At 33.7% G+C, this 487,587-nt stretch overlaps 44 protein-coding genes and 2 long non-coding RNA genes across 79 annotated transcripts; 24 read left to right on the forward strand and 22 right to left on the reverse strand.

Annotated features, from left to right (window-relative positions):
* Positions 1 to 11,139: 11,139 nt before the first annotated feature.
* Positions 11,140 to 22,277, forward strand: LOC126775978 (senecionine N-oxygenase-like). Of its 3 annotated transcripts, XM_050498220.1 has the most exons (9): positions 11,140 to 11,269; positions 15,020 to 15,222; positions 16,574 to 16,712; positions 17,382 to 17,553; positions 17,872 to 18,147; positions 18,668 to 18,831; positions 20,355 to 20,498; positions 21,550 to 21,780; positions 21,863 to 22,277. In XM_050498220.1, exons 1-8 carry the CDS (start codon positions 11,189 to 11,191, stop codon positions 21,751 to 21,753), a joined length of 1,383 nt encoding a protein of 460 aa, XP_050354177.1. In that variant the 5' UTR covers positions 11,140 to 11,188; the 3' UTR covers positions 21,754 to 21,780; positions 21,863 to 22,277. The 3 variants fall into 3 exon arrangements, with proteins under 3 accessions (XP_050354177.1, XP_050354175.1, XP_050354178.1); XM_050498218.1 differs by lacking the exon at positions 21,863 to 22,277 and having other exon boundaries at positions 21,550 to 21,853; XM_050498221.1 differs by lacking the exons at positions 11,140 to 11,269; positions 21,863 to 22,277 and adding an exon at positions 13,773 to 13,891 and having other exon boundaries at positions 21,550 to 21,852.
* A 579-nt stretch (positions 22,278 to 22,856) lies between these two features.
* Positions 22,857 to 40,422, reverse strand: LOC126775979 (senecionine N-oxygenase-like). Of its 2 annotated transcripts, none has more exons than XM_050498222.1 (8): positions 40,224 to 40,422; positions 29,911 to 30,104; positions 28,941 to 29,079; positions 27,123 to 27,294; positions 26,705 to 26,977; positions 26,049 to 26,209; positions 25,417 to 25,560; positions 22,857 to 25,039 (listed from the first exon to the last, which is right to left on the reverse strand). In XM_050498222.1, the coding sequence occupies exons 1-8, from the start codon at positions 40,311 to 40,313 to the stop codon at positions 24,830 to 24,832; spliced, it is 1,383 nt and encodes a 460-aa protein (XP_050354179.1). In that variant the 5' UTR covers positions 40,314 to 40,422; the 3' UTR covers positions 22,857 to 24,829. The 2 variants fall into 2 exon arrangements, with proteins under 2 accessions (XP_050354179.1, XP_050354180.1); XM_050498223.1 differs by lacking the exon at positions 40,224 to 40,422 and adding an exon at positions 30,655 to 30,702.
* On the reverse strand, positions 22,857 to 83,991 carry LOC126776038 (transcription initiation factor IIA subunit 2). 2 transcript variants are annotated; one of them, XM_050498295.1, is made up of 4 exons: positions 83,772 to 83,991; positions 83,563 to 83,690; positions 83,335 to 83,489; positions 22,857 to 23,214 (listed from the first exon to the last, which is right to left on the reverse strand). In XM_050498295.1, exons 1-4 carry the CDS (start codon positions 83,841 to 83,843, stop codon positions 23,171 to 23,173), a joined length of 399 nt encoding a protein of 132 aa, XP_050354252.1. In that variant the 5' UTR covers positions 83,844 to 83,991; the 3' UTR covers positions 22,857 to 23,170. The 2 variants fall into 2 exon arrangements, with proteins under 2 accessions (XP_050354252.1, XP_050354253.1); XM_050498296.1 differs by lacking the exon at positions 22,857 to 23,214 and adding an exon at positions 82,813 to 82,982 and having other exon boundaries at positions 83,383 to 83,489; positions 83,772 to 83,987.
* On the forward strand, positions 42,290 to 55,389 carry LOC126775934 (helicase SKI2W). The gene is made up of 21 exons (XM_050498117.1): positions 42,290 to 42,411; positions 42,473 to 42,646; positions 42,725 to 42,983; positions 43,560 to 43,733; positions 44,021 to 44,322; positions 44,824 to 44,936; positions 45,189 to 45,420; positions 45,791 to 45,974; positions 46,460 to 46,597; positions 46,839 to 46,953; positions 47,062 to 47,188; positions 47,917 to 48,021; positions 48,873 to 49,029; positions 50,271 to 50,415; positions 50,508 to 50,830; positions 51,450 to 51,578; positions 51,859 to 51,991; positions 52,566 to 52,740; positions 53,101 to 53,544; positions 53,987 to 54,139; positions 55,152 to 55,389. Exons 1-21 carry the CDS (start codon positions 42,370 to 42,372, stop codon positions 55,296 to 55,298), a joined length of 3,771 nt encoding a protein of 1,256 aa, XP_050354074.1. The 5' UTR covers positions 42,290 to 42,369; the 3' UTR covers positions 55,299 to 55,389.
* Positions 55,568 to 56,469, forward strand: LOC126776043 (uncharacterized). The gene is made up of 2 exons (XR_007669928.1): positions 55,568 to 55,629; positions 56,322 to 56,469. It is a non-coding gene; the product is annotated as an uncharacterized LOC126776043 (long non-coding RNA).
* Positions 57,953 to 78,958, forward strand: LOC126775927 (proteasome activator complex subunit 4A-like). 3 transcript variants are annotated; one of them, XM_050498103.1, is made up of 24 exons: positions 57,953 to 58,412; positions 65,369 to 65,509; positions 65,583 to 65,699; positions 65,835 to 65,966; positions 66,276 to 66,320; positions 66,397 to 66,607; positions 66,692 to 66,845; positions 66,922 to 67,099; positions 67,194 to 68,618; positions 69,228 to 69,402; positions 69,587 to 69,865; positions 70,014 to 70,276; positions 70,560 to 70,805; positions 71,484 to 71,728; positions 71,993 to 72,120; positions 72,479 to 72,667; positions 73,312 to 73,507; positions 74,859 to 75,064; positions 75,451 to 75,569; positions 76,113 to 76,249; positions 76,569 to 76,738; positions 76,941 to 77,091; positions 77,274 to 77,644; positions 77,718 to 78,958. In XM_050498103.1, the coding sequence occupies exons 1-24, from the start codon at positions 58,183 to 58,185 to the stop codon at positions 78,090 to 78,092; spliced, it is 5,883 nt and encodes a 1,960-aa protein (XP_050354060.1). In that variant the 5' UTR covers positions 57,953 to 58,182; the 3' UTR covers positions 78,093 to 78,958. The 3 variants fall into 3 exon arrangements, with proteins under 3 accessions (XP_050354060.1, XP_050354061.1, XP_050354062.1); XM_050498104.1 differs by lacking the exon at positions 65,835 to 65,966 and having other exon boundaries at positions 65,583 to 65,708; XM_050498105.1 differs by lacking the exon at positions 65,835 to 65,966.
* Positions 83,992 to 84,352: 361 nt separating the features above from the next.
* LOC126776010 (complex I intermediate-associated protein 30, mitochondrial) lies at positions 84,353 to 91,945 on the forward strand. 2 transcript variants are annotated; one of them, XM_050498261.1, is made up of 5 exons: positions 84,353 to 84,734; positions 89,728 to 89,945; positions 91,157 to 91,342; positions 91,619 to 91,763; positions 91,841 to 91,945. In XM_050498261.1, the coding sequence occupies exons 1-5, from the start codon at positions 84,437 to 84,439 to the stop codon at positions 91,918 to 91,920; spliced, it is 927 nt and encodes a 308-aa protein (XP_050354218.1). In that variant the 5' UTR covers positions 84,353 to 84,436; the 3' UTR covers positions 91,921 to 91,945. The 2 variants fall into 2 exon arrangements, with proteins under 2 accessions (XP_050354218.1, XP_050354219.1); XM_050498262.1 differs by having other exon boundaries at positions 91,619 to 91,759.
* Positions 87,019 to 89,381, forward strand: LOC126775972 (uncharacterized). The gene has a single exon (XM_050498209.1). It carries the CDS (start codon positions 87,297 to 87,299, stop codon positions 88,872 to 88,874), a length of 1,578 nt encoding a protein of 525 aa, XP_050354166.1. The 5' UTR covers positions 87,019 to 87,296; the 3' UTR covers positions 88,875 to 89,381.
* An 864-nt stretch (positions 91,946 to 92,809) lies between the features above and the next one.
* Positions 92,810 to 95,768, forward strand: LOC126776008 (transforming acidic coiled-coil-containing protein 3-like). The gene is made up of 2 exons (XM_050498259.1): positions 92,810 to 93,043; positions 93,172 to 95,768. Exon 2 carries the CDS (start codon positions 93,256 to 93,258, stop codon positions 94,222 to 94,224), a length of 969 nt encoding a protein of 322 aa, XP_050354216.1. The 5' UTR covers positions 92,810 to 93,043; positions 93,172 to 93,255; the 3' UTR covers positions 94,225 to 95,768.
* A 162-nt stretch (positions 95,769 to 95,930) lies between these two features.
* Positions 95,931 to 98,259, reverse strand: LOC126776004 (probable cardiolipin synthase (CMP-forming)). The gene is made up of 5 exons (XM_050498254.1): positions 97,764 to 98,259; positions 97,549 to 97,686; positions 97,225 to 97,440; positions 96,594 to 96,689; positions 95,931 to 96,313 (listed from the first exon to the last, which is right to left on the reverse strand). Exons 1-5 carry the CDS (start codon positions 98,160 to 98,162, stop codon positions 96,161 to 96,163), a joined length of 1,002 nt encoding a protein of 333 aa, XP_050354211.1. The 5' UTR covers positions 98,163 to 98,259; the 3' UTR covers positions 95,931 to 96,160.
* A 979-nt stretch (positions 98,260 to 99,238) lies between these two features.
* On the forward strand, positions 99,239 to 117,785 carry LOC126775925 (zinc finger FYVE domain-containing protein 26 homolog). Its single transcript, XM_050498102.1, has 17 exons — positions 99,239 to 99,319; positions 99,624 to 99,720; positions 100,130 to 101,789; positions 103,451 to 103,569; positions 106,822 to 108,531; positions 108,606 to 108,704; positions 109,448 to 110,260; positions 110,737 to 111,008; positions 111,378 to 111,512; positions 111,601 to 111,728; positions 112,115 to 112,521; positions 113,459 to 113,929; positions 114,489 to 114,717; positions 115,141 to 115,435; positions 115,732 to 115,866; positions 116,508 to 116,634; positions 117,065 to 117,785. The coding sequence occupies exons 2-17, from the start codon at positions 99,655 to 99,657 to the stop codon at positions 117,233 to 117,235; spliced, it is 6,837 nt and encodes a 2,278-aa protein (XP_050354059.1). The 5' UTR covers positions 99,239 to 99,319; positions 99,624 to 99,654; the 3' UTR covers positions 117,236 to 117,785.
* A 497-nt stretch (positions 117,786 to 118,282) lies between these two features.
* LOC126776039 (signal recognition particle 14 kDa protein) lies at positions 118,283 to 119,354 on the reverse strand. The gene is made up of 3 exons (XM_050498297.1): positions 119,087 to 119,354; positions 118,933 to 119,005; positions 118,283 to 118,767 (listed from the first exon to the last, which is right to left on the reverse strand). Exons 1-3 carry the CDS (start codon positions 119,108 to 119,110, stop codon positions 118,541 to 118,543), a joined length of 324 nt encoding a protein of 107 aa, XP_050354254.1. The 5' UTR covers positions 119,111 to 119,354; the 3' UTR covers positions 118,283 to 118,540.
* Positions 119,355 to 119,556: 202 nt separating this feature from the next.
* Positions 119,557 to 124,100, forward strand: LOC126776002 (mitochondrial amidoxime reducing component 2-like). Its single transcript, XM_050498252.1, has 8 exons — positions 119,557 to 119,716; positions 120,887 to 121,112; positions 121,195 to 121,339; positions 121,590 to 121,684; positions 121,757 to 121,868; positions 121,997 to 122,202; positions 123,253 to 123,327; positions 123,850 to 124,100. Exons 1-8 carry the CDS (start codon positions 119,704 to 119,706, stop codon positions 123,977 to 123,979), a joined length of 1,002 nt encoding a protein of 333 aa, XP_050354209.1. The 5' UTR covers positions 119,557 to 119,703; the 3' UTR covers positions 123,980 to 124,100.
* A 1,974-nt stretch (positions 124,101 to 126,074) lies between these two features.
* On the forward strand, positions 126,075 to 128,754 carry LOC126776003 (mitochondrial amidoxime reducing component 2-like). The gene is made up of 8 exons (XM_050498253.1): positions 126,075 to 126,175; positions 126,696 to 126,921; positions 127,004 to 127,148; positions 127,398 to 127,492; positions 127,702 to 127,813; positions 128,026 to 128,231; positions 128,314 to 128,388; positions 128,535 to 128,754. Exons 1-8 carry the CDS (start codon positions 126,163 to 126,165, stop codon positions 128,662 to 128,664), a joined length of 1,002 nt encoding a protein of 333 aa, XP_050354210.1. The 5' UTR covers positions 126,075 to 126,162; the 3' UTR covers positions 128,665 to 128,754.
* A 25-nt stretch (positions 128,755 to 128,779) lies between these two features.
* Positions 128,780 to 138,729, reverse strand: LOC126775967 (DNA polymerase alpha subunit B). 2 transcript variants are annotated; one of them, XM_050498204.1, is made up of 12 exons: positions 138,583 to 138,729; positions 138,197 to 138,431; positions 137,973 to 138,018; positions 136,904 to 136,977; positions 134,451 to 134,621; positions 133,108 to 133,231; positions 132,909 to 133,033; positions 131,412 to 131,560; positions 130,476 to 130,710; positions 129,938 to 130,141; positions 129,297 to 129,474; positions 128,780 to 128,975 (listed from the first exon to the last, which is right to left on the reverse strand). In XM_050498204.1, the coding sequence occupies exons 1-12, from the start codon at positions 138,656 to 138,658 to the stop codon at positions 128,841 to 128,843; spliced, it is 1,752 nt and encodes a 583-aa protein (XP_050354161.1). In that variant the 5' UTR covers positions 138,659 to 138,729; the 3' UTR covers positions 128,780 to 128,840. The 2 variants fall into 2 exon arrangements, with proteins under 2 accessions (XP_050354161.1, XP_050354162.1); XM_050498205.1 differs by lacking the exon at positions 138,583 to 138,729 and having other exon boundaries at positions 137,973 to 138,013; positions 138,197 to 138,341.
* On the forward strand, positions 136,301 to 141,479 carry LOC126776044 (uncharacterized). The gene is made up of 4 exons (XR_007669929.1): positions 136,301 to 136,409; positions 139,939 to 140,042; positions 141,091 to 141,186; positions 141,464 to 141,479. It is a non-coding gene; the product is annotated as an uncharacterized LOC126776044 (long non-coding RNA).
* Positions 141,480 to 141,810: 331 nt separating this feature from the next.
* Positions 141,811 to 142,815, reverse strand: LOC126776036 (trafficking protein particle complex subunit 6b). Of its 2 annotated transcripts, none has more exons than XM_050498292.1 (3): positions 142,531 to 142,696; positions 142,157 to 142,420; positions 141,811 to 141,973 (listed from the first exon to the last, which is right to left on the reverse strand). In XM_050498292.1, the coding sequence occupies exons 1-3, from the start codon at positions 142,615 to 142,617 to the stop codon at positions 141,848 to 141,850; spliced, it is 477 nt and encodes a 158-aa protein (XP_050354249.1). In that variant the 5' UTR covers positions 142,618 to 142,696; the 3' UTR covers positions 141,811 to 141,847. The 2 variants fall into 2 exon arrangements, with proteins under 2 accessions (XP_050354249.1, XP_050354250.1); XM_050498293.1 differs by having other exon boundaries at positions 141,855 to 141,973; positions 142,236 to 142,420; positions 142,531 to 142,815.
* An 11,005-nt stretch (positions 142,816 to 153,820) lies between these two features.
* Positions 153,821 to 156,172, forward strand: LOC126775998 (uncharacterized). The gene has a single exon (XM_050498246.1). It carries the CDS (start codon positions 153,985 to 153,987, stop codon positions 154,996 to 154,998), a length of 1,014 nt encoding a protein of 337 aa, XP_050354203.1. The 5' UTR covers positions 153,821 to 153,984; the 3' UTR covers positions 154,999 to 156,172.
* A 180-nt stretch (positions 156,173 to 156,352) lies between these two features.
* LOC126776034 (tRNA-specific adenosine deaminase 2) lies at positions 156,353 to 158,230 on the reverse strand. Its single transcript, XM_050498290.1, has one exon. It carries the CDS (start codon positions 158,105 to 158,107, stop codon positions 157,601 to 157,603), a length of 507 nt encoding a protein of 168 aa, XP_050354247.1. The 5' UTR covers positions 158,108 to 158,230; the 3' UTR covers positions 156,353 to 157,600.
* A 5,329-nt stretch (positions 158,231 to 163,559) lies between these two features.
* On the reverse strand, positions 163,560 to 164,758 carry LOC126776014 (single-strand selective monofunctional uracil DNA glycosylase). Its single transcript, XM_050498265.1, has 5 exons — positions 164,406 to 164,758; positions 164,214 to 164,333; positions 164,002 to 164,145; positions 163,781 to 163,936; positions 163,560 to 163,696 (listed from the first exon to the last, which is right to left on the reverse strand). Exons 1-5 carry the CDS (start codon positions 164,682 to 164,684, stop codon positions 163,586 to 163,588), a joined length of 810 nt encoding a protein of 269 aa, XP_050354222.1. The 5' UTR covers positions 164,685 to 164,758; the 3' UTR covers positions 163,560 to 163,585.
* Positions 164,759 to 166,654: 1,896 nt separating this feature from the next.
* LOC126775984 (HSPB1-associated protein 1) lies at positions 166,655 to 170,752 on the forward strand. The gene is made up of 6 exons (XM_050498228.1): positions 166,655 to 167,363; positions 167,456 to 167,592; positions 167,847 to 167,971; positions 168,087 to 168,211; positions 168,357 to 168,467; positions 169,896 to 170,752. Exons 1-6 carry the CDS (start codon positions 167,040 to 167,042, stop codon positions 170,289 to 170,291), a joined length of 1,218 nt encoding a protein of 405 aa, XP_050354185.1. The 5' UTR covers positions 166,655 to 167,039; the 3' UTR covers positions 170,292 to 170,752.
* A 50-nt stretch (positions 170,753 to 170,802) lies between these two features.
* On the reverse strand, positions 170,803 to 176,367 carry LOC126776015 (elongation of very long chain fatty acids protein-like). Its single transcript, XM_050498267.1, has 6 exons — positions 176,196 to 176,367; positions 175,759 to 175,949; positions 175,119 to 175,253; positions 174,423 to 174,528; positions 173,696 to 173,832; positions 170,803 to 171,072 (listed from the first exon to the last, which is right to left on the reverse strand). Exons 1-6 carry the CDS (start codon positions 176,254 to 176,256, stop codon positions 170,899 to 170,901), a joined length of 804 nt encoding a protein of 267 aa, XP_050354224.1. The 5' UTR covers positions 176,257 to 176,367; the 3' UTR covers positions 170,803 to 170,898.
* A 4,336-nt stretch (positions 176,368 to 180,703) lies between these two features.
* LOC126776006 (aldose reductase-related protein 2-like) lies at positions 180,704 to 188,096 on the reverse strand. The gene is made up of 6 exons (XM_050498257.1): positions 187,871 to 188,096; positions 185,278 to 185,458; positions 184,738 to 184,925; positions 181,722 to 181,960; positions 181,498 to 181,648; positions 180,704 to 180,905 (listed from the first exon to the last, which is right to left on the reverse strand). Exons 1-6 carry the CDS (start codon positions 187,940 to 187,942, stop codon positions 180,762 to 180,764), a joined length of 975 nt encoding a protein of 324 aa, XP_050354214.1. The 5' UTR covers positions 187,943 to 188,096; the 3' UTR covers positions 180,704 to 180,761.
* Positions 188,097 to 200,814: 12,718 nt separating this feature from the next.
* LOC126776020 (N-alpha-acetyltransferase 40) lies at positions 200,815 to 215,229 on the reverse strand. Its single transcript, XM_050498273.1, has 5 exons — positions 215,050 to 215,229; positions 214,636 to 214,892; positions 213,855 to 214,013; positions 203,765 to 203,923; positions 200,815 to 201,040 (listed from the first exon to the last, which is right to left on the reverse strand). Exons 1-5 carry the CDS (start codon positions 215,053 to 215,055, stop codon positions 200,899 to 200,901), a joined length of 723 nt encoding a protein of 240 aa, XP_050354230.1. The 5' UTR covers positions 215,056 to 215,229; the 3' UTR covers positions 200,815 to 200,898.
* On the forward strand, positions 205,279 to 212,619 carry LOC126775971 (UDP-glucosyltransferase 2-like). The gene is made up of 6 exons (XM_050498208.1): positions 205,279 to 205,584; positions 209,309 to 209,776; positions 209,861 to 210,031; positions 210,365 to 210,596; positions 211,230 to 211,449; positions 211,939 to 212,619. The coding sequence occupies exons 1-6, from the start codon at positions 205,411 to 205,413 to the stop codon at positions 212,288 to 212,290; spliced, it is 1,617 nt and encodes a 538-aa protein (XP_050354165.1). The 5' UTR covers positions 205,279 to 205,410; the 3' UTR covers positions 212,291 to 212,619.
* Positions 215,230 to 215,550: 321 nt separating the features above from the next.
* LOC126775994 (1,5-anhydro-D-fructose reductase-like) lies at positions 215,551 to 218,119 on the forward strand. The gene is made up of 6 exons (XM_050498241.1): positions 215,551 to 215,846; positions 215,915 to 216,082; positions 216,323 to 216,526; positions 216,701 to 216,951; positions 217,017 to 217,167; positions 217,235 to 218,119. Exons 1-6 carry the CDS (start codon positions 215,682 to 215,684, stop codon positions 217,394 to 217,396), a joined length of 1,101 nt encoding a protein of 366 aa, XP_050354198.1. The 5' UTR covers positions 215,551 to 215,681; the 3' UTR covers positions 217,397 to 218,119.
* A 36-nt stretch (positions 218,120 to 218,155) lies between these two features.
* Positions 218,156 to 228,839, reverse strand: LOC126775952 (DNA replication licensing factor Mcm5). The gene is made up of 13 exons (XM_050498169.1): positions 228,601 to 228,839; positions 228,368 to 228,515; positions 227,967 to 228,074; positions 227,564 to 227,736; positions 226,936 to 227,014; positions 226,453 to 226,611; positions 226,014 to 226,251; positions 220,093 to 220,286; positions 219,699 to 219,839; positions 219,283 to 219,459; positions 218,852 to 219,096; positions 218,574 to 218,716; positions 218,156 to 218,454 (listed from the first exon to the last, which is right to left on the reverse strand). Exons 1-13 carry the CDS (start codon positions 228,753 to 228,755, stop codon positions 218,225 to 218,227), a joined length of 2,190 nt encoding a protein of 729 aa, XP_050354126.1. The 5' UTR covers positions 228,756 to 228,839; the 3' UTR covers positions 218,156 to 218,224.
* Positions 228,840 to 229,734: 895 nt separating this feature from the next.
* LOC126775922 (dynein beta chain, ciliary-like) lies at positions 229,735 to 260,708 on the forward strand. The gene is made up of 82 exons (XM_050498089.1): positions 229,735 to 229,743; positions 229,819 to 229,923; positions 230,447 to 230,617; positions 231,123 to 231,293; positions 231,373 to 231,461; positions 231,885 to 231,988; positions 232,112 to 232,300; positions 232,581 to 232,754; positions 233,081 to 233,216; positions 233,629 to 233,857; positions 234,161 to 234,352; positions 234,505 to 234,639; positions 234,891 to 235,027; positions 235,157 to 235,346; positions 235,448 to 235,549; positions 235,625 to 235,778; positions 235,880 to 236,075; positions 236,199 to 236,289; positions 236,495 to 236,744; positions 236,873 to 237,021; positions 237,463 to 237,583; positions 237,646 to 237,786; positions 237,850 to 237,944; positions 238,312 to 238,479; positions 238,744 to 238,913; positions 239,241 to 239,460; positions 240,028 to 240,192; positions 240,411 to 240,584; positions 240,899 to 241,047; positions 241,162 to 241,285; positions 241,942 to 242,072; positions 242,231 to 242,345; positions 242,447 to 242,671; positions 242,778 to 242,964; positions 243,040 to 243,218; positions 243,319 to 243,514; positions 243,739 to 243,949; positions 244,042 to 244,183; positions 244,839 to 244,995; positions 245,099 to 245,339; positions 245,461 to 245,662; positions 246,249 to 246,473; positions 246,635 to 246,973; positions 247,200 to 247,348; positions 247,473 to 247,691; positions 247,769 to 248,006; positions 248,076 to 248,268; positions 248,438 to 248,615; positions 248,790 to 248,918; positions 248,995 to 249,214; positions 249,313 to 249,474; positions 249,583 to 249,782; positions 249,865 to 250,031; positions 250,123 to 250,301; positions 250,488 to 250,565; positions 250,671 to 250,832; positions 250,914 to 251,162; positions 251,289 to 251,400; positions 251,484 to 251,746; positions 251,827 to 251,907; positions 252,067 to 252,282; positions 252,566 to 252,714; positions 252,857 to 253,016; positions 253,296 to 253,462; positions 253,579 to 253,780; positions 254,101 to 254,231; positions 254,311 to 254,595; positions 254,740 to 254,995; positions 255,242 to 255,423; positions 255,733 to 255,864; positions 255,951 to 256,083; positions 256,162 to 256,388; positions 256,521 to 256,644; positions 256,725 to 256,861; positions 257,563 to 257,758; positions 258,375 to 258,548; positions 258,618 to 258,686; positions 258,774 to 258,956; positions 259,183 to 259,356; positions 259,468 to 259,616; positions 259,708 to 259,902; positions 260,530 to 260,708. Exons 1-82 carry the CDS (start codon positions 229,735 to 229,737, stop codon positions 260,627 to 260,629), a joined length of 13,770 nt encoding a protein of 4,589 aa, XP_050354046.1. The 3' UTR covers positions 260,630 to 260,708.
* A 1,640-nt stretch (positions 260,709 to 262,348) lies between these two features.
* On the reverse strand, positions 262,349 to 272,225 carry LOC126775932 (ankycorbin). 2 transcript variants are annotated; one of them, XM_050498116.1, is made up of 8 exons: positions 271,992 to 272,225; positions 269,322 to 269,601; positions 267,123 to 267,256; positions 266,855 to 267,027; positions 266,022 to 266,287; positions 263,302 to 265,945; positions 262,836 to 263,230; positions 262,349 to 262,768 (listed from the first exon to the last, which is right to left on the reverse strand). In XM_050498116.1, exons 1-8 carry the CDS (start codon positions 272,223 to 272,225, stop codon positions 262,488 to 262,490), a joined length of 4,407 nt encoding a protein of 1,468 aa, XP_050354073.1. In that variant the 3' UTR covers positions 262,349 to 262,487. The 2 variants fall into 2 exon arrangements, with proteins under 2 accessions (XP_050354073.1, XP_050354072.1); XM_050498115.1 differs by lacking the exons at positions 269,322 to 269,601; positions 271,992 to 272,225 and adding an exon at positions 267,962 to 268,007.
* Positions 272,226 to 277,471: 5,246 nt separating this feature from the next.
* On the reverse strand, positions 277,472 to 281,267 carry LOC126776030 (uncharacterized). The gene is made up of 3 exons (XM_050498285.1): positions 280,977 to 281,267; positions 279,048 to 279,144; positions 277,472 to 277,904 (listed from the first exon to the last, which is right to left on the reverse strand). The coding sequence occupies exons 1-3, from the start codon at positions 281,103 to 281,105 to the stop codon at positions 277,549 to 277,551; spliced, it is 582 nt and encodes a 193-aa protein (XP_050354242.1). The 5' UTR covers positions 281,106 to 281,267; the 3' UTR covers positions 277,472 to 277,548.
* Positions 281,268 to 283,591: 2,324 nt separating this feature from the next.
* Positions 283,592 to 306,374, forward strand: LOC126775928 (probable Rho GTPase-activating protein CG5521). 3 transcript variants are annotated; one of them, XM_050498107.1, is made up of 34 exons: positions 283,592 to 283,830; positions 284,182 to 284,292; positions 284,796 to 284,813; positions 286,042 to 286,213; positions 286,289 to 286,863; positions 286,947 to 287,243; positions 287,359 to 287,543; positions 288,008 to 288,160; positions 288,795 to 288,976; positions 289,311 to 289,393; positions 289,479 to 289,630; positions 289,924 to 290,095; positions 290,419 to 290,553; positions 290,741 to 290,839; positions 290,917 to 291,018; positions 291,323 to 291,537; positions 296,043 to 296,146; positions 296,260 to 296,396; positions 296,585 to 296,739; positions 296,999 to 297,124; positions 297,206 to 297,373; positions 297,491 to 297,587; positions 297,728 to 297,909; positions 300,053 to 300,208; positions 300,488 to 300,713; positions 300,881 to 301,019; positions 301,104 to 301,212; positions 301,823 to 301,983; positions 302,059 to 302,235; positions 302,403 to 302,529; positions 302,724 to 302,879; positions 303,046 to 303,204; positions 303,281 to 303,551; positions 303,633 to 306,374. In XM_050498107.1, the coding sequence occupies exons 1-34, from the start codon at positions 283,725 to 283,727 to the stop codon at positions 303,809 to 303,811; spliced, it is 5,586 nt and encodes a 1,861-aa protein (XP_050354064.1). In that variant the 5' UTR covers positions 283,592 to 283,724; the 3' UTR covers positions 303,812 to 306,374. The 3 variants fall into 3 exon arrangements, with proteins under 3 accessions (XP_050354064.1, XP_050354066.1, XP_050354065.1); XM_050498109.1 differs by having other exon boundaries at positions 288,008 to 288,142; XM_050498108.1 differs by lacking the exon at positions 284,796 to 284,813.
* LOC126776040 (endocuticle structural glycoprotein SgAbd-5-like) lies at positions 298,366 to 299,684 on the reverse strand. Its single transcript, XM_050498299.1, has 3 exons — positions 299,651 to 299,684; positions 299,184 to 299,296; positions 298,366 to 298,684 (listed from the first exon to the last, which is right to left on the reverse strand). Exons 1-3 carry the CDS (start codon positions 299,660 to 299,662, stop codon positions 298,492 to 298,494), a joined length of 318 nt encoding a protein of 105 aa, XP_050354256.1. The 5' UTR covers positions 299,663 to 299,684; the 3' UTR covers positions 298,366 to 298,491.
* On the reverse strand, positions 306,375 to 308,845 carry LOC126775968 (anaphase-promoting complex subunit 2). Its single transcript, XM_050498206.1, has one exon. The coding sequence runs from the start codon at positions 308,822 to 308,824 to the stop codon at positions 306,494 to 306,496; it is 2,331 nt and encodes a 776-aa protein (XP_050354163.1). The 5' UTR covers positions 308,825 to 308,845; the 3' UTR covers positions 306,375 to 306,493.
* A 3,060-nt stretch (positions 308,846 to 311,905) lies between these two features.
* LOC126776041 (H/ACA ribonucleoprotein complex subunit 3) lies at positions 311,906 to 312,718 on the reverse strand. The gene is made up of 3 exons (XM_050498300.1): positions 312,531 to 312,718; positions 312,389 to 312,431; positions 311,906 to 312,284 (listed from the first exon to the last, which is right to left on the reverse strand). The coding sequence occupies exons 1-3, from the start codon at positions 312,582 to 312,584 to the stop codon at positions 312,187 to 312,189; spliced, it is 195 nt and encodes a 64-aa protein (XP_050354257.1). The 5' UTR covers positions 312,585 to 312,718; the 3' UTR covers positions 311,906 to 312,186.
* A 342-nt stretch (positions 312,719 to 313,060) lies between these two features.
* LOC126775954 (ecdysteroid-phosphate phosphatase) lies at positions 313,061 to 324,049 on the forward strand. Of its 4 annotated transcripts, none has more exons than XM_050498175.1 (15): positions 313,061 to 313,093; positions 313,282 to 313,413; positions 313,584 to 313,821; positions 314,475 to 314,670; positions 314,912 to 314,980; positions 315,380 to 315,555; positions 318,126 to 318,264; positions 319,999 to 320,094; positions 320,580 to 320,756; positions 320,944 to 321,008; positions 321,529 to 321,701; positions 322,109 to 322,275; positions 322,344 to 322,482; positions 322,549 to 322,658; positions 322,787 to 324,049. In XM_050498175.1, the coding sequence occupies exons 2-15, from the start codon at positions 313,307 to 313,309 to the stop codon at positions 323,041 to 323,043; spliced, it is 2,109 nt and encodes a 702-aa protein (XP_050354132.1). In that variant the 5' UTR covers positions 313,061 to 313,093; positions 313,282 to 313,306; the 3' UTR covers positions 323,044 to 324,049. The 4 variants fall into 4 exon arrangements, with proteins under 4 accessions (XP_050354132.1, XP_050354133.1, XP_050354134.1 ...); XM_050498176.1 differs by lacking the exon at positions 313,061 to 313,093 and adding an exon at positions 313,131 to 313,149; XM_050498177.1 differs by lacking the exons at positions 313,061 to 313,093; positions 314,912 to 314,980 and having other exon boundaries at positions 313,191 to 313,413.
* A 172-nt stretch (positions 324,050 to 324,221) lies between these two features.
* On the reverse strand, positions 324,222 to 329,133 carry LOC126775950 (dol-P-Man:Man(7)GlcNAc(2)-PP-Dol alpha-1,6-mannosyltransferase). Its single transcript, XM_050498167.1, has 8 exons — positions 328,912 to 329,133; positions 328,704 to 328,836; positions 328,424 to 328,597; positions 327,494 to 327,647; positions 326,933 to 327,077; positions 326,586 to 326,812; positions 326,149 to 326,289; positions 324,222 to 326,066 (listed from the first exon to the last, which is right to left on the reverse strand). Exons 1-8 carry the CDS (start codon positions 329,035 to 329,037, stop codon positions 324,926 to 324,928), a joined length of 2,241 nt encoding a protein of 746 aa, XP_050354124.1. The 5' UTR covers positions 329,038 to 329,133; the 3' UTR covers positions 324,222 to 324,925.
* Positions 329,134 to 329,645: 512 nt separating this feature from the next.
* Positions 329,646 to 357,543, forward strand: LOC126775923 (ubiquitin carboxyl-terminal hydrolase puf). 5 transcript variants are annotated; one of them, XM_050498090.1, is made up of 56 exons: positions 329,646 to 329,811; positions 329,963 to 330,059; positions 330,256 to 331,019; positions 331,093 to 331,364; positions 331,446 to 331,664; positions 331,774 to 331,947; positions 332,116 to 332,194; positions 332,274 to 332,346; positions 332,803 to 332,921; positions 333,470 to 333,584; positions 333,874 to 334,042; positions 336,019 to 336,162; positions 336,355 to 336,482; positions 336,562 to 336,640; positions 336,823 to 337,013; positions 337,261 to 337,441; positions 337,943 to 338,093; positions 338,316 to 338,619; positions 338,966 to 339,155; positions 339,267 to 339,395; positions 339,531 to 339,707; positions 339,857 to 340,184; positions 341,161 to 341,285; positions 341,595 to 341,714; positions 341,794 to 341,916; positions 341,997 to 342,137; positions 342,249 to 342,360; positions 342,467 to 342,681; positions 342,767 to 342,935; positions 343,003 to 343,229; positions 343,481 to 343,684; positions 344,129 to 344,301; positions 344,764 to 344,930; positions 345,322 to 345,412; positions 346,217 to 346,394; positions 346,670 to 346,810; positions 347,308 to 347,459; positions 347,663 to 347,789; positions 348,188 to 348,298; positions 348,812 to 348,888; positions 348,967 to 349,075; positions 349,540 to 349,698; positions 350,007 to 350,201; positions 350,381 to 350,527; positions 350,595 to 350,993; positions 351,079 to 351,213; positions 351,290 to 351,480; positions 351,609 to 351,806; positions 351,944 to 352,059; positions 352,149 to 352,264; positions 352,474 to 352,747; positions 353,090 to 353,275; positions 353,363 to 353,502; positions 353,621 to 353,755; positions 353,843 to 354,119; positions 354,400 to 357,543. In XM_050498090.1, exons 1-56 carry the CDS (start codon positions 329,769 to 329,771, stop codon positions 354,609 to 354,611), a joined length of 9,768 nt encoding a protein of 3,255 aa, XP_050354047.1. In that variant the 5' UTR covers positions 329,646 to 329,768; the 3' UTR covers positions 354,612 to 357,543. The 5 variants fall into 5 exon arrangements, with proteins under 5 accessions (XP_050354047.1, XP_050354052.1, XP_050354048.1 ...); XM_050498095.1 differs by having other exon boundaries at positions 354,412 to 357,543; XM_050498091.1 differs by having other exon boundaries at positions 333,877 to 334,042.
* Positions 357,544 to 357,625: 82 nt separating this feature from the next.
* On the reverse strand, positions 357,626 to 359,302 carry LOC126776000 (putative transferase CAF17 homolog, mitochondrial). 3 transcript variants are annotated; one of them, XM_050498251.1, is made up of 3 exons: positions 359,272 to 359,293; positions 358,108 to 359,230; positions 357,626 to 357,976 (listed from the first exon to the last, which is right to left on the reverse strand). In XM_050498251.1, the coding sequence occupies exon 2, from the start codon at positions 359,183 to 359,185 to the stop codon at positions 358,178 to 358,180; it is 1,008 nt and encodes a 335-aa protein (XP_050354208.1). In that variant the 5' UTR covers positions 359,186 to 359,230; positions 359,272 to 359,293; the 3' UTR covers positions 357,626 to 357,976; positions 358,108 to 358,177. The 3 variants fall into 3 exon arrangements, with proteins under 3 accessions (XP_050354208.1, XP_050354207.1, XP_050354206.1); XM_050498250.1 differs by having other exon boundaries at positions 358,108 to 359,302; XM_050498249.1 differs by having other exon boundaries at positions 357,737 to 357,976; positions 358,112 to 359,301.
* A 798-nt stretch (positions 359,303 to 360,100) lies between these two features.
* Positions 360,101 to 371,888, reverse strand: LOC126775989 (uncharacterized). Its single transcript, XM_050498237.1, has 7 exons — positions 371,707 to 371,888; positions 363,633 to 363,730; positions 362,528 to 362,881; positions 362,060 to 362,222; positions 361,426 to 361,569; positions 360,717 to 360,918; positions 360,101 to 360,538 (listed from the first exon to the last, which is right to left on the reverse strand). Exons 2-7 carry the CDS (start codon positions 363,700 to 363,702, stop codon positions 360,305 to 360,307), a joined length of 1,167 nt encoding a protein of 388 aa, XP_050354194.1. The 5' UTR covers positions 363,703 to 363,730; positions 371,707 to 371,888; the 3' UTR covers positions 360,101 to 360,304.
* A 1,405-nt stretch (positions 371,889 to 373,293) lies between these two features.
* On the reverse strand, positions 373,294 to 385,218 carry LOC126775987 (uncharacterized). The gene is made up of 4 exons (XM_050498234.1): positions 384,972 to 385,218; positions 384,333 to 384,509; positions 375,631 to 375,758; positions 373,294 to 375,470 (listed from the first exon to the last, which is right to left on the reverse strand). Exons 1-4 carry the CDS (start codon positions 385,063 to 385,065, stop codon positions 374,682 to 374,684), a joined length of 1,188 nt encoding a protein of 395 aa, XP_050354191.1. The 5' UTR covers positions 385,066 to 385,218; the 3' UTR covers positions 373,294 to 374,681.
* Positions 381,567 to 387,686, forward strand: LOC126776178 (uncharacterized). Its single transcript, XM_050498478.1, has 4 exons — positions 381,567 to 381,579; positions 386,823 to 386,944; positions 387,164 to 387,314; positions 387,468 to 387,686. The coding sequence occupies exons 2-4, from the start codon at positions 386,832 to 386,834 to the stop codon at positions 387,684 to 387,686; spliced, it is 483 nt and encodes a 160-aa protein (XP_050354435.1). The 5' UTR covers positions 381,567 to 381,579; positions 386,823 to 386,831.
* A 2,272-nt stretch (positions 387,687 to 389,958) lies between these two features.
* On the forward strand, positions 389,959 to 406,290 carry LOC126775941 (RNA helicase Mov10l1-like). 2 transcript variants are annotated; one of them, XM_050498146.1, is made up of 20 exons: positions 389,959 to 390,096; positions 390,256 to 390,385; positions 390,733 to 390,850; positions 391,865 to 392,027; positions 393,451 to 393,578; positions 393,795 to 393,901; positions 394,387 to 394,524; positions 394,954 to 395,050; positions 396,356 to 396,452; positions 397,788 to 397,893; positions 398,427 to 398,597; positions 398,726 to 398,873; positions 399,289 to 399,437; positions 399,544 to 399,678; positions 400,396 to 400,589; positions 400,940 to 401,085; positions 402,235 to 402,353; positions 403,189 to 403,300; positions 403,917 to 404,093; positions 404,596 to 406,290. In XM_050498146.1, exons 2-20 carry the CDS (start codon positions 390,267 to 390,269, stop codon positions 404,854 to 404,856), a joined length of 2,685 nt encoding a protein of 894 aa, XP_050354103.1. In that variant the 5' UTR covers positions 389,959 to 390,096; positions 390,256 to 390,266; the 3' UTR covers positions 404,857 to 406,290. The 2 variants fall into 2 exon arrangements, with proteins under 2 accessions (XP_050354103.1, XP_050354102.1); XM_050498145.1 differs by lacking the exon at positions 389,959 to 390,096 and having other exon boundaries at positions 390,165 to 390,385.
* A 3,129-nt stretch (positions 406,291 to 409,419) lies between these two features.
* On the forward strand, positions 409,420 to 420,391 carry LOC126775959 (dihydroxyacetone phosphate acyltransferase). Its single transcript, XM_050498187.1, has 11 exons — positions 409,420 to 409,820; positions 409,909 to 410,085; positions 410,281 to 410,410; positions 412,302 to 412,505; positions 412,794 to 412,945; positions 413,302 to 413,794; positions 415,264 to 415,401; positions 415,875 to 415,954; positions 417,960 to 418,112; positions 418,272 to 418,420; positions 418,978 to 420,391. The coding sequence occupies exons 1-11, from the start codon at positions 409,638 to 409,640 to the stop codon at positions 419,123 to 419,125; spliced, it is 2,007 nt and encodes a 668-aa protein (XP_050354144.1). The 5' UTR covers positions 409,420 to 409,637; the 3' UTR covers positions 419,126 to 420,391.
* A 2,808-nt stretch (positions 420,392 to 423,199) lies between these two features.
* Positions 423,200 to 437,911, reverse strand: LOC126775935 (alpha-mannosidase 2). 2 transcript variants are annotated; one of them, XM_050498118.1, is made up of 20 exons: positions 437,536 to 437,749; positions 437,156 to 437,428; positions 436,448 to 436,595; positions 436,127 to 436,301; positions 435,577 to 435,878; positions 434,926 to 435,011; positions 434,721 to 434,821; positions 434,299 to 434,476; positions 433,318 to 433,502; positions 433,076 to 433,249; positions 432,403 to 432,667; positions 432,026 to 432,198; positions 430,940 to 431,158; positions 429,169 to 429,346; positions 428,509 to 428,667; positions 425,497 to 425,649; positions 424,879 to 425,043; positions 424,174 to 424,365; positions 423,920 to 424,033; positions 423,200 to 423,776 (listed from the first exon to the last, which is right to left on the reverse strand). In XM_050498118.1, the coding sequence occupies exons 1-20, from the start codon at positions 437,665 to 437,667 to the stop codon at positions 423,618 to 423,620; spliced, it is 3,531 nt and encodes a 1,176-aa protein (XP_050354075.1). In that variant the 5' UTR covers positions 437,668 to 437,749; the 3' UTR covers positions 423,200 to 423,617. The 2 variants fall into 2 exon arrangements, with proteins under 2 accessions (XP_050354075.1, XP_050354076.1); XM_050498119.1 differs by having other exon boundaries at positions 423,201 to 423,776; positions 424,921 to 425,043; positions 437,536 to 437,911.
* A 332-nt stretch (positions 437,912 to 438,243) lies between these two features.
* Positions 438,244 to 477,483, forward strand: LOC126775938 (sodium/potassium-transporting ATPase subunit alpha). 11 transcript variants are annotated; one of them, XM_050498131.1, is made up of 18 exons: positions 438,244 to 438,311; positions 462,408 to 462,511; positions 466,657 to 466,737; positions 467,017 to 467,148; positions 467,285 to 467,455; positions 467,573 to 467,794; positions 467,905 to 468,123; positions 468,238 to 468,418; positions 468,506 to 468,763; positions 468,847 to 469,196; positions 469,278 to 469,529; positions 469,646 to 469,857; positions 470,042 to 470,225; positions 470,337 to 470,552; positions 472,015 to 472,109; positions 475,029 to 475,203; positions 475,288 to 475,520; positions 475,607 to 477,483. In XM_050498131.1, exons 2-18 carry the CDS (start codon positions 462,503 to 462,505, stop codon positions 475,725 to 475,727), a joined length of 3,111 nt encoding a protein of 1,036 aa, XP_050354088.1. In that variant the 5' UTR covers positions 438,244 to 438,311; positions 462,408 to 462,502; the 3' UTR covers positions 475,728 to 477,483. The 11 variants fall into 11 exon arrangements, with proteins under 11 accessions (XP_050354088.1, XP_050354093.1, XP_050354083.1 ...); XM_050498136.1 differs by lacking the exon at positions 466,657 to 466,737 and having other exon boundaries at positions 438,245 to 438,311; XM_050498126.1 differs by lacking the exons at positions 462,408 to 462,511; positions 472,015 to 472,109 and adding an exon at positions 470,939 to 471,033 and having other exon boundaries at positions 438,256 to 438,311.
* A 3,576-nt stretch (positions 477,484 to 481,059) lies between these two features.
* Positions 481,060 to 487,360, forward strand: LOC126775973 (synaptotagmin-16). The gene is made up of 11 exons (XM_050498210.1): positions 481,060 to 481,287; positions 481,355 to 481,537; positions 481,982 to 482,073; positions 483,157 to 483,360; positions 483,487 to 483,645; positions 483,757 to 483,865; positions 483,939 to 484,108; positions 484,653 to 484,862; positions 485,110 to 485,274; positions 486,171 to 486,335; positions 486,519 to 487,360. Exons 1-11 carry the CDS (start codon positions 481,251 to 481,253, stop codon positions 486,549 to 486,551), a joined length of 1,527 nt encoding a protein of 508 aa, XP_050354167.1. The 5' UTR covers positions 481,060 to 481,250; the 3' UTR covers positions 486,552 to 487,360.
* The last annotated feature ends 227 nt before the right edge of the window (positions 487,361 to 487,587 follow it).

Here is a 487,587-nt window from a genome sequence, read left to right on the forward strand (position 1 = left end):
AAGACGCCTCACCATACATTCTAATATATTATTTCAAAGCTATGATTGTTGCCAGTGTGATTAAAATCAATACATTAACGGAACATGTTATAAGTTTTATCAGAAAGAAATGAGTAAGTATTGGATAGCTTAAAATCGATGAAAATTTATACCGAACAGATAAACAAAAAGATAGACGGTCAAGAGTACTCGAAAATTAATGGACCACTTATACAAACCAAATACAGATTTAAACAATTGTTGATTTGAACAAGCGAAAAAGCATAGTTATATATTGAGAAAAATGCAACAGAACAAAACAGGAAAGCATATAATAAAGACATTTTTTCACTTTTATTTCTCACAGGCTGAGGGCTCTCTACGTGAATTCGGGTCCAAGGGCGTTTGTATAAACGTTACATTGCCTAAATAGGCAATTCGGGAATTTTTCAAACCAGTTTACATATAACGAGCTCGTATAAGATTCAATTATTATTTTTTTGTTTTCTTTTATGTAAAAATACTTTGTTGTTAAATCTGATACATATTTGAGATTTATTCTGCATATTTTATTCTGCATAGATCGATCTCTCTAAAATATTACTATCATTTTCAAATAGTATCTTTAATTTCCGTTTTCGTTTCCACGCTGTCTCTAGTCAATCACGACAAAGTATAGAGGCTTAAATCGTCAGTTCACTCAGACATCCCCTGGGAATCCTTCCTTTCAACGTTCACTGAAAAATCCAATGTGCTGAACATTGAAACGACCGAATGTGATGTAAAGCCTTGAAAATGTTGAACTCAGCTTATTACAACATTTCGCACCTACTCGTAAAAGGATTGTCGTGATGGATTCCTACAGGTAAGGTGTTTCTGTTTTACAATATGTTTTTGTATAAATAAGATAATACAATATATCTAGAAATGACGAAAGACTTCCACAGTTTTCGGTTCAGCTCATAATATGCAAAAGAAAATAATTTTTAAATTAACATTCTCTTTTCTAGTTTAAAATAAGAGAATGGGAAAATAGTTCTATATATCATAGTATGATAAAATTTTGTGAAATTTGTGATATATATATATTTACATATATGTAAATATAGACAAAACAGTTCAGGGTATTTTTTTGTTTGATAGTTATTGACGGGGTTTAGTTTTATCAATTGTTCGAAACATTTACTGGGTAGGTACCACCCACCCATCAGATATTCTACCGCAAAATAGCAGTACTTGGTACTGTTGTGTTCTGGTTTAAAGGATGAGTGAGCTAGTGTAATTACACAAGGGACATAACATCTTAGTTCCTAAGGTATGTGGTGCATTGGGGATGTAACCGATGGTTAATATTTCTTACAATGCCAATGTCTATGGGCGTTGATGACCACTTACCATTAGGTGGTTTTTTTTTATAGAATAGGAAGGTGGACGAGCCTATGGGCCACCTGATGGTAAGTGGTCACCAAACGCCCTTAGACATTGGCATTGTAAGAAATGTCAACCATCGCTTATAGCCAATGCGCCACCAACCTTGGGAACTAAGATTTTATGTCCCTTGTGCCTGTAATTACACTGGCTCACTCACCCTTCAAACCGGAACACAACAATATCATATTGAGGCCAATATGCTCGTCCGCCTACCTATTAAAAAAAAAACACATGACAATTGCACAAATTATCAAGACAACGGTCGCATTACGTACTTTAGCACTGAGTAAATACTAAGTATCTATACTACATCTGCATGCGAAAAAAACTGATTATTCAAGTAAATGTAATAGGTATGTAAGTGAAAAAAGAATGCCTCTGCGATCCCCTGATAGTTATTTGATATGATTTATTCATACGAGCGCTCCACGTCAAATGGAAGTTTATTTAATAGAAAATACTTTCCGAAACGTATTTATAAAGCCATTACGCTTTTATTTTAAAGCTGTTTGTGACGCCGCTTGTTATGCTAATAAGGTGAGGGTTGTGATGTCTATCTAACCACGATGTTTACTCGTACTTTTATTAGTTGATTTTTTACATAAATCATGTTGTTTAAAACCAATTTAGTTTTAACACAAAATGAACTTCTAATTAACGTAACAGAATCGTATTAAATTATGTATTGTTATCAACTTAATGATACTTAATTACAGTAAACCCATACAGGATTGTATTCTACTTATGCTTAGTTAAATTTCTTTAATGATCGAAATTGACGTTTGATTGAAAAGGTTTGACGCAAGTATCAATGCTGTCAGGTAGGCTAACTAGCAAATAGACGAGCTGATGGCAAGTGGCTACCATCGCCCATTGACATTGGCTCTGTAATTACCCATCCCCAGCATCGCAAATGCGCCAACCATGGTAACTAAGATGTCCCTTTTACCTTTACTTACACTGGTTCATTTATTCATCAAACCAAAACATAGCAATATTAACTATTGCTGTTTAGCGATAGAATATGGTGTGAGTAAATGGTTCAAAACAAGCTTGTACAAAGCCATCACGTAAAACTTCTCATGGTTATCGTAGAATCGGCTGGATTGATTTAAATTATTACCCGAACCTCGCTGAACTTTAATTGTAGGCTTTGATTGCGGTAGAATCAATGACATATATTAGTCAGCATATTAACGTTACTTAAAAGAAGCTACATGCGAGTGTTTTTTATTTTAAATTATCATATGGTTCATGCCAATGGAGTACTTTTATTATACGTACAGGTTTCCAAGCAAGGGATCTACCTTCTGAGTTTCTTCGATCGGTAACCTGAGAGTATTCTAAGTTAAGAATAAAACTGGTTTTGATCTATACAAAAACAACACCTACATTTAAACTACACAAGAAAGGATAACATTGCTTAATATTAATAATCGAAACAATTATTTGTTGTATTTTTATTTAATGAATGTTTATAATTCGAAAATGTTTTTGTCGAAGTAGCAATTAAAACGTTCATATATATTCTACCTATATATTTCTATAATTACTAAATTTACAAATGTTTCTATACCCACATATAAAATTGTATTAAAACTTTATTTCGCCATTGAGTTCTTAAAAACCAGTGTGCGTAATACGAGTTTATTTACTTTTTCGATATCGTCGATGCTAATTGCGATTTGTATGGAATGAAACCAGCGCCGTCTGACAATAATTGAAATTCAATACGTCAACTAATAAGCTATCGAATTAGAAAAAAAAACTCGAACTAGACAAACAGAACACAGCTACTTTTTGAGTAACAGTATTTGTTATTAACAAATAAATAATAACTGCAGTAGGTATTAACTTAAAAATATTACCCATTTCGTTTTGAGTTTTCAGAAATATCAGACATGATTTTAGCTAGAAATAAGATCATCCTCATATAGTAGATTATATCCATCAATATTTTGTTTTTTTTTTAAATAAGAGAAAAGAACTGTAGATAGTATGCCGCATAGATGACATAACACTATTTAATATTCTGTATTTTACATTGCAACATATTTTCTATTTAATTATTAACGACATTCGTATCAACAGAACTCGTAACTATACCTTCGAAAATGTTGGAGCTTATAAGGTCACCCATTACTAGCCGTCAAAGGATCCCTGATAAAGTATTCACAGTCCGCCCACATAATCTCCGAGTGGAGGATCGTACTGGATCCGCCCCCGCCCATTGCCAACCAACGTACAGTCGGTAACAATTCTATGCAAAGCTTGGGTTATTTGTATTTTTATGTATACAATATAAATAAGTAAATTGATCATGTTTTTTAAAATATAACATTTTCATGGCTGAAAAAAAAAGTGAAAGGTATATCTTTAATTCTTATACGCTCCAGAAAATTAACATTGAAATGAAAATAAATTTAAGAGTGCATAAAGAATGTTAGTTTAATGAAAAACTTCATTATAATATTACACAATACCTTATTTTTTTTGTATAAAAATATAAAACGAAACAATAATAAAAATTATAATAATATTTCCAAACAATTTTAAAGATTTAATATGTCTAAATTATGCCAAATCTACTGGTGGTAGAGCTTTGTGCAAGCTCGTCTGGGTAGGTACCACCCACTTATCAGATATTCTACCGCAAAACAGCAGTACTTGTTATTGTTGTGTTCCGGTTTGAAGGATGAGTGAGCTAGTGTTATTACAGGCACAAGGGACATAAAATCTTAGTTCCCAAGGTTGGTGGCGCATTGGCTATATAAGCAATGGTTGACATTTCTTACAATGACAATGTCTAAGGGCGTTTGGTGACCACTTACCATCAGGTGGCCCATATGCTCGTCCGCCTTCCTATTCTATAAAAAAAAATATTAAGCAATCATAATTACTACATAATCAAACCTTAAACGATATTTTTAAATACATTTTATTATTATTAACACTGCTTTAAAACCAAATATGCTAAGCGAAGGAATTTAGTGAGTGATTAGTTAAACAATTCTGTGTCTTCTTCTCTTAAATATCAAATTAATAATAACAGAAAGAGATAAATCATTTTTAACTAAACAGCCGCTTAGCAACGCTTAAGCGTTCGCTTTCGGCATAAGAAAGGGCGATTATATTACACAGATAAACAAAAGAAATAAAACCAATACAAATTGTACTGAGATGCAAAAACTATTTCGTAGCAAATTGGGGCACTATTTAAATAAGTACATACATTTTATAATGTATTTGAAAATAAAATAATATTCTTAAATCGAATTTCAGCAACCGGAGCCCGCATTACCGTCTCCGCGTACCAGGGATGTGCATACGGAGTGGCACATTCATATTTGATGCCTGCTTAGTGCTTAATGCCCGGCCGTAAGCCGATTGTGGCGCCGCTAAATGCTGCCACTCCCTTTGTTGGCTGTTTACTAATATGTATCATGCCTTCCGCTATGTACGTCAGCCCATACCTGAAAGTAAATAAAGAATATTTAAGTAGTCGATAATAAAACGCAAATATATTTACGTTTTTTGTAAATAATTAAAAATCAATGTCGTGTAAATAACACAGATAATAGCTGCGTTCTTTCTTTTGTTTCTTTCCTCTACCTTAAGATTGCCTGGTAGAGATCGCGTTTTAGCGATAAGGCCGCCTCTTGCTCATCTATCTTGTAAGTTTATTTGTGAACAATAAAGAGTATTTATATTTTTTCTAACATACGATAAATATATAATAATATCGCATCCTTCGGTTTATAAGAATGAGGAAACAGAGAGTGCATCGATGTTGGATCACACATATGTGCACTGTAATATGATATGTTGACTAATCTCTCTCGAGATCGGGTCTACAATTCAAGGCGTTAAAAATTATGTAGAGGTTTTTCAACCTAACAAGCACAGACAAAATCAAAGTGTCACTATTACTACAGACCTTAACCTTTTTTAAGTTAAGCAACCCTAAAATTAACAAGTCCCTTATTAGCTTTTTATATACGCATTTCATTAAAAAAGAACATAACACGATTATAATAACATGACAAAGTTCTTGGAAGCAAAATCGATATCGAGTCAAATTTTAATATTTCTTAGGACTATTACAAAACTTTATGAAATAAAACATATATTTGAAGATGGAACATGAATCAATGAGCGAAGTAAAATTAGCCGAGACGCCGCGAACCGTGCGAGGAATGTCCCACTTTATTAGATTCCATAAGCTCTATTCATCGTTTTTCCCTTCGAAGGGAACCTTTGAAGGCATCAGTTCGTATTAGTGAATAATGCGATCGAATCATTCGATATCGCGTATTAGACGCGGTCGGAGTCTTTATCATAATGTACCCAATGATAATAGGCTATGAGTATTAGGCGATTATGTTTGCGCTACTCAAAGTTTGGTTAGTGGACGGCGATAAATATTATTTCTTAAAATAAAGATATTTTACTCGTGTCTATATTTTAAACGGATAAATTTCTGTCATTGTCTGTATAATTCTTGTTTCATGGATGTATCGTTCACATGTTTTTTTTTACAGTTTACTTTTTATGGGATAATATATTGTTTAGAAACGGATAACTTAGCATAGCATAGCAAACTTTTGCCTAAAGTAACTAAATTCTCGAATTTCATATATATATATATAGAAAAGTAACTAAATATATATAAGCGAAATACCACTGACTGACTCATCGCGAAATCTCCAAAACTATAAGTACGATTGACTTGAAATTAAGCGTAGTTTCTTAGCGTAGTAATGAAGCAAAAAAGGTTTTAGAAGCAAAAATACTACTTTACTATTACAGCGATCACCTGTTTGATTCGATTACGAATTAGAGGGGATTATAGGAAACATGCATACATACATAGTGGGGGAGTATAGAAAAATAAATTTTTATTTTCTATATGTTTGATGTATAAGCGCGCCTTAGAGATAAGACCGACTAGTACGCCGTGACGGCAAACGTCATGACACTCTCTTATGCCGCTCTCTACTACATTCTGTGGGCGTGTATACTTTAATATATGTACTTCGTTGATTTTTGAACGTTGAAGTCTATTATTTATTATTTATTTCCTTTATTTGTTATTTCTTTTTCAATAAACATCATTTTCGATGTTTCACATCTAGTGCGTGTCCCGTGACGTGTCGTAGTTTTTCTTATGAATTTTGATCATTTATTTTCATAACATTTTTACATTTTCGAAAAAAACGTTATCCTCGCCCTTCTGATTGATCTTTTCAACAAGCTTCTTACTTTATAAATATCAAAGTAGACTTAAGGATATGTATATTTTAATATTATTCCTTTATTAATACAAATAGCACTTTTACAAATACAAAAATATAAACTTATTTCTAAGAATATCTAATTAATTAGATCACATCGAATCACATGATTTGGTTTACAATTTAAAATATATTTGTTTATACATTGTCTTATACAAAACGTTCGCTTAAAGTAATAATTACTTTGTACGTATTTCTTGAGATGTTTCTAATATATGTTTCTTCGTAATGACATAGTAATGAACACGTGGGATCTCTACCGAGAATCGCGTGTTCGAATGACAGCAAACACGAAAAAAAATGCATAAGAAAGAATGTGCATGTAATGTGCAGGAGAAATTCTAAGACACTCTGCCGGGAAAACCCGGATGTGAGCTGTGTTAACTATCCAAAGTATTATTAAGAGTTGAAAGTATTTAAGGAATTTTATTATAGAAGCGAACCCTTAGCCCAAGGCAGGATGGATTGACTTTGCGGAAACGGAAGTTTAGTCTTACAATCTTAACCTAACTTATTAAATAATTATTTCATACGAACTGTAGACGAACTATGAGTCACACCATAAATATAGTAGATTCCAATAAGCCAGCCTTTGTGCGGTAATCTCGATGGTCGGAACTCATTCGGTGACCGGCTTGTAGGCTTTAACCGGCTTTGTAAGGGCATTTCTAATACCCGCATTGTCGCGAATCGAGACACCTTTGTCCGAGATGTCTAAGAATTCCTTTTTCATGAAACAGAAATATAAAATACATAAGCTTACCTAATTGTTTAAATGCGAAGGGACTCCGATTTTCTTATTTATTTGCTCGATATAAATTCCAATTGAAGCAAAAATTTATGTTTAAAATATAAGACGAGATTTATTGCAATCAATATTTGTTTATTTGTTTATTTGTAAGTAAGTGAAACAAACAGCATATTTTATATTACATAAAACTTATAAAAACCTTAAATAACACACATGCCAATACAGTTTCCACAAATAATTAATCTGGAAGTGAACATATATATAAAATAGATAAAACAGTAAAATTAAATGTATGGTAATTAAAAAAAAAAAAAAAAACTAACAAGTGTAAAAATGTATAAATGTATATTATGCTTATTTATAATATATATTTATAAATAAGCATAATAATGTTTGAAATTTATTAGAAAATCAAACAAAGTGTTAATCTTTGAAGATGCATTTTCTTCCCATCATAACTTATTCTTTAGCGTCGATATACTCCTGTAAGCCTAGTCAGAGCGAGGCGACCGATTTCCATGGAATTTTTCCATTACCTCGACAAATTGCGCTCTCGCTTCCATAATGTACTGCCATCGAACGGTTGTTATTTATTTTCTTCAGAACTTTATGATGGAATAAAAATATTTAATAATTAAAATTGTTGTTTTGAAATAAAAATAATTATGATTATATTAATACGGATATCGTAATTGTTGACTTGTGAATATTCTTCATTTGGGAATAGATTAACACCTAATTATTAAGTAAAACAACGATTGTAAATAGTCACTTTGTCCTAGTGCTGGACAAATATCTCCTTCCCTCTCCTTTTAAGGTTTGGACCTTATTTCACCACGGGTATCATGTGGATTTTCACCCGATACACATATCACATTCACACATCAGTCACATTTACAAAAGGTTTTTTTTAACTTATTAAAGAAGCTTGCTTTTATTATTTTCTTACCTCGTTTACAAAGTTTTTACTACTAGAATATAATTTTACATTGTAAACGTATTTTTTGGAACATCGTTTTTTTATACTTTATAATATAATATAGCTACATAAAAATTGGACGGCTTAGTAAATTCTGTACTAAGCAATCATTTTACGAATGGCGCAGAAATTAAAACAATTTTCCCACAAACATTTGATTTTTAAAGCGATGCTAGGCCTAGTGGTTATACACGTGACTGATTATTGCGGGGTCAAACCCTTGCAAGGCACCACATAATTTTCACGTGCTTAATTTGTGCTTGACGGCAAAGGAAAATAAAGTAAGAAATACTACAATATCCAAGATACTAAAATAGGTCCTAAATAACATTTGCATATATATTATTATATATTATATTATATTATAGTCATATTTGAAGCATATTATTCAAAATTATAGTTTATGTTATTAAAAAAATTGTTTAGTGGATTTGATAAATATTTAGTGAGAAAAACTATGTGTGTTGATTAAAAATCTGCTACATCATTTGTATTCACGAACTGTCATTGGAGCGGAGTGGAGAAATGTCTCCTCAAAAGTAGAAAGCCCAGCAGTGTGACATTTACAGACGATTATTATAATGATAAAATAAAATATTTTTTATTACAAATTAAAATTATATGAAAGTAAGTAATATTACTTAAATATATATTTTAAGTTAAATATATATTTTCAAACATTTTATCAATTCAAGTGTGCAATTTCCACGTGTATGAACAAGATGTACCTTTACAAACTCTTTGGATGCGGTCACCGTGCACCGGACAAAGGAAACCGTAACAGCGCGGTTTCCGTTCAAAGTTTTGAGTTAACACGCATGACTATTATCATTTTAATGATCATTTGTTTCGTATTAGTTTACCTCTCTTGTAGATAAATATTCTATATATAACTATTTATTTAAAAATGTTTTATAATAGATTAACAAATTCTTATCAAATTTAATTAACTTTTTTTTATTAGAAGATATACTTTTGAATAATTTATTTAAAATGAAGTAGATATTCAAATGCTATGTAGAATCCATTAAGCTTGGATATTCTAGTTATTAAAAAGACATTCATATGTTATAGATGTAATTTTCTACACTTCACAGCCTCGATTGATCGACAACACACAGAATTTCGTCAAAATCATTCTATCTTATTGGTCACCTCCAAGAAATAGTTACGCAAATTTAAACATTAATGCCACATAATAAAGTACATTTCGAAGAAATAGGGACTCTGTGTATGAACATTCGATTATACACATCGATGGTCAAGTATTTATCAATTAACAGAAAATTTAATACAGCAAGCATCTCATCATTGGGCGACGAGTCGACGACATTCCAGTTTGATAAAACATAATCAGACTGGAATTTACTCTACACGAATGTCTGGGAGTGTTTTAATATAACGCGTGTCTTCACTAGTGTTTATTACAATAAAATAAGTAATGTATTAAAATATTAATGATGTATGTATTTTTTTATATGACTTTACATAAATATGCAATGAGAATTAATTTTTAGGTCAACTATCCGCGTAGGTTTTTCATAATATGTAATCTATGAATTAAACTTTCCGATGCTAAAAGGTTTAAATTCTGTCACTGGCAGTCAATTTTATTTGTTTTTGCTTTAAGCAAATAGAGTTTGTTATAATTTAAATACATTTTTAAAGCGCCTGTTTAATGTTTATATATTAAGCTTACTGAACATGTATAACAAAATGAAATCGTATTAAAAGTGTATGAACTATTTACTTTTTTTATTAAAATAAGTCACAATAAAACAAAATTCAATAACATGAATGATATAAAATTATGAATATTAAAAATATGAATCAAATTGAAATCCACGCTAGTGAATGGACGGTGATTTAAAGAACCCTCAAGTTCGTCTGGCTAATCTACACGAGGGTTAGATGAAGTATACTTTAAATAATCAGATAAATCATAAAAATGCAATATTTAAAGATATTAAATTGATTAAAAAAAATAAGCAAAATACTTATCGACTTTCCTACGGCTATTGTTTGATGTTTTTAACTCAGTTGGCTGAACGGTTTAATTCTATTGTTTTTGATTTTTTCTAAACAAAGAAAATGAACCATAAAAATTATGCTCTATTAACATAAATATATGTATAAAAAAACGATATGTTCAATAATGCCGCTATGAGGTAGAATGCCGTATGAAAGGGATTATATTTTTTCCATGGTCTGCACTATTTAGGGGCAGCCTCCGCTAAAATTCTTTTTCATGGTCAATTTAGAATATAATACAGTTGTCGGAGCGAATGGGCCCTTGTGAATCTAATTTGCGCTTCCATAACCTGACCAATGCACGCATTTTGTTAGTTCAATCTAAAATAAGTTCAATATATTTTCAGTCTTCTTTATTTCTTGATGTAAAACAAAATGTTATTAAATCAACGAATTTAATTTAAAAAAAAAAATCTTTACTCTATGGAAGTTGTACAAATAGATATGAAAACCTTATCCGATTTCATTAAACCGCATCATTGATCAATCATCATCGATAAATCTTTAACTTCTTAATGTAACATAAAAAACATTAAGAATTTAATAAAAGTTTTAACAGTTCGGGATTGACGACAACTTTACAAATTATTATAGATATACATATACTTTAGAGGTCGTTATAATAGAGGTCACGTATAAAACAATTGACACGACGTCAAGGACCACAGTATTATCGTCAATCGTGTGTGAACCAGAACTTTAAATCTTGATATTTGTTTAATAATGTGCACTAAGAATTTATTATATTATTCACTTTATATTTTATATTTAATAAGTTTTGTTTTCGCATTGGATTTAACTAAGGTAAATTTAATTTTAACATATTTCAAGTTATTTGTGGTCTTGTCATTTGATTAAAACAAATTATTATATTAGTTTGGTTAGGTTAGATTTTTTTTTTTAATTATTTAATAGCACAGTTGAAAGATTATTTTTGTAATTTATGTATTATTTGCCATTACATGTAATATGTATTGTAAGCCGAGATGGCCCTGTAGTAAGAACGCGTGAATCTTAACCGATGGTTCAAACCCGGGCAAGCACCACTGAATTTTCATGTGCTTAATTTGTGATTATAATTCATCTCATGCTTTACGCTGAAGGAAAACATCGTGAGGAAACCTGCATGTGTCTAATTTCACTGAAATTCTGCCACATGTGAATTCTACCAACCCGCATTGGAGCAGCGTGGTGGAAAAAGCTCCAAACCTTCTCCTCAAAAAGAGGAGAGGAGGCCTTTAGCCCAGCAGTGGGACATTCACAGGCTGTTACGGTGTTACGGTTAGGTTAGAAGTTTAGAATATAAACATAAATTAAACTTTAATATTTGTCAATTGAGTGTTTGTCATGATATATGATATATAATATTTGTGCAGAATGAGATGTTTATTAGTTGCATATTAATAATATTAATTAAATGACCTTGCTTCCTTATAAATTTGTTGGTAACTTCTGGCAAAAATAATATAATATTTATAATTAATTATAAATATTATATTATTATATAATTAATTTTTATATTAATTAATTAATATTAATATTATTAATTAATTTATATTTTAATTATCTATATAACATATTAAATAAGGTAATTTATTATTTTGTATGGTAATATTCTTTATTTAAGTATTTTCTTGCAAGCTTGAATTGTCATAGTACATCAATATATTAAGTGTAAAGCTACCACTGGTTCGGAAATCAGATTGTAGTATTTCGAGAAGAACCGACCAAAGGTCGGTAACGTTCCCTTCGTGCCTTCGGTTTCTTAAAACACTAAGGGTAAAACCGACAAGACCACATAGAGTAAGAGTGAAAAGAGTCGGTTTTTGTGTAAATTTTCCAAAAAAAAAAAGTACATCAGTTTTACATTTATAATTTAAATACAAGATCTATTTGAGTTATTTCTAAAGCTTAAGATAGTTTTTCTTAATTTTCTCGAAAATGGTACATTTTTGCGCGACGCTTGTAGTGTTGTTGTGATCAGGGACCAAACTTCTACCATATAAGACACTTTGTTCACCCAAAATCGTGCCGCTGACTATTACACCCAACCCGGATAAAGAGCTCCTCTCTTTTACTTCACCACGACCACGATATGAATTAAAACACAAGAAAACTCAAAGGCTCTTACGCGAATTTATACCCGCGATTTTCTAGCCCGGAGAAGAATTACAGAATTTTCATGTTTATTTACTTGTGTTTATAATTCATATCGTGAAAGAAAACATCGTCAGAAAACCTGTATGAGAAGAATAAGATTAGAATTAAAAATTAATTAATTACGAATCAGACTAGATAGTCAGTACTAACAAATTTTATCGCAGTCTTTCAGTTTTTTATTAGTACATGTTATATATCGAAAAGCACGAAGCGATATATCAAAGTGTCAACAGTATTTTCTTAGCAGAATATGGTAAAAAAAGTTAATTTACTTTAAATAAACCCTGTAATAATAAATTGTTGCCATCATTGTTATATATAATAGTAATTATTGTAACTTATTTATCAAATATTATATCATAGTAGGTATACAGTACATTTCTGTGAATATTTGAGACTTCTACAATCCTACATGGCTTTTTGTGTATATTACTGGATCCCACCCGTAGCTTAGCCTGCAGGTACCCTATGCGTTTAGTCAGAATATAACTTATCTCTATTCCAAATTTCATCTATATCCGGTCAGTAGTTTTTGCGTGAAATCGTAACTAACATTAATCCATTCTCACAAACTTTCGCGTTAATAATATGTAGTAAGATAGGAAAGTCATGCCTTGCCATGTCTTCTGAATTCGACAATATCATGTACATATATACACAATTATGTTGATTATTTGGTAAATACATTGACAATCATTGTATAAACACGAAAAGTAAAGATAAACTCTTAACATCACTGTTACCGAATACGCTAAGTCATATAAAAGTACTTCCTAGTACTTATTTCAATCTACAATACTTAAAAAGTTCATATTAATTGGATTTCTAGATTTCGAATCCGAAAAAAAATATATAGACTACTATTCATAGACTGTAACAGTATATATTGCAAGTACCAATATTTTAATACAATCAGTATGTTAATATCGATAGTCGGAACAATTTAAACCGATACCATTACTATTTAGGTATCCTGTCAATATAGTCTCATGGCGTCGTCTTTGTTTGAGATCATAAAGTGCGTTTTCGTGACAATTTAATCTGATACAAGATATTTACATAATACTGTGTGATAATATTATCAATGGAACGCCTTTACTCATACCTAAATACTTGCTCAAAATATTTGTTTTATTTTAGTTTTCTTCAATCATTGTAGTCAATCGTTTATTTTGCGACGAGTGAAGGGAATTATAAAAAAATCAAAAGTCATATCTAATAAAATATTATTCCATTGTTTCGATCTGCATTTCAACGTTCTAAATGGTAAGACTACAAATAATTGATAATAATTATTAAATATAACCTCAACATTGACATTGATGTTTACACAATGATTGATCGGCATTTGTTAATTTACGGCCTTTGTATATTACGATAATGTTATCGTAATATAATAATTAGGTTACATTATTTATGTACAACAATAAATCTATATATTTCAATTTCATTCGGTTTTACGTACTGATTTCTTTAATTTCTATACACAGTTGAATTTCGAAGTACATAATACATATAAAGTTACAACGTGAAGTTGCCGATTGCTATGGGTGGAATCTGACAGCTGTTAGAAGCGCATTTATAAAGTATGCTATTTCTGACTATAGAATAAAATTGTTACTAAATTTAAAATAAAATGTTTTTTTTAAAAAATACTGTATCGCCAAGGTTTTTTTTCATTTCATATTTCATTCATTTCAACGTTCATTTATCATTACTTACTCGTCAATTATCTGCCTATTATTGTCATTTAAATAACCATTTTCCACAAACTAAGATTTAGGTAGAATGAGACAATATACTGGAATCATTTGAGCGGTTCTATACGAAAATTTGTCAAAACATATTTAAACTTACTTTACTTTTCTTTTTGTAATACAAATATGGAAGCATCAGCACTATATTGGAAGTTAATGTATTATTAAAATTAATTATTATTTTAAGTTATTTAAATAAATGATTTACGAATTATTAATTAGAATATCTTAAGTAATAGGAGTTAATGAAGTATAGGTACCTAAAAAGTTAAAAAATTACACATAAACATTATTCAATAACGACATTGGGTCACATACTTTGTTTAAAAAATAATTTCTCCTTCTCGCATACGGTTGTACAACTCCTTCGAGATTATTCTGGAATTATGATTGCGAATATATAATAACTGTACAAAATACTTCTAAAATTTTAAAAGAACCACGACCCATGATTTTCGAGTGTAAGCAAAATTTCACAGGTGATGTGCTTCTGTAATAAATAAGGCTTTGTGACTGGTGACCAAAGCATTTGATATAAATTCTTTTATCCCGACCTAAACGGCTTACACACCTTACTTTTATATTTATACTTTATCATCATAAATATATGTAAATGGAACATTTTGTTTTTGTTTAGACACAAACAACAAATCCTCGAGTATGTATAATCGGCGCTGGTTTAGCGGGGCTAACTTCAGCCAGGTATTTAAAAGAAGAAGGTATCAAATTCGTCGTCCTTGAATCATCTCGATATGTCGGCGGCACTTGGCGATATGACCCTAGAGTGGGCTATGATGAAAACGGTTTACCGTTGCATACAAGCATGTATATGCATTTAAGGTAAGTTCATTTAACGAATTAATTGATTAATTTATGGAACTGACATCACCATCAGCTTCGATAATGATATCGCTACTTATATATGTATGTGTAGTCTAGGAGTTAGTCATTTATTTATTTACTTTTATAATGCCAAATTTTTCCAATGTAAATCAAATCAACAAAGGTTTATAATATTAATATACGAGTATATAAGCAGCTGCGCTTCGCACTGTCACTATTTATGTTACAATATGCGTAAATTTCATGTTCTTGAATGAGGATATAGAATAGTGCGGTTTTTGTTGACATTGTATTTGATTAACCATAAAATAAACTATAATACGTAATGTTTTTTTACATAACAACCGCGTCCAAAAACTAAAATGTATAAATATAAATAGATAATCTGTTTTTAAAAAACCCGTGACCTCACTGATGAATGTCGTTTGTTTCTCCTAATATTTAAGCAGCAGTTATCTTCTCAATAACGTGAATTGAACATGATTAGACGTCGTTACGGAGTTAATAGAAAATTGTTATTTATCATGCTACAAAATGCACTCTCTACAAAAACAATTGAAAATCTCTTAATTTATAAGTAAATATCAATGTTATGAACAATATTTTAAAAATATATTTAATCGTTAAAAACTTTTTTTTTTTTTTTTCATTATCTTGATGCGTTTCATATTACAAACATTGTAATCTATAACTAGTTTGATCGATTGTCATTTCTTTAAGCCTCTAGCCTTTAAGAATCTATCCTGGTTTCAGGGCTTACATTAACTTCATATATCTATTACTTCCTTTCTCTATCTCCGTCCATTCTCTTTTTTTTTTTTTGTTATATAAAATTTATTATACAAATGATCGATCATTCTAAATAATAAACATACAGGCGTTCCACAAAATGCAATTGCCATCTAATAAGATATGATAAGTAATATCGACTTAACCTTTATCACTAGCGATAAGAAACATAACAAATGATATTAATAGGTCTTAAGCACTGACGTTGATTATGACATAAGAAACTAGTATTCACTTCACACGATAAAATTTTTAATGATTAACCGCTTATAAAAGTCTGCCAGTGGTGAATGATTGCAGGTTCAACAATGAGCACGCACCTTTAACTTATCATGTGCTCAATATGTGTTTATTATTCATCTCGTACTCAAAACTGAATTAATCATACCTTTCAGCTTTTTGATTACAAAATTTGTTTGCAAAATCTTATATTTATAAATTGTAATTTGTGCATGACCTAGATTAAAGTCTGCAACATCGCAGTGGAACAGCTTGGTATATGGAATACTCTCCTTTTCCATCATGTGGAATTTATATTTCTCATTTGTTAATATTGTAGAACTAATCTTCCAAAACCTACCATGGAGCTGAGAGGGTTCCCCTTGCCAGACGACATACCTTCGTTTCCGAGCTGGAAAATTTACTATAATTACATTAAAAACTACACAAAGCATTTCGATTTAGAGAAACATATAAAGGTAAATTATTATCTGCATTTACATATGTCCACGTGTAATACTTATGTTTTTAATACTATACTCTATATTTTTCATAATGATTGTTATTTAAACTTAATAGAATTTAAGTAAGACTTTATAAATTAATAAGTTCACACAATCATACATGTCTATAGGTATGGTATGCGTATTAAGTACCATATGTATTATGTCAATAAAATATTTAAAATACCTACATGTCTTGACACAATAAGAGAACAATGTATTCACATTACTCAAGATTGTACTATCACGGGGTTTTTTTAAAACACAAGTAATAGTTACATTTACTGTATTCTCATTAATTTTGAATTCGTTATAGTGCTTATTTTATTTGTTCTCAATCTTAAACGAAGATCAGGGGTTCAAGTTCGGGCGAGCACCAATGAATTCCCAAGCGCTTAATTTGTGTTTTGTAATAATTCATCTCGTTCTCGGCGGTGAATGAAATCATCATTAAACGTGCTTATGTCAGACGAAAATCTATCTCATGTGTATTCATCACACCGCATTGTATTATCATGGTGGAATAAGCTCCAAGCCTTTTTCTCAAACGTAAAGGAAGTATTTGCCCAACTGTGGGACATTAATTTATAAGTTGTTACTTTTTCTTATATGAATGGGACATCATTATTAATACATTCTTTTCAGTTTCTACACAAAGTAGTATTAGTTTCTAGAGTGAATAACATTTGGAAGGTCAAATATCAAAACGTGCTAACTGGTGAAGAGTTTGAGGATGAATTTGACTTTGTAATCGTTGGCACCGGACACTTCAGTAAGCCGAATATGCCTAACATTCCTGGAGAAGAAAAATTTTCAGGTATAAAATTTATTTTTATTTACTAAATTATATAATAACATATCTATTTGTATATTTTTTTACATTTAAAAGTTAAAATTAGTGGACAGCGTTTGAAGCTTATTTTTATATATTTGTAAGTAATATTTGTGACAAATTAACCAAACCTTGGAAAGTATAATTTTTGGCTATATAAAAATGTTTAACAAGCAATCACAAAATATCAAATATACAAAATATAACCAAAACATTGCAAACCGAATTCAAAACATTTTTTAATTGGAAGAAAAATAGCTTTTAATAATAATTACTTTTATAAAAAGATTCAAAACCTTTCAGGTTCAATAATACACAGTCACGACTACAGAGAACCGGTTCGTTACAAAGGTCGACGAGTGCTCGTGGTGGGCGCTGGACCATCAGGCATGGACATCGCTATCGATGTGGCCTATGCTGCAAAGACCCTCGTTCACAGCCACCACTCTAAAATTAACTTCCGACCGGTATTTCCAAAGCACTACATTAGAAAACCCGATGTAAAGGAGTTCAATGAAACTGGTGCTATATTTAATGATGGGAGCTATGAAAATCTTGATGACGTCATATATTGTACAGGTTAGTCCTCCAATGTCATTTTCGTAAGTTAATATTAATTTACATATAAACAAGTTGTAATTGGGATCCCATTTGATTTGATTTTGATTGATTTAAAAATTAAAATTTCCGAATATCATTTAAGTTAATCAAGTAACATATTTAAAAAATCATCACTTTGAATTAGAAACCTAATTTACTAAAATATTATTTATAATCTATAAAAGTTTTTATAAACATGCCTATAGAGCTATGTGCAAGCTCGTCTGGGTAGGTACTACCCACTTATCAGATATTCTACCGCAAAACAGCAGTACTTGGTATTGTTGTATTCCGGTTTGAAGGGTGAGTGAGCTAGTGTAATTATAGGCACAAGGGACATAACATCTTAGTTCCCAAGGTTGGTGGCGCATCGGTGATGTAAGCGATAGTTAACATTTCTTACAATGCCAATGTCTATGGACGTTGGTGACCACTTACCATCAGGTGACCCATATGCCTGCAGGCCTTAGTATTCTATAAAAAAAACTATTAATTTCAGGTTTTGAATACTATTATCCATTTCTGGACGAAAGCTGTGGATTAAACCTGACTCCTCGGAGTGTAACACCATTGTATAAATACATGGTGAACATCTATCAGCCCACAATGATGGTAATGGGACTTGTCATACGAGCTTGCCTGGTTGTGGCATTAGACGCGCAGGTAAACAAACACGATATTACACCATATAGTAAGAATTGATTGAAGTGGACCAAATCACCGAATAACAATATCCTAACGCTACGATTCCGCCTACTGTAGTTAATCGATCTTATGGACTAGCAAACCACGCAGGATAGTTTATGGTTCATAAGTGTGTGTGCATAAACACAAGTGCATTCTCTTTTCTGTCACTCTCATAATTCGATAAACCGGCATTCTGATACGCAAGAGAGAGTCCAAGCGCAGAATCCTCTCAGATATCCTGCGCATGCTTTAGATATTCTGAAGCTAAAACCATAATTCCAATCACTTATCAAATTCGGCAATCATTTGAAACTTTTTATCAACGATGTTTTTATTGTCTCTACTTGTAAGATTAAGATACCCAAGTCACATATCATTTAAATATTAGTAGCGCTATGTATAATAAAACGCAAACGCATTTTTCAAACTTCATACCAATATATAAGAGAGTTTTATTTTATTTAGACCTTAATTAAATTTTTCTATAAATAACACCATATTTAAATAAAATAAATACTCTTTATAAGTTAATATCGTTTGTATAATTTTAAAGTTAGATGCATAATTTAGGAGTGCCATCTGTTATTGAATTTATAGAGCCAACTGTCTGTACCTGTTAACTACATCTTATATATACTATTTATTTAACTACATCTTATATATACTATTGACCGCCTCGTTGGTCTAGTGGCTTGATATAAGGCCGCAGAATCGGAGGTCCTGGGTTCAATTCTCAAGTCGAGCCAATAAAACGTTATTGGGTTTTTTTAAGTCTGGAAGTTGGAAGTATGTATACTCCCGTACCTCGGAAAACACGGAAAGCCGTTGGTCCTGCGCTTGAACTCTTTCCGGTCGTGTCGGATTGCCGTCCCATCGGATTATGAGGGTGAGGGAAGAGAGAGTGCACCTGTGTTTGCCCACACACTTGTTCACTATAATATCTCCTGCGTAGTTGGCTAATCTCTCTTGAGATTGGCTGCCGTGGCCGAAACGGAGGACATTATATATACTATCGATATTTAAACAATAGAAGGAAATAATAATATTATTTAATAATAGTCGTTTTGTAAATAAACTAACTTGAGATAAAAATTGTCCTTATTGTTATATATATGCTTACTTTTACTGAATAAACCGAAAGGAGTTTGCCTTAACATCTATGTAATATACATATATTGCTTTGTCATATTTATGTTCAAACAACAAATATATAGATAATAGGGACTAGACAATACTCAGCATGCGATGCAATGCCTCTTTTGTATTGTAAGTTGATCATACTATGTCAGAAACATTCACAAGTCGATAACAACTGTAGAAAAAAAAACAATTAATGCAATTAACACATACGTTTATTTATATATAAAAATATAACATGTATTTATAAATATAATCAAATAGTCAAGACATTTATATTCTTTTTTTTTGTACGCCGATCGAATATAATTCAGTTTTTTCATTACTTTATTAACGATTTTACTAAATAATTACATCTACAGTCTAGATACGCAACCGCAATAATCAAAGGTAACTTCACACTACCAACCAAAGAAGAGATGTTACAAGAATGGCAGAAGCGAGCTGACGTCATCATATCAAAAGGTCGACCTATTTCAGATATACATTTTTTAGCGGAAAAAGAAGTAAGTAAATTCAAAAACATCGTATATAAAATGACATGACGTGTCTTTTGATGTTTTTTCTCTCTTATGTAAGAAATTTATACGCAATTATATGATCTAATACCAGCTTGAAAGTACTTTTTTAAACCTGGCATCAGTTTTGCTCATTAAGATAATTAAAAACTATATTATGTGCTTAAATAATTTAATTTATCGAAAAGTCACTTCACACACAAATAAATACCTTAGTACAGAAAGGCGCTTAGCAAAGAACATTTGAATGAATCCTCTAAACTTTTCTTGATATTATTTTTTCTTTAAATAAACATAATAAAAAAATAATTTATAATGAGTGAGAGCAACATTCCTTATATATTTAATAACAAATGCCAGGCGTGTGTTGCAGTCCTCTTTAAATTCGTTCAAAAAGTATTATTGAATACGACTTGAGCTAAAATATTCTCCGTGTTTAAATGTATATCAGTTTATCGGTTGAACGTTATAGAAGTTCATTGCAACGTTATCTGCATTTTAAGCAAAATATATATGTGCCAACTTTCATGGTGATCAGGGAAGTGGTGTCAAAAGCTATTAACTTTAAACAATAGCAACAATTGTTTTAATGTATGTCGTTACTTAGTCCCACAATATTATCAGACCCGATTTAAAAAATATATTAAATAGCTTACGTAAAAGTCATTGTCAAGTATTCTATCTAGTATTTGTGGGGTATTATTCAATCGAACAGTATTATATTTCAAAATAAATGTCAGTATGTAAAGTCGATTAGAAAACGATCGACATATTCTATAAATAAGCATGAACTATGCTTGATGAATAATCTAGACCGTTGAACTAAAACCCTAAATACTAAAATCGAAATCGAATGCAAAATTAATTTAGGATAGTATGCCTTAATACTTCAACTCAACTACTATTACAGTATATTTTTATATTGTTATACTAATATTTAAATTTTTATTTGTATTTGCCTTTCTTATAATTTAAAGGTGATATTAAGCTGTTTGCTATCTACAAAATGCATTATAAAAAAATCATCATATTTTCGCAGGACGAGTATTACGCTGAATTAACAAAGGAATCCGGGATAGACAGAGTTCCACCCGTCATGTTCAAAATTCGGGTAACGGATACGGAAGCAAAGTTGGAAAACCTATATACATACAGGGACTACAATTACACGGTGATAGACAATGAAAACTTCATCAGGACGTTAGATAATATAACCAAAAATAATAGTGGCAATAGTTTGTAAATACTTTGTTTATAATTTACCGTTTAGGTATGTAGTGAGAGAATACTTTGAAAATCATATTAAAAATTTATTTTTACTTTTTTTAATAACAGCTCCTCCATTTTTTAAGGAATCAATCCAATTCAGCATGAAGCGTATTAGATACGAAAATACCCCAAGAAGTCAAACTCAAACGTGGGATTTTCTCATCACAAGAAAACAATTGTGCTAGTAATTAAAATAAAATTAGGTTTTTATGTGTTTACCATGTCTTACATACGTTTACCTACATACTATAGGTAAAAGTGTGACCCTAAAAACCCACCCCATATGAGATACCGCCTTCCCAAGTTGAAGAAAGAAAGCGAAAGAAAAATTTCTGTAATGAACTCTGATGGCTCAGTGCTAACAACTCAACTATCATAACTAACGATAGCTAAATTCTAGGGTAATTTTTAACGTATTCATAACTGGTGTTATGTCCCACACTTCGTGGTGTAATAAAATACTTTGAAACCTTATATATCCACCAACTAGATTAAAGGACATATAATCAGTAAGTCATTTTTATTAATTTTTATTAATGTAATCATAATTATGTTTGTGAAAAATCAACAGATTGTTATATATATGTGAAAATAAAAAATAAAATATAGTTTTTATTTATAATACGAATTTCAATAACACTAAATATTGTACATTATTAACTTTACTCCTTACTTAATCAACGTTGTATAGCGTATGAATATCTCTCTCTGACATCAGTAATACAACATTCGAAAGAAAAAGACAAAGCATTATGTTACATGACAATGTTAATTATTATGTATAAAAAATAAATAGCACCGCACCCAATAATGGCACTGATTCTATTGTACACCGTCTCTAAAGGAAATTAATTCGTCTAGTCTTAACATCAGACAAATCATATAAATGCCAAAGTTACTGCCTATCTGTTACCACATTATCACTAAAGCTCTAAACCGATAATAACCGACCTAGAGGTACCCTGGTACTTAGATAATGACATAGGATACATATTGTAGAATTTACGAGAAAAACATAATTGAAGTGGTTGGAGTCAAAAGGTTTTGTTATTAAATCTTAAGAAACCCGGCAAACTAATTCGAAATAATTATCATTAATATCGTCACACGCCAGACAAATTACAGCCTTTTTTTTTTTTTTTTTATAGTATAGGAAGGCGGACGAGCATTTGGGCCACCTGATGGTAAGTGGTCACCAAACGCCCTTAGACATTGGCAATGTAAAAAATGTTAACCATCGCTTACATCACCAATGCGCCACCAACCTTGGGAACTAAGATGTTATGTCCCTTGTGCCTGTAATTACACTGGCTCACTCACCCTTCAAACCGGAACACAACAATACCAAGTACTGCTGTTTTGCGGTAGAATATCTGATGAGTGGGTGGTACCTACCCAGACGAGCTTGCACAAAGCTCTACCACCAGTAAAAAGCCTTCCTTGTAAACGTTGCTTAGCGGCTGTTAAGTTAAATTTTGATTTCGCTCTTTTGACTTCATTGATTTAACAGTCGAAACTAGTCTCCCTCTAAACAACGTATATAAGTAGGGCCGTTCGACAAACAGAGAACTTAAAATTCACAATTACAATTTCACAATTTTTAGTGAAACAATGCTTATAATTTTTTTAATACATTACTCTAGTTTAATTAGAAATAACTTATTAAATTGACAAATACAGACATTCATATGTTAATTTCACTTATATTTCGCCTATTAATATTTTATTGTGGTATCAAGAGATTTTACATTATATCTTTTGATTGTCTACAGTAGGACTCAGTAGGGCTAGTCTGTAAGAACTTCCATCATTACACCTGTGAAATGTTGACAACCGAATTATGATGATATACAATTTTGATTCATGTATTCTTGAAATGTTATGATTATTATGGTCAATATCGCAAATCACTTTCCGACATTTCATGACGGTGAGCTTCGAGAGTGTTTAGAGTTTAGTTTAACTATTGCGTACAACAGAATCCCCATTAGTGGCTAAATAATTAATACTAATATTGAGAAAAGTCAATGTAAAAAAATAAAAAAGTATTCACCGTTAATTAGTTTAAATCGTTACATAAGTATACAGTCTGTTATTGGTTAGAGAAGTAACAGCTTTTTTAGCGTTTTGTCGTAATGTTAATGTCAATGTCAATTAAAATAGTCGATGTAATTACACATTGGTTTAAGCAAACGTTTTTTTTTATTCATTCAAACAAAAGTAAACATATTTTTTATTCTTGAAACCTATAAGCCTATTGAAAATTGTAATTAATCAAAAAAAAGTTAGAACAGCTTATTAAACTAAATTTAATTAAAACTGGCTAAGTACATATTATGGTGAAATTATTTATAAATAAATTGATAATTATTTACAATTTTCGGAGGTTATTATAAACTTAACGGTAACCTTATGCTTACCATAATATAATAATAAAATGCTTAATATAATAATAAAACTATTTAAATTTTAATTATATATCAAATACGTAAGCGGTAAAAATATTTAGCTTTTGCCCAGCCATCGGCCTGCTTTTACTAATACGATAAACAGTTTGTAAAAAACACAAACAGTAAATCTAGAGGGCCTTAAATCCGTCTTGTTCAATTTTAAAATATTTTTTAGAGTTAATTAAAGGTCAGAAGAAAATATAAAACTATTATAAACCACTAGAAATACAATCTTTACCTTAGGTTCTTTAATAGTGTGTTACTTATTAAATAATTACTGACAAAAATGGAAGACATTTATTTAAATCTCAATAATGAACATCTTACTAAAACCATAAGTATAGTGTTCTCAGCAAAGCTTGCATAACTAGAATCTTCTAAGTCTAAACCGGCAAAGACAAATATTTCACCTTTTTAAATCGATTTTCTTATATTTTGATCATTGAATTTAAGTTTTATTAATAAAAAAAACACAATTGAAATAAGCGTAGTAAACAAATGTTCGATATATGCATGTCTTCTTTTATTTTTAATAACGTTTATATGTTATATATTTTGATTTTACTTTGTTAGTCGGTATTCTAATGCATTTCATTGCGCTTATATCTCAACTGGACACTCTTCACCGCGACTCCCTCCACCGTTATGCCACCGTTTGTAATTCATCGAATCTACAACTTCGTAATCATAATCTCTATAATGCAGCAGATCCTCTAAACGATTCTTCGCATTAAAATCTCTAATTTCAGACAAAACTGGTGGCACTCTTGTTATACCCGCTTCCATTGTAAGGTTGGCGAAATATTGATCCTAGAATAAAAAGCAAATATATTTTTAAATTGTGAAATTACAGTTTTAAAAATTAAAAATAAACATTGTTAAATGCCTCTCATATATAGAAATAACGAGAAATGTACAAATGATTTAAAGTCGTAAGATTATTCTGAATAAAATGATAAATGTACACATTACTTACAATTATTTCTAATATGAGTAGTTTATCTACCGACAGTACACACAACAATATCTTACCACTTAAGGTAGTTTCCATTCATTTCGATAGTTTCCATGGTTGGCGGCGCATTAGCGATGTAAACAATCATTCTTTTATTCTTACTTCTGATGGTATTCTGATCAAGACGTCCAATTGACCAAATCATCCAAAAATTAAAAAAATAGCAACTTACCATGTCTGCACCCACAGTGTTAACATCAACGATCTTCTTACGCTGATGCTGAAGCTTAAAAACATGTGCGAGCCAGATCTTGAGCATTTCTTCCTGAGGAGGCAGTTTGAACTTTCCAGCGATCAGCGAAGCGATGTATTCTGCCTGGAATATGTTTATATATTTAGTTAATGTTTAAAAGTACTTTTTATATGCATGTTATTTAAAATCTTAGGTTTTTTTTTTATATGTCCGGGATGGCAAATGACTCTACTCCACCTGATGGTAAGTGGTAGTAGAGTCCAAACGCGACGACGGCCAGTACAGTCGGGAAGAATGTTCTGTACTAGCCGTCACCGCCTTGCCGGCCCGCAAGATGCCTCTTCACGCCTCGTTTGAAGGAACCCGGGTTGTAAGAGGAGGGGAACACGTGAGCTGGTAAGGATTACCATTTGGTAGTGCGACAAAGAAAGGAGTTGCCAAATTTCTTATATAGGTTAGGTTATATCATTTCATATTTAACATTCTTCATATTTATGGTAAAATTCGTAAATAATTATTTTACACAACGTAACGTACGTACGAAAGAATAGCCGTAACATTTATCAACCTTTAAACAAATAATTACTAATGAAAAAACTATTAAATCGTACCTGGGCATCCAGCACTCTGGTGATGACTTTGTTCACCACCCCTATGAAACTCATGCTAGGATGTCTAATGTTGACGATGTTCTGGTGCAATGGTAGTATAAACTTGCCAGAGACTGTAAGTCCACAGCTTTGATCCAAGAATGGGTGGAAAAACTCGTAACCTTATAAAGAAATAAAGATAGACGAAATATTAACTTTAATCAGGAAATATTCATTTAATCTCACAAAAATACTTTTAAGACCCTACAATCGGATTAGAATCTTTTGCATGAAATAGGAAAAAATAAACAAAACTTCAAGCTCTTGATGTTAGTATGATTTAAGGTTATCATTTATTTTAAGCTATGTTTTTTTTTGTATATGTGTGTTTGTTTTTTAATATAGTTGACCAGTACTGGTTCAAATCTACACATTTTGAGTGTAAATCTCATCTCGTACGAGAAGCAGTTAAAGAAAGCATCATGATAAAAACAAAATATGTTACATGACATTCTACCACATGTGTCCCACGAACTCGCATCAGAGAAGCGTAATTGAAATAACCTGGAAAAGTTCTCCTTAGTAGGACTTGTGTCTTTTACTGTATTATATATTGTTGTTTTGTGAACTATAAAACCTATCTAAATTGAAAAATATTATTGACCCATCTCATGTACCTGTACAAAATATGACGTCATCCACTTCTTCAAAAGTACCATCTTTAAAGACAACCCCATCCATCGTGAAAGCTTCTACGTCGGTTTTTTTAAAATAATGTTCTGAGAATTTGGGCTGATTGTAGACCAGATGATGGCTATGAAATAGTTTAGCTGTGACGTTATGTAATTGACCAGCAAGATCTAATCCCGACGGCCCAGCACCAATAAGCAGCACCCTTCGGTCTTTATATTTCTCTGGTTCTTTATAATCGTGACTGTGGATAATTGATCCTATAAATAAATAAAAAGTTACAAATAGTTAAATCCACAGTAATAGATACGTATGTACACAATATGTTATATATATATATAAACAGACTCAAATTTATTGCTATTCTAGACAAAGTTAAATTTAAATCTTTATTTAAATATTTACCATTGAAAATATCTTGTCCAGGTAACATGGGTAATGTAGGTCTTACATATTGACCATTAGCGATGATAACAAAATCACAAGATACCGTGTGATTACTTCTCTCATCAGTCTGTGTGTACGTCAACTCCCAGTGATGATTAAGCCACTTTACTGACGTAACTAAACGACGAATCTGTAAATAGAAAGCAAATGGTGATAAAAATAAACTGAACACTTAAAGAGTAACCTCTCAGTTTAAAAGATGTGTAAAAATAAATCTTCATTAAAATTCGAATCACATTATGTACATCTTTTATTTTTAAAAGAAGAAGAACCATAAAAGCTGAATCGTATATGGATAAAGAAATTCTTTTACAACGATTTATTGAACTAAAAAAAGGTTAACTTATGGACACAAATCAAACGCTTTATAGTATTGTTAACATCATAGTAATTTTATCTTTGTTCCTGTTTATTAACAATAAAATACTAATAAATAAGTTGGTATAAAGGTTACTTAATCGATCATAGAGAAGTTACGAAGTAGTGAGTCGGTTGGCGTGGTTGGTGGATGCTTGCCTTACACGCCGAAGGTTGTGGGTCCGATTCCCACCCAGGACAGATATTTGTGTGCATGAACTGTTTGCCCTGAGTCTGGGTGTAATTATCTATATAAGTATGTATTTACAAAAGAAAAATAGTATATGTAGTATATCAGTTGTCTGGTTGCCATAGTTCAAGCTCTGTACAAGCTTAATTTGGGATCGGATATATATGTAAAAAATGTCCAAAAATATATATATTAAAAATAAAGATAAAATCAATGAGGTAAACGCGTAAGTTTTTATAGTCATCCTGGAAAGTTATCTAAACTCATTTACTGCTTAGCTCCGTGGTTAAGATTAGTGACAATATTCTGCGGTAATTACAATAATAATCGCAAAACAATAGCGTACCTATTATTTAAACGTGTAGAATTAGTAACCAAGACACCTACGAAAATTGCTATTCAATTTCAAGGCTATTTATACTAATGTAATACTGTCACTTTTCATACAATAGTCATAATCTACATCTCCTTTAGATCAATTTGAGTTCTTGTCACGTTTTAATAGTGGGCTAGACCTTCCGTTGTGGAACATTTTAACTTTAACAATAGTCTTACAAGTGGATTGAGATTAACCATACTTGCATAAAAAAAATAAAGCGACTTAGAAAATAACATAAATCACAAGAACGAACTATTTTAATTATACCTAAGTCAAACATTTATCGAAGATTGTTAAAAAATTAACTTATCAAGAAAGACTCATTAGAAATAATTCATCGTATCTTTCACGACAATTTTTTTAAATTCAAGTTTTAAATCTTATCATAAATAAAGTAAGTGTAATTGATCAAATTATGTGGGTGGTATTACAATCACCGCTTTAGATTCACCGAAATTCCAAACCGTAAACTGACATCTATAGTATATTCCAAATACAAAAGGAGAGACAAATAAACAATTTTGACATCGAACTGACGCGATATCATTGGTCAAGATCTCAATAAATTATAATTTGAACTTTGGAAGCTAAATTAAAGTGGTTATAACAAGTTAAGTGGAATAGTATTGTATTATAAATAAAGGTAAGTTAATCAAAAACTGTTCGTAGTGCATAATACAGCCGAGCTATTGGCAAATAGCGTGGAATATGTAAATCTAAGTCTAATCTAATCTAATTTTGTTTATCTTTACTCCTTTTTCGATTAGAATAATTTATGTACAACATGATAAAAATATGTAGTAAGTACTATATAAAATTTGTATCATACTTATAAGACATACCTACTTACATGAATATTCGGCATCAAGTCAAAGTGTTTTACAAACGACCGTAAGTATTTGTAGAAGCAGGTTCCGGTTGGGTACGCGGGTGTGCTGTCTGGGAAAGGAAAACCTCCAAACTCCATTGTCTGTCGTGGTGTATTTGTTCTGGAAAATAAACGTAGTTACAGTAGCCTATAGCCTCGATAGCAGCCCTTTCTAAATAACATTTTGTTCGTGGTAGGGCTTTGTGTAAGCCCGTCTGCGTACCACCTCATCACATATTCTACTACCAAACAAAAATATGTACTATTACTGTGTACTTGCTCTTCATATGTACTATTATTGTATACTTACTCTTCAAATCGGAACACAACAATACTAAGTACTGCTGTTTTGCGGTAGAATATCAGATGAGTAGCCACCATTGTAAATTTTAATGGGCAATTTGCGACCGCAGTTGACATTATTCATTCGTATTAGCTCATACGAATAATAACCGGTTCCCTAAATTTTATACTCTAACTACATACCAAATCATATACTTTAAAGACAAGTTCATTACTATAATAATATAAAGATTAATATAAATAGATAACCCTAGATATAGTAAATAAATATCACAGCTACTGTTGGATTTTTAAATCAACACATAAATACATGACATCCGATTTCATTTTATCAATCATGTCCGGTTTTTATATTCAAGAAATAAATCCCTTTAATTATCCATGCGTAATTAAAAAGCGTCCCTATAAAAACATAAGTTTCGAGGTTGCATTACATCACGTAGGAACTTATAGGGAGTCGTAGGACTATTAATTCAAACATGATCGGTTACTGATGACGATAACGATTCGTTTCGGGTTTTATCAAACAAGCACTCATATTATACAATATACACCATGACATAAGAAATATAAAATGCATGTAGCGGTTTCGTTTTCATAATTGTTTAATACTACATTAAATAATATTGTATACTTATTTGACATTTACCTGAGATATTTATACATGCTAGTGAGCACGGGTGTCCCATCTTCATCTAAGCCCACGTGTGGGTCGAATCGCCAAGTACCACCAACATGCCGAGACGCCTCAAATACAGTAAAATTTACACCGAACTGTTTTAAATAACGCGAGACTGCTAGCCCGGAGTAACCCGCCCCTACTACGCAAGTGTGTGAATCCGGCTGAAAATAATAAAAATGTTACATTAAAAAATATAGTTTCAATATGAGAAGGACTTCGTGTATACTAATAATATTTTTTTGTTTAAATTCTCGGTACAGTTTAATCGATACAATATTCATATATGATGCCATATCATACATCTAACTCGGTATTTTGGATATTTTGTAGTGTCATCTCGTATTATATTCTTTTTGTGTAACGCTGCAGATATATACAGATTTTTGTTTCATCAGAAAAGAAAAAAAAACAGCTGTTTACAATCTCAGTGCTCGAATCTCCCTTCGGGATGTTTTTAACTTAGTTGGAATACTTACAATATTGTACACATCCACAATATACATTATAATATTATACAGAATCAGAGATATTATAAGGACATAATAAAATTCCATATTATTAACACTTATTTTTATTTAAATCGAATGACGCCTAAGCTTTTTACATTACTAAGAACAAATTGCCAGGTGTACAATAATAACCAAATACTAAACAAAAAACGCATACAAAAACCAAAACCACAAATTAGTTTACAATAAGCTCGTAATTAACCTTCAAATCGAATTGGTCGGTATTTCCAATCATGAGATCAGTACCGACATCTGTTTACATGCGATGCTTATAACCTCGTACTGCCCGCATTTTTTTGCATAACGTATTATGGTATGTTATAAATTTTCCAAGTATACGCAGAAAGACGCATCCATAAATTCAAGACGACCTTGAATTACTTGTTGCAACAAAACTTGTTGATGTTTAACAGCTTATATAATACTAGTGTTACCCTATGTAAAATATTTTATAAATTAATAATAGAAAAATGTAAACTTTTTTTTTTAAATTAATTTACAATTGACTTGAATAGTTATATCTCATCATCATTTGTTTTCCCAAAGCCTGTGTACAATGTACTTTTCTTCCATACATCTCGTCATATTCACAGTCAATCCTCTTTTGTACATAATATTTATATATACATATAATAAATCTGTAACTAATCGCTGTCTGTACAAGAAAGATCTGGAATCTGGAATCTGGAAGTGCTATGTACTATATGTGTAATTGACATGCATATTATATATACTATTATTGTTTTATAAATTATTTTTTCAATGCTTTATATTTATGTTGTAAGTGTGCTATTACAAATAAATAAATAAAAAGATATATGAGTAAAACTATAACCGGGGGCCTTTATCAAGCCAATAGAACCCAAAACAATGATTGTTAGAATTATTGTCTGTTTTTCTGTGTGTTTGTGTACGCTAATCTTAGAAACGGCTTAACCGATTGTTTTATTTTAACAGGTTCATAAATAACAAATGTCAATTTATAGAATCACGTCGAACATTTTTTTCGATAAATTTGATATAAAATAACTGTTCAGTTGAATTGGTTAAAACGTATAATAAATCATAGTTTATTATTTTACATAATGATGTCGTGCCGGGACCGATATCCGTCGAGATTTCCCCTCGAAGTTGTTAGTGAATATGTAAGTAGCAAAGATAATTATCCGGTCAAAGTAGTCTTATTGTACATAATTTTATAACTTTTGTCTAATCTCTTTTTTTTGGGCGCATCAAGGTCATGTCGTGCCGGGACCGATATACGTCGAGGGGAAACCTCTCGAAGTTGTTAGTGAATATACCTACCTAGGACAGATAATACAAGTCGGTAGGAACAACTTCGAGAAGGAAGCCGATCGAAGAATTCGCTTGGGATCTTCAACCGATGCGTCTTACCTGCCATGACATACGGTGCCGAAACGTGGACACTAGCTGCGGGACTAGTCCACAAATTCAAAGTCGCTCAGCGTGCTATGGAGCGAGCTATGCTCGGAGTACCTTTGAAGGATAAGATCAGGAATGAGATTATCCGAAAAAGAAAAGGGGTCACCGACATAGCTTGCAAAATTAGCAGGCTGAAGTGGCAGTGGGCTGGTCACGTATGTCGTAGGACCGATGGCCGTTGGAGCAGACGAGTCCTAGAGTGGAGACCGCGAAACAGCAAGCGCAGCGTAGGGCGCCCTCCAGCTATGTGGACCGACGACCTTAAGAAGGAGGCGGGCACCAACTTGATGCGGAAGGCGGAGGACAGGGAGCTTTGGCGCACCTTGGGAGAGGCCTATGTTCAGCGGTGGACAATGATTGGCTGTTGATTGATTGATTGAAAATAATGATGATTGAAAGGTTATTATATAAGAGATTAAGAACTTCCAATGTAAGTTTAACTCAGATTTATATGATCAATCATATTAAATAAGATATGCAGCTTATGCTGGTATATGTCGGTTAACTCGCCCGTGCGTAGATATATGTCTATCTTTTAAGATTGACTATAAACCTTTTGTATGGTTATCAACTTTGTTCTAAGATAATGCATTATTTGCACCGTCGTTTTTATAAAATATTAATTCTTATGAAAGATATCGAGATAAGACCGAAAATAGACATAGACAGTTTTTAGTACTTTTTATAATTTTAACATATTATTAAAAACGGTTAGTTGAGTAGGTTATTTGAAAATACTCATATATACATACGTATTTATTTTCGGTTTATAAATAACTTTGTAAGTTGAAGTAGGTATTAAAGCAGTATAGGTTAGGTAGATATTTCGTTTTACTGCCGCATTTTTTTTTCATAATTTTGTTAAATTTATACTTAGCCGGTTAGTTTGACAAGTGAAGTAAAGCCTTAAATAAATACAAATCGTGACCACATGGAATGGTGGCACGAATGCTAGCCGCATTTACCCTTTGAATCGCAATTCCGATTCACTGGACAAAAAATAAACCACTTAGTCGATGGCATTTACATTATCATATGTAAATAAATGTTTTAGAACTAGAATATATGTGTGTTTTTGTTTGTAGAATTAATAATGTAACTGTTTATTATAAATCAATAATAAACAAAAAAAATAACAAAATTGTTTGTTATTGTTCAATCGAATAATAAGCCGTAACATAGATACTTAAATTGAAGTCATTGCTTAAAGGACACGGCAACATTAAGTGATTTAACACTTGCAGCCACAAATTAAGTCATAACTAATCATTATTCAATTAATGTGGGTTAAGTATCAACTTAACCTACTGATACCATTTACATTGGGAATTATATGGGGAAATACATTAAGGAAACCTGGTTTTTATCTTAGTAATAAAACTCGCATGAGCCGTGCCCCAATAGATAAGTTTCATAGACTTTAACCGAAAAGTTTAAATACGAGCAAACACTATCGAATTTTCTTATGCTTAATTTGTTTTTATAATTCATCTAGGGCTAGGCGGTGAAGGAAAACATCGTGAGGAAATACATATGTTTGTGTTGAATAAAATTCTGAAACTGTTTGTGTTCCAGCCAACTATGAATTTAATCTATGAGTACAAATAACTAAAACAACGTGTATATCTGTGATTTCAAAATAAATGCCTCTTTTTAAGTTTATATCTGTTTGAGTTATAATATATAAAACCAAAAAAATATTCTTATTTTTTGCCGCTGCTACCTAATAATTGAATAATTTTATCTGTATATTCGAATAGGCATTACATACATATGTATATATTAAAATGTCAGATTTTGAAGAATTTTCGTCACTAACCGGATTCCAAGCGGGTGAAGTTTCGGCTTTTGCTAATTTTTAGCAAAATCGATCGCGTCTTGTTATTTTTTACCTATTATGAAAAAGGTTGCCTAAACTTAAATATTTATTATTAGTTGCAGCATACAGCACAAAACATATAAAACAAATAAATACATTTTTTTATATTTTCCATAAACTAAACGTATGTGACATTGAAAGGATCTCTTTTATTTATTATGTCTTAAAGATTGTGCTTGATACTAAAACTTAATTGCGATATTTTTATAGCATATTTAATATATATTTGAATATAAAGATATTCAAATATATATTATCATACTAATATCGATATAATATAAACAATTAATTCGTTACTTTACATCATCATATGACATTAAGTAAAGACATAAGTAACAGTCTTAAAAAAATATCCCACAACTGGACTAAAGCCTCCTCTCCTTTTAAGGAAAAGGTCAATATTACATGTTCGAACCTGCTTTCTTCAGAGTGATTCCATGTGTTTTGTCCACTGGGTCACCGCGGTTCACTATATAAACTATTTAGTAATCATAAGATAAACGATCTTTAGCGCCATCATCACATGACTGGAAATTGCGAGAGTGGAATAGTTAATTAGTTACACAAGAACTCAATTTCTAATTTATATGTGTTAAGAATACAAGCTACAACGGATTAAATAATAAATGATGTTAGAGATTATGGACTTTGTAGCTAAAATAATATGAATCACTATTACATACTTATTTAGACATATCCTTATTCATTGCTTGCATTACAGTTACATTTCATCAGTATATGTAACAATTTGTTACGTATTATTTTATAAATTACATTATACGTCCAATAGGTGCATAAAATAGTGGCCGCAGTTTTGTACATAAATATATCTTTAGAATATTTAAAGCATAACTGCCGTCTTATTTATATATATCTCAGAATATTAACTGCATTTTTTAATAAATTAAATGTAATTGAGTTTTTATGTAAAGAAGTTGACTCATGGCCTTAACCTTAACGCTATCATTATATTATAAAATACTAGCGAAACACATTTATCTGTTTATTAATATTTATTTAATCTATTTCAATTATTCAAAGGTATAATGTTTTGTGCAAAATATTCGTGTCGCTTATAATAGCTGATACATATTTGCATTTTATCTCAAGGATTTCAGGTTATCGTAATAATTTTAACGATCGAAATTAACTAGCGTTATCGCTATCCCACAATGTAGAAGGCGGTCTCTGCATTCAACTGTATGCCATCATTTTTACTGCCCATGACACCATTGCTCACTGAAGAGTCAATGTTGTTTGTGTCGGTCGGTCAAAAATAATAATAAAACGTTTCACGTTGATCACATATATTTTTTAGGTATTTTAACCTATAACGCCGTGCCTTTTTTGAGTTTTTTATTTTTTGATATTTCTCAGAGAACGTAAATATTTATAAGCTATATGAAAAATACTAACCAATAATTATTATGATTCTATATTGTCATAAACTATTAGAATAATGTATATTATAGGTATAATTAAAAATAAAAATCTTTAGTAATTAATTTGCTAGAAATTTATTCATTTATATTTTAACAAAAGCTTGCATCATTGAACAAGTACTAAAATAAAATCATACTTTATAGTAATATAAAAAGAAAATATGGCATGATCTTAATATATAGTAAGTAATATGTATTATAAAGTGGCAAGTCTTGTTCGTTATGTCTCTTAACTCTTTCGTAAAGTTTAATTTTATGAGCTATAAGAAATTATTTAAACTTATTTAAAGATGAAATTGTCCAACTTTAAAAACCATAAAACTTATACGGAAGTGAATAATATATTTCAAAAATATTAACATCTTACATAGATAAGTTACAAATAATCACATTTCTTGTTATAGTTACATAAAAATTAATAATTAATCGTAACGTTATTTAAAATGTTAAAGTTGATAAATTATATATAAATTGAACCATTAAAATCATCTAATTATAAGACAAATATAATAAGACAAATAAGTAAATAAAGTTGATATTTAAACTTCTTTAATTTCACTTAAATAGTTTCAAAAGGTGTCAAAAGATGTGGAAAATATCTATCAAATTAATCTTAATAGGTACGAATTTAGCGAGAGGTATAAATACCTGCGTACCTACGTACCCACCCGTGTAAAATTCGGATATCTATTAAAGTCGTAATTGAAAATCAACTAATAAAAATATCTCGTCTTTCATAAAATCAATTTTACAATATACATATTTTACGAACCAATATTTATTTAAAAATTTACATTTGTTCTACATTATATATAAATCCCACCAAAAACATTGTCATTTAAAGTAACGTCAAGATGAGTACATATTGCTTGCACTCTATAAAACTGAGCAGATCTAATGGAGCGCCAAGCTCCTTGCTCAACACGCCCTAACATTATACTCATTAACTACCGTAGCGTATAGCTTTCTGCGTGAATCTTAATCTTAAGTTCTTCACAAACCCAACCTTAGTCAAAGTGTGTGGCTTGGCCGTTTTTTTACTCAAGGACCTATTGGCACAAAATTAACGTCTAGTTAGTAAATTACTTTCTGTTCATAAGTCCATAGGAGTGTCTACGTCAGTCTTACGAAACTGATTGACGATTACTGACACCCGAATGGAAGAGATTGTTCAATTTATTAAGAAAAATATTAGGGACCTCCACTCCTCTGTTGCTCCAGGGCCTCCAACTCTAAATCCGGCTCTGATTAAGAAATTATAAAAAATTGTAAAAAATTTGCTATAGCTATTTAGAAGAACGCACGTAGCTCACTTGACCATTCATCGAAGAATTTAATTATATAACACTCCTGTTGAATAACATAGCATCATTGCAAAACTTTTATTGATTAGTCGTACAAATTACTAAGATAATATTACTTAGTTTATTGTTATTTCCTCCATAACAAGCAAATTTAATACACAGTTTAATTACGCCATTATAATGTAAGACATTTTCAATTGAAAATGATAATTTTAACAGAAAAACATACTTTTTTATTCTAGTCTGGTTTTATTCGTTTAGCTTACTACTCTTTTTACATAGAGATAAAAAAAACTTTCAATCTAAGCAATTGAGTGAGAGGGAGAGCTCAACAAGTGTTAGATACATTATGTATTTTTGTGTACCCTTGACAATGTGTATTCAAAATTTTATGATGATCGGTTGAGTACATACCGTAAAAAACAAACTTACTTTCGTATTATTAATATTAGTTAGAATTTCAGAAAAATAAAATATATAATAGCAATTGTTTCTACGTAGTTTTGCGATGAGGCAATATAAGATCTGTGTTTACGAATATGGAGAGATATTATGCGAGCCGGTTGCGAAACGCTTCCCGTTTCGCCTTGAGCAAGTTACAGCGCTTTGTGTGCATGGCGGTCCACAGGGCACAAGTATACATTAAATAAACGACAGCGTTTAAATTCAAAAACACATTTACATCTAAATAACTATAGTAATTACGTACTCTTTATTTACACCATCAAAAACGAATGTATAGAGTCGTAATTATCATTCATCAATTCCTTTTTTTTTTAAATTAACTATTTCATTTTATTATCTTCAGGTGCCGATTATAACCTCAAAATGCAAATTTCGAGAGCCGAAGCCCAATAATGCTGTTCTCAGAAATCTTTCCATGTATCCGCCTGTACAAATTAAGCGTAAGGTACAACAAAATATTTCTAGTTAAAAATTTAATGCGCATTGTATACTAAAATGCAAAATCATTACAGATTATTATTATAACAAATTCAATAATAAGTATTTATCATTTTTTCTGTAATACTTTTAAGGCGAAAATATTTACCTATAAGCATAGCAATCTGTATGTAGCAATAACAAACTGTAAAGCTAAGACAGAATAATAAATAAACAGACACAACACAAATATAATACAAACAAATCTTGTAACGATGTATTCAACTGATATTACTATAATTATAAACATATTAAGAATTATTAAAGTAAAAGTGCTCGTACGAAAGTTCAATATCCTATTTTATAAACAACTAGGTAGATACAAAACAGCACGCAATCCAACATTTAGTTAAACCGACGATCCGTCTCGACTATTTCGTTCTTATTCAATAAAGATTTCTTCTGAAATATAATTTTAAAACTACACACGAATATTATTAAGCCAATGTATGTCGCCCTAACCGATCTGAGATTTATTAAACTCATAAAAGATTTTTGGAGGAGGTAACCGGTATTTATCCTACAGCGCCCAAATCACCGATATCTCTCCGATCTTCATCTTATATTGAATTGCATTTTAATGTACCAAAATATAAACATACTAAGAACTTTACTAATAGAACTCTCAAGGCCGTCAAGTATGATGAATTCTTACAAAAAACCCTTTCTTAGAGGATAACCTATTAATATATAAAATATCAAAATATCTACTTAATAGTTTTGGCTGTGCGTTAACAGAGTTAGTCAGAATAAACGAGTTTTTAATTAGATATAGATAAGCTGATTGTATACAAACAAAGGTTTCTTTTTGTGTTATGATTATGATATCATTCATTAAATCCTTATATTTACAATATAAAAATAATATAACATACAAATAAAAACCTTATTTATAAAAATTCGTAAATTACTTTTAATTAATGAAATTTAGTTTATAGATCGCGTAATATATGTAGTACTAAATTTTTTTTAACACATTTTTTTTAAATTATTAAATAATATGTTAATATAATTTAATAATAAGATTGTTAAGCGGTCAGTGCTCTACAAAAACTTAACCGGTTTCCGTTCCGTTTCTTAGAATATTTTTTGCTCATACAAAATTACTATAAACCAAAAGTAAGATTAAACGTGTACATAAGATTTTAAGCAATGTATAAAATCTTAATACACTATTTTCTAAACTCTCGAGGTAAAATAAAATAGGATTTCTATATGATAAAATAATTATTTCTTAACTGCTTTGACATTAAAAATTGCTAGCAGATTTAGTATTTCTTAGAAATGTTAGAGGTGTAGACATACATAACAGATAAGTAAATAAGGAAATTTATTTAAATATTATAAAAAAAGTTCAAACATTTTTCGCTTACGTAATATTCGTAGCAATACGAGTGGTTAAGCAATGCATAATAGTCATAGGTAACACTTAGATATATCTAAGACATAACTTAAAAAATACTTAATATTGTTAGTAAAGAATAATTGTACAATATTCATTTTATATTAAAAATCAAAGAATGTATATAATGTTTTTATTTTTATTTTAGTATTCCTACAATACGTTTATCTACTTACTATTCTACGTACTTAATTACTTCGTCTTGTAAATGCAAATTTAGTAATTAATCCTAAATCCCCATTTAAAACCATTAAACCGTCAGATCGGTGTGAAAGTGTTGAATAGATGCTGATATAATACCGGAAACAATAATAACTAAAAACGACAAACGACTTGGCAGTTTTAGAATATGCACACCAAAAAACATTTACAAAAATTCTTTTACGAGGTACATAAGTGTTTCTTTCATTTAAAAGACCTATTGAAGTAATGCAATACATGTATTTATTTTAGCAATATATTTAGGTTGTTAAATATTTGTTTTATACTTTTCGTTAATATAATATATTATATATTTATATTAAGTAGTATCGCCATCCTCTTGTCTAGTATAGATTTATATAGTTTTGGGCGTAATATTAAAAATTAAAATAGGTATATACTACAACATGAAATAGTAATACTCAGTAATAACTTAAAACAAAATGTATGTGGCTCTTTATAACAGTAATACTTTCAAAGTGCAGTTGAATTATTTAGAGTTTGCGTAAAATGTAATATAAGTATTAGGTAGTAATAACGTTTGTTTCGGTAGAATATAATATATATAACATTTAAAGAGTAGGTAAATAATAACATTATTTAAAAATGTTAGAGTTTATATGGTTGAATGCAGTAATCTCGGAATCTACCATTTCGATTTGATAAATTCTATGAACACATATATACTTTGCTGTCGTTTGTTTTATAAACCGGTTAATCGTTAATGTATTGCATAACATTTGATTTATATCATGCAATTAATTGAATGCAAGCTAAGATTATTTCCTTAAGTTATATTTAATTCCAACTAAGATTATTTTTATACAGATTAAATGATAATGCAAATAAATTACCGACAGAGAAACGAAACGCAATTAATATTCATACTTTATATAGAGTAACGGATTATTACAGACTTAATTAATTCAAACAACGCACAAGATATAACTAATGAAGTTTTTACTATAGAATATAAAATACAGTTTTTTCGTTGTGATAAAAACAATACAGAATTTAAAATTATTAAATTAATTAGCCTTTTAAAAAATTTATAAATTGCATTTAAATATATATGCATCTATTATATAAATATAATAGATGTATAAAATAAACTCTTGTCTTATAAAATTAATGTTTTAGTATTAAATAAGATCTTACCAAAGAAAGTGCGAGGCCTCCAATGATGTTACTGTTTAAGCATATTAATAATATAATATACGACCACAAAGCACTTATTAAATACATCATGTTTTATTTTAAATATCACTATCCGCTTATAATATCTTTCGTGTGAGCCGCATCAAACTTTTTTTAGTGAATGGATTCGCGTAAGTCTGTTCTTGTCGAGCGATCGAACAGCGAATGAGGTTCTGCTTCCAAAGTGAGGGCTGAATGGGGACCCAACCAACCTTAGCAGTCAAGGCTCATTGACTCACATACCTGACGCTGTTCTTAAAGTTTACAAAAAACGATAAACACTTACGTAGTTAATTAAACTGTAAACACTTATCGCTGCATCAATCATTCCACTTTTTAATTGTTTGTTTCTTCAAAATAAAAGTTTTAATTCTATTTTAACGATTCTAACGATTCCACGAAGAATTATGTTTCAAATTTAATGTAAATGAATTTTTTATCTTCAAATTAATTATCAAAATAACTAACTAATTAATTTTAACTAAAATAATACCTGCTTATCAATATGTTAGAAGTCGTTTGTTTTACAAAAAGTATTATTATATGAATTTTAATTAATTAAGTTTTATTATTACGGAAATATAGGGAACTGGTGACCTAAATATATGTAGACAGCTTCTATAGGATGATAATTAACTTTTATATTCAAATAATCCGCAAAATAATAACAAATTAGGTACGTCAGGCATTATGTTTATAATGACTGCAATGAAAAATAGATATTAGTGTACCTTAAACTGGTAGTTCTGACTTAGATATTCGGCAGTTTGATAGCAAAGATTTTGACATATATCATATTCGTCTTCATCGAGTTTTCTTTAATTCTAAAAATGTTTCGAGACTTACATGCGAATTTATACTGTTTATTTAAAAAGCTTTCGAGCCACATTTGCCCTAATTATAAACGTTGATACTGATTATTATAACACAAAAAATAACACCGTATCTGTTAGATAAAAGCCTAAAAGATGATGCAGTGGCTGGAACATGAATCTTAAGCAGAGAATGCGGGTTCAAACTCAAGCAGGCAAAATAAATACAAAATAAGCACATGCATACTCAGTTCAGCACCAACTGAGTATTCATGTGAAAACATCGTGAGGATATTTCTTTTGAAATTCCACCACTTGCGCAACCAACCCGCCTAAAACCAACGTTGCGTACAAGGCTCCAATCCTAATCAAGAGGAGAGAAGGCTTTTGCCTAGCCATGCGACATAAACAAGCATTTTTTTGTCTTTGTCTATTATTCATTTTACCAATCGAAGCGAAAGCGAAAGTCTTTAAACGATAAAATGATCTCAATCATCGTCTTTAAGTACTAATACATCATTATTTTGAATCTCAAAAGGGTTAATTTTATTGTGTGAGTTGCTTTCGATTTATTTTTATGGTTTTATTGTTTAAACGTTGACTTATGGGACCAATGGAAGCGCTACTAATAAAACAAAATCTGACCAAGTCTTGCCACCCCCTAAATTTTGTTGCCCTAAATATTGTTGCATATAAAAAAATCCACCCCTGTAGGTAAGTATAACAATTGCACATGTAAGTATATTCTGTGATCTATTAGATTAATATAATTAAATACTTTTAAACATATTACGAACGTATTCGAAAAATTCATATAGATAAACAGAAGCTAACATTATTATGTATTATAATGTCTCCCCCAAAGTTGATTTATTTTTTGAATTATACGTATTTTTAGTTGTGTCCGTATTTTTATATTACTCGATTAAAAACCTTTACTATATTTATTATATGCAAATATTGAAGAAATTATAATAAACAAACATAAATGACAGATTTATTGCGCTTATCCTTATCATAAAATAGCTATTAAAAACATATAATATAATAGCATATAAAAACTTTTGAATTTGTTAGTTTCCTTATAAGCATTTATGCAGACAGCTAGAAGAAATATATTTTTTTAACTAATGGTAACCTAAAGGAACCCAACAGCTGTTACGTTTGACAATTGACATTAAAAACATTATACATCCTACTTCATTGGTATCGATTTGTCAAATTCGGTATTTATGAAGTAAGGAGACAATTGAACTAAACTTTAATTTAAATACCAATGATTTTACGCCTGAAAAATGTCTCTTGCACAAGAAGATGAATTATTTTCTGACTTTAAGGTGAGGCAAGACATTATCATTTATGTTATGAAATAATTATTAATTTTGCCGTATGTTTTAGTCGCCACCGATATTTGAAGATTTAGGAGAAAAAGTTAAAGAGTATTTGTTAAAACCAGAACGATTATCAATCCATAAATGGGAAAGATCTGAGGCTCATTGGCATAGAAATACAGACATTGACTGTTTGTTTAAAAAAAATGAAATTGAATTAGAACTTGATACGACACTCGAAGTAAGTACTTTTAATCGCATGCTGTTTATATTGGTAATCATATATATATTGCTTCTCTACATTGATAGACATATTTAGGTTGTTCGAGATCCAATTACTGGAGAAATAATAGACCTAGAAGAAGTCAGCATACCAATTGATGATGATGAAGAGAACCTCTCTATGTCTAGGGCACCATTGCCACCTAGTCTGGCCACTAGAGGTACTACCACTCAAAATCCATTCCTCCCAGCTGGCTTCGAAGAAGAACTCCAAAAAATGCTTGATGAAGCTGCTAAACGTGGAGAGATCACACTTAATTTGGAAGATGATGATCCCGGAAAATTTTTAGGAGAAGGTTTTAAATTTTTATGTATAAAATTATATAATTGTAAATACAACATAAAGACCATATAATGCCACTTGATTTAACAAACAAACTCCCTAAAGCATCAAAATCACTCAACTTTGGTCGGTTTTGCTTGTCTTACCATACAATGATACACTCTATAGCATTACACCCACTCTCAATAATACATACAACAATACATCATTATAAAGTGGTAAACAATACTTTCTAAGTTGTCCAAACTAGTAAAAACTGCAGCTGTGTACATTATTTTGTTGCTTTAATATCTAGCCCATAATAAACTGAACTCAATAAGCGTTGTTATCTGATTTAAATATTAATGTTTGTTGCTTAAAAGTTTTATACTGGTTAACAGTAAATAATATTATAATACATAGTAAAATAATATTGACTTTTCTTCTCTCCATTTAACAACAACTCTCAATAACGCCATAAAATGTGCAATGTCCCTTCAGTGGCATTATATATAGTTTACATTATATATTCTTGGCTAAATATTGATTGAATAAATAAATATGTATAATTAAGTATTTAAATGTATAAAATATGTCTAATATATTTCAGAACTGCTGACAACACTACCTGGTTCAGAAGAAGGTGTTATCTTTGCTGCGGATGGAATCACATTACTGGAACCGGAAAACAAAGATGAAAATCAAAAAGAAAAAAGTGAAGAAATCAACTTAGATACCCACATTAACTTGGAAGAAGTTGTTGACACATCTTCACATTTAATAGGTACAGTATTTATTGAAATAATGTAATAATATATAAATAATCTCAGCACAAATTTTTAAAATATTGAATAGTCATGTTTTGATTATAAATTATAAAATAAAACTTATATACATTGCTTAGTTCAAAACTTATTTGTCTCTTTCTGTCATCATTGATTTGACATTTGGAAGAAAAAGACAGCATTGTTTAACTAATAAGCCTCTAAACAGAATTTTTAAGTAAAATCTTATAATGTGTAAGATAAAATGATCAACATACAGTAAGTATAATTAAAATATTTTATTTAGGTCTTTGGAAAGATGATGACGAAACTGAAGCCCCACAGACAAAACCAATTAAAAAATTGGAACTAGATGTAGAAAAGGACCCCGAGGAAGACAACTTCCTTGAAAGTACTGTCATAAAGCCCGCTGTAGAACTTCCCACAATACCAATCCTTAATATAACTAGCTCGGCTATTAAACTTGGGGTAACATCTACTGAATGGGCAGAGATGATTGATGTGTCTTTACCTGTACCTGATTTTAAAGAGAAAATAAAAGATATGGCACATTCATATCCATTTGAATTGGATATCTTCCAAAAACAGGTAATATTAATTCATTCAGTTCAGACACAGTTTATTTTGCACTTTTTTTTTTTTCATTTCTTTCAAAAAACAGAGCATTGAACAATTTAGCTTGCATTATTATATAAATATTGTAATACTTTATAAACAGATGAGTACTTCTAAGTTTCTATTTTTTTATTAAAAATAGCATATATATGTGTATATATGTATATATTTTTATTTATCCAATTTCTTTCTTTTTGTATTATTAGTTAATCTATTATGGCTACAATTTCATATATTAATGGCTGTAATACTATCTACTGCCTTAATTATAATACATGTGCCTCATTGTATTGTCACTGTGGAAACCACAAACAATGGTTGTCAGCCCTTGGAGAAGTAGTATAATTTATTTTTTAAATATCACTTAGAACGAAATGTATTTTTATGTTGAACCACTTCATTAAAATCATATGCACACAAATATTCCCAATCTTAAGATATTGCTTATATATCATTGAATTTAATATTTGAAAGGCTATATTGAAGTTGGAAGAAGGTCATCATGTTTTTGTTGCCGCTCATACCTCTGCTGGTAAAACGGTGGTGGCTGAATATGCTATAGCAATGTCTAGAAGAAATTGTACCAGGTTTGTTAAATAATATATATACTATAATATTGACTTTTTCAATATATTTTTTTTATTTATCTACAACAACACAAAAACACAAAAAGTATTTTATATACTTTTTGTGTTGTTAAATAATATATATACTATAATATTGACTTTTTCAATATATTTTTTTTATTTATCTACAACAACACAAAAACACAAAAAGTATTTTATATACTTTTTGTGTTTTTGTTTTTTTTTCTATTTATGTATTTTTTATGTTTTAAGAGCAATATACACATCTCCTATTAAAGCTCTCTCAAACCAAAAATACAATGATTTCAACAAAATGTTTGGTGAGGTTGGTCTATTGACGGGCGATCTTCAAATAAACGCAACAGCCTCTTGTCTCGTCATGACCACGGAAATTTTACGCTCCATGTTGTACTGTGGATCTGACGTCACGAGAGATTTGGAATTTGTAATCTTTGATGAAGTTCACTATATAAATAATGCCGAGGTGCGTATATATACTTATTTTTTTTAGAACAGATGTAATATATTTTAAATGGATTTATTTATATATAAAATTAAACAAATAAATAGTTCCTTACTCAAGAGGGGGAACCAGGAGACCCTTAGCACAGGGCAACCTAGTTTGGGCTCCTGTCTCCCACATATAACTGTATTTATATATATTATAAAAAATATGTACACATTATTGTCTGTGGGAGAGAATAAATAAATTTATTATATTATTATTATTATTTATAATTTTAACTACACTCACTTTAAAACTCTATTAAACGTTATATTAAATAGTATTGTATTAAAAATATAATAATACATTTATATTTAATTGCGTCAAACCTAAATTGCAATCGTTACAGCGCGGCTACGTATGGGAGGAGGTGCTGATCCTATTGCCGGCACATGTCAGTATAGTGATGTTGAGCGCGACTGTACCTAACACGCTGCAGTTCGCGGACTGGGTGGGACGCACGAAGAAGCGGAAAGTGTTCGTCGTATCCACTCCGAAGAGACCCGTACCACTGTGTCACTATTTATATACAGGTAAATTGATCATGATAATATAGTGACATTAGACTGGTGGTAGAGCTTTGTGCAAGCTCGTCTGGGTAGGTACCACCCACTCATCAGATGTTCTACCGCAAAACAGCAGTACTTGGTATTGTTGTGTTCCGGTTTGAAGGGTGAGTGAGCCAGTGTAATTACAGGCACAAGGGACATAACATCTTAGTTCCCAAGGTTGGTGGCGCATTGGTGATGTAAGCAATCGTTAACATTTCTTACAATGCCAATGTCTATGGGCGTTGGTGACCACTTACCATCAGGTGGCCCATATGCTCGTCCACCTTCCTATTCTATAAAAAAAAAACCTCGGGCTTCTTTAACTTCCTGAATTCTGAATCGAGCCCACGTGATTTTTTTTTCGTGCTTGTAATTTCATTATACTAAATATTTTCATTGAAATCCCTTGTAGTTCATGGTATTATGCATAATTACATACACATAACAGCTTTTTCTTTACTATACAGGATCTGGCGGGAAATCCAAAAACGAACGATTCTTGGTAGTCGATCAAGAAGGCAATTTCCAATTACGTGGTTACAACGAAGCTGTGGCCGCTAAGAAAGCTCGGGAAAATGAGTACAAGAAAAGTTTCGGACCTAAAGGTATTTTTAAGTTATTTTATTATTTCTTTATTTACTCAACATCCTTACTTGTAATGCCGTAGATTTTATTCAAGATCACCACTCCAGACAGAACAGACAGAATGATATCACGTCAATTCAAAAATTCTTTATTCGTCTTTCTCCACATATGGTTGAAATATATCATATATATATATTTATATATATGATATATAGCCTATTTCAAATTTCATTAATTAAATTTTTTGTCTATTATAATTAGGTGGTAAACAATTCGGAAATCCGAAAGCAGAGCAAACAATGTGGGTGGCTTTTATAGACCATCTTCGAAAATCAGACAAGTTACCGGTCGTGGCCTTCACTTTGTCTCGGAATAGGTAAGTATTTTAATACTATAAATTATATTTAAGTATATATATACTTTAAATTGCTGAATTTGTTCAAAGAAATCAAATATTTGTCTGATTTATTTAATTATTATAAAGGTGTGACCAAAATGCAGAAAATTTGTTGTCTGTCGATTTGACTACCGCGAAAGAAAAGGGTTACATTCGATCGTTCTTCGCGAGGTGTCTTCAGCGGTTAAAGGAACCGGATAGAAAATTGCCTCAAGTAAGTAAAACTCATCTAAAGATATTCCTTAATGAGTTATGAATATGAGATTTTCATGTTTTGCTTGTAATTATTTTATGGTCTTGTATATTTTATATATTTACCGTAACTGTAACAGCCTGTAAATGTCCCACTGCTGGGATAAAGGCCTCCTCTCCTCTTTTTGAGGAGAAGGTTTGTAGCTTATTCCACAGCGCTGCTCCAGTTCAGATTGGTGGAATACACATGTGGTAGAATTTCATTGAAATTAAACACATGCAGGTTTCCTCACGATGTTTTCCTTCACCGTAAAGCACGAGATGAATTATAATCACAAATTAAGCACATGAAAATTCAGTGGTGCTTGCCCGGGTTTGAACCCACGATCATCGGATAAGATTCACGCGTTCTTACCACTGGGTCGGCGGCTTTTTCTCAAAAATCTTCTCGGACCTTCTCATCAAAAAGGAAGAGAAGGTCTTCAGCAAAGCAGTGGGACATTAAAAGGCTACTACGGATTGATAAAATGTAATTTTATATATTTAACACTCAAAAATATTTTACACTTAAAATGTTAGCTAAAAAGTAATGTGAGCTAAAAACTCTTTCATCTGCAACGATATACTAACAAATGTAAATGTATCTCGCTCTAACAATTTTGCTTATAAAGTGATGAGGTATTGTCTATCTCTCTTACATAAAATAGATTATTTCAAAGTCAGATTTAAGGTTTGTTTTATATTTTTCAGGTTATTCGATTACAAAGGGTATTGGAAAACGGTATTGGTGTACATCACAGTGGAATATTGCCATTACTTAAGGAAATCGTTGAAATGTTATTCCAATCCGGTCATGTGAGTATACTAAAATAAGCCTATGATTAAAATAGTTTTTAATTTACTTTTGGGAAGCATTTTGCTGCCCCGGCAGAGTAAATTGATATTCAATTTCTCGTTAAAGTTTAATAGTTTTGTCTCGGTATAAAGAACCATCAAAGTATCCATGGGTCCAAGTCAGCAGTAAATTATATATTATACATTTTTTACTATATGCTACAGTCTTATCAGCATTAGACAAACACAGAAGAAGACGGTTTTTGGAAATTATTCTATGTCTATATAACTTATGATGGCAGAGTAGCATCCGACACACGCAGGTTATCGCACCATTTTTTCTTTACCACCAAGCAAGGGATGAATCAAGGTCCAAAGGGAGATCCAAAAGTCCCTGGAATGGTAGCGTTGGAAATATAATAACTAAATTATTTGACCTCTTCATAAATTTATGAAACTCTCATATTCAATTTATTTAGGAGATAGGGATAATCTTATCTAATTCTTCAGAAATATATTTTTGTCTTAGCTCCAAAATGGGTAGAAACAACCGCCTCAAGATTTTTTTGTTGTCCTACTTTTCTCCCCATTAATTTATTTTAATTGTACAAATAAAGACGCTAGATAAGTAGAGGGTGGATAAAAAAACGGTTTGACCCCTTATTTGAGTAAAGCAAACATCGCAACTTTACACTTGCAAAACACACCTTTGGATATTTTGTTTGTAAAAAAACGACTTCATACGGTGACAACGTTGTATATATATTTGTACTTTTATTAAGTTCCCGTTGACACCAGTGTCTGCGTGCACGCTCGTGCAGTTGGCTAGTGGCGCACATCGGTGAGGTCATCACGCACGGTGCGTATTTCAGGTGAAGATCCTGTTCGCGACGGAGACGTTCGCGATGGGCGTGAACATGCCGGCGCGCACCGTGGTGTTCGACGACATCACCAAGTTCGACGGGCTGCAGTCGCGCAGTCTGGCGCCCGCCGAGTACATACAGATGGCGGGCCGCGCCGGACGCAGAGGTCGGCTTCATGACACATACTCGATGGCTTATACTTCATGAAGCCGAGATGGCCTAGTGGTTAGAACGCGTGAATCTTAACCGATGATCGTGGGTTCAAACCCGGGCAAGTACCACTAAATTTTCATGTGCTTAATTTGTGTTTATAATTCATCTCGTGCTTGACGGTGAAGGAAAACATCGTGAGAAAACCTGCATATGTCTAATTTCATAGAAATTATGCCACATGTGTATTCTACCAACCCGCATTGGAGCAGCGTGGTGGAATAAGCTCCAAACCTTCTCCTCAAAAGAGAGAGGAAGTCTTAGCCCAGCAGTGGGACATTAACAGGCTGTTTCTGTACTTTTTTTTTATATTCGCCGGGAGGGCAAATGACTCTACTTCCACCTGATGGTAAGTGGTAGTAGAGTCCAAACGCGACGACGGCCAGTACAGACGGGAAAAACGTTCTGCACTAGCCGCCTTCGCCTTGCCGGCCCGCAAGATGCCCCTTCACACCTCGTTTGAAGGAACCCGGGTTGTAAGAGGAGGGGCACACGTGAGCTGGTAAGGAATTCCATTTTTTGGAAGTGCGACAAAGAAAAGAGTTGCCAAATTTCTTTGTTCGCGATGGAGTTGATGTCACAGTTAGGCGGTGACATCGAGAACTAGCTCGCGTGGACTTAAGAAGGAAGGGGGAAGCAGTACTGTTCGATACTTCATGGCTCACCCATTTAACTTTGAATTTATTTAAATAGTGAGATTTAGATAATTACATCACCATCACGGCCGCTAAGCGATGTTAATATCAAATTTTAAGCCAGTCCCACACAACTGCAAATATATATATTTTTAAATCGCACACGCGTTTAGTTGTGGTGACGTAGATTATTAAAAATATTGGCAATGCACTCGGTTGTCTACTTGGATTATACATATAGAAAATATTATTTTATCATTTCTTTTTTTTAAGGTACCTTTGTAGGCAGCCTATATGTCGGCCCCATCTTTACACGCTAAATTAAAACAAAAAAAGGCTATAAAACTAAGACTAATTCAGTTTGAGAGAATCACTAATAAATTCATATACTTTAATTGCCGAAACACTCGAAGGCTTATTAAGAATAGAATTAAAAACACCAATATTCATAAAATTGAAATTTTGTTCATATTTTAGTGTTTCTCTCAAATTTTATCCGTTCATATTTATGGAAATTATAATCGACAATAATCAATTAACCTACAGTTTATCTTGCACGAAGGTCTGGATGACACTGGTACAGTGATAATTCTGTGCAAGGAAGGCGTGCCGGATCAGGTGACACTGAAGGGCATGATGCTGGGCACGCCACACAAACTCTCCTCACAGTTCCGCCTCACATACGCCATGATCCTCAGCTTGTTGCGGTAAGCACATATCTTGTTTAAATTGTAACATCTAATTATTTTTCTTTATCCAAAAAGAATTAAAGCAATTAAATTATGTATACATTTTGTAGCGTCGCAACTGTATCCGTAGAGGGCATGATGCAGCGTTCGTTCCGTGAATTCCACCAGATATGCCAAGCAGATAATTACCGAAAACAGTTACAAATAGCTGAAAAGGAATATTCGGAGAAGTGCGGTACGGCCCTCCCCTCGCACCTGGCCCCCCTCGCGACCTTCTACGACACCGCGGCGGCGTACATCGACGTCTTGAACGATATTATGCCGATATTGCTGAACCAGCCTAAAATTGTTAAGGAACTAGTACCGGGGAAAGTACTTATACTGTCTGCGGGACCCTATATTAACCAGTTAGGCATATATTTAAATAGTAGCGGTGAGTTATATTACTAAACATATTTTTAATTGCTCTTAAAAAAAAATTATTAACTAAATTTCCGTTTCAATCTTGCACAAATATTAAGGGAAATGTATAATTGATACCATATAAAACCTTTTACTTGCGTATAACGAAATAACTAGAGTAATTTCTATGAGATTTTTGTTTAACTTTAGTTTGGTAAAAAAACTTTGTCGCTTGAAGCAAACGATCTTTAATTGTTTTTTTGATTTAACAAAATTCAAAGCCTTAAAAAGTAGAGATGGCCCAGTGGTAAGAACGCGTGAATCTTAACCGATGAATGTGAGTTTAAACCCGGGCAAGTACCTCTGAATTTTTATGTGCTTAATTTCTGTTTATAATTCATCTCGTGCTTTTCGGTGAAGGAAAACATCGTGAGAAAACCTGCATGTGTCTAATTTCATCGAAATTCTGCCACATGTGTATTCCACCAACCCGCATTGGAGCAGCGTGGTGGAATAAGCTCTAAACCTTCTCCTCAAAAAGGGAGAGGTGGCCTTAGCCCAGCAGTGGGACATTTACAGGCTGTTACTGTACTGTAAAGCCTTAAATCCGTTTTGAGTCGGTATTTGGTATTTGTTATTATTTGATTCAGGTCCCCGACAAAATCCTTACAAAGTTCTGGTGCTCAACACGGTTGAAGAAGACACGATGAGGTATAATTTCGACGTCGACGAGAACTGGTACCGAATGCTTAGTTTTTCTGCGCTTTACGATTACATAGGTAAATATATTTGTACTGAAAGTATTTTAAATAAAAATATAGATATTAATTGTTCTATTTTTAAATTGTGTATAAACCTAGTCTCGTGGTTCTTGGCTAAGTTAAGTTGAGCCAAACTTTTCGCCACCTTAATAGATGTAATAGCCGATAAAATAATATGTTCATGATGTAACCTCTGCTAAAGTTACTTTCTTGTATTGTTAGAAAATCTACTACGCCGACCCAATATAAATGGGTTAATATGCGAATGGAAGTACAAATAAAATATTATACATTGTAGGCACAGAAGAAAACACTGCAGATCATACCATACTATGCATAGCGCCAAAGAATGTAGTCGCCGTAACTAAAATGAATCTCAAAATTGACGCTAATATAATCATCCAGGACTGGGAGAAGAGGCAAATGCAAAGGTACCGCTTACTCATTTTCCCCTTTAGATTAGATTATCTCACGCCACTCATGGTGGTGAGTATAATGTCCTCCTGACTAATTTTAGCCCGGCGACCAATCTCAAGGTCTCCTATCACCCATGCGCTGGACACAAGTATGTGTGCACAAGTGCTATATCTATTCCATTTCTCTCATAATCCGATGGGATAGGAAATCTGACTTGAATATATTGTCACCAGCTATCACACATTTGACAACGTCGAATGTTTTTAATTCTAAAATGTAGATTGTGATAATCATGCGAGCACATTTTTTTTAAATGACCTTTGTTTAATAAAGGTACGGACAACACGTCTGTGAAAATACAAATACAAGGAAAATATATACATATATATATATATATATATATATATATATTGTCAACAGCACTAAAAGTGTGTTTAAAATTTCAGCTCTATTTATATATTTTTTTCAAATATCTGACTTACACGTCATCTGACCAACTTCATTAGGTGTAGTTGAATGAAAATTCGTTATAAGCATCGAAGCATTTATAATAGGTAACACTGTGTAACGCTACGTGCGTGCTCGCAGGTTCCGCGACGCGCCGGTGGGCTCGTCGTGCGCGGCGGCCGTGCTGGAGCTGTCGCGCGCCGCCCACGCGCAGCGCACGCGCGCCGCCGCGCCCGCCGCGCTCAGCCTCACGCACGCGCTCGCCGTCAGCTCCGGGGAGATCCTGCACGCGCTCGACGACATGAACCGACTCAAGGTCACCGCCGAACGATTTCAAACTTCATGATATAAATATATTGGTATTGTTAAGTCTCCAGTACACGTTAGCGAACGGGCTTACGAATTGGCCGAACGCGATTGGGATAAAAAAAATAGACGAGTCATAAAATAATTCTGTAATAGACTCTGTAGCTAACACCGTATTCAAAAATTCCCGTTTTATCATTCATTATTACAGAAACTTAATCCTTTTGCACACAACATTATATATGAAATTTAAATTGTCATATGTTTATTTCCATCATAGGTGACAATAAAGTAACCGTTTCTTACTAATAACGTCACCAACAAAATAATACCGAGTTTTTTTTATTAGTTCATTTTGCTTTTTTTTCAGGCTGCACTAGATGAACAAAAGAAAAACACGGATATAGCAAACTTTAAAAGTGAATTTGCAACAGTGTATGAGCGAAAACAAGCCGAGAGAAAGCGTGACAAATACAAACGATTGCTGTCCTTTGAAAACCTAGCTCTGTATCCCGACTACCAGCGACGTCTCATGGTGTTACGCGAACTGAACTACATCGACGATCAAGATAATGTGATACTTAAGGGACGAGTCGCTTGCTGTATGGGAACCAATGAACTGATTATATCGGAGCTGGTGTTCAGAAATGTGTTTACAGATAAAAATCCAGCAGAAATAGCGGCGTTGCTTAGTTGTTTCGTTTTCCAAGCGAAAACAAGAGTGGATCAAGTTCTGACGGAGAAGTTGGCTGCCGGAGTTAAAGCTATCGAAAAAATAGACGAAGAGTTGACTGCCACTGAGGCAAAATATATGGTAAGAAAATTGCTAAAAAAATTGTGGATTTTCATTCTACATAATTGTTATGCTTTTTTTATAAAATAGGAAGGCGGACGAGCATATGGGCCACCACCCACCTGGTGGTAAGTGGTCACCAACGCCCATAGACAATGACATTGTAAGAAATGTTAACCATCGCTCACATCACCAATGCGCCACCAACCTTGGGAACTAAAATGTTATGTCCCTTGTGCCTGTAATTACACTAGCTCACTCACCCTTCAAACTGGAACACAACAATACCAAGTACTGCTGCTTTGCGGTAGAATATCTGATGAGTGGGTGGTACCTACCCAGACGAGCTTGCACAAAGCACTACCACCAGTTATACATATCCACGGGCAGTATAAAACTTTTTCAATATATTATTTCACATATATTTATTTTTTCTAAAATGAATGAGTTCCTATTGTCACAGGTGGGACAATACGAGGGACAAGCGGAACGGTTAAACTTCGGACTAGTTCGCGTGGTGTACGAGTGGGCGCTTGAGAAACCATTCGCAGAGATTATAGACCTGACTGATGTGCAAGAGGGCATTATTGTGCGTTGTATCCAACAATTGCACGAGGTAATGTTCCATTGTTTGTACTAATATTTATTTAGCTTAATAAACCGGCAATGCACCTGCGAACCCACCGGTATTGGAGGTGTTCATAGGTGGTGGTAACCACAAGGAACCACCTGTGCGTAATCCTTAAAAAATAAATGATTCGATCACGATCGATCTTCTTTATATACATTTCTTACCAAAGCTTAAAACACCAACCACTTTACCTACAATTAATATTGTTTAGGGGTTGATTACGATGCTGCGTTTTTTCTGATAGAATAAAAGATGGTTTAAATGAACACCAACTAAACACCGCAAATGAATAACTTAATTACTTTGTTTGCTTATGGTCAATCGGCAGACTACAAAAATTATTATTTTACAATAAGGGGTTAGAGTATTACTCATGTACTACTATCTAAGAAATTTACTGTATCACATTTACCATACTGGATTTAAACAAAGTATTTCGAGCAAAAATATAATAAAGATAATATATAAAATCTAGTGACATACTGTAAATAAAATTACCATTCGGTATTTTCCGCCCACAATATTTTTTTTTAAATCAGTATTTCAGTATTTCACGTGATCTCTATAATATATTAACGGCATAAACAAAAAATAGCAAGGGGATAATTACGGCCTTATTTATAAACGTTTATTTGGGTATTAGTTAAACAATGCTGTGTTTTCTTCTTTCGAATGACAAATCAATAATGATAGAAAGAGCGAAATTGGTGTTTAACTAAACAGCCACAGTCGCAGCAACGTAAGGCCGTTACACACTTATTTCTCTGTCTACTTTACACTCGAAAGAAAAAGATAAAATATTGTTTATACTTAATATATATACTAATAAATTACGTTTTTTTCTTGAAATGCTCAACTGAAAAAATCTACTAAAACAATAAACATAAAACTTCACCAGAAGATGGCGGGTGTTCCAGTATAAATTTCATTTATATATAAAGTGTTATATATTAGTTATACACACTTTTTTATCTAAACTTTTTTTTATTAATTACAGCTACTTGTCGACGTAAAAGATGCAGCAGTAGCAATAGGAGACCCTAAACTACAAGCTAAAATGATGGAAGCTTCTACTGCAATTAAACGTGACATCGTGTTTGCTGCTAGCTTGTATACAACACAACGAGAGACTGTTGTTTTATAATTCATATGCATTTAATACAATTATTCGTGATCATGTAATATAAATAATTACACGAAATATTTTTATTAAAAATAAAATGTAAAAAAATAAATTTTGTTTAAATCTTACCTGTATTAGTTACTGAAATTATACTATACATATTGGTTTTTCTATAACCTTCGATCTCTAAAAAAAAACTAGATACGCAATCAGCTTCAAAAAACGTCCTCACCAAATGCCAAACACCCATTTGAACATTTGGGTGCTCTTTTAATTTAGTACTATTCCGACGCGCCGACAGAAAACATGTCTCAATGCTCGTTGAAAAAAACGATGGAGTTTAATATTTTCGGTAAGTATTAATATTATCATTATATAATTGTTATCACTGTATTGTAAATACTGGTATTTCGACAGGAAATCTTCGAAAAACATTTTTTTAAAACTAAATCGTACTAAACACCACGAGATATAAAGCGTGACAGTTGTAAAGACACTTGATAAACGTGTTATTCATACTATCGCGTACCCACTTGAATTGTTCGGTTTACATAGGTTGTTTCTGTCCCATTTGGTAGAGACGCTGTTGTTAATTTATTTTCTTTTTTTTTTGTATGAAAAATATGATTATGCATTTCCTTTGTTTAATTAACTTCTTTAATGTGTTTATAAATATAGTAGTAAAATATTATTGATTTAAATTTTAACTGACTAACCAGAAGTTGGTTCTCAATTTGAATGGATTTTTATTTTATGTTTGTACATCGATTATTCCGTGATTAATGGACAGTTTTGAATCAAATTTCAAATTTATTTTTGAAAGATTACAGTAGGCTCTGTAATTAGACGTATATGAACAAAACCGACTAAGCCAAGTTCTTGTTTTTACTAGGCCAGCTAAAGGCTCAGCATCGACTCCAAAGCGAGAATGAAAGAGTTATTGCAAAAAAAAATCTTAGTCAGTTTTGTTTCTTGTTTTTTTTTGACTAAATGTGATTAAATTGATGATGAGATATTTTATAATGGTTTTTGGCTTTCCTCTAGATCCTGTGCGGTGTGGATATCTGTTATAATAGCACGTCCGACCCAACAAAGCGTTGTACGTTCGAAGCATTTTTTAGAAAGTGATAAATATGTAACTATATTTTGATTTTGATGATTGATTATGTAAATAAATAATATAGACAATATTTATCTTAGTTTCATTGATTATTAATGTCCTTCCCTGTTAATAATAAATTATGTTTATAACACAAAACACACGTTTGACTTAATTACAAAGAAAAAATGCATTTCAAATTTGAGTATGAAAATAAATTCATTGAACAGTTCGGTTTTTTAAATTCTACTTTAAGTTAAACACGTAAGGTTGATTTTGTAATGTATGTAGACCAGCTATTGTCGATCGATAAATGTATATGTGTAAATATGTGTATGAGTTGTGAATACAATTGTAAGTGATGATCTTAAGATTGAATTTGCATTAATGTGTTTTTGTTTCAACTACAACTACATAAACACATTAAGGGACAGTCTTAAAATGATTTTTGTACGGGACTGTGTATCTAGTTCTATCTAGATCGAAGGGTAAAACTGTAAAAAACAAAAATTTTAAGAAAAAAATCATAGCCCACTATTCTATCTTTTCCTTAATATACTCTGCAAACAAAAATGTCATATATAACTAGAATTATTTATTGAAACGCCAACATGACTTAACTCATTATTAAATTTAAAAAAAAAACCATTAACAGCCTGTGAATGTCTCACTGCTAGGCTAAGGCCTCCTCTCCTTTTTTTGAGGATAATCTTTTGAAGCTTATTCTACCACGCTTCTCCAATGCGGGTTAGTGGAATACACATGTGACAGAATTTCAGTGAAGTAGTCACAGGTTTCCTCACGATATTTTCCTTTACCGTCATGCACGAGATTTATTATAAACAAATTTTAAATATTATGTGAAAAAAAATACTATTTAAAAATATGTGTGTAAAAATTAAAACATAAGTTTTGTGGAATAACATATTATATATTTATTTTAAAATTCTAGACTAGTAGTATAACTCAGTATTTCAATATAAACTTCCTTAAAAATGCAATAATTAAACACAAAAATTAACTGAGATATTAAAACTATAATTAACTCAGATCGGCACGTTTGACGCTCAGTTGGGCAAAATGTCATGAGATTAAAGATTACGATTACAACGTGTAATCAATCACGATTACAGATTAACTTTGATTCTGAAGAGGTAGCACAGAGATGCTCTCGAGCACTTACTTGACTCACACACTCACTATATTTTTTTATTACTTTCGTTATACTGATATCGTGGTTGATGATGATTACATTACGAGGACATAGGTCATTTTAATGCGACACTTTTATTACATGTTGAATAATTTAAATGCACAAAGTAGTAACTATTTATTTTTTACTTAAAATCGAGGATTATCGCAATTAGTTTCGTAATAAATTTCTTGCAGAGGATTATTTTTCGGATAGGCATAAAATAGTACTGCATTTTACTTTGATATTGTTGGAATTATATTGTTAAACGTAAAATGAAACGTAACATGATATCGTGATTTGGCCTCTTCACGGCCTTCTTTTATTGACTAAATGTCATAATGACGTCGTACTTAGCTTTGAGCAAAAAGTACGTCAGTCGAAATGTACACTTCGTGAAATGGAACGTATAAACCTTACATATTTTCGGATTTCATTTCTTGCTGAATTATATCAATGACTTGTGTAAATTCAATGTTAATATAACTTGTGGATGACTGTTGAAAACCAGAAGTGTTTTTTGTAGCGTATTTATAATACTGTGTTACTGTGACTTCAAATGTTAAAGAGTAGTGTTTTTATATTTTAATGTGAGCTTTTAAAATTCAATAAAAATGATTCAAGAAGAAGAATTTGACTCTTACGTTACAACCCCAGAGAGGATAAAGGCTTTGGGGTTCAAGCCGCAAAAAGAAATAGTAACGTGTCACTTGTTGCCCTATGCCGATAAAATAGACGAAGAATCAACAACATTCCTAGAACAGGTGAAGATAAATTTGGCGAAGGCAATCATGTTACGAGAAATGAAGCCGGCCTGTGGAGTCTGGTCTTCCAGGCTGATGAAGTAATTATATTTTACATATTTTTTAAATCATTCAAAATAATAATCTAAACCATTTTAACGTTTCTGTAAATTAAGAAGTAATATTTTTATATAGTTACCTATATATATAAACTATATACATAACTAACTATTATAATAAACTATTGGGTTCCTTAATTGATTAATACGTTAAAATTGATTGAATCATGAAATCTGATTGGTTTGGCTTCATATAAACTAACCTTTGGCAATGTCACTTGCAGCTAAAATATCTGGCTGTAACCCAGAACTCCTTGACCAAGACACTTGGCATTGTTGTTTTAATTACCTTATCAATTGTCAAATTGTTATTTTATTTTCACTGAAACTTGTTATTTTATTGTAACATTTTTATCTATATAGATATATGAGAAATGTTGTAATTTATATGTAACCATACTATCAAGATTGTTTAAATTACACAATTATATTATGTAAATTTAATTCCGAAGAAATATTTCTTACTGACATATCTGATATGAAGTATTAAAATAAAGAAAAATTGCAAAATTCCAAAATACTTTACAAACATTTTTTGAACATTCAATTCAAATATGATTTCAATAAATACACATAAACTTGTTTAAACCAAAGTATCTTTCAAATAAAATTTTAATTCATTCATTCTTATTAATAGTTAAAAATTCTAGAAAGTATAATATGATCCAAAGAAAACCTTGCAAAAAAAAAATTTTAAACAAAAATAATGTGTAATTTTTTTTGCCATACATCCATACATAATATAATTTTAATGGCAAATTAACAAATCAATTAATAAAAGATGGCTAATACTATTCTTTATTTTGGGGATTGGCATAAAAGCAACTATAATATTTGACTTGGTGTTAGGGCTTTGCGTAAATAAGCTTGATTGCGTAGGTACCACCCGCTTATTAGATATCCTACCAAGCAGCAATACTATAACAGACAAAACAGCCTTATTTTGTTCCGGTTTGAAGGTCTTATGAGCCAGTGTACCTGAAAATCTTAAATCCCAAGGTTATTAAATTAAGGCCATGTAAGGAATGGTTAATATTTCTTACAGCACCAATGTCGATGGGTGGAGGTGACTTATCATTTGCCCATCTGCCTATTTTATACAAGAAAAGAATAAATTGATATAACTAGTGTTCCCTCATTGATTGAAATTTGCCCATAATAATTATTAAAAATTTGAGGAAAACATTTACTTACTACCAAATGTTTTTATTGATAACAATAAAGCTTGTCAAAAGACTACTAAACAAAAAAGAAATATATTGACAAAAAGAGGAGAAAAATATGTGTCGAAATAATTTTAGGTGTTTGTCTATTTATTTATAGATACTAGCTGTGCGGTTTGGCCCCTGTTTAATTTGGTTTAATTATACATGCTTGTTTTATAAGCTATGTTTTTATTAGTTAATGTCTAAATACTGCTGTGCTTCTAAAGAATGTGGTGTTAAGTTATATAGACTAACTCTTCAATCTTCTTTAATAAATGGGCACTTTAATGCCAAAATATTTATTAAAATTAGGCTGATTGTTGCTGAGATAATTGTATTCAACCATATATTATATAAATAATAATAATTATTATTATTTATATAAATATTTGTCACAAAGTTTTAATAATTAAAATCAGCTTAATATATAAAAAATCGCCAAGCGATCTTTTTATCTGTACTGTGCTAATACCGTAGTAGATCATGCCCCGCTTATTTTTTCACGTTTTTATTTATATGTCACGTAACATTACTAAAACTATTGGTGCGAATTGCAAAGTGTGAAATGAAATTTTTATCATTATAAAACATTTAAAATTAACATGTTATTTATTAAATTAAATATTAAGCATAAATAAATAGATTAATTAAGGATGAATTCTTATCAAAATATATAAAAACCCAACGAAAATTACATTGATCTAAAGATGTCGTTAAAATGGTTACTGTGCATATCTATAAAAGATAGATATATGCTGTCGCTAATTTCCTTAGATATTTTGGAGACGCAATATTTTATGTATGTAACATAGCAATAATTTCATCTAAAGTTTTGGCGGTTTTGTATTATAATATATTAAGAAACACTATACAATATATTAACTTACTGTACCAGCTAGGTAGCGAATCCAGTTATATGGGATTAAAAGGCCTAAATATGTTAAGTATGTCATATGTTAGCTGTGATAAAGCGTGAAAAAGTATCAGATATACACAAAAGACATAACCTTCATTTATGACATTAGTGCGATTATTATTATTCTAGTAATTAAACAAAAATGAATATACCTACTGAATTATTATAGTGCCTCCTTATATATATTCTATATTAGGTGAAGTATTTCCATTTTCTAGGACAACAATATCTTTGCCATGACTTAATCATGAACAGTTGTATATAGTTGCCCAAGGGTAAAGCAGCGGGTAGTAATAGAAAAAAAATTACAATTGAGTTTAATTTTTACTAATCATTGACATGTTTCCGATGAATAATTCTAGATGAATAATTAAAGATGAATAATTAAAAATTTCCGATGATACATATCTAGTAAACATAGACAGATTTGTTTGTACTTCCATACGAACTTTCATAGCCTATTTATTACTATTTTGTTCCCTGTCTTGAAACGGGACTGTTGTTTCTTTAAATATAAGCAAAGAATTTGTGCATAGTTGCTTCTAGCACTTTTGAAAGGAAATAAATTAGCCTTAAGAGGTTAGAAGACGTAGGATAAGAAATTTTAACAGACAGATAATGCATGATTTAGGGCGTGGCCACATGTCTACGATACGGCGCCGACCGGGAGTCGTGCCGCAGCACGGTGCCGTGTACGGTGCACCGCAATGTTTTGCTGTTGCTTAGTTCGTACGTGATAATAAAAATGGCTGGCAATTTAGATGTCGTATTTTTAATTTCACTAGTGATGCTTCCCCGGATTTGAACCTCGATAAAGATCCTCGTGTTGTTTCCACTGAACTATCTCTTATATTTATTTACATTTAATACTTTTGTTGATAATAAAAAATTTAGGTTTGTCTTAAATATAGCTTGAATGATCGATTTGAATGAACATGCATAACTATATATATTATTTTTTATAAGTATATAGACACACGGTAGCGTGTCAAGCCAAGTTCAAGCTAACAAATCTGGCGAGCAGCACCGTGTGTAATATTACATGAACCATTTGGAGCCACTTTTGACCCCCTCGTAACTCAAAAAATATTTCATATAAACATGTCAATTTTGGTTTATACCTGCGAAATACATATGTGCTCTAAATTTCATAAACACACCTCAAACGGTTATTTAGACAATAACGTCCAAAAATCGTCATTTTTATCCCTAACTGACCTATAGATCAAGACTCTAACCCAGTTACAGATGACGTAGAAAGTTCAAATTTGGCTTCCACATAGGTACTTGGGTGAATACAAAAATCAGAAACTAGCAAATTTTTATCATTTTAATTGAATTATCAGGAGCACTTATAGTGCCTGTAATGTAAGAATCAGCAATCAAAATTGATGACAGCCGGCCTTCACGTGAACGCAACGAGTGGAACACCAACCCTAATTTTTTTTAAATCCAAACATATCTGTTTTAGTACTTTTAAATATTTATAACTAAGAGTATAGTCGACTTTCGTATTTATTATTCGTATATCTCATTTCTTTTGTAGTTGAAGTCAATGCCCAAAGCACATATCATAATATTGAACTTGGCTCTCATTTCACATTTATGTTTTTGATGGGATATATTATATAAGAAAAAAGGACGTACTTCCACTAGCGAAAAGAAATCGACATATAAATTTTCAGAGATTTTGATTAACACGAGCGAACTAAGCAACAGCAAAACATTGCGCCGCGCCGGGACGTACCGTGAGACGGCGCGGCGCCGTGCCGTAGTCATGTGGGCACGCCCTTACGCTAGACGGTGAGAATATACAAGAAAGCAATAACTAGTTAATTATGTAAGTAAGAAAAGGCAAATAGAATTTAAAAATCGAATTATCGTGTCTATATATATATTGTCATCCTAATTTAATAGCGACAACAGTTTTTCTTAATTAATCATCAGAGAAGAGGCTGAAAGAAAAAGCATAAGAGTCAGGTTTCAAAAAAGTTTTAAGAACATGTACAGTTCAAAACAGACATGTTCATTAAGAGATGTGAAAGATTCTCTAGGAGACTTGCCAATACCGATAGAAGAGAGGCATTTTAAAATATCATTACAGGACAAATCAAATATACACTGCAATACAATGTGGGTGTAGTATATAAGGTCGCGACGCAACAAAGGTGATCGATATTTGATTGAGCGTTATTGCGCATGCGGAGATACCTAGGAACACGCTTCAGTTGTTTAATTTTATAGGATACATTTTCACGACCTGTCGCGTGAAATACCTTGCGTTGACGTTTGTTTATGAGGACATTGTCCAAAGATAAAACAAGCATTAAATCAATCCTTGAACCAGCAGTATAGATATTGCAATAGATGAGGTCAGTTAGACACAAAGAAGAGAACAAAGAAACTAAAGTAAAAGTAAAGTAACAGCCTGTGAATGTCCCACTGCTGGGCTAAAGGCCTCCTCTCCTCTTTTTGAGGAGAAGGTTTGGAGCTTATTCCACCACGCTGCTCCAATGCGGGTTGGAACAACAAAAGAAACTAACAGCATTCAAATCTCTGCATCGTTGTTGTACATTTTCATAAATCAGAAATAAAATCCCCCATGATTATATGATGTTTATCATTAAGTTATATTATCGTAATTTATTAATGTCACGTTATATTTTATTATAAATGGAATACCTAATAGAATAATCCTAAAACCTATCAATCGTAACGGAAAAAATACCGTACGGCCTTTTATAATGCAAATGATAAACATCTGCATTATAAAGGGCCGTACGGTTAAAACCGGGCGTCGATGGTCAGGATCTTTATTTATTTAAAGATGATGATAAAACAACACAATAAGCATTGTTTTGACGATTTACTAATAGTATTTGAAACAGAAGGTGAGCCCGGATAGCGAAAGAAGTGTTGTGTTGTTATAAACAATATTCATTAAAGAGGCAGAGTGACCACCCTGTTCAAGTTCAACAATAATTATGATCGTTCATTGTAAATACATCGCTTTTTATACAAAAGTTAAATCATTATAATGTCGGTACTTGTAAAAATCATATCACGAAGTTTAATAACATTAAAACAAAATTTATAATCAAATTAACTTCAATAAATATTAGGTTATTCTAAATTATATACGCATTGGTCGAAGCGTTGAGTTTAACATATTATTTAAGCCATATCCATAAGTGAAAATAGTAAAGGTCTAATTATAAATCTTCTTCATATTAACACTAAAGTAAACCTACCTCTTGTAATTAACCTTAAGATACCTACATATGTACATCAACAATAAGTAAAAGTAAACTAACAGCCTGTAAATGTCCCACTGCTGTGCAAATGCATTCTTTCCTTTTGAGAAGTGGGTTTGAAGCTTTTTCCAACACGCTCCTTGAATGCGGGCTAGATACATGTGGCATATTTTTATGTGACACATGCAGGTTTAACAATCCTGAATTAATGATCCTTCACCGTTGAACACGAGATGAAGTAAACATAAAATAAACACATGAAAATTCAGAGGTGCTTACCGGAGTTTAGATTTAGGCGTTCTACCACGTGAGCATCTCGCCTCATACATACACCTTCATCATTTTTATTCTAATGAAAATGAAATAAATCGACTTATATTAAGTTTTAGGAAAAACCACAACTGTTTGTACAGATTTTAGAATCTAGGTTTAGCTTTAAATAATATTTATTCCCATAAAGACTAACGTCACTTACACGAGAACAATGTTAAACTTAAAATTAGTTATGTTCTTATCTTTGGTAGGACAATGAGACTCGCTCGACGCGTGCTGCGTTTAGACTGTTGTTTTAACTATGTAACAATGACCAACGTATTATTTATTTGAGAATCATTGCAATATTGGTGCACAGACCCAAACTAAGAGATTCCTTAGGCATTATGACATTTGTGCCACACCCAACCGGAAGCTGTTACAATAAAATTATAATATCATTTTTGGCTGGATGGCCACCTCCGCCACCTAAGCATTATCCGAGCGGATAGCAAATCTGAACCGACCCGAAAGAGTTCGGAGTACGAGGCATGCTATTACACACACGTCCAATTTCCAGACTGCTACATCATTTGGAAATAAGAATAAAAAATATATATTCGAAACGACTGCAGGATTCAACATTAACGCCGCATCTGAGCGCTGTTTCTCACATTCCGAATTTTGTCGCCCTGGACACTAGCTCCGTGTGCCCCTAGTGTAAATCTAGCGCTGTTCCGTTATAACCACTAGTCTTTTTTAATTTAGTTTAAATTTGTAGTATAATATTTCATCTGTTTTACTTGCAATGACACTGCACATTGCTTATTTAACAATTTATTACGAAAAAAATAGATTACAATTTATAAGTACATTATACAAGTGTCCAAATTAAACGTACACTCTGAAACAAGAAACATATTTGTACCTACTTTATATTCAAGGAATGAAACAGCGAATATTGTAACACATTCATCATAGTTTTAAATTTTGACAGTTGCTATATAATACAGTCAAATATTTTAAACCGACGTTACTTTTAGGACCCCAACATCTGGTCTCGCTACCTCCGCAGACGCTGACAACGCCTATATATTCTACAGAATATTAATTAAAAAACAAAATAAGTAGATTATTCGAACCGCAGATCTTTTAGGCATTCGAGTTGCCTCGTTTTAGGCAAGCCGATGTGCGGACTTTAGCAAAACGACAACGACGAAAAATTTTGACGTTTTTGAGTCTTCAGTTGGGCGCGCTAGTATCATACCTACTTCTTTTTATATCATTCATAATTAACTATTTCATTTCCAGGTATATCCGTATTTATGGCTTAAAATTTGGAAAAGAAGATCACATTGCATTTATAAAATTAGCCTACGAACTTGTACTCATACCAGACTTGGAACCATGCAAAATTAATAAATTTGCAACCTTGTTTATCATGTTAACAAAGTGAGTAACTGTTGAAGTAATTTAAATATTTTGTTTTTTTTTTTTTCTTAATTTTGGTATATTTTGCTTTCAGGAAAAGGTATCTCTTAACTCCTGAAGATCTTACACTTCCATGGCGACCTCTGTATGAAGTTGGTATAAAGATTTTTGATAAGAGTTCTACGAGTATCGGAATGTTCCACTACCTAACGTATGTCAGGTTTGAATAAAGTACACGATAATAGCACACTAAAACCAGTGTGATAATTAGGTTTTAATATCAGTCATTTAACCAAACATAACATATCATAATTATTTTTTAATTATTTTGACGGTTATTGTTTAGGCGAAAATCTTCTGAAAAACAAGAAGTGTCTAAGCTCGAGATGGTTCGAAAATTTCTGTCAGGATACGGTTTAGATGACGCACTCGATTTATTTGGACTTTCAATGAGGCAGAATGAAAATGATCTCCCCACGTAAAACATAATATATTTTGGTGCTTAATTATTTCGGTGGCAGTGGAGATGGGTTCACAGTTCATTAAATTCACATTATGATAAAAGCCTATCACAGTCACATCTATGTTCATGACGTGTATAAATGTTTAATGTCAAATATTTCAAATTAGAATCATAGATTTAGGTGCTCTTTTAACCATTTTTGAGGTTATTCATGTAATTTTATTTTCACATATTAGCACTATCGTAATGATGGCAGGGGTTACGCATGGTCTGTTCAATATTATTTCATGTAATATTTAATTATTTTATTTTTTCATATTGCAGGTCCTTAGAAGGATCATACATGACAATGATTAAATGTGCGAGGCCGTAAGTTGTTTAAATATGAATAAATATATATATTTCATACGAATTTCTTTTTTTATATCATTCTACTATTTTTTAGATATTTCGATGTAGGTGCAACAAAAGAGATATTAGAAGAGCTGCTCCCACTTATTTGTCCCTGGTCATCCAACTCCCAAATGATGGGTTCACTCACTAGTTTTCTGCCGATAGGACTTCATCCCAAGTACGCAAATCAAGGCCACGAGCTCTGGTTTGACCAGCTAATGGCATTATGGGATTCATGTTACAATTCCCAATGTGGAATTTCTGTAAGATTATCTTTTTTACTATTCGATATTATTCTAATACAAATAAATAGTTATTATTAACTCTTAGTAATGAACATATTTTAGGATATAATGATACTTTTCGCTGGTTTGGCTAAAAAAAATCCAGGCGCGATAGATTGGACCCCTCATGTACCAAAACTATTTATGCGATTCTTTCACGCACTTAACTTACCCGTGAGCTACAAAGATATGCAGTACTCTCGTAATCATTCTTTAGGTAAGTTACTTTAACATATATTTTTGCACAACGTTGGCCACTGTTATTGTTATATATACATTTTTTTTTTTTTTAGATATGAAATGTGTAGCTTCGTGGATAGTGTGGACAATAAATCCAGATGGGGTTGTGTTGAAACATCTTCGTTCATTCCTTGCTGGATTTGAAAGTTATTTACATAGCGCAAATTCTGGTCGATGGTCATTTAAACTACGTGATCTTATAAGAAAATTGGCGCGAGAATTCCTCAATAGGTATGATTTTCCTAAATTGTTCAATTTAATTATAATATGAATTCAAACTGAATGTTTTTGTTAATAATAAAATATATATAACATTGTTCTATAGACTACGTCGTGAACGCGAGAAGAGATTCCGCAATACTTGGGAGAATAAAACACCAGAATCGTATAAACTCCGCGAAGAAGATGTAACAGAGTTTGTGAAAATTGTGTTTAGGCCGACGTTCCAAGCCGTAAACAGTAGGAGTGGATCTCTTGACATTTCTATCGCCTTACATAACTTGGCTATTCTCCGACCAGCAATAGTTATACCTCCTTTACTTGAGAAGTTGAAAACTTCATTGACATCGTTAACTGAGCCTCATAGAGTAACCGCAGCTATGTCGGCAGTAGCGGCCGTCGCTCGCCCGATGCTTCGAGGAGCTGATGCTGATTACCCAGAAGGTCCTACCCATGTAGTTCCTTTCCTAATGGCGGTGCTACCGGGGCTCGATCCAAACGATATTAAAAAATCTTTAGTCACATTACATTTCATATTAATATTTAGCAGTATGATACCATATGTCGATTGTAGCTCAGCTCAGGAGTACTGGCCAGATCTTACAGATGAAGAGCTTCTAGTCTGTGAATCGACTGCTCAATTGGAGGACTTTGTCTTAATCTTTCTAGATAGAATTTTTATTATCATCGAGTCATCTACTCTAGAACATGCACGTCTCGACACTAAAGATTCTGATTGCGCTAGGAGCAAAACAGATGCTGTAATGGAAACTGCTATATCCTCCGCCGCGACAGCAGTACTGACACAGTGCTCTCCCAAAATATTCAGAGAAGCGCTAAGGAAGTTTAAGTCGTTTGCGACTGAATCAACGTTCGAAACTAACGTTTCGGGAAGCATGGTTGGAGTGCTATTACACGTATTCGCTCGAATAGATACCGAATCCACATTATCTGCATTTTTGCCGAAACTTCTAGAGGAGTTAAAAGAACTGACATCCAGTGACGAAGCTCTACGCGAGGAAAACCCTCCCAGAGATCTTGTCTACAGATTAGTTTTATTGATGCATCTTGTAGATTGTGACGGTAAAGTCTTGCTTAAATATATTCCGCAAATTTTACCCGTATTAGACAGGATATTAAAATTACACTCGAAATATGCGTTGACACGTGCGTGTGAGGTTTTGAGTCACGTGTTGAACTCGTTGTCTTTTGTTGACTTGAAAGAATGGAAGAGCTCATCACAAGATTATGGTAGCGCACCTGAGAAATGGCTACCAATACGTGAATGGGGTCGCGGTTGTTTGTTGAAAGACGCGAAATTTAAGTGGCACGTACCGTCTGCTGAAGAAGCCGAATGCGCTCAAATGATTTCAGACAGATATTTAAAGCACGAGGTGATGAGACTCAAGCAGTGGATAAGTGGAGAGAGGTCAATGAGTCGTGAGCGAAGATTGAAAAGCTTCAGTGTTATCATTTCTGTGATGGCCTGCAGCACATTCCTGCCACAGCCAGATGAAGAACCTATTGCTCTGTAAGTAATAATGATATCATTAATACTAATTTTTACCTTCTTATTTTCTCTTATTTTCTCGTTGGTCTATTGGTAATCTCACAAACCACTAAGTCCTGGGTTGAAACCCGGGTTGGACTAATAAAAAAAAGTTATTAGGTTATCTATCGAAAAAAATCCCAGAAGCAGGCCCGAGTATACATCAAAAAGCCCGTCCAACCGTTGGTCCTTGCTTGGATTTTTTCCTGACTGCACTTTGCCCATTCACTTTACTACATGCCCTGCGCAGTTGGCTGGTACTGTGAGTGGCCGCCATAACAGAAATTGGTCGGGGAGATATCAGCATCATCACCAATCATCAATCGCTTGCGCTTAGCACATTTGTATAGGTCGGTGAAATGCGTTTGTCTATTCCATTCGTCGCTTTCAAGTCTTATCCTTAGTTACTCACTTGTCGCATATATAATTTTTTAAAGTAGCCAGTCTTTCTATAGCCAGTCATTGCGTAACATTAATTACTCAGAGACTAGTTGGCCCTGAACAGGAGAATCTTAATCGAACATTCCGGGCTTAAACCAGGCAAACACATTATAATTATGAATTAATTATGATTTTATGTTTTTTTTATAGATTAGAGTCCCAAGTACCAGCCACGAGTATGCCGTTCGTAACTGCTGTTCCATATACCGTAACTTTAGACGGTGAAAACATGCGAGTCGCTTTAACGCGCCTCCTACTCGAAGTTCAAGCGAAAATGCTCGCTGACAAAACTGATGACACACGAGGCTTGGATATGCTTCTCCTAGTAAATATAAAACATATATTCATTACACGCATGTAGAAAGCTCGTTGTATATAAAAGTAACCGGGATGCGTTGCGGAGCCCCTTTATTGTTTTATATATTTTGCACATAGTGTTTCAGTACACACCCAATTGAACAATAAGCATTGAAGCTAGTACTTACATAATATAAAATAACAACTGTCAGTGTTGGGAGCGCGTGATCATCCTGAAGAGCCTCCGCTCCGGGCCGGGGCTGGAGGCGCGCCTGCGCTCGTACGGCGCGCTGGAGCGCGCGCTGGACGGGCGCGGCGGGCGCGTGCGCGGCGACCTCTCGGCGTCGGCGCGCCTGCGCATGCTCATCGCGGACGCCGCGCGCCTGCAGGACGAGGCCCGCGTGGACTTGGCGTGCGAAGCCGGGATCACACCGTCGGCGATGAAAGCGGTGCATGCGCTGTACGAACTTGCCATCAATACTTATAGCTCGGTAGGTACATGTATTCGATTTCTGTAAAAGTATCGTTTCGACTCATCGTACTAGCAATTTTCTTTAGAATTAAACCTTATTATTAAAGGGGATATTGTATACAATTGTCGATAGACTATCACACCTGTAATACTTTAAACTTTATCAGGTTCGCATTTCCGCACAAATTCGCCTCTACTGGATGTTGAACCACTATCCGTACTCATATCGGGTGCTAATCCCGAAGCTAGTAGAGTTGCTTGCGACCGGAGGTGAAGGAGAAGAGTGGCACGCGCGTCACAAGGGAGCTCTTTTCATGATGCTGGGGCCGAAGGTCGGACCTCTCGTGGCAAAACAAGACTGGGAGGTGGTTGGAGCGCTGTGGCCAGCGATACTAAAGGCTCCATTGAGCGAGAAACCAACTATACACCGGTAAGGAATTCTGCACATACACAACCTCACGATATATTCTTCAGTTTATGAAATAAATATATTTTTATTTATTTATTTTGGAAACAAACCGCATAATATAATACAAAAACATTTGATGAAAAAATCAAATGTAAAATATTATATGTTTGAAATCACAATAGAGTTTGTGTGAAAAGTTGTAACCTGGTCATAACGGCCACACTTCCGTGTTCTTGTCCCTAATATTATTAATAATTATAATACTGATCGATTAAATACTTCATAAATATATTTCTTTAAATAGGTTGGAACATGCCTTTAGCGAAACATTACATCGCCATTTTCCCGCCGTGAATACGCGCTTAACAGTCTCGCAAGCTGCCGTTGATGCAGCGAAACGTCTTCTGAGTGAGGAACAAATGAACGATGCAGAATTTCAGGAACAGCTGGAAAAATCTGTAGAAAGAGAAGTCGCTACGTCTGATAAAATGGAGAAAGTGTATATTAATCTCGTGAATGATTTGGTATCTATTGCGGAGAATTCCAACGGGTGAGTTATAAGAATTATAATTTAATTCACACAAATAATAATTATCATAAATAATTAAGGACAAGCAGTGGAGGCGAACTCGTCTTTTTCTTATTTTGCTATAAATAATTATTCAACATTTTAGTAAAAAAAATTGAATAATAACATTAAAGTTTTATTTGGAAATTAGTAATATTGACAAAAAACAAACGATTACCAACTTAGTATATACCTGATATGTGTTATAAATACAAATAGTATATTCACTCTTATTTATAAAATATTTATATATTATTTTTGTATAAATTTGGTTGCGGCTTATGTACATTAAATTATGAAGAAAAAATATTTACATTAGAGATATGCATACCCTTTATTTGTATAGTGACAGTAAATATCCCACTGCTGCTCTCCCTTTTTGAGGAAAAGGTTTATAGCATATTCCACCCCCGCTGCTACAATGCAGGTGGGTAGAATACACATATAGCATAATTTCAATGAAGTTAGACACATGCAGGTTTCCTCACGATGTTTTCCTTCTCCGTCAAGCATGAGATGAATTATAAACACAAATTAAGCACATGAAAATTCAGTGGTGCTTGCCCGGGCTTGAACCCACGATCATCGGTTAAGATTCACTTGTTCTAACCACTAGACCATCTCGGCTATTTGTACAATTTGTATTTAAACTTGTTCTAGTCAATGGCGCCGTTTGGAGCTAGCCATGCAAATGTTAACCTACTGCCCTCTGATACAAACCCCGTACCCGCCGCGCGCCGTCCGCCTCATGGTGCAATCGCTTCTACATGACGATATCATCGTGCGACGAATTGCCCTAAAGCTAACTCACTTTGCGTTAAAACAACGCAAACACAAAATTAAAAAAATAAAAGTCGACCCGTACGAAGTAGCCGGTGTTCCCAAGCCGGATCGACATGTACCAGGTTATTCATTTAATTTATATTATCTATTCCTAGTGGCTTATATATATAGTAGCGCCATTACATGGCGTCGAAATTCAAATTTCGACGCCAGCTTTACTAAACTTACATGCATCAGTCGACGTCATGCGACGCACTATTTATTTCTAAAAGGTCCTATCTATTTTAAATTATACATTGAAAGTTTTGTTTTAAAGCGACGGTATAAGATAGCATTTTAATACACGAGTATTGTATTAAAATTAAACAAAAAATTTCGTATTATAGGTTATAGAAAGGATATCGAATGGGCGATGTGGTCCGCAGATGGTGATATACTTACTGATGAAGAATGGGATAAACCATGGTTACGAGACTACAACTACGGTTTCTATGCTTGGCCGAAAGAACTTAAGGTATTTATTTAGATTAATAGAACAATTAAATTATATTGTAATAATATTTTTTTATAAAATAGGAAGGCGGATTGGCAAATGGACCATCTGATAGTAAATCATCACCATCATATATGTCATTGGCGCTGTAGGAACTAGTAACTTTACATTGTCACTGTGCCACCAACCTTGCGAACTACATCCCTTGTGCCTGTAGTTACACTGGCTCACTCATCCATCAAAGGGAATATAATAATACTATATATTGCTGTTTGGTGTTTGAATAAGTGATGGATAGGTGGTACTTTCCCAAACGGGCTTGCACAAAGCATTACCATGAAGTAAATTATATACTACGGTTAATTCATTTATTTCTTAGGTGGCAGCACCAATCAGCAAGCAAACATATTCAATAGATAAAGCTCCCGAAGACATGGAAGAAGGCGAACGATACTTGTATGAGTTCTTCAGCGATGAAGCGAATATCGAGCGTCTCGTGGCGTTCCTCACCGTCGAGGAGAAGAAGGGGAAGGATAAATTCAACGGCATACGTTATGCAATGTTTCGGGTGAGACTTATAATGATAAAAAAATATTACATTCAAGTTATTCTAAAACAAAGCCGTGTTGCTTTCGACCGGCAAGGATAGAGACAACACATATGAATCTTTAAAATATCTCGGAACATGTACTGACCAGAATAATTATTCTATCGTCAACGGCAATTTATTGTTAATAGAATATGCCCAAAGGAGTACGTGACTACTCAAATACTATTTACTAGTCGAATTATGTGTGTGACATTTTAAAAACACGGTGCCCGACCCCTAATAAATGACGTAAGGTCACTGATGATGACGTCTTTTTTTTATAGAATAGGAAGGCGGACGAGCATATGGGCCATATGATGGTAAGTGGTCACCAACACCTATAGACATTGGCATTGTAAGAAATGTTAACCATCGCTTACATCACTAATGCGCCACCAACCTCGGGAACTAAGATGTTATGTCCCTTGTGCCTGTAATTACACTGGCTCACTCACCCTTCAAACCGGAACACAACAATACCAAGTACTGCTGTTTTGCGGTAGAATATTTGATGAGGGGGTGGTACCTACCCAGACGAGCTCGCACAAACCTCTACCACCAGTAATTACAAAACGATTAGGACTACTACGAACCTTCGGAAATGAAATAGCTCGTCCCCGCAGATGGTGTTCGCGCAGTTCGGCGAGCGCGTGTCGGGCCCGCTGCTGGCGCACGCGCGGCGCTGCGCGGGCGCGGCGCAGGAGGCGCCGCAGCGCTTCGCGGCCGAGCTCGCCACCGCCGCGCTGCGGGCGCCGCGCGACTGGCCGCGCGAGCGCGCGCTGGCGCTGCAGAGCTCGGCGCTGGATATTATTAAAGCGGGTACGGAAATTTCTCCCGCCTTCCGCGTTTCCCCGGTTACTGACTTGCCCTCTTTGACGCGATGTATATACTTATACATAACATATTCCGATCGAAGAAAAACAAAACATAGATTTACATATTCCGTGCGCTAGTAGTTCTACAGTATTATACCCTACATTAACGTTGACTGGAAACGCAATTTTTTCGCGAATCCATAATAAAAATCAGATTATTCAAGATCCCAACCGATGATATTGCATCAATTAAATTGTTTATTTGTCTCTACACCTTTTGTGGTTGAAATAGACTATAATTGTACAGTCTTAACATTACATTCAAGTAACTGGAAGGTTGATACATTTTTTTAGAAAACAATAAATTTAATGTAGATATTTTATGGGAATCTCCTCAATCCATGAGAACATTCCATGTTGGAGTCAACTTTTGCAATATACAGTCCCTATACTAAGTAGGATCTCATATCGAAGATGAATGCAGGCAGATCAGATAATTAGATCCAGATTTGTTCTACCGATTTAATTTAAATCTGAATTTGTTCCGTGGAATATAATGAAATAAATGTCCCTAAAATCAACCTGCATAATTTTTTTTATACAACTAATAAGCACTTCGTTTATTTCAAACTTTAGTCTTTGGTCAATATGTTTCAAAAAAAACTTGGATTCTCTTTTACTCTAAAAATTTTTTTGAAAACAATTTTTCTACAAATTCGACTTCCAGCCAATGTACTGCTATGTAAATAATTCAAAAAATTAAGCTAATTTGTACGTAGAATTTAAGAGATTTTCATATGCTTAAATTTCTTCATTGTAACTGTTTAGTATACGGTTATAAATGGCTCACATTCGTTTAGCAAGATTAGCGTTTTATCTATTCCTATTTGATGATCATGTTCTAATTTTGTAATTCAACACATTGTTTTAATTTGTATAGTTTCTTTTTTTTTGTTGAACGCTTTTCCATGATCAAAACTGCACTTCTAAGAACTTGACTGCAGGTTTTTTTTGGATAATATTGAAAAGTAGTTTTTTATGTTTTCTGTTACAGAATTTATATATATTATTTTATATGCCCTTTCTATGTATATTATATCTATCTCTGTCTATCGAGTAGAAGAGCAACATTAACAAGTATCACCTTTGTTGGTTTTTAATAAAACTATTTGCACATAATGCACTCGAGGCACTTCGAGACTACTCGAGAGTAGATATTATAAGTTCACAAGTGAATGCAACTCGATTTGAACTCGCGACATCGAAATCAGCAGCCTTATAAGCTAGCCACTAGACAGACGAGGTAGTTGCACACAAAAATCGCAATTATGAAATGCCCGACTACACCCCTAAAGGTCTGACGGCGGTCACCCCGGAGACGATGGAGGACTGGGGCACGTGCCTGGCGACGGGCGTGGAGAAAATGGACCCGCGGCGCGGCGCCGCCGTGCTGCGCGGCCTGCTGGAGCTGTGCGCGCCGCCGCCCGCCCGCGGGGACGCCGACCCCGACCCCGACCACAGCACCTCCTTCGTCATCTGTGCCCGCCTCTACGCCTTGCAGGTCTCTTTCGTATTCTTTCTCGGTGGTACTTGCAGTCTGCTCACCAGACATCTTATTCTTGAGTATAAGTAAATCGGTACAAGTTTTCTTAGCTGGTTAGCTTGCACTCCATTGCCATAAAAAAAACTCAGAATAAGATAATTATTTTTTATTATTGAAGTTTGAATAAAACCTTAAGGCCGTATTGTAATAAAAATTGCTTAACGCCTTGACGATTACTTCAGTGTCGCCCTCGACATTAGCCGGGTCGCTTTAGACGTAATTGGTCTTTTTATATACCTACCTTTAATTATGTGGATGTAAAGCTATATATTATATATCATTAGTTACACATAAGTATCAATACTGTAGTATTTATACACTTTTTCAACATCAAATATTTTCAGGGCGCTCTTGGATGTATGTCATGGCGGGCGGCGCCGTTAGCAGCTGAATTGCTAAAACGACTAGACTCCGCAAACTTTATTCAACATCCCTATCAAAACGTCAGGGAAATTGTGGGCAGGTAAAATATTTGACAAATTATATAATTGTTTGATTAGGCGGGCTGGAGGTGCTGAGGCAATAACTTGGATTGGGAACTTCTTTCCAAATAAATTGAACATTTTCTTTCATTCGGTTGTTTCAATAACAATTTATCGTAAAACAAATCTAATTATTTCGCAAACGAATGGACTTATGCTTGTATTTTACTATATTTTCATAATATACTACATTAAATCCTCGAAATTGGATTATTTATTGTTTTATATTTTCCTATTCTGGAGGCCCCGGGGCTGTCCGGATGCCCGGATACCCTAAATCTGGCCCTGTGTTTATAAACGAAAGTACAAAAAATATAAAACAAAATACGAACACCAAAATGAAATACGATTCCGTAATTTCAATTCTTGTACTTGCAAAACTTATTACAATTATTATTGTTCGTTGGCAACAATACAACATAAAGAAATGTAATTTCCATACAAAATACATACATAAAATATTTTTTAACAAGCGCGCTTCCATAATGAAAGCTCTTCTAGAAAACGTTATAAAATGTTCACAGTATACTGATGACAATATTCGATACTGAACTGGTGATCGAAGGCGGCGGCGAGTCAAGCGCGGCGCCCTGCTTGAAGGACTTTCTCGCCTCAATTGCGCCAAGACTTGCTGCACTTTACGACGAAAATGGAGACATTGGTATGTGCTCGTAATGACATTTATTCATTTTATAGTTCGCGGTGGAATCGTTAGTGAGCCGTATAATGTAAAAAACAGAATAAAGTTTTTTTTTCAATACCTGACATTTCGGTTAAAGAACTATATATGTTTATTAAAATTTTTACTTAATACTCTATTTTATTTATAATATATTGTAAAAGTAACATTTGATAACATTCGTTATTTATTTCTAAAATATTACATAACTTTTTTCTAATATTTTATACATATTTTATGACTTATTAATATGTTACTTCTATACGTTTACTAACAAATGTTTGAAAACATTTTATTGTAGTGGTAAAAACAGCAGTGTCGATGGATGGGCAGTGCGGCTCGCGGGAGACTATCGCTGCCGATAACCCCGTGGCGCCCATCACCGCGGTACCGCTCACCGCGCTCACCAAGAACAGCCCGCAGGTCGCCAGACTGACGACAGATGCACCCAGGGACGATCACGCGCACCAGGTGGGGAACACTACACTGGCACTCGTGTTATTTGACTACATTTATAGTATTACGTGTTATTAAATATGTATGTATATTTTAACCTATAGCACTATTATATACTTATACTGGTATTGTTACTTAAAAGGAAAAAATATTGCATCGCTTGCATTCAGATCGATGAATTAATCAAACCTAATTAACAACGTTATCCATCGTGCAGACCGAAGGCAGCGAATCAGCGGAGACTGAGAGCGAAGATTCCGCCGCGGACAAACAGCTGGTCGAGCAACTCGACAGCGCGCTGCGACTGTCCGGCGACGTGGCGCCTGCGCAGAGACATCACGCGCGGGCCGTCAACCTGCTCACAACAGGTGAGAGAACTTTAAATATATATTATTGCTTCTTATCATTCCATCATATTTGATGCTTTACCGTTTCCAGAGCCAATGATTTGCTTAGATGGCCGTAGCAAGCCTTCCTATATATAAAACATGATCTTTTTTGCTTTCGTCTAAACGTAAAATCTAAATATATATCTTGTTTCAATCTATAGTTCTTCGCGGCTGCATGGGTGTGATAGTTCGAGGCGTGTACAGCAACACGGAGACCCAGTACGATCTCGTCTGTACTGCGGGCGCACTCGCGTCGAGAGGCCCTCCGCAGCCGCACGAGGAGCTTCCCCGAGCCGCTGGAGGTTTCCTTGCTAGCCTGGCCTTAGCCAACCACTCCTCGTCCGCTTTCAACAAAGCTCTAACAGTGTTGGAGACTCTGGCAGATGGCAGATCATGGTGGGCCCGATTGGCATGCATCGACTTTGCTCAGCCGTTACTCTTCTATGGCCTGCCCATGTTATGTGATGAACCAGAGAGAGCAGTCCGAGCCGAAAGATTCGCCTTGAAGCTTATGAGAGATTCTAGAGTTGAGGTTGGTGTAATAAATTTATTTAATTATGTCTCTATTTATATTAAAAGTAATTGAAATAATTTTGTTTTCTTAGGTTAGACAATCTGCGGCAAAATTGCTGACTGGTCTAATGCACTGCCGTGCGTTACCAAATGAAGACATGACACTCAAATCTCTTAAGAGGAGCTGTCGGTCTAAAGAGCTAGTAGAACGCCACTGCGGAGTGTTAGGTCTTTGTGCGTATTTAGCTTCTCGGCCGTATAGCTTGGGCCCGAGGCTTGGCAATGTATTGGCAGAATTATCAAAACATACGAGTGCACCGGATCCCATACCGGCAACCATTCGAACCGCTTTGGCAGACTTCCGACGAACACATCAAGATGACTGGCCCAATCACAGGGAACAGCTCACAGAGGACGAATTAGATCTTCTAGCAGACTTAACCTCACCGCCATCATATTGCGCGTAAATCAATGATATATTCTTGACTAAGTATATCGATGTTTAAATAATACCTAATAAATGGACAATTTATGACATATTTCAACTTATATGGTTAATCAATCATTAATTAATCTCATAATAAATTAATCCAATCGTAATGAAGTCTTACATGTTAGTAATATATTAAACAGCAACACTTGTACGAAAAAAAATGCAACTAATCACGAAAATGATGCTGTTTTATTTAAATTTTGAATCGTGTCATTTTATTGATTACCTATAAATGAAATACATACATAAAATTTTCAAATATAATTGTAATAAGAACTATGTAATCGGAGTGGGTTATCTTGGTGTCTATTATATCTGTGTAGGTGCAGGAAAATATATTAAATGGTGTTGTAATATTTTCATTTGTATAGTTTTCATTAAGACATGGTTTTGTATAATAACTTAGCAAAGGTTGATTTAGAGAATCGTGGAAAAGATTATAATCGTTGGCATGTTGGAAAGAGCAAAGGTGTTAATAACAACTTATCTTGGAAATATTTTTTATTTAATATCTCCAATAGCTTGAACAGATATTGTTTGCTCTCGGTGGTAGAAGGTTTTGCAAGTACCTCATAAATAAAGTTATTGTTTATGATTATATATAATTTTCTGACATTTTTATGCATTTTTTTCAATAAAAATATTTTAATTAAATATTATATCTAACCATTTGTTAAAAATAATTAACAATATGTAGATTTACATCTTCTCTGTCGTTTATTGCTCTTTTTAATTTTTATAGATCTGTCACTTGGGTGTTTTTTTGTAAAAAACTGTATATTATAATTTCTAAACATTTCTAGGATAAAAATAAATATAATAAAGGAAAAAAATAAAATACCCCATAACTTTAGAACGTTTTTTATTTAAAAGATGTAGATGCATGTGTTCCCATTAATAGTATAACTGTTTTGAGAAACTTCGGTACCAATTTTTTTCACTTACAACTCAAACCATACTCAACGAATCAAACATCGATACTTAGTATTGTTGTGTTAAACACTCACCATCAGGGGGCCCGTTTGAAAGTCAACCACCCAATAAATTAAGAATTACAGCTAGCGCAGTTTCGGCCCCGCGCCACAAACAAGATAAACTTTATAATTTATCAATAAATAAATTAACGCGAACGGTTTACATGGTATCGAAAGGTATGGTGTCTTTCAGGTGTCCTGAAGACATTAATGCTGGTGTTACCGAGGTAGGAATCGTCACGGTTATCGTATGTCTGTGTGATATTATTAATATTGACCATCTATCAAGCCAGCAATGAGATTGTCTTTTTTTTCGATGATGTCGTAGTTGTCGCATTCGTTCGGCCTTAAGTATTTTAGAATCCTTTTGATGAGAGCATTCTACCGATTTACGGATTTTTGGAAGAGTAATCTAATCTAAGAGTGTATTTTTTTTAAATAATTTATTGGAACAAAACAAATTAACATTAAGAAATGTGATTGTTAACAGCATTAGTCATAGTGTGCGTCCACTTTGACGGCCTAACGCGGTTGCGACGACGGGCGCGAAGTATCAAACTTATGAAACCGCCGTTTGCGTCCATAGCGTAGTGACTAAGGCGCCTAGCACGCGTAGTTTTCAAACGTCCTATCCGCGCATTATGGCTACACTACGAGCCTAGACAACAAGCGAGCTAATGCGCGGTTGGCGGTGATATCAAACCAGGTCGGTCTTGTCGCCCGGAGTATGCGCTTTTGCTAACCTTTCTTTTGTAAAATTACGTAAGGTGTTTATAAGTGCTATTCAATCTAAACCAACAGGCAAAGTAATCATCCACACCACAGTAATCGCGTAAAATAAGAAAATTATTGAACGAAATAAAAGAACAATTTAGTGGAAGTGTATGTAAGTTTAATATGCCTGCTATCGTATCGGATATCTAATAGGATAGGATCGGACTATCATATAAAAATATCAAAACCTCGTCCATAGTTTACAACACCTGAAATAAGTCTTATCGCTATAGAAGCTCGCTCGTCACTGTGGCCACCACGCGCCCCCGCGCCATAGTCCCTAGTCACCGCGCATTCAGTGTGGACACAGGCACCATTAGCACCCACCTCCAAGGAGACGGCGTTCCAACATTCAATAAACTTTTATTGTTTATATTGAGTAAAAAAATATGCTTTTTTATAGTTTATTTTAATATTTTTTTCAGTATTAAATCATATTCGACAACGTCATGCCAGGTTTCTGAAAATTTAACAAAACATTGACTTCTCCACTTTTAATTTACAATTCCATTTTATGAATATTTGCCGTATTTTTTTAATTTCGGGCATTTTTTTAACGCTGAAATAAATCTCGGGTAGCCCTACACCATATTCACTTTTGTATTAGTTATAGACAAACTTGCTCAACTTAGCTTCAATCTTTAAAATAATATTATATTGTAATTAAAAACTTAATCAAATCAAAAATCAAATTCACGGGTTGAATCAGGACCAGCAAAGGCCCGCGTATGCGGGCCGGCCGTCATAGCGCCACGGTAGCACGCGAAAGCGATCCTGTGGCGTTCCTCGTTAAGACGGAAAGGATGCCGCTGGTTTTTTAGTGGGTATTTCGATGCTCGGGGTGCACTCGGCGCCTTGGACACCGACAAGCCCCCCACTGTTCCCGTGGGGGAAACGCGTAATGCGTTTTTCCAGAGTTAAGACCAGTATTGCACAGTACAGTAACAGTAACAGCCTGTTAATGTCCCACTGCTGGGCTAAGGCCTCCTCTCCCTTTTGAGGAGAAGGTTGTGGAGCTTATTCCACCACGCTGCTCCAATGCGGGTTGGTAGAATACACATGTGGCAGAATTTCAATGAAATTAGACACATGCAGGTTTCCTCACGATGTTTTCCTTCACCGTTAAGCACGAGATGAATTATAATCACAAATTAAGCACATGAAAATACAGTGGTGCTTGCCCGGGTTTGAACCCACGATCATTGGATAAGATTCACGCGTTCTAACCACTGGGCCATCTCGGCTTGTTGTATTGCACAGAGCCGAGGCAAATGTCTTGAGAAGAGAAAGGCCTATATCCAACAGTGGGATAAAGAAGGCTGTGGATGTTAATGATGAAGTAAAGGATTTATCAAATAGCTGTACTTAATCCGTGTATTTGCGATAAGACTAGTCTATCGACAATCATGCAAAGTTTTCACAGATACCCTCTCCGAAATTGTATTTTTCTAACATTTAAAAATATTATGTATATATAATGCTTTGCCGCGCCGCTTGGAAATTGTTGTAGTAATATTATGTTCTCATGTTAGTGAATGTGTTTCTTGATGAGAATAAAGTTTCTTTAACCCCAAAAAAAATTTTTAAAGGGTTTTTATTCACACGTAAATATTTTAAATCATATAACCACTTGTGACCAAGGACACTGCAGTGTTAGAAAAGTCTGGACTGATAAAAAAATGACAAAATATGTTGTTTAATTCAATTTGTAACAATTCCGAAACCTAATAAATCATTACCCTAAATATTTTTTGTTTGCGTCTCGCGACACCATGTGTATAACACGTGTTTGTGGCCCTTATAAAAGGTTGAGTAAGGGTCCGTTCACACAGACCGGCTCGGAGAGGAGAGCAGATTTTTATCACGTTGGAAACAGTGTTTTGAGTGATTGTAGTAAAGTTTATTTTTGCATTTGCACCTTTTTTGTCATTAAAAATGCCTGAACGCGCTTCGTGTGAAGTAATAAAAGGAGCCGACCGGCTCCGCTTGCGTGCTCTTTCTCGCTCGCACCCGCTTTCAGATCTCTTCCAGCCGGTCGATGTGAAATAGTTGGCGGCTCCGCTCCGGCCAATTCCAAGCGTATACGACCCGGTCTGTGTGAAAAGAAAAAAGCAGGCCGATGCTCTCCGAGCCGGTCTGTGTGAACGGACCCTAAGGCTGGCTTAAACCAATATATGAAGGTAATACTCAATTACAAAATTTAAAAAATCATAACACACAATCCTAAAATGATTAAGCGATGCTACAAAAAAATTACAGCAGTTATAGTTATAGTTAGCATCTATCTACTATTTCATTTAACAACTAACACAGCTTGTGATATTTGTAGTGCGATTTATACGGAATCTAGATTGAATATAAATTCTAATATAATAATATTATATTTAAATATTGATCTTTGACTATCTATAATTCTATAAAAGGTTTTTTTCTTATATGACACGTAATTCGAATGATCATCACCTTAATAAAAAAGAACACTAAAACCTCTATATTAAACATAGGTGACCACACTTGAAAATGAAGCAATACTTTTTTTATCATAGATTAAGATTGCAACTATAAAGTACATCTTTTATGATGGTGACATACATTATTAAATGTTGTTATTTATCAAGGAATCCATAAAATACTATATATTATAAAATAATAACTTTGGAAAGACAGTTTCCCAATAACATTCTGCAAGATTTTGATGCATCCATTCCATGGGCAAATTACACTTGACCAAAACATTTATATGCATAATGTAAGATTGAATGATACTAAAGATTGTTATTTAGTAAATACAACTCATATTAAGTATGATTTAAGATTTTTTAAAAAGTGTACTTTATTTTAGCCATGTTAAGCCATTGTTATCCTGATGTTTTAAGATATTTCCATACTCTCCATACAAGGCAGTTAAAAAAAAAACAGAACACTGTATAATAAAGAATAAAAAAGGTTTCAACAATTTACTGTTTAATTCTATTAGTGGAAAAATATTTCATAAACAAAAATCATTTAACAAAACATTTTTTGAGTACAGCAATTAATAATTTAGAAACAGCAAACAGTAATTTTTTTGAAAATAATTAGAACTAACTCTTCTCATTACCTTCGATCATCAACATCTGAAAATATTAAAAGGTCAATTAGTTTTAAAAGAGCAAGAAATTTGTTGCCATAATTTATAATAAGAGGAGATTGAAAACATTTAAGTCATTTTTTACAAGATTTAGCTTCACATTATAGAATGTGGATATAAACTGGCAACTGAATTTTTAACTTTCCTCCCAAACCAATGAGACTAAATTTTGCACACATTTTTGGTATTTGTGACACAAAACTCAACTATATTAAATGATAATTATCTAAATACATAGATTAAATAAATGTTAGTTTTTAAAATAGTATTATTAACAAAAAATACAGGATCCATAGAAGGAGTCAAACTAGAGACTACTAAACATTCATTTCTGTTACTACCAGTAGCATAAAAGTATATATAGTATAAATACATGCAATACTTACTTTTACCATCACAAGCAACAATTTTTACTTTATCCACCTTAGCAACTTCTTGAACTTCCCTAAACTCTACATCATTTAACATAAATGTCCATACATTATCACAAAACCTGAAAAATAGAAATTTATTTTGAACTTTCACAAATGATAATTTCGAATTTAAACCTTTGATATCGTATATACCTATAAGTATTTAGCTTTCCTGCCTTAAAAGTTAGTCTAGACTTTACTCTGTTGGATAAGGCTTGATTTATAGATCTATCGAACTGTAACATGACTTTTAAAGCCAGTGAGTGTGTTATTTGACCATACTGAAAACAAATCGAATAATAAATTAGTATAATTTTATTAAAACAAATACAATTTGACATACAAATAATGTTTTTGTGTACCTGTATTAATTCCTCAAGGCTTTCCTGTAATGTATTTCCAATTGTCGTATTTCTATACAGTTGATATGACATAACTGCTTAATTAATTTATGCGGTTTACAAAACTATTTATTATTTTAAATCTTATTGTAATACTATTTGCAAGCGCAGTTCTTGTACTTGCAATTTCATCAAATAATCAAAACGGATGCAAAATATCACAGGTAATGTAATAAACAGTTGACGAGCACGAGCAGTCAACAGAGTATATAACCACTGGAACAGTCTATACTTATTAGTGTTACCATTTAACACAGATCACATTTTAATATTAAGTTACAATTTGATCAATTGTTTGACTTTGATCGCCACAAAAGCAGCGATAATAACGTTTCAGTGCAGTCAACTCCAGGGTTGAAATAATGAACTTGACTCAAGCATTTATAATAATTGCGATATTGCTGCAGTATCATATTTTAGCAAATGTACAATAATAAGCATTTGAAAAAAAAAGTGACAACACCGCGGTAGCCGTTCCTCAAACTACAGCTGGCTTTTGACATCTGACATAAATATTTTATTAAAATGACAATTATCTTGTAAACATTAAAAGAGGTTATATAAATTGATTACAATTAAAGATGAATTGAATTACAATTAATTTAAAATTTAATCATTTGTACAAAATGGCACTATTTAAAAGCTTGAAATTAAATACTTTTCAAATGTATCGTTTCTCCGTTACATTATGTTTGAATCAAAAGGATGCATGTTTATTGAAAATTTCTTCTTTTATAAATAGAATTCCGCAACGTCAATTGTTTTGGGAAAGGGATAGGAAAGGAGGTTATAACAGTAAAGAACAACCTGGTAAAATCCAACATATTAAAGATGGATTCAAAGAGCTTAAAACAGAATTTAAATTGTTTACTCAAGAAGTTAAAGAGTTCATAGCAGCGGATCCATTGCTTATTGCACGACCAGGTAAGATCAAATTCGAATACTTTACTTTCTTCAATTGCGGTCTTTTCCTTATTTATTCGGTGTTATATTTCTCAGAGGTTGAATTTATAAAAAAGTTATTTTCATTCTTATAAGAGATGTTTACCCGCCAATCTTTAACTACATGTTTTAAAGAAAATAACAACATTGAGTATGTAGTTATTTTCTTTAAATAACAGCTATTAAAAATGTTAGTGTAATAATATTATTTATTATATTGTTATGAGCTTTTTTTTTATATAGAATAGGAAGGCGAACGAGCATATGGGCCACCTGATGGTAAGTGGTCACCAAACACCCTTAGACAATGACACATTGTAAGAAATGTCAACCATCGCTTACATAGCCAATGCGCCACCAACCTTGGGAATTAAGATGTTATATCCCTTGTGCCTGTAATTACACTGGCTCACTCACCCTTCAAACCGGAACACAACAATAACAAGTACTGTTGTTTTGCGGTGGAATATCTGATGAGTGGGTGGTACTTATCCAGACGAGCTTGCACAAAGCCCTACCACCAGTAAAGAGCTTGCGGGTAATTAAATGCCATTGGTAAAAAAAATATGATGTCAATATACCAAATCGCTAAGTCATTTATAGATATTATAGTCTTCGCTATAGACATACAAACAAATATTGTATAATAAGGCACTAAAAAATGTCTTGAGTTCATATATTCCCTTCACCAAGATTTCTATAGTAGAGGTATCAATGAACTTTCATTAAAATAGTAAAAGTGCATCATCCTAATGGTTAATATTTCAATTTTCAAATGTTAATTCAACTTTCTAGCATAGGCATTTAAAAAAGCTAGACAATGGATCTTGATACTGTGCAATGAATATTGAAACAATTTTCATTCTGCAAAAACAGCTCCTCAATCTATTTATAATCTTGGAGCTTAAGACTCCCATCGGTATGTTTATAGTAATATTATGTATGTTTAGGAAAGAATTATTGTTATAATTATAGTATAAACATGAGAAATTTTGCAAAGTCAATATGTCATTCTTGGAATATGGTATTTGTTTCTGTATTAAGATCCTAAATATTTTTAACTACTAATAATTTTCATGACAGAAACCATTCATAAATAAAAATTAAAAACGTTGATAAATAAATACCCAATAAAAGTCTGACTGTGAGACTGTGCATCTTTCATTTAAAGACTTCAATAAAATGACAAAATATTGTATTCATTACCTACCTAAAACAACAAAATATTTTACTTTGTGGTAGGGTTTTGTGCAAGCTCATCTGGGTAGGTATCTACCGCAAAACAGCAGTACTCAATATTGTTGTGTTGCGATTTGAAGGGTGGTGAGTACTTACAGACACAAGGGACATATGGGACAAGGGACATCTTAGTTTCCACGGTTGGTGGCGCATTGGCAATGCTAATGTTTATGGGTGTTGGTGACCACTTACCATCAAGTTGTCCATATGCTCAGCACCTCGGTAGGTGGATTCAATAAAAAATAAAAAAAAAACTTATTTAGAAAATCCTAAGACTTCTCAAAAGTTCAAAATAGCTACAAGTAGTAAAAAACTTGTTTGTTCATATAAAGTATTAAGAACACTCATATATTTCTGAACTATAATCAAGATAATATTATCCATACAAGTTCATATATTAAGCGAAAAACTAAATAACATTATTAAATAGTATTTAATAAATGATTTTCAGCTATAAATTTATTTATACTTTATACATATATTAATTTTTTGGCGTTTTTTTTTTGTGAAATATATATATATAAAAATTCCAAAATAAATAAATATATATATATATATTTATATATATATATATATATATTACATATAAGTAAGTCGTATTTTCACACTTGTTATCTACTTTAAAAAAATAGTTAAATTTTACACTAGATACGAATTAAAACTGCGCCGTACAGTGACAGTAATTCGAATTCCATACAAATTGCAGTTAACAATGCCACGGTATAAAACGCCATCGAAATTGGAAACCTCGCACTAGACACATGCTATATGTAACTGTAGAGTAGAAGTATAATTTTGATATATACTTAGCCATTTATATAATATAGTGAGGAACTATTGTCGGAAACATGGATCAGCTGTCTCACTTGACTTCATTTTTCATAGTACCTGCATTTTATTAACATAAAAGTACCAAATTTAAATTGTATTACATCTGTTGCCCTAATTTTAATATTTATCATTAGGACTCATAAAACATGGCTACTGGCTAGTAATAATAAAATTAATAAATTATGCCGTCCTTCTCTTTTTGAATTTGATATATAAATTATCAAAGCTGTCACTTTAAAAATTATAGGTTGTAGACATAATCTGTATTCTCATCATCAGTTTCAAAACTTTCCGTTATTTCTCAACAACGGCTGGATAGTATATTTTATAAATATAGATAGCTATTGTTTTGCTTTTAATACTACCCGTGATTAAAAGTTAAGGGATTGAGAACTTCAAATAATTCCAAATCATATTAAATGTTTTATTAAGTTGTTTTTGACATAAGAACAAACCGCCGACCTAATAGATCGAATGTTTACTAATATTTCTTCCTTTAATTCGTCGAACTTTAAAAATGATAAATGTGGTTTAAACAATATATACTATAACTATAATAGTCGTTCCAATCGCGAAATAAAAAACAGTGAAATAAAAACTGAAAATATGCTGTCGTCACGAGTTAGTACTATTGCTTCTGATGAAAGCTTTATCACTCCTGTTTCATCAGTGGATGATCTTATGGCACTATCACCCAAAAAATCAAGAGAAATCTCTGATCAAACTAATGTTACGAGTGACTTTCTCACAGGTAGCGATTTTGATAGTATATGTGATATAACTATGCAAGAAGTACCAATTTGCGATGATATGTTTATGGATGCTCACAGCTTAGATTACCTCGTTAAATGTGCAGAAACAAATAGAAATCAAACTTTGATCGATAGAGGAAAAGAAAGTTTATTTGTGAAATTTGATCCACTTTATGCGAAGAAAATGATGCAAGATGCATCTGATAATGCTCAAAACTCACAAACAGATTCTTCTGAATGTGATATTGGCTATGAGACTAGCAGTACAACATCAGTTTTAACTGAAAATGTTACTGAAACTCATAAACACACTTCGTCAACAGCTTCAATGATTTCTAAGAACGGAAAAGATAAACCAACTCAGGTCGTGCCACCTGTTGTAAGCAGTGATGTTCCAAAGCCTAGTACAACACAGACTAAACCAATACCAGCTCTAGTGCGAAGTGTTTCTGCCATACTTACACCAAGCCAAGTAGCAACAGACAGACTTATAAATTTTGCTGGCAACACCCCTCCAACAGCTGCTCCAAGAAGTCCACGTCGTCCACAGTATGGGGCAGAAGTTGATCGTCTCCAGTCATTAAGAATTATTTTACAGAATCAGGATCAAGAGGTCTTGCTTTTAAGACAGGAAAACAGAGAGTTAAAATCGTCTTTACAAGATATTGAACACAAATTTTCCCGCACAAAAGAAGATCTAGAAAGTAAAATAAAAAAATTAACTGATGAAAAAGATATGTTACAAGAAAAAGAAAGTAGATTGGTTCAGCAAGTTAATGACAAAACGATAAATAATAAACAAATGTGTATTGTGATGGAGGAATATGAAAAAACCATTTCTTCTATAATTGGTGAGCAACAAAAAGAAAGAATATTGTCACAGGAAAACTTAGAAAAACTAACATTAGAAAGAGATCAAGCACTTAATCATCTCTCAAGTATGGAAAGCTCTTTTAATGATTTGTTAACAAAGTATGAGAAGTGTAAGACTTTGATCCTGGATTCTAAAGAGAGGGAAAGAGTTCTTAATCTGAAAATAGTCGAGTATGAGGCAGGATTGGAGAAATATGAAATACTGTATAATAATCTTAAGCAGGTTACGGCGGATAATTTAGATAAAGCAAATGAAACACTGGAAAATATTAAAAAGGCTCACAATGTTGAAATCACAAAATTAAATGCTACAATTAAAAAACATGATATTATGATATCCTCTCTTCAAGAGTCATTGATACAAAAAACAAGAGATAATGAGGAATTGACTAGAATATGTGATCAACTTATCAATGAAGTTCGCTAACTATCAACAGCTCAAGATATGATTTGTATTTTAACATAAACCCTGTTTTCTAAGAAGTTTCTAAGAATAATTATTAATAATAACTTATTCTTGCATTTTTAGTAGTAGCACTTGTTTGCTCTAGAGATAGCATTGTGATTCCTATAAACATTTTTTTGCACTTATAATTTTATTTGGTAACAATTACTTATGCTATGTTAAATTAAGAAAGAAAATAATTGTTGAGATGTCTAATGATACAATAAGATTGATTTATATAGTTTTAATTCATTTAAGACGTTTTATTGACAAACAAGAGCCATAGAAGTGAATTTGACTTTGTTTTATTTAAAATTATTGTGGTGGTGCTTTTTAGGTTTTTTTTTAATATTATTAGAACTGTTATGTTCATTTAGTTGTATAAAATATTTTGCTTTGCTGAATCTCATAAGTTTTGTTAAGAAATTATTTTTTAACTTTTAAATTTATTAATTTGTATTATTAACTCTTTATTGACACTTAAATTGCTAACTATTGTGACATAAAGATATATGTAGAAAATGTTAGTTTCATTTGTCTTAAATTAATTCATGAATATTACTTCCGTACCCATATTTACTGAATATTTAATTTTAAAAATGTTTAGAACACAAACTCTTAATGCAACAATTTATCTTAATTTTAATAATTTGTTGTAAATTACATTATAATATGATTAATAATAATGTAAGTAATACTTTTTGTTGTTGCTGTCTCTTTTATACATGTTCTAATGTTCATGTTAAAGATCAACATGTATTCCAATTTGCTAGGTGTATTTTAAATTAGATCATATTGTACTTTTCCTTTTAATCTAGAAAGTATATTTTTCCAGGTGAAACAGATCTGATATGGTGTTTTAATGATCCCAGTGTCATAAACAACTTTGTTACAACTTGTGATAGTGACCACAATCAAGGATATAGTTCTTGTGGATTTGACCCAAGCCCAGCGGGTAGAGCGCTATTTCATGGCTATCTGGACACTAGAGTACCAAAAGATGGACGAGTTAAAAAAGCAGGTTATTGTTCTTTTCGCTCTAAACGAATAAGGGTTAGTATATTTTATTTCAGTGGAAATAAATTAGCCAAGCTACTATCTAGGGATTTTTTTTAACTAATTCCACTGCTTCATTTTTGTAAATGAAGCAGTTTAAATGAACACTTATTAGTAATTTTTTATTTTTACATTAGCTAGCTTTTTGTAAAACCTACTGACAAGTTGTTAATTAATAAAATTAACCAATTTATTCGTTTGTCAAGCGCATCATTAATTAAGAGGCATGCATATTATGGTGTAGATGTGGGTAGTATGGGTTAAGGTATGTGCGCAAAGACAAGTGCACTTTATACCCTAAAACCGGGTCCCTAAGTCTTTACTTTAAAAAATGGGTTTTTAGAGTGAGGGTATAAATGGAAGGGCAAATCGGACACGACTTAACACTTGTTAAAAAACTTATAACATTCACACAAGGGTATTTTTTTTGTTTTGGATTAATGTGATTATTATCTACTAATGATGGCTTATACAAAAGCCAGTCGCCCGAGATTAAATTTGCAATTATTATTTATCATGATTATATGTCGGGCCGTTGACGTGGTTGATAGATACACTTGCCTATCTCGCCGAAGGTTATGGGTTCGATTCCCAGGACAGACATTTGTGGGCATGAACATGTCTGTTTGTCCCGAGTCTGGGTGTAATTATCAGTATAAGTATGTGTTTACAAAAGAAAAGTAGTATATGTAGTATATCAGTTGTCTGGTTTCCATAGTACAAGCTCTGCTTAGTTTACTTAGGATCAGAGATGTGTTAAGAAAAAAGTCAAATAGAATATTCCTATATCATCTACTTGTAAAATTTTATTCTGTTTTATATTTTCATTTTAATATCCCTCTCATTGTATGGCTTACAAGTTGCTTTTGATTGGTCCTTTTTATTACAAAAGAAGAAAAAAGAAAGCAGTGAAGAAATACATAATAGTAAAAGTAACACAGTCCATATATGTCCCAAAGGCTTCCGCTCATAAAAGTGTTTTACATATATCTAACAGTCCATGCATGGATTTAAAACAATGTTTCATTATACCGCCTTGCTAGATTATAAATAGAAATTAAGCACATAACAACTCAAGTGGCGTATTCTCGGATTTGAAACTGCAAAATTCGGACAAGACCCATGGTTCATTAACATCGTGGAATGACCAATGATTATTTATTTCTACGAATAAAAACCTTGTAGTTAATATCGGAATATGTTTACAGAAATCATTTAAACGAGAATCAACTTTTAATTGGAATATATATAATACGATTGTCCTGAAAGTAAGAGGCGATGGGAGATCGTATTTGTTAAATATATCTTGCGAGGGATATTATGACATCACGTGGAACGACATATATCATTATGTCCTCTACACCAGAGGAGGTCCTTATTGGCAAATTGCTAAGGTAAGTCGTTAACCTACCTACTGAGATATATGAATAGATCATAATTTATTCAGTTTTACGATTATGTGATATACAATTCAAACAATATAGTTTGAAAACTCTACGTAACAACAATAAAAATATTCATTATTGTTAATGTTATCGCGAGTTTAAAAAAAAAACGTATTTCAATAACTTTTACAGTTATTTTGGGTCGTCATCAGCACTTGCGGTTTTATAATTGGTTAGAAGACGTCTGTATATTGTTTTTTAATCCTATTTCGCGTAAATTTTCAGATTCCATTTTCAAAATTCATCTTGGGATCAAAGGGCAGAATACAAGACAAGCAAATGAGAGTGCGATTAGACAGAGTGACTCACTTTGGTATATCTTGCGGAGATAAAATCAATGGGGTATTTAATCTGGAAATTGAATACGTTGGTAAATATTTGCTTAAAAAAACCAATAATATAATGTGATTTGTTGTATAATTTTCATGAAAATATTTTTATTTCCAGGCTTAGAATATGATCCGACGCACGATGAAGATTTTGCGTATGAAATGTATAAAACAGATAGATATATAGTTGGTGTTTAAAACATTAAATTATTAAATTACTTAATTATTCTTTTTTTAATACAAACTACTCTCATGTTTCTGCCTACATAGTAGGTTAAAGCAAATGTATAGTAATGCGCTGAATGGTCGATATTTGATACCTAAGCCAAAAAGAGTATAATATTATTACATAATAAAAAAAAATGTTTCTTTATAGTTTTTGTTCAATTATGATATTTAGTGATGATAATTACATAGTAAAAATCCTAATAAAATGTTTAAGGGATCGCCACAATATGTTAATTTTCAAAATATAAAAACAATGGCCAAGCAATGCTTTGTTTTTTACTTTACTAAATCACTGTTCTAAAACTATTATTTACTTTAACAATTATTTAAATAATAGATAGAAATTATTTAATTCACCGGGCAAACGACAGCTTATACTTTTTAATAAAAATGATGTCCTCCGGAGCAATTTCAGCCACTGCGGTCAATCTCAAGAGAGATTAGCCAACTGCGCAGGACATATAGTGTATAAGTGTGTACGCAAACCAACTCATAATCCGATGGGACGGCAATTCAACACGACAGAAAACAGTTCAGACGCAGGAACAATGGCTTTACGTGCTCTCCAAGGTACGGGAGTGTACAGACTCCGGGCTGCTAGCTACTTACTGAGAATTTTCGACAGAAAAACCCAATAACTTTTTAATGGCCCGACCTGGGATTTCTAGCCACGAGACAGTCAAGTAGTATTTATTTATTATATTGTTCTTATTCCAACTCAAAAAAGGAAAACTAAGTATTTAATATTATTATTTTCGTGGCTGAATTTTAAATAATATCTGGATTATTGTTTTATTGCTTATCTGTGTTTACTACATTTTATTATTATCTGTGAAATATTCTGAATTCTGATGTCATCCATCCGTCGACCATTTAGCGAAAAGTCGTAATTTTTACCAAATAAAGTAAAATAGTGAATCAGTTTTAATAAAGTGAACAACTGTGAAAATTATGAAAAAAAAACAGTCAGCAATAAAAACAAATGAGTTAATGCATACATTAATGGAATAACGTATTCATATTATGAATTCTTAATTCCATGCGTGGGATGTTTACAAAAATTTTGTAGTTTTAATAAAATTCCGAGCAATAGGTGAGCTTCATTAATCTTGATTTTATTTGTTATACATTTTTTATATTTATTAAAGCATATTATTGATACATATGTTTTCAGTAACAATATCACTGTCCTTGGAAAAGTAATAATTTATATGGTTTTAGGGAATATGTCAGCAGACAGAGTCCGAAAACTTTAGACTATAAATATAGTACAGTTAATTTTTTGTGTAGATTTTGTAAAGTACCATGTCAGGTACAGAGCAAAATATTGCGAACTCAATGCAACAATTATCTGTGCAACCAAGTAATAGTGGCCATACAGAGAAACCTACCCAAGTTGTAACTCCCGCAGTAAACAGAAGTCAGCCTTCAGCAGTAAAAGTTACGCCAGTTAAGTCTAATACAATTTCACCTGCTATTGCTACCATTGATAGACTTTTAAACTTGGGTGCTAGCCTTCCACCTCCACCACCCGTCATAACTAGACCATCAGATATGGACCCACACACATTGGAACAGCTGAGAGCTGTTAAAGAAATGCTGACAGCACAAGAAGAAGAAGCTCAAAATCTAAGAGACCTTAATAGAGATTTACGTGAGCGATTAGAGGATTGTGAAACAAAAATAAAAAAACTTACAGAGCAAAATGAGGAATATGCTGAGAAAGAAAAATCTCTCTCACAACGTGTTGCTGAAAAAGTCAGAAACAATAAACAGATGAGTGTGGTGATGGAAGAGTATGAGCGCACAATATCATCACTTATAGGGGAAAGGGAAACTGAAGCTAAAAGATGGACTGAGGAAAGATCTACTCTACTGAGAGAGCGTGATGAGGCTGCTGCTCATTTGGCTTCTATGGAGCATGCATTCAACGATGTTCATACTAAATATGAGAGGTGTAAAGTTATTATTCAAGGGTACAAGAGTAATGAGGAGACCTTAAAGAGAACTGTGGAAGAAAATAATGATGCAATACAAAAACTAGAGGCCCGATACGAAACATTACGACAACATGCAATGCAGCAATTGAATAAAGCTAATGCAGAACTAGACTCTGTAAAGAAAACTCATCAGGCTGAGATTTTGAAACTTAATGCTATGCTTAAAAAGAGTGAGGTGCATGCTTCCTCCTTACAAGAATCGCTAGCTCAGAAAATTAAAGATAATGAGGAGCTTACAGCCATCTGTGATGAGTTAATAAATAAAGTGGGTTAACATGTCACAGTCTGCATTAACTGACTATACACGTAATCATTTTCATTTACTCAACTAACATTTAGATTATAACAGATCACATTAGAGTACACTAATAACCTCTCACATTCACTCTAATGTATAACATTACAAAATACTTCAAGCAAGCAAGTGCTGTTACCATTTCATAAAAAAATTATATTGTATTTAACTTATATTTTATAATTGTATGTGCAATCAAGTGTCAGTTTTATTATTGTACAATTATTGAAAATATCAAATAGAATTAATGTTTTTATGTTATGACATTATTATTTATAAACTTTGTGAATTGTGTTATCTCTTTGTATTAGAACTTTCAATTCACTCGGTGCTTTGCAAAATTCAACTAGCCTTTTACTGCTTGCTTAACATACTCCAGGTTATTTATTTAAAAAAAGTATTAATTAATAATCTATAAAAATAGTCGTTTTTTTGCATATATGTGACAATATATTGCATATAAGCCAAAGATTTTAAAGAATGTTGGCTCGTTAATGGTGCAAATTTCAGCTAGTTTTGGATTTTGTAATACAATTTTGATTTGTCTTTTTGTCAATAATGAAGGTAATTTATATATAGAATGTAATATTTTATATAAATTAAAAAAACGATTTTGTTGCAGATAAAAATAATTTATATTTTTAATACCTGCTGCCATAAGTGATTAATAAAAAATAAAATATTATATTTAAATTTGTAATATAAATAAGAGTAGTTTGTTATTTTTGTGCTTTCTAACTATTAACATTATTACTATTTTGTGTTATGGTCATTTTAAGTTTATAAAATATTAAGTTGGTAATACCTTACCCAGGCTCTAAATTTTTGCTTGTTTAATTGATCTAGTCTTACAACTAATTTTCTAAACCGTTTGTTATTATGCTTTCAAGAGATTATTGATGTCTTAAGTAATGTATTAATAGTGTTTCATAATATGTAATGAATATAGAATTTAATTATCTATACCTATTTTCCATATATCACCATAGCCCTTTCACATAGGCCTAAATTAGAAAAAAAAAGTATTCTAAAATTTTGTTCCTATTCTAATCTCCATGTGCGTAAGGTAGTTATACTGAAATGAAATCTTTATAATTATCCAGCAATAAAATAATAATTAATATACAAAAACTCTTTTTGGTTGTACAGCAAGTGTGCCTTTATGAAATTGTCTCACCATCCAGTCAGTCCAATATTAGTTTGTTACATAATAACTTGAAATTGGTAAAATTAAGACTATTAGTTTTAAATAGTAACAGTAGTGTCCAAGATATGGTTAGTAATATTATGTTTGTATTGACAATGCTAAAGTATTACAGCTTGTAATATCATGGCATTCTATATATTGTAGTGGAATGTCTAAATAATATTCAGTCATATTACTTATGTCTATTTTTTAATATAATTGTTATTAAAATTATTTTATACATTAACTATTGGCTAACAAACAATAACAAAATATTCCTTCCTTAACAACTGTCAACATTCCACATATTATTTTTGTAAACATTTTAAGGATACTTAATTTTTTTAAACTGTTTTTATATCAATCTCTCCATTATTTTGACAGTTTTTTTTTTGTAATCAATAGTTATGATTGTATTTCAGATATGACTCAAAATTGTTATTGAAATTTAATTTTGTTTTGTTCTATTAGTTTAAGTATAATTTTGTACTTTTGTCATTTTTTTATAATATATGAGTATTTTGTGCATTATAAGCAGTTTATTCATGTGAATAGAATGATTTAATAAAACTATCCCTATTTTATACAAATCAGAAATTTATTTTAACCATTTGATATATTTTTTAGGCTTAACAATTACATTTCATGGAAAACTGTTTAAAAACATTTTAATTCCAAATTTACTTTTTACACACAGCTGGAAGACGACACATGAAATTCACATATTGCTCATAATTTCTTCTTTAAGAGTTTATAGGTATCCTTACTTATAATATAACTGATTGCTGAAATAACAGTAGATGCTGCAGTTAATCCACATAGTGCATTTAGAGCTGGATGATCTACAAAATTGAATACTGGTGAAGCTAAGGCAGTTCCCACCTGAAATTTCAAATATAAAAATATATATTGCTATCCCTTAGTTGACCGAATGAAAATAAAGACTTGGTAATGCTACTCAATGATTCAAATTTTAATTTAATAGTTTCATACTAACATATTTTTTTGCTTTTAATTAATGTTCTCTGAGGCAGCAAAAGGGTTGATATATTAGAATAATAAATAAGTCTGTGTTGACTTAAATTTGAAAGATTTAAAACAACTAAATAACACTTAATATTTCATTTACACCTAAATAGAAACATAAAAATAAGAAACTTGCCAGTAGCAATTGGATTGCAGTATTAATTTTGCTAATAAATGTAGGTGCCAATTGAGCTGTGGCATGAGTCACATCAAAATATCTACTTAGTGTTTTCTGAAAAAAAAATTTGAGAAAAAATTAATTTATCCCTTTGATTGTGAATTAATTATGTATAATGATGTTTTTTACTTCATTTCAATATGATTTATTTATTGTCTACCAAATCTTTTACTGACTTTTTATTATTAAATATTTATCTATACTTTTCATATCTTTATGTTTTTTTCCTTAATTTAGTTTTTTACGGTAGCTTTATTCATAACATTTTCAAACAATGTATAGAATACATTCTTTTGATCTCATCATTTCAAATAAATGCAAGACTATCATAATAAACAATATTAAGTCAATTATTAATATTACTGGTGGTAGCGTTTTGTGCAAGCTCATCTGGGCAGGTACTAACCACTTATCAGATATTCTACTGCAAAACAGCAGTGTTGGTATGGTACGTTGGTGTCCACTTGCCATCAGGTGCTCGTCAACCTACCTATTTTATAAAATAAATAAAATTAGCAATACTTGTTTCAATGGAATAAAACTTGAAATATAATATTATTTATGAAATTGCAAAAACAATAATACTTACAGGGGGTGGTAGACTGATATATCTTATAACAAAACCCGCCCCTACCAATACTGCGTCACGAGCCACAATTAACAAAGTCAAAGGAAGTGGTATCAAATCTTGCCATGTAAGACTTATGAATAAGGTGGCTATAAGGACTTTGTCAGCCATTGGATCCAAAAATGAACCCATTTTTGATGACTGACCTTCCCAATTGCGTGCTATCCACCCATCTAACTGTAAATGCATGTACACTTATTTTATAACATAAAGAAGAGCTGATGTGATTATGTATTTTATAATTTTTATATAAATAAATTTGCACTTAACTTTTATGTTACTTACCAGATCTGTGACACCCGCAAATACTAATAATCCTAGAGCCAAGTTATAATGATCTTGCAAAATGACATAACCTAAATATGGAGACATAACTATTCTAGTCATGCATAGTATATTGGGTATGGTAAAAACATTTTCTTTCTGAAATAAAATTAAGTGTCATACTATTTTTAAGAATTGATATTAATCTTATTGATAAAAATAAACATTTTTACAACCTCCACAACTTCCTCAATTTTTTCTCTAACTTTAGCTCTTGTTTCTAAAATATCCTTCACTAAGTGTTCTTTCTTAACTTTAAGCTTGTGACCAGTAATTTGTCTTTGTTGTTTCAAGTCGCGAACAATTTCAACACCTTTTTGTCGAATTTTCTGCTCTGTATCTTTAATTTGAACTTTCTTTTGTTCTAAAGCACCTTTTAAAGCTTCTGCTTTTTTATCTATTTCTAAAAAATGTTTTTTGTTGTCTGAAGAATATACACACACTAACGATGAAAGCTTTAAGGGGTTAAAAATTATTCTCCGCTTTGTATTAATAAGTGTACTAAATTTTCGGCTTGGTGTACTACCACACAACGTATGGATTTGTTTTATAAGCCCAATCGTTTTGAACCTCATTTTAAAAATAAAATACGAGTGTATTTATTATTGTTAAATATTCAAAGTTTTACTCATTTACAAATTATTTTACCGACGACCAGCTGATATGTGACAAATTGACAACGTGACATTGACAATTTACTAAGCGCTTTTCAACAATAAATTATGCAATAAGCGCTACGCATTGTTAGTAAGAATTTAATAAATTTTTGATTTAATAAACCTTTGTTGAGTATCTGTTCAAAATGATAGATGACCAATTGTTATAAGTTTACTCTTAAAAACAATTGCGAAGATGTTACTTGAATCTATCGTAAGTGTAATATCAGCCTTTATTAAATTAAAAATAATTTTATTTAATGATAGTCAGTGCTGCTAATAGACCAAATGATGTAAAAAATATAAATAAATATTACGGTTCTGAAACCGACTGATCATATCTATCATTTCTTTTTTACGTGACCTTGGCAGAAATAAAATATTTTAGACTCAACTAGCGTAGATACACGCCAGATAAAGAAGGAAAACAAATACATATAAATTGTACTCAGTACATGAGTACAAGCTTTCATAGTAGTACAGGATTCAAAAGTTGAGCTTGCATTATCATACATCATGTTAGCACTACCGATTTTTCCCATTTTATTTTAACAACAATTGATTGTATAAAATATTTGTAACGAACGTTTAAATCAACGAACAATTAAATCTCTACAGCTTAGCAATTAGTAATTTAGACTTTAGAACAGAAAGAGCAGTAATACTTCTCTATGGAAATTTTCAAATCTATTACCATTGGCCTTGAATGTTTCCCGTCTAAGTAATGTTGGCTGTATGACAATTTTTTGATAAAATGTAAAGTAGCAAAGCTTCAAGTTTGACATCTTTTATTTCTATTTTTTTATCTTATTTCTATATTGAAAATATGTTTATTTTCAAATTATTAAAAATACTTGTATTCAAAGTCATGAATTTATCGTTTAAAAAATATACCAGTTTTTTTTTTTTTGTCAAATGTCAACTTAGTAAATTGACAGCTTGTACTATGATTTTTTTGTTTATGTAGAATTGTTAAGTGACTTCCAAAATAAACAATTTTTTGTTTCAAGTTCTGTGTTTTTCATCGCTAATGTAGATGTTATATTTTGATATGTCTTTTTTTTTATTAATTGAAGGTAGGAATATATCATTTTTACCTTTCGTTAAATCATTTTGTTGACGGTTATATTCATATTGAATTACGTATATTTACCATTTCCTACTTTGAAGAAGCTGTCTTAATTCTTATTTGCTTAATTTTCGCTTAAAAAATATAAAAATTTCTAATAATATAAAATAATAAGTTGTTTTTTTTACATTGAAAATAATATTAAAGCTTAAAAACAAATTCTTATTATAAAAAGTTACATTACTGTAGTTAACTTATAATGCAATTTATCAATGAAGTATTATATAATAATAAACATCTTTCTCCTATAGTGATAGAATTTTAAATTAATTACCATTTACAATGAAGGAAGATGAATTAAAATATACACTCCGCTTGTTGGATAACTTAAATGAAGAAGTATTTGAGGTAAGTTAAAATACTGCAAATGCTTAATCCTTGTTTTGAATTTGCCTTAAAATAGTTATAAAGAGAATATAAATGTATATGTTATTTACATTGCAACATAAATACATACTTGTTTGTTTTTAATGGAAAGTAAGTTCCTGACAACTGGTTGGCTCTGTTCATGGCTCTGAATACAAGTGTGTTGTTAGAAGTCTTCACTAATTTTGCAAATAATATAACCATAAAGACCTATCCCATTATATTCTTTGTGTATAATTAAAATTTCATTGAGTTTCTCATTTTTCAAATATTAATAAGAATTCAAAAATTAATACAAAGAATTTGGTGTTATTCTGTACTATTAAAAATAACCTTATAATAAATATTTTTATTCATGATATAAGTATATGAGTTAAATAATTTATTCCAGGAAATCATACAAGTGTACTATGATACAGAAGAATCTAAACCAATTATTAACATATCCAGCCAAGCAATTGAGCTCTTAAAAAAAAATTTATCAAGCAATCCAGTGACAACCTCAACGATTCTAAATTTCTTACAAACCCACATACATGATGAAACAATTTTGTATAACATACAATTATTATATTTGGAAGTATTAAAGTCTGAATTATTAAACAATTCACCTGAGAAAATAATAACAATATTGTCATTAGCGAGATGGGACGATAAGATACAGCCTCAATTAATCAATGAAATTTTTAATCATTTCTCTGATGATATATTCAGACAGCACAGAAAGCAGATCCTTATCAGTTTAGTGACCCATGGCAAGCCGGAACTAATAAATATAGCTTCAGATCTTATGCATAGAAATGAATCACAAAAGCATTTCAAATTAACAGCAGAATACATGATAGAACTCTGTTACCAGGATAAAACACACTGGCTCTTGAAAGCTGCCCAGATCTATAAACAACAACTTAACGATATGAAAAATGTGACTTTTGAAATAAATAACTTCACAAAACAAATTCTGATAATGGTATTAATTGATCTCACAAATTGTCCCGAGACATATGACTTGCCTTCATTAGTTAATCAGTTGACGAACATATTTTCAATCCTTGATACCTACACAACAACAGATCGACAATTGCAATTTTATATGACTGAAATAAAAAGAGAATTGACAGTTATAAAATTTTGCCTCGAAAATAATTGTAAAATTATGACAACGTCGATATTTAGTCAGGTTTTAAGTCAGAGTGCTTTAACAGTTATATCCCAGGTTTGCAGACTTTCTAAAGTGGACAGGTACAAAGTATCGAGGCTGTTGAATACGAACAATGAGTTCATAACTGAATTGTTGTCTCATAACAACAAAAACAACCCAGAGAAAATCAACCAAAGTATCTCGAACTGGGATATTTCCACATATAATAGTTACTGTGCAATAACAAAGGTTATAGATACAATATTAAATACATCCGAAGGTATTGAAAACACGCAAGAAATGAGTACATCACTCGATGACATCAAACGACTAGTCTTATCAATTCAACCTTTGCAATATTGTATCGAAGCTATAGAAACTATATTCTCTTGTTTATTTCTGAGATATGAATATTTCTCATGCTACGAACACACTCAAGACTACCCATGCGGTACACACTCAGAATGTTCCTACTTCTATTCCAAAAAGCCGAACAAGAATCCGAAAAGCTTGAACAGTTCGAGTACAGGTTTCCTGTGTAACTCTCTAACGACGCAAATAATTTTAAATACTCTTAAATTATGCTTGGAAACATTATGGGAAAGAGATGTTAACAGTATACAATTAAACGACCAAAACACATCGGCGCGGTTAAAAAAATTGACCAATGTTATCAATCATTCTATTTGGAAAATGCAACTCGTTTCAACACTTTCGCCTGACACGAGCCCCGTGCATCTCAAACTGTGTCTAGATTACGTGGAAGTGGACGAAAGTAGTGAGGATGAAGACCGTGAATCTGATCAAAGAATTATCAGAAAGAAGCCCAAAATTAGACGTCGACACACGAATCCTAAGCCCGACGTTGATCAAGCTATGCTTACATCCACCGTTTCAGCTTCTGAAGAGAGTAAGTCACATTACATATATTTCAAAAAGATAGATATTAGGTCCTTACATATGAAATTGGCGTTTTATACGGGAGGAATATAAAGTCATTTTTTTTTGTAAAATATATTTAATTAATCAAAGTATGCACCGTTGTTATCTATGTACTTTTGCCATCTCATAGGTAGTTCATTGATCCCTTTAATAAAACAACCATGGGGGCGAGAATCAAACTCTGTGAAGGCGGTTTTGACGGCCGCATCGGAGTTGAATTTTTTTCCTTGTAAGAAGTTGTCCAAATTCCGGAAAAAATGGTAATCTGTTGGAGCAAGGTCCGGGGAGTACGGTGGATGTCGCAGACATTCCAATTGTAGCTCATCTAACTTAGTGGTTGTTTGTTGTGTAGTGTGTGGTCTTGCGTTGTCGTGAAGCAGAAATGGCCTAGAGCGATTTTATAAAAAAATTTTTTTTTTATAAAATAGGAAGACGGACGAGCATATGGGCCACCTGATGGTAAGTGGTCACCAAACGCCCTTAGACATTGGCATTGTAAGAAATGTCAACCATCGCTTACATAGCCAATGCGCCACCAACCTTGGGAACTAAGATTTTATATCCCTTGTGTCTGTAATTACACTGGCTCACTCGCCCTTCAAACCGGAACACAACAATAATAAGTACTGCTGTTTTGCGGTAGAATATCTGATGAATGGGTGGTACATACCCAGACGAGCTTGCACAAAGCTCTACCACCAGTAGCATAGTATTGACCAATCGCGGTTATTTAGCAGCTAGTTCTTCCTTCTTGGTTTGCCGTTGCTAACAATAGATATCTGCCGTAATCGTTTGGCCAGATTTTAGAAAGCTGTAGTGAACGACACCGGCGCTATTCCACCAAACACTCAAGTGACGTTTTTTGAGTTAATTTTCGTTTAAGGTAGGATTTGGCTGGGTCTCCAGGGTTCAGCCATTGCGACGAGCGTTTCCGATTATCGTACAGTATCCACTTTTCATCACAAGTAATGATTCGATTTAAATCCTTTCATTATTGCGTCGGTTGAGCAAAGTAACACAGCAGTCGACGCGTGTTTGCAAGTTCTATTCACTCAATTCATGAGGTACCCATCGTTCAAGTTTTTTTACTTTCCCGATTTGCTTCAAGTGGATTAATACAGTCTTATCACTTAGCCCGAAGCCTGCAGCTATCTCTGAAGTGCTTTGTGATGGATCCGCTTCCACAATAGCCTTTAATTCTTCATTTTCCACTTTGGTCTCCAGCCGTCCACGGGGTTGGTTTTGAAGGTCGAAATTACCAGAATGAAAACGTTGAAACCAAAAACGTACCGTGCTTTCTTTTGCGACACCAGCGCCGTACACATAATTAATCCTTCGAGCTGTTTCTGCAGCACTGGTGCCACGGTAGAACTCGTACTCGTAAATATGCCGATATTTCATGTTTTCCATTGGGCGGTAATAAGCGACGCCAAAGAAAAAAATAATGAGGAAAAAACAAATGTACCAGCTAAATGAATTTATAAATTTGAATTTGGAATTCCTAACAAAAGAGGAGATATTTCAGATTAAAATGGTCAGTACGACAAAACGCTAATTTCATATGTAAGGGCCTAATATATATATGTATTTAATTGAACACAAAAAATAATAATTGTTGTATAATTTCAGCGTGTTCCCCAAAAAAAAACACCATTGACTTCATTTCAATCATGCTGGCGAAACCGAATTGTCTGGTAGCTCTGGCATTGTATCAAAATGATTTCTCTAAAGCGAATCAAATATTAGAGGTATGTTAAAATTATTTCATTGCTAGTTATATATAATACACATTTTATATTCAACCAGTATTGCTATGAATGACTTGATATTATTTGTATTGAAACGCTTGTTAAAATTTATTGTGTTATGCGTTTGTTTAATTTGTTTAAACAAAACAATTGGTTTATTCAATATTTTTATTTCCATGCTTTCTTTTAAATTGTTCTGATCAGGTGTTCAAGCTTTTCATAACAATCTTTTTCATTGTCACTTGGCTCGTAATATATCACACCTCCCCTGTGTCTGAAGACTCCTGGGGGATTAGTTTCTAAGAATATTTTAGCTTCATCGATGATTTTATTCGGTTTGAAAATATTACACAGCAAACAACAGCAGCACCAACCTGGAACATGATAAAACTATTGTTTTAATAACACCATATACTACTTAAAAAAAACCTTGTCATTATTTTTTGTATACGATAATAAATTATGTATTTATTATCGTATATATTGATACCGCAATACAAGACCCCCGAGTGCATGCGGAAATATAAAAGTATATTACGTGTATATTAAAAGTATGAACGTAACGTAAAGTTATTAAGTGCAGTATGTACAGTAATCTGTAGCCTGAAATCGAGTTAAAGACAATCTGCTGACTGTATCTGCAGTGGCAACAATTATAATAACACGTTCTACATACATATAATGTTTAAATTTTAAACTATAAGAGTATTATTTTTAGTACCTTTTGTACACCATAAAGGGATTGCCAGCGCTAAGTAAACGAGAAACCATATTTTCACAATCTCCAATAAACGCTTTAGTCTTAATTTACTTATCTCTTTTTGTATTCTTATGTTGTTTAGAAATCCGCTTGAGTTAGAGCGTTCCAATGTTTTGTTTTTAAGTATGCGGTTTGAATAAATAATTGGTAATAATTCTGTAATAAAACAATAACGCTTTGATATAATTTAATGCAAAAATAGTTTTTACTTACTTACAACACTAATAATTACTTTTTTGCTCACTGCCAGTAATATCGAATTCAGTTTTACATCTCCAAAGTAATATTCACTAAGAAAATTGGTCATATTCATAAATAATATTGTATTATTTTTCGTGTCCTGTGTTTTATTTTCCAAAACAATGATTTGTTTGTATTGCGTGATTTATTATCGATGTCGATTCTCTTGTACAGTATTACTAAACTGAAGTTATTTGACACGATTAAAATACTTGCTTAGCATTTTAATTCTACACACAAGACCGAGATATAGCTATATTATATAAAGCTATATTTTTAATTCTGATAGATTAGTTTAGAGGTTGTGTTCAATGGGACCATTGATAAATAAAAATAAAAACTTTAAAAACGTAGGTAGTAAATCCACGTCACGCAAATTTTTGGTAAATAATTAATATATCTTCCGTCCAAATACAATTCAAATAATCAAGTCAACTCAATTTTCTGTACGAAAAAATATGACACTTAAAATATTTTTCGTATAAATATCAGCATTACTTACTGAACAAACTAAACTGGAATTTAATTGATAATAAATTTTAGTCAAATATTAATTCGGCAGTTCGTTATCGTGCTCAGACATAGAGGGGTGGAGTCTGTAGAGGGTTTTCTTTAGTAAGATGGTATGGATATGGTATTATTAGATTCTTTAAATCCTATACATATGTTATATATATAATAAAAAAATATATTAATAATAAATAATAATAATATCCTGGGACATTTTTCACACACGGCCATCTGATCCCAAATTAAGCTTGTATAAAGCTTGTGCTATGGAAACCAGACAACTGATATACTACATATACTACTTTTTCTTTTGTAAATACATACTTATATAGATAATTACACCCAGACTCAGGACAAACAGACATGTTCATGCACACAAATGTCTGTCCTGGGTGGGAATCGAACCCACAACCTTCGGCGTGAAAGGCAAGTGTTCTACCAACCACGCCAACCGGCTCGTCAAAATTAATACTTACTAATATTATAAATGCGTAAGATAGTTTATTTATTTATTGATTGGTTTGTTTGTTACGCTTCTAATCTACTAAGTTAGTTTTAAAGAATAAGCACTGCGGAAAGAAATAGTACGTAATATATATATAAAAGTATAATTGATAGACTGACATGTTAGCGCACAGCCCAAACTACTGGCCCAAACTAATGAAAATTTGCATGAAGGTTGATTTTTACACAGTAGGTTAGCACTCGGAAAGGATTTTTGAAAAATTAACTCCTAAGGTAGTGATAAAAGGGGTTAAGGTTTGTATAAAAATCCTTTAGTTTTGAAGAAAGAGCCATGAAAATTGGTATTTAGCTATTTCGAATTATGACGCGAGCGAAGCCGCGGGTAAAGCGCTAGTAATTTGTACAAACATAATCAAATAAAACTAATGTCAAATGTCAAATCCATTTCCGTGATTTTGCAATATATATTCCGGTTCATATTTATCAGTAAGAAGACATTGCCCTCCGTGTAACAACAACTGTTCAAATACAGATAATTAAATACATTTTTATTGAAATGAAAATATGACCTTATTTATAATATAAACAACGTTTAGCGGTGTTTAATAAAACATAGATTTCTCCCTTTCTTTCATCATTGATTTCACATTCGAAAGAAGAAGACATGGCATTGTTTAACTAATCATCATCCATTATACACCATTTTTAGGTAATGCAATATACAAATATAACAACGTATCAAATATGTAAACAACTGCGTATTGATAAATTTGAAGTAATTGAATATGATATCATGCATTGCTTTAGTGATAACTATATATATGTAAATATATAATTACAAATAACAACGTATGTGGATTCAAATATATAAAAAAATAGAACGTTTAGTTTCATGGCTATAAATCTTCAATGCCTTTCATTTTTTTTTTGATATTTTAGTATAAAAAGTATACCATTTGTCAACGAATCCTCGTTATTCCTTCTTAATTCTTCATTATTGATATGTATAACTTTGTTATTCGATGCACGATAAGGATTACTAAATAATCTGCTTGTTTGAGCGATAACCGTATTTTGTATAAAAAAACAAAGTAATATATGATCGAAACGAAGTCTAAATATTGTTTTTTGCGAAATATCCTGCATTATTGTCAAAATCTTTGACAATAATGCACGATATAGACATAGACTAATAATAATTTATAAAATAAACACAAAAGAGTTTTTAGTTTAAATTATTTTGATTTAATAAATATTATATAAAATCTATTTTTCAGATGTTCGATCTATCTGACTCGGAAATAGCAACAGAAGTTACGTTCACAGAACAACTAAGGCATTTGATTGCAAAGATAAAAAATATTATATGTTATCGAGATTGCTCCCGATATCCTTCGAAAGAGTTATCAGCACTTTCTGTTGTATCGACTGAAGTCATGGGCCTCGTAGAAGGGTTCCTAGCTTCGAACAGAGCGCCAAATTCCTTTGATATAATTGAATTAGGTGCTCGTCATCCACATTTACAGCTTTACAGCCACCAAAACGCTCCATTTATTAACGCTGTCGACATACTTCTCAGTAGCGGACTCAACAGAGAAATTACATATGGATTAATAAATGTGGTCGAAAGAAAACTTGCGGAGGTTAGATGTAGTACTGACGTCATGGCGGTTAAGAAAACTAACTATATTCGATTTGTCGAGGATATCGCCAGCGTTACTTTCGAAATTTTCGGTAACACAGATAAATCATTTGACTTCGTAGATAACGTTTGCGAATTAATAACTGACTGTCGCATACCTATTAAACATAAAGAATTTTGTAAATTAAACCAGCTTTCCAAAGAGCTCAGGCAATGTTGCTTTGATTTAGCCGAAATTGTAACTTCAGATAAATCGAATGTTCTAGACGAAAGTTCGTTACAAAAATATCATCAAATATATATGAATGTTGTCGCTGCATCAGATAAAGATTTATGTAATATAAATGAAGTTTCACGTCACGGTACGAAGAAAGCAAGAGTACATTACTTAAGGAAATGTTACATGTACTCGAAATCCGTGTCACAACTGGAACAGGAAGATAAGGTTAACGAAACTTCCATTGACGCGCCATACTTTTCGGTGTTAGAAAGACAATTGCATGATATATTTGGAAACATGATAAACAACAAAGAATTACCTATAACGCATTTGGAACCGATATGCAAAAAATTAAACGTTAATTTGATTCCGAAGTTAATTCTCAACTTTTGTCCATCTATAACATTAGCCGGCCCTTTGAGAGAGGCAAGCGAAGAAAATTTCAATAACCTTCTACAGGTTGTGTATGAGTTGAACAATTCTGAAGAAAAACTATTTATTGAACCGATAACAGATTTTGCTCCCTTACCACGGAGTCCAGATCCCCAATGTCTTACATACATTGTCTTACATAATTGGGTACTAGCACACATTATTAGAAAAATTCATCCAACTTTAAGCGAAAGCAGCACGCAACAGAACATAGACGCACGCACGAAGCATCTAAATAAATACATGGATTTAGAGAGATTCAACTGTACCAAAGCTCTGTTTGGTGGAAATAAATGCTTAGCTTCGCTTCATACAATAGTAGACTTAGACAAATTATTTTTGTACTTACCACAACTGCTGGAGTCTGGTAAGATATTGCAATGCCTCAAAATATTGGATGCACTGTCAGAACGTCAACTCATGTGCAGTGCAAATTTGACGAACATACGGGACTTGATTTTGTTTAAAATAGCTACGAATCCAAAGGTCCACTATAATTGGAAATATTGTCAATATTTGAAATGCTCCGAATTGAAGTTAGATCTCATACTCAACAACTTATCAGCCTGGCCGGCGGAGGGCGCTCTTGAAGCTATTAATTATCTACGATTTAGTTTAAATCATACGCTGGTGGATGAAAGTTTATATGAGAAATGTACAGATTGGATCGTCAAAATACCAATTTACGAGCAGGTATAATAACAACTCAATAAGTATCTCTAATAATAATATACCGTTTAATATATTGTATTTTTTTTTTATTACAGATAGCTTCCATAATGGGAACCAACCATTGGTACACAATCTATGAAAAGTCCTTGGAAAATCCTGAAAATATAATTGAAGTCCTTATGGATAGCCAGCAGGTATTTTTTTTATATAACAAGCTATATTTTGATCAATATTGTATTCAAACATTTTGTTCTTTTCAATAAAAAATATTCTGTCGAGAATTTTTCAGTACCTGTCAGGAGTACTAGAGGGATAGACAGTGTATATTTCCGTGCCTGAGCGCAAACACCTTCGCGCTCTCGGAGAGCGGACTTGTAGGATTGTCTCTCTTTGCGGTCGTGTAGGATTGGTCGTCCCATTAGATTATAAGAGTGCAGAAATAAAGAGTATGCATATAATTACGTATACACTTGTGAACCTAAATATGTCCTGCGTATTTGAGTCCTGTTGAGAATAGTTACTGTGGACGATATCGATAAGCAAGAAGTCATGTCACAAATATTGTTTATTTTTTCAGTAATAATAATTTTCAGTGACTGCTTCGTTGGTCTGGTGGCTTAATGTAAGGCCGCAGACCCGGAGGACCTGGGTTCAATTCCCAGGTCGGGCCAATAAAAAGTTATTTGGTTTGTCTGTCAGAAAATTCTCAGTAGCAGCCCGGAGTCTGGAAGTTGGGAGTGTGTACACTCCCGTGCCTCGGAAAGCACGTAAAGCCGTTAGTCCTGCGCCTGAACTCTTCCGGTCGTATCGGATTGCCGTCCCATCGGATTATGAGAGTTGAGGAATAGAGAGTGCACCTGTGTTTGCGCACACACTTGTGCACTATAATATCTCCAGCGTAGTTGGCTGGAGGACATTATTATTATTATTGTTTCAGTTTAAATTATGCTTAGAATGGGCTGATGTTCACGAGGCTTCTGATTATATGAAAAATCTGATCGTGATAAATCTTTTACGACAATTATTTGAATACACCAGTCAGGCGACGCCGACCTTAGTCCGTGATTTGCTCGCAAGATTACCGAAAACTCAAGCAATGGACTTAGTTTCAGAAGAAATATCAAAAATCAGGAACATTGAAATCTTCCAAGTCTGCATTGATTTTGTCTCTGCCAATACCACCGTTTGGAAAACATTTGAAAATATCAAAATAGGTTTTCAAATTATGCTTGAAATCGAAGCGAATTCGAGACATCTATTCTGGGATTTAATAGAAAAACCTCTGATAATGATTGAACAACTCTTGATGAACGCAAAGCTGGAAATGTTGGTTCAAATAATAAATAAAATTGCACCCACACTTAAAAATGATATAAGTGGTGATAACCTGTATTATAACATAAAATCAATCGATACCTTATTGATTTCGCGTAATTCTGTCGATGCCTTGTTAAGATATTACGCAGAGAAAGCGTTAGACATGAAAAACCCGAGACACACATGTCCTAACCCACCGAAACCTTGGGACGATTCATTGTTACAATCTATAGATTCCATTAATATAGAAGCCACATCGAAACCATTCGTAATGCCGGAACATGTGCCTACAAAGGAACTGTGGGTTGAGGATTACACGACAGACAAGTGTATGGTGTGCAAAATATCCATATTCTCAATGATTATACGCAGACATCACTGCAGGCGATGCGGGAGGGTAGTATGTCATGGGTGCTCGAGAAATAAAATGCAGGTATAGTTTTTTTACATAGTTTAGTATGGTCTAGTTTTAGTTGAAATTTATTTTTTGTTTTATTAGGAATGTTATTTAATGTTTATGTTAGAGTATCTACAGAATAAAAAATACTTTATGCAGACTATTACTGCTAGCCAAGGGTTATTTTTTAAATAATAATAAATATGAATACTTGTTTCTGCCCGTTTTATGCGTTCGCGCATAGTTCGTCCGATTGAGTTGAAACTTCAGTTGTTGCAACTTGCGTGAAAGTTTTTGACTATCAAGGTACCATAAGTCGCGCACGCGAATCGTATCTCGTAAATATTTACAAACAAATTTATTTTGATCTTTACAAAAAAGTAACTACTCAGTATGTTGCTGGCTCTGGTCTGTAGTGCATACAGCTGTGCTATTAGCAAACGGCATAGCATATGTAAATATTTTTTATCTTTACTCGTTCTTCGATTCGTTCATATTATGTGTGTTTAAAGGTGCCTACATACCCCAGTGGCGTTAAATTCCGCGTCTGCGATGATTGTTTCACGCAAACAATGAATAAGAAATCTAATTCCGAGCGAGACAACATGATGCTAAGCAGCAACTCTGATACGGGCAGCGCCACGACCTGTATGGACTGGTGTCTTTCCACTAATCCGAAGAAGAACGAAGCGGTTAGGATTGAGTTTAGTTACGAGTTCACGCCGAATGTTACTCTATGTTTATCGATTATGAAGATGCATACGATCAACTTGGACTATCCGAGGCTAGTATTTAAATATATATTTGTTAACAGCGTCAATAGCGCAAAGGTTTACGGGCCGCCTTTACGATGTAAAAGTCGCAGGTTCAATCTTGACCCCTTGGGCTATTGTCGCTGTACATTTAATTGGAAGGGTAAATAGGATATTAGTAATTCTTTTAGAACGGGCAATGCTAGTATTATTTAAAAAAAAAATAAAAATTAATTGTAATAAAGAATAATAATCAATTAATCTATATAATAAACTATTGGGTCGATTAGTCGATTATGTTATCTAAAATAATGAAACGTAAGACAGGTTGATGATACCTACGGCGCTTGGCAAAGTCATGACACTCAATCTCCGTTTTTATCACTTTTATTCAAATTCAGATTTCTTCTTGATCGAAGCGACGAGGTGGCGCGCGAACTTGCAAACGGAGGTGACTCGAGACTACTGGTACGAGCGAGACGATCGCTTCTACTTGCGGCCGCTGAACTATATTCGCGAGCGCCGAATGAAAAATCGTGAGTGGTTTCTAATAATTTGAAATTGGAACGACCGAACGAACGAGCTGCGGGTATACGTATATAATGTGTGTAATGTATGACGCAGTGCGGGCGCGCGCGTGTGCGAGACGGGCGCCGCGCACGCCGCGCGCTGCCTGGCGCACGCGGACGCCATGGCCACGCTCGTCAAGCACCAGGCGCACCACCTCGTGCCGCACCAGGGCGCACATCCCAGTGAGTACGCAGCATTCATGCATGCATGATTCGATTGCGACCTTATAAATTAAGCTGAAACGAGGGTATTTAATGCAATATTTTGAAAAAAAAAATATTATAGACGTTTGTTGTGTATACATTACGCGCGGCAAACCCTCGAACATTGGCTCTTGCGGCGGCCGCATGCTATGTAATGTCCGTATACATTAATTAAAACAGCACAATTGTTGTTCTTAATATTCCGGCACCTTATATTAGTAACTGAACTTGAAACTTGTTTCCAGGTAGGCCTCCAGATGTTCCGCTTCCATATGTTAGAGCCCAATAGCAAATTTGATCTTGTAACCTAATAATATTCTTCTATTGTTCATAAGTAACGATTTTCGTTAATTTACTTTCCGTAGGTCAAATTGTCCGTTCTTTGCTGGAAGCGGAGAAATGGGAGCTGGCGTTAGAAATAGCGACCAAATCGGGACTCCCTCGCAACAGTGTACTCGCTGCGTGGGGTAAGGCGTGTCTCAAGGCGGGATGTTTTAAAGAAGCGCGCAGAAAGTTCGCTCTTTGTTTCAAGAACACGCCAAACGTCTTAGTCGATGTTCAGGAAGAATTGGAATATGGGAAGGAAGCTTCGGAATCACCTTTTGTTAATAGGAAATTACAATTGAGATCAGAGAGATCTATTTCTGTGTCAAGTATTCAGTCTGAGAATCGTTCGCGAAGCAACCCCTTGTTGAATGAAATTATATCCATGTTGGAAGACATGAACTACCCAGTTAACCAGCTACTGTTAGATAAGGCGGAGAATATCAAAGTAAGGTTATAAAATAACTAAATGTATATATATATATATATATATATATATATATATATATATTGTTAATGTTATAAAATAACTATATACGCCCAGACATTGGCATTGTAAGAAATGTTAACCATCGCTTACATCGCCAACGCGACACCAAACTTGGGAACTAAGATGTTATGTCCCTTGTGCCTGTAATTACACTGGCTCACGCACCCTTCAAACCGAAACGCAACAGTACCAAGTACTGCCGTTTTGTAGTAGAATATCGGATGAGTGGGTGGTATCCAGACGAGCTTGTACAAAGCCCGACCACCAGTAAAATATTTTATATTCAATGTAAATTAGCTACCTAATGTTAAGTGGTCACCGCCGCTCAAAGACATCGGTGACCTAAGAAATATTTATCATTCCTTACATGACCAATGTATCACCAAACATGAGAACTAAGATGTTATGTCTCTGGAGTCGGTAGTTACACTGACCCTTCCAATCGGAACACAACTATACTAAGTATTGCTTTTTGCTATTTGGTAGAATATATTATGATGAGTGGGTGGTAGTTATAGACGAGCTTCCACAAAGCCTTAAATATTTTGGAAGCATTTAAATGCAATTTATAAAAAAATTAACAAACTAATTAACAAAAGATTAAAATCGATAAAAGTAATTAATTATTATTTTTAAATTGAAGAATATTGGAAAAAAAACATTATCATCATTAAAAAAAAACATCGGGAAGATGTTGTTAAGGTTTTTTCTGCCTGACATCAGAAATCCGTCTTAAGAAATTTTTTCTGATATTCAAACTGTCTAAATTGCTACAAAAGTAATAAAAAATATACGGTGTCTAAATTTGCCGCCACTCAAATAGGCTAGAAGCTAGAGCAGCCTATTTAGCCCTCTGGTAAATTGGTCACTGACGTAACTTGTGTAATGTGTACAGACAACAAATGAAAAACTATCAACGATGAATACAAGCAAGAAAAAGATTTCTCTAACAGAACCGGCATTGAACATAATGCATACTCTAGCAAGTGTCAAAAAGATAAAACAAGGCGACTACAGCGATTTCCAAACGGCAACCGTTCAACCAAAAAAATCATTGGCTCAAGGTCTTCTACGTAGAAACAATAATCACAACGAACCAAAAACGGATCATCAGAATAAGAAACTTGATCCGTTCTTTTATAAGGAGTGCGTTTACTATCTCAGTAATTATGGCTCACACGTCGCGAATATAATGTTCTTCATGAAACATAGCAATATGGGTGAAGTTATCAGATATTGTTACGACAGTATGGTCGATAAGGAAACGTTTACAGAATCGGTTTATATGGAATGTTTGAAGAAGGACAAAGTAAGTGATCTTCTAAAGGCCATGAGTGATATGGACACGACTCTTGAAATGTGGTCGGTAAGTGTTATATTTATTTCATTTTATTAATACTTAAGTATTATTGACATATAGTGATTGAACCGTTTAAGATATTTTTTTTATTATTTATGGAATTGATCTTGGGGTTTTTGGTCTGCTCACAATCATAAATCCCCATTAGACGCGGTTATATATCTTAATTCGATTACATTTACTTTTATTCATTATATGTCGTGCGTTAATTAATATTTAATCTTTACGAATAGTGTTTTTATCAATAAAATCGTATCGAGGAATGTGACGTAAAAAAATTCTAAAAACACAGAATTGAACTTTGGTGGTCTCAAAAAGTGAACATTTCACATTTGTCATAATTTTAATTTCCGAAAATTGCATTTACATAACTTTCATTTTATATTGACAAAAGTTTTAAATAGCTGAAAATAAAACTTTAACATTAGTTTAAAAATCAAGAATATTGATTACCAAATTTTTTCAGTCGTAATTTTATAATTTACGACTTATACAGTTATATCTTGCAAGTTCCTTAAGAAAAATGTTCAAAATCAGGTAGTGTGTAATATTAATGTTGTTTCAGGAGTACATCATGCATATATGTAGAACTTTAGAAGTTACAAAGAAACTGGACGCACTGTATGCTCTACAGTGCGGTACGGGTCAGCACGCACGAGCTTCAGCATCTTGCGCTCTCTTGTACTCCAGGCCCATTCCGCCGGGCAACCAGCCGTTCAGTGTGCTACAAGCACGCCAGTATCATCTAAACTCGGCCTTACACCATCTGAGCCAGTGTGTACCTGTCACTAATAGTGAGTCATATTCGTATATTTTATTATTTAATGACTAACAAATATAACATCATTATAAAAGTGACAGCCATGAATTGTTTATGTTTTGTTCACTCCATGACGTCAACTGGACTGCAACTTGAAACTTCTGCGAAGTATGTAAAAAGTTTTACAAATGCATTTATACTATCATAAATATTTGTGTCATTGTACTGTCTCGTTCAAGTTTTGAATCTGATGTGCAACGCGTGTCAGCTTGCAAGTTAAGCAATTCTGACACATGTATTTCCACCATCCTGCCGAGGAGCACCATAAACATCCAATAGTTGCCCAGCTGTAGGGTGTTATTTAGCATTATTCCATACCCGCTTCAAATTAACGAAAGAAATATCTTAATTAGAATATTTCTAGTTCCTGGATTTAAAGTTCATTTTTATTCCGCAGAAATAAATGACCCAAGATCGATACAATTTAATCTTGACAAAACTACCATAGACAATCTCATGACGACAATGTCTCGTCAAATAGAATTAGCAAAGTATTTAGCAGCAAGTGAAGCGAGTGGCAGATTAACGGAAAAAGTAGTAACTGACGTCATACCGGTTAATAGTGTACGAAGGGAAGAAAATGATACGAGACCGTTGACTCTATTCGGTTCGAACACAGATAAAATACGAATAGTTGCTATAGTACTGGCTACGGGGCCGACCATAGAGGGTGGATTTGATCTGGCTTTTAAGTAAGTTATTGTAAATTTATCAAAGTACTGTAATGTGTGTCCCTGTTTGTGTGTGTATTTTCGAAATCAATAAATAACAAATACTACACAAAGCATAATTTCTTATAAACTTTGTTCATTTGTTGCTTAAAAATAAATTAAAAATGGTTTATTAACTTAGATAAAATGGGGACGTGCTGACAATAATACTACTCGATCAAATTATAAACAATAAATCATAATTAATATTAAACTCCTAACATTAAACTTAACATGTCTTAGTTTAATTATTTTTGATTAATTTCATATTCTTACAGGATCATTAGCGAACATAAATTGGATTCTATGAATATTTACACACATGTGGCAAAGTATTTGGTAAACGTGGACAGGTTTATGGAAGTAAAGACATTAGCCAAGTGCATTCGGACTTCGAAAGAAACCGCTGCCAAGTATGTAGAAAGTATTACAAACTAATTTATACTATATTTTTTTATACTTTCAATTTTTAATCACAATATAAATTTCTGAAAACTTATTTTCAATTCACTTTAACTGTTTGATTATGAGAATCCCCAGTGTGCACTCGATTAAAGCGATATCTTTATTATTTTCAAATAAACTTTATATAACAACTTGAAAATTTTAGTAAAGAAAATAGCTTACATTGCCAATGCGCCACCAACCTTGGCAACTAAGATGTTGTGTCCCTTGTGCCTGAAATTACACCGGCTCACTCACCCTTCAAACCGAAACACAACAATACCAAGTATTGCTGTTTTGCGGTAGAATATCTTATGAGTGGCTGGTACCTACCCAGACGAGGTTGCACAAAGCCATACCACCAGTAAAAAAAAATTTTAATCTTATCAAAAACTTAGCGATATAAACAATTCTCTATCATAAAAACAATGTTAGTTAACAACGAATAATTTTGATGTGAGATCTAGTAAAAGTAATCTATAGTATTTACTTGGTTTCAATTCAGTGTCCACCACCACCGAAAGGAGTGTTCCATTGGAGACGTGCTCAGTTCTGTATAATTATTTATCATGGAATAGTTTGCCGCACAGTATGTTTGTTTACCTTGCAGTCTGATGAGCGACCAGGTGCTGGAAGCGGGCGTGGGTGCGGTGGTGTCTCGCTGCGAGGTGCGCGGACAGCTGCACGATGAGCAGGCCGAGATGCTCATCGCGGACATCGCTAGCGTCGCTGTCAAGGTCGAACGATCTAGCGCGCTTATAATATACTCAACGATAAACAATTTTATAAACCATATAAGCTTTTTATCTTTGAAAATATCTATCAATTATACAATTATTTTATTGAAAAATAATTGTATAATAGTTGCCTTTATGAGCCACCTATAGAAAGTGGTCACCTCCACACAAAGACATGTTCATTGTAAGAAATACTAAACTTTCCTTATACCATCAATGGATTGCTGTTTATTGAATTAAAAATGTTATGTTCCATGTCTGTTACTACATTGGATAATTTAACATTTAAATCGAAACAGTAATACAAGGTGTTGTTGTTTAGAGTTGGATAACTGATGGATGGGTGGGATATACACTTATAATATGTGAGCCTATACTATACTCATTAGTAAACAATGGTCTACAAATATTCATATTTAATTTCCAACAGATATCCTGCTATCTTGTATGCCGTAATGTAAGCAGTGCTTACATACTGGCAGCAAAACACGACCGTACTAACGACCTCCGAAGAGTGTTGCAAGAAGCCGAAAGATTAGGTAACGACCAAGTGAGAAACGCTTGTCTCAAGCGACTCACGTCTAAAAACTTACTCTCATAGCAATCTCTAAAAATAATTAATAAGTAAGTAGAAATTAAAATTTATAACCAAAAATGTTAAGATTCTTTTATAGACATTATTGTACCCCAGGATATTAAATGAATTATTAAGTGAAATCATTGTCTCAATATTGCATAGTATGATAATTATTTCTTTGACTGCTAATATTAAAATAATTAGAGTTAGTCACTAGGTGCGATTCTCTATTGGGATGTGATAATTTATAATCTGTAAAAATGTATGACTATTGTTTTTGTTTATGTCTTGTTATGTTATGTTCTTATATGTTCTTACCAATATATCTAATGGTGTTTTGATTAATGAAATATTATAAAAAATTATAAATGTGAGCATTTGTTTCTTTATAGTGATTTTATTAAAAATGTGTCTAACATTTTTGCTAATTATTTTGTACACATTCTCTTTAACTAATATGACAGTACTGAAATGCTATCCTAGTTAATACCACATAACTAAGATTATTTATATATTATTTATATAGCAATATTTTTTCCTGTTAAAATATCTGAAAGATTTTGTCCAAGAGAACTATCAACAGTGTTATAAATATGCGATATTAATTAATAATAGTTGTTAACTTCTTTTGTAACATAACTAAAACAATAAAAAACCTATAAATTTAAATTTGTTTTTATAACAAATATGTTTTTTTATATCATATAAACAAATCATTTCAATAACTTATATAAAAAAATAATGTTAAGATTGCTAATTTTTATTTCATGTTATACTTTAAAGAGCTATTTAGTTAAATTATACTATATTTCAATTTTATATATTGGTCTCATATTGTGATATATGTAATAAGGTGAAAAATAAAATTATGATATTTTAAACCCTTCTTTAATTATAATGTTTTCTTATAAATGCCAAAACTATGTTTTTTTAAAATGTAATTTGATAACTAAGAAATATATAACTTTATCATACAGAAAATTTCAACAACTTTTTCCATTAAGAAATATATTTTCTTAGCTCATACAAACAGTATAATATATTTTGAAAATAAATTAAAAGTGACAGAAAAATTGAGAACTGGCAGTATTTATTTCATAAATGTTAAAAACTTTAATATATAAATCAGGAGAATGGACAGATGGTCAGTGACTTGAGCACCACAGTCACCAGCCATACAGGCTAGACTCCAACTCTTCATCTCACAGAGAGAAAAGCACACTTCAATGGACCTCAGCCAACATGTCTGGCACAAACAGTAGCACATCCACAATTAGTTCATTAACACACCACTATTGCTTCAGTCTCTTGACACTTATAAACAATTATTTACTGAGCTGCCATTGCTTTTTTCTTAGGCTTCTTTAAACGTTTTAACCCATTAATACTAGTTTTTAGAAGGTTTGAGTATGCAGTAGTAAATTTTTCAACTTCACGCTGCTCTATAACTGTTGATATTTTCTTGCTCCTTGACTGTGCTCTTACCAGACACTTATATTCTGGATTTTTAACAACTGGAGTTCCATCTCGTGGCTCGGGTTTAGTTCTACCATCATCTACAAGTTAAGGAAACGAAATTATTTTCAAAATTAATGTTATAAGTGAGAGTAATAAATAGTAATGTTAGTTTTAAACTAGAAATAATTTGTTACAGAGTAACTTAAAACTGTGTAAATTTAATTATCTATATATATTACTAATCAAATTATTGATAAACTTACATCTTTTCATAGTCATTGTGACTGATCCAGATGCTCGAGCTTTTTGAAATAATTTCGAGAGCTCCATCAGAAACTGTAAAACAAAGAAAACGTAAATTTATAAGCTTGACACCTATAAGTGCATGTAAAAGTATTTTGCATCATGAAAATTTACCTCATCATTTCCTAGCAAGACCATGATTATAATAATATATGCGTGCTTATAATTTAATTTTTCATTAGGAATAAGGTTAACTTTCGGTAGTGATATAGTTATATATCTGTTAATCACTTCTATAAATTTTAGAACAACAGCTTTTTCTTCAGGCACACAAATTCTATTCTATACGAATTCCACGCAAGACATGAAGACAGGAATACACGTTGACTTTATTAAATTGACGTTGTCAACGTGACAATTTAGCATGTAGCTATATTATTTTTCTGTGTTGTCCACTCTTCTTATAGGAGTACGTAACAATAATAATAATTATTATTTTAAATGAAAAAAGTCAATTGTATATTCTTAATTTCAATTTTCATAAAGATTTTATTATAATTCTTGGTATGATATTATTATCTAACGAAATGCATGAAACAATATAAATAAATACATAGGTGAATGTTGACATTATTATACGCATTCACCACATTTACTGATATAAATTACGAGAGCAGGTATTATTGTCATTGCAGTTTGTGTAATGTTGCGTACTGTTATCAGTGTTACTCGTAGGACAAAGCGAACATATTCATTGCTATTTACTTTACGATTTTGATTTCACGAACGTCATGTCTATTCAAGGTAAGATATTTGCAATGTTAATTTTTACTTAAAGGTATTTTATTCTAGCGTATATGTTTCGCTTATTCATTGATTCGATAAGTGATAAGCTAGTTGTAAATATGCTTTCACTGTATGATTTTTTATAAGCTTTTCTTTAAATTATTTTTAATAAGCTTGGCGACTTTTTCTATAAGAGTTAGCAGTAGCAACTTAGTATGTCTGCTTGGGACTAAAAATATCCATAAATATTAAATATTTCTAAAATTATTTTTCAATTGTGTTTTTAATTATTTCCGTTTAAATAAAATGAAAGATTTATTCGTTTTGAAGTTTATTTATTCCACCAACCCGCATTGGAGCAGCGTGGTGGAATAAGCTCCAAACCTTCTCCTCAAAAGGGAGAGGAGGCCTTAGCCCAGCAGTGGGACATTAACAGGCTGTTACTGTAAATAAAATGAAGAAACTGGAGGTTATTTTAAAGCAAAAAATTTACTTAGGTATTTTAAGTTTTTTTGTCGTAAAATGAAAATATCAAAATAAAATATAATATAGGTTGTACAAAAGGAAAGTGGGTTAAACATATTTGGATAAGTCATAGTCGCTATATTACGTTTAAAACACAGTAGACCGCTTAGAGTAATTATGGTCCGCAAAAATCATGGTTAAAATACAACAAATATTTAGAAGTATTAAAAAATATTTTAAAACAAAAGATCTTAGAGTAATATTATAGATACAAATTTATTGTATAGTCTCCATACAATAAATGTGAATCTATATTATTTCTGAATGTATAATATATTATTAGTACTAGAATATGACAATACAAATACAATAAATATAGGTTTAAAGATTCCCAATGTAATATGTCTTATATTATAGTCACTTATTTGAGAACAGAGGTTACATAATGTGTACAATTAAATTCGCCATTCCATCTTAAGTACTATGTTTTAGGTAATTAGAAAGTGTTAATAAATTTAATAGGTGTGTATTTTGAAGTTAATTTTAAACATATACTTACGAAATTTACACAGTTAAAAATTTAATTTCAAAGAAAATAATAAATAAATAAATAAATATAAAACAAAACATGAAAATACAATAAAAATAGGCTGATTAATTAATATAATGAAATAACATTAAGTTTCTTACATTAACATTTTTTTAATATCATTACTTTTTCAGGCTCCTATGTAACAGCAGCAGTTGCTACTGCTGGTGTGATTGGGGGCGCGTATTGTGCCTACAACATTTACCAAGTGTATCAGAAACCAACATTACCAACAGTATGGAACGAAGTTGGGACTTTGAAAGATCTCTATGTGTACCCGATCAAATCTTGTGGGCCGATCATACTTAATAAAGCTGAATGCACAATTTTAGGACTGAAAGATGGCTGGTTGCGGGATCGGTGTGTAAAAAACATTAAACTTTTTAGGCGATCTACGATTTCTGGGACCATTATGAATACTAATACTAGCATGTTGTTATAGAGTTCTTATGGTGGTTGACGATAAAAACAACTTTATTACTGCCAGAGCGTACCCTGAGTTATTGCTTGTGCATCCCAAAGTCAGAAATTCAATTCTTACATTGAATTGCAATGGTATGGAATCCATTGACATCAACTTGGCAGAGGTGCGGTTAAAACTTTAAAATTAAACTTTTTTAATACAAATGACGTGTAGTGGCATTAATTAAGAAATAAATTGAATGAATTTTAATGAATAAGGATTTTAAACTCCTATAATAAGTATAGGTAAAACATTAAAATAAATTAGTACTTACAACGTGATTTAAGAAATATACTTTTTTATATTAATAATTATAGATTAAACACAAGCATGCATTTAACTTAATTTATCGGTTTTTACTATTTTTATTTAAGGTAATAGCTCTACAAACACCAAAACCGGCTACTGTTTGGGGTGTCACGGTTCCTGTGTACGACTGTGGTTGGGAAGCCAGCGAATGGTTTTCAAGGTAACTTATTATGTTTTACATACCAATTAAGAACAGTTAAATGTATTTATGTTAATATTATTTATATTTTAGGATGCTTAATAAAACAGCAACTAGCTTTAGACTCGTTTACTACGCGTCGCAAAATAGTCGCGAATTAAGGGGATCAACAAACAAATTTTATAAATTTACAAAGAACGACACGGTAAGATGTATGATACATTTTAATTGTATTATCTCGATAATCATAAGAGCGTGAAATTAAATTATTGGTTATTGCTTATGTACAACCAAATCAATACAAAACGTTGCTATCTTAACCCTCTATTTTAGGGTGCATTGCCAGATGAAGTACCTTTTAATTTAATAAATCAAGCTTCGGTGGACGATCTTAACATGAGGCTAGATGGCTGTCAGGTGACTCCGTGCAACTTTAGACCAAACTTCGTACTCACTGGAGCTAAACCCTACGATGAGGACAGTTGGAAATTCGTCAAAATCGGCGATAATATTTTCGAAATTATCAAGCCGTGCACCAGGTAAGTTAAGTTTTTATTCAATTTATCTGAATATTTATGACATTATCGCTATTTATATTAAATATCACTGTTCATCTCAATCTGAACAACAAGTTCAACAAGTTGGGTTGGGCAACAAGAGGTTCAGTCCCTATCTATTCATGTGATATATATAACCATCGCGACTACCTCGTTAGTCTAGTGGATTGATGTAAGGCCGCAGAACCGGGGATCCTGGGTTCAATTCCCAGGTCGGGCCAAAAAAAGTTATTGAGTTTTTCTGTCAGAAAATTCTTAGTAGCAGCCCGGAGTCTGAAAGTTGGAAGTGTGAAGTACACTCCCGTGCCTCGAAAAGCACATAAACCCGTTGGTCCCACGCCTGAACTCTTTCCGATCGTGTCGGATTGCCGTCCTATCCAATTATGAGAGTTAAGGAATAGAGAGTGCACCTGTGTTTGCACACAAACTTGTGCACTATAATATACCTGCGTAGTTGGCTAATCTCTAGAGATTGCCCACCGTGGCCGAAATTGGTCTGGAGGACATTTTTAATTGTTATATATAATAATATAACCATCGCAAATGTACTCTGAATAAGGCGCTTTGTCTTGCAAAACCAACACACTTTTAGAAGATTTTTCTTTATAATTTCTTTCAGTCTCGGTATTATAAAAATGTTCACTTTGCGTAATATCGGTCACCGCAGCATCAAACAAAACTTGTCAAAATTCAATTCGTAGATCATATAGCCTCAGCTCCCCTGAGGGGAACCTTTTTTCGAAACGCTTTTGCTGGAGAACTCATTTCTTGCAGACGCACTCACGCGCGCTATTTATGATGATATATGAATGTTATTGCTAAGTTTTAGGAATATGTTAAAACTATAAAAGTACTAAAAATTGTCTACGATCTCATCTCGATAAAATCTAATCTCTTCAGAAACCACACTAGACCAAAAAGGTAGATTGTGTCTGGTAATGTTGCTAACTGTTATCAGTCCAGCTTCTTGGATACCGAACATAATCATTTATATTCATGCTATTATTCTTTTTAATGAAATTTTATTATTAGATGTATCCTGACAACGATTGATCCAGAAACCGGCGTGCGAAATGCAAAAACAGAGCCGCTTGAAACACTAAAAGGGTAATCTGAAATATAATCGCTAAAGTCATAAAATACAACTAGTGTACGCAATTAGTGTACATATCGGATTTAGTCGTTTTTAGTATAATTAGTTATATTGAGTAACTTAGCAGTAACTGCCTGTTAATGTCCCACTGCTAGGCTAAGGCCTCCTCTCCCGTTTGAGGAGAAGATTTGGAGCTTATTCCACCACGCTGCTCCAATGCGGGTTGGTAGAATACACATGTGGTAAATTTCAGTGAAATTAGACACATGCAGGTTTCCTTCACCGTTAAGCACGAGATGAATTATAAACACATGAAAATTCAGTGGTGCTTGCCCGGGTTTGAACCCACTCTCATCGGTTAAGATTCACGCGTTCTAACCACTAGACCATCTCGGCTTTTTTTAGCTTAACTTAGCAAGCTCCCAAAATGATCATTTAACGAGAAGGTACTAAAGATGTATGTAGTTTTTATTGCGGATAGTTTTTTTTAATAACTAATATTTATTTGTTTACAACATAATCTTTATAAATAACAGCTACCGTCAAATCGAAGATCCCCGAGTACGCAAATCAGCTGGAAACTCGCCACGCATGGGCCTGCAGATGTCACTGCGCTCTGGCCCAGGTGGTATCATATCACTTAACGACACAATATACGCAGCATAAGTGTTATTATTCATTTTTATTTATTCTTGTTGTGCGTATAATTTTTTTTTGTAACAGTAATATAATGTTATATTAATTGTAAAGATTATTTTTCTTAAATAAATACACGATATATTCTGGGTATAGTCTTTTTAAATTATCTACATCTACTTAATATCGTTTAAGATGAGTTCTTTTCGAAATGTATATGTTATTAGTCCAGTTTTATTGATTTTGATAGTTTCAAATAAATCATTGGTTAAAACGTATTAAATGATAGGTTATGTGTGCAAATGTATCTGAAGATATTATCATAGATAAATAAATAGGTCTCGATATCTTCCATTGGAAAACAATATAAATCTCTTCAGTATGACTTGTCAAATCTTAATATATACAATTCTTCTGTACGTGTGTACGTTTGTCACCTAACTTTCCCTAAACGGCTGGACCGGCTTGGATGAACTTTGTTTGTATATTTCAATGGGTTCCTGGATGGTTCGAAGACAAGTAATAACCCAAATCTGACTTCAAGTAATTATAAGATTAAAAAAATGTAAATGTTAAATTTAATATATCATATTGAATGTGGCAGTGCTTTTCAGGACAGGCCGGGGTCCGCTTGTACATAAATATATGGCAGTGTGTACATTCCAGTGCCTCGGTTAGCACGTAAAGCCGTCGGTCCTGCTCCTAAACTCTTTCCAGTCATGTCGGATTGCCGTCCCATAGGATTATGAGAATTAAGGAAAAGAGTGCACCTGAGTCGCGACAAATAAATGCAAATTTAACCGACAGTAATATAACGACAAAATTTTAACTAACACTAAAAAGTGGCAGTGATTCCATATGCACATAATTCATGTAAAAGTATACGCCATACGCGTATCTAGTGGCACCCACTAGTCTATAAGTCACTCCGTTTTGCAATCATATCAAAACGGTTAACCTGGTGAAATATTTGAAAAATAAAAAATAATATCAATAATTACTTACATTAAAGCCTTAAATAGCTACAAATAAAATTAAAAAAAATGTGACTGTACAAATTATGACCTCGTGGAATGGTGGCAAGAATGCAGCAGCAAAAATGAACCAGCCCTCCTGTCACTAGTAGAGGCAATAAGACGGGCGTAATATTTTTGATAAAAGTTTTTGCACTATTACTCCAAGGTCCAATAATTATAAATCTTGCAATCGTAATTCTTAGTTAATTTACGTTGATTACACTTAAATAAAACTTAAACGCGCTGTAGAATTACTCCAGGTATGCAACCCGATCGCGGCTCATGAACTCGCGACCACCGCGGGCGGTAAGTCAAATAACTTAATTTTATGTAGGGTTAAAGACTTTAAAAGGTCTGTGTAAATTGATTTGTGTCTCTGTTCGTTTGGTGCATTGGTTGAGAAATCAATTAAAGGTAAGACTACTATTCACTGTATTGATTGATTGATTTATTACATCGATAGTTATTTTAATGTTAAACAATGTTATAATGTGCTTTGTAAAAAATGATTATACTCATTGAATAAGGAATAGTAGATGTTAACACTTTTATGCATATTTGACCATTTGTAAGAGCTATAACAGCTCTACTGGTGGTACACTATACTGGTGGTAGGGCTTTGTGCAAGCTCGTCTGGGTAGGTACCACCCACTCATCAGATATTCTACCGCAAAACAGCAATACTTGATATTGTTGTGTTCCGGTTTGAAGGGTGAGTGAGCCAGTGTAATTACAGGCACAAGGGACATAAAATATTAGTTCCCAAGGTTGGTGGCGCATTGGCTATAAGCGATGGTTGACATTTCTTAGAATGCCAATGTCTAAGGGTGTTTGGTGACCACTTACCATCAGGTGGCCCATATGCTCGTCCACCTTCCTATTCTATAAAAAAAAAAAAAAAAGCTTTTTATATACGTAGTTTTAATTGTAATTTGATGGGTATCATGAGAAGGTTCTCTGTGTATCATAATTTGTAATTTTAATTTTTTTTTTGCAAATAGCATATAATTAAAATTAATAAATATAAATGATGTTCTTTTAGCTATTTTACTTATTATAAGAAAATTACCAGTATTAAATATGGGAGTTTCATTATTGCGATTGGTAATGTTGCTTATTGTTATCAGTACAGCTTCTAGGACACAGCGGGCATAATCACTAGCTTTTAATTAACGATTTTGATTTAAATAAAACGTCATGTCTTTTCAAGGTTAGTTTATTTGCTATTTTTATTTTAATAACGATTATATATCACATTTATTTCTTAGTTATATGAAGCACGAGATATATTATACGTTTTTCATAATAACTAGTTTTATTGACAAATCAGATAAGAATAATTGCTAACCAACACTTGAGTTAATATTGAAAAATTAACTTATACAAAATTTTACTAAGCTACATAAAATGAGGCGAAAAGTTATTAAATAAATTGAATATTGTGTATACACTCTCCGTACCTATCTTTAGGTACCTATTAATCTAGCAAATTTTATTGGTTCCATTACATACTCAGATCTTGTACCAATAATTAATATTCCTTTATTTTTTTTTCATATAATGAAACCAAAGGTGTTAAATTTTAAATGGTATCGTAATAATAACTAAATATTGTTGAAACTTTACATAATGAAATACCATTAAATTATGTAAAGTAGTAGTAAATTATGTAAATAATTAAAATAATAATAAACTGTTTTATTTAATCAAATGTAAGTAATGGTTTTTAGGCTCCTATGTAACAGCAGCAGTTGCTACCGCTGGTGTGATTGGGGGCGCGTATTGTGCCTACAACATTTACCAAGTGTATCAGAAACCAACATTACCAACAGTATGGAACGAAGTTGGGACTTTGAAAGATCTCTATGTGTACCCGATAAAATCTTGTGGGCCGATAATTCTTAATACAGCGGAATGTACAATTTTAGGACTGAAAGATGGCTGGTTGCGGGATCGGTGTGTAAAAAACATTAAACTTTTTAGGCGATCTACGATTTCTGGGGCCATTATGAATACTAATACTAGCATGTTGTTATAGAGTTCTTATGGTGGTTGACGATAAAAACAACTTTATTACTGCCAGAGCGTACCCTGAGTTATTGCTTGTGCATCCCAAAGTCAGAAATTCAATTCTTACATTGAATTGCAATGGTATGGAATCCATTGACATCAACTTGGCAGAGGTGCGGTTAAAACTTTAAAATTAAACTTTTTTAATACAAATGACGTGTCGTGGCATGAATCAAGAAATAAATTGAATGAATTTTAATGAATAAGGATTTTAAACTCCTATAATAAGTATAGGTAAAACATTAAAATAAATTAGTACTTACAACGTGATTTAAGAAATATACTTTTTATATTAATAATTATAGATTAAACACAAGCATGCATTTAACTTAATTTATCGGTTTTTACTATTTTTATTTAAGGTAATAGCTCTACAAACACCAAAACCGGCTACTGTTTGGGGTGTCACGGTTCCTGTGTACGACTGTGGTAGGGAAGCCAGCGAATGGTTTTCAAGGTAACTTAATATTGTAGACAATAATTTAAAATTTTATTAATCTGTATATTTTTTAATACTTTATAGAGGTTTGTCTTAGATTTTGGTTCCATTGTATATAATATTTCATAATTAGGATAAAAGGCCTATTTCCGCGCCATAATACATACATATAATATATTAATTACCCTTGCTTCAATAATCCTTAATAACTAATATTTCTATCTTAGGATGCTTAATAAAACAGCAAGTAGCTTTAGACTCGTTTACTACGCGTCGCAAAATAGTCGCCAATGGAGCAAGTCGGTTAATAAATATTTTAAATTTACAAAGGATGACACGGTAAGACATTTAATATCTTTATCACTATATAATAATATAAACTGTAAAAGAACAACAAAAGCCAAGAACCAAGGGGCGTAACTTATTTTGTTTATAAAAAAACTGTTATCTACTCATAAATATGTATTGTATATTTATGTAAGACGAAATAAAATTACGCATGCCAGTGACAAAATTATATACAGAAATTAAAAATCTTAATCCTGTTTTAGGGTGCTTTACCAGATGAAGTGCCTTTTCATTTAATAAACCAGGCTTCGGTAGACGATCTTAACACGAGACTAGATGGCTGTCAGATGTCTCCACGCAACTTTAGACCAAATTTCGTACTTACTGGCGCTAAACCATACGAAGAAGACGATTGGAAATTTATAAAAATCGGGGATAATGTTTTTGAAGTAATCAAACCCTGCACCAGGTTATTTTTTTATTTAAATAAATGTTATAATGAATATGCGAATTATGTATGTAGAAAACAATTTTACAATTTGTTTTTTTAGATGTATTCTAACTACAATTGATCCAGAAACCGGTGTGCGAAATGCGAAAACAGAGCCGCTGGATACATTAAAACGGTAAATTTACTCGACAATTATGACAATAACCGTTTTAAATATTAAGCTAAAGTAAATAAAGTAACTGAACTTTTTTATTCGGTTTACATTGAAAATGACATTTTTTCATCATATTTTTATGTACAAATATTAATGTTCTTTAACAGTTATCGTCAAATCGAAGATCCAAAAGTCCGCAAAATAACAGGCAGCACCCCACGCATGGGCCTGCAGATCGCTCTGCGCTCGGGACCAGGTGGCGTAATTTCGCTCAACGACACCATATACGCAGCATAATTCTTGTGCTTGAAGAACAATGCTTTTTTAGTTTTTTCAAAAAGTTGTTTAATTTGTTTTTTTATCTACCAATGAAAGGGGTTTTAATTGTGTCGTTTTTTAAATGAAAACTAAATTATTGTAAAAGTCTGTTTTATTATTTAGATTCCTATTTATTTTGTACAGTTATTACTAATTTAAATCCTGACAATCTGCGCCGCGACACCACCAGGAGGGTTTATATCTGGTGTAATGAGTAAGCGAGCGAAGGTACCTCCTCCGACGCCCTTTGCCAAGCGTTCTGGATTCACAACAACGCAGCCATTCACTTCCTGCAATATATTTGTACAATATTACTTTCTTTATTTGTTTATCCGTGTTCTTAAAATAAAGCCTAGAATTGGAAGTGTGTACACTCCCGTGGCTTTGAAGGTACGTAACTTTCCGGTCATATCGGGTTGCTGACCCATCGGATTATATGAGTAAGGGAATAAACAGTGCACTTGGACACTACACATACACTAACATGTTCTGCGCAAATTGGTTAATCTCACCAGAGACTTGCCGCCGTGGCCAAAATTGATCAGGAGGATATTATCATCATAAATTCTATATTGTTAGTAGCGATGCCCGGTATATAAGCAAAGTATCACCTTAACAAAGTATCTGAAGTTAGAGGGTAACAGCAGCACGTGCGGCGCGGCGGGCAGCTGCGCGTGCGCCGCCCACAGCGCCGCTTCGGCCGCCAGCGGCGCCGGACACAGCGGGCAGTAGCTCTGCTGCGCGCACACGTGACCCGCCAGGCGCGCCAACTTGTCGCCGCCCATACCTCTGCAATACGTTATTGCTTTTAAGTCGTCCATCTTCAAGTATATTGAAGTCGACGAAATGACATTTTTTTTAAAATAGTAACGAGTAACTTTATTTATTTCTTTTGGCAACTGAATTGTTGGGAAACCAGACATGGTTTCAGGTAGTACCAATTAAGGTTTTAGAGTATTTTTGTCAATAAATTCTCAGTAGCTGTCCAAGAGTTAGAAAGATGGTGGTGTTACAACTCCATCTTTGTAAAGCACTTACAGTTGTTGGTTTCACACTTAATTACTTTCTGGTCTAGTTTGATGGCTGTCCCATCGGACTATTAGAGTATAAATAGAGAGTGCACTACAGTTTGGGCCCACAAATGTACTGTACATCTTTTGCGCAGTTAGCCTGGCTAGGAAATTAGCTACCGAAATTAGGCCAGGAAGACTATTATTTGACGCCATTTAATTTGAACTAAATAGAAACTTACAAGGAAATTTCCTCTTGACTGATGTGCATGAGGATATCAATGCTGGTTATACCAACAATAATACCGTTAATATTTAGTGTGCTCGGGTCTGGTAGAAAATGTATGTTGGAGTGCTTTCGACGGCTGCTGTATGCTGGTGTGGGGTAGATGTTCACGTTGAATGCGTCCTTCGAACTCGATACGATGTATATCTTTGTGAAGGGACTGAAAGTTTCGATAACGTGAAGCATCGCTCAATATAATGACTATTTATTTGTCTTTGATAAAATTCTAAAAATAATAAAGAACAATATGACTTCTTTTGTAACGTCATCAAACATTTTATAAAAAAGTTGATAAGCTCTAAACCTTCTCCTCAAAATAGAGAGGAGGCCTTAGCCCAGCAGTGGGACATTAACGGAATGTCACTTGTTGTGAAATATATGTAATTGATTATATTTTAAATAATTCATGTCTTAAATATACATTTACGTAAAAAAATAATGAAAAATTCTTCAAATTTAAATTGTTGAAATTTAATAATTTGAATATTTCTTACCTCACTGCACCAATTTCTGCTATACTATCAATCAATTTATCAAAAAATGATTTGTAAGTTTCGGCCATGGAGTGATCTTTTATTTTAGCGTGTTCGCTATCCATAAATGGTCCGATCATTATTACAACGTGGGGTTTGTGCGTGCCGATGTATGTTATAAAGTCTTTTAGTGGCTCATAAGCCATGTTGTTGGAAGTTGTATATGGACCCGTTGCTACCACCATTGACATTGTACCTAAAATTTATTCTAATTATTGACTTTGTTACGTATGAAGTCCGAACAGTACACGCTACGATGACTATTAAGTTCGGGTTTATACTTTATTATTATACAGACAACTTTGGTAACAAATCAACATTTGTGAACTATTCCTGGGACCTAGGCCATGGCATATTAATTTAATGTAGTTTGATGCACAATAACAACTATAAAAATTTAAATGCCCAGGAAAGTTTTGATAATCAAATAATATGATGATGAAGCCGAGATGGCCCAGCGCTTAAAATGCGTAATCTTAATTGATGACCGTAGGTGCAAACCCACCACTCAAAAGCACCAATGAATTTCATGTGCTTAATTTGTGTGTTTAAATCATGTCGTGCTTGACGGTGAATGAAAACATACCCGCATTGGAGCAGCGTGGTGGAATAAGCTCAAAAACCTCCTCAAAAAAGGAGAGGAAGCCTTAGCCCAGCAATGGGACTTTCAAAGGCTGTTTTTACTAAATGATAAACAATTTTACCAAGAGACTATTAATCTTTCTTACATATCGGGAACATATTTCAAAAGAATCCCTTATTTATTATGATAATAGGAGTGCATAGCCCCCATTTTATTTATGGTAGAATTGATTTATAACTAGTTTCTTTGAATTTGTTTTTTTCTTACTCTATCGAAAATTCTTATGAATAGTTGGTACATATGTAGGTTTTTACCTTTTAAAGCGTTCATCATATCAGCCTTGGGATCGGACACTGGTCGAGATGCATCATGGAACACTTCCTGCGCTATAAACTTGTTCCCCCGCGGGTTAACGCCGCGCATCACTACCACTTGTCCAGGAAAGAGCGAGTACTGCTTTACCCTGTCGAATTAGTCATTGCTATTAGAAAATTTAAAATATTTTATTCTACCGTACAAGAAAAAGGAGGGAACCGAGGATATTTACAATAGTGAGGATATAAATATTTGCAATCATGATGAAAAAGGTCCATACATTTGGTAATATTTTTAACTTAGCAAATGTATATGCCATTTCTTGTTTTGTTGTTGCTTACAAGCATTATACAAAAATAATTGCATAATATATTAAAGATGTTACTTACATTTTAATCTTGAAATTTAATATTATCAGAACAAGCATTGGTTTTAATTTATAAAAAGGCAATAATATTAAACGAAATTGACAAATCTTGCTAAGTCAATGTTTATATGATAAGCTAAATTAAAAGGGCGAAAGGGAACACATAATATGTGTTATCAACATATTCATTTCTAATAATGGTAGACGCTAGGGACAAGTCTCATTCTCTTAAGATGATATTATTTTTAAAATAATCAGATCTATTACTTATATTGAGATTAATTAACTAAAATTAACATTTTATTTAAAAAAAGGGCTTAGTTTTTTATTTTACTATATTTTTAGTACCTAACAATGTTGTTTTTTAGCCTTATAACATTTACCCTTATAACATTTTCACTTGCAAGTTTTTTGATTTTATATAATAAGCATATAATACAATAACTAAAGTACTTTTTTTAAAATAAAATGTTAGTTTTAAGTTAACTATCTGAGGTCCGAGTTTCTTATTTCATGTAAATTTATTTATTAACAGTGAAATATATTAGTGTTGTAAAAGATTTTTCGGAAATATTTAAGGTATTTTTAACTTGATTAAAAGATAATAAGCAGATTTAATTAGGTTAGAATTATCATATTAAAATATAAGTTTATTATAGGAAAAGAAGAACGAAATTAATAAAAGTCAATTTGGTCAAAAACATCCTTGTAAAGTATACTAAAAAAATACTTATAGAAAAAGAGCACATGTAAGGGATTAATGATTTTATATTATTTTTTTGTGACTATTTCACAATAGAATTATTACTAAAACGATTATTATAAGACATTGACCTAACTTATTCTTCCTACCTACCCTATCCCTTCCTTATTACACACTTTATAAATATTTTTAGTTATATATATTTAGATGTATATATATTATATTTTGTTAAATTAAATTGTATTTTATTTTTATGCCTGCAATGAACAAATAATAAATAAATGTGCTGTCGAATTGGAGGGCGTTAGTAGCTACGACACAGTTTTATACTATTGTAGCAACTATCGTATATATTGTTTATATGTTTAATTTGTTCAAAATAAATAAATAAAATAAATACTTTCTATAGTGTTTGTTTGCTCTTACCCATCTAAATCAACGGATACGGCCTGACTGAGAGAATCCTCCCATGTTCCTTGTAGAACAACACTTTTAGAGTTGAGTCTCGCATCTGCGTCACACTCAATGCGGCCTGCTACTAAGACTTCTGTCTGTAAACATTTCAGAAAACTTAGAATTAAAATATACAATTTAACAATTGTCACTAATATATAGGATATCTTACTTGAGTTTTGTGTCTCACTGAAGATGATTCTGTAAAACCATTCTTCTTCATTATACACTGAGACAAATATCTGATGTGATTATCGAACGCACTAGCTTTTTCATGGAGCAATTCGAAGCCGAACCTTGAATGAAAATTCATATATATTTTTTAAAGTTACATTTTTACAGTACAGTCGGAAAGACAGATCTGCACTAGCGATCCTCGCCTTGCCGGCCCGCAAGATGCCTCTTCACGCCTCGTTGAATCGTTACTACAAGCAAACTAACCATTCATGGTATGTGGTCACCATTGCCTATAAACATTTGCACTGCAAGAAGAAAAAACAATTCCACAAACGACACGTCAATGTGCCACTAAGTATGAGAGCTAGATGTTATAATTATGTCTCGTGTGCTTGGAACTAAACTGACTAACATTTTACCCGATAAACATATTTGGCTGTATAATTAGGAATAACTAGAGTATTACCCATCCCACCCTAGGTGGGTCTTCTTTTTTTTTATCGTGGAGAAACCCTCATGGATACATATCAGATGATATGTTGAGTTATGTTGAATTCCTACCGACTAAAACCAAAACGGTTCCTGCGATCCACACAAGGTGAAGATGCGGGCACGCTTGCGCATTCTTCCGCGCCTCTACCTGTGGCTGTTATTTTGTCAAACTCTTCGATGTTAAATAAACCTGTTGTTGGAATATATCGATTATGCTCACATGCATCTCGACTTGGGGGACACTATACTTTAGGCAGTAAACTTCCCCCTTTTCATTGCCCGGAGATTCTCCTTATGCAGACAGTTAGTTGGCATTGTGACGTCGTCTGTACCCTATTCTCCTACCTTTTGCTTAAGCTCTAACATTCTAACCTAACTAATAACTACCGGTCGTAAGGAGCAACTCGTCAATATTCGATTGCAGACTCCTCATCTCCTGTAATGTAATCCTAACAGTGGATGGATTATATGTATCAGAATTTCATAAAATACAAATTTTTCACCTTTTATTTTTACCAACAACAAGATAATTCGAATACAAAAATATAACATTTAAAAATCAGTTGTAAATTGACCGGGTTATTAAACCGTCATGGCCTTTGTTCCTGATCAAATCAAATTATTTCATTAAAATAGTACAAGTACTTTTGAATCGCCAAACAACGAATAAGCTTTTTTAATGGCTTTTTTTAAAGCTAATTTAATATCTCTAAATATACTAGGCTTATGGGCATACATATATGTTATGCCTCTATGCTTCTAATTACAGTTTGTTGTCAAATGAAACAACAACACTATAAATATAACATCATAATTATTAAATGGGAAGTAAATGTTTCCACTTACATTGCTTTAGTGTACAAGTCTCCATCATCATTGGGCACTTGTGATATATTCAATTCCAACAAGTCATTAACTCCGGTCGACGAGGCTATTGCTGATAATAATTTTTCTTCGCCATATGAGTGTACAACAGATCCTTGATTCGTTCGCGAGGTGTATTTTCCCGAATTATCACTAAAAATTGTATTCATTGGTTATTTTTAATCAAATCCAAAATTTTACCTTTAATAGGATACAATGTGAGATTAAAAAAAACAACCATTTATATAATACAGGTAATATTTGAAAGTATTCTCGTCAATTAATAAAAGGATAGGAAATTTGAGTTGTTTTATTATTGATTTGAAAAAGTTATAATTTGTGTTGGCATACATATTTATAGCAGTATATTTCGTGGAATATTATGCATGTACACAATTTATTCACTTATGTGAAAAGCCTTTCAAAACAATTTTCATCATTTTTTAGGCATAGGAGACTTTATATTTTTATTAAATTAAGTTTAATAATAATATCGAAGATCTGACATAAAACCGAGGGTCAAGTTACACAGATAATTAAATGCAATTGAATTATTATTAATCCTGGATGGAAGTCAACGGATACTAACGACACTATCATCTATATGCTTTATCGAGCATTACGCCTTCATAACTATTCAATGTTTTCTTAACTTGAAATTCAAATTTGTTAACTGACAAAGCTTCTGAGGAATCTTATTAATAATTATGGCTTCTATAAAAACGGACACGTTGACCAGACAAGAATGAATTTATTTTCCGGACGAAAACCTGGTGAATGTCTTTCTTTGCTTCTTGTGTTTATATTAAGCAATCACTATTATAATGATTATTGATAATATTATTGTAATTATACTGTGACGAGTTTCTGAATTAAAAATATTAATATTTATAGTTAAAATAAGACTTAAAACACACTTTCGTTAAAAGTTAAGTGTATGAGACTCGTTAAAAAAAACCAAATATACTAAGCTTGATCGGGGCTTACAACTATTAGCATTTCACTACCCAACTCAAAAAATCGAATTGTACGAAGTTATTTATTTTCATTACATTTACATAAAAACCAAAATATACCCGCGAAATTAACTGCTGCCGCTAATTATTTACTATTAATTATTCATAGCATGATAAACTGTTCCGAAAGTACGTTTTTAAGTGCAGAGTATATGTATATTTTTTAACATATTTTCGGCCAGTGCACCCTTTTTTTTCCTTTGTCTACACTCTGTATAAAAAGTGTATACTACTGTAAGTGTAAACTATATACTACTTACGTAGTGATTACATAAAAAAGTTATTAATAAAATTTTAGACGAAAAATATTTTTAAGATAACGATGAAAATATCGAACTCTTCAGATGAATGATCGTCTTAATAATCGTTTTGTTTTTATTAAGTTTTTTTTTTGTAATTGTAATAAAATATTTAAACTTTGACATTAAGACTACTTAACATAAAGGTCGAAAAAATGTTAGTTTAACGTAAGTTATTGAGGAATTTAAATTCAACTTCTTAGATCATTAACGTTTTTTTAGTTTATTAGAAATATATATAATTTTTTAGTGTTTTCAAAATTAGTTACATAATTCATTATTTTACATGGTTATTAGGTCGTAACTATATTGTATACTATGAATTAGTATATTAAAAACGTTATGTTTAGTACTTGATTATAATTTTACCGATCATTCGTGTCCGGCAAAACTTTTCTCCAGACATCACTAGTCAACATAGATTTTATTATTGTCTTGGAAAACATTGCTGTTCTAATATGTAAAGATGCGATGTTCGGTTTTTTTTTTAGCTTCATAGTAGACAGTAGTAAAAAGACAAATTATTTGATCAACTCGATCTTTATATCGACTTTTGAGAGAATTATATTTTCTAATTTTCTCGAAACAGCCACGTATTTGATGTTTAATAACATGGAAGAAAACGAGTAAGTTTTTATAAATAACTAAGAGCGTAAATATGAAATACCTAATAAGGCAAGAAATCACCAATACAAATAGTTCTTGGTTTTTTGGTGACGTAATCTTCACCCACGAACTAATCTACAAGTAAAAAAAAACAACTATATTTAAACAAATGCGATGTTTTTAAAACATTACTATATCGTATGTATTCGATTATAGAAAGCTAACAAGTGCAATGGAAGAAAACGAAATATTATATATGTTATATAGTTAAACAAATAGAAGTAGCCAATTTAAATTTTATAAAGTTATTTACTTTGACAGAATAACTCTTTTAGAATCTCTTTCTTTTTCACTTGGAAAGTACAAGTTTCAACATATACATTAACTGACCATATTTATTGATATCTTGTGTTAGTCAATTATTAATTAGAATAATTAAAAATTAAATAATGTTTAACACAATCAATGTTAAAAATTATTGCATACTTGAATTCGATTAAAAAAATAAACTTACACATTTGGTGAGTATGTAGCGGGATGCAATTCATTGTGACTTTTTGCTTGTTCTACTTTCTCTGTTTTAATTCTCTGAAATAATGTATTAAATAGGTATTTTATTGACAAAATATTTACGGTTAATTTTATTTAAAAAAATATTTTTAACATTTATAATAAAATGTGGTTCAGAAGTTTTTCCTGACAAAGTTCATCACATACATTTAAGTTATTTTAATGGTTGATATATAAATGACCATAAATAATAGTAATTCAAAAAAGCAATGGTGAACAAATATATTTTACACACCTTAGCAACTAAAATTGATTAAAAATATTGTTTACCACATCTCAGAAGTAGATTGAGTTGATGGCTGCAGACGAGTATGGATCTAGTCATGATGTTGAAGATACATGAACCAGAAGCAAACTCGCCCACAAAAATCATCAAGTCAAGAATATTTGTTAGCTTTCATGAATAACATATTAACATTTTGTTTCAATTTACGTTTACAAATATTAACTACACATAAACAATATTAATATAAACATAAAAAATATTAACTAAGTAAGCTATTTATTCATTATTTACTTTTGTTCATATAATGTAACAAATAAACCTCATTAGCCGATTTAGTAAGGCACAAAAACATACATTATTCAGGATACATGTCAGTAAGCATTTATACTTAACATAATTATGAAATTGTTCAATGAAATCCTTAATTATCTTCTCTGCAGATAGTTCTGGCAGCAATCAATGAGTGTAGATCTAGTCACAGGACAACACTGCACCACTAGATTTAAACCCATCGACTGCCAACAGTGTCTTGAATTTCTCTTGAGGGCTCCTAGTTAATTTGTCTTGATGTTTAAAATAAACATATAATAAAAATTATTAAATAAATAATTCCTTACAAAAAATTTAATAATTACTCCTTTTAATAATTAATAATTTTTATCCTAAAACTAAACAAAACAAACTGAACTAATGTATTAAAAAATAAAAATTTTGAAAATGTTTTTATTTGTAATAAAATTGTTAATTAAAATATTAAAGCAATTCTTTAAAAGTATATTCTACATACCTTTGGGGTGGTACTCATATAATTTGACAGGACTTCATTTTCTGATCTAATTTGTTAAGAATTATTACTAGTAATCCAACTGACATTATAAAACGAAAATGATAAAACATACATCAATAATTTAACCTTATGACAAAAAAGTTTAGTAACCGACACAAACTTTAGAACAAAAATTAAAAAGTTACATTTGAAATAAACACGTGGAAAAGTTTTAAAAAGGATACGGAATAGTTGCGGGTGCGCCGTAAACAGTCAAACTTGTGCCGGTACTTGAATGTGTAACTTCATTAACAAGAGCGTTAGGCCGACTTGCCGAACGTTTGGAAAATTCCCTTTTTGCGAGTAATTCTAAGTTCTCTAAAGTTGGAGACGCGCCGTTTAATGTAGTTAAACTAAATGCCATCCATTGTTCAATAAAACTTTCAGCGTCTACATTATATTCTGTACACAGACTTACACCTTGAAAGAAACGAATAACAGAACAACCTTGAACATTAATTTCATAGCGTTATAGCTTTACTAACAACAACTAACTTTTAACTGTAGGGGAAGTTAGTAAGAGGCTTCGGTGTCGAGTAAAACATCATTAGACGACTAGGTGGTTACTCACATTTGGTCAAAACTTCTTTCGATACTTCTATACCTAAAAATTGAAACTGCTCAGTCACCAATTCTTCGGTAGCCATTTTCTGTAAAATTGAAAGAGCGGAGCGAATGAAGGAAGCACGAAGTAAAAGAGCGCCAATCAAAAAGTATGCGTCAGAAAGTTTTCGTTATAGACTATAGACTATTTTGAATAGTAATTTAGTGGAGACACTAACTGTCAGGATATATTTTTAACGGTTGAATTATTATCTTTGTTTTTAAAAATTAAAACTTTTTGAAAATTCTAACATCAATGTTAGAAAATTCTAACATTGATAATCTCAAAAATATTTTTTTTTGTAAAGTTAAACAAGTTCTATGCGACCACCAAATAAAGCTGCCAAATTATATTATTTTAGACATTTCGAAGATTTGTATTTGAATATAATCAATACATTTTTTTATAATGAAATGTTTAGCTGTATTTATTTTTACGACCCATTAAATATTTTCTTTAAGTTTCATGTTATTTGTCATCAATTTCTTTTTAAAATATATTGTGTTCTACTATGGCATGCTCGTGATGTTTGCCCATGGAATTATCATTAATAATAATTCTAAAATGTTCCAAATTTTTTAACAACTTTAAATTTTGTTATGATACTTATTATAATTATTTTCATGTGATAGATTATAACAACCGGTTTTTCCATAATAACATTTCATATCACATCTTAGTATGAAAACTAGGTAGGTTGAAAAAATAAGTTTTAATTATTTTTATTTCAAAATCAGCTGACAATTAGTAAATTATTAATTCATAAGTATATTAATTATCGATATCAGAATTTAAGAACCTAATAGACGATAATTCAATAAAAATAACAATTTTGCTAACATTAACAATCAGATATTGCTCCATATGTTCAGTAATACATTAGGTCTTCACTTATTCAGTCATTTAAATTATTTTATAAATGGAAAAGGATCGCTCCACATACACTGGTAAACTGGTAACAAAGCAGTAATCAGCATTTGAACTTGTGCCGTATTTACTGTCTCTTTCCTTTCATTATCCTACCAAAAAGAAAAGAGCTCTAAGAACCGTGCGGTTAATAGATTTGACCGGTGATAACCGTAGATAGAGAAACTAACTTAACTTAACTTTGTTTCTCTGTCTACGGTGGTAACGTAGTTACCAAAGTAGGGTATCGAAAAATCTTGTAAATATTATTAATTATGCAAATGCATATAATCCGGTCTCTTGTTTGTTTTTCGGTCTTGTTTCGAACTTTCGCGCCTAATTTCAAAATCCACTTAGGACAATAATTAGCATGTTTATAATACGTATTTCATATTTATATATATAGTTTACCCACAGAGTACATAATGGACAAATCATATTAGCGGTATCACCTCGGAATTGAAGATAGTAGTCGGTAGTCGCGGCCACCCTACAATAGGTTTTAAGGTGTCAAAATAAAGGTTTGTAAAAGTTTATAGCCAACTGTCTCCAATTACGAGATTCTTGCCCTATTTTGACTAATATGACTGGAGTATACCCTGACAACAAACCACAACGTTTAGTTGACTTTTATATCAAGGGAACGCTACTAACTTTAGATACAGCGATTTATATAGAATCAGATGCATAAAAAATTTGAATGAAAAATACGTAGGTCTCTAAACTCTAAAAACAAAGTATATATTTATTTTAGTTACTACATCACAAACATTTACAAGTTGAAAAAATGGATCTTATGAACAATTCGATATTTCTATTTATCTCAAATTTTAGTAGATAAATAGCAATTTCACTTAACAAAATTTATGTAAGTATTATGTTTATTCTTAATTTACCTAACCGAATTTCGATATCTGGTTTATTTTCGGCCGAAACAGGAAAGTTAATGTGTAAGTCTTATAATTTATAATCCAACGATTTATTTTGTACCTACCAGGACTAATATTTATTAAAGTAGTTCCAAAATTGCATTACTTGAAAATGTTAAAAGTTTCGGTAAGGTTTTGACCATTTTTTAGACGAAACCAAAACCGGACGTAAAACTCGAAAAAAACTAGTTTTCTTTTGCTCCAACTAAAATTTCAACCAATTAAAAAAATATCGTAGGATAAAATCTAATTTTTAGTACGAGAAGGGTAGCTAGATAATATAAAATTGTTTTATGAATTGCATGACTCTTCTATTTTGCCTTGTAATCTTGTTAAGTTACAGTTGCACCTTTTTGGTAGTAATTCTTAATTTAAATGTTGAATTAATGTCTTCAAAATAGTGTAATATATTTTATCTTGTTACCGTGACAGTAGTTAGGATAAAATACACCTATTATTGTAATAATAAGAAAAATATTGGAACCATTATGTTTAAATTTTCAAAAGTAAGTTTTGAAAGAACGTGCATTCTAATCAATTTATTAATAATGCTCAACTTTTTGTTCGATTGGTATTGTTTATGTATTAGACATTAAATTATTGTATGCACACGTAGGTGATATAAAGTTTACAATTTTAGAGCACGTCGAGATATGTTTTTCATGGATATTCTACTACGGCGATCAAACACCAATCTACACTTGTAAAATTAAAAAAACTTCAAGCTGATTTTCAAGTGAGTAAAATACAAGCAATAAACTATAGATAACTATTATACTATTAGACTAAAAGAAATAAAAGAATATTTAAAAAAAAAACACCAATTTAAAGACATAGACAGGAGGTTTCCTATATTATTCAACTATTCCTCTGATATTTATAAAAATACATGTAAAGGCACATACACACACATGTATGTTTAAAAAGATTTAACAAAACAAAAAAAAATAGTTTTTAGAATATTTTCTTTTATATTTTATTTACATATGAAACATATTTTGTTAATATTACAGTGTGAAGATGGAAAACCAATTTGGCTAAAACGTGGTTTATGTGACAGGATTCTGTATGGAACAACTGTGGTCTTATGTTATATTGGTGTATTGATGTCGCTTGCAACTATTTATGATAATGCCAAACCTTCATCTTGGAAAAACCCAACATGTTAATATTTTTTACAAAGTTTAATCTGGTTCTTTATCTCTGTATTAAAAAATAATATAACTTAATTACTTATGTCATTAAATTAAATTCCATAATTAGTTTAACATTAATTTATATAAAATAATCTTGTTAATAATAAATGTTTGTATTAAATAAACATATTAATTGAACTATCAATTATTTGAATAATACTAGACTATTGAAGTAAGTATTTTTATTTTAATTAATATGCTTTAAGTTCTTTGGACATGTATATGAAATTTACATGATGGCATTGATTGTACTTCAGCAGTCACAATGCTGTTAATGCAGAGATTAGCCAGACCCCCTCTTATCAGACCACATGTGTATGCAACATACTGTGAAAAAACAAATGTGGTTAGTAAACAAATTTAAACTTATTTAAAATAAAAATTCTGTTTAATTTACATATATGTTCTAAATAAACTACTGTTTAAATAATTAACTTTTCATGATAATATATAATTGTAAATTTGAACAGATACAAATTGAAAATAAGAGAATAACTAGGATTTTTTTACCCTAGGTGCATATTCCAAATATTGATGTCCATTTGAGAAATTAGTAAGAAATCTAAAAGCGTTATCTTGTAGCACATACACGCCTTGGTGGTTTGTCCTTAAGTTGTCAATTTGTTTTTTATAAATGCATGTCCAAAAATCGGTGCATATAAACTTCATTGTGTCCAATTCATCTTTAAACCTTGGCCATTCTCTTGTTAGCCTTTCCATTATTTTATAACCAGCTGCAAATCCAATGTACTCTACTACAGATAAATCTACCTCCTGTAATATATTTATCAAATATTCATTAAATTTACATATCTTTGATAAGAACTATGAACTAAAGAACAATAATATTTATTCATTTTAATAATGATGTAATGCAAGTTTACCTTACTACCATTCGTAGTTTTTGATGGGTCTAAAGCATAGTTAATAATTTCTGAATGTAATAACTCAAATACAATATCATCAGCCATGTTTGACGATTAAAGTCTTTTAAGAAAATTTGCAAGAAATATTAATTGATGATTGTTAATTTAACTATATATAGACCAAAAACTTTCAAATTTTTTATCCAACAGAGATTTAAAAAAAAATAGAAGCTTTTATACTTAAGCAATTATTATTACTATAACTCTGATGTCAGAATACTTATCAAAACAGTTAGGTACTAGGTAGGAACTCAACTGTACAGCTGTACTGTCACTTGACTTGTCACTTTCAGTCCAGTGTCAAGTGTCAACTGTCGGACAACTGAGGAAATAGTCGATGTCAATTGTCAATAGGCATGATGACAGTATTAAAGAATTAAAAAATAAATGATTTTAGAGAAGAAACTATTTTAAATGGATTCTAAAAAGTGATCTCATTTTAATATACATATTGAGATGAATAAGATTTTTAATAAAACAAAAGTATAAAATTCTGCAATCGGCCATTTCATTTGAAACACCAATCAGAGCGAATGACATCACGCATCAGTATCTATAACCCTTTCTCTTGAACAGTTGTTGTGTTTCAATCAATCAATCAATCAATCAACAGCCAATCGTTGTCCACTGCTGAACATAGGCCTCTCCCAAGGTGCGCCAAAGCTCCCTGTCCTCCGCCTTCCGCATCCAGTTGGTGCCCGCCACCTTCTTAAGGTCGTCGGTCCACCTGGCTGGAGGGCGCCCTACGCTGCGCTTGCCGATTCGCGGTCTCCACTCTAGGACTTGTCTGCTCCAACGGCCATCGGTCCTACGACATACGTGACCAGCCCACTGCCACTTCAGCCTGCTAATTTTGCAAGCTATGTCGGTGACTCCGGTTCTTTTCCGGATAATCTCATTTCTGATCTTATCCTTCAAAGATACTCCGAGCATAGCTCGCTCCATAGCACGCTGAGTGACTTTGAATTTGTGGACTAGTCCCGCAGTTAGTGTCCACGTTTCGGCACCGTATGTCATGGCAGGTAAGACGCATTGGTTGAAGACTTTCGTCTTCAAACATTGCGGTATAGACGACTTGAGGACTTGTTGTTGTCGTTGGTTATTCGGGGTTTTGTGAAGAAAATAAAACATCCAAGATCCGTCAATGATGGAACAAGGTTTTGTTAAGGCAAATTCCTCTAATTTGCCCAGGATTGATTTGTTGATGTTAGGTAAGTTTCTTTCATCAAATAAAGACTTTTGTTCATATGAATTTCGAAATGTGAAAACTTCCTTATAAGTACATTTTTATTTATCTTTAGTGTTATCATAGGTTTTTTCTGTTAGCTATATAGTATTACTCGCAGATGAAGAACCCTTATATTGTTACCAGTAAGAATTTTTAAGACAATATTTCATTTAGCTCCACTAGTACTGAATTTGTGAATTTACTTATTTACGAATACTTCTATAAATCTAAATATATAATAAATCTTTATGAATCTCTGCCTCTATATTTTTAAATGAAACATCTAATCTCAGGTGATTATTTTAAGCTAATAAACACCCTGTCCATTGCCACCTTCTGTATTCGTATATTATTGACTGCCTCGTTGGTCTAGTAGCTTGATATAAGGCCGCAGACCCGGAGGTCCTGGGTTCCATTCCCAGGTCGGGCCAATAAAAAGTTATTGGGTTTTTCTGTCAGAAAAATTCTCAGTAGCAGCCCGGAAGTCTGGAAGTTGGAAGTGTGTACACTTCCGTGCTTTGGAAAGGACGTAAAGCCGTTGGTCCTGCGCCTGAACTCTTTCCGATCGTGTCAGATTGCCGTCCCATCGGATTATGAGAGTTAGGGAATAGAGAGTGCACTTGTGGTGCACTCTGCACCTGTGTTTGCGCACACACTTGTGCACTATAATATCTCCTGCGTAGTTGGCTAATCTCTTTTGAGATTGGCCGCCGTGGCCGAAATCGGTCTGGCGGACATTATTATTATTATTATTCGTATATTAATCTTAATCATCAATTTTGTTTATTTTAGATCCTCACGACCGTCATATGGGGATGATGCTATTAGCTAAGTGCAACTTAAACGAGAAGGGAAAATTTGCACTGTGAAATGCAATGAAATGCCACTTATTTCTCACAATTTTCTTGTTTGGAACATACGCAAACAATTTGTTAGATGTTGATATTGATGTATTTTTACACAAAGGGACCGCACACCACTTGTAAACTTTGGAATTCATTTTTAACCTTAGGAAATACGCAATACTTTTTCTGATTTTCTTCGTTGAGTATAGACACAATACAACGTGTACTGTCGTTTACTGTGGCGTGATGTCACGTGCAGGCGCCATGACACCTGCTGGTATTTTCGAGCGAAATTAAAAATAGGTAAATGAAAATGCAATTATTTGCGTAAACAGTTAGTTTATTACTGAAATAAAATTATTTTCAGTAATAGTAGACGTGTACCTACATTATAGAAAGTTATTTCAAAATCAGTCATCATGTCTATTCTCCGCAATAATCTGTACCCTGTAAAACCCCTTATGTCATTAAACAAGAAATAAAATTTAACTTATCACAATATTTGAATTACTTTTTTTAAACGTGAGAAGTCCAAAGGTTTATTTAATTCTTGGTTTTAGTTTGATTCCCTATTTAAACGTAAAATACATTTATTTTATGGAGTCTTCATAGATACACCTTACGAAGTGACAGTGTTCAGGAGTAAATACTCAAGCCCTATAAATACCCAGATACAATGTTTTATGGACTTTTTCTGTTTTCATAACCCAAATTATAGGAAAATATTTATGGTCTTGGACAAAAACCATTTGGACTATTTATATCTGTATTTTTTGAGGTAATAACAGCGTATTTTAGAGAAGTTTTTAAGAAAATCAATCTATTAAGTAAAGATTTGCTTTGTATCAGTCTCTCAAAATTAGAATATATGTACTTCTGCGTATAAATATTACTGCTGAATCTCGTATAAATGAGATGAGCAGTAATAGTTATTATTATCATACATTATAAGAACTAGATAGTTTGAACATATGTTTTCTATCGATTCAAGTAAGACACTTAACAGCTTATATCAATAATACAAATGTATCTTCAAAGTTAACTTAAAAATTACATATTATTTGGCATGTGACGATGCACAGCATCCGTGAGAGTGCGTTGTATACTTCCCTTTCCTGTTTCTGGTATTTAGTGTGGGGATGTGACGTCACGTTCGCTCCCCACCATTTGATTGGTCCCAGGGTGGCAGCTAGCCGTTTTGCTTTCATAGCTATAAATATATATAGTTCTTGAAGTGTTTTGAGGTTCTTTTAGTGATTATTTAAAAAAAAAACTGTGTTAACAAGTATTTGATCCAGTATAATTATGAGTAGAGAAAGTGAAGTGGAAAATGTGCACTTGGACCATATTAGGTTTGAGCAAGGCGCTGGCTGTAGTTACCGGTCTACACATTCGCCGGTCTTAAACCCGGCGTCTAAGAAAATAATACAACGAAGCGAGTCAAATTCATCTTCTTCTAATTCCTCTGATAGCGAGTCAGAGGGTAGACAAAGGAAACGGATGAAGTCTTCAAATCAACTCGAGGTTTTGACAAACAGGATCGGTGAGTTAACCAATATTTTATTGCAAAATATTTATCAACCCTCATCTTACACGCAAATGACTTCGAATAATTTATTGAGTTCGCTTCCTCCGGATAACAACCAAGCATCTCAACTACCTGCTCCTGCTCTAGAATCCGCAGCAGGTCTAGATTCAACATCTCTTTGTTTGAAACGGCCTACTGTCACAACTGGCACAGATGGCACGAACAATACTCTTTTGAATTTAGGATTAATTAATACATCAGTTAAAGAGCCCAAGGTGCCTTGGGCCGATCCCGAGCATGTAAGAATTCTTCAAAATTTACAGATTCGGAGATCTTTCATGGAAAGATGTACGTTATGTTGACCAATCTGACAACAAAGGTTCTCGATCGTTTCCAGACTCCACAGACATCGGAAATAACCGATCAAATAAAGGTGTTACTGGAGCAAAGAGTTCTGGAAGTGGTCAGTCATCATCACCCAGGGCCCAGCTTTCAGTCAAAAATATTTCTTGTCAAAAAGAACGATGGCTCAAACAGGCCAATTTTCAATCTGAAGCGGTTAAATCAGTATATTACACACAAACCATTCAGATTGATATCGCATTTCCAAATACCTCGATTTCTACAGAAGGGCGATTGGATGGTCAAGATCGATCTCTCGTCAGCCAACTTCCATGTGAGGATAAAAGAGTCTCATCGACGGTTCTTGCGACTAGTCTACAAACGACAGGTTCTTCAGATGACTTGTCTCCTGTTCGGTCTGTCATGCGCTCCAAAGAACTTCGCTGCATTGACCAACTGGGTAGCACAGCATTTGCGCAATCGAGGTTTGAGGGTGATCATTTATTTGGACGATTTCCTTATCGTAAATCAATCGGAAGTATACTTAGCAATAAGAAAACTCGAGTCACTGGGATGGACCATAAACTACGAGAAATCTGTAGTCAGACCAACTCAGGAAGTCGAATTCCTAGGAATTGTTTGGAACACCAAGTCAAATTTCAAATGGCTTCTCAGAAAAATGATGGAGAAGATATTGTCTATTGCAATTCGCCTGGTCCAGAAACAAATAATATCATTAAGAGAAACGCAAGCTATTTTGGGCTCGCTAAATTTTGCCAATTTTGTAGTTCCTCGAGGGAGATTGCATTGCCGACAACTGCAGCTACAGTCTCGGATACTAGCGAGAAGAAAGTCGATGAAAGAAATAAACTTCAAGGCAACAGCAATGAAGAATTTAGTATGGTGGATCAAAACCCTGAAGAAATCACGGCCACAAACAACGTTGCATTCGGATTCGATTCATCATTTTTTAACAACAGATGCTGCAGATTTTGGATGGGGAGCTCAAATGGACGACCAGACAGTGACTGGCAAGTGGAGACCAGACCAGATGCAATGGCATTGCAACCGCAAGGAAATGTTTGCTATAATATAAACGTTTTACATAACAATAAAACGGTTATTATGTGCCGAAAGAAAACACAGCATCGCATTATGAAGAAGCAGTGTCGACTCACCTTTATTGTTGTACTTACTCTCGTGTGTCTTAACTCAAATCCATAGATGTTCATCCTCTACCTTATTTGAAATATCTATGGTCTGTCACCGCAAGGCGGGAACCGGTCTGTCAAAGTTATTGGAGTATTCACCAGGAAGAGCATTCCTGCAATGCTGTGTTTTCTTTCGGCACATAATAACCGTTTTATTGTTATGTAAAACGTTTATATTATGTGCCTTGTAGAAAACACAGCATCGCATTATGAAGACGACGTGTTTGATATCTGCTGGTGACAACACACGCAATGTTGAATTAGACTTTAAACATTAAATTATTAATATGTTTAAACCATAGACCTAAGATAAAAAATTTAAAAAACTTAAGATTAGTCTAAAATTCTTTATTCTGTAAAAATAACTTCTATTATAAAAATGAATAATTAATTGCCATTCTCCTGCAATTGAAATTAAATTGACCAAACAGAAAAGTTCTTATTTATTTTATATACTTATTCTTTATTATTCTGCAATTTGAGATATATAAAAGAAAATATTTTATACACTATATTTAAACCAGAATGGGTTTAATAAAATGCAACAGAAAATAATAAAATAAATGAGTATTATACTGCAATTAGAAATAAAAAACAGAAGTATAAATTATAACATAATACGCCTCCGAGGCACAATGTAAACAAAATAACAAAAAATTTAATAAACTTAAATAATTGAAAATAATTTTAAATATTAATTATTAACAAACTAATCCTATTCTCTTAATATATAGTATTTATGAGATCAATATAATCACAATGAAGTCGTCACATTAAATTATTTTGAAGTTATCAAATAAATTATAGTCAAATTCGCGTTCCTGTGTATCAATCTCTCGGCAATAGTGCTTTCTTAGGGTATCAATAGCTTTCCAGTTACCTCTTTCTAAAATTTCTTCTACAGGTATATTTTCTAGCCAAGCTAGAGAAGCTACTGCTGATCGACATGAACCAGGTGAGGCATCAATTCCTGCATCCTTTAGAACAGAAAGCACCTATCCTCCTATTACAGTCCTAGAAGCTGGTTTTGGAATACCTCTTATTGTGATAAACAGATGATCTATATCTTCTGTCCGTCTACTTTCAGTGCATGAATTAAGAGACGTATCCATCGAACTGGACATAAATTAATTTCCTGATTAGGTAGAAGTCTCCAACCAGACTGTCGTCTGGATCCATTATCAGTTTTAGCTCCGAATACAGGCCAAAAACAAATCTCTTGCCCCTTGTCGATGAATTGATGTTTAGATAATCTTAATAATGTCAAATCATGTAATCTGCGCCCTGATGTTAAAAGTAAAATTGTTGCAGTTTTTCTTGCAATATTGAATAATGAGTCAGCCTTGGGGTCATTTTTAAGCCATTCTATTACTTGTCTAGCATCCCAAATTGGTGGTTTAAATGATGGTGGTTTAGAATTATTGATGGCCTTCAAAACTTGTTTCACCATAAAGTCAGAAGATATAGTACTTTGCCCACAAAATGTTGCCACTGCTGATTTATGAACCAACATAGTACCATATGCTAAACCTTCCTTTAAAAAAGTATCTGCAAGAAATTGAGCTACGTCTTCTGGTCTGGGTGACTTGGGGTCTAATCCACTAGCATTACACCAAGCTAACCATCTCTTAATAGCTGGTTCATATGTGTCAAGAGTAGATCGACGCCAACTCCTTTAATGAGGTCTCTTTCGGCCTGAGACCATGTGGCTATCTTGTCCGCCCACCCCCAATTTTCCAAACCTTCAGAACTAGCTGGTCTATCTGTGGAGGTGGACGCCCTGTTGTCAGATCCACGAAAACCTTGTGTAAGTTGGGCACTATCATGGGCTCGTCCAGAGCTCGTGCCTGAAGATCTGCCTTCCAAAAGGGTTGGTCCCAATCCGGGGCTACTAGTAGGTAGGTGCCTCTCGCCCTGTTCAGATGAGAAAGTACCCTTGGTATTAGATTTGGGGGAGGAAATAACCATCCCATCCGATAATCCCAGGCTCTTGAAAACGCGTCTGCGAACATCGCGGAACAGTCTCGTGAATCGAGAGTTACGTAATCTGGTACTATAGCCGACCTTTTTGAAGCAAAAATGTCTACGTCGGGTCTGCCCCATCTTCTGAAAATCTTTGAGGTAGCTAGAGGTAGTAGGTGCCACTCCAGTACTGGACGTCTCCTTGACATTCTGTCTGCTATGGAATTGTACCTGCCTGGAAGATACTGTGCTGACAGAACTATGTTCCATTTGTCTAGAAGAGTCAAGAGTTGGAATGTTAGAGACAGGAGACCTGTCGAGTGAGTCCCTCCTTCCTTGCGAATGTACGCAATGATCGTTTTGTTGTCCGTCTGTAAAAGAACATGCGAGTCTCTGAGACTCTTCGAGTGACCTCTCACTGCAGACAGCACTGCGAACATCTCTTTTTTGTTGCAATGCCACAGTCTCTGCTGAAGTACCCAGGAACCTGACATTGTCATTTGTCTGTCCAGGACTGCACCCCAACCGATGTCTGAAGCGTCGGTAGTCAAAAAATGGGATACGGGTATCGAGTGAATGGGGGTTGTTAGATAAACGGCTCCGAGCCACCACTGTAAATCCGTCATCGCCCTCCGCCGGAAGAATAAGTTTGTTTTTGGCAGATTGCGAGGGAATTGTCTTAAAAAGATCTGTAGGTGCCGACAGTGAAGTCTCCCCCTCGGTATCACGAAGCATGCAAAGTTCAACTTCCCTAGCAGGCATTGTAGTTGCCGTAGATTGCAAGCTTTCTTGGTTAACAGGTTTGTTAAGGCAGTAGAAATTGATGTCTGCTTCTTGGTCGGAAGAGACATGATATTCCGCTCTGTATCCCAATTTATGCCTAGAAAGTCCAGCGATCTCACTGGAGTCAACGTTGACTTCGTGTAATTGATTTTCCATCCTAGGGACTCCAAAAGCTCCACAACCTCCGCGGCCTGTATTGCCAACTTGGAAGGGTCCTGGTGTACCAAAAGAAAATCGTCTAGGTACACCACAACTCGCATCCCTCTCTTGCGTAGTCTCCGCGACCCAGCAAGTGACTGCTGAGAAAAGCCGGGGTGCTGATGCTAGGCCGAATGGCAGTGAGGTCATTTGAAGCATTTCCAGTTTGTAAAACAGGCGCAGAAATGGTCTCTAGGAGGCAGTAATAGGTAGATGGAAGTAAGCCTATGATATGTCGGCTTTTACCAACCAATCGTCTGGTTGAAGGAATTCTGGTATGGTGGCATGGCTGATAAGTTGAAAATGTTTTGTTTTCACAAATCTGTTTGGCTGGCGTAGGTCGAAGATGGGTCTGAAGCCACCATCTCTTTTCTTTACTGGAAATACCCGGGAGTCAAAGAAACTGGTCTTTTGGTTTTAAAATTCCAAGACTCTTTAACTCCTCGATTTGTAAAGTCATTTGTACAGACGGTTTTGTAGCATAACTTTGTGCTACTACTGTTGTAGGGTATACTAAGGGAGGTCTTTGAACAAAGGGTATCCGAGACCCCGATATTACTTTCAGAATAAAAGGTGTTGCTCCGAGCTCCTCCCACTTTTTCCTGAAATCTCTTAATTGCCCCCCTCAGAACCCCTGCTTGGCGTCACTCTCTCGATTGATCAAAGGTACGAAAGGAGGATTTTTTACCTCCTCCTTTACCTTTGCCTCTGGGCTTATACTCATTACCTTGATAATTAAGGTTCCTCCGAGGAGCCTCATATCTAGGTTTCTTTGGGACAGAGCTAGGAAATGAGTTTGGGGCTGAGTGAGAAGGGTTTTTCCTCTTAAATGATGTTGTTGAATTTTTTTCTGTTAACACAAGAGAATTTAACCATTGCTGCGGGCCACCGAAAATTCTGAATTAAAGTATTTAATCTAACTTGATCAAATAAACAAGTTTCTGAAGGAGGAATATTTCTAAGGGCAAGCTGTATGCACTTGTTAGGTACCTCTTTAATTAGCCTCTTCCTTCTAGTTTCTATACACTCAGCCCGCTTACCACATACAATTTGTAATATGTCCTCAGAGTTTTTTAAAAATGATGTTCCTTTACCAACTGCAGAGACAATCTTCTCTAAAAGAGGTGGCACAATTCATAATTTATTGCTAAGCTAGTAAAGCCAGGTGTGGCAGCAAAAGATTGTAATGACTTAGGAGTATCTAACATTACACCAGGTTGGTAAGCCAAAATTTTGTAGTAGCTTTAATTTGTCAACTCTCTCCGGATGAGCTGGTTTTATTAACTTCGTTGCATCAATATCAATCGCTACCTGGCCTAAATTAAGAAATATGTCCGTAGCCTGAGGAAGAATTAAAAATGACTCGTTTGAACACTGATTATTTGACACTTGTGATTGTTGTGATTGGTTATTATGAGAGCCGCCGAGACTGCATATATATGTTAGATAAAAATCCTACCTGATTGATAAGTGCTTCCAAGCGAGGGTCCTCTTTAGAATTTCTTCTTTTAAAAGAGGACCTTTCACTCTCCGTCAGAAAAGAACTTGCAGACGAATCTGAGTCCGACCCGTCTTCGTTAGTAATCACTACGTTCGGCTCGTTTTCGTTCATTTTATAAATTAAAACTTATTAAAAATTTCAAATCGTACACAACTTGGCGGCGAGTAACACACGCAATGACTTTGACAGACCGGTTCCCGCCTTGCGGTGACAGACCATAGATATTTCAAATAAGGTAGAGGATGAACATCTATGGATTCGGGTTAAGACACACGAGAGTAAGTACAACAATAAAGGTGAGTCGACACTGCTTCTTCATAATGCGATGCTGTGTTTTCTACAAGGCACATAATAGCAGCCATAAAGCATTTCAAATTAAAACTACGCGGCCGTCACCTGATTTTGCAGTCAGACAATCGAACAGTCGTCTCATATATTCAAAAAGAAGGCGAAACACGATCGATGGCTCTTCTCAACCAAACTTACCAACTTCTAAATTACCTAGACAAGTGGGATATCACGATGACAGCCAAATACATTCCTGGAAAATTCAACGACATCGCCGATCGTTTATCGAGGGGGAAACGAGCGTCCGTGGAGTTAGTTTATCAAAATTTTTGGCTTTTTTGAGCTTAGAAGAGAAATTGGCGTATCCGACTATTCTCTTGCATAAATCAGTGGTTCTAACTTTTGGAAAAGTTTTAAACAATGAAAATTTAAATTCACATTTCTTAGGCAAACATATTTTAAAAGCTATTTCTCTTTTTTTTATAGAATAGGAAGGTGGACGAGCATATGGGCCACCTGATGGTAAGTGGTCACCAAACGCCCTTAGACATTGGCATTGTAAGAAATGTCAACTTAGCTTATAGCCAATGCGCCACCAACCTTGGGAACTAAGATTTTATGTCCCTTGTGCCTGTAATTACACTGACTCACTCACCCTTCAAACCGGAACACAACAATATCAAATATTGCTGTTTTACGGTAGAATATCTGATGAGTGGGTGGTACCTACCCAGACGAGCTTGCAAATAGCCCTACCACCAGTAGGGCTTTGTGCAAGCTCTCTATATATCTTTCTAGCTCAAAGACCGTAAAACCTCCAATTTGGGATCCAACTGACTTGATTACCTGGATTCAGAATAATCCACCAGCCATTAATTCATTATTTGAAGCTTCACGTCGACTAGCATGCCTTTTGTTACTCGCATCTGGTAGACGAGTTCATGACCTTACGTTGTTAAAAATAGATTCATGTCATTACTTTGATTTTGGTGACTATATCGTTTTACATCCCATATTTGGCTCTAAGACTGATACAGCTACATACAGGCAATCAGGTTGGAAATTGTTGAGTCATTCTCTATAGTCAAACAATACTTATATTGCTGCTACTGCTACCTAATTAACTGGATATGAATTGACTTTCGCATAATGACCATAGGTCAAACTACAATGATTTGAAGTTAAGTTTATACATTTTTTTATGTTAAATAGTTCTATGTAAATATTTTTAAGCATTATATTACTTAATCTTAATCAGTTATATAATAATTGGTTTGCAAAAAAACTATTATAGGCGAACGGGTAACACTGCTTGAAGTTAAGTTAAAAGGAGTCGAATAGCGATAGCCGCGTTATAAAATGTACATGGCGATGTTAGGGATGTTGTGTCTAGTTCAGAATTTAGTGAATAGAAAAGGATCATTATTACCGTTCCTTTTGGGTTAATGGAGTATTCGTGTTAATTATAATTGTGAGTTAATTAGTGAAATAAAAAAAGTGACTTGTATATCTTTTGTTTTGCAAAAATGGATGTTAAAAACATATCAGAAATAAAAGATGGCGAATCAACGAGTGCTCTTGTGTTAGTAGAAGCGCCATCTATGTTGGAAGTGCCAAACCTCAAACTGGATGGAAGTGTAAAAAAAAAGAGAAGACGCGGCAAAACCAAACGGAAAATAATTAAACCCTTTTTAAAAATGCCTTGGCAAGAAAGAAGAATGATTGACAATACTAAGAGAAATAATCGATTTCGAAAAATCGTTTTATCTAAAACTCAAGCACCATTTAATAACAATCAATTTTTAATGGAAATTCATAAACCAGAACCAGAAAATAACTTCAACTTATTCAGAACCCCGTCTGCACGAACCCGAGATTCTAGTTTTAGTGTAGATTCTGAAGAAAATTATTTTTTTTCACTTCCAGAAGATGAAGAAGAATATTTAACAAAAGAATTTTCTAGTGTTTACGAAGACGCACAAAGTGAACGGTTATCAAACATGTCCAAAAATGAACTAGTTCAAGAATATCTTTTGCTTGAGGCTAAATATGATAATCTCATAAAAAGGAATGAGCGAAATAAAATGAAAGACTCCGAGGGAGACAAAGATATATCAAAAGCAGATAAAGACGTCTCAGTTACAGATAAAGATAGCATGTTGACTGATCGGGACACTTCGGGAACATCTGTAATGTCTGGTTCAATAGATGAGCCCTCAGTGTATGATATCATGCAGAGATTGAAGGAGCAAGATGAGCAAATTCGCGAGCTACAACTAGCGAATGAAAAATTACTATTAGAAAATAGCCATTTAAGACAAAGAAGTCAAGACTCAAGTGAAGATTCAGAAAGTGATAGCTCTTCGACTTCTGATAGTTGCAGCAGTTCAAGCTGCAGTTCAAGTCCCGAACATGAACCTGTTTTGGCAAATGGTGATGTTGCAGTTAATGAAAACAACACTATTAATGGAGAGCATCATGTGACTAATGGTGTACAACCAGCTCCTCTTGTCAATGGATTTCACAGTCCAAGTGATTAAAACTATAGTGAACAATGTATGATGTGTATGAAGTTGGACAAAGTAATATATGTTTTAGTCTTATGCTTAGGTATTTTTAATATACAACAAGACAAATAATTGTTCTCTTGCCTGTGGTGTATGTTTTTCTAAAGAATGTACTAATTCATGGATTAATTTTTAAGACTGTAACAATGTAACTGTGAGATCTCATCTTAGGCTTAATGGATCTTCTGTGATATCCATGTAGATATTTGTGTGGTAGTTTATCTGATCGGTTATAAGATTTGAAAAATATTTGAGCCCAAGTGTAAGAAATGGACAATATGTATTTTCAAGGAATTTTTTCCTAATGTGATACTGGGTGTGATATATTTTGATCACAATAACCAATTAAATAACAAAATAAACTCATCAAACTCAAGTAAAATAATTACCACAAAAATATATTTGTCTGTATATTAGTGAATAATAAAAATGTAACTGTATCAAACTGTTAGTATGCATGGTTGCACAATTATTATTTTTTTTAAATTTACTACTCACACATTTTTTTTCCTACATACTGTTAAAAAATGTCTGATCAAGATCAGGATCTCACTTTTATATTTATACAGTATAATGATATTAAAAATGTCATGGTACAGTGGTTATTTGGTCTAAAACTGTTATTATGTTTTACAAGTGATAAGTTAATTGTGTCAAGTACCAGTTTAAGATAGCAATTTAGTCTGACCGAGTAATTTATGTTTAGGTGTTTAATGTAATTTTAAACACAAATATGCTTACCCATAGTTGTTAATTATAAAATCTTAATATAAAACTATATCTAATATTTACTCTTTATATGTAAGCACAAAGTCTATTTCATTTTTTCTGAAGTTGTCACTTACCTTTCAATATCTGTACCTTGTGCCTGTAATTATACTGCGTTACTGATCCTTTAAACTGCAACAGTAATCGAAGTATTGATGTTTGGGAATGAACTGATGAGTGGGTAATAATTCTGATAAGCCTGCATAAACCATACTACCAGGTGCATATTACATTTATTTTTATAATGTGTGATAATTTTATTTAATAACTATTGCTTTTATATGTTGCAAGAATATGATAGTCTAGTTTATTGAATATAATATATAGAAATAGTTAACCAATATTTATGGACAGTGTAGGTAACATTAAAATTAATAAAAATAATTAAATTTTGGTTTTGATAGTTTGTAGAATGTAGATGATTTTCAAAGTATTCATATGTTATAAAATTACAAGACATTTGGATTGATAATAATATATTTATATCAAGACAGGATTATATGTTTTTAATACATGTAAGATAATATTTTTTTTTTATATACAGGCAAAATTATAAATATGTAGCATTATTATTTAAAAAGTGAGATACAATATGTCTATGTGATGACATTAAACATTTGAAACTGTATTAGAAAAGAGACACTATAAGTATAATATAAAAAAATGTGTAACATTGAAATGTAAATATTAAAACTGCATGCTTTTATTGAGTTAAAACTATTTGTAAATTAAAAATAAATACTTGTCATACCCTTATTTTCTTTTTGAAAAATATATCATGTTATATTTGTGGTTTTAAAGTAGGTTTAATTAAAGTAAGCCTTCCTGTTTAGTAAATCATGCTTAAAAAAATAGTTAATTATCTTTAAACTAAGTATAATCTGAAAATGTCCTCCAGACCAATGTCGGCCATTACGGCCAATCTCATGACAAAGAGATTAGTTAACTGCACAGGATATATTATAGTGGACAAGTGTGTGTGTGCAAGCACTGGTGAACTCTATTCCCTAGCTCTTATAATCTGATGGGATGGCAATCAGACTTGACCGGAAAGAGTTCAAGACACAGGAACAATGGCTTTACTTGCTCTCAGAGGCAGGAGAGTGTACAAACTTTTAACTTCCAGTCTCTGGGCTGCTTCTGAGAATTTTCAAGAGAAAAACCTAATAACTTTTCATTGGCCCAACCTGGGATTTGAACTCAGGACCTTGGGGCACAGACCCTTATATCTAGCAACTAGACCAATGAGGCAGTCATGATATGAGAATTTGATGTCATTTGATATGAACCATGATATTCAATATTACTTCAAACTCCTGAATAATATGCATACGAAGAATAGACTATAAAATTAACATGATAGTAACTTAGCACCAAGCATGCCTTTTGTTTGGCTAAACGTAATTAAGTGAGGTTACAAATATAATGGAATGCTACATTTTTTGTGTAAATTTTTTTACCTATTGATTTCGTAATGTAAAATTAACAAGACAATATTTTATTACAAGTAATTATTCAAAGCTGATATTTTTAAATTTGGTAACCTGTTAGTTTGTTTGATACTACCTGTATGTAACAGTGACTTTTAATGTGGCGATATAATTATTTACATCAAATGACAACATAAAAAAACACTAAACATTTATAATTTCAAATCTAAGGCTGAAAGTTTTAAAGTTGAAAACATTGCACTTAACCAACAAATTGCACTTAAAATATAACCATAAAAGAAATGTTTTTATAAAGCATTTATCTATCCTTGGTTCTAATTGTTATATACAATAAATTAATAGTCTGTAGATTATTGCTAAGCTTTTTTTTTAAGTTTAGGCTCTGGTGCATTTGGATTTGTACCCTTGTAAAATTGTTTTAATAATGCCATAGCTTCATCAGCCAATAAGTTTCCTCTTAATTTGTAATTATGTTCATAAAATTCACTTACATTTAACACTGTACTACCACCAAATCTGTCATTTGCACATCCGTAAACAACTTCTTTAACATTCAAATCATTCAAAGCTGCAGCACACATGATACATGGTTCAACAGTAACAAAGACAATTATATCTTTGAAATAATATTCATAATTAATGTTATTATTTCTGCAGTAATCTAAAACTAAATCTATACAATTTATTTCTGCATGCCTTGTCGGATTGTGGGTTATATTTACACTATTTCTAGACTCAGCAACAATGGTTCCGTTATAAGTGAAAACACATCCTACAGGAACTTCCTGTGCAGCTAGTGCTTCTGAAGCTAGTTCAAGAGCCCTTTTCATGAAGTTAACCATAGCTGTATCTGCATTATCCATTGTCACACTTGGTATAATGTATGAACTGTTAGTATTTTTAACTTATTGATTTAAAATAAAACACAGGCATTTAGATTTTAAGTTATACAGAATTGAATTTAAAAGCGTAAGCTTTTTGGACATGTTTTGACAATGACATTCCCTAATCCATAAGGGATCCCTAACAGTGTTCCCAACCTAAAGCCAGACAATTATCGTACCAGGGCCGTAAATTATCGTATATGGATCAAAATTACCGTACATTACGATAATGATTATAATACATAAAAAAATCAAAATAATATATTTTAAATCAGTGTTAATTATAATTTGAATTAGTAGAAAACTAAAAAAAAAAAGGAACACAGCAACACGAAACAAAATATACGCAATATATACGCGAAGTATTGTAATGATCAAATTCAAAATGATAGTAACTGCCAACACTCCGCATCAAATCAAAATATCGATATTGATCGCCAATTGACAGACAGCATTTTTCGTAGACAGAGAAACAAGAAGAAATAGACCAAGAGGCCGTGAAACCGCGATTGAGTCAGAGATAGTTTGTCAATCATCAATGTGTGCGTAAAATGTTGCCATATTAACTGAATTCCCTGTTTTGGGAAATTAATAATTTTCAGGATTTAACTAAAACAAAATAAGATTATTAAATTTTACTTTTTAATATTTATTAAACATTTTTTTTATTGAAATATTTTTTTGTTTTCCAACTACACCCAAAAACCGTTGCATTGTTTGTTTTTATTTCCGTTATCAATAGTACTTCAGCATCTTTATTGGATTAACTGGATTAACATTCTCCTCAGATGTTGAAATCTAAAACACACAATTAAATTATTCAAATTCAAAGGTTGTCCATTGCCATACAACGCGGAAATGCGGCCTACATTATGGACAGCTTTGCGTCGGGTGAGAATCGGGAGGGACTATTTTAAAATTTGACTAAAATAATAAAAATTAATAATGTAAATTTAAATCAAATCCTATGTAATGATCATGATTTCTGTAATGTATTAAATCACATTTAAACCGGAATTGTATAAATATTGCTTTATATCAATATATAACTATAAATTAAAACTAATAAAAACGGTATATATAAATTAAATTATTAATAAAGAATAGTTACCATATATATTTCTATGTTAACCTCTTGACTCGGAATCTAATATTGTTATAAATTCATGAAGAATGTTAAGTAATGTTGTCATTCGGAAATGATAAATAGGAGAACGAATAAATTAAAATAACATATTTATATATAACAGAGCTATTATTGGACTCCGTATTTATTTGTTTACATTATCGACGAGTTGATATTTTTTATCGAAAATAAAGACATTTTTTTAGCTGACGCTGGCAGCACTTACATGATAAATAATTATAGGTTATGAATGATAAAAACTGGAAAATCCTATTATCTTTAGGATTTTAATGCAATATAAGGTTCCGTCATGCTATGGCATAAATAAACATCACTGAGAAACTATAATTAGGGACAAAATAGTCGTACTTACGCGTGAAAACACACGCCGGCAATTTTCTTCTTGACATCGCTTTAACATGAAATAATAGGACATTGCACCATTGTATAATAACCTTCGATATTATATAAGGATTGTTTCTCGGCATTTTCACTGAATTAGAATCGTTTTCTAACATAAAAATAAGCGAAAATTGAACAAAAAACACAATGAACGCACCAACTGTCAAGTTTGTTTCGCTACTTAAGTAGCGAAACAAACACCAAAACTGGTTACGCGATAAGGGACAAAAGATTTGATAATTCTATCTCTGTCTAAACCATTTGTAACGTAATTTTCGTTCTCTTTCTTGTGTAAGTGAGAAGGAAATCGTCATTGCGTCTATAAGTTTCTCTGTCTATATAGATGGCGCTAACAGTAAAAACAATTGAAATTGTTATTGATTACTGTAATAATCTAATTTTGCATCATAATGAAAAATTATCGTACAATCTGCGTACGATAGTAGTGTACCATCGTATACAATAGAAAGTGGCACTTGTACAGTGTGTTACCAAAACAAAATTTTAGAAAATACCTAAAATTTACCCGACTTATATTAAAACATTTATTTTTGAAATCAATTTATTTTAATTATTGGACGTATAAAAGCATTTAATTGGAAATGTTAAAGATAAACACTGTTTAGTTTCATTTTTTAATAATTGATAAACTATGCCGCAAACATCGCGAAGACTAGCACTTCAGGCGAAGACGAAAACACTTCGCCCTCCTACCGGTAACCTTAGGCTAAGTTAATCAATCACGCGAACATGGACGACACACACGTTTTTATTTTAAATGAGCTGATCGCTGACCTACTTCGCCACGGCAAGTATGAGGACGACACTGACTGACATGAGTCACTAAGTCGACAAGATTGCCAAAAAGAGATCTATAATCGATGTGCTTGACGATTCTTTTTTTTTTTTTTTATAGAATAGGAAGGCGGACGAGCATATGGGCCACCTGATGGTAAGTGGTCACCAACGCTCTTAGACATTGGCATTGTAAGAAATGTCAACCATCGCTTACATATCCAATGCGCCACCAACCTTGGGAACTAAGATTTTATGTCCCTTGTGCCTGTAATTACACTGGCTCACTCACCCTTCAAACCGGAACACAACAATATCAAGTATTGCTGTTTTGCGGTAGAATATCTGATGAGTGGGTGGTACCTACCCAGACGAGCTTGCACAAAGCCCTACCACCAGTATTTATTTTAATACATTTTAATGCACAAGATAGCAAACAAACTCTTTACCAGGAATTTCATAGGCTGAAAGTAGTTCGACGCACGGCTCAAATTACCCAACTAAATTACTGGTAATATTGATTTTGAAAAGATTGCAAGGAAGTCCGTCGACGATTACAACGACCTAATTCGCGATGCAATAGCCAGCAACACTAGAGAGATTCCAATTCAGGATTCATAGTACAGTAAGTAGTAACAGTAACAGCATGTTAATGTCCCACTGTTCGGCTAAGGCCTCCTCTCCTTTTTGAGAAGGTTTAGGCTTATTCGCTGCTCCAATGCGGATTGGTAGAATACACATGTGGCAGAATTTCAATGAAATTAGACACATGCAGGTTTCCTCATGATGTTTTCGTTCACCGCAAAGTACGAGATGAGTCATAAACACAAATTAAGCACATGAAAATTCAATGGTGCTTGTCCGGGTTTGAATCTACGATCATCGGTTAAGATTCACGCGTTCTAACAACTAGGCCATCTCGGCATAGGGTTCATAACCGTACGATAATTATCGTACAATTACGATAATTTCATAACGATGTACGATGGTACACTACTATCGTACGATAATTTCCATTATGATGCAAAATTTGATAATTACACTAATAAATAACAATTACAATTGTTTTTACTGTCATTGCCGCCGCTCATATCCTTTTATTGGTTGCTACTGTCTGTCAATCACCGATCTCGGTTTGATGTGGATATTTGGCGTATATATTGCGTACTTTTGGGTTCTCGATTTTTTTTAGTTTATTGCTGATTTCAACTATATATTGTTGTGATTTTGTTTAATATTATTGTATGTTATAATCATTATCGTGATGTACGATTTTGCTCAATGTACGATAATTTTACGGACCTTTATACGATAATTGTCTAGCTTTAGGTTGTGAACACTGTTCTACTTCGTCTGGAGCAGTGAGTCTCAACCATTGTACCGCGGCACTTTAGTGTGCCGCGAAATTGTAGTGTGTTTTAGATATCTATTTATGTTAATATTATTAAATAATATGATTTAGGCACTTTAGTGTGCCGCGAAATTGTAGTGTGTTTTAGATATCTATTTATGTTAATATTATTAAATAATATGATTTAGGCACTTTAGTGTGCCGCGAAATTGTAGTGTGTTTTAGATATCTATTTATGTTAATATTATTAAATAATATGATTTAGGCACTTTAGTGTGCCGCGAAATTGTAGTGTGTTTTAGATATCTATTTATGTTAATATTATTAAATAATATGATTTAGGCACTTTAGTGTGTCGCGAAATTGTAGTGTGTTTTAGATATCTATTTATGTTAATATTATTAAATAATATGATTTAAAAAGAAAAATCCTTTTAAAAGTCTTAATAAGTCTTAAATCCATAAAATTTGATTAGGTTCGTTAATCTATTTTACGCAGTGTGTATGGTTAAGTAAATAGTTTCTAAGCTTCTATTTTTCTTTGCGTGCCGCCAAATTTTGAAATCGGTAAAAGTGTGCCACTGGTCTACAGGGTTGCTGGGTACACCTGAGGTACATAAAATTTATAACGCGTGAAAATATCGCGTCCGTACCGTAACCGTAACAGCCTGTGAATGTCCCACTGCTGGGCTAAAGGCCTCCTCTCCTCTTTTTGAGGAGAAGGTTTGGAGCTTATTCCACCACGCTGCTCCAATGCGTTGTTAGAATACACATGTGGCAGAATTTCAGTGAAATTAGACACATGCAGGTTTCCTCACAATGTTTTCCTTCACCGTAAAGCACGAGATGAATTATAATCACAAATTAAGCACATGAAAATTCAGTGGTGTTTGCCCGGGTTTGAATCTACGATCGTCGGTTAAGATTCACGCGCTCTTACCACAGGGCCATCTCGGCTTTTTTACCACTATCGCGTCAAGTAAGATCAATCCAGTTGATACGTTCACCAAGTCAACGTTTAGTTTATCTCATAAATGACAACACAAGCAGATTGGACTTTACTCAATTTCAATCAAAAAATAAATAGAGGTGTTTAACAATAAATACAGCGGTTTCTGCTAACTGGCTGGGGAATGGTACCCTTTTTGCGTAAATCGTTTTGCTGCTTAAATCTGATAGCGTTGTAGTCGTAAAGCAAGGAGCCTATATACGATGTACTACGCGAACATAAATCTCTAGTATTTAAGCTCCTGTACAATCTAATTTATTGACCAGTTCCTTGACCAGCTGTGTATGACTTACCTAAATGTGTGTACCTGTAATGAATGCGTTTCGTAACTAATACGAGCGACAAACAGTACCAGGCCAATTTGTCCTGGATTTAGGCTACCAGTTTATTAAATACTCAAATTCCAGTGAATTTAAAATTATTATTGGTAATTACACAGTGTTTAGGCAGGACTATGAATTTATATTCCATTATTATAAAAAGAAACATTATTGTTGTTTGTGTTTCTAACACAGATATAAGTACACACAATTTTTTTTTAAACAAGTTGTCCTATTTACACAATTATTATAACTATTATTATACTCTGAATGAGCCACAGAGTAATTATTAACATAGATCAATACCATTAAAAAAATTAACTTATATTATACATAAGAAAGTGAATATGCTGTTTTCAAATCTACAATACTATATAACTTAAATATATAAATAAAAATATAATATATTAACCATAACTATTACTTAACCAATGAAATTTTTTAAATTGATTAATCTACTTTTTGTAATATTTTAAAAGATCATGGACTTTTAGCTGATCCAATGCCTTTTGATCCCAATTATTATTGTTTACGGTTCTAGGACTTGGATGTGATAAGTAAAGTACCTGAAAAAAAAAATGATTATAATATATTTAAAAAAAAAAAATTCAAAATATGGAGTATATAAAGTTACCCTCAATAAAATTTACCTTGATATTATTACATGGCATATATTTTTTTAAAGCTTTTTGAGCTCTGGTTTCACAGAATTTTCCTATTGCTACCACAATTTCAACTTCATACAGTTTCAATACTTTGACAAAAATTGGATCACAAATATTATAGAGGGCTTCCATTTCTGATACCTGAAATATTAATAAAATTGCTTAAAGTTTTAAAATATATTTACAATATTAAAAAAGTGTAATACCTTAAAATCTCCTGGTGTGAGATTGCAACCATTGTTTTTCATCCATTGTTGATTCATATAGTTATAAACAAAACTTGTTTCAAAAAATATCTCTGGTGTTCCACAAATATTTTTTAGAAGTCCCCAAAACCTTTTTCCACTTACCTGTAATTTATTTATTTTCATAAAAAATTAAAGATATATAACTTGATAAGATAGTTAAAATAACTTACCTCAGTCCGGGTACAAGCAAAGCCATTGATAGGACGTTCTCTAATTTCATTACATGGCTTACTTACAGGACCTTTTATTCCTAACCAATCTCGTACTGATGAAATTTCACCAAATGGCACCTGTATAAATATTTAATTATTTATATTATAATATTAAACATGCAAAACTATTAAATATAAATAAATACCTACACCAGTTTGGGACATTCCCCAAGGTCCAGGGTTCATGCCAAAATACATTATACTTTTTTTTGTGTTACAGTATTTTCGAACATACATTTCAAAAGTTTGTCTGGCGTATATAGTTGGATTATAAACGCATTTTACAGCGGTCGGTAAAGTAAATCCACAAAGCGATTCATTGAGTTCATCTATGATTTCAAGATATTCTTCGGAAATATGGTTCGTTTTTTCTGAATTAAGCTCTTCTGTTTCAGCAGAAAAAAATGACGATTTTACTTCCAAAGCCATTATTTAAAATTAATCGACTATTGTTTATGTATTAAGTTCGAAGTGTGAAGTTCATGGTTCGAAATTCAAAACAATTAAATACGACTTAGTCTATTAATTTTAATTTAATATTATTTAACAAGTACAGAATCTTGTAAAAAAATATATTATTTGAATTTTGAATACAGTTATATTTTCTTAATGACATATATAGATTAAGTTTTAAATTTGAATTTAAAGATTGTTAAATTTACGCCAATGACATGCCAATGACGTATGAAATTGTGAATGACGAACGCATTTATTATTTATTTTGTCTAGTGTCAGTGGTGCCAACTCCTACTGAACATTCCCCCTAGAACCAACTTCAAATTCCCCTTAATATCGATTAAAAACCCTAAATTTTTTGTTGTACACTCGGTTTGGAGGTAATTTCAAATACAAATTTAAAATACGTTCAAGTAGTATAAAATAGCTGTCGTATTTATGCGGGTGCATTTTACACATTTACGTACATTATTTAATGACCTAATAATATTAATGATGATAACAAAAAAAATTAAGCAATTTTTATATTTCATTCAATGACCAGAAATCGAAGCCCGGGTCTCCTATTTGTACTTGTGTTGTATAAACAATATATTATAGTTTTTTGATATTTCAGTTATAGTCACGCTTGGAGTTTATATTTGGTTTAGTTTGTTGGTTGCGTTCGAGGCTTAATATAAATTGTATAATCCTACGTTTTTTTAAAGAAAATAAATCTTGAAGACCCTCTAAAAAATCCCCCTAAATAAATGTACTCCCTAAAAAACCCCTGGACATCTTGATTCCCCCAAAATTTGGGGGGGAAACCCCCAAGTTGGCACCACTGTCTAGTATTTAGAATATATTGATGTTGAACGCCATTTTTTGAGTTTTGGGAAATAGATTAATATGATTAAGATGATTACTAAAAATCGATTTTCAAGATGACTTGAAATGATATAATAATATTTTTATATCTAAATATTTAATTCGCTAAGGTTTTATATGATGATATATTTCTCTGTTTTTTTTTACAATATTCCTATTATATTAAATGTTTAATATTATTGTTTGTTGTTGATATTGTTTTAAATATATTTCTTATAAATAAGAGAGAAATAATAACAGTATCTTAATTTTTTTCACAGTTTTGTTATTCGTTTATCATTTTATCGAATATTTTTTAGATCGACTTTTGCTGTCAGAATCGTTATGACATACAATTTTATAGCGTGTTTAAATCATGCTACAATCTGAGGCGTTACTTTCATCATTATTTAAAGACCCTTTGTCTGTTAAATCAATATTATTTAAATTACAAAAATATCCACCTTTATCTTTTAATTTGGTATGAAATTTGTTTTCAAGAATATTAACTAAGTGAAACATCTTTAAATATGTAATATATCTTATAATACTTTAACAGCCCTGTCAAATAATTATACCGAGAATTATTGTATAGTTTACTGTAGTAATACTTAGGAAAGAATTTTCTGCGCCAGGAACAAAATTTGTGTTTGTTGACAAGAGCAAATAATTAATTACTACCCTTCTTTATTTTTACGAATTTGAATTAACTGAACTAAATTAGCTATAACTTAAGATGACTATGCATTAAGATAACATTTATTTTTGCAAAAACAAAGAATAGCGTTTTACAGCGAATCATATGTTGAGCTATGTTTAACAGCAAAATTATTTACTTAACGCTGATAAATAAATTTGTTGATGCTAGTAACACTGAACTCGGAAAGTATGAATGAAGATGAAACTGATAGAATGTGATGTCTTGTACATTTTTTTTTAAATAAAGATTGTTTTTTTATTTTTCCAAAAAAAAAGTTAGGGGAGGTATTGAGATGACATTAGGAGGAAATTCTCACGCGTGTCTGGCAACTTGATTTTAAGTCAACTGTCAACAATGTTATTGACAATTGGCATACTTTATGACACGAAATAAAAGTAATAAATAACATTAGGCAATAGGTATGATTAACTGTTTTATTAGCATTATTTTAAATAATACCTTTATTATGAGTGACTATATTGTATTACAAATCATTGGCGGTACAATATCTAGAAATTTAATGATCTTAATTTAGTACTACTTACTAATATTTATCTATTAGAAGTATTTTAAACGCAACAAACAATAATATTCTGTAATATGTACCTATACTTTGAATGAGCAAAATTAATGTAATAAATATTTTATTGCATATGCGGTTTGGAATGTCGTTTGGGACGCGACTGTTGTACCTTGGAAGTGGTGATGTAGGTTTATTTATTTAATTATTCTTTAACTTGTATTGTAAGTAAAAGTAAGTGAATATATTTTTCAATATAAATATGGTTTCTCTGGGCGAAGATCTTATCCGTAATTTGACGGTAAAAAGTTGTACGCCTATTGTGTTTCGAAAATTCGTTAATGATTGGCCTATGTGTGGATGGAGTCAGGAAAAATGGATATCAGTATTTGGCAATAAGGAAATACCATTTCGTTGCTTGAGAAAAAATGTTGTTAGTGATGAACCATGTTGGGAGAGATGCTGTAAGATAAGGAACATGACATTCAAGAATTTTGTTGAAAATTCTATGACCAGCGATGAGTGGATGTACTTTGATTACAAATACCTTCATCAGTGGTTTAGTGGAGATAGTGAACTAAGTAAGGTAAGATTATAGCTATTTTAACATATTTATCATTTAAAAATAAGTAGCACAAGTAAGTATGTAGTATACCATGATTTAATTTATTTTTATAGGAAATATCATGGAAACAGTTTGGGTATCCCGATAAAGGGGCATCTGAATCAACCCTCTGGGTTGGCAGCAAAGGGGCTCACACACCAGCTCACCAAGACACCTACGGTTATAACATTGTTGCACAAGTATATGGAAAGTAAGTGTTAAGTTAAAATAACAATGATATAATAATTTGATGTTACAGTTAAAGATGAATTTTTCAATAACTCTCTTAAATTAAAAATTGAAATACAGTGGAATCTCAAATCAAAGTCGAATTTAGTATTGAGTAAATGAGATTTCACTGTAGTATAAAACAAACATTTTTACTTATTATAACTGAGGAATTTTCTATATGTTTTGGAAAGCTTCCCATTATCATTATGATCTTATGAGTATTGTATGTTTTAGGAAGAGGTGGATTCTTTTTCCTCCTGAAACAGGTGGTCTTAAACCCACGAGGGTACCATATGAAGAATCCAGTGTTTACAGTGAATTAAACTTCTACTGCCCTAGTAATTTGGATGTTTTTAATGGTAATTTTCTATGGTAATGTTTGTTGGAAAAGCCTACTTGAATAAAGTTTATTTTGGTTTTTAATTTTATGTAAACTCTGAGTACATACACTTTATAAAACTTATAATATTTTAGGCTTAACCGGGGGACGTATGGTTGAACTGGCTGCAGGAGATGCACTGTTAGTGCCCAGAGGCTGGTGGCACTATGTGCAAAACATTGATCCTTTAAATATTACTTTTAATATTTGGTTGCCACATGTAAATATTTTTTACAGAATTACTATAATGTGTAACAATGTTTTTTTTTTGCTTACTAAACTTTGTAAAAAAAAATACCAGCACGTTATGTATATAGTTCTGATTTTTTTTAATTTTTACTTATTGCGAGTTTTATTTTTTAAAGGAAAAAGACAGTTCATCACATGTATCGGAAGCTCTGATTAAAATATTTGTTGCTCAAATATGCAAGGATCTTCCTCAGGAGACTGCAAGACTATTGGTCAATCCTAATGAGGTGAGTTGACTTTTATAAAAAAATAAAATTATTTATAAGCTCTATATACCTAACTAGAGTAACAACATTTTAATAATCTATAAGTACTAATATTATAAATGCAAAAGTAACTCTGTCTGTTATGCTTTCATGGCTAAATTATTTATTTATTAAGGATCTCCAGCAAAGGATACACAGATGCGAGTACATTACATCGTGGAATAATATTTTAAAATATGTGTGCTCCTTCAATTAAAGGAGACCACAGCAAGCACATAAATAATGACTAAACAGAAATTAAAAAAAAAATTAATAATAAATAAATTATACCACATTAGGTAATAATTATTTTTTCATATATTAATGACTAAAGTCTAGTGATTGTAATTAAAAATTTAACCAGGTATATACATATAAAATAAATTATTTCAATAAACAAATAATGATACACCAAAGAAACCTATGACACATCTGTAGGGATTTGCTATTTAAAGAAAAAAAAAGTATTTAATATGTTAACCTATTAATATCTCATTGCTTTAAGAATCAATTATATTTTACTGATCATAACACATGTTTTATTGAAGTGTCTTGAACAATTTCCTCAATAAAACAGGACATGCATCGTGCACGTAGTTAAACTTGTCATATCCTATTATTCATACTCATTATTCATTGAGTCATGCACATCTCGTCTCAGGGCTATGCTAATAATACTTATGCTGATCTTATACCTGAGAATTTTAATGATCTATTAACATTGCCAAAATAACTATCAATTTGGCAGACACTAGACTAATAACATTAGTTTTATTTGTCCGTATATATATGCTATATATAATATTTTTTTGATGATTCGAAGATTGGTTTTGATTATTGTAAAGAGGGATATGATGGCATAATATGCAGTGAATAAAATGCACACGCCATTCGAACAAATTGTTGCTGTTGTGTTGAAAAATTAATTGCGTGACTATTAAGATCTGTCGGATGTGCCTACAGTCCAAGTGATTGAACAAAGTGTTCTTGGTATCATAATTTTATCATTCAACTAAATTCCGAAAATCAGACTGATATACGGTACGGTAAAAATTGTTAACATTTTTGGAAATTCGGTCGGGAAAAGTTAGACGATATGCTAAAAATTTTCGATATTGAAATTTCGGGTTCAAGATAATAAATTGATATGATACATTTATTTTTATTTACTATTGGTTTGATACAGTTTTTGCTGTAGTACTATGAAAGTTTTGGTCGTGGGATCTCGTGCTATTAATGCAATTTCCGGCACAATGGACATAATATATAAGGACATTGATGGATAGAGGTGAAGACGACGAAAATTCAATTTCAAAAATATTCGTACCGAAATTTATTTGATATTTTTTTATATCTTATTGATGATATTTATGACTATTGACCGATACTATTAAAAAAAATTTTTTTCAGGATGATATTTCGGACACACCATTAGCAGTATTATTCTTGCAATTAGAATCTGTCGTGAATACATATTTGGATAAGAAGCGTAAAGCGCGCCGAGTGAAACGACAGCGGACGCGGGATGACCCTCCAAGTTCCGACGTAGAAGAAGCTGATCTCAAACGTATATTAGAAAATCAAACGAATAATATTCAATTCGTTCCGGCTATAACGAGCAATGATATCATCGAAATAATAAAAGGTAATTTAAAAGAATACATCGCTGAAGATAAAGCGCATGACGAGGACGAAGTAGAGGGCGCCACGAGCAATCTATGTCTAACAAAGGCTGTGATTGATGCGTTCAGCCAAAGTAACGTCATTGATCTCGTTAAGCAGAATCTCTTTGTTAAGTTAGGCTAGTATTTGCGTTAAAAGCGCCATATGTTTGTTATAACGCCATATCTATGTGACGCATAGCAAAATGATTAAATTATATTTCTTAGAATTTCTAAATAAGGTATATATAAACAAGGTGTTTATTTGCTTACTAGAGAATATTTGTTACATTATTTGTTTTTGTTTATATTGTTATATTTCCAAATTTATATTTTTCTTGTCTTTGGATGTTATTTATTAGATTTCATCGGTGATATAATGTGCCTTAAAAATAATAACTTACTTTAAATCTTCTATAATACTGTTTTATTTGAAGTTTATGTATGTATTCACGATTTTTCATTTATGATTAGACTTTGATCTACAGACTAATAAGGAAACAGCGTTTGTCATTGGTTTACTACTTACTTACTTTTATTTATGTAACAGTTTTCTACTGAAAATGTCAGAGATAAACACAAAATAAAATTGTGAACGCACCATCATTTTCTTTTTATTTCAATCAAATAGAAACATTATTTATGAGAGCGTTTGCTGATCATAACTTATTAGAAGTTAGCAGAAGTTATTATATTTAAATTAGTTTTATTTTAATTTATTAAAAACTAGTATTCAAAAAAATGTACATTATTTATGCTTTTTTGGACTTGTTGGGTTTTATATATGATCTGTAGTAGAAATCACTGAACAAAATCACCATAAATAGGTTCTGTGGAATAAGAATGTATGCCGGTTGACGCGGGAAATCACAATCTGTAGCAAACACTATTGACACGAAGTGTACGAGTATAATTGTGAACTGCAACTGAAAATTTAAAATATTTTGATTTAATTATGCTTAAATAAGTAAGTATTTTGTGATAAAATATATTTCGGACATAATTATATAACTAGAATAACAATCAATCAATCAACAGCCAATCGTTGTCCACTGCTGAACATAGGCCTCTCCCAAGGTGCGCCAAAGCTCCCTGTCCTCCGCCTTCCGCATCCAGTTGGTGCCCGCCACCTTCTTGAGGTCGTCGGTCCACCTGGCTGGAGGGCGCCCTACGCTGCGCTTGCCGATTCGCGGTCTCCACTCTAGGACTCGTCTGCTCCAACGGCCATCGGTCCTACGACATACGTGACCAGCCCACTGCCACTTCAGCCTGCTAATTTTGCAAGCTATGTCGGTGACTCCGGTTCTTTTCCGGATAATCTCATTTCTGATCTTATCCTTCAAAGATACTCCGAGCATAGCTCGCTCCATAGCACGCTGAGCGACTTTGAATTTGTGGACTAGTCCCGCAGTTAGTGTCCACGTTTCGGCACCGTATGTCATGGCAGGTAAGACGCATTGGTTGAAGACTTTCGTCTTCAAACATTGCGGTATAGACGACTTGAGGACTTGACGAAGGTTGCCAAATGCTGCCCATCCCAAGCGAATTCTTCGATCGGCTTCCTTCTCGAAGTTGTTCCTACCGACTTGTATTATCTGTCCTAGGTAGGTATATTCACTAACAACTTCGAGAGGTTTCCCCTCGACGTATATCGGTCCCGGCACGACATGCCTATTGAACATGACCTTGGTCTTTTCCAAGTTCATACCGAGACCGACACACCGGGAAGACTCGCCTAGGCTACGCAGCATTTCGGTGAGTTGTTCCAGCGACTCTGCTATGATGACGATATCGTCGGCAAATCGAAGGTGTGAGATGTACTCGCCGTTTACATTGACTCCATACCTAGTCCAATCCAGCGTTTTGAAAACGTCTTCCAACGCGTTGGTGAACAGTTTCGGGGATATTACATCCCCCTGTCTCACCCCTCTGCGCAGTTGGATCGCCTTCGTCTTACAGTCCTGGATGTGGACAGTCATTGTAGCGGCGTTGTACAGACATCTCAGTACCTCGATATATCTCCAATCGATATGACATCTCTGCAATGAGTCGAGCACTGCCCAGGTTTCGATGGAGTCGAAGGCTTTCTCGTAGTCCACAAATGCCATACACAGCGGCTGATTGTACTCTTCGGTCTTCTGCACAATCTGCCGAACAGTATGGATGTGGTCCACGGTGCTGTAGCCTGATCGAAAGCCGGCTTGCTCTGGGGGCTGGAACTCGTCAAGTCGTCTGGCGAGACGGTTCGTGACGACTCTTGAGAACAGCTTATACACGTGACTCAGGAGGGAGATTGGTCTGTAGTTTTTCAAGAGGGTTTTATCACCTTTCTTGAAAAACAGTACCACCTCACTCCCGCTCCACGTTTCCGGGGTCTTGCCATGTTGGATGACGGAATTAAAGAGGCTTGCTAGCTCTTTCAGGACCGGAGTCCCGCCTGCCTTAAGCAACTCTGTTGTGATTCCGTCATCTCCCGGAGCTTTGTTGTTTTTAAGCTGTTCTAGAGCCGCCCTAATCTCTCCTTGGTCAACGACCGGGAGCTCCTCGGAGTAATGGCGCATAAGAGGGGCGCGCTGGTCATCAATACTGATTCCCACGGGTTTATCCGATCTTGAAGAGAACAACTGCCCATAAAACCTCTCTACTTCTCCGATAATCTCAGGCCTAGAGGTAACGACCCCACCATTTTCAGTTTTAAGTTTTGTCAGACGCGGCCTCCCAAACTTGCGAGCGAACACTTTCGATCCCCGATTTTGCTCAATCGCAGCCTTGATGGCACGGGTATTGGAGCGTCGGAGATCGCGTCGCGTCAGCGTTTTTATTGTTCGGTTTAAGGCCTTATCTGACAAAAACGATGGTAGTTCTCGTCGTTTTCTCATGAGCTCGAGTGTCTCAGCAGAGAGTTTTGGTGCGTTGTCTCTTCTCTGTGGCGGAAAACACTTGCGGGATGTGTTTTGCAGTATTTTGACCAGCGTGTCGGTTCTCTCATCAATGCTGCTTATGGTTTCCAACGCGGTGAATTGATTTTGAAGTTCCATTTGGAACTTTTCGGAGCCTTGAGCAGCTTGGAGCATGGTAGGTCGGAGAGTAGACCTCATCATTCTCGATCTTTCGGCTTTTAAGTTGATATTTAGAGTGCCTCGAACCAAGCGGTGATCACTTCCGGTATTAAACCTGTTGATCACTGAAACAACTAGAATAACGTGAATACAAAATTTAATAATATATAAAAATGCAATAACTACATAGATCGATACGATAACTGTATTTACTACATATATAGTAAATACAGTTCTGTATAATATCAACTTTTTTTTGACGTAACTGGGAATAATTCTTTACCGTCTTAATTTATATAAAAAAATTATCGTACACAAATGTAATTTGTAAAAAAAGTCTACAAAAATATTAAAAATAATAAATAAAATATCGTACTTAATCTATAGATTAAAACCGACTTGAGATAATGCAATTTTATAAAATTTTTACCAAATGTGGATCAAAGAAATATAAATTTTCAATATATTTGTGTATCTGGAGTTGACTTACGATTTGAATTTGCGTAACATGCTTTTTCCACCATATAGACTGCTTGTACGACTCGTCCCATATCGTCAGTAAATAATAACTGTACATAATTATGTGAACAAACGAATTTATTGGTAACAGAAGTGTGTAGTGGCCACCTATTAACAATAACAAAAATTATGAGGAAGGTTATGCAAAGATATGTTTTAAATAAGAAAACTCAGACTATATGGACGATTAGAACAAAATTACAGATGAATTTAGATAGAAATTTCACTGGTGGTAGCTCTGTGCTAGCTCGTCGGGGTAGGTACCACCCACATCAGATATTCTACCGCAAAACAGCAATACTTGATATTGTTGTGTTCCGGTTTGATGGGTGAGTGAGCCAGTGTAATTACAGGCACAAGGGACATAAAATCTTAGTTCCCAAGGTTGGTGGCGCATTGGCTATGTAAGCGATGGTTGACATTTCTTATAATGCAATTTCTAGCAAATGGGCTTCCTGATGGTAAATGGTTACCACCGCGCGTAGGCATTGGCACTGATAAAACATCATCGCCATCAACCTTGGAAACTAAAAAGTTATGTTTCTTGTTTCAGTAGTGACATTGGCTCACTCATCCTTCAAATCAGAACACAACAATACTAAGTTTTGCTGCTTGGCGGTAGGATATATGATGAGCAACTACCCGGACGGGCTTGCACACAGCCCTACCACCATGTAATATATATATTTAGTACATACCTGGTAGCCATTTCACCATTCCCCACGCTACAGCTACCATGCCAAAATGATGGTACACGTGCAGAAAGGACACTTGATTTTGTTTTTTCCTCAGGACAAAGAATACCTTAAAAATATACCAATAAAATTATAAGAAGTTTAAATTTTTACCAATTATCCTTGTAATTATTTATTTTTTTACAATCGTAAATAATCGTCTATGTTTAAAAATTCACTCTCAGATTATTATTATCACTTAGCATTCAATCTATTGCTGAAGTTTTCTTTGAAAAACAAAACATTATACATTAAAAAAAAATTGTTTAATAAAAATAATATCTATAGTTTTTATATAATTTAAATACTTTATAAGGATTCTCAGGTGTGATTAAATTTCTTGTTAATTGTTAACTGCAAAAAAGCAAACAATAACACGAGCGGATCCGCACTACCGTATTTAAATTCTGTCTCAAGTTGAATAGTCTATCAATTAGGCGACTGGCCATATCGTACAAAGTTATGTGTTGTCAAATGGAATTAAATCAAAATATACTTTATACCATTTTTCAGAATTATCTCTATGTAAACCTATCACCAGAATGTAGATTCTACCGAAGAAACTCGGCAGTTACTCTTTTCCATCATTTTAAATATAAAATGTTATAATTTGGCTACAGGTATGAATGCTTATAATTTTTCAACGATGCAATAACTTACCGTATCGAAAAGATCCACAAGTTTAATAACAAAGTAGGCGTAACAGACTTTCCATGCGTATTCCATAACTAGCGGACCGTCATCCACTCGCTCACATATTAATTTATAGTGATTAAGCCACCCCAACTTTAGACTCTGGAAATTTGGGTGTTTCTCATAAGTTATTTACATAAAATCAAAATATTAAAATTAATAAAGCGCGGTGCACCTTGTATGGATTACGAAATAATTGTATTCTAGAACTTTAAAATTACACATATGAACGCAAAAGAATGTTCTGTTGCACTCACTTCAAACTTCTAAAAAAAAAGTACGCATCTCCGCGGGGGTGAGCGGGGGGGTGGCTTGTCGTTTGAAAGGGGCAACCAACTTTATGTTAGTTTTCCAGAGTTTATGTTTGTTAGTTTAAGCAGCACCCAAACCGGCTGACAAGGCTTATGGGTGTCAAGAATAAAAATAAACATTAATATTTTGTTGGTAATAAATAAATAATTGCTGCAATACACTACGAAATTAGAAAAAGTTATACCTATGAAAAGTTTATCATGTATTGAAAGTTCATTTCTCTGGATTCAAAATGTTTATCTAAATTTTCAATATAAATAAAATCACCGGCTTTTTTAATACAGTTAAAGCTCACCTGATAGACAACGTACATACAACAAATCACTTGAACTGCATTGTAGAAGGCTATTAATTTTCGAAGATCATAGGCTGGTCTCTTCTCCATAAACTTTGGGAGCCACTTTAATACCGTCAATAAGTAAAATGCAAGTAGTAATAGACCGGGAAAAGGAGAGCCTATTAAAGGCCAATCTTTAGTCCTAGGATCTGAAAACATTGTGTATTCTGTAACTTTTTATACCATAAAATGTATCAAATATAATTAGAAAATTAAAAAAAAACATATTTTAAAAGAATTCCTTTCAAAATCAAGAACCGACTACGATATTTTTTATATTATTTTTAATAAATTACAAAAGATATTTCAACAATCACTTTAAAGTATCTTTACAAAAATATAATAATCTCTATTATCAAAAATATATTATGTTAATGTTAATAAATATAACATACCAGTAATTTCTTCATTTAGATAAAAAAAAAGTTTCACTGTTTGCCTCAATACGAGCGCCATTTTTTTCAATTTATTTAAATTATAAATAATTATATATTATGATAGATTAAAATTATTTTTTAAATATATTATATACTACGTGATGTTAAAATTTGAGAAAAAAAAACCTAGTTTAATAAGACGACTTTATTGCGCGTGCGACGTTATTACAAACCCGGACGGTACTGAATTAATTCCAAGTAGGTGAACCCTAAAAATGTTACGTTTTTTTAAAATTTAAATTCAACATGAAACAAATTGGTTTCAATTATTATGCTATTTGCAAGGCAAAGATCTCTTTTTGTGACTGTTTACAGCAATAATTAGTATGTTTATAAAATTATTTGTAATTTGAAAGTTTCATGCAAAGAAGCAATTTAATTTCAAACTGCATAAGCAGTTGTCTCGAAATCTGTAACATCTGATATCTAATATCTTTTTAAAATAAATGTGAAGTTTATACGAACGTCACATCTAAAAGGATATGAATTAACATAAAATTCAATTAGATTATGTCATGAAATCGTATATGGTAACCTTTTTAACAAGTATAATCCATATGTAGAATTATTATTATTTAAACCTAGTGAACCTAAGTACACTGGGAGGCACCATTACCAATATTTCATTAACTTATTATTCTACCTTCAATTATCAATAATATCTTAGTCATCTGACTTCCTAATATAGAAACAAAGAATATGTATAATATAATGGTGAATCGTATATATAATTTTTAATTTAATATCGAAATCCATCTTTAAAACAAGATATAATGTGTTAATACCCGACTTTTTAAGCAATAACGCTACTCCCGAAATGTCCGGTGAGTTCCTTAAAAGTCGATGTAAAAAATAGTAGCATATATCCTGTTCCAACTGAATAGGTTATATGCTATTATTTTTTTACATTTGTGATATGTACAAATATACTTTGTATGCATTTTATTTAACCGAACCGAATTTTCATCACCTCAATGATAATAGAGTGTACTGACGGGAAATTTTGACATCCTCTATGCACTCTATACCCTCGTTTTCGAACAATAATTGAATTAACTGGGCTCTGAAAATATTCACAATTATTAGATACATCTACGAGTAGACTAGTTTTACCTGCGTTAAACGTTACTCTTCGATTCTTGTGGGCGTAGCGTAATATTAGGTACCTTACATATGAAATTAGCGTTTTGCCGTACTGACCCCTTTAATCTGAAATATCTCCTCTTTGGTTAAGAATTCCAAATTCAAATTTATAAATTCATTTAGCTGGTACATTTGAGTTTTGAAAACAGTCATTTGTTTTTTCCTCATTATTTTTTTCTTTGGCGTCGCTTATTACCGCACAATGGAAAACATGAAATATCGGTATATTTACGAGTACGAGTTCTACCACTCCTGGCACCAGTGCTGCAGAAACAGATCGAAGGATTAATGATGTATACGGCGCTGGTGTCGCAAAAGAAAGCATGGTACGATTTTGGTTTCAACGTTTTCGTTCTGGAAATTTCGACCTTCAGAACCAACCCCGTGGACGGCGGGAGACCAAAGTGGAAAATGAAGAATTAAAGGCTATTGTGGAAGCGGATCCATCACAAAGCACTTCAGAGATAGCTGCAGGCTTCGGGGTAAGTGATAAAACTGTATAAATCCACTTGAAGCAAATCGGGAAAGTAAAAAAACTTGAACGATGGGTACCTCATGAATTGAGTGAATCGAACTTGCAAACACGCGTCGACTGCTGTTACTTTGCTCAACCGACACAATAATGAAGGGATTTTAAATCGAATCATTACTTGTGATGAAAAGTGGATACTGTACGATAAGTGGAGGCGCTCACAATGGCTGAACCCTGGAGACCCAGCCAAATCCTGCCCTAAAGGAAAATTGTCTAAGAAAAAGTTACTTGTAAGTGTTTGGTGGACTAGCGCCGGTGTCGTTTACTACAGCTTTCTAAAATCTGGCCAAACGATTACAACAGATATCTATTGTCAGCAACTGTAAACCATGAAGGAAGAACTAGCTGCTAAACAACCGAGATTGGTCAATCGCTCTAGGCCACTGCTGCTTCACGACAACGCAAGACAACACATTGCACAACAAACAACCACTAAGTTAGATGAGCTACAATCTAATTGTAGCTCATCTAACTTAGTGGTTGTGTAGTGTCTGCGACATCCGCCGTACTCCCCCGAAGGTCTGGGTTATTATTATTATAGATTACCAATTTTTCCGGAATTTGGACGACCTCTTACAAGGAAAAAATTCAACTCCGATGCGGCAGTCCAAACCGCCTTCAAAAAGTTTTATGGTTTTTTTAGTAAAGGGATAAATGAACTAGCTATGAGATGGCAAAAGTGCATAGATAACAACGGTGCACACTGCACACTGATTAATTAAATATATTTTACAAAAAAAAAAAAACTTATATTCCTCCCGTAAAAAACGCTAATTTCATATGTAAATACCTAATATTATAAGTTTAGTATTATAAATTTCTCAATAAACACGTTATGAAACGCAAAAATATTTTTTCTAATATATATAGAAGATTTTGAGATAAGGGTGTTATAACAAACAAGTTCTTCAGTCATAAGTACACATATATATATATATATATATATATATATATATGTGTACTTATGACTGAAGAACGTTCATAACGTGTATATATATACACACATATATATATATATATATATATATATATATATATATATATATATATATATATATACATATATATGTGTAGTATAGATAATATCTGTCGCCGTATAAATTATATAAGTTACACGTCAGTTTCAATATTTAAACATGATTAATTTAATATAAATTAAAGAAAAAGGTATTTTTCTTACAAATTAATTGGCTTTTTTAAAATAAAACTGTTAAATTCACTGTATTTTTTTTGCTGTTATTTAAAAAAATGTATATCTGTAAATATTTCAATGTCTTGCAATCAATGTTCCATAATTAACATGCGAACGTTGAGTTTAAAAGGTCGATTTAATTGAATTGTAAATTATTGTACTTTTCCCGTGTCATTGTTTTTATTAAATCAGAATTTAAAAGAAAGTATACAACGCGGAACAAAACGACTAACAACATTAACAAAAACAAACTGTTTTAGCACTCACATCATTGTTTAGTAAAATTAATAAGCTTAATTTTATTTGATAGTTACGTTATAGAAAACCAAACTCGTGTAATATTGAAAACCGATTGACCTCCGGAGATGTGCTATTATGATGCGTGTTGTCTTTGTAAATGTTGTATTTATTGTATGCCTACAATTTCCATGTCGCATAACACTTTCTGAGATATGTTTCAAGTCCTTCCTAACATAATAGCTCTAATGGCCCTGCTAACTTATATTAGATACTTTTCTATTTTAAAAAAGAAGAAATGTAGGCTCACAAAAATAACAGAAGTGGGTAAGTAAAATTTGTCACCCATTTAGGCCTAAATGATAGAGACCTGAATATTAGTAGGTTAGGCCTAAATATATATTTCACTAGCACACTCGCTGCGACTTCGTCCGCTTGTTTGTTTAGATAAGGTTGAAGATTGGGGTGCAGCGACCCCCTTATAATAAATAAATCCTTTCTTTGTGCACTTCTATATTACGAAATTAAAGTTCCCCCTGACTGATTGTGTGTGTGTGTGTGTTAGCGTGGTACGTTAATACAATCAGTCAGGGCATAGCTTCTTATAATACATGTAGGTATAATTATAGGTAATAGTACATTTTTATTGAATTCGTTGGCAATTTATGTTTTTAAAAACTTAAGAAGAAGAAAAATCCATAACAGTATAACAACATTGTAACAATTTTTGTTCACAATTAAGGTAAGTACAGAAACTTTTGTCGCCAATGCATGGTGAAAAAAAACAAACCTTTTTTTTGGGAGTCGTGTCTTTATGTTACAATCAATTTCATCATATAATTAAATTTATTCTATATTCAAATTGAACTGTCCAAATAATAGGTAGTTCTTGACATATATACATACATACTTGTAGGTTATTAAAAAATATATATCTTTGAGTTAAACTAACTAGTTAAACGTCGAACATTTTTGTACGCTCTCCTCGTGATTATTAATGGTATGAATATATAATCCAAGCTTTTGGCGATTGTCTGTCGTAGTACACAGCTTATATTATCCAATTTGAGATAAGAAGGGCCTTGGTCTTTATTAGATTATTATAAATAAATTTGTAGATAAAAATTTCGAACAAGATTTTTTTTTTGTTTTGTACAAAGCTCGCGATATTTTGTGTAGTTTTGGAGTTAGGTTTTTTTTAGTTCTTATTTTTTTATGTATAAAATTTTAGTTGAAAAAGAACCAGTCTTCACTACTGTGTCAAATAGCAATTTTTTTTTAAATTATTATTTAGATTTTAGATAGTTAAAAACGGAACATTTAAAGTCAAATTTTATTTATATTATTTATATGGATTATACATAAAGATTATTACACAGACATAAAGGTTTTAAAAAATGTAGGACACTTGATCATTTTATTATTTTTTGAATGGAAATTCCGGATGTTTTTCTGCGCCAATAAAAAATGAAAAGTCACATATACGGCCTGCTTCACCGCGATCCAGAGCACGTAGCTGTTCCATTTCTTTTTCACTTAATTCAAAATCCCAAACGGAAATATTCTGAAAAATAAATAATTATATACAGCAATTATAAGTGGATGTATATTATTAAATAAAACAAATATTAGATATCGCTTCGTTCACTGCGCTTCGAGCTTTACCGGTTTTCTATGGTATTCATGCTACTTTTCTCTCGTGACTGAAGATTACTTTTTTTTAATGCTGTAAAAAGCATTACGCGTTTCCCCACAGGAACAATGTGGGGCTCGCCAGTGTCCAAGGCGCCGAGTGCGCCCCGGAAATCGGAATACCCACTAAAAAAACAGCGGTCGCCTTTTCGTCTCAACGAGGATCGCTTGCGCATGCTACCGTGATATTAAGATTACCTTCTCCAACTAAGTATAGTTTTCATTTATATGAATATTTCTAAAAGAGTTTCCTTTTGTTATTCACCCAGCAGTCATTTTTGTTTCAGTTACGGCATAAGAACAGCCTTTTTTTACAGAATACATGGGTGAATGGGCCACCCGATTGTCAGCACCACCCATAGACTATATAAGTATACTAAATATATATATATATATATATATATATATATAAGTATACTAAAAAAAGAAAATAATAATTTGTTATTTCTTTGCATTTAACCCACCTGTTTAATTCTCACTGGGTCCGTACTCTTTGGAATTGTAGCAACTCCTTGTTGCAATAAGAATCGAAGTAGCACTTGCGCTGCTGTACGTGAATGTGAATTTGCGATTTGCTTAACTTCCGGCAATTCAAACAGGCTGGGGTAGTTACGCCTAAAATAGACAAATACATTTAGTGTATATATTAAACGATATTTTAGTTATATTCGTTAATTGTATTACTGACCCAGTCTTTTCGGCTAAAGCATCAGCCAAAGCCTTAGAACCTAAAGGTGAATATGCGACCACAGGTATTCCGAGTTGGTTAGCAGTGGCGATCAGATGTTTCTGCTGGCAAAGGACGTGCATTTCTACTTGTAGACACGCCGGTTTTTCTACAGCATATAATCGTTTAATTTGCTCCTCACTCACATTAGACACGCCAACATGACGTACTCGACCCGATTCTTTAAGCTTGAGGATAGCCTGCAAACATAAACATAACATTACCTATTAATAATAATTTACCTTACTTTAAAATTAAAGATTTTGGATAAACCAGTTATTTACACAAAATAAAAAGGATGAAAAATAACAATGCATGAGTAAACGCGTATGAGTAATACTTTAACAGATTTTATATATTTTTAAATAATATTATTTTGTGTTTCTGATATTTTTTTGTATTATCTATGCTGGTTTGTGTCTCATGAAATTAGTCACCTTAATTTATATTGTCATTCATAACTTTTTTTATTAACTTACCGTTATAAGTTATCACTAAGATTGTCTTTTAAAATTGGTATTGTTTTCTCAATTCGAACCGCTTTGAAATTAATTCAATTTCAACTGTATAAAATATCGACGAGAAAGGAAATTCAATTTTAATGAATGTGTAAATGTTAAATATGCGCAAGTTTAGTTGCGCAGGTATTTTAGCCTTTTCATAGCTGTTGAACTCTTTTTAAAATAACGTGATCATATATACATATTAAACTTTCAAGCGTTGTTCATGAAGCGTTAATTGAATTTATTTTTTGTTAAATATTTTTAATGTCGTACAAGTTAAGTACAAGTTAATATTTAAATTTGTTTATTGGTTTTGTTTTAATTAAATATTTATATTATTTTATTCATACCACCACCTACCTCATATCCTATCTGTAATTACCTACAACGTTGGTTGCCTGGAAGACATCGCTATGTAGCGATAAGGTCGCCATTATTGTACATTTATTTAGGCAGTATACATGTTTTGTATTTTTCTCTTTGTGGTGTGGTGTACAATAAAAAGTATAACATAACATAAAGTTAAGACCTTAGAAATTCGTGTATTTTTCGGTAAAATTTTCAGTTTATTTCTATGGATTTTTTTTGTTCATGTTATTATATAATTTATTCATTGTCTGTAATTATAATGTTTAAAATGCTTGCAATAACGTTTCTACGAAACCGTTTTATTTTGAAGCAACATAGGTATAGTATACACATTTTACATAATTTTTTGCGTATTTTTTTAAGATAGAGAAAAAGAAAAGAAGAGTATAGGGTTTGTCAGTAACATTTCAATTCTTTAGTTGTCTTGCATAATACTGCAGTGGCTCTTAATCTTTGCGAACTTATCCCAATACTAATTTTTGTTGTTTTGTATGCTAACGCTAACGATATTTAAAGTTGAAAACAGTAGTGTTCACCTATTTGCATTTAATGACGGCATGAGAAAAAAGAATGTAATTATATAGATATGAAATTTCAAATTTCACAACGTTTTGAGATTGTAGTATTCCTACTCCAAAGTGATTTTTATAGAAGAAATGTACTTATCACTAATATTTTTATGATTCAGTGTATGGAGTTGTCTATTTAGTTTTTTTTCATAATATTTTATTTTTTAATAGTACTTCGTTTTGTTGTTTTTAGGCCGTTCGATGGATACCAATGTTTTCTGTACTATGAGATAATTAAAAAATGAAACAAACTAATTTTTTTCTATTTTATAATTGATCACCTTTTATGAATTAGTAAATACTATGATTTTATAGTTAGCCGCAATAATGTTTTAATTTCAAAAAATAAATTCGAATTGTTTATATAGATAGTTATCATTATATAAAAGGCGTGTATAAAAATATCAAGATATATGTTTTATGGAAAAACATTTTTTAATATTAAACGTTGAAATAAAATTTTTATAAGTATTGCGAATGATCGTTGTAAATACTTTGGAGAACATCAATGTATTTTTTTGCGGTAGTAATTGTTTTTGCAAAGAAAAAATAATCCTACGAGAAGCTGATACGTAGGCGGATGTTCTCAGTTTAATGCTTTCAAAGGAATCACTCGTGGGTTGGAAATTATAAGGCACTTCATATGTTTCCATTTGATCATCACCCCCACAGCAACATGGACACAGAAGTTTTGGCATTATTCTAGAACTTTGTCTTATCTTTTTATTTGGCAATAATATCAATATCGTTTGTGTTGTGACCTCAACTGCGCTAATACTGTTTTCATCTATTTTTTTTTCTGAATTGCATGGTATAATTACGCTAGACGTAGTTTTACTTAATTCTTCAATATCTTGACGGGATCGCGTTGGTATCGGCGATCTGTAAATCTTTGTCCAAGAGAATTTGTCATGGGATGTTGTTGTCCCATTGTTATTTATAATATTTAACATACACTGTGCCTGATTTATGAGTGACTTTTTATTAGTGATTGGGTAGCTACATTGTCTGTACACAATATCATTTTTATAATCACTCGTTATAATATTTCGTGCATTTTCACTATGATTTTCTTTATGCATTGACAAATCGATGTTATTTATAAATGATACGCCCATATTAGTTTTTATATTTCGTTCTTTGGACTATGAAACGATAAGTTTTATTTTTACTAGTTGGGTTTAGACTGTAATTTTGTATAATTTATTTACGTCAACAATGACATTAGTCCGTTGACATTCTTGGTTAATTTGCATTGTAAATATTCGATCATTTGTATTTATTATCTGCAGTAATGATCGAACTAATAGTATAAAATGAATACTAAAAAATAGCTTACACTTATGTAAGTAAGCTTGCGGCTACATGAAATTACGTGAACATTGAAAATTGTCACATATTTTGTTTCGTACATAGGTTGAACTTAAGGTATTAAATTTAAAATTCGTTATTCGACAAAAATGGGCTAATTTTGTGTACACGTACACGATGTTATTTTATAATTTTTCTATATGCATTTCAATACACAATACTTACTTTCCAAACAGCAACGAGATCAGTTTTGTAGTCAAATTTCATGCTGCCATCTGGGTTCTTTGGATGAAGATCTCCCGGTACATGTTCAAAGGCGAAAGGAGTATGTAGCAGATAAAGGTCAATGTATTCTAAGCCTAAGTCTCGATACGAGGCATCAAAATATTCTTTTACCAAATCGGGTCGAGTACCTTAAAGTAAAAAGAAGATCGGTAAACATAAAAAAACCAAATATTTTTTCACTCATTAACAGGTTAATAATAATTAGAAATTAAATAGTTAAGAAAATGAATAGTTATTATATATATAATGTTATTCTACCTTACAAATAACGTAATTACCTAATTATATAATTTAAATAAGTATTTTTATATATATATATAAAATGAATTAGTAAAGTAGTTTATAAAGTTTATGCTCCGCAAGGTTATGATACCCAGTTATATAATTAAGTAACTAAGTAACTCTGTGATTAATGCGTTTAAAAAAACATTCTATTTAAGCTTCAGCTTTATAATATTATTTTACACGAATAGTAACTACCTCCAGGGGGAAGTTTTGTAACAACAAATAGTTCCTTTCTTTTAGCAGGATCGCCGCCAATCCAGCGTTTAAGGGCACGACCTAGCGCAGCTTCGTTGTCGTACACCCGAGCCGAGTCGAAGTGTCGATAACCTGCTTCTAGCGCTGCATCGACAGACGTTTCTAGTATATCTGGTGGAGCCTGAAAAATAATACAAATTTATGCATAACTAAAAACCACAAACAATAATCGTTCTTTGATTACCTACTCTATTAAAACTTTTTCTTTTTAAACGTTTTATATCTATAATCTACGTTTGACTTTGACGTCTCCAGTAACATAACTCCTGTGACGAAATGATGTAGCAATAGTAAATAAACGTTTTATTTTTTAAAATGGGGAATTTTTACTGTCGTTGGAACCAGTTGCAGGAACAGTATGTCAACAACGAATATTTGCCGCGAAAACATTCAGGATAAAATTAGTAAATGGTCGGAGGGAAGTTGTTGCCTTGCGACAACATCAAGAGGTCTGTCACCGTCGAGCGGAGATCACGACAACAGCGAAACTTATTCATTTTGTAGCGGGAAATGTTCATGCTGTTCTGACTACCGGTACGTGTCAGAATGTTGCGAGAAACCCATTGTAATCGTTGACTCTACAACAAAATTACAAAAATCTAAATGGACCGCTATAAAAAACTACTTTAAACGTTACATGAAAACAAAAGGGAAAAAACCTAAAATGAATTCGCATAAGTGAGTGAACAGTGTCAAATTATAGTCAGTAAACAGTGGTGTTTGACATATATAAAAGTTCTCCGTGTTCGTTTTAACAATTATTAAATCTTAATGTTTTGTTGCTTTTTTATTTGTTTCCCCCACTTTAAAAAAGAGAAGAAGTAGGTAGCCATGCAAGGCATAGTTATTATTTTAATTTACTTCATTATGCATTGTCGTTCCTAACTATTTTAACCTTATTATTGTGCTGTAATTTTCTCACGAGTTCGTTCACGCTATATGTCTTCCGTTACTTCATTAGTACTATGCAGTTCTAAATATTTTAAACAAATTAAAAGTTGTCTACGCCTATAGCCTATCTGTATGCAAAAAAAAAGTCGTTGGTCTGTAGCCTCGTTGTTGCGCGAAAAAAGGATAAACCAAGGATCACTCGTATTTATTATTATAATATTAAAAGGACTCTATGATTTGTATGAGATGTACATATTTAAGTATAAACTCTGCAGGGTTATAGATATGATAACAATATTTAGTTATGTACTGGCTAGAGGTCGAAGCAAAAACATGACGTTGATAAGGATCACTAACTAAACATTAAATAAGCAAAAATATGGTACATAAAAGTAACACACGGCTGGTTTGAAAGAGATACGACTCTGATAGATTACGACTATATATTGGGTTAATCGGAAGTAAACACTCCTATCAATATCTCTCCAGTAGAGTTTATAAAATAGGTAGATAGACTGTAAAATGGTCCATCTTATGGTAAGTGGTCTTCACCGCCCAAAGCCATTAGGGCCGTAAGAAATATTATCCATTCCTTATATCGTCAATGCGCTACCAACCCAGCCTGGGATTATATAATTAAGATGTCCCTCCATGTGGTTACTCAGGCTCACTGGTCCTTCAAAATTATTAGAGACTGAATAATGCATATATATACTCTTTGTAAACTATTTGTAGAATCTTGAAATTACGAAATTTTACATTAGGTCTTTACTAGAAATTAATGTATGGTAGGTACTTGACAATTATTTTAGTTATTTGCCAATGTCTATGGGCGTTGGTGACCACTTACCATCAGGTGGTCCATATGCTCGTCCGCTTTCCTAGTCTATAAAAAAATGATCAAATTTGTATATGTATTAGAAATGATTAAGCCAGTTATACCGTAAATAGCATGTCCGCACACAATTTGAATATAAATACCATGATTTTCTACATTTTCATTTTATTTTTATCATATTAAAACCACCACCTTAATAAATGGGTAAGCCCTAAAAACCAGTTACAATACAACAGGTTGTCGCAAAAAAAAATTGATTGAGGACTGGTTTTTTCAAAATAACTTTTACACAACATTTTCGGTCACTGTTATCACAGTTCACTGTCAATGTTATATATTATATTATCAATAGAAATACTCTTTATGTTATTCGCGAAAGAAAGTATTTAATTCTATTGTCCCACAGACTTTGAGCGTATCATTGGAATGATTTTTGATGTAGTGATCTTCTGGTACAGTCCACAAACTGTATTCAACAACTCGACGACATGGAACTTACATAAACGTACATTTTAAACGTGCAAATTGACCCCTATTAACATAAAATAATATTATTCATTAATATTAGCGGTTTACGAAAAAGCAGTATCGTTCATTTACAAAGAAATATCTTCAATTAATCGCCATCATTCCACCGCTATAACTTAACAAATATTCAAAAAATATTCTAACAACATAGATATTTTTTTTGTTGGAATATACAACTTAATTATTTTCATTTTTTATTATGATGATATGGGATTATGGGTGCTATATATACTTTTTGTTAGTATTTTATTAATGCCATAATAACAATATTATTACCTGCCAGGTACCGAATCCGATTCTCGGCATGCGATTGCCGCCTTCTAACTCGAAATATTGAGGAACAGACATTTTTATTAAATACACTTAAATTAAACTCAATATTTATTATATGTAAACAAAATAAAGTAGCTGTAATCGAAAACGTGATTGTTATTTTGTCGGACGAAGCGGAATGCTAGTAAGAGGGATCGCGTAACTGTTGTGCACCAAGGTTACAGCTTGGCTGCATACTGAGGTACTGATTTAAAAAAACAGGTTTATGTACTTCGTCACTCTTAGATAATTCTTTAAGCTTGACTGGTTTTTTTACTTTTTTTAAGTTATATATAATCAATAAATTTTATATATTCACATTAATAAAAATATTCTGTGTAATTTAAATCCTACTCATTATAAACGCGAAAGTTTGTAATGAGTTTGAAAGGACAGATCTTTGTGACTCTTTTACGCAAAAACTGCTAAATGAATTTGTATGAAATTTGGAATAAAGATAGCTTATATTCTGGCTTAACACATAGGCTATCTAACAATTAGTCACAACCAGCCTCCCCCCCAATTAATAGCCGCAGGCGGAAACTAGGAATTATATATAGTACTTAAGTAATTTAAAAAAGGTAAAAGTAGTAAAGTAACAGCCTATGAATGTTCCAAGGCTTGGAGCATTTTCCATCACGCTGCTCCAATGCGGGTTGGTGAAACACATTTGGCATAATTTCAATGAAATTAGACACATGCAGGTTTCCTCACGATGTTTTCCTCCAGCGTCAAGCACGGGATGAATTATAAACACAAATTAAGCACATGAAAATTGAGTGTTGCTTCCCCGGGTTGGAACCCACGATCATCGGTTAAGATTCACGCGTTCTAACCACCGGGCCATCTCGGCTTTTTTTAAAAAAAGAACCTAACATGTGTAATTTATCCCATTTCATGTAAAGTTAAATATATAATTCGATTGACAACAAACTGGCTTTATAATAGTTTATATTTTCAATATACACCGACAGGCACTACATTGCCTGTTGTTTTGATGTTGTGCTATATAATTCATGTTGTAACTGAATAACAAGTCAAAGTACTTGCTCTCGTAATAATAAACAGGTATCAATATAATCTGAGTGTCGTTTTAGCCGAGAGCTTACCTTTCATATGTAAAGGTATTAGGTATATAAATTTTACGGAGGATTTTAGATCTTAAGAATGTTTGCTAAATTTTTAAAATCTGGAACAGTATATATTTTTCTGAGTATTATATTATATAATGTATGGTTAAAACACCTATATTAAACTTATAGTAAACTTTTTTTTGTTAAAAGTAATAACTAGAAGTTTAATATGATTTATTTGTATATTTGAAAATTCCTATTAAAATAAGTGGCATCATAATTTTAACCATTTTTTGTATGTAAGTTGTACTTTGTTAGACCCGTAAGTAGTTTCAAATATAAATAATATTGTGTTTAAAAACCTAATCAATATTATAAATGAGAAAGTGAGTTTTTTTATTTGTTTGTTTATTACATTTTTACTCAACCGATCGTCAAAACAATTTTGGACAAACGTCGTCTGAAAAGGACAGGATATCGTAAACCTATCAAAAGCGAGCGAACCTGCGGGTGGTAGCTAGTATTACATAAAATAAAGGGCAGGCTACTTGCTACTTACTGGCTGGGATATTATTTATCTCAATACTGTTTGCACTATCTTATTTGCTTTGAAGAACTAGGGCGGAACAAGCACTTATCTGCTGAATATCATCCCCAAAATTTTTTGTAAGACTTACATTTATTCCTCGAGAAAAGAATAATATAATTATATCTACAGTTTTATATGCCTACTAAGCCAATATTTAACTCTTAGATGGACTCTCAGGACAAAATAATTTGTCCAAAGCATTTTTTCATGTATTCAATGTTTTTTATATCATTTTATATTTTTTTGTAATATTGCCAATATTGAACGGTGAAGAAAGGGACGACTTCTTAGCCGATCTTAATATGTGATGTCCAGTATTCAGGTATAGATAGCTATACTATAAGACCGCCACATACTTACATCTACAATGTAGAAAAATAGTTTAGGTATTCACGTGTTTTGGTGTATATGCATATTATTACAGAGAATATTTTATTGTATTGTGTGGGGCTTAGGATTTTGCTTGGCGCTATTAATATAAATGTTGTTATCCCTTCATATTATGACGCGACAAACTAAAAAACTACTGATTTTGATACGGTTTTTACCAATGGACGGAGTGATTTATGTAGAAGGTTTTGATGTATAATTCATAAGGTTGTTGTTGTGTAAATTTGTTGAAACATGATGATGATTGTTAAAGATGTCGGAAAAAATGTCATGCCGACTGGGAGTTTTACTGGCGATGTAGTAAACTAATAGAGCGCATCATACATGTATAGGATGTAAGCGTTTTATGAAGACGTTCATTTTACCCGTGCGAAGTCTGGACTGATTGCTAGTTAAGCATAATTGGTAAAGTAATACTGATCGTAATACTCTTATTATATGACGGATATCATAGTCATATACTGTAAAAGCTTGAATGATTACTTATCAAGCTTGAATGATTACTTAAGCAGCTTATTTTGAAAGGCAATAATTAATAATAATTTGTTTCCGTTCGGACCTTGAGTTTTCGACACCATTTTATCCTGGAGTCAAAACGTGTGTTCTTGGTCACACCAATATCATATAATAATGTCTGTAAATAATAATTTTAATAGCTGTTTGCGGATTTAAAGACGCGAAACTTCTTCTTGCACAACAATATTTGTTTTTTTTTTGATAAATTTATCCAATTAGTAATCTAAAGCGGGCCCACTCTGAACCCAGTATAATTATCGCTTTATACAGTATAGATTAATAATTATGTATTTTACAATTATATATGTCTTACATGAAAAAACCAGATGGGCGAAAATTCTTGAGAACTGACATGATCGCAAAATCGTAATAGCAATGAAAAAATGATGTAAGGAGACTATGAATGCACTGTAAGCATAAAACAACGATGGCGCAATAATTACAATTATGAATCGGTTAATAATAAAAGCGACAAGCCAAATCCGTTATCCGTTATATACAATCTAAAACTCTAAAATCGACTCTAAAAGTAGCTGAGTATTTATATTTATCGCTCGTCTAGGTAGATACCACCCACTCATCAGATATTCTACCGCATACAGCAGTACTTGTTATTATTGTGTTCCGGTTTGAAGTATGAGTGAGCCAGTGTAATTACAGGCCCGAGCGAGTATTGCCGCGGATGGGTGTTGGTCCAATTGGAGACGGCTGTTGAACCAATGCCGGGGGAAACTGTATTGACCTGCCGGACAGGGAGACCCGAAGAAACGGCTGTTCCGCTGGCCGCCCGTGGCATAGTACAGGGGCCCGAGCGTGCCTAACCAGCTCGTGAGGCTGCCCCACCAGGCCACGCATAATCTCGGGGTGGACCGTCGTGCCGGTTGGTGACCGGTAGGTGGGGTCCCGGCGGCCACTTCCGGGGGGGTTCGGGGGCCCTTCCGTCCGGCGGGTCAGTGTATTTTTCCTTTTGGCAACCACTTGGGGAAACACGCCTCCACACTTTGCCCATCCCTATCGTGGCAATACATCGCTCGCTTCACGTCTCTTTTCCATTTTATTTTTCCCAAATGGCGCAACAAAACAGAAATAACGGTCGTACAGCGGTGCACACCCCCACCATACCCTCGCTGTTTGAGGTTGAGTTCTCTAACATCCGAGGACTCCACACTAACCTCAACGCTGTCCACCACCATCTCGAGACAGCATGGCCAGCAATGTTGTTTCTCACGGAGACACAAATACTCCGTCCTGCCGATACCAGCTACCTTAATTATCCCGGCTACACGCTTGAAGAATCCTTCAAAGCGAAAGCCGGAGTATGCTTGTTCGTCAGGACGGATGTTTGCTGTCACCGACTGCGCTGCTTGAAGGACCCCTCCTTCTCCATGTTGGTGGTACGTGTGGACCTAGTTCGTCAGAGCCGAGTCTACGTGTGCCTCTACAGATCCCACAATGGTGACTTGGAGACAAGCCGATTATTTGACCATCTTAGTCGGGTGGCAGATGTTGCGCAAGAGCAATTTCCTAACGCGGAATTGGTGTTTTTGGGGGATTTTAATGCTCACCACGAATCCTGGCTGAAATCCCTCAAAACTGACCATGCTGGAAGGACTGCTCATGCTTTTGCTCTCACACATGACTTGACCCAACTGGTTCATCAGCCCACCAGGATCCCAGACATTGATGGGCAAGCACCTTCTCTACTGGACCTTCTGCTGACTTCTCACCTGGTGGAATATCAGGTTGTGGTTCAGGCTCCTCTTGGCTCTTCGAATCACAGCCTTATTTCTACCAGAGTGTCACAGGCCAAGCTGCCGCCACTAGCGGTATGCAAACGTCGCGTTTGGCACTATAAGTCGGCGGATTGGGACGGTATGCGCGATTACTATGCGTCGGTCCCTTGGAAGGAACGTTGCTTCAGTGGAAATGACCCGACAGCTGGTGCCGCTGCTGTTGCTGGCGAGATCATGCTGGGAATGGAATACTACATTCCTAGCTCAGATCTCGTCAGTAGGAGTACGCGTAACCGTTGGTTCACTCGTGAATGTGCCGATGCTGTATCATCTAAGCAGGCGGCATATCGCAAGTGGATCAACGGCTGCATTAGCGGGGCATCTAACATTGACTCACTGAAAGCAAACTATAATAAAAATTCCAAGTCCTGTAGAAAGGCATACACGAGAGCGGATGCACAGCGCATTGTATGGTCATGACCTTGTTTCGCATCCTAGGAGCTCCCGTAGCTTCTGGCGTCTGACCAAGTCTGTGCAAAACAATTTCTGCCAACCTTCGCTGCCACAGCTCAGAAATCCGGACGGATTGCTAGCTCACAGTCCGCAAGAGCAAGCTGATCTCCTGGCTAAACTCTTTGCCGACAATTCCGTCATCGATGATTGTAGTGCACTGCCACCTACAATACCTGCATGTGGCCATACGATGCCTGACATTAAAATCAGGCAACGTGATGTGCGTGCGGAGCTGCAATCACTTGATGTACGGAAAGCTAGCGGTCCCGATGGAATACCAGCCATAGTGCTGAAGAAGTGCGCAGCGGAGCTGTCTCCTGTGTTAACGTGCCTGTTCCAACTTTCTCTCTCTTCGGGAAGTGTGCCGGAGGCTTGGAGAAGAGCTAATGTGCAAGCGGTTCCCAAAAAAGGGGATCGGTCTGACCCGGCAAATTATCGGCCAATAGCTATCACCTCAGTACTTTGTAAGGTGATGGAACGGATTTTAAACAACCAACTGATCCATTACCTAGAAGATCACTCTTTAATTAATGATCGTCAATACGGGTTTCGACCAAAACGGTCCACAGGTGATCTTCTAGCGTACGTAACGCACCTCTGGGGTGAAGCTATCGACAAGCATGGAGAATCGTTGGTTGTCAGCCTCGATATCTCCAAGGCTTTCGACAGGGTCTGGCACAGAAGTCTTCTCTCCAAGCTGCCGGCATATGGTCTGCCTGCTCAGCTATGCACCTGGATTGCCAGCTTCCTACACAAGCGTAGGCTTCGTGTTTTAGTTGATGGTTGCGCTTCACAATTCTATGTAGTGAATGTTGGGGTCCCCCAGGGATCTGTGCTATCTCCCACACTCTTTCTTTTGCATATCAATGATATGCTCTCTCTTGGGAACATACATTGCTATGCAGACGATAGTACAGTGCATGGTGGATACCACGGACGCGCAGTGGCTGGGCGAGCGGAAATTGAGGAGAGGCTGAAGAATCTTGTCATTGAACTCGATAGGACGTTAGAGCTCATTCGCACCTTTGGGATGGCTCCGCTAAGTACCTACTTGAGGCCTTGGACCGGTTGCAGCGACGTGCCGTACGCATTATTGGCGACGTAAAGGTCACAAACACCCTTGAACCTTTACAATTGCGTCGTGAGATAGCAGCACTGAGCGCTTTCTATCGACTGTATCACGGCGAGTGCTCTGAGGAATTATTCTCTCTAATTCCTGTTTCCCCCTTCCTTCTTAAGTCCACGCGAGCTGGTTCTCGATGTCACCGCCTAACTGTGACATCAATTCCATCGCGAACAAAGAAATTTGGCAACTCCTTTTTTTGTCGCACTTCCAAAAAATGGAATTCCTTACCAGCTCACGTGTTCCCCTCCTCTTACAACCCGGGTTCCTTTAAACGAGATGTGAAGAGGCATCTTGCGGGCCGGCAAGGCGAAGGCGGCTAGTGCAGAACGTTTTTCCCGTCTGTACTGGCCGTCGTCGCGTTTGGACTCTACTACCACTTACCATCAGGTGGAGTAGAGTCATTTGCCCTCCCGGCGAATATAAAAAAAAAAAAAGGCACAAGGGACATAACATCAGGTGGCCCATATGCTCGTCCGCCAACCTATACTATAAAAAAATGTAGTAACTGTTTAAATATCATGGTAATGTAAATAGATACATGCAAACAGAGGGAAATTAAATAAAAGTAAACATTGAATATAACAATCATCAGATGAACAACTTTCAATTCAACTGTAGTTTATGCAGCAATTTAAAATAAAAAAATATGTCAACGTCATTGTTGCGGATCTAAATTGTACGAGCGGCGGCCTTAGACAGGGAACGGCATTGAGCGGCAATTATGAAGTTTTTGTGCATTAGCAATTACTGTTTTATCGTACTATTGAACTTTGAACACTATAACGGAAGTAATGAAAAACGCAATAATAGAATTATAATATATATAATACATATTCAATAATAAACCTCTTTGGAGGGTTCAAGGAATGTTTAACTTCTAAAATATTATTGGATAAACTTCTGAAAAATCCAAATCACCGATTGATCTAAATTTTCGTGTAGACATGTATTAAACATAATATCATGTATATATGGAATGTGAAAGTCTATATGGAAATTCAGATCAATCGAAGGTTCTGGCTTTTCGGAAGTATACTTATATTGTTCAATAAAAAATCAACTCGGCGTATACTGTCTTAGTTTAGTTTAACATTGATTGTCGTGTTTCGGAGACAATTTATTTTGATGTATTAACTCTGACGTTAAAAAATCAATAGTTCAATTACAAAAGTATTTATTTCTATTAGATTTAAATGGATCTATGTCAATAGGCTTTGCTGATTAGAAAGTTTAAAATACGTAATAAGTAGGTAATCGTTATTTAACATATTATTGCAGCCATCCGAAAGTAAAGAGCCGATTCTATATTTACTTGTAACAATTGTTAAGATAGCATCTAACTATTGTTAGGTTTTGTCAAGTAGCGGTTTAAAAATTAAATAATGTGGCTCTCGAAAAATACGGCTTTATATTATTTCGAGTGGTTACGATCATTACACAATCACATCAAGATGATCTATGCTTTTTTACAGTTACTATTTAAAATGATTTAATTATTGTTATTTAAAATAAAATAATTGAGACTACACATAATATTATATTTTTCTATTTTTTTTATCTTCTATTTTTCGTTTGATCTTTATTAAAGAAAAGTGAATAATAAAAATACCATCATGTTTTTAAAGGCTTTATACACGACAAAATGTAATAGCAAAAATAACTGTTAAAACAATTTGTGATAAAATCGATCAATTCGATTCACTACAATGTCTTTGCTGTAAAAAAATAAGTTTTGGCCATTTATTGGTAAAACGAAACATCGAGTCTCGTATTTTTATTATAGAATACATAGCACTAAACATACAGGAGCATAAAACGCTTTCATCTGTTCGGTGTATTGGTTCAAAAAAATTATTTTAGTTTATATTTTATTACATGAATAAAAGTAAAACTTTATAATAAAATATTTTATTTTCATGGTAAATCATGATATTGAGGGGTCCATAAAATAAAAAGTATTTACACATCAAAAAGCGTGATAACGGTGGCAAAAATGTAATAAATAACACAATAAAGAAGTTTAAAATAAATATTTTTAATCGAAATGAATAAATTTATATTGTATAACATTCCGTATGTTACTATGATGATAAACTATTAAATGTAGTACAACTACACACGGAAACAATTAAAATTTTAATTTAGAAGTGAAATTAAAAACGTGTTTGTAACAAAAACCATTCTGAATCTGGCATATGTGCAAACATCAATGAGATTTTAATTAGCAACCACGATCCGATATTATGTTACTCCTGATAATTCCGGAACAATGGTAATATAATATAAGTTACAAATTAATTTTCCCACATACCCTTAAAGTAATAACATCCTTTTGTGCAATGTATCCATTTCTGTTTCAATAGGATGCGTATGAATGAACTAACGTCACAACACTCGTATGCTTATTGGTGCGTGCTCCCCATTGATAGCGGTTACTGATAAACATCTTTACATTTTAAGGGGATCAACCCATGTTTGTAGGGAGGCGTGTCCCACAATAATCCACCCCTAATTGTGCAAACTTATAAAAGTAATAAATGGACCGCACGTATTTAGTTGGAGAAGTTAAACAGTTGCAAACATGAACTTGTCTTCCGTGCAATCGAGTCCAAAGTGCGGTAGTTCCGATTTTAGTATTGAGAGAATTTTAAGTGAAGATCGTGATCGAGAAGAAAGTAGTCAGGTTCCGAATTGGTTGTGTTGTACGCGTTATCAGCCTCCACGATTACCACGTTAGCATGTTCCTAGTATTTTATAATTTTTTTAATGAGATTGTTTTGTATGCGTATGTTATACAGTTTTCTTAATTGTCTAATTATAAATTCCTATATTAAAATGATGTTAGAAAGATATAATCCATAAACTTTTGTCTGCCTCGTTGGTTTAATGGTTAGAGTATAAGGCTGTGGATCCCGAAGCCCTGGTTCGGTACAAGTTAGTTGCAGTTAGTTAGTTATTGCCCGAAAAAAGTTTAGAAGGTAATGTAGTTACTCCGGCGAGAAAGATCGCTGTGGCCGAAATCTGTTAGAAGAACATCATTATCGTCACCATATCTCGTAAAGCCACAAGGCTCGTAAAGCCAGATGAAGTATTTGATTAGTACCCAGTAATGTTACTATCAATTATTTTTATTGTAGCCATACATCGAAAGGTTCTTTGCAGGTGCTCCTAACGCCTGCCGCGTACGTCGCTCTGGTCGGCATGCGAGAGTGCCATTCACGAGTGCGCAGGCGGCGGCATTAGAGGCTGCGTATGCGCGTGCTCCTTACCTTGCACCGCCAGCTTTGCGTGCTCTAGCTGCGGCATTGCAACTAAGAGATGATCGAGTAAGTAGACTATGTTTACTTATAAATGAAAATATACAAAAATCTGTCGAGTAACAAAATTGTTGTTGTCAATTTAATGACATTTTTAACTATAAAATGTAATTATTATTGTATGTATAACAATTGATAAATACGCAATTAATAATGAATTGGCAAAAAGTGTGCTGATTACTGTTTTAATTGGAATTACATTAATGATTGAATATTAACAATTTAATTTGAGCCGGATATTTTGTTTCTAAGAATATTATTTTACTTAGAATAGAATAACACGATAGTGTTTATTTAAGAAACTCCAAATGACATAATATTTTTGGAACATATTTAATTTGGTTTTTTATAAACTTATTGGATAAAATATGTTTTAGATAAAGATATGGTTTCAAAATAGAAGGGCAAGAGAAAGAAGAGAAAAAACTGGACCCATCACGCCTCCACACGCCGTGGCGTTACCTTCAACTGCTTCTCAAAGTAACACTGCTACTGAAGTTTGGAATCAAAGCCAAGATAATATCTCATTGGTCCTAAATAGTCGGCATTCTGAATTAGGTCAAAATTTAAACACATCACATAAAGCATATTTTTGTTCTTCTCTCAGTACTTCAGAAGAAGATTCAAATGAAAGTCGATGCGACACTCCAATAGACGTAGAGAACATTGTTGGATGATACATATTGACAATATATTCGTATTTTAGATAAATGCTGTGATAAGGATTTTAATATAAGAGTACTGTAATTATATTATAATTAAGTAAATGTATGTATTTTTACTTTAATTAGATAATACTCGTAATATAAATTAATAAAAAATATTTAAATCGAATACCAATATCTTGTTTAGATACGTTGAATTTATTAAACTAGGTATTTTTAATGTAGTCGTGTAAATCGGTAAGTTTTCCTGTTGTCAATATGTCTAGTTAGTCGTAATGAAAACATCGTAATATTATCTGATTAGATGGTCAATTACAATTTGACTTTAGGACCTGGTTACGACCGAGAATCTCGCGCAAATGATATAATGTTACATTATAAGATACCCTTTTATAATGATAGATTAAATTCAGAGAAAATTGAATGATTACTACTAAACTGTTTAATTAAATACATTACATAGGACTGTGATTTTATTTCATCTGTCCTTATGTAAGTACAACAACAACAAAAAAATGATACGGGTAATATTTTTTTACCAGGTGCTGTGGACATGTTTTTGATTGGTGGTTCACAAAAGAAGCGACAACTAAAAAATCAAGAAAAAAATCCTAAACTCGGATCATAAAATTAGGGTTTCATAAGATATTATTAATTGTGTTTGTTGGAAATCTAAAAAGTAAATTCTGAAAATTGAATCGATCGTGGATAAAATGAACATAAATTCGCAGTTATAAGATGTAAATGTATTTAGACAGTTTTTTATAGAATACCTGCAGAAATAACAGCATAAATAAAATATACACCATTAGATGCGGTTATGTTAATTGGTCTGGGAGGTAGTGTTGCATTTTAGGTAGTGATTTTACGCCGATTGCCATCATTTTCAATAGACCTCGAATGACTAATAAGTGAACCGAGCGTCAGCTGACGTACCCGCGATGGGTTTAGCTGTGGTAGGTTGCGAAAGTGGTAAAAAAAGACAAAAATCATGAAAAAAGTTTCAGCCGTCATACTATTACGTGTTTGAACCTGCAATAGTAGCAATCCTAATAAATAAAGGTTAATTCGAAACTCAAAATATAGTCTATTTTGGTCCTGTGAGGATCACTTTATGACTACCTATACAGCGTTTCTGAGGCATATGATGCAATGGGATATATTCTGAGATATTTTTAAAGATTTGGATTGTGACTTTTTATGTAAGCCTAAGTTTGATATTAAAGGGAAAGCTCTTCATGATGCTTCATACCTAAGTCAAAGAACGTGAATAGTAATGAATGAATAATATTTTTTTTATTTACATTAAATATTATATCACATTTTATGTTAATGGCATTTGTCTTTCATGAGAATGGTATTCAGTTCGATTTGTAAAAACAAGAAAATGCGTTAAACTAATACTTTTCGTCTCACGTCTTAAAATGTTATTATTTATTTACTTAAAATGAAAATTTAATGGATGAAAGGTTATCTATCTACCTTTATCTAAATTATACATCTATTAAGACGTTTGTAATAGATGTGTTTTAATATTATGCAATGTTGAGTACGGTTAATTTGTTATCAAGACCGCAATAGATCATGAGGAAATATATTTAAGGCTTTATTTAGTCTTACAAGACTCAGGAAAAATTTTTACACGACCACAAATAAACGCGTTAAGTAATTGCTCATAAAACTAATGTCACACCTTTGTAAGAGATAACAACCAAGATGAAACTGAAATAAATAAGGCTTAACAGTAGTATGATCACTTGTGACAGTCTTTCCCTCTACATAATGATAAAGTAGAATTGATTCAAAAGACAATACCATATTGTATGAATGAAAATATATATTTTTTTAATATCTATGTTTATAGAAATTATTATAGTTAAAACCGACGAGCCGGTTGCCGTGGTTGGTGGCTGCTTGCCTTTCACGCCGAAGGTTGTGGGTTCGATTCCTATTCAGGACAGATATTTGTGTGCATGAACATGTCTGTTTGTCTTGAGTCTGTGTATATGTAGTATATTTTTCATCAACTGTCTGGTTGAGATGGCCGTTTGTGAAAAATGTCCCAGGTTATTATTAGTATTATAGTTAAAAAAAAATATTGTTTTAAAAATATTATTATATTAAATCTGAAAGTGTTTTTATTCATACATGAGTAAATATAAGGAGATAATTAAAAAAATATTGGTTTTCAAGAAGAATATATATATATATATATTTAAGTCATTGTATTTAATTGAAATAGCTTCGTAATTTTATTGATAAAAAGAGTAACTACTGAGTTACTTGCCGGTTCTATTCGGTAGAATCTATATTCCAAGCTAGTGGTAGCTTGTAGATTTAATGAATTCCTATAAAACAACGAGCTTGTATAAGCAAACTTGATTAAAATATATTTTCATTTTATATTATATTGTTCTAAGCATATTTGAACTAGTTTAGGTAGGAAGGGTTAGGTGTTACGTATAAAAAATCGTATATTCTTCCTTGAGGTTCAACTTTGCTTGCTTAGTAACACAGTTTCTCATTACAAATTATATCGGATTGTTCCAGAACGAGTAGTGCAGACGATCAGTCGCTCTTGTTTGACGGAACAGATAACGTTTATTAATCATTCGCGAGACTATTGTCCAATCTCTTTGTAATTATTATACTATTGCGTAGAATAAACTTTTATCTATCTCATTATATTTTATGTAGGTACTTAAAAAAGCAATTACCTCATCGACGAAGTCGTAATTACGCTTTAGCATTCTAATTCGCAGTAACAGTCTAGTCTCAGTGGCTTGGTGACAGGGCTTTTTGAAAGTGTAGGTTGCGCTTGCGTTAATACGCACACTCGTGCAGTAGCTATAACAACTCATTTGCTAATTAATCTCCATCGAGAATGTCCGCCGGATCCGAGATTTGATCAGGGGCGCATTATTATTACTTTAAAAATCCGTAATATATTTTGGAGCGAAACTAGGAAATTAAGTAAGAGTCATGATTCATTTATTTGTTTTATTTCTCATGTTTAACTTTGAAAATTGATAAGAAACTTCAATTTCATTTAAAGTATTACGAACAATTCTTAAGAGGCCGCAAGTTCTGTTCGTGTATTTGGTCGTTCTGTCAAAGTATCTTCTTCCATTGCCGCCGCCTCGGTAGCTTTACTTAAGATTTCGTAATGTGTAATTTCTTCTTTTGGAGGACTTGTTTCGTCGAGGCTGTATCTGTGAATACAAATATATTATTAAAACGAGTCTAGTCGCCAACATTTCGTTCACGTGGATGCTCTAGTACCCGGGACGAAATTATGTATTGAAGTTGAGTGTTTTATAAAATTAAGTTAAATTACATTTAAGTTCCCATATAATACGCAAAATATGGTAGTTACTGCTTGGTTACGTGCCGGTTTTTCTGGATAGAATTTATATTCCGAACTGGTAATCGCTTTTAATTTAACTATCTTACAAAATAAAAATTTAAAAGTATTTATAAGACATTTGTCAATTCGGTTGTAGTCACAATTATTAATGAACTTTCTCATTCATGTAAGTACAACTTTTTATAAGTTCAACAAAGAGAATGTTTAGAGTAAAAAAATTAAATGTTGTCATTATTCCGGTGAAGATATGAGAATAATTAACTGGTCAACCTAAAGGTTAATTAATGTCACTTTAATCGGTAGCTTAATGATAAATTAGTCGTAAATTTGTTTTCTAAAACATCGATTAGAATTCTTCGATGATAACTATTTTAACTTTTAGCGTAGGTACATACTTAATTTGCGGTTAACGACCTCGTGATTTAGCCACATTATCAACGGTATTCAATTGTCTGATACGAGCTCGCTTATCTTAAAATCCCGGTTCTTCGAAATATCAGACTTAACTTTTGGCCTTGACATTCAGTATCAATTTAGTGTATGGAAATTCAGTATTCAAATTAATAGTATCAGATCATTTCTATAATTAAGTTAAATTAATTCATAACGGTTATCAACTCATTTTGTACATTTTTTTTAAACAGCCTGTAAATGACCCACTGCTGGGCTATGGCCTCCTCTCCCTTTTTGAGGAGAAGGTTTGGAGCTTATTCCACCACGCTGCTCCAGTGCGGGTTGGTGGAATACACATGTTGCAGAATTTCGATGAAATTAGACACATGCAGGTTTCCTCACGATGTTTTCCTTCACCGAAAAGCACGAGATGAATTATAAACAGAAATTAAGCACATGTAAATTCAGAGGTGCTTGCCCGGGTTTGAACCCACGTTCATCGGTTAAGATTCACGCGTTCTTACCACTGGGCCATATCGACTTCAGATACATTGTAATTATATAATTTTTTACACAATATCTAAGTTAATATGACAGACATCTATAGAAATATAGCTGTCTCATGTTGCGAGTAAGGTTGAAAAGGATAACAAGTTTTTCTGTTCTGTCATAGATGTTCAGGGATTACATAGGTGCAGAAGAATTGGCAACAAAATTATTAATATTAAATTTCTATATCATATTATTCTATTCTGCACGTGTTTCATGAACCGAATATTCACCTCGCCGATTGTTCGCACTTTCGATAGCGAATGTCGAGCGTTGACCACACACGACGAATATGCGATGCGCGTGTGATCCGACCGCTGCCGTCACGCGACCGATGCATGACTGACAAATGCGTATGGGATAAAATAATCAAATCCGGTTTTTATTTATTTTGCTACAAAAACTTATTATTTTATCTTAATTGGAAAGACGAAGAAATGACGACAAACTGGTTCGTTCATAGTAGTCTTAACAAGAAAACGGATCAAATTGTTGTGTTTTTAATAGGTCGAGCAAATGCGCCACCTGATGGTAAGTGGCCACCACCGCTTATAGCCTAATAACCATCGCTTGCATCACCAGCGCGCCACCAACCTAGGGAACTAAGATGTTATGTCCCTTGTGCCTGTAATTACACTGGCTCATTCACCCTTCAAATATATTGTATGTATAATAATGTCTCATCAGTCTGTGATGTAATAATATTGCCATTTCAACTAAATATGGTTTTTCGGAAGTAAATAGAACAAAAAAAAAAACATTATATTTATTATCTGTTATGTAATGAGTGTATCAAAAGTTATAACAACTCAAAACTCACTTACATTTTACATAACCACTGTTTTACTTTTAGTAGTAAGTAGGTAATTATGAAATTCCTAATAAAACATTTAAGGTTTTTCGAAATCCCCCATAGAATAATCCTATACTTTAACCGTATTAAGTACAAATTTAACGCGGGTAAAACACAGCAAGTCTTCAATAAAGAAGATGTCCCTAACAAATCTGATGGCATATTGTCACTTTTTTAAAAGCTGATACAAACTGGTTTTTTTTGTTAGCTTTGCGTTTAATTAATCTTGTAAAACGATTCCAAATGGCTTGTAAGAGTCCACGTGAATAAAGTTTATTTTGATTAAAGATTGTATAAAAAGGAAATTGAAACGTTCTTCTTAGTAGAAAAACAAGGGTGACATATTGTTTAGAGTTAGACGGAGAGGCGAGAACCGTACGCGGGGCGCGGGTCACAGGTTGACGACCACTGTTCTAGATATTATCGCTATCTATTTCGCGAACTTATTGCCAATATAATTATTACACGAAATATTCCGCTAAATGACTCCAAGAAAAATATAAACAAATATAACCTTACAATGGATATTACGGACTGTATGATTTTAAATAATACAATTTATGCCTAATTTACTTCGTTTTAATATATTAAAACACGATACAGGTACTACCATTAAAATGTTATTCTACGTGTAATATGTAACACGACTTTTCACTTTTATGCGTGTACGTTTTTCATTCCGGAGACGCTACGACATATACAATGTTATTGATTTGTCACACGACATATACAATGTTATTGATTTGTCACTCAAAAATAGAGAGATAAACTGACCCACAAGCCTTGAAGAATGCAGCGGCGGATGGATTGTGTGTGAGCGCAGTGAGCCGCACGCAGCGCATGCGCGTTGCCTGCGCTAGCCGCTCGAGTACGCTCATCACACGCTGTCCCAGACCGCGGCGCCTTCCTTCCGCCTCGATTTGCAACTCGTAACTGTTAAGCAATACAACATAAAATATTTAAATGCAGAGGCGGCTCATAACTTAGTACACGTGGATCTTGACCAAGGGTCGCAGATTCAAATTCGGGCAGGTACACTTGCTTAATTATGACTTAACCTACGTGACTCGGGTGAAATTGCGAAATTTGTAAACCAGCAGTCCATAATAGAACGCAGACTCGCAATTCTTAATATGAGATATTTCAGGGTTGATAATAAAAATATGATTTTTAAAAACTTATCTATGTTAAAACTATTATTACTATACTGTGGACACATGAGAGATAAATGAAGAAAATTATATCCACCCCTTATCAATGAAAAGAACCCTTTCTTGCCACACGGTACGGAACTAAGCAAACAACAAAAAATATTCATTTATGTTGCAAAAGGAGCCGCCATAGTATAGTCGAAAAACATCACTTGTTTTTGTTTTAGCTGGATCTTTACCTCAGACAATACACAGAATCAACGGATAATTAATTATGCAAACATAAAAAACGAATATTTTTTTAACTAAATTACAAGTTATATTATGTATTGCATTAATGAAGGGTAAACATTATAATTTCTTATTATATTTAAGTTAATGTTATTCAATAACCGTGAATTAAATAAGGTAAGCAAAATTGACAACTCAAAAATCTAGAAATATTTACCTTAAACATTACAATAGTGGAATTATTTATTTTGTCGTAATTTCATATTTCCTCGGTTTATATTTTGTTCATGCTTCATACAAATGATAAAATTGGTTCATAATTACTTTTACATCTTGACCCCTTTACATAAAAACATTCACATGAACTCATTCAAGATAATAAACATATTATCATATTTTTTTTATTGCTAAGCTGTACTCATGTAGGTATTCTAGAGTTATCATGAACTTGTATGCACGTAGTGCTGCTTGCGTGGAGGTGAACTTCATAAAAATATAATTGATAAAAGAATCCGTCAAGATATGAATAAACGAAAATATTTAGCATTAATTAATTAGTTACGTTGCGGATCCCCCTAAAAAGATTTAATATTTTGTAAAAAAAAAAACAACAAAAAAGTGCATTCAATTATTCATTAGAATATAATGATCGTAGTTCTAGTAATGAATATCAATAAAATATCAAAAAATACAATAAAATTCAAATTCCAACAATCACCATTTCGCACAACAGATATCAGAAATCAATAATAATGTTGACAATGTTATTGGTTATGTAAAAACGCTTCCCCGATCTCACCGACTCACCTATCCGAGTAAGTGAATGGCAAGTTCTGAACTGAATACGAAAACGTAGGTTACGCGCATAGTATAGTAAGAAAGAAAATCTATCAGTATTATCTTGTAGTCGAGTGTAGTGAAAAGGTCGTGTGCGCGTGCGGGCAATTGTTTCAGGGTGACGTCAGATGGGTCAGCCGTCAGGCGGGATGGGAGCGCGGACATCGCGGCGCGCCGCAATCTGTGTCGAACAGCAGCGGGATGAGCGCGCGGATGCTGTGGCTGGTGCTAGCCTGCGCTTCAGTGGCGCACGCAGCACGCATATTAGCCGTACTACCTACGAACACGAAAAGCCACTATGCGATGTACGGTCGCCTCATCGATGCGCTTGCCCGGAAGAACCACCAGTTAACCGTCATAACACATTTCACAATGGTATGTATTGCAAGATGTGTCATAATATTATCAATACGTATATTATACATATCATATTTATACGAACAGTAACAGCTAATTAAAAAAAATAATTGATTGAGTAAATAAAAGTAAATACAAAACCTTTAAGGTAATTAGTTTAAATTCCTTGGATGAATAGATAATATTTTAGGACATTTAAACAAAAAATAAAAACTATTTAAGAACCGTGGTATTTCAAAACGTATTGTTGAATTATTTAAAAATTGAAAAGTAATACATCACCGAGGTATTTATACAGTTGCGGCCAGTATAAAAACGTAGCATATATATGTAATGTGTAATTTTAATTTATTTATTGTATTGTATGTGTTATCGAATTAAGTAACCGGGTCGAAGGGTGAACTACAATTAAGGGACTATCTTTACTAGACCACTGTTCTCGCAGATAAAACAATGTTAGCTATTATAAATTACAACTTCCTATAATTACATATGTATTTCTAACATAATCTTTCTCAAGACATTGTATAAGTTCAACAAGCATAAGACACCAAATTTAGATAATAAAAAAAAATTAAATACCACAACTTTGATAGAAACAAAAACAAGTGATTATCAGGTTTGCGCAATTAAATATTCGGGAATAAAAGTGAGTTCGTGTGCGACAAGTGTGGTTTGCATAATTTTGTTCATAATCGATGAAAATAAGTTTAAAAGTTGAGGTTGTTACATAATTACTGGAATTATACGTTGATCATTTAGATTAATTAATTATTTGCATGATACTCCCATGATCTTATTGATATGATTAGATGAGTTAGTCAGTTTGGTAATAAGAAACTGATTTTTATAATGGTATTAGAATTGTTGACCTTACTTTAAATTAATATGTTTTTTAAAAAGGGTCTTAATGCAAAGATCCCACAAGAGTTCTGCCTTTTATTTTTAGATATTCACAAAAATAAAACGTTCAAAATATGGAAATAAGTAAATACATCCAATTTTTTGACCTGAGCACGAACATCCAACGTGATAGGGCAAACATTTTCTTTTAATTATTACTAAAGCGTCATTTTTTAAAGATTGCTCAAAGTTGTTGAGATATCATGCTATTTCGCATTAATTAAAGATTTCAAGTTCAACGACCGTGTTATGCTTATGTTACGTTATCGTCGGTTAAGAATGATAAACTTAATTAAAATAAATAGTTAAAATATTTAGAAAAAAAAACATTATTTTATATTAAAAAAAAATAAACATAATATGACAAGATCAGTTATATATGAATGGTTATTATTTATAAGACAAAAGGTAAATAGAAAATTGATGGATGGACTGTGTGTGAGATGTGCTATACGGGAGTAACTGAGGAATAATACAGAGGATGATTGGAAGGGTTAATCAACTGCACCTAAGTGATGATGAAAAAAAAAATGATAATAAAAGTACCGTTTTTTTTATAGAATAGGAAGGCGGACGAGCATATAACCTATATATAACCTGATGGTAAGTGGTCACCAAACGCCCATAGACATTGGCATTGTAAAAAATGACAACCATCGCTTACATCACCAATGCGCCACCAACCTTGGGACTAAGATTTAATGTCCCTTGTGCTTGTTTACACTGGCTCACTCACCCTTCAAACCGGAACACAACAATATCAAGTATTGCTGTTTTGCGGTAGAATATCTGATGAGTGGGTGGTACCTACCCAGACGAGCTTGCACAAAGTGCTACCACCAGTAGATTGTTGATGTGTGTTGGAAAACAACAAATTACATATTAGATAATATTTATTATAATTAGTTTACATATATTATAAACTTAGTAAAATCGAATATTATTTATTATATACTGCATTATCAACATTGTTTATTACTTTTATTCTCTTAAGTGTTGCGCTAATTAAAAGGAAATAACAAAATAAATGCGTACCTTACCAATAAACATTGGTTAAAGGAGTAAAACAGTGAAATTAATATTCATATATGTTTATTAGGTTTTTTTATCAATGTCGCGTATTTTCGAGAATTGAAAATATGACACTTAATGTCATTGTCAAAGACGCTTATTATATTTTTTCCCTTCCTGACAACAATATATGTATGAATGTATATTTGATAAGACTTTATTGTATAAAATAAACTTTTAACAATTAGATCCATGAATTGAATAGTTAGTCTGCAAGGTACTTCATAATTTTGATATAATATTCAAATATAGAATTTAACAAAAGCTAAAGTTGAGTTTCAGATCAACATTTGCTTAACTTGCGATAGTATAATAACCGTAAATTACTTTGAAGTACTAGCCTTCAATGTCTTATTGTTGGTCCAAAGGGCTACACTTCTCTCCTCTTGAGAGGATATGGAGCTTATTCAACTACGCTACGCTCAAATGCGGATTGATGGATCTAGGTGGCAGAATCTCACTGCACTCGCGTACATATAATGAGCCGAGCCGAGTACGAAATGAATTACAAAACGGTGTTGTTAAACCGGATTGAACCTTTAATATTCGGCTTTACGTGTTCTAACATAATATTTTAAAGAAGAAAGACAGAAACTTTGTTATTTCCATACAATAACAAAGTTGTCATTTGTCAGTATATGGAAATAAAATTACATGTATCATGATGTTACAAAAGAAGCCAGCTCAGCCACGCGTTGTAGTTGTGTTGTTAGCTGAGCCAAGACATCAGTGAATTAGAAACGACTTTATTTACAATATAATTGCGGGTCAAAAAACTATATTGAGATAATAATTATAACGATACCTTCCTTTTTTTTGCTACATCTAAACTCATTACGATAACATTCATGTCATTTAAATGTAAATTATATTTTTTCAACAAGTATAATTAATTCCCTATCATGATGTTTATACTAGTACCAAAACATTTTTTTTTTAGGAATATTTAATATGTCAATGATTCGATATTAGGGGCATTAAACTGTTTTAACATTTATTATCAAAAGGGTAAAGGAAAAAAATAGATATGTGATTGTATATATTGTTCAGAAAACATTAATATTGATGACGGAATACTAAAATATTTTTATATTAATTATCGGCGATGACGATGATATTTCATATAATATAACGATTAGTTTTTCTTACGGATGACATAATTCTTTACTAGGAGTAATTCAAAAGTGTCCCTTTAAAAAACGCTTTGTGAATCGCACGTGTGACGAATAGTAACGACTTTAACGGCTCGTTATTCGTAACCCAAAAATGATCAGCTACTGATGTACCATTGACTATTACTTGAATGACAGAACCCGGCATTAACTGTTATTGCATGTTATTTCAAGAGGAAACAACAATCGTATATATAACAATATAAATGGGTGCTTGTCGTGCTTAATGCGTTAACTGATCGTTCATAGTTGAACCTTAGTTGTTGTATAAAACCATGGCAACTATAAAAGGGTGTCCAGACTTCCTCATGAAACATTAGAGATAAATTGAAAAAAATCATCTATGACATTTTAGAAATATTCCTATTCTAAAGAATACAATAATATACGAAAGTAACGCATTGAACTGATGGAAAATATGTATTCAGACATTTACGTTATGACCTTTAGGGTCGCGGGGCGCGTTATCTGACGGCACGCGCTCTGCTCTCGACCATTTGTCTTGCCGCATTCATTAATATTAATAATAATATTGACAAAGTTCTAATTTTTTTTTCTTTGATCGACCTATACCAATGCTTCGTTTTTTTTTACAGAAAAATCCACCGACCAACATGGAAGAGATCAACTTAGCTGGCACAATACCTGAAATTACTAATAACCTAACTAAACAGGATACTTCCTTAAAACCAGATGCCGTACGAAATTTGGAACAAATTATGAAAGAATGCGTTCACGCTTGCGATGTTGTTTCGCAAAACCCAGCCGTCAAAGCGCTGGTAAATTCGTCAAAAACTTTCGATTTAGTCATAGTTGAAGTTTTTGGAAGCGAATGTTTTCTACCTTTTGGTATTAGATTCAAAGCTCCAGTTGTCGGGCTTCTATCAAGCGTACCGCTTCCATGGGTTAACGAGCAATTGGGTAACCCAGAAGGAACATCATATATACCAGCTTATATGATGGGTTTTGGACAAAGTATGAATTTATGGGAACGTTTTGTTAATACCATAGCCGTTATTTACTCCAAGATTAACTACAAGAATAAGTCTCAGCTACCTTCGCAGGTTTGTAATTTATTCACAATTTAGCTATTAAAATTATTACATGCATACATTTCATTATGTTCTAAATTGTTTTATTAATTCCAGACAATTGCCGATCGATTATTTGGTCCTGGGCCTAAACTGGAAACATTAGCACAAAACTATAGTCTAGTTCTTGCTAATAGTCATTTTAGTATTAATGAAGTGCGACCATTAGTTCCTGCTCTAATTGAAGTTGGAGGATTGCATCTTGACAACTCACAAATGTTGCCAAAGGTTAGTAATACAATTACTATCAAATTTTGCTAAGTCAGTTTACTGAATCAGCGGACTGTACTGAATCAGTAAAATGAATGCTACAGATCTATTGAATAGTAGACCTACATAACTTTACGATTATATGCTATTAATGAGGCATCACATACAATCTGCAATGGTTCCATTTTGACATGTTCATATCTGGTAACCTAAATTAAATATGGTACGGGCTTCCGGCTATCACAAAAGAACAATATTGCTCTAGGACCTAAGACCTTTCTAAAGAATATTATCTATCAATGTGCAGGAGGCTATATTTATGTAAAGACTTGTAAATGCACTTTCTTTCAGGAATTAAAGCGACTCTTAGACAACTCACACGAAGGCGTAATATACTGGAGTTTCGGGTCCATGTCGCGGATTGAAACTATACCCAGCGAGAAATTGGCGCAGATTTTCATAGCTATATCTGAACTATCTCAAACTGTTCTGGTGAGGATGGATCGGCAATTGCTTGCTAGGAATCTCACCGTACCAGACAATGTATATACTATGAACTGGATACCTCAATATAAGACTTTATGTAAGTTTTATCATTTAATAGAAAACTTGTATTCATTTGATTGCATATTTTGGCGTTACGTAAAATATGATAACCAAATTAATTTATTATAATGTTGACATTGTATGGTGTTTTATATATATGGTGGTATATATTTGGTATGTTTACGTAAATTAAATTCAAAATTAAAATCGTCGAAAAACGATTTTTGTTTGAGCAAAAAGTACCCAATATATAATAATAATAGAAACTCAAAAACATTTGAAAGGTTCTTTATTTTAAACTTGTAAAAAAAAATTGTTCATAAGGTGTATCGGAGCCACAAAAAAAATCTATTTTGAATGTCGCCGCTATCATTGTATTTGATTGAGAAAACACTAAATAAATGTTGTTAAACATAAAGATATCTTACAACGTCCTTAACTACTATTTTTATTGTTACGACTACGTTATTAATGGTTAATACATTAAGCAATACTTTGTTATTCTAATACCATCACGTCATTTATACGAATATATTTTTGCAAATATATATATATATATCCAGTTATCATATCATAAGTTATCATATATATATATATATATATATATATATATATATATATATATATATATATATCAATCTTATCAAAACTCGATAATTTACTTTTGCAGGTCATCCAAACGTTAAACTTTTTATATCTCACGGTGGCCTATTGGGAACACAAGAAGCGGTAGCCTGTGGGATGCCGACGCTAATGGTGCCCTTGTATGCTGATCAAGCCCTGAATGCACGCGCTATGAGCGATCGTGGCGTCGCTAGGATAATTTCCTTAAGGGATTCATGTACAGATACATGGAGAGAGACTTTTTACGATTTGCTTACGAATATTAGGTAAATTAATTTTATTGTATAAGTATATAATATGAATTATAAGCATATTGCATATATATGACGTAAAAATACATATAGCGATATATATAAAGAAAGTATATCTGTGCATGCATCATCTATAAATGACTGGATTGATTTTAAAGTAACAACTCAAACCCGCCGTACATACTTTTAGGGCGATATAAATTTAATTTGGCAGAATAAAATAATGAACGCTATTAAATTCACTGGCACAAAGCATAGCATTTAAAAAAATAAATGTTATTTCGTTCTAGAAACAAAAAAAAAATACATATACTAAATTTTCGATAACCTCAGTTATAAAGAAAAAAATGTGTACGCTCATTATATGCGGACGATAAATGCTTTCATGCGTTTATCTTTAAAAAAAATAAACAGAATTAATTGTCCAGTTGATAACTTAATTGACATTCAGTAATAAAAATCTTTGCTTATTACGGTGATATCATAGTCGGTTATTATTTGCAGGTACAAAGAAAATGCACTTAAATTGAGAGACGTTTTTCTCGATCGGCCGTTGCCGCCCCTGGAGACCGGAGTTTACTGGATAGAATACGTTCTAAGACATAGGGGGGCTGGGCATCTGCGGTCACCGGCTCTAGACTTATCATATACACAGTATCTTTTATTAGACGTGTTAGCCCTCAGTATAGCTATCACCTCATTGGCTATATACATACTTCATAAATTATTTAGATATTTATGTACACGTTGCATTCGGTGGTGGCCCAAAGACATAGTCTTAGAGAAGAGACTCTTCAGAAGAAATATTAGTCTATTTCATTGTTTCCTTTGGATATACAAGGTGAAAACGAATTAACGATACTTGGATGTAATTAACGAACGTTTTATTGTTAATTCGTTGTCCAACACTAGTATGTACGTTGTAAATAATAATATGTAAGATATTTATTATTTTCCCCTGTGACATATCAAATACAAATGATTATGTCAGTTTATTGAATGCAGTACAAGAGTGACATAGAAATAACCGATTCAAATATCTCGTATCTAAATGATTTATAAATGTGTTCCACAAATAATGTATGTATGTATGTATGTATTACGAAAATTAGTCATCGGATATTGTGTGATGTAACGGAGATTATATAAGTGATCGAATTAGATAATTAAAAAATAAATAAATAATTCCATTGTATTATTTTTCCGATTATATACAATATTATACGAAAGTCTTATTACAATTGCTTTTATATACATATATTTATTTATTTAAGGATATTAACAAGTAGGTACTCTTGCAAACTTTTTTGAAAAGTCATTTTACATGATTGTTTATTATTTTATAAGTCTAAACCTACATCATGAATCACAACGTCCCATTGGTGAAAATCGGTAGTTTTGTGTTTACCGCGTTCACACAAATCGAAGCACACATAAAAAAGCGGCGGGTAGACTTTGTTACATAATATGATTTAAATTTATTAATTAGTAAAGTTAAACTTTGACTCTTAATATATTAAAAAGTTTTAATTATTATATTAGTTTAAAATTAAAATTCTTTGTTTCGTGTCACTTGAGATAAGTAATCGATTTTTAAGGTACAGATTTTAGACAAACAGTTTATCAAGTTAAAATAATTGATTTGTATTAAAAAAGAAGACATGTTACTTTTAAGTGTGTTACAACTACATGAGTTTCGTAGGTTATATAAACATGTTCGATTATATAAATACATTCAATCTAATATGTTTATATGACCTACGAAACACACACGCAAACTCACACTTTCTCACTGCATACTAATCGTAAGTAACATTTAATCCTGTAAATCAACTATTGGGTGTAGGGTCTCTCCGGTTAAAGGATTTATGCTTATTCCTTTTCATTGCTATGCCAACGTGGACCGGTGTATATACAACAGTGACGCAGTAAAAAAAGGTACTTATCGTCACTACATCAATGCCAAGCCCAAGCTTAGTGATGTATAGCCCCTAGGCACTTTGACATTTGTGGCTCCCTATTCCATAGCGGTTAGAGTAAAATTATATTATTTTCGGTTGACCGGGCATAAATCCGGGGCTGGCAATGCAGATCTCATGGATATATAGTACAATAATTGGCAGATGTTAATGAAACATATGTATTTATTTGTTAGGTAATCCAAAATCTTGAATATTAAATTATAATATTACTCGTAAATAATATAAAAACTAAAAGTTTCAATTATTTTTATTATTATTATAATAATTAAATTAATTAAAGTTAAATTATTTTAAAATAAAAATTAAAGTAATAAGCATAGATATAAGAACCTAATGTGTGGATGCGAGCATTCATACATATGTGTTTGAGTATTAGAAGTATATCAATTCATTCACCTTACTATAATAATAATAATAAGGCATTTTCTTAAAACTCACCAATAGAGTACTGGATCACCGAAATCCATATCAAATCTAAAATGTGAAAATGCTTGAAGTTTGTTATTTTTATCCTTAGCTATCAGGTACCACGCTGTGTCATCCATCATTTGTTCCACTTTATCATCCTTGTTCCAGCCCCATGCACATGTTTCATACCTAGTAAATAAATAAAAAATTACATAATATATACAAAGTTCACCCAGAGAAACGCAATTGCGATCCAATGATGAAATGCTAACATACATTCTTGAAACCATTTCATGCCGTCATGATATGTACAGTACTTTTTTTATTTTGAAATTGGGTATACTGATTTATGTCTTGAATGTAAATATTTTTTTATATAAGAATGATTTGTATATAAAATTATTATATTTTTTTATATATATATATAAAATTTATAAATGTTACTAGTTTTTGAGAAGAAAATAATAAATAATCTGCTTATCTTTTCTAAAATCATAGTTAACATTATGCTAGCATAATATTAGTCTTTCTTTTAACATTTGCATGCATAATTGTTAATTTTTATTGTTATTTTAATTTAATAAAATTTAGAAGCAATATGTAGATTATTTTATAAAATATTTAAATGGGTTGGCTTCTATTCGGCTGCAAGAGTTTGGGGACACAATGTGTTGTGTATGGTAGTTTTGGTCCTTGTAACAATACAGCTTGATAACAAGCCATCCTTCCTTCTCCCTACTTCTTCCTTCTTGCAATCTAAAGAGTATCCAATCAAATTAATTAATTGATGTCAATTAAGAATTTTACTTACAAGGATTTCATGTTTCTTTCTGTCAGATTGATGGCCCAGTCCAAGACTTTTTTGTCAAGTTCTGATACCTTCTGGATGTACATGTCTATCTCTAAGTCCTTGTTACTATAGACAAGCAACTCCTTACACAAGGGAGCCAACTCTTTCAATTTGTTTGCTGAGGTAACATATGACATTCCATCAGCTATGCGACGCTGTTCTAACTTTCGCGCTTGACGTTTTTCTTTGCTTTTAGTAACTGAAGCAACTGTTTTTTTCTGGTGAATTAAAAGTAAATTCGTTTTGTTACATATTTTCTGAGCTTAAGATTAATGTATCTTACAAAAGATAGAATATTACCCATTGATTGTATGTTTATAAATATAATGTAAGTATTCTATTGGTTAGCATTTTTATATTTAGTAAAATACTTACTCCCATTTTTATTTTTTATAAAAATTCAGTAATTTATTTATTATAATGTTTAAATAATTTGTTATGTTATAATTTCCGTAAGAGTCGGCTGTTTACAGTAATTGATTTATTTTATTTACGACAATGGTCAACAATTATGATACGTCAAGCAATATACTAACTAACATACAGCGCTGATTGGTTAAAACTATATCAATTTAATGAAAATTACCAATAGACATAGATAGACATAGAGTATACGCGAGAACATCATAAATTAAAACGCCATAATAAAAGTAGTTTGACATGTCTTTTAAGCGTTCAAAATTGTTATTAAGTATAAACACATAAAACACATAATTAAAAAATTGTCATTGTATATTACATTCTTAGTTAAAAAAATGTAACTAACATATTTCTGTATTTATTTAATAAAATGTATGTATAATGACATTTTTTTTCAAAATACCAAACGTAGTAGCCGGGAAATTTGAATGAAAAACTCTTACATCATAAAAATCAATAACGAGATTTGGGAGTTATCATTGCTTCCACACATTAAACATATTAAAGCAGGTTAGGTAAAGAATTGTAATATTTATTTATCTACTACTACTGCGCAGCATTAGAGTTTGGCGATACGCCAATTTCCTATGTCCGTCAGATTATTCTTGAGAAGTGATAATTTGGTGTCAAGAAAAGGCAATAATATTTCATATTTTTGTCGCTGTATCCATACTTTAGTTAGAAACATGAAGTATGTTAAACTTTCTCAAACGGAGGACTTAATGCCGACGCTGGGATTAGGAACATGGCAGGTCAGTAAATAGTCAGTTTCCGTGATGAAATATTGTAACCACTGATATATGCCATATTGCATTTTTAGGCTTCACCAGAAGTAATCGAGTCAACAGTATACAAAGCTTTAGACTTAGGATATCGTCATATAGATACTGCCTTTAATTACAATAATGAGGAGGCTATTGGTAATGCTATAAGTAAATGGATTGATAATGGAAAAGGTACAAGAAAAGACTTATTCATAACCACTAAGGTAAAATACTATTTGTCGTTTATTTACATCAAGATAATAATTGCAAAGAAATTTATCTATATAAAAAATTAGATATTATAGCATTGAGTAACATAAATTTGTAAAATAACAAATGTGTAAAAATACAAAATAATGTAAGTAATATAATTTTAAACACAAAAAGGGTACATTGACCGAAATCCTGATGTAGTCTTGATGTAAGCTTACAATGTTTTGATTATTTGGGAATTATTTTTACAGCTTCCTCACGTTGGAAACCGTGCGTCCGACGTAAAGAAGTTTCTAGATCTTCAACTAAAGCGACTGCAGATGGATTATGTCGATTTGTACTTGATACACGTGCCTTTCGGATTCCATTGTAATCCAGAGACGTTGACACCCGTCGTGAAGAGCACTGGCGAATATGATTTGGACATGGATACGGATCATATAAGCACTTGGAAGGTGCGCTTTGCTTTGACCTTAGGGTAATTTACTTATTTAACAAAAGCAAAATAATTGCGATATCTTAATATAAATTTTTACTTTCGTAGTCCACAAACGATCAAAATGTGTTTTTATCAATATTAGGATGTTTGTGTATTTTTAACATTTCTTCTTAATGTAAATATTTTTTAGGCAATGGAAGTATGTCAAAAAGAGGGACGCATTCGTAATCTTGGTCTATCCAACTTCAACGAGTCGCAAATATCGAAGATCATCAACGCTTGTACAATGAGGCCCCAGGTGTTGCAGGTGGAACTGCACGCATATTTTCAGCAGTTAGACTTGCGCAAGTTCTGCTCTGATCATGATATCGTAGTCACAGCGTATGCTCCTTTAGGAAGTCCGGGCGCGAAGGACCATTTCGTTAATAAATATAATTATAGGTGAGTTTCTCGTTTGTAATTAAATATTGAGTAATGTTCCTATTTTAAGCATATTATTTTTTCAGTCCTGACGCATTTCCGGATTTACTGGGTCACCCAGATGTAAATGAAATAGCGAAAGCTCACCATAAGACACCAGCTCAAGTGTTATTAAGATACTTGGTGCAACAGAAAGTTGTAGTCATTCCGAAAAGTACTAGCGAGAAAAGACTTAAGGTAATTTATATTTAATAAATAAACATTTCTTACTTTTTAAATAATATTTAAAAAAACATATTTTCAGGAAAATTCTGACATATATGATTTTGAGCTAGCACCCGCAGAAGTGAATCGATTGAAAAAAATAGACCAAGGGGAGAATGGCAGAATTTTCAATTTCTTATTTTGGAAAGGTGTAGAAAATCACCCGGAGTATCCATTCAAATTAGGTTCAGCAGTCAATTAAATTCTTAATAATATCTTTATAAAAACGCATAATTTGTTAATTTAAAAGTTTTAATTTTATAGACACTGCCAAGTTTGAAATTTAGTTTTAACTGAATTATTATAACAAATGATTGAATTTTAAATACAAGAATTTTGCACTGTTTCTATTCTGTTCTAGTTAAGCTAATGCTTAATTAGAGGTAATCCTCTATATTACTGGTATGTTATTATTATAACGTTAATGTCATCTACTCGGTATAACTGGGATGAGACAATAAATTCACATAATGTCAGTATTCGTGATAAAGTGAAACATTGTGAGTATTTGTTTTACAAACGGACACATAAAATGTGCTAAGTGCTGCTTATTTTAGTTTTTATTGCGGAGGACCATATGGGATGTATCATATCACATGAGATTCTCTTACCAAGTAATGTGGTCAGTCAATGGAAGTTATTTTAGTCATTACAATATCTATGATGTAAACAAAGTATTATCTTTAGATGAATAAGGTATGGTAGGTCTGACCAACTGTTAACATTAATAACTAAATACTAGTGACGATTTCTCTCAATTAAAATAATAGAATGAGTATGTTCGCAAGTTTCCTAGTATCTTTTGACTCAATATGTATAATTTAGTAGAACTCAAAAAACTTGTCTGATTATGCTTATATATTATTGTAAGCGCTTAGTTGACCATTCCTTTTAAATGACTAAAAACAAATGTGTCATATTTTCTTCATAATTGTTGTTCTGATTTAAATAAAATTTGAAATGATTATTGTTTGTTTATTTCACTTATCAAATAATCCTAAAAAATACAAATACCACTTGAAACATACACTCATGAAAGTCTGTAAAGCATTTTTCTCTGTAGACGATGCTGCAACTCCCCTCGCCTTATCATTGTGTGTATCACTTTAATGATGGCCCTTTCAGGGTACTTCTGTCGCAGGAAGTCCTGGATGATAGTTTGTTCTGACACTTGTGACCCGACTGCAAATCTGCGCTTCAGCTGTTTCTCTACGCGTGAGAGCATTTCGTGATCTTCTTCAGTCGTAAAACCCTCAGCACCTATTATATATATGATTTTTGTATATAAACGAATATTTGTGACACTAAGTATACTAACATTTGGTTAGCCGATGTTATGTTGAAAATGCCAAGAAGTAAAATAAGATAATTAGTTTTACCAGCTAAACTGCCTGTCATGGCTGCGTCCAATGTAGATACTTGAAATAAACGTAGAGACTCAGTCACATGAGATTCTGTTGCAAATGGCTGCAGCTGCATTTTTGCCAATGATTCTGAGATTCGAATAATGGCTTCAAGTTGACTGTAAATTAAGAAATATTTTAATTTACATTTGTAGTCGATCAATGTTACTTTAATTTTACCTACATAATTTCAAGCTATGGCACTGGCCAAGGAGTGGAAAAATAACCAAAATCGGTTAAAAGCAGATACTCACCGGACAGTGATCGGTATGGCGAGGCGCTTGTCGGTCTGGCGCTCTTGCAGCGAGGCGCCAGAGCGCATCAGCACGTAGCGTGCACCGAGGCGCTCGGCAGCGCTGGCGGACAGGCGCGGTCCGCAGCGCGTGCGGCAGTATGCGGCGTAGCGACGCAGCAGCGGCAGCGGCAGCTCGCCCGCCGCCGCCGCGCGCTCGGCGTTTGGGCCGCCCATGTGCACCGAGATTATGTGCTTCGCCAGGGTCTGCAAAAAGAACGGGAGTCGTATCAAATACAGAGATATGTATAAGAGAACTTCGGGATGTGTTTGCTTTCGATATTTGGACATAGATATAACTGTTGCTCTATCATAGTCTTGTACATGCAATGTTTCAGTACTATTTTATTGTCTATTAAGTGTTATTATTTATCCAGTATATTTGTAACTTACAATATCCCTGTTTTGATCATGTTCATCTTTAACGATAAATATCATATCGAATCTCGATAATATAGTGGGCATAAAATCTATGTTGTCTTCAGCTTTTGTGTCATCCCATCGCCCAAACACAGAGTTAGCCGCGGCCAGGACGGAGCAGCGGGAGTTTAACGTAGTCGTTATACCCGCCTAGAACATGGAACACAAGATTTGCCATTAAAAATGTAATCATTATTATCAAACATGGTATGGTACAAACGCGGAATAAAAATAATCTTTGAAATATTAAAATGTTGAATATCAGGATTTCCATAGGATTCTATGTAAATTTTTCAAGCAACTTGGACAATCTCACAGCAAAAAAGGTTAAAATTTTCATAACTAAATTAATTGAAAGCAATTTCATCCAGTTTCCAAGATTGTTTCACCTTAGCAATGGAGATAGTCTGTTGCTCCATGGCCTCGTGTATGGCGACTCGATCGTCTTCGCGCATCTTATCAAATTCATCGATGCACACGACGCCACCGTCGGCCAGCACCATGGCGCCGCCCTCCATCACGAAGTTACGCTGCAGACAATTTCGGCAATAAATAATTTTTATGTTCATAAATGTCGTGGTTAGAAATGTTGTTCATTAAAATAGTAAGAATCAAAAAACAAAAAAGTATTCCAACTGAAAATACCGTGAATATCTAACTTTTTGGACAGTAATTGTTATTTTGGATATACATTGTTGAAATAAACTATATTATGTTAATAAAACTGATTTCATGTAGATAAGTGGGCGAAGATTATGATGCCTACAACAATGCTACACTTACGCTTCCAGGATCCCTGATGACTGAGGCAGTAAGACCAGCTGCACTAGAGCCTTTACCGGATGTATAAACTCCTACAGGGGCTACTTTCTCTACAAACTTAAGCAGCTGTGATTTGGCTGTTCCAGGGTCTCCCAATAATAAAATATTGATATCTCCTCGTCTCGTGAGGCCATCTGGTAGTCGCTTTCGTGAACCTGTAATTAATATAAGACAAATGGAATTTATGATATGATAAAAACCGAATTTTGTGCTTTTTTATAGTATAGGTAGGCGGTCGGTATATATCGTGGGAGGACCGGGATCGCTATGCCGGCGCCTCTATCCGGTGTAGTGAGGTCGATGGCACTGTACGGTGCCCCGATATGGGTGGACGCACTCACCGCACAAAACCGGGCCATCCTGCGGAAGCCGCAGAAGGTCATAGCGGTGAGGGCGGTCAGGGGATATCGTACGGTGTCCTGGACAGCGGCGACCCTCCTCGCGGGCGACCCGCCCTGGGAACTCCAGGCGGAGGTGCTCGAGTACAACTGTACTGCTTCCGGGCCGAGGCGAGGGAACGCGGCGACCGTCCAGGGTCGGCGGAGGTCGGGCGGATCAGGGCTCTAGCCCAGCAGGCCCTGATCACCCGATGGGAAGAGGACCTGGGGTCCCCCACGGCGGGCATGGCGACAGTGGAGGCGGTCCGTTCCAACTTGAGTCGCTGGGTCAAAAGGAAACGAGGCACGCTCTCGTTCAGGCTGACGCAGGTGCTTACCGGACATGGCTGTTTCGGTAAGTATCTGCACGAGATAGCGCGGCGGGAGGTGTCACCCTCCTGCCACGAGTGTGGTGCGCCATTCGACACGGCACATCACACCCTGACAGAGTGTGCCGCGTGGGGGCCCCAAAGGCATTCCCTGGCGGCGGTTGTTGGAGGAGATCTCTACCTGCTGAGCATCATCGACGCGAAGCTCGGAAGCGAGGGGTGCTGGTCGGAGATGATCTCCTTCTGCGATAGTGTGATGTCACAGAAGGAGGCTGCGGAGCGGGCGCGGGAAGATGCCGCTGCAGATCCGATCCGCCGGAAAAGATCGGGGAGAAGAAAAGGGCGCTATGCGCAACTTCTCCTCCCGCCACAATAGGCGCCGCCGGGACTAGGGGGGGTTCACAGTACCCTAGGAACCTAGAGAATGAAGGCCCGCATATGCGGGCCAGCCGTCAGAGCGCCACGGTAGCATGCGAAAGCGATCTCCTGCCGCTCCTCGTTAAGACGGAAAGGGTAGCGCTGGTTTTTTAGTAGGTATCCCGATGTTCGGGGCGCACTCGGCGCCTTGGACACCGGCGAGTGCCACATACCCCCCCACTGTTCCCGTGGGGGAAACGTGTAATGCGTTTTTCCAGCGTTAAAAAAAAAGGCGGTCGGTATATACATATATCGGTAGCACATGGGCCACTTGATGGTAAGTGGTCACCAACGCCCATAGACGTTGTAAGAAATGTTATGTTATAAGTGATGGCACTTACATCGCCAATGCGCCACCAACCTTGGGAATTAAGATGTTACGTCCCCAGTGCCTGTAATTACACTGCCTCACTTACCCTTCAAACCGGAACACAACAATACCAAGTAGTGCTGTTTTGCGGTAGAATATCTGATAATTGGGTGGTACCTATTCAGACGAGCTTGCACAAAGCCCTACCACCTTATGATACTAGCTAAAAAATATGTGGCAATGAAGAAGACAAGAATAATGAAGCATCTAATTAACTGGCATATTATTATTATTATTATTATTTAGTTATAGACGAGCAGCTGATAAGCTGATATGTCTATGTAAATTGTGTTGAAAAATCATTTTTGCAGAAGTGACAGCTTCTGCGACTTTAACCAGGTATCAAGTCGGTTTTTGAAAGCATTAACTGAAGTGGCCAAAACAATTTCTTCGGGTAACTTGTTCCAATTAGAAACCACTCTGTTACTTAGGAAGTTATGTGCAGTTTGTTTACAGGTTGGAGTTCTGTTTAACTTTGTTTGGTGCCCTCTATATGTTCTATCGTTGTTTTTAGGGTTGTAGATATTCTGTATATCTGGTAAGTCATAGTGGTGGTTAAGGATTTTGTATGTTTCGATTAGGTCACCGCGTAGGCGTCTTTCTTCAAGGGTTGTAAATTGTAAAGCATGGAGTCTCTCTTGGTATGATTTACGGCGTAGAACATGTGGTATCTTGGTAGCTTTTCTTTGTACATTTTCCAGTAAATTTATGTCTTTTTGGTAGTAGGGATTCCAAATTTGAAAGGCATATTCTAATAATGGTCTTATGTACGTTTTATAAATTTTTAGAAATACTCCAATTGTCATCATTTGAAAGGACCTCCTAATTACATAAATAAATGAGTTTGCTTTCTTAACTATTGTAATTATGTGCTTTTCCCACTTCAAATCAGATGTTATAAGTACACCAAGGTCTCTCTGGACATTAACAGATTCAATGATCTTCTCCTTCAAACTGTACACCATTTTAGGGTTAGTTCGGCCAAGATGAAGAACACTGCATTTGGATGTGTTGAGACTAATGATCCAATCCTTGGTCCACTCCTGGATTCTGTTAAGGTCATCTTGTAGTTGCCCTGAGCTTATTAGAGGGTTAGCAAAGAATTTTCCATCGTCAGCAAAGAATGCTGCTTGAGATTTTATAAGTTCTACCAAGTCTGTTATGTAAATGCCAAATAGATAGGCAGAGAGTACTGATCCCTGGGGGACGCCGCTAAGCACTTGTTTCCGTTGTGATAAGGAGTTACCAACCCGTACTTGGAATGTTCTATCTGAAAGATAGTTTTCTATCCAATTTAGTAGCGCACCCCTCACACCAATATGTTCCAGTTTCTTTAGAAGCCGTTTGTGGGGAACTCTGTCAAAGGCACGTTCGAAGTCCAGGTAAACAACGTCAACCGGTATATTTTTATCAAGGTCTTTTGTCCATGGGTGAACACATGAAAGAAGATTGGTTATGGTTGATCTTTTCTGCACAAATCCATGCTGCCTAGGTGATATAATACATTCACGGCTTAAGAACTGCATCAGTTGATTGCTAATAATTTTTTCCATGATCTTAATGATAATACTAGTGAGGCTGATGGGTCGGAAATTCTCAGGTTGAGTTTTATCACCTTTTTTGTATATAGGTGTTACTATTGCGTGTTTCCAGTCTTGTGGAAGATATTCACTCTGAAAAGATGTATTCATAAGAATAGTCAAAGCTGGAGCTATCGTTTTGACACATGGTTTAAGAATACAACTCGGTATTTGATCAGGTCCAGGTGAGGATTGGGTGTTTAGATTTCGGATGGTTTTTTCCACATCATCAACTGAAAATGTTATGTCACATAAGCTATTTTTTACCTTATTTATTGTAGTAATATCAGTACATTGGTTCGTGTCTGGCTCCTTACAGTAGGCTTTCTGGAATTCTTCCGCAAAGACATCAGCAATATCACTTGGTTCTGTTACCAAGTCACCTTGGTGATTACGCAATGCTGGTGGAATAGTCACTTTATCGGTGGCACATCGACGGATATATGAGTAAAAACTTTTGTCTCCAAGCTCAAGTATTTTTTCTTCGTAGATGTTTCTTTGCTTCCTGGATAGGGATACACAATTGTTATTAACCTCTCTATACTTCATGTAGTTTTCATTAGTCCTATTAAGTTTGTATATGTCCCATTGTGTCTTCTTTTCCGTAACTAGTTTTAATATATCCTTATTTATCCATGGTTTATTTTTGGTTTTATTTTTTACTTTCTTCTCCGGGGCGTGTATGTTAGAGGCTTTATTGATAGCATCTGAAATACTCAACCACAGTTGTGCAGTATCAGCTGAGAAATTTATTTCCTTAAGATATTTCTCCAAGTCGGAATTGTATTTTTCAAACTCAACAAATTGGTAGTATCGTTTTATTTTTGGGTTTATATCCTTTTTTTTAAGTAGAAGTTGTAGATTAAATTCCAGTACACAGTGATCGCTTTTCCCAATCGGAGGTTTATGATTTATTTCATTTATGAGTGTATCCTCGTTGACCAATATTAGGTCGAGTAGAGATGACTCCTGACATTGTCGAAACCTTGTAGGGCTGTGAACCAATTGGACGAGGTTACTATTTAAATACATGTTGACAAAGAGCTCCTCTGGTCCTGATAGACATTGATCGGTATGTAAAGGCCATTTTAAAGATGGGTAATTGAAGTCACCAGCCACAATTACTGTGTTATTTTCAGAGGCTTCAGAAATTCTGGAGAGCAGTTTTATATCCCGAGGCCTCCATATATTTTCATCTTTATCATCTGGTCTGTATGCACCTACAACGAGAAAATGGTGTGTGTCACACTGAATGTCAATAAAGAGTGCTTCTATATCGTCACTCATATATTTGTTGTTCAGTCTGGCCACAATTGGCACACCATTCACACAGTCTTTCACATACATTGCCACACCGCCTCCTCTAGTTTTACCTTCAGACTTTTTCTTTTTATGCTTTCGGTCAGCTCTGAACAAAGTATAGCCCGGTATGTTGTAAGTACTATTGCGGTCCTTGTAATTAAGCCATGTTTCTGTAAGAATCACAATACAAGGATTGTTTATGTTCACATAAAGTAGGAAAAGATCAAATTTTGGGGGTAGAGAAAATAAATTAGTTTACATGAAAGTGAGATTCGAATAAGGATTCTTATGTTCGTTTGCTAGTTTTTTTGGTGAATAATCTTAGGGGTGCCTCTTATATATTTTATAGTAAGGTCCTTTTCTCCTTTTTCGATCCTAACTTTCAGATTCTCACGGAGTTTGTTCAATTCCTCACGCTGTTTAGGTGTTTTATCATCATATACTCTTACCTCCTTTTTGAGCTTACTTTTGTTCTTAAGCACCCAAAGAGAATCTTGGCGGGATCCGAACACCACCTTGATTGGACGAGGCTTTCCACAGCCAGGCTCGCGGCGACCCAGGCGCAGCACCCTCACTACACTTAGAGAATGGTCACTTTCCGTATTAATATCAGATAGGATTTTCTTTACACATAACTCATCATATGAAATTCTATCACTGTTATTGTCAGATTCACTCTCCTTAATGCCAACCATAATGACGTTGTTAGCTCTTCGTTCACGTTCTGCTAGTTCCTCGAGCAATGCGTTGGTATCAGGAAGCGAAGTAATCGACGGTACCGGCGCGGGTGATGGTGCTGTTTTCGACTCAGATAGCTGTTTCTTTATGTCGTTCACTTCATCCCGCAGTCCATCATAGGATTTGATAAGTTTTGGCACCTGGAACAAAGCTTCACGGCACGGCGGGCACAAATATAGGAGTGTACGTTTGCCTTTTAATCCCATTACGCGCGCCTCACTGCTCGTTAAATTACTGCATTGTAAGCATATGTTTCTTTTGCAACCATCACACTGCACCGCATTTTCATCCGTGTGATCATTTTCACATTGAAAGCACTTCATTTTGCTGAATTTTATAACACGGGGTATCAAATCCGACACGAAAAACCGTTATGGTATTTTGACTTTCACTGCACTTCACTATCGTGGTTTTTTAGCGATGTTTATTATTTAGGTACTTGTATTTATATTAAATAGACACGTTAGAACTAAGTATAGGTCACTTTTCGTATGATTTATATTTTATACAAGACAAAATATTGGACGCGATTTTCAACACTGTTTCTTCTCGAGAGGGTAGAGAGAAAAAAGTCAAAAAGATATTAGACAGGATTAGAAATAGATAGACAAAAGAAGATAATATGGTAAGATGAGATGACATCTAGCAGTTGCCTAACATACTCAAACTGGACTACCTCAGAAATAAAAGGCTTATAATCATAACATCAGATCTTAAATGGGAGGTGTGATGGGAGGAATATATACCATATTATTTAAGATATAAATACCTCCAAACAATAAACAGGCTATAGCTTTTTTCATATCAGTGGCACCAAAAACACTAGGAGCTATAGATTTTGCAATTCTTTCATAAACATCTGGGGCCGCTGCTAGTCTCCTAAACTGTTCTTCTTCTTCAGCAGTGAAAGGTTGGAGGCCACCAGTGACTCCTTCTTCTGCTGTAAGGCCTACTGCACGAAGGTAGGAAGAGCGCACACCTACTGAACCCTTCTCTCGACCTTCTCTCTGTAAATGAAGTCAAAATTAATTATGTTAATTACATTTTAATTTGTACCAATGTTTTCTTATTAATCAATTATTTAATTATGAAAAGTAATTTAAAAAAATTATTGAAGAACCTATTGCGCAAATTCATTTAGTAAAAATGTTAGCAGCATTATATATACAGAAGGTATAATTTAAGAGTATCAAATCAATAAATCTTACCCCAATTTTAGAAATCTTTTTGATAGAATATATTCCCAGCACAGTGACTCGTGCGCCGGGAGCTACTCGCTCACAGAGCACGCGCTCGCAGTACACGGTCAAGTGACGCGGCATCTCTCCCTGTGGTATCATTTCGGGGGCCTCTTGAAGTTTTAGTACCTGTACCATAATAATATGTAAAAATATATTTTGTATGTATAAAACTAACTGTAATATAATATAAATATGACTGTAATATAACACAAATGATTTTTGTAAACATGATTTTCGAGAAAAATATAATAGAAAATTTTTATCTGATTCAAGTTATGTTTAGGTTGCAGCAACTGTAATACATGTATCTGAGAATCATAAGAATTTATTATAAGTTTTGATGAGTTTCATTTTGTAGTCAATAAGTAAATTAGTTTATTTTTCACAAAATAATCTCTTATTTTTCTTACCAATATGTTAATAAAAAAATAGTATATCCAATTAATTTACCTGATAATCAATACATTTACACTTGTCTGGTATAATGAAATATGGATCCAATGGACATTTTGGTCTTCCTGCTTGTTCTCTAAAATAATAGTACAAATAATAATTTAATACTTTGAAAATTTCATATAAATATTTTATTGCGTGTTAAGTATTTTTATCATAGTAACAGATAACGTAAATATTTTATATAAAACAATTAGGCAATACATTTATTATTAGTATAGAAAATTGCAAATTAAGCCGATCATTATCAATAGAAAACTTTTTATTATTAACAATGTCAATGTTATTACTATTATAATAATAATATCCTGGGACTTTATTCACACACGGCCATCTGATCCCAAATTAAGCAGAGCTTGTGTCATGGAAACCAGACAACTGATATACTACATATACTACTTTTCTTTTGTAAATACATACTTATATAGATAATTACACCCAGAATCAGGACAAACAGACATGTTCATGCACACAAATGTCTGTCCTGGGTGGGAATCCAACCCACAACCGGCGTGAAAGGCAGGTACCTACCAACCACGACAAACAGATTGTCAAAAACTATTTTACCCTTCATTCACTCCGTGTTGAATTTTTTCCATCATAATAAAATGACAATAGTACTTACGTGTTGCATTTCCTCGGCATCACATACCCCTCTAGGCCTGGCTTAACAGGCAGATTGGGAATAACATTTCGGCAAGATCTGCACTGAATTGATATTTTAGTAGCTTTCGCCTTTATACCCGATGCTGAGATTACTATTCCAGGTATCTTAACAAGTCTTGAGACGGTTTCAGACTGAAAAATTAAATAAATATAATAGTCCGACCCATTGTATACTTAATAATATTATACAAAGTGTTAGCTAGGCAGTTCAAATTAATACTAGACGTAAAAGTATAATGACTTATTTAAACTGCAAAGATTTTTACTAGTCCATTGCTATTTTAATAACTATTCTTTTAATTTGAATGCTATTATGATTGCTTTTAAGAAAGCCTGTTAAAATAGTAAGAATATTGTAATACCTTAAGTTCTCTTAAGTTTGATGCATGAGCATCTGATAAAAGCAACACTTGTATATCTTCTACTTTCTCTTCACCTTCTGGTCTTGGTGCAGTCAGCTCATCAGCTAACTATAACAATAAACAAATTACACACTTATAAGTAAAAAATAAACAGTATTTTTGTTGAAACTATGTGTAGGAGCTATCAAACGATATTGCATAAAGTATAATGGAAAGATAAACAATAACATTGTATGGGAAAACGGAATAGTTTTAAACATTCTTTTGAAGTATAAGATTTCTAATTATTAATATATTATAGTTATAATAATAAATTTTCAAAGTATGTATGTAAATAAATATTACACATATTTATTTACATACATACTTTGATAAAACAAGATTTTTAATATGAAAGTTACCTCTTTTGCAGCTTCTTCTAAAATAGGTAAATGTTCTGTTGGTTTTTTATACAGTTTCTCGGCTAATACTTCATCGAAGCTAGACAAATCTTCAATGTTAATTTCAACCCAGTACTGTTGTAAGTTGTAATTACGTTTTAAAGCATCCCTGAAAAGTTAAATATTGTTTACATATCACTATCGTTAACCTATTTTTAAGGCAAACTATAAATACAATTAACTATTGTGTGTACCTGTATTTAAAGTTAAAATTTCCTGTATGAAATTGGCGAATAAACTCTTTGAATTTTTTCTTAACTGCTTGTAGGTTAATTTGATCTTGAGATTCATGATCATCAACACCAAAATTATCCGAAAAAAATACACCAGGATCATCAAATCCCTCCATTGTTTACTACAGTTTATATAAAACTAATTTAAATATGCTTGTTATTATAAAAAGAAATGGAATTCACAATCTAAAGTCTCTATACGTTTGATGAGTTACGAGAATGGCGCGAAAATTGACATTTGACAGATCATACTTTTCGATCATACGTCTCTAATTTTATATGTTGCATCTTCATCGAAAAGGCAAAGATACTGCATTATTCACCCCAATCAGTATAAACAGTACAACAAACTTCCAAAATAGGGTCTCTGATCAGCTTAAATGGCGTTTGTTTCGCGTTTATATAATGGCCATTAAACAATTTTCTCAAATATTATAATCGGTCTATTAATGTCGGAATATCCATAAGTCATACACCACTTGTAATTGACCGGAAATATATAAAGAAGTATAGTCATTTACAGTTGTTGTTGTTTTGTATAAAGAAAATAGAAGGCAAAGAAAAATAAATAATTGTCCGTTTACTTCAAGGCAAAATGCCACAAAATTAAGGATTCGGTTTATCTCACAACTCGGAGAAGACGTAGGATATATACGAACTGCAACGAATACAAGAATTGTAGGAAAAAATATACCTAAGCAATAATAATCCGACTAGTTTCTGAGACTAGCGTATTCAATTTATAAACATAATATTATATGTATGCTAGTACCTATATTAAGATGAAATATACAACTCTCCAGCGTGTCTACAACTTGAAATATTAGTATTAAGACAAGTACAAACCGATGATTCCAAATTCGATTAAATAATAAAAATGTTGCTAGGCAACGATTTCAATTGGTTTAGATTTGTCATTATTTGCTTATAGGAATAACAGAGAACTTTTTATATAATAAAAGTAGAAAACACTGTGTTTTAATTGTTTATTTTAATATAGTTATTAATAACAATATTATGATACCTACCAATTTATATTTTGTTGAACTATTAATGCAGAATTTGTGTTAAGAAAGGAAAAATAGATCTGATAAAATGGGTGATGTAAGTGTTTGGTACATTGATTATATTTGTATTTATACCTTAAAACAATTATTCATAATTCTATTTGTTTTGCAGAAAGAAGATGTTGATACTCGTTTAGAGTTTATGAGTGAATATATTTTAAGATCTCTGAAACAAAAAATTGAAAAATGGACAAAATTTATCACAGGAGATGAAAGGGTAATTTGCAGCAAGATAGCGTAGAGAAGTGCTTCGAATTAATTATGTAGTGCCAAAATTAGTTTTAATGCCGACATAGAATAGTGCATTAGTGTGTACGCAAACACAAGTGAGGGTGCACTTCTGTATGTGTGTGGGTGTGTGCGAGAGCATGTCCATGTTCGTGCGTGTGTGTATGCACTGTTCCTTCATTAGTGTAATCCGATTGGACAGATTTTTTCGAAGAACGAGTGTAAATACTGACATTTTCCTGACTTAAAGCTGCAATCGAGGTGTCTTGATATCTATTTGTAAAAATACTTCGATTCTATATGTAAAAATACTTAAATACGTAAAATCCAATACTTTTATTATTTGCTCGACCCGGGGCTTGAACATAGAACGTTGAGCTCTGAAACAATCTAGTAATTAGACTAACGAGCTAGTTAATAGCCATTAAAATATTTTACTAAAGCCATGAAGGGTACATTCAAATAATTTATGTAAAATACTTTAATCAATATAAATTGTTATATTTTTACAGCACATCTTATTCAAATTCTTCGAGATGCCGAAGTTTGATATAATTGTTTTTCGTATAAACACGGCCGGCTTATTAACTTGCGCTACGAATTTTCCACCTATAAACAGAGGAAAGATGGTTTATTTTTTACGAAATATAGACGACAAAATAACGCAGACAAACATCCGGAAGGTTGGTTTTAGGTTTAAAGTGGTATTAAAGCAATTAAACTATTGTTTATATAGTAAAATATTTTACTTTATTATTACACAATATGTTTTCATCCATTACTCCCTTTGGAGTACTTCTAATGATGATATTTCAAATACTTAATATATAGAATAAATTATCTTTGCAAGGCGACTATAGAGAGAAGTAGTTTAAACCAGCTACAAATATAATACTTATTAATTTTAGCATATATATATATATATTAGTGTACGACAGAGGAACCTTTTGCAAATTTGAATATTTTTATTTATATATTAAGGCGTCACATATATACTTATATATATATATATATATATATATATATATATATATATATATATATATATATATATATATATATATATATATTTACATATATATATATATATATATATATATATATATATATATATATATATATATATATATGACGCCTTAAGTTATTGCTACACTTATATATTTTTTATGAACTGCTTATACTTTTTAGGGTCTTACAATAGGTGAAATATCTGGAAACGTTTTAATGGATTTGAGCGTGATGGCCGACGAAGTTATCGGTCCTTTGCTCTGTAATCCTGAAAACCAGAAAGGTTGGCCGAAGATAGTACAGAACGACATGAAAAGACACGTCAACGAGTTGAGGAATTTGATGCATCAAGTATGTTATTTCACGTCTTACATTATACATGATATTATGTATAATAATGTTGTCGTATTTTATCTTTTTCTGTTTATAGCTTAAGGGAGAAATGTCTAGTCAAATAATGCTACCGATGCCTGAAGGTGTAGAAAATATATACCACGCAGAAGCTAGATTAAAGGAAAGGTAATTCTGATAATACGAGTTAATAGTTTATTATAATATTTGTGTTTTTGTGAATCATCAAAGGCTGCTCGCTTCGTACGTTATCCTAGGAGGTAAGATACTATTGTAACTTAGTAGGATACTTTAATATAATAATACTTTTGTTTGGATTTAATTAAGAATAATTCTCTCTCTTTTTTATGTTATAAAAGGAATATTTTACGCCTTAATGTAATAAATATTGTTATCATAAACGTTATATATTATTGCGACGTTAGATAATAATATTTATATATTAACATTTAAAACTAGGATACCTGTATGTTAAATTAATAGTGAACAGCAATAGTTGGCAAATCTAAAATAAAAAGTTGTTATTTTGTTAAAAGCAACCTAAACAAGGTTACTTTACAACGTATATAAAAACCCCATTAAATATTTTAGTGATTCAGAAGACGTCGACTTATATTTGAAGACTAACATAGAAGGTGCCATCATAAAATGGGCGCAGCAAATTTACGATCTGTTGCAAGAAGATTCATATATCGGTATATATATATATATATTTCGGTTTTTTATAGATTTTGATTTTCTATACTAAAATATTAATGATGTAGTTGGTAATTCGAGTACTTATAACTGAAAAGCGTACTTTGTTTTTTTGCACCTAGCATTTAAGAGAACCAAGTTCCCTCTACCAAATGCAGATATAGAATTCTATACACATAGACTTCGTAACTTGGAAGGCATATACTCGCAATTACGGGACCCTCGAGTTAAACGAATGGCACACTATTTGGAGTCTACTCGCAGCGTGTACCTTGCTTGTTTCAAATCAATGCTCACTAATGTAGTAGCCGGTAAGTATTGCGGATACCAAGAATGCTTTTACTTAACTATTGTTCAATTTTAAGTAAATGCAAACTAATTCTGCAGAAGACATCTTCTTATAAATTATTACACATTATGGTAAGTGGACTGTTATAACATGGCTTTATAAAGTTTTCAACAGATTCCTCAATGTGAATTTCATCTCAAGCCCCGCATGTTTTGCATTTAGCATCTAGTTCTGGGTATATTATAAGTATTTGTTTTGACATTTCGATAATTTTGAAATTCATTTCCACTGTTTACTTTCAGCCATAATAGAATGCAGAGATATTTATGTTTATCAGAAGCCTTTGATACAACATTTCGAAAGCTTTGAAGGAAGTGATTTTTTTGATGCGAAAGCTCTTATAAGACCAATGTTTCACTGTATTGGGTTACTTTGGGGAAATTCACGATATTATTGTAATGTGGAAAAGTTAATACGTAAGAATTCGTTGATTAATAATTAATACTACCTATAGTATCTTCTTAAAGAATATCAACTTAATGTAATGATATAATTTTATTTTGCTTCAGTTATAAATTATAGTAAGCAAATAATTGAAAGGGTATTATTGTATTTATTTGCGTCAATAACACGTTCTTGTCAAATTTTGATATATATGTAAAATATTATGTTTAGTAAGAAATAGGTAGCAGAACGAAAAATCAAAAATGTTTTTAATTCACAACTTAATTTTTTTACATTTTCAAAACTATTTTTATTTTTTCATACATTTGTATTCGTTAAATATTTTAATATATTTTAGCGTTATTACGTGAAGTATGCAATCTAGTGATTCAACAATGTACGAATTCGGTAGACCCCATATCAATATTCCAAGGCGATGCTGATGAACAGTTGATAAAATTAAGAAAGGCGATGGGTGTTCTTAATCATTTTATGTAAGTTTCTTCATATGTAGCATTTTTAAAAAGCATTACTCAAATTATTGAATTTTTTGTCTGATGTTAACTCATACAAAAATATTTTTGGGAAACATCCAAAACTATATTATAATAATAATAATAAAATATTAATCACACACGGCCATCTGATCCCAAATTAAGCTTGTACAGAGCTTGTACTATGGAAACCAGACAACTGATATACTACATATACTATTTTTCTTTTGTAAATACATACTTATATAGATAATTACACACAGACTCAGGACAACCAGACACGTTCATGCACACAAATATTTGTCCTGGGTGGAAATCGAACCCACAACCTTCGACGTGAGAGACAAGCATCGAGTGTTCTTGTTAAAAATATTGCTACAATAAATTTTATAACAAAATTGTTTAATTACAGCGATACCTATGAAATGAATCGTGATAAAGTTCACACATTCTTTCCACCGGGCGTTATGCCCGTTCGATGGTCCTTTGACTTCGACCGCGTCTTCATGCGTTTTAACACCTTCATGAACAGACTAAAGATGATCGAAAATATTGTAGAAGCTACCGTCGAAATATTTAAATTGGAAAAAGTAGAGTTTTCAGGCCTTAGAGGCAAGATATTGAGCACGGAGTGTATGAAGGTAACTATTGTAGTAAAAATATAGTTGACATGTAGTTTTCTTTTAGCTTTCGCCTACAAAGATTACACAGCATGGCGATAGTCTTACTTATCTTTGTAGTCGCATGTTAATTTGCAACTATTTCGAAAGGGTTATTTTTTTTTAAGTTTGTATTGTACAAACTTAAAAAAAAAATTCAGGCAAATATTTTAAATAATTTGTAATTTATTATAATCGATTTAATATAATTAGGAATTGATGATTGATAACTTTTAATCTAATTGCTTTTTTTCGTGATGTATAATATCTAGAGAAATTTGTTAGGTATTGGAAGAATACACTTTCATTTATCAAAATCTTGGCAATATTACCTACGACCCTGCAGATCCTGAAGATACAAGGTTTTTATCAGATTATGATAAACATATGGCGGTATTAGAGGACGTTGATAGAAGACTCGCTTCACTATTCTCCCAGGGTTTAGACGAATGTCATGATTTGGAACATTTCTATAAGGCACGTACAATGTATTCTAAATAAGTGTAATAATTTTAAAATTTATCAGGAAATATGTACTATGCATTTTGGACGTTTTATCCAATAAATGGCTTATATTACGTATTCAATGCTTTAGATATTTGGACTATGGTGGAATACTTTTTTTTCAGTTTTTCCAAATAATAGGAGATCTGTACCATAGACCAATCATCAAAAATGAATTAAAACCTAAAGTGGCTAAATTACTAGATTTCATGCATTCAAATCTAGATGCGGTTAAAGAGATATTTGACGAAGAAATGGCTGTAAGTGAAACTTAGATTTATAAATCATTAAGAATATTTAAGTTAATTGCTCCATACCTTCTCCTCAAAAAGGGAGAGGAGGCCTTAGCCCAGCAGTGGGGCATTCACACGCTGTTATTGTGAGTTAATTGTACTCGTAAATTCAATGAAATTAAAACAATTTTTATTAACTACCATGTAATTTTCTGAGTTTCGGTTTAATATAGTTTTCACATCGAACTGTTGCTGTGTTAAAATATTTTCCTTTACAGAAATTGAACCCTAAAGGCGTAGAGAGACCAATGGTAGATCCTTATCTGCCTCCTGTGGGTGGAATAATGTGGTGGATTCATAAGTTACGAAAAAGAATTCAAACGCCAATGGAAGATTTTATTTTATTCGAAGACCCGTAAGCACACGTCGTACTTTAAATATTCTAAGCTAATTTGTTTTATGTTAAGTCTGTAAGGGCAATCTCATGCATATTACGAGTATGTTAAATGATGCTTCGTGAATAATTATTATGTTGTTATTTAAGAATCACTGACTCAGAAAACGCTTTATATCTGAAACAAAAACATAATGAAATGTTAAGTTACCTCAATCAACTAGAAGATCGACAGTTTAAGCAGTGGTGTACAACTGTACCTAATATTTGTAAAACGCACCTCGCCAAAAACTTAATATACCGCGATCCTCCTTTTGTTAGAAACAATTTTAGCTCTGAGGTACGTAAAAATTAAAATCAGATAATTTATTTTCAACAAGAAATAGAAAACAAGTAATATAATATTATTTATAAATATTTTCTTGATGTTTTTATATAAAGTTGGTGATGCTGTTGCGAGAGATTCGGTATATGAAGTATTTGGAAAAACAAGGTATCCCGCAGGATGGATTAGATTTGTACGCAAGAAATGAAAAGTTGCAGGTTGGTATTATTTGTTAGACACAGGTCCCTTCAGGTTTCTTTGTGAATTTTTAAACATTTATTTTGTACGTGCAGTACGATATGAATCGCCTTAACCGTGCCATAGCGTGGTACAATGCGATACGGGAGGGAAGCCATGAAACAGAAGTAGCTCTGATTGAAAAAGAAATATCGGCAATAGATCATCTTCTTGGTAGAGGTGTTGAAGAGCTTACATGGAATGATGATTGTAAGTTGTGTCATAATAATTTAATTTAACGACTTTTAAGCCTAACAAGAAATGCGGAAAATAACTAATACTAACTTGCGTTTTTACAATGTCGCATCTAGTTACGGAATGGATGGCAGAGGTGTATGCAGCAATAAATACGCTTCAAGAAAGAGTACTGACAGCTCAAAATAATGTGAGACGTGGTCTCGCCAATATAGCAGAGTGGGGTGATAAGCCGCTTCACAACCGTAAAGACAACCCAGAAAAGCTGGAACTTCTGGCTGTGAATGAACGGCACCCTAGATTAGTTGTACGGTAAGATGAAAAATGATTACTTCTGAATTAATATAAATTCTAATCTAATTTTATTTAATTCATGCTAAGATAACTTGAACTGAACTGAACTGAAATTGAATTGAAACACCTTTAATTTTACAGACATAACAAGATTCTCCAAAGTCACGCTGAATTCCTACAAATATTAAAAGATAATTACAAACTTTTCTTCAATATTATAGAAGACGAAGAGGTAATATCAAAAAACTGTTTATTTAAAAATGATTACAAATTTTACGACATTGTGTATCAATAAAATATTTTTCCATGAACAATAAAGTTTGCTATTTTTCACTTTGTTGGGCATTAATACTAAGATTACTTAACTGATCGATTTAATGACAAATACTTCAATAAAAGTAGGTATCTAATATTATTTAAAATAATGTATGAAACAGTCGGATGATGAAGAGGAGGAATTAGAAGAAGTCGATGAGTCAACTATGGATGAGGATGAACGTCTTGCTCGGGCTCAAAAAATACGAGCAATTATGGAGCAACGGGAGGCTAAGCGTATTGCAAGAGAAGAAAGGGAGAGGGAGAAGGTAGAAATAGCTCAGGCTAAATTTGAGAGAAGAGAGGCACGACGCCTTAAAAGAGAAGCTAAAGAAGCTGAAAAACAGGAGCGACAGGCACGTCGTGATGAGGGTTAGTAGAAATTGTTATATATTGTATTGGATTCGTTTTACATTTCAATGAGTGGATTTCATAACACAAATATATAGAGCTCATTTTATTTTGTAAAGTTAATTGTAAAAATTCCATGTTATGTTAAGGCGAAGAAGTGGAATCTCCAGCCGAGGAAGAAGAGGAAGAACTAGATCCAGAAGAACTAGCTGATATTGAGGAAGAACGTCGAGAAATGGAGGAAGAAGCATTTCGTGTTGCACGGTGGCCTGCCTATGTGCAGTATGTGGACAGTCTCGTGAGGAACATTAGTTTTTATGTTGTTTTGTATTAATATTATTTACATATTATTAGAATTTACACATTTCTATAAATAATAAACAATTTCAACCTTAATGAATTCTTAAAAAATCTAGACTTGATAAATTATATATCAAAGTATTTAATGTGTTCCCAGTTCCCTCATTATAGTAGTCTGGAGAAATGTCGTCTTTCCTACTACACTATAACAATCAAGACTATGAAATTCAGGGTCCTTTAGTAGTCATGCAATAGTCTAATTAAAAAATACGTATTTATATTCAGTTCCTGCCGTTAACATATTATTTAATTATTATTACATATCAATAGGTACTACGAAATTACTTAATTTATTGGGCTGTCAAATTGCCCTTTCTTTAATACACAATTGGAGTTTATATAACATTTGATATAATTATTATCTTATAAATATGTGCAGGTATCAAATCATGTAATGAAAGCGATTCAGTCAAGCCTCAATCTATTTGAAAAGCAAACCGATTTGGAAAAGGGTCCAAGAGTAGCTTTTTTGGAGGTGCTTGCAGAGTTGCGAGACCCAGGTAAGATCATTATTAAATACATTTTTTTTAATAGCAATTCTGATTCTCCTATTATTTTGCAGATATTTATTTCTCACCATCCTTGGATCTCGATGATTCGGGTGGTTTGTACGATACGCTTCGAGAAATGATGAAGGACATGTTTTTACAAGCAACTATGTTTCCGCGTATTGATCCAATCGTACCGATTCCTACTTACGAAGGTATGTGTTATAAACTATTAGATAGCTCTTGAGCTCTTGATAACCGACTATCTTTTATTACAGATGATATTAAAAATGAAGATGCCATGATTGATCTTTATCATGATATTTTAAAACGGGTTGAAAACAGTATTAATGATGTTGTACAATATGCTTCAGTAAGTACACTACAGACAATTTTGTTTGGAATATGTCAAAACTATAAAAAGTACTAAAAATTGTCTATGATCTCATTTCGATATCTTTCATAAGATTGACAGTCCACTTCAAGGCTGCGTGTGGGCAAGGTCTATGACAGTAACTCGGTGACAATTAGTACGTTAATAGAATATACATACGTGTTTATGCAAAGACTAAAGACCAATTATTACAATTGTTTTTATTTTTTTGATAAATGTGTAATTATTATTTACTTAAATCAATTCATAAATATTATAATCATGACTTATACTCTCCTTGTAAAATTAGTAAGGAAAAATATGATGAAAAATTTAAATATTCGGTAACAATTACTTTTTTTACCAGAAATATGAGAAATATGCTCCTCTGTGGTTAGAGGATAGGCAAGAGGTACTAGCTGGGTTTCTAAAATATGGTCGCGTGATTCCTCCAGAAGAGTTCGACAAGTATCGTTACGACACCGGCTGCGATCCTCCTGAAGCAAAGCCTAAGCTAGAACAGTATCAAAAAGAAGTAAATCAAATTATATTTTACTTATGTTTCTATATTAAGATGGCATTTTCTGATGAGACTGGCTTCCCAGACCCTTAAGATCGGACACATTATTGATATTTGGTGGTATCTTTTTTGACGAGTGAGTTTTACCTACTCAGATGAAATCCTACCAACAAACAAGTGTTCTATATAAAAACCATAATCAAATAATATTTTTTTTCCTTTGTTAAATTTCTTTTTACAATTCATTCAATTATGAATATTTATTTTTAAATTGTATAGATTGACAAGTTCAACTCGCTATACGCTGAAGTATCATCATTGCCGTCAGACTATTTATGTAACGGATGGTTAAAGTTGGACTTAAAAAGATTAAACCAAGCTATCATGAATATTATTTGCAAATGGAGTAATCTTTACAAACAAAATCTAAAGGATCATGTACAAACAAGGTAGTTTATGCTTTTTTTCATTGTTCACATGAGGTTTTTTAAGAAATGAAGAAGTTAATGTTACATTAATCTTATAATTTTTCATTGGATGTCAATCAGCCGGTAAACTAAGTTTTATAGAAATAATTAAAATACTACCAACAATCTCCCTGAATAAATACTACGATTATAAACCATATTCTAGTAAATATCAGCAAATTAATCTAGAATAACTTATTCCCAAACAATATAAACAAAATAAATAAAAAACAAATTTTGAAAAAATCGTTAATTTTTTCAAATGATATAAAACTTGGAGATGAGAATTAATGACATTTATAATTGCAGTCTAAACGACCTTGAGAAATTTATTGCATACGCTACTAAAGAATTATCTGTTGAACTGGAGGAAGATGACTACGAGGGTTTGTTGAAAGTTATGGGCGTTCTCAATGAAGTGAAGGCCAAGATAGATGCCGGTACAGAACTAATGTTCGAGCCACTAAGAGATATAATATACGTGCTTAAGGAATACGGCGTTGAATTTCCTGAAGAGACGTATGAGCAGGTCAATGTTTTTTTTTTATTATTTACTAGGGTTCGCCCGCGACTTTACCCGTGAGATGGTATTAGGTAAAAAACCGCCTATGTAGCCTACGTCCTTCCTTGGAGTTCAAGCTTGCTTCAGACCAAATTTTATCTAAATCGGTTCATTGGTGTAGACTTGAAAGCGTAAGCGACAGACAGAATTACATTCGCATTATAATATTATAATATTATTACAGATGAACCGTCATATACTCGACTGGCGATAAGATTTTTTATCCATAGTATTGTGTTATAATATAAACAAAGATAATATATACTGTATTAGTACTTCGATTTGGTATTTTTTATTTAAATGAATTTTGGTTTTTCATGCTTTCTTTTGGATTTTAGAAGTATTCTCCATCTCATCAATATTCGGTACATACATTGGTAAGATTGAATATTTCTATTGTTAGGTATAAATATTCTAAATAATTATACGAAGCGATCCATCATAATGACATTATCAATAAATGAGATTGAGTGTAATTAAACATTCTACTATGATAAATTAAAAAATATATAAAATATAAATTGTTAATAACAGTTGGATGTGCTGCCGGAAAGGTGGCGTAACCTTGTGAAACTAGCAACAGTGATGAAGAATGAAGTAGCACCGATGCAGGCAGCGCAGGCAGCATTGATTGCTAAGCGAGTTGCCCTCATTAACTTGCGCATTACCATGTACCGAGATCAGTTTAAGCTGAAAGAGGTGATTGTCATATTCAACAATAACATAGATCAATGATCGATCTATTAATCTGTAATTTTGTTTATAAGTGACAACGAACAAATTGTTGCGGTCATTACGAGACTTCTCAAGCTTTATAAACCATCATCCGCGACCTTTACGGAAACCTATATAAACATTAAAATTGGATATTAATAAATGTAATATTAAAAGTTATAGATAAGTTTTTGTTATAATAGATATTCCTCGAAAGTTGCAAAGAACCTTATAAACAAATAGACAAAGTTAACCAAGAACTTGAGCATTTTGAGGAAATTGTAAAAGACTTAAAGAAATCTTGTGGGTTATTCGATATACAGCCACCCGATGAGAAGAATCTAAAACAATGCCGACGAGAGCTGAAGCTGGCTAAGGTAATTTGTTTTTTAATTTAAAAATTTGCTTTTGTCCTATACATAGTCATCCCATTATTTACGTAATTGATATGTTTTTTTATATAGAATATGTTGGCGAACGACCAAATGGACCACCTGATGGTAAGTGGTCACCAACGCCCATAGACATTGTCATTGTAAGTTCTGCGGTTTTGCAGTAGAATATCTGACGAGGGTGGTGCCTACCCAGAGGAGCTTGCACAAAGCCCTAACACCAGTGAACTTGAAAGCGTAACGTCTATTACATAATTATTAAATATTAGATAATTTATTTTTTTGATTTATAATTCCAGCAACTCTGGGATTACTATAATTTGGTGATGGGTACAATTGAGTTCTGGAAGAAATCTCCATGGAAGAAGATAGATGCCGATGGTATGGATCAAGAATGCAAGCGTTTCACCAAAGACTTGCGGCAACTAGATAAAGATATGAGAGTATGGTAAGTGGAAATTGCTTACATTCACATAACAATACAATAATACAATAAAGTACACAATTTTCTCGACACAGCAAATATGAATGTGGGTTTTAATATTCGTAAAACCATTCCTAGGGAACCATATATTTCAATAGAAGGAACAATCAAGAATTTGATGACTTCTCTTAGAGCAGTTACTGATCTTCAAAATCCAGCCATCAAAGATAGGCATTGGGTCGAGTTAATGATGGCAACAAAGGTAATAAATAAACTTTACATAAATATTATATATTAAATTTTGATTCATCTCATGCACTTACTATTTTTATAATATTTTTTTTTATGTAGAAAGCTGCACATTCATTCATCCTATCTATTGAAAGAAAGCATATTTCATCCATACCATTTTCATCGAAACATAATATACGAAGTCGTATTTCGCTGACCGAAATTTTAGATGACTTTAAATCATTAGAAGATTTAGCTAATTCATTAGATGGTACTCTTGTAAGTGCTACGGAAGACGGACATATTGAGGCAAACTCTAATCAATATGTGCAGCTAAAAGACTTCAGAAGACCCAAGTTGCAGGAATGTGTTAATAATGGACATAAATTTACAAAGTTAAAAAGGTCCTACACATTACAAGAAATAAGAAAGAATGGATTGCAATTGATTCCAACAAGAGGAAATTCGCAGTCAAACACACAAAGTCATTTGATTTTATCAGAATTTATTTTGTAAATATTACGTGTATCTTTTTGTTGTAATTATATACACATTAAATCATAATTAATTCATAGCTTAGACGTAGATGTAGAATTACGCATTAATCAAATAATATAAGGTGAGGATGACATTCTTATTAACTTATTGGTTTATTTGAATTGAAATATAAGCAATAACATTTTTTAGGTAAAATTCCATATCGATGATGATACAACGCTCGCAGACTTATTAGCTTTGAATCTTCACAAATATGAGGAAGAAGTTAAGACGATAGTCGATAAATCTGTTAAGGAAGCTGCAATGGAAAAAACTCTCAAGTAATTCAATTATGGATTTTATATGCTGACAAGTGGTTATTACAATACGGTTAACGTTTAGTTTCTATATCTCCGCAAGCATACATTTTATTAATATTTTACTACACTTATGACATGTATGTATAAATATTTATTGTATAATACTGTTTTATCTCTAGGGAACTAGAAGTAACTTGGGCTGTCATGGAATTCGAATATTCGGTTCATGATAGAACTGGTGCTAAATTGCCAAAAGCAAGCGAAGAATTGGTCGAGACGCTGGAAGATAATCAGGTTAAATAATATACTATGATAGCATGTTACTGTTAGTTCTAATTAATATAAGAGCATAAAAGTTATAATTTTAATGTTGAAACGCTTGTTTTCGTTGTTAGAATCAAGTGCAAACTATGATGTCGTCGAAGTTTATCGGTTTTTACGAAACGGAAGTGACGGCGTGGCAGAAGAAACTAGGAACAGCAGACGCAGTCATTTCTCTATGGTTCGAAGTACAGCGCAAGTGGCAGTATCTCGAGAGTATTTTCGTGGGCTCTGATGATATACGCGCTCAATTACCAGAGGATTCAAAGAGATTTGATATGATTGATAGAACGTTTAAGGTAAACATTATAATATTATTTTATTATTTTTAGCATATTGGCTGCATATTATGCTTTTACGAACTCACACCGAATTATTATTTACTCTTGTTATTCAAATTTTTAGGAGCTACTTAAAGATGTAGCCGCAACACCAAACGTAGTCCAGGCTACGAATAAACCTGGACTTTTGGACAAATTGGAAGAACTAATGGCAGCATTAAATCTATGTGAAAAAGCTCTTAATGATTACTTGGAAACGAAACGTTTAGCATATCCTCGCTTTTATTTCGTTTCTTCAGCAGATTTACTCGGTATACTTAATAAATGAACAATTTCCTCATCAATTTAGAAACGACTACATTTAAACTTTTATTTTTATTTTTAAGATATATTATCCAACGGAAATAATCCTCCTGCAGTCTGTCGCCATCTTTCAAAGTTGTATGACAACTTAGCAAAATTGGTGTTTACAAAGCCTGGCAGCAAACAAGCATTTGAAATGATCTCCAAAGAAAACGAAGAACATGTACCGTTTAAAGCCCCATGTTGTGATTGTTCTGGCAAGGTAGCCCGCAATTTCCTAGTTTCAAATTGCATGCAGTAATTGAGTTATCTTTTTACGGAGAATATGCTAACAGTTGTGTTTATTATTATTTTTTATGTAGGTTGAATTATGGCTCAACCGTGTAACAGATTGCATGCGTTACACGCTACGTGATATTTTTGAACACAGTGTAAAATCGTATGAGGACAAACCTCGCGACGAATGGGTGTTCGACTGGCCGGCACAACCTGCGCTGGTGGGCACTCAGATTTGGTGGACTACAGAGACAAATCAAGCATTTGAGAAACTTGAAGAAGGTAAATTCAAGTTTGCAAGTTATAACTATTCAAGAATTATTTATGTCACTAGTTTTAATAAAAAATATATCAGTCACTTTCAAATACCGATTTATCTCTAATAAATAAAAGATAGAACAAAATGCAGCTTTTCTATGGAATTCTCCAAAAAACAAATGTCATGTTATCTTTAATCGGTCGTTCTAATATATTATTGTATTATAATATACGTTTTTAAAAAACAGGCTATGAAAATGCACTCAAGGACTATCAAAAAAAGCAAATAGCACAACTAAACGCACTGATTGTATTGCTATTGGGCGACCTAACAGTCGGAGATCGTCAGAAAATTATGACTATTTGTACTATTGACGTACATTCACGTGACGTTGTAGCCAAGCTTATAGTTGCTAAAGTAGAGACGTCCACTGCTTTTCAGTGGCAAAGTCAACTAAGGTAAGTTATTAAAATTAAATATGTACTAGTTTTATTGTATTTAGTAAAATGTTCGGATTTTTTTAAATATATTTGCTTTTGGTATTATGCAGACATCGATGGGATATAAAGTTGAACAATTGTTTCGCTAATATTTGCGATGCACAGTTTCTCTATGATTATGAGTACTTGGGCAACACGCCTAGACTTGTGATTACTCCTTTGACAGATCGATGCTATATAACGTTAACGCAGGCAAGTCAATTTTAAATTTGTATTAATATAATAGATGACTTTGTTTCCATAACACTTTGTTTGTATACACAATAATTATTTAGGGAAACAAAACAACGTAGGTATAGTAGTTCCAAAAACCTAGTACATGTGAAGTCCTTTCAAATAATGTAGAAGCGTCGATAATTAATAGAGATATGCGACTTCTTATTTTGTATATTTTATAAGATTGGTTTGGTTATATAAATAGTCAAAATTAAAATATTAAATTATTATACGGATTCCAAAAAATTACACGATGAACACTAAAAATAAAGAATGAGGCTAAAAAAAAATTAGGCTTCTTATAGAAATATCTGAAGACGGTGGTAAGCCCGAAAAATATAGTTCCGTTATAAAGAAATAAAATTGTAATTAAGTATTTATTACCTACTTACAAAATATAAATAATAATAATAATTGAAATATTGACAATAGCTTGTTAATACATTTATCTTTATCATTACATAATTTACTTCAGTAAAATAACACATAATAAACAATTAAAAAAAACAATAATAAAATGTATAAAAATAACACGATATATTGATTGATTTACTTGAAAACAGTATGTCTTATCTGTTACGTAATGATTGGCCAAAGTCATAAATCTACGTCTACACTTTGTTCCGCATAGAGTCTTCATCTGATTATGGGTGGAGCACCAGCGGGGCCAGCTGGAACTGGAAAAACAGAAACAACAAAGGATTTAGGTAGAGCATTAGGCATAATGGTCTACGTATTTAACTGCTCTGAACAAATGGACTACAAATCTTGTGGCAATATTTATAAAGGTACTCGTATTTTTAAATGCCCGATGTTGTAATATAGTACTTATGGAATTTTATCATTTTTAAGGCTTTATTGATCAAATAATTCTATATGCTTAATATGCAGGATTGGCGCAAACTGGTGCTTGGGGGTGCTTTGATGAGTTCAATAGAATATCTGTTGAAGTGCTTTCAGTAGTATCTGTACAAGTAAAGAGTGTTCTTGATGCAATTAAAGCTAAAAAAAAGAAGTTTGATTTTATGGGTGAATTCATTACTCTTATTCCGACAATAGGAATGTTTATCACTATGAATCCAGGATATGCAGGAAGGACAGAGTTACCAGAAAATCTAAAGGCTCTATTTAGGTCTGTTACACAAAATACGCTTAATGTTTTTATTAACTTTTTTTTTGCTTTTTGGAAACATTATTTTAGAATAGCTAGAATCTGTGGAAAGCAATTACATTAATTAAGGGTTTTATTACAGGCCTTGCGCTATGGTGGTACCTGATTTCGAACTGATTTGCGAAATTATGTTAGTGGCAGAGGGTTTCCAGGACGCTCGTTTGCTGGCACGCAAGTTCATCACACTCTACATGCTATGTAGGGAGCTTTTATCGAAGCAGGACCATTATGATTGGGGTCTGAGGGCCATTAAATCTGTGCTTGTGGTCGCTGGATCTTTAAAAGTAGGCTACGATTCGTAAATTATAACATTGTATCTTATTTACTAACACAACGATTTCTTTATTATACTAATTGAGATCTGCTAAGTATCACATATAATCCGAGATTAAGTATCATGAGCCGAGATGGCCCAGTGGTAAGAACCCGTGAATTTTAACCGATGACCGTGGGTTCAAGCCCGGGCAAGCATTACTGAAGTTTAATGTGCTTAATTTGTGATTATAATTCATCTCGCGCTTTACGGTGAAGGAAAACATCGTGAGGAATGCATGTGTCTAATGTCACTGAAATTCTGCCTTTGTGTATTCCACCAATCCGCATTGGAGCAGCGTGGTGGAATAAGCTCTAAACCTTCTCCTCAAAAAGAGGAGAGAGGGCCCTTAGCCCAGACATTCACAGGCTGTTACGGTAAAGTATCACAATACAATCTGTGTCTGACAAATTTTTAATTTCATTCCATATATATAATAAACGTAAATCTTTATCAAAAATGAAAACACTTGAATACAATCCATTAAAGAAAATTTTAATATATATTGTAATATTTTTTTAAGGATATATTTTTTCAATAATAACTATGTCAATTAGAGAGGTGATCGGCTAAGGCCAGAAGACCAAGTCCTGATGAGAGCTCTACGCGATTTCAACATACCTAAAATAGTTACTGATGATATGCCGGTGTTTATGGGGCTTATTGGTGATTTATTCCCTGCTCTCGATGTGCCCAGAAAAAGAGATTTGGATTTTGAGAAAAAACTATATGATGGTGCTGTGTCAATGAAACTTCAACCGGAAGCTGGGTTCATTTTAAAGGTGAAATCTTAATTTTGGAAATTATTTTTAAATTAAACTAAATCAAAACATTATTGGAATTTCTTGTTTAATCTCTGTGATAGTAAACATAAATTACAAGAAGTATATCAGCATTTAACAAAAAAAACTATATTTATTGCTAAAGTATCATGAAATTTCAGATGGTGCAACTAGTAGAACTCTTTGCCGTGCGACATTCAGTTTTCATTAATGGGTTTGCGGGTACAGGCAAGTCTATGGTATGGCAGTGCCTCCATAGAACTTACCAAATGTTAAAAATGAAGCCATATTACAACGACCTTGATCCAAAAGCAGTTACTAACGATGAATTATTCGGTATTATAAATCCAGCTACGAGAGAATGGAAAGATGGTTTATTTTCTACAATAATGAGGGATATGGCTAATATGCCAGGCGAAGGACCAAAATGGATTGTACTCGATGGAGATATTGATCCTATGTGGATCGAGAGCTTAAACACTTTGATGGATGATAATAAGGTTAAAATATAATTTATTATTTGTTAGAAAATTGTAGTTTCTTAAAACTACAATTAGTGTATCACATCAGATTTTGCGTAATATAGAAAAATAAAAATCTGCTTCTTCCATGTTATGTTCCTGAAATTAGTTGATCGGTGTTATTTTAATGAAACTATGCCCAAACGCTTTCACATATATTCACTTTTATGAAAAAAATGTATGCTGTTTTCTTTTTATACTATAGGTATTAACGTTAGCAAGTAACGAGCGTATAGCTCTTACGAAATCAATGCGATTATTATTTGAGATTGCCACATTAAGAACGGCGACTCCAGCCACTGTATCTCGTGCAGGAATTTTGTATATCAATCCACAAGATTTGGGATGGAACCCGTATGTATCCAAATAAATGAATATTATATATTTATTACAATTGGTAAAATAATTTGAGAAATTTAGAATTATGCAATTTTTAATTCAATATAATAATAAGCATGTTATCTTTTATTTACCAAAGATTTGTGGCCTCCTGGATTGAAACTACCCGAGATGATGAATCTGAAAAAGCAATGCTAACAGTAATGTTTGATAAGTACATTCCATCGCTATTGGAGTCATGTAAAAAGTACAAGCGAATAACACCCCTCAGTGAACTCCAGCAGATTCAGTTGACGTGTTATCTATTAGAGTGTTTCCTCAATAAAAGCCTTTTACCAACTGACTGTCCAAAGGAATGGTAAAAAAATATATTATTGCCAGGCTCTTCCTTTTTCTGCTTCATTTCTAATTAATAATGGTTTCATTTTCTTTAAGGTATGAAACTTATTTTGTATTTTGTATTGTTTGGGGCTTTGGTTCTGGTCTTTTTCAAGACCAGCTTGTGGATTGGCGAAATGAGTTTAGCAAATGGTTTTGCAACGAGTTCAAACAAATTAAGTTCCCGTCGACGGGCAATGTATTCGGTTTCTTTATCGATCCCGAAACAAAGAAGTTTTTACCTTGGGTAGAAAAAGTTGAATCATTTGAACTGGATCCCGATATACCGCTCCAGGTAAATATTTTTAATTTTAACAAAAGTATTGATATTGGTTTATTTTACAATACAAAAAATGTATTTCAGTCTTGCTTGGTGTCAACGTCCGAAACAACTCGTATCCGATTTTTTATGGATCTTCTGATTGCGAAGCAGAAACCAGTGATGTTAGTGGGTAGCGCTGGAAGTGGCAAGACGGTCAGTGTAGCAGCGAAGTTAAATTCACTATCTGAAAACTTCGCAATTACTAACGTTCCTCTTAATTTCTATACTACATCAGGTAAGGCAGTGTTGATATTATTGATATTTAATTTTTTTTTGTCATTAATACAATAGGTAGCATTATACAAAGTTCTCCAGAACTTTTTTGGCAGTTCTGTTGTAGGTTTATCAAGAAATGTTATAGTATTGAATGGTGAGAAAAGCGTAATTTTTTATTTTTCAAATAGAAATGATACAAAAAGTACTGGAAAAGCCCTTGGAGAAAAAGTCAGGTCGTAATTTTGGACCGCCTGGTAGCAAATTTATGATATATTTTGTGGATGATCTCAATATGCCAGAAGTGGACACGTACGGTACAGTACAGCCACATACGCTCATCAGGCAATTTATGGATTATCGACACTGGTAAGTTAAATATTTAATTTATTTACTCGTTAGTAAGGTCTGCTTTATCTTATAGGTTTTATTTCATATGGGGCTTAATGAACAAGCTTACGGATATTTTTAAAAAGAATAGACGTCAAAACATTCTTCTTATTGTTCTTTTACTTAAATATTATATATTATTATTTATTATAGGTATGATAGACAGAAACTAAGCCTTAAGGATATATCTAATTGCATGTTTGTCTCCTGTATGAACCCCACCGCTGGTTCATTCACCATAGATCCACGTTTGCAGAGACATTTTTGTACATTTGCTGTGAGGTAATGATTGAAGAATAATCACTTGCTTTTAAAATTATTAATCAAGAATATGCCATAGTCTAATAAAATGTTATAGTTTTCCAGGACTGGATGCGTGTTTTCATATCTACAAGCAAATCCTCTCGCAGCATTTAGCTAATCCGTTGAACAAGTTTAATATCATCGTTCAGCGCTACGCAGAACCACTTGTTAACGCGGCACTTGCTCTTCATACGAAGCTCTCGTCAATGTTCCTACCTACAGCTATTAAATTTCATTATATATTCAATTTAAGAGATCTTTCCAATATTTTCCAGGTTAGGATTTATCGTTTTTTTTTAAATATTAATGTTCATTATTTTTATGCAAATAATTCCGGTATTTTGGTGTTAACTAGTCGATATTTGTTTTGTAGGGTATACTGTTTACAACAGGTGATGCCATAAAAGCACAGTCAGAATTGATCAGGCTCTGGATGCACGAAGCAACACGTGTATATTCAGATAAGTTAGTAGATTCTGCCGACAATGAAAATTTCAACAAGCTCATTACAGATGTTATAAAGAAAAATTGTGAGGTACGTTTTAGTTCTTGAAATTAGTTGACCGGTGTTATATTAACGACTTTTTCCTTATCATTCTGTTTTAATTTGTTTAACTTAATAAAAATAAAATTATTTTGTCAGGATTTCGATGAAAATGTAGTATTTGAGAAGCCCTTAATTTATTGCCACTTTGCGGAAGGTATCGGTGATCCAAAATATTTCCCCATCCGAGATTGGGCGCAAATAAAACGTTTGCTTGATGAGTCTCTTTCATCTTATAATGACCTTGTTGCCACGATGAATCTAGTACTCTTTGAAGATGCTATGTATCATATCTGCAGGTACTTATAACACGCTTTCTGTTTTTGAATATGTAATGAATTATTTCTTACTAATGTTTAACCGTTTATGTTGAATTTTTAGGATAAACCGCATATTGGAAGCTCCCCGAGGTAATGCCTTATTAGTAGGAGTTGGAGGATCTGGGAAGCAGTCTCTGTCTCGGTTGTCAGCTTTTATATCCTCATTAGAAGTTTTCCAAATCCAACTTCGTAAAGGATACAGTATCAATGATCTAAAGGTTGATCTTGGTAAATAATATTAACATATAAAGTTATCTTTACGCTCTTTACCAATAATATATTTACATTTTTCTTATAATTAAGGATGTTTTTGTTACAGCCGCCTTGAACATAAAAGCAGGCTTAAAGAACATTGGAAACATGTTCTTAATGACAGATGCGCAAGTAGCTGACGAACGCTTTCTTGTTCTTATAAACGACTTGTTAGCTTCAGGTGAAATCCCCGAGCTTTTCGCTGACGACGAGATTGAGAACATTATTAACGGTGTCAGAGGAGAGGTACTCGTAATAGCTAAATTTAGTTTATGTTAACTATTTGTGGTAACTTGCTATAATAAAATGCTGAAAACAAAAGCCAATTTTTTTGAAATTTATTCCAATAATATGAACTATAAACTAGAATTACATTACAAATTTTTAGAATAAATAAAATATGAAACCATAATATTTCAATTTTTATTTCAGACTAAAGCATCAGGTGTTCAGGATACACGTGAAAATTGTTGGAGATTTTTCATTAATCGAGTGCGTACTATGCTGAAGGTAGGCAATCTTTTAAAACACATATATTGTCTATTGCCTTCTTTCAATTTGAACTCTGAATAATTGGGAACAAAATACATATTATGTTTTAAATTTATTTTACAGGTGGTGTTATGCTTTTCTCCTGTGGGTGCTACACTTCGAATTCGATCACGTAAATTCCCTTCAATTGTCAACTGTACTGCTATTAATTGGTTCCATGAATGGCCCCGAGAAGCGCTTCGATCTGTGTCCAAGAGATTCATATCTGAAGTAGAGGCTTTACCGGTATCAATTTTCATCTAATTCTGGATATGAGAATTTTTCGTTAGTGGTATTTATTTATTTATATTCTGTAAATTATTTTAGGCTGACCTTGTGGACCCTGTTGCATGCTTCATGTCGCATGTACATCAAAGCGTAAATCAAATGTCAGCTGTATATTTCCAAAATGAGCGTCGATATAATTATACAACGCCAAAAACTTTCTTAGAACAGATTTCATTATACGGTAAATTATTAACAGAAAAGACGAACAATTTAAAAATGATGATATTCAGACTTGAAAATGGTTTGGAAAAGTTAGCGTCGTGTGCTGCCGACGTGTCTATTTTAAAGGTATAATCTATATATATATATATATATATTATTAAGATATAATATACTAATTATCTACAATCAGAAGCTATTACTTTGATGATATAGCTATGCGTAAAAATATATAAAATTACAATAAAATTTTAGGTTACTCTTGCTGAGCAAGAACAAATACTGAAAGTAAAAAATAGGGCTGCGGAAGAACTTATTGAAGTAGTTGGTGCTGAAAGTGATAAAGTATCAAAAGAAAAGGCTTTTGGTAAGTAAAAAATCAGTTCATTTTTAACATTGGCATTGCGATGTATGTTGACATCTTTAACCATTGCATATCTTTTTAAATAGCTGCCGAAGAGGAAAAAAAGGTTAAGGTTATTGAAGAGGATGTAACAATAAAGGCAAAAATTTGTGCTGATGATTTGGCTAAAGCAGAACCAGCATTGATTGCCGCCCAAGAGGCCTTAAACACACTTAACAAAAATAATCTAACTGAATTGAAGTCTTTTGGTTCTCCGCCAGATGCCGTCGTAAATGTTACAGCAGCCGTACTTGTACTTTTTTCTAAGAAGGGTAAGATACCTAAAGACAGATCGTGGAAAGCATGTAAGGTAACGTTTCGAAACTAAAATAAATTTGTCAGGAATAAAAGTTATTATGTGTGTATTAAAAATCATTTGATTATTTTTAGCTGATGATGGCTAAAGTGGATCAATTTTTGTATGACCTAGTATATTATGATAAAGAAAATATTCATCCTGATGTTATTAAAGTAAGTTCTTTTAATATAAAAATGAGAAATGTAAGGGTTTTTAGAAATATATATATATATAGTAAAGTACGGAACTTTACAAATGCCATAATTTAATAATTTATTATCATAAAAATGTATAAAACTTTAAAAAAGAATAGAATATTATTATTCCTTCAGGCCGTATTACCATACATAAAGAATCCGGAATTCAACGCAGAATTCATAATGTCGAAATCAGCAGCCGCAGCTGGTCTTTGCGCTTGGGTAATAAATATCGTAAAATTTTACGATGTGTATGTTGTTGTTGAGCCAAAAAGACGTGCTCTCAATGCAGCCAACGCGGAACTTCAAGCTGCGAGAGATAAGCTCGCATTCCTTACAGACCAGATTAAGGTAAAAACGTAATTTGTACTTGTAATTATTGATGTATAAATGTTTTTAATCAAGATATTTTTATCTTGTTTAATATTTATCCCGTTCATGGCGGTGATGAAAAACATCGTAAAGGCTGCATGTGTTAACGAAACTTAGCTCCATTATAATCAACTTGAATTGAAGCTCAAAGATAACTTTCTCAAAAAGAGAAGATTTTTGGATGACTTCCTGCAGCTATGAAATAATTTCTTATACTTACCTAATTACAAACAAACTTATATATTATATATAATGAACGCAGGAATTGGAAGAGAAATTGGAGGAATTATTGAAAGCATTCCAAGAAGCAGTTAATGAAAAAATGAAATGTCAAGCAGAAGCAGATGCCACAAATGCTACTATAGATTTAGCTAACAGATTGGTTAACGGATTAGCTTCAGAGAAAGTAAGGTCAGTCAAATTTAATAATTTTGAGAAGGACGATTGACTTCTGAGTAAACTTTGTCAAAGTAAATAGCAAACTATTAACATTATATATACATTATTTACATACAAATACATAAAATAAGGGTAAATAATAATAATTTATCAGATGGTCAGCAACAGTAGTGGATTTAAAGGAATCCGGAAAAATGCTGCCGGGAGACGTACTGGTTGTAACAGCGTTCATATCTTATGTAGGCTGTTTTACTCGTCGATATCGCTTACTACTCATCGATGAGGACTGGTTACCTACGCTTGAGAAAACTGATGTTAGTATTTTAAATAATAATCGGTACTACTTTGTAATACTTTGAACTTACATATATCTGTACTACTTGGCTTATTTTCGTTATCTAAAAAATATTACAATAATTTTGGGTAAATAATTTAATACAATATTAGTAACAAATTTAGTACATAGTTTCAATATTTTAAATATAATTTTTTTTTTAGTTTATTTGTGCTTATTGTTTAGCTATGATATAATGAGATGAGCTAAATTTCTCGAAAATAATAGTATTATATAAAAAATATTTTTGTTTATATAGCCCAAGATTGAGACAACTGAAGGTCTAGAGCCGTTATCAATGCTGACAGATGACGCACAAGTAGCGACTTGGAATAACGAAGGTCTTCCCACTGATACAATGAGTACTGAGAATGCCACTATACTAACCAATTCCGCACGATGGCCGCTTATGATCGATCCTCAGCTGTTAGTAAATAATTTATATTGACTAACCTAAATATATTTTAATGGCTGTTAATAATCTTATTTAAGCTACAGGAATAGTTTCGCTTTCATTTTCATAAAAACAAATACGGTTACAGGCAAGGCATCAAATGGATTAAGTCTCGTTACGGCGACACTCTCGTCGTGATCCGCTTAACGCAACGTAACTATCTTGATCGCATCGAACGCGCTGTAAGCAACGGTGATGTAGTTCTGCTCGAGAACATCGGTGAAAGTGTCGATGCCGTGCTCGATCCTTTACTTGGACGAGTGCTCATTCGCAAAGGAAAAGTACTAAAGGTCTGTTTTTTTTGTTAGTAGTCTATTTGCATAGATATTATTTTTCTCAATAACCGTACCATGAACCGCATAGTTTTTAGCATAAAATGGCAACACATTGTATTGCTGTATTTTAAACCCAAACCAGAAAGGCGAGTAAACAAGTGTATTAATTTTATGTATTTAATATGCAACACAATGACTCGCTACGGCGGCAATAACGACAGTAACAGTGACAAATATGAACAAACTTCTAAGCAACATATTATAAACAAAAATCTGGATATATATATATTTTTGTTAACCGACATTAGGTTATATTTTGGATGTAATAATTGCAGATTGGTGATAGAGAAATTGATTATCATCCAAATTTTCGTCTTATAATTCAAACAAAATTGGCAAATCCTCATTATCAACCTGAAATGCAAGCACAATGTACTCTTATAAATTTCACCGTAACAAGAGACGGGTAAGAAAACTGTTGGTATTTTTTCCTTTATATATAATAAATCAACAGAAACTATTATTTTAAGCCATTATTTCTGCAGGCTTGAAGAACAGTTATTAGGAGAAGTAGTAAAAGCTGAAAGACCAGATCTAGAAACATTGAGAGCGGGACTTACGAAACAACAAAATGATTTCAAAATTACCTTGAAGAGTCTCGAAGACGACTTATTAAAGCGCTTGTCATCTGCGGGGCCAGATATCCTCAGTGATTCAGCTTTGGTGATAAACCTAGAAACAACTAAAAAGACTGCTGCAGATATTGAAGTAAAAGTCGAAGAAGGAAAAGTAACCGCTGTAAAGATTGATGAAGCCCGCGAAAGATATAGGCAAGTCTTTATTTAAAAAGTATATTAAATTGTATGATAGCTGTTGGTTGCTACGTTTTGACTTTGTTATTATCGTTACATTTTATACGCTTTAAATTTTATCATTCAGTAAATAATTGAATAAAGATGATCGTGTATTTTCAGACGAGCTGCTTCTCGTGCATCAATCTTATATTTCATTCTGAACGATTTGTACAAAATAAATCCTATGTATCAGTTCTCACTTAAGGCGTACAGTGTGGTGTTTAAGGATGCTCTCATGAAAGCTGAGCCTTCTGATGAGTTAGAATCTCGAGTTGCTAACTTATTAGATAGCATAACTTTTGCTGTATTCGTCTACACCAGCCGTGGTTTGTTCGAAAAGGATAAATTAGTCTTCTTGTTTCTTGTCACCTTACAGGTTAGTTGTAATAATATACCTTTGTCTACTACTACTATATCTATATCTAACTAAGTACAAACGAGTATGTGTTTCAATGTTTTAATTTGGCAGTGGAGCAAATATTTTTTCAAATATTAATTGAGTTTAACAAAATAATAAAGATTCATTTTTGTTAACGATTACTTAAAATTAATTTAATAAATTTATAATTAATAATTATAATTAATAAATTTATTAATTTAATAAATAAGTTTTTCCTTTAAGATACTCCAAACTGATGGAAAAGTCGATCCAAGGGAGCTAGACTTTTTACTCAAGTATGCGGTCGCACCGGCAAACTCTCCATACTCTTGGTTGTCCAATAACTCATGGGGCGGAATTATAGCATTAGCTAAAATGGATGCCTTCGAAAATTTAGATAAGGACATTGAAGGAGCTACAAAGAGGTAATTGAAATTCCTTTGAAAACGTTGAACGATATTGTTTTTTTATATCTCACATACACAATCCAATTAAAAAAAATTTGACTGGCCTTACAAAATGTTGAATATTTTTTTCCGTTTACAATCAGTATAATAACTTTTTCACGTTGTTCACTTGTTATTAAGCGTACAAATCACTCTTGTAATCGAGTTATTACAGTGTATTTCGGTGTAATAGCTATTATTTTTAAATATTTGTATTAGTTTTATTTATCTTTGGATATTAGTGTAATGCATCATTTAATTAGAAATAAAGGTAAAATATTTAAATAGATGGCAAAAGTATACGGATGGTGAAGCTCCAGAGCGAGACAAGTTGCCTGGTGAATGGAAAAACAAGACATCGTTACAGCGTCTTTGCATACTACGAGCTCTTAGGCCCGACCGAATGTCTTATGCATCAGGGTATGTTATATAGACGTTAAATTTACTATTCATTAAAAATATTCGTAGTTCCAAAAAGCCGTTGTAAATGACAAAATAAATTACAGAGCCTTTTGTGAAGAAAATCTTGGAACAAAATATGCAGAGGCTAGAACTCCGCCACTAGAAAAGTCTTTTGAAGAGAGCACGTCAACAACTCCTACATTCTTTATTCTATCTCCAGGAGTAGATCCTTTAAAGGTGCTAAACTATTTTTTTATTATCTATAATATTTTACTAAAAAGGTCATGGTTATCCATCTTATATTTTTGGTTTTAGGACGTCGAGAAGTTAGGTCGTAAGTTAGGATTTTCTACAGACAAAAGGAACTTCCACATAGTATCTTTGGGTCAAGGCCAAGAGGTGGTCGCAGAAGAGGCCATGGGTGTCGCCTCCGAAAATGGCCATTGGGTTATTCTTCAAAATGTACATCTCGTGGCAAAGTGGCTTTCAACACTAGAGAAGAAGATGGAGGAGACTTTTGAAAATCCTATTGAAGACTACAGGTAGAAAATCTCAAAATTATTTACCGTTTCGGGTTATGTCTTTTAGAACGTAACACAGATTTTATAATACACGTATGTTTTATGAAGCGTTTATTTATAATTGTTACGAGAACTGGACTTATTTCTTTTTAGATTATTCTTAAGCGCCGAGCCAGCGGGTGATCCCGCATACCATATAATTCCACAGGGTATTTTAGAATCAGCAATCAAAATCACTAATGAACCTCCAAGTGGAATGTGGGCCAATTTGCACAAGGTAATTTTAAAAACTTTTGTGATAAATATTATCATATTTACTTCTCTGTTTACATAACTTACTTTATTAAAAATTTTTAGGCATTAGATAATTTCAGTCAGGAGACTTTAGAAATGTGCAGCAAAGAAGCAGAGTTCAAAGCGGTATTGTTCGCCCTCTGCTATTTTCATGCAGTTGTTGCTGAACGACGTAAGTTTGGGCCACAAGGCTGGAACAGGTATGTAAAATAAAAATATTCTAAATTACAAATTCAATCTACCAATGCTATGTACCTTATGTTTTTTTTTTTATATAATAGGAAGGTGGACGAGCATATGGGCCACCTGATGGTAAGTGGTCATCAAACGCCCTTAGACATTGGCATTGTAAGAAATTTCGACCATCGCTTATAGCCAATGCGCCACCAACCTTGGGAACTAAGATTTTATGTCCCTTGTGCCTGTAATTACACTGGCTCACTCACCCTTCAAACCGGAACACAACAATATCAAGTATTGCTGTTTTGCGGTAGAATATCTGATGAATGGGTGGTACCTACCCAGACGAGCTTGCACAAAGCCCTACCAGTAAAGTACAATTAATACGAGCATTTGTGCTAAAGTGCTAATTCGCTGAAAATAATTTTGACTTTACATTTTAATAAACTGTTTATTGTCTTGGAATAATAGAAGTATTATACATATATGTATAATATTTTTCACAAAATACAAGATCACCATGTAAGTTCTCATGATAAAACATTATATAGTTATATTATTCATATTAAAGGATGATGTAAGTAACATTGTGAGCATCTTTAAAAAAAAATGTTTTTGAATATTTCTTATAAACGAGTATTGTTATTGTTTTATTATATAGATATAACGCAACTTTGTTTAAAATATGTAAAACTTGGTGTCTTCCTTTTTTTGTGTGTAGAGTGTATCCGTTCAACTTTGGTGATTTGACGATATGCGTATACGTTTTATACAACTACTTGGAGGCAAATCCTCGCGTGCCTTGGGAAGACCTGCGATACCTCTTCGGGGAGATTATGTACGGTGGACACATCACCGACGACTGGGACAGGAGGCTCTGTAGAACTTTCTTACTGGAGTACATGCAGCCGGAACTGGTAAGCTCTGTTATTTTTACTCTCTCAGATCTTTTTATAACTCGCGTAATATCACGTATGTTACGTGATATTACGCGATACGTATTAATTTGAATAAAATGGTATTTTATAATTAAAAAGTGAAAACTAACTTTTAGTAAAGTCGACGGTTAAAATACAGTATATGTAAATGCGTATACTCTTTTATATTTGGTCTATTTCTTTACATACAATTATTACCTTATTTATCAATTGTTATGACGAATTTCATTTAGGTAAATCGAAACGGCCCATAGCAAGTACAAACGATTCATGATTTTCAAGAAACAACGCTCCATTCCAGCATCTTCAGACGCTCTATCTGAACGAAAATCAAAAATTATCTATAAATACATATCTTTTCGGAAAGTCTTACGTTCGGGATTAAGCGTCTTATTGAATATTACATCTTGTTTTGCTGTACATAGACTTTTTCAGAGTATCTAGAACTATACTAGGTTAATATATTGAGTAAATAGCGACATTGTGTTTTATCACTGATATAAAATAAGAAAAACCTTTTTAAAAAACAATTGCTTATGAGAAGAAAACAATTGTATATCACACGTAGTTTGCATTTAAACTTTGGTAATTACAGGTCGATGGAGAGTTGCCTCTGGCACCAGGATTCATATCTCCTCCCAACTCAGACTATGTAGGCTATCATCACTATATTGATGACTTTCTTCCCGAAGAGACGCCTTACTTATACGGTTTGCACCCTAATGCAGAAATCGGTTATTTGACCACAGTTTCGGAACGACTTTTCAAGGTACCGCCACTTTCAAATGAGAAATGTATCTTGAAAAATAGAATCAATCACTATCGAATATTTTTACAGGTCGTCTTTGAAATGCAACCTCGAGATACAGGAGCACAAGCTGGTGGTGGTGCGAGTAAAGAAGAAATGGTACTCTTTTTTTTTAATTTGATCGACTGATTTTTCTTATAACGATTTAGGATGCCCTGAAATAATAAATTTATTTGATACAAACAGGTGCGATACATATTAGATGATATTATGGATAGAGTACCGGAACCGTTTAACTTAGTGGAACTAATGGGGAAAGTGGAAGAACTGACTCCGTATACAATAGTCGCGCTGCAGGAGTGCGAGCGTATGAATCGGCTCATGGGGGAAATTCGACGATCACTGAAGGAGTTGGAGCTGGGTCTTAAGGTGAAGTTTAACACTTATTATTGCCACAAGTATAAACCCTATGAAATTATACTATAACTCTCAAATCTCTCATTACCATATTTTGTTATACAGAGAGTTGTAATATTAAGTTAATTCATTTTTTAAGCATAATTATGCTAACGATATACTTAATTTAGATATGAAACCTTGTTAATATTTATTATTTCAATGACATATGTCTGACCCAAAAATATTATTGACACAGGGTGAGTTAACAATAAGCAGTGACATGGAGAATTTGATGGAGTCGTTATTCATGGACCATGTTCCCGATTCTTGGACAAAATTAGCCTATCCGAGTCTGCTAGGTCTTGCTGCTTGGTTCTCTGACCTCTGTTTACGACTTACAGAACTTGAAAACTGGTCTGGGGACTTTAATGTAAATATATTTTTTATGTATTTAAACTATTACTTGCTACATTTACTTTTGATTTAATGTTAAGCAATGGAATACCAACTTTTTTCACTTTTTAAATAAATATTTTATTAGCTCCCACCGGCGGTATGGCTTGCGGGTTTCTTCAATCCTCAGTCGTTTCTAACGGCCATCATGCAGCAAACGGCGCGCAAAAACGAGTGGCCGCTGGATAAGATGTGCCTTAACTGTGACGTCACTAAGAAAAACAGGGGAGATTTTAAGTTAGTGGCTTGCTTCTTTTAATATTAAACTAATTTTATTTGATGCTTGTATGTATTTTTTTTTTTTGCTTTATTTATTATTTAACCTCAGTGCACCCCCACGCGAGGGCGCCAATATCCACGGCCTATATATGGAAGGTGCCCGCTGGGATACGACCACGGGTGGTATCGTGGAATCACACATGATGGAGCTTTTTCCCATGATGCCTGTCATATATATCAAAGCAGTTACGCAGGATAAGCAGGACACGAAAAATGTGTACGAATGTCCAGTTTATAAAATACGGTAAGTATTATGTATGATATATTATAATTATATGCATAATATGTAGGGACATACTTAATAAAACAATGGATCGCAATAAACTTAAAATACCAATGTGATTCAGAGATGGCTTAACCATCAACTTTCATATTAATTACCTCGACTGTTAAATTAATAATTTATTCAAGTAAGTTTTGTCTGATTTTTTCTGTGTTTGCGTTTTTCTTTCGAATGATTAGTGCAAACATGCTAACACGCTTCGTGAAATAACGTTTTTACAAATGTCGAGAATACATGGTAATATATGGCTAATTGTTTAAGTTAATACATTTATGTAGGTATTTAGAAATGCTTATATCATGTTTTGGTACAGTCATTTTATTTATATCCATAAAATCCTCATCAGGAATATTATATAGCTACAATTCCGATTACATGCAGCTAGAAACGTTTTTGAGAAAGAAACATATACCTTTCTCGACGTTACTTATGCCTTTCATACTAAATGATCTTGTTGGGAGTTGTTTTCGGGGGTTCTTTCGGGGTTACGGCTCGCTATATAAAGGCTTAAAAGTGATCGAAATGTTTGTCGAATTTAATATGTACGTATAAGGTATAAAATTTTATGTGTATTTTTAATATTTGCAGGATGCGAGGTCCAACGTTCGTTTGGACATTTAACTTAAAGACGAAGGATAAGCCGACACGGTGGACTCTTGCCGGTGTAGCATTGTTGCTTGGAGTGTAGCAACGCTTCTGGAATTACTAATTTTCAATTATATTATTGCTTATTTTTCTTATGTTATATGGCGTTTATAATGTTGTGAAGATAAAGTTAGGAAAAATAAATTTAATAACTTATATTTTTATTTTATTACGTAACATTGGACATTTAAAATTTAAAACAAAATATGATTAAGTATTTTCTTAAGACTTTAAAAACCTAAAACTTTGTGTTCGATACACGCTAGTACAGGGTCAAATAAAATGCACATTTTATAAAATTTACATTTATAATTCAAACGAAATTACTTTTTTTAATTGGGGCAATAAATAGGTACATCATAGTTTTATTCCTTATATTGATGTAATGGATTTAAATAAATACCAAATACAATGAATATTTTAAAGAGAAAACCTGATTACAATTCATTTATACCTATTTTAAAATAATATTTTGTATGAATTCGTTGATTGAATATTAACGACCTTTTTTTATAAACATTGCTTAACGGCTGATTGGTTAAATACTTATTTCTCCCTTTCTATAATAATTATTATTGACTGACACGCGACGCTTGGGGTTTGTCTGGCAAATAGGATCCGAAATAAGGACATTCGCCAGAGAACTAGTCACCGACATTGCGTGTAGAATTAGCTCGCTGAAGTGGTGAAACGTAGTGTAGGATGCTCTGTGGCAAGGTGGCCCAAGATCGGGATGGTTGGCGTTCTATGGGGAGGCTTTCGTCGAGCAGTGGACGGCAAAAGGATGACATTCGAAAGAAGAAGACACGGCATTGTTTAACTAATCACCCGCTAAACAATTACTCACTGTCATTAATAGTTTTTATATAATATTAAACGATAGTCTTAAATGGCAGTGATACACATAAATTATAATGACTTATAATCAATTAGTTCTAAAATATTATATATCTGTAACTTTTCTATATAAATTTGATTCAGATTATTTTTATTATAAAAATATACTTATTACTTGAAATTATCAAAAATATTGTTTTTTTTTCACGACATAGATATAAATATGATGATATGTCAAATTACCTATCAAGAATCGGATTTAACTAAAGTGCGTGAATTAAGGATAAATCTTTAAGATGTTTTTTGAAATAAGCAATAAATTCACAAAGAATTACATATATTTTGTAACTCACTAACAAATATTTTGCACAGGTATAGTTAATATCATAGAACAAAAGCCCGTGAACAATACATCTCAGTAAAGGCATTCTTTCAATCCAAGTATACTAGAGTAGAAACGTTCGAAACCAGAGTAGCGATGGTTTTCACAGGTAACAGGTGCATCAAAATTCAGCACAAAAACATCACAGTAAAAAGCATGATTTTTCAATATATTCTGCGACAAGCTGCGGACATTTATAATTTTAAAATTAAATTATAATCATATGTCTACTTTTTGTTATACTTATTTAACGCGGTCAGCTATTTAAATATGTAGCCAGACAGATTCGAATGCCCTAGCATCTTGCCAGAGATGGCTAAATTCGGATGTAGCTGCGAAGGAGGCAACAAAGACGAGGTATCAATAGATCTTGCGTTCACGGTCTTTTGGACCATCAAGTTTTAAATAGTTCAAAAATAGAAAATTGATTTAAAATATTTTACATACATTATAAAAAAATTTAATTTCATGTATAAAAACAAAAATGTCAGAATATAATATTTCAATTTAATCTTTTCATTTAATCTGTGATAAAATAGAATGTGTATAATAAGAATTTTCAATTTTAAGTTTTATAAATATGATAGAATTTCGATTATACAATTGTGCAAACTACTAACAACTTACAATATAAATTATGACAATCTGTTAATTTTATACTTACTGTATTCGTTTATCAATATCACCCACTTCTCGCCTTTGTAGATGATTTTGGAGAAGCGTTATCGTCAGACGGTGGTTCAGAACCTTTGACGGTAAACGTTACATAGTATCTTTTATTTTTATCCAGTTTCTCAGCAGGTAAGGCTATAAGTTGTCTTTCTGTACCATGAGACACTTCCAGAGTTACATGTGCTTTTCCAGAAGGTGGTTTTGAATTAATTTTAGGTAGAAAGCCTTTCGATTTACTTGTTCCTGCTGTAGCTGGCTTGGGCATAGTGTGGTGATTCCATTTATAGGGAACTTAAAAAAAATGTTATATATAATAAACTTTAAGTAATAAGTTAATACTTATAAATTGGCTACTTACTGTACGCGGAGCAAGGAATTCCTGTATAAGCATGTACTGCGTGAAAACATCGATGGGTTTTACTCGTGCACAGACATGGGTTATCCGGAATAGCACTCATTTTGTATAATTCGCTTTCTCCATAATCAAAATCAATTGCCTTTTCTGGTAAATTATCTAAATGTCTCTTACCACTTTTTTGCAATTTTCTTAAACTTTCATAAAGAAATTGCTCAAAACTGCTAAATGAATAATCGGTGCTATTATAAGGACCCAATCCAACATTAGACAGACTAGATTTGTTAAATTCATCAATAGCTCTTTTCACTAAGACGGCCTCATTCGCTTTACTCGTTCTTATTTGTAAGCGTTTTAGTTCTAATAAATGTTGAAAGATTTTTCGTTCACAATAATACCTGAAATCGTAATGTTGGTAATTAAAATGTAAAAACAATATTGCGAATCATTATGAAATATATTTTACTACCTCCTCATATTTGTTTGTATTCTTTGTGTGACAGACTTCATATCTACAGCTTTCTTATCTCCTGGTTTTCGAACCGGTATTTTACTGTCAGATTTTCCTAAATGTCTTGCACTCCGACGTTGTTGGTAGTAGGCATTAAGTCTTGGACTCATAATTAAACGTTGGACTGGTCGTGGACTAGGTTCAAAACCAGAATCCATTAAGCCGCTAGATTCATAACCTCTTTCTGAATTCTCACTTTTAGACCTGATTGTTATTCTACTTTTCAATCTACCTTTCTTCCGAAAACGTTTTCTTCGACCATTTGCTTCTGATAGACTATAGTAAATTTCATTATCACTTATACTAGGGATTCTTCCAAATGAACTTTCTCTTACATCCCGCATATTTTCTTCTCCCATTGTGTTAGATTTTTTTAATATACCGACGTTTAACTCTGCCGTGCCTACAGTGTCTGATAGAACTTTGTAACTTTCGGTTTCATAAATACTGCTTTTCCTACTACTTACTTGGCTATCTTTTGAAGATTTACTAACACGTCTGGGAGAGATCTGTGACAATGGAAGACTTTCATAGTCCTTTTCATCTTGTAAAATAACTTGCTGCACTGCTCGATCCTCAGTTGTTGTATCATTGTCTAGTATTGTTATAATACCTTTATCAGGAATTTGAATATCTTCACTGCTAGCTGCTTTAGAACTAGTTAGAACTTGATCGTGCTCTTTTGCTGGAATACTTTCACTTTGCTTGAGAACTTCTTTTTGCTCTTCCATTAAACATTCAGAAGCATTTTCAGAGTCCTTAATTATGATTGTTTCGTCTTTGTTTGAAAAAGACACGCTCGGTGAACTCTTCTCTTCTTGTTCTTTACCTAAATTTTCTAAACTAGATTTGGAATCATCTTTACACTCAGAAATAATTTTATCTGGGCCAGATAAAATTTGAAAAGATGACATTTTCATTGTATCTGAACTATTATCATTGCTATCTTTTTGTTTTAATTCTGCATTTTGCGGTTCAATGTCTATTGACGACTGTTCATTTTCAAGAGTTTTTGTCTCTTTATCTAAATCTTTTAAAGAATCAGGTATTTCTATTTCACTTCCTAATTTTGAACCATCTTCTACTTTATCAGGATCATGAGTAATTTTGGACGTATCTTCTTCGTCAGTTTTCAAACTGTAACTCTTTTCAGTTGTATCCTTTTCAGTAGATTGCTCTGATTTATCCAGCGGCTTTATCTCAATCTTCTTGTCTTCTATCACATTACTTTGAACATCATGGTCCTTTTCTTTTTGTGTTTTATCTTCTTGTTTTGATTTTTCATCTAAATCTTTATGCGTGATAGATAAATTTGTTGTTTCTATCGAAACATTATTCGCTGAATCTAAAGTGACAGTTAGTTCTGAATTGCCATGCTGACTAGATTCACGTTCCATATGAATTTGAGCTTCTGTAATTACCATATTAGTCTTAACTGATATTGTATCCGTTTCTGTTTCACTGTGAGTTTTATTCCTTGATACGTCAGCTTCTGGTGCTGGTTCTATTTCTAAGTTTGCTTCGAACGGTTTAGAGGGTAAAATTTTACCTTTATCACTTTCTTCTACTTCAATATCTTGAGGTATGTTAGCATTTTTAAATTTGACAATATTCACGCTCTGTTTTTCAAAGTCATTTTCGATTCTAATAGAGGTTTTTTTCCCTTTACGTTTCATGCTTAGTCGTTCGCTTGATTCAGTACTACTGTCTGATGTTGATGTCGATTTCCGTTTACTACGCTTTCGATGTCGCCTACTTCTTCTTTTTTTTGAATAACTAGGTGTTTCTGATGAGCTTCCTGACGTAGACCGTGAATAACGGTGACGATACCTTGCACAGCTTCTACTTCGCCGAGATGGCTCACTTTTTGACCTGCTTTTCTTATCTTTGGTATCTCTTTTATTTTTTTGTTCTTTTTCAGGGCTATTCTCATATATTTCGTATTCGCTATCATAACCATCACTAAAACTCCGTTGTTTTTCTATACGCTTTTGTCTGCGTTCAGTATATCTGTTCCCGTATTTTTTTGTTTTCTTTCTAATTTTCTGATCTTCAGATGAGGTACTACTACTACTACTCTTTGACTCTTTATTATCTTTTTTAATAATACGCCTTCTGTCGGAAACTGGACTTGACATTTCTACTACTTCACGTTTTTCTATTCGTATGCGGTCCCGTACATCTATTTTTGTACTTGTTACTTTTCTCGTTGGTAATGCAGTTATTGGTGCAGCATCAATTACAATATGTGTATTAGAAAGTTTTGAAGCAGGTAAACCACCTTGCATTTGTAAATATTTTGCAGTAGACCGATGACCCCTACTAGTTGCGCAATCTAAAGGCGTCAAAGGTTCATTTTTTGCTGATCTAGCAACAGGGTTAACTTCTGCACCGCGGTCTAATAACAACCGGCAAAGATCGGCATTATCGGTAGCTGCAGCGATATGGAGAGGGGTTCGCCCTTCATGATTCGTAGCATTAACTTGTGAAGGTCTTCCATCTAATAACCATTTTACTAATTCTCGACGTCCTGAGGCAACAGCTTCATGCAATGGCAAGTCTCCTTTGGAATTTCGCAGCCATAAATTTGTTCCTCTGGCTCCTAAAAATAAATGTTATATTATTAAATTTTAAAAATATCCCACAAATCAATCATGCATTTAGTCTTTTCAACTAACCAAGAATGCGTACAGTCTCAATTTGACCTTTAGCAGCTGCCGTATGAGCAGGACTTCTACCTCTTCGATCTTGTCGATGAGCATCAGCCCCATGAACCAACAAAGCAGAGGTCGCATCAGCATGACCCAGTGCAGCTGCATAGTGTAACGGTGTACAACCATGTGAGTCAGCAACATCAACACGAGCACCGCAAAGACCCACTAATGTTTCTAACGCTTCTGTATGTCCTCGCGCCGACGCACAGTGTAAAGCTGTTAAGCCATCTCTGTAACAACAGTAAACATTAATTTAAAAAAAACACTATCAATATGATCATCAATATTATATATCTAATAATGATCAAAACGTCAATGCATCCATCGTATAGATATATTACTACTTATTGACAATATCTCGTTATCGTGCTTATGATGAAATAAGAGAAAGGATTATTGATAATAAATATTTATTTGTTAGTTAAAATATTTGAAATCAGTTTAAACGCTAAGAAGCTTTTGTCAAAGTAATGAGTCTGGGATGACATGGACTCGTCAAAACCAACTAAATGAGCCATTATTATAGTGGTTTTAAAGTTTCCATTCAATAGTTCAAACTCGAAAAGAGTTTGAAAAACCTCCTGAATCCATCATCAGTTCAACTCGATTGTACTAAATTATTGTATACTAATCCGAATTACATATACTTGAAAAGTTTTAAATCGATATAACAATTAATTAGAACTAGGTTAAAATCTGAATATGTTTATATACTGACTTTGTAAGTATATAAACAATCATACAAAAAAAACTAACCGTAAAATAAATCGTGTTCAATTATTAATCAATCTAAATACCTGTCAGCATCGTCAACACTCGCGCCAGCCTGATGTAAAGCTAACACCGCGGCGGCTGAGCCGGCGGATGCAGCCCATAGTAAAGGCGTGCGACCATCCGCATCCCTGACTTCTACTCTCGCATCACCTTCTTTTACTAAAGCACGGAGTACTTCCAAGGCTGCTCCTCTGCTCTATGTTATTATTTTAGATAATATTATGGGTTAATTATTTATTGCAAAGTAACTCTTCATTTATTTAAAGGATTTATTTTTGCAATACATAGTACCTGATGATCTGTAGCAGCTGGCGCTCCACACATTTGCGCGGCGTAATGCAAGGGATAACCACCGTGTTGGTCCGGAGTAGCTGCGTCGGCCCCTGCGGCCAACACCGCTCTTAGTGCTCCCACCTCGCCACAAACTATAATTATTATATTCAATAACTACTATTGTCTAATTCATTGATAGGTGACCGTCCTTAGTCCAGTCAGATTCAATTTAACTATGAAATGGGTTTTCTTCATTTACATTCTTTTATGACACTACTTTATTTATATGATAAAAACAGACAATTTATATTTATTTTAGGAAGATAGACAAATAAATACACCGCCTGATGGTAAGCTGTCACCTGCACAGCAATTTGTAATTAAGCTGACTCATTCACAATTTAAACCGGGATAAAGTAATTTAAAAAATAAAGTTGTTTGAAGAAGAATAAATGCTCATGGTTGGTACCCACCCATAGAGAATTGCATAAAAGCCCACTACCTATTACAAACGACAGTCGACGAGCTGGCGCAATGGTTACTGCTGCGTCACTGTTCGAGTATTCGATCCCGGCTTAGAAATAATAGGCCATAAAATATGTGTCAATTTAGGTCTGGGTGTTTCTAGACTCATAGTTAAAAATATTATTACGATGGATTGAGAAATATTAACAATATTTTAGCTTAATTATGAACAATAAAAAGCTGATAGGGAGAGCTGAGTATACTGTACCAAAACATTTTGGTCTATAGTAAATAACGAATAGAGACGAACTAAATGTTCCAAAATTAATTAAATTTATTTATCTGGTTATTTATTAATAGTAATTCGTGAGAGAGAGACATTTTTACCTTACCTTATCTTAAATGAAACAAAAGTTTGACATTGAGAAATCAGAGTTGACCTTTTCAATGTTTTGTGACGGAAAACTAAGTCCTAGATCGACGTAATCTGGGGGTTCAAGGACCCGGCCTTGTTCGTCGCTCAATAAAGTAGTTACGACACCCCTTGCCTCCTTAACAACGACATACAAACTTTGGTCATTCTGCCCCTCAGTAGCCATTACTAGAACATTACTAAATCATGAAAACAATTTTAAACAAAGATGTACGAAATATTATATTCTTAGTACTTTATCATGATTAGCATTTTCGTTGTTTTGTTCGTTTTAATAAAATTTGATGACATCATATAATTTTGTGAGCAATTATAATTTTGTAAACTTATTTAGAAAAGTAAAGGTTTAAAAAAGGAAAGTTTTTAAGTTCGCCCAAATTCGTAGGTTAGCTGTGATTTTGGTAAGAAATGTAAGAAACACATTGGGTCCGCATCGTATAATTCTACTTTAAAATGAAAGGATTATCTGAAAAAATAAAGTTGTTAACTGTTATTTTGAAACGAGACTAAAAAAATATTGATAAATTGTAATAAATAATTAAACATTCTATTTTTAGGTTAAGTATGCTTATCAAAGACAATTTACACTAGTGCTTTGAAAACACTAATTGTTAGCGATACATGAATAGAGATTAAGATGAATGCTATGACTGACATGAGTTGACAGTCGTAAGTGACGTGGCGTGCACGCGAAACGTAGATTCCGCTGTAGCGGTGATAATGTGAAACCGGTTTCACCGCGGAATGACTTCGCTATACAACTTACTCAGCAAATTGATCTAGTGGAGACGTCATGCGCAAATCCGTTTTACATGTTTGATTGAAAAAACCAAACTAATGATACGCTTGGTAATACTTATCGTTTGTCTTGATAATAGTATAAAAAACTACACAAAACTAATATTATAAATGAAGATATCATCTAACATTAGTTTATGGCATTTGTTGTAAAAAAACGATTTTACGATATGATTGCGATAGCTCCTAATTTATAATACAAATATATATATATATATACGACGACGACCCGACGACCTTAAGAAGGTGGCGGGCACCAACTGGATGCGGAAGGCGGAGGACAGGGAGCTTTGGCGCACCTTGGGAGAGGCCTATGTTCAGCAGTGGACAACGATTGGCTGTTGATTGATTGATTGATATATAAATACCTAAATGTTTTTAAGGAGATTATTTATTATTATGATTATTATTTATTATATTATTAATTATTATTAAACAGCGTGAAAATAATCGAAGCGATACAATCGATCATATAGTATGGTATATCTACAATTTAAAATTGTCCTAAATAGAAAACTTGCCTGTAGCCCAATGAACAACGGTATGCTGTTCGTTATCCTTAGCGTTGACATCTGCACCGGCTGCCAGCAGCGTCTGCACGAGTGGTACGTTGCCATGAACGACAGCTAAATGTAATGGTGTCAGACCATCAGCATCACGCGCATCAGCTAGTGATGGAGCAGCCATTAGCACGCGGTCTGCACACGCCGCACGCGCTGCCTGGCTTGCGCCCGCGCCGCTTGAAGCACAGTAGTGCAGCGCGCAACGTAGGCTGCGATCACGAATACGAACCGATGATGGCTGAAGAATTTATTTTTCTTTTAAATTAAACCAAAAGTGTAGCGGACAAGAATATTATTTGAATATTCGACATTATGGAGCAGCATGGTGGAATAAGCTCCACACCTTATCCTCAAAAAAAAAAAGGGAAAGGAGGCCGTTAGCCCAGCTGTGGGACATTCACAGGCTCTTACGGATGTCATAAATCAATATTTAGTTTATATATACATAAAAAAGGAGTAATAGGCAAGATATCTTACATTGCACTGAACGATGCAAATATCATAAGCAATATCATAGCAAACAATATCACAATTATCTTTCGCAAAGAAGAAAAAATATTTATATATAAATATGTCAAAAGAGAAAAGTATCTAAAAACCCCAGTAGAACATCTTTAACAGTTCTATTGACTTCTTTGAATCAAATGTCCCACTCAATAGGATTTATTAGAAAAACATAATCAATACTCTTAGCCATTGAATTGTACACTTGAAATCATAGTGCAATATTACAAAATGCCATTACTATTAAGCTGAAAAAATGACAATTATCTTATCTATATAAAATAAATAGATTTGAAACTTATTCCATGACGCTGTTCCAATGCGGGTTGAATGGTTACAGATTTCCTTACGATATTTTCCTACATTGGCGAGCATAAAGATGAATTATTAACACAAAGAAAATTCAGTTGGGCTTTGCGGATGTGTGAACCCGCAATGTTCAGTTAAGACTCATGTGTTCTAGCCACTGGACCATCTCGGCTCAAAATTAAACAATAAAATGACAAACGTAAAAAAGACAATTTATCGTGTTTTTCTGCCGAAATGAAAACAAGGGGTATTTTATATTCTTTCGAAGTGTTAAGCTAATATAAAGAAATGTAAGTCGTAATTCCCATTGCCGACGTAAATATAAAATATAAAAGATATAAATTTACGTTCGGGTGCCCATTAGTTCGGATGCCGTACTAAGTAGATATATAATATTACTATATTTAATAAGCAATTTTGCAATATATTAAAACAGTCATTTAATTTAGGAACTTTTTGTTTAGTTTTATTAATACTTTTGGATACTTTGTTCACTAATTAAATTAAATTTTAATTTAGTAGATGTTATTCGATTTTGATTTTAAAAACTACCAATCAAAACCAAGACAAAAGAGAGGCGGTTGGTAATGAGAAAGATGTAAATTCAATGGTTAAGGCAGATGATAATGGAGAATTGGCACGGTATGTATTGATGATTAAGGATGCTCTGTTGTTGCGAACCTGCTGTGCTTTGTGCTTAGTTAAAAACATTTTAATATTTTGTAAGTGCAAGTAATTTGTTTGTTGTTAAGTGTGATTGAAACGTTAAGAAGTTATTGCATATTTGGTTTCGCTTGCATTACACCGAACAAGAAGCCCACAATCCCTATTACAACTAACAATATGTTGTATATCAATATGTTGTTTATCAATATGTTGTATGTCTTTCTTGAAAATGCCTGTTGAAATTTTTCACAAAGAAAATATTTTTATTGCTAATTATTATTAGAGATGATTGCTAATTATTATTAGAGATGATAACTGAATGTAGGCAAACAATTATAGTCTAAATTGATTTGAAATGCTTCAATTGAGTAATCACTTCAATTATTTTATATTTTTGTACATAATAAACATATTCTTAATGAATATTTTTTTCCTATTATGTTTTGAGGTTTAAAATCATTGTTCCAAATTAAAAAGTTAAACTCGTAACAAAAGCGACTTTTACTATAAAAAGGCATATACCTACGTAACATTAGAAGTTCCGTAACATCGTGGGACTGGGTATACCTATTGATTGACTATGTGTTCCACGCGGTTCAATATTCACCCCTCCTGCTAGTGCATTTCTTTCAAAGCTTTTCAACATAATAGCTTTCAAAATGTTGTATTATACCTTGATATATTATTTCGCTGTATAATTACTAAAGATATTCATATGATCTATGAAACAAGCTTGAACAAGTTAGTGATTAAATTATATTAAAATGTGATGTTATGTCTATTAAAGTTTTATTTTTGGTGTATAATTTTAAAATATTTTTATCATAATAAACTTACAACACCAAACATAATGACTTAAAATGTATTGTTTATAGGCGATGCGATACAACTGACAGCGTCACGAAGCTACGAGTACCTACATCGCGTGCCGAAATTAAACACTAGAAACAAACTTAAAATTCATATTTTAACGCCATTAATGCTATGGCTCTCATTTGATTTATATCTGAACTTATTTTGTACTGCACCAAAAACTTTGTACTGATCCAAAAGTATGTGACGTTATGCAATTTTATTTAAATCACGCCTTTTGTCAATAGTTAACACAAAAACGAAAAAAAAAATGTTAACTGATGAAATAAAACTTACATCTTTATTGAGAATATCAATAACAGATTTATAGTTCGCCTGTTGACAGGCGTACATAAGTGGTGTGCAACCTTGCGGCAGAGGGATGTTTGCATCACCCTTTTTGAAGCCGTTTTTTTCTCGTCTGATCTTAGTACTTTTATCGACGAGATCGCCCCCTGTACGGTGCTTCTTAGATTTTTTTAGTATGCTCGGGATGGGCTCGCCCCGACCGCTCACTCCACGCTTTTCCATAACAATAGAGGATTTAAAGTGGCTCGCGTGCCATGTGTCGGTATGGGTTGCGGTAACTGTAGCGAGCCGCGACGAGCGGGCGCGGAGGGCGCGAAGCTCCGACTGACCCTTGAAACTCGCCTGAAACAACGGCCAGCGGCCACCTACTGCCCGTTTGGTCAGAAAAGGAGTAGAGCTACACGCAACGCCAAACAACGCAAGCATCAAACCAGGTCAAGAAAATTGAATATAAATGGCCGATTATACCTATTTATTATAATTTACAAAAAATAATTACGTGTGTAAGGAATCATCTTTTTACTGTAATATACAATAACTACCTAAAACGTCATCTTGAAATCAAAAACCATTTACTGGCCGGGGTATGTAGGTGTTATGGTGATTTTCTTATGTCCTACGAGTAATGTACCTTAACTGTATCTAAAATCGGTGCTAAATCGAAAGATCAGTTCAACCTTAGCATTTTTCAAACAGGCACAAGGTTAAAAACTGTGTGATTGTTGTGGAAAGTTCTTAGGTAACTGTTATGGATGTTATTACGTAGTCATTATGTTGAAGAATAGCCTTTGACTTATCGTGTTAGAGGGGGATGCGTGACGTCATGCACCGTCCGACCCCACGGCTCTTGATCACAATCGAAAGTTAAGTTTTATAATAAGCTCAAGATTAGGTTTGGATTTGGAAAACTAAAAGAAAACTTTCAAGGCTCGTATTTACATAAGAAACCATAACAATCTGCTACTAATTAATAATTAAAAACAAACTAATGATGCTGATTTTAATTTTAAATATCTTTAACACGTGGTCATACATGAGCTTAGATTGTTTTTATTATGGTTATGTATTTTAAAAAATAACTTGTAGCTTTTTCATATATTATTAACAATCCCTTTTTACATAAAATAGATTGGCGGACGGACGAAAGGAGTCACAAGATGTTTACTACCGCCCCTAGACATTGGCACTGTATATGTAATATCTTATATTAACCATTCTTTAGAGTATCAATGCGCCACAGTATGGTTCGTATTTCAGTTTTATTACTCTCCTTTTAATACAACTACTAAAGAAATCAATATTTTTGTATTGATAACTACTATATACAAGAACATTAAATTCACGCTTAACACGCCAATAGTCTAAATTTAAAACGGGTAAAACTGCGAAGCGCAAGTTCTTATTATAATCATAATATATACTAAAAACTTTTTTACAAGTTTTATGTTCATTTGCTTAGTAGAATTTTCTGTTAGAATTTAAAAAAAAACATTCCAATTATTATTAGTAGGTATATGCTGTGTACTAATAATTTCGTTTTGTATTTGCGACTACGGAGCCCTATAAACCGTGTGGTCGGACACGAACTTGCCCGAATTATTCAAATAAATACATTTGGTATATCAAAGACATGGCTGTGACCCACTACCCTCCATTCGTAATTTGTGGACGAGAAATTTAACGGTGTTCGTTAAACTGTTTTAACAATAAAAGGTAAATAGTCACGTTAACGCATTTATTTTGTTTTACATAAAAACAGCACTTACTAAAAATGTTCACTCAAGGTTTTTCGTAAAACTGGAAGATACACGAGTAGAGTACACGATAGAGTCCTCTAGCTTAACCACAGCTCCATCAGCTACCAGTTGTTACTCTATCAGTTTCCGTTGAGTACCTTTCTACAAGTAAGTTTATTGTTTTTAATACAATTAATAGTGCATTATTTAAGTGACTGTTTTATCAATTTCGATACCAAATGGAAGACCCAGATCCGAAGCTCACAATCTTAAAAGGGATACTTGGAAGGGAGCTTCCCCCAACCTATAATAGTTCGTGATATTTAATCAACTGAAACTAAGACTCCTTTAATTTGAAAAAAATATAAAAATCATCACACACAAACATCAGAGTCAACTACTCAGTTAGTGTGAATGGTGTTGATAGTTATAAAGGTAGGGATGGTACGTAAGACATATACTTTCGCTAGGTTCTAGCTTTACTCTTCTAAATTTTAGCGCTCTACCCTATCAAACCTATCTATATATGTATATATACACTTGGGTTAGTAGTTTAAATAACACTGTATTGTGTTAATCAAATCCAGCTTATGATGTAAGCAAGAATTAAATAGGCCACACAGTTTGGATTCCCAGGTCATTGTCATTACAAATTATTATTAATGATCAAATTGCAAATGGCATAGAAGGCACTATTGTAACGTAAAAAACGTCGGATGTTGGTCGACGGTCACCTTTTATAATTTGACGCCATTCGACCCATCAACAACAGTTATATTCACGTACTACTATTGTGTCACATTGGTTAATTGTGTACGAACAAAAGTATACAAAAATATATAACTGCGATAGTATTCGATCTCTGTTTAATGTTAGATGCATTAAACGGAGATGACATAAGTGATTCTTGGCGAATGGTTAAATGTACTAAGTACTTGCTTATTATACATTTCATTTGATCCGGTGGATAATACATGTAATTCTAAGCCGTTGCTTGAAGATTCAACCCCGGATTAGCACTACTGGATTTACATGTGCTTGATTTGTGATTATAATTCATCTCGTGTTTGGCGGTGAAACAAAACATCCCGTAAAATATTGCGTCGGTTAAAAATCTACCTCATGTGGATTTTCCACATACAGAGCCACCTGGTGGAAAAAGCTCCAAAACTCTTTTTAAATAGGAGAAAGAGCCTTATTAGCCCAACTGTGGGACGTGTGCAGTTTTTATCATTATTGCTTTATTTCAGGTAAAGGTATTTTAATTGGTTTTCGATTAAACACTTAATAGGCTTTAGCAGTAATTTATATAAACTTTAAACAAAATTATAAAAGAAGTAGGTCGTAAGTCGACCCAGTTTAGCTTCACAATGTTTGCTTGTTCAGTTGTTCCACGACGTGTGTGCACTGTTGCTAAAGTGTGTAGTCAATAGATAACCAAGCAAAATGCGTTGTAACAGAAGCATTTTAACATGAAAATTAATATTCTAATAGAATTAAATAGCTAATAAAAAGAGATTAAACGCTTCTCTATAGATTAATGTTAGGTTTCTATAGAGAAGCGTAAGTCTTACCGCGCTCACCTTTACATCATTGTATCAATTTTGATTTAATTGATGTTTAATTTATGTACATTTATATATTATATTCCTTTTCTTTATCGTATTTAAAGTATTTGAAACGTGCATTCGTATTTATAATTCAGCTTTAATTTTAATTAGTCTTATGAAGGGACGGTTCCTCCTCCTACGTGAATAATTTTTAATTTTTTTTTGAGCCTCCACAAGAAAGGAGCCTCCACACTATGATATCTTCACGTCTTTACTACTCAGTCGATTATCATGAATTTTTTTATACACCTTGACAGGGCTATAGTTACACAAATATTTTCTATTTTTTATTAACAGGTCCTCCAAGCCCATGATGTGTTTTTTTATATGTATACAGCTTAAATTAATTTAATAAATAATTAGTAAAAAGATACTTTGTTAAAATTTATACATTACGGTATATTCAGTACATTGCGATGTATATTCATACGAAGAAGAACTATAAGAGTAATTTTTTGGACAAAAAGCGAAAAGCTCATTGATTTATATATTACAACGTTTCTAACAATAATATTATGTTATAATAATTATAATAAATGCGTCCATAATTCAATAGAGATAAAAGCCAACCAAAATGTATATATAGATGCTTAAAGACATTTATATGGATTAAATATTATCGAATCGAGTTTAATAATATTTAGAAAATTATTATGAACGTTAATTAAACTTTTTTTTCATGCATAAGTTAATTCTTAGTTACATAATATAATGTCCAGGACTATGGCTGTTAAGTAAACACTAATATTTCTCTTTCTATTATCATTGATTTTACATTCGAAAGAAGAAGACACATATTTTTTTAAGACATTACCTCCTAAAAACATTAATAGGTAAAACCGTATGTACAGTTACAAACTGGTAACGATTTTTTCTTTAAGGTCTCTATCTTAAGATCGTCAAGCTTTTTATCAGCGATGGTCGATGCTGGTCGGCGAATGTGGGTCAGCGGTCAATCGCGATAATAGTGCCTACCTTGCGATTATATGGAAATTAATCGACCCTTGGTCAGCTTTAGGTAAATCTTATAGTGCCTATAAACAAAACAAATTGCCAACATCCTGCATTAATTTTTTTTTATTAATAGTTCGTGACCTGAATCTTAGAATTTGATTGGCAATAGTTGCCATATTTCTTTTGAGAAATAAATACAGTTGTTAACCTAAAATATATAAAATTATTAAGACGTACTATTCGATAATAAACCTTATTTTAGCCTCTGTTGGTTTTTTTTAAACATCTACCTTGGTTTTTAAATAATATTAAACCTATTTATATTTTTTATTTATATAATAAACAATGTATATTTATTTTACTTACCACTATGAACACAATTTCATTAATCAAAATCACGTGTTAGGCACATCGTCTAAGTGTATTTTCACGCATTGCAACGTTCAGAAGTTTTCTATTATAAATAATACCACTATTTACATGAAAAAAGAAAACTTTATAGTTAACTACGAAATGTAACGGTTACCCATTGATATTCTTTCGAGAGTTGCCAAAAGAATCGGTAAATAACAATAGCACATTCAAACGTGGTATGCAAGTGGTGGTTGACATGGTAACAGACAGGACGCCTATCTGTTTCCATAGATAACTTGTACCACAAAGCGTTAGGCATCAATTTAATATAACTTACCTTAGTTACATCTTTGTGGTAGAAATTATTTCCATACTATAATTATATAATTAATAATTTTACATTAAACATTTTATAAAATTAATTATAGGCATAATTATTCTTATCATAAAAAACAAGTCGTTAATCATAAAACTCTTAATTGGCGTTAAAAAAACTGAACAATATTGACCCACTTTAAAATCTCCTGATGCGGTTTATAAGGCAGCGGCCTTAGTAAAATATTTAACCATGTGTCATTATTTCGTTTAAAGCTCGTTATATATGATACTTTGAAAATGGTCATGAAGGGGCCGTAAGGTGTCCATAGGTCGTGTTTAGGCTTGTTGGATTTTTCTTGGCAAGAGCTAAAGACCTAGATGGTAACCAGGGTTTCATAATAAAGTCGGGAGTTTACTACGGGTAATCCTCGTCTACTCAACATAACTACGACGTATTTCTCTTTTTTTCGTTTTAATACATGATTTAAAATAAAACTTTGTTTTGAAAAGGTTGTTTTATTTATTATTTTATTGATAAAAATCATATGATTACATTTAGCTATAAGATTTATATCACGGGCATTTATTTTGTATGAACCTCTTGCATCCTGGACAACAAGTGATGTTTTTCTCGTAAAAGTAATCCATGCCAAATCTGTAATCAGTATTGATTTGTAAACATTCAACATTCAGCGAGGTCGCATTTACCCAAAGTGCCTCGGCTGGAAACTTGTCAACACCACAAGGAACCGTTGAACCCAACTTTTGGCAGAATCCTTTCCATGGAACCATTGTATCTATTAAGCAAGGATTTTTCTTACAAACAGGTATAACTGAATCCTTGGGCAATATCAAATACTCGCTATATGCACAGGGACCTCTTTGGTATGCTGGCCAACACGCATCTGAGTTTGGATGATACAAATTACCTGAAAGCACCGAAGTATTTACACAAACAAAAACTAAATATATTTATTTAAACATTATGTTTATTTTTAAAAGCATTATTATAATACACAAAACAAAAAATATAGTAGACAAAATCACCAACAAACATTAGGACGCATAGATACCATGCGGTGGTATCTATCTTTTTTTCGCCATGATAATGAGTATAAATAGTAATAATTAACATATACACTTTCATACAATGCTATAATATATATTTTTACACGACTGCCCAAACAAGGAGTGTATTGTTTATGTTAGATGTATGTCAGTTTGCGTAGATTGCCTGAGCGGATATGGACGTATGTGTTATTGTTATAATCCGTACATCATCCTGAGCGACACTGGCTATAAATTCATGTACTTACTGATTCAATCAAGGCAGATTTTTTTTAAATAAAATTATGTTTTTACAGAAAAACTTGCACTCATTTTACAATAACATAATTTGTTAATACCTAACTATATTCCATGTTCTCTTATTAATAAATATTGCTTAGTGACACATATTATGTATTTTTCTTTTCATTATTGATAAAACGATCTGTTACCGTGAAGTGGCATGTCTCAATTGTCTTTCTAAGCCCTGCCTTGACTTACATATACGGCTTTACAAACACTCATGTCTTAGAGAGCCGACTGTATTACAGTTACTACTTATATTTCTTTTGACTTATTTATTTAACTATTCACTATTTACGTGTTAATTATGACAGAGTTATCCGCCATAGACCCTGCTCACACATAGCCTCGTGACCTTCCATCTAATCAAAGATATAAGATCGTATGTTCGTTATATGATATATGATATAGAAAATATCGAAAATTTAGCATTTCTTAATGATTTGACATATTCCTAACACTAACGTCCTCGAACTTGCGAAGCAAACTTAGTTCGCGAGTATTATAACTTCTCCCAACCAAATTAAATGAGCTGTAGATAGTGGAGATTATACTGTAGATAGTGTGTTTAGTAAGTTATTATAAAGTAATGATTATAACAAATGATTTTCATAATAATACTAAAGATACATATATACCACCTCTAATACTCTAAAAGTCAAGCCACTGTCATCGACCCAAAGATATAGAGTGGTGAATAGCGATATAAAGAAAATATTTACCCGGTCGACAGTCGCATATCCAATCATCTTTCTGGTCGCCTGGATAATACAATTCATTTTCAGGACACATGGACGGTATAAAAACTGGTACACGGTTCTGAAAATACATAAAAGAAAATAATTCACGAAATAAGATCATTGATCTTGTCTTAATCTTAATAGATAATAAAATTGATGACATCATCATCGTCATGACATGACACACGCTAACATTTTTATGGCACTCAAGTGGTATGAACATTGGGCGAGTTTTTTTGAATAATAGTTACTTCCTGCTGCTCCCTGGTATTTACTTTTTTTTATAAAATAGGAAGGCGGACGAGCATATGGGCCACCTGATGATAAGTGGTCACTAACGCCCATAGACATTGCCATTGTCAGAAATGTTAACCATCGCTTACATCACTAATGCGCCACCAACCTTGGGAACTAAGATGTTATGTCCCTTGTGCCTGTAATTACACTGCCTTACTCACCCTTCAAACCGAAACACAACAATACCAAGTGCTGCTGTTTTGCGGTAGAATATCTGATGAGTGGGTGGTACCTACCCAGACGAGCTTGCACAAAGCTCTACCACCAGTAAACTGTTTAAGACACGTTTTTAATTTTAAAGCCCTAATAGATATATATATACGACTTAGAACTAGTTAAATGTATTTATAGATACGGTTAAATAATATGTTTTAACATTGAAGTAGGTACGTCTATTTTGTTTTTATTAAAATACATTTAATTATATACTAATTTGACTAAGTATGAGATTATTTTGGTAATTAAAACCATTTTTAGGTTTACTGTTTAATAAACGCCTTTTGGTTAGGTGCTGTTCTTGAATTACAACTATATAGGTTAGCTACTTTTGTGATATTGAGAGAAGAGAGGGATTATATTGAGATGAATCCGCATTTGTAAAGTGCACAAATTATCTTCTAAATTTTACAGTAATTTAGGTTCAATATATGTGCTAATATTATTTGCTGTCTACTTTTTATACATTGCTATTTTAAATTTTGTATGAATTAAAAATAAAATATATAACATAATAAAAAAAACAAATGCACATCTTACAATAACCTTGATAGCAAAATATTATTAATCAGTAAACAATTGCGAGTTATGAGCGATAACCTTCTGACACTTCTCATAACTCTTTTATGTATACTATATATTGCACTATTAGTGTATCATGAACGAAAATAATACATATATATATATATATATATATATATATATATATATATATATATACTTATATATATATATATATATATATATATATATATATATATATATATATAAGTAGTCGACCTTTTTATCTGGCTTCAAACCAGTCCGGTTTTTTAGGTTCCGGTTTTCACAAAATCGCATCACAGAAACGATTTTATTTTGATATATTCAGTGGAATTGTTGGCATGTTTTTAGGATACAAATTCTTATTTATTATTTCATTTTCTTGTCTACACCTCTATGTTATTAGAATAAGGAAATCATTTCTAGTAACTTTTTGATTGCAGGGGGTAAAGTTGTTCAACTTTGTAACAATATTTATCCGTTATCCAAAGTAAACCAACCAACCAAACTAAATAACTACAAAAAAACACAATTTACGTGTTTTTATACTAATTACTTACTACCCATAAAAGGCTTTAAACGATGACACTAGACATTTGACGACATTAAATCAATTGATGCTAAAGTAAGTAACCAAATAATGATATGTATCTAATATAATATAAGTATATAATATATTTGTTTATTAATTCTGGCGTTTTAATCTATTTATATATCACTATATAATAAATAAATTAATATTAGCACAAAATTTAACTCCAATAACATTTAGGTATTAACGGCATTATATATTTGTAAACTTCACTTATTATGAAATAAAAATGTTATTAATTTTATTAAAATTATGTTATTTACCTGTTTATTTGCTATTAGAGGGTTTTCTTCGACTTCAGGAAATCCTATAGCATCTTTACTACTATTTTTGGCCATCATCACAAACCCAAAGTATGTAATCAAAACAATAACACTTCGAATTATACACATTTTGATAGATTTAATGTATTTACTACGTCTTTCACTAACCGATACAATTTTATAGGCTAATGTAGCCTTAATTAATTTTAAAAAACACGATTAATAAAACATGTTAATAAAATCATTAACACAAGACGAGCGCTTATATGAACGAGTTAAGAGCAACTATAAAAACATCATACGTAATCAAGTTTAGCATTTATTGAACTTGCGGTAGGTAAAAACTTAAATAAAATCAATATATGTTTATAAAATATTGTATTAGTTTTTTTTTTTCTTTGATGCGTTAAACCTATAAATCCTAAACTAGCCAGTCTGCCTACCTAATTAGACACAGTACAATAATATCATAAATGTAAAAGTGAGTTTGCTTTGTTAAACTTTCACATCTTAACTACTCAATCAATCAAGTCATAAAATTTTATATACATTTTATTAGAGTTACAGAAAAGGATATGTCATTTAATGTGTCTGTAACGCTTGCATCCCTCCCACATAGGCGAAGATGCAGGCGAGAACTAGTTACTAATAAAATAATAATTATAACTGAGATCATCTTAAGAAATAATGTACCTAAGTCGTAGAAAAAATAAGTGAAAAAAATCGTCTTCAAATCCGTGCGATAGCTGGCATTTAAAACCAGTTCTCATTAGAGAATTCGATAGTAAATAAAGGCGTAAATAAAGGCCAAACTTGTAATAAAGTCTATAATGATACGTGAACTATGACGTCAAAGCAGTTGTACTTTTTTTATATCACTACATATTATTAAACAAAGTCCCACCGCGTCTGTCTGTCTGAATGAGATAAACATAACAACAACCGAATGGATTTTCATACGTATTGTTGAAGATGTTTAAAAAAAATCATGCTGACAGGGAGTTTTACCGTCGTGCACCGCGTAAGCCAAATTAAGAATAGAGTTATTTATAATTGTGTGTTGCGATTATTTTTGACGTTTGTTTTTTTTTTCTTATACCGTATATAGAAAAATTATCATTGCAATAAATATTTTGAGGGTGTTCTGGCAAACAGTTGTGTCGAGATTAACGGTGACAGACTTTAATTTTTATATTCTATTGATCAAAACGCATTTTTATAAAATACATATATATATAATTTATAAACCTTATATTTATACATAATTCAAAACTATTTAAAAAAATTGGTTAAGTTACAGACCGCCAGACCAATAGTTTATTATTTATCTAATATCCAAAAGGTAATAGAGTGTATTTTTGAACTGGAACCTGTTGTAAAAGCGTATATACATTATCCAACAAAATAATTTTTAATCCGGTGTAGTCGGGTAATATGCGTAACGAGCTTATACTTATTCCTGGTACTAATAGTAATATGTACGTAGCGATTTCAATTAATAATAGGTATACATGAATATATATTACTTGGAACTATTATCAAAGTCACAACTCATAAGCATCTCATTAATGTTACAGAAATTAGCATTTTTAAAATATTGCTAGACTAGCCTATCCGATTCGGGTACCGAGCTTATTAGAATATTTATGAAGCCTGGGAGAAGTCATAAGATGCCTTAGGAATTTTCTACGAAAATCTGCTATTTCCTCTGGCCAGGAAATGATACCACTAAGAAATTAGAGTATTTACGCATGGCTTTTCACTTCTTATCTTAAGGATATAATTCAGAATATCGACATATCTACTGGTGGTAGAGCTTTGTGCAAGCTCGTCTGTGTAGGTACCACCCACTCATCAGATATTCTACCGCAAAACAGCAGGACCTTGGTATTGTTGTGTTCCGGCTTGAAGGATGAGTGAGCCAGTGTAGTTACAGGCACAAGGGACATAACATCTTAGTTTCCAAGGTGGTGGCGCATTGGTGATGTAAGCGATGGTTAACATTTCTTACAATTCCAATATCTATGCTCGTCCGCCTTCCTATTCTATTAAAATATATATATTACCTACTGTGCATTTATTTAGCATGATATACATTTATTAAGAAACTTTTATTTGTGTTGTGATCTCAATATATTTAGGTAATAGATAGAAGTTTGATAAAATAAATTGTGCCTTGGTCCTCCAACTAACTATATACCTTAACATTGGCTAATGTTGCAAGAAAAAATATTTTAAAAAAAAGATAAATCTTTTTGATTAGCTACCAATTGTTTTGATCATTTCTTATGCAAAGAAAGAGAAAGAAATATACCTTTTATCATTGAGCTTATGTAGTTAATACTCCCGTTAGTAAGGCTTTACTTGTGCCACTGGATATTTGATTCATTTTATCTTAAAAAAGTTTTCGATAGCATACGATTGTGATATACCTATTGTATTAGTTTGTATTTAATACATGTATTTTTTTGTATTACCATTTTATTTGCATTAACTACATTATAAATAAAAATTATTATCAGTTTAATTTTAAAACCTGCACTATGAAATCTTTGCCAACAAAGAAAAAAACATAGCTTACGTCAACTTGTCACTTTAGAAGAGATGACTTTTGTGAAGTGAAAACTCAACGCACAGATGAAAGATATGTGCAGAGAAAACTTTGCAAAAAAACAATGTGAAATTATTAGATTTTTCCTTAAAATAATGAAAACAACTAGATCATAAGCTTGTATTAACACCGGCGAAATGTTCACCAAAAAGTCACATCAGGATGTTAAGAAATCTACAGTTAAAATACAGGATTCGAAAAAGGATTCGACGACTAGACTAAAACATTTAAAAATTGTTCTAGGTAAGTGAATTCGACTTTAAGTTTAGAGTAATTCACATTCATAAATTGAAAACAATTGTGAACTAAAGAACTGTTAGCTAAGTAAAATTAAAGCTATATCGCGTACAACATGCTAATTAGTCGAGACTAACTGTAATTGATGTTTCTTGGTGTATTTGTGCTTATCTTTAAATACGTACACTTTCTTAATGGGTTCAATACTAGATGCGTGTTTTACTTACAAAACGTACTTCCATTATTCTAAATGCTCTAAATTAATTTCACATAAACAGTTATCTTTAGCACAATGTTTTCTTAATAGTTCTTGACGTTTATGTATGTACTTATATTTATTGTTTCTTACTTTTTCAGAACATTTCGATACAGATGAAGCCAAAAATTATTTCGAAAATAATTTTAGCCATGTTTATTTTATTTTATATGACAACTTCATACTTGCTGAAAATAACCTCAGACAAAGAGGTATGTATTTTTTCTGTATTCAAAATTGTGTATAAAATTTTTAGGATAAAAAACAGTCTAAGTAATGTATATATTGTGATATCAAAAAAGCTGTATGCTTTTATTCATGAAAAATTATTTAGTAAGTAAAGCAAAGTCACTACTAGAATTGTAAATTTTTAGTACTAAATTAGTAATTATTTTCTTATATTATTATAAATTTGTATAAAATATTTGTGATTAAGATATATTTATTTCTTTAGTATGTGTAGTTAGTTCTAAAACCAAAGTTAAATAGTTATTAGCGGACTAGCAATGCATAACATTTTATTATATTTTATTGTTTGTGAATGTTAAATTGTCTAATGACTATGACTATTACATCTTTGACTTGGCAAGTATCATAAATATTTGCATAAATGATATAAGGAATATTGTAAATTTTGTATGAAATGAATTATTGTACAAACTGCATATTAGTTAGCACATTGACTTATTTATCTTTTTCTTTTTCTACCATACAGAACTTCCGTTTCACCTAGGTGAGTTATGGGTGTTGCAATATCATGTAAAAAACAGCACAGCGTTTAAAGACACTAGTTTGGGTTACGGTTTCTTATTTAAAATAGTAGAATTCATCCATTAATCTCATTTTATTAAATAAATTAAAGCTGATAGTATCATAATCCATTAAACCATTATTGGGACATGTCAAATCAAAGAGCCAAAAATATTATAAAAGATAATTTTTATAATAAATAATTTTAAATATATTATTAACAAATAAATCAAGATTTTCACTATTAAAGTTAAACATAACAACTGCTACCTTTGAAAAATATAATAATCCCTGAAAAACTTAAGTTTCTTGTCAACTTTTTTTGGCAGAATCAAGAAAACCGGTGGTTACATTTCATTTAATACTGTAACATGACAATTGAAAAGTGCGTATAAGGATTAAAATGAAATGAATAATCTTTAACTGAACTTTTACTTCTTGGATTATTTCTTATCATCTCTGGGTTCTTTTAAGCATAAAATAGCACCTTTATGTTTTAATAATAATAATTTTTATTAGATAAATATACGTTAATGTACAAATTTTACCAATTTTTTTTTTCAATAACTGATTTTACTGCCATATGCAATATTATCTGTTCCTGTCATTCTAATAGCAACCAAATGGTGAAATTCTATTTGAAGGATCCCAATAACACAAAAATGATTATGTCAACATAAAAGCACTCCCTTAAATGTATTAATTTATAATTTTCGATTACAATATGAAATTTTTAAAAAATCCATCTATTCTATGTATGACTTTTAAACAGTATCCTTATCTTGCACTATCACAGCTTATCGGTGCTTGAAATCGATCATCTCTTGCACTTTGAGTAGTATAAACATAGGAATTATGTAATGGATTTATTCAATCATGTTACATTTACATGTATCAAAATCTTTTTATGTATCTCCGGTATACTGAGATTTTTGTTATCATATTACTTTACATCTTAGTTCCTCATTCATAATAGTCACAATATGCTTAGATTATACACAATATAAAAAAATGTTTAGGCATGCTGTACTCTGTGTAGTGAAAAATTGCATGTACTGGGTATATAAGTTCATTTTGCATCGGTAAATGCTTAATAAAATTGCATTAAACTCAATTAATTTCACTATATGCTTTGGATACTTATCCTCTAACCAATATCATGTACGTGAGATTTAATTTCAAGGAGTCTGTACATCATATATATATTTTAGTTCACAAAGCTGGCAGGGAGGAGTTGGAAGGTGCTTTGTCACTATTGGAGAAAGTACTATGCCTTTTACCAGAACTTATTGGAAAAAGATGGCAATTGCATTCCTTGACAAGAATTTTTTCAAAATTACTTCACAGTGGAAATTCTCAAAAACTAAGAGCAGAGGCTATAAGGTATTGTTTAAAAAAATACATACTACCTTACCTCACCTACTAATAAATTAATTACATATGTCATTATATTTTCAGATATTTTCTCTTGTGGTACCAAGCTCTTGGTGATAATGCGCCTCCTGAAGTGAACCGAATTTTTGCATCTCTCGTCCCAGGATTGCCGGATTCTTGTTTACCACCTATAGGTTCCCCGTTTAAAACGAAATCCCAGGATGCAAATGTATCTAATGATATAGGAGAATTCAAAATGGAGGACATTATGCAACATCCAAACTTTAATGCCACTTCAGATACAACAAAAAAAGTTGTAGTCGAACAGACTCCCGTGGGTATAATGGGTAAACTAGCAAATGTTTCCGCATCTATTTTTCATGACACGAATGCCCTCAACCCGGTCCAAAGTGTTGACATTCAACCATTACTACCAGCAAGTGCCAATGAAAGATTAGTTGATAATGAAACAAAGTATTTTTTTGAAATACTTCTTGACGGAATGGCTACGTCAGTGACAAAAATACAATGGAAAGACAGATCTCATGCAAAATCAATGAGAAGCTTTGCATTTCTTTTAGAAAAATTTAAAATCTACTATCTGCCAATAATATGTCCCCAATTTAATCACAAAAACTCACTATATAAACCCAATCTAGGTCTGTATTTGACATTCTTAAATAATACTTGATTTTCTCCAGACTAATAAGAGAGTTCAGTTCATAAAACAAATGTGTTTCAGAGCTCCCAGTACAGCACAACATACTGGAAGATGATTACGTGCTATGTCGGGTGACGCTCATTAAATGGGTAGCAAGCTACGCGCATTTCATGAAGAAGACAGGCGGCAGTGAAGGCGGACAACCTTCCTCTATGACTAGCACTGGCTCCCAACTACCACATTCGGGAACGCCAACGCCTGCAACCTCACTCCACCACGAAGAAGAAACATCTTTCACTGTCGGACATCCATCAGATTCCAGTAGGGCATCTTCTCATGATTCCACGTCAATTACGCCACATCAAAGCTTAGAATCAGGTAAACTGTTACTACTAATACTAACTGTTAGTACTAATTCTCAAAATATCATTCATAAACATATTTTTAATTTTCTTAAAATATATTTTATATTTAATTTTTAATAAATAAACAGCAGGTTCAGGCAACTACGAAGAGCTCAGCTCAGAGCAAGTGGTGCGTGACGTGCTCTGCTGTTGGTCGCGCGAGCACGTTGATTTCACTATAGAAGTGTTACGGCAGGCTTTCCTGCTACCGTTCTCTCACGCCGCCGCTATACGCCGCGTCATTGCACTTTACAAGGATTGGATACAGATGAATGTAAGTGAAAATCAACCAATTTTAAAACTTTGTTAAACAAACGACATTAATGCATATTTTTTTATTATTTGAAATATCCATTTCAAGCCGTGAATATCGTAAGTTACCATTAAGAAATATATAAATTTTTTTTTAAATATTTAACACTTCTCTGGTGGTTAGCAATCAACCTATCAACAATAACATACCTAAGCATAGCTGGAACCGCTTGCCGTAAAAGTGCCAAATCTTTTACGTTTAAAGAATATTTATTCCCATAAAGACCAACGTCACTTACATGAGGACAATGTTAAATCAGTTTAGTTATTACATTCGTCGTTCGTTGTTACATTAGTCGACGTTTTATTAATTCGTACTCATTTTACACATTGTGACTACTTGCTTAGAAGCGAATGATCTTTTGTAAGATACGCGGTTGGTCTTGTCCTTAATGTAGTATGTTAATTTACAACTTTCCCCGCCAGGTGGCAGAGATACCGCCATTCCTAATGGAGAGCATATACGAGCACGCGCTGAGCCACGCCAGCGAGCCGCTCGCGCCGCCGCGCCGCCTGCGCAACGACTCCTACCTCGGCGCCATCGGACGAGACAATATCATGGTGCGGGCGGGCGTGCAGGTGTTGCCTAATAACAATCATATCCTTATTGTGTCCCTGATCTCTTTCACTATAGCTAACACTAGCCTGTAAATATCCCACTACTGGGTAAACCCCCCCCCCCCCTCTGCTATTAACGAGATGGTTTTGAGTATTACGCAATACAGCTTCACTCCGGTCTACTGCATACGCATGTGGCAGAATATCTTCGAACACATGCAGTTTTCGTTGTGACGTTTTTATTTAGCACCATGCACAAATTGAGTAAGGTTGTGCTATTTTCGGTTTTAATCCACCGATTGTATTTACTAGCCCATTTAGTCTGCCAATCAAAAATATATTCACACAAAACTATTTTAAAACATTAAATTTCGCAATTAATTGTGTAACTACGAGTAATTAAATTGGTTAAAATAAGTTTTATTACTTTTAAAGAATAATTCGCTATTTATAGATTCACAAAGTATATAATATTTATTAAAAATTGTTAGGTATAAGGCCCTCTACATAATCACACCAAAATTATATTAAACACCACAGATTATTCTTAATGAGAAATAAAGTTTCTTTAACGCGAGATTAAAATGATTATATCTTATGATACCGATTAGTAATAGTATGTCATACTTAATACGTCTATACGTGTGGTCCACAGAACGTGCTGCAGGTGTTCATGACGCAGGCGGCGAACGTGTTCGTGGCGAGCGCCAGCCCAGTGGCGCCGCCGGGCGGCCTCGGCCCGCCGCAGCTGCTGGACGAGCAAACCGACACCTGCAAGCGCGTACTCAACATCTACCGATACATGGTTATGCACGTCGCCATGGACGCCGGCTCCTGGTGCGAATCACCATCTTTTACTTAGCCGATAATAACTACATACAAAAAAATTAAGGCCATATTAGTTAATATTTTATGTCATTTTTTTTTGAGATGCCGTTTTTCAATTATTTGATAAAGTAATTTTTTACTAAATTACTTCTGGTGTCTCGTTCTTTCATTCGTTACAATAAGTAAATGTATATTTGTGTGTATGTATGTACATATACATACTTTTTTTATTTATTAAATAGTGGACACCTTATCTATGTATACCAAAATTGTTTACATAAATGTTTTAAATGTGGGTTAAGGTTATGATCAAAGCGTTTCTCTATAGATATTCTATTTACAGGGAACAGCTGTTGCTCGTATTATTACAAATAACATCTCTGGTCCTGACAAAGGTGCCACCGAAAAGGAAACAAGATACTTTAGGTAACTTCCCCTACACTTATAAATATAATATTAATTTCTTGATTTATATAAATTATTGTGAATTTACAAACTAATTCATTTGCAGGAGGCTTCCTTGCTCCAGCTTTGTTTCAAACGTTAATCGTCACGTGGATCAAGGCTAATTTAAATGTCGCTGTCAAACAAGAACTTTGGCAAAACTTTATGGAATTGCTGACTCGTCTCACCCACTGGGAAGATCTGATAAAGGAATGGGCGGTAAGATTAGCTCATTTACCTTGTAACATTTGTTTTTCTATATTATATTCAATATCAATAATTATAATTAATTGTCTTGGCCTCGGTTTGTCATCTTCGTTACAATATAATTTATTTTATTAAATAATACCAATATATAACTATACCATTTAAAAAATGAAAATTCGTCAAATTTAATTTGAACCAATAACTGTGTTAATATTACTTCTCGCTTTAAGCTTCCGACTAAACGAAGCGAAGACGTTCAATAAAAAATAAATGATTTGCATGTCACGATTAACGACGCACTGCAGAAAACAATGGAGACGTTGACGCGCGTGCTGGCGCGGCACGTGTACTCGCTGGAGCTGTCGGAGGCGAGCGCGGCGGGCGAGGGGCGCGGGCGGGGCCGCCGCCTGCCGCCCGCGCCCGCGCCGCGCCCCGCGCCGCTGCGCCGCCCCGCGCGCGTCGGCGCCAGGACGCCGGGTACGCGCTCGGTTCACACTTCTATTTTTATTTATTTTTAGAATATAATATACACTGCATGAAAACAAATAGACAGTTCTATTTGTTTTCATGCCAGTATCTGTCCACCGCCGATGAGTTGCCGACCGTAGCATCTCCGACGTTATGTCCCTTGTGACTGTAAATACACTGCGTCACTCAAAATAATTGATGACTACATGGCCCCTCCACAGCCATTCCTCCCTGTAAAAAGACTCATGTTTGTCCATAAAACGATTTATCATTGAAACGTTTGCTCCATTTAATTGGCATAAACATAATTTTATTTACTTTTCTTCTAATAGGTAAATCGCCGCGGACAAGCCACGAATCGCATCCACGAAAGGAAGCGGGCTCCCGGCGACCTCTGGCGCGCTGCCGCAGCGACCCGCATTTATCTAGAAATGCGAATGCGCATACGCAAACTCAGCAACCTGCAGGTGATATATACTATAAGGATACTTTTAAAGTCAGAGTAATTTCATTTAACTATATATTTAATGGTGTTTAATTGTATAAAATTATACATAGGCGTATATAGTGTAACAGTGTTCGACAGCAAGCGTTCAATAGTTTTTAGCAGATACTGAAACTTTCAATACAATTCATTTTTTTTTTATTTCACAGAAGAAACCAAAGAACCAACTAGCAACAAACCAAGAAGATGGTATTCGCTTGACTCACTAAGACAGTCGTCACAGCAGGAGGAAAGGGACTCAGCCAGTGGTAATGTATCAACAATTTATTTAAATTCACGTTAACATTAAGTAACATGTTTTTTAAATGAAAACAATTTATTTTAGGATCACGATCGCCGTCACCAGCTCCGTCTAGTGGTGTTGAAAGTAGCTCAATTAAGGATTCTCCCTTGCAAATAGATCTCGCTTCGGATGGTGGCAACGTTGGTATGTATGGATATAAATATTTTTAATTATTTTAGATTAAAAGAAAAAAAATCTTAAATTGAATAACAATTCCGATAAATAAATATTTATACTCACCCTAAAACATATTACGATATCAATGTAAATGTTATCTCGAAGAAGAGGTATTAAAAAATATTTATTCTTCAGTACCTGATCATCGTCCATTAAATTCGCAGAATCAACAAAATCACAAGGACTTAAGGTTCTTTGTGCACTCCAAAAATATTTCATTTTATTAAATTATACTTTTATTATTCACAAACGCCATACAAACTCGTGCCAGAATGGTCCGAGACGGACGCGGGTGTGGGCGTGGGCGCGGGCGTGGGAGTGGGCGTGGTGCTGGGCGGCGCGGCGCGCGGCTGGCTGCCGGACGTGGCGTGCGTGCTGTGGCGCCGCATGCTTGCCGCGCTGGGCGACCCCAACGCGCTGCGCGACCCACACGCGCACCACCACCTCTTTAACTACCTCGTGCATCTCAACGCGACGCTCGTCAAGGTGAGAACGCCATCGGCTACTTGATTTGCATTAATATTATTTGACATATAACCAGACATGGACAAAATGTATTTAAATTATTGATAAAAGATTACGCTCAAAATGTGTAATCATAAATCAAGATTACAGATGAACGTAGTAATCAAGAAAGTAATCGTATTCGGTGATTAATAATTATTAATCTGTAATCGCAATCTTTATTACTTCTCCTGAATTATTAATTATTACTAAGGCCGTGAATGTACGTACGCGGCGATTGATTTATCTAATTAACTACTACTAAATTTATATATTATGTTTAAATTATATATATTTGTAACTGTAACCAAAACAGCCTGTGAATGTCCCACTGCCTTTCTTTCCCTTTTTTGAGATTAGGAAATAAGACACATGCAAGTTTCCCCACGATGTTTCCCTTCATCGTAAAGCACGAGATGAATAATAATCACAAATTAAGTACATGAAAATTCAGTGGTGCTTGTCTGGGTTTGAACCCACGATCATCGGTTAAGATTCACGCGTTCTTACCACTGGACCATATGGGCTTGTTATATATATTTGTGATATTGATTAAATATTACTGCAATCAAAATTAACGATTACATATAATCTTGATTAAATGTAATCATAATGTGTTGGACGACGTCAAGGATGACGCTCGACATTGGTGAAGATCAAGTAATATTCCGTGAGGAACATTGAAATAGAAAAAAAAAAACTAAAAAGGTTTACCCCGATAAAAATATGTCGAGAGCAGCATAAAGTGATATGAGCGCAATCTATTCTTAAATTTTTTTTCTCAGATGATACATATGCTGGTATTTAGATAGACATAGCTATAATTTTTTAAGTCGCATAAAGTTATATTATTGATTTGTGGTAGGTTAAGGTGCGGCGGCGTGCGGCCCTTGGGACGCCCCTAAGCCGCGAACATTATTATTTTACATTTGAAAATTGTTTTAGTTATTTCTTGAACTGCATTGTTAAACATTTTTTGCAGAATAAATATAATGCGTAACGATTATTAAAATAAGTAAAAGTATGCCGATGTAAATTATATGTGAAATTTTATATGCAAATTCATAGTGAACCCGTTATATAAATACATAAACCCTGAAAAAACTACGAAATAACTTTCATGACTCGACTAATAAGTAATAAATGAAGACGTCTGTCGATTTTTTTTTACTTTTTTTCGATTAAATATATGTTTTTTTTTTGTAACTACGAAATGATACGTTATCTGTGGCAACTGATGATCGAACTTTTATTATTTAAATTATAATTGTGTGATCGAAATTAATTAATTTACCCTTATAGCCTAAAAGAACGATTTACGACATAAATCTTTGGATAATTTAATTTAAACATTAACGTTTTGAAACTTTAAGGTTGAAAAAAGAAAACAAATATTTCCATGTAAAAATATAAATTTGCGTATAGTGGTAAACATGAACTAAATAGCTCTACATATTTGAATTTAGAACTCTGATTTAGGAGTTGCAACAAGTAATAAATTAATTAAGCACATTCGACGTCTTAGTAACTCCTAAGAATAAACCATGATTGAAAATAATCAATTTAAACCTCTTAAATGGACTCACACGAAAAGTTCGTGACCGTTTTAATTAAACCGATCATTTTATTTAGCGGTATAATATATTCTTATAATTTGTCTGACTGCATTTAGATGTATGGCATCCAGTAGTAAATTTCACAGTAATCTTCTAGCAGCTGCTGAAAATAGCAAGCGAATACTTAAGTTTTTTATATTTCAAATAAAGTAATGTATATATTAAAGGAAAATATATATATATTTTGTAATTACATTATTTGGAACCAATTACTAGTTAAGGTTCCGACACCATTTTTTGAGGAGGAAAAAAATAAGCGTTGACGACTGTATAATAATAATAAAATATTTAACAAGCATGCGTGAACCCGAACAAACGTCAAAAGCGACCTTCAACCAAATCAATCCGTCATACATTATTAATTTTGTTATGCATTTGTTACACTACTTTGATTAATTCAAATATGAGACTCTTTTATATTTTCAGTGAACTACTAGAAAACATCAAAATGCATAGAAATGACAAAAGTATATGTATGATACAAGTTTCTACCCAATATGCAATGCCAATTTGTTTCTATATTTTGTATAAAGCTAATTATAATGATTTCTAGCTTAAATTTAATTATTATCTACATTTTACATAAAATTATATTTATGTAAGTAGGTCATTTATTAGTTTTATCTTTTATTTATTTTAATATAATAAGTTTGGACCATACGACCATATGTTAAAGCGTGTGTTTAAAAAAACCTCTTACATAAAATCAACAGAAAAGATAAAATTTATTGATTAAATCATATTATTGCAGTCAAAGCTATTTGTCGAATGAATATCACTAGATATTATAAAACAAAGACCCTATCGAGTATGTCTGTATGTCTGTATGACCGCGATAAACTCAAAAGCTATCGAACGGATTTACATACGGTCACCAATAGACGGAGTGACTCATGAGGTAGCTTTAGGTGTATAGTACATTAAAGTATTGTGTGAATTGTTTGAAATATGGCGATGATTGTTGAAGATGTCGGAAAAAAAACACGTAAACCATTAGACTTATACATATATATAATATTACGATATAAATTTTTTATGTATAGCCTAATTCAACCCGTGCGAAAACAGGACAGATGGCAAGTTTAATAAAAAAAATAATTCATCAAGACGACGAAAACATTTAAAAAAAAGGTTTTATTTCATCCATGCTCTGGAACGAGTAATACTACATTGTATTGACACCAGCACTATTTTTTTATTACAGTTGCAATATTTGATCCGTATATACTAACAGCTAAATAAAATCTTATATAAAGCCTCATTCAATCAAAAGTATTCACGCCTGTTCCTATAAATACAAAGACATCAATTTAAATGCAACTGTTAATTGCAGTATCAATATTGAGTGTACTATTAAACCCGTTACGTGAAAACCCACGTAGTAAAATCGCTTCATACGGCATCTGTTAATGGTTATCGCAAATATGCCAGTGACAGACTTATCATACGATATCTGACTCTCTTCGGCACATGTTGAAATTTAATATTTTGAATATTTATCACGATTTTATCATGTTTTGTTTTTAAATCCTAACATTCTATTGTTCTTTAAAACTACGCGTCATTCAAAACTGTTCGCGTTTGTGTATGGTGTTATTCAAATTGTACGAACTGTTGTCGAATTCGAAACATTTCAAGGATTGCCAATGCGAAAGAGGAGCAGGAAAAAGAAGGCTTTTAAGAAGGCGTCAAAAAAGAGAGGTACTTTAAAATAAGCTCATTATAATATGATTTTTTTTTATTTTGAAGGTAGTTTTAAAAAAAAAACACATTTACTTTAATACTTTTTTATTGTGTTGTTGAAATAATAATAATAGTGTTTCCAATCTCTAAGTCGTCGTTTGTTATGGATCAAGAATGTAGAAAAATAATAATCGATGCCAATAATAATAGTGCCGGGGAAAGTATTTTTAGTAAATACGTAAACTAATAAAATCTTAAACAGTGAAGACGTCGCGTAACAATAGTTGTTATTAAATTGGTTACTGGTGGTAGGGCTTTGTGCAAGCTCGTCTGGGTAGATACCACCCACTCATCAGATATTCTACCGCAAAACAGCAATACTTGATATTGTTGTGTTCCGGTTTGAAGGGTGAGTGAGCTAGTGTAATTACAGGCACAAGGGACATAAAATCTTAGTCCCAAGGTTGGTGGCGCATTGGCTATAAGCGATGGTTGACATTTCTTACAATGCCAATGTCTAAGGGCGTTTGGTGACCACTTACCATCAGGTGGCCCATATACTCGTCCACCTTCCTATTCTATAAAAAAAAAAATTTACTCAATATTTACAGATATTTAGTGTCGGTAAACAAAACTTTATCGATACATATAGCAAACTTAAAATTTCTTTTATTAATAGTGGAATATAGGATGGATCTGTAGAATAAAATAGTTTTCACTCAATATCATTAAACGACTCAAAATTTGAAACCGAATAATCATGACATTGGCAGAATATTTTGTGCTCAAATAGCGTCGATACACACCAGAAAAGGGAGAAATTTTTTTTAGTAACGATAAGCAGGTCGAAACACAAAGATAAATAGCATTGATATATACGCAAAAGGATTACTGGGTGGATTTTAATGAAACACCACCTGCCATATTTTTATTTTATTTATGGATTTTAAATAGTACAAATAGGACCTAATTTATCTTAAGAGAGAAGGAAATTGGACGCGTTGCGATTACATTGCCGCTGTCAGTGCTTATAGCTAACACTGGGTGTTTCCAGGATTTCAAGAGATAAAACATTATGTTTAATTGTTGTTTTTATGCTCTTTGCAGAAGTTGAAAATATTGTTTCAATTTGACATCAATCAAACTTTATATCTTGGTGTGATATATATGTTAAAATCTTTTTCACAGATAAGCGCAAACCAAACTCTCAATGGCAATACAGAAATCCACGTCCCCTTCAACCTTGTGGCTGGATGGTGTTTGGAAGCAGAGGCGCTACCGTCATCGCACAGGTGATTTTTGTATTTATTAAAGCTTAATAAAATATAACTCAATATAAAACTATAACCTGAAGGCCCTTTACGCTAATTCTATTTTAAAATGATAAAAAATAAACGTATACCAGAGCGGGCAAGTTGGTGGCACTGCGGCTACTGTGCGAGTCTACAGCTGCGCAGGCGCAGGGGCCGGGCGCGCCGTCCTCCTGTAGTGGTCGGCCGCACCTCGCTCATCTAAATCTCTACTTACGGGCACTGCATCATGGTATATCTATATTTTTAATATTGCAATAACTACTACACGATTTACATCGGATTAAACTTTTTTATTTACTTTGCACTAGACACATTTTTAATGCAATTACTATTAAACTTTCATGAAAAAATGAAATAAAATAAATAAATAAATATAAACACATAACAATAAATAAATAATATTACCTTTGTGCACAGGTCTTACTGGCGAGGACCGCTCGGTGGTGGACGTATTGGTGGAGCACGCCGCGTCTCGATACCTGTCCCTGGCGCTAGAAGGACACTCGCTGCTGCTGCTCGATTTTGTTCATGCCTCCACTGTCGTGCTCAACTCTTCCGACATGGGACCCTCCGTGAGTTGTTGCCGTCTGATATATGACCTATATATAACTGTATACTGGCTTGTGCCACTGGGAGCAGATATTCATTTAGACATAATATTTAATTCGATCCGGGTTAGTTGTTACGAGTATCTTTAGAAATGTGTGGAAAGGAGAGAGATCACTCGGCCACACCCGAGGTAACCTTCACCGAGCCATTAATGGTTTAAGCTAATTATGCTAATTCAGCTTTTCCAGTATGTACTTTTAAGCATTATAATTTTTGTTTCAGTGTCCTCGAACAGCCGCCGTGACGTTCCTAGGGTCCCTTCTCGCGCTGCCCGACGGGCTAATGAACGCGCCAATGCTACAACCATATCCTCATCAATATAACACGGTGTCTTGTCCAGATTTAAAGGTAAAAATGTGTACATAACTGTGTCAATAAGTCGGTATACCGAGCAGTGCGCAGGACCCCTGTAACGGCCCGTGTGTGCAGGAGCACGTGCTGAACATCGTGGTGCGCGTGTGCCGGCGCGAGGGCGCGGGCGCGGCGCGCTGCGCGGGCGCGTGCGCGCTGGCGGCGCACTGCGCGCACGTGCTCGCCGCGCGACTCGCCTGCGCGCGCCTGCCCTCCTACGTCACCTGCCTGCTGCAGATGCTGATGGTGAGTCGCAGCCCGACGGCTGAATGCGGCATTACATCTCTGTTTTATAAAATTAGCCGTGCCACGCCCGGGAAGAGCAACCGATCATTTATACAAATATGACCAAATTTGTTACAGATGAAAAATAAGACAATAGCGAAAGTCGTCAGCGACGCCGTCCTCGTGTTGGCAGACTACACCGACCGTATCGTGGAAATGTATCCCGGCCTCGTTGGTAATTTGAACTTTCTTAATATTATATACAGTTACCCAATATAAATTAAGCTAACGTTGGAAATCTCATCACGATTTGTTTATACATACATTTTCACTTCTCGTCGTATCGCGACCTAATCGATTCGTGTAATTAAACAGAGAAAATAATAAAATGGATCTGCGCGTGCCTCGCTCAAATATCGAGTAGCAGCGGACGAGACTCCGTGAAGCCGCTGGCGGGGTCGCTGCTGCTGTGCCTGGCGGAGTTCGCCGGCCGCTGCGGGCCCGCCACGCTGCTGCAGCCCGACGGAGACCAGACGCTACTGCTCATCATATTCAAGGTGACATTCTAGAAAACAGACAAAATTAGACAACCTGAAGACGGTAGAGCATAGCTTTCTTTCATGACATCAACCAAGAGATCTAAGATGACATATACCTTGTAAACTTTTAACTTTATATTTTATATTAGATTTTCTTTTATAGTTAAAGATACAAAAATATAATTTAATTTTTTTTAATCAATATTAAACCGACAAGTGATGCTATTTATAAAAAATTACAACACATAAATGTTTTTTTTTAATTTGCTTATGTTTTTAAAGTACTAGTGCAATTGTTGACATATGTTTAAAAAAATAAGTACCATTTTAAAAACCAAAAATTTTATTCAAAATCATTTACAAACATACAAAAATATACTTATAAAAAAGATTACAAAAACGAATCCTAGTTAATATTCTCATATCCAACAGATGACTTTAAAAGTGACTTATCGAAATCAATCTATTAAAACCTTCTATTAAATAATAGGCGCCAAACAAACGTCCTGATAACATTAGACGCTTATAATACTATGATGTTTGGAGCGCGGCCGTTGGTGAATGCGCATAAAAGCTAAAAATATATTAACTAGTGACTGCTTATTGTCCTGGCTGTTCAACGTGTTCCTGGGGCTGGAAACCGTTTTCGTTAGCGGTGTATGTGACGGTGTAGACCAAACCATCGGGGGCGGTGTACTTGTAGGTTCCTTGTACTTCGATACCCTGGTGATCCTCGGTGATCTGCTTCAGAGTTCCTTGCTCCTGACGAGAAATACCATCACTGGTCTCGAACCTGATAAAATTACATTTCTTTACTATTGATAATATTTAAAATTATTATCACACAACTCTTATTCCTTTTTTTTAGTCGGCGTAATGTGTTTAATAAATATACAAGAATATGTAATTTACGATTGTCACGTTAATAGTCAACATTTAAAGCGTCTGAAACTGCGAAAGCCCAGCTACTATATATTAATATACTAAAGCCGAAACGCGCTACATTTTTTGTATAAGTTTTATGTATATTAATTACTACAAAAAAAAACATTTCCACATTTAATAGCATAGATGACCGGCCTTACGCTAACCCTCTTTTTTGAAGTTTTTTGTTATTGGGTTGCTTTCCGCCGTCATGGTTGATATTAATAGTTAGACACTAAACTTTTTCTTAGGCGGCTCTTATTGGTCGGTCGGCATCCAGTGTTTGAAATGGTCAACATTATTCTACTCTATCGAAAATGGATGAGAATTTTTTCTTTGATTACTAGTGCTTTTTCTTTTTTACTCACTCGAAGTGGTAGCCATCGGGGTTAACTTCAGAGTCTTGTTTGAGTATGTAAGCCTGGTTGGGGTCTTGGGGAGCCGCTGCGGCAATAGCCACCAGTGCGAAAGCGAAGAGTACCTGCAATAAACATATCGTATACATAACTGTTTAGCAATTACGGTAAAACATACGTTGTGAAATTTCACACTTTCTCTTGAGACGTTTCCAATTATTAGAACTAGTAAATGTTGGATGTTATAAATAAAATGGGTTCAATATTTCAATTGTTACGAATTACATTATCTTAAACGCGAAAGTAATATTAAATTAAGTAAGTATAGTAAAATCCCCATTTCTATTTTAATTACCTTTTCGACATTCTTTCGGGTTGGTTGTCTGGAAAAATGGCTAATTAGCCATAATTTTCTATAATAATTTCTTATGTACAATAAAATTTAAATAAAATAAACCATTAAAGAAAATAACACTTACGATTTTTTGCATGTTTGAAGTTGGGATGAGATTGAATTGATAGCTGTTACTGCTGAAGTGAGCTGACGAACTGTGCTGAAAGTTGAGCGAAGCGGCATTTTAAATGCAAACTCTGATCGATGACCACATATTCGGTTCTAGCTATTCATAATATGGTGCTAATTAAGATGTGAATGTCCCTCGAAAATGTCCAACACCGAATTGCGTAAACTTGTGTGAAATTATTATGAATCTGTATGAAAAACCTTGACACAATTTCTCTTTTTTTTTAAGTGTATTTTTATCTTATACCTCGAAATTTGGTATAAAACTACTTAAATCGAATCTGGGATGTTTCATGGGATGACATCCAAACATAAAAATGTATTTATGGATGACATTAAAATCTTGAATGCTTTTCAGGTTTTATACGCAGTAATGAAAGGAACGAATGGATCTGATATTGAAGGTCTGTCCCTGCCAGTCGACGAAGATTTTGATCCCAACATTCAATTAGACAACTTAGGTCCGAAAACTACACCAGCTTCGACCATCGACGTTAAACTTTGGGCGCAAACGGTAAATAATAACTGTCCCCTGAAAACTATTAATCTAGATGATAAACTATTCCAAGTTCCACAAATATTCGCTCCAATTTCAATCTTTTTCAATTCAGTCAAAATAATTTATTAAATGATTAGGTTTTCTATCAAGAATATCTCACTTGCATATTAAGGAAGTTGTCGGTTTTTTACTTCCGTGCCTCGGAAGCTCATATCGGGACTATATTTAAATTAAACTCATATGTTATCATTTCGTCCCGTGTAACAAATTGACTAACGGTTACGTTCGGTTCAGATATGCTCCCAGCTGGTTCTGTACCTGGGCCACTGGCCGCTATGGAGCGGCTGTCAGACATCGTCCAGCGTGTGCGAGCAGCACGACAGCCCAGCGCTGGGCTCGGAGTTGAGCGCGGCCGTGCTGGGCGCGCCGCACGTGCAGCTGCTGCGCCTCGGGGACACCACTCTCGCCAGCTTCGTGGAGCTGCCCGCCATACACCCGCCCTGCGGCGGCACCACGCCAGGTACGACACGACGTTGCTGAACGTGATTTACCGTACGAGTCATTCTCAAATATTTTGACTTAAAGTTAATCTATTTCTGTAATGGTTACAAATGTTACCAGTGTCTTTTATAGATTTTTCTCTAAATGACTGTGCTGACTTAGTTTCATCACTTTAACGTCAAATAGGGTTAATGACATCGGATCGTCAAGTGCGAGTCCTTTTGCGTGATATCTGCGGCAAGGCTTGCTGGGACGCCTCGGCGCTTTACTATGACCCCTCAATCGGCTCGTCGGAACCACCCGAACCGCTGCCACTACCCACCACGTAAGCAAATATCGATAAGAAAAAGATAATTATTAATCCATAACAAAATAAAAAATGTTTTTATAGAATAATGTATTTGCACAGAATCGACAGTCCGAGAGACACTACTTTATCTTCTCTACCACCGCCTTTACCAGCAGATTTGTTGCCTGATTACAAAAATTCTCCACCAGACAAGCATCAACTGGATCACGTAAGATTTGAATCCATTTATAATATATACTATTTCTTTTTTTCGTGTCTGACAACACCGATGACAGAACAAGGTGTTTAAGAATTTATAGGTAAACCATGGAAACTACAACCAGAATCTGCTAGTAAACTATGCCTTGTTGTTGGAGACATATTAACAGGTATTTAATTGTAACGTGACGAAAAAAGCGACATAATTGATACTATGAGTCGAGGTCAAAAATAGTCACAATGTTCGGGTGAGCTACGAGAGACGCTTCGCTATAAGCTTTTTTACTGGTAGTAGAGCTTTGTGCATGCTCGTCTGGGTAGGAACCACCCACTCATTCTGATGAGTATTCTACCGCAAAACAGCAGTACTTGGTATTGTTGTGTTCCGGTTTGAAGGGTGAGTGAGCCAGTGTAATCCTGTGATTACACAATAATCCTGTCTGTACACAAGGGACATAACATCTTAGTTTCCAAGGTTGGTGGCGTATTGGTGATTTAAGCTATGGTTAACATTTCTTACAATGGCAATTTCTATGGGCGTTGGTGACCACTTACCATCAGGTGGCCCATATGCTCGTCCGCCTACCTATTCAATAAAAAAAGCTGTGGTCGCGCGGCAGGTGCTGGCGTACATCGGGCACACGTCGCCCGAGGTGTCGTGCGGGCGGCGCCTGGACGAGGCGGGCGCGTCCCCGCTGGCGCCGGGCGCCGAGGACGAGCTCGTGTGCGCGCTCGTGGCGCACCGCAACGCCGAGCGGCACTACCTCGCGCACAAGGACAGGTGCTGCCGCGACTATCCTATTTACCACCCCGTAATCTATAGCTCGCCCGCTTATTATTGTTCCTTTACTCGTAGTGATGACGAGTGGGAGCCGAGCGAGTGGAACGGTCGCGAGGCGGCGGGTCCGTTCGAGCAGAGCCGCGTGCTCGTGGCGCAGCTCGGCACGCTGAGCGCCGCGCGACGCGCGCACGCGCAGCTGCTGCGGCGTTCCGACAGGCTGCTGCGCGAGCTGCGCAACCTCGACCAGCAGAGGTGAGACCATATTCTCGCTCGGCTTAGTTGCAGCTGGCCGACTATACAAATTTATACATTCATATATTATTGTTAAATATTTGTATCGCATAAAGTAACACCACTTATCCGATATATTGTATGGTACAGTTCTTAAATTACTCTTATTATTAATTTCCATTCCACAGGTGCAGAGAAACCCACAAAGTAGCGGTGATTTACGTGGGCAAAGGGCAGGAAACTCGAAACGAAATACTTTCCAACCGTTGCGGCAGTTCGGCTTATGAGGCTTTTTTAGCTGCCCTTGCCTGGGAGGTATATTGAAAATTTTAGATAGATATTATCTTAATGTATATGTCTAGTATTACGTAATAATCTTATAAATAATAAAGTACTCATTGCCTCGAAATTGAATAAGCTCCTATGAAAGGTACCTAATTTAAAAAGAATAAAATAAACATTACGATATTTTATATAGTTAATTCTAACGAACGACGTGTCTGTGTCAGGTGGAGCTCGAGAGCCACGTGGGCTTCGCGGGCGGGCTGCGCGGCGGCGGCGGCGGCGGCGTGAGCGCGCCCTACGTGGCCACGCTCACGCTCGAGGCGCTGTTCCACGTGGCCACGCGCATGCCGGCCGACTCGCCCGACGCCATCCTCAACAAGGTAGCCTCGACTGTACCTTTCAAACTTTCCCGTACTGTATAGTTTGTCATTGAGAAAGTACTGGAGCAGGATTTTGTTCTATTTGTCGGTTACATTGAGTAGATTGTATGTAATATGCCATCACTTATATATTTATTAAATTACTAGTAAATATTAATTTTTAAAGACGCGACACCTGGGCAACGACGAAGTTCACGTAGTGTGGAGCGAGCACTGGAGGCCGTACAAGCGCGACACGCTGCCCACGCAATTCTGCGACGTGCTCATCGTTCTCTACCCTTTGCCCGGCGGCCTGTTGCGCTGCACCGTCTCGAGGAAGCCGGACGTACGTACTTGTTTGCTCAATAAACAAAAATTTGAAAGAGTTTTATCAATAATTCATATCATCATCTTGATCATAGGTGGCCGTGTTCGGGCCACTGTGGGAGGAGTGCATCATCCGCGTAAGTTGCTGCGCGGCGCTGGTGCGTGGGGCGGCCTTCGCCGGCGGGCGGGCCGTGCGTGCAACCATGCCGCTGTACCAGCACGCTTGCAGCGAGCGCGCGCGCGACCTCGACGCGCTCGTCACCAACCACACCCAGCCCACCACCTTCGAGACCTTCGTCACGCGCATCCGTGAGCCCGTGCCGCCGCACGTACACCACGCCCAGCTCGCCTCTTCCCACTCCACCGGTGAGTTGGACTACAGAACCGAATGTATGACTACAAAACGTCAAAATGTAGTCGCTTTCCTAATACTGTTCTAATGTACAGATCAAACCAGTGCTCGTCTGGCTAACGCGCTGATCGACCACGGCGCCAGTTCGTGGGGCAGTTGCAGCGAGCCGCACTCAGTGTCTCCGCGGCCTACCAAACGACTCGGGCCGTTTAAACGACCGCCTCAGTCCGCCGCTACCCCGCAACCCACTTCCGCGCCTCGGCACAATCGGTGAGCGATGCGCGGACTGAGGATACTGCAAACTACTTAAAACACAAAAACAAGAAAACTCAAGTGCACGGCAATGCCGGCGAAGCGTTACATGGTGACGTGGAATTTCTTTTTTTATTATCGTAAACGCTTTACGTAACTGGAACACGGGAGCCATTAAAATGACTATTATGCTTAAATTTAAAAAAAACTAATGATGTGTAACGATGATAATTATTAACAACAAAATTACTATTTTCCATTTTGGCTTGATTCATGATAAGTCGTTTTGTTCTTATCGGTTATAAGGATATAAGTATTATTTGCTTTATTTTCGCCTTGTAATTTGTTTTAAAGTAATGATATAATTTATTGATGACATTTGTAATTTCTCAAATAGACATGTTTTTTTTTAAGAAAGCATTGAAAGAAGGCTTTATTAAACATTGTAAACAATAAAAATGAGGATTTATGAATGAAATACTGGTAAATGTATTTATTGAAGAGATTAATTAAACCACTATGCTAAAATAAAAATATAATAATATATTTAATAATAATACATAGTTAAATCGTATTATTTGATAGTTTACTTAACTTTTGGAAATATAAGGATTTGATTAATGTAACATAGTCAGTGTAACAAATGTCGTCCACGATGAGATTGTTAGCACTAAAATATATCGACTTAATGAAATTTTATGTACTTAATAATTTATTTTTAAGATATAAGGTATTTAACTGTAGATTGAAATGCATTTAAATTTTCAATGGTAAGATTTTCTTGCAGCCTTTATAAAAAAAATATTTCTTTGTATACCTATCAAAAATTGCTTGGATTGCCTTACCGTAAGCTGTGAAATGTATGCTTTTTAGCGTTAAGCATGCCTTCATAAATTCCGTATCGATAATGAAATAATTGTTTAATATTGGCAAATGTGTATCGACAAGCTTTTTACTTTCAATAAAACTTGTTCTTGCAAATAAATAATGTGGTGTAGTACAAGCACAATATGTATTTACACTTGTTGGGTTTCTAAATGAAAATGTTCGCTGTCGTCAGTCAATATTGTTCTTTAATTTTGGGTTAAGCCGTTTGTATCAAAAAATACAAACCCAAAATGATGAAAACCGTAAAACGTCCAAATAATTTTATTTTCAAATTTCATACTATTATAATTGTCAATATATTAAGAACATAAAACTTTACTTTGAAATTATTAATGGTATTATACATTGTTAACATTAATTTCTGTCTTAAAAAAATTTACAATACCATTTCACCAATTTGTTTGTACATATGTAAACTATATTTAGAGCTTTAACTGTTGTAGGCTATTCTATTTATTTATGTACTGTAATTTAAAGATATTTTTGTTAAAATATGGCTCTAACATATCGGCTTACTTTTGGATAACCAAAAGAATTTAAGTAGTACTTTTTTACATCTGTTGTTATTCTCAAATCTGCCATTTGGATGCTGATTATTGTTAATATTAGATTACGTATTATGCACATGAAAGTTATTTTAGAACTATGATTTTATTATAATTATATTAATAAACACCCAAACTAAAACAACATTCATATTGTACTAAGAAGTTACTTCTTATATACAAAATTTTTAATAGGTACCAATGATTTTATTTTGTGAAAATTATTTTGTACATTTTATCAAGTCCCTGATTTTTGTAGAATGTAAATTTAATTAAAATAAGTTCATAAAAAATAAATATAGGTTTATATCCTATAAAAAGATATACATAGTGATTATGTGCATAAAACTTTGCTAATAAATGGCTTAAGTGTTTAATAAAAAAAAACGAAAAAAAGTTAATACAAACCTTCTAATGACAGAAATTTGATGCTATAAAAGCTAGGAAGTTGACCTAAAGCAAGCATATTATGTTTCGTAGAATATCTCAGTAATCGAATATTTATTAAGAGTTTGTTTTAATTTGATTAAATTTTATTTTTATTAGGGGAAAAAGGTTAAGGTGGTACACAAGTAGATGGATCTGTTATTTATGTTCTTTTTTATCAATATATCAATAAAATTTGAACAATTTGGTGCTATCAAACAATTGGTTCCAACATTCCAAAATAATAACAATTATACACGAACCTGTTAACTTTCCATGATTTTTTATTGCACATTTGAGATTAGTAATGTTTAAGTAATGAAAATGTTGTTATGATCTGCTTGCATTTAACTTTATGTATGGATTTCGCTCTTAAATTTGTTATGCATTCCATATATTTTTTTTTACTTGTATTAATTTAACAGTATATAAAATTGTGTTATTATAAGTATTCCTTATTATATAATCCATTTTAACAGTATTTTATAGATGTTAAGACTGACAAGATTATGCATTACATCATTAAGTATTAATTGAATAACATAATTTTTTTAATCATTGGCAATATTATATTGTTATATTTGTTTTTATATCTTAATTTCCTCCACAGTAATTGGGCCTTGATGATTGTCACCATATATTATCCGAGATATTAACCCACAGACTTTAAAATAAAAAAAAATTATATATAAATTCATAGAAAAAAATAAAGTTTTATTAACTTTTCTTATTTTATTTATTTTCTAGTAAATAATATTATAACACCTTATTATATAATAATAAATGATAATTTTATACAATAAAAAGTTCTGCTTAAAAACAATACAATATTACACACCTTTTACTTAAGATCTTGGTAATTTATACATTCCAGCCTGTAGAACAAGTTGATGGGTACGTACTTTTATATCTAGAAATTGTCTTAGTTCTTGAAGGCTGCATTCAGTGCCAGGAGCTTGAGATGCAAACATCTTCAACATCTGATGAATACGTTCTAATGACAAAGAATCTAAATTAGTTAACATGCCAACTATATATGTCCAGAAAACTTGTAGCTCATCTTCTCTCTGGTCATGAGCAGATGCCATAACACTTTCAGTTTCCTCATCCTCACATATCATTTCTTGGACTTGATTAACAGCAACACTAGATTTGTTTACATCTGTTCCATCAACCAATACAAAGTAGTCGGCACTCTTTTCGGCAACAATACCCATTGACTGCCAATATGTTATTTTTCTTCTTAAAATAGTAATAGGTACTTTCATAACTTGATGCAATTCATCAAGTGACCATTCAGGTTTGTTTTGGAAATGCATAATTACTGTTGCGTTAAATGGTGAAACAGTTAAGTCTAATTTTTTCTCACCCAGTTCAATTTCAATATTTACATTTCCCAAATGTGGCTTCCAACTCAGAGTTCTATTGCCTTTTAATGCTTCATATGATTTTGTGTAAGCATTGAAGTGTTGTTTAATTTCCTCTGGCAATTCTAGACTTTCATCTTTGAACGGTGGCCAAAATTGTGCTGATAGAATCATAGCATTAGAAGAGAAATTATCACTAAATCCCTCAAAGTTTTTGTCCTGTTGTATAAGTGCATTGATCCTTTTTGAGTCTGAAATATCTTTTAGCATCACTTCACAAAAATGTAACTGTGACTCCCCAAATCTAAGTTTCAACAGTTCCAAGTATCGTATCTCCTTTTCTGTATTAATAACACTTTGAGCTAGTAATCTATCTGCTAGAAGTGTTCTATACTCATTTACAAATAATTCCTTGCTGCCATAAACATTAACAAGCATAGATATAATGTCATTTGCTTTTCTATCATTAGAATTTATTTTGGGGTCTGCATCTACAGGGTCTGGGACCCACTCATCCCAAGCCTCCTCCTTGTCATTCTCATCATCAGTTTCAGCAGCAAATTTTGCCAATTCTTCGGCTAGTTCACTTCCCGCACCATCTTCTGTCAGACTACTAACAACACTACGCACAGTATCTTCACGGTTTCTTAAATAACTCCGAACAGGTTTTGTAACACTTTCGAGAATTACTCCTGAAGGCTCCAAGTGCCTTAAAGCTCTTATGGTTGAAATGTAGGCTGTTAAAATGTCAGGTGTGTTTACACCAGGATGTAACAATCTTGTCTCAAGAGCATTTTGTAACTTTTTACACAAAGTGGAACGCAAATCTGTTTTATCTAAACATAACTTGATATCATCTACAGCAGGTTGAGAATCTGGATATTCAATGATAATGTTAAATAACTGATCAATTCTAAGTTTTGTGTAACTATGATATAAATAATAACTTAACTTTTGCTTAAATTTTGAAATTGCATTTAAAATATTTTTATCATCCGATGGTGGTTTTGATGAACCTGCGCAGTATATCCTTGTTAACCAAGACATGACAGTTGTGTCTAACCAATTCTCTAAAAAGCCGATATGTGAAACATCAAATGTACCAGTACAAAGTTTTTGAATATGTGATTCAATTCTCATTTGTATAAAATTAGTTAAGACTTGTCCTGTCAATCTCTCCAGGAGTTGAAGTTCCATAAGCTTCCGGTTTGTGTCGTGGAAGACCTTAACAATGTAAGCACAGTTGCAATCTGAATATTCATTCCAACATCCAGAACACATTACATCTTCACCCATGTCTGAATTTTCATATTCATTATCAAACACATTAAAAGATATTTTATAAAAATGGTTAATTATGACCTGAAAGTCTAAAGGAAGTTGAGAGAGCAGAGTAGCTCTTAGCAGCTGCTTAAATCCAGATGTCACATCTCTTTCACCAAATATTGGCTTGTTATCACAGCAGCTACTACATAATATCTTAAGGTTTGATAAAATAGGCAAAAAATTAGAGGCCGATTCATAGAGATCGTTAACTGCAGACTTGAATAATTGAAATCCTTTGACCTCTTCTTCAGCTTTAGTAAATTTTGCCCAAAAAGCGGGAGCTACATGTTGTCGTAAATATTTTTCGATGTAAACAAAAATAAGATCTCTTATAGTAATTTGAACTTCCAAACCAACGATTATTTGCTGTATTTCTTCGTATTCTGGAGCAGTACAGTCAGTAAGCAGCGAGTCGTTAAGAATTGGAAACGCATAAATAATTTTATTCCAATAAATTTTTAACTCGTCGTTCTTATCTGACATCTTTACTTTATCGTCCTTTTTTATTTAATAGAACACTAGGTTTTCAACATAAATAGAGAAGTTTTATTTTTTATTTTCAATTCAATATTTATTTTTATTTGGGATTTGAATTATTCAATGTTAGAAGTTGCTAACAATTGACAGTTGACGGAGGCAGTGTTGACCGGTGAGAATTTTCTTTTTTTTCATTGATATCTAAATAGTCTTTCCCACTTTCTTACTTTTATACTTATATTATACTAATATCTTTTTTCGTCTTTCGTTATTTAAGACGTCTACAATCAATTATTATCGATAATTATGTCGCATTCTATGAACTAGCGGCATGTAATTTTGTGACAATGCATATCTTTGTGTGTGTTATGTATTTTGAAGCACATATGATTATTACATTAATAATAAATCCTTAGACTTGTCGGTTACGGGTCTGTACCTCTTTATCGAATCAAATGATCAGAAGGCTCACCTGATGAAAAGTAATTACCACCACCCATGGACATCTGCACCACCCGAGGGCTTACAAGTGTGTTGCCGGCTTTTAAGGAATGATTACGCTCTTTACTTGAAAGTTTGTATGTCATATCTAAACAGTAATAATAAAAATAGGACATTATAAAGACCACCAATAACCTTTTGATTCGTAAATTAAAATCAATAGTATTCGATTACAAGATGAGATTGACATCTCAGTGTACACATAATTATATGAATGAAATGTTATAGATTTAGCCGTCAAAAGCAATAAAAACTTTCCACGAATGATTTTATTGATATTGTTTCGGAGAAAGCATAAATACTGCTAGGTTTCATTAAAAGAGTACTTCGTAATACTAATAACACAGAAAAGATAAACTCAGTCTATTTCAATTATGACTGCTTGATGCTTCACTCACTGCTGTAGATTGGGAAAACCAATTTAAAAGTTGCACTTCAGTTAATACTATGGTAGAAAATTTTTACGCTTTAATTAGGAATATTTTCAGAGACCACATTCCATTAAAAAAGATTTGTAATAAGAAATATCCTTCGTGGTACTCACGCGAACTTAAACAACTTTTTAAGAAATGGCTCTAGGAGCGACGGCATAGCTCCTATTTTTATCAAAAGATGTGCTAAAGCTCTAGTTTTCCCTCCACAGCTCATTTTTAAACGTTCACTACAAGAAGGAATTTTCCCTGATTCTTGGAAAGAAGCTCTTGTAGTACCCATGTTTAAATTGAGGGATAGGCATTTGGTGGTCAACTACAGGCCTATCTCTATACTCGTGATATTTGGTAAAATTCTCGAAAAATTGGTAACCGCACGTCTAACATGGTATCTCAAGCAACACATTACCGATCATCAACACGGCTATATCAAAACAAGATCTACAACCACCAACCTAATATCATTTACTTCAGCTTTAACCGAATTTGTTGACAAACGAGTACCCGTCGACGCAGTCTATACAGACTTTAGCAAAGCATTCGACAAAGTTGACCACGACTTGCTCATAAAAAAATTGACCCTATTTGGCATTTCTGGCTCTCTTCTCAATTGGTTTAATTCTTATTTAAGTAACAGATATTCAAAAGTAGTAGTATGTGGATTTCAATCAAAACCGTTTACAGCAACATCAGGTGTACCACAAGGGTCTCAACTCGGTCCACTTCTTTTAAATGTTTTTAAAAAAGACGTCACACACTGTTTTAAGCACTCTAATATTTACTTATTTGCAGATGATTTAAAAAGAATGAATGATATACAAACTTAATTGACGCTCAAAAACTACAAGCAGATTCAGATAGGCTCTCACTTTGGTGTAAAGCAAATAAGATGGTACTTAATATTAATAAATGCTACTACATACAATTTAGCCGAAATAAGACTATAACACTTATCACTTATCACATTGACGGACAAAACATAACTTGTGTTGACAATGTTCGTGACTTAGGTGTCATAATGGACCGTCGGCTAAAATTTGATAACCATATAAAGAACGTTTCATCTAAGGGTTTCAAATTGCTTGGCTAAGGAATTTCAAAGATTTAAAAAAATGCTCTACAAAAATTAAACTTTTTAACAACATTGTCCGGCCAATCCTGGAATACAATTGCATTTTGTGGAACCCGTACTATGATGTGTATGTGAGGATGTTGAAGAAGATCCAAAAAATATTTCTTTATCATCTAGCACACCGCGATAGCTTATCTAGGGTAATTGGAGGCTATGAAGATAGATTGAATCAGTACCAAATGTTCTCACTCGCTTGTTGTAGAAAGATACACGATCTTGTTTTCCTTCATAAGCTATTTAGTAGTAGCATTGACTGCTTCGATTTAATTTCATCTTTAACTGCTCATACTCCGTCTCGTTTACCCCGACTTAGTGTCTACAACTTTTTTCAAATACCCACATTTAAAACCAACCTCGGACACAATTCTGGTATACCTCGAATATCAAGACAATACAATGAACTCACAAAAAGCAACTGATATTGCAATTAATCTAAGTACAAATAAAAAAATCTTAAGAAATATTTAAAATAAAGTTCATATGTTCATTCATTCATATTATTCATTGTATTTTTCAGTATTTTTTTAATATCTTTAGTATTTTTATTGTATTACTTTTGTTTTTAGCTTTTCAAATTTTATTCCTAAATTTTAGTCCTTTAAGTCATATCATTTTAAATTTGTAAAGTTCTTAATTTTAATTTTACTATTTTGTATATTAGCTGTTACTTAGTTGTATGTGATGGATGCTGTAGTTTCCTGTAACTGAGGTAGCACATAGATTTATAACTCGCATTATGTATTAAAGCTTGTCATGGGTATTCTTTGTTGGAGAACCTAATAAAAATTTTTTAACCATATTACGTTCGAAAAATATGATCACCCTACTATAACATGCACTCTCAAAGAATTGAATCAATTCAAAGAGTTTATTGGATATATATCTAGCATTAAAATAATTTAAAAATGTCTCCAGTTAGGAAGGAACTTACACAAATTAGCAGCTTAGGAGAGAAAAGCGGGAATATGGTGATCTTGAATAAAATTTCTATTCAATAAGTATTAAAAAAATAAAACAACACAATTAATTAACACAAGTTTTTATTGTGTATATTTATGGTACATCTTTGACCAACATACATTATTACAGCCTTTCGTGTAATTAATATCAACCATAATAATTCTACTCGGCACAAATATTTTGCATAATGTAGACACAATTAGGCTCTATTGATCTTGAGTTTCTTTTTGTTGTATGTTGCCCGCAGAACTTATGCATTTTGAGATAGTCAAATGCATCAAGGTAGTAGTTAGGTAAGTTTAAGTATAAAATTTCTAGAGTAATTAAAGTGAGTTACAAATTTATTAATGTATAGGTTCTGGTTGTTGTGTAAGTAGAAGTCCAAATCTCTTTTTGATTATAATCCTCTGTCGAGAATATTTATCTTCCGGGGAGAATCGAGCTAAAATGTCAAAAAGAAATGAATTATTATAACCAAAAAAGATACCTTATATTTATTTAAGTTCAATTAATTTAATCTATTGCTAAGTTTTTTAATATTTCTACCTGGGTGTGCTGACAATGTAGGCTTTCCAGATGGATCTATAGTCTGCAATTTCAGAATAAAAACATTAATTAATGCCATGTAAATGATATCACAAAGCATGCGACAACATTGTATAGGTTATAAAAATATATAAATACGCACCGCTAGTGTGTATTGTCGGTCACCATTTTCATTCATAAAATACCTTAGATACATTTTGCAAGTAATTTAAAAATAAGAAATAATTATGAGTGAAAATATTTCGCAAGTAAACAATTAAAACTCGCAATTATTTAATGTTGTTTCAATTGTCATTCGCAACACAAATGAATATTATGAATATGACAAATTGACAAGTTTTGAAGTTTGTAAACCATTCCAGGGCTACCATTTTTAAGAAACCATAAATATTTGTGGTTGTATACACTATAGCCTCGGTATTATTTAAGAAAATAGATATATTTTGTGGGTAGTGCATACAGTATTAAACTTATTACTAATGATAAATAAAATCAATAAAAAAATATATTAATTAGAATACAAACTATTGATTACACTTTTTTTAAGATTACCGAAATATTTACAAAACATAAATATATTAATAGTGCATGTAAGCTACAAACTTACAACTAAGTATGTTATGGTATTGATAGTCTATGTTTACTACTGAATAATATAAATATTTACGACTACATACTTGATACTACATGTATAATTTTATATAGGTATTTTTATTTTATATAAAGAAAATAAACTCGGTACCTAATGTATTTCCTATAAAGTATGGGTTTTATTTTTATTACGTGCATTGTTTTTAAGACTGATGCAAATGTTTAACTAAATACCTAAATAGTCATTATTTAGTTTACTGTTATAATTTTAAATTGATAAACAAAATTTGGCTTTTGTTCAGATATATAGTTGATCAACATATACAAATGGCAAATCTTCCTCCACGTAAGAAATCTGCTTCTTGTAAAATATCTAAACAAGATGCCAATCCTCTTCAAATACTATTGCAAATGGGATTTCCGAAAAAACGAGCGTAAGTTTTTCTTAAATTTTATACTTAATTTTTTCCATAATTTTATAACTTAGTATAATACAATTATAAATTATAAAATAAAACTGGATTGTTACTAGTTGCAAATATAAAGATTTTATACAGAAATAAATGTAAACGACTTTGTTTGAAATAAATGATCTGATTTGTAGCTTGAAAGCTTTGGCCGCAACCGGAAATCGTAGTGTTCAGTTAGCGTCTGACTGGCTTCTCACTCATGTTAATGACGCCTATATTGACGCTGACGAGCCTCGAGAGTTCATATTATATGCAATTCCAACTGGCCCTTTGTTCACCCAGCTTCATGACTTTTGGGAAAAATCTAAGCAAACTGGATGGAATGGAGCACACAACTTTCCACCCCATATTACACTCGTACCATCTTTTAAGGTATAATTGAACCATATTACAATAAGAATTCTAAGTTTAAAAAGTATTAAGGATGAGAGGTACCTGTATCACAGTATATAAATACTAGTAACATCTTTTAAGGTATAATTGAACCATATTACAATAAGAATTCTAAGTTTAAAAAGTATTAAGGATGAGAGGTACCAGTATCACAGTATATAAATACTACCTCGTAGGATCTAGCCCGTCTCATGTTCCACAACAAAAACTATCATATCTGTTGATTTATTGTGTACAAATCTATCTGTCTAAAAATGTATAACTATCAACACTTTCTCAAGTGGTGAGAATGGTATTTGAACATAGTAGCAGTAACAAAAAATATTTTACTTTTGTTTTACCAAATGAAAATTATATGAATATATATTTAATAAACAATAAAAAATTGGTACACATATTTGTTTGATGATTTGAGGATCATCAAACAAATCTAGTCTTAATAAGTAAAACCAAGTACAAAATCCAAATAACTAGACTTTATTGGATCATTGATACTATCTTATTTAATTATAATGGCCAAGTACTAGCAAAATGAATAGTAATTTTGTTATATATAACAAAAAATAGTAAAGTAACATCATAGCTATAATTAGTTATTCATTTAAGTACTTAATACAGTGTTCTTCTAACAGGCTGCAGATGATATATCTCTACAGTTAGGGAAAGCAGTCAAGCAGGTTATAGAGACCGTAGGAAAACCACCAGTCTGCCCAATAAAATTAGAACCCTATATTTCACCCAACTTTATGGGTCTATTCATATCCGAAGAGCATGAAGATTATTTAAAAAAGATTTCATTACAATACGCCAAGCAATTATCAGCTATCTGTAAGTATTTACTAATTTATTTTTTTATTATAAAATCAATTTTTTTTTGGGTATATAGATTTCAAATTATTATTCTATTATTTAACATATTAGGTGAAAGTAACAAAATAAAACAATCTAGTTGAAAATTTTCTGTAAACATTATAAATAAGAACCACTTTTTGAATTTGTATAGTTGAATGGTGGCACTTATTTTTAGCGACTTAAATAACTTATAATATCTATCTAATTTTCTATACAGTGGGTGTTAAGGTGGATACTAATGAGCTATTGAAAAATTTTATAAATCCTGAAGATCTTTCTAAGAAATGTAAGATAAGTTCTATCACAACAAGTTCAAAATGATTTTTTTTTATGGCATCCAATTTATGTTTTTGAATAAAAGTAATTTATTTATAGCCTGGCTTAAATATGATGAGGATATGCTTGATTTTTTTTAATCTGAAGTATATAAGGTAATCTTGTTTTTCTATATGTGTTTATATCACATTTATATATAAACATAATTATAATATACAGTACAATTAAACTATTATTATGCAATTTAAATTATGCTTTATGCATGACTCACGTATTAACATTAGCATAAAAAAGGCTTTATTATCATTTTTATTCTATATACTATATATCTTATTATGTAATCTTGAGTTTGATTGTATGTAAAATGACTGTATTTAATATTATACATATTTTTGATTTGTTTATTCAGTGCCAAATGTTGAGGCGCAGGACAAGTCTCTCCACATAACATTGGCTTACCATTTCGATGTGAATGCTTACGATGCTCTTAAGGCCCTTGTTGACAAGCTTGATCTGAGTCAAATGCAGACTCCAGCTTGGGAGCTCCGACTTTACTCGAGGGATCCAAGATTTACTAACCACCAGGTTTGCTGCTTTCTTTAATTTTAATTTAGTAGTCGATGTTCTTGTATGTGTTTTGACAAGGATCGTTAGGGATTTATTACACTAGCGATTTGCGAGCACATTTATAGTGACGCCGTTGAAACCATTTGGACAAACAGCAACAGGTAAAAAAATAAATAAAAAAGGACGCTGCGTATTCGGAGTGAGTTAGCCGCAAATAGAGCTATGGACGTCATTTTGTCGACGCCATCAACGATACCAGTGTGAGCTTTCATTTCAGCTGTTTCCCTTCGCTGTAAACTCGCGCGCAAATCGCCTATGTGATAATAGTCATATACCATCCTGGGTATTGATGTAAAAAAAAAGTATATAGAATAGTCTATTCCAAGATATTATATCCTATGATCTTAATAATGTCAAGTGCTAGATCGGACAGTACATTAAAAACGATACTAAAATTTTGGGAAAAATCCGTGACCACATGTTACCAAGTTAAGGTTTTAAAAACATAACTTTTACCTAAGGATGTATGGAATATAAATATATATTAAAATAATATAACATAAGTAAATTACGGTCGTAACATAAATAAATACGTCGCAGTCACAAACATGGACATGATATGGACAGAAATGCGTCTGTTATTCCTTACTCCTTATGTACCAATAAAAACTAACGTAAAGCTTGTAAACGTTCTTCTGCGCTGCTCCAATGCGTTTTGGTGGTTACACATGACATACGACATATGTAGCTTTTTTCACGATCTTTTCCTTCACCGTCGAACATGAAATTAATTATGAATGCAAATTAAGTATATGAAAATACAATAGTGCTTGCCCGAGCTTGACCCACAACCTTCGGTTAAGATTCACGCGTTCTTGCCATTCGGTCATCTCGACTTTAGTATAAAAACTAAATATATTTATGAAGGTCTATCTATGAATTTTTGTAACACTGTATGCTTAGATTTTTTATTAGTTCGTAACTTTCTCATGTAAGTGAATTTCTGTAATTCTTTATGAGAAATAAATTCTTTAAACTTAAATTTAAGGTCTATCTAATATAGAGTTATTTTGAATCATCTTTTTAAGTAATGAATGTAACTCCCGCCCGCGGGTTCGTCCGCGTGTGAAAATATGTCTATTTCTGTACTCCTGACAATGTGTATGTAAAATTTCATGATGATAGGTTGAGCAGTTAACGTGTAATAAAAAAAACTCACACATATAGAATATTAGTATGTCGGATTTTTTTCATATTCTGAACCTAAATCGATCCTTGTCGAGGCAAATTTCCTCTGTCGTTATTTGGTAGCAACGGTTATTATTTGGTAATTATTAGTGACTTCCTTGGTTATTACTAAGGGGTAACCTTTAGACGTAATACAATCTTGAAAGGTGCAAAGAATTTCTTTCTGATTTAGTGACGATATTCCGGTTTGCAAGCTGAATTTCACTATCCCAAAAAAACGAAGCTGTTTCATCACATGATGGAATAAACTCACATTCCCTTGGTTTTGAAAGCCCTGGGTAGGTCCACCACCATGGGAGGTGGTCTCTTAAGCATACAGCAATACTTATTATTGTTATGTTTCGGCTTGAAACTTGAATGAGTCAGTGAAACTACAGGCACAAGGGTCATAACATCTTAGTTCCCAAGTTCGGTGGCGTTTTGACGTTGAAACGAATGGTTAATATTTATTGCCAAACCAATGAAGCCAATGTATATGAGTGGTGGTGTCGATTTACCATTAAGCAGTATATTAGCCACTCCGCCACGCTTGAAAAAAAAAACCTAGTTAAAATGTATTTAGTTCAATTTGCGCATTTTAAACAAATGTTTACAGTGTATATGTATAATGTTGTTTAATAATGAGCAGGAATGTTATTCTGCACTATCCTCAGCTATATTTTTTCGCCGCTAGTAATAGCAATTATCTAGAAACAATATGAATATCGTTCATATTTATAATATTTCACGCACTTTTATTTAATGTCGATTTCTTATCTTATTTTCGTGACAACGCTACTTTTATGCGCCCGTTATAAATTTGTAGACATTAAAACGTAAACTGACGGACGAATTTTACGTCAATTTATTAAAGACATTTATGTTTTGTCGAATCATGTCCGACGTCGCCTATATACATTATAATGATTACATAACCAAACGTTGATAGGGATGGGTTCGATTCATTTTATCAATTATATTAAAAAAATAACTCAGTCATAATGAAATTGCGTTCTGACAATAAATCTTTCTACTATCATGTTTGAAACCTGTTTTTTTTTGTGTAGGTAGAACGAAATTATTTAAAAAAAAAATTCTCGATGAGCTGAGGTAATTAACTTTTTTTTTCTGAACTGACTTGTTGCTGTTGGCTCAAATGGCCTCGACAGCGTCACCGGGCGGGAACATCTCTCAAACAATCCTTTCCTACATAGTCTAATAATTTATACATATGTGATGATACTTGTGTGGAACTTTAAGATATAGGTGTCGTTCGTGTTTTAATGATATGTAGAATTACATTGTGATAACTAACAATGCTCATATATATCGTTGATGATGTAAACTTGTTCGTTTGCCAGGTATATAAAGTTACCCAAAGCTACGTGCCAGAGGCCAGTGACGAATTGGAGTTGGTGCTCGGCGATTACATTTACATCGAAGAGAAGCAGTTTGATACATCGCTCGACGGCTGGGTGTATGGTACATCTTGGCTCACAGGTAAATATAATAATGTAAAATTAGTTCTTGTTTATATGTAACGAATTCTAACTTATCGTATCGAAACGCACAATAACGCTATTAAAATTATCGAGTTTCCTCGCAAAACATTTCTGTGTGTATTTGTGGATTCGTCGCATGTGTGGCGTCGAATTGACGTTGTCGTTTGTCGCGTCTCGCTTCGAACTTTTGAAGTTTCGTGTCAGCGATGAGAACTGCAGTGAGATGTTTACGAGTTACGATTTCTGGTGTCAAAGGTTGGTTTTTGCATACATTCATATATTCATAATTAATTGTTGTTGTATGATGTATAGTTCGTTATCGGAATTATATTAGCGGCTTTACTCATTCGCGATAACAGTGGAGCTGATAGTGTGTGTGATGTAATACATTAATTTATTTACAATATGGTTTACTTTATTTTAAACAGTTTTACTTTATACATAATACACGTTTGCTGTATTCATTTGTAAATTTAAAAAAGAAGTTACATACAGCAATGTTGATTTAATCTCTCGATAGTCAGGTCGATTATATTAAAAGAATTTTTTAATTATTTATAGGTAACTGTGGTAAATTAATGTTTATGTATATTTATGATATGTGATAAAACCCAACTAAGAAGGTTATAATCTTACCCAGTAAAACATATCTTAAGCGAGAAAGGAAAAAAAAACGAGGAAACTGCGTAACTATTTCCTGCCCTGGCATCTTTATGAGAAATAAATTCTTTAAACTTAAATTTAAGGTCTATCTAATATAGAGTTACCTATGGTATTTATGTGTGTAGATGTTTTTCCAAAAGTATGCCATATTGCTGACAAAGGTTACCTTATTAATAAATATTAGGTATAATAATAAATAAATTCTATGCTACTAAAAGTAATCCCTTATTTTAGTTCGACAGATACATTTTGATTAATTTAATTATAAATTAAGCCTTGTCATAATTATTACAAAACTTTTTGTATAATATAATTATACAAGAAGGTCGTTGCTATCAACTGTATAATGATGTGTGCAGGGTAGTCGTCAACCGCGGGTTTTTAGGCATCATATCTCACTTCCAGGTAGTAAAACGATTGAAAAAATATAATGAACTAATTCAATTTTATTATTTTGAGAATATAAGTCGATAACGCAATACAATATATCTTTGCACATCAATTCAAAAGTTAGCGGTTATTCGTTTTTTGTTTTGTTTGCCATTGATTTAATATCGAAAAAAAAAAACTAAATAATATGAACAGAAGTATAAAAATATAGAAATATAAAACAAGCACCTTATTAGTTTGTGGAATTAATCAATGTTTGCGAAGGCACCGACCACCATGATAGGGGTTCTTTTTAATTTAGAGGTCAGGATTCCTAATAATGTAATACTTACATTTACTGGTGGTAGAGCTTTGTGCAAGCTCGTCTGGATAGGAACCACTTACTCATCAGATATTCTACCGCAAAACAGCAGTACTTGGTATTGTTGTGTTCCGGTTTGAAGGGTGAGTGAGCTAGTGTAATTACAGGCACAAGGGACATAAAATCTTAGTTCCCAAGGTTGGTGGCGCATTGGTGATGTAAGCGATGGTTAACATTTCTTACAATGCCAATGTCTATGGGCGTTGGTGACCACTTACCATCAGGTGGCCCATATGCTTGTCCGCCTTCCTATGTATAAAAAAATTAAAAAAAAAAAACAAAGATTTATTATTATGCGCGTTTGTTTGCTCCGCGCAGGCGTGAGCGGACACCTGCCCGCCGTGTGCGCGCGCCGCACGCCCGACTCGGACGCGTGGACGCTGCATCGCGCTATTTCCTTGGCGACCGGCAGCGGTGAGCTTAAACACTTCTATGACATATATATATATGTGCGGGCAGGAAGCCTGCATGTGTCGCATGAAAAGCTGTCCATGTGTTGTCACAAGCTGTGGTGAATACACATGGAGTCTCGTGGTCGAATAAGCTCCAACCCTTCAAAAGAAGAGGACGCTTTAGTGCCACTTTTCCTTTAATATCAAGCTTATGTATACATAAATATGTTTAATTTAACTATGTAAGTAATCGAAATGAAATGAATTCGTTTGTCGAATTGTTTACCAGTCCTGATTGTTTATACAACCGCATTAGACTTAGTGTTTATTTCGAATCGATACACAAACATAGGAGACGTATTTACATTAAAGACGAATTATATATAAAGTTTTAATCACTATTAGAAACAATTTTAGTCTCATCTTGTTATATTGTTCATTTAGCTTTAAACATTACCTAAAATGTTTAAAATTTAAATATTGTTAATAATTGTTGTAATGTAATAGGCGGTGATAAATCTGAGTCGGACTCTAATACTGACGTGGAGATGGCGACGAGTTACCCGCACGAGGACGCCGAAAAGCTCGCCTTGGATAAGTCTGAAGAGGTTTATAAGACTTGGGAGACTTATTGGAAAGCAGCAACTCTTAATGAAACGGAGAATATCTTACAAATGACACAAGGTGAGGCGGATCAGGTTAGCATTTGAAGTCACCAATGAAATATCAAATATAATTGATAATTAACTTTAGATACAGTTTAACGTGTAATTGTATAAATTATTTCCATTGAGCGATAATTTCTTTGTTATCAAAATGTATTCACATTTAATTGAGTTTAAATGCAATCAATAAATTGTGTTTTTTTTAGGTTCTTCCGATAAAGATGCAAACAATGCATCCAATGAAGAAAATTGCGACACATATGTCAGCAAGGTAATTGTTAGATTTTATTACATTTGTTTTACTTTTTAAACGATTTTGTATCAATCTATTATTAAAATAATATACAGTAACAGCCTGTTAATGTCCCACTGCTGGACTAAGGCCTCCTCTCCATTTTTGAGAAGGTTTGGAGCTTATTCTACCACGCTGCTCCAATACGGGTTGGTAGAATACAGATGTGACATAATTTCAATGAAATTAGACACATGCAGGTTTCCTTCACCGTCAAGCACGAGATGAATTATAAAACACAAATTAAGCACATGAATATTCAGTGGTGCTTGCCCGGGTTTGAGCCCACGATCATCGGTTAAGATTCACGCGTTCTAACCAATAGCCATCTCGGCTATATAATGAAATAATATTTTATTCATTTAAATAATTCATTTAAATAATTTTAGCTTATGAATTGACTTGTGTATTATAAAAAAGCTTAATTTTGCATGTTTATATGAAAAATAATTTGATAAGAAAATAAAATTCTACAGCAAAAATATTTACAAATTTTTAGAACGAAGTAAAGCAGACGCATGAGAGCGCGGACACGGAGCGTCGCTGGCTGTTCGCTCTTCGACACGGGGAGCGCATCGACCTCACGTACGGCTCGTGGGTGCCGTACTGCTTCGACGAAAACGGCACTTACACCCGCAAGGATCTCAATATGCCCGTAACGTTGCCGGATAGGTGAGTGCACTGCGCACTGCCTTGCTTTATGGTCTAACTTATGGGCCTATGGGAGATTATGTTGTTAACATTATTAAACAGGTAGTATATTAATTATATAATTTTGATATTTTTGTCAACAGTTTTTTATATTTGTATTTAGAAAACACAAGTAGTACTCTTGTGATAGACATCTGCTTTAGGTAATATAAAGTATAGAGTAGTCTTTGATACGCCACCGACATAGGGACTTATGACGTTTTGTACCTAAGGCTGGAAGTATTCATAGTTCGAAACGGTACACGGCAATATCGTGTCGGCGAAACTATAACAAAGGTGTCGTATCTAGACGGGTGCGCTTGTGCTCAGCTACTTCGATAATTTATTAGATGAATGTGACAGATGGAACAATTCTCGGTGCGGTGCAGGGCGGGCGGCGCGCAGTCGTACCAGCGGGACACGCCGCTGACGCGCGTGGGCGAGCTGCAGGCGCGGCTGGTGGGCGAGGGGCTGCGCGCGGCCGGCGTGCGCCTGCAGCGCGTGTTCGCGTCCGCCGCGCTGCGCTGCGTGCAGACCGCGCACCACGTGCTGCAGGGTACGCCCCGCCCGCTGCGACGCCCGCCGCTACCTGATCAGTATAACCGAGGAACTGTGTGATGGCAGGTCTGCAAGCCGATCCTTCTGTGAAGATAAGAGTTGAGCCCGGATTGTTCGAGTTTAAGTTGTGGCATATGACGAAGGGATTGGGGCCCTTTATGACGCCGTTGGAGCTGCATAGAGCCGGTTTTAATGTTGACCTCGAGTGAGTAATATATACTCGACTATAAAATTATAATTCATAAAATTATTTCTGTAATTTTTTTTCCAGCTACAAACCGTACGTCGAATTGGATACAAATAGCACGGAAACGATGCAAGAGTTTTACGAACGGAATGCATATGTAATTCAATCTGTTGCTAAGGACAAAGAACTAGAAGGTACTCGTTAATGTAACATAAAGCTTAACAATCCTATTTCTATTCTATACATTAATGAGCAGAATAAAATACAATATATTTAACCATTGTACTTGTTTTACAATATATATAATATTTTTGTTCATCAGGTGACAATATTATGTTCGTCGGTCATGCGACAACGTTGGATATAATGGTGAAAGCGTTAAAACGCCTCAAGGTTGATAAGAAGGAGTTTCCTCCCTACCAGCTGTGCAACTTCCTGATGCGCGTGCCGTACTGCGCGCTGGGCGCCATGCGCGATCGCCCCCTGCAGGTGACGTCACCACCCTGCCCGCCCTCCATCAACTCCAGCTCGGGACGGTTTGACTGGAAGCTGCTTGTGGATGTAGAAAATGAAATTTAATAAAACAACCGATAACCAATTTCGAGACATGCGAGTCCTCTCGGAATTATATCAATTAAAATGTTTATTAATTTGCCATTTATTAATAGTAAAACTAAATTTAATGAAAAAGTGAAAAATATATTATAGTCGTAGTTTTCTTTATTAAGGACAAGCCATATGAAGATAGTGATGAGCTGAATTATTACTTAAACAAAATAAGAAATACGTACAAAAAATTACGAGATAATTAAATAGTTTTCAGCGTTTTAAAATACATATTTAAAAGAATTATGAATAAAAACTGAATATCTGAAGTGTTTAATAATGATTAAAATCTTAAAATTATGTCAAAAAACAGATAAGACTGCTTAAAATGTTATAATTTGTCATATGATTTAGTTTTATAAATCTATTAAATGTTCAGTAAGTTTTTGTTAATTAGTCATGACTTAAGATCTATTAATATGATATATTTTATGATGTTTATAGCTTATGTTGAATTACTCATTCTTTTCTTAATAATTGTTCAACTATAACAAATTTAAATCAACAATAAATATGGGTCAAGTTGATTAAAATTGATGTCTGTTTATTTCCTATGTTGTGGTTAGTTCGCGATGATCGTTTTATAATTTATCGGAGACAGTTTAATTATTAATTCAATTATTTGCTATAATATAAAATGTGCATGTATGTATCTATGTTTATTTTAATTTTATTATTTAATTTAAAAATAGTTGATGTTTTTTTTTATAACTACCTCATTACGAAAGTGTGCTAATTCTGTTGTAAACTATATATTAATTTTGACATGCAAGGCTTGTTATCTCTTTCTATTTGATAGGAACATAAGAAGGAAATGGCAATATATTAAGTCCTGTCGATTTGTCAGTTTCATTAGAAGTAGTGTTCAACAGAATTGGCAATATTGCTTCTTTTATATATAATTTTTAATATAAATGATTGTGAGTACAGTAATAAGTGATGTATATTTATCTTAATAAAATTATTTTTTGTACTGGAATTTATTTTTATTTCCTTACAGTAAAGCACAGTTAAAATTAGTCTAAGGCACTATAATTATCTAAGGCAATATAAAAATTATAGCTATACATATTTTTAATAAATGTATAAAATTTAAAAATTCTAGATTTACGTTCAAATGGAAAAACAATATATGAGTGGACCGTTTTTTTCTTGATTTATTTAACGCAGCAAATACGTGAGGCCCGAAATTAGCTTGTCAGGATTATGGGTTGTAGTGAAATCGATTACCATAACTAGGTTACCACTTATATTTATAGTTCCATTGTAGACTTATGAATAGACTTTTCAAAGTAGTGCTAATTATATTATACGCGTTGCTTGTAATTTTGACTTAAAAAATAGTTATTCGGGCTGTGCGACAAGAAGCACTTATGAATCACCTGATGAAAAATAATCAATATGCTTCATTGAAAACATTGGCATTGTAGGAAATATTAATTTTTCCATTCAACAACTACGTGGCGCTTGTGGTCAGAACTAAAATGTCGCTCTTGTGCCTGTTACATTGGCTCGTTCATCATTCAAACCGGATCACAGTGATACAATTATCGATGAGTGGGTGGTGGATACAGAGTGACTTGCACAAAGTCACCCTAAGTGACTCAAAAGTCTGCGTAGTAGACAAGATACGTATAGGAACGCATTTACTGCAAGTAAATATGACAAAAAGTATTAACACATAATAATTTATTTTACTATAATTCGGAACAATAGTTTTTATCAATAATAGCTTAGCAAAATTGGCACTTTCAAGATCATAATTTATATACACATTTATAAATGTTGAACTATTCAAATCGAGATCACTGATTAGTAAAAATACACATAATTAAATAGTTCGAAATCCCTTACATTAATTCGTTTTATTTTCTGATGTCGTATAATTCATTTTTTCAGTTAAAATTTCTTCTACAATTTTTTGAATCATTATTCTATCTTCAAGTTTAATATCCTCGGGTTTTGTCTTATCGTCATAAATTTTTCTGTCTATTAAACGAACTATTACCTCTTCGACTATAGAATCAATATTTACATTTGTGTTATTAGTAGCTTCATGTACTTCAAAAACGCCTTCCGAGGATTCGATTTCTATTTGGACACCCATGGTTGTAGGAGAATCTTGATTAATTTCAACATCAGGTATGTCTCCCCTCCCATCTTCTTCTTTCTCCTCATTAAGTTTATTTGATATGTTAGCAACAGAAAGTTCATCAGCGATATGTTTATGACGTTTCATAAGTTCTTTTAGCTTTTCCTTAGCACTAGCCACTACTTCCTTTCGGGTCTCTGATTTTATTTTTGATATTGCTTTTTTCTTTCTTTCTTGTCTATTATACATTTTCGCTTCTTCTAACGCTTTTTTCATCTTCGTAATTTTCGCCGTTGCTTTTTCAATTTCTTCTTTTGTTACATTATCTTCGTTATCATCATCATTTACTATAATGACTTTTTCGTCTGGAGTTGTATCAACAATTTGAATAACATTTTCCCCTATCCCATCTGTAGTGCTACTTTCAACTTCTAAAATTTGATTATAAGATTCTTCAAGTACTTCCTCACTATAATTAGTATTGTCTGTTTCTTTTTCTTCAACACTCACCTGATCTAACTTGATATCCTCTGTGTATGCTTTTTGCTTGTCCAATCTATAAGCATCATCTCTGAAATTCTTTCTTTCTAAAATAAATATAGCTGGTTTGGTCTTTATTTTGATTGGAGGAAAGAGTTTGTATGTCACTGTTATTTGTGAAAAGGATTCTACACTATCTAGTATAACATGTGTTTGAGAAAATGCCTTAAGATTTGATGAATATTTACTCTTAGCTTCAAAAATAAGATGAGTAAATTCTTGTAACTGATTAACATTTAGTGATTCATTTTTACTGTAAGTCCAGTGGTCATGTAATTGCGTGAATCTAGTTACTCCAGTTTGCGCTGCTAAATTACTAATATGTACATGAACGTAAGGTTCATTTTTTAATAGCTTGTGGAATCTGTAAAGTGGAAAGGCATTTTAGAAATTAATACGTAATTTAAAAACAGAGTTGACATTGACTACTCAATATTTTTTCAAACCTCGTTATCGCAACACCTCCTGGGTAATTTGTCATTGCAACCATAGCTAGTGCTACGGAAAATATGACGTTACAAGCTATAATTACAACTGTCCCCCAGAAAAATAGTTCATAAATTGGAGATTTAGTCCGTCGTATAAATCTGCAATCAATGTTTTAAGATAAGTGTATTAGGCAATAAATTCCCAAATGTTTATTGAGACCGATTTTAATTGAATTATAGGATTTAATAAAAAAACTTTAAAAAATCTAAATTTTATCATAGGCACCGCATTTTAATGTAATTTGCATGCCCTTGTCAGATCATGGCTTTTTCTGTCAAATTTCATTACGATCGGTTCAGTGGTTTAGTCTTGTTGAGGTAACAAGCAGACAGACAGTAGTTCTGAATTTATAATATTAGTCTGACTCCGCTAAATTTATGAAATAAAAACTTACATGTATGAACATACTGCAGCCGAAGATATGTTGAGCAAAGGGAACACGTATATTATGAATCTGAGCTCTTTATGCGGTAGAAAAGAGAATAGCAAGATATAAATTAAGGCTGGAAGTACGATCGGTACGAGACGCCTCTCAAGATATAATCCTATGGGCACCAAGACTATACTGGGGCCAAGTCCACGAGGTAGCGCTGAATAAAAGTACCACAGGAATGGTGCAGTCTGTTTTTATAAATATAAGTAAAAAATTGTAAAACAAATTTCATTATTATTCTGATATTAAAAAAAAAAAAAAAAAATTATTCTGTTACGATAAAAATTCTAATAACTTAAAAAGGATACACCCCAATCAGAGCTCTTATTTAAAATTGTATTAAACCAAAAAACCTCAGCCTCTGGCCATACAAGTCTTCTCCAAAATATTGTATCAACCACTACTGTCAGTGTAATTAAAGTAATTCCAGCTGGGATTACTATTTTAAGTAGCCTGAAAAAAATTATAAATTTAATCACAGCTAACTTCAGACAAATACTCTTTCCTTCCATATCAATCCTCGCTATCTTAATAGTCAATGTGAAATGTGCAAAATGTAAGCAAAAATATCAAATGTAAAATATTTTTTTTTAGGTTTAAAATATACTAAGCCCTATATTGTTTGGGTATTACTTCAATAGTAGTAGTAATAGTATAATCAGATGTGGAATATAAGTATCAACCAACTTTAAAATGAAAATGGCTCAGTATGTCTGGTCAAAACATATGTTTTAAAAAAACATAACATAATAGGGGTAATTTTTGGAAGTAATTATAAATGATTACTTTTGTTTTTGTTAACCTATTAAAAATAATATTTTCTTATACTCTTATTTACCATCAAGGAATTGAAAGTTATAATAACTTACGCAGTAACATCAATCTTCTTAAAGTAAAGGTCTACAATAAGATATAAACCAAACAACATTGCAAGTTCAGAGCGGAATATAATAATTGCAGCACCTGCTGATATTATGAACTGCTTATGTTTTCCAAGTAACCATCCTTCAAGTGCTAAAAGTACTAGAAAATAATTAACACAAAATGAACATCACAAAACTTCCTATATAACAAAATATATATATATCATATAAAGGTCAAATATATATATATATATATATATATATATATATATATATATATATATATATATATATATATATATATATATATATTTGACCTTTATATTGTCATTTTATTATTAATGAATGAATATGGGAAGGGGCCTATAGTTGGCTTTAGTTTAAAACACATTGAAACTTTAATTTCTGTCTCATAAATTATAAAGAAACAAAAAGAACAATATAAATACTTCAAAAATTCATAGCAAAGAAAGCATGTTAATGTGCCCGATGAAAAAAAATCCTATTAATAAAACCATGAAGCAATTTTTTTTTTTATAAAAATGTATCTATAGACAATTTCAATCAAAGAAGAAGTAGAGATAAACAAACCTTAGAGTTACATATTCCATTCCATTTACTAATAGTTCTGCTTTATTATGCACTACACACTTTTCTTGATGAATATATATTTTTTATACAAATTCATAACAAGAGCATTGATTGTTCAAAACCTTCACTAATGATAACTTGTCAATTCAATGTCAAATTTGTTTATTTATCTTTACAACTCCTGTGATTGAAATAAGCTTTATTTAACTACAATTTCCCATTGCTAATATTCTGCTATCCATAACAAAACTGTGTACTAATTATAACTTTTTTCGAACTTATACATTGCATATTGTATTCTTTCAAATGATAAGATTTTTTCCTTTAGTTAATATATTAACTTACCAAGTGGTAATGTCATAATATTAGGTAATGGACGGCTCATATAAAACATAAAATGGTATTGTGTCACACTAACTAAAGTAAACCACCAGGCAAGGGTGTTCCCAAACTGCTTTTTTAAAGCATTTCGAAGTCGGTTCCATGCTGCTATTACTGTCAATGCTAAAGACAGTCTCACTGTAATTAAAACAAAATTGAATTAAAATTAGCCTTGCTTACCAAAAATATATACATTGTAAATAGCCTATATAAAATCAGTTATAGAACTGTATTGCTGACTTACCTACATACTGCATCCAAAATTTATTTATACTAAGTAAATGAAATAAGAAAGCAACAGGTGAACATAATGAAGATATAACAAGTGGTCCAATGAAAGTACGCGGCACTACACCCGGGAACTCATTATGATCGTACTGGAAAAAATAGATTATTATAAAAACACAGACAGTGCGCAACATACGAGTCCAAAATTAGAACTTCTTTTATACCTCTGATAAGTTTAGCCGATGATATAAAATATCATGAAATGCTTGAATATTAAAACTTTCCTCGACTTTTGTGAATGGACATAGTAGCACATGCAAGCTAGTGACAATATAAAGTAGCTCAACCATTTCTTTTTATTTATGAAAACTTTCAAATTCACAACTTAAGTCATATCTTAGATTATTTTCTATTCCCGGAGCTGTCTAATACAATACAAGTCAATTGACTATTCTCTAATGTCAACGGTCATAATATATTGACAGTTTATAATGACAATAACAGGTCATGCTTAAAAACGTAGTTTTATTATAGTTTATTTACAAAAAAATCATTGTTTATTATATTCTACAGCGCCTACAAACAATATGTTTTAAGCTACAATCATTATAAAGTATAGAGCTGTGGTTAATTTATGATATTGTCTAATTATTATTCCAAACGGACAATATTGTTATACATAGAGTATTTTTATTTATGAACGGTTTTGCGTTCAGTTTTTGTTAATATTTAAGTGTGGTTATTTAAAATATTATAAAATTGAAGTTCTTGTCCCATATATATCTTGTGTAAGGTATTTACTTTTTTTCGGTACAATTATATAAATTATTTAAGACATTATATTTATGAAGTATTTTGGGCACCACTGTGTTTGATCAAGTATAACCTTGTAAATATGCCATATTGAAACGCTACTTTGACAACAATCGTCAACAATGGTGGAACGGATTCCGTGACATTTCTGAGGCAGTGTTCGTTTGCTGATACGAAAATATCAATAATGATCAATATTTTTAAAGTAATAACAATTGCGATAATATTTTAATAATATTTCGCCTCATATTAACACAAAACGTCGAGAATGTGTGATGTTTGTTCGGAGTTTTCACAGCTTTTAATAAATTGTAAGTTACATTGTTTCGAAATTTTCTGAACCATTTACTTTTACGTGTATTTTGTTACTTAGAACTGTGATTATTGATATTAAACTTTTATTAAATACATTTAGGTAACTAAAATTTAATCTAAATGCCCTTTTTATTTGTTTTATTTTAGGTGAAACAAGATTAACCGACGATGTGTCCCAGTATCCAACTATAAGTCAGTCCGAACTCGAAACAGTATTAAATTATATTCTTTCGTGGCCACAAAGGTAGGAAATTACTTATTAGAGAGGTATTCATTTATAAAACAATTATATTATGATAAAATAATAATATATTATGAAAACATTTGATAATATGCATTCCCTTTATGACACATTTGTTTTATTAATAAATCGTTAAAATATATGTATGAAGGCTTAAAATTTAATTATTTAAAACATATATTATGTACTTGTATTTTAGGCAATGTATGTGCTGTTACCGTGATGTGAAGAATTTTGAAAGATTTTATTTGGTGGTTCAAAGCATACTGTGTCTATCTGTGTGCCAACTTAAACAACTTAAAGATGATTTATTGGCTTCTGTTAAAACCGAAGCAAACACTGATAATCAAGAAATACAAAAAGAACCAGAAGTTGTAAACAAATTACAAAATGAAGAAGAAAGCCTAGAATCAAGAGAAAGAGTTCAGGACACAGATAGTACAAAACCTCCAGAACCTGCTGGACAATCAGCAGATGAATCAACTAGCATAGATAAACCTGCAATTTGTACTGGTGATACGGAAACATGGTCAATGCAGCAGAAGGAAAAGCTAATGCATATAGTCTCCAAGATATTTCTCCTCAATTTTCCTCTATATTTAGCCTGTAAACATTCAGCACTAAGCCGTCTAGATGACTTGTCAGCACAGGAGATATCAAATCTAAGCTCTTACTGTGACCTACATGATACAGAAATACCAGCATATTTACTAAGAAATGTTAGCTTGTTTTGCAAACTTGGGGGAGTATGTGCCATGACATCAGTATTTGAAAGTGCATCACCTACTAGTCTTCCTTTGTCTATGGCACATGCAATAGTGGCAGCTGTTGGGAACTTGAAACTCTGGTTGAATTTCAGAGCAGTTGCACAACTTTTTATGCCTCTACGGAGCAAAATTCTCAAGTATATGTGTAGTTTGGAAGATAAAGACTTAAGGGTACCAGCCGTCAAGTCCATGGCGGGTAAGTCATTAAATTTTTTCCATAATTGATTAGAATTTATTTACACTAAACTATAACAAAATTATGTTACTAGATTTTATGTGGGGAGCTGCAAAAGAACCACTTGATGCACCGCTAGCTTTTGATGGAGATGGCTTGGCGTTAGCATTCAAGTATTTTAACAGCAGTACATTGACCATGAGGTTGGCCGGAGTAGCACAGATCAATGCACATATAGCTGCACATAATGAGCTTTGTGCAGGAGAACCGGCCGCTGATGCTGAACTAGCTGGGCAACAATTAGCTACATGGTTAACTAATAATAATATTATCGAACACTTGTTCGGTCCTAATTTACATGTCGAGGTAATAACAGTGAGATTTTATGTGACTAGTATTTGTTTTAGAATGTATTTGTTTTAACTAAAAGTAATTATTATTTTGCAGGTGATAAAACAATCTCATATGATTTTAAAGTTTCTTGCTGTAGAAGGTCGAGTTACCCCCGAGCATGTCGAATTGGTATGGGCGGCCGCCCAGCTTAAACATTGTGGTCGTCAAGTATACGACTTGCTACCTGGATTTATTAGGGCATTAGCACCAAAGCCATGTGCACATTTGTATAGTCTGCTATGTTCTCTACCGCCCAAGGAGCACACCGAGCAGGTTAGTCGTTTTAAAACAACTGGCACAAAAACCGAACTTTACCGTTTTAAATTTAACAATACTTGATCTGGGTAGAAGTGTTGGCATAACACGCGGCTTGTGGTCTCAGAGCCTGTACCTGGCGTCGGCGCTGATGCGCGCGATGTGGGCGCGCGGCGGCTGCGGCGCCGGCTCGCCCGCGCCCGAGCCGCCGCGCCTGGCGCCGCCCGTCTGCAAGCCGCACCACCGCTCCTCCTCCGAGGCCAGCGTCAGCATGGACCAGACCAATTCCGACGACGATCCGGTACCTGCCCTGTGATATTTATTATTGTACAACCACTGACTGACTTTTATCTCTGCGAATGAAAAAAACATATGGCGATATGTTAGCATGAAAATAGTTAGGAGAAAAAATGTACTTGTTCATTGTTAAACTTTGTGCAAATTATATAATGTGTTTATTTTTTAAAAGTGTGAAGAATTAAGTACATCAGGCGAAGAGGCGGGACCCACCCCCCGAAAACAAAGCAAACATCAACGTGAACTTACAGGTATACTTAACTTAAATTATTTTTGTCATTGTTTTTCCCTATCACTGTCAAATTATATATATAAATATTTTATTTATAGCTGAGCAAGAATGGCTCCGTGAAGGAGAAGAACTTACGAAAAAAGAGTGTTCTTCACTGAAATCATGTCAAAAGTATGTATTTAATTTTTTTTTATATTTGTTTCACAAAAACATTCTTTTTAATTTAATTATTAATTTTAACCAAAATATTTTTAAAGTTTTTCTCAATTACATAAACAATTTAACAAGTATGTATATCATTAGGCGCAACAGAATTTTAATTAGTTTATTATAGGAAAAATTTAACAATTTAACCTTAAAATTAATTAATTAAATTAATTAATTGTTTAGGTATAATTGATTTGGCGTTTATTACCATCACTGGTGTTTACGTTCTCGATTAATAATTGCGATGAATATATAAACGCTTTGTCGACACTTTCAAGATCCAAGAGTTGTGATGGGACTCTTCCTTAACCTCGAACTTGAATACCTCACGACCGAATAAACCGTACTAATTAACATCGTACGGCTTAAAACCATTAAAAAATTATTTGAGTTAAATAAATATTAAATATAATCTAATAGACGTAATAAGCGAGCTGGAAGCAGCGGAAGTGCCAGCAGCGGCGCCGAAGAGTTGCTGCGACCGCGAAAGAAGAAACTTTACAAGAAGCGTCACAAGCAAGGCAAGACCAGGCATTTCCGTGAGTGCATGGTCCATATATTTCATTGGATCTTTATAGAGATATATGAACTATTGATATTTAGGACACAAATCTAGTAACAATTCATATTATATATTTATTTTTTATAGTTTCATGTCAAATTTCTGAAACGCGTAAAACAGAATTATTTCTTATTAAAATATATATATAATAATAATAATTAATCGACGTAATAAATAGTTTATTATTATCACTAACTAAACGTTGTTAATAATATCCTAATAATAATAATAATATCCGGGGACATTTTTCACACACGGCCATCTGATCCCAAATTAAGCTTGTACAAAGCTTGTGCTATGGAAACCAGACAACTGATATACTACATATACTACTTTTTTTGTTGGAAATACATACTTATATAGATAATTACACACATACAGACTCAAGATAAACAGACATGTTCATGCACACAAATGTCTGTCCTGGGTGGGAATTGAACCCACAACCTTCGGCGTGAAAGGCAAGTATCTACCAACCACGCCAACCGACTCGTCATTATAATTTGTTATAATTATTTCGATCAGTAGCGACGCAATTGAAAACTGCGGACTTAGCGGAATCTGTGTCCGACGTGGAGGAAGAGTCGTCCGGCAGCGACACAGCGCACTGTCAGCTCTTGTGCGATAACGTCGATGCCAGGTTGGGTTTTACTCTTAATTTCTATACGTCAGCATATCCATTTTATTTTATTAGAAGAGTTGAGGACTCGTCTTTTTCCCTTTTTTTTAATGAACATTGAAAAGGTAGGCTACATGTGGTACTTTTTTCCAATAGTAGCTAATGTAAATTTAGATGTGTGTCATCGTCATCATATGCCCTTTGATATAACTTAAATCTCGTAAGAAAGATTGGCATATTGGTACCAAATATTGAAATAATATTAGCGTGTTTGTTTTAAAATTGTAATAAATAAAATGTATGTTGCAAGCAGGCGGCTGATGGAGCTTCGACTGATGGAGAGCTACAAGCGTCGCGAGGAGGAAGAGGGCAGTGCGTCGTCGGCGCTCTCTGCGCACTCGCACTCGCACCGACACCTGCCCGACCTGGACGAGGACGACTCCGCCTGCGAGGAAGAGCTGGCTAGGCTCGCTGCGCAGGTACAAGCTCGGGGGCTACCAAACGCCTCTTTAAGGGTCTCTCTTAGTACATTAAAGCCAGCAAAAGTATTCACAGGAAGGATGTAAGATGGCCGTAAAAATCTGCCAAATCCTTATATTGTAAACAACGCTAGAACAGCACTGTGGCAACCCTAAAATAATAAGAATAGAGCAAGCAAGTGATGATAATGACGTAATATATTGTTTAAAGAATTTATTTCTCATAAAGAATTACAGAAATTCACTTACATGAGAAAGTTACAAACTAATATAAAAATCTAGCATACAGTGTTACAAAAATTCATAATAAAGAAGGTAGATGTAGAAATTTTTTCTTCTCGATCGACGATCGACGAGCTTGTTAAACATATCGCCCGCCGTGTCACCTCAGGAATACAAAAGTATGGATGCGGCATATTTAATGAAATCTGTTCATCATTTTATTTTATTATTATTATTTTTTCTAATATATATTTTCCTTTTTTTTCCATTTTCTTTTTTTTTTATTTATTTCATTTTTTAGACAGATTTTATTTTTTAGAATTTTTTAGAATTATTGTTTTATCATTTATATATATTTATTGTATTATGTTGTTTGTTATATCAAATCTTAGACGTCTTTTGAAATTTGCCATAGATGTGGGCTCTTTAATGTCTCTCGGTAACCCGTTGTACAGCTTAGCTCCCTCGAAAGTAATATTTTTTTTTCCCGTAATTAGTTCTAGGGGTGCGCAAGATAATATGATCAGCGTTACGCAATTGAATTCTTTGTATAGCTGATTTTGTTTTAAAATTTAAATGTGTGTGAATTTCTTTATTTATCTTGAGCGATATTTACTATTTTAGTATTTTTATAAATTTTTTCAGATGATGTTAGGAAGTTGTAGTTAAATAACTTTTTAATCAATTTATTTTGAGCGGTTTGTATTTTCTTAAGGTGTACTTTCGCCGCAGTCCCCCTGATCTCAATTAAGTAATCGATATGTGGTTTCACCAATGAGTTTTATATCAGATATTTTACTTTTCGCTGTAAACATCGCGCTACACAATTTTGATATGATTTTTTGGATGTGTGGTTCCCATGTCAGCTTATTGTCGAGTATCAAATCAAGATATTTTTCCGACGTCTTTTTATTTATCTGTTCGGAATGAATAGTAGGTTCAGTGTAGGCTTTTATCTTTTTGTTTTTTGCAGTAAATATTACATAATTTCTTTTTTCTATATTAATAGTTAGCAAATTACGTTTAAACCATATGTCAAGAAGATGTAGGTCGTTCTGAACGTCGTTGATTATGTCAGAAATAGAGGAACCATAATAGAAAAGACTAGAGTCGTCGGCGTAGAGAGCCACATCTCCTTTTAACCCAATATCTTGTATATCGTTGATATATATTAGGAATAGTAGAGGTCCCAAAATGGAACCTTGAGATACGCCGTACAAAATGGGTCTTGGACTACTTTGTTTGTCATTTATTTTCACAATTTGGTGACGATTATTTAAGTAAGATTTTAACACCTCATGGGCCTTTCCTGTTACGTCTATATTAGATAATTTCTGCAGTAGTATATCATGGCTCACTGTATCGAATGCTTTTCTGAGATCAATAAAAACACCTAAAACTATCTTTTTTTTAGTCAATATTGATTCTAATTCGGGTGATGAGGTCTATTGTAGCTGAAAGAGTGTTTGAGTGTTGTCGAAAACCATATCGTTTTTGAGATAAAATCTTATTACGGGTTAGAAATGTGTACAAACGATTATAGATTGACTTTTCATAGACTTTTGAAAGAACAGGTAGAACATTTTTATATTTATAACATTATAATGTTTATTCTATCTTTTTAAGTATATACAGAAAAGGATACTTTATCTGAAAAAGTTGCCTTTGATGTGAAATGGGGTGTGCAGTCTTCATGACTTCTGATGATATAAATATTATACATATAGCGAATCTAACGTGCTCATGTCGTTCAGGCGCAGTGCCTTACGGAGTACGGTGGCGTGGGCTTGGAGGCGCGCCCGCCGTCGCCCGCTCCCGCGCCGCTGCCTTTCAACGTTGATGACGTGTGCCGGCCCGGGAACACGCTGTTGTGGGATCTGCTGCAGGACGGCGCCATTGTGAGTCGTATGACGATGATACACATATTATCATATTTTACTTTAGGTTTTATATTTTATAATATTTATACAGTAATCAGTTTTATTTTCGTAGTAAAAAAGAAAAGTATATTACATGACATAATGTTATCATATTATGTATAATAGTAGTATGATATTTATCTCACGAGGTAATAGCTATATATTTTATAGGAGCAACTCGGCGAGGGTCTGGCGTTGGAGGCGGAAAAAGCGTTGTGCGCACTGCTATGTTTTAGTACTGACAAATTCATCAGAATAAAATTCATAGAGGGATGTCTTGACAATCTCGCTAATCATAGGTAAATAAACCTTAATTCTTTTCACCACTTTTTTTTTTACTATAAATGTTTATCTAAACGACGTAATTAACTGTAACAGATCTGTTGCCGTATCGTTGCGACTGCTACCAAAGTTATTTTCGTCATTCCAACAACTAAGAGGAATGGATATGCATCAGGTAAAATTTTTAAATTGCTTTATACTTTATAAATTTTATATTAGAATGAATATCAGGGAAAAATAGATATATATGTATATATATATTTTTTTTATCAAACTATTAAACAATCAAATTTAATAGCAATATTCATCAATAAGTATACAATGGGGCGGTAATGCAATGAGCAAAACTGGTGGCAGGTGGTGATGTGGGCGGAGCGCGAGCGCGGCATGATGCGGCTGTTCCTGGAGGACCTGCGCCACTACGTGTCCACGCGGGCGGGCGCGCCCGTGGGCGACGCGCAGCACTACGCGCACATCACGGAGCTCACCGTGCGCCTGCACTTCCTCACCGCGATATTTTCGCCCGTCGGCTCGCCGCACCATTTCAGGTGAGACATACCACGGGATCTTGAAAATGCAGTCGGTTATTATGCTGATTTGTTTTGACATTTTACCCTGATTATGAAATATTTGTTGTTGTATATCGGCGTTACAAGCGATTAAGTAAGTAAAAACGCTCAGTGAACCATTTCCATAATGAATGAGAAATTAAGTTCTGAATTTCACTGGCAAATATTACCACTTCAAATCCGGTGACTAATTGTCCATGAATGAAAAAGGTATCCTCGTCCACAGGCTGACGGTGGAGCAGGTGGAGGAGCTGTGGCAGTGCCTGGTGGCCCGCGGGTCGAGCGAGTGCGCGGACTGCCTGTACTCGTGGCTGCTGTCGCACACCAAGTCGCCCGACCAGCACGCGCTCGGTCTCGACGCGCTACGCTTTCTCTACGTCGAGAAGATGCCAACTCTGGATCCAGAGGTTCATTTAGAAGCTTTAAAAATTATTTTCTCTACTTGAACATGTTAAATATTCGTAAAAATCAATAGGTCCGTATATTTTGTAAAGATGATCAATTAATTTGTAAAAATGACTTCGGTCACTACAATTATAATTTCCAAATATAATTTTAATAAATAAGTAATGATCATTTCTTAATTAGTATTTTGTAAGAAGATATGAAATCTTTCAACTATTTTTTTTATAAAATAGAAAGGCGGACGGGCAGTTGGGCCACCTTATGTTAACTTATCACTATCACTTGTAGACATTGGCGCTGTAAGAAATATTAATCATTCCTTACATCGTCAATGACGCACCAAACTTAGGAACTAAGATGTAACACCCTACTACCTGTAGTTACACTGGCTCACTCACTCTTCAAATCGGAACAAAACAATACTAATCACTTATTGAATAATAAGCGGTTGAGTGTCTGTCGCTTTCAATATTTGTATATAAACAACAGTACGTGATCCCCAGACAATTAGCATAATGGGCCTCAGCCTATACCAGCAGCTGTGCAACTTGGCGCGCATGGCGCTGGGCGCTGGCGACTCGCGCGATGCGGCGCACCCGCACACGCTGGCCATGGACCATCTGTGGAAGATCGCTCTCCGGGCCAACAGCACCGGTATTGTCAATTAAACCTATCCGAAGTCACAATCAAATCAATAACATATAATCTATATATTTTGAGTCATTATGCTATATAACGTTTATTGATTGTACAATTAAATGTCTTCGGATATTAAAAACCTTTTGTGTCATCTATTTTGAGATAATTTTGTCTTTCTTTTTCGTCTGTTATATCGATTAACAAATAAAATTGACCTTATTTTTTATTATCATACAGATGTATCGATGGGTGCTATTCAATATTTAAACAGCTACTACATGGGCCAACAGTTACAACAAGAGGACGACTTTGTTTCCAAATGTATGTTTCATCTATCATCAGCTGCTGAGAGATTGATATCTAAAAATGACGATGGTCAGGGCACTTCAACATCAAGTGTTCCAATAGAAGAAGGCAAAGAGACCGAAAAAACTACTGATAAACAGAATATTTACGAGCACATGACCGAAGAAGCGGCGTTACAATGTATACAGAGGGCTTTGTTGTTGTTAAAAACACACTTGGATACGTTCAAAAGAAGGTATGTTCTCGTTTTCATATTAGGTGTTATTATATAAATGTTTATTAGATAAATTATATATACACGAAACTCAAGTGTTTCAGAATTGAATAACCTCATAAATTATATTTACCAAGTCAATAAATTTCTGTTCAGAGTAAAGGTTTTGAGTAGTACAGAATACCTTCATGAAGAATACAGATACCCTCAATAAGTAAATGGTAGCATGTGCTATTACGATAAAAATAACACGACAAAACAAAATAGATGTATGACTGGCATGCGCAATATATAGAGAACGGCTAGGGGCTCGTGATAGACTGCCGAGTTTGAGTAAAAAATAGTAACGAAGTCCTTCGCTTCGCAGATACGCGTACCACCTCCGGCGCTGGGCGCTGGCGGAGTCGGGCGCGTGGGAGGGCGGCGCGAGCGGCGCGGGCAGCGTGCGCGTGACGCTGCAGCCCGCCGGCGCCGGCCCGCGCGCCGCGCTCGCGCTGCACCACTCCGACCTCGTGGCGCACCTGCGCGCGCACGTGCACGTCTGGTGGGAGAGACAGGTTCGCGACCCCTACTTCACATTAACTACTTTATTCGATTTATTTCTTTTTAGATATTTATTACTTCTATGTATGAGGAAGTTACTCTCATAATAAATTATATCTGTATAGATCCAAGGGGAAGAGGGCGTCACGGCGCTGGCGACCGATGGTCCCCTTCGAATGATCACCCAGGGCCAGGAGTTGACGATCGACTACGATGAGAGAACGCTGTACGACATGGGGTTTAAGGATAACCAGGTCTGAATTAAAAGCAATATTTATTATGTAAATACTTATGCCCAAATTAGGCATCAAAAAGAGAAAACATGAAAAATAGTATTCAATTGTACTTTACTCCTAGACAAATAGTCATCTAATTTTTAACCTCCACAGTTGGTGTTCGTGTCGGTGGGCGTGGGCGGTCGTGGCGCGTGGGCGGAGTGGCCGTCTGCGCAGCCGGCTCCGGCGCGTGCTCGGCTGCCCACGCACCTGCTGCTGGACCCCACCTACTTCCACCACCTGTTCACGCTTATGCAGGCGCTCGGCCAGATGAAAGAGCCAGGAACTGGGGTAATTGATTATATATATTTTCCTTTAAATAAGTCATAGGTATTATATGTAGTTTATTATTTTAAGTTGGAATTTTAAGTGTTTTAGACAAATTAGTACCTAAAAATATTGTCTGTTGTCTAACTCGTAGAATTTTATAACATTCACAGGAACCTGTAGCGCATACGAAAGCGCAACTTTTATCTCGACGTGTCTGGGACATTCTTCAAGCTGTTCCTCTTAATCCTACACTTCTGGAAGCATTTCAAAACCCATCAGAGAATAAGCTTCCAGAACTCTTGGACCCCATGAGTCCACAGAAACTAATGTATTCTCTGCACATCATAGACAAACTTAGTTCAAACAACAATGGTTCCAATGTGAAAGAACCCACCAGTAGTTTGGATAAAACTGAAGAGAAAGTGTGCGTAGAAAATTGGAATGAATTGTTTATTAAGAAAGGCGGCCTGCGGTTGCTATATGATATTATGATGTCAGGTTAGTCGACATAACAAATACTTTGTAATCATAATAATGTTCACCTGACCGAATTTTGTTAGTTAATCCACTGTAAAAATACAAAAACCTAACCAAATGCTAAAAATACTTTCTTGACAGATAAGCCCAAAACATTTATTGGATTTTATTTTATTTATATATTTAAAATATCAACTATCTGATACTAGGTCAGGTCGGGATTGATTTTATCTGTGACAATAATTGTTAAAAATTAAAGGTAATATTTTGCTCCATCGTTTTTTTTTTTTTTTATAGAATAGGAAGGTGGACGAGCATATGGGCCACCTGAAGGTAATTGGTCACCAAACGCCCTTAGACATTGGCATTGTAAGAAATGTCAACCATCTCTTATAGCCAATGCGCCACCAACCTTGGGAACTAAGATTTTATGTCCCTTGTGCCTGTAATTACACTGGCTCACTCACCCTTCAAACCGGAACACAACAATATCAAGTATTGCTGTTTTGCGGTAGAATATCTGACGAGTGGGTGGTACCTACCCAGACGAGCTTGCACAAAGCCCTACCACCAGTAATATTATGCTGTATTTCTCATCTCCTATCAGCACTATTATGATTTTTTTTGTGATACTTTTGTGATTAACATTGTATGAAGAGATATATAGCCTATTCCTATCACAAGAGGTGTAAAGACAAATAAACAACTTGATATTATATTGCCATCATCATTGGTTAAGAACTTGAAGGAGCTGTATTCATTATGGAAGTATACTTAAAGTAGTAATAAGTATTTAACTGGAAGTCTTATGTTACAACATGCTTCATGGATTGTGTAATTATTCTAAGATTTTTTATTTCTACTCTTTCATTATATTATATTGGTATTGTGGGAAAAACAGGTGTAATGTAGTGATTTCTAATTTATAAAAGCCAATGGTAAATGTTTAACGGTTATTTTCAACTTTAATTGTACAAATGTATAATTTTTTTCACAGGCGTTTTACAGAGAAGTGACGATAGCGAGTGGCGTCAAGACTGCCTAGCACTGTTGCTGCAGTTGTTGTGTCGCATCGGAACATTGCCTACCTCTGAAACTGGACAGACTCCAAAACTACATCCAGTAAGTTATTATTATATATCTTCAATACTTACATTTGAAGGAAAGTAAAGACAAATCGAATTAAAAGTGCTTATATACTTTATTCACATATTTTTATTGTTTCACTTTTTCAATTATGTGTTTTTTTTATGAGCATTCCCTTTTACAATTGCAATGATTTTTTCTTTGATTACATTGATCAAAAAAATTTATCTAAGTAATATATATATAATAACACTGTTAAATGATAATTAATTAATATTAAGCATTTTTGTGACTGTTATATACGCTACATTTTTAAATTATATCAATAAAAATATTTTCTTGTAGGCTCTACTTTCTTTGATGAACGTAGAAGAAACGACGGAGAGGTTGATATCGATACTATGCGAAGCGGCTACGATGAAGGAACCCACCACGTACAAGACCGGATTCTGGGGAAGAGCGCAGGTAACACTCCTCTCGCGTGGAGCCGTTTAGTAGTCCCGTAATGTCGGAAGGACCGGACTGAGCGCGCGGCTGTGTGCAGGTGGTGCAGCACGCGATGCGGCTGTGCGTGGTGTGGGCGCGCGGCGGCGGCGACGCCGTGGCGCTGGCCTGGTCGCTGCGCCGCGCCGCGCCGCGCCTGCTGCTGGACGACGCCGACCCCGCCGTGAGTACACCCCCCTCACGCCAGGAACATTCATTCGAACCATACATGGTATAGCTAGATGATTAACCGTCGGTTCGTAGGTTCGTCGCGAGGCGGGCAGTGCGCTGTATCGCCTGTGCGCGGGCGGCGAGACGAGCGTGCTGGCTCCGCTGCTTCAACTGTTGCTGCAGCACTTGCCTCGCGCTGCCGACATGCGTCCTCACAACCATCACCACCATGAGGTAACCATAACCACAAGTACTCACGTATTATAAATATATTAGCAATCATTTTATGTTATATGTTCTATTGTAATAACTGTTTATTGCAAATATACATAATATTTTTTGCAGGTTGCTCATCATCACGCCGAAGAAGGGAAAGAGCCGTATGGCCCAGCATGTAGAGACTACTTTTGGCTTGTGTGTAGGTTAATAGATGGATTACCAGAAGATTTCTTTAAAGGTATTTTAACGTATTAATTTACGTATCACTATTAAAACTTACATAGATTCTAAATATAGTTCAAATTTGTCATTTAATGGTGATGTAGAAGAAAACTGTTTTCCAGAAGGTGCTGTGGCAGAAGATAGTGGAGCTCCCGATTTAAACGAACTCTGTGAACAAATCCGATGTTCTCTTGAAAAACGCGAGATAATTGAGAAACGTTCTGAGCCGTGTACCCCTGACGACGGATTGTACGGCCAACTGAGTCTCCTCACGCATTTGTCGAAACATCCTCTAAGGTTTAAAAACTCAGAACAAGGAACTAGAACTTTAGAAATGGTACATAAATAATAATTATTTTTTGGACTCTTTAAATTAGCTTTAATGTAAAGAATCCTTCAAACACTTGCACCGCTCTCCCCAGGTCTTCGGGTTTTTGTTCGACGTCCCCAACCCCTCCCAGAGAAATCTTCCCAAGTGCAAGTCACAGAAGTCACGCGCTGCCGCCTACGACTTGCTAGTGGAACTGGTACGCGGCGCGCCCGACAACTACATGGTTCTGCACCACAAGCTCATGGAGCACCATAAGCCCGGTAAGCGATCCCCCCCCGCCCGGTTCATGCGAGAGAGGAACGCACACTAAGCTCGCGGCGCCCGCAGGCCCGTCGTCGTCGTACCCGTGGGACTACTGGCCGGCGGAGGAGTCCCGCTCGGAGTGCGGGTTCGCGGGGCTCACGAACCTGGGCGCCACGTGCTACATGGCGTCGTGCATGCAGCACCTGTACATGATGCCGGCCGCGCGCGCCGCCGTGCTGCGCGCCGACCCCGCGCACAGCCGCCACGCGCCCACGCTGCACGAGATGCAGCGCATGTTCGCCTACCTCATGGTACGCCGCTCCTCGCCTGTCGAAGGCTTTTAGATTGTAACCGCATATTGAGGATATAACAATCGCTTATAAAATTGACAAATAAAAATAGAGATAAAAAGGACTACTCCGTTAAATTTTTCGTTCATGTAATTGCTTTATGAGTATCAGTAATAATTGAGTGTCATACTTCTAAATTATATAAATAATTCGTCCTTAATTCAAATAACTAATCCTGCAAATGTTTTACTCGTTTAATTATGTTTGACTAGGAGAGTGAGCGCAAAGCGTACAACCCGCGCAGTTTCTGTAAGGTCTACCAGATGGACCACCAGCCGCTTAACACCGGCGAACAGAAGGACATGGCAGAGTTCTTCATAGACCTCGTCTCCAAGCTCGAGGAGATGACTCCCGAACTGAAAAAGCTAGTCAAAACGCTGTTTTGCGGCGTGCTAAGTAACAACGTTGTATCGTTGGTGAGCTATTTCTTTAATCTAATGCGTTTTAAAATATACAAACTTCATATACATATACAGAACTAGCAAATTCCAATCCTACAACCTTCAACGTCATACCAAGTCCGTATTCCTGGACACTTCTGGAAAACTTCTGGACAACATCTGAAGACATACATAAGCCTCTAATTTAAAGGATCCACATCCAGATTTTAATGTAGAGACGCTAACTACGCAGTATAGTACATGGTGCACAAGTACAAGTGCAAACGGTAATAAGAAATGACTGGAGAGAGATTAGCGTAGTAACAATGTACTCGTGCTTTTACGTGTACGGATAATTTCTTTATAGAAAAACTTAGTCCTTTATTATTGGGCCGGCTATCTAATAGGCATTGTTAAAAGCTAGACACCAACGAGGCATTCATTAAAGAATGGTGCAATCAGTATCACCGTGTCCCGCAGGACTGCCCGCACGTGTCGCGCACGCTGGAGGAGTTCTACACGGTGCGCTGCCAGGTGGCCGACATGCGCAACTTGCACCAGAGCCTGGACGAGGTCACCGTCAAGGACACGCTGGAGGGCGACAACTGCTACACATGTTCGCAGTGTGCCAATAAAGTTCGCGCCGAGAAACGGTAATTAATCTGTTTTTACTTTTGAATATATGTATTTAAGACAACGATGGCAGGTTTCCTTGTAAGGGCACGATTCAGAAGTGTTTGTATGAGTATGGTTTTTGTAATGTAAGTGTCGCATAGACGTGACAATCGTGTTAACTAGACGTTGTGGGCGTAGGAATACTGAACCGATCCTAGGCAGGTATTACGCCGGCCAACGATCAAAAAGAAACTGCCCGAACTCAGGTCGAACACTTAACCACCAATTAAATTAGATCAGTGTTGCTTTTTAATCTATAAATACGATTAAATCAAATAGTTACAAATTTTTTTTTTATTGTTTCAAACATGAACAGCGATCAAAATTATAAGTTTTAATGATTGCAATAAACAAAACTAATAATACTAATATAATATATATTTATATAACAGATATATTTGGCAAAATGATAACGACTTATTTTTTTTCATACTTTTTAGCGCGTGTTTTAAGAAACTGCCTCGCATTCTTTGCTTCAATACGATGCGATATACATTCAACATGCTCACGATGCTCAAGGAGAAAGTCAACACGCATTTCTCTTTTCCAATGCGGCTCGACATGTCTGGCTATGTCGAGAAACATTTGATGCCGGCGCAATATCAAGGTACACATTATTATAACATTTTTGTACTCTATTCCAATCGAAGTATGAATCAAATTTGTTGATAACTCTGCTATATACAATACAAACAGTTCCTGATTAATATATTTGTATTTGTAATATAACAATATTCCACTTTACAACTTGTATTCACTTAAATTATTCGTCTAAAGTTCCGACAAGAATTTCGCTGACATTTAAAATACAATTTTTTTACGAATCCGTAATGAATATCATAAATTATTCAAAGTCTTGATCAATGGTATTACGTTTTTACAATGTTAAAGTTGTTTATTTCTCATGTTAATATAACTTTAAAAAATAACTATAAGATCTACTAAAATCAAGCTATTAAACTATATTATATATATATTGCACTCCTATATTTTTTCAGAGGAGAAAATAAAATCAGCAGAGTTAAAAAAAGATGGTGAAAGTGGTTCTTACAATGAAACTGATGATTCGGAATCTGAAGAGCATTATGAGTGAGTATTTTCGTAATTGTGATTTACTTTTAAGATAACAAAATAAACACCTCGTTTATAAGAATACAAATTATTTACACCCATTTAGAATAAAAATAAAGCCGAGGTTTCTAAGCTTTTAATAATGTGTTCTTTACACGGAGTTTGTAGGTTTATAATGTCATGTGGTGTGAGTAAATGCGCGAATGTGTTACGGGAACTTAAGAGAAGCTTAATTCAACCAATAAAAATGTATACAATTCAAATGTCAGTCTGTGTCTATTTCAAAATAGCTGCCTTTTAAAACTTAGTGCAATAATTTGTAAAATTCAAAGGAAAGACAATTTCTTCTTTTATTTTCGTCTCTGTTTATCCAGGATAAACTTCAAAACAGGTGAATACAACTTATTATTAATTTGTAAAAAATTACAAATTTAAAAAACTGAATTATTATAGGGAGTACTCCAAGGTACTGTTAAGTCTTATTTGTTAATTGTGAAGAGCCGGTTGGCGTGGTCGGTGGATGCTTGCCTATCACGCCGAAGGACAAATATTTGTGTGCATGAACGTGTCTGGTTGTCCTGAGTCTGTGTGTAATTATCTATATAAGTATGTATTTACAAAAGAAAAATAGTATATGTAGTATATCAGTTGTCTGGTTTCCATAGCACAAGCTTTGTACAGGCTTAATTTGGGATCAGATGGCCGTGTGTGACAAATGTCCCAGGATATTATTATTATTAATTATATTATATCGATTAGAGTAAGTATAACATAATTGCCGACTACTGTAAGATTTAAGACTGATTTTGTGTCTGTATCCAGATACGAGCTGATAGGCGTGACTGTACACACGGGCACGGCGGACGGCGGCCACTACTACTCGTTCATCCGCGACCGCGAACACGAGCTGCACGATCGCTGGCTGCTGTTCAACGACGCGGAGGTCAAGCCCTTCGATCCCGCGCACATCGCCGCCGAGTGCTTCGGCGGAGAGATGACGGTGAGGCGCCGACACCGTTCTAAATACCGAATACTACTTTAGTGTCGGTCGTACCCAATATGTTTCGCTTGTTATTATCCCGACTATAGTAATAAAAATATGTTTTGTAACACTAAGAAAATAGATAAGATAGAGTTTTAAGGCCGCTTACCTATCTGATGTCGACCGTCCTTGATAATTATTTTACTAATAGATGTGCTTTATATATAAAACAGTCTTAAATAGAAATAAGTAGTTTTTTTTTTCTTATTTCATTATTTAATTTTTTGTTTCAGAGTAAAACATACGATTCGGTGACTGATAAGTTTATGGACTTCTCTTTCGAGAAGACAAACAGCGCTTACATGTTGTTCTATGAGCTTAGTCCGCCGCGTAATCAGCGTGGTTCTGACTGTGGCCAGCAAGAGGAAGCACAGGTAATTTTGTCAATAGTATTTATGGTATTAAACATAAATTTTCGTTTCGATAAATTATTCTTTCACAACCCTATTTAATAAAACGTTTCTGAAATAGTTCGAATAATTTTAATAAGTTATTGCCTTTCGGCCTAAGCGTTAATCGTCTTTAATTAGGTCCCTGCCTTGTTTGTAAGTATTTACATTATATAAGTTAATTTTATAAAACTAAAACTCTGGAAACAGAGTTTTCTTTACTTGAGAAACTAAATAACGGCATATTCTTTTTTTTTCGACCATTAGATTCAACGATATTTTAAAATATATCTTTAAATAGATTCCAAAAGGTCTGAAACTTAGTACTGACTATTAAATCACCAATCCAACCAATAGGTAAAAAACCTTCCTTAACTCGCCTTTCGCGAACGTTTCAATGATCGACTATCCGGATACGGTTTGGTCCCTATCGAGCCGGATAAACACCATTTCACTGGACTGCATAGTGTTATATCCCGCAGTCGTCGCGCGCCGAGGAGAGCGCGAGCGCGGCGGTGGAGCGGCGCGAGTCGTCGCCGGCCGTGCAGCTGCCGCCCGAGCTGCTGCGCTGGATCTGGGACGACAACATGCAGTTCCTGCACGACAAGAACATATTCCAGCATGCATATTTCACGTACGTTTCCTTATCTTATATTTAAAACAAACGACGACTTTCATTTTATAAAAACTACTGTTGGATCAACCATTACAATCTAATTATAATTGTGGGTTCAAAATATATAACATGCTTAATTGCAATAACATTAAAGTCGTTTGTCAAAATTTGCACTAATAGTATAGATAGTAAAGGATTATCAAATGCATGGATCCCAACAGGTTTATGGGTCAGATGTGTAGCTCTGTGCCGCAATCGTTACTCACACTGAGGCCGGAGATCACAGAGGTCGCCGCCAGACTCTCGACCTCCTTCTTCATTGAAACATTTATACACGCCAAGGAAAAAGTAAGTTGACTTGACTATTGCGATAATGTTATACGAAACCTCAACATTACATTTTTGGACACGCCTATAACTCGATTTATCTCTCCTATACAAACTTTCATCCCCTTTATACTTCCCCCAGTAGTTTGGTTAAGTCCCGATTACAACTTCGCGAACATTGAAAACGCAATTTTTTTGCGAATCCATAGTGAATATCATACATTATTCAAGGTCACGTCAATTGATATGGTGAACAATGATAGCGGTGTCAAAGTTGTTTATTTGGGTTTTCTTCTCTTGTGGTTGGAATAGGCTGTATGTTTATCCATTGTGCATGATTGATCTACAGTAACGTAAATCAAATGTCGTTTTCCTACCCTTTCGAAAACTATATTACATAAAAATAAATTTTACTGTAGCCTACCATGGTGTCCTGGGTGGAGTTGGTGACGAAACAGTTCAACGCGTCCGCAGCTGCCTCCGAGTGGTTTCTCGGTCACATGGCTGATGACACGTGGTGGCCGATGCAGGTAAATGCTTTATTATTCTATAATAAAGAGAATACAGCTCGACTATTGTGTCTTACTGTTTCAATTACGTTTTAATTGATATATTTAACACAGGGGATTTGACAGTCGCTCCGGGTCCCACTTGGCACAAAGGTTGTCCATTGCCATACAGCGCGGAAATGCGGCCTGTATTATGGGCAGCTTTGCGTCGGGTGGGAATCGGGAGGGACTATTTTAAATTTGACTAAAATAATAAAAATTAATAATGTAAATTTAATAATAATAATAAATAATAATATTGGTCATTTAAGACAATTATTACAAGCTTTTATATAAAATATATTATTGTAATAGTTATTAAGTATTGTTGATATAGATATAATAAATATTAAATTGATAAAAATGTATGTCACTTAAATAAATAAATAAATCATATGATCATAAATATATCCAATAATATTAAAGTAGGTATTGGAGATTTTAACGAAGTATTATAATATATATATAAATATATTTTTTAAATATTATTTTCAGGTGTTAATAAAATGTCCGAATCAAATGGTTCGACAAATGTTTCAGAGGCTATGCATGCACGTTATACAAAGGCTGAGGTGATTATTATTTTATTTATCAAATTTTATAATTTAAATATAAAAATGGTTGTTTGTAGGGAAACCTTTTTATTTCAGGTCTAGTCATTGTGCCCTGTATCTTCAGGGTATGGAAGAAAGTGAAGACAATAGTAAATTAGGAGAAGCGAGTTGTGTTACTAGGTTTATAAGGATGTTATTATCTTTGGTGAGTTGTTTTATATGATGATTTGTCCGATATTAATAATCCAGGTTTTAGGTGGGATTTTTAGTGTCAATATAAAAAAATGTATATGTACTTATAGTTTGACCTCATTATTAAATTAGTTGACTGCTATATTGATGATGATGATTTTATAAGATAAAATACAGGTTTGTTATTTTCTGTTACATTGTGACGAGTTTCGGCCACTGCTATTACACAAGTATATTAATAATGTTTGTGAGGTCTTAATAATCCAACAAGAAAAACTCGACTTTGAGTCTAATAGTAATGTATATATTTCTTTCTAATGTCTAATAGTCATCAACCTTTCATCGGTTGAATATTTTAAGCAGATTCTCTAGATGTTTAATTAAAAGTAGTCATATGTTTTCCTTTCGCGTATTATTGAATGTTGATTGATCTGAATGTTTAAAACATCGCTATAGTAACAGTAAGTTGCGTGTTAGATGGAAAGCGGAGCGCGATCTCACTTGCGGCACCTGACGGAGTACTTCAGTCTGCTGTACGAGTTCAGCAAGATGGGCGAGGAGGAGGGCAAGTTCATGTTGAGAGTCAACGCTATCTCTTCCATGGTCAACTTCTACCTGGGGCAGAACTCGAATACGGTATGATAAATTGTTTATTGATAGATTTAAATTATTTATTTTGATTCATTCAACTGCAGAGAACATGTGAACATATATAACATTAGTACACGACTATCCTCTTTGTTGTTTAAAGTCGTTATGGTAAAAGATTTTGACACATCTTAAGATTATGTTATACAGTCTTAAGCGACTAAAGCGAAAACAATAGAATTTGTACTGAAAATAGAATTTTGTTACCATCTACTGCTATTTAATAGTTTAGTGCTGTTTTGTCATATATTTCGTCAAGAGTCGGTCGGCAAGTATAAGTATAAGCGATGCCGCAGGTGGAATCCCCCAGCGAGGAGGCGAGCGGCAGCGGCAGCGGCAGCGGCGCGGCGGACGGCTGCGGGGACAAGCTGCGGCCCGGCGCGCTCGACAAGATGGTGGCGCTCGTCAGCGGGCTCGTGGAGCGCTCGCGGGACGCCGCCGGACACCTGGCGCTGGCCGAGCCCGACGCGCGCGCGCTGCTGCACGCCAAGGTACGGGTCTGGGTACGGTCGGGCCACTACACGTTACGGACACGTTCTGAGTACATAGATTTATTGAAATATTTATCATATAGAATATGAAATATTTCTTTTCTCTTAATAAATCGTTCTTTTTTCCTTTTATTGTCCAAAAAATATATCTTGTTTATGTTTTATAATGTACGTTTTAGGGGTTTCCTTTCATCTATCAGCAAACGAGGGACAGTCTAAATCTACAACAGACTAGGTCTCTAATCTTCGCTCTGTGTCGGTGGAACGAGGCTCTCGCCTCGAAAATAGTGAATATGATCTTTCAGGCGATCGCAAAACACACTGAAGTAAGTATATTTTTTCAGTCGTCAAAGAGACCTAACGACATAAGCTACAAACGATCGATCGTTCCAGAGCTGCGGGCCGTTTTTTAAGCTCCTGACGCTACTAGTGGAGGGCAGCGGTGGCGGCGCGGGAGCGTCGGGCGGCCTGCCATGCTTCACGCAGCTGGTGCTGGCGCGCCTGTGGGACGCCGGCGACGTCTGCCCGCACGCGGCGCTGGAGTGGCTCGCCATGCAGGTGCCGCGTAACAAGGCGGCCCACGCGTGGGCTCTGCGCACGGCGGACCGCTGGCTGGAGGCGCAACTGCTGGCGGCGGGCGCGGCGCGGGTGCGAGCGGCCGCCGCGCTGCTGCTGGTGGCGCTGGTGCCGTCGCAGCACTTCCGCGCCGGGTACGCGCGGGCGAGACCTCTGCCTGCGCCCGCGCTGCACCTCGCCAAGCTGCCCGACACGGCGCACCACACGCTGCATCAGGTCGGCGGCAAGCGAATCGTACCCACTGATTTGTGCGATGTATTATACATTCATCATTATTCAATGTTCGTTACCTTTTGTCCAGGTGTATACGATGCTATTGGGCAAATTAAAAGCTGCAAGAAAATACACGGACATCGCCGTTCACGGAACTATGAAACTGACTGCATATTTTGGAGTCATGTCGTATTGTGTCGTCAGCAGGGTAGAGAAACTAATGGTATGTAATGATTCTACTCCAAAACTCAATTACCTGATCAAAAGTAACTATTCTGAAGTTTTAATTTCCTCCGTAGTTTGGTCAGTACTTCAACGATCTGTGGGAGCTGTACCATCCTGCGATCTCGGAACCCTCGGTGGCGGTGCATCCCAACAAGCAGGCGCTGCTCACGTTCTGGCACGCCGTGTCCGTGGACTGCCCCGAGAATGTACAGCTGATGCTGGCTAACCAGCGCCTCACTAAACACATCGCCTTCAACTATATTCTGTAAGCTACAGCTCTGCATTCATTATTTCTAAATCAACGCCATACATAAAATATCAAAATAAAAACTGTCTATAAACTAAAATATATAGACTTTTGTATCACTCATTGTGTACTATACAAACTCTTAGTGCCGACCACGAGGACGGCGAGGTGGTGGCGTACAACCGCGCGATGTTGCCGCCGTACTACGCCCTGCTGCGCCTGTGCTGCCGGCGGTCGGGCGCCTTCGCGCGTACGCTGGCGCAGCATCAAAATATCCACTGGGCCTTCCGGAACATCGCGCCGCACGCGCACCTCTATCCCGGCGCCGCGGACGAGCTGCTCAGGTTGGACCGCGTTAACGCAAGCTCGATAACCTACATACTCGTAGGCGATTTCGTTTACCTTAATATTATTAATACACGTATCCAATATTACAAAAATGAAATATCACTTAAAGTAAAATACTTATACCTTTCATCAGGCTGGCGCGAATCCTGGCGGCCCGCGGGGGCGCGGCGGGTGCGGGCGGCGGGGAGGGAGTGGACGCGCGCGAGGCCGCCGCCTTCCGCCGCAGCACTCTCTCCGCTTACTTACAGGGTGGGCAGACACGACTCTCGAATTATAATTTTATCGCAGGAGTTGCACTTTCTCCTAGCGTGTCCATGTAATACGAATGAATTTTCCAGGTTTAAATGGACGGACTTGCTGGACGACGTTAATATCGGCGTTCTGCACGCTCGTTGAAAACGAGGACGATAGACTGTATGTAGTTTACAATGGCGGACTGCAGATGACTTTTGAAGTGCGTATACCAGTACAATCGATTCCACAATTATATTAATTTTTCTTTTGAAATTTATCGTAAATGAATTTTCGGAGGTCTAATGCTGAAAAACCGTCAAGACGTGTGTATCTTTGTATGTGGCATTCGATTCGCATATCTTGATATCGAAAGTATGGTATCAACTCGTATAATGAACGCATAATTAAGGTTAACTTCTATTCGGCCAGGCGCTGCACAGTCTGCACGCGGTGTACGTGGAAGGCGGCGGGGTGGGCGGGGTGGCGGGCGCGGGCGGCGGGGCGGGGAGCGCCGTGCGCGCCGAGCTCGGCGCGGCGCTGCGCTGGGCGCGCGCGCTGTGCCGCACGCTGCGCCTGCGCCGCGACGCCAAGGAGGCGCGCGCGCTGCTGCTCGCCTGCAAGGACTGGCCCGAGTGCGCCCGCCGCCTGCTCACGCTGCTCAATCTGCACCAGCGCACTCCGCGGCTGCCGCACGCCGCCCTCGGTTAATAATTCTTCTTTTTTTGTTTTGTTTTTCTTATGACTTGGGCTCTTTCTTTCTCGTCGTGCCGAGCCGTTGCCCAATTAGATTAGACTGATCATGCGTATATTTGTACTCTGTAATATCTCCCTTGAGAATTATCGTTGCGGCCAAGATCGATCAGGGGGACATCATCTGTATGTTTATTTAAAATTATGACAGCTCGTTTAATATAATACTCAAGTTTTCAAAGCGAGTAAATATATCCGAAAATATTAAAATCTGACTGCTTGGAGAACTTAAAATCTTGTGATTGATAACACGAACCGTACATTGGGATAGTTTATCTTATGACGTCGTCGACAGGTGTTCTCCGCGAGCTAGTTCTGATCGGCGGGGGAGCGGCGCTGGGCGCACTGGTGCCGCTGGCGGCGGGCGCGCACGCGGCGGCGCGCGCGGCGTCTCGGCCGCGCCTGCGCTCCGCGCACGCTCACACGCACCCGCTCTCGCCACCGCGCCCCGCCTTCTACCGCCCCTACCACAAGTTTATTGGTAAGTAATGGTACAAGACTCGGCTCATATCCATATCGTTTTATTGATGTAAATAAACAAGGTTAAAATACAACTTGAATTTTGCAGACACCTGTTGTCGAGTAGCGCGGAGTCAGCGCTGCATGTCGGAGCAGCTCGTGCTGCTGTCAGCGCTATGCGCGCTCGAGGCGGTGCCGCTTCGTTTTAATTATTTTGCGACCTTCTGGAGAGACGTTGCGACGTCACCGGTAAGGCGCTGTTATGCATATCATGTCAATGTACAATTTTGTCAGCGTATTTTTTTTATGCTATCAAGATGTAAAGGTTAAAATAAAAAAAAACTTATAATTGGATGTATTCCTCCAGGCGGACGCAAAGTTAGAAGAAATGCTGCTGGAGTGTAGTGTTGTGGCGGAGTACGTTGATTCGGTGCTTTTGGACGAACGGGAATCGCTAGCTGATCCTGCCATCTATGACTTCATGCAACATTATTATCCAAAAGTAACCTACATTTTACGTGTAGTGTAGTGCAAATAATATTGAAATTGATCGAGACAATTCGCTTACTATTTAATTTGCGTGATACAGTTGGGAGGTGCGACGAGTCCGTGCGCATCGGGCGCTTCAAGCGTAGCGGGGGGATCGGGCAGCTCGGGCGCGGTGGGCGGCTCGGCGCGGGCGGCCGAGTCGCTAGCCGAGGAGCTGGCTGGCAGCGCGGCTCGAGCGCCGCTCATCACGTTGGTGGGCAGTACGCGGGCACTGCTGCTGATGGCGGAGCGTGCACGTCCGACAGCGGGCTCATCGTTAGCCCGCGCTTTACATCGAGCCGCCACCGCGTTACACCAAAGGCTGCTTAGACCCACCGGTAAATCTCTATGCCCTATGTTTAACTTTATTAATATATAATAACTAGTGGTGTATGACATACCTGTAATTTTCGACGTTCGACTATAATTTCTTCTCTTATAAATTTATTTTGCATAATGTCTCCACTACATCAATTAATAATTATTGTTTTATGGCTACATTTACGCTATAAGAAAAAATACCCTATTATTATTTATCTCATTAAAATGTATGTTATTGTCGTTTAAGATAAGTTACGATATAGTAATGTTTTGTGCCATTTTATTGAGCAATAATAGTGTCCATAATAGAAGAAGAAACCGGCGAGGCTGAGGCCGGAGGGCCGACGAGCGAGGCGCGTTGTCCGTCCGCGGAGGGCAGCGAGGGCGAGGAGCCGCTGGAGGAGTCGGACGAGTCCACCGAGGAGGCCGCGCCCGCGCTGCCGGACCTGCTGCCGCTGCTGTCGCATGCCCTACGCCGCCTGCACCAGCTGCAGCCGCCCGACGACTGAGCGTCGCCGCTACGAGTACATTACTCTCATTCTTTCTCTATGAGAACACTTCGATAGATTTTATGACCGTACCCCGGATTGTGACATCTGAACGACACTAAAACCCACCTTTATTACATTGAAATTTACATAATGAAATGAGAGCACTTTTAAAATCGCATTGTGTTGATATACCTCACGGTTTTTTTTTCTAGTAAACCGTTACAAATTAGATTTTTTAAGCACGCATATCTGTAAATATTATATGTCTGCAACCTGTAATTATTCTCAATATTGAAGTAATGGCTACTCTGTAGCGTGAATCGAATTAAATTTTGACTATTAAGTTTAGCTGCAATTAACTAGTTTTATGAAATATCTTATTGTGAAAACTAATTTCAAAATTTTATAAACATCAAAAACAATATATTTAGAAAACTCGCCCTATATATGTATAGTTTAATCATTTATATATTTGTTGCACTATTTATAATAAAATTGTTCAACGGCCATATTATAAAGAAAATATGAAAATCGTCTTCATATTGTTGCAAAGTGAATCCGGTGCTTATATAGGAACATGTGCCGTTTCATTTATTTATTATAAATTTTATAATTATAAATTCATGACAACAATGTTACAATTTTTTGGAACATTCCAAACTTCGATCAATTTAAACTTCTACGAATAGTAATTAGGGTTAGTTTTATGTTAATAAGTAAAAAACAAATTGATACACGCAATACGTATTTCACTGCTTTTAAATGAAAGTGTGTTGTATTTTTTTTTACTTCATATGACGATTTCTTTGTAAGAGTATTTGAAAAACAAATCAGACGACCAAATTGAATATGTTTTGGGTATTTTGGCTTGTTTTTCAAAACTATAGATGGCTCAATATGTAATTTTATAAAAAAATTTAGATATTGCCTTTTTTCGTTTAGTGTATAAGGAGTTTGTAACAAACGATGCTTAAATTAAATATGTATAGAGTCTGTTTGCTACCTGTTTTAAATAACTATTTTATTTATGTTTAATGTTGTATGTAATTGGTCACAGATATTTTAGTATTATATTGGAGGTCGGATGAAATAAAACCAACTATCTCTTTTACCAGTATTTTTCAACCAGGAGACCCTACAGGTATAAGTCATACTTCGTTTTGTTTGTTCAATTGTATCACAATTGTATACATTGATCTTTTAACTAACATATTGTTCAAAATACCTAATTTTGTTACTTATTTAAAAGATTGATGTTAACTTGTAATGCACTTTAATCCGACCCCAAGTGTAAATTATGTTACTCCTGTGACCATATTATTAGGTAATTAAATATTGTGTATTGAGTGTAACTAAAATAATGATAGATGTTTTTATTGTATCGCTTGATCCTGACAGAATCTCTTGGAATAAATTCAATTCATTCCCGGATGAGATCATTGAAAACACCACAAGAATGCTTTAGTTTATAAGATGTTTAGAGTAGGAATGATTTATTGAATTAAAAGGTCCTTAAAATATAAATTGAGACCAAATAATATTTTTTACAAAATGTTTTAATCTTAGCACCCAATTTTTCTTTTAATATATAAAACAGTATAAAAAGAAGATAGCTATTTTAAATACAAGGTCATGAACCTTGGAAAATTAGTTTTCATCAAAATTATAATTACGTTTCGGCTGTGAAAATTTTGTTAGTTTAGGAATAAATTAAATTTGTGAAGATCCACTTACCCACAAAAAATTACCCAAGTGAAATTTAACTAAGATCACAATTTTTACCTACTGTAAGAGAATACCCGTCCAAAGTCCACTTATTTTTATTTGCCGAACATTAAAACTTGGCCAGTTAAATTTTATAGTTCTATATATGTCTTATTAAGTTTTAAATGTAATGTATAAAAAAATGTATTGGCCCATTCATCATCAATAGAAAAATGTTGTATCTAATCTATCTAATATACAACACTAAAAGCTTTTTGAATTTATGATCAAAAATTAATTAAAGGCAGCTGATTCAATATGTCTTAATACGATTTTTTTTATAAGATTTTATATTACAATATTTTTTCTTCATCTAGATTCTGTCATCACCGTTTTATACTTACAAAGTGTTTATTTTCTTCATACCCGATAGGGTTATTTAATACTTAATTGAATTAGAGAAAGAAATAGCACACTGCCCAGAGATTTACACAAATATTACATTTAAGATGACTTGTAGTATTTCGTCAATAAGTAGATTATAAAGTATGGTATTCAAAATTCATCTTTAAATATGTCCATTTATGATACATTAAAATTGTAAAATTTCTCTACCCGTAAAGCTTTTCTTGAAGAATATTTTTTACTGCAACAAGCTACATATTTGAAAATCTCATTCTCGAATATTCTACGAAACAGCTACCTAGGGAACACTGGAAGCAATAATATTTCTCTGTAATTTATATATTACTATATATAATTGCTGTTAACATATTTTGATAAATATTTCACTGAATTTGTTGTTTTATATTAAAGATCTTGGTTGTTTGGTGAAGGCGGTCACTCTTATTAAAGGGTTATAACGTATTGTGGTGCTAACAATCTGAATTGAGTGACAGGCAATGGCAACAAAATATATATATTTCATTTTGTCATTTTAGAGCTTATTAATATATTACCGTAAATATAACTATGCTGTAATTATCTTTTTAATAATTTTAAGATTGTATTTTTTGTTTCTGACGAAGTGTGGACATCTGCTGGTTGCTTTTTTATAGCATTGAGGTTGTAATTTGCATAAGAAATACTGGCTTGTCAAAGTTATTTAAATTTATGTATTATACTTACAAAAAGGTGACCTAATTTTTTGGTCGAATGTAACTGTGTTATTGAATTAATTTGTGAAAACTTGATAAAAATACTGTAAATCGGACTGGAAAGCCAAAGTAAACAGTATTTTGTAAAAGTGTTTTATTTTTTAAATGGAGATAGTTGACTTATAATATTTCGAATGTTTAAATAATTGGCATAAAAAAGTAAAAGAAATGTAAAATTAATTCTTTTTTATTTTATTACTAACTTCTATTGGAAATTTATCAAGGCAATTTTTTACACATTCTAGGCAATATGTTTTTAAATAGAAAATGCTACATTGTTTACTTATGCAGACAGTTTTATCACAAATGGCACAATCAGCCCCTAGAATTAAAATTTCTCCTTTCCCTGGAGGGCTAAATGGATCTTTCATCACATAGCTTGGGTATTTTAGTTCAATCTTGCGTGAAAAAGGTGGACTTACACCCTTATAGTGAGCTTCTTCATTAAGATCACACTGAGAACACTTAAAATTGTAGGTTACTTGTGCACATTCATCTTTTGGCTTTGAGTTATCCATCTTACTGAAACAATATTAATTTTATCAGCAATAGATATCATAATAGAATTGAATAAAATATCAGATATTTTTTTAGGCAATGTTATAAGAACATATTTTTTTGTACAAACATAAAGTAAACCAAGATCAGGATACCTACACATTTCAGATTTTCATGACATTTTTGTTTATAATATTTTATTTGTCCATAAATTATTAAAGAAGGCTATTCACTCTTTATAATTTCCTTAGGAGCTTCTATTGGCCACCACGAGGGCTTTAGAACTTCAGCTGAATATTTGCTAACCATAAGAACTTTAGCATCAAGTGCTTCTTTGATTCTTATTAATCCTATTCCATAGTCATCCATCACACCTTTCAATTTTCCCAAATTACTTTTTGGTTTATCACTAGCTGAGATTACAGAATCCTTTTCAATGTTTTCATGTATACTTTGATTGAATTTTATAGGCATTATTCTTTTGCGAACAACACCTGTGTGATGAACTCTAGCCGTTACTTCCTGACCAATATAACAACCTTTGTGGAAACTCACACCATGAAGGTAGTCACAATTTACCTCCAAAGGAAAGCAAGCTCCAGGTGGCAATTCTTCAGCTCCTTCACTTACACCTAGCTTATACCTTAAATATTTATAGCCTTCTTCTGTATCTTTGGCCACAATATTCTTTCCAAACATTTCTAATATCTGTGAGTCTGTTGTTGCAACAGAAGAGATGATACGGAAACCTAAATCGGCAAGTCTAGGGTCCTTATAAATATTTACATTAGATGTAGAATCAGGGATCTTGTCTGAATCAGGGAGAATTAAAGCCCACATAATAAGACTTTTATCAACATCTTCAATTTCGATTTTGCGTTTTAATTTAAATATTTTCAGGTGTTTTTGTAATAAATTGACTAATTTTTTATCACATTCTATTAAGAATGTTTCCTCATTATCCCATTTATGTATAAGAGTATCGTACATAACCCTACCCTTGTTGTTTAAAAACATTGCGTACATAGATTTAGCACCTTCTTCAAAATGTTTCATGTCGTTAGTTATTAGCCCCTGAAGAAAAGATGACGATTCCTGACCCGATATCTTTAGCAATGCTCGACTTTTTAATGGATATAAAACTTTTGCCGGTGCTTCATTATGTACATTGCGTAAAAATTGATAAATAACGTAACGATTGTTTAAAATTCTCTTTACCTGATTAAATATCATTATATATCAACGTAGATTGTACTTTGTGTATTTTTTTCTCCTTTTCTGGCATGTATTGTATAATTTTAGTTTCTCTAGGTAGGTACCTAATATTTTCATGAAATTATGTCATTTTCACATTGACATATGCTAAATATGACAATACAGTTTAGTAAACCTTGTGAAATTACCAAAACTACTTTAAAAATTAGTACAGCTCAACACATGCTGTTTTAAACAAAGACAATATAAACACAACAGTGTTGTAAATTAAAAAAATTATAAATTGTTAGTAATTATTATTTACATTTTAGTTCCTTATATATCGTTATAGCATTATAATTGCAACATATTTACCATTGGTAAATATTACCATTGGTAATATTACCATTACAACATATTTACCATTGGTAATATTACCATTGGTAAATATGTTGCAATTAAATTTGTTAGTAGTATTATTCTTTGTGGAGATATTTTTTTCCATTTAAAAAAATCTTACTGCACAAAACTTTACTCTTATTACGATAAATCTTTTAAACTAAAATGAATAATAATTCGTTGCAGTTATTAAAGAAAGCCATTCACTCTTTAACACGTAACGCTTGAAACAGAGACTCATACTGAAATAAAATATTTGGAAACGAAGTTCAAACAGAATTTGTATATATATTATACTTAGTAGATTCCTTGATTCATACAGCAGCGTAGTTAAAAAGGAAAAAAGACTCGCGCTAATTTAAAAACCACCATTTTGTCGGTCAGTAAGGTAAAGTAATTTCTTTTATTTTATTATTTCTTTATTTTTACTACTAAATAAAATTTCAAAATGTGTATATTTAAATTATTTTTTAACAAAATATGCGTATATTTTTAATATAAATAAATAAATATGTTGATGCTTCTTAAAACATTTTTTTAATTAACACAAACCAGCTTTACATTAATACAGCAATAAAATCAACATTTTATAGATAACTTTTAATATAATTATTTTAAATGCGTCCTTTAAGTCCGTTATATTATATTCTCTATTATATATTTAAGCTTTAAATAAATTCTTACAAAAAAATCTTCTCAGTTACAATAATAACTTAACAAAATATACAGGTATTTACCCGCTTACAATTAACAATTTTTTTATTGTATTTTGTATGGGGTTATTGTCATCTCGATGTCTTCTCTGCCATTCATCGGTTTAATCGGAGTAATTTGTGGGGAAGGGGGCACGGTGTCTTGTCCTTGTTCGACAGAAGCAGTAACAAGTTCCGTGGTAGCAGTAGGTTCCGATCTAATAGAAGCATTGTCACGTTTATTCGGAGAAGTCTTCGAGAGACGTCGACGCGTAGATTTTTTTAGGTAGGGTGTTATTTTCTGAAAAGTTAACATGAATTTAATAATATTGAGTTATACGTTTGAAAATATTAACGAGAATATTTATTAGAATGTAAAACCAATAATTGTCGTTTCTTAGTCTACGATTATTATCAAACACCGAGCAATGTTTAAATAACAAGCAGAGCTAGGTTTTATAAGTGATAAATCTACATACCTGCTGGGGATCGTTGAGGTAAGCCCCGGTGCGCCTGATCTGGAAGTCGGGCGCGGTGAGACAGCGCGCGAGGAACAGCGCGGCGGCGCAGGCCCAGCTCGCCCACACGCCGGCGCCGGCCGCGCGCGCCGCCGCCGCGCGGGCGCCGAACGGCCACGACGCGCCCCACGCGAGCGACAGGTACGGGTTCACCGACGAGCACCTGAACAATTCTAACTTTTTGTCTATCTGCAAACTGTACTCGTGCCTTACACCGTGGGTTATACGAAAGTTTTCCAGGTGCTTAAAACGGTTCACGCTATGTAAACAACATAAATATCGACAATATTAACCAACTGTGCAATGAGTTATAGGGTGGGTACGCAAAGAGTACGTAATCACATCCTTTGTGTGCAAACTCAGTTTTACTCTTTTAGTCCAACGACAACCGTAAATCCATGGTGCGAAACAATACGTGTATTCTGACTCTCGCGAGTGTATCACTACAAGCTCTTATTGAGGATTTTTTTAAAAGAAAAACTCAATTTAGCTGTCCGAAACGAGACTGAAACCAAGAACCTCGGAATCTGCAACCTAATACGATAACCACTAAACCAACAAGATAGTTCATACTACAAAAGGTCCATATAGCATAAGCGCCTATGAATTCAAACCTATTTTCACTATATTTTCTAATACTACAATAGGTACGATTAGTAAACATACTTACGTCGTAGCGTTAGTGATGTTATAGAATGCAGAACAAAATGCATATAGGCCTCTATTGGTACTTGTAAAACTGTGTCCGGTGAGACCGACCATTATAAGGGCGAAAAGCAAGGCCGGTGTCAGGATCCGCCACGGTTGTTGCAATCTGTAAATTATATACATATATATTCTATATATATTATATACAAGGGTGAGTGAGCCAGTGTAATTACAGGCACAAGGGACATAAAATCTTAGTTCCCAAGGTTGGTGGCGCATTGGCTACGTAAACGATGGTTGACATTTCTTACAATGCCAATGTCTAAGGGCGTTTGGTGACCACTTACCATCAGGTGGCCCATATGCTCGTCCGCCTTCCTATTCTATAAATAAAAAAAAAACATATCTATTTATGTCCAGTTATTTATCTTTAATATTAGTATTTTAAAATAGTAGTATTTTTACTATTGTTTCATAAATATATTTAAAGTGAAATGTATTTATCGAGTCTAATTTCAAGTTCAAAGTTTGTGTATTGTTTTGATAAGCTTTAGATTTTCAAAATAAGTTTTACGCTACGGCTAGACAAAATTAGTACCATTTAAAGTTCATCAAAGATGTTGTTGTTGTTTTATAAATAATCCTGTATATATTACCCAGATCTTGAATAACCGCCACCGGGACACATAGTAAAGAAAGTTGCCCAAGCAGCAGCGAAAATCATAGACATGATCGGCATGTATTCCGCAAATTGGCAATCATTGTCCCATCCGAAGAGAGTCCGTGATGTGTCCAAAACTAGGCGATGAGTTTCATTTACTATAAAGTAACATCACTTTCTTTATTATTGCCATGACTTATGTACACATGTATATTAATTATTACTACCTTTATACCTTTTCAGAATTTTGCTCTCATTGCAGTATAAATTTAAAATCGTAGTAATTTACGGTATTGTTTTTGATAGTAATAATCGAACATGAATCGCCTCCTAAGCATTTTTTTTAGATATAATTATGTAGTGAAGTGTATGCTAATAATAATAATGCTATATTGATGTAAAACGTTTGATATAAGTAGCTACTTAACCGATTCAAATTCAGAAGTAAATATTTTTACTTTACCCGTGAGAATGTTGACGTCGTTTTCAATTTTGCTCGACTCTGTGTCATTTTGTACTTTGTTGTTTAGAGTCACATTTTTCTCTTCAACAATTTTGGTTACATTTTCTACTTGGACGGGTAAATTTTGAGCGTTTGGATTATCTTCAATTTTTGTAAAGCTCGTATCATTAATAACGCTTGTTAAATTAACTGAGCTATACGTTTCTGGCACATCGGGTAAGTCTATAAATCGGAATGCTAGTTCTCTTGGATACAATACGCAGTTGTTGTCAACGAGTTGCATGGTGTTTCGTAGGAAAACATAGTTGAGAATTCCAAAGATAGCCGCTAGAGCGTAGAGTATTAAATGCCATGCTGAAAGGAAGCAATTACAAATGATTAATAATAATCATAAAATCTTGTTTTTTTTTGTGACAATAAAACCTTTAAACTTTTTTCATAGATAATATATTAAAGCATGGTAACAATATATATAATAGTAGCCGCACCAAATTGACCCAATTTTACAAACATGGCTCGTGTTATATCTCGTGGGATATATTTTTAACTTTTACTATCAGCAGTGGCTATAAGTTATGGCTCATAACGATAATTTTTGCAAGGTTACGGTATGAAACATATTCACGTAGTTATATTAAATACCCAAATAGTATATTTTACTTATACAAGTTTAAAAACAAGAAAGAAACTATTAAAAGTTTAAAAATTTAAACAGATAACATGAACATGACCTTTTACGATAAACAAATATAATGACTGAATTTATTATTGTTCAAATTGCACAAAAATAGTTCTTATATCTTGAATGTGCAGTGAAAGGTAAGGTGGAAAAATCTTTCTGCAAGCCAATAGAACTTTGTATAATATACTGGTATTAACTTCACCTGTTGTGTGTATAAAAATATGAGGCTGAATTTTGTTCTACTTCCACTTAGCTGATTGGGACTGGCATTGGGCACACTTCAAGAGCCGATGACAACACAAATGAGTATATATCAAATTGTATTGTATTTGTATTCATTTTCAAATTATACAGATAATTTTTTTTTCATACTAAAACTATAGTTTTGATACGAAGGTATGTTATTGTTTTTTAATATCTTACCTTTCCAGACATTAAGATATCTCGAAGCCCGTTCCTCCAGCTCACGGTAGTCATAAAGAAGTATTGTCATTTTGATTACAGATTATCTTATTTCCATTCTGAAACATTAGTATGAATTAGAAATATAGTTCACTTGACTACGGAGCTGGTTGAAAGTCATGTATAATAATTTTATATCATCCTATTATAAAACTACTAAGCGGTAATGGACTCGCGTTTTTATCGCAAATTTTTTGAAGTTTTTTTTGTTTACTGTATCATCACAGACGAGTCAATATGCCATCTAAAGGTAAATGGTTACCTACGTCCATAGTCACTGCAAAAATTATAAACCATTTCTTACACCGTCAATGCGCCAACCATTCCTATGATTGATATACTAGTATAGTATATTACGGCTTCGCCCGCGTGTGAGGAGGAGTGAGGTATTACATATGTGCTTTTCTGTATCCCTGACTACGTGTGACCTGATGTGTAAAATTTCGTGACGATCGGTTGAGTAGTTGACACGTAGTAAAGTGTCTGTCTCCATACGTGTTCAGTCAAGAGTAAAGGCTAGTTTTATTAGCCTAACATTCACAGGACAAGCCTATCCTTCCAATAAGATTATTTATGCCGAATAGTCATGCGATTGGTGTCTAATTAGCGAAAAAACGTTTTGGATGGTCATATTTCCCACGGGCTTCAGCCTGACGACTGATGTATTTCATAAATTATAACTGACAGCCCAGCAAACGAGGTCATTGAAGTACATAATATTATAATTAATTATTATCGATTTCATTACTCTGGTTGTGATAAAATTGATATCGTGTTTTATTAATATGTGTTTATTATATTCCTACTTCTTTCAAATGGATAAGCCATTTAAAAAAGGTTTTAGTGTTTCTTTTTTTTAAGTGGTTAGACTTATACTATTATAAGTAAGTCTAACCTTTTTAATTGAAATAGCACTAGTTGAACGAATAAGTTTTAAAACTAAAAAGAAATACATATTTTTTAAAGTCAAACATTAACATAAACGAAAAATAAAAAAAATACTTTCGATATTTATTTCATACAAATATCGAAAGTACATTTTTTAATTTTTAATTAAAAAGAAATATTAGATTCGTTGATGTGCTGTGGTTTGTGTGAATTTGACATAACTTTTTACACTTAAATATAACGTTTAGCGTCAGTATTGATAAAAAAAATTAAAACCTTTTTTTTACATGAAATATATTCGATTGCCCCAAATTTAATAATTTTTAAAAAATAATCACCTAGAAAGTTCAAATTTCAATTAAAATGCTTATTTGAATGTGTTATTGATAGATTTGGTTTTGTAAGAGTTATTTTTGAAGGAATGTGTTTACCGCGTCCTAAACAAATCCGCGCATAGGTACACATCTGAATTTACTCAGTGTTGTTTATTTTTCCTTTGACTATTGAAATAATGAAAAGCAAAACTTACATAGATTTTTTTCTAAAATATTAAACTATAATGAACAACGCTCACCTGTATACTATCATACCTGTGTATGTATAGAGAAAAATAAAAATTTTGTTCAAATATAAGTATTTGTTTTTTTATTTATAAATTGCGTACTCACCTATAACCCTATTCCAATCAAAGGAGTCAAGATAAACGAACCTTAGATTTACATATACCATGCGATTTGCTTTGCTTTAATTTGCCTTTATTTATAATACATCACTATTTCATTTAACTAATTATAACCACTTTAATTTCATTTAAAAATCCACATTGAATCATAGATTATTTAAGATCTCCACCAATGGTATCGCGTCAATTCGGTTTTAAAAAAGGTTTATTTTATATATGTACTAAGTTTTAAAATAATAGTTAGTACAGTCTTTTCAATTTACTATAGTTTGTAAAATAACTAATGTTTCTTTACTTCGTAAAATACAATAGTTAGTTAATTATATTTTTTAATATGATGTCATTGTACGACTCGTCACAGTACGACACACTCGTCAAGGCTAACAAGTTTTGATCCTAAATGTAGTTACAATAGCATTACAAATATAAAATTTAATTAAATATAGTCTATGTAAATATCAGATAGACACATCTCTATATATATTATAAATAATTCTTCTGTACGTATGTATGTCACGGAACTCGTCCTAAATCGATTTCAATGATTTTTCTGTGTTTGAGTGGGATGGTTTAAATTGGGCCTAGTAGTGTAGTAGAGACGCTACTAGGCCCAATATAAACAACTATTAAAACTTGAAAGAAAGATATTTTTTCGTCGATAGTACCTATGTAACTGAACAATTTTCAGTAGTGTGAAGTTAGTTGCAGAATTTAAAATTTAATAATAAATCAAATGTATATGTAAAATCATATTAACTAACTCTATGAAAAACTATCTGTAATAATTACACTACCATTTAACATTTGTTTTCAAGTCCACCGCTAAATTGGCTAGATGCCATAATTTAAAACCAAGACCTCATTTCGGTATAAATATAATGTTGATCGTTTGTTTTTCATTAGACATACTTTATTCGTAATAGCATGTTGAGGTCATTCAATGAAAAGACGAAATCATATATATAACATATAATTATATACGTCTGTTTGTATTCCTGCGTTTCAAAGCCCACGGTCATTGTCCTTAGGTCATTCGCTTCCATAGCTAATAAAATAATATCTTTATTATTATAAGAAATCATATCATAAAAAATACAGTAACGCCGAGTGGAGTGAGTCGAGTCAGTTTACTACTCTCGTTGACAAAATAATATTCTTTTGAAATGAGAATAGTATAGTGTTAACAAAAATGTTTCATGAAATTTATGGTTTATTTATACATTTAAATTGTTACAACTTAAGTTATATACCATATTTAAGCACGTTGTATATAAATCTGTCATTGTACAAGCCTAATTACTTTCGGAGCGTCTAGTTATCTCATCAAGAGCATGACGTCATCACTTTACCGATGCGATATTTGCATTCTTAAATTCTATTTTCGTGTTTATTAATTAATCAAATACCAACCACCCACATACGAGTATATCATGCGTAACTAGTAATATAATATATTATGTGTAACGTATGGGACTTTATATTGCTGTGTAGAAGGTTGACTCATATATAATCAAACTCCTTGCAACATCAAGATTTTATTGACAGTTGAAGCCGTAGGTTAATTTTTAAATATAGATTAATCTTTACAAATAATTAATATTGTAGTATGTCGGTGACCAAAATACATGCATTTTTTAGTTAATGGCTCTTTGAAAGTTAACCAAACAATAAAAAATGATTTTTTGTATGTGTTAGTGGAGTTATTATATGGATTCCGATATACCATTTATTCTTCATTTCATCAAATCGGAAGAGTCTATCACAAGTTATAACAACCTTAACCTGACGTAATTGTCGCTAAAAACTATTTCAGGACTTTGAGAAATTGTCTCGGGATAGGATAAAAAGATTTGGAAAAATCTCCAAGTGTTTGTAGGTATATATATGTTTGAAATAGAAATGATTAGTTTTGTGTGGTTTTTTTTTTTGCTTAGCCTATCATGAGAACAAAATATCACTGATACTTTTTTATAGCGAAGAACTCCAGAAAATTTCAAGTCGATATCAAACGAAGCGGACCTAACAAATCAGGAGTTAAACTGGTAATCAAATTAAAAAAATAAAGTATTCTAGAAATCATCTAAAACAAAATTAATCATTTTTATTTTTGGATTTTCATCATAGATTACAGTAAATTAAGGTACTAGAAAAGATTCAGAAGATTTTTTTCTTCTTTCGGGCTGATCTGCTTTGGTAACTAGTTTTAATGACGTAAAAACGAAAAATGGTAAAACTTTTTCGTTCGATGGGCAGGATTTATTTAAAAAATGTTATAATATAATATGAATCAAGTCAATCCGTCTATCCATTTATGTGATTAAGAAAAGTTTCTGTTAATCTGCATATGCTGATACTAATTCATCGTAACAAACGCCCGTATCACCTTTTTTTATACATTTACAAATATCTTATAACATCTTATGGGCTTGATTGCAGTCTTAAGCAACTGTGGTTATTGTTGGACAATTCTTTAACAGATTTAAGTAAAGAAAGAAGTTACTCCAATGATTTTTTTTATAACGATGAACTATGTGTGGCAAATAATAATTCATAAATCTACAGTTACGAGGAGAAAAATATTTTTGACAATTGTTTGTAAATATAAAACTGGTTACTGTAACTTACTTACACATCTAATATAAATTATGTTACGGATTATGCTGAAGGGATATTAGTGATCCTAAATCGTCCGGATCAAGTTGTGGAAATCATACAGACTTTTGGTCGCCTAGATTTCTCATCTCTTTAAAACAAACGCAGTATGTCTATGCTACGCTTACGTCCGTCTAGAAACTGTAAGATTTCATTGTATTGATTTGTACTTTTGCGGGAAGCAAAAAAATAAATAAAAACATAACGTATTTTTATAATATCAGTATGGTTAAATATACATATATATCACATTATCATATAAGTACCCAACTACATTTTTAGTACCTATAATTATAGAAAAAGCGCTTTAAATATTTAACTTAAGTCTCAACTTCTCAAGTCATTGTTTCGCAAAAGAGGTGTTAATTAGTCGACATCCGTTCCGTTTGAGCACGAGATAAGAATCCTGCATATTTTGTCATCGTTGAATTCAGACTTGAACAATTACTTATTGTTTCCGAATATTTCAAATACATTTTAGCTAATTTGAAAATTTAAGAAAAAATATTACGTGGTAAATAATACCTACTAATACTATAAATATATATCGCTAAAGAAACAATTCCGATGTAATACGTGAGAAACATGTTTTATTTTAGTTCTGCCAACACGATCATTGTTATTTTTATAAGTTTGTATGCGTTTTGTTGAAATGTTAATAAACGATTTTTTGTTTCAATCTGAACTTTTATCTGTAAGATTAAGCGTCAAAGTGTAGGCGGCTCGCCTGGCCGAAGTCGGTACGTCGCTCACAGTGGACCGCATAGGAATGTTGGGCTTGAGGGTCTCCATCTCAAAAACGGAGGCCCTCTTATTCCACGGTCCACGTCGAGGCCCCCCTCGAGGGGCGTTTATCACCGTCCAGGGGACGGTGATTAAGGTGCAGGCCCACATGAAGTATCTGGGCCTGACCCTGGACGGAAGATGGAGCTTCGGGCAGCATTTTGTCCAACTTGGCCCGAAGCTCATCAACGCTGCTGCTGCCTTAAGCCGGCTCCTACCAAATGTAGGAGGGCCGGAAACGCCATGCCGGCGATTATACGCCGGTGTTGTGCGGTCCATGGCTCTGTACGGTGCTCCCATTTGGGTGGACGCTCTCACCGCTCGGAACAAGGTTCTCTTGCGAAGGCCGCAGAGAATCATAGCGGTGAGGGTGATACGCGGATATCTTACGGTGTCGTGGACGGCGGCAACACTTCTCGCGGGCGATCCGCCTTGGGAGCTCCAGGCGGAGGTGCTCGCGGAAGTGTACCGGTTCCGGGCGGAAGTGAGGTCGCGTGGCGACCGTCCAGGGTTGGAGGAGGTGCTGCGAATCAGGACTCTCGCCCAGCAAGCCCTGATTCGCAGGTGGGTGGAGGATCTGAGGTCCCCATCAGCAGGCCTGGCGACAGTGGAGGCGATCCGTCCCCACTTCAAACGAGGCGTGAAGAGGCATCTTGCGGGCCGGCAAGGCGGGGACGGCTAGTACAGAACATTCTTACCGACTGTACTGGCCGTCGTCGCGTTTGGACTCTGCTACCACTTACCATCAGGTGGAGTAGAGTCATTTGCCATCCCGGGGCATATAAAAAAAAAAAAAAAACTTGAGTCGCTGGGTAACGAGAAAAGGCGGCACACTGACCTTCAGACTGACTCAGGTGCTTACTGGACATGGGTGCTTCGGTAGTACCTGCACGGAATAGTCAGGCGGGAGGTAACGCCCTCCTGCCACGAGTGTGGTGCGCCTACGGACACGGCATGCCACACTCTGATGGAGTGTGCCGCTTGGGGGCCTCAGCGCCTTTCCCTGGCGACTTTAATCGGCGGAGACCTTTCGCTGCCGAGCGTGATAAATGCCATGCTTGGTACCGAGAGGTGCTGGATGGAGATGGTCTCCTTCTGCGAAAATGTCATGTCGCAGAAGGAGGCCGCGGAGCGGGAGCGCGAGGAGAGTGCCTCCGCTGACCCGCTTCGCCGAAGAAGACCGGGGAGAAGACGCCGGCGCTATGCGCATCTTCTCCTCCCGCCGTGAGTGTCGCCGGGGCCAGGGGGTCTCTGTACCCCGAGTACCCCCTAGGATTTGGAGGCCCGCAGAAGCGGGCCAACCGTCGGGACGGCACGGTAGTATGCGCAAGCGATCCCGTGACGTCCCCCGACAAGATGGAGTGGGTACCGCTGGTTTTTTAGTGGGTATTCCGGCGCCTTCAGCGCCGGCGAGTCCCACATACCCCCCCACCTCATGTGGGGGAAACACGTAAATGTGTTTTTCCAGCGAGAAAAAAAAAAGCGTCAAAGTGTGAGTACAAATAAATAAAATTATCTGCATGTGATTTCGAAATAACTCCCTCGTTTTTATTAAAATCTGGCTGTTTATAAAAAATCAAAACTAAAACATCCTTTTTTATTTTAGTTTTCCGCAGCTCATTAGCTACCTATTCATTGAAATATTTTGTATCACGTATAATTTATATACATTAAAATGCCAAATTTTGAAGGTTATTTGTCACAAACTGAAAGAAATGAATCCTAGTCGCGAGTTTTGTTAGTTTAAAATATAGTTTTTAAGTGATTACGAGTAACAATCACTAAGTTGTATATTTCAAAACTGCACATAGACGGTAAACCGAACATAACAACCAATTTATATGAATATGTATTTTGAGTGTTTGATAAAGGTTTATCAGATCTTGTAAAGTGAGGTCGGTTAAGTAGATATTTGGCCAAATGCCAGTTTTGTTGTCTCACAGTTTCTGATTTTATAGGATAGCGCTCCTATCGATCAACAAGGCTTATATATATATATATATCATATTATCATTAAATAGCAGTACAAGTAGGGAACAACTGTGGAACTGTTAAGAGAGGCAACTTAAAATAAGTCGCCTTTTAATCTACTTCACTTTACAGTTCATATAAGTAAATATACAGGCTGCCACATAATATTTTTATTTACCGTAAAATACGACATGTATGTTTGGTTGCTTGCTCAGGTGGACTCTGCGACGTGTTCTCTCTTGGCTAATCCTGCCCCAATGATTATAGCATAACATAGTTAAGGTCAAATTTTAAGTATTTGTATATATTTAAAAATGCCAAGGTCTTTCATAATTAAATACTGTTTTAAGACCAAGTTATTTCTTATAAACATTAATCTAGTACTTATTTATTAAAAAAATATATTTTTAGACATTCCATTTAATTTTTTATTTATGGTGTGTAGTGTGAATTAATGCCGTCTTTCTTTTTGAAAAATTATAAGCAGATGTTTCGGGATGCTTGTTAGCCAGCTTCCAGGGGTTTCTATAAAGTGACGTTAACTTTGTACTACTTAAACTTTGTGTACAAGGTTAAAGAACAATAACATTTTGGAGGGCAGACTGTATTGCATAAGGTCACATAAAAGCTACTTTACAATACTTGATACTTCTAAGGGAAAATACAAATGTTGACCTCTTTATCTTAACTAGTTTTTCTAAAAATTGAATGAAGTACAACAATTTTGTGATTATATGTTTTATATGTTATTCTTATTATGTAATGTACAGCTAACTTTCAATACTATTTAATAGGCAGTAAAAAAACGAGGTATAAAGTTTTAGAATCGCAACTTTATTGTCATTTTATTTGTAAGTTCTAGGCATAGAGAAATTTTAAAAGTTGGACTTTAATGTTTGCAATTAGAACTGTATTATAGTTGCAATTGTTGAAAACTATGTCAACGACATATAAATACTTATCCGTAGTATCACAGTTTAAATTTTTATCATTTCATATCCGATACATTGTTTACTTATCAATAGTTATAAAAAAAATGTATGCAATTTGGATACAAACCTTGTTATTAAGACATCCGCTAACACGTTATTTCACATTTTTATTGAAAAAAATGTTATTCACAACAATTTGTTACAATTCTGTGTGTTTTGATTTTACGTAATAACAATAATAAAACGGAAAGACGCAACGCGTAGACTGCAGTCGCCGGACTGAACTGAGTTGAACTGACTAACTCAAATAGAATTCAATTCGGCACCGCACATGGGACTTTTAAGCTATGAGCAACGGTGTCTTGAGCAAGAAAGAGATAGCACGAAAATAATATTTAATCTCCGTCTCATGTTATCCTGTTAATATGAAATTCTTGTGTGTGATAAGGACAACAATATTAAATTAGTTTCAGCCTTCAATCTGCAACATGTATTGCGTGACGTAATCGTGTGATGTCATGGCAACGCCATTTCATATTGTCAATATATGTACATCTATAATAGATTTAACTAAGTTTTTTGCACTTTAACTAAAATTTTAGTAATTTATTTTACTACCAACAAACACATAATACCTTCGAATAAAATCAATATCAAATTCATCATATATTCGAATTTATGAAGTTTTCCAGTTCTGCTTTAGCTTTAGCCTAGTTTACATTTAGCTGCTAACGACACAAAATTGAATACTAAGAGCTCTAATCCTTTTCTTCTGTTTTGTCTATTGATTTTTTTACATAACGTAGTCTATCTAACGACACTTTGATCAATGAAAAGCGTGCTTGGGAAGCTGAGTTCACAGAGTTATTATACATGCGCAGTAGGCTTAAGGAAATTTCCGTATTTTCATTATGTTTCCTTGAGAACGTTTGTTGTTTTATATACCTATATACATACAATGTTCTTATAAGCAAAAATACATAAGGTGAGAAAAGGCTGACTAAATATTGCATAATAAAAAAAATTGACACTGAATTTACTACTAAAAATAGGGACTCGTTTTTTCGACTACCAGCTTTTTGCTATAGTTGTGAGACAGCAAATACTTTGAGTTTTATGATTAAAACTTTACCTTATGCTATTGAATAAATTAAATACTATCTATGGTTAAATAGGTCCCCAAATATAACTTCTAGATCTATAAAAATAGTTTTATGAAAATGTGAAAAAGCCAGACGATTTATATCTATGGAGGTAGAATTTGAGAACCAGACAAATTAATTTTTTTTTGGGTTTGAATAGAATTTAATTTAAGCTAAACAAAATAGGTACCTAAGTACTTTTAACGAAATAATCGTTAATTTATTTGATAAAAAACTTTTAAAAACAAGCTTTGTTTAATGTAGTAGAGTATTGCTGGTTTCTGCTTAGACGTATAAAGCCCTGTCACCAACCAAAGTACACACCAACTAAAGTAGCCTGCAACGGAACTTATAAAACTTATTCCACCAGGTTTCTTGAAATCATGTTACCAGATGTGGTATTATCTGGACCCGGTCCGTGTGGTAATTGAAGTGTCTAAGATTTTTATATATATTATTTAGTAGTCGACTTATGGAAAATTAGTGGGAAGTTGTGTCGATCATAAAAAAACTATCAGATATGGTAAATTTATAAAAAGGTCTGTAGTTTAATAAAACATAGTAACAATAGATAAGTAATAGATATTTATATTTTTATCAAATATTCAAGACATGATGACAGTGTTCGAAGTCAAAATAAAAATAAAACACATTATAATAAGAAATAACAAAACACCATAAGGTAATCCTGTAGAACAACACATATAACTTTTTTTAAGTTAATTTATCGCTATAAAACGGGAACAAAACAAAATTTACCAAGATTTAACTACTAACGTACCGTGACAAAAAAAATAGTAATACCTTAGTATCCGAGAACTACAGAAAAATCTATTTTGTCTATTTTGTACAAATCAATTTTGTCCTTGTATTTAAGTTGATGTCACTAAAATATTTTATCTGTAATGAGCATATTTCAAAGTATATGCGGTTATTTTGTTTGTAAAATAAATAATTTAAGTATTTAAAAATAGATGTTGCTATAGCTGTTTAAAATTAAAAAGCTGCGGCACCGTTTGACAGATCCCCATGAAAGTGGGCACATTCTATCGTTCAACTAATCACCATTAAATTATTTTTATGCATAATACATTTATATATATTTGAGCACAGAGAATATTTGATATTCTTATTTTTTTTTTGCAGTTAACTATACATTTTACAGTTCATATTTCCGTTAATTTTTGTTTATATTTAATTTGTTCACACACAACTAAACCTTCAATTATCTGTCGCCAAATAAAGGTCATCCCTTTTTATATATCCGGCAATTAATGAATACATTTAAAGGTAGGACGCCTGACGTTTTTTGCTAGTAGGTGTATAGTAATAATGAAATCAAGTATCAAATATATATATTTTTTATCGTTTTCTAGGAAATTAATGCGTTATGTGTAAATTATATTACTTTATTTTTGGTGTAGATTCGTATAATTATTATTATATTATAAATATATATTACACAAGTTTTTCATTCATTTTTGTATCCTATAATCGAATATAATACTGATTCCTTCTCCACAAAATATATATATATACCTTATATAAAAAGGAGTACTAAAACAGAACAAATTCGGTGTAGTTTAGTTATTACGCTAGAAAGTAATGAAAATTATTTTTTTATTTGTAATTGAATTTTATTTTAATTTTTATACGTTTTTTATTAAGTTATTATATAGTACAATTAAATTACATATAAAAGCATTAACTTAAATACAACTAAACAATAACGTATTGTGTAGACACAAAACATAATATTTTCCTGCTTGTGATACAGTTATACAAATTTAATCGTTAAGAGGCCACGAAATTTAGTGACTCTTTTTTTCCTTAAACATTTATATATTTAATCTTATGTCATTATATCACACATTTGTCAGACAAAAAGGTGCGTTCGAATTATTCAAACAAGAATGTTTTACGAATCGTAGGCAACCAGTCTTTTGTTTTTAAGCTTTCCCTAACAGAACATATATTCCCTAACACAGATAGGACATCTATCAGACGTCGCTAGGCACTTTCTTAAGCAATCCGCATGGAAGAAATGTGCGCATGGTGTTACTCTAGCTGATTTCATTGTACCAAGACACACAGCACAAACATCTTCTAGAGTAGACAATTCTTCTGGAGTCGCTCGTCTAAATCTTGCTAGAGAACTCTGAGCTTCATTCAACTTCACTAATGCTTCACCGAGTCTATGACGGCCGTGCACAATTATACAAATGTATAAGATCAAAAATGCTAACCTCCAGCGCTCGTTCCACGCGAGCATGGGCACCAGAGGAACCGCTATGACCGTTGTGATACCTCTAGCCCAAACTCCACAATATAACGGTTCCATACCTTCGAGTCGTTCTAATTTCAATGCAGTTAGGGCAATCGGCCATAATTCGAGGAATGTCTTCTCTGATAGAAGATAATACGTCCCAGTAACGATCGTGTACAAGGCCGTCGGGCGGAAATGCTCCAAACCTTGCTCTAATCCTAGCGTTAAGAGAATGAAAGTCATCGTGACTATGAAGGTTACTGCTTTTGTCCACTCCAAAACTATTTTGGTTGCTGACATCGCGAGGTGTTTTACTTGTGAATGACGAGTCACGTTCACATACGGGGACCAGTCTTCTTTAGTGCAAATTTCGCGCACATAGTTAACCGAATATGTTATAACATTGTAGAACATTAACGAATAGAGGCAGGTCAGTCTTCCATGGAATACTAGGAGACGGTCACAGGCAGTAAACAAAAGTAACTGAAAATAAAACATTGACATATTTTATGGTAGAATAAAAATTACAGGAATCAATTGATTTTAATACAGAATTTAATTTACAGTACATTTTTTTTATTTTCGTTGGCTAGAGTAAATTTTGTTTTGGAAGTTTTATATATATTTTTGACTTATTATCTACCTGACTTATCATTGTGGAAAGATTGTTCATTTGTAGAAATAGTTTCTCTGCTCGATCGATTGGTGCATACGCCGTCTTCAGAACTCCCAGGACACAGGCAGTTGGAGCTCGAAGACGGCGAACGATCTCTGCAAAAATTATAATTACAACATATCATAGGTATTTTTCTTTATATAATGTGAAGTTTTTTTTATATTTTAATTTAAGAATATAACAATTATATGTGTATGGAATGAGCTGATTTAGTATAAGTTAAACAATTTTTGTAATAGAACTATACCTATCAATTTCTGCGTTACAACGCTCCAAGTTTGTAAATATCCAAGCAAGTAAAAGTTACAGCAAGTAAATGTCCTATAGCTGGGCTAAGTCGTCCTCTCCTTTTGGGGACAACGTTTTTGGAGATTATCCCACGCTGCCCTAATGGTGGCATTATTTGATACACATGTGTGATTTGGCAGATTTTTTCGACAAATGTAATCAACACAATGGTTTTCTTCGGCACAGAAAACGAAGTAAATTATAAGCGTATTGCTTGCTCGAATTTAAACCCGCAATCTTCGGGACATAATCTATAGGTATATGACACTAATGATGTACTGGCATAAATCAATTGATGACAGACTGCATTATCATGGGAGGTTGTGCCCTTTTATCTTTTTTTGAGGAGAAGGTTTAGAGCTTATGAGATGCTCAAATAAGGTGGAATTGGTTTGGTGGAATAAAAATAAGGCAGAATTAAAAAAAAAAATCGAGAGCACAGCAGTGGGACTTTCACAGGTTGGTACTGTACTGTTAATGCATGTAGTTCTAGAAATATAGATAAAAAAAACTTTACATATTTGATCGCGAAATCAATTCGCAAACAGTTAGCTCAGAATTATTACCAGGAAAGCAGTGGATCATCTGCTATCTTAAATAAAATATATAAATATATATCTACTCTGTGTGTTTGGGGTAATTCACGTTTTTAGACATTTGAAATATGTACTTGAAAATGGATATATGTTTCCATTGAGTTTGATTTATTAAGAGGTTTTGTGGTATGATTAAGTTCCTGAGCCAGATTTTCATGAATCTACTATAGAATAAATGACATATGACAATTAGCTAATACGTTTAGCAAGCATATATGTCTTATTTCTGTATTCATACTAATATATCCTAACAACTGAACCAGTATTAATTGTTACTTAAATTAAAATTAATGTTCTAAGAACATAATTTCAAGCTAGTAACTGTCACAATGTATTGAGTACTGGAACCTTTCCGATCCAAAGAACTTTGCTTATTTACATATTTTTTATGACAAAAAACTTGTGGCAGAAATAATGAAATAGGTAAATGCAGTATGTAGTCAAGAACATAATTTTATAAATTAATATTTATTTATTTATACGTTTATGTATATAAAATTATTATAATAGTACAATATTTGAAAATGTCTAAATTCATATGTGTTTTTGAAACCTAGATGACGTTTCCAAAAGCAAATTGCTTATTTTCATTACAAAGAAGGATACAAATTTAGGTCCCACCACGAATAGCGACGTGTCAGAGTCATTCAATCAATCAATCAACAGCCAATCGTTGTCCACTGCTGAACATAGGAGTCTCCCTAGGTGCGCCAAAGCTCCCTGTCCTCCGTCTTCCACATCCAGTTGGTGCCCGCCACCTTCTTAAGGTCGTCGGTCTACCTGGCTGGAGGGCGCCCTACGCTGCGCTTACCGATTCGCGGTCTCCACTCTAGGACTCGTCTGCTCCAACGGCCATCGGTCCTACGACATACGTGACCAGCCCACTGCCACTTCAGCCTGCTATTTTGCAAGCTATGTCGGTGACTCCGTTTCTTTTCCGGATAATCTCATTTCTGATCTTATCCTTCAAAGATACTCCGAGCATATCTCGCTCCATAGCACGCTGAGCGACTTTGAATTTGTGGACTAGTCCCGCAGTAGTGTCCACGTTTCGGCACCGTATGTCATGGCAGGTAAGACGCATTGGTTGAAGACTTTCGTCTTCAAACATTGCGGTATAGACGACTTGAGGACTTGACGAAGGTTGCCAAATGCTGCCCATCCCAAGCGAATTCTTCGATCGGCTTCCTTTTCGATGTTGTTCCTACCGACTTGTATTATCTGTCCTAGGTAGGTATATTCACTAACAACTTCGAGAGGTTTCCCCTCGACGTATATCGGTCCCGGCACGAAATGCCTATTGAACATGACCTTGGTCTTGTCCAAGTTTATACCGAGACCGACACACCGGGAAGACTCGCCTAGGCTACGCAGCATTTCGGTGAGTTGTTCCAGCGACTCTGCTATGATGACGATATCGTCGGCAAATCGAAGGTGTGAGATGTACTCGCCATTTACATTGACTCCATACCCAGTCCAATCCAGCGTCTTGAAAACGTCTTCCAACGCGTTGATGAACAGTTTCGGGGATATTACATCCCCGTCTCACCCCTCTGCGCAGTTGGACTGGTAGTCATTGTAGCGGCGTTGTACAGATATCTCAGTACCTCGATATATCCAATATGACATCTCTGCAATGAGTCGAGCACTGCCCAGGTTTCGATGGAGTCGAAGGCTTTCTCGTAGTCCACAAATGCCATACACAGCGGCTGATTGTACTCTTCGGTCTTCTGCACAATCTGCCGAACAGTATGGATGTGGTCCATGGTGCTGTAGCCTGATCGAAAGCCGGCTTGCTCTGGGGGCTGGAACTCGTCAAGTCGTCTGGCGAGACGGTTCGTGACGACTCTTGAGAACAGCTTATACACGTGACTCAGGAGGGAGATTGGTCTGTAGTTTTTCAAGAGGGTTTTATCACCTTTCTTGAAAAACAGTACCACCTCACTCCCGCTCCACGTTTCCGGGGTCTTGCCATGTTGGATGACGGAATTAAAGAGGCTTGCTAGCTCTTTCAGGACCGGAGTCCCGCCTGCCTTAAGCAACTCTGTTGTGATTCCGTCATCTCCCGGAGCTTTGTTGTTTTTAAGCTGTTCTAGAGCCGCCCTAATCTCGCCTTGGTCAACGACCGGGAGCTCCTCGGAGTAATGGCGCGTAAGAGGGGCGCGCTGGTCATCATTACTGAATTCCACGGGTTTATCCGATCTTGAAGAGAACAACTGCCCATAAAACCTCCCTACTTCTCCGACAATCTCAGCCCTAGAGGTAACGACCCCACCATTTTCAGTTTTAAGTTTTGTCAGACGCGGCCTCCCAAACTTGCGAGCGAACACTTTCGATCCCCGATTTTGCTCAATCGCAGCCTTGATGGCACGGGTATTGGAGCGTCAGATATCGCGTCGCGTCAGCGTTTTTATTGTTCGATTTAAGGCCTTATCTGACAAAAACGGTGGTAGTTCTCGTCGTTTTCTCATGAGCTCGAGTGTCTCAGCAGAGAGTTTTGGTGCGTTGTCTCTTCTCTGTGGCGGAAAACACTTGCGGGATGTGTTTGCAGTATTTTAACCAGCGTGTCGGTTTTCTCATCAATGCTGCTTACGGTTTCCAACGCGGTGAATTGATTTTGAAGTTCCATTTGGAACTTTTCGGAGCCTTGAGCAGCTTGGAGCATGGTAGGTCGGAGAGTAGACCTCATCATTCTCGATCTTTCGGCTTTTAAGTCGATATTTAGAGTGCCTCAAACCAAGCGGTGATCACTTCCGGTATTAAACCTGTTGATCACTGAAACATCTCTAAATATGTGCCTTTTATTCGAAATGTTAAAGTCTATCTCGTTCCTTGTCACGTTATCGGGGCTTCGCCAGGTCCACCTCCTCTGAGGCTTCTTTTGAAAGAAAGAATTCATCAAAAAGAGCCCCTGCGCTTCGAGAAAGTTTACCAGCATTTGCCCCCTGTGATTTCTGCAGCCCAAGCCGTAAGGTCCGACTTTCGATTCACCGCTATCTTGTACTCCCATTTTAGCATTAAAGCATAACAACATTGTAGTGGGCCTTTGAGGTGTCGTTGAGGCCCTTTGCGATGTCCTCGTGCATCGCTTCGACCATATCATCAGAGTATGTCGAAGTTGGCGCATATACCTGTACGTCCTTCAGGGAGTACCTGTCGGAAAGTTTTAGGACAAGGTACGCTACCCGGTTCGACAAACTACTGATTTCCACAATGCTGCTAATGAGATCCTTTTTGACTAGAAAACCGACACCACCCTGGGAGAGGTTATCACCTTCGCGGAAATAGAGTAAGTTACCGGACTCTAGAGTTATCGTGTCCTCCCCCTGTCTTCGGACTTCAGATAACACCAGTATATGCCAGTTTTTATGACTTAACTCTACTTCTCATTCGGTGAGGTGATGGTCCAGCCTCATCGAGCGTCCATTGTACGTTGCCATGTGCAGTCGTTTTATACGGTAGCCTGCCGTGAACCGGTGATTCTTAGCACCCCCTGCCCTGCCAATACCACGACCGCTACCTTGGTCGGGCCTAGCGGGCTTGCCGGTAACTGGGGGCCTTTTTTAAGGCGCATCTGCCATTAAGGAGGGTTTGCCCATACTCGCCGCGCTGGGCAGGCGTGGTGGCGAGCGCAGTAGGGGGTAAGATGTTTATGGGGGGGGACGCTGCTGCCCATCCCCTCTTTTCCCCGTCCCTCAGTCGCCTCTTACGACACCCACGGGATGAGATTGGGGGAGTACTGTTCTAAGCCGGTACTCCACGGCAAATTTAATATACAATTCAGTTATATAATAAAACCTATGCTATTCTTTGTAAATTTAGTACAATGCACATATTTTATACTTTGTATTATCATAAGTCATCAACACAGTCTACCTATTTCAAGTAAAGTTGACATCATAAGATATTATAAATATTTAAATTTTAATTCTTAAAGTTCTTCCTTGCATGACTTTGGTGTTACCAAAGCTCCTTAATATTTGGAAGTTTTAATTGTGTCCGTCGTCATTGTACCCAGTCAACAAAAAAAAAACAAAATCAAATGAGCGGCAATCAATATTTCAAACAAACCACAAACTATAATAAAGATAAAAAAGAACAATTACTACAGTTTAAATTATTTACAAATACATCAAACGCATACATTATATTATACCCATAATTAAAGTTTGTTGTGTTCCTCACGATTTATTTATTTTCTTCGATTTAGCTAAATAACAGAAAATATCAAAACCAACATTTTTAATATTAATCATGATACAAAATAATATACGTATGTTTAAAATAAAAGGTAACGAATTTGAAAATCAAATGATTTTCCATAGAAAACGAAAAGCATTAAATATTCAACAAGTCAGAGTCAGAGTCATATGTAGCTTTTTAAATAATATATAATAAGCTATATTAGGTTGCTTTTATTTATTATTAGTAACGTTTTTGTTTATAAAAAAGTCACACATTTTTATTCCTATTCTGCGTTTATTATGATCTTATTTAAAAATAAGGCTGGTCCTACGAATATCTCATGCCTGGCGAACCCTAGGTACCAAACGATTAATAAAAAGCATTATTATGCTATTACTTAAACTACCATGTTGAATAAAGTATAACTCTGAACGGACTAAAATTTAAAACTTGGAGCCAAAGTAACTTCTGATCAGCTCCAAAATACCTATTCAACGATGTTATACGTTGCTATTGAAGGTGGGACGAGAGTTTATGCAAGTCCTCGCATCCTTGTTATCATGTCATCCTCTATAATATCATAGTGTTGATATGTTGTTTTGGTTTAATAGTAGTTTATTAGTTCTAAGATTTATTCAAGTTTTAAGCAATAAACTCTTAAAATAAAGTATGATATTTTATTTCAACATGTTTTTAATGCTTCATATCGTATTGTATTTATCATGTTTTTTAATAATAATATTCTCAAGGGTTGTAAAGTATAAAAGACCAGCTCGTGTCTCAGCAAAAGCAGTTCAGAGCAGCCATCCATCGGAAGCAACAGTAACCACCCAAAATCACAACTCTGGTAAGTGGAATAAAAAATTTACAACCATATGTAAATAGGCAAAAACAAAACAATTCAATATATTTTTCTCCTCTGTATGTCAGCCGATTTTATTTTTATTTCTTGGTAACTTTTGACGAGCATAAGTGTTATCAATTCAAAATTTGGAAATAAGAGAAGCAACAAAAATGATCGACACAAGCAAATTCACATCAATGTTTTCCTTAAATTTTCAATAGGAATTTGGTTAATTTCGACCACGGGCCGCGAACACTAGTTTGGAAAAATTGATATTGTTTTTTTAGTATATCTCAGGAATTTTTGATATATCCGTGTAATATTAACTCTAGACAGGCTATTTAAGGCTGCAGATTCTGATGTGATATGAGAAATATTGGTTCTGATCCCGGATCGGGCCAATAAAAAGTTATTGGGCTTTTCTGTTAAACGATTCACAGTAGCAACCCAAGGCTAGAAAGCTTTCTACCAGCTGGTAGTGTTACACTCCAATGCCTCCAATAGAAAGTAAAGCTGTTGGCTTTGCACCTGATCTCTTTTCGCATCAAATTTTACTGCTATTGGAATATGAAAGTGAAGGAATAGAGATTGTAACTGTTCTTGCACATATACCTCTACGTTACAATGCCTTCTGCGCAGTCAGATAGAATTTGAGATTGGCCGCTGTGGTCGAAATTCAGTAAGGCAGATTATTATGAATTATATGATACACTTGAAGCTTGCAGCTAAGGAAGGGATTTTTGATATTTGGTGAATATCAAACATGACAGCTTAAAAGAATGTTTATTAAAAGTTAATAAATATTCTTTTAGGCATTAATAATTTGGACTGACGGTGACGCAAATGCGCTGGCTCGGGGCCAGCTTCCGTTGCTCCATTCAGCTTCTCGACAATGACCCGACTCTCCTCCATAACTACATATAATATCATGGTGTTAAGATGCATTTTATAAACTATATTATTGTTTTGTTAATTTTACTGGTTAGAATAAATTTCAAAATTACTCAGATCCTTAATTAATAACTTTTTTTTTATTTGTAGTTTTAAAAGTTTTTAACAAGTCTCTGTTTTAATAATTCAATCAATTCTAAATATATTAATGTTTTGGACAGTGTTTATTTCAATAATTTGTGTATAATGTCTGTATAGATTATTATTTTTTACTTTCACTTTATAAACTTTAAACAGTTAATGTATAATAAAACCTGGAATAATAATAATATATTATTCATTTGATAGCTTTCCATTAAATCGAATCAATACTGTAACTTGGCCATTGACTTTTATATGCCAACTTGATTAAAGAATAATTTGATTTGATCATCGTCACCATCGTTATTATTGTAGATTCCAATATATATTATACATTTTAAATACATATCTCTTGTTCTTACTCTTTTTGTAATTCTCAAGATGCATATCGTGAGAAATTTCAAATTCCTACTTGTACAAATATATTAGAATCAATTAGGATAAACACAATTTAAAAATATAAAATAAACCCATGACTCATGACGTTGAATATTTCAGTTCGTAAAACATTTATCTCGATCACAAGTAAGCAAAAAGTATTTAAGATTTTCCTCGCAAATTTTTCAATATCAAAAATGGACGTGACCCCGATTCTTAAAATAAAATAACTTTGATTTGTTTATTTTTAATTCAAATTGGTATCGGAGATTCAAGAATGTTGAAAATTTATTTCTATATAAATATGCATTTTATAATATAAGCATTATAATTATAGGTATTATTAAAAAATCCGATTACAACTGTATATTCTTCGTGGAACTTTTTAAGTAGTAGGACTGTGTGTGTGTCTAGCCTTTATCAGAAAGCGAAAAATTTTAACGAATTTACATTTATAATAGATATATTGATATATTGAATAAAAAACTTTTTCTTACGCGCTTTTATAGTTTTGCATTAGTTTCAAATGTAATATTGTTGCAAATTGCTAGCCGTTGTTACAAATTGCTATCGCTATAAATGTGTTGTACAGAAGGTAATAAATTATTTGTAAGTGATAACTAAGAACTGCCTTGTTGTTTAGTATATACATACAATAAAGGCTTGCTCTGAAGAACACGAACAAATATACACAACTGTATACAATAAATTTTGTATGAAGTCTTGCCATAATATGTTGATAATAATATATTTCGTTATTTATTAAGGTTATTTTTATCTTCATTTATAAACAACGCAGATGGATCGATAACTTAGAAAGAATGGCGCACCCCTTGTTTACAAAACAAGCTGACGTACTTGTATACACGAATAGCTAATCTTAAACAACGCATTGAAAATCCTTGAAACATAAAACATAATTGAGTTTCAAATCTACTTTCTGCGATAAGCTTTAGCTAATTCGTGTGTTGTGAGATCAAACGTCTAATTTAAATAATTATTTATAGATTTTGACGTTTGTTGATTAAACTGAAATGTCAGAAATCAATTACGATGGATGGCAAACACTACACTAATGTAATGCCAAATCGGATATGAATTGAAGTGTTTCAAAGTCTAATGACTTTTATATTATATACACATACGTATAAGTAAACGTACCTAAATAATAAAATAGATTTTTATCATATCTAAAAAATAAATCTCTCTATTAACTAGCTTTTACATATATTTTTTAAGATGTTTTTTGATCAACGCAATTATAGTTATCAATTTATTTTGTGTTTTAATTATTATCGTAGCACTTATAAAAGATCACTTGAAAGATTTATAGAATTTCTACTTACTTCTTACAACTTTTGCGACGGCAGGGTACCATCTAGCAGGATAACGGTAGTTAGCAGAGATAAGCAGTGGCAGCATTAGACAAGTATAAGCTGCCATTAACCATGCGCCGCCTAGAGCGACCAGCAGCCCTCGGGGGGCCCAATATGGGAGTAAAAATACTAACGATATCAACCACACTGAAAATAAAATAACATAACATTTACAATATATAATTTTTAAAAAATAATTAATTACTAACCCTAATTTCAAATTAATTATCTTATATATATATACGGTATATCAATACGAATAATATAATAAGTACGAAAGTAGAGTACTTATTTTATTTGTAGAACAATAGTGAAAATAAAAGTCACACCATATGACATTAATAAAATTGTACGCATACGTTGAACAACGATGTCAACACATCTTTATATAGCATCTGATAGCACTATAATATTGTAGTTACTATATAAATTCACATATGTAATATCATCACACGTGTAATATTATTATTTAAAAATGTCAGACAACAAATAGCATCAGACTTTAAACATAAATATTTACTTTATTTATTTTTTGTTATTCTTAAATATTTATAACACTAACAATAATTAACTTAATAAAAAAGAAACAAAATATATCATTTCATTTACCGATATTTGCAATTTTGTCCTCAGATTTAATTGTATGAAACTTCGAGAAAGAATCACTTCGAAGACGTCCGCGCACTCGCGAAATCATTCCCATTTTTTATGTATTCGGTTAAACACGTCTGTAAAATATATTACTTTCAAGACAGTTTTTTTTTTTTGTCAAATATTACAAGTTTATAAACATTAAACACTGAACAAAGAAGTTGAACACCCTTATTACTTGAGTTGTGTTTCACGAATGCGCATTTCACGGGCGGGCGCGGGCTGCTGGGCGGGCGGCGCTTGCGCAAGCACTTGCATCGCAGTTACTGCTTTGCCAATGTATTAAAATATTTTCGATTCCAAAGCTCTTTATTTCTTACAAACGCAAACACTATCTAAGCATACGCAGCATGTTTCAGTGAATTGATAAATATTATCGTTGCTGATGTCCTTGCTAATTTTCAGAATTCGATATAATTTTAAACAAAGTGTCAGTGACTCGTGAGGAGCGCATTTTTTATTTGTATACGTCTCTTAAATTTTGGAATATAAATTTTACTATTTATTTTATATATTTATAATAAATATAAATACTACAAATTTGAAAATTATTCATATAATAAATGTTTTATTTACATTTGAGATTTACCATTATCAATTAGTGTATTTAATTTCGTCTTACTAAAATATTTCATATGCATGTGATAAAAATACGCGTGTTGATTCAAAGCAGAAATTTATTAAAAATAAACCCTGCCCTTGTTTTGTCTCTAAAAAAGTGTTCGTCATACCCATGAAAATAGACAAATACCTACGTGTTGAAAACCATACATGCATCGGCAGTTCAAAATTAAAAACAACATGTTCGCAAACAAAACAGCATGATCGTCAGACATACCCACGTCATATGAATAAATGCTCTGAGAAAAATCCTAGTAACTCGAGAAGATATCTCACTGAATTATTTCCATTGCTTTTAATCTTTCACAAATCTTTGGTGATTTGGCTTTGTGCGCTTACTTGTACGTTATTTTAAAGGAATTAACACACACTAAAGTATTTATTTATATCATTGGATACAATCATACACTCCCACGAGTTTCATTCATAATTTCTTAGAATAAAGATGATTCCAATGTGAATTATCCAAAATATGTTGACTGATAATATATTTATAATTCTAGACATTTTAACATTTTAAATGATGTAATATTTCTGAAATCATTGACAAAGTCAACGTCACAACATTATTATTATTATTTAATATCTCTTTGTTTATAAGAACACAACATCCTCCGAAAATAAAACAATACAAATTTTTCTTTTTTAAACTATACGAAATAATGATTGAGAGTAAACAATATGACTATGACAGAAAAACAAAAACACAATGATGATAATAATTAATTATTAAATAATATGTAATTAAAACTACTTATGTACCAAATACAACTAATATATATATATATATATATATATATATATATATATATATATATATATATATATATATATATTAGTTAGGTGCTTAGAACATTATTTGGTATAAATCTTTAACAGACTGCCTTATAATTAAAGACGTTTACAGCAGCTAGGTATCTAGTAGACCTAGTAAAAAGTAAAATATAATTTGGTATCATTGCGGGGCGGTAAAAGCATTTCATTGCGGTCATTTAAATGCGGTTATGACAATGTGAAAACTCATAATAAAAATGTTACTTCTTACCTGATATTTCTTTTTATTTCCTTTAAAAATGCCAATTTTTGATCATAATATGTTGCGATGATTTGACATAGGTAACGCCATATTATGAAAGTGTAAATATTCTTCATATTGTCCTTATTTAATACAATTGTTAACGATTTCAGAACTCTAAAATGCATTCCGCAGTCCTTATCCTCCTCTTAGCTGGCACATGCCTGGCTCATTATAGAGGATACGAATCCAGAAACCTTATAGAAAGAGACGAAGCACATGCCGACATGGAAGGGTAATTCTGTGTCAATCGATGTTGTACAATGTTATATGGTACAGTAATTTTATTTGCATATTTTTTATTTTGCATTGATATTCATTGATCAATAGCTTAAAGCTTGTTAATTATGAATAATTTATTCTTAATATATATAAGTATATATCATATATATGACTACGAAAGAGTTTGTCAATTTGTGCACAAATATATAACACAAAGCGTTTTCTTTGACAGAATTGTTGAGTGCCCCGTCTGCGAAAATTCCCATAGCTGGTTGCTTCCTCAAGAAGAATGTGATATTGTAAAGGGAAACAAGCGGTTCAAAAAATGTCACATGGGCACTTATTTAAACGATAAATGCGGAAATCGTTTGGACTGCTATCGGGTATATATCTTTTTAGCTCTTACTTATTGTTAGTATAAAAGTAAAAGTTATGAACTGGACGCAGATTGTGTTATATTATTAAATGCTGTTATCGTAGCTGTGGTCGACTGTGATAAAACAAGCTATTATAGGGGAATTATGTTTGTTATACAGGGCCCTGGAGAATCGTGCACTGAGAAAATGGAATACGATATCTACGGACAGAAGTGTGCCCGCGGATACTACTGCAACAGTGCCCTACACGTGTGCACCGGCCTTCGCTATACTGTAGATCCTCTTTCGCATTTGATACTTTCAAATCGTCTCTATCGATACCCTCTCCATTCCCAAAATGACGACTTAATTGAGAAATCTGCATTTTTTGTCGCTTAAACTTATAATTATTTGATTGAAATGATCTCCAGTTATACTAAATACTAATAAACTAATAGACAGTTATTTTTATTTTATTTAAATAAGCCAACCCAATTCAATAAGGTAAATATAAAAACAAATTACATAACATTATTTTACTAGTTGTCGTATGTCTTTATATTAATAATCAAAATAAAGCGCGTAAATATTATATTTAAAAAAAAAACAGAAATCTGTTGCATTATAATTTAAGATTAATTTAATTCTAATTATTAATATTAATATTTAATTAATTAATTTAATTCTACAGCTACAGACATACTTTAAAATTAAAAAGACTATTCAGGAGTGTTAAAGATATTTTAACTGACATTTACAGATAGAATTATAATATTATTCGAAATCAATCTTGTTTCTTATAAAGACCAAAGTCTCTAAAGAAGTAACTGAGGTTAGAATAGATACAAACAACAGAACAAGTTTTCTAAAAAGATTTGTTTTTTAGAAAACTTACAAATATTATTTAAAAAAAAGGTTTTATAATTGTTAACGTTCTAAATTTTTGAAAAATCGTGTTAAAAACATAAATTTTACTTAATACTAAACCCTTTTCACCGGTTTGATGATGATCCGGTATGCCTTCGTATATGTTTGTCTGCGTATTTCTCTTCAGTATCATCTGAAGAAAAATATTTACATAATATTATAAAATGTGATAATCAGAACTGTGTTGCAAGTTTTTAAATCATTTAAGTATTAAAACGTGTAAAAAAATTAATATTAAGTTTGTATGTGGATATTTTACGAATACCATCATATATACATACACATGTTGTAATTTCTGTTACTACTCTTTCTACCAAGTGCGGTCTTTTTTATTTCAATTTAAGCTTTTCAAAAATAATCCTTAAGGTAATAATAATATCCCTGTCACAAGTCATCGAAATATAATAATCTACGTCCTACATATTGTAGTATATAATAAATTGCAAAGAGTAGGAATCACTCAAAAATACCGCATGACAAATTCGTGAGACGAATATCGGGCAAACATGTGTAGTAGGGTATTACAAAAAGTAAATTTTGACGATACTAAGGAAATACCCAATGATGATTGATGATATCAAAATGGTTGCATTGATGTTGACATTAACCTACCAATATAATTATTTCATTGATTAAAGCAACAGTCAAGACAAAAATTCCTAATCTCATTTAAAATTTATGTTGTTGACGTGCGTATTAAATGCCAACAATAGTCTACTCTTATAAAAAAAGTCAATGGTAAAAGTTGATGGCGAAGTGTAAGGGTAGAGTTCTTTTCTAGAATGTATTACAAAAAAATTGTCACATTAGCAAGCAACAATTGATATTTAACATGTAAAAAGAGCAGATTTGATACTAGCGAGCACAAATTGAAGACTGAAATATGTTCCATATTGGGACGTTTTTATTTCGAGTATTAAACCGTGTCTAACAAGGCGAGTGACAGCTGACAATAAATAGTAAAATTCCATCCATTTTCAAATCACTGGCAAATGAGCTTCTGATATGCGCGACTCCTACAAGATTTTGTGCGTGCTATAACACCGTCGCTTCAAGTTGGAGTTGATTGCCGACACGAATGGCAAAAAAATTTAAGCTGCTGCGAACACGTTGTACTGTGGTGCGACGAGTGGAAGCCGAATACTTATTCAACCTACTTTCAGATTGGTGAGTAAATGACGTCATGTAAACGCTTGGACCTCTGGCTGGGTATTCGTAAACAAGTCATGAAAACGCTTGGGCCTCTGGCCGGGTTAATACCCAGAAGAAGTCAAAGAAGAAATCATAGTAAAAACACACGCCGGCAATTTTCCTCTTGCTATCACTTTAACATGAAATAATACGACAATGCACCATTTTATAACCTTCGATATGATATAAGGATTGTTTCTCGGCCTTTTCACTGGATTAGAATTGTTTTCTAACATAAAAGTAAGCGAAAATTGAACAAAAAACACAATGAGCGCACCAACTGTCAAGTTTGTTTCGCTACTTAAGTAGTAGTAGCGAAACAAACACCAAAACTGGTTACGCGATAAGAGACAAAAGATTTGATAATTCTATCTCTGTCTAAAGCATTTGTAACGTAATTTTCGTTCTCTTTCTTGTGTAAGTGAAAAGGAAATCGTCATTGCGTCTATTAGTTTCTCTGTCTACGAAAGAAGGATTTTATTATTGACATTATTAAAAAAAGAGATTTTTTTTAATCTGTGTGAAATTACTAAAATAAAATAACTTGTGGTCGGGGAATTCCTACAGTATGTTAGTTTTTGTTTCAAGTAGTTATAGTTAGCTTGCACATTGCTAGAAGTTTTTCAACTAAACCCATTTAGTTGCACGTAAAACAATTATTTTACTTCAAACGCGGCAGTTCTAACTCAAGGTAGTCAAATTTGATGTGTTCATAATAGTATTCTTTGTGTTTCATATTTTAAAAACTGACAAGTCAAAATGACGTCTACATCTAACGAAATGTTATTTTTCTATATTTCATATATTTAAATGTTGAATACCTACTTCAAAAATGAAATTTATTTTGCAGTGATAAACAAAATGTTTTGTCAAGTGTGTGGCACAGTTGATGAACATTATGATGAAAATGCGCTTGTTCATCACAATGATACACCCAAACATTTATGCAATTTAATACTACTAAACTATAAAAATAATAAGTAAGTCATATATTTTACTTATATTAAATACAAATGTTAGTTTAAGTCTCAATAAATAAATATTTAAATATATATAGTATTTCTTAAGAAGTAAAAGATAAGATAAGAAAAGGTCTTGGAAGTATTTCTTCATTTATTTATTCAATATTTTATCGATGAAAAAAATCTTAGTTATAAAAAAAATTAAGCACAGTTAGTACTGCTTTTATGCATACACTAATTCTATTGGAGTATGAACTATTTAATTAATTTAAATGATATAATAGAAGTTAATATCTATCTACCATAATTTAAAAATAAAATATAACTCATAATTACATGTTTTGATTCTATATTTTTTTGCTTAGACGGTATTTCAGCAAGAATCGAGATGGGGTAATCATTTTATGTAGTGCTGAATATATGTCAGAAACAACTACTGGCTTAACAATACAAAACAGTGATAACCACAAAATCAGAGTTTATGTAAGTATTTTTTTTTTTTTTTATTATATTATTGTTTTATTAATAAGTATGATCATTTACGTCCATAATATAATGATCTAAGATAGTACAATAGACAAGATAATTAGCAATACTTTCAATTTCTTATCTATAAATTATATAGTTGCTTACTTGCTTATAAAACAATTTAATGATGGAAACAAACAATCCATTTATTTATAGACTAGTAATATGTACAATTTTATTAGTCTTTTAATGATTAAATTATTAAGTGTTTCTATTAGGAACAGACTTCAAAAACGACTGGCCTCAAATAGCTCGAATACCTCTCTGAATTCTCGTAGATTTTTAAAAATTCACCTCACAAATGTCTTTATAATTCAGACTGATCTGTTTTTCTCTTGTAAATACATAAGAGGGATTAATACTCATTTCATGAATTTAATGTAAATGTACTCTCCGAGTTTACAATCTTAAGTGTTTAGATCCAGATTTAGTCACAGTAATTATGTCCGATAGATCTGAAAAATTAATAATTAGAAGAAATCAGAATCTATGCAAAGAATACTTAAATATATATATATATATATATGAATTTCTGTCCTTTCTGAACAAGTCATATGATCTCATATCAGGAAAAATGGAGAAGATTAAATTTCTAAATTGAAGAGTGGTATTCTGGCAGTTAAAGATCAGCTAAAAAAAATCTTCTTTGATTTATCTGTTACATACATAGAAACAACATAAGTCGAGATGGTTTAGTGGTTAGAATGCGTGAATCTGAACCGATGATCTTGGGTTCAAACCCGGCAAGCACCAGTGAATTTTCATGTGCTTAAATTGTTCTAGTGTATAAGAAGTTAATGTACCATTTTTATGTACAGACTTGTAGATATATTATTTAAATGTTTTTAAGTGAAATTTTATCCAATTAAATATACTATAAATTTTTGACTAAATATTTGGTATTCATTATCCTAATTACTTTTCTGTTATTTATGTTAACTCTTTTATTAAATAATTTTCTTTTTACAGGTTAGGCCCAATGAACAAGTAAAATTTTCATTCAGTATTAAAAATGATATGAAGAATGAAGATTTACTGGTGATAGGTGTACAACTAGCTCACCCGCAATCCCAATTTGTAATGTCCAAACACCCCTATATTTTTGGAAAAGATCCTAATATTTTGATGAAAAGTAAGTATATTTATATCTTTTCTTGTGATAAACATGCATAGCTCTTTAATTTTTTTTACCTATTGTTTCGTTTACTAATTGATACACTTGTGTAGTAGGTAATAGATGTTTTTTATTAACTAGTTACCCATCTCCACTTCTTAAAATTAAAATTCATACATTTTTGATTTCTTTTCTAAAGTTGAAATTTCTAAAAATTATTTATTAAGAGATGCTTATGTTATAAAATAAAATAAGTTTCAAAATTCAGTTTTCTAGACTAACTTTCGCTGTGCGTTAGTAAATCAGGCCGAACAGTTTTAGAAATATAGATAACCAAATAACTAATACTTTAAATTTTATGATGGCAGTGATGTCATGTGATTGACAAAGAATGATTCATCTTCAAAAAAATATGCATAATATAACAATTTGAATTGAATTAATTGTATGGCAAATTTTTATGAATATGTTATTAAACTGTAGTATTTATACTTCAATAATCAATAAAATTACGAAAAAAAACTACTCATGCTTCCATAACATGACTTTTATGATAAAAGTAAGATACGTTTTGAGTACTTTGTCCACTGTAATTAATCATATACATAATTCAACAAGTTTAAACGTGAATATATCACAATTTTTTATATATGTAATAGATTAGATAATCTTCACTCTCTCTCTTCATCAATAGTTGATATCACTCATTAGTTCCATTGTTTAGGTTATTTGTATTTAACTTCCACTGAGGTTATTTGTTGTTGTTTGTATTTTGCTATAAAAACTTATTTGAAATTTGCACTTTTTTTATTTCTTTTGTGTTACTCTAATGCTCATGCAGAGAACCGATAACATCAGATCAGATATACAGAACATGATTGATATTGATATATATAATAAAATAAGATATTATGAAGGCACTCATAGTTTGTATAAATAATTCACTTCTATAAAAAAAAAACAAACCTGTCACAGTGTCAAACATAGCTTGTTCAGTTTTATATCAGTCTGTGTGAAGGTTCAATAAAAAAAATAAGATCACTTGGATCTTAAAATAATTTATAATAATTTAAAATATATATATATATATATATATATATATATATATATATATATATATATATATATATATATATATATATATATATATATATATATGAAAAAATATTTAACATTCCGTACCAGTGGTAGCACTTGATGATTCATAAATACTTTTAATAGTCTTGTTGATTAAAAATATTTTGATTTGATTCAATTAAAACATTCTTTGTTGAATAGTAGAATGAAATCTTTCTATGTGTGTCTTGTATTTGCTTACAGAAGAGTAATTGTATTTTATATATTTCATCTGTATATGTATGACCATATTACCTATTATCAGCATGTCAGTATTGTACTATTTATTTATATAATTTTATTTGTGTATATATTATTTTCACAGAATCGTCAATAGACGAAGATATTAGTGTCCATTTTCAAGCAATGGATATTGGGCAGTATGAGATGCCTATAATGTTTACTTTTCATAGAAGAAGTGATGAGAAGAACATAATATTTATACGTGAAATGGTAAGTATACTCAATACATTAAAAATTTCAATTCAATTTCAATCTTTGTAAATTATTCACTTAACAATTAAGTGAATAACTAATTATGCTATAAATCACTTAAACCAATAAGACTTAATAATTACTAATAATAATAAATAAATTAATTAATTATACTTAGCTAATTAGCGAATTTCACTTTGTCGAAGCTAATATTTATGATATTTTCATTCACAGGTAGTCTTGGTTCAAGAGGAGTTTTTATTATTAGGAAGTAATAAAAGTCCTTACACTTCTTCAAATTGGGAGAAAGCTGAGCATTTCATTGAGTCAACTACTCATGTGTATGTATATATTTTTTTGAGTCCCACGATAACAAAATACCCTATTAGTAAAATAATCTAAATGCAAAGGATAAATTGTATTATTGTTCCTTCAATTATCTCTTTTTTTTTATTTTGAACTATTGCATTGTGATTTGTTAGTTTTGTTTAAAGTGTGCTTAATATAACAAGCTAGACACTAAAGAAATCATTAATATTATTTAATTATTTTAAACACAAAATTTGTATTTGTGTTTATAATTCATCTCGTGCTTGACGGTGAAGGAAAACATCGTGAGGAAACCTGCATGTGTCTAATTTCATTGAAATTATGCCACATGTGTATTCTACCAACCCGCATTGGAGCAGCGTGGTGGAATAAGCTCCAAACCTTCTCCTCAAAAGGGAGAGGAGGCCTTAACCCAGCAGTGGGACATTAACAGGCTGTTACTGTACTGTAATTATTTTAAAACATATATTGATTCAAAATAATCGTTTATTAATAGGCCTTATCAACTTAAATACAAAATTCCAAAATTATTGAAAATTTTACTTCCCCGTGGGCTCGAGGAGAAGGCATTGGAGGGCTTGAAAGAGAGTCCTGAAACTCTACAGAAATTGAGAAAACTATTAATATCTACCAGGTACCATGATTTTTTTTAAACATTAAAGTGTGTGGTTAATAAGATAAACATTAATGTTTGTGGATATTTAATTATGTTTTTCTATAATGTATTTTACGTTTAAACAGGCGTAACTTGTTTAAAACTAAAGCTTCAAAATCGAACCTAGGACATTGCTCACCTATAAATAGAATTATAAGGACCTATAATTGCGTAGATATGAGCAAGGATGTAGACACATTTACCATCATTATACATAAATTGAGAAGGTCCATAATGCCATTAATAAGTAAAACTTAATTATCCATATTAGTTTTCATTATTATTTTTATTTTACTTTACATGTTTATGAATTTCTCATGAGGAGAGGAGACCTTTGCTTAGCAGTAATACATATCCTCGCTGATATACTTATCTATATATTAACACAATACAGCTTATCTTTTTCAGAGCAATATTTGATGAAGGACCAACAAAAAACAACTATATGATTTACTTTCATTATTTGCTGTGGTGGGAGGAAATTATTTCCAGGATTAATTTAAGGGTAAGTTAGGTTCCTATGATAAACATATTTGAATTGACTGCCTCGTTGCTCTAGGTCCTGGGTCAAATTCTGGGTCGAACCAACAGAACATTATTGGGTTTTCCTGTCGAGAAATTCTCAATTACAGCTCGGAGTGTGGGAATTGGCAGTGACATACCTTGGAATGCACGTGAAGCCGTTGGTCGGGTTGGGTCTTTCCCGTCGTGTCGGATAACTGTCCCACCGGATTATGAAAGTGCGCTTGTATACGATCCTGTGCAATTAGCTTGGAACTCTTAGCCGAAATCTTTTTGAAGGACATCATCATAATCAGAACGAATTAATAACTTGATTCCACCCTCCCGATTTCAACGGAGTCCCAAGCCGAGGTCCGGCCTCGCAGGAGGCACCCTTAGAACGTCCGTCTCTCTTGAGCCCTGTGTGGCTCCCAACATCCGGCTGAGTTCAACTCGCCTATCCCGCCCGGTGACGCTGTAGAGGCCAGTAACGCCAACAGTACTACACAAACCGAAAAAAAAAAACTTGATTCCAATGGCAGGAGTAATAAATAACAACTTTGACCTTGAATTGACATGACATTCGTAAAAGACTGGCATGTTGAACGTCAACCATGTTGTCGAAATAAAAAAAAATAGATGGATATAAAAACACTATTACCACATAACATATCACACATACATATTTTAATAACTTAGTATTTTATAGTTTTTTTTTTTTTATAAAATATTAACAAGAACTTTTAGTAGAGCATAAGTTGACAGAGTTATTAGGAAATCACATAGATTATGTTATATGTATTATTCCTTTTCTTTATTGGAAAATAGTAAAGGTGGGTGTATATGAAATTTATTAAAGACATTCCTGCAGTTTCGGAAATAATGTTCAAAGTTAGATTTGACTAATTTTAAACCATTCATCATAATTTTTTGTCGGTTGTCGATGACGCAATCGACGGCGGATAGTGTTTAAATTAAAGCTAAATCAATTACTCTGACTTTGATCAGAGATTTAGAAGCCGGAAGTTAATTGTGTTTAATTAATGATTCAATTTGAATTGCAATTGAATAGGGTTTGATTTTTTTTTTAATTTCTTTTAATAAAAGATTATACTTAAGAATAGGGCTGTGAGAAACATGCTGCATATTCTTTTGTCTTTGCATTATAATTATTTATATAATATATTCTTTTATCTTATAAAAAAACCATAGTCTTGTGGTATATTTCTATTATTTTGGTTGAGTCTGTTTCTAGTATGCCTCCATACTATGTATTACATATATATTAATGAGTTTTATTTTTTTTTAGAAATTTAATATGGCAGGCGTTCAAATTGAACTTAGAGGTGACGTTTTTGTTCTGGAAGTACCCGGATTGGCTGAGAAACGGCCATCGCTATTAAGAGGTTTATAGTATTATTATTTTTTTTATTTTTTATAATAAATATTTTATTATAAATACTATATACAATTACATGATATTTGGAACTAGGCTAATTAGATTTTATATAATAAGTATTGCTCTATAGACTTCCAAACTAGGCGACATATCTGTATCTAATACCCGTGTCTTGGAAGTCGAATTTTTTTATTAAATTACATAGCTCATGTATATCACAATCTCATTTAATAAAGGCTCCCATCTATACATTTTATATTTAACAATTAACGCTTGTTTTTGTTAGTAGTATTGTTGATACATGCTTTCGATTTAATTGAAAATTGCATTGTTGTTTGCATTTGCGTGATGATTTCAAATGAAACATATGACAGGGCCTGCGAGAGTTGAGTTGAGTATCGAATAGTTGTCCGTCTGTTATGCGTACGCGCACCGTTCGAACTAAGAGAGTATTTTGCGAATTTTGTCTTTTAAGGGGGACGGGATGTCGATGGATGTCAACTTTTTTAATATCGTCGTGTTCGATATGTCTTTAAAATATATTCATAAATGTTTTAGTGATCAGACGAAGAGAGCCGCATAAAATGCAAATTTTTTTTTTTTTAGATTAGGAAGGAGGACGAGCATATGGGCTACCTGATGGTAAGTGGTCACCAAACGCCCTTAGACATTGGCATTGTAAGAAATGTCAACCATCGCTTACATAGCCAATGCGCCATCAACCTTGGGAACTAAGATTTTATGTCCCTTGTAATTACACTGGCTCACTCGCCACACAACTCACAACAATATCAAGTATTGCTGTTTTGCGGTAGAATATCTGATGAGTGGGTGGTACCTACCCAGACGAGCTTGCACAAAGCCCTACCACCAGTAAAGTATATAAATATATTTAGTTATTTATAGGCTATAGTAGCCTTCATAGCCTATTACAAATATGCCTTAGGTAGTAAACTATTTATTGTACATTAACAGTTCATTGCATCATCGGTGTAGTGACTAGTTTATAAGAGTGTATGGTCTTTACACTCTTATAAGGCCTGGAATGAAAAACCGGATCGGATTAATAAAAGAATGGGCTATTTTCTGCCAAGAATTTTACAGTTGTCTCAGCCGCCTGTATGGTAACTCTTTTAGGAATTGCCATCCTAATTACGAGAATGTATATAAGTGTTATGTTTGCGACGCATTTGTGAACTATATAATGGCTTTTCTTGCGTGATTGGCTATTTTCAGTTGAGAATTGCCGCCGTTGCGTGATCGATCAGAAAGACGCCCTTATCTTCACTACAATAAAGTATTTGAGATATGGCCAAAGTGATAATTATATTTTCCGTTCCAGGCGATCGCGTTTTCCTTCGTCCACAAACGGCTTCGAATGTGATATTTGAAAGTGTTATCAAGGATATTGATGATTGTCATATTCACTTATCTAATTTTGATCAATCGTGAGTATTTTTATTATGTAGTCGTTCTTTTTTTAAATTACAGATTGGCGGACGGGGAAATCGGCCACCTGATGTTCAGTGGTCACCACCACCCATAGACATTGGCGATATAAGTAACATGAACTATTGTGATGTAACTTTATCTTCATTAATACTCCATAGTATAAAATAAAATATATTTCTGTATATATACTCAGTAGCAAAAGCAAAACAATAACCGACCCCCTTCACACTCATAAGTTTGACTGCGCGCGAGAGAGATAGACAGACTTTCATGATACGCATGCGATGCGACGTCACACCGCGCGCTTTTTCACAGACACCACACAAGCGCAACTTGTTAATGTGGTGAACGCGCCAGCTTTATAATTTATAATATAGTTAACTGACCTGCAAGGGATGGGTTATGTTCCTTGGAGTGCCGATGTGTATGCATCTAGGGTCTCACGATAAAGCTACGAGTCGCCCCCGTCGTGTTTACTCAACTCTCTATTTTTAAAGATTAGAATTAGTACATAAGTAACGGTTTCCAGGTTCGCGGCGCAGCACGTGGAGGGCGCGGCGTACGACGTGCGCTTCCTGCTGTCGCGCGTGCCGGTGGAGCGCCTGCACGACGCCGTGTCGGCGCTGTTCAGCTCCAAGCACGAGTGCCGCGTGTTCCCCGAGCCCGCGCGCCGCCCGCCGCCGCGCAAACACTTCGCCGAGTGAGTCTCGCCCCCCCCCCTCCACGTTGTCCCGTTTTTTGCCGCTACTAATACATTAAATCTACTAACGATCGCCCCTCCCTAAACTATCGTTTTACATTTAGAAGCAAGAATTTGATTTTCGCTAGGTTTTATAACCCACTAATATCTGGCAATGAGGAACAAAAGTCGGCGGTCGAACACATCGTGGCCGGCACTTCGGGCAAGGCGCCTTACATCGTGTTCGGGCCGCCGGGAACCGGGAAAACGATAACCATTGTCGAGGCTATCGTCCAGGTATAGTGGAATCATTGATTTTACTAATAGAATGATCTCTCGTATTGTTGGCTTCGTACAAAAACGTTTTGTGTTTGGTTGCAGAAATTTACTTGTAAATATAGCTTTACAAGCAGAGTCTAATGAAGAATTGAGAAACCAGACATATAACATTTTTTAATGCTTTTTAAAGTTATTTTTGTTTTTCTGGCAATCATCGTTTATACGTTAGTTTGAATATTAAAAAGAAAAGTTATGAATATTATAATAATTTTTATAATTTCCTAAGAAGTACACAACTGTAACGTACGACTTTTCACATTAAATTCATTGCCGCCTCGCTGGATATTCGTTTGAATCGACAATGCTGCAGTTGTATCACTTTGTAACGGCCGACAGGCAGTACACACACTGACTTTTCTTATAATTTAAACAGTTGGTAGTGCGCAATCCGAAAAACCGCATTATGGTGTGCACTGACTCCAACATGGCGGCGGACCACATCGCTCTGATGTTACTGAAGTACAACAAAAAGCTAAACATCACCAATTTCCTGATTAGAGCCAACTCGCAGTCTAGAGAATGGTATGACAAAATAAAGATAATACAGAAATAATAAATGCGCTTAACAAAAATAGCCTTGGACAGCTCTTACGACGGTGAGTGGTTGAGACGTGGTGCTGCCCGACAGGAGCGTGATGCCGCCGGCGCTGGCGTGCGTGTCCAACGGCACGAGCTACGAGAACTTCTACTCCGTCAGCAACGTGCACGTGGCCAGCTACAGGATCTTCGTCACCACGCTGCTGCACGCCGCCAAATACGGATCGTGAGTTGTCTTCAAGATTTTAATTATATTGTTTAAGTGGATTGGATATAGCTACGTTATATTTTTTTTGCGATTGCGATTTAGAATGCATTTTTATAAATTTTACAATAATATATAAAGTTAAATATTAAGCCTGTATTATATGAAATATAAATGAATCCCAAGTCTATAAAATATTTTAATTTTAAACAAAACATAATAATTCTAAAATATTTTGGGATAGGACCTTTCAGAATGGAGCCCAGTATGACCTCAACTAACACGTATCATACGTACGTAACGTACCGTTAGCAGCGCTATCGTGGCTGTATACATTGGCTATATTAGACTATCAGTTATTGGTACATTTTGACTAAAATTAATACCAATTGCTAGCTGTACTGCGAGCAGTCGTAATCGAGAAATACTCATGATAATAGACTTGTATTTATCAAAAATTGAGCCTCATAGTTCCTAAATATTAAAATAAACCTTCTTATACTTTTGCTATTTATTGTGGTGTTTCTTAACTTCTTTTTTGTATCTATTTTTTTAAAGTCAACTATTATATTTATATTATATAGAGGTCAGTAGATAAATCTTGTATATATTACAAACAAAAAGTAAATCGTCAGATTGTTAACGATGACGGAGTATCAGAAGGACATATCCTAAAAGAATGAATTGGAGCAGCTTAATGATGTCGGGTGAAATATACACAAATACGATGTGAAACAGGACGAGGAGCCAAGCGGCGTACAAGTTGCAAATGACGCACCTGTTCATCGACGAGGCGGCGCAGGCGTCGGAGCCCGCCACGCTGGTGCCCGTGACGGGGCTGCTGGCGCCCAGCGGCCGCCTCGTGCTGGCTGGCGACCCGCTGCAGCTCGGCCCCGTCTGCATCTCCAAGGAGGCGAGCGAGAGGGGGCTGGGTAACACTACCGCTCTAGGATCAATGTAGCATTCAGTCATCTATGGCGAAAGGAGAAGCAAATAGCTCTACTAAATTATACACTGCAAAATGTTCTTTTCTAATATAATTTTATTTATTTTTTTACTTATTAACGTTCTTTAACGTGAGATCAGTTAAACAATGCTCTGTCTTCTTCTTTCGAATGTCAAAACAATAATGACAGAAAGAGATAAATCAATGATCGACTAAACTGCCACGAATCAATGTTCTTAAGTAAAACCGTAACTGTGCAATAGAACTTACACTTTAAATAGAATATATTTTTGCCTCTTGCTTCTGTCTATTTATTTATTTTTTTATTGTCACCAGGCCAGTCGCTACTAGCGCGGTTGAAGCAGACATACGAAAACCTGTACACAGATCCGAACTACATAACAATGCTTGTCAAAAACTTCCGATCTCATCCGGACATTTTGGCGATACCAAACGAATTGTTCTACGACAATTGTTTGAAAGTAAGTATGTTCGCTATTCATGTGTGTAATATGTCGCTATTCATGAGTATAGCACTCGTTGGTAGGTTTTGTGCAAGCCCTTCTGGGTAAGTACCAAACAGAAATACTTTGTATTGTTTGGTTCCGGTTGAAAGGGCGAGTGAGTCAGTGTAATTACAGGCACAAGAGATTTCTTAGTTGCCAAGATGGTGGCGCATTCGAGGTGTACCGTAACCGTAACAGCCTGTGAATGTCCCACTGCTGGGCTAAAGGCCTCCTCTCCTCTTTTTGAGGAGAAGGTTTGGAGCTTATTCCACCACGCTGCTCCAATGCGGGTTGGTAGAATTCACATGTGGCAGAACTTCAGTGAAATTAGACACATGCAGGTTTCCTCACGATGTTTTCCTTCACCGTAAAGCACGAGATGAATTAAAATCACAAATTAAGCACATGAAAATTCAGTGGTGCTTGCCCGGGTTTGAACCCACGATCATCGGTTAAGATTCACGTGTTCTTACCACAGGGCCATCTCGGCTTTCATTCAGCGCATTCGAGGTGTAAGGGATACTTATTATTTTTTAAGAGGCTAATATCTATGTGCATTGGTGTACTCTTATTATCATTTGCTCGTTCGCCTATCTACGATATTAAAAAAAAATTATTACTCAAAGAGTGTCGACATACTAACGCTTGGATGATCTATTGATAAAATTGTTCGTCATTCTCTCAAACAATGTTTCGATAAAAATATATTTCTACACATAGTAACACTAGGCTGAATAGCTGTTATGCATTTGTTGTGACTTACTTAACGTCGAATAATATCTACTTTGCTTCTACTATTTTATTGCCAGCATTATATTTAAAAAAAAAAACCCCGCCGAGTTTCCGAGTTCTTCTCAGGGCTGGGTGTTTCTTTTCCGTACCGATGGTAGTTGCTAGTTTGACTATCAATAAGCAAGAGTAATGCTTCAATGTTGAACAAAGTATTTTTATTTTTTATTTCATTTAAATCACCAAATGTATGCACCCATCATTTTCCATATAACATTATGGAATACACGAAGGCATACTAAGTAAATTGATTATAGTGATATTTGGAATTTTAATTAATCTGTAAGAGCTAAGAGTTCATAGTGATCTTAAAATATTTTTATCAAATTTGTGCAGCCCCTAGCGACCTTGGACTCACTCAGCCACGAGAACATCCTGGGCCTGGAGGGCGGGCAGTGCGCAGTAGTGTTCCACGCCGTCAACTCGCGCGAGCAGCGCATGGGGAACGCGCCCAGGTACGTCTGCACATACGTATATGTCGCGCAGTTATCGTCAAGAGCAATATTGTATTTTTATTTGTGAAGTTACGTCATAGTAATTATAAAATATACTATAAATTCTCCATGTTTTGTCTGAATGGGGCTGTTTAAATAAAGACGCGAAGATGAACATCTTAGAGCCCATGATTAAAGCCACATTCAGGGGTCACAAGAACAAAATGTTAGGTTTCTTAGTGTTGTGTATATGGGCGAAGATACCACCGGCTCATTTGTCTTTCATAAATTTATTAAATACAAATGCAGGAAATTTTGTCAACCGTCTCAACTTATCACAGACAGTATATTTTAATATTTTATATATTCTAAATTGTAAATTCAATGGATTCATTTATTCATTCTTGCTTGCTCAAATTATCTAAACCCAACTATCACGGGTCTTCGTGTTTTATCCAATCTGTTAACTAAACTTCTTTTGAAATAATTAATATGTACGTAAGATAATGTGCGCTGTACGCGTGCGTGTTTCAGTCATACACATTAAATATATATATATATATATATATATATATATTAAAAATTAGGATATTAGATTAGATATTATGTATATAAACATTAAAATTGATATCAGCTAAATTTGAAAAGTATATGGATTTTAACGTACGTAATTAAATGATTTTCTCCCAATTAATATGTGTCTACAATTGCAGAACTAAGTATATTTAATTGTCGAGAATATATGTATAAATTTCATTTTATAGTAAAAAAAATATTGTTTAATAATACGAGGTCGTTTTGTATATTATTTCGTACCAATTTATTTAGTGTTAACATAAATCTGTTTGTTCAACAGTTATTTCAACGAGAAAGAACTTGAAATGCTGAAGAGATATACAAAGGCATTAATTGATAAACACCAAGTGTCTCCTAAAGATATTGGCATCATCGCTCCGTACATTAGACAGGTATTTAGAAAAATATATTATTATTTGATTTCGCTTAGGTTATATTAAGATAAAAAGTAGAGATGGCCTAGTGGTAAGAACGCGTGAATCTTAACCGATGAACGTGGGTTCAAACCCAGGCAAGCACCTCTGAATTTTCATGCGCTTAATTTGTGATTATAATTCATCTCGTGCTTTTCGGTGAAGGAAAACATCGTGAGGAAACCTGCATGTGTCTAATTTCATCGAAATTCTGCCACAAATGTATTCCACCAACACGTATTGGAGCAGCGTGATGGAATAAGCTCCAAAACCTTCTCCTCAAAAAGGGAGAGGAGGCCTTAGCCCAGCTGTGGGACATTAACAGGCTGTTACTGTTAGGTTATATTATGCGATGTAGCAAAAGTCCGTTATTGTGCATCATAAATATTTACTATATTAAAAAAAACTAAATCTATTATTACTTATTTAAGTAGGGTTAATACTTACGCAGACGAAGCCCTGGCGGAAATTAGTATAAGAATAAAATATAATTTATATATTGTCCATTTAAATAAACAAATTGTAACTTCACTTTTTTTTTTAATAATCATTTTTGTAATAAGTGAATAATGTTACTTATATGCTAATATTAAAGGTGTACAAGATGAAAGGCTGGTTGACCAGTGAGAACTATAAAGAAATTGAAGTCGGTACGGTGGAGTCGTTTCAAGGGAAGGAGAAAAGAGTTATTCTCGTGTCAACAGTGAGGGCTAATTGTAGACTTCTGGACTATGATGCGAAATACGGTCTCGGATTTTTAGTAGACGATAAGGTAAGTTTATGAATGTATATAAATTTAAAACAATTATAAAGACTTAGCCGATAAAACTAGAGCTTGAAAGTTTTGATAAAGGAAATCATACGGTTTAGAAAATTTAACACAATGAAGGACTTAATTAAAACATTTGTATATAGTAACTACAATGCCGTTATACATATTAATATTTTCTTATTGGAACTATTAGAGTTGAAATGTTTCGGTTTCCCTATAAATTTTTTTTTTGTTTTTCTGTCAAGAATTTCTCAGTAGCTGCTCGGAATGATAAACTATTTGCATTCCGGTATCAAAAAGTCTATGCTAAGTCTTGTACCTGAACTCTTTGCGGTATTTGGTTATAACACCCCTTTGGGTTATGAGAGTCATGTAATAATAATAGTTTTTCGTTTCTTTTTATTGATTACTTTTTATCTTTATTTAACATAGTTTTTTTCAATTACCCTTATAAATATCCAAGGTCTAAAATAGATATTTAAGATTCTTATTATATTTTTAGCGGTACAACGTAACATTGACACGAGCCAAAGCCAAGCTTATCATAATTGGCAACCCAACGTGCCTGACACGCGACATAAAATGGCGTAAATATATGGATTACTGTCAAAAGAGAAACTGTTATTACGGACAAGAAAACCAGCAGATGGAAAGAAGCTCCACTCTACTCACAGAAATAGCTCGGACGCGATTCGATAAATGCAGACTGACTGATTTCCTAAAACCGAAAACTGAAACTGCTACAAAGAAAAATAAAAAGTAGTTGCCATTTGTTATTTATACTTTAAAAGTATACATAGTATACAGAGAAAACATTTTACCAATAGTCTTATTTCTATGAATGGTTAATTATAATATTTTTCACAAGAAATTATTATATTTCTTTCATGATTATCGTATAAGTATTAAAATAAATAGGTATATTATACTGTTTTTATGGTACAATTTTTGCATGTATGGATAAATATTAGCTCAGTCTTTTGAGTGTGTAAGTTTCATTTTCTCTCTTTTATATTCTTCTTTATGTTTATGCAATCCCTTCAATCTTAATTGCTTTATCTTAATTCTTTCCTTAATTGCTTCCTTCTTTTCTGTCCGATAACAAAAAAAAAGATATTTCTAACTTTAATCTATTTTTCGACACATATTTAAAACTAATCATATAAAAATGGTAACTGTAAGTTATAATTTTATTATTCGTTATTAAACAAATCTATTCCAAATTTTAGGCTATATGACAAAAGTACATTGATGTAGAAATGATACAATCTATATTAAATGTACTGGAAGTTTATATTCCTGTGATATTAAAATAATTTTTATATTTAGAAAGAGGTAAGGTTGAGCAACTTTTTGACAAATATGATTTATACAGTGCCATTTGAAATTAATTTTGATTATGAATCAAACATAATTTTATAATGTTTATTTTGGTATCATTAAGTACAATATAAATAAAATCAATACTTGTTATAAATAAGTCAAAGATAAATTTATAAATATATAATTGGTTTATTCTTGTTTCATAAGATTCCTTTAAAAAGCTATTTGTTTTTATAAGATGAATAAAGCTTTTGTAAAACTTAAATCTTTTAATTTAAAGGATTGCTCTGCTAAACATCAAGGGTCATTGAATATTAATATGTTACATTGTTATGGTGCTCAGTTTTGATGGAAATGTATATGTTATAAATTAATTTTAATATTTGTTTAAATATTGGGGAGATTAAATTAATGAAACAAGCTTTTTAATAAAGTATTCTATCTGCACACCCTTCAATATGTAAGCATTTTTAAAAAATAATAAACAATTTTTATAATGAAAGATTTTGTTTTTATACATTTATTTTTTTTGGATTTACATTTTTTCAGGAATAAATTGGACATTTAAGGGGACAAATTTCAGTTTAATATTTAAATTCTAAGTTGTAGTTGTTTTAACTATAAAAAGATAAAGTAAATGTATTATAACAAAGTTACCATATGTATGGTTTATGTTAGTAAGTGAATTAGTCACATAGAATTGACTGTGAATCGAAAACTAAATATAACCTTTATTTCTTCAATACTGCAATAAAGCTAGTAGAAACACTGTCTATGCTATATGCCTAATTTTGATGAGATAATTTTAAGAAAACCAAATGTTTAATTTCGTTTTTAAATCCGTATTTTACCTTACATATTATATGATAAAAAAGATTTTATCGAAATAAAAAATATTTTTAAATATAACTGTGTTTAAATTTTAAAATCATTGCAGCTTAAAAAATATATAGATATTATTTAAGTTTCTAGGAAATTTCTATTTTTCTTTGATAGATACAAAATACGTTTACCAATTGACTTCATTCATAATGTAGTGAAGAATTCACATAATTAGTACCTTCAACAAAGATTTTATACGTGCAAAATCAAACAAACATTATTCACATATTATATTAGCATTTCACTACGTGTTAACGAAATAAAGTTAATGGAAATGTAATAATATATTATATCTGTAAATTCTAGAAAATTTTGAACATATTAAATGTCTCACTAAAATGAGAAATCATATTTATTCCAAAAGGATTATTATTACAGTTTTTATCTCTTATTTATTAACCCTTAGTAGCCTGATTTACGCGAGTCTTCTTTGTTAAATATTACTGTATTTGCTTGAGGGTCTAGATGAAGGGAAAAATAGCTAAATAAATCACAATATTTATTTTACATATTTATTTAAAAAAAAACAGGTATCAATTTTGATACTTCAGGCATTATGGCCATAAAGAAATCTTAAATGACCTATGCATGAAATAATGCGAAACATCGATTGTTTTTATTATCGCATAACGATACTTTGCATTTTTTACAGAACCAGGAGGTAAGTTTCCTACAATTACTAAATTTACATTTATTCCTAGACTCCATAAATATTTTTTCATGGCCAATACAATCGGAACGCACGTCAGTTGGGGGTAGTACTTGTGCATCTGTCCGGGGTTTTTTAGAGGGTACTGTATTGTCTTGTTGACTGTTGGTACTGGGTCTGCCCCTTTTATTTTTTGAGTGACTTTGATATCTACATAAAGTATCGGCAAGCTCAGTTCTAAAATCTGCTAACTTCATAATATTCTTCTGAAGTTTTCCTTTCCTTGTGTTTACCTTTTTGTACAGTACCCAAGCATTGATGACAGTCATGTCTAACAAGTGGTAGAAGAGCCTCGTTGTCCACTTTCTCGACTTTATGCGGATGCGATATCGACCAATGAAGCTATCCATCAAATCAACGCCGCCCATGTGTGCATTATATTCTTTTACAACCCGAGGACATGATATTTGAATATTGGCCTTTAGTTTTTTTTCGTAGCGGGTTATAGTATCCGCTGGTTCAGCGCCAACATACGTGGATAGTAATAATACCTGTTTGTTGTCTTTCCAACTTGTGGCCGACAATTCTAGGCCTTCGTGAGAGGCCACATTTTTGTGATATGTTCCTCTGGGTACGTTGGATTTCATAATCTCCCGTTTATCCGGCAACTTGCACGACTTTCCAAGCCTGTTTCTCTGTACTGTTCCAAGACAATAAATACCTTCGTTGGTCAAGTAATGTACCAGAGGAATATTCGTATAAAAATTGTCAAAATAAATTATATGATTGACATGCCTTGGTACTGGTCGTAGCAATCGAATAACTGTATTCGACACAGCTCCGAGGTCTGGTTCGCCAGGTAAACGGTCCATGTCCTTAGCTCCCGAGTAAATCTCAAAACTGTAGGCATAACCAGACAGAGAGCATAACACGTATAATTTGAATCCCCACTTATGGGGCTTGTTGGGTAAATATTGTTTCATAAAATGTTTCATTTTTGTGGAACACATCTGCTCGTCTAGTGATAGACGATGCTCAAATGGTAAAGTAATAAATTTCTTGTTCAAATAGTCTATCACTTGTCTTACTGTATGCAGTCGGTCCTGCTGGGGGTGATCAATGGGCAAATGTTTAGAGTCGTCATTCATGTGAAAAATTTCTCTAATTTTATCAAATCTGTTGCGATTCATTGTTTGTACTATGGGTTCAAACTTTGTAATGTTTGACCAGTATGACCGGACACTAGGATAATGATATACACTAGTAAAAATAAGAATTCCAATAAATTTACGTAATTCTAAGACAGTTACAGGTTCTGTAAAGTTGGGATTCTTTTGGAAGGCATATTTATTTGACTCGTCCACTAGAAATCTCAAAATGTCTTCACCGAAAAAATAAGAAAAAAACTGAAATGGAGTGTCTAAGTTCATAATTTCTTGTGAATACTCAGTATTTCCAGCAAACTGGAAAGCATTTTGGACTAAATCCATATTTTTTACTCTCCACACTAAGTTTCTAGAGTTGAAAGGTGCAGTTTGCAGGTTGTTCTGGCTGCTGGTTGTAGGAGTTGGGTTTCGTTCAACAGTCTCTAAATTATGTTGCATGTCGGTATCGACGTTTGCTGCAGGCGGATCTGCATACAAGTTTGGGTCAGTGGGAAAATTACCTACATCCTCTTCATCATCTAGCTCCATCAGACGATCTCTTTGGCTCGAATAATAGTCTATGTCATCTTCATTGTCGGTGGAATCGTCTTCCGAAATTTCACCATTTTCTAACCGCTTCAATATGTTCTCAATCTCTTCTGGCCGCATTTTGGATAAATTTCTATAATAAATAAAAACAAAAGTAATCCCCACACCAAGCTATGCAGAAAAAATATGAAACGAAAGTTCAAAAAGTTTTATAGCTAAAGAGTTAGTAGGTAGGTTTTATGTAGGGCGGAATGCCTGAAGTATCAATATTGATACCAAAAAAAAAGCACTAATTTCTTCAAGTAAAACATGCATTTGCTAAAAATAATTATATCATAGCGAAAATAATGTATTCACTTACCTCAAAAGTATTTATATTCTTCAGAAAAAGAAAATATATCAAATTTATATTCAACAAAACTTTTAGTAAAATGTGTTTACTTGTTCACTTTGCCGCGCAAGTAATATGTCACAGATAAAATAAAACAATAATGACATTTGTTTTTTTTTAATTTCGTTGGATAGAATACTATACAACAGTAAAATACATACAGCCAACATATAAAAAAAAAACTAATAGTGATGTGAATATTCGGTTTAAAATATTAGTATCAAAATTGAAACTCTAGGTTATTAAGGGTTAAAGTTTTTATCTCTTATTTATTAAAAGTATATTTATAATCTGTATTTATTTTCAAAAATCTGTAACACTGACAATCAACAAAGCAATGACATTAGACATCTCACATCAGTAAAAATGACATTCGAGTGACAGTGGTTGTGAAAAGTGTGCATGGCAAAAGCTTTTAAAATAAAATAATTTTATAAATAAAAAACTTATATTTATTAACATTCCATTAAATAAAAAATAGCTAGTAAATCGCAGTAGTAAATATAAGAATTAAGCATTTATTATGTAATGGATTTACACTGTTTCAGTACATATATGCCAAAAGCTCATTAAATTTGTGATAAAGTATCAGAATTAGTTTCAAAATGAATGAAATTATGAACTTTGTTAATATATTAGAACCGAGGAATACCCAGTTCGGAATATTTAAATTCATGACAAGACCATGGGACCCCAAAAAAACTTTAACTCTTGATAAATACTATTCGGCGCATGAACTTAAAAAAATTGTTGCTGATTCTGTATACATCGACGCTTTTATAGAAAAGGTAAAAATTAAGAATTAAAATTTCCATTAATGAATGTTGTTAATAACTACATCGGTTCATTTTATTTAATGACATGGTTATTACTCAGGAAAGTATTAGAAATGGAGTTCCAAAAGAACAATTGAGAACAGAGGTATGGGATTACTTAGAAGAAATTGCAACAGATAAAAAATTACATATAATTCGTTGGATTGGAATTATATTCCTTAAGATATGTTTTATGATGAAAATAGGAGTATTTGTTAATGAATCTTCAGTATTAAAGGTATATATAATATTTCATAATTAATTCTATTTAACTGCCTCGTTGGTCTAGTGTTAGATATAAGGCTGTAGAGCCAAAGGTATTAGGTTCTAATCCCAGGTCAAGCCAAAAAAAGTTTTTAGGTTTTTCTGTCTAAAATTTCACAGTAGCAGTGCGAAGTCGGGAAGTTGGAATGATATTTATTTTATATTTAAGGTAAAATCATTGATGGGGAAGAATCCAGTTCTGTTCTTGCCGACACACCGAAGCTATGCTGATTTCTGTCTAATGACATACCTTTGTTACCATTATGATATTGATTTGCCTGCTGTTGCTGCAGGAATGGGTATGTAATTAATGAATTCCCTTATTCATTTTTGTAATAAATATTTTAATTGGTGAACTTCACAGTTAATAATAAGTTAAACATTTACTGCTAATAACAGTTGTAATGTTTTAAGGATATTTTTAAACTCAACTAAATGACTATGAGTCAGCTTCAGCGGCATTATCATAGATTTTGAAATAAACTGTACTAACTAAAATTCCTATTTTATAGTACCATAAGTACCATAGTTGCTAAATAAACAGTTACATTGCTTAAGTTTGAATGAACTTGTGTATTGTTATTACTTTATTTGATTTGTGATAAACATGTAAAACGAAATAAACATAAACATGCACATTGACACACCAGCACCTGTACCCATGTTTATATGAGTAAAATTTATAATATATATGATCTATCCATCAACAACATATATCTGTCTAACAAAAAGACCAGGCACAAGGGACATAACATCTTAGTTCCCAAGGTTGGTGGCGCATTGGTGATGTAACCAATGGTTAACATTTCTTACAACGCCAATGTCTAAGGGCGTTTGGTGACCACTTGCCATCAGGTGGCCCATATGCTCGACCGCCTGCCTATTCTATAAAAAAAAAAGCGTCTAGCCATATGGACAGGAGTAATGTACAAATGTGTACGCCAATATAGGTGCACTCTCTAAAGTTCTATGAGACGGCCATCCGACTCAACCGGAAAGGGATCAGGCGTAGGAACAAAGGAATGTAATGTAGACTCGGGCTCGTACTGACTCGTAGTCGGCTATTGAGAATTCCTTGAAAAATAAATTTGGTATTTGGTATTGAACCCAGGACGTAGAGCTCCGCAGCCTTTTATGATAGCCAGTTAATAATAAAAGAAAATTATATCAAACGTGTATTTTACGTGAACGAAAGTCATGTCCGCCATACAAGCATTAGCCATGGTTATGTTATTTGTATAAATAACATTGAAATTGTTTGCTTACAATGATATACAAGCAAATAATTACAGTGCTCTGTGTTAGAAGAACTTTGTTTAAATATATAAATTATGTTTATTTTGTCATGAATGTTTGCCTTGCATGTTGAATGAAAATAAATAGTACGGAAATATTTCTTTATAATCCTCCAAAATAATTTAACCGTCGCGGTCGTATAAACTTACCAAGTTTAATTAAAAGCCAAGAGAAAACCATAAGGAATTTTTGTATAGTTATAAAAATGTGTTTTATTTTTGAAGAATATTTCTTAGAGCTTATAGGACGTCATCATGTCTTATTTTGTAATTATTTAAATGTTGATAACTTTCATACATAAAAAATATTTTATATCAAACTTCAGACAAAAGTAATAAATGCGAAAGCAACTCTGTTTATTTGAAATTTCAAATACCTAACTGTACCTAAATGTAGCCTGGAAGGTCGATAAGGATATAGAAACGAAAAAAACGGAAATTACGGGAAAATAAATTTGATGACGTCAGAACAGCTAGGTATAATATAACTAAGCGAATTTACGTGTAAAACGACTTAATGCAACGTCTTGTATTGCCGTGTTAATACCTTATGTAAGATGATTATTTGGACAAATAATATAATACCATAGATTTTGGCGGGGTATAATAGTTTAAAAAATTATTCATAATTCTTACAATGCCAGTTACACCGTATCAGAAAGTTGTAGGTTCGATCCTGACCCCTTTGGCTATTGTTCTCCCACTCCTAACACAAGCTATACGCTTAATTGAAAGGGTAAATAGGAATATTAATAATTCCTTAAAAATGGGCATTTCTAGTATTATTTAAAAAAATGGAACCACTAGGAATTACACAAAAACATTGCTCATTTTCTTACGTCTTCTTGTTCTGTATTACATAAAATTCAGCGTTTTATGTATGTTTTTCAAATAGATTTCTATTCTATGGCGGTGGTCGGTCAAAAAATGCGTGAGACGGGCGGGTTCTACCTCCGCCGCACCTTAGTGGGTGCGCCATTGTACTCGGCCACGCTACGACACTACGTGCGCACTCTGGTCTCCAGGTACAGCGCGCCCGTAGAGTTCTTCCTTGAGGGAACCAGGAGCAGGAGCAATAAGAGTCTACCCCCCAAATATGGTGAGTAGTACTGGTAGCTGACTGTACATGTCAGTAATGTTATTACATTAAAATTAGTATAACAAGACTTGAAATGAACATGGATACTTTTTGATGCTCCAACATTTCAGAATAGTGACGCTACAAACACTGACCCTAACCGAACATGTATTAATAAGTATACCAATTGTAATTGTTCACAAAAAATCACCCTGAAATCACATCGCTTGCAAAGCTATAATCTAATGTCTGTAATGATATATCTAGCGGCGTCCTACTAAAGGCGGGCTAATTATTCGTTAAAAACAGGCATGCTGTCAATGACCCTCCTGCCTTACTTCGCAAGAGAAGTGACTGACATCACAGTGGTGCCTGTGAATATTAGCTATGACCGTCTCATGGAGCAAGGACTGTTCGCGTACGAACATCTGGGTGTGCCCAAACCAAAGGAGACCACTGGGGTTTGTAGTTACTGGGATGATTATTATGTTTTTTTTTTCGAAATAAAACTAACGAGTCTTTAGAACGGACATTAAATTAAATACACCGTAGTATCATCATATATTTTGATTTGTATCAATATTTGATGTTAAGCTTGCTTCGTACAACATTGTTTGCAGATTATCATGTGTATATTGTCGATTATCATAATAACTTGAGGCCTTTTAATTTATTTGAGGGTAACCCAAAGTTTTTATCTGTGGACTGGCATTTCGTTTTTTTTTTTGTATTTATGTTAATAAATAGCCTATTTGAATAAACAAACACACAGCCACATAGTTGTAATAAAATAATTACCGTTTTCAAATTGTCGCAGGGTCTGTTAAAGTCTCTTCATAAGTTAAACGATCACTACGGCAATATTTACATAAATCTCGGCGATCCAGTCTCTGTAAGAGAATATGTCGGGCAACAGCTGCCACTTTCCGCGGAAATGTTGAAACCATTAGACTTGCAACAGCTAACCGCAGATCAGTTTAAGAGTGTACAAGACATCGCAAATCACGTGGTGACAATGCAACAGAAGTGCACAGTCGTGACGATATCTAATTTACTATCGATAGTTTTGATGGAAAGTTTGATGAAGAACGAGGCGTTGATTTACGAACAAGTCTTGGAGAAAATTGAGTGGTTGATCCGGGTTCTGAGAGTCCTCGGCGCGACCGTGTTTGAAAACGACGTTAAAAGTAGCGTCGAAAGAATTTTGGTGGTGCACAAGAATTTGATGAGATTGGATGGTAAAAATAGATTAAAGCTCGTGTCTAGTGCTCTCATGAATATAAATTCCGACGTGCAGAAGAAAATGAAAGGTACGTTAACTCATTATTTAAACTTAATATGAAATTTACAGATAAGCAATAAAGTTAATATGTAACAATTACAATATAATCTGTGTATTTTAGATAAAAATATTTGTTACGCTCCTTAACATTGAAATGCATAATATTCGATTATAAAACTCTCTTTAAAAATAGTTGTGAGGCCTTAAAATGTTAATAGATTTCCTTGTTAATTATCCTAGTCAATTATCAAATAAAATAATATATAATCTAATCGTTTTGATAACAAACATTTGGCCAGATTTTAGAAATATGCTATTTATCGAGTGATTTCAAATATATATTTTTTCTTATCTAAAAAATGGCGATTATATTTTTATAGAGGTAATAAGGTATTGCCAAAGACTAGTATATTATGATGATGAACTGATTTCGGCAACGTCACCTGTTCTCAAGGGATACAATAGCCGGAATTTATTATTATACATAAGTGTGTGCTCAAACACAAGTGTACTCTTTTTATTACTTGACTCTCATAATCTGATGGGACGGCAAAGTTGACGCGACTGTAAAGACTAATAGGACTAACGGCTTTACGTGCTTTCTGAGGCACGGAAGTGCCAGTGTTTAACGGACAGTCTGGAAGACTCCATGCTGCTACCGAGAATTTCCCTAACTTACAACTGTTTTAATGGACCGGCTCGGCTTTGAACCCAGGACCTCGAGGTCTGCGGCCTTTAAAACGCTGTCACGTCTAACTCTCAACCGATCGTCATGATATTTGGCATACCTACATGTTGTGTGTGTATTACACATTACATGTATGAACTTTTCTGTACTTGGCTTTTATACAAATGAAAATAAAAATAATGTGTATTTAAATAAAACCGAAGATTCATGACTATTATTCAAATTAAAACAATAGTTTTTATAATTTATCTTTATTTATGAAGAGCGATTTGTTGCGGGCGACGGATTTATAGTATCCACATTAAAATATCTTTAAACAATTATTTGATTAATAAAAAGTATTTATAACATTTTTTTAACGGCTTTGGGCTTGATATTTGGCTGTTTTTGAATGCCTTTCATAAAGGCTAGGTAAGTAGGCTTTCAAAAATGTAAAAAAAAAATCAGTTGCATGTAAATGCTCCAGCGCGTCGCTTAACCTTACTCTGACTGAATTACTATCAAATAGCCTAGAGGTTCGAACTCTCTATAAAAGACGTATATGTAAATGGTGGATTTACTCAACAGAGTGCAAGGTCAAGGCAATTCGTCGGGGTAGGTACCACCCACTCAGATATTTACCACCAAACAGCAGTACTTAGTATTGTTGTGTTCTGGTTCGAAGGGTGAGTGAGCCAGTGTAACTACAGGCGCAAGGGACATAACAACTTAGTTACCAAGTATCAACACGAGTCCCTTTTTTAATACTTGTGTTTAAATAATGAAATGCGAACGTGTTTTGTATGAAATTGAACACTTATATACTTTAGGTCACATCCTAAAGGCAGAAACCATGGTGAACGCGATACCGATAATACAATTACAGTTGTATGTGAATCCCGTCTTACATTACCTGGTGCCGCCCGCCATCATATGCATTATAACCACGAGAGGGGTCACAAATATAGGTACGTATTTTATTATAGATAATCTTTTGTAGGGGTATACTTTGTTTAAGGTCTACGCTAAAGATTCTGTTTTTAAAATATTATTCATGTATATATACATTCATGAAGCGACAAAGATCCATTTTTAGTGGAGTTATATAAAAAAAAATAACAACATAATTCGTTTCGTTCACTGCGGTGAAGGAAAATATTGTTAGGGAATTTGAAGATAAATAAGATCTTAATAAGATAAAAGATAGTCTTATCTTAATATGCGTAGTATAATAAGTGCCATCGCTTCTGCTTATCAGGGAATGGTTTACCCAGCAGTGGGGCATTTGAGTCACTTTTACTGAAATTATTGTATTTTAAAGCGAAGCGCGTTTAAGGTCAAATTGTTCATAAGTTAGAAAGTATCACTGATCGGTGTCGACTTTTGATTTTGCCTTTATGGTTTTCATTTTGCTAATTACTATTATTTTTATTTCTCGTAGAAGAACTATCCGCGGACTACTATAGACTTCGGAAATTGCTTGTACACGAATTCTTCCATTTGGAAAAGAATGAGGAAGTTGTGAGTATACTTTTGATTTGTATTTATATATAATTTTGAAAATTATACACTATCCAAAGGCTGGCTACTTCTATGATATTAAAACATTCTTACAAAGTACTCATCTAAATCATTTCGATGAAGAATGTAATGTTGATTGTAATGAACATTGAAGAATGTAATAAGCGTTATTATATATACAATACATTTATTTGATTATAATTTATCTCGTGCTATACGGTGAAGGAAAACATCGTGAGGAAACCTGCATGTGTCTAATTTCACTGAAATTCTGCCACATGTGTATTCTACCAATCCGCATTGGAGCACAGGGGTGGAATAAGCTTCAAACCTTCTCTTCAAAAAGAGGAGAGGGGGTCTTTGGCCCAGCAGTGGGAAACTCACGGGCTGTTACGGTACGGTTACGGTATATTTATGACTTTACTATACAATTCACAGATTAAGAAATAGTATTTGTATGAACTCTGGTGACACTCGCCATCAGGCGACCCATGTATGCACTGTCTTTTATACGTATTATATATAATAAAAACATATAAATTATTCCTTAGTATAACTACGCTTACAAATAGTATTCTATTCATAAATTGAAAGACAAATTACTCACCATGAAATGTATGATTTCAAATATTGTGTATATAAAAATATGTATGAATTCGTGTTTATTACATAAAATTGTATTCACATAGGTGACATTTTTGTGACAATGTATTTCCGTCCTATTAGATAATTGTGAATTGTATTCTATGCCTTTTTTTAAGAGTAGGAAGGCGGACGAGCATATGGGCAACCTGAATGTAAGTGGTCACCAACGCCCATAGACATTGGCATTGCAAGAAATGTTAACCATCGCTTACATCAACAATGCGCCACCAACCTTGGGAACTAAGATGTTATGTCCCTTGTGCCTGTAATTACACTGGCTCACTCACCCTTCAAACCGGAACACAACAATACCAAGTACTGCTGTTTTGCGGTTGAATATCTGATGAGTGGGTGGTACCTACCCAGACGAGCTTGCAAAAAGCTCTACCACCAGTATCGTCGTTATAAAGACAACACGAAACAAGTCAAAAGTGTTAGGTTATGCCAAGCCATTAAAAATTAGTAAACGGCCTATGAAAAAATCTTACTTGAAACTATCTCAGAAGGTTATGTGTGAGTCGGACTCGCTGCATACCTCTATAGTAATTATTACATATATAATGAATTAATCAATAAAAAATAAAGAGTTATAGCGATGATAACAGAAGTTAAACAAAACTACATATTCTTATTACGTTCTAGCTGTTAATAACAAAGCATTTTAGCGTTACAGCAGTGGGACTTTAGCCCAGCAGTGGGACATTCACAGGCTGTTACGGTTACGGTTAGCGTTACAGACATGATATTATAGGCCTTAACCGTATTATTAGTAAACATCCATGATTATTTAATTTATCTTTTTAAAAAACTGGTCATTATTCATATAATTTAATAAGGCAATAAAAAAAAAACAAGGAAAATCTTTATTGCACACAGTAATAAAAAAAAGTTAAATCGGATTAAAATTCTCAAACAGAATTCTGAGAGGTTCTTTTGCGTATTTGTTTGTTACGTCATTAGGATAATAATCATTATTTTCATTTTAAATTTATCTTTATTAAATTAAAAAAGTACTCAGGTTAATCACATACTAAATATATTTTTTTACTGGAATACTGAATATACGATAATATATTTTTTACTGGAAACGGTCTGGAGGGAATTGTTAATTTATCACGCTACTAATGTGGGAAACAAAATAAAATAAACTGACTGGACTACAGCGTGGCTGAAAAGTCTTCGATAATTTTTTATAAAATTTATATAAAAATTGCTTCATAACAATAAAAAAATACGCTTTTGTACACATGATATATGAATTGATATTATTTTCGCTAAATTAGCAATGTTTTGACTTCATTTCACGTGTATGACAAAAAGTATCAGATAATTTAAGCTAAGTTTAATGCCTGTTGTGCAGACGTTCGATGCTGCGTGGCAATACTGCGTGCGTAACGCCGTGACGTCACCGACGTGCGCTCTCGGGACCGCGCACGCGCTGCACGCGCTCCTGCGCGCCGCAGTCACACCCGCGCTCTGCTCGCTGCACACTTGTGCGGAGGTCATGGCGGAGGTTAATAAAACTACTTTTATTATTCGATTCGAAATGTTTGTTATTAATATTCCAATGGCAGGAGAATTCAATGTAAACAAACCTTAGATCTTATAAAAATATCTAAATACCATTGTTCTCATAAAGATTACAATATCCATCGTATAAACAACATTTCAGTATAACAGTTGCGAGCACAAACAGGCGTTGAAGTTAGTGCAGGAACGTGTTGAAAATGGCCGGTACCACCCCTACTGTCTAAGCCTCGAGGCGGCCAACAACTGTTTGCAAGGATTGACGCTTTACGGAGCTCTTACCAAACAAAGGAGGTAAATTACAAATATATAATCATCAATAATATAGGAAATGGTTATTGAAAAAATAATGTTTACGGTAGTGATCTAATAATGTTCAGGTTAAAATTGGGTACTAAATGGTTGTGCAAAGACAAATGCACAATACGGAGCCCTTATGCGAAAGTCATCAACAACGGCCAGTCATCTTGACATCAGAATGACTGGCCGTTTTTAAAATAAAATCTTATTGATAATACAAAAGGTGCCAAATATTTAAACAAAGGGACTAAATGCTGGTAGTATTTTAAAGCTGATCTGTCACTTTGTACAGTTATTTTGGAGAACGCCAATATAGTCCAATTGTAAAAGCGATTTCAAACATCGCTTTCGTCTAAATTATTCAATTCGATAAAATATTTTTTGGTTTATATGGTATAACGTAATAGTAAAATGAAGTCATACATTGTAAATAAAATGTCAATCTACAAAGATAATATTGAAAATGTATCAAATATATATTATTAAATAATGTCACAATAAACAAGTAAAAAAATAATTATTTAAAAATAAGACACCTATTTTTATTTCAGCAAAGAGCAAGTTACATACGAGGCGGTGCCACTAAAACTCGAGGAATGTCGCCGATTAATATCTTCTTTATTACCGAAATGTGATGTTGATTTTGGTAAAAATAATTCAGTAATACTTAATCAAGACGACGTCAAAGCGAAATTGTAGAAGAAAATCGACTTGAAACAATAATTTAACAAAAAATATTTAATACAAACAAACTTCTCACTAACCTGATTCGGTTCAGGGTCGCTTACAATTGAAATATTTGAATTTAAAAAAAGTAATTTTAAGAATATGACTTAAAAGTATCGTCCACTCGACACATTAGTTCAAATTGATAATGTATAACAATCTGAACTCGTCTGATTGAATATTGTACACACTATAGCAATGTTCAGTGTTTCTTTCTTAATAAGAAATATATTATATTATGATACAGGTTTTAGTTTAGAAGGGATTATTTCTCCGGGGGAAATGTTTGTGTGTGTGTGCTAGTCTTATATAATTAAAAGTTGAATTTTATACTTTATTGATATGATGATTGTACAAAATTTAAATAATTGTTTTTAAATACGTACATTGCAGTGTGCAATGCATATTGCAGTGTTATTGTTATAACAATTAAATACGTGATTAAATTCACAAAATTGAATACTATTAATTTGTGTGTTTTATAACTTATCATTAGCCGTAGTCGGGCTATTAAGTTTGTTAAAATTTAATTTAAGAAGTCAGGATCACTCCTTTTTTTAACGCTGGTAAAACGCATTACGCGTTTCCCCCACGGGAAAAGTGTATGTGGAGTTCGCCAGTGTCCAGGGCGCTTCAAGTGCGCCCCGAACATCGGAATGCCCACTAAAAAACCAGCGATACCCTTTCCGTCTTAGCGACGAGCGCCACGGGATCGCTTTCGCATGCTACCGTGACGCTCTCAATCCTCTTTAAGCCTCGGAAAGCACTTAAATCTATGAAATAATAGAATGCCTGCATGCACATTTCGTTAGTCATTGAGCTTGTGCGCCGTGACTGGTATTTGGTCAGAACTACTTCATTCTTTGGAGATAATAAATATAATAATATCTTATTTTGTCAACATTTGATGTCACGTGAAAACATTATCGGTGTTTCGTCGTCTTCCTAACGATACAGCCTGTATTGAGGTCATCGAGATCTTTATAAAGTATACCTTGGAAAGCTAGTAATAGTACTTGGTGAAATGTGCAATATGGTATTAAATTAATAATGTTTTATTCTTAAAATGAATATTTTTTGTACCTGCGTCAAACAATGAATTATAGAAACCATAGCTGTATTAATTTTGTATATAGTTTGCTGTTATTAAATGTCTGTGTTATTTGATTTGTAAAAACAATACATATATTATGTGAATTTTTTTTTACTGTCAGTATTTTAATTAATCTACATTCCAAACCGGAAGCTTTTTTTAACAAACAATATAGTATCTATTAATTTAAATTATTTAAAAATGTAGAAAACAACAAAAAAATTGAAATATCAGTTTTAATTTCCATATTAATTAAACTTAAACCGACTATGTATTACTTATGTGTACTATGCATTATTAATGTGTTTTTTTTTGTGAAATATTATAAAATGACAATTAAATCGTTGTAACTTGTTTAATAAAATGTTACAACTACATGTTAAAAATTATACAGCTAATCTAAACAACGGATGTGAAAAATCAAAAAATCTCTTTCACTGTCTGAGATTTTAAATGTCAGTTTTATATATTTTTTTTTATTTCTAATTTATTGTAAAGAAAACTGCCGTTACTGCCGTATTGTTTACCATTAACGATGTTATTATAAATGTATTTTCATTAATTTATAAAAATATATATATTTCATAGTATTAATAGTTAAGAGGTTTTTTGTTGGAATGATATTTAACCAAGTTTTTTTTTATATTACAGTAAGACATTTATGTATATATAATTTGTTATTTTATTGTAATTACGCAGCTAAAGAGCAAATTAAATGTGTAAATGTTATAATGCATGGTCCATGGTTACAAAGAAAACACGTTACACATATACATGAAAACGTGATTGTTACCTTTTTAATTCTATTAGTAATAAAAAAAAAACAAGTCAGATAGAGTAGCTGTGATATTTCATTACTTTAGAAATTAGAATTTATATAATTTACCGGATTTTAGAATTAACGACGGTTAAATATTTGCATTGTTAATATGTTTGTAATGGAAGCTTTGAATAAAGTATTTGAATAGTTTCGTTTGTCTTTATTTGTATTATTATTATTTGAATTTTTCAATTATTACTCCGTTTTTATGTCTGTAATTAATGCGTGAATTGCTGCCAAGCTAAAGTTCAAGTCCTTCATCTATTAATTAAAATACATACGTATTATAAAACAAAAACTCATAGGTATTGCTTTTTTTAATCCTATAAAATGCCATTCGCACTATGTCGAACATTTTTCCTTAAATTAAAAATATGACATTTTTAGTAAATGTTCCAATCCTAAAGTATTTTTTGTAATTTCAATTTTCAAATTTGATACTACTTCATCAGTTTCTTCTTGTTTCGTAGATACACCAGTGGTTTTTTGAACACCAACTTCTTTAGTCTTTTTAATGACATATTTATTTTGTTCAAATTATTAAATATAACGTTAATATGAAACTAATTTACAAATCGCTGATGATGAAGAATGATTCTGATTTTAATTTTCAAATAATAATTACCTTTGACTCATGTATACATATATAATGAATTTATTTTACGGGTACGAAGCCATTCTTATACATAAGTCCCGACTACAAAGTCTCGTTAATAACTAGCAACGAACTGCACGTTTTACAGCCCTGGTACCTGTGAGCATACCACAATAACGATTCAATCCGGCAACAAACTTACGTGCTTCTAAATATATAAAGTTATATATTCATTAAAGAAAGGTATGATTCACCCAATATTTTCTTTGATTCTGTTTTTTCTTCATTCGTCGTTTTAACTACAGGAGCAGAATACGTCTTTCGTGGTCCAAGTCAAGACAAAAATTGTATTGGAAACGATGGTTGCTGCCGTGTGCCGTGACACGGTGGCCGGTAGCGCACCGTAGACATGTGTCTACTCAAATTAGACTATGACAAAACGGAACAATTATTAAACCATTTATTATAACATGCGAAACAGCAGCAGATATTGTGCAAAATCATACACAAACACACAAACAAAGGTAGAGGCTTTTATTTACCAATTTTAGGATCGATTAATTATTGGTAGCTTTTGTTTGTCTTGCTGTTAGAGCTGGGTACCAAGTAACGAGGGTATAAGCCCAGTATAGGGGCCTTGGAACTAGTTTGTATTGTTTGTTTCTGGTTTAAAGATCCAGGAGTAAAATAAAACATCTTAATTTTTAGTTTATATTTACAAAGTATCAAGTACATCAATGTCGAAACTATAATATATACATTTTTTATATTATAATTAGAATAATTGAAAAAAAAAACCTAGGAAACATTACACAAACATTCCAAAGACGATAATTTATTACTTAATCAGGTTTGTGAATCAATGAATAAGTTCCATTTTGGCACTTCTTCATTAAGTCTGTGTATAGTATATAAGTATATAACTTAATATCAAATTACGTAACAAATCGATAAAATTGGAATCACTAAGAAGAAAAGAGATCAAATGTTCGAAATAATTCGTATCTTTTCTAAAAATGAGATTTTTTTGCTACATATTTTGGAACAGTAAGAAAATGTGCCTGATGGTAATGAGTCATCTTCACTCATAGATAATGGCACTATGGCAAATATAAGCAATTTCTTACAAGGTCAAGGTTTGTGTCATCCCGCCAATCACGGGATGTGTTGTGTCCCTCGTGTCTGTAATTACACTGGCTCACCATTCTAACCGAAACACAGCAACAAAGTATTTAGGCGATCGAACTTATCGTTTTAATACGTTACATAAGTAAAATGTATTAACATTGCCCTTTCTCTACAGAGTTTGTAAGTCTTATATGATAATAATAATTAAGTATATAAAATACATACTGATGTAAAATTCGGATTAGTTCTGAATATTATTATATTAGTAATTATTATGAACTATTATGCTGTCAAATCTAATATGCATTTCATAAAATAATAAAAGGATACAACAAAATGTAAATGTATAAATATATATATATACTTTAGATTTATAAATATTATATACAAATATTAAAAATTGTGACTCATTTATATTACTAATGTATTATTAAGTGGATAATTGAAGAGAATATTTGAATTATTGTGCGTTATTAATACACGTAGTATTACAGAAGACGTAACAAGGTATTTCTATACCACATGTACAGACACATTTGTAAACATTGATTGATCTAGTAGTAATATTTGTAAATTGATTTAAGTCGCTATACACAGCACTACTCGGTGCTATGTTATATTATTAAGCACATTCCCAAAAAAACGTCAACAATAAGTAACATTTTCTAAATTTATATAAGCACATACTTTAAACAACGGACGTGGATTTACGTTTTTCAATAAACAGTTTAGAGGATAACCTCCATAATTTTGTTGTTGTGTACAAATTTGATACAATAATTTACATTTAATTCCTTGAATTTATTAATTCTTTTATACTAATATAGTCTTAGATGCGTTTTAACGTTTGATTGATGAAGACTGAGCGTATTTCCATCGGACACAACGCGATAAAAGCTTCTGGTACCGGGTTCCGTACGTGGACGAAAGTCAAGGAGCTGTCGAATATCTGGTCTTGCTGGACGTCAACCATATCTGTCAATGTTATCTGGAAAATTTGAAAGTAGTTATTAAATAACCATTGAAATCAAAGTAAAAAAAAAACAACACGTAACACACTGTTTGGAAAAGGCATCCCAGTTTTTTTAGAAGGATAAAATTTAAATTGATTAAAGATATGTTAATATGTACCTGTCCTTCGCTAAGAGGATACCACTTCTCGACCGCCTTGTTGCCGTAACAAGTGTCCAAATGTACTCGCTGGAATGTCATACCCATTCCGTGGTGTGTAGCGCCATCTTTGTTCTGGATTACAAAGTGGATATAATTTTAGAGGGATATATAAAAACACATTTCTTACAAAAATCAAGTCAATTCAATGTCAAAATTTTTAATTTGTACTTACTACAATGGTTTGAATATAATTTAAAAAAAAGTTAACTAACTTTAGCCGTTATATGAGAATGGAATGCAGCCAATACAACGTCCGGAGCGTTGACGAGGGAGCGAGAATACGCCGGTCGAGGCGAGTTCTCGTTGGCGGTGTAGTGCATCGTGACCAGCGGCTGCATCAACATCTGCTGCGACACGTGCGCCCCCAGTGTGAGAAACTCGCTTGAATGCTCGGGAGATTTCGACTGGAAATGCGAAACATTACATACTTATTTCAATCAAGGTTAAGTTAAGATACATTATTAAAAATTGGGTTTATACTAATATAATGAATTATTATCTATGACGTGTAATATTGCTATTAATTTTTTTTTCATAAAATTGATATTCCACAAACAAAAAGTACTTTATGGTAAATAGTATCAAAGCCAACAAGTAGTTCAATATATGTATACGCTTGGAATGTCTCGTTGGTCTAGCGGTTAGCTAATAAGGCCACAGGTCCCGAGGTCCTGGGAGGGTCCAGGACGGACCAATAACAAAATAATGTTTTTTTTTGTTGAGAAATTTTAACAACCAATCCAGTGGGCGGTGTCTTTATTTTAACAGCGTTTACACTTCCGTGCCTCGGAAATAAAGTAAAGGCCATGAGTTCAGGCCTATGGCCCTGCGCCTGAACTCCTTAAGATCGTGTCGGATATGGCGTCCTATCGGATAAAGAGAGTGAGGGCAAAGAAAGTACACATTTGTTTGCGTACATAGTCGTGGCCGAAGAGGGCCAATAAGACATCGTGACTGACCGCGCAGACGTGTCCGACGCGCTCGAGCAGCAGGCGGAAGGTGTGGCGGGTGCGCACGTTGTCCAGCACGCCCTGGTTGAGGCCGCGGTTGTCGTCGCGGCTGAGGCGGCGGTCCTGCATCACCTGCGAACGGATACTTTATGTACTACACGTTTCCTTTTAACCGACTTTAAAGATATGAAGGAGCTCTGTATCCTGTATATTTTTCAGAGCGCGAATTTTTGCTAACCTACTTTACCTACCTTACCTTTTACTATCATACATGTGTTCGTGTATACATATATTATATGTTAGGTACCTTTTTATGTAAATAATTGAAAATAGGTATTAAAATTAAATTTACTGGTTAATAATAATAATAAAAAATTACATTTCATTAATTGATTAAACATATTTTTATAGGTCCGTATCTGGTTTTAATAAATCCGTGAGAAATTCATGCAACGCTGACAATAAAATAAATTATAATTATAATTAAATTTGTACTTACCAGTTTTTTTTTTTATTCACTCAAGAGTAGCCAGCGGCACTACCCATTTAATTCGACTTCCTAAACTACCTGTGAGTCTGTCGTACCTCAATCTGCCCGGGCCGGAGCGCGGCCACCCCGAGCGGCGTGGAGGTGAGCAGCGACAGTCTGGTGCTCTCGTCCTGCAGGAAGGCGGCCGCCGGCAGCGGGTAGAAGTTCGCCTGCAGCGGGATCTTCTCGAAGTACCGTCGCTTTATCATCTGCACACGATGACAGGGTACACAGTTATTTCAGCCTGCCTTTTGCCGTCCACTGCTGGACGAAAGCCTCCCCCATAGAACGCCAACCATCCCGATCTTGGGCAGTCCGCGTCCATCCCGGACCTGCTACCTTTTTTAAATCATCGGCCTATCTTGTCACAGGGCGTTCTACACTATGTTTGCCTAAGCGTGGTCTCCACTCTAACACGTGTCTGCTCCATCGGCAATCAATGCGCCTGGAGATATGACCAGCCCACTTCCACTTCAGCAAGCTAATTCTACGCGCGATGTCGGTGACTTTAGTTCTCTGGCGAATGTCCTCATTTCGGATTCTATCTGCCAGAGAAACCCCAAGCATCGCGCGTTCCATTGCTCGCTGAGCGACCCTAAATTTGTGGACCAGTCCTACGGTAAGTGTCCACGTTTCGGCACCGTAAGTCATTACAGTTAGGACGCACTGATTGAAGACCCCAGGGTCTTCTTAAGCGACTGTGGGATCGACTATTCAAAAATATGACGTAACCTCCCGAATGCCGCCCAGCCCAAACGTATTCTTCTTTTAGCCTCCTTCTCAAAGTTGTGCCGGCCAAGTTGTATAGTTTGGCCCAGGTAGATATATTCCTGCACAACTTCAAGTGGAGAGCCATTTACGACCACTGGTCTCGGGGATACATGTCGGTTTGCCATAATTTTGGTCTTTTCTATGTTCATCCCGAGACCTACTTGTCTTGAAGACTCGCTCAGGCTGTTTAGCATCTCTTCCAAATCCTGCAGAGTCTCCGCCATGATGACAATGTCGTCGGCAAATCGCAGATGTGTAATGTGTTGGCCATTTATATTAATGCCGCGTCCGTTCCAATCGAGCGTCTTGAAGACGTCCTCCAATGCATTGGTAAAGAGTTTCGATGAGATTACATCTCCCTGTCTTACCCCGCGATGCAATTGGATTGGTCTTGTGCTCTAATCTTGTACTTGGACGGTCATGGTTGCGGCTTCGTACAAACACTTCACCACCTGGACATACCGACAGTCAATTAGGCATCTCTGCATAGATTCCAGAACAGCCCCGGTCTCGATGGTATCAAAGGCTTTTTCGTAGTCCACAAACGCTAGGCATAGAGGCTGATTATATTCCTCGGTCTTCTGTATTATTTGCCTTAGTGTGTGTATGTGGTCTACGGTACTGAAGCCTTTTCGAAACCCAGCCTGTTGCACGGGTTGGAATTCATCGAATTTTCGGGCAAGACGATTCGTGAATACCCTCGAAAACAATTTGTAAACATGACTTAAAAGTGATTTCTTTTTTCACATCACACTTCTGCTCCATGTCTTCGGTGTTATACCATTGTGGAGGATGAAATTAAAGATGTTAGCCAGCTCTCTAAGAACTGGTGTGCCTCCTGCTTTGAGAAGCTCTGAGGTAATTCCGTCATCTCCTGGAGCCTTGTTGTTTCCAAGTTGCCCGAGAGCAATCCTAATCTCGCCCAAATCGATGTCGGGAAGATCGTCTGTACACAGTTACGAACATATTATTTTTTAATTTAATAAACAAATAACAAAACCGTACGAAAGCAGAGTTATTTACTTTTATATAGGTACACATTAGAATATAATCAGGACATACATTCAAATTACGAATTTATACAATTTCAAGCAAGATTACATTTCAAAACATGTGTACACGGCATTCTCATAAGAATAATTTAAATACAATCAATCGCTTAATTTAAATAATAATTAAATTAATTAATAAAAAAATACTGGTGGTAGGGCTTTGTGCAAGCTCGTCTGGGTAGGTACCACCCACTCATCAGATATTCTACCGCAAAACAGCAATACTTGATATTGTTGTGTTCCGGTTTGAAGGGTGAGTGAGCCAGTGTAATTACAGGCACAAGGGACATAAAATCTTAGTTCCCAAGGTTGGTGGCGCATTGGCTATAAGCGATGGTTGACATTTCTTACAATGCCAATGTCTAAGAGCGTTGGTGACCACTTACCATCAGGTGGCCCATATGCTCGTCCGCACTCCTATTTTATAAAAAAAAAGGTAATTAATTGATTAAGATAATAAATAAAATTAAAAAAGTAAGCAAATAAGAATTAAGAAAATTAAAATTATCAAATTGACAATTAAATTTAATTCATTAATAAAATGTATGTACGTCTATAAATAGTCATTAAATACAATCAATCAATCATTGGATCGTAGATATAATATGCCTTACAGTGTTATTAAAATATCCAATACAAGCTTTTCTGAATTACTTAATAGAATTGTACAAATTCGTATTCGATACATAAATCATGTAAAACGATATAAGAAGTGAAGTGACTGTGTGATTGAAAATTTAAGGAAACATGGCCTCTATAAAAATAGTCATACCATTCGTACCGTAACAGCCTGTGAATGTCCCACTGCTGGGCTAAAGGCCTCCTCTCCTCTTTTTGAGGAGAAGGTTTGGAGCTTATTCCACCACGCTGCTCCAATGCGGGTTGGTAGAATTCACATGTGGCAGAACTTCAGTGAAATTAGACACATGCAGGTTTCCTCACGATGTTTTCCTTCACCGTAAAGCACGAGATGAATTATAATCACAAATTAAGCACATGAAAATTCAGTGGTGCTTGCCCGGGTTTGAACCCACGATCATCGGTTAAGATTCACGCGTTCTTACCACAGGGCCATCTCGCCTTTTATACTATTCGTATGATAGACCAATTACATAATATGATAAGTTGACTGAGTTTTTATATAACTTTCGTTTTGGAAGCGAATGATTGATTTGGTAGTATTTTTTTATAAGACTGCTAAATTATCGAATATATAAATTTATTATTATTAAATTCTAAACTCACTTGCATTCCATTGAGATCCGTGTAAAAGACGTCTCCGTTCTTGATGGGGGTGGAGAAACGCATCGCGAGCTCGAGATCGTCCACCTGCGGGTCGATCAGCAGCGTGTTGCTGATCTCCAGCTCCCCGTGCGGCAGCGACGGGTTGTTGTACACTGATATCTAAAGATGGACGATATTTTATTTTAAAATTTTAGGTCGACTTACAGACACCTGCTAGTAAGTTGTTATCACCGCCATAGAAACTAAAAAAAATTTTTTTTTTATAAAATTATTACTGATTAAAAAAATATATCGAAACTTTTAAATATGGAACAAAATTAATTTGTTTATGGTATTAATACAATTTTGAAGTATCATTAACGTGATATTACCCGCGACTGCTGATAGCGATCAGTTATAGGACGTTGTGGCTTAACTTTGGTACTAATTTTAGTGATAAATATTATCAACGTTAAGACAAAAAGTAGTAGTTTATTTTTCGTAACTACGGGCGCAAGAGATAAAGCCAAGGATGATGGCGCATTGAAAATTTAAGGTTAAGATATTATTAAGATTAATGTTTTTAACAATGCCAATGTATATTTGGCCATTTGCAAGCGGGTGTATATATATAAAGTTTATCGATCGATGACATAAAGACAAAGTGTATAAATAACTGACCGCAAGTAATATTTCTGCAGCTTTAGGCCCCACTAGTCCTGAGTATAGCGTGGCTTTGAACGGTCCCTCCGTGATCACAATCTCCGGGAACGGATCGGATTTGAAGGGCGTCGCCGGTCCGTCCGGTATGAACAGGTACGCTCCACTGTTGTTATCTTGAGCTTTTTGAGTGTCGTATCTGTCAATTTCAATTAACTTGTTATAATAGCTAAACAAACGTTTTTATCACAAGTATTTTGAATACAAAAACATTTACAATAAATAATTTTGTCTTCCTTTGTTCCGTATTAGGTATATAGGCATGCTTATCCAATAGTTTTTTTACTTTATCTGAGAAAAAGCGTATACAGGCTGTGTACTTTTATTATCAGAGGCGTCTCTAGCCCATATAGCGCCCGCGTGCAGACATTACCCTAGCGCCCTCTAGTAAGCGCGCGGCCAAAATGGAATAGGTGCAAATGTTAACATGACTTTATAAATGTTATGTCAATGTTAAAAAATGTATAAAACATAAACTTGCATACTAACTCGGTCAGCTGATCGGTCATTTTGTATGGAGTCAATTTTTTTTTTACAATTTCCATTTTTTAACATTGACGAAACGTTTCGGCTTGATAGGGTATTTATCAAACACCTTATATTTACAACAGTGAACGGAGATCCGGGTGCAAATGGTGCAAATTTAAATGATGTTGGGTAACAATAAAGTTTGCCACATCTGAGAAATTTCTTCATTCTGATTTCGACCTCATATAAAACAGACAGAGTTCAATATCAATTGGGATACATTTGATAGAGTCGGGCAGCTTGATGCTAGGTCATTATACACGGGTAACAACGTAATTAAACATTTTTGAGCTCTTTTTATGCGAGGTTGAGTTATAACGCCCAGCGACATAACACGGGCGCAGCCGCCGGCGCCTAACACCACTGCGCCCGTGTGCGCCGCACACCGTGCGCTGTAGGTAAAGACGCCTCTGTATTATTATATTCGTAACCAACCAACATTTGTTTACACAGCCAACTGACTTCATGACCATAGCAATATGGCGTCAACTGCGTCCAGCTTTTTTGTCAAATTACGCGAAATTTGCAATTGTTAATAAAGGTATTTTATGGCACTTAGCGATTGAATAAAATATTGATTTAATTGCTGTAGAATCTAATTGAGACAATTTTAAAAAATGGGTGTGTTGCCCTATTGAAATGAAATATTGTAGTGGTATTTTACACTGCGTGATGGTTTCTGATGTAATGCCTTAAACGTACACCAATAAGTGGCGCGTGAATCGTATAAGTTAGTCATTAACAAAAAAGTTAGGAGGCATTGCAACGCGTGTCCTATGATTAAATAGATATCTTAATCTTATTTTGTATCTAAAATATTAATAAAGATCATTTAGTATTAAAATTATATTATTTTTAGAAAATATTGAGCCGAGATGGCCTAATCGTTAGAATGCGTGATTCTTAAACGATGATCGTAGGTTCAAACCCAGGCAAGCACCACTGAAATTTTATGTGCTGAACTTGTATTTATAATTCATTTCGTGCTTGACGGTGAAGGAATACATCGTGAGGAAACCTACATGTGTCTGATTTCATTGAAATTCTGCCACATGTGTATTCTACCAACCCGCATTGCAGCAGCGTGGTGGAATAAGCTCCCAACCTTCTCCTCAAAAGGGAGAGGAGGCCTTAGCCCAGCAGTGGGACATTAACAGGCTGTTACTGTTTAGAAAATATGAATAGTAATGAAAAGTCGTCTCACTGAACAAAGTCCATGTGCACGGGCACGGTGTGTCCGGCCGGCGTGACGACGGCCTTGAGCAGCCCGCCGGCGGTGGCGACGACCCGCGAGCCGTTGCCGGCGCGCAGCGACACGTCGGCGGCCAGCCGCGCCGCCGGCTGCTCCACCGCGAACATCTTGGGCAGCTCCACCGACCAGTAGTCCGCGTTGTACACGCGCACGCGCGAGTACGACGTGTACCTACACACGTACATTACTACATATTCCAAGTAGAAGAAAAGAGTAAGAATCAAGTGATTCACTTCAACCTTTTGTATGCCTTTCGGTAAAAGTGATTATTTTACTTTTGATTTATAAAGAAAATACACATTGCTACACAGTCGTTGTTACAGGTAATCAAACCTGATCGAGTATCTACAAATGTTAAAACAAAAAGCAATTTTTTTTTTAAATATACACAGACAAAATGTATTTAAATTATATAGTTTAATATTTATGGATTATTTTATCGCTTCGTGGGTATCACGGCACACATAAGCCGAGATGGCCCAGTGGTAAGAACGCGTGAATCTTAACCGATGATCGTGGGTTCAACCCGGGCCTTCACCTCTGAATTTTCATGTGCTTAATTTGTGTTTATAATTCACCTCGTGCAAACATAATAAAAAAAATAAGGTCCAAACCTTCTCCTCAAAAAAGGAGAGGTGGGCTTAGCCCAGCAGGGGGACATTTTACAGTCCGCTATCAGGGTATCACGTAAAATTGGATTACATTATTAAGCCACAAACATTTAAAAAATAAATTATTTTTTAAAGTATTATCCTTAAGAGAATGAGATTCATCATAGATATCAAAGTATATGAGGATTATAAACATGCGTATGTTAAAATGTATTCCTACAACTGAGCATATTTTGTAATATTGACTTTCCAAAATGTTACCATTTTAATTTACTTATAAATTGATTAATAAAATTAATCTAAAATAATGCTACCGGGTGGAAAGTGCGCGTCTCAGTTCCAAAAGGTCGGATTCGATTTTAATCGTTCGCGGATTGTACATAAGGCAATAAAACTGACGTCACTGTTACGATATATATGTACATACTTATTAATAGCCATTTGATCTCGCAGCGACACGGTGTACACGGTGATCGCCAGCGAGTCCACGACCACTGGGAAGGACAACTGAAATTTGTTCGCTGCGAACCCGAGACGCTTCTCTCCGGCTACCACGGGGGATATTTGAGCCATTATCGGGCTGCCGTCCGGGTCGAAGACCTAGTAGAGTTACGAAATGAGCTAATTAATTTGTATAGAATATTACATACAATTTTAACTTTAATTTTTACTTTATTAAGGACATATTTAATTTAAATATCAATCGGCCATATTTATTTTAGTAGCCGTTTACAATTATCGTTACGACGTAATAAAAAAAAAAAAAAAAACAAATTTTATAGTTTTTATAAGAATGGTTCTCACCTCGACGTGCGGCGAAGACACGAGTACGGTCACAATTTCGTGTCTTTTAAACGTCAAAGCGTTATAAAACAACAGCCGCCTCGAGGGCGACATCAGATCTAAAGCGATAGTTATCCGGGACGGTATCTCGTCATGCTTCCGCCAGATGTCATCCACGTCGAAGTATACGTCTTCCTGCGTCTGATCCTGGATCGCAGGTTGCTTGAGAAGATAGTATGCCGCTTGCTGGATCGCCGATTGGCTGTATTTGATGGCTGTTAGCATTCTATAAAGATAATACTTAAATTCACAAATTTGCATTTAACAAGTGCCTTAAATAAATATATAATATACGATTATATGTCAAAATACATTTGAAAAATTATCACGCAAAATATCACATTTACGGGATAATCAACAAAGTGCAATAGAAATTCGTTTCGTTTAAAACGTTTTTCAAAATTGTCATAGGTTTATTTTTAATGACCCTCTTCAAGAAACCGTCACTAGGTTGCACTGTCGAGTCTACGCATGAATAATGGCAGACAAACAAAATTGATATATATGTATATTTCTATAGAAAGGCACTGTAAGTCGCGGACGGAATTGTCGACGAATTACAACTCTACTCGTCCATCAAGTGCCTTATTTTCCGGCCTCAACAACGTCGCTCCATGTGTGTACGCGGGCTCACTTGCGCGCGTAGTCGTCGCGCACGTCGTCGCGCGCCGTGCCCGTGACGCCGTCGTGGTGCTGGAACAGCGCCAGCGCGCGGCGCGCCTGCTCCACGCGGTCGCGCAGCTGCAGCGCCGTGATGTAGCTCACGGAGCGCGACGAGCTCGCCTGCGCCGTGATGATCTCCGCCGCCCTGGGGACGCATGCGAGTTGTACGTTTTGCGCTCGATTCGGTCGCCGGTCGAGGAGTTCGATACTCGCCTGACGTACGCCAGCAGCACTCGGTCCATATTTTTGTAGAACGGTCGTGACGTGTAGTACCCGCTCCAGTAGTGTTGGTTCCGGTCGGCGTATGTGAAGAAGTCGCCCGTCAACACCGGGAAGTCGGACGACTTGATCTCTTCGTGAACCGCCTTAAAGTAGTCTTGGAGCGTGCCAAATTGTACCTGTTGAGTGTAGATTGCCATTGCGCTTTGTGAATTTCCTAAATAGTAAAGAAAGTTTAAAGACCAATAATAAAGAAAATGGAAATCGCCAAGTCAGACGCGAAAAGAGAGCCCAGAAAAATATTTTTTCACCCTGCCAATTTTCTTCAACTTCGCCTTAGCAATAATGTTTACATTCACTATTAGAAGCAGTTAGAATATTGCTTTTTAAGTGCGCTGGTATCATAAGACGCCGATGCGTCGGGAGCCGTGGTACTTTTCAGAAGGTTACAACTGCGTGAAAAAAGTGTCTCCTAACACGAGTACTAATAGAACTACTAGCTTAGCTTACGATTACCTTAAACTGAATTATATATATTTTTTAGGTGTGGTCACTACCGCTCAGTGCTTTCACATCGTACTGAGGCAGTGTAATGGAATAAACTCCAGTAACCAACTAACAATGGAATATTTATATAACTGATAGAATTGCTGATAAATTAATGTACCATCAGACGAGCTTGCACACAGTCGATACCCGTAAATATCATTAAAAATCAAAATCTTTATTAAACATAGAATCATTACACTTTGTATTAATTATTTTTTTATTTGTATGGGTATCGATCAAAGCAGTCCACAGGTGATCTTCTAACGCAAAAAAAAACGCAAACCTGGGGTCTACCGACAAGTATCTTTGGCTGTATTCATTATCTTTCGAAGATTTACCAGCGGAAAAAAACACTAAATACTTTCAGGATTATTAAAATCTGCACCCACTCAAAAATTTTACAATCAATATTTAAAATTAACTGACCTCAGCATTCCACGCGTCGTTGCTGTTTATATAATCAATGATCATTTCATAGTTCTGGTACTGATTGTCCCATTCGTTCGCTCTATCGTAGCGGAAGTCGTCACCTAATGGTACGAGGACTACATTACTACGGTACAGTTGTGCCTTTTTACGCCATTGATCCAAGATCATAAAAGATCTGTAACATAAATATATACATATTTCTAAAACAAATGTTTATATAATAAATCAAAAATAAATATGATTAAAATTGAAAATAGATCATAGGGATAATTAAATTGCATGGAAGAAGTCTTTGCCATTGTCGTTATGGAAAAAAAAAAACAATATATATTTCAATGTTGGACTGGCGTTTATACATTGTAGTTGTAAAGTTTTTAGTAAAATTGGATAAAAGTTAAATAGTAAAAACTTTTCTAGACCTTTCATCAATATTTTTCTGGACAATTTTCCTGGGTGGTAATCCCCAGGGGCAAGTGACCCCATTGCCGGGTAATCTTTTAAAATCGAACTGACAGCAGATCTGCAAAATAAAATATTCATTGAAAGGTAATGTTGTCAATTAAAAACCCAAATTATTTAATTATTAGTACAATTTAAACCCAAATTATTTTTCAAAAAATATACCTTAGGGTCCGGTCCACAAGTATGAGGTATATCATAGGAATAGAAAGGCATCATATGGGTGAACATGTCGGTTTTTCCAACACCATCTGAAATAAATTTTACTCCCATAAAAATATATATGTGTTAATGAATAATAAACATAGACAAAGTATAATTTCCCAACAGGCTGAATAACTAGGGTGAGCCAAAATTTAAAGACAATATATATATTTTTTATAACATCTGCAGGGCTATTCTGTAAGAACTCGCTTTGTATTTCACTTGTGGAACATTAAAAACTTATTATGCATTTTTTAAATGAAAAATCTTGTATATCACTCTTATACTTAATAAAATGTTATTTAACATTATATGATTGTGTTCTGCACTTTTTTCTTACAAAACTAATGTTATTACTTTCTAAAATTCATAAAGAAGTCTTCTAGGCCCATTTCTAACCAATCTTTTTATATTTTTGTCACCTAGGAATGATAATCTCTTCTAACACCAGCTTGAAGTCTTTCACGTTCAGCACTAGTAAAAGTTTAACAACATACATAAAGAATATGTGAAAACCTGCCGCTTAAACTGGACTTTATATTATTATTTTTAAAAAACTGATCATCACACTAACATAAGCAAATATTTTAAACATTTTAAAATAAAGCTTACCCCACATCTGCCTCCATTTAAACTCCAATTGTCTATTCAAAGCAAGTTCTTTTTTTACTCTGTAATGTACTCTTTGTATAACAGAATTTTCTAGGCCAGTCAACTTCAATAAGTATGGCTGACTGCTAGAATGCCCAAAGGGGTCGATTGCCCAACCATTTTTGGGTATGTAACCAAGATTATCAATTAGCCATTGATGTCCTGTTGTGAGTTGTTGGGCAATGGATACCCAGTGGGCATTTGCTTCATCATTCATAACCCATCCACCAGTCACAATTTCAATTTGTCCTGATTTCAGTAAGCTGAAAAAAATATGTTCAATTTTTTTAGTGATTCATTATTCCTGTTAATTTTTATTAACTATGTTAATCTAAGATGGAAATAATAAATGTTATTAGCAAAGTATAAACACTTTTATAATACAAATAGTAAAAAGGTATTAAGGCCTATATTAAAAAGGTTTTTTTTTATGTATGTATTAAATACTACTAAGCCTTTGAAGCACTAAAAGAGCTACTATAGCGCCAAAATTTAAAAATAAAAGTATTACTTTTGAAACACTGTCTTTTCCTTATCTGTGGCATCAGATGTCCACCACAATGAAAGATAACTAGTTTCTGCCCAAATAAATTTCCTTCCAACATTTTCTTTGAGTTTTTCCACCATATTTGTGAATATAGCCTTTGTTTGAGTCTTGTAGTAGTTTTCAAATGTCTTGATCCATCCTATATATTTTATTGCAATTTTAATACTGATAAAAATTATATACTATGTTATACCATGACAACAATCTGCTGCGTTTCCATAAAGCATCATATGAATGTTAAAAATGTATTGAATAACACAATGTGAAAATTATTAGTTAAATTACCAGGATCATTGTGAGAATGTGGCACTATGAAGACCTTCAACTTGTTTTTACTACTCCACTGATTATCTTTATACTCTATGTTCCACCCTTGCTTCCACACTCCGCCGTCAACATCATCAAACATTATTCTGTCATACATTGAAAGCATCTGTAAAATAAATAAGACATTAGTATTGATTATGTTGTATACAATTTCTGCATTAATACTGAAAAATATTTATCAACATACCCCTGAATATGTTGATAAATGTTTTACAATACAAATATACAATGCTCACCAAAAAAAATATGTTTTTTTTAGAATAGGCATATGGCTTACACATGTAAGCCAAGAGAGAGATTGCTGCTAAAGCTATGACATACATATGTCATAGCTTTAGCAGCAATCTCTCTCTTTCAAACTTAGGGTAGTAGACATTACATAATAAAAATATATACAGCTAATAGGGAAATGGATGTTAACCAATTATTAAAAAGGAATATAATAAGAACATAATTATTAATTTAATAAAATGAAATACAAGTAACCCTTTTGAAGACTATTTATCCTATCTATGTATGTCAATGGGTGATGGTGACCTACCCATTTTATTAAAAAAAGATTTAGTCCTGGTTTATTTCAAATGAAAAGAAAATATATATTAGTGTAGTAAGTGAAAAACTGTAACTATATATAGTATAAAACAGTAGTTATGTCATAAAATTTACCTGAATATCAGTTTTAGATGATGTTTGAAAAATAGGGCAGTATGACATGTTTATTTTTCGATGCATCCTTGGTGGCTCATCGCCAACAACCTTAAATTCTCTGATTTTAATTTCTTTATGTACAGGTTTAGGTCTTATTTGTGGTGAATGAAACTCCTGGGATTGCTCAACAATCTGATCCATTGCACTTTTAATCTCTCCGACCACTGCGTGATGCTGGTTTAGTTCATTTTCAATATTACGCAGTTTTGATTCAAATGAAGACCATTTGTTCTAAAATATTTGGTAAATAAAAAAATACTTTTTACATTGAATCCTCCATTAAGAAAAAAAACTATACTTTTACTAAGACTACAATGATATTTTAATTGGAAACTTACATCTTCAAGATCCACCATTGCAGGCTTTATACTAGGCAATTTAAAACTGAGATCTGTTACCACATATAGAATAAATATAAATGCTATAATACATGTCGCCCAAAATAGGGCAGACAATCTTCTTATCCTCATATTGCTAGCTGCTTCTCTTGGTTAATAAAAATTATAAATATCATTCATTATATGCCACATATTAGTGCGAGACTGTCAAACTTATGCTACTTGACGAACAAGATTTCTATAAAAGTGGATTACAGTATAATATTAATTTTATCAATTACTTCGGCTGATAAGATTTAATCATAATAATCAACGAATTTTAATTGTTATTCGAATATACATGTTGCTCCAATACACTATATTTAAAACAAAATACCTTTTGCTCTATTTTTCGCTTAAAATGTAATAATTCAATAAAACGTTTTTTTCAATTTTATTTATTATTCTTGTCTGAGGCTTTTTTGCTTACATTTTAAGATAATGTCAAACTTGTAATAGCAAACTTCTTACCGTTTGACAAATGGACAATCTTTCAAATGTTTCTAAAATTAGTCTATTTTTTTTCTGCGAATACGATCTCACTAAATAGTTAGTTTTGTTTGTTGTTTCTCTCGATAAGTTTGATATAAATAATTTTATATTTACCACATAAAATAAATTAATGTATCCGAACATGTAACGTATCGATTTTCTAAAACATTTGATACGAAACGTCAACAACAAATTAAACGTCAAACTGTTTGTGTGTGAAAATGGCGTCAAAGGAATCTCTTGATGTAAGTACATTTTCTTTTTGATTTACGACGTATACTTAATGTATTATTGAATGATATTGTCCGTATTAAATTAAGGCATTGTATTATTTTCTATAAATACCTAAACGTCTTCAATAGACCCTGTAAAACTACTAAAGACCACGCCCTTCCAAATGCTACTCGATTTTTCAATATTTAGCGGCTTTTATTCCAAAATTTGAATAAAGGGTGTAGAACTGCAATTCTTATAAAGAGATAATATATTTTTAAAGCATTTTGCTAAGTAGAAGATTATTATTTTATTTATTTTATTTCTTAAATCTGACTTTAAACGTTACCTGGATGCGAAAGCTACATGATAATGCGGCTTATTAATTAAATGAATGATATGAATACATAATATACTAGGAATTATAGGTAAATGTAGGTAATGGATGTATTGATTTTTATCACTCGAAGGTGATTCGTTGGATTCTAACAGAAACTCAACTAACAATTTTTCCCATAGAAATAGAGTCCTACTTTTATTCAAATAAATACTATTGTTCCAGTTGATTAAAATACTTTTGGTAGATAAGACACACATTGTCACAAAAATAATTTAGTAAGCAAATTTTTTTTTAAGGAACATTGTTAATTTGTTACAATATTAACAAAAAGTTATAACATGAATTTCATAAGAATATTTACATACTGAACATTTTCATAAGAATATTTACAGGTATAAGCAATCTTCAAAAAATACTTATGTAATACCATGTAAACAATTTGACCTATGAGCTTTTTATAATTCACTTAATAGATAATAAAGTGATAACTCATATATCAATAAAGGTATAACCGTGGTCAGGTTTTACATTGATTGTGTAATCAAATAGCTGGTCTATTTGTTTGTGTATGCAATTTTAAATCCTGAAGTCATGGATGTGACCTGGGCGAGATCTTTGAAAGGGTTATAATGTTTTTCTGTCGATAAATTCTCAGTAGTAAACCGGAGTTGGGAAGTTGGCAATGTTATATTCAATATTGTGCAACTTAGTTTGCACTCGCGCTATAACATCTCTGAAAATCTTTGAGAATGGCTAGTCTTTCAGAAGAATATATAGGTATTTGATATGTAATAAAAACTCTCATTGATTTTCTGTTCTTAATTAATAATAAAAGAATATTTCTTTTATTTATTTTCACATTTGTAATCTTCACATGACCTTTGATATTATTGGTTGTTGGTTTATATGATGCATGATAAAATAACATGTGTGAACTTTACCAGCTTCGCAAAAAGCGTATATGTACCTTGCACGGTGTTTAGAGCGGCTCGATACGGACCAGCGCCAATTGAGCGCATCCGCATTTGTGCCAGAGGACACAAGCACGCTCCAAGACGCGCTCATCTTCGCCCAAGGTTACCTCGCCGGCATAGGAAAAATACCCACATGAGCGAGTAGGTTGTGTTTTATTGCGGACATTTCGATCATAATAATATTCTAACATTCCATTAAAAGCGCTATCTTTCAGCCTTTTTTATTTCTATTTATAATTACAAATTTGAATAATAATTATTGCATTCTCCAAACGCGTAGCAGTTTGGTATTGTTTTATCGGTATAAAACGAAATTCGCGATCTTTAATATTTTATTTCATATTTATGTAATTGAAAAAATATAAAAAAACTTGTGTTTAACATTTATTGTTAGAATAATTAATTACTTCCTTTTTTCTTTACTATTATGCAATAAAATGAACATAGAGGAAAATTATCTGTGGAGCATTTCCATTGATGGCGGAATAAAATTATTGAAACGTAGCTAATATAAAAGTACAAAGTATAATGAATGTGCATATTAAATAAATTACTTGTAATACCATCACTTGAATTCGATTCAATGTATGGCCATTACAGAGACATGAATAGTTCGACCTTACCAACCCATCCTAACATTGCATGATTCACTTTACACTACGGGATGCATGGGACTACTTGAATAATATATTTGTTTCATATTTAGCTAATATATTAGTTCATATAGTGAATTGTATGGCATAGTTTTTCAACCTGACTTCCTAGGGATTAAAGTTAAATAAAATGAATGATTGCAATCTATCTAAACAATATAGCATATACAAAATGTCCTGTTATTGAATAAAAAAATTAAGAAAACATGTGTGTGTGACAGTGTATCGCTGATTTTATTGATAACGTCACCGTTGACTTTATACGTTGGTTTGATAAAATATTAATGCGTTAAAATCACACAATATTTTATTCATTTGCTAAGCTATTTAGAGGGTTCGGCACTACAAAGATTGATAAAGAATGGTGTGCAGTAAATGACCGTTAAAGTTTTATACCGACTACCGCGTTTTTACGCATTGAAGAACGACCACACCTAAGAAAATTTAGAAGAGACAATTGAATACTGACATTTTACATAACCTACATGAACACATGAAATTCGTCAATCGTCGGCTTAATAACGAAGCAAAGTGTTCCTACTCAATAAATATACTTTCTTAACGATAAATATTTCCATTTATACCACACCCGTAATACTAAATTCGATTCGAAGCTTCTTATGTATTTCGTTCTTTACCTTTGCCTGAAAGGTAAGATCCTAGACGTAAATACAAATACGAGTTATATAATCCCTTGTATTGTACAGAGAATGTAAGACATTTTTTTCTTTCATAATTTTTTACTTTTATAGTCGTGTACTGTACTCGGTGAGGTTTCTTATGTAAAACTAACTAATTTGTTTACATCGGTGTACTGTCTTATATACTACCATATGTATTAGATGGTAATTGTCTGACATGTCGTCTAGTGCGGGCTAAGGTCCTCTCCGCTGACGCAAGTGGTCCTACTTCCCGTAGGATGTCGGGAATGAGAGCGTGTCCTTATAAAACTATCGTGGGTAGCCACTGGCGACTGAATCCGGTCGACTTTAATGGTCAAATTTAATACGCAATCTAAATTTTTGTGTGAATATAATATGAACAGCTTAACAGACAACATTTGGTTATTACCTACGGGTCGCATTTGTGAAAGGTTTCATAATGATAATATTATTCAGGACTCTCTTGACAAAGCCGCATTGCGTCTTGCTCTTCTAGAGATTTAAAGTTTAATTACATAAATTCTGCGTAACTTGTGAACGTTAAATAACGAAAAAAATAGATTTTAAAATTGATTTACGGATGCTTTTTTTATTTCATGATTTAGTCCTACATACGTGAAAAATTCCTATAAACGCTAGAATTCGATCAGAATGTTTAAACAACATTTTTCCTTATTAACCTTACAAGAACTTGTCTATTTTTTAAGAAGGGGCGCTGAAATAATATATATATATATTTTTAGTTCACAATGCAAAAGTCAAATATTGGTACCATGCTATCGTTATGTAACTTTCCTTAGAAATTGTTAATTCAAAATAGTATTAACTAAATTGAGGAACTGTGAGTCTCATATGTTCCGTACATAATACAATATTTTATTTACAAATAACTTTTTATTCATGAATTTAATATTGGTTTTCCGACAATTAAAAAAAAGCAATTAATATTACATGTATAGACATATCACTGAAATTCAAAAGCTAAAGAAATCAGTCAGATAAAAGGGTCAGGCTGCTACCGGTATGAGACAATCGATTTCATGTATTATTTGAGCCGAAGCAGACTGTAGACGACACGAAGGCCGATAGCAATAGATAAAGGTTTATGCTTGCCAGACGCAGGCTTGTACGTGTATTACGTAATACGGTTGGAGTACCAGAGCTACTGGCAAACTGCGAGGTTATATAACAATGCGTGCGCTATTCTTACCGAGATAGCCCCGGTTACAGCGAGTTGCTGAATTACAAATTCTGGTCGTATCTCCAACTCGTGAAATTTTGAACGTACTAAACGTACATATTCCATATGATAAAGTTGAGAGAAGTTTGAAAGTGCTGCGACTATATGACAAGCCCTCAATTCACTTCATCATTTTATACCGCTTCTATAAAAGAGAAATATACTTAACTTTTAGTATATTTGCGGAAGAAAAAGTACTAGGTAGCTTAATCGGAAATAATTGAAAAACTTAAATGAATTTAAGGTTATCAAATCGCCTACCAATGTCGATATTCTACAACATATAACTCCACGTTTAGAAATAAATCAAATAGTCAATTAATAAAATTGTTAGGATAAATGAAAAAGTTCAGATTTAAATTGATCCATTCAGTTATATTAAAAAGTATTTTTTTTTTAATTTTCTGGAGTCATCTATTTAGTTAAAAAAAGGGTTATTTAAGGTCCCCGAAGTTAGGGATTAAACTATCACATGCAAAATGATTTAGTCCCGCGTGTGTCTGCAATTTGCCTATTTTTCGTTTACGACGAACGTAGTTTTCTAATAATAAAGTTTCAGACTTTCCGACTTTTGTTATAAATAAGTACTAAAATGTTTAAATAATAATATCTGGATTCTATCTCGTATTGTTTTGAAATTTCATTTATTTTCGTTATTATTGCTCTTCATAAAGTACATGTTGCAAACAAGGGTGGGGCTCTACAGTTGTTATAACATTTACACGAAAATAGACGACTCGTGTTAATGTTATTTTAACTAACATAAAACAATGTAATTTTTTTTACAAGTTAAAATTATATTTAATGGGTACATTTTTATGGCTTTGTGTTAAGTGACTTTTAATGCGCTGCCGCTGTACGAAATAAATTATATGGAGTGAAAAGAAAATACTAGCTAGCTTCATCACTCCCCCTATCGATGCAGGTCAACATTACTTAACAAAACCGTCTCATCTTTCAAGTTTGTCCTACTTTTTGTTTTCCGTGTCTTAGGTTTCTTTTTGCTTTATACTTACTTCGTCTCAATATATATTCTTTTTATGTATATACATAGCAATCTTAAAAATATTACATTGATCACAAGTTTACCGCTTATTTTAACAAAATGGATGATGAATGAAAATCCATTATTTTGAAAATGACTTATTTCAGCTCAGCAGATTTTATGCCGTCAACAAAAGACATATGTGGTTGTAATTTATTTTAAATGCAACAGAGATTCGATTTCGATTCGATGGTTACATAATATAGAACAAAGTGGGTTTTCCCGGGCATTCAGCTAGGTGCATTGGTCGGTAAAGGGGTCGCCATCGATCGGGGCAACTCGTCGCTTGCACGCCGGCTAGATGCACTGGCGCCAGTTTGAAGGCAGTTATATTTTATGAAGTCGTACACGGACAAATAGCGATTATGTTTTATTTTATTTAGGCCCTTTTAAAATGACCTGTTTTATTTTTGGATTATATTATTTATTAATAAAATATAATATACATAGTTAAACTTATTAACCATATAATATAGACAAAGCTAAGTTTTCTTCATATAATTTTACTTTATTGAATTTAAAGTATATATAAAATGTATACATATGAATCAGGAAGAAGCCTATTAAATAGAGAAGCGGAATTAATTAGTCGTGGAAGGTCAGTTTACTATCCAGATTAATTTGGTGTCGAGTTGGGCGCGGCACCATCGAATGAAATGCCTTTATTACATCGTTTATAAAAATGTAATTATCTTCAATATACTTTAGCACATGTGTTTATTGAGTGGAAACAACTCGTGGAAAATTATTTAAGCAGAAATCATTAAACGTTTCGTTATATTTTTTATTACAAGATTATATATATCAAACAAACAAGGTGTGAACAAGCAATTTAATTAAGAAAGGAGGTTCATAAGTCTTTTAATTTCAGGCTAACATAAGATAAGTAAGGACTTATCATTAAAAAAATAGCAATTCCACTCTTTTCATTACTAAAAAATAATGTTTAATAAAAGCAGCCATCATAACTTTGTCAATTAAAAATATATTTATACTTAAATAAGACATAACATGTCATTACTATGAGAACAATGCAAGAACTTAAGTATATTAAAAATACATATTTCAATTAATACAACATGTAATTGAAATTGGTTGTCCTTCTAGCCAAATTACTTACTTAAAAATATTTTTTTTAATATTTTATTAAAAACTAATATCTCATAAAATAATATGATCATTATCATAAGATCGTGTCGGGTCCTCCACTGCTGGACATAAGCCCCTCCTAAAGAACGTCACTGATTCCGATGTACGATTTTTATTTTTCCAACCGTCACGTCAGCCTATTTGCGCATGTCACTCCATCGAACTTGAGGTATAATAAAATATGGGAACAATCAAAATCAATACAAAGTAAATATCTAGAGAATTCCAAAGTGCCTCTGTAACCATTCTGTTATAAAATGCGAAAGGTCATTGGTTAAAGGATTTGCAGGTATGTGTGCGCGTTGCTAACCAGAAGGGTTGGTGGATAATAACGCTTGAAACAAAATTGAATGACTTGTAAATTGTTTAGTTTATTGGTTATATTATATCACTGTTTGATTTATTGACGCCATTGTCGGTGGGTAGCTAATAAGGCTACTGGCTATCTTTTAAAATGGCAACCCTGGCCAAAAAAATATTATATATTTGTCATTAACATATTATAACTATTTAATTTATCTAATTGGATACAGAGTAGCTTAAATACGAAGGTATTCTTAGATATTATATTGGAATTGAAATAGAAAATATTACTTCGTTGTCAAATAATAACTATGCGAATACTCTTGCCTTCGTGTAGCGAGAGCTGTAGTAGAAATGAAATGTATAAAATAAGAAAAAAAACACTACATTATACAATCTTCCAATAAACGTTCCAATTGAAAAATGTAAAAAGAAATGTTTTTTAAAGCGAATATAATAGTTCATCTTTATGTAGACCACCCCATTGTTACTAAAGATCGAAGCTAAGATTGGTGGAGTATCAAGCGCTGCGAGCTTTTTTCCGTGCATTAGCTTTACTTCAAGTGCTGCCGTATTGATTAGGACAGGACTCTTAGATGTTACATAACACGACGCGACGCGCCCCTAACGCTTTCAGACTATCGTTTTAACTTACTGTAACCTACTTTTAGTAACACCTCTGCACGTTTGTACTGTTCGACTTGAAAATTTATAAATTTTTCATTATAAATCAATAATAAAGATGTAAATTTTACTTGTTACAAAAATATATATCTATTGATAATATATATATATTTAAGTTAATTTAAAGAAACGAATGAAGAGTTCAAAAGGCACTTGACGGCATGGATGGTATGGCCTTTCCTCATAGACAGGCATTGTAAGAATTTGCAACCACACCCTAAATTGCGCTGCGCTGCTAACCATAAGATCCGAGACATTATGTTCCTATTTTGTAGTTCTATTGGCTTACTCACTATACCCTACTATAATAATACAATGTGCACTAGAATTATTACTATTATATTTGCCACTAGAATAATCGATCAGTGGTTAACTACACAGAGACGGGGCTCCTGCACAAAGCCCTACCGCTAGTAAAGTGTATTATGTATTATTTAAAAAATGTGAAGTTCAATTAGAGCATTACATTGAAAGAACATAATTAGGTAATACTGTATGATTTTTTTTAAATATCTATATTAATATTTAAAGCTGAATAGTTTGATTAAAATCTACCAGTTCGATATGAAAATCTTTTCGTCAGATTATAATAAGGAAAGCTACAGAGTATATATTTATTATATAACATTGATCAAACCCTCTGGGACGGAGTGACGCAGGTGAAACCGGTCGTATCAGCTAGTTTTATACATCGAGTGCCTTTTCACCAAGTTTCCAAGTTAATTGAATATTGAGTGACACTCGGTGCCGTCATTACAGCATCAGATGGGCGATAGATAAAATGGTACTCTCGAATTTTATATGATTATATCATAATGCGTTGTCTAATTTAGGTTAGGTGAGAGTGAAATTCTCTGAGTCCCTATGTTGCTTAATTAGATGATCGTACAAAAATGTATATAAATATTTTACACGTAGCATAGTTCAGTTAAATGTCATATTAGTCTGTTAGAAGTCATTTCAATTAAATTAATACATTATATACTTAACTAAAATTCTTATTAGGTATTATTCACTCATTTACTCGTTAAGTAAATGTATTTCCTTTCAATAAATGACATAATTCCAAAATTGGAAAAGAATATTGGATTGTTCTTATAACGACTCGGTACCTCTTTACTATTTATTATTATTATTTTGTTGTTTAATTTTGCAAATTTCGGTATACAGCAGTAAATTAATGTTCACGGACCAAAGTCAAGTAAACATCATCTGGATTCTAATTTAAATGTAATGAGATCTTTGTCTGATTGCATAAATTTTCTTACTATCCTACACGTGTTCAATATTGCAGATTTTTGTATATTAATAATATACAAAAATCTGCATTTGCATTGTTTTATCAAATTTATAATGCTTGTTTTGTTTTATTTTAATTTCTCGATCATTTGAATTATCAAAGCACACAAGAGAATCTTTATAAGGATGTAGTTATTAACACCGTTTCCTTTCAACTCATTGCACTTTGAATTTGCAAAATTAGTTTTGTCTAGATTCAGCTGCACTGCGCAAGTATAATGTATTCAATCTGAGTCTCCTTTGACACATGCGAGCACATTTGCTCCTGGATGCCCTCGTTAGTTCGTTAACAAACTTATGTGTCACAATATTTCAGTACACCGAAGATTCGTAGACATAGCTTGATGTAGCAACTGCTATTTTTACACGCGAGTTCATTTTTCTACTTTATATGTTTCTACTAATGTAATATATCAGCCATAATTCGTCTATGACTTTTGGCATATCACTATGTGTAAATATATATAGATAGGTTTGAACATTAAAAAGATTTGAATACAGTAACAGTCTGATAGAAAATGCTTAATATTTATCTTTTATATTTAATACATACATATTTTTTTAAGATAAATATTATTTCTAGAGGATTCCCTAATAAAACATTTTGCTTGATACAAACCTTTTTTGTTCGTTTTTTTGTTATTATTTCGTAAACCAAGTCGGCGATTACCTTTTTAGCAACAAATAAAAAGTAATAATAAAGATAAGATGCTCGTAAAACTAAAGTGTTCGTAATAATTATGTATAATATTGTCATGTCGACATCATCCATACCTTGAAAAGCACTTGGACAATACAGAGTTTCCATACACTAGAGTTTGGTTGTATGAATTAATTGAAATCAAGGTTAATTCATTTTGACAGTCTGAGTTAGTACTAGGTAATTTGGTGACTGATGATGAGGCTTAACTGTTCCTTTCCTATGACTCACATCTCACTTATACCAGATAAACGCAATGAACAAGTCCAAAGGCCGAAATGAAATCCAGATTTAACTGCAGTTAAAATAATTTAGTTATAATTTGGTTTGTTTGAAAAAATCGGATCGCGTGCATACACAGTATTAAATATAATTTGACATATCTTACTCAATAGTGACAATGTTTAATATATCATGATAAATGTATAAACTGTAGGATCTATTGAAGAGCTTTGAATATTGAACATATAAAAATATGGTGATTTAAATACAATTAAGGTCAAAATAGATATTATATGTCTACCGAAAGTAAAAATTGTAGTCTTCTTTCTTTAAGCAAGGACGAAAAAATAATAAATACATTTTATTGCAAATGACTCGGAGGATAGCGCTAACGTCAGTTTTCTATTACACTCGCATAAAACCTTATCTTTATTAGAAATCTTACAAAAGCATTACTATGTTTTAGATACTAAATGCAATTAACGGTGTCTTGTATTAATCGCTGGTGTCAAATACACATGTATGTCAGCGTCGACTCATTGTTATTTATACTATACTAATCTCGTCCTTATTATGACATTGACAAAATGTTTAGCGTTTTTTTTTATATAGAATAGGAAGGCGGACGAGCATATTGGCCACCTGATGGTAAGTGATCACCAACGCCCTTAGACATTGGCATTGTAAGAAATGTCAACCATCGCTTACATAGTCAATGCGCCACCAACCTTGGAAACTAAGATTTTATGTCCCTTGTGCCTGTAATTACACTGGCTCACTCACCCTTCAAACCGGAACACAACAATATCAAGTACTGCTGTTTTACGGTAGATTATCTGATGAGTGGGTGGTACCTATCCAAACGACCTTGCACAAAGCCCTACCACCAGTAAATTTTAAGTTTTATGATCATTGCGATTGTAGGGAAACGTTCAAGTTCACAAAACGACATTTTAGCAATATGTCTAAGCTATAAAGAACGTCGAACGTCAAATATTTGGAGCAGGTTACAGTTTTAATAATGAAACCACTGAGTTCTTCTCAGGTCAAGGTGTTGTCTTTACTAAACCGTTGATAGTTCTTACTTGACTACCTGTAAGTAGATATAATACTTCTTCTTATTTGTTTTGTATATGTATGATAAACTAATGTGTACTTTTTCAATTTTTACTTATCAGGTTATAGAAATTAAGTATGTAGTAATAAATAATTACACACATGTACAAAAATGTGTTCGTGTATATATATATATACAATAACTAGCAACGCTTTACCCACGGCTTCTCTTATGTCATAATTCAGAAATGCTGAATACCAATACCCATAGCTTTTTCTCCAAAAATAAAGGATTTTCATACTAACTTTCATCCCCTATATAACTTGGGTTAAATTTTCAAAAATCGTTTCTTATGCCAACCAACTGTTTAAAAGGAACCTGTATGTAAATTTTCATTATGTTTTCCCCAGTAGTTTGAGCTGTGCGTTTAATATGTCAGTTAGTTATTCTTTTGAATATAAAGATAATAAAATTATTGTTGGCATTTGAATTATAATATTATCATCTTATTGAAAGCAATGTAAGGCAATTTCACTTTTACATTAGATATCGCATAATTATACATCCACTTAATTATGTCAAATGCGAGAGATGCTATAATCAAGGAATCGACTATCTTACAATATTTAATATTACTATTCTACAAAATTAATTTACCGGGGAATATTAATAAGTCGTATCTTAATAACGAACTATGTGACTCAGTGTATAGAACACTTGTTCTATACACTGAGTTGTTGTAGAATTTATATTGTTCTCGATTGTATAAGAAAACAGTGCGAGGCAACTAACATGTGTCTGATGAAATGAAATAAAGAATGGCGGAATAAGCTAATAAGCTAAACATTCAGTTAAATAGGATATTACATTACCATTATCAGCTGTGGGAAAAAAAAATTAAAACTATTTACAAATATTAAGTAGCACCAAAACGTTTTATAGCAGCTTCTTAATAGTCGTTTAGGCGGAACAGGCTTCTTTTAAGTACAAAGATAAATTATTTACAAAAGTCCAGAGTCAGCGTCTTATGTACCATACTGAACTTTATGCTAAACCAGTCTACACAGGAAACATCTGACAATAGCAGCGTTCACAAACTTCATTCATGCTCAAAACCTACGCGCAATTTTGGTCGCATAATGGATCTTTAGTAAGCCCATTACGACGTACACTATCAATACAAGTTCTGACAGAATCATTAATATTAATTCTAAACGTAAGGTTTCAGAAAAGTCGAATAGACAAGTTGGTCCGTTGCGAAGTGTAGTAGTAAGTTTGTTAAAACAGCTTCAACTTAGCCAACTTGCCAAAGGCTTCTGCCAAATGGCTCGTCGAAACACTTCATCATTACGTAAAATCGTTATAAGTTTGATTCCCCCATTCATAACGTAAAATGATAAATCCCTGCCTATTAAAGCGCAGCTCTTGTTCGACTATTTCAAGAGTATTTGGTGCTTTTTCACTTTTAAGTGGCTTTCTGACAACTTTAGCTTTTATTTTACTCAATATTTGTTCTTGTACTTGTTTGTACTCATATTAAATCAATGTAAAACATTAATTTAATTCAATTGATCAATAAACAAAGAACCAATACATATTTACATATGTAATAGTTGTATACTTTCGTTAATATAAAAAGATGGAATGCTTGAATTATCAGTTAAAAAAAAAAAACTAAAACCGTATCTCGGTCTTGGATAATTTGCAACCTTATTAAGAAATAAAAACGAAAGATTTTGGTGTACCAGTAGTACAGTATTCATCGATTAAATATTTTTTATCCATACTAAGTAAAAAGCAGTTTGAATCTTACATTCTGTAACAATTATTAATTTCGATCACTATGTTTCGTATTCATAGAAAAAATCTATAAAGACAACATACACATAAACAGATATTTAGAATTTTAACCTTTTTTTTGTTAGATCTAAGATTGCAAAATTTCACAATGTACTTTTCTGGTCCAATGATATATTTTTTTCGAATTGTAATTTAAATTTATTTCTTTTGTGTAGGAGATCGTAAAATGGTCATTGAACTTCTTGGCATTAACGGATGCGTGGTGTACTGGACTAGTCCGAACCGCCTTGAGCAGCTCACACTGCTATTCTTCGGTTTTTTAAAGATTACACCTATTTTGGAAGGTTACTGAAACTCATAGATATCACAAGCTACAAATGTTATAAGATTAATCAATCCAGTCAAATCTTGAATTCAAAGCGAAGGTTAAAGGCGTAATTTAAGAGACAAACGTGATAAAAAAACTATGTATATCGTATAACAGCACTAGAGGGAAACGTTCAATTTCTTTCAATTAATTCGTTTTTGTGAGTACTTAATTCAAACGTTCCCACGAGTCTAATATTTTATCTGACCAAGTTTATCCTTCAAACAATACCTTTGCGACGAACCGGCAGGCTCATAATTGAATTATGTCGTCCACGGCAATTCTCGCATGCACTTAACGTTAGCCGATTTACGGCTGGATTTACATAATATAATATACCCTGGACTGTTTAGCGGATAAACGACCCCGTCCCAGATGTCTTATTATCTTTTATTTCTTACACGATGTAAGATACTTCATATATCAATGCTAAATTTAATATATATTTTATTTGATTAAACTATGTTTAAAATGTATAGAAAAAAGAAACTTGGCATTGGAAATGACTAACCGTATATAGTATTACTTTCTTCTAGTAGATTTACTAAAGAATATTTTATCTGACCAATGAGCCAAGACGCGACTTGGCAAATTTATGGACACAATGCCAAAAATACTTTGAGATCTAGTTAAATAAAGTGTAGTAGATTCAAATGCCAAATTTTAAGAATAAAATGGAATTCAGCAGACTTGGGGATTGAATTGGGTAATAAAATGTCTCTAGTACTACAAATCGATGTTATTATTTAGACATACGAATTAGATAACACTTGGATTGCAGAACATGTAATCTTTATACTAACAATTCACTTAATTTAATAATAGTAACGAAAGCATCGATATGCTTTTTGTTAGTTGATGTACCATGAACTGTTATTACAATAGTGCAACAAATAAATGTATCAATCGTAACTCATTTGTAATGATATAATAAACAGCGATATTCATTTACATTATACATATTACATAAGTCTGCGCGATCTACCTTTCGTAAGGTACTTTAATCAATTGCAAGAAGAGCGTTCAACTTTACCCCAGTTCGTTTTGAACTCTGCGACTGCGCACTATTCTCCAACGAACATTGTTCTTTTTTTGCCTAGAAATAAAAAAAAAAACACTATAGTACAGAATGTCTCCTCTTGATTTAGCACAAGCGCTATCAAGTCTCATTTAACTTTTCCTCGGTCTTCGTTAGCTGAATTTGTGGTTAGGTTACATAACAGTGCCGTTGTTTCAAACCTCGCCCAAAGGACTTGTCAGAAGAGATTCAACTAATCTGCTTTGAATACTGCATTGCAAATTACCGCAGCTCTCAAATGTCACCTGGCGGGTTTATTTACGTGTGGAGTTTCATGTAGCCGAAGGTTGATAGGTTTCATGATATTACGCAACCACATTATCTTCCTAGGCCTTTTCTCTTGTTTTGCTAGTTTCAATAATTTCAATACGTCATTGCTTCCAATAGGCTACATATTAGAACAAATAGTTGTCATTCGGAAAAAATGTGTTTTTGTAACGGTAACCTCTTTTAGTAATTTCTAACAACCAGAGACGTGTGCAAGAATATTTCTGTGAACTATAAATCTAATCTATATTCTAATAAACTTCCTTCGTCTTCACCTTCAGCCTGTAGGTATATGAAAGCTAGTGATTCAACAGAATCAGCTTAGTAACGGCCATGACGAGATTTGTTTATATTCACTCATATTCAGTTTACTGTATAATAATTTCATTGACTGAAATGTTTTAGAAAATGTAATGCCTGAGTCTTGCAAGTACCGATTCTTCGTTATTTTACCGTCTTCTCAGTTAATTTAAAAATCTTCAATTGTTATGTCGTTTCTAAAGAAAGATAACTAGTTATATGAATTTTAATAATTATTTATTTAATCGAATTAAAGTAAGTTTCGTCACGCAGGTTCTCATAAGTACAATCACATCATAATTATAATCAAAAGTATTATGATAGTCATGTATTTTAATATTCACGAAAAGTTTCCGATTCGAAACGTGGATTTAACGGAGTAGAACCGAAAAAAACTCAATATAGTATATATATAATAAAATAGATATATAGTAAAATAAATAACAGTAATTATTCTTTTTATTAACTATTCCTTCTTTGACTTGAGACTTCGTCTCGTATTTGTTTTGAATGTTCCATGATACCTTCGCCGGGTCTGACCCGATTTCGATTATTTTATTGGATAGCTCTTACCTCGAGTGAAACACGGACGTTTAAGTGAACAAAAATTCTACCCGTAATATGAATATTTAAGTGAAATTAGAATAGTCATTAACTATTTAAAGTTGATCATAAATAAAGTTTTCAATTTAAGTATACTTTAATTTAAAACTTTGAAACATTGATTTGCTACATTGGAATGTTCCACAAAGCAATGTTTCAAAGTCTCTTTTTATATTAAATTTAAATAACATAATCAGACTATATTATACATCGTGAATAGAAATCAACGAATACCAATTCCATGGTTTTTTATTGTCTATATAATCTTGTATAGAGTAATATAAGGCACATTTATGAATTTTAGCTAATATTATGCAAAATCTAATTGAGAGTTTATTTGTTTGTTATGCTTCCATGTTTTAACTACTCAACCGATCGTCATGAAATTTTGCATACACGTTGTCAAGGATACAGAAAAAGACAGGGTACCTAACATTTGCCCCTCACACGAGGGCTAAGCCGAGGGCGGAAACTAGTGCCATATAAAACATAATAAATGTATTGGTAAAATTAAAATAATAATGTATTGGTAAAATTAAAATAATAATAATATATATTCTATAATTTCTTTAAAATATGCCTTAATAATTGTATGCCTTGCAATACATCAAATCCCTCATTTTTCATATATGTACTAACTATGGTGCTAAAATACAGAAAAAAATGTGTTAAGATGGAAAAATAAAATAATAATAACTTGTTAAACCGACGCCGTCTGTCTTGCGATTTTTTTTTGTATCGGAAGAATTTAATATCGGAAATCGACATGGCTACGAGTTATATTCGCTCTGACCTCGATGGCTTCAGCGTCGGTAACGGTGGAAAACTATAATTGTGGTATATCCATTTTAAGTGCTTCGTTGTTGAAAAAAAAAATAATATTTAAAAACAAATGTTAAAACATTACGACACTTACATTTCATAATTCGATTTCAGTTATTTTAAAGTTAAATAAGTAAAAACTCTTTTGGAAGATTAAAATAAATAAAGAACAGTTTTATCCATTTCATATTGCTTATTATATAGTGAATTTTTTAAATTGCCCCACTTGAATCATTTTTAAGTCAAGTCAAACTCTCGAGTGTTATTAAAGTTGATAGAATAAATTAAAAATGTTATAATTTTTTTACATATATTGCGAGCTATCGGTGAACATAAATGAGCGATGTAAATACGTTGTATGCGGTAGTAAATACGTTTCATACGCTGAAAGTATTGTATACGAGTAAACACCTAAATAACGATTACGGTATTTGAATTAATTATATTAATTTTGAAACATAGAAGATGATCGACCAATTCACTTTTTTTTGTTTCTTCGTATCGTAAACTAATCGCTTATTTTAATGATAGCTCTCTGATCTGACGTTTGGTTTCCGGCTGAGTAGAGAACATACTCCGCCGACTTATTTATGGCATGAAGACAAGTAAATGATGAATGTTGACTCGAATTGACAATCGCATATTTATGTGTTACAAATAAATCGATTATTTATATTACGATTTTTCTTTTAATTTTTTGTTTGATAAAGTTACATTTAAACTTCAGATGGTTCTGTAATGTGTATAATTTTTTGTATATTATCATTAATTTAGTTCCAATCACTCGCGGCTTATCTGTGGCATCGTGTTTAAATGTTATTTGCAACGGAAGACATTAAGCTATTATTAGATGGTAAATTACTTGGAGAGTTGAAGCTAATTACTATTTGTATAATTTTAATAAAGTTTAAATGAACATTTAAATGTCTGCAATGTCAACTGTGATTCAGTAATCTAATTTTGATATACATACTGACGCAGTAGGCAATTGCTGTCTGCACTTAGTTTCCTCTTCGAAGCGGTTCAGAGCGGCATCTACTCGTCTCGAATATAATACCAACAGAGGCATGTATTGTATCCGATTGATTTACTAAAACCCTCTAAATGGGATTGCTTAGTAACCTTGTTGTTAGACTTCTATTGTTATATACGTTCTGTATATGTGAAGCTGAGCAGAGATACCTCAGCAAATAGAACATGTAAATCTTAACCGTAGACTGTGGGTTCAAAACCGAGCAAGCGATACTCAATTAAATAATTCATCTCGTGCTGATGTTGAAAGAAAACATCTTGAAAAAACATGCATGTGTCTGTCTCAGACGGGTGAGATGCTGATTTGTATATTGATAGCGCTTTTTAAAGGAATTCCTTATGTAATGGATCTGAAGTCGAAGCTCAGGGAACTCTTCACTTTTGTTTTTCCCTGAGTTTTAATTAGATTTCTAGTAGGATTTTTATGCTTGTAGATTATTATGTGAACATCAAACGCCTGATTAAGAGTCCATTATTTCGCTTAACAAAGTATCTGAATATTGCCAGTAGTCGGTATTCTATTGCGCCATCGGATGAATCGACATATGAACATTCAGATTTAAGTCAAATTAGGGAATTTTACTTTGATCAGCGTTTCAGAAACTGGAGTTCAGAGCCCAATAGGAGTAAGCGTGGCCGAAATAAATCTCACTTAGACTGACCCTCGAAAAATACTAACGAATCTCTACATAATTATAATCTCAATATATAATTTGTCATTCTATTTTGTGAAAGCTGAGCTGGTGTAGCATTTGACATTTTTTTAGAAATACGAGTAGATTATTAAATTGTTCTCTTCATGAGTTTATAAGTTGAAAATTAGCAAATGTTATAAGATGTTATAAATCGGCCTATAATACGAATATGTATAACGTAAACTAAACAAACGGCTGGAAGATGATAAATTATAAACACGTTCTAGATACACTTTGTACTGGATATTAAAATTTGTACTCGTTTAAAGCGATAATTTTTGTCGGCGATGTTATTCCCAGCGATAGATAAAATGTACTAGTGACGAGTGTTCTCCCACGGGCATAAGGGACATATAATCATGCTGGGTATTAATAAAACCGATTCAGTTTCCGTTTATATAAAACATTAACTGGCTCATAGTATATTTATAAAAGTGGGTAATTTATTTCAAATAATGTTTAATTATGATTTTAATTAAATTATTTTATGTTCAATGAAGGTCTTTACAATTTAAATACGTATGTACATATGTTTGTATGTTTAGATTACGTATCGTGGTTTTATATGAAAACAATTTATTTTTATTACAAATATGACGTAACAAGTACGTCTAATAATAAAATACGTTTGACTCGTAAATTGATTTATTTTATTTTTCTCGCATGAAGTATTTGCTTTTTTATTGGAATCAATATAAATCAAAGATAAAATTTATGGCGTAACTAAAGTTATACATTAACAATCTTATTCATAACAAGTTATCACAGGTTTATAAGCTAGCTAAAAGTAGATTGTCAAAAATTGTTATTCATAATTGTTCGATAACGTTAAAACGTTCAATAACTCTCCGATAAAATGTCTTTGATTAATAAAAGCTAGGACCCTTCTATATACCTTCGATAAAGGCATATTAGCAAAAAACATGGTCGATTCTGGTCAGCTGATTATTGACATTACCCATCTTCCTAGTTATTAACGTTTGCAATGACCTTTGATTTCAAACACGTCTACGTATTTTCCTAAATATGAATTCATTACAGACCTTGCGAATATAACAAAATTGTAACACCAACCTTATTTTCCTCTAGCCAATTTTCACTTCTCTACCTTTTTTTTGAATTCGTATTCATTTTAAAACTTTCCTCAATAGTATAATTATCATAGTTTATTGATACGATCAAAAAGCATAATAATATAACAGAGACGCGATGTTTGACACAAGATGCATTTTTTTTTAATTTATACCTCGCCATAGATAAAAACTCGTTGAAATCATTTTTTACCATTCACATTTTACCATTTTTCTACGATATGGCAATATTATGTACAATAAAGGCATTATAGTTATCGGAGGTTTATCAAACGATTATGAATAAAGATTTTTATCGAACGTTTGATAGGTTTAAATGAGTTTTTAACTAGTATAGGTAAATGATTACATAATTTTATAACATTATATAAAACATTGTATACAATTCGTAAATGGAAGACCAAACATCATCCCGATCTGCGATATCCAATGTCATTACAGAAGCAATTACAATTGCCATAAAACAATAAAATCATGACGTCAAGACCGAATGAACTGACGGAACAGATAATGTACAATACCAATGGATACTTATGGTCTATTTCAATCATTTTATGCTTACGCCCGAAGTAATCGGGGGATCAAATGATGAATGAAATAAGATCTATTATTATTATGTATATTTCCCTGTTCACTTACTTTAACAAATTCCGTTACATTAACATAAGCATACAATCTGTTAACAAAAATCTATACCGTTCTAATTTGGAAATTCAAAAAATTAATTAACGCCATCTAGTGACATAAATAAGAAACATGTTTTACTCTTAACAACACGATTCTGAATTGTTTTTAATTTTGGATATTACAAGGCGATCACAAATTATGTCCATCAAGCGCTGCTGAGATTCCGTGTTGTTAATTTTTGTGTATAATCTAGCTCGTGCTCGGCAGTAAAGAAACATGCATGTGCCAGATAATATCTTGTCATTTGAGTATTTATCTACCTGCATATTCTGATGGCAAGTGGTCACCACCTCAATGCATACCTTGAGCTTGTATTTAGTTACACTGACTCACTCAATCTTCAAACCTAGTAGCTATTGTTGTTTGGTGATAGAATATGTAATGAGCGGGTGCTTCCTACCGAGGCACAAAGCAAATAACTAAGTAATGTGGTGAAATATGCTCCAAACATTATTTGAGAGAAGTGGAGCTACTTACCTAGCTGTGCTTATATTAACCGACTATCAATGTACTGTATTAGTATCATAATATATATTTTACAGATAGAACTAGTTAGGAATATCCGAATATTGCATTTTCTGTTTTTTTTCCACGAGGATCAAGCTGTATCAAGATTTTCACTTACAGTATCTACGTCTAATCAATATGAGTTTTTTTTTCATGAAAACCATTTCATATATCAATAAAGTTTCACATGAAATTGTACTGAATATATTTATATAATACGAATTCAAATAGAAGAATACCATTAGGCATGGCTTGATGCGAAAAGTTTGCCAAACTCGATTCAGTTAAGATGCAAATTTTCGGAATACCATCGTTTATCCTATATTCATATTCACTATTTCGTAAGGCTCAACTTCATGATTTTACATTGGGAAGCTACGTAGTAGTAGTAACGTGTTATATATAGAAATATAACGCAGTGCTTATGTAAGTAAACATTTTTAACTCCAGCTTACATTTCGATATATACATAATGCTGTTTTATTTTTTTACATTAAAATTCAACTGAATGTTTCATAATATTATCATGCTATTTTTCAAATTATAGATTTGAATTTTCTCTTGTCGAATTATTTAGAAAATGAATTACGTAATATATAATGTAAGTGTAAATGGCTTTACTATCGACTTCAGAATCTTCTGGCTCGAAACGTGTCAGTTAAGCTTTCGGCGCTCTTTAAATATAAGCCACTTGAGATTTGAAGTCCATGGTGATATAGTGCCTCCTTAGCTGTTTCTATTACAAGACGTCTGAATAAAGATAATCTTATTATTGCGATATTTTGATATACGCGATATTAAAAAAAGGAAACAACGTATTTGTTGTTCTTTCAAAATGAGAAGGGTCTCATAAGAATAAAAATATTTTTAGGTTACAAAGGTCTTAAAATATTTATAAATGTTACGTTACATAAACATTCACTAGGCTTTGGTAAGAAACAGACTTCATGGCTACCGGCAAACTTAGGGCGGGTCTTGTTTTTCCGTATTCATTGTTATACGAAAAACTCGCTAAACATAATGTTCTCAATACACGGCAATAGTGTCTTATATCGATATTGAATTCATTATTGTTTATAAGAATTATTAATATAATAATTAATGTCGATAAAGCAGTACAGAGACGGGTTAGGTAGATGGCAAGGCGGCGCAAGTGCGAGGGTAAACTGCGCGCGCCGACCCCGCTTATTGATCGTGGGGAATGACGCCCGGGGTGACCCAAATAGAACCTCCGTTCGCCCCCACCCTCAAACCACATGATCCGGTCCCCCTACAAACGCTCCACGACGAATTTTCATATCAGCCGATTCTCCACGCCGAAGGAATGGCCCGTTGCCCCGGCTCTGATACTAATGCCTTACATAATACATTACGGACGCCTTGTTCTATTATCGTCGCTCGAAATCTCTTTGTCCTCTCAACTTTTGACGTGTGTCAAATATAATTAGCATAGTTTTCAAAGAACAAAACTCGATTCCAACGAACCGTTTTGACAGTCAGTAACACGAAATGCAATTTAAACGTATAATTATATCTTACTAAACAGACCTCTTCGTACATTTTATAAATATATATAATTATATAATATTATATTATATACCTGTACACCCATTGCCACCCCTGTTTTATATACCTACATCAAGAAGTCAATAACTGACCTATTCCTGGGAAAATCCAGCTCGGGTGGTGTATGCGTAGTTTATAGTATTCCAAAAGCTGACGGGCTGCACTAATATTGATTGGCATATTTTAGTCCGAAGTGGGGAGAGCCGGGCTTAAGTTTATAAAGGTACAAATTGATAGTGACTTGCAAGTACAAAGTATTATTACATGTTAGACAAGGGAAGTATTCGATAATACTGAAATAAAGTACGTACATTTTACGTGTCCTTAATGGACATGGATTAAATAAACGAATTAATGAAATAGAACGCAAATTATTTTGATATTACTTTTAAACCCAGAATAACATTAATATTGTAATAAATAAAGTAATATATTTCACACAATGGAGTCGTTGAATATGAAAAGCGAATGAACGGAAAAAATCCTTTTGTTTAACATTCCGGAGCAGAGCTGCTCAAATGAAAAATTTCCATAAAAGCAGGACACGGCGGACGTTGGGAGTGGAAGAGCAGGCAACTGTGCGTATTGTTTTCTATGTATACTTGAACTCTCTTTAAACCCTTATTACAAACATAACGCCGCGTCCAATTATAACTATTAATTTGATTCTTTTTTTTTGTATGTCTAGAATAATAAAATTTATAAATTAAAAACTTGTATATATTGTACATTATTCTTGACTTGATTTAAAACTGATATTAATAATGAAAGTCATTGAAACGCATCATATACCCCTAAGCTTTGTGCATGCCTGCGTGCGACGTTCTCACCACAGATCGGACTGTCATAATAGAAGGTCAAGTGGTCGCTGTAATATCTCGAAACGCTGTCTCAAAGCCGATTTTGATAAAGTCTTTAATACCTCCTGACGTCATAAATGAGACTATCTTTACTACGTTTAACATTTCGATAATTTTCTTTCTTTTTTTTTGGAAAACGAAGTCTGTCTTTTGCAGATGATTTCATTTGCAACGTATTATATACATAAAAAATAATCTATTCTCAACGAGTTATTATTTCAGGTTTATCTAAAGCTTTATTTTGAAGTTTAAATATATAGATGGTATTCTTATCAGGACTCCTAGTACCTAATGGTAAAATGTATAATTCCAATATGTCTACCTGCATAAGTGGTGTGGGGCGAACCTGACCGGTGGCTAGCAACGAGCTGGCACGTCTATATTTGCTGACGTGTAATTGCGCGAGGAACGACGTCTAGTGCCGGAAATTAATATCTGACAGGTGGCGCCCCCTCACAATAAAACTACTCCCGTATTTGTGAGTGTATCTACCTTATAGCACTCTTGAATTATATTTATATAAGCATGTTATACAAGTTTACATAGGTTATCGCCATTTGCTTTCTTCATTGGACTGAATATTTGACTAAAAAAAGGTAATTTTAAAGTAACTAATTTAAAACATTTCCATTATTTTCACTTGACGCTTTTGGCGTAAAATGATAATACGCCTTTAATATATAGCATTATATTGAGAAAATACAAAAATTCTAGTACCTGTATTTTAAAATTGTGTATTTTATAAAGTCGGAAACGTTTCGATTTACGAATAAAAAACACATATTTAAAGATTACTAAGCCAGCAACAATTGTATTAATTTATTTAAAAAATGTACTCGTATTCAACGATTCTAAGAGTAACTAATTTCATTAGCAAGTGTATAAATTACTTCACTGTTTCCTATATCGTAGAGAATCCGTAGAGGAAGTATTACGAGCGAAATTGAATTTTAAAAAGAAACAACACATTTTCTTGCCTAGACATACGTACGAAGAATACGTATCTAAACATCGCTCAATCGATTCTTTATAAATAGTATTCAGCATTAAGTACAGTTCTTTGTTATTATTTTATTCCGTGTTGTACTTATTAAAACAATTAGTATTGCATTTTTCTGTGGTATTTTTATGAGTTCATAGTCCTTATGTACGGGCACATTTTTCTGTATCTATTTAAACCCCGTCAAGGCCTCTGGATATAAAGATTTTGCGTCTAAAATTTATTTATATTCGGCTGTTATGACATTATCAAAATGCGAATGCAATAAAACTACCGCAAATGTGTTTGCCGTAAAATAGTTTTACTGTCGACAGAAACTCTAGATGCCCCAGATCTAAAATATTTTAATACATATACATGTAGATCAAAGTAATAAAAAATACATTTTATCATTTTTATTTTACGTAGTAAATGGAATATATTAAATTATAATATTACATTATTATTTGTTAATATAAAAACACTAGAATCACCCATTGTACTACTTATGTTGTTATCGATTGACAATGTATTTTTATCTCGGTACCTACTCTTATGTTGTATAATGTTTTATTAAACTTGGGCGCGCCGCTTTAACTGACCTGCCGCTATGTAAATAAAAATTTATAACTTTATTGGCAATTAAACAATAGAGCTAGTTTCTAAAATATGAAGGAAATATTTTAATGAACATATGAACAGGTATTAATAACTGCAAAGTAGATTCCTTTAGCAACATAATATATTGGCTGAAAATGTAGTCTGAAAGAGGCGGTTGTCATCGGGTCGGTTGTGGAAGGTTACGCGCGGGGTGGAGCGATCGGTGCGGCGGCGCTAGAGGGCGCCGCGCGCCGCACAGCGGGGTGCGCGCGCCGATGGTAGCGGCGGCGCTGGCGTCGTGACGCAGTGTGACGTCAGTGCGCCGTCGGCTCGATACGCGCCAGCCCCATCGTCAGTCGCCGCCCGAAACAGGCCGCCGAAAGACGCGCCCTACGCGCCTCCTCCACCCGTACACTTCTCTCATACCGGGTTTTAGTTTCGTACCATAATGACATAGCCCCAGTGTCGTGCGACGAGACTACGTGAAGCGCACATTTTAGTTTTTCCATTGAGACGAGGAAGCCGTAACGGTCTCCGTTGTTCCAGAACTAGACGATCTACTTCATTCCATCGAGGAACGCAGAAGAGACCACAAGGCGGTCTGCTCTTTTAAATCCGCCTTTGCATAAAGACTAGCTAAAATGGGCGAGGTGAGTGCAGTGCGCTTGCAGTAGTGATTATCTGGCCGTTTAAAATAGCAAATATTTCCCGATGGCGCAGTGCTTTCGTGAAGATGTGAGTGCATGTAGCTGGTAGTGAGTGCGGAGAATCTACTGAACACCGATCGTCGTCAGCAATCGTCGTTGCTTGTGTATAGTGCTTGCTTTCAGTCATAACCCCTAACCATTTATCCAGGGGTATTCATTTGCACGTCCTTGCCTTTGTTCTTTTATTACATTAACAAGTGTGGTCTAAGCTTTTGCACCAATTAGAATAAATTGAATAGACAGTCGTCCATTCCTCCGTAGCTTGCGTTATTTTTTCTCTTAGTTTATTTTTAATCATTTTATTGCAACTTTTTATTTCAATATCGTATTTTATAATTTCGTAACTGTATAATTCTATTTGAATAGAACAAAAAATATATATGCAAGAATGTCAAAAGAGTAAAATTAAGCGCCAGAGATAGCGCCAGTCCAGTTGCGTAACAGCTCGTATTGATCCGTGCGGCAAGCGAGACACTTCGCTTTGTGGTCTCCTCATATACCATCACTCATTACTTTATACAATGTATTCATTTATTTTATTGAAAATATTTTAAATTTAAAACAGCCTTTTTAATTACTGGACTTAAATATTTATTTCTATATATGCTATGAAATTTTTTATCGAAGCGGCTAATGTCTATAATATGTATTGAATGAAAAGTAACGTTAACAATAATTATTTCATTTGAATACGTTAATAAGCTATTCAGTTTCTTTTAAATTGATGTTACACGAGTAGTGTCACGTTTTAATAACAGATGTACCACAAAGCGATGCTGCTGCTAATTTAAAACGGTTCAAGATATTAAAAAAAAATTACGAGCAGTAATAATAAAAAATCGAGTAACTTCGATTTTTGCCTATCATTAAAATTATTCCTTACAAGGTGTCCCGAAGGAAGTAGCTAACGGGTTGTCGCGGGAGGCGGCTGTGGTTCGAACACGAGAACTAGATATAAGAGCACCGAAGGTTTATTAGAAAATTGCCTTGTCATTATGTCATTTAAATCGCATAGAGTGCCGTCGGTCTATTGGAGTATTTCCTTTATCCTTTATGACGATAGCACGCACCGAGCAATTAGGTTGCTAGACAAAGTCCTTCAAGTTCATTCCATAAATTGTACGAAATACTTAGTCATTTATAATCGATCCAATTAATCTTTAATACGCCTATTACTATTTCAGTTGAAAGAAACTGTTTGATACATAAAATGTAAAGGGCTTAGGGCAATAGTTCATTACGTAGCCCTTTAAACATTAAATTACTTAAGAAATTAATGAGTTAGTTTGTTACATAATTCAAAAAATATTTAAGTATTGCAAAATGGATTCAATTCTGGTACTATTCAGATACTTTTAATAGTCAATGGGTTCATATCCCGTTTGTATTAAATTATTTATAAATTATATTTTTTAGTTAAAGTAGGCTCTTACAGGAACTTTTTAATCTTCATTTAACAAGATTAAATGCAAAGTGACTGCAGGTTCGAAATTTAAATTTTGACCCAGAAGAATCTTCAAGAAATTCAGTAGTTAGTACTCATATCACCAATCAAATGAAAATATAATAAATATAAACACACATTACACATTACTGAATTAACAAGAAGTCTTTTTTTTTTTTTTAATTTATGAGCATGAATAATTTTATAGTCTTTAATGGTTAACACAATCTCACATCTTATAAAAAATATTTAATAGATATCAATAATCAATTTCAACGCGTAAAGATTAATTTACACAATTTAACCTTTTTGTCTTTTACAAAATAATTAATGTCGCAAATATTGTTTTCATTTACCTTTGTTATCGCAGTTATTAAGGTATATTAAATCGAGAGTTTACGTAACTAACATGATAAAGATAATAGTTAAAGTAACGAAAACAATCAAATCACACGGCGGCTATCTGCGGCAATTAAGTGCAATAACTTTTAATTAAAATGCTTAATTCAATGTTAAAGTTGTAATCTAGACATCTAACAGTCTAGTTTTATTCTCTGATATTAGTTTTATTATACAAACACCGTGAGATAGGTTGGATTATAAATTAAGATAAATACATTTTACTTAGAAGTTCTGAAAGAAATATTTAAATGCGCGGTTGGCTCTTTTGTTCCGAATGCCAAATGGTAAAGAGACACTGACGCACATGTTACACCACATCAACAAACACACGTGAATCTGGCTACTAATAGTGTTTTGGCAACAGTCGCATATTATAATTGCATGTCGGGAATCACGCCTCGAGCGTCGCGACGTCGACTTAGTTAAAAATAATTGTCTCATTCACATGTTGTGGAACTACTACGATAGTAACCACAAATTTTCGGTATAAAGCAGTTTCGTGACCATGACAATGATTATCTGATCGCTGACATTTGGCATTATTGGTTCCAACGTTTTTTTTTCAAGATAGTTCAATGAATCGCGTAAAATGAGACATAAGCGTACATATAAAACAATAGTGGCTCTCAAGTAGATGATTAATTAAGAAGTTAGCATGCTAGCTGTCATTAAGTACATTTTAATGAAATAACAAGCATAATTAAGGATGTTACGTTTTTTTATCATTCTCGAATATCACAACGATTCTTCCATCTTTTTTAATATGATATCGTTTCGTACTCGACGGAACCGGATTCTATTTTCCATCAGATATTCCGGTTTAACCTTTACAGAGATTATAGAATGCGGTCGCTGGGGCCCAGGGGTGGCAACCTTGTCTTTTAGCTATTTATGTCGAGGGTAGCGGGGGTTGAGTCGCAGTGCGCATGCGTACTGCGTGCCTCTTATGTAACGAATCGAGCACGCCTTCCTTCTAACGTGCAACCGAACTTCCATTTCCATCGTATGAATTTTTCATTATTTCCATACTTATGTTAGCGAATGTTTCTTTGTCTTTTATTCTTGCTAAAGACAAATTGAAATAATAGTTTTATACGACTTTTGCTCCAAATATATATAATATTTATCCATCCATCCAATAGCTATCTATATCGACTATAAAAACACCGTAACTTGAAAAATATCTTTAAGTAATATTTTGAAGATCTGACCAACGCCCAAAAATTTTTATTATTATGAATTCTGTAATAGGCAATCGAGATAATACATCGTGCCATCATTATTTTATTGATTAAATTACTGCCTTACATATAGTAAAGTAATATTGCATCTCGCAATCTATTATCCCTGTTCTGACTGTAACCTTCATGGAAATACAGGGCGCGGTTTAATGAGGTCCGTTATGAAAACGTTCATCAATTATCGACGGCGACGGCCGGCTTGTTTACGGCATCGCGGACGCATTTAGCCTCAGTGACATTATGGATAGTTTGCACACAGCTATATCGTTATTGCCTTCATAAGCCGAAATGCTTTTCCAGGCAATACTAAAACTGGGTCATAATTCATCCAATGCGCAGTTATACACCATTGATATTTAAAACGGGTTCCAACGAGCGTTGCAGTATAAAGATGAATTTAGTTCAATGGTGAATGAGTGCGCATGTGTAGTGAGGCAGCGATGCAAAGAGGTGCGCGGTGCCCTGCTTCCATATTGTCGCTGTGAGATTCGCACACGCAACTAGTTCAGTTCAATTGAGCGCCATTGAGCCGGTGATCCCTAACAGGACTAAAGAGCAGCTTGTCAAGGTTACACCTCGCGGACACGCTCACTGTTGCCGTGTGCTCCCTTTACAATACACCGCATTATTACGCGTAGCATACAATGGTAATTGAAATTACTTTGAAATGTATTTATATTTCAGTGGTCTGTTTTAGTCTTGTTTTAATCAATTCATGTGGTTCCTTTTTTGTAATATTTGCTTGATTTCGTATTTTTTTTAATTGATTTCATTTAATGCTAACCAAAGTGTTTGTTATTACCGTCATTTTTCATTGTTTTACTCATGTCATATTTGAATATTACGACAACCAAGAGATTTTAATCAATATAAATTTCTTTTTTGAATTTTGAATGATGATGCTCTTGGGTGTTGGTATTCCTTTTCACTATCACTTAGTCCCATTGCATGGCCCTAGCGCCGCCTTGTAGAATGTGTCTAGCCCCTAGTTATGTTTGCAGCATGGCCGTACCGACTCGTACCGCGTCGCCACCATCGGCCCCATAAAGGATGATAATAGAACTGCTGATGGACAGTACAAGGTTTATAATTTGCATTATCACATCTACATCTTGCGAGTGGCGATTGACATTTGTAAGTCCAGTATTCGACAACTGTCAACCGTACTCGCTGAGCATGCTTTTGTTTAATTTCATAAATTTTATTTTTCATTTTATTTAACTGTATGTCATTAAATCATCTATGATTAAGACTTTGATTGTAAGCAACGCGTAAGTCTCTTGATCTCTCTAATTTTGATATGATTCTAACCGATACATCATTGTAATAATTTAATGGGTTTTTCTGTATGTGTGTTAAAGACTCGTCGGAAACCTCCTGCGAAAAAGCGGAAACCCGGAGATTTAGATGACCTTAAACAGGAGTTAGATATCGATTACCACAAAGTAACGCCTGAAGAACTATACCAAAGATTTCAAACACATCCGGAAAATGTAAGTTGTTGAAGATGTGAATATTGTGATTCAAAATAAATCAATAAACTAATTGATTGAAATGAAATTGGTTTAGTGTTATTTATTTTCTTCATTATTTGTGAGAAAAGGTACTAAGATAAGTGCAATTTAACAGGGACTCAGCCATGCAAAAGCGAAAGAAAACCTTGAACGAGACGGTCCAAATGCACTTACACCTCCAAAACAGACACCCGAATGGGTAAAGTTTTGTAAAAATCTTTTCGGCGGATTTGCGTTACTACTGTGGATTGGTGCTATTCTTTGCTTTATTGCCTACGGAATTCAGGTCAGTATTTTATGACAAGTATTTTCATGATGTGGTTTTAAAGTTGTATTACAATAGTGGTTTTGTTTTAATGTAATTTTTTGTCAATTTTACAATTTGACAATTTTATTTCTCTAGGCGAGTACCGTTGAGGAACCTTCGGATGATAACTTGTATCTTGGTATTGTATTGGCGGCTGTTGTAATCGTGACTGGAATCTTTTCATACTACCAAGAAAGCAAGTCGTCCAAGATCATGGAATCTTTCAAGAACATGGTACCTCAATTTGCCACGGTCATTCGCGAAGGAGAGAAGTTAACGCTTCGTGCTGAGGACCTAGTGCTTGGTGACATCGTTGAGGTATTTCATCATTGGCAGCAAAAATATTGTCTTTTTTATTGATCAACAGTAACTTAACATTATATTCTGTAAAATAAATGTTATTAAATTAAGTGATTTCTATTGACTAGGTTAAATTTGGCGACCGGATTCCTGCTGACATTCGTATCATTGAAGCACGTGGCTTTAAAGTGGACAACTCGAGTTTGACTGGCGAGTCTGAACCGCAATCCCGTGGACCTGAATTCACCAACGAGAACCCCCTAGAAACCAAGAATTTGGCATTCTTCTCTACCAACGCTGTTGAGGGCACTGCTAAGGGCGTAGTCATCTGCTGCGGTGATAATACGGTAAGAAAATATTTTTTGTATTAAATTGAGTGTACATTTATATTATTGATTTTTTTATTATATAGCTCTGAATAAAATATAAAGTTTGTTTTAATCAACCAACTTTTACTTTAGGTTATGGGTCGTATTGCCGGATTGGCTTCGGGCTTGGACACTGGCGAGACCCCCATTGCTAAGGAAATCCACCATTTCATCCACTTGATCACCGGAGTCGCTGTATTCCTCGGAGTAACGTTCTTCTTAATCGCCTTCATCCTTGGCTATCACTGGCTGGATGCTGTCATTTTCCTTATTGGTAAATAATATTTACAAACTAATGTTCTATAAAAGCATTTCGTTCCGTAACATGATCGATGTACTGATGATCGTGACCACTTCACAGGTATCATTGTAGCCAACGTACCTGAAGGTTTACTGGCGACCGTAACTGTATGTCTGACTCTCACTGCCAAACGTATGGCCTCCAAGAATTGCTTAGTTAAGAATTTGGAAGCCGTGGAAACTCTTGGATCGACCTCAACAATTTGCTCCGACAAAACTGGAACTTTAACCCAAAACAGGATGACTGTAGCTCATATGTGGTTTGACAACCAGATCATTGAAGCTGATACTACTGAGGACCAGTCTGGAGTACAATATGGTAGGTCAAAATGATGGTAATTTAAAAAAAACATTCAAAATTTATTAAACTGCCTGGGTATTTTAAACTATTTTCATTCATAGATCGCACTAGCCCTGGATTCAAGGCGCTTGCCAAAATTGCTACTCTCTGCAATCGAGCTGAGTTCAAAGGTGGACAGGATGGTGTACCAATTTTGAAGAAAGAAGTTGCTGGAGATGCGTCTGAAGCTGCTTTACTTAAATGTATGGAACTGGCACTCGGTGATGTCCTGTCGATCAGAAAGAGGAATAAGAAAGTCTGCGAGATTCCATTCAACTCGACTAATAAGTACCAAGTGTCTATCCACGAAAGTGATGACCCCAGCGATCCTCGTCACTTACTCGTAATGAAGGGCGCCCCTGAAAGAATTCTAGAACGATGCAGCACTATTTTCATTGGTGGCAAGGAAAAGGTAGATTATATACATGTAACTTAGGAAAAATATTAATGAAAAGAAAAATGAGTCACGAAATAATTTTGTTATATCAAATAGGTTTTGGACGAAGAAATGAAGGAAGCTTTCAACAATGCCTACTTGGAACTCGGCGGTCTCGGTGAACGTGTGCTCGGTTTTTGCGACTTGCAATTGCCATCCGACAAGTATCCCATCGGCTACAAGTTCAATACTGATGACCCCAACTTCCCCTTGGAAAACCTCCGCTTCGTTGGCCTCATGAGCATGATTGATCCTCCCCGTGCCGCCGTACCCGACGCTGTTGCTAAGTGCCGATCTGCTGGTATCAAGGTAAGCAGTGGTTTGCTTGTCAATTTTTCAGGATATTTTAAAATGTACTTTTTTCTTTTATTTAAAATTGATATTGTATAATCTCTGCGTGTCTGGTAAATAATATACGATTGTAGGTTATCATGGTAACCGGTGATCACCCCATCACTGCCAAGGCTATCGCCAAGTCCGTAGGAATTATTTCTGAAGGCAACGAAACCGTAGAAGATATCGCTGCACGTCTCAACATTCCCGTTTCCGAAGTCAACCCCCGCGAAGCCAAAGCCGCAGTCGTCCACGGGACCGAACTCAGGGAACTTAACTCTGATCAACTCGACGAAATTCTCAAGTAAATAATTTATCAATCTTAAATTTTGTCTTGTGTAATATTGCAAACATTGCGTAATTGACACAATGCATTTATAATTTTTTTCCAACAAATATATAAACTACAAATTTTGCTATTCTAAAGGTCGCCGTGAAAAAACTTACAAAATCAACACATATTTCAAATACATATATTTTTAAATAAGGTTCCACACCGAAATCGTGTTCGCGCGTACGTCCCCGCAACAGAAGCTGATCATCGTGGAAGGTTGCCAGCGACTGGGAGCTATCGTGGCCGTCACCGGTGACGGAGTCAACGACTCGCCCGCCTTAAAGAAGGCCGACATCGGCGTCGCCATGGGCATCGCCGGCTCTGACGTGTCCAAGCAGGTAAGCACTACTGACAAAAGAAAATAAATTGGTTATAGGAATTAGTATTATCCGCAGCATTTAAAGCGTTAACTTCGGTGAATATAAATAGCGAGTGTTTTTCCCCTAAAGGCCGCTGACATGATCCTCCTCGACGATAACTTCGCATCCATCGTCACGGGTGTTGAGGAAGGGCGTTTGATCTTCGACAATCTGAAGAAATCCATCGCGTATACCCTCACATCGAATATTCCCGAAATCTCGCCCTTCCTTGCCTTCATCCTCTGCGATATTCCGCTACCTCTCGGTACTGTAACCATCCTTTGCATCGATCTCGGAACTGACATGGTAAGTTGGACTCTAAATTTTAAACAATACAGTTCAATTTTTGAAGTGAATATAAATTGTACAACACTATTGTCGCATAATTATAAAATAATTTATTACAAATTGTCCGAGACATAAGAGGTAAAAACGATTTGTATTCACTAACAATAAAAAGATAACAAAAAGAAAGTCAAATTCGCTATAAACAATAAAGGTGTTTTAAAATTAAAAAAATTACTTTGGTCAAACGAAAACACTTTATGTGATCGATGCAAGTAAATTCGAGACATTTTTTGACTTGAATTTTGTTTTGAAATGCAAAAATCCTTGACAGTACTAAAAAGAACTTTCAGCTGAAAAGTCACGGAGGATGATATAACTTATATTTAATGAGATATTGATACTAGGTGCCCGCCATAGCGCTGGCGTACGAGGCAGCCGAGGCGGACATTATGAAACGTCCGCCTAGAAATCCATTTTGCGACAAACTTGTCAACGAGAGGTTTCTTTTTCGTTACAATACAATGTGCTGCCTTCATAACCCCTAACCGGTTTTCAGCTAACGCCGCTGTTGTCTCGGTATCGTGACGAGTGCAGTGTGAATATGAAAGTAATTGTATGTAATCGTAAAATTAACATATTGTAACAGTACTTTATCAGTAATATGTTTTTATGGTTACAAACAATTTAATATGAAGAATGTGTTAGTTTTTATTCTAATTTGTGGAGTTTTAGCGAACGTCGAGTTCTACTAATGATGGATTGATGCTTGATTTTATGATATGTGTCAACGCCGTTATAATTTGATGACGAATGTAAATGAAACAAAAGAGCTCCTAGATCTATGATTGCATTCTGTTATATTAGCTCGACAATTATTCGTCATCAAAATATAATAAGTTATACCAATAAATTGTAGAGCTCCATAGACTCAGGAACTAACTTATGTGTCTGATGTTAGTATACAAAATATATTGGGTGAGCAACCGTAAGACTCAATCGTATACACTACTACTAGGAAATACAATTGCTCAAAAAGGTTGTTTATTGTTGTATATGAGCGGACATAACACGAACCTACAACAGTCATAACATAATCATTTCCATCGTCATCACAGAATATTTGTCATTTGGACACGATACCCAAAGGCAATTCCGAATTCATCCACTGATCATTCGATTAGATTTTGTTTTACACCCTGGTGGTATTAAAAACGAACGTCATATCATGGTCTATTTTTATTGTGTTTAACATTTTGTTTTCTATGATAATTTTAAGTAACGCAAGATATTGTAAGCAAACGTCCAAAATAATTTGATACAATTTAGTTTTATAAAAGTTATATAAAATTGGGGTAACTTTGGTGGAAATTTGGTAAAGTTGGGCGTATGCTTGCAAAGGTCTTGTTAAATGTTGGATGTTGTGGACACGTGAGTGGCGACGCACGCTTGCCGATCGCTCTCATAGCTAGTGTTTGTGTAGGTGCCCGCCATTTCCCTGGCTTACGAGGAGGCCGAATCTGACATTATGAAGCGACAGCCGCGTAATCCTTTCACTGATAAGCTCGTTAACGAGAGGTAAAAATACGGCGAGTGACATCGCTCGTACAAAGATATTATTCTATCTGCTATTTGCTTGCTACCACGTGTAAATTAGTCTTCAATATTTGGGGTTTGGTTGTTGCCTGCAGTGTGAACGGTGTCCTGTAGGTACACGAGTTAGAGTGTGGGTATTGAAGGCGACAATCGCACCGCTCCAGTTTTCTGCCTTGCGTTGTCTTTAATATTTTTTCTTTATTAACTGATTTCCTCTATCCTTTAACGTAGCTTAATGTCGTTGTGGAATAACGTGTTTCAACATCTTAACCCGCCGCTGGTTCCCGCCAGCCAAAACACATTGTTCCATTTCTAATTACTGGTTTTATTGATTATTAATTACTATTTGCGGTGTATGTGATCGCTTTTAAGGTAAGTTGTCCGATAACTTCCTTGTGTCTGCCATCTGTCTTCCGTGCATGCATTTTAAACACACCTTAACGTCTTTATAATACGGATATCGTTTATTTTTCTTGTATTTTCTTTATCTATATTTTTATTTCTCATACCTTTCATGCACATCATGACACACACTTTTACATGAGTATCGTTACCATTCAGGATACGACGGCATACGAATCATTTCACCGCATCTATCGTATATATCGTGTTAGGATACATTAACAAGTATATAATATATTAGCACATTGTACACGTATTCGTATTACATATGAATTATTCTAGGTCTGGTTTGTACCTGCCATCACTAGCGTAGTATTTCAGATATCCTATACTGTGCTGTTTTTAATAAACATCCGACGTGCTATTTTACATCAAACACGCTATATCTTTCTATTTTACAACAATTTCCTAGTATTTTCTAATATGATTGTAATATTAAGTAAATATAGTAATACTTTATATTTATTTATATGTATAACGGAGCTAGAGTTAGAGTTGGAGGCGACTGGGGTGTGTAGGTAACATATCGTGTAAGAGGAGAGGGTCGTTGTGTTGGTTTGTGCTGATTGCTTGGTGTTTACGAAGGTACCCGCTATATCATTGGCGTACGAGGCGCCAGAGTCCGATATCATGAAGCGGCAGCCCCGAGACCCTTACCGTGACAACCTCGTCAACAGAAGGTCGGCCCGCACTCGCCACCACTGTCGTGGCAACGCTTACTAGATTCTCATTTGGGTGTAACGCCATGTATAGCCTCACTATCAAAATTATATACAGGGTACAATTTATTAACGGAATGTCCCATACAGTGCATGTAGATGAAAAAAATAAATTAACATTTTAACAACATCGAAATTATTAATTTTTTCACTTAAAGGTAGTTTACATAACGAAGTGAAAAAGTAAATGATTTCATGAAATTATTAAACAAAAAAATAATAGCAGTTCTAGACTCCTGATACGAATAGCAAGCATTTCATCAGTCATCATAACCAAAATTGTACCCTGTATTAGTCTGCGGAATTGGTTAATGTTAAAAACAATGGAATATTTTAATGGTGTGGCTACTAATGGTTGAACAGTTCCATTTGACATGGATGTGGAAGAGTGATTATGAAGACAGACCCCCCCACCCTCAACCCAGCACTACGCAACCACCTGTGTAGAATCGAACCGAGCCCCAGTATAAAAATATCTCTGTACTAAAGATACTCTACTCTCTGTAAAATACACGACATATTCTTTGTTTCCTCTTAGATCCTTGAGAATGAATAAAGTTAGATTTTTTCCTAGAACCCTTTTAATCATAGACTATTTAGACAATAGTGTTTATATCTTTACAATCTTCACTCTTCCATATTTTAAAGATAGATTTATGAAAGACATTTTCACAAGCAGTGAAATGTCGATAATTGCACGTTAGTGAAAAATTTAGTGGAAATTAGTTATCATACAGGCGTACTAGTGAATTAACTGTGTGTGTGATTGTGTTTAGAAATAGTAGAAGAAATAGATGATTTTTAATAGATACTTTTTTTTTTTTCAAGGAATGACTTAGGCGTGATGGAGCGTACTTAAATAGTTACCATATTTTCCTTTTAATATTATGTATTTATTTAATTATTATGCGGGTATATATTATTTATAAAATATTGCAGTTTTATTAGAAGCACGACACTAAGTCGTTCACATTGCTTAAGAGCTTACGTCACCAACACAACACTCATAATCTTGGAAATACTATCGAGCTATCTATTTTTTTTATCACAAAAGCTTAAAAATTTCTCTTTTGCTTAAATGCTTATCGATGGTTCCTAACTAACAATGTTAATGCATGTATGGCGTAAATTGTAAGTACTTACTAACAAATGATTCTGCTAATAAGTGCGATGAAGTTAAAACTATCTAAATTTTAATAAGATTACGATTCAACAAAGGCAAATAGAATAAAAATAATTGATTAAAATTACCGGAGTTTTCTCCTCATCGCAATGTTTGCTTCCTGAATATGGCGAATGTAGAAAAATATATAAGTTTAAATTATTTACTATTCGTATTAAATCAAAGAGTACATATAATTGTATTATTTCGCAGTTTGCCCTGTTTAGATTTGCAATATATATTAATGTGCTAGATCCATATAATGATTAAAATACTGCATGATTACTGATTTGTATAAAATACCCCCGAAGAAGTAAAGAAAGTGTGTTTTAGATAAAACAATATGATTAGATCTTTTTGATTTGCGTTATGAGTTTCACAGAAAATGCTTAAAGAACGCACGTTTAATAAAAAGTGCTGGCTTTAAGTTTTTAATTAATTAAATTAAAAAAAAAAACATTTTCATATCGGACTTATCTTAAATATATATATTTTTATTTAAATTTGTCAAAATTTAATGAATCTGAATATATTTTCATTTTTAACATAAAGCCGGTGCTGTTCTAATCATCAAAAATACCTAACAAGTGCTATAACATTGATTTTGGATATTAACAGGCTGATTTCCATGGCATATGGCCAAATCGGAATGATCCAAGCTGCCGCTGGCTTTTTCGTGTACTTCGTGATTATGGCTGAAAACGGGTTCCTTCCCTTGAAACTCTTCGGTATCAGAAAGCAATGGGACTCGAAGGCCATCAACGACTTGACTGACTCCTATGGACAGGAATGGGTATGTCATAGCTTCACAGTTTGGAAAACATAAATGTTTTATGTTTAGAGTGGCTTATTTGAATATTTCACACATTGTTTACAGACTTACCGCGATCGTAAGGCTCTCGAATTTACCTGCCACACCGCTTTCTTCGTGTCCATCGTGGTAGTGCAGTGGGCAGACTTGATCATTTGCAAGACCCGCCGTAACTCGATCGTGCACCAAGGAATGCGTAACTGGGCGCTTAACTTCGGACTCATTTTCGAAACTGCGCTCGCCGCCTTCCTCTCCTATACGCCCGGCATGGACAAGGGCTTGCGGATGTATCCTCTCAAGTGAGTGTTTAGGATTTAGCTAAAGAATCGAATCTATTATCCATATTTCGTTGCGATCGCGATATTAATATTGAAATGGTCGACAGGTTCGTTTGGTGGCTGCCCGCCATTCCATTCATGTTGTCGATCTTCATCTACGACGAGATCCGGCGCTTCTACCTGCGTCGCAACCCGGGCGGCTGGCTCGAACAAGAGACTTACTACTAAGCTGCACCGACCACTGTCCACACCGTCGCGTCGTGCAACAGTTAGTTACCGCGTACATAAAGTTCATTTGTGTTCTTATATCAGACTGACAGAGGTCGCGGTGCCGTTTCGGTATTTGTGTAATCGCTGTCGTGTACGCTTCTCACCGCTTGTTACCGCATCGCCGCCCGCAGGGCTCCCGAGTACCTGCCGAGTGTGTCTGTCCACCGCGTCGGGCTCCGCCTCGGCCGCGGACGCCTCGCATTATCGTTTCTTAACGAACTATCTATGTATATATGCAGTGAGGAATGAATTGAATTTGTGATGTTAAAAATATTATACACATATTATAATTTTAAATTTGTGAATCGCGTTATTTTTGTATCGAAATCGTTTTGAAATGTCATTTGAGTAATCTCGAATCGCCAAATGCGATATGTTAACGGATCTTTCTGGGAATACGTTGAATCTCTGTTGGCGCGCGGAGCACGCGCGGAGCAGGCGCGAGCACGCGCGAGCACGCGAGCAGCGAGCACGCGAGCAGCGAGCAGCGAGCACGCGGCGCTCGCCGGAAACCTCCGTCATCGCGCAAGCGGCCGCGACGCGGACACCATGTCGCAGTAGTCGTTCGCCCTCGGTCATATAAGATAGAATAAAGTATAATACTAATAATGTTGTTTTTCACACACTATACGATAAGTAACAAGATATCGTCTAGCGGTAGATCATCGTTCAACCGCCGCGCCCGCGCTCGGCGGCCGACGAGAAGCATTTGTTATAAAAGTACATTTAAGAAGCCACGATTATAATTATTATTTAAGTGATTTAGATTAAGTTGATTTTTTCGAGTGAATATTGTTTAGTTGACGATTCGAACTGGTGCATGGTGTGTGAGAGGTCGATGTGGAGTGCCTGAGTTATAGTGTACTACTGCTTACTGTTAGGTAGGTAGTTGAAATTTTGAGCCATATTTTCAATCGTAAAGTAGATAAACGAAGCATACACAGTCGCGATAGCTTGGAGGGCCGCGGACGGAAGCCGGCGCCGGCCCGGTCGTCGGAACACCGGTCCTCTCCGGCCGAAACGGACCAACGCGGACCGACACCGACCGACACGGACTGGCACGGGCGTCGCCGGTCGCCGCGCGCCGGGGCCGGACACTATGCTTTTCTTTTTCTAAAATTAACTGAAAACTTAGTGATTTTCGTGACATTTATTAAAATAGGCTGCTCATGTTTATTATATAAGATTTTATTTCTTAATTAAAAGATAATAAACAAAACGTAGAAATGCGTAATTAGAAATTTTTAAAATTATACAGTTATGATAGAGTCATCTTGTTTTGGTCGCCGCTCGGCGCTCCGCCGGCCGCGCGCGGAGCCCCGAGACGAGCGATTTATTTCAATTTTCGTAACGAATACATAATATAACATATAATAATGGTTACAAAAGTAATAATTATATTACATTATAGCGACTATAAATCTAAATTATATGAAATGTTTATAGATTTAAAATGATGTTTGTTTCTTTAGAGTGACTTTCTGTGCTTGTTCAAGAGAACGATGTACATTTCACAGACAATAGTCGTTGATTATGATTGATATTATTGTAATGATTGGATCTTTGTAAGCTATTCGTTTAACGTACACTGTAGAACTAACATTGTTTTGCGTTCGACAGTTCTTTACACCGTTTTATTTTATAGTATTACTCTGTTGGCTAGGAACGCTGTAAAAATGTAAGTGTTAATAAAAAAAACATTTTCAAAATATTATTGCGATGTTTCATTGATATTAGCTAATATTTATTAAATTATATTTATGCTGAACCTTGGTCTGATTTGCTTATGAGCAAACTTATACCTCTCTACCTTTACATTATAAAGAATCACATTAACGCACGCAGACACTATGATCATAGATTAAATATTAAAATTAACTTGTATAATCGATACTTTATTAAATATTAAAAAATAAATAAACACACAATATAAATTACTTAAAAGTATTCGAGTACCAAATGATATTCAATAATTTAAAATCCTAATTACACTTATTTTTTTAAATGACTTGAAATTCTACATATCTATTATTCTTCATTCTACATATATATATATATATATATATATATATATATATATTAAAGAAATAAATACTCTGTCTTCTCCTTGACCGAAATTTAGAAAAATTATTTTGTACACTGAGGGTCCGTCGAAAGCATTATACAAAATTATGAAAGTGATGTATTTTTATTAATCTACTTGACTGGATAGATATACTCTACTTGAATATAGATCCAAGCTTACAAATAAAGCAAAAACACTTATAATTATTTTATAAATGCAGAACGTATCCTCAAAATCAATCGTCCAGCTTACTAAATAAGCAAGTATTTTCGCCGAGTTGCAGGGGTTGATTGAAGATTAAAAATAGTTAAATCAATATTGCGCCCTAACTCTTACAGTCCTTACCAGCCTCATAACATAAAACCTGCCGGATGTTACCAGGAAGAATTTATCATTTACACTTTTTTAATAATTTCTGCACGTAAACACTTGACATATTAAGTAGAAATGGAAGAATTATGATGGAATGTAGAATAGTTTAAATTTTGTTTATAACTCACAATCTATGCCGAAATATAAGCTCATTCATTATGTCTTTTCACTTTAAATTCAGATTACAACTTTTAAAGCAGTGGCCAAAAACCCATGGTCCATAGCACAAGACTGTTGACCTGTATATTTATTTTGATTGATTCGCTTTTATTCATTAATTATGCGCCGAGTTTATTAATTGAGATAACTATCGCTTGGGAAAATTAGGCCGATGTTATATATGTATATGGTGTATACAAAATATATGTTAGTGATTTGTTTAAATGTACTGATTTACATAAAAACATTTTTTTTACATAATTATGTATGAAGGGTGATCCAAAAGAGTGTTCAGGAGTAATACAAACAGTAGTGTATTTACATTACATACTCTTAAAACTCCTTGACCTCTTAAAGTAAATATATTTTGTTGAAAGAAAGCGAAGAATGTCCATCAGACATTTAAATTACGTTACATAGATCACATATGGCAACAATAATGGATTTTTACCAACTGCGTGTGATGTGATGTCAAAATTCTATTTGTCATTAAAAGGCATTGATATATAAAAAACCCAGGATTTTCTATATATCAATGTTTAAAGGGATTTTTCTCCATTTAAATGGACTAAGATTAAATCTATAATTTTAATACCAAAATTAATTAATAATATCAAAATATTAATTTTAATAACAAGACGATCGTTAAAGGAAAATTAGGTACATACTTATTTACTCCTGTAAATGCCGTATACAATTCCTAAGAATCGAGAACGGTATTGTACAAATTATTGACGTTTGCAAACCGAATAACATTATGTTATTTTTCTCAAAACTTATATTTATAACTGTCAATACTTGCCCTTAAAAAGTTCATTACCGGCATGAATACCAAGTGTAGAAACAAAAAAATATATATCACGTAACATTTTCTTTATTAATTAGAATATTAAGTAGGTACGTACAGCGCAATCTTTTGGCATATTTGTGAACTAACTCGCTTTCACAGTGGGTATATATTTTCACAGTAGGTATGTCTTATATTTTATATTGGTAATAGTACAGGAGCTTACTTTTAACTATACACGATACACTAAGACTAAAATTTTACAAGAAATCCATGGCGATTTCTTTTATTTTCATGGAAAATAATTTAAATTTTTAACCATCCCTAATATTATAAACGAAAGCTTGTAATGAAATTTTTAATAATAGATATACTCAGATTTACACATAGACTATCTAAAACATTCAACGCGGGACGAAGGCTTGGGCGGAAGCTAGTGTTATTATATTTTTAAATTACTTAAGTATGCAAAGGTCTCTGAAGAACTTGGAAACGAGAAAATTAGATTTCCTCGTTTACAATTTCAATTTTAAAAACTAAAATTTAAAGTAATAATTATGTACAGTACATAACAAAGCACTAAAATAATTAAAAAAGAGAAAATGAAAAAATACCAAAATTTGAGATTGAAATGTATTCGTACCCATAACCATTTAACCATCACTAAGGGAAGAAAAAATATATGAATATAATCCATTTGGTGATGTTGAAAGCAGCCTGAGGCTCGACGCTTCACGTGTAGCCGTGCGACCGTAAGCGTGACTTGAATATGGTAATACTTTAAATAATTCGGCAGTCGGCAAGCGGGCATACCTTTTATATGGTTATTTGTTTTTCATGAACGCTTTCGTTGACCGATGTTTTCGCCGTTGAAATTCTGAAACTTAAATTTTTACGATTTTTATTATCGTTTGTTGTCGTAAGTCATTGTTATACCTTTATATTTACAAAAATATTTTTATTATGTTTTACATACAGACGGTATTATTACAACAAATTAAATAAGAAATATTAATATAACTTAACTAATAATAGTTTCGGATATTACATTAATACAAATTTTAGAGGAGAGAACATACAAAACAAGATTGGATTTATAGGAGATTTCATTAATTTCTGATTCGCATTATTATAATTCTAATAGTATAAATAAAGAATATTGTTATCTTAAAAGATTGTACTAAATTGTAACTCTGTAGGTAAACCACACATCGATCACAAATAAATCTAGCTATTCTTTCATAGTCGTACATCAAACAATTTCTTATTATTTAAGTTGTTTTTTTAAATACAAAAAATGCAATTATATAAACTTATCAAATAAATAACAATTTTGTAAATGATATTAAAATGAGAGTACTAGGCCAAGATGTCATCAAATCGCTGAAATGTAGAAATATTATAATATATTCATGAAAACTCGATGCCTTCTGAAACAACTATCGCTCCCAGCGGCTTGGCAATATTCCAATGTGTCCTGATTGCAACGCTTGTAGATGTTACGCAATTCACAGCTTTATTTATCTCTGCAATCCGCATTACCTAAGACATGAGTTTAGATTAAATCATATTACAAAGCTTAAACACTACATTTTGGGAAACTTGGATATTTTTAATATGTATGTATGTAATTTATATTAGTACACATCTTGAATAATGTAACTGCGTTCTTATTTATTATTATCTAGGTCAACGGTGTGGTATAGCCGAAATAATAAATTTAACGACTATTTATGAATAGCAGTAATCGATGGTACAATAATAATTACCTACTTTTTATCTTCTTTGTCTAATCGTATAACCTCACGTCCTACCGAGGGCACTTGCCCTCGACCTTGACGACGCTTTGCTATAGCTATTGAGATATCCAGATACCTGTAGGTCCTTCGTCCTATCACCGCGCAGTATTCCACACGCCTTGCCGTGCCCCTCGCTCACGGCGCATGTGCAAGACTGACAGCGACCGTGCCAACGCGTTCCATTTTTTTCCTTATTATAATTAGTAAAAATTCAGTGTTATATCTTGGAATTTGTTTGGAAAGCGTCAGATAATACATAGGTGTGTTAATGCCGCCCAGCAATGGAAGAGTGAGCCAGGATGGTGGCCAACATCGGTGTCATCACTCCGACTAATGGTAAACAATGTTCCTACACAATGCATTGTCGAGCTTTCAGGGCAGCTAATGTTTTTTTTTTGTACAGTTGAGGCAACGGCATATATAAGCGCAGTAGCTGCATTTGCCGTTATCGTATTGGTGGTGCTACTGTTTCTCGGAAGGCGGTGGTGCCACTCTACGGTTTTCGGGCGCAAATGCTGCGATGACATCCTTACTGTCAACGCTGCTGTAACATCACCAGGCCTTCCTATCGACAATGCTCAATTTGGTAAGGAGTATATTTTATTTGTGTTTTTATAGATTACTTATAATTGTTGTCACTTTCTTAAATACCTAAATCTTAATATTTCTTTAGGCTAAACTATATTTAGCATCAAATAATTTTAATATGTTCATAGAATAGTCATTAGATCAATCCCTAAATTAAAGCTTAATTTAATATTCATGTATGCATCCTATGAACCATTTGCTTTTAACTTGGGGACAATAGAACCTTAGGTTAATGTTAAAGTAGTGACATAGTTCCAAGGACGGCAAATGCGTCATAATTTATTCAGGTGTATCTTTAATTAAGGATACATGGTCGCCGATAGAATAGTGTGTTATTCACTAAGCACAGTTTTATAACTTTTTTAATTTGTAGATTATATTAATTAGTTTCTAGAGTGTTATTATATTGATTGACGTTGTGCGTACGTCTGTGTTGTTATAGATGCTTTGTCGAAACCGAACCATTACCCAGAACGCATATTCACGTTCGAAGCCTCCGACTCAGATGAAGAGCTGCGCTTGCGCATACAAAAGGTAAATAAGTATATGAAAAAGTCCTAGTGTGTCTGTGATCATGCTACATGTAACAGTACCCAAAAAGACTAATATCATACAATATTTGAAATTCTAATAATTGTATAACGCGCAAGACTGGATTTAATAAAAATATGTGGAAACGTTTTAGATCATTTTGTTTTGATCTCTGTGCATTCTATGCGTTATTACAACAAGAAACCACTTCATAACATCCTTCAATAAATCATGTGTAAAGTAAATAGGTCTACCCATTTAATATAAATTTATTTAATACCACTGTATATCTTATGCAGTATATGTATTGGACTCGGCTCCATTTCCACTTTATTATCGTAATAAGCACCTGTAGAGCGCACTCTACCTAATGGCTCTCTAGATCTTCTTGTTTTCAAAGAAACCATCAATTTTCACCAGCTGATTTGAATCGGTTGTATCAAATATCATTTTTCATTACATTATCTAAATATCCATTCAATGGGTTATATTAATATACAGTGTAACAAAGTGAAAACTACCAAGAGATTCCAATTTAAAACATTCCGTATCTAGATAAAGATAGATTGTTTCTGTAATATAAAATCTTACCGTATTATCGTAACAGGTACGGCGACACAGTTTAAATATTTATATATGTTTTAGCTTATAATTTAAAAAATATTTAGTTAATTTTATTTTGCCAAACTATTTCCTTTTACAGAATAGTTTTGAGAGTTAAAAACCACCTTGGTTGTCTTGTTTATTAGTTGTTTTCTTTATGGATATTAGACGTTAGTATTGTATGACAACAAAACATTAGAGTTTTTATTTACTTCATAAAGAAAAACAAAGAAGTAGGCTACCTGATGGTAATTGATCGTCTTCACCCATATAAATATAAACCAGTCACTTAGTCAGTCACAATATTCTTAGGATGTTATGTCCGTTGTGTGTGTGTTTGATGTTAACATGGAATTGTTACCGTTAAATGATAAAAATCAAACATTTACTATCGTGCCATCAAAATGAAAATGAATAGCCTTTTACGACGTAACTCTTTACTGAACATTTTCCTGCAATTATATTTATCATCATCCATTTCAGGATAAAGATGGGGTGGAATGTCGATACGAGGAGAAAAATGAAAACCAAAATCAGGCGAAGGTGGAAGTTGACCTTATAGAAACTGCAATGCGAGAGACGAGCCTTCGAGAAACGAAAATCGATGAGGTTGTGCCACAACGTGCCGAGTATATCCATACCTTAGAGGCGCAGAGCAGCATCGAAAGCGATGTCATCGCTCACAATGTAATTTTTTTTAAAAAGATTTGATAGTTTTTTATTGTTGGGAATAATTAATAACAATTTGCATTTAAATGAGCTTCGGATACATAATTTTATAATAAGATGTTAAATTAATGAAATTTGATACAGGATACGTCCTTGCTCTGCGGTGAAAGCGGCAGTTCCCAAGAATGTGGTTCCGTAGAATTGACTTTACTTTACGACGCGCCTGTGAGAAGTATGACCGTGCACATGCTGCAAGCGCGCTCATTACCACAGAAAACTCAAGGCCAGGTGCTGCAAAGCCAGGTATGGATAGAATTTATCGTATATTTCTGGTCATAATCAAGACCCTCCGAAATAATATAATTTTTTACTATAGAGCATTACATAAAAAAATATTTATTTTCCTTTTTTCAGGTTCGAATCGTACTCCTGCCGCTTAAAAAACAAAAATATAAATCAAAGATTCGTAATGGAGAAAACCCTCAATATATGGAAAGTTTCGTCTTACATAAAATAAATCCGGGTTAGTAAAGTTTTAAGTTACTTAAAGCAATATACAATCACTTTTACATTATGTTATTATGTATTGCTCACAGAGGATGTTCATGGTCTCGGACTTCGTATAAGAATATATGGATGTGAGCGCATGCGCAGACAGCGATTGCTTGGAGAGGCGACTGTCAGCTTCGCCTCGCTTAATTTGGAGCTGGAAAACAGTTTATGGTTGCAACTGGCACCTCGACAGCATCATCAACCTAGCCTGCATGTGGGTATTAAACGTGATTAGATTGTATATTTAATTTATGAATGTATATTCTCACCACTACTTAATACCTCATCTTTGGGCGTCACGGTAGTATAGCAAGGGATCCTGTGACACCCCCCCGAAAAGACAGTGAGGACACCGCTGGTTGTTTATTGGGTCATTCAATTTAAAACATTAAAATATAATCCTCATAATTATGAGTATTGTATTATAGTTAATTAATTGATCCTCATAATTATACTGGGCCATGTCCACCTGTAATTACAGTTACTGAGATAACTGATGATAACTTAACTGATGATTGCGGGATTGGAACCAAGCAGTTTTTTATGTTTATAATTCATCATTTGCTCGGCGGTAAAGAAAAACATCATCATGTTTTTTTTGAATCCTGCATGTGTCTAATTCTGTCACATGTTTATCCACCAATCCGCATTGGAGCAGCTTGGTGGAATATGCTTCACACCTGTTTCTCAAAAGGCAGAGAAAATCTTACCCCAGCAGCAAACATGTACAGGCTGTTACTTTGCTTTTTACTTTACAGTTACCAAAGTTGGATCCTAATATGTCGGTGACGGGAGTGTTGGCGAGCCCGTCATCTATCACGACGGCGATGTCACCGGGCGCCGCTGGCGGTGAGGCGTGCAGCCTCGCGCGCTCTGACTCCGCCTCTTCGTGCTGCAGCACGCGTTCCGCACCAGAACTGTTGCTAGGCCTACAGTATAACGCTACCACTGGATATTTATCCGTTGAGGTAAGTTATAAAACTTTTGAATTTGGTCACTCGTACTTACATGAGTACGCATCGGAAAGCGATAACATTGTTTTCATATTCATTAATCTTACAAGAATATAATAAATCTAGAACAGATTATTTATAGTTTATTATAGGATAACATTTTACAAACATTAATTTTATTTGTGGAGTTGTATGCAATTATTTACAGCATTTAATTCATAATACATTACTATACTAATATAATGTACCTTTTATGTACTAGATCATAAAGGGCACTCACTTCCGCAAGTTGTCTCCGAACAAGGCGCCAGACACATACGTTAAGCTCTGCCTCATCAGTTCGCTTGGAATGGAGATGGGTCGATGCAAATCCACCACACGCCGCGCGCAGTCCAATCCCCTTTACAAGGAGCTCTTTATATTTCAGGTTTACAACTACTCCATTATTGTAGTATATTTACCACTATTTATACGCGACATCCTGAGTCTACAGATCCTGCAGTTCATCTATTATGTTAGCTTAACAATAAACTCGCCAGCTTGTATATTTTATGTACTTAATACTGCATTTTAAAAAACACAAAAATTAATAGAGGTTCACAAATAGCCATTGTTGCTATTGACTGACACGAGGCACGGATACTAAATATTTAATCTGTTTCAAAATTACAAGACAATGATTAAGTAACATCGCTATACGTTTACGAAATGTTATCCTCTATCGAACACAGCATTCTTATAAATAAATGCCACTCGTATATCCACTAATTAAGACAATAAAGCACTATGTTTATGTACAGTTTGAATTGACTATATATTGAGCTAAATCTAATAGCCGAAACACTGTCAATCTTCAATGCATGATCACAGACTGCAGTATACATATAGAATATGGTGTATATTGGGCAGTGTTTATCTCTTGGAAAGGAGTAACACTAGGAACAGCTCGACGAATGGTGAGTAGACTAGCAGGCCGACCGTCACATAACATTGTTAAAACCGCGTGAGAAGTTTGGACACGTAGTATTGTTTCAACCGTATGCTTCCAAAGAATTCTGTATCTCGGCCTTAAATGAACTGTCAAGCTTAGATTGGCCATGAAAATTTTAGATTTGAATGTAATTTTCGGAACAACAATAGAATCAGAAGAAAAATGATCTAACTGCCTGAGTCCTATATTTAAAAAAATCATCTTTTCCTTTTTAATACAAAAAATACGTAAAAGTGAAATCTATTTCAATACTGTGTATTGAGTGAGTCATTATAATTATAATGCACTTATTAATTGTATTCTGCTTTTGAGTATAGTTTTTATTATCGAAGGTGGCTCTATTCCAACTGAGCGAGGTGACGCTGATGGTGTCTGTATGGTGGCGACGCAGCGTGAAGCGCAACGAGATGGTGGGCTGGTTTTCGCTTGGGCACAGTTCCACAGGAAGGGAGGAGGAACGACACTGGCAGGAGCTATGTGAGCGGCAAGGGCAGCAGGTACAAAGGAAGTAGTTCTCGAACTACTCCTTGATTTTAGTTGTAATAACTTCTTAACTATGTTTATTTTTAGTATTGGAATTATAATTCCCAGAAAAAATATAGGTCCAATGATTATGTTATAGAAAAATATTTCGATTTAATTGCAATGTGAATACTGCTATTGACACCCTGGCGTTTTAGGTGCAACGCTGGCATGTGTTGCTTGACTCCTGACGGTCGCCCACGTAGCCCGCGCGCGCCGCGCCCGCCTGAATCCGCCCCGCCGGCCCCGGCCGCTCCCCGGCCGCTCGTGACGCGATGTGACGTCACGGTGCTTTCACGCTGAGCCTCGCTCCCGCGTCCGCCGGACCCGCCAGCGACACGCTTGTGCTCCGCTGGCGCCTTTTGGATCCTTCTCTCGACCTCCGAGGTCTTTTCGAGTTAGGTGTTGTGATGTTGCTTTGTCTGTCGAAGTTTCGTGTACCATCGGTACAGTTATTCAATTATAGAGTTTGGTGTGCTTTGTATTTACGGGCTCTCGACTTCTCGAGGCGCGCACGTTTTCGACTGATCGAGTTTTGATGTTATCGTGTATTATGTATAAAATTGAAAAGTATTTACGATAGCGGTTAAAGGGAATGTTACTATATTTGTATGTAATACCAAAATGAGTAAGGAAGATATTAAAATGTACTAGGAATATCTTAAAAAGATGTAAAAGCTTAATAAATGTTTAAAAATATTTATTAGAAGATTCGAATTGTGAAACATTTTGTAGTATTTATAAGCGATGATGAAGACTTGGAGCGCACAATACTCGTGAGATAGGATAAATTAGCGGAAGAGTATTTATTGATATTTAATATATTATACAATTACTTTTATTAGTATTGTTCGACTTTCGAACGTAACGACAAACTTTAACGTCATTTTTAATACATACCTGATGAATATCGAAACAAAATAATTATAAGTCAACTAAGCACAAATAAAACACTCGTTTCTAAATACCCATCCACTATTTAAATAAAACAGCATTTTTATTGATTCTACTTATATTAAAAAATCATATTAAATTTAGTCGTTCAATATATTTTATTCGATATTACTCAAATTAGTATTTTTTCAAAACTAAAATAAAAAAAAATTGTAAAATATTTCTGTTGAAAAAAATTCTTCTACTATCAATTGATTATACTATTTATAAATATTATAATATGTAGTGCGTACGATTTTGTGTGTAAAATATAAATACATACTTATAATAATA

This window comes from Nymphalis io, chromosome 19 (assembly GCF_905147045.1).
Source record: "Nymphalis io chromosome 19, ilAglIoxx1.1, whole genome shotgun sequence".
Taxonomy (NCBI): domain Eukaryota; kingdom Metazoa; phylum Arthropoda; class Insecta; order Lepidoptera; family Nymphalidae; genus Nymphalis; species Nymphalis io.

Bases quoted from the DNA above. Each gene is read 5' to 3' on its own strand.
- LOC126775973 (XM_050498210.1), top strand. From the start codon at position 481,251: ATGGTGGCCAACATCGGTGTCATCACTCCGACTAATG. The intron at 485,275-486,170 runs GTTTACAACTAC...TTATTATCGAAG, and splicing joins AGGAGCTCTTTATATTTCAG to GTGGCTCTATTCCAACTGAG. The intron at 486,336-486,518 runs GTACAAAGGAAG...CTGGCGTTTTAG, and splicing joins GTGAGCGGCAAGGGCAGCAG to GTGCAACGCTGGCATGTGTT.
- LOC126776015 (XM_050498267.1), bottom strand. From the start codon at position 176,256: ATGGCGCTCGTATTGAGGCAAACAGTGAAACTTTTTTTTTATCTAAAT. The intron at 175,254-175,758 runs GTGAGCTTTAAC...CCAAATTTCCAG, and splicing joins GTATGTACGTTGTCTATCAG to AGTCTAAAGTTGGGGTGGCT. The intron at 171,073-173,695 runs GTAAGTCAACTC...TTAAATTTTCAG, and splicing joins ATGTTACGCAAATTCAAATC to TTGCAGTTCACAATTATACT.
- LOC126776010 (XM_050498261.1), top strand. From the start codon at position 84,437: ATGGCACTATTTAAAAGCTTGAAATTAAATACTTTTCAAATGTATCGT. The intron at 84,735-89,727 runs GTAAGATCAAAT...ATATTTTTCCAG, and splicing joins ATTGCTTATTGCACGACCAG to GTGAAACAGATCTGATATGG. The intron at 91,764-91,840 runs GTAAATATTTGC...TTTTATTTCCAG, and splicing joins TCTGGAAATTGAATACGTTG to GCTTAGAATATGATCCGACG.
- LOC126775935 (XM_050498118.1), bottom strand. From the start codon at position 437,667: ATGAGGATAAGAAGATTGTCTGCCCTATTTTGGGCGACATGTATTATA. The intron at 436,302-436,447 runs GTAATTTAACTA...TAAAATATATAG, and splicing joins ACATTCTCACAATGATCCTG to GATGGATCAAGACATTTGAA. The intron at 432,668-433,075 runs GTGAGCCCGCGT...TTATCTTTATAG, and splicing joins CGCGACGACTACGCGCGCAA to AATGCTAACAGCCATCAAAT.
- LOC126776020 (XM_050498273.1), bottom strand. The intron at 214,014-214,635 runs GTAAGTAAAATT...TTTATTTACTAG, and splicing joins GAAAGAAACATGAAATCCTT to GTATGAAACATGTGCATGGG. The intron at 203,924-213,854 runs GTGAGTTTTAAG...ATTGCTTAACAG, and splicing joins GGTGATCCAGTACTCTATTG to TTACGAGTTGCAAATCGAGG.
- LOC126775932 (XM_050498116.1), bottom strand. From the start codon at position 272,225: ATGGAAAAGCGTGGAGTGAGCGGTCGGGGCGAGCCCATCCCGAGCATA. The intron at 266,288-266,854 runs GTATTTAGATTG...CTGTTGTTACAG, and splicing joins AGTGTTGACGATGCTGACAG to AGATGGCTTAACAGCTTTAC. The intron at 262,769-262,835 runs GTAAGTAGCCAA...ATTTTTTTTAAG, and splicing joins AATTCCTTGCTCCGCGTACA to TTCCCTATAAATGGAATCAC.
- LOC126776000 (XM_050498250.1), bottom strand. From the start codon at position 359,185: ATGATATTTAATCAGGTAAAGAGAATTTTAAACAATCGTTACGTTATT.
- LOC126775994 (XM_050498241.1), top strand. From the start codon at position 215,682: ATGTCCGTCAGATTATTCTTGAGAAGTGATAATTTGGTGTCAAGAAAA. The intron at 215,847-215,914 runs GTCAGTAAATAG...TTGCATTTTTAG, and splicing joins TGGGATTAGGAACATGGCAG to GCTTCACCAGAAGTAATCGA. The intron at 217,168-217,234 runs GTAATTTATATT...ACATATTTTCAG, and splicing joins CTAGCGAGAAAAGACTTAAG to GAAAATTCTGACATATATGA.
- LOC126776003 (XM_050498253.1), top strand. The intron at 127,149-127,397 runs GTGCGGTTAAAA...TTTTTATTTAAG, and splicing joins TTGACATCAACTTGGCAGAG to GTAATAGCTCTACAAACACC. The intron at 128,232-128,313 runs GTTATTTTTTTA...TTGTTTTTTTAG, and splicing joins GTAATCAAACCCTGCACCAG to ATGTATTCTAACTACAATTG.
- LOC126776006 (XM_050498257.1), bottom strand. From the start codon at position 187,942: ATGTCTGTTCCTCAATATTTCGAGTTAGAAGGCGGCAATCGCATGCCG. The intron at 181,649-181,721 runs GTCAGTAATACA...TGTCTATTTTAG, and splicing joins GCTTTAGCCGAAAAGACTGG to GCGTAACTACCCCAGCCTGT. The intron at 180,906-181,497 runs GTGGGTTAAATG...TTTATTTTTCAG, and splicing joins ACCCAGTGAGAATTAAACAG to AATATTTCCGTTTGGGATTT.
- LOC126776041 (XM_050498300.1), bottom strand. From the start codon at position 312,584: ATGTATCTAAGGTATTTTATGAATGAAAATGGTGACCGACAATACACA. The intron at 312,432-312,530 runs GTGCGTATTTAT...CTGAAATTGCAG, and splicing joins ACCGACAATACACACTAGCG to ACTATAGATCCATCTGGAAA. The intron at 312,285-312,388 runs GTAGAAATATTA...TTGACATTTTAG, and splicing joins TACATTGTCAGCACACCCAG to CTCGATTCTCCCCGGAAGAT.
- LOC126776040 (XM_050498299.1), bottom strand. The intron at 298,685-299,183 runs GTGAGTAAAAAA...TAATTTTATCAG, and splicing joins CCCGATGGCTACCACTTCGA to GTTCGAGACCAGTGATGGTA.
- LOC126775979 (XM_050498222.1), bottom strand. From the start codon at position 40,313: ATGATGTATTTAATAAGTGCTTTGTGGTCGTATATTATATTATTAATA. The intron at 30,105-40,223 runs GTAAGATCTTAT...TATTATTTTCAG, and splicing joins GAGGCCTCGCACTTTCTTTG to CCGGATTCACACACTTGCGT. The intron at 26,210-26,704 runs GTACATGAGATG...TTTCTTTATAAG, and splicing joins TGACGTCATATTTTGTACAG to GTTACGAGTTTTTCCACCCA.
- LOC126775938 (XM_050498126.1), top strand. From the start codon at position 438,288: ATGGCGTCAAAGGAATCTCTTGAT. The intron at 466,738-467,016 runs GTTTATAATTTG...TGTGTGTTAAAG, and splicing joins CTGCTGATGGACAGTACAAG to ACTCGTCGGAAACCTCCTGC. The intron at 471,034-475,028 runs GTTTCTTTTTCG...GGATATTAACAG, and splicing joins GACAAACTTGTCAACGAGAG to GCTGATTTCCATGGCATATG.
- LOC126775928 (XM_050498107.1), top strand. From the start codon at position 283,725: ATGTTCACCAAAAAGTCACATCAGGATGTTAAGAAATCTACAGTTAAA. The intron at 291,538-296,042 runs GTGAGAACGCCA...TCTTTTTCACAG, and splicing joins TCAACGCGACGCTCGTCAAG to ATAAGCGCAAACCAAACTCT. The intron at 301,984-302,058 runs GTGCTGCCGCGA...CTTTACTCGTAG, and splicing joins TACCTCGCGCACAAGGACAG to TGATGACGAGTGGGAGCCGA.
- LOC126775968 (XM_050498206.1), bottom strand. From the start codon at position 308,824: ATGTCAGATAAGAACGACGAGTTAAAAATTTATTGGAATAAAATTATT.
- LOC126776178 (XM_050498478.1), top strand. From the start codon at position 386,832: ATGCATTCCGCAGTCCTTATCCTCCTCTTAGCTGGCACATGCCTGGCT. The intron at 386,945-387,163 runs GTAATTCTGTGT...TTTCTTTGACAG, and splicing joins GCACATGCCGACATGGAAGG to AATTGTTGAGTGCCCCGTCT. The intron at 387,315-387,467 runs GTATATATCTTT...TTTGTTATACAG, and splicing joins ATCGTTTGGACTGCTATCGG to GGCCCTGGAGAATCGTGCAC.
- LOC126775923 (XM_050498090.1), top strand. From the start codon at position 329,769: ATGTGTGATGTTTGTTCGGAGTTTTCACAGCTTTTAATAAATT. The intron at 333,585-333,873 runs GTTGGGTTTTAC...GTATGTTGCAAG, and splicing joins TGCGATAACGTCGATGCCAG to CAGGCGGCTGATGGAGCTTC. The intron at 352,060-352,148 runs GTGGGCAGACAC...TGAATTTTCCAG, and splicing joins TCTCTCCGCTTACTTACAGG to GTTTAAATGGACGGACTTGC.
- LOC126775978 (XM_050498220.1), top strand. From the start codon at position 11,189: ATGTGCACTAAGAATTTATTATATTATTCACTTTATATTTTATATTTA. The intron at 17,554-17,871 runs GTATAAAATTTA...AAAACCTTTCAG, and splicing joins TGGAGAAGAAAAATTTTCAG to GTTCAATAATACACAGTCAC. The intron at 20,499-21,549 runs GTAAGTAAATTC...ATATTTTCGCAG, and splicing joins ATTTTTTAGCGGAAAAAGAA to GACGAGTATTACGCTGAATT.
- LOC126776002 (XM_050498252.1), top strand. The intron at 121,340-121,589 runs GTGCGGTTAAAA...TTTTTATTTAAG, and splicing joins TTGACATCAACTTGGCAGAG to GTAATAGCTCTACAAACACC. The intron at 122,203-123,252 runs GTAAGTTAAGTT...TTTTATTATTAG, and splicing joins ATTATCAAGCCGTGCACCAG to ATGTATCCTGACAACGATTG.
- LOC126775927 (XM_050498103.1), top strand. From the start codon at position 58,183: ATGATTCAAGAAGAAGAATTTGACTCTTACGTTACAACCCCAGAGAGG. The intron at 70,277-70,559 runs GTAAGGAATTCT...TTCTTTAAATAG, and splicing joins GAGAAACCAACTATACACCG to GTTGGAACATGCCTTTAGCG. The intron at 77,092-77,273 runs GTGAGAGAACTT...TTCAATCTATAG, and splicing joins CGTCAACCTGCTCACAACAG to TTCTTCGCGGCTGCATGGGT.
- LOC126775998 (XM_050498246.1), top strand. From the start codon at position 153,985: ATGGATGTTAAAAACATATCAGAAATAAAAGATGGCGAATCAACGAGT.
- LOC126775941 (XM_050498145.1), top strand. From the start codon at position 390,216: ATGTTGAATACCTACTTCAAAAATGAAATTTATTTTGCAGTGATAAAC. The intron at 394,525-394,953 runs GTACCATGATTT...TATCTTTTTCAG, and splicing joins AAACTATTAATATCTACCAG to AGCAATATTTGATGAAGGAC. The intron at 398,598-398,725 runs GTGAGTCTCGCC...GATTTTCGCTAG, and splicing joins CCGCGCAAACACTTCGCCGA to GTTTTATAACCCACTAATAT.
- LOC126775922 (XM_050498089.1), top strand. The intron at 242,965-243,039 runs GTATACTTAATA...TTTATTTTTAAG, and splicing joins TTCTTCAGCAGATTTACTCG to ATATATTATCCAACGGAAAT. The intron at 249,783-249,864 runs GTACTTATAACA...TTGAATTTTTAG, and splicing joins GCTATGTATCATATCTGCAG to GATAAACCGCATATTGGAAG.
- LOC126775971 (XM_050498208.1), top strand. From the start codon at position 205,411: ATGAGCGCGCGGATGCTGTGGCTGGTGCTAGCCTGCGCTTCAGTGGCG. The intron at 209,777-209,860 runs GTTTGTAATTTA...TATTAATTCCAG, and splicing joins AGTCTCAGCTACCTTCGCAG to ACAATTGCCGATCGATTATT. The intron at 211,450-211,938 runs GTAAATTAATTT...TATTATTTGCAG, and splicing joins GATTTGCTTACGAATATTAG to GTACAAAGAAAATGCACTTA.
- LOC126775925 (XM_050498102.1), top strand. From the start codon at position 99,655: ATGAAGGAAGATGAATTAAAATATACACTCCGCTTGTTGGATAACTTA. The intron at 108,705-109,447 runs GTATTTTTTTTA...TTATTGTTTCAG, and splicing joins TCCTTATGGATAGCCAGCAG to TTTAAATTATGCTTAGAATG. The intron at 112,522-113,458 runs GTAAGGTTATAA...TAATGTGTACAG, and splicing joins ATAAGGCGGAGAATATCAAA to ACAACAAATGAAAAACTATC.
- LOC126776014 (XM_050498265.1), bottom strand. From the start codon at position 164,684: ATGGCTTTGGAAGTAAAATCGTCATTTTTTTCTGCTGAAACAGAAGAG. The intron at 164,334-164,405 runs GTAGGTATTTAT...ATATTTATACAG, and splicing joins GGGGAATGTCCCAAACTGGT to GTGCCATTTGGTGAAATTTC. The intron at 163,937-164,001 runs GTATTACACTTT...TTAATATTTCAG, and splicing joins TCACACCAGGAGATTTTAAG to GTATCAGAAATGGAAGCCCT.
- LOC126776030 (XM_050498285.1), bottom strand. From the start codon at position 281,105: ATGTGTATAATTCGAAGTGTTATTGTTTTGATTACATACTTTGGGTTT. The intron at 279,145-280,976 runs GTAAATAACATA...ATGTATTTTCAG, and splicing joins CTCTAATAGCAAATAAACAG to AACCGTGTACCAGTTTTTAT. The intron at 277,905-279,047 runs GTAAATATTTTC...CGGTGCTTTCAG, and splicing joins GATATGCGACTGTCGACCGG to GTAATTTGTATCATCCAAAC.
- LOC126776038 (XM_050498295.1), bottom strand. From the start codon at position 83,843: ATGTCATATCAACTGTATAGAAATACGACAATTGGAAATACATTACAG. The intron at 83,691-83,771 runs GTACACAAAAAC...ATTTGTTTTCAG, and splicing joins GCCTTGAGGAATTAATACAG to TATGGTCAAATAACACACTC. The intron at 83,490-83,562 runs GTATATACGATA...TCTATTTTTCAG, and splicing joins GGAAAGCTAAATACTTATAG to GTTTTGTGATAATGTATGGA.
- LOC126775972 (XM_050498209.1), top strand. From the start codon at position 87,297: ATGTTTACTAATATTTCTTCCTTTAATTCGTCGAACTTTAAAAATGAT.
- LOC126775952 (XM_050498169.1), bottom strand. From the start codon at position 228,755: ATGGAGGGATTTGATGATCCTGGTGTATTTTTTTCGGATAATTTTGGT. The intron at 226,612-226,935 runs GTAAATTAATTG...ATTATGGTACAG, and splicing joins GTAAATGTATTGATTATCAG to GTACTAAAACTTCAAGAGGC. The intron at 219,097-219,282 runs GTAAGTTACAAA...TTCTTTTTGCAG, and splicing joins ATGATCAAAACAGGGATATT to ACCCTGGCGAAGCACATAAT.
- LOC126776004 (XM_050498254.1), bottom strand. From the start codon at position 98,162: ATGAGGTTCAAAACGATTGGGCTTATAAAACAAATCCATACGTTGTGT. The intron at 97,687-97,763 runs GTTGTAAAAATG...ATTTTATTTCAG, and splicing joins AAATTGAGGAAGTTGTGGAG to AAAGAAAATGTTTTTACCAT. The intron at 96,690-97,224 runs GTAAGTATTATT...TTTTTTTTTCAG, and splicing joins ATATCAGTCTACCACCCCCT to AAAACACTAAGTAGATATTT.
- LOC126776036 (XM_050498292.1), bottom strand. From the start codon at position 142,617: ATGGCTGATGATATTGTATTTGAGTTATTACATTCAGAAATTATTAAC. The intron at 142,421-142,530 runs GTAAACTTGCAT...AATATATTACAG, and splicing joins AAACTACGAATGGTAGTAAG to GAGGTAGATTTATCTGTAGT. The intron at 141,974-142,156 runs GTAAAAAAATCC...GTTTTTTCACAG, and splicing joins ATTTGGAATATGCACCTAGG to TATGTTGCATACACATGTGG.
- LOC126775959 (XM_050498187.1), top strand. From the start codon at position 409,638: ATGAATGAAATTATGAACTTTGTTAATATATTAGAACCGAGGAATACC. The intron at 410,411-412,301 runs GTATGTAATTAA...TTTTTCAAATAG, and splicing joins TGCTGTTGCTGCAGGAATGG to ATTTCTATTCTATGGCGGTG. The intron at 418,421-418,977 runs GTAAATTACAAA...TTTTTATTTCAG, and splicing joins GCTCTTACCAAACAAAGGAG to CAAAGAGCAAGTTACATACG.
- LOC126775950 (XM_050498167.1), bottom strand. From the start codon at position 329,037: ATGGTTGAGCTACTTTATATTGTCACTAGCTTGCATGTGCTACTATGT. The intron at 328,837-328,911 runs GTATAAAAGAAG...TATTTTTTCCAG, and splicing joins ATCGGCTAAACTTATCAGAG to TACGATCATAATGAGTTCCC. The intron at 326,813-326,932 runs GTATCCTTTTTA...TTATAAAAACAG, and splicing joins ATAAGAGCTCTGATTGGGGT to ACTGCACCATTCCTGTGGTA.
- LOC126775934 (XM_050498117.1), top strand. From the start codon at position 42,370: ATGTCTCTTGCACAAGAAGATGAATTATTTTCTGACTTTAAG. The intron at 49,030-50,270 runs GTCGGCTTCATG...TCTTGCACGAAG, and splicing joins GGGCCGCGCCGGACGCAGAG to GTCTGGATGACACTGGTACA. The intron at 50,416-50,507 runs GTAAGCACATAT...TACATTTTGTAG, and splicing joins ATGATCCTCAGCTTGTTGCG to CGTCGCAACTGTATCCGTAG.
- LOC126775984 (XM_050498228.1), top strand. From the start codon at position 167,040: ATGGTTTCTCTGGGCGAAGATCTTATCCGTAATTTGACGGTAAAAAGT. The intron at 167,364-167,455 runs GTAAGATTATAG...TTATTTTTATAG, and splicing joins GAGATAGTGAACTAAGTAAG to GAAATATCATGGAAACAGTT. The intron at 168,212-168,356 runs GTAAATATTTTT...TATTTTTTAAAG, and splicing joins TTAATATTTGGTTGCCACAT to GAAAAAGACAGTTCATCACA.
- LOC126776034 (XM_050498290.1), bottom strand. From the start codon at position 158,107: ATGGATAATGCAGATACAGCTATGGTTAACTTCATGAAAAGGGCTCTT.
- LOC126775967 (XM_050498204.1), bottom strand. From the start codon at position 138,658: ATGGCTACCGAAGAATTGGTGACTGAGCAGTTTCAATTTTTAGGTATA. The intron at 138,432-138,582 runs GTGAGTAACCAC...GTTTCTTTCAAG, and splicing joins GAAAGAAGTTTTGACCAAAT to GTGTAAGTCTGTGTACAGAA. The intron at 138,019-138,196 runs GTATCCTTTTTA...TTAACAAATTAG, and splicing joins GGCGCACCCGCAACTATTCC to ATCAGAAAATGAAGTCCTGT.
- LOC126775987 (XM_050498234.1), bottom strand. From the start codon at position 385,065: ATGGGAATGATTTCGCGAGTGCGCGGACGTCTTCGAAGTGATTCTTTC. The intron at 375,759-384,332 runs GTAAGTAGAAAT...TAATTTTTGCAG, and splicing joins CGTCGCAAAAGTTGTAAGAA to AGATCGTTCGCCGTCTTCGA. The intron at 375,471-375,630 runs GTAGATAATAAG...TTTTATTTTCAG, and splicing joins TTTCCACAATGATAAGTCAG to TTACTTTTGTTTACTGCCTG.
- LOC126776039 (XM_050498297.1), bottom strand. From the start codon at position 119,110: ATGGTCTTGCTAGGAAATGATGAG. The intron at 119,006-119,086 runs GTAAATTTTCAT...TTTGTTTTACAG, and splicing joins TCTTGCTAGGAAATGATGAG to TTTCTGATGGAGCTCTCGAA. The intron at 118,768-118,932 runs GTAAGTTTATCA...CTTAACTTGTAG, and splicing joins CACAATGACTATGAAAAGAT to ATGATGGTAGAACTAAACCC.
- LOC126775954 (XM_050498175.1), top strand. From the start codon at position 313,307: ATGGCAAATCTTCCTCCACGTAAGAAATCTGCTTCTTGTAAAATATCT. The intron at 314,981-315,379 runs GTAAGATAAGTT...TTGTTTATTCAG, and splicing joins TGAAGATCTTTCTAAGAAAT to TGCCAAATGTTGAGGCGCAG. The intron at 321,009-321,528 runs GTAATTGTTAGA...ACAAATTTTTAG, and splicing joins GCGACACATATGTCAGCAAG to AACGAAGTAAAGCAGACGCA.
- LOC126775989 (XM_050498237.1), bottom strand. From the start codon at position 363,702: ATGACAATACTTCTTTATGACTACCGTGAGCTGGAGGAACGGGCTTCG. The intron at 361,570-362,059 runs GTAATATATACA...TATAATTTACAG, and splicing joins GGCGGTTATTCAAGATCTGG to ATTGCAACAACCGTGGCGGA. The intron at 360,919-361,425 runs GTAAGTATGTTT...AGAATTGTTCAG, and splicing joins AACATCACTAACGCTACGAC to GTGCTCGTCGGTGAACCCGT.
- LOC126776008 (XM_050498259.1), top strand. From the start codon at position 93,256: ATGTCAGGTACAGAGCAAAATATTGCGAACTCAATGCAACAATTATCT.